The sequence below is a fragment of the Carassius carassius genome, chromosome 17 (assembly GCF_963082965.1).
Source record: "Carassius carassius chromosome 17, fCarCar2.1, whole genome shotgun sequence".
Classification (NCBI taxonomy): domain Eukaryota; kingdom Metazoa; phylum Chordata; class Actinopteri; order Cypriniformes; family Cyprinidae; genus Carassius; species Carassius carassius.
In genome coordinates this window covers 12,353,061-12,919,133 of record NC_081771.1, presented here as the reverse complement: position 1 = coordinate 12,919,133, position 566,073 = coordinate 12,353,061, and the positions used below count along the sequence as shown (strand labels likewise).

The 566,073-nt window shown below is 36.6% G+C and overlaps 14 protein-coding genes and 4 long non-coding RNA genes across 28 annotated transcripts in view; 6 read left to right on the top strand and 12 right to left on the bottom strand.

The window, feature by feature from the left end:
* The first annotated feature begins 31,896 nt into the window (after window positions 1–31,896).
* Window positions 31,897–206,010, top strand: LOC132161127 (low-density lipoprotein receptor-related protein 8-like). 4 transcript variants are annotated; one of them, XM_059570940.1, is made up of 19 exons: window positions 31,897–32,089; window positions 32,872–32,991; window positions 119,881–120,003; window positions 151,578–151,706; window positions 168,248–168,631; window positions 171,779–171,904; window positions 172,801–172,923; window positions 175,938–176,057; window positions 176,315–176,440; window positions 184,400–184,571; window positions 187,275–187,502; window positions 188,674–188,792; window positions 189,617–189,756; window positions 192,845–192,986; window positions 195,919–196,071; window positions 196,234–196,614; window positions 200,342–200,416; window positions 203,188–203,357; window positions 204,611–206,010. In XM_059570940.1, the coding sequence occupies exons 1-19, from the start codon at window positions 32,023–32,025 to the stop codon at window positions 204,647–204,649; spliced, it is 2,937 nt and encodes a 978-aa protein (XP_059426923.1). In that variant the 5' UTR covers window positions 31,897–32,022; the 3' UTR covers window positions 204,650–206,010. The 4 variants fall into 4 exon arrangements, with proteins under 4 accessions (XP_059426923.1, XP_059426921.1, XP_059426922.1 ...); XM_059570939.1 differs by having other exon boundaries at window positions 31,898–32,089; window positions 203,170–203,357; XM_059570938.1 differs by lacking the exon at window positions 204,611–206,010 and having other exon boundaries at window positions 203,188–203,718.
* On the bottom strand, window positions 73,729–75,255 carry LOC132161128 (uncharacterized). The gene is made up of 4 exons (XR_009438102.1): window positions 74,780–75,255; window positions 74,610–74,681; window positions 74,146–74,238; window positions 73,729–73,798 (listed from the first exon to the last, which is right to left on the bottom strand). It is a non-coding gene; the product is annotated as an uncharacterized LOC132161128 (long non-coding RNA).
* LOC132161131 (uncharacterized) lies at window positions 139,918–141,453 on the bottom strand. The gene is made up of 3 exons (XR_009438103.1): window positions 141,303–141,453; window positions 140,563–140,651; window positions 139,918–140,020 (listed from the first exon to the last, which is right to left on the bottom strand). It is a non-coding gene; the product is annotated as an uncharacterized LOC132161131 (long non-coding RNA).
* A 10,327-nt stretch (window positions 206,011–216,337) lies between the features above and the next one.
* On the bottom strand, window positions 216,338–223,466 carry mier1a (mesoderm induction early response 1a, transcriptional regulator). 2 transcript variants are annotated; one of them, XM_059570935.1, is made up of 13 exons: window positions 223,406–223,466; window positions 222,908–222,935; window positions 222,554–222,705; window positions 222,315–222,449; window positions 222,108–222,231; window positions 220,698–220,753; window positions 220,548–220,620; window positions 220,290–220,441; window positions 220,126–220,207; window positions 218,336–218,430; window positions 218,059–218,186; window positions 217,812–217,933; window positions 216,338–217,615 (listed from the first exon to the last, which is right to left on the bottom strand). In XM_059570935.1, the coding sequence occupies exons 1-13, from the start codon at window positions 223,412–223,414 to the stop codon at window positions 217,344–217,346; spliced, it is 1,428 nt and encodes a 475-aa protein (XP_059426918.1). In that variant the 5' UTR covers window positions 223,415–223,466; the 3' UTR covers window positions 216,338–217,343. The 2 variants fall into 2 exon arrangements, with proteins under 2 accessions (XP_059426918.1, XP_059426919.1); XM_059570936.1 differs by having other exon boundaries at window positions 218,059–218,105.
* A 2,068-nt stretch (window positions 223,467–225,534) lies between these two features.
* Window positions 225,535–231,079, bottom strand: slc35d1a (solute carrier family 35 member D1a). Its single transcript, XM_059570934.1, has 12 exons — window positions 230,861–231,079; window positions 230,098–230,131; window positions 229,904–229,990; window positions 229,644–229,711; window positions 229,468–229,539; window positions 229,298–229,366; window positions 228,926–229,028; window positions 227,950–228,042; window positions 226,695–226,762; window positions 225,914–225,992; window positions 225,755–225,837; window positions 225,535–225,662 (listed from the first exon to the last, which is right to left on the bottom strand). The coding sequence occupies exons 1-12, from the start codon at window positions 231,004–231,006 to the stop codon at window positions 225,554–225,556; spliced, it is 1,011 nt and encodes a 336-aa protein (XP_059426917.1). The 5' UTR covers window positions 231,007–231,079; the 3' UTR covers window positions 225,535–225,553.
* A 3,299-nt stretch (window positions 231,080–234,378) lies between these two features.
* Window positions 234,379–247,674, top strand: il23r (interleukin 23 receptor). The gene is made up of 15 exons (XM_059570933.1): window positions 234,379–234,829; window positions 234,907–235,179; window positions 235,513–235,630; window positions 235,777–235,940; window positions 236,130–236,266; window positions 237,369–237,525; window positions 237,611–237,693; window positions 239,272–239,470; window positions 239,596–239,772; window positions 239,921–240,019; window positions 240,835–240,990; window positions 243,026–243,202; window positions 243,818–243,905; window positions 244,101–244,191; window positions 246,629–247,674. The coding sequence occupies exons 1-15, from the start codon at window positions 234,763–234,765 to the stop codon at window positions 247,220–247,222; spliced, it is 2,580 nt and encodes an 859-aa protein (XP_059426916.1). The 5' UTR covers window positions 234,379–234,762; the 3' UTR covers window positions 247,223–247,674.
* Window positions 247,675–250,158: 2,484 nt separating this feature from the next.
* LOC132161122 (interleukin-12 receptor subunit beta-2-like) lies at window positions 250,159–263,804 on the top strand. The gene is made up of 16 exons (XM_059570932.1): window positions 250,159–250,298; window positions 250,569–250,678; window positions 251,846–252,097; window positions 252,503–252,617; window positions 252,745–252,917; window positions 253,847–253,980; window positions 255,069–255,210; window positions 255,720–255,805; window positions 256,193–256,394; window positions 256,518–256,688; window positions 256,778–256,876; window positions 257,428–257,583; window positions 258,760–258,897; window positions 259,024–259,123; window positions 259,215–259,299; window positions 263,249–263,804. Exons 2-16 carry the CDS (start codon window positions 250,609–250,611, stop codon window positions 263,606–263,608), a joined length of 2,283 nt encoding a protein of 760 aa, XP_059426915.1. The 5' UTR covers window positions 250,159–250,298; window positions 250,569–250,608; the 3' UTR covers window positions 263,609–263,804.
* An 8,472-nt stretch (window positions 263,805–272,276) lies between these two features.
* Window positions 272,277–279,466, bottom strand: LOC132161121 (SERPINE1 mRNA-binding protein 1-like). 2 transcript variants are annotated; one of them, XM_059570930.1, is made up of 8 exons: window positions 279,110–279,466; window positions 277,697–277,880; window positions 277,135–277,275; window positions 276,983–277,054; window positions 276,799–276,873; window positions 275,246–275,417; window positions 273,658–273,843; window positions 272,277–273,359 (listed from the first exon to the last, which is right to left on the bottom strand). In XM_059570930.1, exons 1-8 carry the CDS (start codon window positions 279,357–279,359, stop codon window positions 273,300–273,302), a joined length of 1,140 nt encoding a protein of 379 aa, XP_059426913.1. In that variant the 5' UTR covers window positions 279,360–279,466; the 3' UTR covers window positions 272,277–273,299. The 2 variants fall into 2 exon arrangements, with proteins under 2 accessions (XP_059426913.1, XP_059426914.1); XM_059570931.1 differs by having other exon boundaries at window positions 276,983–277,051.
* A 5,867-nt stretch (window positions 279,467–285,333) lies between these two features.
* On the bottom strand, window positions 285,334–294,414 carry hsd17b7 (hydroxysteroid (17-beta) dehydrogenase 7). Its single transcript, XM_059570928.1, has 9 exons — window positions 294,271–294,414; window positions 293,591–293,794; window positions 291,546–291,638; window positions 290,183–290,297; window positions 286,874–287,068; window positions 286,656–286,760; window positions 286,504–286,560; window positions 286,155–286,253; window positions 285,334–285,938 (listed from the first exon to the last, which is right to left on the bottom strand). The coding sequence occupies exons 1-9, from the start codon at window positions 294,303–294,305 to the stop codon at window positions 285,825–285,827; spliced, it is 1,017 nt and encodes a 338-aa protein (XP_059426911.1). The 5' UTR covers window positions 294,306–294,414; the 3' UTR covers window positions 285,334–285,824.
* Window positions 294,415–294,552: 138 nt separating this feature from the next.
* Window positions 294,553–324,479, bottom strand: ddr2a (discoidin domain receptor tyrosine kinase 2a). 4 transcript variants are annotated; one of them, XM_059570925.1, is made up of 17 exons: window positions 324,298–324,479; window positions 311,996–312,103; window positions 306,291–306,393; window positions 305,511–305,742; window positions 303,809–303,956; window positions 303,130–303,232; window positions 301,680–301,863; window positions 301,217–301,457; window positions 301,055–301,120; window positions 300,773–300,909; window positions 299,884–300,100; window positions 299,570–299,796; window positions 298,506–298,633; window positions 298,197–298,394; window positions 297,782–298,016; window positions 297,499–297,648; window positions 294,553–297,213 (listed from the first exon to the last, which is right to left on the bottom strand). In XM_059570925.1, the coding sequence occupies exons 2-17, from the start codon at window positions 312,099–312,101 to the stop codon at window positions 297,082–297,084; spliced, it is 2,607 nt and encodes an 868-aa protein (XP_059426908.1). In that variant the 5' UTR covers window positions 312,102–312,103; window positions 324,298–324,479; the 3' UTR covers window positions 294,553–297,081. The 4 variants fall into 4 exon arrangements, with proteins under 4 accessions (XP_059426908.1, XP_059426909.1, XP_059426906.1 ...); XM_059570926.1 differs by having other exon boundaries at window positions 299,884–300,049; XM_059570923.1 differs by having other exon boundaries at window positions 299,570–300,100.
* A 3,624-nt stretch (window positions 324,480–328,103) lies between these two features.
* Window positions 328,104–338,223, bottom strand: LOC132161114 (UDP-N-acetylhexosamine pyrophosphorylase-like). 2 transcript variants are annotated; one of them, XM_059570921.1, is made up of 11 exons: window positions 338,086–338,223; window positions 337,160–337,452; window positions 336,169–336,373; window positions 335,035–335,210; window positions 334,627–334,799; window positions 331,423–331,616; window positions 330,799–330,939; window positions 329,671–329,859; window positions 329,238–329,279; window positions 328,619–328,685; window positions 328,104–328,472 (listed from the first exon to the last, which is right to left on the bottom strand). In XM_059570921.1, exons 2-11 carry the CDS (start codon window positions 337,434–337,436, stop codon window positions 328,380–328,382), a joined length of 1,557 nt encoding a protein of 518 aa, XP_059426904.1. In that variant the 5' UTR covers window positions 337,437–337,452; window positions 338,086–338,223; the 3' UTR covers window positions 328,104–328,379. The 2 variants fall into 2 exon arrangements, with proteins under 2 accessions (XP_059426904.1, XP_059426905.1); XM_059570922.1 differs by lacking the exon at window positions 329,238–329,279.
* A 493-nt stretch (window positions 338,224–338,716) lies between these two features.
* LOC132161113 (serine/threonine-protein kinase Kist-like) lies at window positions 338,717–343,193 on the top strand. Of its 2 annotated transcripts, none has more exons than XM_059570920.1 (8): window positions 338,717–339,363; window positions 339,973–340,265; window positions 340,656–340,847; window positions 341,027–341,121; window positions 341,200–341,276; window positions 341,366–341,464; window positions 341,567–341,644; window positions 342,494–343,193. In XM_059570920.1, exons 1-8 carry the CDS (start codon window positions 339,063–339,065, stop codon window positions 342,562–342,564), a joined length of 1,206 nt encoding a protein of 401 aa, XP_059426903.1. In that variant the 5' UTR covers window positions 338,717–339,062; the 3' UTR covers window positions 342,565–343,193. The 2 variants fall into 2 exon arrangements, with proteins under 2 accessions (XP_059426903.1, XP_059426902.1); XM_059570919.1 differs by having other exon boundaries at window positions 341,567–341,655.
* Window positions 343,194–355,655: 12,462 nt separating this feature from the next.
* On the bottom strand, window positions 355,656–362,308 carry LOC132161119 (uncharacterized protein C1orf226-like). The gene is made up of 3 exons (XM_059570929.1): window positions 362,116–362,308; window positions 361,218–361,509; window positions 355,656–358,242 (listed from the first exon to the last, which is right to left on the bottom strand). The coding sequence occupies exons 2-3, from the start codon at window positions 361,496–361,498 to the stop codon at window positions 357,681–357,683; spliced, it is 843 nt and encodes a 280-aa protein (XP_059426912.1). The 5' UTR covers window positions 361,499–361,509; window positions 362,116–362,308; the 3' UTR covers window positions 355,656–357,680.
* Window positions 362,309–369,772: 7,464 nt separating this feature from the next.
* LOC132161117 (carboxyl-terminal PDZ ligand of neuronal nitric oxide synthase protein-like) lies at window positions 369,773–470,575 on the bottom strand. Its single transcript, XM_059570927.1, has 10 exons — window positions 469,963–470,575; window positions 469,667–469,738; window positions 429,472–429,564; window positions 426,613–426,671; window positions 403,282–403,390; window positions 397,491–397,632; window positions 395,140–395,297; window positions 377,804–377,965; window positions 373,810–373,975; window positions 369,773–370,379 (listed from the first exon to the last, which is right to left on the bottom strand). The coding sequence occupies exons 1-10, from the start codon at window positions 470,065–470,067 to the stop codon at window positions 369,934–369,936; spliced, it is 1,512 nt and encodes a 503-aa protein (XP_059426910.1). The 5' UTR covers window positions 470,068–470,575; the 3' UTR covers window positions 369,773–369,933.
* A 1,611-nt stretch (window positions 470,576–472,186) lies between these two features.
* LOC132161111 (uncharacterized) lies at window positions 472,187–474,923 on the bottom strand. The gene is made up of 2 exons (XR_009438100.1): window positions 474,725–474,923; window positions 472,187–472,835 (listed from the first exon to the last, which is right to left on the bottom strand). It is a non-coding gene; the product is annotated as an uncharacterized LOC132161111 (long non-coding RNA).
* A 7,738-nt stretch (window positions 474,924–482,661) lies between these two features.
* On the top strand, window positions 482,662–486,257 carry LOC132161110 (uncharacterized). Its single transcript, XR_009438099.1, has 5 exons — window positions 482,662–482,761; window positions 482,834–482,890; window positions 483,241–483,315; window positions 485,894–485,971; window positions 486,068–486,257. It is a non-coding gene; the product is annotated as an uncharacterized LOC132161110 (long non-coding RNA).
* A 52,193-nt stretch (window positions 486,258–538,450) lies between these two features.
* On the top strand, window positions 538,451–551,802 carry LOC132161109 (regulator of G-protein signaling 4-like). The gene is made up of 5 exons (XM_059570918.1): window positions 538,451–538,609; window positions 538,908–539,024; window positions 539,329–539,390; window positions 540,340–540,503; window positions 550,815–551,802. The coding sequence occupies exons 1-5, from the start codon at window positions 538,566–538,568 to the stop codon at window positions 551,061–551,063; spliced, it is 636 nt and encodes a 211-aa protein (XP_059426901.1). The 5' UTR covers window positions 538,451–538,565; the 3' UTR covers window positions 551,064–551,802.
* Window positions 551,803–564,695: 12,893 nt separating this feature from the next.
* Window positions 564,696–566,073, bottom strand: part of LOC132161108 (regulator of G-protein signaling 5-like) — a 6,980-nt gene continuing 5,602 nt past the window's right edge. Inside the window, exon 5 of the mRNA XM_059570917.1 lies at window positions 564,696–565,314. Within this exon, the coding sequence (XP_059426900.1) occupies window positions 565,153–565,314 (162 nt within the window). The 3' untranslated portion in view covers window positions 564,696–565,152. The remainder of the gene's footprint in view (window positions 565,315–566,073) is intronic.

The window sequence follows — 566,073 nt, the reverse complement described above, 5'->3', positions numbered from 1 at the left end:
TCCCAGATGGGAAAATCAGGAGCAATACAGCAGCAACATCAAACTGAAAATGCACAAAAACAAAATCTGCTCAGACAGTGCAGTTACAGGACATAGTACAAACCAATGCACAGAGTGGCAAAACAAAACTTGTCTGCGAGCAATTTAGTTAATTCTAGCTAGAGCTGGAGAAGTTGTGCTGTAGTTTCTTCTGGCAACTGGCAGAAACAATTCACTACTTTTCAATTTTAAGAAGAGTTTCTTAGTTGGAGTTTCCTGGAAGAGGTGCCCACTGCTCCGGGGATGTGTGTTCACTACTGTGTGTGTGCACACTTGGATGAGTAAAATGCAGAGCACAAATTCAGAGTATGATTCCTCATTTCACTAAATCAAAATCACACAAAAAAAATGATATTCTGAAGTATTACTTCACTTTCAAATAACTATTCTACTTCTATTTCAATAAGTTTTATGATGTCATTTATTCATGTGATGGCAAAGCTGAATTTTATTTTGCTTTCAGCCAAGAATTTGCCTCAGACAACAACCATATGTCAGAATACGCATACCTCCAACATTATAGCAAGTGAGAAGCAACATGTGAAATGAGTAGAATGAATTCTGAATTCACATGAAACAGTAGGCAAAAACAATGTCAACATGGCATTGCATTCATACAGCACACATGCATGCTTGATAATAATTTTTTAATATTATACACACATTCATATTTCTTAATGGTAGAACCTGCTCAGATAGTGTGCAATGTCAAATGCAATAGATCAGTAGAGAAGTTAAGTTTTGTTAAGTTAAGTTGCCTCTTTCTGCAAAGATTAGTTTTTTTTTTGTGAAGCAAGATGTTTGATCAATTAAAACTGTATCATTAAATATGTAAATTATTTCATGAATAGCACACCTGCAATTTAATATAAAGCAAAATAATTGTGTTTCACTAAACACCAAAGTATACCTTCTTCATGAAGGCTTCTGTAGACATGAACAGTACGTTGAGACAGCATGGTTACCTTTGTTGTTCACCAGTGACAAGGTGAGGTTTTCCTCCAAGCAGATGCCTCAGGGTGTTCATGTTTCACTGCTAGGGAGCTTACTCACAAATAAATGTTAATTATAGCACAAAATAAATATAATTTTGGGCAAAATCAGGAGACCTTACATTTCCCAGCAGAGCTTGTGAGGTTAGTCTGTTTTTGTAATGCAAACTCTAGGCTAAACCGCTGTGTAATAGGAGGATTGCTGATGTCTTCTGAGTGTTAAACAGCTACAGTACTTCACATGAATGTATTTGTTTCCACTGGGAGGATAACAGTGCATATCCAGCACCACTATTTTACTTCAGCTAATTGAAGTGTTCTGTTAAAATGGTCATTTAATTTAAGGTCAGTTCATATGAGGTGTAAATGATTATTCAGAACTAACTTTTAGGTTGACCCAAGAATTATCTGTATATCATACAGTGTATAATAAATATATTTTACTAACATAAAAGTAAGTTTATTTAATTTAAGGAATAACTTACATTATAATGTATATGTTTAGGTCAAACCTAATTAAACAAACTTATCTATTTATTTTAAATAAATTTATGAAATATTTGTGAAATGAAGGATACCTGTCACTCTAAACTAAAAAGTGTTTGTGGCCTGTGATTGATGACTTGGAACTGTCAAGATGTCAAAAACTTTGTTAGCCAACTTTGTTTGTCCATGCTTTGACGTCCTCTAATCTATGAAACTGTCAAATAACTGGTTGTTGAGTTTAACTGACACAGTTTGACAAGATTAGACATTCAATATTCTATTTGAAAGCTTTCAGAAGCATATTTTCTCCCAATTAATGTTGTGTACAGTTAAACTATTGCATTAAGTGAGGGTCAATGCATGTTTTGGTATTGGTTTGTTTTGGTGAATTGAACATTACAGCCCCTGCAGTTTTACAGCCATAGTGATTCCTTCCTATATTAACACAATACACTGTGGTATATTTTTATTAACTTCTCTTGTAGCTAGTAATAGGTTACTTCCTACATCTCATTGTTGCTGCTTTTCTCATTTATCCAGAGTAATCTATGTGCTCTCTGCTGGCCTGTGTTTTTTTTTTTTTTTTACTCATTCTTCCTTTTTTCAGCACTTGTTCACAGCTCTCCTCTTTTAGAGCAGAATAGAACAGTTGTCTCTGATCTAAGTACTGATGGGGGAGGACGCTCACTGTATCCTGGTGCAGTGTGTCAGATGAGTTATTGATGACATCTCTCCGGTTGCGAGATGAGCGAACCTCAGAGGTCCTTTTCACTCATCCATTACTGTCAGCCCACCCCATCATCTGTCCTTTCTCTCTCCCTCTTTTCTTTTGAGTTATACCTCTTGATTGTACTTTCACCGGTCAAAGGTACAAAGGGTCCGGCCTCCTCCCTCAGCCCCTGTGCTGAAATCCCCAATAGAAATATGCTTTATATAGCCATGTGGATGAGGATGACTTCTCAAATGACTGACAGTGAGAGAGTTTCAAAGGAATATGGATCATATCTAAAGCCTGACTCTTTGACAGCTCTTTTGGTCAGTGAATTTCATAAACTTTAAATAGTTGTCAAAACTGTTGTGAAAAAATGCCAGTGTTTGGTTGCCATTTATGAGTTATGTTTGAGCAGAATATTAAAAAGTAATAAAAACTTGACCTGTTCAAGATCTAAATGTCCTTATACAAAATATATTTACTTGATAGGCAAACCTGCATAAAATATTAAAGCTGATATTTTATATTATGTTTTGGAAGTTTATTTTCTTACCCTTTTGGCACTTTTTATATGAATAAAATATATGTGTGTAAATGTAAATATTTTGTAAACAAATATTTTCTAAATATATACTGTGTGTGTGTATTTCTACATACATAAGTAATATACATAGTACACACATATATGTTATTTAAATAAAAACTTTTATTTTTGATGTGATTTATCATTTGACAGCACTATAATATATATTTAAAAATTTTAATATCTATTTTTGTACTCTTTTAGTGTGAGGTGAAACATAATTTAAAACAAGAAAGAAAAAAATCCAGTTGGGAAAGAAAAATAATCTAATATTTTTAAAGATGTTTTCTCAGAAAAATAAGCCTAAATATCTTAAGGTTTTTGCATATTTATTTATTTTTTTTACTTGAGCTTTATTACTGGAAAAAAGACAAGCATGATTTATCATTTGCAGTGTAGTCTCTCTCTCACACACAAGACTCCTATAAAAGTCAAAATATTAATTGTAGATTGCTCATATGCAAATAGAATTTGTATGACCAAGAGTAAAACTTAATTTAATCTCAGCATATACTGTACCTAGTGTTTCAGCTGCATTTCTGATTATTTCTTATTATCTCTTTTCTCATTAGTATTAAAGTGGCTTGCCCTCTTAATGCTACAGGAAGAGTCTTATTCAGTCTGCTATTTCCATAATGCCAGTTAAACAGTCTCCAGTGGCGGCCGCTGACCTCTAAGCTCCAGCGGTGTTCACCTGTTTGAGAGTCTGTCTCCATTCAGCGGCCCCAACCTGACCCTGCACACAGCAATGCATGTTTATGGATGAGAGAAGGTAAGGTTCTGAAGTGCATGCATCAGTCAGTGAAGGAGGGAATTTTTAGGTGCCTTTTGAAACACTCCATTTGTGATTTTTTATGCCAAGGCATGGTTTACATTTAGATACATTATGATTTCAGTAGGGGTGCAAGCAATTAATTATTCCAACACTGTGGAAATGTTCCCTCAATGTTTAATTAGCAGCTCTGATTCATCTCTTCCCTGGCTTTAACTTATTAGCTCATAATAATGACAACTATTTTGTGTAAGACTAATTTATAGTGAGACTATTTATAGTGACAACATAAAGCAATGCAATTTGATATAAATAGCCATTCTTTAAGAATCCTTGAGAGCAGATAAAGTATAATATCTCAGTTTCTTTTTTAACAGTTAAGAGTTAACAAGTAATATTTGCCCTGAGTGTAAAATCTCTGCATTAAAACTGTAAAAAAAAAAAAAAAAAAAAAAAATATTAACAAGACCTTTACCTTGGATGTGGAACAAAGAGTCTACCTGTCCTTGAGCCTGTTGGCCTCTAGCTCATATTATCTGAAGTCTTTTTTTTTTTTTTGCTTTCTCTGTGATCTGAGTCTGACTTTATCTAATACGATCAAGTAGTATTTGCAAATCAAATGTCTTGATACTCCTAAAGTGTACAAAATGTGTTAAGTAAAATGAAGCAAGTAGTCATCTAGGTATCTAAAGTAAAAACCTGTTTCGTAATACTTTATAACATGAATTAATTGTTAATTAAGCTTAATAATCTTGTTGGTTTTATCGCTGTAAATACACTGTAAGTTTTGAATCAAAGGTCTAATAAGAAGTGTTTTCTCTAGCAGTGGATTTGTGTGTTAGGTCCAGTCAACTTGTGTTTGCAATGCTCTAATTTGAGAATTGTTGTGAACACTCCAAATTTTAGTATATATATATAAGATGCAGTCTCTGCAGAACCCAGTTTCTGTCTCTCCTTGAGTGTTGATTAGTTCCCAGGTTCGTCTCCTTAGTTCCCAGGTCTGTCTACTTAGCTCCCTCGTTAGCTTTCATAAGCCCATGCCCTTTCTGTTCAGGAGCAGGAGGAGAATTCACACGGGCACACACCAGACTGTTCTGGATCATGGCACACCTCACCAACTACCCTGACGATGCGCTCCATGCGTTCTACGACGCCAGTTTGAACACCACGTACAGAGCGCAATCGCCCGAGGACACTCCCCGAGTGTTGATAAAGTACTTATATTTTTGGCCATGACTGTAATTGTATAATTTCCTTTTTCAAACAGTCATATTTCTTTTCATGAAATTAACTTTAACATAAAACCAGCCAAATTAAGTTCAATATTTTGTTGTTTGCATTTCTGAACTCTAAGTTGTAGCCTTCCTAAAAACAGACTAAACAGATAGTTTGTTGGCCATTAGTGACTACAGGTGGAAAGATTTATCTGATTATAATGCGATGAAAAGCATTTTCTGGTTCTTATCAGAGAAGGATTTGGTGCACTTGTACACAGTAACTATCAAATAAACAACAAAATATGTATAAATGATAAACTAAACCAGTAATATCACATTAAAATATCAGTTTATAATTAAGTTTAGAATTAACTTAACTACAGTGCCTTATAGGGGGATAATTTGGCTCACTTTGCCCCATAAGCCATTTTGGAAAAATAGCTATTGTTGCTAACTAGTTCAATATTTAGCTAAATGTTTTGCATGGTTGTATATATTGCTAAATCACCTATACAGTATGTATCATAATTATTTTCAGACCTGGATAAATTTGCTTTGGTGTAACAACCATTAAATCTGTTATGCTAAAATTGTACTTTGACAAGCCAAAAACTGTTTTTAAAGTAAAAAAAAATTATAGGGTGCCTTCCATTCTCCTTTTCACAGTCTGGCAGAAATGATGGGTGGTCACATGGTCACCTGACAGTAAAAGTGAATAGTTGTAAAGAAACAGGGGGTGGATCAACTTACCCGCTGGCTCAACTTACCGCACTCTCCCCTACTTCTATTGAAGATGAGGCAGAAGCAGGCTCAGAACATCTACAATAAAGTCTTTAATTATTACAGAATGTGCTGTCTTATTTTAATTTGTATATTTGTAACAACATTATAATTTGTATTAACAAGCACCCACCCCCCAGTGCTCCTTTTTTGGTTTGGGCCACTGGCCCTGAAAATATTGGTGCACGGCCCTGTGTATATACATATATATATTAGGGGTGTAACGATACGCCCGAAGAAGAAAAAAACACCAACTTATATGTTTATGTTAGGCTACTCAGTCAGGCGCTCGCTCACTCAGTAGCCTAATACACGCTGAAGGCTCATTGCAAAATGGCCAATGCGTTTAACAGACCAAAGTTAAACTTAATGTTAGCAGTTGTTCTGAGTTCTGAGTCCCCAGACTGTGATTTTGTACAATCATGTCAGTTTTAAGACGCATTTTTTATTATCACTTTTTTATTAATGTTTTACTCTACAGTTGTGCAGTTTTGGGGGGATACAGTACAGGCCAAAAGATTGGAAACATTACTATTTTTAATGTTTTTGAAAGAAGTTTCTTCTTCTCATCAAGCCTGCATTTATTTGATCAAAAATACAGAAAAAAAAGTAATATTGTGATATATTATTACAATTTAAAAAAAAATTGTTTTCAATTTATTATACTTTAAATTATCATTTATTTCTTTGATGCAAAGCTGAATTTTCCGCATCATTACTCCATTCTTCAGTGTCACATGTGACATCCGGTCTATCACATGATCCTTTAGAAATCATTCTAATATGATGATTTATTATGAGTGTTGGAAACAGTTCTGCTGTAATGTGTGTGTGTGTATATATATATATATATATATATATATATATATATATATATATGATAAATCATGAACACAATGACAGGGTGAAATGGGCTGTGATGCATGGGGCGCCAGGTAAAATCTTGCCTAGGGCAGCAAATTGGTCGGCCCTGCCCGTTAAAATATTCCTTCACGAGCCCATTTCAGACAGACCATAATTCCTGCTTTGTTCCAAAAAAAATAAGCCCTATAGAGAACCAATTGAGTAAAAACACACTCAATATAAAGAGTTATAGAGTTCCATATAAAAAGTTACATCTTTGAATTTGTTCATAACTACTACAATAATATAACATTTTCATTTTTTTTTTTTATAAGGAGCTGTTTTTGTTTTATAAAGTATGCTGCTAAGAAAACACCATAGAAGATGGGTAAAGAATAGCTCCATCATTGTTCAATGTAAAAAAAAAAACATAAAACATACTTTGTTAGTTTTAATAAATAAAACATTTTCTTTAAAAATCAAGGAAATGTATCTGCCAATTTTTTCTTTTTGCTGTATCTAAAATGTACCGAACCGAACCGTGACACCAGTGTATCGTATCGTACCGAACCGTGAATTTTGTGAACCGTTACACCCCTAATATATATATATAGATATATATATGTATATATATATATTATATACACACACACATATATATATATATATATATATATATATATATATATATATATATATATATATATATATATATATATATATACAGTACAGACCAAAAGTTTGGAAACATTACTATTTTAATGTTTTAGAAAGAAGTTTCTTCTGCTCATCAAGCCTGCATTTATTTGATCAAAAATACAGAAAAAACAGTAATATTGTGAAATATTATTACAACTTAAAATAATAGTTTTCTATTTGAATATACTTTAAAAAAATAATTTATTCCTGTGATGCAAAGCTGAATTTTCAGCATCATTACTCCAGCCTTCAGTGTCACATGTAACATCCAGTCTATCACATGATCATTTAGAAATCATTCTAATATTCTGATTTATTATGAGTGTTGGAAACAGTTCTGCTGTCTAATATATTTGATGAATAAAAGTTTAAAAAGAGCTGCATTTATTCAAAATAAAAAAAATTCTAATAATATATATTCTAATAATATATTTTCTTTACTATCACTTTTTATCAATTTAACACATCCTTGCTGAATAAAAGTATTGATTTTATAAAAAAAAAAAAAGAAAAAAAAATTTACTGACCCCAAATTACTGACCAGTAGTGTATATTGTTATTACAAAATATTTATATTTTTAAAACATAGCTTTTTTTTTTTTTTTTTTTTTTACTTTTTATTCATCAAAGTATCCTAAAAAAGTATCACATGTTCTGAAAAAATATTAAGCAGCAGAACTGTTTCCAACTTTGATAATGAATCACCATATTAGAAAGATTTCTAAAGGATCATGTGATAATGATCCTAAAAATTCAGCCTTGCATCACAGAAATAAATGATAATTTAAATTATAATAAATTTAAAAACAATTATTTTAAATTGTAATAATATATCACAATATTACATTTTTTTCTGTATTTTTGATCAAATAAATGCAGGCTTAATGTGCAGAAGAAACTTCTTTCAAAAACATTAAAAATAGTAATGTTTCCAAACTTTTGGTCTGTACTGTATATATATATATATATATATATATATATATATATATATATATATATATATATATATATAAAACATTTTTATTTATTTTTATTTTTTTTTATTGTAGCTCTGAAAATGAAAATAATAAAACCCACACTGGTATACACTCAAGTAAGAGTAAACTATGTAATGAAGCGATATTTTGACTGAAAGATTACCTGTGTATTTATATAACTGTTGTACAGTAATTGTTGTGTTTCAGTTTTCCTATAAACCCTGTAATGGGTTGTTTAATTTCAATGTTCTATTGTGACAACATACCCCACAATCCTCTCCTTGGCAATAACAGCAGAAATAAAGTAAGGCCATAGCCTTACTTGAAAAAAATGCCCTTGTGTTGCAAGAATAAAAGCATACTTGATGCTCACACTCCAACAAGTGTTTTATAGGGCCTTCCGTGTGGGGAATATTCTGATTGAAGAGCTCTTCGTCGCCATGACAGCGCTGTCCCATTCCAATTGGATTATTCCCCTCTGTGCCCAGCGAGTGGAATGAGTGCGGGTATGTCTTACTGCTGATTGGTGCTTCGCTGTGTGTATGTGGGCATGTGTGTCATGGTTTTAAGTCCACCTGAGCCTCTCCTCTTGTAGTGCCTGTCTGAATTGCAGGGTTCATTCTGTCTGTGCCATCTCATTCATTCTGAACAATGCATTGCACAACACCTGAGAGGACTGATGCATGATCTCTGGAGGCATAAAAGTGCTTATTTTCTTTCTCCCTCAGTTCATCTCTCCTGTCTCCCTCTCTCTGACTCTTGGCAGAGTCTGTGTGTTTACCATATGCATGAAGGATTGGCCACGCATCTAAAGAGGAAGAGGGAAGATAAACAAAGTCTTTGGGTTCTCAGCCTCTGGAGAATCGAGAAACAAAAGCACACCAACCACATCCAAAAACACCAGCAAATAATGAACCAAGGATTTCTTACTCCAAAATGTGCCATTGAATAATCATTGGGAGGTGTAGGCAACCATTTCAAATTGTTAACAGCAGACAGACAGTTTTTATGTTTAGACAAGACAAAGGTAGAGTGACCGTTGAGTGTGCCTGCACTGTCAACAAGCTTTCTGCAGCATCAGGGGGGACGTCCAGCAATGTGCCAACTGGGAGAATGGTGTGTTGGGTTGTCCATACAGACCCTTCCAATATGCAAATAGTGGATGCATGTCAGTAGACTTGTTAGTTGGAATTACAGCTATTGAGCTACAGCATTGAGTATCCCTCTGGGCTTCTTCGTAAATGGGTTACACTTAGCTTCCTCCGGGTCAAAAAAGACCGAAGCCTTAAAAATGTAACTTTTTTTTTCCCAGGAAAACCAATCAAATATATTTTTGTTCAATAATATTTTTTGTATATTATTTAGAATTTTTAAAGATTTTTATGATACTTTGCATTAATTATATATTTTTTATGAGCAATTTTTTCCATTAGAATTAATATATATATTTTTATTTTATTTTAATTTTAATTTTTTTTCAATAAATGCACCATTGCACATCAAAATAGAGTGCAGGCCTAAAATAAAAAAAAATTCAAGTGAGAAGAGCGCCATCCAGTGGCTTTAAAATATAATAAATGTGTGTAATGTCCTGTAACCGCCTTTATTTTTTTTATTCCCATTTGGAAAGAAAAAAAATCGAATTACTAAGCAACCACTGAATGGAACAACACAATCTATATATCATTTTAAAGCTTAGGATCTCAGCTTTTTAATCTAATCACATTTATTAACTCTTAACGAGTGCTGAGTAATCCCTCTAAAACCGAGTGTACCGCCAGCAGGCGCCACCTAGCTGCGAAAATATTCATTACCATATTTTTCAAAAATATTGCCTTGATTAACACAAAGTTGATGTCATTTGAAAGCTTAGGGTATGACCTTTACAGTGAATGTATCCACTTTGAAAAAATCTTAAGTATTGCTGAGTTATTTGGTGATAAATACAATTTCTTTTTTTTTCATAATCTATAAAATAATGTACTGCAATGTGTCAAAAACATCATACAGCTCATGAAACATTCACAGATCATTGAAAATGGCACTTCATTTTTTACAGCATATTATTACAATTACAATGAGCCTAAAATTAACATAATCTATTGCTTTTATGACTAGATATTCTTCATGGAGAAACAATTGCCCATGAGGGGGCGTCAAAGACTGTACAAAAAGGCTATCTCTGTTCCAAATGCTGTAACTTTTGATTCCTTTATCCAAATTATTATTATTTTTTATCCAGATGCAGCTAACATGTAGGGGGACTTCACTAAAAAAGAATTTTCCTCCTACCTTATTTCCTTCCTGAGTTATTCCATGACAAATAAGAAAGATATGCAAAATCATAATACAAATTATATATATATTTTGTCTTTTATCCGCAATTTCTCTGCAGGACAATGTCTAAATGTAATCTAATTTATATTTTTGAAAAATTTAAAAAGAGTTCTTTCAAACGATACTTACCTTTTGACTCTCCTTGCTATAGTTTTGGAGTTATTATGATTATATAGTAAAATATAGCAAAATTTGCTGTTTCAGTCTTACCAGTTAATTTCTCTGTGTGTGTGTGTGTTTGTGTGTGTGGGTGTGTGTGTGTGGGGGGGAGGGTGTCTTATTTGCACTCTTGATGTTTTAGAGTGTCACCCCTTCATTGCTGTACACTTTTTTTCTGCACAGTGGCTGATCTGTAGTTTGTACCACCAAAGTTTCTCTGAGTTTTCGGATTTTCTTGTATTTCCCATTCATTTCCTATGTGGGTCATTTTTGACCCGTAGGAAGCTAAGTGTGCAATTTTTTTTTACGACCCTTTAACATATCAGAATCATCTCCTTGATTTTTTTGTGTGTTCACATAGGTAATACAACAAAAGTCACCAAGTTTCATCCCCCTCCGATGAAGCAAAAAAATTTAAAAATTTAAAACGTACATGGTTTCGGTCTTTTTTGACCCGAAGAAGCCCAGAGGGGTATATAGGCAGGCAATTTCAGGTTGTTGTTTTTGGGATTTGTAAAGATGAATACATTTTTGCCCAATATCACATGGGCAATAATGCTGTTCTAATAATCAGCGGCCTGGTGCTGCAGGAACTCCTAGACATTTTTGGACCAATAGCAGGATATTACTTTTTGCAAACCAGACTTGTAAGAAAAAATTAACTGTGGTGACATGATTTTTGCGACACTTTCAAAGTGAAACATCCAGTGAGTGTTGCTAAAATTGTTACGTTTTATCCTAAACAGATGATTGTGAATCTGGCAGTGTTTTATGACATTGGTTGTTGTACATATCACAGCAGTTTGGAAATACTGTAAAATGTTTGGTGAGTGATACTAAAAGGTTAATTGTGTTTGAAAATCACATGCTACCTACACTAAACTCTACCATAAACCTGTTGGTTGTGATGCACACATCAATTTGTTTCCAACCTAACTTTGTAAGCAACTCCTCTATATTACTTTCTGCCCTTGGTATGTGTTCTGTGCTAGTAAAGTCTTTATAAATTGATGACCTGCCACAGTAATCATAATTTGTTTGAAAAGGAGTAAAAGTTGTCAGTTTCACTGACATTGCAGTAAAATGTATCACTAAGTAGGTTTTTTGCAAAAAAAAAACAAAACAAAAAAAAACACCTTGGAGGCACATTCTTTAAATGAGCCGTTTTTACAACAGTTCAATAAGCAAGACATTCATAAATTTTAGGCACAATAAAGACAGTTGTTTTGTCTATTTTGGTCTACCAACGAAAACAGTTCCAATTAAAGCAAATGCTGAATACACTGTGTCTTCAGGCACAACACATAATTTTACTGTGTGAATCTGTGTTTTTTAATTAATTGCTTGAGTGGAAAATTTAGTAACTTGATCATATAGACAGTCATTAGTTTTGTTCTTGAGAGAATCTGTGTTTTTGCATGGATACATTGAGTGAATAATTTAATGAATCACTCTCTTTTTTACATGAAAGGATCTGTATTTTTTAATGTATCATTTGCGTAAATGCTTCAATGACTCCCTTGTAAAACAAGTCATTTGTTTCATTCACGAATGAATTAGGGTTTTTTAACAAATCAGTTAAGTCAAGGACTCAGTGACTCACTCATATAGACTGCCATTTGTTTCTTTCTAGACAGTCAGTTGAGTGAATGAATTTCATTTAACTTGTTGCCTTAATAATGTAACCTACAGAAACAGTCGCTGTGGAATCTCCACTAATGCATGGACTACTGCTCATGTGTGAGCTGTGTCTGAACCACATCTTAACATTTTCAATTACAGCAGATCTTGGATCTGACATAAAGCCCATCATCTTTAAGCTGTTTCTTGTAATCCTTTTTCCGTGCTTCCCCGGTAGATTTTTTACTTTGTTTCACCTTCCCATCCTACCCTTGGCCCCTGTCCTAATCTTCTTTGTTTGTGTGCTATGCTCCCTCTACCCTGTGAAAAGACCATTCTATCCACAAACCAGAAACCTGTTTGTTTGCTTGATGAAATCTACTTAAATTTACAAAGAAACCTCGCTTTTTTCAACCCTGCAGGTAGTGCTAATCCTCCTTAATCTTCCCTTTTTCCATCTCTGCATTTCATGTGATTTTTGCCAACAATAACATGTTCTTGAGGGGTGAGTGAGAGCATGGGAAAACTATGCTGATCCATTATGTAGTATGGAATAATGAAAGTTAAGTTTTGTTTTACAATTGGATGTTATTTGCCTAGTGCGATCCATTTCACTTTCTAACCTTTGCTATGTCAGACTCTGAACTACTATATGAAAGTATAATTTTTCATCTGCCAACTGCAGCCTGCTGGTTTTATCCACGTTCCCTGGAGAGATTTCTCAGTCATTTCTTCCCATCCATGTCATGTCTTTCCTATCAAGATGTTACTTTTACAAATAGAGTGAACATGATCTTCTCTGGCAAAGCACTGTAAAGTCATAGAGCTAGAAACATCTACTTTCAAATGTCTATCAGCAAGTAAATGAGGATGGAGCAAAAAAAATATTAGTTTTGAGAGTCAGATATTTGTGTGCTCATACATTTCTTAAATATGACCTGGAACTAAACACTTCAAATCTCATTTCTGCTACTGAACATGAAACCATGTTACAAAGCAAATTTGAAAGTAATATTATTTCTGTTAATGAAAGCTAATGGGAGATATTAGTGTGCATTGGAAAGATTTGTCTGTATACAGTTGTACTGAATCTTTAATGTCTTTCTCAGTCTCTAGAGTTTCTCAGGATTTAAATGATTCTGAAATAGTAATTATTTGTTCTACCACAGCCCATTACCAGTTCCCCATTTCCCCCAGCCTTTTGATGTTAAATTTCATTTGTTCAGCGGTAATGTCTATGCTCTTGAAATAATAAACAACTTAAAATAATAATTCATGCATACCATTTTGACCATTTTTCCTGTTGGTATGTATTGGCCTGGCATTATTAGAAGCATACTCCATTTGGTTTATGCAAGTGTGATCCTCCTGACAGTCCTTTGAAATGGTTTAGACTGCAGGAAAACTCTATTCTTAATCAATATCTGTCTCATTTCCCAGTAAAAATATCTAACCATCCTTAAAACCAGATAAATTTGAGAAACTAGCAAAACTGTATGAAATATTAACCTATTTTCAGAGAATGTGTATTTTGTCTTCACTGTAAAAAGTGATCTTTTGAACTTGTAAATAAAGATGGCGTCAGTTAAGTAAATTTTACAAACAAATACTATTTTGTCTTTTTACTTCAAAATATCACGTTTAATTCAATAAGTTACTTAAGGTTTTGTTTTTATTTATTTTATTTAAATACATACCGGTAAGTAATTTCAAATGGAACGTTAAAAACTCATAAGTATATTTTACTTGGAACCGTTTGTTATGTTTACAAGGATTCTTTAAGTAAATATCAAAGTTATGATCCCATATTTCCCATCATGCAATGGGGCATGAATAATTAAAAATGTACACTGATTTATGGTTGCTTTTGTTGTTTAGTTTAGTTGTTTGTTGTTGTTTACTTTAGTAACATACTGTTTTGTGACACCTGGAGTTTATTTTCTACTCAAAATGACCCATACATAGTCAAACACTATTCACTTATTGTCACCGTCATTGTGTGTGGTGTACCAAGTATTGAGGTCTCTGTGTTCATGTGGCTATTCATTTTATTGAGTGGGCATATTATATTTAAAGGATAACAGCCTGTCTACATCCTTACTTGCATGTTTGCAAGTGAACCACATGCTATTGTTATTTTCCAGTGTTACCTTGTTAAAGTAAATTGTATAAACTTGCTGATTTTTTTTAATTCAATGTCTGAGTTTTACTTAATATATATGAGTGCAAAATTTGCAAAGACATTTTTGTACACTTTTTTACAGTGATAAGCATTACATAATGTAAAATTTACAAACAAAGAGTCAACAAAATTAACAGGGAATTTCCAAGTAAACCTTACTTAAAAATGTCTAATTAAACCTACTAATAATTATGTTTAGGCTTTACGTGGCAAATATTTGTAAATTTACTAGCCTTTTCTGAGTGAAAAACTCAGATTTCACAGGTTTTTTCAAGTAAATCCTACTCCGTATTTTTTACAGTGTTGTTCAGACTTGTTCTGGCAGATTGTGTGCATGTTTTATTCACTAACCTGACAAAATGAATTTTTTCAAGCAAAGAAAATGAAGATACTGATTAAGAGTAGGATTTGGCACTGTTTACTTGCACAGAAACTGTGGGGAGATCTGCTATTGTGATGTCTTGTTTGGATTTGGTAACAAGCAAAATGTATGAACTGTATGAACCAAAAAAAAAAAAAAAACTAGTCAACAAGAGGATGTTTTTAGTTATGATGACATATTTGCATTATCATGTTGCAAATTAAAAAATAATGATAATTTTATTGGCATAATTGTGGAGAAAAACATTCCCATAATCAGAAAGTAGGGTAAAGGTCAGTTTTTTTTAAAGGTCTTAAAATAAAAGTAAACAGTATATATGTATATGCAGAATTAGTGATGTATACAATTTTTTATCTCAAAGGATTTCACTTTTTGGCAGGCAGTCGTAGGCCTGCATTTAGAGCAAATCAAAGGTTGGGATTATGGACTGGATGATAAATCCACATGCGGAAAGTTTATCTGGTGATCAGCCTGATGGCATTTATCTCCTGCTAGTGTAGGGTCAAGCAGAGCTGAATGTGAAACATCCATGCTACTGTATGTATATAGCCTATGTCAGCATTCTGAATGTGTGAATTCATTCACATAGAACATGCAGTGCAATGCATATTGCTACGCTCTTTATTACCTGACACGCACACCTAAACCACTGAAAACAATTCCTCATTGTCAGTATATCCTCTCCATTCCCTCCCCAAGCCCTGCTCTTCTGCTCCTTGCTGTGTTTTCTGTTGATAATTCATGTGCAGGCTATAATTTCAGCTCCACAGGACTACTGTTTTCCTCTCGCCATTATGAGATGTTCTGCTATCATATAGTGCTTGGTTGTTTTCCCACTGGAATCTAAAGCCTGCTCGTCCTCGCATTACAGTAAGTCATAATTAAACGTCAAATCCGAACGATCTCAAAGCTTAGGGATTTTTATAGAGAGAACAATGTGAGGATATTATATGCTGAGAAGATTAAGAAGTTTCTTTACATTATATAGCCACATAATGGTTTGCCAGCTGTTAGATCAAACCTCTACTGTACCAATTTGCACATTCCTCCTTCAGAGAGAGAGAGAGAGAGATTCGCAGAGAGAAATTTAGGCTTTATCTGTCAAATCAGATTTATTTTGTCGTGTGGCCAATGACACGATTTAAGACTGACAGATTGATGAGTGGTTATCCTACATTTGGAGGAAGAGGAACCGGATATCCTTTTTCTGTAGCCAATCGTTAGTCACCTGGGATCTTATCTACTAAACTGTTTGCTATTTTTGTTCTTAATGATTCTAAGTGCTTTACCATCCATTTATTTATCAAGCAATGAATGAAAAATTGAGTAAGGCAGGAGATATTCGGTTCACCTTCCTGACATAATAGACTTACAAGTTACAACAGTCAATCATATTTTTTGCTCATACAGTTTGTGAAAAAACACACACACATATATATATATATATATATATATATATATATATATATATATATATATATATATATAATGTTCCCTCAAATCCTTTTTTTTTTCCAGGTTTTAACATTTATCATCTATAGACACAGGATACACACTATTCGTATTATATTAATGTTTTTCACTTAAAACCTAAAGAGCATATCAAGTATAAATGGTAAAATGGACTGGAGGCTCATAGATACAGTAACAATGTGTGTATATGTTAAAAATAATGATTGTAGCAAGGATGAAGGGAGAGGGTCAAGGAAGGTGGGCGAAATGGAGTATCGGGAGAGAAACTCGCACATTCCCGTTGTTTTTCTGTGCAAACAGTATTCTGTATGTATGCAGTGGAGCATATGTGCAGTGGAGCATGAGTAGTAAAATAAATCATTCTGCTATGATGTGCCATTTATTTGTAGATAAGTCTGATGGTTGTCACCCGTTACAGAAAGGTAATCAGCTTCTTGGTGACACAAAGAGACAGCGCTGATGCTTCCTGGGATATATCCTGAAAGACTTAAGGAGCAAAATCTCATGAAGAAAAGTAAATAAAATCTTGTGGCTAGCATCAAAAAATACTCATAGGTCCCTCCTCATATCCATGGTTACTGTCTCATTTTATTCCCTAGAATGTAATAGAGCACTGCAGTGATGATGTAGTTTTGTAGGCCAATCCAGAAGTTAACATTAACCCTGGTTCCCTCGAAAAACAAAACAAAAAAATAAAAAAACAGCAGGATTTTTCCAGTGGCTTTTGGATTACTGCAGAAAATAAGCTCTTGTGACTGACAGCAGTTTATGATCACTACACATTCTATTAACATGATAATTCTTACAAATGAACACAGATTTGATTAATTGATTAACCTAAATTCAGTTACCAGAAGTAAAAAGCTAAATGTAGGCTATAAACAAACTACGCCACGGTCACATGACATCAATGTCACCAACACCAAGCTTATAACAACTTTTTCAAACTTTATTTAAAAACATTTTACCTCAAAGTTTGAGTTAGAATAGTGTCACGTTTATGAACTTTTGTTTCCTTATTTGGTCATCTTCCTTTTCTTGTTTTAGTTAATTGATTGATCCTCCCCTGTCTCCAGTTCCCTCATCACCTGTGTGTTTAAATTCCTGGTCTGTTTAGATCTCCCTTGTCCGTGATTATCGTTATGTGAATGTGTCTAAGCTGAATGTATACTGAATGTCAAAGTTGTATCGTATTGTGTATCCTAACCTTAATGTTAATTCTGTTATTTGTTAATATAGTCTGTATTCTCCTTCATCGTCAGTAAACTCCTCATTTATTCCAGATCCTCCTCTTGCACTTTGTTTTATGTTTAGCACTACCATAATTTGTAACAGAATCACGGACCGAAACAGTTTAGTTAATTTAGCGGCGTTTTTCTTTCTTTTTGGTTTTTTATATATTTTTTTCCCTCTCCCGGAATGGCCATCCCAGCAGTCCGTCTCCTGTGCCTGGAGCAACTGGACCGTTCGCTGGAGGACCATACCAGGGACTTTTTAGATCTGGCAAGCCTTATCCACTTCCCCGACCGCTCGCTCTCTAACTTTTTCTATACTGGCCTGAGCGTGCGGAGTAAGGCATGCCTACCAGCGAACGGTCCCCGAGAGGATTTTGCCCCTTTTGTGGAGTGGGTGCTGGAGAAAAATGGCTCTTCATTTACCATCAGCACCGCCGAAGAGGATATCTCCAGCCCCACTCCCGACCCAGAGACCAGCCAGCCACCATCCCGACACACGGAGCCAGAGCCCACCGCAGCCGCAGAGCCTGAGCCATTCACTGACAGAAAGCAGGATCTCGAGAGCGCGACTGACCAGGTGTGTGAGCCGGCAACACCGTGCATCGTGGGAGTCTTCGTGGAGATCGAGGGCGTGGAGGCAAGCCCTGCCCACACTCCCGCGACTGAGGGTGAGCTGTATCCGGTCTCGGAAAATATGGAGCAACTTCTGGATCCTATGGACTGGTCTATGGAGGTAATCCCTAATTTTCCTATTTCTCCGCTGGTTCCGTCCAGCCATGATCCCCCTGTATACCCTCTCAGTCTCCCACTCCTACCTCTTCCAGTCAGTTCCTATGCTCCATTTCCGCTGGTTCTGCCCAGCCTTGAATTTTCTGTTTCTCCGCTGGTTCCGCCCAGCCTTGAGTTTTCTGTTTCTCCGCTGGTTCCGCCCAGCCCTGAGTTTTCTGTTCCTCCGCTGGTTCCGCCCAGCCCTGAATTTTCTGTGTCTCCTGTATTCCCTCCCGGCTTCCCTCTCCCACCTCCTTCTAAACCTGCCAGTCCCTCTGCTCCACTTCCGCTGGTTCCGTCCAGCCCTGATCCTCCTGTGTTCCCTCCCATCCTTCCTCTCTCTCCTCCTAGACCAGCCAGTTCCTCGTCATCCCTGCTGGTGCCAGTCAGTCCCGCAGCTCACCCTCAGTCCGCGGCATCGGGGCACGATGGTTCGCCGCTGGACTGCCAGTCTCCAGTTCTGCCTTGGCGTGTTAAGGCCCTGTCTCTGCCTCCAGCCTCCGAGCCCTGGACTCCTCCTCGGTCCTTCGACCCAGCGGCTCCGCCTTGGCTTTTAGCTCCCTCGTCTCCACTGTGGCCTGGCTTCCTACCTGCTCGACCGGGCTCCCTTGTTCCTCCGGCTCCACCTTGGTCAGTCGTCGACCATCCGCCGCCTTTGGACTCCATTCCTCTGGTTCCACCTCGTCACTCCATCCCTCCGGCTCTGTCAGGCTCCTCCTTCCCTCTGGTTCCACCTCCATCCTCGGTCGCTCCGGCTCCACAGCGGTCTCCCAGGACCCCGCCTCTGCCTTGGTTACCTGAGCCTTCTGCTCCACCTAGTCCCTCCGGATCCTTGACGTCACCCTGGCTCTGCGGCTGTGCTGCTCCATCTTGGGCTCCTCACCCACCAGTGCAGTCTCCGCCTGTCGGCCCCCTGGTGTCGTCGGCCCCTTCACCATGGCTCCTCCCGCCGTCGACTCCACCGTGAATCTCCGTCCTGGCTGGTCTCTGGAGGACCATCTGGCTCCTCCTGTTTCGGGCTCCTCCCTGGCTCCTCCCATCCACTCCGCCCTGGTCCCTACCTCCATGCTACCTCTTCACCTGTTCCTTGCCTGCTCCTCGCCCGCCTCCAGAACCCCCACCCTCCCTCGCTGGTATTCCTCTTGCGGTGCGAGGACGCACCGTTCCGGGAGGGGGCGAACTGTCACGTTTATGAACTTTTGTTTCCTTATTTGGTCATCTTCCTTTTCTTGTTTTAGTTAATTGATTGATCCTCCCCTGTCTCCAGTTCCCTCATCACCTGTGTGTTTAAATACCTGGTCTATTTAGTTCTCCCTTGTCCATGATTATCGTTATGTGAATGTGTCTAAGCTGAATGTATACTGAATGTCAAAGTTGTATCGTATTGTGTATCCTAACCTTAATGTTAATTCTGTTATTTGTTAATATAGTCTGTATTCTCCTTCGTCGTCAGTAAACTCCTCATTTATTCCAGATCCTTCTCTTGCACTTTGTTTTTATGTTTAGCACTACCATAATTTGTAACAAATAGTTTGCAAGAGTGCAATTTTAAATACAATGAGACTTTAAAAGTGGACTAGTGAGTAGATGAGTTTATACGGTTACTAAGTACTGCACAACTCAACAAAATCTCCACAACACAACCAAATCACTACAACACATAGGACGAATTTCATTGTGTTGTGGCTTGTTTCTTAATTCTGGGTTTTGGCCTACAAAACTGTCACCCCTGCAGTAGTGCATGTACAGGGACAAACTTTTGAGATGACACTGCAAAAAAATAAAAGAAGACTATTTTCGCATGACACGTGCGTCGTAAATCAATAGATGTTTCCAGTTACTGAAGCTAGCCATGTTGTCACAGCAGGAGACGCTAAAGCTTAGTTTACTATAATGTGTAAACATTTTACCAGTTAGACTTTTTCCAAACTATAATTCCTGAATAAATGTATAATCAAGTGAAATATTATGAAGTTTTAATAACCATATACAATACTATATCATTCAAAAGCTTGGTGTAAATAATATAACTGTAACAAATGTAACAAACAATGCTGTTCTTTCAATTTATCACCCCTAAAAAACCTGAAAAATACTCTCAGCTCTTTTCAACATTAATAATATTAATATCTAATAACTGTATATTAATATATAATATATATCTATATATTTCATTCGGTGATATAATGTCAATTTACCAGTCTGCTTGAAACATAATAGTAATAAAAATAAAGCAATAAATATGAACTAATGCACCTACTGTGATATAAATCACTGATAACAAATAGAAGAAACAAGGTTATTTATTTCAAAATCATGACCCCCCCCCCCCCATAATACATTGTAAAAAAAAAAACATAAGTTTTAATAAACTGTAAATTACATATAATGCATTTTTAAACCAGCCAGGTTTCTCAATGTGTATGGTAATGCACATTATTAACAGGAAATACATAAGATAAATCATGTGTCACAATAACAGAGTTTATTATTATTCCACCACTTACCATATGACGCCTCATGACACAAAAGTTCATGAATACACATAAAATATAATGTATCAAATATTGCCCTGTTGGCATTAAATCTTTGTTACACAGGAAGCTTAATGTGTTATTTCTGGGACATTCTTTTGATTTGAAATGTAACCTAAATATATGTACCCTTGGCTATAGTATTTAAGATATTTCCCAGGGATTATTGAACGTATAATCCTTATAGTCCACACTACTGAACATATTCATTTTCACCATGAATGAGAGGTTTCCAATAGCAACAGGGTTAACTTGTCATTGTGAGATGTGAAGGCACACAACACATTTTCTCCTTTAAACAACCGCTATCATCTTGCTAAAGGTCTCTTTTAATACTCTTACACATTGTTTACAAGCCTTGAGAAGTAATATCAGTGACAAGCCTCTCTTGACCCCAATTTCAACATCTTGATCCCCATTTTGCACCATGTGTTAGCCATCTTAACATGGACGTAAGGAGAAGCGCAGTGTGTAATTGACCCCATCTCTCGCTTTCTAAGCTGCGCTTTAATCTTTTCTGTTTGTGTGCAGTATTACAAAATAGATTTTAAAGATGGACTCCTCAGTGACCCTCTCTTTATCCTTTTTCTCGCCCCCCTTCTTTTTTTGGAATTTTTCTTCCATTTGTGTCTTAGTGGAGTTTGCTGTGACAAGTATCACTATTAGTGTTGCTCATATGAGCTAGTGATCTGAACACACCCATAAGCATTAAACTGCATTGTATAATTCATCCTGTACTGTTTATGCTAGATACATAATTAATACCACATATAATGTGCCTATAATCAGGGGCGTGTCTAGAGCATTTTCAGTGGGGGGGCCATGCTGGGGCACTACCTCCGAATGGGGTGGCTGCCAGTGACCAAAAAAAAAAAAAAAGGTAAATTCTACAGCATATTACGTAAATCCTATTGATTTTTTTTTTAATTTAACTTGAATAAAGTTACTTGTAAACAAATGCAGTAATAAAACACATTTTTGATTAATTTAGTTTTTTGTCATCCCTGTATATATCCATTAAGTTACATTTGAGAATAAATAATTGTTTTATTTTTTTATTTGAAAGAAACTCCCTATATCTTTACTTCATGGCTTGCCACTGCTCTCTTCCCTGCCTTCAAAAGAAACACTTATGTGTGTCTGTTATTCTCAATCTAAAAAAAATAAATAAAAAAAAATAAAAAATTCAAATTGTGAATGAAATGCACAGAATGCATCCATGTCATTTCACGTGTAAATGACTAAGTTAGGCCTGACAATTTAACTGACTATCTAACTGACTTACTGTCATGCATTAACAAGTAACGTGTCACCATACAATTATTATTATGGAACATTCTGTGCATATTGTCATTTGGTGCAATCTTGCTATGTGGTCACTGTCACAAAATAAACTGATAAAAAAATATGCAAATCACCATAACTGTTTATTGTTTGATAGCGCCCAGCGTATTTTACTTTTATTGTGTTTTATTAAACGTTGACTGAAAATTCGATTGAAATCAACCACGACCAACGCGAGCAGAGCCTGACGGGGTCAAAACTGAGAAAATAAAGTATAAATAAAAAAAATCATACAAAACCATACAAACATATTAAACCATAGATAAAGGTTACCTACCAGCTCTTTGTTTGGTGTTTTGTGATGTGTCGTTCGTTCTTGAACGATTCGAATCTTAAATGTGACTAGGGAAGAACGAGTAGACTCTATGACGGCGACATCACTTTGATTTTTTTTTTTTCTTTTTACAGTGGATTCTAATCTTCAAAAATTACCTTGCTGTATGATTTATGTCTTTTGAGTTCACCCTTCATATTACAGTATAGAACTGTAGTGTTACTTGTTTAGGATTCAAAATGTTAATTGCTTTTAATGCATGTCATTATGTCCTTTTTGAGCAAGCATCCACATATATTAGACCAATTTAAGCAATTATTATACCAGCAAACTCAAAATTGGATTAAAAATTAAACTAGGCTATAAACACTTGGATTATTATATTATTATATAGCCTAGTGTTTATTTACTGATAGACAGTCAAAAATACAAATTAATCAATATTTTATTCATAACATAGTTTTATTTATTTATAAAATAATAACACACCACAGATCCTCAAGAAACAGTTACAAAAACACAGTGACCGAAATGTCAGAAATAGCGCATCTGTCACGTGATTAAGGAATGATTTGAACCCGAAGACTTGTCAGACAAGAGGTGAGTTAATCACAGACTGAAGACCCAGGTAAAGAATTAATTAATCTTTTCTGTATCTTTATAGCATTTTAGTTTTGTATTGTTTGTAGTGTGATCAATGTTTGCGTAAGTACTAGATGTGTTGGGGAAGTAACACGTAACATTTTAATTACATTTTGCTAAAATGAACGAAATGAATCGAAAAAAGATTCGTTCATTTTGCTGAACGCGACTCAAAAGTCCGAGTCGGTAATGATCCGAACTTCCCATCACTAGTGTCTCGACTTCCCACACTTGATAAAGTAAAAGTCCAAGTCCGCGACGAGCGTTGTTTCTCTGATGACGCTGCGGCTGCACTTCTTTGAATCGCGAACTTCAGTAGAGTCTATAAAATGATTGGCCATAAAATGAACCAAGCACAAGACATCTTATAGGGGGGGGGGGGGGGGACATCTGGGGTGGCCAATCGAATTTCAGGGGGGGGGGGGGGTGGCTTGATGGGGGTTCAAGAATTAAAGGAGACCTATAGAGCATCACAGTCCCGCCCACAGTCGGTGCCGGAAGTAAAAATTCAATACAATTTCTGCATTGACATTTGGGAAATAAGCCATAAAAACGTAACCATACATGGTAGACTTAAAACCAGCTACGGCTGTACTAAGCGATAGTATATGCTCATATAAACGCCAAAAGTTCATGGGGCACTAACCTTGTTTTGAGATAAATGCCTTTTATTCGCGATGTCTTGGATAAGTACTTCATTACCCACAATCCTGAACAATCCCACAGTGATGCATCTGATTGGTGGAACTCATGTAACTGTCTGGTTAATCCCCACGAAGGTCCGTGAAGACTGAAGATCATTAATAAAAAAATTAAAAAAAAATAAAAAAAATAAAAAAATAAAAACCTGTGTTGCGTTTTTGCACGGTAGATTTAAAAGTGCAATCATGTGCTCCTTGGCTGCCATGATGGCTTTTTTCAAGGAGGAAAACAAGTGTTCAAATGGGTGAAAACCACTTTAGATAGGGTCATGTAACGTAAGTTGAGCGTAGCGTGTCCAAGGATCAGCTTGTGGGTTTTGTAAGGGCCAGCATGAGGGACAAGACCTACAAAGTTTTGGTGAGTTTTGCAGGGAGGTTGGTAACGTTAGTTAGCATTATCGTCCACTTTAGCTAGGCTACTGTAGCCTCCATACGGTATGAGTCATATCAAGCATTTTATGATGCCACTGTCAAAACAATATTTAGCCTAGGCATACCTTTTTGTCCATTTACTGTACATTTGTGTAATGGCAACGACATGTGTTGACGACTGAGCGGTGATTGCAGTCGGGTACAAAGCACTGCACCATGTTGCTGACGTTATTGTTAACCGCTTTCAAACACGCACACAATATATAAAATAAACGATGATAAATATAAAAATCAATACACAATACCTATATAAACACTATTTATTTACACGATTAATAATGAAAGAATTGCTATTACTGCACATTCACTATATAAAACAAAATTCACTGGAGGAAAAAGACGACTGACGACTGTTCGCGCGACAGTCGTCAGATTTGGAAGTCGCTCAAAAGGCTCGTTCGTGGCTGTGGGCTTGAGTCGAATTCAGTGAGGCGCAGTGGTTTATGGGATAAGTAGTTCCTTCGCTCGAAATGAAAATATGTACACAGTCTTGTACCTTTGACTTTTTTTGGATTTTCTCTTACTTTTTTCACTCAAAATGATATGTTGTATGCTTATGAGTTCAGCCATAGCTGGTTATCCTCAGACATGCTCTAAAACTCTTTAGATACGGATTTTTCCGAAAGTCAATGGGAGAAATGAATGGGAAATTTACTTCCGGCACCAAAGCTCTCTCGGGCTGTGGGCGGGACTGTGATGCTCTATTGTGCCCGTATTTACAAAATAAGTCTCAGATGTCCAAAAAACATCTAGTTTTGATAATCATTTCTATCATGGTGAAATCATATGTTTTAATTCATATTAGTTTAAATTTCTTATATACGGTTTTCTAAACACAATAGAAGCATGCACTCAGAAAGACGCTGTTGTGAGTACTAAACGAAGTTCTCTTTCATGTCTTACTGCGCTTAAACTGTCAAATACACACAAGTTTATATAAAAAAAACACACGAGTTACAAAAACAGTTGGTTATGTCTGTTAAGGTAAACACCTGGGGGAAAATATATTTATATTATATCTGTGTGGCAGCAGAGTAATATACAGTAAATAAATCAATAAATCCACTGCTGTCTTGTCTCCTCTGAGGCTGGGACTCTAAACATTGTTCTGTGCTCATCAGTGCAGCTAACGACAGAACAGTTAGCATGCTTTGCTCGAACTTTCGACATAACAAGAAACCCTTTCTACATCCAAGGCGGGAGTAAAATCTGAATGGGTCTTTTTTTTCACAAGCTTGCAGAGAAAGGCCTAACCATAAAAAAATTACTGGATTGTTTTTTTTTTCACATTTTCTGGGTTAGTAGATGCACCGGGGAAATCTGACAGCATTGCATTCAATGGCGTCTCTCATCATGTCACTGGTTAGCCTATAAATTATGCGCACGATTTAGCAAATCGAGGGAACGCAATAGTAAATTGAGGGAACGCAATAGTAATCGTGTGCACGTTTTAGTACAGTGAGGGAACTAATTAGTAAATCGTGCTCACAATTTATTTATTTTTTCTTGCATGTCATGTGCGGGGCTCCGTATTGTAGACTCCTTTTTGAGCTTCTGTTTTACTTTTGAGTCACCTTTCTTGCCTGTGACTCTCAGCACACAATGTGATGTGGCCACTGAACTGGCATCTCACCACCAAACATTCACCCCTAACCTCTATTTCTTTCTCCACCTCTCTGTTCTAGACCTTCCTTTGAAGTTCAGATGTAAGTTCAGCAAGACGTCATTCATTCTTACAGAGAGTCAGCTCTTTTCTCTCCTTCTCTCTCTGTCCATTTCTTCACCCTCTGCTCTCTCGTTCTTTCGCCGTTGTCAAGTTAGATTCCTTCTCTGGGTGAAACTGTAAATGCATCATTACACATGAGTGAATATCTGGGGTCAGACAGACCTCTTTGGCTCTATTACTATAGTGACCATTCTTGAAATGCACCCAAACCTGTATGATTTTCTTTCTAAAAATAAAAACTAGAATGTTTCAACTTTTTTTCTTTAAAATAAAAGTCAGCAGGGACCAAAACCAAATTGGACCCCATTGGCTTTCATTGTAAGGTAAAATAAATGAAATATTTCAGAAAATGTTTTGTTTTCCATAGAAGAAAGAAATACAAACAATCAAATATTAAAATCCTCCCAGTTTTAATGACTTTATTTCTCCTTTTTGTAAACTCCTTCTTTGTTACTGAGGAACTGGTTTTAATATTTCATTTACAGGTTCAGTTATTTTCACTGGATGTTTTTTCTTAAGATTAAAATTCTCAGGTCTTGTCTCCTAAACAGTTAAACCTTGGAAGGATGATGGAAAATTATATCCCGTATGCTTCAGACACTATCAAAATACGTCTTATGATTTGCATTTAGACGAGTTGATTATTATTACTGTATGCACCCTTGTGATGATAGAGCAGTTACTGTAGGAACAGACAGCATACTCATGTTAAACAGTGTGAAGAAGTGCATGAGTGACAAAGATCACATGAATATGACATTTACTTTAGAAAGGAAGTTGTAAAATTGTCACTGTGTCAGATTAAGGTAATCAAAATGCTGAGAAATGGTGACTATAATGAATTCATTGTCACCAGCTTCATCAGCTTGGTTGAGATTTAAATTTAATGTTGTTTTATCATTAACTGAGGGTGCAGAACACAGATGTGATGTAAAACAAACATCGGATTGAAACGTACGTTTAAATAACATGTTAATGTTGACTACATTGTTACAATGCTTGTTTGCTATTTGGGATGGAAGTGTTCACTGATATGACATTAAAAATGAATAATTAAACATGTTATATACTTTACTAATGCAGTACTGTTGCTCTTTCAAAGAATGTACTGTAATTGAACTCCAAACCTGAACTTGAATTCTGCCTTCTTGTTTTATCTTTTTACTTATCCAATTTTATAATTTCTTGTCATTTCATTACACAACTTTTTATATCACAGTTTCTGATGGAAATCTAATAAAACTCAGGTCTCTTAAAAAAGCTATTTCACTGTGACATGAGAACCATAAATCCTGGTTATACTTAACTGTCTATGAATAGCAACCGATACTTTGAATGCCTTAACTCAATAAGCCATATAAAATAAAAATCCTGTAGGACTTGCCATCAGCCAAAAGTTTTTTGGTGGATACTTGGTGTCGAGTGTGGAAAGCAAGAGAGATAATCAGTTTTATAAGAACAAACCTTTTAAAGGCCGACTTCCATCACAATGTTAAAGGAAAACACCACAATTATTTCATTTTCCACTATGTTCTTCCCTCAACTTAGATGAGTTGATATATACCTCTCCTGCCTCAGTGCGTGCACTTAATCGCTGTAGCACGTGGTGCCACTATGTTAGCCTTTAGCTTAGCATCATTCATTACTTATGGATCCGAACAGGGATAAATTTAGAAGCCACCAGACACTTCCATGTTTTCCCTACTTAAAGACTGTTAAATGAGTAGTTAAACGAGTAAGTATGGTGGCAGAAAAAAATAAAATGTGGCGATTTTCTAAGTGGATAAAAAATGATATCTGTAATGTATGGTGAAAGAGCACTTCGCAGCACTTTGACCTTGGCGCAGTAATATCATCACTCCTGAAAACTCCCCCAAACTACTCCCAACATTGCAGGCATGCAGAGAGAGGGAGAGGTAACCGTCTTTAAATAGGGAAAAATGGAAGTGTCTGGTGGCTTCTAAATTCATCCCTGTTTGGATCCTAAGGAATGAATGGTGCTAAGCTAAACGCTAAAATAGTGGCACCGCGCGCTACAGCGATTAAGTGCACGCACTGAGACGGGAGTGGTACATATCAACGCGTCCAAGAGGAGGAAAGAACATAGTGGAATATGGAAAAACGGTGGTGTTTTCCTTTAATCTCTCAGTTGAGGATAGTTATAAAGAAAATGTGACTGTGCTTACCCACCTTTGAGAGTCTTCTCTTTTTTCAAGTCAATTTATCACTTGGGCACAGATAGAAGGTGTGAAAGAAGTTTAATAAATCATAAAGTCTATGTAACAGAGTGCTGTTATATTTAGATGCATTCATTTTTAGGTCATATAATTCTTTATATTTGTGCAGAAATGTCATTTGAAGTACTGTACCATTTTCTTCCAGCTTTTTTTGAGCCAACCATGTTATTACTTGGGAACCACAGGAAAATTATGTTATCACAAAGCTCATTGGCTGATGGCACCTCAAGAACATTCACAGTTCTAAAACTTTCATTAGCGACTATCCTGATCTGTGATGTCAAAGGCAGCAAATGGGAGAAAAATCTATATCAAGCTTTTAAGAGCCTCCAAAAACTGGTATCTACTGTAATATAATGAAATATTAGCAGATGGTGCAGTTCCATAATTCCATAATAATTTCCATTATTATTTCAGGTTCAGTATAATTTGAAATCTTTTTGAAACCTGGGGTAATCAGCAAGTGCTGTTGATTACCACAAAGCATCATATTGTCTCATCCTTGAGGTTGCAAAAACAACATAATATGCTAGCATTTTCATATTATTTTATACTTTCTGTAAATAACAGCACTCACTGTTTTTCATGCATGACAATGAATGGAGACTTTCAAGCTTCAAAAAGCACTCAATGTAATGAAAACCTTAAAGGAATTATTAAAATGGTCCATATGATGTTCCACGGTCCATGTATTCCATACATCTGTAAGTAACCCAGTATTTTCAGTAAATAATGAATAACAATTTCAGCCTGTTCCTCAAACAAAGTTTTAAAACATATGGACCACATTTATGATGCTATTATGTGTTCTTTAGTTCTTTAAAGTTTGTTCTGTTTTGTCCACACAGAAAAAAAAGGTTTTTATATGGGTTTTTATAACTTTTTTTTTTGTGAACGATCCCCTCTAACTTGGAATCACAATGATTTACTATGTCAGAAATAGCACATCTTTTCATGCTTGGGTAACAAAGAGAATTCATAGAGGAAAAAAACGTGATTCGGGTCTGAGGGATAATAAGGGCACTCACACTTTCCAGTCTGATTGGCAAAAGGAAAGAATTCATGCATATCTCCAAGGTTCCCGTTTCACATTCTCTTACCCAGTGAGGTGATTTGTATAAAATGCCTCATTACACTCTAATCGTTAGACTATTCAAACATCAGCGACTGGAATCAAACTTCCAAACCACAGCAAAATAGAAAAGCTAAGCACACCACGTTAACAATATGCTTCCTCAAATAATGGGTTTTTATTAAAGTCGACCTGTGTTTCAAAAGAGGGCAGGGAACCACTGTTCAGGCATGTCCCATTGCTTCTCATAAGTTATTGCAGTGCACTAGTTCTCCAATGTTGTATCTTTTGATGCGCATGATGTTTAAAACCTGTTTCTCACCTGAATAGCTGGTGGGCTGCTGGCCAGTTATCGACTAAACATCTCTCTGTTTTTTGGGTCAGCAGCTTGGCAGCGAGCAGTTCTGGCAGTTTAGGCGAGTTCTGCTACTGAAAGAGAAAAATGCTGATCAGCTGACCTCCACTCTTATGTTCTGATTCCCTCACACAATTTATCAGTTTTTAATTTTTTTTACTCATAGACAAGTCAAAATGTCATTGACACCAAAAATTCTAAATTTGATGTTGGCAAAGATTTTTTTTATTTTTATTTTATTTTTTACATTTTACATTTAATTTAAAGCAACTGAAGACACTCAATTAATAGGATGGATATCATCATGCATTGTAGTTCATTAATCACTACATTAAAACAGTTTGTACAAATACAAATATGACATTATCTGATTAAATGCACTAATTTACATACATTTTAACAGAAATCTGAAGACTGGATAAAACCAGATTCAAAATTATTATTTTTTCATTTTGTTGAGATTGGAGTTAAAGGGTTAGTTTATACGAGAATGAAAATTTGTCCATCTTCTACCCTCCAAGCATCCTAGGTGTATGTGACTTTCCTCTTTCAGAATAATCCAATCGAAGTTATATTAGAAAATGTACTTGGTCTTCCAAGCCTTTCAATGGGGTTAAGCGGGTGTTTGTTGTCAACCGTTCAGAAGATGTGAAATAAAGTGTGCGCATCTGTAATAAAACGTCCCTCACACGGCTCCGGGAGGTGAACATAGGCCCCCTGTAGCGAATTCATGCATTTTTTGTAAGATAAATATCAAGATTTCAAATGTAATAAACACTTTTATTCTCACTTCTGCTGACGTTTTATTACAGATGCGCGCACTTTATTTCACGTCTTCTGAACAGTTGACAACAAACACCCACTTACCCCATTGAAAGGCTTGGAAGAGCAAGGACAATTTTTTGTATAACTCCGATTGGATTATTCTGAAAGAAGAAAGTCACATACACCTAGGATGCTTCGAGGGTGAGTAGAAGATGGACAAATTTGCATTCTTGGGTGAACTAACCCTTTAAAGGATTTTGCAGAAGCAATTATGGATATCACTATTTATTAGTCCATAAAAAAAAAAAACCTGCCAGGAGCCAAAAAAATAAATAAAAATATCAATAATAAAAATAAAGCAACACGTTTTAGGAATAAAATGTAATAATGATAAATGAACAAACTCCTCTTTTAAAATATTCAGAATCTTGATATAAAACTGGAGTTTGGTGCATGTAAGTATAATTGTAGTATAATTGAAGTTTAACTAATAATAGGTGATAATGTGTAAGTTACAGAGAATATATAAATTAGGTTTGTGGGTTAAATTCTCCTTTGAGTTATGGTTGATGATTATTTTCACAACAGAAAATGAGCTACAGAGCTTTTTATGGTTAACTTAGCATTTTATGTTGCAGAAATTGATGCTAGATACGGAGTGAAAGAACCCAAGCAGAGGAAGCTGTTTCTAAGAGTCAATTCAATGCGTGTGAGAAAAGAGGACAACTGACTGATGGTGATGCCTTCTCAACTGAGAAAAACATTCAGCTTCTTTTTCTCTCTCTCCATCTCTCTCCTTCTTCCATTCTCTTTTTTTTACACCTAAGAAGAGGGAACCATTTATCATAGCGTTCCAATTCCGACAGCTTCTTGTTTATAATGCCAGCCAGTTCCTGCAGCTACCTTAAAGATGACTAGAATCTAAAATAATGCAATAAACATTAATTAAATAACATAAAATGTAACACAACACACTCAAATGAACTTAATTAATAGTTAGAAAGGAAGAAACATAACATTTACCATTTTACATGTACATTTAGCGACTTGCGAATGAGGACAATGGAAGCAATCAAAATCTGTATTTTTTTTTTTAATTACAGTATATAATAAATAAAAGGCTAAATGAATAGAGTGCAAGTCTAAAAGGGGCACGGTTTTTTTTAAATAATATACTTAGAATAGAAAGTGCTAGAGTCAGAGTGTCAAATAAAGGTGGAAGAGACTTGTATAACGTTTCAGATAGCCTAATATAAAGAAATGGATTTCAGGGATTTCTATAAATGACCTTTACATAAAATGAATAATTTTAAATTTAGGAATCCCCCTCCCCCAGTGTTCACAATATATATAGTTTCAACTTAATAAAAATGTAAAGTTAATACGTCTTCATTATTACATTAGCATGAGGCCAAAACTTTCCACTAGGCATTACTCCACCCTGTCCACGAATATGTTCTGCAGCTGATGACACGTAACGCTTTGTATAATCTTTAACATGAACTCCGCCCATACAAACAAGTCATCACGCAAGGCCCCGCCCACCAGCGTTGGCGTCATCAATTCAAACTGGTTTCGAAAGCAGACTGAAGCTCAGAGCTCAGGCTGCGCCGAGAAGGGAGGTACAGACCGTACTGCACGGCCTTTTATATTTCGTATGCGCACAACACCTTGATTTGTGAAGATGTGGACGGCTTTAGGGCAACTGCTGCTTTTACATATGATACTCGTGGGTTTTTTGCTGGTAAACGGTAAGTGTCTGTTTTACGCTGTCAGTCCACTGTTATGAATGTGAATGAATGATGCTGTAGAAACACCGGCGCAGCCGCGTGCAATCTCTTTCCTTTGACGAGACATTATTAGAGCGGTTTATAGCGTATCTCTCTTTAGGCAGCTTGCATTGTAAAGTATTGTCAACTGGTCAAGTATATCATGTTGTTCTAGTCCTGCCGTCGTTACTGTGGGTTTTTTAAGAAAAAAAAACGATTTTTAAAATGTAATTATTTTAGTCTATAACGTTACTTCGAAAATAGTAACTTAGAACACTACTGAAAGTAACACACACAATTGCAACTTTGCTGTGTCTAGTGCATCATTCAGCTAGGTCATTGTTTGTCATTTCTCATAGACTACAATTATAAGTGGTCATCATATTTTCTGCATCCTTTCATTGCACACGTGCACATCGATTTTCCTGTGACAGTAGCCTACTGCCTAACAGCTGTTAACAGATCTAAGTGTAAAATTGTCTGCAGTTTCTAAGAATGTGCTAAATGTTTTTCTAATGTCTTCACATTGCCTCGCATTTAAGAATTTTTTGGTTTTTCAAGTTTTCAACAACTTGTGATGTACAGTATGTGAATCTATAATAAAAGTATATGCAACTTGTACTTTTTAAGTCACTGAACAGTTTGTTTTGACATTGGGGCAAAGTAAAGATGTAACCAAATATTTAAGGTTGTTCCTCAGTTTAAAAACTTGATCCTTCCCAAAGTTTGGACCCTGCATTTACTCCGATCTTCTTGTGTGATAGGAAATAAACCGGACTGTGAAAGCGGTCAGTTTCAATGCAGGAACGGCAGGTGTATCCCGACTCCATGGAGATGTGATGATGACGATGACTGCTCGGACAACAGCGATGAGGAGAATTGCCGTGAGTAATCTGAACCCTCTTTTTAACAGGTGTCTTATGTAGGTGTAGTAGGTGTCTTATGACTTACTAGGTTTTGAAACGCATGAATAAACTTATCTCGCTGTTTCTTTGGAAAGACTTCCATCTGTCACGAGATATGGCTTTAGGTAACTTCACACTTGACATTTGTAATTGCACCTTAATATTGTAATTAATAATGGTGACATGAATAAGTGACAGTGTGATCGTGTGGGCATATTCGAAGCTTATTAGACATAGACATCCAGTTATTAGCTAGAAATGGAATTAGGACTTTGCAGGAAGGTTGACTGTCAGGATTGTTTTTTCAGGACTTGCTAATAAAAGACAAACACAAAAACGTATTCAGCAAGACAAATGTCTTAATTGAGATGTAAGCTACAGCAAAGGGGAGAAATGTGCAACTGGCACAAAATGTAATTATCCAGATGTATTGGTCACGGTATTAATTGCAAATGCAGTAATTATCTTGGTCAACTGATTAATATGGTAAAGTGGAGGCACGGTGGAGAAAATATTTTTTCTACTTTCTTAAAAACTATTTCTTTTTTAACTTAAAAGTCCTGAAGTTACTTTACGGTCTTGCACTCAAATCTGCACTGCACACTGGGCATGTTGATTCAATATAGAATCCCAGAGTTTTAGTCATGTAGGATTATAAAGGTCATACTTGTTGCTCTCGTTCCATGATTATGGCTGGCCTGTGCTTCCTACTAAGCTTTCTCAGCTTTGCACAAAAATAGTATGTGAGGTAAGATTGTTAAGCTACATTTATCAAGTAAGAGAAAGATACATCTGCAACTTACTATTAGGGATGGGACGATAACCGGTTTTATTGATAACCGTGATAAAATGTGCTGAAGGTTAGTAATATCGTTTAAAAAGAATTATCATTAAAACCGTGTTTGATTATCGCGGTTTTAATAACTCACTATTAAATCATGTCCAGCCAGCGACAGTCTGACGCAAGCGCAGCGCACAATGTTTTTTTTGTTTTTTTTTCGAGAAGGAATGGCGAAAGTCAGTGACTTTTCTATGCTTTTCTATGCTTCTACACTTTTCATTGTAAGGAAGGAAATGCCACAGAATTTAATCTTTCTTTAAATTAAGTGCATAGAGTTGCTTGTTTTATTAGTTGTTTGTTGATTATTAAATATAAAACTTGCTGAAATGTTTTCAGTGTGAGCATCAACTATTTTTGAACACTTTCATCTCGTTTCAACAAAACCGTGATAATATTGATAATCGTGATAATTTTAGTCACTATAATCGTGATATTAAATTTTCATACCGTCCCATCCCTACTTACTATATGCCGTAATCACTTTCTGCACAACAAAACCTGTAGTCTTTGGGTTTTTGCTTATTTAGATGACCCATTTTTATTAATTATGTTATATGAAACCACCTGATTCTGATTTAATTTGAGAGAAATAATGAAATTATTGCACTCAGAATTTTTCGTGTCATTGCCAACTTTCATTCCCCCAGGTTCAGGTTTGTTGCATGCACCTGGTGTTTTCTTGGCATTGGTTGTGCTCGTTTAAATACATTCATGCTAAGGTGCCCTATTACACGTGGTATCTCCAGCAGGCAGGGTATCTGTGAGGTTTCTCCCCAGGTAGAAGCGCTCTCTTGGGCTGTCAGCGGGCTGAATGCTCCTCTCTCTCCTCTGGATGTTTTTTGCCGCAGACTTGGACAGACATTGAATTAGAATAATACCTTAAGGATTGTGCTCTGTGCTCCCCTCCCAGACACAACATACTCACAGAATTGGCAGGATTCCTCTTTAGTTGCCCATGGAGACGGTAATCGCAACACTTCACGACACATACTGCTCCCTCTCCCTCTCTTTCTGTGTCTCTTTTTTCAGTACCAAATTCTAATCACAGGGCTTTGTGTCTGAAGATGAAGTGGGCTATTTGTTAGAGACTGGCTTAGTGACTATTTATGTGTGTCAGGATGGCCTTTAATCTTAAATGATGAACGTCACATGGACGTTTATTATTACAAGACGAATCAACATTGATGAAATGCTGTCATAGTACTTTTTAAAGCAGTGGTTACTGTTAATGATTTGTTTACTTGCGGTTAGTTTTGGGCTTTGATGAAAACAAGAATAGAATAAGAGAATCTGAGTGTGATGATAAACAAAACAAGTGACTGTAATGATTGTAAATTTTGGGATAAAAGCCCTGAAAGAGTGTTTCATAATTTGCTTGTACACTACTTCAAAAATTTGGTGTTTTAAATATTTTTGAAAAAACCTCATCAAGGCTGCATTTATTTGATCAAAGATAAGTACAACACTATTATTGGGAAATATTACTAAAATCAAAGAGAACTGTTTTCTCTTGCAATTTATTTTAAAGTGTAATTTATTTATTTTTCCTGAATCTGAAATCTGCTGAATTTTCAGCCGCCATTTCTCCAATCTTCAGTGGTACATTATCCTTAAAAATCATTCTTTTGTAACATTATAAATGTCTTTTGATCAATGTAGTACCATGCTGAATAAAATCTTTTATTTTTTTCTCATTTTTTTTTTACAGTTTTTTTCTCATTTTTTCATTGGTTATTTCACAGTGACTCGGATACACGTTGCCACTCCCAGACATCAGTTTCATGGCTGTTTTTCACTACCCTGTGTTTTACAAATATAATGAAGTGCCAATGCACAAATTCTTTATTTTTTTTTTATCTCAGTCTCTAAAAAAGAGGTCAAATAGGGTGTATTGTACAAGGTCACCGGTCACAGACATAATCCGGTATCCCGTCTACGGTGGAATGTTTATCGAATCTGTTGAGATAATGAACCTAACCAAGTGTATCACAAGCATTGCATGTTTAAGAGTAATGAGATATGCCTGTGGGAATGATATCTCGTTTTTATATTAAATGACTGTGCAAGGTTACAACTAATAAAGCTGGTCTGTGTTAGAAGGGTTAGGCTATTTACAGTATTATGTGTAGCTATTAGACTGAGCTCTTGTATTACGTGTATAAATGCACTTCTTTCTTATTCAATCCAAACACACATAGTACACACAGAGTGAAGCGGAGCCAAATGAGAGAGTAAACACTAGTATAATCATTTCCTGGTACTGCTGCACCGAGCGAGAAGGATCTCATTTGTTTACTTTGAGGTAGGAAGTATTCATCATGGGAATGTAATTTTTTTTTTTTTTTTTTTTTTTTTGGGAAATGTGCAGATTTAATAATAAGTATAAAAAAATAGCCCACAAAGTTCAGGGCCTGTTAACCGGAAGAAAGGAGTTTTAGTGAGAAATCAATATTTTTATGATGTGTACATTCATGATGCCATATGGTCTGACCCGCGTAAATGCAGTGCAGATATTACTGTGCTGAATCACTACCCACTTCTTTTATATGTTTTTAGTGTTATGTACCTTTTCTGGTACAGTGCTCTGTGAGTCATTTCTGGGAAAAAGGAAGCAAACCACAATGATTTTAGGATTTTTATCAAACGGGATCGGCAGGTTTATAGGGCTACTTCTTGCATTTACACATTAAATAATTCAGACAAAAATTTGGTCATTGTTTACTCACACACTTTCATGACATTATGAAATTTTCTCACACAATTACAATTAATGATTACCACAGCTTTCAGGCTTCAAAACGGATGCAAAAGCATAATGCAAGTGTCATAAAAGCCCTAATAAGTTTTTTAGAAGCTGTGTGATATCTTTGAAAGTTAAACGGACTGTTCGTGTCATAATTTATTCATCACTAGCAGTTAACTGTTGCAAACTGGATCAGCTAAATTCTTAAATGAATCATTCATACTAGTTTTGTTATCTGGATCAACGGATTCATGTACAATTTCAAAACGATAAATTCTTAAATTGGGCTGTGCTGCTTTCTTCATGAACTCTCGAATCCACCAAACTAGTCCGTAGGGGTTGAACGACTAATGATTTTTTTTAAGTTGACTTTTATGTGATGAAAGTCGAGTCGAAGTCGACAAGTCACTGATTACCTCATTAATGAACATAAGCTTGGAGCTGTAAAAAACACCTTGTGTACAGCTATGGCATATGACACAGCACTGCATACATAGATATTGCTCCTATAACAGCTCGTTTTTATCAGTTCTTTTGTCTTTGGGTCGTTATATTTCTCACAGATTTCTGCTCGTTTTAAATCCGATACAGATAAAGTAGCACAGTAAAGATTACAATCATATGAACACATTAGTGAGCGCGAAATTTTTAAAATGTTTTAATGAATTAATTATACCTGGCAGCGTCTCTCTACTAGTGAAGCTGTGGGATTTAGGTATTAAGAAATAAATTATAGAACTTTTCAGTTTCCAAGCTATTTTATTGAGAAATCACAGAACAGCGTTGACAGTACTTTTCCACGCTGAATGATTCTGTGCGCGAGCGATCTGCACATGACCCACGAGCTACTCTCTGTAGCCTATGTGTGTGCATTACAGTGCAGCAGCCCATTAGATTAGAACAGCGATTAACTAACCTGTATAATAAGTGGTTTAAAACGTGCATTCTCCCGTTCAATTTCGAGCGTCCAGTAATCACACATGCATGTGAAGTGCTTTTATAGTATGTATGTATTTGTTATTTTAACTGTTTGGAAATGGAGCGTAAATGTGGAAGACCTTCAAAGATATTTCCTGTTGCGCCCTCTATAGGACCGACAACTAGTCGACATCAAACTTAAAGCGTAATGGCAGACCATTGACCATTGGCTCCCATTCATTTTGGCGTCACTTTGACAACGAATAACTTTACATCTGAGGCGTTTAAAGACTCCATTTGTCCATTATTTATTTCTAAAGATACATGACAATGTATAAAGGGCTCCATTACCTTCTATGTTACATTATGGCCCCGTAGAAACAGTTTTTGTAAAAATAGGCTAACGATTGCGTCATAACCACTCGACTCTCTGTCGCACAGTAGATAAATTACCATACAGACAGGAGGAGAAGCTCGCAGGCAATCGGGGAGACGTCAAGAGAGAAGACCATAGATACAAGCCCTGGCGTTACATTTTAAAATACTATACAAAATAATTAATCAGAATACTTACTCCTGCTCACTCACGCCAAAGAACTCCCCGCTCACTTGTCTCAATTGAGTTCCAATGGGGTCGCTGTGTCCATTTCTTTTACTGTCTATGCCCCTGCACCGGTGCATGGTGCAACTAGTAGTGCGCATGTCAAGATGTTAAATGAATAATGATTTATAGTAAAATTTGCCATATAGACCATTTCTTTCATTCTGTCATTTTGGACCTTAAGAGCCCTCAGGATATTCTTCATAAATTTCTCAAAAAAAAAAAAAAAAAAAAAAGCAAATCTTGAGTGACTTTTCTTTGTTTGAAATTGTGAAGCATGTGTTGTGTATAGGGATGGGACGATAACCGGTTTTATTGATAACCGTGATAAAATGTGCTGAAGGTTAGTAATATCGTTTAAAAATGAATTATCATTAAAACCGTGTTTGATTATCGCGGTTTTAATAACTCACTATTAAATCATGTCCAGCCAGCGACAGTCTGACGCAAGCGCAGCGCACAATGTTTTTTTTGTTTTTTTTCGAGAAGGAATGGCGAAAGTCAGTGACTTTTCTATGCTTTTCTATGCTTCTACACTTTTCATTGTAAGGAAGGAAATGCCACAGAATTTAATCTTTCTTTAAATTAAGTGCATAGAGTTGCTTGTTTTATTAGTTGTTTGTTGATTATTAAATATAAAACTTGCTGAAATGTTTTCAGTGTGAGCATCAACTATTTTTGAACACTTTCATCTCGTTTCAACAAAACCGTGATAATATTGATAATCGTGATAATTTTAGTCACTATAATCGTGATATAAAATTTTCATACCGTCCCATCCCTAGTTGTGTACGAAGTTGAGTTGTAACAATGTGTGGAAACCCGTTACTGCTGTGGTAATTATTGCTGGCTTTGTTATTGCCCAAGGGTTTTGTTGTTCAGTTAATATGATCAGAAAACAATTTATTAGGGCCTTTCGCACCGCTATAGTTCCAGAATAAAATGAACAGTACTAAAGTACTGGGACGATTTTGCGCAAACTATTTCCTAGTACCATTTAAATGGTTGCATTAGCACTGACCGTGTGTACTAATTAGGGATGGCGAAAACAAAAAAATTTCTTGACCGACCACCGAGCCTCATTAGCCGGTTGAAACCGGAAAACCGAATAGTTTAAAATATGGTACGCTATTTGAAATAACAGCCATTTCGAGCCGCGCCTGCAATTTCGCAACTCTGTCGTATCTCTCTGCCGCTCTGCCTCCCACACACACACACACACACACACTGCCACTCACGTCACTTTTTTAAAATCCCCTACAGCGCGAAACATGAGTCCGGCAAACGCGGCGCCGAAGAGCTTGTTGTATGTAATCGTAGGACAAATGGCTCCTTAGTTTTAAATGGTTTGGGTACAAGGTGATCGCTTTTAAAATAAATGCATTTGTCTAAGCTCTAGAAAGCCCTCACCGCTTACAAAGTCAAGGGGCAGCATGTCTTTTTCAACCATTCCGCATATCTTTTGGGTAATAGTCTCTGAGCGCTGTTTGTCACATTTCCTACCTGCTAGCATAGATGACACGGTAGGTTGGCTTTGGCTACCTTTCTCACCCGAAGAGGCTTGCGGGTGTCGCGTTTTCAGGTGATACATCATAGATGATGTGCTGCTACTATATTTAAGCACTGTATCACACAAGTTGCAACTTACATCTGTCTCATTCTTTTTGGTGAAATGGTCCCACACACTACCTTTCTTTGCTCGCTTCATCCTGTCGTCTGCCCTGGCTCTAAATTTCGAGTGTTTTAGCCTGTTGCCTTTACTTTTCGCAAACCTTGTGAGCGCGCGAACCCAAACGCTGTGACCTCGCGCCAAATGTTTTTATTGGTTTATTAAGTACAAACAGGCGAGTTATGAAAAATTGAATGTGAGGGATAATTTGTTCACTTAACACAAAAAGATGAGGAATGAGATGGCTAACTGTAGTAGCGTATAGTCCATTGTCTATAATAGCCTAATTTAGATATCACTTTTTTTTTTTAACCGACTACCAACAACTTTGACCGGTTAACGTTGATACGGTCAATCACCGGTTAAACGGTCATCGGTTAACATCCCTAGTACTAGTAAGTGACGTAAGCCGGTAGACAGCAATGTCAATTGTGCATGGTGTTCAACAATGTTAACAAAGTATAACATTAACAACAGGATGGAGGACGCCGTGATTGGAGCTGTGTTTTTGTTGTGTCTCACAGGTTTCACAATAATGGACATAGAATGCCGACGTATACATAAAGTGGTTGAAAGAACGTAAAGGAGGACTAAGATTCTCCACCGACAACTGGCAGTGCTACATTTGCCTGTACTTCAGTGTCCGTCCATCTATCGCTGTTCATCATACTTGCAAAATAAGCTTACACAATGTTTACAGTATGTTTAAACAGCGTTTTAAATCATGGCGGTTGAGGGCGTTTTTGAACACATCTGGCCAATCAATGCAATCTAATTTGGTTCTCGAAAAAGGCTGTCCGGTACTAAAATCGCACCCAGTTCCTGTGGTGCAAAAATGCCCAAAAGTGGGTAGTTCCACAATTAGTTCTGGTACTATGAAAAGGTTCCTGCGGTGCGAAAGGTCCTATTGTGAAACAAAGACCGGGGTGACCATGTACTGTCAATGTGCATTATATAAATCCAATTAGTCTCCATGTGCGGATTGTGTGTATGTGTAAGAGAGAGTGATTATGCCATATCAGTGGGGTCAAGGGCAAGAATTGTCTGCTTGTGCAAAAACACAAAATCTTAAAAATACCAAAACAGATGCTGGTTTTTTCCCAAGTAGCACTTATATCCAAATGATGGCATCTTGTTTGAATGTGCAAACCTTTATTAGCATGAAGATATTGTGGATGCCTGGATATTGTGGATAAGCTTTTGGGTGAGTTTCATGAGCTACTCACTGTTATGAAATCTTAGGGCTCTGTTTGTTCTCTGCAAGTGGGGGTGGGGAATGTGACAAACTGAATAAAGGGAGAGGTGAACAAAGACACTTCCTTCAGCACACTCCGTAGCTGTTGGTGAAGGGCAGCTGAAGCGGTAATAACGCTTTTTGTTTCATTTATCTATTTTTTTTTTCTACATTGTATTCTCGTGGTAGATATATTCCAGGTGGTTTTTGCTCATCAAGATGTGCGGTACAATGAACCACAGGCCAGTGATTGGTTTGGCAGGGTGGTAGTAGAGAAGAGAGGATGTAGGAAAAGCTTCTTCTCACACAAGGTTCTGGCAGATTTTGGTCTTGTGTTTTCTTACAGGATTTTGGTTTTGCAGTGGATAAGGTGCTGCAGTGATGATGGATTTTCGTCCTCATCACTAACCCAGAAGTTAGCATCATCCTGGTTCCCAATAGGGTTTTTAAATTGGCTTTAGTGATTCCTGAACTAACTTTTTCCCAGAAAATGTGAGCTTGAATAGTTAAAAAAGTGTTTAATAGTTTTGAAAGACTAAGCTTGCCTCCCAAACATTAATGATCTAGCCTAGCAACTGCAATTTTTCTCAGACAAGCTTTTGCTCTTTAATTATGAAAGTCTGAAAGTAGGATCTGTGCATTTGGATAATAAAAATGTGATAAATGTGTTATGTTGTCACAAATAAATCTTGAGATTCATGCTGTGCGTTAAACTATTGTCAGCCAATATTCTAAAAAAAACAATGTTATATTAAATTATTCTTTCTGGTCATCGTAGTGTCGGAGGTAAATAAAGCGTTACAACTGTGAATGTGTTGTAGAAACGCTAGGAACAGTTCTTTTCACTTACACTAATGTTATCACTTGTAATCATTTTCAAATGAGGCTTCTTTCTTTTCAGGCAGTATGATAAGCGTTTCCCTCGGATTTCGATTTGCAGTCTTTACAGTTTCGTCACACTTCATTCCAGACCATGTATGAGTGATATGCTTTCCATTTTTACCATTTTATGAGCATGTTTGACTGAAAATCACATAGTCTGAGTGAGCAACAATAACCAGGGGAATGGTACATTTTTAAGTATATAAATTTATAAATTGCCTTTTTTTAACACAAAACACAAAACAAGACAGTTCTTACTCTATTTAATAAATCAGTGAAAATCAATCCAATTTTAAATCAATCCAAAATTCTATGAAAAGTTGTCTGACCAATTCAGTCTGTTGACTCATATTCTTTTCTGACTGATTTGCTGATTTGAAATTCTCTATCTAATGAATAATTTGAAGAGCATGTTGTACTCTGTGTGTTTAAAAGAGTAACAAAACAACAGAAAGTGTCCAGTCCTTTTGTTTTTTTCACGCATGCTATAAATCACAAGCTCCTAGTGAGTATGTATGTACTATTTGTCATGGTGCTACAAACTCCCAAAATCCCAGTTCCTGTTTGATCACTCCTTGTGCCTAACAGCACACCGTACGTCTATGACCATCTAATCCCTGCCAGGATTAGTACAATATTTCACCATGACTCAGCTTTATTTACATTTCTGTTATTCATGCTCTCGCTCGCCTGTCACTTTCCCAATTTTGGCCTGGAGTGGAATCCAAAGAATATTTCAATACCTGTTATTCATGAATAAATAATTTGGCTAATACCCATCTGTGAAGTGATTGACGTTCTCCCAATGTGTGTTAGCTGGAATCGGTGTTTGTGAGTGTGGTTTTGTGTCACACAGCTTCAGAGATGATTTATTCTTCTGAGCTTGTCTACGACTTGGCCAGACTTTTCTCCGTGGTTTTTCTGTACTGTGTCAGCAGTGGAAATCAAGCTGAAAAGTGTCCTAAATCACAGCAGTGCAGCAGGGAGTGATATCTGCTCTAAGTAGCTATGATCCTCTGTTGAGATGAGGATGTTAAATGACTCCCATGGTTGTATTTACGACATGGAGAGTTGGTATATTTTATGGCGCTCTCCTTGCTGAGGGATAGAGAAAGATGTTTGAAGATTTTTTTTGTCCTTTTATGCTCTCTGAGAGAGAAGGAGTGAGAGAACTCTCTTGACCTCTTTTATTGGTGCTTTGGAACTTTTGCAGACTGGCAAACAGTCATCTGAATATATGGCAAATCTCACATACGTGAGCAAAGGGTGAGGCTTTTTACATACTGTACACTTATATACACACAAGGTCTGACCTTTTTTTATCAGGTTGCTTAGGCTGTTTGCAATTGGGGATGCTACAGGGGTTGCGATTCTGGCCAAGACCATTAAGACGGTTCGCTGAGATTTGTTTGTGTGTTTATGCATGATTTATTCTGCCTTGTGTGGCACAGCGTGGTATCTTTTTTTTTTTAATGGTGTTTCCTGATTGTCATTCAGTCGTAGGGGAGCAATTCAACTTTCTCACACACAGACCACCTGGTCAGGAGATAAGATGGTGAAATGAGAATGTCATGATGAAAGTGAAAAGGTTTGAGATACATAGAAGGGGAAAAAAAGGCATTGTAGTGAACTGGGGAAAAGGAAGATGTGTACTGTAAATAAAACAAAAAGGGGGTTTATTTCTAGTTTCTTAATAATTAGAAAGTTAAATATTAATTTAAGCATAATTTAATAGAATCTAAAACTAATATAGACCATTATAGTCAAATAATTGTTGTGAAAAATGATAGTATAATATATAAGAAGTAAAATGCAGTAAAAACAGCATTCATTTGTTTGTTCACTAAAACACGGCAAGATTTATTTAATTAGTTTCATTTATAAACATCAGTCTAACATAAGCAATATTTATGCACACGCATACACCTGTGATATAATATACATTTTAATATTTTAAAATATCACACAAATCATTTGATCAGATTTGAATCAGTTCACCGAATCAGTTCAGTTAAACAAATGTATTCATATAATGGTCTTAGGGAAAGGCAAAAAGATACATAAAAAACGTTGAAGCATGCACAGTGTTGGTTGATTTTATATTACTAACAATATCATAGTAAATCTATCATTAGTATTCACTCTATCGCCCAGCTCCAATGTTTAGCCAATCAGCTTTTAAGGATGAGAACGACCTCAAAAGACTGTTCAAAGTCTCTTTCCCCTTTTTTCTCCTCCTGTATCTTTTGCTACCCATCCTCCCATTTTTCAAAGCCCTCAGTAGTTCCTCAGTGTCTCTTTGACTTGCCAGCACTTCCAGGAGACTGTGCTCAATGCTTCCCATGTCTCCTCTCTCTCTCTCTTCTTGCCAGCACAGCATGGTCTGTTGGACCCATCATCTCCTTTCCGTCTTTTCTTTATTTTCATGTCCGTGTAAGCATTCCTCCTGTTTGCAAGCAGCCTGACACTTCCCCAATAGGCCTGTCTCCATGCAAGATTAGTGTGAGGCCCCAAGTCTCCAGCTCAGGCCACACCAGTAATAATGCTATTCGAAATGTGTTTCGCGTGTTTGCATGCTTAACTCTGTTTATACTGTGTTACGTTTTCTGTTTAGTCCTGAATAATGCACCCACACAGAGCTGGTTAATTTTTTCATGGTGGAATATGCTTTCAAAACTGAAGTTGAAAGGCTTACACAGTTGTTGATCTGGTTAAACTGCAAAGTTCATTTCTTAAGGTTCTTTTGCTAAGCACGCTGCTATAATTTGACTAAGACAGATTTTATACAAGGATTTCATACTGCATAAGTATAGCTGAGCGACATATTGAATGTTCCTAGTAAATCTGTGATGATTTTATTCACAATAAACAAAAAACTTGAGAGCAGTCAATATTGCAGTGATTTTAATGCACTTTCTATTTGACTAAGTTTTCTAAAAATGCAGCTTTCCTGTTAACCTCCGTGGGATAAATACATACATGCATACAAACATAATTATATAATATGACAATAATATTAATTGATATTAAAAGATGATAATAGTACAACGTTTTTAATGATATCGCCCTGCCAAAGCTGTAACACCATTTGAACCACAGGAAGTAGTTTGAATAATTTGTCTGGACATTTCAGAAATATTTGACAACAGTTCTTACTGTTGAGAAACATGGTGTTTTTTTTTTTTTAGGTTTTGTGTTTGTGTCTGTGGACTGTGCTCTCATGTGCATCACACTAGAGAATAAGGCAAGTTATTCATGTCTATGCTGATGTCACAGAACCCCATACCCATCTAGTAAGCATCATTTAAGCAACTCCGATATATGTTTGGGCAAGAAATGAGTCTTGTCCCAATTGAGTCCATTCCCCATTCAGTACTGAAAAGACCTGCTCAGACATTCTGCAAAATAACAGGATTGGAAAAACATGAATGTAAGTGAAAACTATTTTTATCTGTGGTTGAATTAATACTTTAATTGCATGTGCAGTCTAGTGAGCTTTGAGAGCAGAGCCCAGGTGGTGCTTAGCTGCTTTAATGAGTTCAGAGCAGGTCTGTCCACTCCAGCCGGATCTCTCAGCACGACTGCAGAACAAACTTCACAGCTACAGCTAGTCAGTAATGTAGGCTGCACTGCTTCAGTAATTAGATTACAGCCTGTCTGATCTTTCCTGAGGTGAGAGCACACTGATCTGAATGCCAGGTGGGCTTAAAGTTTAAAGAATAGGCTAGGCCTGTCAGTTCATTATTGATCTCTATACATACCCTGTATGTCTATATGTATACATACAAATGTATTAAATATATGTTTATTTCTGTAATTAATTGTTAAATTGACAGCCCTAATATTAACACATAAAAGCAGGTGGTGATATTCACTGTTTGTCTTTTCCTCTATGTATGCTGCATACTGTAGCCTATAACCTGATCTTTCAGCACTTATTTTAGAGCCTGCAGTGGTGTGAATGTTAACGGAGAGGGTTAAATGCTGCGGTCTTGTCTAATGTTCATTTTTCTTTTTTTTTTTGACTTCGCAAATGAGCAAGAGATTCTGCTGTAATTAAAATGTATCTCTGTTACCCTGATTAATTATTTTCACTTTTACTCCCTAACCATTGCACATTATTTTCCTGTCAGATAGCAAACTGTCTAACAACGGTGAATTCATTTGTAAACACCTAAGTTTCTGTTTTTTCTTGATTTGTAAGTTGCTAGTATCTTTCTCTAGTAACTTCCCCTTTCGACAGTTCTGCTCACCTGATATATATCGTTTCCATTAATATCTCAGTGGCTAACTTTGTAGTTTCAGAAACGAGAAGGGGAAGAAGAAAAGAGCTTGAAGTTTAGGGCATGAAAAGAGTGCAAGGATGCTGTTTGGAAAGCAAATGGAATGGACAGAGGCAAGGCCTTCATCTCTCTGCAGAAATGTGCCAAACGTCTGTTCGGCCTTCTTTGCAAAGTAACACTAATTTCAGAAAATGAGCTTAACGACCCTTATAAAAGATTCTCTTTCATCTGTCCAGCAGAGGAGAATTTAAATGCAGGTTTATCAACCAGATTGATTCACTTCATTCCCCAGTGAATTTAGTACTGGTTTGGAGGGTGATGAAGCATATGACAGATGAAACTGGCTGCAAATTGGAGCAAACGAGGTAAATACAGGATAGGTGAAGAATGAATCTTGATTCGGTGTCATGGACTTTCAATTTGTATGTGTAATTGGGAAGTTAGTGGACTGGATTGGATGGAAGCCCATTTTATACCGAGGAGTGAGAAATGATGGGTAATTTCGGCAGTTGCAAGATAAAGTCAGATTATGAGATGCAAAGTAGCAGTTAATAAAAAGGTGCAGTTGTGGGATGCAAAGTTAAATCTAAAGACCTAGTCATGTTTTGAGATATGAACTAACAGTTACAAGAAACAAAGTAGCAGTTTTGCACGATATAGTGTTGCCTCGTAAGGTATAAAGTTATATAACCATAGACTGTATAAAAACATGGACAAGGTGTCCGTGACATCGCCCATAGGTTTCCAAAGAGTGTTTTTGAAGCCAAAAGTGGGCGGAGGTGGCTGTCGTCATCTTGGCATTGCGTAACCGAAAATGGGCAAAAAGGTGGGAGCTGATTGCTGAAACCATGCCCACCCAGCTTGACAGCAGTGACAGTAGCGGCAATCCACCTGTCACTCAAGTGGCCGTGCCCTTAATTATGCAGAACTTTAAGGCTTAATATAATTTAAACAAAGGAGTTATAAAAAAAATTCACCCACCTCACAGTTGTCATGAAGGGCAAAATTAACTATATAGACCAAAATAATTTTTTGAACCAGGATGTAAACGTTTTTTTTACTGCTGTAAAGTTGTGCATTTTAACATGGGGAGTCTATGGGTCTGATTCCCTTTTGCAGCCAGCCTCTGGTGGTCAGTTGAGAAAATACAGTTTAAGTCACAAAGAGAGCTTCACAAGAGAGATACACATAGTCATAAAATAGGAGTTACAGCAAACAAAGTCACAGTCGCACTATGACAAACAAAGTCATATTATGAGAGTTGCAATTGGAAAAAGGAAAGTTGCAATTGTGAGCTAGAAATACCTTTCACTATTAGTTGAAAAGCTTTAGCTTTAAAAAGGATTGCTGACTAACTCAACGCACAAGAATAAGATTGAAGTTAAGTTGGGGACACTTCCAGCGATATCATTAACTTAAATGCACAGATACTATTTGAACTGAACTGAGCTGGACGATGACAGCACTGAATCAAGGTTAAGGATGAACTGACTTTGGCCCGGTCCACATGCAGACACGTTTAGCTGTATAGACCTACGCATTCATTTTGAATCATATAGACATTTAGTGCACAAGGATCCGGCGTTTTGGGAGCATGAAACATTCACTCTGTGACCTGGTTTCAAAAAATGTCTAAGTCTGAAAACGCTGCCCTTGCATTTTTGTGTGGACAGCGAATCTGTATATTTTCTGAAGTGTTATGTTATCAGCCCACATCTCCCCTTGTCAGACACCGCTACATCACGTAACGGAAACAAAACAAACTAAAACCTGAACAAACACCGAATGATTGACTTTTAGCATTAAAACAGATTAATGAATGTATTGTTCCATGTTCATTTGTATACCGCGCGCAAGGTTTATGCGCATAGTCCAACTCTTCTTCTCTATTTTTAGTGTATCTCTGTGGCACAATTACAGCGCCAAATACTGGTCTGGCATGTATACTACATTGTTTTGATGTTTTGTGTTGGATGCAGATATTTCTTGACGAGGAAATGGATTGGGAAAGCTCTGGCTTCGTGTGGATGTAGACTTTAACTGAAAATTGAGTGTTTACTGTTGTCCTTTGGCATTATTACACATTATTTTCCTATTTAATACTGTAAAGCTGCTTTGACACAATCTGTATTGTAAAAACCTCATATAAATAAAGGTGACTTGACTTGTAGATACTTTAACCAGATGTTTCCCTCAGATTTGTTGTTGTATTGACCTACTGCTCAATACTGTCGCTGTAGTCATGGTTCAGTGGCTTCCACATCCTAAAGAGATGTAGTGGACCCAAAGCATTGCCTGAAGGGTAATCCTCTCTCCCTGCAAAATGGGACCAGAGATATCAAGAGACAAAATTGCCTGAATTAATTAAATTAATGTGGGGGCTTACAAACCACTTATTGAATTACTATTCGGGGAAGCCATACTCATGATGGCGGCTCTGCTATCTCTGCCGTCAATGCTTTTCTAATGAGATTGATTCTGTTTACTGTCTCCACCCAGATGGTAAACACTGAGACCACTGAATGTGTGTTTATGTGAATCTAGGCATTTATGTTCATGCGTCAATGCAAATAGGATGTCGGTGAAATGCTGGAATAAGTGATGGTTCTAAAGATGACAAATGATGATGTAGTACCACTCGGATCCTTTAACTGTTGCAGGAGGTGGACCAGACTGGACCAGAATGTGTACGTCGAAAGGGTCAAAAGAACTGTCAGATCACATGATTTACTTTTTGTAAACATTTTTCAGGGCAGCTAGAAAAAGACTGTGAGAGAGAGAAAGTCTAAGAATTCTGGGAATTACATTTTCAGGACACGAGCTTGAATGAATTTACTTTTTAAGAAATCACGTTTGCGGGTCAGGAACGGCTCCTTCTGACATATTAAACTGTCAAAATGTGCCTTTGGGTGCAGGAGGCAGGGGCATGTGCATTTGTGTGTGATTTATTTGTGAGTGTGATTTAACAACTGAAGTGTGAGTCAATTCTTTAGAGAGAAGAAAAGCCTAAAGTGTCTGAGAGCGAGACAAAGGACATCAGCGACAGTAGCCGTGAGACAAAGTAAATTAGCAAGTGGCTTTTTAAGAGAATACGATTCGGTTAACAACTTCCCAATTTTTCTCAGATGGGTTCTTAAATGCAGTGACCTTATGGACACGAATCTAAAGAGCGCTTTATTTCACTGCACTGCTTCAATACATCATTGATTACGCACTGTGGAGAGTCAGTCTGTAAGGGCTTTGATTGAGACTGTCGCATACAGACTGACACAAAGCATGGTGGACTCGATGTCCTGTTCATTACTTCAGACCGCCTGCCATGTGTAAACTGAACTGTTCCCAACACTGAGATAGTAGCTAAAGGGTTTTCAGCTGTGGTGATAATAGTGAGGAATATTACAGATACAGCAGGGCTGGATCGCGTGATGATACCTGGTATCTAATGGTAGAAAAGATTCAACTAGTACCTCTCTGTATCCACTGTAAGGTGGAAAAAATTCAAAACCTATATATACTCCAGTCTTCAGTGTCGCATGATCCTTCAGAAGTTATTCTAAAATTCTACTTTTGTGAAGTAATATTTCATATTATTATCAGTGATGAAAATAGTTGACTTTTAACATGAACACAGATTAATGAATGTATTGTTCCATGTTTGTTTGCATACTGCGTGCAAGGTTTATGCACAGTCCAAGTCTTCTTCTCAATTTTTAGTGTATCTCTGTGGCAGAATTACAGCGCCAAATACTGGTCTGGCATATATACTACATCGTCTTGTGTGGACGCAGATATTTCTTGATGAGGAAAAAAAAAATTGGATGGGGAAAGCTCTGGCTTCGTTTGGATGTAGACTTTAACTGAAAATTGAGTGTTTACTGTTGTCCTTTGGCATTATTACACACTATTTTCCTATTTAATACTGTAAAGCTGCTCTGACACAATCTGTATTGTAAAAACCTCATATAAATAAAGGTGACTTGACTTATAGATACTTTAACCAGATGTTTCCCTCAGATTATTTGTTGTGTTGACCTACTGCTCAATACTGTCGCTGTAGTCATGGTTCATTGGCGTCCACATCCTAAAGAGATGTAGTGGACCCAAAGCATTGCCTGAAGGGTAAGTTGTGCTGCATACAACTACATGTTTTCATAAGCATTTATGTAAAGGTCTTCACTGTTCTGTCACTTTTGATCAATCTTATCAAATCTTGCTGACTCCAGTAAGATTAAGAATCCAATTATAAGCAATAGGGGAAAAAAAACTACAATAAATAAAAATACTGCATACATTGCATAAATTAATCAAAAACACTGCATAGTATTTAACCATTCAAGGCCTATAAAGCAACAGAAATACTCACACGCTCTATGAGCAAGCGGATTCATGTGCGCGGCCTATGCGCCCATCTCAGACATGAACAGAAAAAGTTTCTCAGACAGCGTGTGCATATAGTGCTGTTGTCTGCTTTTTAATGGCTTAAAATCTTGTTTTTAAATCACAATGCGTAAAAATGTGTGTAAACTAAACATTTTCTTGACCACAGCTATGACGCAAATGCATAACCACATTAAAAACTTAATAGTTAATCGTGTCTACCAGTATATCCCCCACCCCTTTGTATGTGTATGTATTCAGTATTTTAATACAAAGTACAGCAAAGATTTCCCAGCTAAAATATATGCTTCATAACACCAATGTTGATGTTTTAGAAAAAAAAAGTTTACAAGCACTTATTCTTATAAAACATACTTTTACTTATAATCCTTGCTGGATAATCCACCAATGGACGGAAGACGATTAGTAGCACATATGCAGCAGATTTTTCAGCAAAGTATTGATTAGTGACATGCTAATGTTCAATCTGCCGAGTGTGTGTTTGTGCATGCGTGAAGTATGTCAGGTAGGTGTTTGTCTACTGTTACACGCTTTATGCTGTAATCTCGATGTTAAAAAGCCCTCTGAGACATGCCTCGCTAGGGAGAGGTGGACCATTTGATTCGTTTTGCTGGATAGCAGTGTCAATATTCAAAGTATGATTATTATAGTGTTATTTTGCGCTTGCTCTGTGCTTTCTCTCTTTCTCTCATCCTCGTCGTGTTCCCACAGAGAAATAAGTGGCTTTAAACAAATGAGAGGGACTGAAAAAAGAACAGAGAGTGGGAAAGGAGCAAATGTGCAGGAGGAGGGTTGAGAGTGGAAACACATCAGGGTCGCTCGTGGGAGGTGCAGGTGCCTTTTTGAGGAGAATGTTTTAAGTGTGTTCATGTTTTCCAGTCAGAGCTATTTTAAACATAGAGTGTCTCAGGGTGTGTATGATGCTTACTCACGAATCAACATAACACACCTGCTACAGGCAGAGATGAAAGGAGAGGGATGTGAAGAGAGAATCGTGAAAGAAAAGTGACAAGCAAAAGAAGATCTCTCTCTTCTTGTTTACCTTTGTGGGGTTTTTCCAGCCTTATTCCTGCACGAGTTTTTCTTCTTTTCCTCTCTCTGCATCGCTTCTTCCTACTCCACCTGCCGTGCACATCTGTCTCTCTCTTTGGTAACAGCTTACGCTACATTCTGGGGGTAAAGGGCCAAAATTCCGATGCTCCTGTCAAAAAAGGGAGTGTGTGAGGGGAAAAAAAAGGATGGATTAAAGAAAGAGAGGGAAAAAAGGAACTCTTTTCTCTTTGCTAGTGGCAGACTTGGGATGCATGGCTTCTAGTGACCCAGATACACTTTCCTGATCCCACTATCCTGCCAGCTTTAGCCAGTCAAAGCAGAGGAAAAGAAAGGATTTGAATTCTAGAAACAATATTGTGAATGAGTGAGGAGCATTTTGTTGAGGAATTTTGTACTTGATTAAAAACAGGTTAGCAATTACTGTAAATGAATTTATATATATATATATATATATATATATATATATATATATATATATATAAATTTATTCCTGTGATGGCAAAGCTGATTTTTCAGAAGCCAATTCTCCAGTCTTTATTGTCACAAGATCCTTAAGTTATAATTCTAATAGGCTGATGTGGCTGCTTATATTTATTCGGAAACCATAATACATTATTTTTTCAAGACCTGATGAAAAGAAAGTTTGAAAGCATTTATATTATTTTAAAATGTTATTTGTTTTTTCATAGCATTTTTTCCTTTTTATACAATTCTTTTTATAACTTAATAATTATACTTTTTATTACAGTGTAAAAGTCTTTATTGCCACATTTGAAGTTGCGGTCTTTTGCCTTTGCATGGCAGAATATCAGCCTAGAAAATGTTTATTTTCCATCGGTCTTCATACACGATGTAACTACAGAAGAGTCAAGTTCCAAATAGGAAAAATATTGAAACTCTTTGGTAATTTTTGAGCGGGATGCTAACGGTCTAATCAGATTCTATGATCCATGCTTCAGCAACTTCAGCATCTCATGCTCTTCTAACTTCAAATAAACTGTGCATAAAAGCATTAATATTTAAATATATATTTCACATGTTCCTTTTCAGAGAAGGAAGTGGTGAAAGTTATAAATTATATGAATATAAATTTATAAGTGTAAATAGTTGTAAATATTTTCAAAAACTATACTGTGTGTGTGTGTGTGTGTGTGTGTGTGTGTATATGTGTATATGTATATTTAAAAAAAATCCTTTCTTTGTATTGGTTTTAAGCAATATTCAAATTTTCTGAGATACTGAATTTGGGATTTTCCTTAGTTGTCAGTTATAATCATCAACATTAAAAGAAATAAACACTTGAAATATACCAGTCTGTGTATAATGAATGAATATAATATAGAAGTTTCACTTTTTGAATGGAATTAGTGAAAGAAATCAATTTATGACCAGCACCTGTATGTGTATGTGTGTATGTGTATATATATATATATATATATATATATATATATATATACAGTATATACAGTATATACACATAATATATGTGTGCGTATGGTGTATATTTATTATGTAAACAAACTTATTTTGGATGTGATTAGTAGCGATTAATCGTTTGACAGTACTAAGCACTAATACTTATATTAGTTTATTGTATGTAATGTATGCATGCATGCATGTATTTATGCATGTGTGTTTTTTTTTTGTGTGTGTGTGTGTGTGTGTGTGTGTGTGTGTGTGTGCAACTCTAAAAAAAAAAAAAAAAAAAGAAAAAAAAAAAAAAAGGACAAGACTCAATGTACACCATATATTGGCACAACAGTCGCCTTTTAGCAGCAGTGCCTGCTGTTGAGAGAATGCACTCTGCCAGCACATCACAGAGGTCACAGGGACAAAGATACTGGTTTGATAAGTGACCAAGTTTATTGCAGCCCATTACATTTTCTTTTCACTAGGGCTGCTCCGATCATGATCGGCCGATCGTTAATGCGCATCTCCTCAGTAAAGCCGGTTCTCTAATCAGCGGTAAATTCCATCAGGTGTGTGGTTTCACATAGAGCAGCTGTTACTACACAGAGCCGTTGTTAACTGAGAAGATGCGCAAATAAAGGCTGAAAATGAATGTGGATTTGCGCAGCTTGTCAGTTAACAACTGCTCGGTGTAGTAACAGCCGCTCTATGTGAAATCACGCACCTGATGGAATTTACCGCTGATTAGAGAGCCGGCTTTACTGATGAGATGCGCATTAACGATCGGCCGATCGTGATCGGAGCAGCCCTACTTTTCACAATGAAAACAGATCCTCATCTTGGTGGAATTTATGACATAAGAATAAAGTAAGAATGAAAATCGCAGCATGTGAATGTATCTCACATCACCTCAGTGTCACACATCCACATCGCTGTCCACTGAATCCATTTCAGAGATCAATGTGGAAAGCCTTTCATTGCTGCCTTTGGTAGGCAAAACAAAATCAATTTGCAATATTAGTGTTTTACTAGTCAACTAATTAGTTGCAGAACAAGCACTCATCTATTACTCATGCATTTCCCTAGTGTATATGCTTGTATGATGCTCTGGGCCAGACCAGATAATTTTTTTTGTACTTTGTGTGTGTGTGATTGTGTCTGCCCACGCACACCCGCTTGTATTCAAATGCTTGGAACATGGAAAAGCCTACTCTCATCCGTACCTTCTGTCTTTCCATCTGTTTGATTTCTGATGTGTGTGTGTGTGTGTAAGTATTTATCTTGGCTGTAAGTGTGTGTTGCGGCCAACATGAAGTAATTTTTCTCCTTTCAGTTAATTATATATATTATAGGCATTCCAATCAAAAGTGTTAATCATTGATTATGTATGTTTACCTTGATATCTCACTACTTCACAAACATTACCTGAATGCTTATGACCTCAATTTAAAATAATAATAAGTTGTTGTTGTTGTTGTTGTTATTATAACAGTTAATTCTATACAATTATAGATACTAATTATTAATATTACTATTACTACTACTACTACTACTACTATTAGTTTGTCACTGGTAGCACTACTTTTATTGTTTTCTCACACTCTTTCTTTCTTTCTTAATGAAAAAAAGCTAAATAAAAAGAACATTATTCAGATATGGATAGCACATTGTATTAAGATATTGGCAGACATAGTGTGTTTTTGGCAAGCTGTACTGAGACTTTATCGCACGCACTGCCCACACCATCTCCTTTTGCTTCTTTCCTCGCCTTCCCATCTGTCATACTGTGAAGAAGAGAGACAAACATTTAGATTCAGCACACAGTTGGTTTAATCAGCTATTTCTCCACCTCAAGAGAGTGTGTGTGTGTGTGTGTGTGTGTGTGTGTGTGTGTGTGTGTGAGTGAGTGTGATTATGTGCGAGTGGCATCCAGTGCGATTGGAAAGCGTAGAGTTGCACTCACACATCTTAGGCCTGATGTCCTGCTGCTTTCAGTTGAGAGGTACTGCACTGCCGACCACAGCAGAGAAATGTAGCATAGAATTACTGTTCAGACTCACACTATTGGTTTACCAACACAAGCAAAGGCTATATGCTTCAGGAGAGTTGTAAAACAAGAGATTTAACAATAGTTATCACAGCGATGCAGGTATACAAATACTGCAATTATGTATTCGGCTTTGTGGATTTTTGTGTATATCCATAACCACACACACATATTCGAAGCAAAGGATCGTGTCCAACATGTAATGCCCAGTAATCCTGGTTCCATAGTGATCAGTGGCAAATTACCCATTTATACTCAATGTCTTGTCTTGTCTCTCTTGGAGGATTGAGAGAATTAGCCAATCATTTGGCTGCGGTTTCCGCTCTGGGTGGAGTCTGTAGACGAGGTAAAGGACAAGACTCTGGGTAGGTGCCCAGAGTTTAATTATTCATAGAGGAGGAGAATGCAAATGATGATTAGTTGTCTTTCCAATTTAACAGACATCCACTGACACTGATGGGTCAATGACTTGACTCTTATTTTTTTGTCCCATCTATTAATTTGTTCAAAAATAGCGTAACAATGCAATCAATACATACAATGATACACCTATCCTGGTATCTTAAAATGGAAATTTGTTTAGTTTTTTGGAAAGTACCTTATACGAGCATTATATTATATTATATTATATTATATTATATTATATTATATTATATTATATTATATTATATTATATTATATTATATTATATTATATTATATTATATTATATTATATTATATTATATTATATTATATTATTAATGTTCTAACACAACTGTGTCACTGTTGATTACTACTATTTTTTGTTCTATTTTATGTTCTCTCTCTCTCTCTCTCTCTCTCTCTCTCTCTATATATATATATATATATATATATATATATATATATATGTATATATGTATATATGTATATATATATATGTATATACAAATTTTTTAAAATTTCATACAAAGTCTTATTGCCAGATCAGTTCCAAGCATTCTTTTTCCAGTCCAGTTTGCTTTCAGACTCCTACTTTCTCTGCTCACTCCTCACTGGGTCGCTCACCCTCTCATTCCAGCGCTTGGCAGATGTAGGTGTGAACACTGCCAGACAAAGCGGAGGCTGAACCTGTGGATTCTTCGCTTAGGAGATTGTGTTTGACTCATCCATGCATGTCACCATAACCAGACAAGACAAACAGCCAACCTCCTGAACCACCTCAGCTGTTATCCTCCCCGCTCTGACTTTCCTTCCCTCTTTGTCTCTCTCAGTTTGATCACTCGCTCATTACGTCATAATAGTGCAGAGGCATCTTTGTTACATCCTTGCCTCATTGTGCTAGATCGATGTGTCACGAACAGCCTTATGTCTCCCCAGCCACCGTGTCATCAGCTGAATGAATCCTGAGTTCATAAATGTTCCTAGTCTTTAAGGTTAATTTATTTATGTTTGTCTGCATGTGATCAGTGTGACATTGAGGGTTTGAGTTTAGCTTTAAATTGACACAGTACCTGTCTGTGTTTCTGTTGTTTGCTATTTTTCTTGTTCTGTCTTACTGCATATTGCATCTATCTATCTATCTATCTATCTATCTATCTATCTATCTATCTATCTATCTATCTATCTATCTATCTATCTATCTATCTATCTACTGTATCTATCTATCTATCTATCTATTGTTCACTTTGTCTCTTGTCTCTGTTTTTTTTTGTTCTCTTTGACTAGTGTTCATTCTGTCTGTCTGTCTACCATTCGTTTGGTAGAATGTCTGTATATCTGCATTCTGTCTGTTGTTTAGTCATTCTGTTTTGTCTCTGTCTGTGTTTGTTTGTTTGATCTGTCAGACTGACTTTTGTATGTTAGTTTTCTGTGACTGTCTAACGTTTGTTTGTTTTTGTCTATTTGTCTTCTGTTTGTTCTTACTGTCAGTCTCTGCTGTTTGTTGTGTTTAATTGTTTTCTATTGTTTGTCCGTTTTTGTTTCTTTCTGTCCTGTCCTTTTTTCATTATTTGTTTGGTCTGTTGTTCTGTCTACCTATCTTTTCTTCTGTCTGTGTCAGTCATAGATGTGTTGTGGCATAGCTGCATACAGCAGCTGTGTGAGAGTTTCTATTTATTTATGTCCATTAGTGTTATCAAAAGACCCGGTACTTCGGTACCAAATCGATAAAAAAAAATATGAAAATGTCACGGTACCAGGTTTCTTTAAGTACCGGTGGTACCGAGTACCCAGTCAACCCGGTTCTTGACACATACAGCACTATGATTTCCGCGAAGCGGAAAACGCGGACGGAATCTCAAAATCCAGTCATGAAAATGAAACAGTCGGACAGTCACGGAATTTGTCAAAGTTAGCATAAATTAATCAAATCAAATCTCCATTTGGACCAGTATCTGTAAATGTTAAGATGCAAAAGTTGGTTGAAATATGAATCCTGCATGTTCTGCACATCTCTGTGTGAATGAATGAATGGCAGAGATGTGTGGGTTTGTATACTATATATACGCGTGACGCTTGCAGTAATTTCAGCATCTGCCATCTCAATGAGGACATAAATACATAAACAACATCACCAGAACTGTTTTGAGTCACTTCACAAACATTTCACCGTTTCATTTGAGTAAAACCAGTGTCAGTTTAAAGGTATTCATGGTAACCATTCATTTGTACATAAAGGCATTGTGGTAGAAATATAACTGTTATTTAGTAGAATGTACAGTATGTGATATTGCTACTATTGTTGAAAAAATTAATATATATTTTTTTAAAGAAATAAATCACACAACATTTTTTCCATGTTTTAATTTCAATAGCAAATCCCCTTTATTTACCAAAAAATAAAATGTGTTTAAATTTCATTAAATAAAAGTCAAATTAAATTTGGGTGAAACTTGTTTTTCATAATTATATTATTTGTAGAAAAACTCTAAACACAATTGTAAATAAGTATAAAGAATGGCATTTTTTTTTAATTAGGATATTTTTATGTTTTGCTTTGGTATTGAAATTTGTAATGAGAACCGTGGATTTTCACTGGTATCGGTACCGAATACTGAAATTTTGGTACCGTGACAACACTAATGTGCATAGAGAAACAGAAGGTGATGTGGTGTTCTCCCCTCAGTGCACTTCTAGCAAACCTGTCCCATGAGACATGTACTGTACAGCCTTCCAAATTCCCAAAGTCAGGACGTCCTCATACATACTCAGTGACTCTCTCTGCACTGACTGGTGCCACTGTTTAACCCTCTGGCTGAAAGTTTGTCGCAGATCATTAACAGACATTAATAAAGTCCATGCCTTAGGCTAGATCACAGAAGTGTTAGCACGGATAGCAAAGCATAGTTTGATGGCAGTAGCAATAGAGCTGCTTTTTAGCACCGTTTAGCCCTCACCATTTACTCCCAAGGGCAGCGACTTTCAATTTCATGTTCAGTCATGGCACATTAATAAAGGATAGCTACTCTGCCATATTTATTTTGCATGACTAAGCAGAGAAAGGATAATGATAATGAAAAAAACGAATGATAGACCAGAGGATGACTTGAGGCAGAGGAATATATTCGTAACATTATTTCACTTAGGATGTCTAACTAAAATACTCTTATTTGGAGAGCAGTGAATCTGTAGAGGCAATATGGACTATCAGACTTATTTCTACATATTTTGTATTTTATTATTTGAATGTATTCTGCCACAGTGTTTTGTTACTATAATGATGTGATCTATTCTCTCTGTTGAAGTAGTTGTTCATACTTGTATAAACAAATTTTATAAACATTCCTCTTTAAAATATGAACCAGGTTGCCAGAATATAATTAAGATGGTTCGCTTTGTTCATCATAAACTCATGTAAATAATCAGTGGGATCAGTGCAGTCTAAATTATGAACAGTCTCATGACTGTTGTTAGAGAATTCTTTTTAATAAATCAAAAACAGGATTAGCATATATTCTTACTATTTGTGCCATGTTTTTGTAGCCATTCCATGTAGTCTGATTCATGAACAGTTAATTCGGAGTTTGATTCTTTTTAATGAGTCATTCGAAAAGATTCAGAAACTCACAAATTAGCACAGTGGAACATTGATAATGATATCAGTATGGGTTATCAAGTTCATCTGAATGTTTATAGTGGGAGATTATTATTTTTTTACAATGTAAATATCCCCTTTTTATTCAAGGGAAGCAATTACTGAGAAACTTACCCCCTGTTGCCTGCATAAGTTGAGTTCAATTCATGTTCAGTGTGGATCACTTTAATGGGGGGCTCTGATGTACAATATGCTTGGTTCTATCTGTGTATCGCCCACTGGGTTTCCATTGTTGCACCACTGCAATACAATTTCGCCTGTGAATCCCTAGATTTATGGCCAGGCTTTCTCATTATAGATAACTGATATCTGTGGCTTTGGGTGCTTGTGGAAAAAGGTCACAATCATTTGAGCCAGTTCAACTCTTATGTCAAACTGCAAAAGTATTTTAAATTAGCAGGCTTTGTGCACCTCAGTTCTTTTGGAAGCCCAAATAAAAACTTTTATTTCTTCTTTAAAAAGCATTTTCTAGTTGAAGTTCTTGTGACCAACATGAGCAGATTTCTGAGTCTCAGATAAATACCTGCCACTGACTTCAGCTAAGCAGGCTTTATGTGCCACAGCAGATTCTTTGACAGTTTATCTATTAACATTGCCCCAGTGCCTCAGAAGCCTTCTGTGTGGTTTTTGATGAGGCCTATTTGTTTTTCCAGAAGAGCTACAGCCTTTTGTTGTTCCACAAAGGGTGATTATTCAAAGACCGAAGCGGTGTGTTCCTGCTGCATCCTAATACACACACAACACCATTAGGTCTTATTAGTTGTAGGAAAGCAAATTTTTTGAATCTGTAATGAATGGGTTTCAAAGGAGAGACCGTGTTATTTCAGTGAGCACTTTGGTCTGTATGCAGGGTTTCCCATACATTCATTAATTTGTGGCGGCCCGCCACAATATCAACGCTGACCGCCACGGATTGATTCAGATTTTTAAACTATTTAATATGGGTACAATTGTATTTTATTGTAGAGCTGCGCGCTGCTTGCTCCCTCCCTCTCACAAACTGACAACGGAGGCACGCACGACTAGCCCCTCCTCTTCAAACACGATCTGAATCAAAACATGAGCATGCGTTAGTTAGAGGACGGATCACCGGTGCTTAAAGGGGTGGTTCGGGATTTTTGACATTGGACCTCATTTTTAGGTCAGCCTGGTTGTTATTCATCAGTGGAGACATTTTTTTTTTTAAATTATCCAGTCCTTATATTTGGATAGTTGGCCGATGCTAGACTAGCGCGAGTCAATGGGTATATGTTAGCCAGCCATTAAAAACCGTTTTACCCACTCCACAGTGCACCAAACGCAAATCAATTATAACACTAGACTATCGATGCAAATGTCCGTTGAGAGAATAATGTTAGAAATCAAACTTACCTTTCATCTCAATGATCCTAAAGGAACTAGTTTCTCAGCCGCTGCGGAATTTTACTTTGCTCCGGCTCTACTTTGCTCTGCTTATGTGATGTTAGTGATAATCAGTGTGCCAGCGGCAGGTAAATACACTTGCGTCATGTGTGGACCGGCTCACTCGGTTGCCTAGGTAATCAATATCACTCCGCTGCTGCTCTCGACAAGGCTTATGATTACAGGGAACAAATTATAACTAATGCAATGTGATGAAAGGTAAGTTTGATTTCTAACATTATTCTATCAACGGACATTTGCATCGATAGTCTAGTGTTATAATTGATTTGCGTTTGGTGCACTGTGGAGCGGGTAAAACGGTTTTTAATGGCTGGCTAACATATACCCATTGACTCGCGCTAGCCTAGCATCGGCTATCTATCCAAATATAAAGACTGGATCATTTAAAAAAAAAAATGTCTCCACTGATGAATAACAACCAGGCTGACCTAAAAATGAGGTCCGATGTCAAAAATCCCGAACCACCCCTTTAATGCTTATTCCCCCAGCGAAGATTCCAGAATCAATCCGGAGTTGAATGGTTAGTAATGAACACTGTTGCTCAACATAACTCTGAGAAGTTGGTTAGTCTATGTTAAGAGCTGTCGCGTTTCTATTACAGATTCGCGCAAAACTTTTGTGTTTTTTTTAAAATATCGATAAACAACTATTGCGAAATGACGGCGTTCCCATTAACCGATGTTATGCGACTAAAACGTCATTCTTTTCCTCTCGCGATCAGTCCTTCCAAAAATCATGGCAACGGGTGTTGGTAGGTTTATATATATCACAGCCACCAGACTAGGCATTATTAGTATCTCCAGGTTCAGGTTGGTGTGTGTTGGTTTTTGTCCACCTCAATCTCCAGGTTTGTATGTGTGTGTGTGTGTGTGTGTGTGTGTCAGAGTCTGTGTGTGTCCACCTCCAGGTCCAGTTTGGTGTGTGTGAGCCTGTGTGTGTCTGAGTCTGTGTGTGTGTGAGTCTTTTTGAATGTTTGAGTGTGTGAGCCTGTGTTTGAGTGTGTCAGTAAGTTTGTGAGTTTGTGTGTGTGTGTGTGTGTGTGTGTGTGGCAATAGCAATGTCTTTAAAGGGATAGTTCACCCAAAAATGAAAATTCTATCATCGTTTACTCACCCTCAAGTTGTTCCAAACCTGTATGAGTTTCTTTGTTCTGCTGAACACAAAGGAAGATATTTGGAAGAATGTTTGTAACCAAACAGATCTCGGTCCCCATTGACTACCATAGTATATATTTTTTCCTACTATGGAAGTCAATGGGGACCGAGATCTGTTTGATTCTGTCATTCTTCCAAATATCTCCAAATATAACCAAATTATCCCTTTAAGGTATCTGATACTAAGTGTTGGCAATGGAAATGTGTACTTGCCACTAAAAAAAAAAAAAATATATATATATATATATATATATATATGATATATATATATATATATATATATATATATATATATATATGATATATATATATGATATATATATATGATATATATATATATATATATATATATATATATATATATATATATATATATGATATATTTTACTTAATTCCCCCCGGTCCCCAAACACCACACCACCGCAAATAGTATCTAATTCTGTGGGAAACACTGGTATGGTGTGTATTCTGAAATGCCAGAGGAAGAAGAATGACAAGAAAACAACTGTAGTTATACACTGTCCAACAGTCTCTGAGCGGTGGATCTTTTAATTAAGTCTGGATCATCTTTATAGAAGACTCTTCATTAAAGGTTTAGCGTTTCTCTTTATGAAAGGCCTAGAACAAAGGAGCTACGGCAAAGAAAGACCAGCTCTAAAGCCTCTTACCTTTGATGCTAATTTACATGCCAGTGTACACACGGTCAAGTGGAGGCCTTTATACACATTTGGCCAAAGTTCTCTGGGATTCGTACCGTAATCCTGGAAAATATGTGGTGCCTTTTTGAGGTAATTTGATTAAACCTAATCACCTCAAGCTAAAATTTGTTTTAAACAATAGATTTCATTACTGTTTCATATTGAAGTAATTCTATGCTTAAGCTACAGTAAGTAAGTTTACTTGTTTGCCATCTTCGTAATGGCAGCTACTTTCAATTTGGGTAATGGGTATGTAAATATAGTTTCATTGTGCTTTAATGTTAAAAACCTCAATCTCAAACAAAAAACATTTTAAATCAACAATAAAATGTCATAAAATGTAGCTTCTTTCGTTCATAATTTTGCTAAAATAAATAGTAGGCTATAGTTCAAATTTAGTTTTTATCTGATAGTGTAAATGCAGTTAAATCACTTATATTATGGAATATTAATTGTCTTTTAATTTAAACCCCTGATTGACATACATTTTTATGCCATTCTAAACCTGTCTGTCTCTCATTTGGTTCTAAATATCCTTGTATATAATTGGCTTTCATTCTATGGACCAAAAAACTTCAAGACATTTTTTCTACAGAAAATAGAAAGTCGAACATTGAACTATCCATGATGATTTTATTTACAGTATTTGAGCTTGGCAAATCTTTCTTTCCCAGTTTGTAAATTAAAAACAACATTTCAAATGTCTTTGTCAAAATGTAAATCTTAGTCTGGCTGCAGTTTGGTAGATCAGTCTGGTTTAAAAAGAATGTAGAGCTATGTGTCTTGGATTAGGTTGGCAATTTTCTCCCTAGGGTCATATTGTGTGCTTGAGCAGCTTGTTGCATGTGGATGAGGTTGGCAGTCTTGTCAGCTTCCTATGTGCCTCCCAAGCTTCCTTGTGACCTAAGCATATCCCTTTCCTTGGTGTCGCTTCTGTCAAGATTGTATGAGAGATGTGGGGGTGTTTAACGGTGGATGGAGAAGGGAAGGGTTTTGTGGGATGAGTAGACAGTCATTACGACTTGTGGGGCTCACAGAAACCGGCTGGAGTGAAATTTGTCTCACTGTGGAAATGTCATTACATGGGACTGCACCAGCTGTCTCACTGTTAGACCCCCCAACCAACTGACAGCCAATTGCAGCTGGCATACTGACACTGCCAGTAGAAAAGACAGTAGCTTCGACCTCCATTTCTCTCTTGTCATGTTCATTTTCTCTTGTTTTTTTTTTATTGACCAAAAGCACACAAATTCAAAAATTTTCCCAATTTCCTTTAGACAACTGTGCCAACTGAATACATTGAAAATATACAATGCTTTAACAACTTATAAGACCCCATGTCATCATAAAGAGAAAATACAAATATTTTAGGAATCTATCAAAAAATTGTTTGAATCTAAAAATGTTATTGTCTTTTATTGGGCAAATAGAAAAATGAAACAAGTAAATATTTATTCACATAACAAAATGGCATTTTATGCCTTTCATAACAGTAATGACTGTAATTGGGTTTCTGGAAAAGAAAAAAAAACACTATAAAGCGCTTGACAATTTTATCCCTGCCTTTCTTTCATAGATAACAGCAATAATTACATTATAGCATTAGAGATGGCCTACTACTGTTACTAAATAGCTTACACAAATTGGAGGACCAATAATACAGGAAGCTGAAAAATATCATTTTTAATTAATTACAACTGGTGAGAGGAATGTTCTGCAGGAGCATGATGTGTTTTGTTTTTAGTTGGCTTTTGTTTTTGCTTTTTTGCTGATAACTGATAAATGGCTAATCGTTTTATCTAAATAAATGAAAACATTAATAAAACATTACAAACTAAAATCAGCGATTATTAAATGAAAAACAGACATTACATTTAACAATATTAAATTATTATTTAATTTTCTTAATATATATTTTTAAATATATATATTTATCCCTGATTTTTTTTTTTCCCTGATCCCTGATTTTTCCATTATGTTTCTCTTACTTTTGTTTTAATGGATTAAATCAAGAATTATCTATGTGTTTATCTGTTTTTGTTACCACTGCCTGCATTATAATGTGTTCCATTACTAGGGGCAACCCAATGACTCTCTAACCGACCTACAAGAGCAGGAAAAAGCTTTCCTAAGTGAGGTCTTGGCAGAGCTGGTTTGGTAGAGCCAGCACTGTGAGTTTCAGCTTAAAAAAAATATCCATGAAACCCAGAACTAACTGGACATCCAGCCTAGTGAGGGAACACGCTCCAAAGGCGCCATGATGGGTACAGCAACCTTCTCTCAGTGTTGGCCACCTTAACTGGCAGCTCAGGATCTGTAATGATCTCGTCTACGAGCCCTGAATAGATCCATAATGAAAGCTATGGAAATTCTGAAGATATGGGGGAAATACAAAGCAGGTCAAATTAAGTGTCAAACCCTATTCCTTCTCTTTCCGCTCCAATTATGGAAGCACAGCCTGCCGTAATGAGTTATTGCCTATGAAATAAGGGAAAAGGGAAGGTGGGGGAGGATGGAGGTGGTGAAGTGTGAATGAAAAGTGTTGTTGAGACCCCCCTCCGCTCTGTCATATTTGCTTGTGTTAGATATATTAAGCGGACCACAGACCAAAAGGAAAGGCAAAATGTCGACACTAACAGATGTTTGTCTGTCGCTCCAGTTCACCAGACAGCTTGTGCAGAAAATGCAGGTTTCCCTGATCTGATCCGATTGCTTACTGCCTGGCTGCATTGGCCAATCCTATTTGCCTTACTTTTCTTTGGCCCACAGGTCCTGGAACCCATCTTCAAGATGTGATCTCCTTAGCTGTCTCAGCTGAGCCCAATACGCCAGCTTTGGACTTCTGATCCGTGCTCAGGCACATGTTAAACAGGCTTTCCAATCCGTGACGTGCATCCTTAATTATTGTTGATCTGGATGTTGTTGGAAGCAGTCAACCTGAGCCAGATTCCACAGCCACAGATTTAGAGGCGCAAAACACCACGGGTTGTCTTTAATTTAAATGTGAGAAGTTTCTTTTATAACGAGTTACTGTAGATGTTTGTTTTATAATTCACCTTTTTGTCTGTCCTTAAGGTCACTTGTCATCATGTTTAATGATCTCCTCTGCTTCATCAGGGACATATGGACTGAGCAGCTTTTTGGGTTTATCATAATTAGATGAGGGATAATTAATGAAGGGGAATGCTTTTATCTTTAGAGATACTGAGATTAGTCATGTAAAGACTGCCATTCACCTTAATACTTGACCACCACGGAGTAAGTAACTAGGGGTTTGGGAATATTTGAGATGGAGGATCATCCATTATTTCGTTTCAGCTTGACCGTTGTTAATATTAAAATCATTTTCTAAAAAACAGTTCATAATAATTCATAATAATTAATTCAGCTTTGCAGGAATAAATTGAAACTTGAAATATATTAAAATAGAAAAGTTATATTAATTTGTATAATATTTCATTATATTAATGTATTTTCATCACCAATTGAATGCAGACTTGGTGACCATAGGTCACTTCCTAAAACAACAACAAAAAAATTTAATATAAGAAATATAAAGTAAAGTAAAATAAAAATAAATTTAGGTATATCCGCATCAAACTTTTAAACTATATTGTACATGTACATTGAATGGGAAGTTTCTGTCAGGAGTCAAGATTGGAGTACTGAAATAGTGTCAAAATTAACTTTTTGGCACTCTAAAATAGAAAAAAAAAAGTTATTAAAGAGGCACAAACTATTATAATATGTCTAAGTGAAATAGTAATCAAAGAGTCAGATAAACGCGTCTCTGCTGTTGTAATCTCCATCTCATGTTGAATGAGGTGACAATAGTTCATTATTTCTATCTCTTCATTATATTGAAGGACTAGTTTACAAAATTATGTGAGCTTAATCTGTTTACCAACGTAATGTAATCACAAACATTTCATTTCAATTCATTTTTTACGTCATCAAATCTATCCAGATGGTATTTGTAGTTTCTGGGGTGGAAATTATGCAAGAGATGTCTAGCTTGTGCTGCTTTCTACAAGAACATGCAACATTTTTACCTAATAATTACAACAACAGTAATTTTTTGTTTTACGTTTTTTTTTATTTTTTTTTATTGCTACAAGTTACTACTAAAGTTGAAGTGCCTCTATTATAGGTTACGAAAGGTTCACATTTTAGTTTTGGGAGTCCCCAACAACAGGTTGACATGCATGCAAGGTCAAAAATCATTTCAAAAATCAAATTTCATTGTCTTATAATATCCATTTATTTTTTCCTTTTTTGCACGACTCCCATACGGTTCACTCAATGATTCATTTTTCCAAATCCCCTCCTTTGCATGACGCTAAACCGCAGTGATTGGTCTGATGACCCAGTCTGTTTTGGCTGGTCTACTGCATGCAGCTCATGTCAATAACGGTATGCCCATCACCCATTACTTAGCCCACATCTCGGTGGTAAACACCCAAACAGCCATGGTATATGCGTTAGCCCAATGCAGAAATATACTGATAAAGCACTTTAGTTTGTACAACAACGTATTGCTCTATTCTTTATCAGAACTCTTGGAGCTGGGATTAACCCAGAATTTTGACTTTCTATGCTCTCAGACCTCCTTGGACTGACAGCTTTTCGGTGCTGTCAGACTTGGATAAACAAGACGACTGTCCTTTGCCAGAAGCCCCCTGGGCTTGCACAGTACAAAGATCAGTCTGGGCTGAACAGCCTGGCTCGGTCACTCTACACCCTGCAATTGTGTTTGCAGTCCTGACATGGCACATGTGGCCAGGCTAGAGACATGCTGCTAGCCAGGAGCATGAGGAGGCCAGCAGGAGCAAGTGCCAGGCTTGTTGTGAGCTTACAACCGTCTATGAAGATGTGACGCAAATAAGTATCAAGTCTTAGAAAATGTGAAATCTGTATGGCCAAACCATTGAGAGCTCGTACACTAAAGGGCACAAGGCTTCTTGAGCATATTGAAATAAACATAATAAACTACTGCGATTGTGAAGAAAGTTGCAGAATTTCCATATGTTGAAGCATGATAATGGGTGGAATCTTTTCCAATCCCTGTCATTTGTGTCATGTGCTGTGGCTTTATCCTTCATCAAATGCTTGCTATCTTTCCTGCTACTTTCAATCAGCACCACATGACTTTGACTGCATTTTAAAGGGTCCCATTAGTTTTCACCACACCACCAACTATGTGCTCCCGAGGTCTGTGTCCTCAAAGAAGAGTTCAGTCATTGTTGCTTGGTTACTTTGGCTTAACTATTGGATCCAGCCTGGTTTAAATAAATTACCCACTATTCATACATCAGAGGTGGGGGGATTAACATCCCAATTAAAATAAAGGAGCATACTGGGGCATTTCTCATATATGGACAATCAGAGAGACTCATGGGTGCAGATTAATGTTAGCTCGAACCCAGATGGAAAATATCTTCTCATCTAAAACATGTCTACAATATCTAGAAAACCTGGGGCTGAAACGATCAGTTGATATTATCAACAACGTCGACAAAAAAAATATATATATTTTTGTTGTTTAGTAGTCATTTGATTTAATTTGACCTAATGTAAAGGCCTGTAATATCGTGGCTTGTCCAGTGTGTATGGTGTTGTATCGCAATACTGTAATCCAGCTCTCATGGATGCAGTTCAAGAGAAGATGACATACAGAGCCCTTTGGAGAGTAAACACAGTTGAACGAGACACTTCTGAGACCGGTGTTTAGATGAATATATAAATATGTGCTGCGAGATTTCCTCAACACAACAAAAATGACAGCAGTTGGAAAACAGCAGTTAAGAAAGCATCTGATCTGTTTGCAACAGCTCTGCAATCAGCACTCTAGTCACATCACTTTTATTTATATAGCACTAGGGCTGGGTGATATAGCTAAAAAGTGTATCAATTATATAATGTTTTATTTTGTTTTAACAGTCAAACACAAAATACAATTTAAAGAGCACTAGACATACACTTCCCCCCACCTACAATCCATCCCGGATCTGAGACTCGAAACCGGAACCATCGGGTTACAAGTCCGACTGTCTATCCATTAGGCCACGACTGCCCCTCGTCAGTTAATAATACAATACTACAATTAATGGTATAATACAATACTACAATTAATGGTATAATACAATACTACAATTAATGGTATAATACTGTAGGTGTATAACAGTAATATATACGTTGAAATTTTCAAAAGCTGAAGTGATTGCCTTGTTTTATTTATTAATTAGAATATGTATAACTCAGTATTTTTAGTAATTGTAAAAGCCGGATAGAACAAAGTCTATGGATTGATCCATGAAATACTCAGGGATTTTTTGAATAATCATTCTAATAATCGTTAGATTAATCGATTATTAGTTAGGGGGTGGAACGGTTCAACTTTCACTGTTCGGTTTGTATCACGGTTTTGTTCGTATCATGGTTTGGTTCGGTATGTGCTATTTTATTTGAAAAACTATACTTTAAAAATAAAGAAAATAAGAATATTCTATCTAACTACAAGCAACAGCACAAATAAATACAAAAGAGTAAAGATGCAAATATAAGTTATTTTTCAGGTTTTTTTAGGTAGGTCTAGCATAAGTTTCTAGGTACAGAAATTTAAAAAAAAAGTAATCAAATGTAATACAGCATTTCATATTTGACTATAAATTAAAGATTAATCTTTATTAAAGTTAAAGTTAGAGCAGTGAGTGATTGATTTGTTGTTGCTGTTTTATTAATATTAAGACTTTAATAGAATGCACTGAATCAGTGCACTGATACAGTACATTCAGCCAGCTATGTCTGCCAAGACAGGCATTTTGACATAATTTTGGTGTGAATTTGTTCATTCAAACACAATACTTCAGAGAGAGCTATATATTAGCATGTGTTCTGAGATGCGGGTTTGCAGCTTCAGATGAGCACATGCACAAATCTTCTCACTGCTCGCACACTCTGGCTCTTAAATGTTTAAACTGGCAAAGCTTAAATGAGTTCAGTTTAAACACAGATATAAACATGTGCTATTCAGGTCTCACCTGTGCATGTGCTCTCAGCACCTAGTTGATGGAATAAATGACTGTGCTCATATTCCAGCATACGACATTTGCATTGAACAAGAATGAATGAAAATATATTTTTCTTTCGTTGCTGTTGTTGTAATGTCTGGGAAGCTAGAATGAGAAATCCATCAACAGAAACGTACATTAGCCAAATGTGTAATTTTTTTTTACATGTTATTTAAAAAAAAAAAAAAAAAACATATTACGGATGCGTTGTCAGATTTAAGTTGAACCACGGTCCTAGCGCTTGCTGAACCATGTGTGGAGAACCGTACGGTTCGATTTGGCGAACTGTCCCACTCCTATTATTAGTTGCTACAATGAGCGCTTATAAGGATCAACTAAATGCTGGATTTTTAAAGGTATGTGAAATATTTTAAGGTCACTGCATCAAAAAGTTTAACCCACCATTCTGTTATTGTGGGGACATTTCCATGCCCATAAAAATGACACAGCTCTAAACGAAATGTGATTGGTTGCTTTATCTGTTAGTCATATGGCCTCTTGGGCAGTCCTTGGCCATTCATTGTGGCTTCCCAGAAGGTTCCCAGACCTTCTGCAATCAGTCTGAAGATTTATGTGAGACAACTCCATTTATGACATTAGTCTCTCTACACTGTTGCCAGAGATGTCCACCTGCTGAGTACCACGGGAGATGAAAGGAGACGGATGGACATGTGAATAGACTTCATTCCACCGGTGTCTAGTTTTTGGCAGTACCGAGATTTGTGCACAGATTGTTGTTCTCCACCCAATCTCCCCCACCAATGTAATCAGTGAGCAAATGGTAGACACCAGGAAGCCCACTCTTGTTGGGCATGCCTCACCCACCTTTCCCACAAATATGGAGAGAAAAATAGTGTGTGCACAAGCAATTTGTTATTGGATGGACACTTGATAACATCTTGCCTGTTTATTTCCTCCTGCCTCCCACAGCTGCAATATGGCACTTATTGTGTGCTCTTTACATTCACCGAATATCTCCGGGTGTTATCATGCATGTGATGCTCATCTGCTAAATTAATAAATGTAAATTTGTGTTGAGGCACTATTGTCAGAGGCCAAAAATTCATAAGAACTTTCTGCAGATGAGTGATCAGTTTTTGTTTAGCGGCGCCGTATGCATGATATCCTCATAAAAAAAAAAATTTAATTACTTTAGAAAGCTTTTGCAATGCGTCTTAATGTGGTGATTTAAAAGGCTGCACACACCCATCATCATTTCAGTGTTGAAAATGCCCCAGATATTTAAAATATGAATTATTTTTTAGTAATTTCTGTTTTTAATGTTGATTTGACATATTGAGAATTTATTGCATATAATTAAATGAAAATTTTTAGAATTGTATGAAAGCATGAAAACGGTGCTATACTACCGGTTAGGGTTAAATTTTTACAAGTAAATTTGTTCAGCATTGATGCATAAAATTGATCAAATTTGACAGTAAAGTCATTTATAATATTGCACAAAAATATATATATATATATATATTAGTGCTGTCAATGTTAACGCGTTAACGCATGCGATTAATTTTTGTCTGGTTTAACGTGTCAAAATATTTAACGCAATTAACGCAGCATCCGTATTTTCTGCCATCCGTTGGCTAGCTTTACATTATATGATCACGCTCTTATTCATTTTAATGCTTTTAAACATTTCAAGCGTGGCAAGACAAAAGAGAATGCGCTGTCTGTGAATGCCCTTAAGTGACACGCGCGCACACACACACACACACACACACACACGCATACAATGCATAGACAGGGCGCCAGAATCCAGTTCTCTTAAGCGCTTGAACTAACAATAAACATCCCAAAGTGCCAGTTTTGTCGATTATCCTCATAAGAGCAATCTTAAATGATTTATATAAAGTCTAAAATGAACAAAAAGAGTTGTGAGAGAATGAGGCGAGATCCATAGACAGTATATAAACGGTGAGATCCGCGTGTCTGTCTGCTCTTAAAGGGACAGCAGCCAATAAAGCTTCCTGTCAGTAAAGTTAAAGAACAAAGGGAACAGAGAAAATGACTCGCTGCTCTTGACTAAATAACTTTTGTAGCTTTAATAAGGATTAACTATTTAATTTATAGTTTATGCAGTGCAGACTGCATATAACTTTGATAACTTTATTAAATTTCTGTATATTTCCTAACTGTTAAAGCTCCAGTATGCGATTTTTGTAATTGACCACAAGAGGGCGCATTTCCAACAATAACAAAGGCGAAGCTTGATGACGCTATGAAGCAGGTGACGATGGGAGATGTCGTTTTTAATGCGTTTTCACCATAGCAATGTATCTAATTTGGATAAACGAATCATGATCACGGATGAGGTAATTTTTTCTTTTTTGTATTACCTGTATATCTGATTGTATTGTTTTATGTCATCATAATTAATGAACTACAAGGAACGTGAAATGTTATACTATATTATCCCGTTACAATTTACAGCTATTTGTTAAATGATTTGTTGGGTTAATGTTGTGCAGTGTTACGTGTTTATGGTTAATGCCGTTTTGTTTAACGTGCTCAAACCAATCGTTCTAAAAGTAAATTTGAACGAACATTTGCAAATGACTAAATATATTTTTAACAACACATATCCGATTGTATTTAATTGTACTGCCATAATCTCGGTCACCACACGTGATAAAAATCCTTACCTTAGTACAAAGAGCAATATAACTTTGTTTATAAGTGCTATTATTGACAGTTGCATGTGTTGCAGGGAAACACAGATACATCCTCACTGGAATTATCAAATCCAGATGAGACCTGGAGTCCTCCTAAGAATATAAGGAATGTAGCATCACAGGGTAGAGGAGGACGAGCATCCACAGGAAAGAGAAGAGGGACAGGAAGAGCAAAAGGGATTGAAAGAGCGTACAGGGTGGAAAGAGAAAGTGAAGAAGTTGAAGTTGTCAGTGCAGCTCGAGGAAGAGCAAGAGGCTGACAGAGGAGGGCTACAAGAGGAACACGTACAGCTAGAGGCAGAGGAAATACAGCATCATTGAGTGAAGAGGACAGATTGAGGGTGGATAGGCTTCGGGAGGACAGGAGGTTGATGACACAAGTGAGTGTGGACATACTATCAAGTGCCCTGGAAAGGTTCTGTATTTGGTAGTAAAACTTTTTTTTTTCAGGAGATTATACAGGACATGTCTTTGGATGATGCAAGAGGTCTTTTACTTCGAGTATTTAATAGAGAACCTGATTCATCCGATGTAGAAAATAAATGCTGTGGAATGACAGAGGCAACATGTATAAGCAAGCTACCTCACATGTCTTTGTACATTTTAGATGAACATGTATTGTGATTGTCACGCCGATTGAGAAATGATATTTATGCACTACATGACACACAGCAACCTGGGGATGACAACCGGGAATACCGCTATGCTGCATATAGAAATTATGTCTTGTGGCAGTGTGGTTCACTTGGGCCAAGAAATCGTGTGGTCATCCCCAGTTGCTGTGTGTGCACAATACGTGATAAATATCCTGACCCAAATAGCCAGTACACTGGTTTTATAGCTGAGGTTTTCTAATTGCAGAGCATGCTGTTGTTATCCTAAGTCCTGTCCTCGTTTAGACCCGTGTTTATTTTTGTGGAAATAATTGACTGGACAACTATTTATTTATGTAATGCTGCATGTAAATTATTATTTTTCTATTAGCTTGTTTAAATTTGATTTTATATGATAATATTTTTTTTTAAATAAATGTTAATGTTGTGTTCTTTACTGACTGTATTTAATACTGTATTGTCAGAGTAGTATAAATAAAAAACAACAATGTTATAGTGGTTTTGCAATATTTATTTGTTTGCATGATTATATAAAATATTTCTATATCAAATATTACCTGTCGTCCAAAATATATACATGGTTAAGAGCAATTTAGTGAGGTTGCACACTCAAATTATATACGACCAAGGAAAATTAAATGTCTGATTCCAAAACTTTATAAACAAAATAACTTATTTTGGTTTAGACTGTCCAAAACAGAGCTCTGGTGGTGTGGATGAGAGGTTGTAATTCAGGGCTCATCTGTCTCACATAGTGTAGGAATGGCTCCTTTTTACACCTCACCATCGGCAGCTGCAAAAATGTGACCAGGTGTTTCAGCATTGACTCATAGACGATTGATGCCTTTTGTCCAATGATGTCCTCTTCACACATGACATGTTGGATGCCAGAAGACATGGATACATGATCTTCTCGTACTGGTACTACTTCTCGTACAATGGTCTCTTCAAGGCCAAGAACTGGAAGCTCCTGAATCTTCACAAAGTCCGTTTTGACTCTTCCAGTTCTGTAAATATTTAATGTAAATACAAAATCTCTACTTTTTTCATATTCAAAGTTAAGCAATTGTCACCCGGGAGGCAAAACAGTCTATACTGGTATATGCCATAAAAAAGTAATTCTACAGAATAGGTCTTCAACCCTGCCTCTATCATCTCATAGTCCTGCAGATTTTAGCTTCTACCCCAACACAACATAACCACCTGATCAAGCTCTTCCGGGTCACTTTTCAAGATAACATTCCGAATTTGATTTTATATAATCTATGCAGGACAGTGATCTTTCATGAGCAGGGTTGAAGATTAATCTATTCTACATATACACAAGCTAAAAACATGACTCATGTAGACAAACCTGAGACAGATGGAGGGTACATAATCATCATCTGAAGTGCTGTCTTCACTGTCTGTGTCCCTTGTGGCATCATCAGTATTTCTCCATTCAATCCTGCAAAATAGGCATTTACAATAATAACAAAAGTAATAATAATATTATATAATTATTATAATCATTTATGTAAACAACAATTACATTTTTATATAACCTACAAAAAAATTTATATACTGCAAATACATTTGAATTGAAAAAATGCATCTGAACACTCACACGGTATTCTGAAGATCATTGACATCTTCATTCAGGGTTATGGTGGACTCATCACTAACAATCATCTTTGAAAAACTAAACAACACATAAGATCTTTTTTTTAATTAATTAATAAGAATGGCTTGGTGAAAGATTGAAGTTTGTGAAAGATAAAACATCATAAAAGAATTAATAACAACATCCGTAAAATAATATATAATATAAAATAGCACCTTTCATGTAACTGCTCATCACTTTCTGCCTTGGAAAGTTGTTCTATTCCAGACTCCAGAAAACAATGCTCTCTTAAATGTACATAGTAGTATTTTAGCCAATGTAGTTCTATCAAACATCTTCTAGAACTGATATTCAGCAAATGCCTACCTGTCTGATTGAGAGTCACTGGAAGAAGCTATGGTAGACAGTGTCTGAAGAGGCATTACAGGTCTTTTACTCGGAGTTGACGTTGATGGGCCACCTTTTTTTGAAACTGAAACAGTCCATTTGCCACGTTATGTTATTTTCTCACAGGTAACGTTATTGATAAAAAAAAAATGCTACAGTGACAGATTGTACAGGCATGTGGTGTAATTCATATCTATTAAAATCATCTTTACTGTAACTATTACGTTACTTGTCCAATAACAAAATAAATAATTGATTTGCTTACCTGTCTATCAATACACTCGCGAGAGCAGAGTCTCTGTCAAGTCCAAGATTTTCGCGCAGCTCTCTCCATCTCGTAAACGCCTGGCCGATATTTATCCTGGTTTTATTCCTCCGTTTGTCACAGTCTGCGTGTATCCGAATATGGACGCTTACGTTTTACTGCCACTTCAATACTCGCCAAAGAGTAATCGTGATCCATAACAACGACAACCAAACCATACGCGCGGCACTTCCGCATTTGACCATGTGATATTCCGGTGTGGAACATCACATGGTCTACACCGGAAAAAAAGTATAGAGCGGACCTTGCGTCACTGAGAGGCGACATTTCTTTTCCGGGACGGCCAGTTATTTAAAATCGGAATTTCTCTGGAATAAAAAATCTTTGGAGACTTTTGAGATATTGTAAGTACACAACTGGAGGAAATATATCACACTGTGCAAGTTATTTTCGGAAATTTTATTACAAAATTCCTACATATTGGAGCTTCAAGACAGGAAGGGCAGGAGTAAACATGACATTTATTATGTGTTTATGTTAGCATGGTTTTAAGTTTACTTAAATTAAAAACTGTTATATTTTTGAAGCCTAATAATAAATGTAAAAAAAATCAGTAGCTGTTTTAATATCAGTAATACTGGCCTTCATTCATAAAAAGATGTCATTTAAACAAGTATTTAAATTTAACTGTGAAATTATTACATTAAAAAATATATTAAAAACATACAAAAACATTTCTTTTTTTATTGCGATTAATTGCGATTAATCACAGAAAAAATGTGCGATTAATCTAGTTAAAGTTTTTAATCGATTGACAGCACTAATATATATATATATATATATATATATATATATATATATATATATATATATATATATATATTAGGGATATGCCGGTATTAAATTTTCCTGTTGTGGTTAATTGATAATGCTTTTATCACGGTATACGGTATTATCACGGTATTGAAATTTTGTTTTAAAAAAGTGGTCATAATACAGTATTACAGGTTAAATAACTTTTTTTTCTTATAACAAAAATAACTAAACATTTTTAAACAATAAAGCAATACAGAAAAATATATAAAAGTTAATTGTTTTACACATTAAAGTGCAAAAGAACTATAAAGACCAATAGGTATCACTTTACAGTAAGACCTCATTAGTTAACCTTATTTAATGCATTAACATTCAAGGCAAGGCAAGTTTATTAATAAAGCACATTTCGTACACAACGGTAATTTAAAAAAGAAAGTAAAAAAAAAAGTCATGAAGAAAAATAATCACAAAAATAAAACAAGCAATTTAAGAACCTTAAAATGAAAATTATTTAAAAATTGACTTAAAATGAATTTAAGACAGATTAAAAATAGAAAATGTTTTTACATATAATAAAGTGCAATACATAAAATATAGTGTAATCAGTTCGGACATCGCATAGTGCTCATTCAATAAATGCACAGCTAAACAATGAGCACTAGCTACATTTACTATAGAAGTTATTAATCTTTGTTAAAAAATACAAGACTTAGTTCATGTTAGCTCATTAAATAACACAGTTGCAACTTTCAATTTTAACAATGTGTTATTAAATATTGGAATAGCTAAGATTAATTTTTTACAGATTTACAGGGTAAGTGCTGCATTTTAGCGCCATCTGCTGTCAGAGAGTGAATGTGCTTTCATTCAGCGTCCCTCACGTGTTTCTCCATGTGCTTCTCATTTGTGCTTGTTTACATCAGAGCGCATGCGCTCTTTCAAGCACCATATAGCCAGTGTTGGGGAGTAACTAGTTACATGTAACGGCGTTACGTAATTTAATTACAAAATTATTGTAACTGTAATTAGTTACAGTTACTAAGAAAAAATGAGTAATTAAATTACAGTTACTTATGAAATTTTTAATGATTACAAAGGGGATTACATTTGAATATTTACACACATCCACATACAGATTTAACTGATGTCTTTCCCAAATTGCACTGACTATTTTGAGACATACCGTCCTAATAATTTCCGGGATGCGGAAATACAGTTTGGTTCGTAGAATCCAGTCATACAAACGAAATGCCTAACGCGGACGGAATATGCCACATTTTGGATGACTAAATCAAAAGTAGGTCAGTACACTTGAATCAAAACATGACATGGACTAGTGTCTGTGAATATAAAGCCCCAAAAATGCAATATATGACTTGCACATTCTGCGTGTCTGTGGAAATCAGGCGCGGACTGGACACCGGGAGAACCGGGACAATTCCCGGTGGCCTGGCAGCCGATTTGGCCCGCTATTTAATATCATTATTGTATAATTGCCTGCCGAATGTACTAAAGCGATCCTTTGTGAATCCGCCATTTGATAATTAAATCTCTAATAAGTCATGAATTGTTAGTCATGACTCGCGCGCTCTCCGTGCCTCCGCCAAACGGTTTGGATCAGACTCAGAGTAATCAATGCGAGAGAGAGAGAGAGAGAGAGAGAGAGAGAGAGAGAGAGAGAGAGAGAGAGAGAGAGAGAATACAGTGGACTGCTGGAGCAGAGAAGCAGAACTCCTGTTCAGGGTTTCAGGTCAGTTTCATCTGTAAAGATGCTTTTTTGTCTTTGTTTTTTTTATTTATTTAATCAAGCAGCAGCACGTTGCTCATCAGTCATCACTCAAAATACTATATAAAGGACATCATTATTATCTGTTGTAATGTTACAGTAGTAATTTAGCTGAAAAAAATTCTGATTTTTTTTATAGGTTTAGGGGGAGCTACGACAGACAACAACACAACCCTTACGAAAATTAACATTTTAATATTTAACTATAAATCCAGAGAAAATGGTTACTATTGTTTAACTCTGATAACCAAAAATGTAAAATTATTTTACAAATGTATTTATTTAAAAATAAATACAAATCCATTTGCAAAAAAAAAAAGGTTATTTTACTTTTATATAGGCTAATAAAAGCATGTTAAACTTTTGTAAGGAAAAAACATGACTCGTGTACAGTATTAGGATTTTTCTATAAAGATATTGTAGTATTGTAGAGTATTGTATTGTAAAGATTAGTTTTGTTCAATCTTGAGTATTAAAGTCACGAGAGAGATGGATAACAGGGCAAAATTAAGAGACTGAAGAGAAAAATGGAAATGAAGGTGCAGTTCAGGAGAGAACTTTTAATTATTTAGCATGTCCCCAAATTAAAGATTTAAACCTTTTTTTATGTCAGGTCCAAACAAAAAATTGTTTTGTCCATGAACAGGTTTGTATGAGTTTGAATTTTCCAGTCTGAATTTTTTCCCAGTCCGCCCCTCCTGTAAATGAATGGCAAAGACATGTTTTCATTTACTACACATAGGTCTACTGAAGCTCGCAGTGTTTTCAACCTCTGCCGCCTCAATATTCCTCATAATTCCTAAAACTGCTCTGTGTCACTTCATGTGCATTTTACTTATTTTAGGAAAACTATCATCATATACAAAGAGACAGCAGTTTAAAAAAAACACCAATATTTCAGGAGTTTATTACACAGAATACGTCACATGCTTATTAGATAACTGTATTTAAGTTGATGTATATGCTTTTATTTATTATTCTTTAATTTTCACAAATTTATAAAAGTAATCAAAAAGTACTCAAAAGTAATTAGTTACATTACTTTAATAAAGTAATTGAAAAAGTTACACTACTATTACATTTTAAACAGGGTAACTTGTAATCTGTAACCTATTACATTTCCAAAGTAACCTTCCCAACACTGCATATAGCGATGTTGTGCATTTTAAAGCAGCTGATGGGAATAATATTCTTAAAATGCATTCCAAATTCTGAATAATTTGTAATGTATATTTATTCACTGTATTTAGAACTGCCCACGATAACAATATCGTGCATATGAATCACTACAATTTATCGCATAACCGAATACTGGCACAAGATATATTTGTATATTTGAAATAAATGCTGTTCATTAGGTCAGTTTTGCCATCACAGGAATAAATTACATAAAAAAAAAAACATATTTTAATGTACTGATTACTGTATTGATAAAGTAAATTCAGCCTTTGTGACCATAATAGACCATCAATAACAGAAAAAAAACTTATAATTCCACCTTTTGCTTGGCAATACATTATATATTATTTTATACTACGATGCTGTTGAATGCTTGAATTGAGGGAAACTCATGAAAAACATAGTTCCAGGCAGGTTTTGACCACATTACGAAGTGTCTATATCGCTTTGCCAAATGATTATAGTTAAAAGGTCCTAACAGCCTAAAACAACAACAAATGACTAAAACCCACAACAACACTGACCAAACAAATAAATACAGTAAGCAATAAGATAAAAACAACAGATTGATCCCCTCTTTTTTTTGCCACAAAATAAATTTTTTATTATGAACGTAAAACATATGCTCTATAAAAATAATGCACACCTGAGGTTGTGATGTGGCCACAACAGCAGATCAGAGTTTTTTCTAAATAATTTTTTTATTATTTTAAAACGATGTGATATATAATATGTGATGTAGTATATCATATTCAAGTTCTTAAGATGACTTTATTAAGTTCTTTTATTAACAGAAGGAAAAGCAAAAATACTGTGCCCATGAAAAGGAATAGAAAGAATAATTATAATGTGAATTGTATTGAGAAAAAAAGCTAACACTTTAGGACCAGTTCTCACTTTTAACGAGTATTCACATTCCTGACAAATTTGCAATTTATTTGTACTTATAAAGCACATATTAATGCTTTATTCTGCATGGCCATATTTTAGATCCCTTAATCCTACCCCATACCTAAACATAACTACTAACATAATAACAGTTACCATAAAATATGGACCTTAAAATAATTGGTGACCCTAAAAATCTAATAAACAAATATTGCCCCTTAATAATAAAAAAATCATTTCTGACACTGATCCATAGAGCATGGTGGAAGGCCACAATATGAGAGATATTTCACAAAGGCTGACAACCCCAGTGAGCTCACAAGAGAAGGTAAAACAAAGACATTGAAGGCGCAATTACAAAGACCATTTCATGGCCATTAATAATATGAATGAGCTGTGTTAAAATGAAATCCACTGACAAGAGACTTGGTAAATCAACACACCGCCACAAATGGCTTTCTGTCAATATGATTTTTGCCTGGTGAGGACCAGTTCTCACTTTTAACGAGTATTCACATTCCTGACAAATTTGCAATTTATTTGTACTTATAAAGCACATATTAATGCTTTATTCTGCATGGCCATATTTTAGATCCCTTAATCCTACCCCATACCTAAACATAACTACTAACATAATAACAGTTACCATAAAATATGGACCTTAAAATAATTGGTGACCCTAAAAATCTAATAAACAAATATTGCCCCTTAATAATAAAAAAATCATTTCTGACACTGATCCATAGAGCATGGTGGAAGGCCACAATATGAGAGATATTTCACAAAGGCTGACAACCCCAGTGAGCTCACAAGAGAAGGTAAAACAAAGACATTGAAGGCGCAATTACAAAGACCATTTCATGGCCATTAATAATATGAATGAGCTGTGTTAAAATGAAATCCACTGACAAGAGACTTGGTAAATCAACACACCGCCACAAATGGCTTTCTGTCAATATGATTTTTGCCTGGTGGGTGATACAGTTCTGATGATGTAATGAGCAATTATCCTCGAGTAATAGTTCCAGTTGTTCCTCCATCTAATTTAGCGCCGCAGTTTTGTATTAGCAGCACTACAGGACTGAGAAGTTGAGGCCCATTAATCTCCTTGCTGCTGCTGCTGCTGTTGCTACTAGAGTTTATATTTATGCTCTAAGTTTTACTGACTAATGTGGTTAGGAAGCATCCTTGATTTTTGCCAATTTTAAGAGGAAACAATTGTTGCAGCACAAATGGACTCAATAGCCTGATTGCTTTTTGATGCAGACGTTTAAGTCTCTTTCAAAACCTCTTTAGTCTGACTTTGCCTTAGCTAAAACTCGCTTTGAAAACCCCTGACGTTTAGGACAGTGCTGTTTTTGTCTGGTTCCTTAAAGGCTCTTAAAGTAATCCCAATATAAGATGTATGGGTGTTTTAAAGCAGTTTAAGGAGCCATATTGATCGACATCCTACAAAATGGACTGGAAGGAACAACTGTGTCTGCAGAAGTCCAGGTCGCCTGATCCCCGCTGAGTGTTGGGGTTTATGCAGCCTTGCTTTGGGAGAAATTCTCTAGATCAATAAGCCATTAGCACCCAAATGAGCAGACCTGGGAAGCCTGAGCCCAGTATAGTGTGACTTTAGCCCCTGGTGTCATTTGTTAACGTTCTTATCTCCCCGCCTTTTGACATCCACCTGGATAACCTGTATGCGTATCAAAAGCTGAACAGTCCCCCAAGTTGCATCATTGCCTCAGGCTTTGCAAACATGGCAGTGAGTCGTGAAATGAGATTTCAGCACTATCAATGTCTGACTGCTCGGCCTAAAAAAATGGTATCTTTCCCTAGTGTCTAAACTCACAATTTCTAACAATCAGAAGGACAGATCAATGAGGTAAAGCCAGGAGTGTCGTAAAGCACAGATACAGGAGAGAAATTACGCAATTAAAATGCGCCTCTGAAGGCACGAAACGGGCGATGATTTAACTAAGTGATGCAAAGAGCGATTAGCTCAGCTAAACTGTGTTTACATATGTTTGCAGCAAAGCCTTTGATCTGTAAAGAGCTCTGAAGTAGAACAACCCATAAGAATGAATTAATTTTTACCCTGTGGAAATCGCCTTTGGGGTTGTCTGGGTCAATTGAACTTCCTTTGATTTGACAGTGCAGACGAATCTTTATCTGAGATACCAGGGTCGTTTTTAGTCCTTGAGCACAGATTATGCCTTTATGCCTGAATATAAAGGATAGTACTTTAGGTCTGGAATTGATTCTATTGTTAGTGATTTAAATTATATAATAATTATTTTTGAATCTGTCATTACAATGAGCAAGTTGTTTAGATGCTATTTGAATCTGCATATTCAAATATTCAGCTTAGTAACTAGAGCTATGACCTTTGTCTATATACATGAATTTTGTAATAAAGCACAAAATTTTAGTTTGTGGCTAATATTGTGATGATCCATGTGATTTTTTTTTTTCTTTTAACATTGAATGATATGATACATAGCTTGGCTTCGCCATAGGCCATGTTTGACTTCTAAGACCCAGCTGCCTCTTTTGAAAAGTCCTGCTGATATGTGATTGGAAGCGTAGATTTAAGTGCTCTTGATCAAAGCACCATGTTTCATCAGAAAGCCCCCAAAAATATTATCAGTCAACAAATATATTTAGTTAAGCAATTGTTATTCACATTTTTGTCCATGTAATTGTCAGACAGCACAGGATACCATGTGTTTATCTTCAGATTGGACTCATGTTTCATGGTCCGTTAGAAAAGATTTGTGTGTTTACAACAGTTACCTGTATTTCCCATTGGACATTTCACTACTTTAGGTCTTGGTTCAGCCATGTAGCTCTTTCCTTCCCACTGTTTGTCCTTGCCTTGCTGCCACAGTAAATCAGTGTCATGTATTTAGAGGGCACCAGTGAGACAGCATTGTCCCGCTGCTTTTGTGGGGCTTAGATCCAGGTTGCCGGATCTGCCACCCTGCTGCTTGTCTCACCCAGCTGCCCCTTCACTGCTCTCATCCCCAGAATGATGATAATGAGTCTCATGAAGATAACGCCGCATAATCACACTTAGATTCTGGCAAAATTATGTTCTTGCATATTTATGATTTTAAAGGGTTACGACTAAACTGCTATTAACATAGAAGAACAACATGTTGTGGATAATCTGCATGTTTTAATATGCTTGACACGTAGCAGCTTTTTAAGGCGGTCTACTGACCCATATTAAATTAGCTTTTCATGCTGAAAATATTCGCACTTGTGTCCAGGGGTAAAATTAATTACTTTTTGTACATTTCCATTGCATTTCAATAAATATAAAGGTGAGTTTATCCAGAGATAAAAATACTGTCATCATTATTAACTTTTAAAATACTCATGCTGTTGTTTTGTCCCACAAAAAGAGTATTTTTAGAGTCTCCTTGTAAATCTTTTTCCATATAGCAGCAATTCATAATGACTATGGCCCTGTTTACACTAGTGCTTTTTCATTTTAAAATGCATAACTTTTGCTATAGTTACGCCTATCTATATTGTTATGGTGCCTTATTTTCTCACGTGGTCAATATAAACAGCTTGGGCATGGAAAAGAACTGCACTTCTGTGCTCAGCCAAAAAACAAAGTTGTCGTCAAACTGTTTTAGAACAACATGAGTGTGAGTAATTAATGTCAATAATGTCATAAATTCTCCTCTTTGGCAGAACTATTTCTGAACATGTTAAATCATTTAACATCAAATAACTAGTTCCTTGATTTGATGATCATTTCTCCGTCTATTCTCTTTGAAGTTTGGTTCTCTTCATACCTGGCGAGTGTGAATTAGTCCATATGGACCGTCCTAGCCTGAAGGAGATCTCTCTAATAAGAGAAGAGATTGGCAAACCATCAATAAATATTAATACCAATGTGAACAAGCTGTGCGCATCATCAAACACCGACTCCAAAGACTAAAACTGGACTGGCATGAATTATACAATAGAGACACCTCTGAGTTTTTCAAGAATAACATCTTCAAACACATCCCCCTTGGGCTATTGTCTCTTTCATATTGGAGATGCTTTTTGGGTGAATGTATATTCTTTGGTCCATGTTTATTTTTAACAATTAGTTCAAGTTCAAAGAACTCTTGTTTTCAGCTGTAATTGTTCAAGCGAAGACCTTTAGATCAGAATTTGTAGGTTGTAGTATGCAAATAGTCAAGTTTTTTCACAGAAAGTTCAGCTCAAAAAACTCAAAGCACTTGATGTGATATTGACAATGACATTAGGAAGATACCTTTGTGTAGCTTGCGGTGATTCAGTGACTGATATTTGTTGGGTGAATGCGATGAAAGTCAGTGCTGCTTGGCAAAGGAAATATTGTATCCTCGGGCGACTGGCGGTCTGTTTCTTCATCCCTCAGGTCACCGGTGCTACACTTTCCCCGAGATAAAGTGCCTTCCCTAAACCAAACCACCCCTATCTGACCCCTGCAATCTGCATATACAATAAACTCCAAGTGCCTGTGTGAATGAATTTGCTCGAAGCCTTTCCTCTCAGTTTGTTGTCATCTTGAAATTCGCACAGCATTGTTATTATGAGCCTTACATTCAGGGTAATTGCATAGAGATGTTTCGGTGATGACAGTCTACAAGGAAGGGAGAGTTCCCTTGGGGAATGGGAAGCCAATCACTGCTTGGTTTCTTCTCAGGAGACACACTTTTGTTGCAGATAAGATACATTTCACAGGCTTATTGAGATATAATGAGACAATCGCTCTTGTGGTACAAGGGAAACCTCTTTCTACTGGCATTATCACCTTATATATGAGTGAGGACTGCATTGTCATTAATACCTTTCCAAAGTGCAAAAGTGCCCACAGTCAGATCGTAAAATCTGTGAAAATATTTGTTTGTGTTGTGCTTTGGAAGTGAACTAGAAATGAAAATAGACTCAATTTGGAATTGAAGGGTTTTTTTCACACCTTAAGGCACTTAAGGCACTTAGGGACACATCTACAGGTACATATTAGCGGTGTAAGCTACAGTGTGTGTATATATACAGTTTCATAGTTTGGAGTTGGTTTTTTTAACATGTTCGAAAAGATTTATTTTTATTTGTTTTTTACCCAGGGTACATTTATTGGATCAGTAAAAAACAGTCATATTGTGAATTTTTATTTATTTATTTCTTAATTGATGATGGCAAAGCTAAATGTTCAGATATAAGATCCTTTAGAAATCTTTTTAATATTTTGATTTGTAAAACGTAATCGGTTACTAAACGTAACCTCGGTTCTCTCTAGAAGAGCGAACGAGTACTGCATCTTAGCTAAGACGCTATGGGAAAAGTCTCTTTTCACGAAATACTGAAGCAAAAAATTATCCTTAATTTTGTATTTTTGTAAAGTGCATTTGCAGCAGTACACAGCCATAGGTGAGACAGCTCGTTCGCTCATTGGCTTGTTCTGCGGCAACTGCACAGCCTATCGAGCGCGGGCTGATGCAACATCAGACCAATAATTCGCGCCCTTCTTGCCACTTCCCGCCGAAACGGGTGTGGCCCAACCTATAAAAGGAGCTCGAAAAGGCTGACTCACCTGATTTATTTCATCGCCGAAGCGAACCAGAGTGAATCGTGCGCACGGCAGAGAACGCAGTACTCGTTCGCTCTTCTAGAGAACGTTTAGTAACCGAGGTTACGTTTAGTAACCGAGTACGTTCTCTTACGAGAGCTCTCTCGTACTGCGTCTTAGCTAAGACGCTACGGGAACCCAATGTAAAACGCCGTGCGTGCAGGGATCACACACCAATAAACCTGAAGCAACGCCCAGGATTTACAGTGCACAGTCACCTGAGGGACTCACAGAGAGTCCAGGACAGAAAAGGGGAAAAGCCCTCCGTCCTATATCTAGCAGCATCCGTAGATGCGGCAATATGACATCACACAGCCGAGGCAAGGCCTGACCAATGTTACAATGCGGGTCTTACGCAATACTGCTCATATAACAGTCGGCAGCGCATAGCGCTCGTGAACTCAGAATTCCCCTCAGGGCCCTGATTCGACTAAACCAACAACAGCCTTGCTTGCAAGGCGGGGACCTCCAGGTTATAGAACCTGATAAATGTAGACGGCGAGGCCCAACCTGCCGCCATACATATATCCTGCAAGGAGATCCCAGTAGACCACGCCCACGACGAGGCGACGCCTCTTGTGGAGTGTGCTCTGACGCCCAACGGGCACTGAAGGCCCCTGGAAGCGTAAGCTAACGCTATGGCGTCAACTATCCATCTGGATAGAGTCTGTCTCGAAACAGCCATTCCCTTGGAACGTCCACCGAACGAGACAAACAGCTGCTCCGTCTGCCGAAAGGCAGCAGAGCGAGACACATAAGCTCTTAAAACCCTGACAGGGCAAAGAAGACTCGAGTCTCCATCCTCCCCTGACACCGGCAGGGCAGACAGGGCAATAACCTGAGCCCGAAACGGTGTGTTGAGGGATTTCGGCACATAACCGTGCCTAGGTTTGAGTATGACTCTTGAGTCATTGGGCCCAAACTCCAAGCACGACTGGCTCACCGAGAGCGTGTGCAAATCACCCACACGCTTCACAGAAGTGAGAGCCAACAAGAATACTGTCTTGAACGACAGATGCTGAAGGCTAACCGATTGGATAGGCTCAAAAGGGGGACCCTTCAAGGCCTCCAAAACCGCCGCGAGGTCCCACATAGGGACTGACGGAGGTCTGGGAGGATTCAGCCTCCTAGCTCCTCTGAGGAACCGGATGACTAAATCGTTCCTTCCTATTGACTGACCGGACGCCATTTCAGAAAACGCCGCGATGGCCGCCACATAAACTTTGAGCGTGGATGGGGCTCTGCCCTTATCCAACAGCTCCTGTAGGAAGGAGAGGACCTCCGTCACCTCACAACTAAGGGGTGAATAACCTCGAGCTGTGCACCAGCTGGAGAACACCGACCACTTCGAGGCATACAGACGTCGTGTCGACGGAGCTCTAGCCTGAGTGATGGTATTTAGCACTCCCACTGCGAGATCAGCGGGTAACCGTTGAGCGCCCACACATGGAGGGACCACAACTCCGGTTGAGGGTGCCAAATCGATCCCCTGGCCTGCGAGAGGAGGTCCCTCCTCAACGGTACCGGCCACGGGGCGACATCTGCTAACTGCATCAAATCTGGGAACCATGGTTGGTTCTTCCAAAGAGGTGCTACAAGCAGTATTGAACATCTCGTTTCTCTCACCCGTTCTATCACCTGCGGAAGGAGGGAGACGGGAGGGAACGCATAAAGCGGGCAGCACGGCCATCTCCGTGACAGCGCGCTTTCGTTCTTGGAAAAGAACGCGGGGCAGTGAGCGTTTTCGTGGGACGCAAAGAGGTCCACCTCCACCATGCCAAATCTCTCCCACAACAGCCGAACTGTTTGCGGGTGTAGAGACCATTCGCCCGTAGGAACATTGCCTCTGGACAGCCTGTCTGGACCCAGATTCTGCAGTCCAGGCACATGCACTGCTCTCAGCGAGCGCACGTTGCGCTGAGCCCAAACCAGGAGGCGTTCCGTCAGCCTGCACAGGTTTCGGGACCCGACACCGCCCTGGCGATTTATGTAGGACACCACGGACATGTTGTCCGCACGGACTACGACGTGGTGATCCTTGATATGGGGACAAAAGCGCGTTAGCGCGTTCTCCACTGCCAGCATTTCCAGGCAGTTGATATGATGGAGCTTTTCCCGTTCTGACCATAGGCCAAAGGACGGTCTGCCTTCGAGCAGCGCTCCCCATCCCGAAGTGGAGGCGTCCGTCGACACCATTTTCACACTCGGGGAAGTCCCCAGGCTTACACCTGATCGGTACCAGCCGTTCGCTGTCCAAGGTGCTAGAGCCGCAACACAGCTCTGATCGACCTTGAAATGCAGCCGGCCAGACGCCCACGCTCTGCGCGGCACCCGAGCCTTCAGCCAGAACTGCAGGGGGCGCATGCGGAGCAGGCCCAGCCGCAGAACCGGAGATGCTGAGGCCATGAGACCCAGCATCTTTTGACAGTGTTTGAGCGACACGGTCGTGCCGCAGCGGAAAGAACTCGCTGCGCGCTGAATGCCCATCGTGCTCTGTGGTGACAGCCGCGCCGTCATGGAACACGAGTTCAGAACTATACCCAGAAACAGGATCGTCTGACTGGGGTTCAGCGAACTCTTCGCCCAATTGACACTGAGACCGAGCTTCTCGAGGTGATCGAGTAAAACATCAACAACAGCCTTCAACAACTCACTCTGCTCGTGATCGGGCCAGAACCAGCCAGTCGACCAAATAATTCAGCACTCGTATGCCCGTCTCTCTTGGGCACCAGAAAGTATCTGCTGTACAGCCCCCCCCTCGCTTTGAGCTTGAGACACAGGCTCTACAGCCCCTTTGCTCAACAGTTTTGATATTTCGGCCTGAAGTATGTGTGCTACTTCTGTTTTGACCGTAGTTTCGACGCGCGCTGATAAGCGCGGAGGGCGTCGAAAAAAACTGTAGTGAGTAGCCTCTCTTTATAATGCCTAGCACCCAATCCGAAACCCCTGGAAGCGCTGACCATGCATCTGCATGAATGGCTAAGGGCTGGATGCGAAGCGCGCTCTGTTGACCGGGCAACGGCGGCGCTCGGGTGGGCTGCGCATTTGAAGCGGGGAGCGCGCTGATCACAGCGGGCAGATCGCTCCTCCTCAACCCCGTCCCGGCGCTTAACCGACTGGGGGAAGGCTGAGCAGGTCCCGTGGGACTCGATATGTCTGCGAGTGACTGTGGGCTGCATATGCCACTTTCAACTCGCTGTCTGCCTGTGCAGAGCGTACGTGCATGGGCCTCGTTTTTACAAAAGCCACGTGCCGTATGTGACATAGTGTATGTAGGCACTGGGGAGTGGGCACGTTTACTATGCGGCGCGCTCGACCGATCTGTGTCGATCTTATGTGCGCGAGCCCTGTGTGCAGGGCTGTGCTTACATGTGGAGATGGGCACTGAGGAGTGGGCATCGTCACTGCATTTATAGCACCATCGGCCGTGGCCGGACGAGCGTGCACGGGTTTTTTTTTTTTTTTTTTTTTTTTTTTTACAGAAACCACATGACGCGTGTGACATAGTAAGCGTGCCCACCCCTCAGTGCCCACAATTACTATGCAGTGTGCGCGATCGACTTGAGTCGCTTTTATGGGCGCAGGCCCTGTGTGCAGGGCTGTGCTTACATGTGGAGATGGGCACTGAGGAGTGGGCATCGTCACTACATTTATAGCACCATCGGCCGTGGCCGGACGAACGTGCACGGGTTTCATTTTTACAGAAACCACATGACGCGTGTGACATAGTGATTGTGGGCACTGAGGAGTGGGCACGTCTACTATGTAGTGCGCGTGATCGACTTGAGTCGCTTTTATGGGCGCGAGCCCTGTGTGAAGGGCTGTGCTTATATGTAGAGATGGGCACTGAGCAGTGGGCATCGTCACTACATTTATAGCACCATCGGCCGTGGGCGGGACACCAGAAATTACACCTTTTTCGGGAAATATCTGGGTAGCCGTGATAACGGTTTTCGTGTGCAGGCAAGCGGGCAACCGTACAGGCTTGCGCATTGCAAAAAACGCTGAGACAGTCACAATCTCTGGAACTGAAACAGCGGCGTGCTTAGGTGAGAGCCCGGCCACAGCGGAACTCATACACCGGCGCTTCGATGAAGCAGCCATCGTGTGTAGTGCCGACGCAGCGTCATGCAGCATGCGTAGATGGCTTTCCTAGGATGGCTTCGGGGCTCCCGGCCTCACCGTAATCCTCTGGCGTGGTCCCCGCGGCGCGGGGCGACGGCCGGTAGAGCGAGAACGGGGGTCTCGAGCTGCGTTGCTGAAGCTGTTGTGATAACTGCTTTTGTGTGCAGGCAAGCAGGCAACTGTGCAGGCTTGCGCATTGCAGAAAACGCTGAGACAGTCACAATTCCTGGAACTGAAACAGCGGCGCGCTTGGGTGAGAGCTCAGCCACAGCGGAACTCGTACACCTGCGCTTCGATGAAGCAGCCATCGTTAGTAGTGCCGACGCAGCGTCACACAGCAGGCTTTAGATGGCAACACCGCTTTTGCCGCCGTCCAGCAGAGGGCGGACAAAGGTGCGTCGCCATCGCCTGTTCCACCGGCGGAAAGTGAGTGGTAGTTCCTGTTTTTATCATCATCAGTGTGGAGAATGCTAGTGAGACAGACGAACGAGTTCGCGCTGAATATGGAGCGTTCCAAGCCTTCGCCACCTCTTCGTTAAGCTCAGGAAGAAATGAGGCGGGCTTTGAGAAGTACGCTCATCCGAAAGGGAAATACCATCCAGCAGGGAACGAGACGGGGGGCGCTGGTGCAAACCACTCGCGGCCGAGACTCATCGCGGCCAACACGAGCATTCGCCCCGGCTCCTTCTCGATGTCCGCTCGTCTGCTGGGCTTCTGAGCAGAAGGCGCGAGATCCTCGGAGCTCGCCCAGCCCTCACTGCCCGAAGCTAGCAGAGAGCGCGTGTCCTCTTCCTCCGACGCGGCCCTGAGATCGACTTCCTCGGATGACGCGCCGGCAAACAGCGGGCGCTGCCCACCGGGAAGCGATGCAGGGGGGGCCGGTGAAGCAGGGCGAACCGGCGAGCTCGGTTGAGCTGAAGACGGTTCCGGAATCTGCAAGAAGCGATTCTTTTACGGCGCCTCAGCGCAGCGGAGAATGCAGGCTCAGAGAAAAAGGCCAGGCGAGTCCTCAGAGTCACCATGGCAACAGCTCGCAGTGGGGGCATCCGCCGTCAGCGAGCACGAGCGCTGCATGATCTTCACCCAGGCAGGAGACACAGATGACGTACCGGTCTCCCTCGCTGAGTGGGGCTCTGACGAGCCGCAGGAAGGCATCTTAAAAAAGACGCAAGCTCTTTTACGAGTGTGTGTCGCAGGGCGAACACACACACACACATAAAGAACAGCTTGGATATAACAGAATTGAAAGGAAATAGGCGCCGGATAGCGCAGCAGGAACGGCAGTGGAAGGCGGCGATGCCAGCAGCTTCAGAATGGCTCGTCCTGCTGATGTGCTTTGTCAGACGGCGCTTGCTTCCTCCGTGATCCAGCGATGCATGAGCTTCGCTGAAGAGATGAAAAATCAGGTGAGTCAGCCTTTTCGAGCTCCTTTTATAGGTTGGGCCACACCGGTTTCGGCGGGAAGTGGCAAGAAGGGCGCGAAGCCCTTGATTATTGGTCTGATGTTGCATCAGCCCGCGCTCGATAGGCTGTGCAGTTGCCGCAGAACAAGCCAATGAGCGAACGAGCCGTCTCGCCTATGGCTGTGTACTGCTGCAAATGCGCTTTACAAAAATACAAAATTAAGGATAATTTTTTGCTTCAGTATTTCGTGAAAAGAGACTTTTCCCGTAGCGTCTTAGCTAAGACGCAGTACGAGAGAGCTCTCGTAAGAGAACTAATGAATTTCTTTTGCAGGCATCACTGATAAATAGTAAGTTCAAAAGAGCATTTATTTGACAGTCATTTTTTGTGACATCCTAAAAGTCTTTTGTTGTTTTTTATTAATCTGTTTATCCTTTCTAAATAAAAGTACTAGTGTTGTCACGGTACCAAAATTTCAGTATTAGGTACCAATACCAGTGAAAATCCACAGTTCTCGGTACCAAAGCAAAACACAAAAACATGCTAATTAAAAAAATGGACTAGTTTCATTTAATCCAAGCTCTGTACATATTTAATTTTAAAGGGCTTTTTAATTTTAAAGCCAAGAAAAACAACTAAGTTATCTTAACCGTAACATTTTCATTTTTTTTAGTACCAACTTGGTACCCAAGTACCGGGTCTTTTGACAACACTAAAATGTACTAATTTCCTAAAATAATCTTTCTGACCGCAAACTTTTGAATGGTAGTTCATATTTAAAATGTACTCTGTATTGTTTTTTAAATCAGTTTGCACAACATTCATGGATATTTGGTATATTACATTATATATTTAACATCTAATATTAATTTCAATAATCAAATTTTGTGCTGGTACTGTACAGTGTTTACTTCAGATTGTTATACTGTATACCATGGTACTGCCACTGTAAAGTGTTTAAACTATTTAGTACTGGAATAATAATATTGGTTAAAGTAAATATTTGTCGCAGCCCTCATGTAGCTATGCTTGTTACTGTATATCTGATATTCTTTACTGAAGCATAAACAATTATATTTTATGGTGGTCCTACGATAGGAACTCAGAGGTAAAATAATGGCATATGCTGTAGGCTTTGCCCGTGTACTCATCACCACGGACATGGAGAGCAGACACTAAGCGCTGAATAGGGTTATTGCCTTTAGCACATTGGTTGAATTACCCGTAGCCTGAGTAATGATGCGCCGGGCACAGTGAATGCTATGCCAAAAACAAGAGTGGGAGGGAAGGCTGTTAGTTAAGTGACGGGGAGGTCTTTATGGAGTGTGGGTTTGGTATTTAGACACTAGGAAGCATTAATCTTAGTTTTCGAGCCTATAGTTGTCACCTCTGTCCTTAAAGGGGCTAAAAGAGTCTTACACAATAGTCCCTTGCACAATGTGACAGTGTTTCAATGGGGTGAGCAAGTTCAGAATTGAGCCATGGCTAGTTAATAGAAGGGTTTACTTTTATCCAGCATGTTAAATTCCTGTTCCAGTCTTTCAGTTCATTTATTATATCTGTTTACTTTCTCCTCTTTGTTATCTTCCTAAAACACCATCTGAGTTTTTTGTATCTGGCTTCTATTTTCTTACTTTACTAATCTTCTGCTTAAGTTCTTCTCAAATTTTTACTGATAACTTCAACATTGAATGTAGTAATTTTTAAATGTAATTAAAATGTCATTCTTGCAATTCAATTGCAATTCTTGCTTCACTTGATTTGGATTCGACTAGAAGTAGTTTACAAATCACAAAGAGCTGGAAGTATAGTTTTTTCAATAACTGACTTTTGAGTTTTTCCATTGAAAGATTTCTCAGACTGATTCAGTCCAAAAAATTTTGAGTTCTTGAGTCATTTGCACAATTCAAAGAACCAGCTCAAAAGAGTAATTTGTTCATTTCAGACAGCAAATTCAATTAATAAGATTTCTCTTTCTATGACTTTGTAGACGCAGCAGTCTGTTGTCTACTTCTCTTAAATCTTTGGGTTATCATTCACAGATTTCTAACTTGGCAATACCACATTTCTATCTGCAGAAACTCACCAGGACATTTGAAATTTTTTCTTTTTCTTTTCTTTCTCAATTATGACTTTGTAGCTGCAATTGCGAGTTTGTATCTCATGATTCTGAGAAAAAAAAGCCAGAATTGTGAATTTGCAATTGCAAGGGAAAAAAGTCAGAATTGTGAGAGAAAAAGTAACAATTGCCTTTATTTTATTCAGTAGTGAAAACAGTCTCTCTCTCTCTCTCTCTCTCTCTCTCTCTCTCTCTCTCTCTCTCTCTATATATATATATATATATATTATATATTATATAATATTTTTTTTATTGTGAAAATGGTCACCTCTGATTATAAATTTCTCTGTAGTAGAAACTGCAACAATTTTACTGCAAATTCAATTGAACTTCTCTTGTTTATTTAAAATGGTTCTATTGCTGGTTAGTTCAAATTTGTTTGGCTCTTCTTTAACACTTATTTTAAAATAATATTTAATTCAAGTATATTTGTTTTATTTTCACACCTATTTCGTTTAATTATTATTAGTAGTATTATTAATTAATTTATAATATTCTACGAAAGTGTTTTTTCTCTACTTTTGAGGTGGTAATCCTAGGCGTAAACTGTGCCTGATTTATTGTCTCCTTTTCCTTTTCACCTTCCATTTCTCCCCACGTTCCCCTCTCCTTCATAACTGACCCCTTCCCTCTCTTCTCTCTGCGTAACAGGCATGATCCTCTTAGCCACGCACTTGCATAATGTTCACTCTTAAAGCGAATTATCTCCAGAGAGCTTTGGGATTACAGTCTTTCATTAAATCAAAATTCCATTTCTATTCTGCTTTCTCACCCATCCTTTACACTCCCTCCATACAGATCAGAGTAATACAATTAGGATCCATAAGTTTCAGTCCCAAATAAGGGGCTAGAAAGGAAGGAATTGTTCCACACCTCCCTAAGGGAGGGAAAGCCGTCTGCTCTTTGTTCCAAATTGGACATTGGGGGAATGTCAATGCACTGACCCCTCGCCCTCTTCCAGTCAACCCTTTATGCCTGGGTGCTTTTGGGAAGGAAGAGAGTGGCCACTCAAGGCCACCACCTGTTATTACTGCAATAGGTTGAGTGTTTAACTGCAGTGCACGGTTTCTTTAATTGAGTCTTGATATTTGTTCATTTGGAGCCAACTGGATATTAGTGAATAAGTTCGAAACCTTTAGTTGTTGTTTGTTAAAAATGCAGGCCTTGTTGCTATCCATTTAGTTTTCACAATGAGTTCCCCCAACTGTGATAGCAGCATGAGGCAAGTGCATACAGAAGCTCAAAGAACATAGCACACATTTGAGCTATTAAACCGCAGAGGTTTGTTTAATTGAAAAGAAATTAGGCTACTGTGAAGCTCTGTTCATGAGACAGAAAGACAAAGACAGAGATGTGGAGGCCCTCAAAGCACCTGCCTCTTTTGCATTGTAGCTCATTTTAAGGTCAGCAGAAACATGCCCCGGCTCTCTATTTCCACTGAGAGAAAGAGCCATGAATCATAATAGCTTTAGTCTTATACCACTGTAAATAAAGAATGTTTCTTGAACTGTCTGGAAGTCTATAAAAATAACATTTCATGTTCAGTGCAAATATGTATTTGGCGGATCAGTGTTTAGCAGTCGTCATATGAGTCTGTTTTTTATATCACCATGATACTTAACTTTCTAGTAGCCATCCATACTCTGTAATTATATTAATGTTAATGAGGCCCTTATCACTGCAAAAAATCGATTTGAGAAGCAAAAGTGCGCAAGATAGTAATATTGCATAAGATTTAGTCTCGTTTTCAGAGAACGAATACTGAATAACAAAAATTTTTAGGTTTATGCTTAAAACAAGAACATTTTTGCATTTGGGTTATTAAAAAATCTACTTAATTCAAGATAAATTCTTTGAAAACAAGTCTTAATACAAGTTTTCTTGGTAAATAAAGAAATCATTTTCTTTATTTTTCAATAAGTGATAATTTTCAGTATTGAGAGTCTTTTTTTTTGGCATAAGATAATTATTTGCAGGATTTTTCTGGTCTTCCTTAACATTTTATATTTGCTTTCCATTCAATTAAAATTAAGTGAACTTATAGTATTTATGAAAATGTCTCTATCTCTCTGTGTATCATTTCCTTCTTTATCCATATAACACTTTTATTTCTACTTTAATGATCTCTGTATTTCTTGCCTAATGCATAATCACTCTTGTCTTCTCTTTTCCTCTCTTCTTTGTCATGCTTTTGATTTCTCTGACAGATGCACTTTCTTCAGTGTTGAGTGGCTCAAATATATTGTTTTCAGTTACATAATTTTGTGAAACTGGCCGAGTAGGGTATTTGGCCAGGTACAACATTCATACATTAAAATAGATGAGCTTAATATCAGCTCTAAATGGGCTATATTAAAGGCCATATTAAAACAGAAACCATCTTATCATAAAGAGCATTCATTTTGGTAAAAATAAAAAAGAACTCAAATTAAATTAAATAAAACATTATTGAATTAGCTTTATCAGTGTTACATAAATGAAGATAATTTTTCACAGCAGGTAAAAAAGCTTTCAGACCACATTTGTTTTTCATGTGTTCTTATACATTTGTTGCACTTTTTACAGTATGAATGTATTTTTAAAAGTTTTCACTAATCATATTAGCATTTTCTAGTGCTCATTATCCAACAGTTAATGAAAATAAATTTTGTGATACAATGGATAAACATTTAGCAAATGTGCTGTTAACATCTTGCTCCTCAATCCATGTTCTTATTCACAGAGTGTTGGAGCCAAGCACAGACACACTGTGTTCCCATCTAGAGGCTGGGACCGAGGCCCAAACTGATGGGTCTGCTGGTCTCTGCAGTCTAATTTTCTCTCCTCTTCCCTTTAATTTTCTCCTTCCGTGGAGCTGCTCTTTTCCTCTTAATTTCCCTTTTTGGTACCTGTTGTTATTGAGTATTTACCTCCAAAAACAAGGTTTAAGGAGATTTAAGCACATTTTTTTTGCGTGCATTCAATTTACTCTGATCAAATATAGAAGGAATTAGCTTTCATAAGCATACCTATAAAGATTTTAAAGGTTTAAAGACAAAATGCAATTCTAAGCAATGATTTTATGAAGCAGTGCTACACATTCATGTCACAAGTGGCAGGTTTTGTTTTTTCTCCCCGCTTCTGTACTAACCTTGCTCTGCAGGGTCCACAGAGGGGAAACGGCATAAACAGTGCGGCGCGGGACAAATTTTGAAAGGTCATTGCGGGCGCAGGCGGGATGATGCGGTGCACTTGCGGGTGCGGGCGGGAGGGATGATACGCTGCACTCCCGCAAATTAAATATTAGTGTAAAGTAAAATATATAAATGGTTAAAGTAGCGTTCATAATTTGTACTTGTGAGAGAGATTCTGTTTGTCAGCAATAAAAACGTTTTAAGCAATCTAAACTTGTGAATCAAGGAAATTATAGCATATTTTCAATTAAAGAAAGCAAAATTTAATAAATAAATTAAAAAGTTGAGTAATTTGCGTCACCGGATAGGCTACTGTCGGTAGTTGATCATTTCTATTGTAAAACAGTCAAATATTACATTTTTATCTACTTGCATTTTACCAGGCATTCGTTCGCTTCTTTAATCATTTTGACATTGATGAGCTAGACCGCTGAACTTTTAGTCATCCTAACAACAAACAGAGCATTGCGTAATGCATCAGAGCAGCATCAAGAATATCAAGTGCGCAACGCTGCTCAACGCTGCAAAAAAGCACATCGCTTTAATGCAAAATGGAAAAATATAAATAAAACTGTAATATGCACATGATTAGGTAATCACGGCTGCTGTAATCTTATTCACATTTCTTTTTCTGATTAATTGTTTTGCTCTATGAGAGACACAATTTAACAAAATTATTCGGGGCTAAAAACGTCCTAGCGCCGCCCCTGATCCTGCCTGCCGTCTTGCGGGCGGGAGCGGGACATAATATCACAGATGCGGGCGGGAGCGGGACTAAAAATGACAAATCTTTGCGGGAGCGGTACTAAACACTGCGGAAGCGGGCGGGAGCGGGACTGAAAATTGTGTCCCGCGCAGGTCTCTAGCTCAAAGGAATACTAATGACACCACTATATGCTTTAAGAATTCCACGTGGAACAATGAGAAATGTTATGCTGAATGTTGAAGCTGCTGCATGCGTTGACTGGGATGCTGCAGGGCTGGAGTAGAGGGTTAGTGGCTTTTAGAACGTCGCAGTGCTGAACTTACAGTGTTAAGTATTCCTTGTCAACCTTAAATATAATTTATGGCCTAATATTGAGTACATTTGTGTACAACTAAATATTGAGTCAAAAATTAGCTCATGAAACAACACCTGTTTATGACTTATTAACTTAAAAAATAAAATTGGATAAAAGCGTCTGCTAAATGACTAAATGTCACTTTAACATAATTTCCATATTACAGATATATTCCTTCGGGAGGCGGGGGGGGATCTCCCAAATGACAACTTCATGATAAAAACAGATCAGTATTTCTCTTTAAATTATCTTCCATTTATACAAAAACTATTTACAAAAGAAATGGAATATGGATGAAATATTTACAAATAAAAATAAAACAAACAAAAAAAATTATTCATTTGGAGTTACATACTCAATACATTTGGACCAAGTCAACAAATATATTTTTTTGGTGATTCACGCTTAATGTAATTTTCTCCATAGTAAATATACTTTTTACAACATCAGTTCAATCATACTTGTGGTGGATTAGGTTTATATCAGCATCTAGTAATAGCTTTTTTACTTTGCAGAAAGAATTATTTTATACATATATTTGTTTTTCCTTTCCCTGGAAACCATTGACACCAAAGTACCTCAAAACTGAAATCAACTGAAGTGTTTAAAATCTTTTCTAATACATTATTTATATCTTTCCAAAAACTTCAGATATATGTGAAAATGCTTAGCATCCTGTGAGCCACAATGTCTCCAACAATTTGAAAAAAATCTCTCCAACATGAAGAATGTTGGAGAGACTTTCACAATCCTCAGTTGAAAATTTCATATTTTCAATGTTGAAGACAGTTGTGCTTTATAATGTTTTTTGGAAACATCCCTTTTTTCAGGATTTTCAGGACATTATAAAACCCTTTAATGCGTACTTGCTTCATAAAAGTATGAATTTCTTCTTTTTATTATGACATTTGAATGGTATGGTACCTCTATTGGTTGGAAATCAAAAACTTTGTTTTAGATAAAAGCTTAAAAATATATCTGTTCAGCGGGTTATTGGATTGCAGCAAATGTCTGGCTTCTGTAAAGCCGTCTCAACAGAGCTGTGAGGCCTAGACAGTTGAAATATTAAAGATGGCTCTCCAGCCAGGGGCAGCCACTGATCAGAGAGGTTCCCTCCCATTGCTGGACACCTTTGATAGATCCTCAGTCCAATTGGGCAGGACTCATGCTGGTCCACAACATCAAAACACTCTCAGACTCGCTGCCAGAAGATCAAAAGCCTGTGGGTTTGCGGACACACATTAATAATGATTTACGTTTTACGTGCGTGCATTCGCATGTGCGCACGAATGTCAGTGCCCTTTGGATTGCTGTGAAGTAGTTGTGTTTTTAGCTCTGAGAAAGAGAGTGATATCACTAAGCAAACTTATTTTGTCTTCATTCACTGGTGTTCAGCCGTGAAAACTCCCAGCGCAATTCCGAAGTCTATGAAGAGATGCCTTTTGTTCCTGTCAAACACCAGCCTCCACCCTCACCCCACCGCTAGGCTGCGTCCTGCTCCCTGCTCCCGTCATGTCAAAAGGGTTTCCCGCAGCTCATGCTTTCATAGCTCCCTACAGAATAAAACAGGGCAGAACACGTCTCCCTCTTTTCCCTCAGAAATCCACACACATGGGCCCATCAGGAGTTCTCTCACACCGCTGCAGACCAGCACCATGTTTACCCCCATGTCAGTCGCCGTGAAACCAAATGAAGGAGAAGTCAGTGGGTATAGGGAGGTGGGTGACATTGTGACAACCGCGGCAGTCGGGCAGGGATTCATTTATATTCTAATGGGGGGTAGCCCTGGATACGCTTAGGTGACTGGAAAACATTCAACAAGAGGAAGTGAGCGGACTTGGATTTGGTGGGTGCGCTTGTATAACGACTCGGATTGAAAGGTAACTCTCGGTTATCCCCGCAGATAGAAAAAAAGGGCTGGACTTTTCAAAAAGCAAACATGTATATTTCCCATGGACTTTCTAAGTCTTTGCTTTGTAGACTGGAATGAATTTGCTCACAGGCTCAATGGAAAGCGATAATGTGCTCTGTGTGAGACTTGCAACAACAGGAAACACTCCAGACCTCACATATGCTGATATATCCACTCCTCTAGCATGCATGTAATAGATCAGAGCGGTTGGTTATTCAGTGCACATCAAAAAGGGGCTGATGGGATTGCTCTAGTGAAAATAATAGAGTATTAAATTGAAACGTGAGGTTCACTAGCTCCTAATTCCTGACGATTGCTGTTTTCCCTCTGGGAAGTGCCCTTTTCTTCTTTAATAATTGATAAAGATTAAAGTCCTTTTGATTATTTTAACAATTGATTTACATATTCTGTTATGTGTTGATGTTTATCAGTATTTTACTAAATTAGTGAACTGGGTTTAGTATTTTATTTATTTTTTAAGAAAATCATAAACCTATTAAAACAATCCTTGCTGGTTTAATGTGTTGTTTGACTTTGTATCTAAACATGATCTGTGCTGATGAAATCATGAAAACTGATGAAATTTCAGTCAGCATTGTCAATATATAAATTATATAGATATTATAATATAATAATTGTTAACGATTAAATTCCTTTTGAATAGTTTAACAGTAGATGTGTCATTCGTTGAAGCTTATCAATATTTTACTGAATTAGTGAAGTACAATATGGGTTTATTATTTAAAAAAAAATCTATTAAAACAATACTTGTGGGCTTAATGTGCCTTTTTTTTTTACATTTTATATAAATCATAGATATATGATAAATATACTACGATCTAGTTTAATGCTTGTAATAATATACTGTTCATATTGCTATTAATAATAAATAGAGAGTTAGAGTATAAAACAAAGATAATTAAAATTCATGTTACAAGAAAATACTATTTCAGTCTTGCTACTTCAGGATTTCACATTTAATTACTTGCCTTCTCTTTGTTATTGTTTGTTTTTACTATTTCTGATTGAAAATAGTTTCTGTACCAAATTTATTTCAGTGGAAACTATTTTTTTTATTATTGTTTTGATTTTTAAGTACACAAATTCACTTTATTTGGCATCAAAGGTATGGCGGCTGCTAGACGTAATTCCTCTGGATAAAACATGCCAAAATATTTCATAGCCTTTGAAGAGAGTCCCAATTGCCCCATATTGCACCAGAAAACTATTGTAGAGAGTTGGGGGTGGCCTTTTTGGATTTAGGCCAACTCAACCACCTAGAAACGAAGAACATCTTAGCAACCGCATAGGAACATGCTAATAGCCACACAAAACATCGTAGCAACTGCATAATAATACTCTGGCAACAATCTAGCATTGTGTCTGCAGATGTTTCGTGCAAGCACCGTTTGTTTTGAAAGCGCTCAATATAGGCTGATATTTAACTTAACTCAAGTCTTGATAAAAAAGTCATTAGTTCAGTGGTAACATGTTACGTTGTGATTGGACGTTGTTTATGTACAGTGCTTTTAAAGACCTGTCAATGTGAGACGTGCTTGTTTTTCACCTTACGATATTTATGCATTATACAGGTTCTTCGTGTGATTCAGAGGCGTCAACAAAAAGCCATGTCAACCTCGCTTTCTGGGTTCCCAACCAAACATCCAGATTTGTAGCGCAACAGAGGAGCTTAGTCATTTGTGTTTGTCCCTCCCACATGCCATAATGATTTTCATCAGAGCATGAGAGAGATTAGCTAAAGAGACATGATTATCGCGACAGTCGAAGGATCTGAGAACAGCTCTACAGAAAATGTGTGAAAGTCCATACATGTTAACTCTGAATCTGCTAGTAAAGGTGCTGATCATGTGCATCTTATGTGCTGTGAATACTAAGGAGAGACAGAATTTGAGGAGTGTTTGATTGGAGCACTTACTGTACATACGCCGGTGCGCTTCATTAAAGCCCAGTCCATTAACCCCCTTTGCTATGATTCCGGAGCCATATGCTGCAAATTACAGCTCTAATGTGAGACACTAAATGTCAGTCTGGATCGCTGGTGAGGAGATGATTGTTGGGTATAATGGCTGGATTGTTTTTTTTTTTTTTTTACTTGCACTTGTTAGATTTGAGTCCCACTATCAGTGTTGTTTGAAACAATGAACAGAATAATGTTGACCTAGGCTGTGCTTTATTATAGGGCTTTATGAATGAGATGACTGTGGTATGTATATATTTGGGATGTCCATATTTTTCTTCAGTATATTGCATAATTGATTATCATGAACATTGAAATAATTGGTGAGCGTAAATGTTAAAACCGCAAAATGCACGCACAGGAATCCGTGTACAACATGCATATAGACAAATCTGAATAAGAAAAGTATTTTTCTCTATTAACCATTTTAGATTGCTGTTGCTCATTGCATTTTTGGTTTATTATATAACTCTGATCTAACAATAAAAATGAGCCATTTGCTTTATTGGCTTTTTTTTTTTTTTACTTCATCACTTTATTTTTATACACATATTGATGTTATGAACATTGTTGCTGTATTAAACTTTAAAGTTAACAACATACATTAAGTAAAACAATATGGTGTATTATTAAAGGGGTCATTTGCTGTTGATAAAAAAAACAATTTGTGTACCGTATTTTCCGCACTATAAAGCGCACCGGATTATAAGGCGCACCTTCAATGAATGGCCTATTTTAGAAATGTTTTCATATATAGGCCACACAGGATTATAAGGCGCATAGAATAGAAGATACTGCAGTCAAACGTTTGACTGGGTTTGTGTTATGCATCCACTAGATGGAGCTGTGCTATAGGGAGTGTCAAAATTTTGACAGAGCACCTTGATCCATATATAAGGCGCTCCGGATTATAAGTCGCACCGTCGTTTTTTGAGAAAATTAAAGGCTTTTAAGTGCGCCTTATAGTGTGGAAAATACGGTAATATAATGTGTTTATGTGGTTTAAGGTAAAAAAAAAAAAAAAAACATTCTTTTCCACATACTGTACATTATTGTTTCTCCCCCGCCTTTCAAGAAACAAGTAATTTTTTTTACAAAGCTCATCGTTATGAAAAGTGAGGTGTGCTCTGATTGGCCAGCTATCCAGTTTGTTGTGATTGGCTGAATGCCGCAAATGTGTGACCAAAATGTTACGCCCCTCACCATTAGGGATGGGTACCGAAACCCGGTATTAAACTGGCCCCGGGGTTAAATTATGAAAGACCGTAGAATCAGTAAGATCTGACGCTATCGTTTCTGCTTTCGGTACTGGAGGGAAAAAAATTAATGTACTATGTATTTTTGCTACTAATGTTATCGTGCACATTTTATCTCACCAAACATTTCTAATGTGCGATCATATTAAGAGGTTTGTCTGTGAGATTTGCGAGATCTCTCATGTGCGCAGCAGAGGCTGTCTGTCAGTCACACACACACACACCACAACGAGCGCGGCGCACGCACAGACATAACAGTATGAAAACTCTCACTTAATAATAAAGAGTGATGATGGCGAAGAGATTTGCTTAATAATGTTATCGTGCACATTTTATCTTACCAAACATTTCTAATTTGCGAAATTATTAAGACGTTTGTCTGTGAGATCTGCGAGATCTCTCATGCGCGCCGCGGAGGCTGTCTGTCAGTCACACACACACACACAACAAGAATGAGCGCGGCGCACACACACGCATAAGGGACCGTTCACATATCGCGTCTTTTGCGTGCTCAAGTTCGTTATTTAAAATGTAGGCGCGCGGTATGCTCGCTCATAATGGAAGCGACGCGGTGCGCGACGAGCTCGTTTTTTCCAGGCGCGTCCGCACCGCATTGAGTTAAAAACATCTCAACTTTTCAGAATGCCGCAAGCGCACCGCAGGTCATGTAGCTTCCTCACCTTTTCCGTAACAACGTTGAAAGCTCAGCCAAGATGAAGTAACAGCTGATAGCTATATGTGGATTTTTTAATTAATTTAGTAGCTGTGCTACTGCAAGCAGTTATTAGTGCTGCAAATCCATTTATCCATTGCTGGAATTTCTGCGCCTTCATGGAGAGAGCAGGTCATGGTTGCTTAGCAACGGCAGACTCCTCAGGAGCGCAAATGCCCAAAGACTTTGGGGGAAAAAAATCAGAAAGCGGCGTGCCTAGCGTTTTCCACGCGTTTTTAGATGCGATATGTGAACGGCCCCTTACAGTACGAAAACTCCCGCTTAATACAAAGAGTGACGATGGCGGAGAAAGTAAAACGTTCCAAAGTGTGGTTAACTTCACTAGAGTTGATGCAGACAACGCTGGTTGTCATAAGTGCAACAAAATTTTTGCATGTAAGGGCAGAAACACAAGCAATCTGTCAAAGCATCTTTCAAAAGTGCATTATGTGCAGACAGAGAAATGCAAAGTTTTTGACTGCCTAACACAACACAAAGTAGCTCAACACAAAGTACCGATAAGAATACCGTTAAAGTACCGGACCATTAAGCAGTATCGGTAAGAGTAGTAATACCATTAAAACCTTAACGATACCCATCCCTACTCACCATTCTGTTATGGTGTGTCCTGGTCAGAACACCAGAGCACAAGATAAAAACAATAAAACCCATTACAAACGAGGTATTTGTTGCATTCAGTGGGGGAATAATTACTGATTATAGTGACTTATAATGTCTTTCTATGCATCGTGTTGCGTATCGTGCCACATAAACACAAAACCATGTCTGCATTTGTGATTGGCTTGCGTGAAGAACGGCCGGCGACATTAGGGAACATTGGATTCAACAAAGGAGCAGCCGGGGGCTTGCGGCAACCACATGTGATGACCCCGGGCTGGACTCCGCTTCGTCCATGGTGATAGCCAATCCTGCGATTCACAGCATGAAGTTGATGTATTTCCTCGCCGACCAACAAGGATCAGCTCTATACATGACGAAGTGGATATCGTTTTCTTTTTTTGGAAACAGTGAAGTGTTGCTTTCACGAAACACAGCATCTCCACAACACTGCGCCGGCGACAACAGCGTGAATAAAAGGTACGCCGCCGCCTTTGAACATTTGGGCGGTGTTATGCAAATCTTCCAACATCATGATTTAGACATTTGGGGGCATGTTTAAACAAGCCATTTTAGGAGGGTGTGGACAAGTCTTAACTTTGATAAAGGATATCTCTTTGGATTTGAGACTTCAGTCTTTGCAACTTTACAGATCTTCTTTATGAACCGAGAACTTGAAACACTCCAAAGAGAAAGGAATAATTTAAATCGAGTCATATGACCCCTTTAACGTATATTTTGTATTTTTGAACACCAACATGATGCATCAGCATTTTTTGCATTTTGCATTTTTTACGTGACTATCAGGTTTTTTTTTTTTTATGCTTTTGTTCATATATTCCATTGGTGCCACACCTGATTACAATTAGTCCGCTTCATGCTTTTGAGGGCACATCATATTTATGGTATACATAAATACATACATACATATGGATGCATGTTAGTGTCACGGATGTGCAAGCTACAGCTCATGCTAAAACGGATGCCAGTAAACAATGTTTTCCTGTATTGTGTGTGTGGAGCCATTTACCCTGGCATTGATCAATACCTCAGAAAGTCAATAAACTTAATCCATGAAATTATTAATGAAATTATTAATCAATTAAAAAACTTTGTGCTTTTATTAAGTGTATTAGGTCCCAAATGTCAATTATACATTGGATTGGTTTCTTCTTTAAATTATAAAAAAGTAAAAATATGAATGGTATTATAATGTTCTACTAAAACTAAAAGAATGGAAAAACCTTTGGACAACATGTAGAAAGAAAAAAAACATATCTTAAGCATGCAGAATAACATTAGTGGATTTTGAACGATTAGTTGCCGCTTTGAACGATTACGTAATTGTGGCTTCCATAATTGTAATCGCGATTAGAAATTTGATTAATTGTGCTGCCCTCACACACACACACACACACACACACACAAACATATATATGGGTTTCTCTGGTGAATATAATGAATGAAAATCATCCACAATCACACATTCACAGAAGGGGGCAGCTCTCCCCCAAAACAAACACCGACAAACACGCACACACACACACACACACACACTGGCCGGCAATGAGTGATGGTGGGGCTACCACAATATTGCCATTGCTGCAGAAAAGCTAGGTTCAGGCAAACACACACACAAAGGAATGAGTAACAAAGAAGGAGGGAGAAAGAGGCTGCATGCAAGTAGTGTGCAGAAAATTAAATTGTAAGAAATTTTGACACTAGAACCCCCAGACACAGACCATGTTAGACCAAATGTCTTAATGTTTGATTGACATACTATTGGTCCAGAGTAGTGTTGTTTTTTGTAACTGCTTTTAATTTTAGTTTTAGTCTAGTCTCTGTGTGAAGCTGTCATTTTAGTTTTTATTAGTTTTAGTCACATTTCATACTCATTTTAGTCTAGTTTTAGTCGATGAAACCTGATGAATTTTTAGTCTAGTTTTAGTCGACAAAAACTGATTACATTTAGTGAAGTTTTAGTCAATAAAACATTTATTTTAGTGTCTTTTTAGTAATGCCCAGAGGTGGGTAGAGTACCCAAAAACTGTACTCAAGTAAAAGTAAAAGTACTTCTAGAAATATTTACTCAAGTAAAAGTAAAAGTACTAGTCTTGAATAGTTACTTGAGTAAGAGTAAAAGAGTATCGGATAAAAAATCTACTCAAGTAGTTAGTTACTAGTTACTTTGGGTCATATATACTGAGCATATTTTTATTTAGATATATGAATAAAATGTATGTAATGTATGTGTGCGTGTATAAATGTATATATTTCATCAGCCTTTACTCCAATTTATGTAATTTATTACAAAACCTTGTCTGTTCACTTAAGTAACAGATATAGGTGTCATGCCATAACATATTTTTAATACGACTGACTTTATATTAAATGTGAATTTAACATTGAAAGTTAATGTGATATTAATATTGCTACTAATCTTTCATTGTTCAGAAAGAGAGCAAATAACATTTACATTATTAAAGATCATTTTCACTGACAGTCTAGATTTCAATTTTAGAAAGACAACCTTTGGTCAATCCGTCTTCTCTGTTAAAGTAGTGGAGAAGTGGAATTCAATACCCACAAAGATTAGAAACTCAGGAAGTTTTGCAGTATTTAAAACCAGCCTCAAAATTTGGCTAAAATCAGCACAAGAGTGTCACCACTAATGATTGCATTGTATTTTCTGTATTTTGGTGTATACTGTATATAAAACCGTTTTTATCAATTTTGAATTGATGGATATGTATTTTTGTAAATTTATGTAGTGTATTTGTTGTTTAGTGGTTAGTTTTTTTGTTTTGTTTTGTCTACCTGCCCAGGGACAACAGATGCAAATTAGCTGCTAGCTAACTCTGGTGCAATTGTCTAAATTGTGCACTGTCCCTGCCAAATAAACAAATAAAATCACTCTCAGAAACTCCCATTAAAATCACTTAAACCGTTAACACTGTGAAATCAATATCTTAATTAAAGATTCGTACACACATCTGCACTTTGTTGTTTCTGACGAGAGAATTCGCCAGAAAGAGGTATTCAGTCAGCGAGCGAGTGAAGGAAGCACCGGCATTTCAGCGATGACTCATCGGAACACCTCTGATTGGCCAATGCTTTAATAAGCTCAAAAGAATCATGTGTGATATAATGCGCAGCTATGTAAAAACGCGTCTGTCTCTGGCTCAGCGCCAGCAAGCAATCACAGATCTGAATTCAGCAGCTGATGATATGACTCGCTGAATTGTGATTGTATTAAAATTAATAAAATCTTAATCTGCAATTTTTTGTCTTTTGGAAGCTGCATTCAACTTGACTCCCCTCTGTTATAAGCCACACACGTACAACAAACTAATGTCACAGTGGTATCGTGTACTGTAATCGAATGTAGCCTTACCTTTAAACAGTTTACCTGTTAAACAGTAGACAGCACACGCGGTGTTCATCTAATAAGGATCTCCATCGCTAGCAAATAATAGCCTTTGCAGATTTGCTTTCAATTCAGTGCAGTTCCAGCCACGTTTTCAACGCTCTTTCTGTTCTTAAACGTTACAACTCTGAGTGAACCGCTTCAGATGCTCAGCGCGTGCGGCAGGGAACTGAACGAATCATTCAAACTGATTCATGAACCAATTCACTCGTTTGCCAATTGGTTTGATCAAGCCTTTGAACAGAATTGACTCAAAAGAATGAATCATTCGCGAATGAGCATCGCTCATTGTCCAGAGAAAAGTAGACGGAGCGTTTGGAATAAACTGAAGCATTTATAACATTTATTGCATTAAGATAAAGTAACGAGAGGAGCGTCGCCCACAGTAACGAAGTAAAAGTACAGATTTTTCCCCAAAAATTTACTCAAGTAAGAGTATAAAGTACCCATCTTTAAATATACTCCGAAAAGTATTAGTTACCCCAAAAAATTACCCAAGTAAATATAACGAAGTAAATGTAACTCCTTACTACCCACCTCTGGTAATGCCATTCTATTTAACCCAGTCAATAGGTACCTAGTAGTATAAACAAAACCTAAATTTTCTTTTAGCCAAACCCATTTCAAACAAGGTTATCTTATTATATTATTGTTACCTTATAGACCCAAGAATACATTCATTCCAGTCCCTTTCTCGGTGTCAAGGCTGACGCATCCGCAAGTTCATTGCCAGCATTTTTTGTAACTTTCCGAATAGTTCAGGGTGATTCTAGCCAAACATGCATGTCTGTGCCGGCGTTTGTGTGAAAACAGAAGCAGGTTAATGTGATGTTCAAACTCCATCAGGTGCTTTTTGGACAGAAAACGGTTTTTTGGGGGGGGGGGGGGTATTTTTTTTGCCATAGTTTGTCCAAGGCTTCTTATTTGAAGTACGTTTTTTTTTTATTGTATAAAATACACTATTTGTTGTCTTGTGTTCAATGCGAAATACAGTCAATAGTTTCATATTGTTTTAAGTTTGTACATAAAGTAATTATTAATTCATCTACTCATTCATCACAAAACTTGTACTGGCCATACTGGCAAATGACGACTTCTCACCAGTGGTTCCTGATGATTTTACAGGACAGTCGCTCCCCTGTCATTTCAAAGAATAGTGCAACGGCGAACGCGACAAGTATAAAAGTCTCATCCGTCTGGGAAGGTGCGCTCGCAGTCAGCGGAGGCCCGTGAAGCAGAGCAAGGCGAAAGTATAAATCTCCTGCGCAGATCCTGCGTCTCCGCAGTGCGACTTGATGCAGCCCCTGAAGTGAGACACGGGAAACAGAAATTCTGCAAAATAATTAGAACGCGGCTAAACGAGATTAAAAAAAATAATTATATATATTGCCACAGTAGGCAAACACACAAGTTTAAAGATCTCGTGTGTGAGGTTCTCGCCCCCTACAGATTCGGCTAGGTATACATCCGCGCTAAAATAACAAGGTGAAAGTCATCATATACAGTACAGACCAAAAGTTTGGAAACATTACTATTTTTAATGTTTTTGAAAGAAGTTTCTTCTGCTCATCAAGCCTGCATTTATTTAATCAAAAATACAGAAAAAATGTAATATTGTGATAAATTATTACAATTTAAAATAATTGTTTTTAAATTTATTATACTTTAAATTATCATTTATTTCTGTGATGCAAAGCTGCACTTTTAGGATCATTATCACATGATCCTTTAGAAATCATTCTAATATGATGATTCATTATCAAAGTTGGAAACAGTTCTGCTGCTTAATATTTTTTCAGAACATGTGATACTTTTTTAGGATACTTTGATGAATAAAAAGAAAAAAAAAGAAGCTATGTTTTTAAAATATAAATATTTTGTAATAACAATATACACTACTGGTCAGTAATTTGGGGTCAGTATTTTTTTTTCTTTTTAAATAAGATCAATACTTTTATTCAGCAAGGATGTGTTAAATTGATAAAAAGTGATAGTAAAGAAAATATATTATTAGAATATATATTAGAATTTTTTTTTTATTTTGAATAAATGCAGTTCTTTTTAACCTTTTATTCATCAAATATATTAGACAGCAGAACTGTTTCCAACACTCATAATAAATCAGAATATTAGAATGATTTCTAAATGATCATGTGATAGACTGGATGTTACATGTGACACTGAAGGCTGGAGTAATGATGCTGTAAATTCAGCTTTGCATCACAGGAATAAATTATTTTTTAAAAGTATATTCAAATAGAAAACTATTATTAGACTATTAAGTTGTAATAATATTTCACAATATTACAGTTTTTTTCTGTATTTTTTATCAAATAAATGCAGGCTTGATGAGCAGAAGAAACTTCTTTCAAAAACATTAAAAATAGTAATGTTTCCAAACTTTTGGTCTGTATTGTGTGTGTGTGTGTGTGTGTGTATATATATATATATATATATATATATATATATATATATATATATATATATATATATATATATATATATATATATATATATATATATAAAACGTTATTACATTTAGTTTAGTCTGGTTTTGGTCAACGAAAATGAAGAGACATTTTAGCATAGTTTTTATTTTGTAAACCACATTTAGTCTTGTTTTTATTCGTCAACAATATGGCATTATACATTTTATTAAAGTCATTGTCACACGACCAGCATTTACGTTGCGTTTCATCTTGTTTTCGTCATGTGATAAAGATTCATTGATGACAATATTTAGTCATAATTTTCATTGACGAAAGTGCAAACCCAAAATAATAAAGGAATTTTGGCTTGAAGAGAGACAAAAAGATATTTAAGAAAATAAAAGTATTTATTTTTCATACCATGAATGTGAGTTGGTTTAAATTCTTTCTGTTTAGTGTAGCCTACATAAAGGAGATTATTTTGTATTTAAATTTTTCTCAGATATTTTAGTGTAAAATGTATTAATCAAAATAATACATTAATAAAAATAAAATATTTTTTATTTTTTTCCTAATCATTCATTGCTAAGTATACTGATAAAGGGAAAAAGAAGTAGAATTGTGTCTTGGAGTAACAAAGGTTGGATTCTCATTGCATCATGTTCTGTGAACGAACCGTCAGAGAATCTGTCACGAAGGAAATAATGTCACCTCATCATTAGCACAACCTCAATGAAATCAAAGCAGCAGGTTGCTGTTTTTGATCGCTCAATGTACTGCACCCTCCTTCCTTTTCAACACTCCATTTGGTGGAGGGTTGTTGTGTTTTGTCTTTGCCGAGTGGTGCAGGACATTTGTAATTGAAATGAATTCTTCCATGTCGGCAGGGCAGATTTGCCTTCATCTTTTGTCTCAGGGCTTGCCTCTTTGTCAAGGCTCCCCCCTTGGTCCTCCAAAGGCAAACAGACTGACATACATACATTTGTATTAATAAAGCAAAAGCCAGTGTGCTCATTGGTTGTGCACAGACTGTGATGATAGGATATGACTGGGCACTGAACCAGATGAAGCAGCGCAGAACTCGATCACACACACGAGAACAAATGCGCACGGGTTTCACACTGAGATCGGATGTAGTTTATCAGCATGTCGTCTCAAGTATTGTATTATAGTTGCCTTGTAAACCCCCATCGAGTGCATCAATCACAACAAGTTTATAATCATCTCTGGCTCGTTGTTATTCTTTTTTTTTCACAGATTTTTGCAGTTGCAGAAACACATTAATTTGCACTGTTTTCATTAAGCAAGTGTATAAAATGGTTTCGTTCCTGCTATTTGATACGCAACAATTGTTGCTATTGTAAACCTGTGTTAGTTGAGAAGATGTTTGTTTGAGAGTTGAAAAATGGTCTTAGAAATTGATGAGAGCTGTTTGTTTAAGCTGAAATTATTATTGATCTTTAAATTCTCTTGAATAGAAACCATTGCGATATTGAAGACACAAAGGTAGACTGTGAGGGCAAGAGTGGCAAAGTGAGAAAGACAGACAGCAGGACAGAAAGACAGGGTGGGGGAAAATAGAAGGGTAAGTTGTTTTGACTGACAGACTGCTGGAGGGCTAGTCATTTCAATGGAGAAAAAGAACGAGAGGTAGAAGGAGCTGGAGAGCTTGATGGATGTGATTAGAACATTGACCTATCAAGGAGACCGAGTCTCTGCGGGTCGGTAGCAAATGTGTTTATATGTGTGTGAGTGTGGAAAGACATTACAAATAAGAGGGAAAAGGAAAGAGGACACTCTGGGATGTCCCTCGGCTCTGTGCGTGCATGTATTCTCTAACAGGGGTGTTTGGCATACAGTGTATTGCCTCTTAATTGTTTTTCATCTACACAAATAATGTTCTCACACACCTGCTCCATTACGTGCTTAAACACCTGTGTGGCAGTTTGATCACATATGTTAAACAGACCTGTACTGCATCACCAGGCTTTCAATGTAAAAACATGACCATGTTACGTGAATAAGTGACCTTCCTTTAAAACTAATTAGGCATTAAAAGACTAAAAAGGCACTTTTTCTATCTGCAACACTGAGACGAATATTAACCCCTAACCTTAACCTTAGTATAGCTTTGGGAGCACATCGGGATAGTTAGGGTGACTGTTTGTCAAGATCGGATCTATCCATGATATTACAGAACTCTTAACTAAGTCTGAAGTTTCACTGACAGGTGTCTGAGTAATTGAATTGAGCAACCAATGAAAACAGCTGCAGGGAAGTTTCTTTTGGGGGGAAACACACAAAGAGCACACAAGGAGGGGGATATGTAGACTTGTATAAATTAAGGGTGTTCAAATTATACAAAAATCTGTGGGTCAGTTAATGATTACGATGTCTCCTGCTAGTTAAGCTATGCTTAAGGGTGTTTCTTCACCTATGGGAACGTTTTGTCCTGTGGATTTTTTGAAAATCTTCTCACACTGTCACTAGCATTCTCATTATATTGTATTCTGTGGTGGAAATGAGAGTGATGGAAATTACATTGTGAATTTTTTTTGCCTAAAATAGCGCTCTCTTTTGTCAACATAAGGCTAATTTAAAAGCTGATTGATACCTCGTGTTTTAATAATAATCATCCTGTTGGTCTTAAAAGTCCCCTAAGTTGAAGAAATTAAAAGTTAAAATAAAAAGTGTGGTTGTTTAATATTGATAATTGTTATTTAATTGATAAATAATATTGAATTGTTTTGATATTGCAAAATTAGTCAGTTCAGTAGGAATGCATGTGAACTGGAATTTTACAAAGTAGTCATTTTGACGTAAAGAAATCTGCTTGGTTGGAAAGTAGCTTCTGTGTAAGCTATGCTTCATACATATTTCCCTTTTTTGTTTGTTTGTTTTTTGCTTGCAAAATTTCCCCAAAATTATGTTAATAATAATAATAATAATAATTAGTTAATGTGACCACACATTATATCTCTGGTCCAACTGAAACAGTGCAGTAATTTTCACTTTATATTACTGAAAGTTGACTGCTGCATCATCTTGCCCTCATGCCGCCCACTTTCTCACATGCATTCTCACAAAATAATAGCATCTTTGTCTTGTAATTACTGAGAGCTCTCGACTGTATGTGCTTTTGCTTTGACAGACTCTGACAGATCAGACTCTGATCTTTTTGATTATATTCAGCTTGCCTGAATGGAGAAAACCACAATAACTGTGTGTCTTTGCATCAACCATGTGCCTTCAGGCACTATTCTCCAAAACTAAGAATGACACTGAAGATGGTTTTGGTGGCAACAACATAACCAATCCCATCTTAATTCCTGTGATTCGAAAAAAAAAAAAACATTTGAATGTATGATGACCAAGTGAAATGAGAGGTAGAGAGTATGGAAAACTCATGAAGTGAAAGGACCAATTCCAGTGTAAATATTTATGTACTAATGGTTACTGTGTGATTATACTTGATATGCTCCTGTTTGTTTGAGGTGAAACATCAACAGTGCAGAAATCAATGGACATAAATAGAGCGAGAGAGAAGGAAAGGACAGCCAGAGAGGAATAGGCACACATAAAACAGGCTAATGGGAACTGGTTTCTCCTTCACCCCTTCTTCCTTTTGTTTTTTCCCATCAATAGTTCTCTCTCTGTTCTCTCAGGTCATATCAGTTACACTCCATCCCTTGAGAGTCTGCTCCAGGAATGGGAATCTTAAAGAATTGAATGATTTGGTTTCCGATTCTGGTTCTTTAATGATTCTTTTTATACTTTCAAAGAAGAAATATTTGAAAATGAGACATAATCTTATTGTATTCACTAGCCTCAAAAGTCACATAATTTCACATTTCAGAGCAGATATTACAAATCAGGAATACATTTAGAGTTGTTTAAACATACTCTAAATGTGGCACAGAGTTCAAACAAATGCAGTCCGATATTATTATTATTATTATTTTTTTTTTAGAAATTAGAAATTTTCTATTCATCAAAGAAAAAAAACACTTATTATTATTAATATTAATATTAAGCAACACAACTGTTTTCAACTATGATAATAATAAGAAATGCAATCTTGGTAAGCATAAGTGCCTTCTTCCAAAAACCCCCAAAATGTACTCCATTTATATATAATGCCGCTGGGCTTGTGGCTGACATTATGAACTGCTGCTGTAAGGACCTAAGCCCAGGTTTGCATATTTCTGCATGGATTAGCTGTATTTAGTTGAAGGAAGTTGGTCCTGGATCAGCACTTCTGGAAAACTCTTATTTCAATCCAAATTGCTGACAGCAGCAGTAGCACTACATCTTACCTCCAACTTCCAAATGCTTCATTCAGTGGGACGCCCCGTGCCACTTGTTCTTTCAAACGGACCTAGTTTCACACTGCATTTATCATTTTTCCTCTTTAAGAAGACAATTTTGTGATTCCAGAACAAACTCCAACCAGACAAAATGTTCGATTTAAGCTTTTCACGTGTGGGAGTTAATTGACTCGGGAGTGTTTGAGTGCATGTGTGCCGTCAAAACTACCTCCCTCCGTCTTACCTCTTTCACAGAGATACTCAAATTCCTTGAAGTGTTAAATAAAAAGGCGAAAGAGGTGTCTGATGAGGGCGCTTTCACACAATCTGCATACAGAAGCAGCTGAGGCAGATTAGTGTGTGGTATTGAGCTGTGAAGCGTCAGTGTAAAGCTGTGCTCACATGGCTTTATCTGCTCACTTCCTGAAAGGAGTTCAATTGTGCCCTTTGAAATCCACCTGGGTTTCAGCCTTAATCTTGTTGTTACCTTTGCAGGCTGTTTGCTTATTATTTTCTTTGCACTCAGTTGATACCTGAGTTTGTAGGTGCAAACATTGGAAGTAGGCGGGAAAACTACAATATTTCAAAGTATTGCAGTATTTTACTTCATGATACTGTGTTGATATTCGTACGGCAAGAATCAAGAATTGTAGTTTTTTTTTAACGTAATATCTATGGGGAATAGAGATTGACCACTATGCATAGTATGCAAGAAGATGAAATGTACTGTGACATTAGGTCGCTAGTCTTGCTAGACTTTTACTTGAGGCAGAGTCTTGGTAGGATTGCACCAGCCTTTCGTAAGTTCAAACTTAAATCTAGTTTGTAACTAATTCTGCACTTAATTCGGCTGCACCGTTTGTTTTTAAGGCAATACGAAATTAGTAGGTCATAAGTAGTGTTGTCACAAAACAAGACATTTCTATTTAAAGTACAAGTACTTAATTTAAGTCAAACATGAGCTCATTGATGCCGTTGTTAATAAGCTTCCTGGTCAGAGCGGCCAGTAAATAATTTGTTTATACGAGTTGCATTTCAGCTTAAGTTTAAGGATGCCAAATGTCTAGCAGTAGGTTGTAACTTGCTCCTTTACATGGCAAATAGGCCTAAGTATATTGTCAAATTAACAGATGTATGGCAATATGAATGGTGTGTAAAAATATGTTTTTGCCGGTATATGGAAACAATAAAACATATTTGCAAAATAAAATAAAATAGGTCTCCTCACATCTGCACCTTTGTAGATCATTGGCAGCACATGAACTGACCAGTCAATGCACAGAAACCTTTACATACATGCAGTACATGTAACCAGGCGTCTTACATGCAGTTGCTTATGGAATGGTGTTTTCTCTCACCTTTCCCATATTTCTCTGTCACTGTACTGTTTCGAAAGATCCCTTTGACTTGCTTTATCCTCCCCCTCCTCTTTCCCACACATGCTCGCATGTAGGTCTCGGCACGCACAGAGACCTGCACAATGCTTTTCACCTTTCACAGTTTGTGTGTGCTACATAAGTATAGAGTCTCAAACACATACAGGCAGTAAATCTTACAGAACTATACTGTAGTGGGAGGAAATTTAGTAGCATATTATATATTATATATTATATATGAATTGTACATGGTTCTGTGTATTATTGTCTTTCAGCCCTGTACACAAACCTTTTATAACAAGCTATATATTTGTTTCATGTTATTCTTTGATTTCTAAAGCTGATTTGATCATTATTTTTCTTTTATTAAAAATAACAAATTAAGCATGAAAATGCTATTCTCATAATCAATTTGACTTTCAAATGATAGCGATTGATGCTTAGTAAAAATGTTCACTATTGAAATGCAAAAATACAATATAAAACAATTTCATACAGTATTAAATCATGTTTTCCATTTATAATAATAGGAGGAAGATTTTTTGTTTATATTCATACCTTAGTTTGTGTCTGTTTTCTTTTTAATTTCTTAATGACCAGAGCTTTAATTAGGTGTGTGTGTGTGTGTGTGTGTGTGTGTGTGTGTGTGTGTGTGTGTGTGTGTGTGTGTGTGTGTGTGTGTGTGTGTGTGTTGCGAACAAATTCATCAATATATTCTAGATATTCTGTATATTACTCAGCCTTCATGGCACCATTGTGCTTAAAATGTTATACGATTCCATCTATAATGACAGAGAGACTGAAACGGACAAATACAGAAAGAAAGGGATCCCACCAGAAAAAGTTGACCCACTGAGGGACCTCTCTGTGACTCCATTTACGATTATGACCTGTCCATGTTTATAGCCCTGCTCAAGATGGCTCTGCGATTGCCTTATCCTATAATAGGTGGGCTCTCTTATCTCACACGAGTACTCAGTCAGATCCACATAAACCACAGCCAGTCAATCACAGCACCTCCCCAAGCAGCATGCTATAGACCTCTGATCTGGTATCACTGATTTATTTTTTCCAGCTGCTTACACTATTGAATTTTACATCAAACTTAACAAGCATTAGACCAGCAAAGAGTGCCTAGAATCTTATAAATGACGACTGCTTCAAAAAGCTGTTTAAAGTAAGCAAATAAAGCAATGAAGTGCATAGTTGGTAGTGTTTAAGTAGCTCTTTAGACTATGCAGAAGTAGATTGAATGGCAATTTCCCATCTGCTCCATTGCTTTTTAAAATTGCATTGGTAATTCGGCAGTTTTCAGGAAGCTGAAGGTGTCAAGCATGTTTAGACTGAGGTCTTAGTTCTCTGTGAAGTCTTAGAGGAAATGGTTTGTGAAAATTGAATGATGCTGACCTTGAGCTGCAGTTGTGTCCCGTACAAACTGCCCATTCTGTGGGACGCTGGCAGCAGACACAAAGAGGTCACCTACCGCTAACCATCACAGATCAGCAGTCTGTCAGTAATCAGTGTGATCTCTCGAGCACGGGACCTTGGGAATGTCATGGCTTTGTCTACATGTGCAGAAAAACTCACACACAGACACCTCTTGCTTTGTTTCTACACACTAATACACACTCAATTCCTGGACGTGATAGGAAAATAGAAAAAAAAAATAACATTTGCACAGCGACAGGCCTGATGTTTATAAATGACTCGTGGTGATTGTTGTATGTCAGAGTGTGTGCACTTATTGTTTGCGATTTTATGATTTTTGTATGGCTCACAAATCATGGCAGTGTACATGCAGTCTTTGATTATCTATGTGTGCCTTGTGTGGGTATCTGCATAATGAAGTATTTTCTGCTTGTAATACATACCATCTTTTAATTTGCACATTCCATGACTGCTTGAAGCTGCCTGCCTGCATTGGCAGTCCTACAGGAAAGTTAGTAAAACCAACAGTTGCATGATTTCTCAAACCAACGCACCCCCCCCCCCCCCCCCCAAGTTTACACATCAGCTATCTTCCACATTTTAAGTCAGCAACATCTGGCAAGTAATTATTTTTTTTTTTTCAATAAATTATGTATTTTGTTTTTGTAAGAAAAATCTAATTTGCACATGCCATGACTGCTTGACGCTGCCTGCCTGCATTGGCAGTCCTACAGGAAAGTTAGTAAAACCAACAGTTGCATGATTTCTCAAACCAACGCAACACCCCCCCCCCCCCCCCCCCCCCAGTTTATACATCAGCTATCTTCCACATTTTAAGTCAGCAACATTTTTTTTTTCACTAAATTATGTAATTTGTTTTTATAAGAAAAATTAACAAGAAAAATCTAAGAAATTATATGTATATAATTCATATACAGTATATGTTTTAGGGCTGTTGAAAATAATGTGTAAATACTTGCGATACTGATGCGATTAATCCTCCATGTATAAAAATATTTAACTAGTAATTTTCTTACTAATCGTGAAAATTAATGTGCAAAATAAACATTGTAGGAAAATTTTAAAGCGAGAGAAACATCTGTTACAATATATTCTATATACAGCATATAAACTGTATTAAAGGCTTGTAAATGTGATGATATAAATGATTTATATACAGATTGTTTTTAGTTAATTTAAATTAAAAGTTATAATACTTTTAATGATTACTCCTTTTATCCCAGACATGGAGCAGTTACATAACTGGTATCTGTGATACTGTATTTGACATTAAACTATTTAAAATACACTGTCTTTATGTTGTTTCTTCATAAATCTACATGAGGTTCGGTGTAAAAAACAAACATGTTTATTTACCATTTTTCAAGTTGCAATTAATTACAAATATTTTAGATGTTTTTATTTTTTCAGTTCAAATTATGACAATATACAAACACTGTATAATGTGTGGTTTTTTGTTATTTTGTGGAATCAACCTACGGACATCATACTTTAATGTTACATGCTTCACCTTGAAGAAAATGAATATTGTGTTCAGCTTAAAAGGAATGAAGGGTGTGACAAGGTCAAGCTTTGTCCTTGAGATAAGGCTAGTGAAGGATCTTTGGTAATTAAGCGCTGCTCAGACTGGTTCTAGAGGAAGATAAGAGTCAGGGGAATGAGTAGCTAAATCTCTGGGCTTGTTTCAGTGTAAGGTAGCTTGGCTGGGGAGATAGCGAAGACTTGGATGAAATCCTCTTGTTCTGATGGGAGGCAAGGGCCTGGGATTTGCTCACCGTTCCAGAGAAGAATTTCACAGAATATCTCCTTCGGTCTTGTCTATTGCAATCACTGATGGTTTGACAATTTTCCACTGTCTTTTAGTTTGGTTTCATGATTTTCACCTCTTATCTGTTTGACTTTTTTTTTTTTTTAAAGGGTTCCTATATTTTATATCAGTGTTTATGTGTGTGTGTGTGTGTGTGTGTGTGTGTGTGTGTGTGTGTGTGTGTGTGTTTTAAGTTTAGATTTTCATCTAATATTTATTAATATTAATTCAATTAAAGAAAAAGTTTTCGTAGGTTTGATTAAATGTTTTATACTAGATTTTGATTGGAGAGTGTCCTTTTTAACATTTGAAAAGTAATTGTACTGTATCGTTGTCAATGTACATAGTTAAATTATTAATGCACTTTCGTGGCCCTATTTTGCATACTTTATCAAAATTACTTTCTGATTCAACACAAAGTCCAAATATCAGATTGCATTTCTATCAGGATATAATGACACAAATACCTTCTCTCATCCAGTCTTTTATTTATTTATTTATTTGGGTTGTCTGTTCTGGATGTTGTCCTATTCTTCTCTAGAATTACTTAAGATTATGGAAATAACATAGGTTTGGAATGTTTCATGTTACCTCTAACATAAAATCAAATAAGGTATGTTGTTTCTGATGATTGATGTTACTATAAGCATTTTGAATGAAGGAAAAGAAAGCAGAACTATTTGGCATGGGAGAACAGCACAGCCACCCAGACCAGACACAGCATGTGCTCAGCTGATGCACATGATAAAAGTCGAATGTGTGAACAGTGTTAAATCACTGTGTCCTCTCTGACTGATAAAGCTCGTATTGGTCTCCCTCCCAGAGAGCTGACAACATCATCAATCGCTCTCCATTCAGGCTCTTCCACCCCAGCTACAAATTTACTGGACTTAAAGCAAAGCAGTCTTTATCCACACACATGCGCAAACAAAAGTAAGGGTTCATAAATTCACAGTGATGTGTATCTGGGCCTTTGTAATCGCTCCCGCTGGAGCTGTGTGTTCAATTCATTCAAACTCTCTTCCCAATTAAACTATAAAAGCAACAAGAAGAAACAAACAGAGTCGCATGGTGCACTTAGCCTCGTATTGCTTGCTGTTTGTTTAAATCTGAAGCGCGAGGCTTTTTCTGCTCAAGTTTGTCTATTTCTTCACTAGAACAGTTGTTGTGAAGTGCACGTCTACTATTGTTTATCAAGTGATCTAAATTTGTCATGGCATCTCCTGCTGACTAGAGTTAGCAGTGCGGTTTGTTTCCCTGTTGTTGTAAAAAAGTCATTCCACCTTCTACTTAAGCTAGACACAGTACTGTACATCCAAACTGACCTTTGACCTCAAATATACCTCTTGTCTAAGCAGCATTAATGTATATTTTATACTTAGCTTTCTATCTCTTCTTCAACAGCAAAAAAGACATGTGCCACAACAGACTTTGCATGTAAGAATGGGCAGTGTGTCCCGGCCCGATGGAGGTGTGATGGAGAACCTGAGTGTCCAGATGGTTCGGATGAAGCAGACTCCACCTGCAGTGAGTAACCCGAGTGCATGAGTGTGTGTGTGTGTTTTATTCTGTTGACTGATTCTGATCATTTTATCCAAATAAAAGCATGTAAAACTTGAGCATCACCATATCTTGAATATGATTTCAGTGGCATATTTTGTTGTTTTTATTTTATTCAATTTAATTGTCAAAATTACACTACCATAAGTTCGGGATCAGTTTTTTTTCCTTCCCAGTTTTGTTTAGTAAGGTTGAATTAAATTGATAAAAATCCACAGTACAGAGATTTGTAATCTTCCAAAACATTTCAATAAATGCCATTCTTTTGAACTTTCTATTCATCAAAAAATCTTGAAAAACAAATTGTATATAAAAAAGCTTGTAAAGAAAACGGCACAACAGTTTTCGATGTTGATGATATAAAGCACCAAATCAGCATATTTGAATTATTTCTGAATAATAATGTGTACTAATGGCTTCTGAAAATTATAATGTATTAAATTACATTTTTAAATTGTAATAACTGTAATAATATTTCACAGTATAACTGTTTTTAACTGCATCTTTGATCAAATAAACATCCTTGGTGAGCATAAGAGACGACTTTCAAACACTTCCAAAAAAATATTGCCTGAAACATTTGAACGGTGGTGTAAATATAAATATTAACTAATTAAATTAAAGCAGTGTTATGTAGCCTTGAAGTATTTCTTAATTTATCAAGCATTGCATCAAGGTTTTCCAAGTAATTATTCAAGTAAACAGTCAGTAATTAAAAACAAATAAATTAAAAGCAGCAAGTTGCTTTCGATTCTTGTTGCTATTGTTGTTTGATTAATTTCACCAACATAATAGACAGCAGAGGGTCTATCAGGGTGCATTCGTACTGCAAGGCCCAGTGAACAGATCTGATATTTTGACACTTTGTTTCAAATTTGTTATCTTGATTTTTTAAAAAGCAGGAAAATTCATATTTATAGCAGTTAAAATAATGTGTTTTGGGCAGATGTTTCTGCATCATTATTGCTCATTTATTTCAAATTGGATTATTATAATAACACCATTTGGAACTTACCCTATAGGATTCAACTTTCAAAGGCTGTGTAAAAACCGCATATCCATATATTTAGACCATCTTCTGTTCTGTAGTGAACTGAGATAATGTTAGTGGAGATTTGACTTTTATCTCCATGCATCCAGTTCTTTTTAGTTTGTTTTTCTGTGAAGGATTGCCTGTGGGTGTTTGGCAGTCTCAGTAATTGTTATTTTAAGCTGTGGACTGAGCCTTTCTCACTGGCCATGTGATGTGATTTCGCCGTTGGCTGAATTAAGCTCCAGCATCTAATTGGCGGCAGTAATGCTCACACCCTCTGGCATACTCACTCTCTTGTGTACTAGTAATTGATATTGTCTGCATAGATCACGAGCAAATCACATTTTTACACACATTCCTTGTGCTCTGATTCGGTTGTAACTTAATTTTAGAGTCAGGGGCAGTTTCTGTCTCACTTTCCTTTACTACTTGACATCCGAAAGAAAGCGGAGATTCTAGTTCAGTGATAGTAAGATCAGATTGAGGAAAAAAACATGATCAGCTATGTTTTGGCTGTGTTTTTCCTCTGGCTACAGCATCGTGGCCAGGAAAGAATGAAGGCGACCTAGGCTTGTAGATATATACTACCATGCTATATTGTTTGCTTAGTTGGAACATTATGCAAATTTGACTTTCTGACTGACTTTACATTGCCTAAATGTTTAATATTCAATGTCTTTCTTTCTTTGCCAAAACTTGACTTATTTGCACAAATTGGAATTAAAATTAGTAAATAACAGTTTCAATTTCAATGGCGGTTAAGGATGCACAATACAGTAAATAACAAATTGGTTATTAGCTGACACAGATTTTAAAATATTTTTTGGTATTGATGGCAATTGAATTTCGATGTTAATGCTAATTCCCCCCAATTTTTACATTTTATATAGAGATGTTTCGATACCCTTTTTCTCTTCCCGATACCAATTCCGATACCTGGGCTCAGGGTATCGACCGATACCGAGTACTGATCCGATACCTGGGTGTGTATCTGTATATACAGCTGTATATACTACTAGCCCTGTGTAAATTGCTAGAATTATTTTATGGTGTGCTTCAGACTTATCCCCTTAATAAAACATGAACAAATACATGGTGAACTACAGTTTTTATTACAGTATTTTTATAATCTGACATGAATTTGACAGTAATATTACTTATTTTCTTAAGCGAAAATGAACTTCAAATGCAGCCAAAAATCTAACACCGCAAACTAAAAAAGGTATTTTAGTTTTACAATATAACTGTATAAAAAACTCCAACAAATAAGTCTAGGAATATAAAAAATTCTATATTAATCAGATAATCTCTTTGCAACAAAACAAGTAAAAAACAAGCAACCGTCTAGGCATAATTATTATTATTAATAGAAACGTATTATTATTACTACATAGAGACATAACTAAATCTACTGTAGGCTACAACAGTAGCTTAATATATTGTCAATTTACTCACGTTAAACCGAACAGTTTTCTCAAATGAAACGGTAAATTCTCATGAAGTGATAGAGTTTATGCATTCGTGTCCTCATTAGTGACACACGGCAGAGACTACAAAACAGTGAGCTCCCGCGCATCTGCGCCCGTCACCCACAGAGATGTAGAATTTGCAGGAGTAATATTTAAATAATATTTTGCAGTTTAGTATTCACAGACACTAGTATATATATTCGGCTACAGTCTGGTGCCCTGCGCTTAGACTAACACGGAAGCGACTGAACGCAGCCGCGGGTACCGAATATACTCGGGAGTCGGTAGCTTACTACTGGTACTACAGAGACGCTGGTATCATCACATTTTTACATTTTCAGCACCGACTTGGTAGTGAAGTGGCAGTACTTGTGGCATCCCTAGTCGCCGTTTTACTGTCTGGTTGGTCCAGTCTGAAATACTGCTAAACAGCGGACATACTGACCACTGATCTATAATATAGAAGCGGCTTCACTGTCTGTTGGCAGTTTAGAACACGATGAGCAATCCAGTCATATATAGATCAGTGCTGCTAACGCGTTTTTATTTCTTCTTCGCTGCTCTAAACAGGGGTTGCTTGTGGCAACACAGCACAACTTCCTGTGTTTGCAATGCCTTCTGAGCAGCGAAGAAGAACCAAAGCTAGCGGTCATAACTAGGTCTTGTTTAAGAAAATGGTATCGGATCGGTATATGGGTTCATGTACTCGCCGATGCCAGAATTTGTTGTGGTATCGGTGATATTTCCGATACTAGTATCGGAATCGGAACAACTCTAATTTTATATAGCCTTTGCCATCATCTTACATTCACTTAAAGTTATCTTAAAATTGCTGTAAATGTATTACCACTGTTGAATGCAAAATATATATTAACTTTTCAGTCTACATTATAATGTGATGCCTAAATTCACTTACATCATTTAAAATAATTGTTTTTAGATATTAATATTTTAAGAGTTTATTTGCAAAAACAGGTAACTCGGTTTTTATAAATTTTCATAAATCATGTTTTTGTTGTTTAGTTAGCTGTATTTTTTTTATTGTTATTATCATTTATTCAAAACAACCCAACTGTAGTTTGATTGATATTAATTGGTTATTAATTAAAGTTATTTGTTCTCGCAAATAAACTCTTAGTTTGCATTTGTATGATTTTCATTTTTCATTTTATATAATATTTTTATTTATAGAATTGTTGAATTTTAATATCAGACATTTTATTTTTATTTATATTGGGGGGGGGGGGTGTAAATGTCTGATATTAATTATAATGTAAATGACAAAAGTAGAATACTATTTTTTTTTTTGCATTTTCCGATCTTCATTATTAAGTTGCGTCCTTCATGCTGCCTCTCTCCTTCAGCGTGTTCTTATTTTGCATATCTTTAAAAATGGAATGGAATGGTAATGACAACTGTGCCATAAACGGATGCAGGTTGTGCTAGTTTCAAAGCTCCCACCCACGGAGATCGTCAGCATATGATGGACAGGTGTGAAATTCTGTTACTGCCATTTGTCTAAAGTACGATGTGGATTCTACCACCGAATCGCAGAAACTTTAGCTCGATTTGCTTGTTAATTTCAATCACAATCCCCCCACATAAATGTCTATATGCTGATCAAATACATTGAGGTAAAGGCGCTCATATAGCTTGGAGACATACAGTACACACACACACACACACATACTGTACATATATGTATTCCCATTAGTCCAGACTCCAAGGTCAAAACTAGTAACGGTATCCACACACGTTCCCCCAGTATCCCTTTACCTGTGTTATATTGCTTTTCAGAATTGGTTTCAGCTTTGCTCTGATAGAAGGAGAAACTATGTAGAGGCCTTTGAACAAAGTCACATGGATCATAGTTCTTCATGGCTTGTTCACAATTAACTCTTGTCAACTCAATCAACTCTGTGCCTCAAATAGTCCCCAAACATTAGCCTCCCTCTGGTAATGCAGCATATAAGTACTGGCATGCCATTACAGCAGACTAATATTAAGTGAGTAATACTGAAAAACGGACCGGGCTCTGTGGTTTTTCAGTATTGGGATATCTTGATCAATGGGAACAGCGAGGCAGTCATTATGGTTGCATTAAAAAGTAATAAACCGATGCATGCGGACATGACTCAGGTGCTTGTACAAAACCAAATCTGGGATCATATGCCGGAATGATTATGAAAAATGAGGTGGGTACCTTGCCTTGATTGGGTGGTAATTAATCAGCTTGATAAAGTGTGTGCTTATGTGTATTTGAAAGGCACATTTGCAGTGCTGTGTGTGAAAATTAGGGTTGGATGAAGGGTCATTTCTTGGCCCCTCCAGCTTTTGCAGGATGGATTTGCATATACAGTACTGGTCTATGGTCAAACTGTTTGCCGTTTATTGTTAAAGCTTTGTCTTCATACGGATCTGGACAAGAGACATAGTGGTGCTTGCTAATGCCACACATTTAAATGTTTTATTTTTTATCCTTGTAAATGCTACAAGTCAGTTTACTGTAGGAATCACATTATAATTGTGGAGAAAAAAAATTATATTAATTTGAGATTACATTATAGATTACATTTACTTAAATGACAGAAATGTTGATCCAGATCAAGTGATCCAATGAAAATTCACAATTATGCTACTGTTCAAAAGTTTGGGGTTGGTAAAATGTATTTAAATGTTTTTGAAAGAACCCCAAATTACCCCAGTTTTTTTAAGGGTACTGTGAAATATCTGTTTAGTTTTTTGTTGTGTTTTGTTTTGTTGAGGTGTTGTGTTTTTTGTTTTTGTTGAGGTGTTGTTTCGTTTTGTTTGTGTTATATTTTTGTTTTAATCAGTCACCTAACAATGCCCTTTAAACCACATAACACCATGTTAAGTTATAATTCATATTTCAGTGAGAAAATATAAAAATTAAGTTGATTTCTTCCTAAGCTTTAAATGGTTGGACATTCAAACAAGTTACACTTCTACACAACTCAGAAGCTGAGTGCTGCACATTCAGTATTGATTCAATCAGGAGAAAAAAAAAGACAGGCCGCCTTAGGCATTGACATTGGACTGTAATTGGCTTCCAGGTGAGCAAATAATATATCTTTAAACCGTTTTCCAAGAAACACACAAGTATATAAAAAAAAAAACCTTATGCTTTAAAGACCTTTGCTTCTGAGAACAATCTCCTCAATCAATGTGTGGCAATGTTTCTCTTTAGTTACACTCCAACATTTAATCTTCTGTGTCTGTGTATTTTATATAACCTCTCCCTCAACATTTTCACAATCTCCTTTTTTTTTTTTTACTTCTGTCCTTAATGTTGCTTTCTGAAATGTCCATCTCAAACAAGATTGATCTCATGTTAACAACATCATGAAACAGATTGGATTCATTATTCCTAAGAAATCCTGCAAATACTGCTGGATTTAAACTAAGAAAAATGAGATAGACATTGCATTAGATGCTTTTATAATCAAACTTTTTTTTATTAAGTTCAAGTAAGGGAAACTACAATAGTACAACATAACTTAAATCCACACAATGTATCTCTTAAATCTTAAACATGGTAATGGAGAAGATACTGTCTGTTTTCAGTTTTGGTTTTCTCGTCTTCATTTAAATATTACAGCTTGAAATTGGATTTTATTCAATTTTTGGCTTTATCATAGACCTCTTCATGACATAACAAAGGTCATTCGCATTTAGCTTGTTCAGAGTAGCTTAATAAATGTAATACATTTCACACTAATTAATTAAACTCGCTCGACTTTGTATGTACAAAGCGTGGTTAATAAAACAACATTTATGGCAGATGAGTTAAGCCCTGAATAGACATTACAGTGGAATTGTCTTATTTCAACATGAAATTCAGAGAACTCACTCCATATAAAATAATCAGTTATGTTATGTTATATATGTTATATCTGTATAGGTTTTTTTTGTCAGTTCATGCACAAGAGCCAGCTTTTCCCTCAGATTAAGGTATACTGTGAAAGTATGCTGTTATTTATAAATTGTCTAAACGTGCATAATGTTATATGTTAAGCGTTTCAATTCTATTCTGCACTGTGAGTTTTTCACTCACCACTGCACATGTGCTGTTGGAGATGTGACAATAAAGGTAATTTGATTTGATTTGATCATTCTGACATTTTTTCATTCTCAAGACTATTATCAGTGGTGCTTTCATATTGATAGGTGACAAGTTGAACCAGGAGACAAAGGCCTGGGCCTATTATAACCTTGCACAGGAGTTTTGCTACATAATTATTTTAAATATTACGGAGGGATCCAGTCAGATGCACCGGATGGGTTCAATTTCATGCTTCAGGCAGCGGTTCCCTGAAGTAATTTCCCATGTGGCCGCACTTCAGGAGCACTGCTGCAGCCCAAGAGCAAGCCCCAGTTTCCCGGCCACGCGCTCCGTTCCCAGCTGCCAGAGCGGGGCATCAGCACTGCCTGATTGCTTCTCAGTCACTCAGTTTGTGCTGGCATTTTAATTTAGTTCCCATCAGTGCTGATTTTTCTCACAGACTGCGCTCAAGCGCCAGGAATCAACTGCTGACTACAAAAGGTGAAGCTGTTGAGCCAAGTTATTTTTGAATTATTTCTCCACTTTATTTATTGTATATTAGTGAAGGCAAAACAGTTTTTAGAATAGAGGAGGATGGGATCAGGAGATGACACAGGCCAGTATCAAACGGCTGTGAATGCAGCTCAGTGTTTTCGAGAACATGCGCAGGTCAAATAATAAGACTGTAACTTAAGGTACACTACCATTTGGAAGATTTGGACCTTAAGATTTTTTTATGTTTTTTAAAGAATTCTCTTCTGCTCACCAAGCCTGCATTTATTTGATCCAAAGCAAAAACAGTACAATTTTGAAAACATTTTACCATTTAAAATAACTTTTCTATTTGAATATATTTTAAAATGTAATTTATTCCTGTGATTTCAAAGCTGATTTTTTTAGCATGATTATTCCAGTCATATGATCCTTCAGAAATCATTCTAATGTTCTGATTTGCTGCTCAAAATATTATTATTATTATTATGTTGAAAACAGCGGAGTAGAATCTTTCAGGTTTCTTTGATGAATAGAAAGTTCAGAAGAACAGCATTTATCTGAAATAGAAATATTTTGTAAAATTATTTTATTGAACACTGCAAATTGCAAATCATCATGTTAGAATGATTTCTGAAGGATCATGTGACACTGAAGACTAAATTCAGCTATGATCACAGGAATAAATGGCATTTTACAATAGGTTTAAATAGTAAAAGTATTTCATAATATTACTGTTTTTGCTGTACTTTGGATCAAATAAATGCAGGCTTGGTGAGCAAAAGAGACTTCTTTAAAAATATAAAAAATCTTAGTGTATATATATATATATATATATATATATATATATATATATATGTATGCAAAGATTTATTTATTTATTTGATTTGTATTTTTTATTTTATTTTATTATTATATTTTTTTTGAAGCTGTATTCAAAATCCACTTGGCTTATAATTTTGACAAGGCATGTGCAAATTGGCTTCTTGTATAGAGGAATAAACCAATTCAGCAACCAATTTAGAAATCTGCTTTGCCTAAAACAAAGGCACAATTACATATTAGAATAGCTCTTCGAACTCTCTTATATCTTATAATTAACCAATCAGCATTGCTTTTGTTTATGTTTTCCCAGACTGTCAGACTAATTAGTGTTGAACGAAACCTATCAAAGACTGAGGCGTCTCATGAGAGCAGGTTATGTCAAAGTGACATTAACTGGCTGTGAAGCACTCAGGGATTTTAAAGTGGGCTGTCCAAAGGAAAGGTTGGATTGGGTCAAGAGGCTTTATTCCCTGCAGGCACATTTAATTGGTAGAAGATGTGGAAACATGGACATAAGGGATCTGTACTTACTTGCATGGTCAGTTTAACAGGCATGAGTGCATTTGTGGGTGTGCATTGAGTTCAAATGTCCTTTGTATGCATGCATTTTCTTGTAGGGGAAGATCATAAATAATTAAACATATCACCATTACAAGTTTACGAATGCCAGCAGAGGTCAGAAGGAGCAGGAAGCTGTCGACTTCCCTTGTAACCTCAAGAGAAAAAACATCTGCTGTATTTATCTCAACGCCGATCACTCCTGGATTGATCAACATGATGGATGGATAGCTTGCTTAATTGTGCCCCAGTGGACATGATCTGCAGAAAAAGATCAGCTTTAGACATCTGCCTTACTAAAAATGCTCTCTGAACATGCTTTGTGTGATTCTATCAATTTCATTTTTACTAGTAATTAGTGACCCTTGATCTCACCCGCTCCCTATTGATCCTTCATCAGTCCTTTCAGCCTAGGGCCAGTCTCTTTAGGTCTTAATGACCGCCTTGCACAGGGTTTCCATTGAATCAGCACTATGGTGTGGTGGCAGTTTGATGTACAGTATGTGGCTGGATTTCTTTCAAATCTTTCTAAGAAAAAGGTCAGTGTATACTGCGATACTCATTGACTTGATATCTGCAAACATTTCACCTTATAAAACTGCTAAATGATCTGGAATAATGTCATTGCGGTTTAAGAATGACGTAAACTCATTATTGGATGAATAATCGGACTCTTTAAATCATACATTTTATGAAAGAGAGAGTTGTTGCTTTGGATTATTTTTGGATTAAGGTTTTCTAAACTGCATCATATTTCTTTGTATTAGCACAAAATCATATTGTGAGCTATTGTAAAATGATGCTTACAGTTTAATATGAATGGATATGAGCATAATACCAATATTTACTCATTCTTACATCATACAGAAGATTGCACACAGTCCTTAAAGTATCACATTATAGTGCAATATTAATTATTTATGCTAATTAACTAATATCAATCCTCAATGGCATACATTAGAAAAGTAGTGTTTAAAAAAGGTATTTGATCCAGCTTTCTTGAATAAAATGGTAATTATTTTAGGTTCGTTCTTTCTTATTATTAATTAAGTACTATGATTGTTACACATTAATAATGGATAATGATAATAAAAAAACATAAACAACATGATTACTGTAATAGTCGCTCTAGTGGCTACATTCATTGTACTGCATTCATATGAATAAATTAAATCCATTCCATTGTTGTACATTGTTTCTTCCCGCCACATTTATGTTACAGTAATTTACATAACACTAATAATTTGTATGGTTTAAAATGTGGACCATAATTTGCTGGGAGAAAAATGCTTTAAGACAGTTCTCCATAGCCAACAAGCATATCCTTCTTGTGTAGCATAAAGACTTTTTCATTGAAGAAGAAAAAAAAAAAAGGTACAAAAAGTCAGATTGTCTTTGAAAGATTTGAAGACGGGAATAATGTGCTCATCCTTCCACTCGCTCGCTTGCCTCTCTGTTTCTTATTCTTATTAATCTTATTCTTCATCCTTGTTTGTAAAAAACCGTATTGTGTTGCAGACGAATTAAAGCAATTCAGAACCACCTTCATATATTGTGTGTCAGTATCAGTGTTGCAGAAGATCCTTCAATCTTGGCTCACCTGAGCGACCAGGCAGACAAATGTTCCATAACACATGCAGCAAATAGCACTCTTAAAGAGGCAGAAGCTTTTATTAGTTCAGCCTTTGTTTTCTGTTGAGTCACCCACTGAATGTTTCATAAAAGACAGGAAGGATACTTTGATTTACCTTTATTGTGATTTACCTGTCATGTGAGTCATAAAACTGTTTTCATGTTATAACTAATGTGAAGTGTGACAGTTTTTTTGTGAAAACAATTTCTTCTTCATTTTAAGGTGCAGTCTCCTTGAAGAGTACACTTTTAAAAATAAAGGTGCTTCACGATGGCATAGAATAACCTTTTTGTCGAAATTGTTCCATAAAGAGCCTTTAACATCTAAAGTAGCTTTCAGTTTCACAAAAGGTTCTTTGTTGCTAAAGAATGGTTCTTCAGATTATAAAAAAGGTAAGAAAGAGATGGTTCTTTTAAAAACCCTTTGAATGAATGGTTCTTTATGGAACCAAAAAATTTTCTTCTGTGACACCTTTTAGGCCCCTTTTAAGCACCTTTATTTTTAAGAGAGTATTACAGAACAATAGTATTGCTTTAGTTCTGTAATAAAATAAATATTGATTTATTGCTAATTAATTCTTTGGTAAAGCAGAAATTTTCTCCACTGTTTAGATCCTTGCATCTGCACTCTTTCAATACGAAATTCACTGGAGATTTATCAAATGTGGAATCCTTTCTACATGCCCTCTGGCACAGGACAACAGGGTACATTTATTATGAAAAGATAGTAGATGGGAATCATTCACGTCTGGCTCATTTCATAAAATGCTTTATCCGCAATGGCCATCAGAGAGCAGTCCGAAAGCGCTTGACCTGAGCAAACAGCCAGAAGTGATACTGCCTACAAACCTATTTATTGGGGAACCGTCCATTGCTTATAAACTCAAGATGAGTGCCAAATATTTGAAGTGATGCCATTTGACTTTCAAAACTGGTCTGCCTCATTAATGATTCATGGGAGTGTAGTATGAATCGCAGCCGTGATTGCAACAGAGGAAGGATTGACTTGTTTTCCATGCATGTGGCTTGAAGTGCTGCTACATCACAATCAAAAATCTTTGAAAACAGCTTCTTCAGTTTGTAAGTCAAAAACGAGGGCAACACAAATTTAACAAGCAGACATTTATTCTAAAAAGTTGATTGGTGATTCAAATGTTTTTGTGCTAAAGATAATTTAAGAATTCAGAAAGAAAAACATTATTTTGGGACACCACAAAGATTTGTATTCAGATCAGCTTTATTTGCATGTAAGAATGGTGTTTTTGTCCTAGTGAAGCAATATTTAGTCATGAATTATTGAATACATCCATAGGGCACTGTGCTATTTCTTTTGCTAATTTTCCTCCAGTCTTTTTTTTCTTCTTCTGACATTATGATTTCTAATTTCTTTTAAATGTGTCAATTAAATGTCAGCTTGTTTAGAAACTTCCCCCCAGTGCAATAATCCACTGTATTTTGCCTCTCATTGTTAAGATTATACCTCCAGTGGGCCAAATCTGTAGAGACCCACTTGAGAGCCTGAGAATGTGTAATTAAAGCAAGACTGAGACTATCGATTTACAGCTTATAGGATTCCTGTCATGTGTTTGCCCTAGACATCAATTTAGGGGCGTGCTTATGTGTGCACAGACAAGGGTAGCCGATCACAACGTGCTGTTTTGTTAGATCGCTGGCTTGTGTGTGTTAGTAGCTTAAGCCCTCCCAGTCTCAAATCTATTCAGTCCCAGCCAGGCACATCCCATGGTTTAGTACCCCATTTCTCAATATGGTGTTTGTTTGGGGAGAAGCGTGTCTTTAAATGTCTCGCCACAAACTAGTGAAACTGTAAATGTGGTTTTGCCTGTGCATGTGTTTTAGACTGTCATTTGTGCCGGATCAGCATGTCTGCAAACAGCAAAGGCATTATTAGTGGCATCTGACAAACTTAATTTGTCTGTACGCACTTCTGCCCACCCGCTTTTTCATCAGCATCTTTCTTTGTTTTTCTGTCGCATTTTTTTGGTACAATGGTACAACGATAGTAGCAAATGGTAATACCATAGTTCTGTTTTTTTGCTCACCTGCTTTATATTTGATCTGCAGTTGTATTCTTTATTTATAATTTACATTAAGATATATTCTTAGGTCATTCTGAGTTAGGAGGATCTTGGTAGAATAGGTATATTCAAATGTGCTATATAGTAAATTTCACCTTCTCACAAACTTGCTCAGTGGTGATTGATAATAGTTTTTTTTATTTATGTCAATGTTAAAGTACCCATGCTTTTATTACCTCCTCTTAGTGAGATTGTGTGGTGTAGTATTGTTTCTTAATGTATTATACTGTATTGCCATCAAAATGTGTATAACCTTCCCGCCAGCTGATTTTCCTGCTGTCATGAGTCTGTGGTGCTTACTCTCTCTTTCTTGTGTTGTCTTCATTTTCATCCCTTCATTCTGCAATATTTCTTCATCTTGCCTCAACGCTCTGTTGATCACTGTCCATTTCTATCCATCTCACTCCGATTTGTATCAGATTTATTCCCTTATGGGTTGAGTGGTGAAGTGAAGTGGAGACACAGGGGAGTTTTATTGATATAAATTGCAGCTCTCTCCTCATGCCTTACAGAGCAGCTGTCTCCTATGGAATATGAAACACTCACACAGTGGACTCGCCTTCCACTTTAATCTTCTTCCCCTGCCTGAATGAATTTAACTGTTGTAATTTTCTACGTCTCATCATATCTTTACTTTTATGTAATTCTAGGTATAATTGATGTCATAATTTTAATCAACTGCTCACCTTATCACTGTGGGTCAAAAAATAAACAATTGAATGACAAACTGTTTGAATAATTCATATCATGCATAACAACTCAAATCTGTAAGAGCTGTTTAAATACCTTTTACACTTCTGTCCAAAATGGGTTACTGCTGATGACATCAAGTCTTTTCCCCCACCCAAATAGTATTGAGTGTGTATTGACTTGGTGTTATTAGCTTAATTGGTGCAAAGCACCATGGAGACATATTACTAGCTTAGCTGTGGTCCACACCGGTTTTCAGCATGTTTTAATTTTCTCTCATTCTGTTGTACTGCTTAGGGGGAAAAAATCCTGTTTATAGATTTTTTTGTCAACCGCTGTTTCAACCTACCACGTTTATTTCTCTTTGTCCATAAGCTCGACTTCTGGTAATATGGTACAGTATTTTTTATTTATTTGTTTGCCTAGTAATTTGAATGGAGCTCAAGATGTGCTGAAACCCTTTTCTATGTTTGTTTTCATATTATTTGTTTTACATTTGTTTTCAAGCTATTTTAACATTGAGTTAATAAGTTTGATTGTTCAATTGTGTGACAATGATATTTCATTATTTAGATTAAAACTTGCTGCATTATGAGTCATTAGAACAGTTACATTTTTCCTCAGTGGCAACAGCGTTTCTTTGTGAAAATTAAGTATACTTAATTGTACTCAATGTGCACTTGTGTTTAAATCTTACAGGAAGTCGGTTTAAAAAAAAATTACTTGATGTTATAATATTAAATAAATGAAAGACCACCTAAGTGTACTTAAAGATTTAATTTTTTTACTTAAATTTTATGCAAGTACACTTTAAAAACCTTGTAATGTTAAATTAAATGTTTTACTTCAAAAAGTACATTTTAAATCATGTATTTATATTGATCTATGCTTTAAAGATGTACATACTTTGTGTTGCTTACAGTATATGAAGATGATTATAATTTTAACTCTCTAAATTGTAATTTTTATAAATATTTAATATACTAAAATGCAACTTCATAAAAAATACATTAAATACATGACATGAACATGAAGTTTCAATATAAATAACGTATATTTTAGTTTACAGTTAATGTTTGTCACAACATTCCACAGTAAACTTAAACCATATTGTACTGCAGAGACAATAACTGACAGTTAAGACAATAAAGATGTACTTAAGTCCTACTTAAGACAAAATTTCAGCTAATTGCATTTGTTATAAATTTATTAAACTATAATACATTTTCAGTTACACTTTATTTTAAGGTGTCCTTGTTATACATTTAAGAACAGTGTAATATTAATTAACTGCATGTACTTACTATATGGTAAGGGTTGGGATGAGGGTTTGATTTAGGGTTAGTTAGCTGCATGCAATTATGCATAATCATTTGTTATTGTGATAGTAAAGTGTTACCACATTTTCTTTTAATTGCAGTTAATGTACAGTTAAGCTTGCACTTTAGTATTTCTCAGCCCTATTAAAAAAGTATGCAAAAGTATACTTCTTTTTCCCAAGGGTTGCAGTGCATTCTGAATTATCTTCTCATGTCTTTCTTATCGACAATGATGTACAGTTTGTATAGTATGTAAGAGAAATGTAGCACCTCCCCTTAGCTCCGTTCAGTCCCTCTTTAAATGTTAAAGAGTCGCCAGACAAATTGATTAGCATAGCAATTTCCTGTCAGGTTAGGACATCAGAATTAATCAGGCTCCCTCATACCATACAAAGCTAAATATGACTGGGAGGTTTCACCATGATAAACTCTTAAATTTCTCCCCCTCTCTCCACCTCTCAGTGAAGGGACATTAGCAAGGCAGTTAATCAAAATCACATTAGCATATAGTACAGGCACCCTTAGATTATAGTAGCCCCAACCCTGCAGGAGCAGCGTGGACAGAATGCTGAAGAGATCCCAGTGTTCCTGCTAATGGGATCAGGACGTTTGGGTTTTAGATGGATTCAGGTCAAAACTAAACTGGTCATTATACCCACATACACAGTAAAAACAGAAGTGTTAATTTAACTCCTAAAGAGTTGAATTTAACTCCGTTTCAGATAACATTTGGTCCCACTCAAAATCAGTGTAAAATTTACTCTTTGGTCAGTGTCAAATTTTTAGAGTTAATTCTACTCAATATTGTGTAAAAAATAACAATGAAATGTGTAAAATTATTTAACACTGTAGTTTAATCACACTGTTAAGAGTAATATAATTACACAGTATAGAGTTATTTATCTACATTTTTACTTTTTTAAAAATGACACTTTCTAAGTGTAATATTTACTTTTCATTTCTCTACAGTGTTTAAAAATATATATAAATCATAAGATGCAGTGTTAATGAATTATATATATATATCAACTACTATCCCAATAAAAACACAAAGCACAACAACCGTAGATCACAGGACTCACAATTTATTGTGAAAAAATAAAGCATTTCAATGTCATTGAATTTACATTGCAAACCCATTGCCTTGTCTCTGACAGAAATATGTATAACATCACAAAATGTTTACCAGAGAAAGCAATATGGCACGACAAGGAGAGTTGTGTCATTCCCTCCATATGACATTTGTATGTCAAAAGGCCTAGGGTAATGCAGGTTGTCGACATGAAAAAACAAAATCCTGCTTTGCTCTGATCACCTCATATGCATGGAAATGTTCTTGAAAAGTAACTGTACCTAAAGGCACTGTGAGTAGCAACAGTTTTTCACACATTATCAGAACTGACTCAATCTGATAAAACACGGGCACTTCAGATTCAACTTTGCCACAGATAACCAAGTTTGGGCGATAAACAAACCCATTATGTTTAGCCCAATTAACCTTCATAACCTGAATGCTACTGGGCACTTGCATTGCCATAGCAATTTCAGAACCTCCTTTTACCATATTTAAAGACACCATTTTTACGGTATGACGTACCAAAGACGTAATGGGCTTTAAAGAGTTCGTCAAAAGCTCCAACTGAACCTGTTGCCTTGCATGGAAGTGCATGCTTGTCAACCACAATGAAGTAGGAGTGAATGGTGCTCTGTGTGGATCCCTGGGCGAGAAGGTAGGGCTGACTGCTTTGGGTGATGTTGTCTAGATGCTGCTGCACACTGGTTCCAACCTACAACAAAATACATTCAACAGAATTGTTTTGGTGACTAACTTCTGACAATAGATCAGATCACTACAAACTGTCCACAAGATTGAGGTGATGGAAGATATATTTTAAACAACTGTTAAAGAATTCATTCACTTTGAAAAATGTTTTTGCTGATAATTATTCACCCCCGTGTCATCCAAGACGGTTTGAGGGTTCAAATGAGGGTTCAAAGTCTGTCTCAATGTAGCTTCAAAGACTCGACAATCCCTGCAGAGAAATAAGGGTCTTATATAGAGAAACGATCGGCTTATAATTAAAAATAATATACTTTTTAACCAAAATTTGACCTTTCCGACATCATGACGTATTGCGTGGCGCATCTTGAGATTCTACAACACATTCAATTGTGGTATTTTTATTTAGATAAGAACCTTATTTCTCTGCTGGGATCATATCGAGAATTTGAAGCAACATTGAGAAAGACTTTGAACCCTCATTTGAACCCTAAAACCGTTGGTCACCATTGAAGTTCATTATATGGAGAAAAATCCTGGAATGTTTTCCTCAAAGTCATACATTTATTTTTGACTGAAGAAAGAAAGACATGGACCTCTTGGATGACATGGGGGTTAGTTAATTATTAGCAAAAAAATAAATAAAAATTATAAGTGAACTAACCCTTTAGGCATACCTTTTGAAATCTGATGAGCTGATCTACAGCTTGATACGCAGAAAGCTTTCCCGGCCTCTTTCTACCTTGTGCAGATGGTGGCAGCAGATGTAGCAGCAGCAAGATGGCCGACATGTCACTGTCCCAGCCTACAAATAAGTAAATAAAAACCTGGTTAACATTATGCCATAGCATAGCATTCAAAATGACAAACTTGCACCATTACAAAAATGTACACTACACACCTACATAACCCACAATAACAAGTAAAACAGTTCCATTCATACCATTCTCAACTTCAGCAGCTGACTTAGCATTGCACATCAAATCCAAGAGTTCTGTGGTGGGTACAAGTCCATGGCTCTCCTTTATTACTTTTGCTTTAAAAGTGGTTGGCCACTTCTCCAAAAATTTGTTGGCCGTGGCCTCACCAAACAGAAATCTGAAATCTTGTTCTATCTGCAATGTAACACACAGAGGTGATGAGTGATACCTAATGCTACATTGGATATTTTGGTGATGTTGTGAATTAAGATGTCATACCAGTCCTGGTGTGTCCAGAAATCGTGGGAAGACCGAGAAGACATCTGATGATTTGGCTTCATCGTTGACCATTGCTTGCCGATATATGAAGGTCATTTTCATCTTCTCACAGACAGTCTTTTCATCAGCAGAGTGTCTCAAAACGGCAATAGCTGCTTCCACATCCTCATCAGACGGCTCTCTGTCAAAGGTGAAGGGCTGACGAACACGACCTGGCCCACCAACTTAAGACAAAATAAAATGTTAAAAACTAATTTCTGTACAATTCACAGGTCACCAATATAATCACGTCACTGATCAGTAAACATACCTTTAGGAGATTTGCTGACTGAGGCACCCCTTTCCTCTGCTGTTTTTCTTTGTATTGTCTTCAATCTCCATGCAAGATATCCTGAACCACTCTCTGGATCGTAGTAATGTTCCTAAGTAATTATAAATAAATTATAAAGGAGTACTATTAACATTTCAAAGAGTGAATATGTGCATAATTTAGCAATAACCCATTAACTTACATATCCATGTTGTGAGTATGGGTCTTCTAGATAGGGAAACAAAGCTACTATCCCCTGTGCATACATCACTCTGACACTTTTGGGGGGGGGTGTCCTAGCATATGAATTCAAAGTTAACATTAGACTCAAATTACATTGCACAACACAATTTACATAATTAATATTTGTAAAATAATAATAATGTTTATTTACAGCCCAGCTATATGCTTAATGCTTACCCATGTGTTTCTGTCATCTCAGCAGCAAGTATGTTTATCATTTGTCTCCTGGTGGCATCGGTCAAGGATTTGGTTTTTCCATACTCATGCATAATGTGTTCACCACCAGGCTTTGATGTTAAGATTTTTTCAATCAACTATAGATGGAATAAAATGTGCTTTCCGTTATTGTAAAACCATATGTAATAATGATGGAAAAAATTTAGGGCTGCAACTAACGATTATTTTGATAATAGATTAATCTGTCGATTATTTTTACGATTAATCGGTTTATGTACTTATATTTTAGTTTTTTCCATTTTTCCCCCGAAGTAAATTATTAATAAATGGTCTTTATCCTTCAGCATAGATTTTTAAGAGATTTTAACCATTTTGCACTGTCATATCCTAATCAAAAATATACCTGGAGTTGTTTTATTGTGTTAGTAATCCTTTGTCGAACTCTTCTGCAATCAGAACACTGACCCATACTCTAGCAAATTTCACAAGGAGATTTAAAATAATGTTTTCACCATGGCAGTCCTTAGAGCTCCTAAAGAAGTTTAACATCCCGAACGAAGCTTATTAAGGAATCTTTCAGAACATATTTTCACGAAGAATAAGGATAAAACAGAATAAAATTGCAGTGCATTGTATTTTATTATTTACTGGGAAACAGCTTTATAGCTTTTGCTGTGAAATTGTAAACAATCCTTCGAATAAAGTGCTAATGGCATGAAACCTGAATGGAACTCACAATTTAAAGTAAAATCCATCAGAAGGTTGTCCAGAAAAAAAAATTGGACACACACAAAAAACCTGCTGTGTGAAAAAGAGCAGTGAATACTTAGAAAAAAAGTGCATTTCAAATATCTTTAAACATTTACCTCTCTCATTCAGTCATAATTAGGCTGCACGACTGAATTTTGAACTGGTAAACGACAAACTGATCACAGAACATGTTTGTAAAGCTTTAAATGTTAACTGTTAAAAAGCAATGTTATCAGCTTTTACGACTAAACATTTGCAAACAACATTGTACTGGAGAATCTGCACAAATAAAAGTCTTAGGGGCCGTTCACATATCGTGCCTAAAAACGCGTGGAAAACGCTAGGCGCGCCGCTTTCTCCTCCTTTCCAAAGCGCTCGTGCAGAAGCGCCCCTGAGGCGTCTGCCTTTGCTAAGCAACCATGACGTGCTCTCTCCTTGAAGACGCGGAAATTTCAGCAAAGGATAAATGGATTTGCAGCTCAAAAAATCGCTTGCAGTAGCTCTGCTACTAAATTTATTTCAAAATGGAAATCCATATACAACTATGATCAGCTGTTCCTTTCATCTTGACTGAGCTTTTAACGTTGTTACGGGAAAGGATGAAGCTGATTGGTTAGTTCTTGTCACATGACCCGCGATGCGCTTGCAGCATTCTGAAAAGTTGAGATGTTTTTAACTCGATGCGGTGCGGTGTTGGAAATAATGAACTTGAGCGCGCAAAAGACGCGATATGTGAACGTCCCCTCAAACAGTTCAGTAGTGCAGAGTTTACAGGTTACTCTTCTTTTTTGAAGGCTCAAAGTAAAGTACTCCCAGTCTCCCACATCCCGCTAAATGCTGCAGAGACGCTGTTCGGGAAGCACGTGACATAAAACGAGGCCAGCTATTGGCTATTCGCTACTTCTCCTGCTGTACTGGCTGAGTAAAACCTCCGGTGGCTCATTACTGCCACACTTTGGTCACCGCAGATTTGAAATATGCACGAAATGAGCCGCTTACGGCAAATAAAAGTTATTTAGCAACGAATCGATGACTAAATTAGTTGACAACTATTTTAATAATCGATTTTTATCGATTAAATCGATTCGTTGTTTCAGCTCTAAAAAAAATTGTTATCTAAAGAACACTTCCCATGGTGAAACAACATTCAGATTGGACTTAACAATATAAGCAACTTTGCCATAGCGATTTCCACCACTTACCGCTTTTGCCTCATAGTTTATGTGGCATGGCCTTTTAGGCTGGCTTCCTTCAGCAGCAGCTTCTTCTTCAACAGGGTCACACATTGTGAAATTCAGGATGACGGTGTCATCAGATGTACCCGAGCATGATGATGATTGAGAGGCACCTGTTCATTATGAAATTGGTACAAAATATAGAAACATATTACAAGAAAATGTTATCGGTATTTTAAGACAATAAATGTTCTCATTTCAGCCTTTAAACTAAATAAACTAATTTGTGAATTGTCTGGATGAATACCAAGTCCTCCATTGCCCAGCATGATTCTCAGAGTTCCAGGTGACTCCTTCACTATTTCTTCAAAAACCTCTGTGTCAACTTCTGTGTCTGACTGGTCATACACCTTAATGTCTGGCTGCCTGCTTTCTGGTACGTTGAATTTTAGACACACTGTTTAAAAAAATTGTAATAAAAAACCATGCATTCCCTTCTCACAAGTAACCAAGTTCATATTTAAGTTTGCCTCATGTATTCCCTAAATGAAGCAAGACAAGTATCTGCAGCCAATTATATGCAAATGAAAATATAAAGCACAACACAATTGATTAATGACCTAACTAGATATTATGACATAATTGGTTAAAGCTGTATTATTTTGTCATTGCGTGATATATAGGCTATAGCTTTAACCTAAGGTAAGTTACCCACCTTCTTTCAAGAAAGCATCGAATGTCAGCTCAGACACCTTCACGTATTTCTGCTCTTCCCCGAATTGAACACGCAACAGCATTTTGCCCCTGTTAACAAAGAAAATATATATTCAAAATCATAATTTAGGGCTGGTTCAACAAAGAGTTACCTATTAATTTCTCTCATGCACTATGCATTACTTAGATGTTACACTGCAGTTACAAATGGCGACTGAAGACAAAATTGTGCTGGTTGAATATAACGTAATCTATATTTTCTGCACCAAATAACTGTGCCAAAGGCCAAAGTTAGCTAGCTCATTAGCTATTTTAGTTCAAACCGTAACCAGTTTAAAATTGTTAAGCCATGTTAAACAAACACGTCACGCAATCAGTGATCTAAGTTATCGTTTAATGAGACTAACATTAACTATCAGAAGCATGCTAACATTACCAGTAACGATATATATAAACCTAGATACGTTGCCTGGGAAGCTAAAAAATACGTTCGCTAAGAATAGCTATTAACTGTATTAAATCTTTTGTTGTTATAGTGACCGAGTTAACGTTATTTTAAGCATAAATCATTCTGACAAACTTCATTCGTGAAAATATTGCAACACATAAAGAAACACAGTTATGTTACCGATACGGATTGCTATAACTTGTAATATGACCTCAACTAATATCAGCACACTTTTAAAATTATGTAAAGTAAAAAAAAATTGCGTTTTGGTGTGGATAGCACAGGATACTCACCTAGCAATAGAGTTGCTCCTTCTCAATCTTCCTCCACCGAAATGCGTGCCAAACGAATGATAAGCACAGCAGAATGGCGGGTATTCATCACTGCTGTAGAGTTGAAATTGTCACTGCGTTTCTGCAGATTTTTACACTCACTTTTAACTCCACCGATAGAGCAACTTTACTCCACAAAATGTTGAAAATACTCTTTCTGGATTAAAATAACTTTACTCTGAGAAATTAACACCCCATTTTTTACTGTGTAGGCACACACACACACACGTCTGCATCAGGTGGTTAAAGTGCATTTTTGTATCATAAATCAGAATTAGGTTTCCTTGTTCAGTGGCAAATGTCAATAAAGTGAAGACAAAGTGGATCAATGAAGTGTGACTGTTAAGACCATCCTGATTGTCCACAGATTATTCCGGTTATTCAAGCTTTGTGTACGGCACCGTCGGATTGACAGGTTTCACTGACATCTGTTTACCTCTGAGAGTGCTGGGGACAACTAGGACTGTCAATATTAGCCTGTTAGCACATGTGATTTCTTTACATTGTGTTGTTAAAAGGATAGTTCACCCAAAAATAAAGAATTCTGTCATTATTTCATTCCAAACACATACAAAGTCATCTTTGAAATGCAATCAAATCCATCTGAATTGGTTTAATTTGTCTTGTGAAGAGATTTAAACAGATTTAAATTGGGCTTCTACTCACAAATAAACAGACATGTAGCTCATTAGAAATGAAAAATACTGGAATATGTACATCACGCTCACATTTTTAATGTTCCATGTTTACCATATGTGATGTGCTCTATGTATGTACAGTATTTGTGACAATCATTTTTTTAGGTAAATAACTAAATCATCATATTATGCGATTATATCTCTTCACATGACCAAGATTGAATGGCTTGATTCATGTGGATTCATTTTACAACGCCTTTATGGTCTTTTAAGTTTTGGTTACCTGTACTTTGTGGAGTGACAGAAACTTCTCAGATATATATATATGTGTGTATATATATATGTGTGTATATATATATGTGTGTGTATATATATATATATATATATATATATATATATATATATATATATAAAAGAATTGCTTGAAAGATCAAAGACAATTTTTAAAATAACTCATTCATCTGAAAGAAGAAAGTCATATACACCTAGGATGACTTCAAGGTGAGTAATTTATGGGCTAATTTTCAATTTTGGGTGAACTAACCCTTTAACCATGAAGAATTTTACAAAGTAATGGATGTTTACAAGGGATGAGTTCTTATATTGTTATACTTGTCTCTGCATATTAAGCTGGGTTATGAGAAAGTATTTTAGCATCAGATAAAAACAATTTTGCACTTCAACTGCTATAACCCTCTTGAAACTCTGAGATTGTGGTGAAGAATGCTGCTAGCCTTGACCGTGCTGGACAGAGTTGTATCTGTGGATCAAAAGGGTTCTCCAGAAAGCTGTCGATAAGCATGTCGATAGCGCTGCCTCTTCTTGTTGAGTGGCATGTGAGTGTGCAGCCATCAGCATTTGTGATAAAGGTATGTCCACTAAAAGTCCTGGAGGCTCATACTCTGATTAGAAATGACCTTTCCAAGGACTAACACAACTTTTATAGCTAACTTACCCAAACTGTTCCAAACCAGACTCACATCTTAAGGTTTAATGCTATACTGCTGCTGAGAAGTCAAGTCACATGTTATATGACTGAGTCTGGCCTTTAAGTCAGCATTCCAATTCATCCCAAAAGTGTTTACCAGAGTTCAGGTAAGCAGTGTTATGAGATGTTCAGTAGGGAATTTATTATTTTCTGTTAGTTTTCATAAAACTAAAGAAATTGTTTTTTTTATAATTCTTAGCTTACCTTTTTATATTTACCTAGCAAAGCAATGGTTGTCAAGACAAACCTTGAATGTTTTGAATATACTTTTAAAAGCATTTATGTTGATGGATATACTGTATTTGGAATAGCCAAACCATTATTTGTGGGGTGTCCAGATACTTTTAGCCATAAAGGCTTATGATGCATTTAGGTAAAGGAGAAAGGCGTAATGGAAGATGCTTCAATGCCCACTTAGACACGCATATTCTCACCACTCACAAGAACATCTGAATTTAGTTGACTGTGAAACTCATCACTCGGACACTATTGACTGAAACTGGCTCCCTTATATAATGTGGTTTGTGCAAAGCTAATGATTATTTCTTTGAGCGTGCTGATGCACATCTGAGAAAATGTAATTTCCCCAGCTTAGATTAACAATGTTACACCCGCACCAAGAAAATGATTTACATTATTAGATAAATATGCTAATCTAATCTCATCCGCTCCCTGTGGTTCTTCCATAACTTCATTTTCCCAGGAGGAATTGCATTGCAGTCAGAATGAGTTGAACTGATCACGGAGTATGAGTGGAGCTTGCTCTTATTTTGTCTTCATAAAGAACTAAACACATGAATGTGTGCTCTGAGACCCCTCAGCTTTGCTCTTTAAATTAAGCTTGATGGTGACTGTGTGCATCTATGCTTTGTTGTAGTTTATCCCACTGTCAGACAGTTTACTATTATTTGCTGAGTTTAGGGCCACAGGCTTTACGTGGTTGCCTGAGAGCGTCTCTAATCGTCAGGGAGTGCATCATCATCTTTTGAGTCTGTGCTGACCTCTGGCTCATACTGCCTAAGAGAACTTCTTGAGTCCATCTCTTTCTTACAGTTAAATTCATCTATCAGAGCAGTGTGGGTGTTATTCTGATGCAACTTAGAGTTATAGAACAATCGGAGCCAGAGAGGTCTTAAGGTAATATTTGCTTGTGGCAGTTCTATTATAATATAATTTTATTAGTTATTAAATGTTATATTCTTAACCTGAGGATATATGCAGGTGATATTTTTTATGAAGGATCTCTTTCTGAATTCTTCCTCTTCACAGCTACAGCATCAAGCACCACTTTGATGAATCGAACGTTCAAAAGAAGAGCTTTTATTAGAAATAAAAAAATTTTTAACTGTGTGTTAAATTAAATGCACATTAAATGCATATATATATAGTGAATTTTAGTGACTCTACTAAAATACACTACTAAAACATCTGCCTTAATATTTTCATAAGGATGGATCACTAAACTGGCCTAATGATTGTCTGGAGGAAGTGTAATGAGCAGATTAGAGTGCATTAAAATAATCATGATATTCCCAGTGTGTTGTTTATTTTACACTGGTTGTGGTGCGTTTACCAAACCTCTGTGAGAATTTAGCTGTGTGAACAAGAGGAAGCCAGGGCTTTATGAGCAGTGAATGAAAAGCCCTGTGGGCACAGTAGTCTTCAGGGGTAGCGAGGAGAGAGAAGAGATGAGACAGACTGCGTTTCCCATGAGGCTGTGCTATCTCTAGCAGTCAGCCAGACAGTAAGAATGGGTCATTCAGTTTATTCAGACACATGCTGACAAAGCCAGAAACACACGCTCGCATGCTCACACAGAACACTGTTCAAACAAACCCACTCTGTCACATACATTTCCCTAGTCACACACCAACAAGCCTTGCGGTGTTGGGTTAAGCTCTGGCCTTAAATAGGACTTTTTTTCTTCCTCTGGCATTCTCAGATCCAATATGGCTTCCACAGATGAGGACTAGGCCTCAATTTGCAGAGCCACAATGGCTGTATGCTGATGGAGAGATATCGCAAATGACGTTCACAGCTGTCTTTTTCCCATTTCTTCAGAGAAGGCCATACAGTAGTAGAATCCATTGAGAGACATGGCATTCACTCTTATGATTATAGATAGGGTTCAGGCAACAATGGGCTTGGAGGTGTCAGATACGGTGAGAAGGTCTTCATAAATCTTCTTTTATACTCTGAATATTACTTAAAAGACTGAAGAATGGGAGTGAGAGAAATCAGTCTGGCTACTATTGATTTGTAGTTGGGTTCCCAGACATTTAGAGATGTATAATTTATGGAGCTGTCTTAAGAATGCTGTGTGATCTGGGAAGCAACTTGAAAATGTTTCAATGGGCTTCGGTTTTGGTTAACAATAAGGCCAATGGAGATGTCTTATTGAATGTGTGTTTGTGTGATGGGGCTTGACAAGAAAAAAGAAAGCAACTCCAACTCTGTAGAAGTTTTTTCATATGGTTTGTTTAATATGGCATTGGTAAAATATTTGTGTAAAAGTTTTACATTAATAATAATTACAAATTATAAAAAATTAAAAAGACTTATTTTTTGTTGTTTTATTTATTTTTTGTTTGAAAGAAATTACTTAATTCAAGATGTGTTAAATTGATCATTTACAGTATTACAAAATATATATACTGTGTGTATATATATATATATATATACTGTATATATATATATATATATATATATATATATATATTTGATCAAAGTATATATATATATATATATATATATATATGTATGTATATGCTCGGTTCTCTTACGAGAGCTCTCTCGTACTGCGTCTTAGCTAAGACGCTACGGGAAAAGTCTCTTTTCACGAAATACTGAAGCAAAAAATTATCCTTAATTTTGTATTTTTGTAAAGCGCATTTGCAGCACTACACAGCCATAGGCGAGACGGCTCGTTCGCTCATTTGCTTGTTCTGCGCCAACTGCACAGCCTATCGAGCGCAGGCTGATGCAACATCAGACCAATAAGGGCGCTTCGCGCCCTTCTTGCCACTTCCCGCCGAAACGGGTGTGACCCAACCTATAAAAGGAGCTTGAAAAGGCTGACTTACCTGACTTTTCATCTCTTCAGCGAAGCTCATGCATCGCTGGATCACGAAGGAAGCAAGCGCCGTCTCAGAAGCATATCAGCGGGACGAGCCATTCTGAAGCTGCTGGCCTTTCGCCGCCTTCCACTGCCGTTCCTGCTGCGCTGTCCGGCGCCTATATCCTTTCAATTCTGTTATATCCAACTGTTCTTATGTGTGTGTGTGTTCGCCCTGCGACACACACTCGTAAAAGAGCTCGCGTCTTCCTTCCATGCCTTCCTGCGGCTCATCAGAGCCCCACTCAGCGAAGGAGACCGGTACGTCATCTGTGTCTCCTGCCTGGGTGAAGATCATGCAGCGCTCGCGCTCGTTGACGGCGGATGCCCTCACTGCGAGCTGTTGCCATGGTGACTCTGAGGACTCGCCTGGCCTTTTTCTCTGAGCCTGCATTCTCCGCTGCGCTGAGGCGCCGTAAAAGTGCCGCTTCCAGCGGATTCCGGAACCGTCTTCAGCTCAACCGAGCTCGCCGGTTCGCCCTGCTTCACCGGCCCCCCCTGCATGGCTTCCCGATGGGCAGCGCCCGCTGTTTGCCGGCGCGTCTTCCGAGGAAGTCGATCTCAGGGCCGGTCGGGGGAAGAGGACACGCTCTCTCTGCTAGCTTCGGGCACTGAGGGCTGGGCGAGCTCCGAGGATCTCGCGCCTTCTGCTCAGAAGCCCAGCAGACGAGCTGACATTGGGAAGGAGCCGGGGCGAGTGCTCGCGATGGCCGCGACGAGTCTCGGCCGCGAGTGGTCTGCACCAGCGCCCTCCCCCTCTCGTTCCCGGCTCGATGGTATTTTCCTTTCGGATGAGCGTACTTCTCAAAGCCCGCCTCATTTCTTCCTGAGCTTCACGAGGAGGTGGCAAAGGCTTTGAACGCTCCATATTCAGCGCGAACTCGTTCGTCTGTCTCACTAGCATTCTCCACACTGGATGATGCTAAAAACAGGAACTACCAGTCACTTCCGCCGGTGGAACAGGCGATAGCGACGCACCTTTGTCCGCCCTCTGCTGGACGGCGGACGAAAGTGGTGTTGCCATCTAAAGCCTGCTGCATGACGCTGCGTCTGCACTACTCATGATGGCTGCTTCATCGAAGCGCAGGTGTACGAGTTCCGCTGGGGCCGAGCTCTCACCCAAGTGTGCCGCTGTTTCAGTTCCAGGAATTGTGACTGTCTCAGTGTTTTCTGCAACGCGCGAGCCTGCACAGTTGCCCGCTTGCCTGCACACAAAAGCCGCTATCACAACAGCTTCAGCAACGCAGCTCGAGACCCCCGTTCTCGCTCTACCGGCCGTCGCCCCGCGCCACGGGGACCGCGGCAGAGGATTACGGTGAGGCCGGGAGCCCCGAAGCCATCCTAGGAAAGCGCCGGTGTACGAGTCGCCGCGGCCGAACTCTCACCTAAGCGCGCCGCTGTTTCAGTTCCAGGGATTGTGACTGTTTCAGCGTCTTTTGCAATGCGCAAGCCCGTGCGGTTGCCCTCTTGCCTGCACACAGAAACCGTTATCACGGCTACCCAGATATTTCCCGAAAAAGGCGTAATTTCTGGTGTCCCGGCCATGGCCGATGGTGCTATAAATGTAGTGATGATGCCCACTGCTCAGTGCCCATCTCCACATGTAAGCACAGCCCTTCACACAGGGCTCGCGCCCATAAAAGCAACTCAAGTCGATCGCGCGCACTACATAGTAAACGTGCCCACTCCTCAGTGCCCACAATCACTATGTCACACGCATCATGTGGTTTCTGTAAAAACTAAACCCGTGCACGTTCGTCCGGCCACGGCCGATGGTGCTATAAATGTAGTGACGATGCCCACTCCCCAGTGCCCATCTCCACATGTAAGCACAGCCCTGCACACAGGGCCCGCGCCCATAAAAGCGACTCAGATCCGTCACGCGCGCCACATAGTAAACGTGCCCACTCCTCAGTGTCCACATACACTGTCACACACGGCGCGTGGTTTCTGTAAAAGCGAAACCCATGCACGTACGCTCTCCCCAGGCAGACAGCGAGTCGAAAGTGGTAAATGTGCACACTTGCAGCCCACAGTTACTCGCAGACATCACGAGTCCCACGGGACCCGCTCAGCCCTCCCCCAATCGGTTAAGCACCGGGATGGGGTCGAGGACGAGCGATCTGCCCGCTGTAATCAGCGCGCTCCCCGCCTCAAATGCCACAGGCGTAACGCCCATGGTGCAGCGCACCCAAGCGCCGCCGTTGCCCAATCAACAGAGCGCGCTTCGCATCCAGCCCTTAGCCATTCATGCAGATGCATGGTCAGCGCTTCCAGGGGTTTTCGGATTGGGTGCTAGGCATTATAAAGAGAGGCTACTCGCTACAGTTTTTTCGACGCCCTCCGTGCTTCTTAGTGCACGTCGAAACTACGTTTAAAACAGAAGTAGCACACATACTTCGGGCCGAAATATCAAAACTGTTGAGCAAAGGGGCTGTAGAGCCTGTGTCTCGAGCTCAAAGCGAGGAGGGGGGGGGCTGTACAGCAGATACTTTCTGGTGCCCAAGAGAGACGGGGGTCTCAGGCCCGTACTGGATCTAAGACAGCTGAACAAGGCATTGATGAAACGCAGTTTCAGAATGTTTACGACCAGGAGGCTCCTCGCGCAGATTCGCAGAGGGGACTGGTTCATGTCAATAGATCTGAAGGACGCGTATTTTCAAGTACAGATAGCGTCAAGTCACAGGCGATATTTGAGATTGGCCTTCCAGGGCCAGGCATATCAGTTTACAGTCCTGCCGTTCGGCTTGTCCGCGGCTCCTCGTACGTTTACGAGGTGCATGGATGCAGCGCTCGCTCCTCTCAGACTCAGAGGCATGCGAGTGCTGAATTATTTGGACGACTGGCTGATTCTGGCTCGATCACGAGGGCCGTTTTACTCGATCACCTCGAGAAGCTCGGTCTCAGTGTCAATTGGGCGAAAAGTTCGCTGAACCCCAGTCAGACGATTCTGTTTTTGGGTATAGTTCTGAACTCGTGTTCCATGACAGCGCGACTGTCACCACAGCGCGCGTTGGGCATTCGGCGCGCAGCGAGTTCTTTCCGCTGCGGCGCGACCGTTTCGCTCAAACACTGTCAGAAGGTGCTGGGCCTCATGGCCTCAGCATCTGCGGTTCTGCAGCTGGGCCTGCTCCGCATGCGCCCCCTGCAGCTCTGGCTGAAGGCGCGGGTGCCGCGCAGAGCGTGGGTGTCTGGCCGACTGCGTCTCAAGGTCAATCAGAGCTGTGTCACAGCCCTGAAACCCTGGACAGCAAACGGCTGGTACCAATCAGGTGTAAGCCTGGGGACTTCCACGAATGTGAAGATGGTGTCGACGGACGCCTCCACTTCGGGATGGGGAGCGCTGCTCGAGGGCAGACCGTCCTTTGGCCTGTGGTCAGAACGGGAAAAGCTCCATCATATCAACTGTCTGGAAATGCTGGCAGTGGAGAATGCGCTGATGCGCTTTTGTCCCCAAATCAAGGACCACCACGTCTTAGTCCGTTCGGACAACATGTCTGTGGTGTCCTACATAAATCGCCAGGGCGGTCTCGGGTCCCGAAACCTGTACAGGCTGGCGGAACGCCTCCTGGTTTGGGCTCAGCGCAATGTGCGTTCGCTGAGGGCAGTGCATGTGCCTGGGCTACAGAATCTGGGTCCAGACAGGCTGTCCAGAGGCAATGTTCCTACGGGCGAATGGTCTCTACACCCGCAAACAGTCCGGCTGTTGTGGGAGAGATTTGGCAGGGCGGAGGTGGACCTCTTCGTGTCCCACGAAAACGCTCACTGCCCTGAGTTCTTTTCAAAGAACGAAAGCGCGCTGTCACGGAAATGGCCGCGCTGCCCGCTTTATGCTTTCCCTCCCGTCTCCCTCCTTCCGCAGTTGAGAGAAACGAGATGTTCAATACTGCTTGTAGCACCTCTTTGGAAGAACCAGCCATGGTTCCCAGATTTGATGCAATTAGCAGATGTCGCCCCGTGGCCAGTACCATTGAGGAGGGACCTCCTCTCGCAGGCCAGGGGTTCGATTTGGCAGCCTCAACCGGAGTTGTGGTCCCTCCATGTGTGGGCGCTCAACGGTTGCCCGCTGATCTCACAGTGGGAGTGCTAAATACCATCACTCAGGCTAGAGCTCCGTCGATACGACGTCTGTATGCCTCAATGTGGTCGTGTTCTCCAGCTGGTGCACAGCTCGAGGATGTTCACCCCTTAGTTGTGAGGTGACGGAGGTTCTCTCCTTCCTACAGGAGCTGTTGGATAAGGGCAGAGCCCCATCCACGCTCAAAGTTTATGTGGCGGCCATCGCAGCGTTTTCTGATACAGCGCTCGGTCAGTCAATAGGAAGGAATGATTTGGTCATCCGCTTCCTTAGAGGAGCTAGGAGGCTGAATCCTCCCAGACCTCCGTCAGTCCCTATGTGGGACCTCGCGGCGGTTTTGGAGGTCCCCCTTTTGAGCCTATCCAATCAATTAGTCTTCAGCATCTGTCGTTCAAGACAGTATTCTTGTTGGCTCTCGCTTCAGTGAAGCGTGTGGGTGATCTGCACGTGCTCTCGGTGAGCCAGTCGTGCTTGGAGTTTGGGCCTAATGACTCAAAGGTCATACTCAAACCTAGACACGGTTATGTGCCGAAATCCCTCAACACGCCGTTTCGGGCTCAGGTTATTGCCCTGTCTGCCCTGCCGGTGTCAGGAGAGGATAGAGACTCGAGTCTTCTTTGCCCTGTCAGGGTTTTAAGAGCTTATGTGTCTCGCTCTGCTGCTTTTCGACAGACTGAGCAGCTGTTTGTCTCGTCTGGTGGACGTTCCAAGGGAATGGCTGTTTCGAGACAGACTCTATCCAGATGGATAGTTGACGCTATAGCGTTAGCTTATGCTTCCAGGGGCCTTCAGTGCCCGCTGGGCGTCAGAGCACACTCCACAAGGGGCGTGGCCTCGTCGTGGGCGTGGTCTACTGGGATCTCCTTGCAGGATGGCGGCAGGTTGGGCCTCGCCGTCTACATTTATCAGCTTCTATAACCTGGAGGTTCCCGCCTTGCAAGCAAGGCTGCTGTCGGTATAGTCGAATCAGGGCCCTGAGGGGAACTCTGAGTTCGTGAGCGTTATGCGCTGCCGACTGTTATATGGGCAGTATTGCGTAAGACCTTTTGATGATTCTTGAAGGGTCATGTGACTTTGAAGACTGGGGTAAAGGCTACAGAAAATTTAGCTTTAACATCACAGAAATACATTTTATTTTAAACTATAACATTTCACAATATTAATGTTTGTACTGTATTTATGAGCAGTAGTGTGCACATTATTGACTTCTTTCCAAAAACATTAAAAAAAATCTTCACACCCCAAACTTTTAATATTATTGTTTGAACAGATGATATTGACATCATGTTAGAAATTTCATTTTCTGTGAAAATTTGTCATTGTGTTGATAAGGTTGGAAAACTGTATTGAATATGCCTTTTATCATTAGTTGATATTTTATTTCTAAGCGATCTCTCTGTGTTGCTTTCACTCATAGGTCGACAGGCGTGTCCACCAGAGAAGTTTGACTGTGGCGGCACGACGAGCAAATGCGTGTCATTGTCATGGCGCTGCGACGGAGAACAGGACTGTGAAAATGGAGCAGATGAGGAGCAGTGTGCTGCAGGTGAGTCCAGGGAGGAAAGCAAAAGAAAGAGGAAATCGCTAAAAATAGGTCCTGTCTGGATAATGCACAGTCAGGCTTCAGTGAGGTGTGTGTGAACTTAATGGAGTGGAGTGGAGGTAGTGATGTGTGTGAAGCACATGAAACACACCGATGTTTGATGTTATTGTGGCTGATGGTCCTTTCATCATGTCCTCCTGATACACAGGGTAGATATTACAGAAATCTCTGGATCTTAAAAGAGTGGGCTGGTTTTTGTGTTCGGACCCCCAACAGTTAGTTCTTGCATTGATGGATTGTCACAGTGGGTGAGAACGAGAATGTGTGTTATGACTATAAATAAAATAGAAATTCTGCTTACACACGCACTTTCCTCTTGGTCTCACACACATAATAATCCAGCTGCCAAATACAGGTATTTCAATTTACTTTTAGATTATAAACCAGTATTGATTTTACTTTGCTCTTTGACATGCAGCCTATACAAGCATTGATTCTCCAGCTACCTCTTTTATGAAAAGATTATGTATTATACATTTGGCCTTTAGGATCTTTATCATTATAACAATCTCCTGATGTACTGCTTAAGGGCTCGTGGATAAAAGCAAACTCAGCATTTAAATCCGCGATAGAGCAGCTGAGAATTTGCTGGTTTGTTTAATATGTTTAAATAGTTTCTCTACTGCAGACTTAGTCACCTGTTGATCATTAATATAACAGTAGGTTTATTGACGTTTCTGCCCCTTTTCCATGATTCATGTCTATATTGTATGTGTGTGGCAAGCAGAAAGATCTAGTTTTAATTATAATTATCATCAAGTCAGAACAAAATGAAGAAGTTATAATTTGATGTTTTTAGTGTGAAACATTTAAGGGTGTTTTTAAATGCATTAATAATATCAGTTTTTATCATTTCAATTAAATCAATTAATTGCATAGTTTAAATTTTCTTCATGAATTTTTTTTTTCTCTTGAAGATTTGTGCATCTAAAATTAGTTGCATCATAAGCTCTCTGTAGGTTGGTGTTACATTGTCAATTCCAATGTAAGAACTGTGTATGTGTTACTTTACATTTCAAAACCTAAATATATGAGATCACGCCCTAAAGGATGTAAAGAGATTGTGTTTCTGTGTTGACCGTTATCTACAAAATGCATATTTCACAATTGAATTGCCCTGTTGTTAACATGTAATTATCCTGCCTATTATTCAGCCTTGACATGTCTGCTTTTTTTCATATCTCCGAACACAGCGAAGTGAAATCTCTTGTCCTTGTCACTATAGGCTTACGCTTTCTCTTATACTTAATCATGTAATAATGAAATACAGGACACGTCTTTCAACTCTACCTCGATCTTTTATGGTTTTTCATTTTCTGACTATTAGCTCTATGATTAGCACCGTGACAGTGTTTGTTTATCTCTGTGGATTTATAGCTGTGATTTGCGTGTCGTATGGTCCTGTGCTGAACTGGAAAATAAGAGCATTAACATCACTGTAATATTTCACCGTGCTGCTGATTATAATTGATTTCCCGCTTGATGTCTGGTCTGAGACTTCTATTTTTTATTATAAATAACCTGCAGGACTGCTCCTTTTGATTTATAATTGAAGATGTTAAGGCACGGTCTATGAATACATATTACTCTTAATGCTGTACAGCCCCATAACTTTTGAAGAATCATGTTTCACAAAAAATTACATTTCAAATCCTTTTCAAATCAGTCACCTCTACGTGAACCAGAAGCTCATCAGTCTGGCGTGACACTGGGGATAGAACAGGGAAAATTGTAGTGCTTTTTGAATTTTGCTAATTTATTATGAAAAATGTTTAGCCAAATCCTTGGCGGTTTTGCTTCTTTAAAATGATACATTTGATTTATTTTAAATACAAGTACTACCATTCCTTTACCTCTACCATTTTTATCACTACATTTGAAAACCTTAATATTTTTGTGGAAACCATGATGCAACTTTTCAAGTCAGAACAACGGTCACTCTTGATTTAATGGATCTTTGCTAAATAAAGTTAATTCTTGTAATTTAGTATAGTGTAAATAAAATTTATAAATTGAATTTAAGTTGTTATAAATAAAATGGTTCAAAAACCTAAAATAACATAGTAATGTAAACATTTCTACTTACATTTTTACACAAACGTTTTGTTAGGGCATTGGTTTTTAATAATTAATAATTATCCTCAGTATAACAGTGTGTAATGGTGACAATCAACAAGCATTATTATGTAATAAGATGTTTTTAAGATTACTGCACAAAACTACAACAGTGAAAACATTAACAGCATAATTTATGAATGCTGCTTCAAAAGTTAACAGCATAATTTATGAATGCTGCTTCAAAAGTTAACAGCCTTTTTACAGAGCATTATACATAATGTTAAAAACATAATACTGTTTTAGTGCTTTCATTTGTTGAATGGGGCAACTGTGCACTTTTAGTGGGTTTACCAGACTCCACACATACATCTAAAACCTGCTGCACCCACAAAGCCCTTTCCAGCGTACTAAAGGTTGGAAGATTTACATAAAACATATCTTGGGGAGTCACAGACATGAATAATATACCTCCTAACATCACATTCCCATTTTTGTAGAAGAAAGGCACTATTTGCCCTCAAACTCAGTTGTGTCCTTTTGCTCTCTAATCTCTCTCTCTCTCTCTCTCTCTCTCTCTCTCTCTCTCTCTCTCTCTCTCTTTTCCCCTCTATTACCTTAATCTCCAGATACACTGCGAAGGAAGCTTTTAAGTATAAATTATTATCGGTAACCTGCATTAAAAATGCACAATCAAAGTGCCCTTTGCTCTTGTGGAAGCCCTATGAAGAAAGGGCTCTTAACCCTCTGGAGTCGATTAACACGTATACTGTACGTGTTATGAGTCATTTTCTCCTGATAACCCCGAAAAGAACTTAAATTACACTTTCAATTTTGATCGTACAGATAAGAGCAATACATCAATCGAATATGTAAAGGTTTTACTTTTTTATGCATACAGACATAACAACAAAACTTTGTGCATTTATAAAATAAAGATGACAAACAAGGTGTGCTGTTTGCAGCCTTTGTCTGCGCTGATCTTCATTTAGACACGCGCCATTAAAATGAACTGTAACTCAGTGAATACTCAACGAAGAAACATGAGAGAGAGATCTATAGAAAGCTTGACATGTCTACTTGTAAACTAAATAAGTGCTGCCGAAAACAAATATTCTGTGATCAAGTAATCTATATGAAAACAACGCTTATCTTCTAATGTGACCATGCCCCCTCGCTGAACGCGATATTCAGATTCTAATTTTTCACTGAAGCGTGCGGTTTGAATATGCCCACACAACAGAAGACAATGCAGCAAGACTTTTCTTCAAGTTCTTTTATTTTACTGTTTGCTTCGCGATGAGAGGAATTAGACATAATTCACCCCAAAAAGATGTGATGTGGTTGAGGATTTGAGATTTGGATTTCCTCAGAAAAAAAGAATGAAACACTTTATTCACCAGAGATCATAAACATGAGTAAGTCTCTTTTTAGTTATTTATATACTTGTACTAATTTTCAAATAACGTGTAAACATTTTACTAGTTAGAGTTTTTCCAAAGACTTTTTCCAAACTATAATTCCTGACTAAATGTATAATCAAGTGAAATATTATGAAGTTTCAATAACAATATACACTACTATACCATTCAAAAGCTTGATGTAAATAATATAAATGTAACAAATAAATGTAACTGTGTGACTGGAGTATGTTTGAAAGTCAGCTTTGATTGTTAATAATAAACTGTTTAACTGCACTCGCAAGTGGATATTAAATTATGTTGTGGGATAATTAAATATATTCTAAATAAACTACAAAAATAAAATTATATACGTTTATTTTGTCCTCACATTCTTTCTTGTAACTCTTCCCTCTCAGTCACACAGCTGACTGAATGGCTCATTATGCAGCTCATTATGCAGGCCTTTGTCTTCTCAGGTGTAAATCACAATGATATTCATGATAGTTGACGCCTAATCACATATGACTTTTACCAACAAAAAGTGTCTTAGAACATTTAAATCAATATATTGTTTTCTGTGAGTGAGTAAACAAGATGATTTTCACATAATTTAGAAAGAAAAATTCTAGGCTACAAGCTCCAGTTCTCAAAAGTCCCGGGAACCAATGTTCTGTATGTGTTTTATGGCCTTGTTCAAGTGATTTTTTTTTAGTTTTTCGCTAACCTCACATAAAAATGTTTTCTTAAAAACACAATCATGTACATACATGCTGCTCACATATTATTTTATAGGGATGTTCATTTTGGTTATTTTTCCTAACTGACAACCAACGCTCGTTAACCGATTATTAATCGGTAACCGACAAGATTATTTTAAATAAGAATTGAATTAAATTAGAAAGGAGAGTTAAGTGTCTGTGACCCGTTAAAAATACTTACATTTGTTTCCCTGGAATTCATTTTACATGTGTAAAAGCAGCAAACAACAGAACATGAGGATTCACATGATCTTCATGTCACATCAAGCACCTGCAGCGCTTCTGTGCATGGAGAAAAATATAATAAAGCTTAGGCTATATATATATATATATATATATATATATATATATATAGGTCAATACGAGAGAGATTTTTACTTAAATTATAAATTAAGAAAATTAATGGAAAACAACTAGGCAACAAGTAGCCAGAAAACTGCATCCAATTTTTCTTATGGCTTATATTACAAAAACACAAAGATTTGTTTTTATTGTGAATGTACACAAATAAAGGTAAACCTTTTACAATTCCAATTATCTTTATGACTAAAAGGAGTAGTTGCTTCCACTGTTAGAAGGAAATATTCCAGTGATTGCACTTGAGCCGCATGCACACGCACAGTTTAGCTTTGCAACCTTGACAATATAGTCTGTTCATTATCATAATAAAATACAGACAGTCAAACATATGAAAAAAACACACAATGCTCCGTTTAAATATGTAGGCTAGTAAAATCTGTGCCGTTAAGTGTTATCACCATACCGGCATGATGTTATGCAAAACATTATGTTTTACGTGGATATTGGAATACGAGAGAAGTAGCCTAAATAATAATTTGGCATTCAAATACATTGCGAATATGGAAACATTTGATTTTGTGTCGATTAAGAGACCCAACGTTGGTTTCAGCTTTGTTTTAACCTAAATTAATTAGTTTTGGCTAGTCGTTTATATTGCTATAGCTTCTTATATTTTTAATTCTTGATCTTTTCTAAATACTGTTAATTAAAAGGATTTGTTGTGGAGTGAGGGGAACTAAAATAGCCTAGCTATGTTTACAGTGTTTATTATAATGTTTGTAAAAATTCAAGTTGGCATTCTGCATATTTCTGAATTAAATATTAAAGTGAGACTTATGCTCGACATGTTTTTTTTCCCTCTGTCTCTCTAAAAAAAAACCACAATTTGTTTATTCGCGTAGTGTATTTTAACCATGCAGTAAACCTTTTTAAATATTTTGAGAAATTACTGAAAATAAATAAATAAATGACTTTTTAAACCTTTTAACTGATTGTATTAATCGGTAAAAATTCTTAATGGTCGGTTAACGGTTAACCGTTTAAAATGAACATTTTGAAAGAAAAAAGTCGTATACACCTAGCTTCAGGGTAAGAGTAAATCTTGGGGTAATTTTCATTTTCAGGTGTCCCTCAGTTGATTTGCTAGCACTGCACCTGGACAAGAAAAGGAGATATCTCACAAGCTGTCAGTTTCCAAAAGTGCCACTAAATGTTCATTTTGGTAACTTCTGCACCAAGTTAAGGGTTACAGGGTGTGATTATCATTCTTGTGGACAGAACAAGATTAAGCTTTCAAACAGAAGAGTGAAAACTATCTATCTCCAGTGTGTACATGGCAATTAAAAATGTATGATTTCCAGTCAATTTTTCACTGCAAATGTGTAAACATGTCTTTTAAGCTATATATATACTTTTTGTAAGAATACAGCTCATTTTTATTGGTGCCTTTCAGCTCTTTTTATGTGTGTTAAATGCTGGAGTGTTTATGTTTTATGATGTAATATAATTGGATTTTAATTATCATAGTTAGATTTGTGTCACGCTTTGTGTGATATTACCTTTGAGATCTCTGACTCTCTCTCTTTATCGCATTCTATATCCCCCATTGTACATCCATAGAGATTAATGTACCGCACAGACACCCACTTGATTCCAGCAGACCCTAATTAGGAGAAATGCTAAAACATTCTAAAGCAATAAAAAAGAGATTACAATATGAAACTCTAGAGCATATTGAAATTTGAACCATTATGAGAAATGTACATATTTCTCTAAACGAATCAATGGTCTCCAAACAGACTAATTTAGCTAAATATTTCTAATTTTACTTTATAATTAAAATTATAAGACCATAGTGAAAGCTGAACTATTGAACTGAAGATCCTTTTTTTATGCATTTCCTTAAGTTCTGTAAATACACACCTCATATATCCGTCCAGAGAATTTCTTTCACATATATTTTCTGAAGCCCTGAACGATGTGAAATGCTAATGGTAAATTTACACCTGGCATGCGCTTGACTCAATATCTCTGCAGGCCCTTTTATTGCTTGGAGAAGAGTTGCTTTGTCAAAGCTTGCGGTTCTCATCTCCAGGAAGAGATGAACTCCAGAACTGGATGCAGAAATAGATTTCTATTCCCTCTCCTCTTCCTCTTCCTCTTCCTCTTCCTCTTCCTCTTCCTGATCTGATCCAAACACCTCTTCTTTGTCTTCTTCCACTTCATACTATTTTCACCAGGGTCTTCATTATTTGCTTGCTCTAAATATATTCACATATGACTTTTATGCATTGTGAAGTCATGATTTTTGTGTGGGAAATGTAACTGTCACTTTCGGTATATGGTGCTATGTTTTGAGAGCTTTATGATCTGATGGTATTAAAAGCAACTTTGGAATAAATTCCATTTTTAAAATATATTTAAATAGAAATTTTATTGTAAATTGTAATATTTCAGTTATTGTATATTGTATCTTACTGACCCCTAACTTTTGAACAGCAATGCACATTGTAAATTTGACCTACATTCAATATCTAAAACCGAATTGCTCATGAAAATCAAACATAAATGTGAAGTTGCATTTGCAGCTCACTCAGGGTAGGTCACAGTTGTTGTGTGCATAGCTGCCAGCACTGAAACGTGAGCATGTTTACTATAATAGGTACTCGACTGTGTGCTCATTCTCGTGTAGCTAGTTTGGCTACATACCAGAGCCTTTTCAATCAATTAAGATCGAATGGAAATTGCAGTCAAGCACTGAGGCGTGTAGTGTCGATCATTGCCTTGAGATGACTGAGATCAGATAAGAGAAGCGAGGGAAGCTGGTGACACCCAGTAGATCCTAATGTGGGAGGATTTGAAGTGCATAGATACAGATAAAAATATTGAAATGGAAGGATGAAATACCAGAAAAGATGGAAAAGAGAAACACGGGAACCAGTCTGTTAGTTAGTGTGGTGAAAGAGGTTATGTGTGGGAGTATGTACAATATGCATGGTTGTTAGAGTTTATGTGAGTGCGTTGTTTTTGCTGTGCTTGGTAAGACCGCAAGCAAACAGTCTTCTCTCTGTCTGTCTGTCATTTAATTTAACGGCTCATTGTTTATTTGCAATTATTTGTATTTATTTATATATGTGTATATATATGTGTGTGTGTGTATATATTTATGTATATATATATATATATATATATATATATATATATATATATTTATGTATATATATATATATATATTTATGTATATATATATATATATATTTATGTATATATATATATATATATATATATATATATTTATGTATATATATATATATATATTTATGTATATATATATATATATATATATATATATATATATATATATATATATATATATATATATATATACATAAATATATATATATATATATATATATATATATATATACACACACACACACACACACAGTTAATATACAGTTTTCTCTTATCCTAACCAAGGCTTATTTAATCGGAAATACAATAAAACTGTAGTATTGTGAAATATTAACTATTCTAATCTAATATTAAAATTTAATTAGTACAGTTTCTATAATGATTTTATATAGCCATTTATTCCTGTAATGACAAAGCAAAATTTTCAAAAGGATCTTTTTCTAGATTCTTTTTGAATAGGAAATTCAAAAGAACAACATTTATTCAATTCAATAGGAACTTTTTGTTACAATGAAAATATGCCAGATAAAAGTCATGGGACCAGAACACTGTAAATACATTTATTTTTTATACATTTGCAAGTACTGACAGTGTGTTGGATTTATTAATTTTGCTTTGATGCAACAGTATAAAAGAAAAGAAAATCTTACTGACCCCAGAATTTTGAACATGATGTAAATATTTGATGAAATAATTAATTTCACTTAATATCTTTTATTTATTAATATCATGGTAATATATAATTTTTTTATTTAATGTATTTTTCTTTTATTTCTTTTTTCTTTTTCTTTTTTGGAATATATAATTTAATCTATATTTATCAAGGATGTATTTTTAGGCAGATTTGGGAGCTTCTGTTTTTCTCAATTCTTTGCTTTTCTTTCTATTTCCATTCCCAGGCTTTAGTGCTTCTCTGGGTGCTGTGAAAATTCTCATCACTGAAAAACACAACCTGTCACCACCTACCACTAGGGGTGGGCGATATGGAAAAAATGTCATGTCACGATTTTTGTTTTTTATTTTAGAAATTTCATGTTTCAGTTTTATCAAAATTCTTTGTCATGTTGGTTTTACTATTTTGCAAGTTGTCTGAGCATTACAGCCAAAATAATTTCCCTATTATAAAGACAAAGCCTTTCAAGGTAACAAAAAAAGAATGGCAGATATTTAGGCCAAAGAGAGCGAAGATAAAAACCTTTTGTAATTTTTTTTTAATAACAAAGATAAAAGAATGACAAAGATACTACACATAATATACAAATAAAACAAACTTTATTTTCAGGTACAATATGTGTATTAAGCAGAAGCATTCAAGAAATTTCCTGAATAAATATAAAAATGAAACACTACGGTATATAAACTGATTCCTAAAGCAACTTTATTAAATTTCTCCAGTCAAGAGCAGGGAGGGATTTTTCTCTTTGTGTTTTGTTGTTTTATTAATTTTAAAGGAATAGTTCACCCAAAAATAAAAATTCTGTCAGCAGTCTGTCAATTCTGTCATAGTGGGTTTTTTTTTATACCACCACTGACTCAAAAGTGGTTTTAAACCTAAATGAGTTTCTTTCTTTGGTTTGGGGAAATGTGAGTAAATGATGACAGAAATGAAATTTTAGGGTGATCTATCCCTTGACAGTAATGACAGTAGGCTGTATGTTTAATATGCCTACTGTCCCTTTAAGACCTGCACACATCTAATATACAGGCACGTATACATAAACGTTACCGTTTACTTTCATTTTAGACATAACCAACTGAGTCTACATGTAAACATTGTGTGTTTTGACAGTATTTGATTGGCTTTAGCGCGTGCTCTTCATGTGTATGCGGCGCTCAGAAAAAGCACAGGTCGGACCAGCATGCAAATGAAAGATTTAAAAGCACATGCAAATAATGAGAGAGTAACTCTACCGCTGAGTTAATACTGCTGTGAATGCATGTGGTGTTGTACAGTTTATGATGGAGGCGCCAGAACTGCAGCTAATAGAGTGTGCGCTGTAGCACGATACTACGATATTTCTTCAAAAGCAGATCGTGGAGACATTGTTATTGTCCACAATAAAAAAATCGTCATATCGCACACCCCTACCTACAACACTCAGCCTCTGGTGTACCACACCAGGGCCATAATAATGAAGTATTACAATATCTGCTGAAGCATTTCCTCAAGGGAGATTGACAGGGGCTAGATGTTACCCATGAATATCTATTAATCTGATTATATCAGTATCCGCAGGATTATTACTAATAATAGCTAATGTGATTACGGCAAATATTAATTGGTTTTCATGCATCCATGTAAAATTCTAATAACAGCACTGGCAGACAGTGTAAGCCGCACTGTTTTAGATATTTATCCATGTGGTGTTGTTCTTGGTGTTCATTTATTTCCTGGGTGACATTGAAGCTAATGAATTCTTAGATGTGCTGTCTGATATGTGCTAGTCCCCTGATTGAAGCAAGCAGGAACTGAACATGATTCCCATTGAAATTAATGAATCATTTGCTTTCAACAAATCTGATGCGTTTTATTCTGTTCTGGAATATTTTGTGTACACAGGCTATGCCATCTATACAGGGAAGCTTTTGCCCTTTTGTGCTTTATGTGGGTGGGAATATTGGCTGTACTCTGCACACAGTTGCATAGGCTGAGGTGTTTGCACCCGTGTAATGCCAAGTGTTATGCTCAGCCTCTTCTATCCCCTGACAATAGCCTGATATTTCTCTTTTATCTGCACTGCCATTTTCTAATCCAGCCAGAGGTAATGCCCCCCTACCCCTGGTCAACATATAGCCACACTTCAGCAGGTGTGAAAATGTCTTTCCTTTCACCGTAAACAGCTGAAGGCCTGGTTCAGAGAGGTTTGTCCAGAGCGCTCTGCTCTAAATGAATTTGTTGCACATAGGGGTCAATCATTTTCCAAACTTTATAATAGAGATTGAGACCATTTCAACTGCTTTCTCAGTCATTTCTGCACTATAAAAAGGAACTTGCACTTGTTAACTTGTGGAGCGCTTTATGATTTCTTGAGCCAGGTTGGGTTATCTGACCAATTAATGAACTTAATTGGTATTAACCAATTTATATAGGTCGATTCAATCAAATTAACTCATTTATTAACTCATTGAGTTGGGGAAAACTAAGTAGTTGCTAATACATTAAGCACATTTTAGATTAAATGAAAGTTTGTATTTTTTATTTTTTTTAGTTGATTTGTATACCCCTTTATACCTCTAAATTCTCTTTTAGCAGGTCATGTGCTTTTTAAATTTGGCAGATGCTAAATATATGTTACGCAAATAAGGATAACGGTGCTGTTTACATTTTATTGTGCAAATCAGTTGTTTACACAATTGTAAGCATATTACCGTAAATACATGTTAAACACTTTACTTCACTATTAAATACCCATAAGGCACTTTATTTCTGCTTTTTTAACTTATTTATACAAAAAAATGCTTGGTTTTAATATCAGAATTAGGTAAATAGACTCTTTTTCTTGGAAAATGAAGCAATATGATGACTCATATTGCACTTTACAGGTTTTTGTCCAATCAGATGTTTTCTAGAGAATGTCCCTCCCACTTATATAATCTGCAAACTAGTGTGGTTCACGGCTGTGGCGTAACTAATGCTTACTGGTTATTTAAAAAAGAGACAGTTCCTTCAGTGTATCCAGTAAAAATTTCAGACAGTTTTAATGAAAAAGTAGTTCACTGCCAGAGTTCTATCACTGGTTTATTTCCCTCACACAAGAAGAGTCATATACCAGAGTTGCCAAACAAAATGTCTTATTCCTTCTAAACTCGTAACTGACTAATGAAACCACACTGAGGGCTTACAGAATTACCAGCCTAAACTAATTCCCTGTCCTCTTCAGTTTCCCTTACTTGCTAGTATATTCTCTTTTCCTTACGTTGCGCCTGCAGGTGCTGTTGTCAGCACTGGGAAAGCTTCATGAAGGGGATCTCATCCAAAACACTGCAGTCTTTAGCTGCCTCAGTATCTTTGTGGCACCTCGTCTCCTCAGCTCAGTGCATCATGGTTACAGTCCTTCTCCCCGGAGGAGGCTAGTCTTTCTCTGTGATATGGGATAATATTATGGGCTGATGGAGGACAGTGGTGAATGCACCATTAACTCTCTGCTGACTTAGTACCTCGGGCCATTTACTGAGCATAGCATGAGCCTCAGCGCTAAAGCTGCCCCTTGTGGCTTGTTCTCACAGATATGTAGTGGTCATTTAAAGGGTTAGTTCACCCAGATAGCAAAATTAGGTAATTAATAACTTACCCTCATTTTGTTTCAAACCTGTAAGACCTCCGTTTATCTTTGGAACACAGTTTAAGATATTTTACATTTTAGTCCGAGAGCTCTCAGTCACTCCATTGAAGCTGTGTGTACGGTATACTGTCCATGTCCAGAAAGGTAAGAAAAACATCATCAAAGTAGTCCATGTGACATCAGAGTGTCAGTTAGAATTTTTTGAAGCATCGAAAATACATTTTGGTCCCAAAATAGCTAAAACAAACGACTTTATTCAGCATTGTCTTCACTTCCGGGTCTGTTGTGTGAGAGAGTTCAAAACAAAGCAGTCTGGATATCCGGTTCGCGAACTTATCATTCAGTTCACCAAATCGAACTGAATCGTTTTAAACGGTTTGCATCTCTAATACGCATTAATCCACAAATGACTTAAGCTGTTAACTTTTTTAATGTGGCTGACACTCCCTCTGAGTTCAAACAAACCAATATCCCGGGGTAATTCATTTACTCAAACAGTACACTGACTGAACTGCTGTGAAGAGAGAACTGAAGATGAACACCGAGCCGAGCCAGATAACGAACAAAAGACTGACCCGTTCACGAGTCAAGAACCGGTTGCATCGGTTTTCGGCTCACCAGTAATTCTTTCGGACAGTTCGATTCAATAAACCGGTTGAAGAAAACGGTTCACCGGTTATTTTGCGCTCGACGTAATGGCGTCATTTGCGATGATTGCCCTTGATTCAAGCCTTCGGTTTACCCGCGCTCATAACACTAGCACAGAATCAGTTCAGAATCAATCACCAAAAGAATCAGTTCGGTTCATGCGCTCTGTGTGTCAGTCTGCTTCACGCTGAATCACACATGCGCAGTATCATCAGCTCCTCGATTCTTCTTATCTGGCTCGGCTTGGTGTTCATCTTCAGTTCTCTCTTCACAGCAGTTCAGTCAGTGTACTGTTTGAGTGCATGCATTACTCCGGGATATTGGTTTGTTTGAACTCAGAGGGAGTGTCAGCCACATTAAAAAAGTTAACAGCTTAAGTCATTTGTGGATTAATGCATATTAGAGATGCGAACCGTTTAAAACGATTCAGTTCGATTTGGTGAACTGAATGATTCGTTCGCGAACCAGATATCCAGACTGCTTTGTTTTGAACTCTCTCACACAACAGACACGGAAGAGGAGACAATGCTGAATAAAGTCGTCATTTTTGCTATTTTTGGACCAAAATGTATTTTCGATGCTTCAAAACATTCTAACTGACACTCTGATGTCACATGGACTACTTTGATGATGTTTTTCTGACCTTTCTGGACATGGACAGTATACCGTACACACAGCTTCAATGGAGGGACTGAGAGCTCTCGGAATAAAACTAAAATATCTTAAACTAGGTTCCAAAGATAAACGGAGGTCTTAAGGGTTTGGAACAACATGAGGGTAAGTTATTAATTACATAATTTTGCTATCTGGGTGAACTAACCCTTTAAATTGAAATATCAGTTGTCTGTTTTTATTCGTCTAATGAAAATAATTCCAATCAAACTAGAAACAAAAATAATATAGTATACATGTTATATAATGCATTATACAGCAGTTTGTTCTTGTCAAATATTCAGTGTAGTCTTTTAATTAAAACAAAGAAAGAAAAGCTCCATGTTTTTCATTCACATTTGGTTCTGCTATATATTTTTCAGCTCTCTGTTGTTTACTTCAAGGTCACAGAGATCTTGTTAATGTGAAGCCCTGTCTGTTGTTGGTCCTGGGAATGAGTATTTGACATTGGTCAGTGGAATTCAATTGACCCGCTTTGAGCTTTTCCTTTCCTCTCTTTTAAAATCCATTCACTGTTGTGCCTGACCTCTAAACAAGATAGCATCAAAATCCACACAGCAGAGATATATCAGCAGCCTTTGAATGACGAAGTCAATCAGGCTCAGAGCCGCATGTTTTTGCTACTCTTTCATGCTTCTGTAACATTGGGAAAGGTGGAAATCCACCTAATCTAAACTGTTTGTAAAGAACCAGATCGATTTGTTTGTTTATTTCATTACTGACATTTCAGGCATTTGGTGGGTCCGAAGACATTAGTAAATAAAAATTAGCCTGAAGCTTAGCATTGTAACTTGCAATCCGTTTTATAACAGTATATTTCTGTTGTAATATTTGTGTTAACATGTAGTATGTTTTCCTACAAATACCATGTTTTAACTATGGTTAGTGTAGCCAAACTATATGGCTTATGTGTGGTTACCAAGAGCTATAATAGCTATGTTTTTTGGCTTTATTTGTAGTAAAACCATGGTTTATTTTCACAAAGGAAGAAGTTCTGGGTATTTTTGGCATGTGAGTTGCAGTTTTTAGGATGTTCTGGTTGATGGTTAGAGCATTGCAAGATGTTTTTTTGGGATGGAATGGGTGGAGTTCCTTCTTCAATGTAACACGTAGCAAGCTAATCAATGTGTAAATGTATTTGATAAATAAACCTTCTACAAGTGAACAGAGCTGGATGATTTGATTTTCATTCAAGCTGGAATGTGATAGTCAGTGTGAGTTTACTGGAGGTCCATGTTTGTTCTGTTCCTCTCTTAGAGGATGTTGTTTTAAGCTGCTGTCTACATTGCAGGCCGAGCACCTTTTCATTTTCACTACTGCTCTTCTTGCCCCACAAGAGAAGGTTCAGCCAATCCAATCTCCCCCTGCTTAGAGCAAACACAACCTTCCTGCAATATGCTGTACACACAAAAAAGATCCAATTGCATTACTTTCTTTTAACAACATGCTACGTTTGTTGGCTGCCTTGACCTTGAGGGTGGAGAAATGTAGTTGCGATATAATATCTACAAATTTCAGCCCAATGTAAAATTTGTCAGAAGATCATTCCAAAAAATGTTGTTCCACCCTTTCCACTCAGCTATTCGATAGTCATTGAAGAGACCTCTGAGTTGCCGACAGCAGTTGCAGAGGTTGCTTTCCTAATGGACCTGGTTGATTAGGTTTTTTTTTTTTTTTAAGATCCTTGTTGGCTAATCAGCTTTGCAAAAACACAATTAGCATCATATCTCATTGAGCATTATTGTAATTGGCTTCAAAAGCAACCAGCGTAGGTGGCAGAAATATGAAATGCAAATCAGCTAAAGTGCAATGAACAACAAGAATGACCTTTCTGTGAGCAGCACAAATAACATTGATTTCGAGTCCGGCAATACAATTTTGATAATGTCACCGTTTTGACGGTGAAAGTGTTTTATGAGGCCCAGCTGCTCTTTGCAAATAGTTTGCATATTTACAGGTTTATCGACGCACAGTCACAAAAAGTCAGGATCGATTTCTTTCATATCCCATCTGCTCAAGCGTGTTCATACCCGATCACTTGCTCATAAGCCATTTCAGATCCTTTTACAAAACTAGCCTTGAGTGAATGTAATACCCAATCGCCTTGCAGCTCTTCAGGACGGTTATTCCAGTGGGGTGGGTGACCCCATTAAAGAATGGACAGGCATTTACTACCGGACAGTTAAGCCTATTTAGTGTCTGTCGCCGGTGTGGGGCTACAGTGTAAACCTCAGGTCATCCGCAGCACAGTTGAATCAGTGAGGTCACGGAGCTCACATCAGCACAGAATAGCTCAGAGCTCATGCAACAGTTGCCATAAATTTCCAGTGAGAAGTGTGATTCAGTCATTTTACTGTAATGGTATTTCATAGGTTTGGTGATGTGACATTGTGAAACAGAAACCCATCTTTTTTTCCCTCACTAATTTAATACATTTACATTTATTCATTTGGCAGACACTTTTATCCAAAGCATCTTACAGTTCTGGAATACAACAAGCGATTTATAGTTTCAGTCGCCTATTAAAATAGTAAAAAGCCAGAATAAGAGGATAATAAAAGAACAGCAAATGTGAAGGCATAGAGTTTTTTTTTTTTTCAAATAGAAGCTTGATAAATTATAATTTTACAAAGTTTTAAACCTAAAACTATAAAAAAATAATAATTATTATTGATAATCATCTTTACAATGTAATTTAACATTACTAAATAATTATAATCATTTAATAATATTATTAATTATAATTTTAATTAAAACATGGTAGGAAGAGAGTTGATGCCTAACTTAATAACTTTGCCTTTTAAGTAAATCATTTTATAATCAAATGTAAATATGTGCAATGCCAAGAAGATATGAACAATGATCAAATGCTAGTTTTCTCTCATATATTATGTTAAAAAAGTGCACAAAAAAGTTAGAATCACAGGAGACAAAAAAATCCTTGTTTATTAATAATAATAATAATAATAATAATAATAAAAAGTTGGAAACACAGGAGACAAAAAAACTTGTGGTGATTTAATAAAAATAAAAAAGAGAAAAAAGTTGTATTAGCATACAGTAGTTGAAGGTTCAGCTATCACCTATTGACTGTCAAGTAATTTTTTTACATTCTATATATGTATTTGAGGAACTGTAAGTCTGATAGAGTACATCCTCCTTTTTTCCAGATGCCAAGGCTTGCTCTGCTAAAGCGTTCCAGTGCCGTAACCGCCTGTGCGTGGCTTCCGCGTCCGTCTGCGACGGGGATGATGACTGCGGCGACGGCAGCGATGAGGAGAAGTGCACGGCAGCCACCGCCAGCACCTGCGGGCCGCACGAGTTTCGCTGTAACGACTCGGAGTGTATTCCAGCACCATGGAGCTGCGACGGAGACCCCGATTGCAAAGACAAGTCGGATGAATCTCTGCAGCGCTGCAGTCGCAGGACGGAGCCTCAAAAGCCCCACTGCCTGGAGGGGGAGTTCCGGTGCAGGAGTGGAGAGTGTATTCACCTCAACTGGAAATGCGACGGAGATGTCGACTGCAAGGACAAGTCTGATGAGGCCAACTGTCGTAAGTGTACCAGACTAAATATTCTTAATATACTGATAACAGTTCTCATTCTCAAGCATGTGTTTCCTAAGGTATTTACATTGGAGAAGCTTGCTGTGTAGTGATTTAATTGATTAATTTAGTTGATTTAAATTAATTAATTATTAGTTTTATCACTTGGCTGCATTATATGCCCTTTTTAATGCTGCATGCATCCTGTTCTTTTCATTACACTCTTTCTAAATGACTGTCACGATCTAGCAAAGCAGTAAAACACATGGTTGTTCATTTAGAATCAGTCCCCTTTTGTTTGCTCCTCCTATTTCTGTTAACACAAATGCTTTGCACACGTCAACGTAAATTAACTTGGTTTTGTTGATCTGCAGTCTTACAAGGTTAGCGTATCGATTTTGCTTACAACTATAACATAAAAAAACATCAAAATACTAGAAAAAAATATACTCTGAATACAAAATGTATTCTGATGCAGAATCAAAAATACAAATAAAAAACAATATATTAAAAAACCATTAAAATTCATTATACATACTGTTACCGTATATATAAATAGAGCTGTCTAATTTTAACGTTAATTTAATATAATTTATTGGAAAAAAAATAAACTGCTACCATTTTGGACATACTGCACTTTGTATTGACTTCTAATGCCAGTGTATACTCTAAGGTTTGTCTGCCACAATAATTTGATTAATTGTTTTTGAAAAATCTTCATATAGTGTATTTGTTTTCAGCAAATATTGATGTGATTAATTAGCATGTAATTTACATTGATTTAAATACAGGACGATAGAATCAGAGTTAGTGAGCCATGAATATTTATTAATTTTAAATTTCAAGGATTTGTTTCTCCATGCGGCATAAGAAAACAAGCATGTGTTTGTTTGAGCACGTAAAATGAAAAAACAAAACCTCAAGCTGAAAACTCATTGTTGGCTTATGCGTTGTTAATGCAGAGCGAGTGCACACGTGTACAGTTTGTTCTAGCATGTGTGTGTTTATTGAGATAATGATGGTTTTTTTCCCCATGAGTTTATGACATGTAAATCTTCACAAACTATTGTGGTAGTGGCATGATAATGCGCTTGAGTCTTGGTGGTTGCTAGGCAACAAGTGTGTTTTGAGGTATGGCAGAGTGCCCTTGAGTAAGCGCTCGGTGAGTGTTTTCTCACTGTGAGGTTCTTGAAGGGGATTGTGCACCGTCCTCAAAATACTTGTATCTGTTCAAATAAATTTGTCTAATTTTGCATTGTATTTTATTAGACTATAAATAAGACCCATACATAGGGCCAGATTTGCATCGTTACCCTTTTAGAAACAGAACATATGGGAGGAGAGTATTAAAATGAATTGTGCAGCGCGATTTACTAACGTTTGTGCTCATTAAATTACTGGTAATTGCGTCATTATTTAACAGTAATTTCCCCTGTTTAGTAAATCTGTTCCATAGTCATATTTTTGAATCAGCTTTTGTTTTTAGTTTTCACATTTATTTTCACTTTCATTTTTAGCAATTTTGTTATGTGCTTTGTCATTTTTATTATTGTTTATTTATTAAAAAATTCAATTCATGTTCATTTTCAGTCTTATTTCAGTCCTTCAGTTCAACTTCATTTTAAATTTTAGCTTGGCTTAGGTATTGCATCTAATATTTTATTTCAGCTTTATTTCGGTCAACAACATTTTTAATAGTATTAGTTTTAGTTAATGATAACAGCACTGCAAGCATGCTTACTGTTTTAATAAAATTACAGCAACGACAATATGCTCAAACACTTCAATATTTAATAAATTATTACATATATGAATAATAACAAACTATGTTTCCACCAAGTACAGTTCAAAAGCCAAAATGGAGGTGATATTACAGATATAATTGATGCATTCATATATAATTTAACTAATAAACTAATATTACATGTAATTTTGCCTCTCAAGTGAATATATTTAGTTTGGGATATTTATTTTTACTGGAAAACAGGGCAAAGATATAGGTCAAATTGATCACGGTGAATGTTCTCTCTCCGCAGCTCCTCTTAAGTACACCGTATGAAAGATTAAAGGTTTTTTAAATGATGAATGTGAAAAATTTAAACCTTTCTTTGCCGAATAGCATATTTTTCTTTCTTCAGTGTGTTACCTTATGCCCCAGAGTAAGTTACTGATTGTTTTTAATGTTCAGAGCTTTTTTCTGAGGAAACTCTCTTGCAAATAAGCTATTGCCTTGAGATCTGACAGGAGGAAAAAGACCAAAACTTTTGCTGTTTCAGAGCTAAGGCTCACACACAGAAGTGCAATGGGTGATTTATTATAAAAGCGTGATGGTGCTCTAGTATGCATGTTTTTAACAGCTTTAACAACTCATGACTTTATCTTAGTCCTAAACTTGGCAGAATCTTTTATTTAAAGTGACATTTAAATTATACATTTGCGATAAACCGACATGCGTTTTAACGGGTGATCCTAATACTGATGTCTAGAGAGCTGGGTAATAAATTAAAGTTTTTTTTTATAGATATGTAATATTATATAGGGCCCTATTTTAACGATCTAAACGCAAAGTGTAAAACGCACAGCACAGGTGCACTCAGGGCGTGTCCAAATCCACTTTTGCTATTTTAATGATGGAAAAACGGTTGGCACGCCTGGGTGCATGTTTTAAACTGGTTGTCCCTATTTTCTTAATGAGAAATGGTTGTTTTTGGGGCGTAACGTGCAATAAACCAATCAGAGTCTCATCTTCCATTCCCTTTAGGAGCCAGTTGCACTCGTGTCATGACGGATTTGCTATTTACACAGCGGAATTTGGCAAACGCAAAGACAGAACGCGTCTCAGAGATGAAACGGAGCTGCTCACGTGCTAGCAAATAGATAGCCTAATTCTGATACATGTGATGACTATCCATTATGACATGTAGGCACATATATATATTAAGCCTTCAAAAAAATCTTATGCATTGCAATCCTTTAATTTGTTATATTTGGCATGTTTGTGGGCGCAAAAATGAGCGCAAATGCATTTGCTAATTAACTGGATGGGAAAATGCGAACGGCGCCGGACTGAAACTAGCAAACACACTTGCGCTGTGCCTTGATATATGTAGATGCAGGAATGATTGTCCTACATAAAGGTGTGTTTCTGTCCAACAGCTGTGCTGACCTGCCGTCCTGATGAGTTCCAGTGTGGCGATGGCTCCTGCATTCACGGCACAAAACAGTGTAACAAAGTGCACGACTGTCCTGATTTCAGCGACGAGGCTGGCTGCGTCAACAAAAGTGAGTAACTTCAACAATCTCCCTTTCGCCATCTCTCATTTGATCAGCCTCTTCATCTCTTCCCTCTTTTGACAGCATTTTCAGTGAAGATGAAAGAGTAGAGTGCACCCAATTATGTAGCCCCAATCAAGTTAACATTCACACGAAGCACTACAAGACCAAACAGATGTACCCCTACATGATTCCAGGGTTTCATGGCACACTTCCCATATGGCAACTTCAATCAAATTTACCTCAAAAGATTAATTATGCCATGGGGCTGTATCTGATTAGTGATGCATAACATGATTTAAGAAGAACATAGTTAGCAGCATTCTTTGTTGGTCCTAAAACTATTTATGTTCAGTATACAAAAATGTATTAAAATGATCAAAAATGCCAGTTTAAAAACGTAAGACGCAGCAGTCTAGTGCAGTGCAGAATGCCTCCTCTGCTATGTTGCCGTAAAATAAAATGAGAGACACATGCGGAAAGGTCAAACATGTCTGTCTAGTACACGTTTACATAGAAAAACAATTGAAAAGTTCAGTATTGAAATGGAAAAACACATTCTGTGTGAATGGCCCATTAAAGTATGACTCATGTTCTATATTCCAGATCTTCTTAAGCCATATATTTCAGTCTAATTCTCACACAGACCTATATTATTGGCTTTACAGGATTTAAATTCCATAGACTACTTTTATGGAGCTTTTATGTACTTGTTTTGAGCTTGACAGCCTCTTGTTACTATCTATTGTCATTGCACAGCAAAGAGCAAAATGAACATTCATGCAACGAGTGTCGCTTGAAATATGTTTTGTGTAATGGCAGTTCATGTTTTGTACTCTACATAATTTAGTTTTATTTATGTGGTACTCGTCAAAGATAAGAACTCTTTATTGTGTCCTTGACAGCCACCAAATGTGAAGGCCCGCTGAAGTTCATGTGTAAGAGCGGGGAATGTATCCATAGCGGTAAAGTGTGTGACAGTATCAAGGACTGCAAGGACTGGTCTGACGAGCCTGTGAAGGAGTGCGGTGAGTTCAGACACTTTTGCACAATTACACTATATAATTGTTTACTGGTACAACCATAGATTTGGGACTTTATTTTTAAAAAGGTATTATATAAGAATATTTTAGTGTGGGAAGTCAAGATTAAATTGCAAAAGTGATCTTGGATCAACTTTTTCCTTCTTTCTAGTAACTTTGAATTTGGAGATGGAATACTAAACCTAGTCCAGCATTTAAGCTTATAGGCAGTGTTGGTTTATTAAGGGCTTCACTTGATCAAGGGCCAACAACCCACATAGCGATCATTAAGATCAAAGTGTGAGTCTTCCCTCGGGTGCTGTCATACAAGGAGAACGTGTCCAGCATGTTTTCCTGCTCTCCAGAGAGAATGCCGGTTTCCATAGATCAGTCTTTCTCTCTGTTCTTGTCTTTCTTCATATCGTGGAATTGAAAATTGTCTTCAGCGGTCAGCTTAAACTGAATATGCCAGATTTGGGGGAGTGTGTAATTATTATTTTTTTTTTATGTTAAAATACCTTCTTCTCTCCAAGTTTAATGTATAGAGACAACTGTAGGTAAATCATTAATTGATCAGCTTCATGAAGAATATTAACACTCGTGGGAGTTTGAGCAGCTCAATATCTCAGCTTCTGGCTCAACAAGTAGTGCTGATTTGAAGCAGGATTGCATATTTTCCCAAGTAATGGCAGATGAAACATAAGGAGATATATACAAATACTGTAAAAACTCTTTATTATTAGTTAATTATACCTAATGGTATTATACAGTATTGAATCTTATTGCAAAGCCATGTTATTTTAGTATTTATAGTTTTATTACTATTTTGAATTTGGATGGCAATTTTATATATTCAGTTTTCATTTTAATCGGAATTATGATAGTCTTTGTGCTTTTGTCACTTTATTAGTTTTAAATATTATTATTAAGAGAGAATTTACTTGTATTTCAGTTTCAGTTTGCATTTTTGTTTTTAATTTATTTCCAGTTAGTAATTTTAGTGCTTCATTTTAGTCAAGGCAACAATATTAAGTTTTGCGCAATGCTTTTCACTTTTTTCATCTTAATATTTAAATTAACCAAAACAGTTTTTAATACTTTAATTTTAGTTAATGATAATAACCGTGTTTTAAAGTTTTGCATACTTGTCAAAGCAGTCAAATTTACAATTTAAAATGAGTGATCTGACCCGAACATTCGCATGGCATCAATATGGCAGGGTTTTTTTTTATAGACAGTTAGTCTACTCTTTTCCATCACACTGCAAAGAAAAAATGGCCAACTACTTGAATTTGCGCTTTTAGTCCCATGCCCAGAGACGCTGCATTCCGGCACTCACGAACAGATCCATGTGGCATCACTTGTCGCATAGATATTACACACTTCACCTTTTTAAGAAAAATATCTTATTAACTAAATGTTTGGATTGTTTCCCAACACCTTGCAGGAGTATGTTAATTTGCTCGAGATGGTATTTAGGAAATGCCAGCTCCTTGCTCAACTCTCCCTCTCTCTCTCTTTCTCCCTGTCCTCCTGGCTATGTTCACTCTTGTATCAATCCTTAATGTAAAATACATGGTCCCACAGTGGCTCTTCAGGATGGTGGTAATTTCCTTGTGGGTCGCTCCACTCAGCAGATGAGATTAGTGCAGGCACCTGACGCACGGCAGACGCCCCCCTCTGAGCCCAGTGCACTCTGGACTGGCTCCAAGTGGGCCACTGCAGCTATGCATGCTAAATCACTAGGACTGGTGCCAGGGATTACACTTCTACAATATTCACTAGTGCATCCTTTACTTGTTATACATGATTCATATGTGGCCTGGAGAAAATATTTACTTTCTTGTTTGTCGGATTGCGTCTCACTCACTTTTTGAGTGCACATTTCTCTTAGTCACGGTCCAGGTGTTTGCCCCGCCACTTCTCTTAGCCTGTCTCTTTTCATTCTACTTTTTCTTTTCTTTCCTGTGTTTCACTTGAACTTCCTGTGGTGTGCCTGTCCTCTGTCTATCTCCTGTTGCTCAGCTATTCTTTTCTTTCTCCCTTTCTATTGCTGTCTTTTTTCCTCCACCTGTCCACCTTTTTTTCTTTTTCTTTTTCCTTTTTATTTTTTTTCTGTCAGACTGGTTTATATGTCTCTTGTGTTCTACATGCACACCAAGACACACACTGACATCCACAAACTTTCTTTCTTATTTTTTCATTCATTCATTCATTTTACAGCTTGTTAATATTATTATTATTATTATTATTATTATTATTATTAGCTTTCAAAATTATAGTAATTAATACATTAATAATAGTCTATAATAATAAATGAAATAATAGTTTCTTTCTTTATATTTATATTATTTAGCATTATTATTATTATTATTATTATTATTATTTGCTTCTCAAAGAAACACTATAGAGGTGACTGGAAGTGGTATTTGGATGCTTTGCAGGCCAGATTCAAACCTGCATTACATGAATGCCATGAGTGAATGTATCCCAAGTGATAATCCTTATTCATAATCATTGATAGCCACAATTTGTTTGTAACTGAACGTGTGAAATGTCTGAATGACATTTGTGGTCTATGTTTTGAAAGTTTCAAGCTGAAAGTCTTTGTTAATTCACTGTAGATCTGTGGTAAAGTCCTAAATGGGTTAATGACACAAGATGGTCAAGTTTTCCTGTGGTAATTGTTGTAATAAAAGTTAAAAAGAGATGTTTAAACCAAGTAAAGAGTTCATCTCAGTTGGAAGAAAAGGTGCAACTCTCACTCTTGAAGAAAAAATTTGACAATAGCTGAAATATTACTTGTTCTACACAAAGTTCAATAAAATATTCTATATATCTTTTTATTAGGGTCAGAAAGAGCATTATATGCTATATATTTCAGAGATTATATAAAAGAGTGAAGCATGTGTATTCATGTTGTCAGCTGGTGTAAGGTTGCAGTGGGCACTTACCGTCCAATTCCTCCCGGGCACGTTGACCTTTGACACCACCTTTCTTGTTATTTTTTTCTGTCATAGGTCTGAATGAATGTGCCATCAACAATGGCGGCTGCTCTCACATATGTAAAGACCGTCAGATCGGCTATGAGTGTGAATGTCCCTCGGGCTACAAGCTCCTTGACAAGAAGACTTGTGGAGGTAGCACATATATATTATGTCAGATACCAACGTTTTGATGCTATGCAAGGCTATATTGTACCCACTGTTGTACAGGCATTGTGAACATCTATGATTTGTTTACTCTCAGCACCATCGCTTTGAAATTGATAGTAGACAAATCCCCAGATGGTGTTGCAAGCATCATTTATCTTGTCTGTGGACACTGCGCTACAAAAGCCTCTGCTCTCTGTGTATCCCTGCTCTGTTTCTAATGCTTTTCTGATGGTCCTCTCCAGACATAGATGAATGCGAGAACCCTGATGTCTGCAGTCAAATATGTGTCAACCTCAAAGGCGACTACAAATGTGAATGCTACGAGGGTTACGAGATGGACCCGGTTACCAAGACGTGTAAAGCAGTGGGTAAGATACGCCACACCAGCATCTCCATCCATCCCTGTTCAAAATGTACCTTTTTTGTTGTACATACTAATGGTGGGCACCAGTTTTAAAAAAAAAATTCAGAGAGCAAAAAATATTTTTCATTGTTTCTTTAAAAAATTTTATATTTTAAGCATTTTTTATTTTTTATTATTATTATAACTTTTTTGTCAATTAGTTGTTTCTTATCTTGAAGTTACAATTATTTCCAAAACTAACAAAACAAATAGTGGTACCATTTAAAAAGTAAAAAAAAATAATAATAATAATGCAATTAATAATATTAAATTATATTATTTTATTTATGATAAAAATCTTTATAATAAATACAGATAGATAAATACAAATAAAAACAATTTTTGTGTTTCCTTTTTTTTTTTTTTTTTTTTTTACGTAGTAGCGATGAAATAAAATGCTGTCAAAAATTGCATCATCTATTCTATTTATTCACTAGAGTGGTATTGGAGGACAGTATTTTTCTTGAAAATTCTTTATATTTGACAAGTGAGGGAGACAGTGAGGGGTTTTTTTCTGCTGGCTACTTGTTTGTTTAATGAAGAAGATGGGATGCTGCGGCATTGCATGCTTTGGAATCGTGAGGGTTTTTTGTACCTGATGAAGCTCATCTTTATTGTCCTTCATTTACCTGACCAGCCTGCGTAAAACTTCAGTGCATTTCCAGCACTCCCGATAGGCTGGATGACAGCTGGAGAAACACTGTCATTAAGTGCAGTGTGTAAAGCTGGCGAACAAAACCGTTCCCTCGGGCTAAAGAGCATACTGAAAACTTAGCGATTTCACTCTTCTGGAAATTGCATTCTGTTGGTATTGTGTTCAGGTCTGATATAGCTGTTTAAGTTTGTGTGGTCCATTTCAAGATCGATTGAATCTTAGTGCAAAGCAAGATAATGTACTATATATAGTGCATTGTGTGTGTTTTTATCGGAGGTAAAAAAAAAATTTGATAGTTTCTATCTTTGTATGGTTCTTCACACTAAAATCATAAAAGAAAAAAAAGAAAAAGCAATTAAATTATTTTAATAGCTTGATGTTATTGCCACAGGTCTATCTTTCAAAATGTAAAATAAATAACTTTTTTGTTCCCTTGCATAAGCATATCAGGCCGAGGCACATTAAAGATAAGAGGGAGGTGTGTTTTCCTATGCTGTGTTCACAGACTGGTTTTCTGGGCATGACAACCATTTTTCAGACACAACAGTAACTGCAAATATGACCTTTGGGTGCCAGTATGAGCTATAATGACATAGAGTGATATGAATAGAGATTCCAGAAAGTTATTTGTGTACGTATCAGCCTCAGCACCAAATTAAATAATTCTGCCATTTATTCTTCTATTCATGAGTCATCTACACATTTTGAGGAATACTGGTAATAATAGATGTTTTGACTTCCTCTGAAAGGGCAAATAAAAATATTCAAAATATCATCTTTTATGTTTCAAAGAAAAGAAAGTCATAAGGTTTTTAATGAAAAGTAAAGGATGATGCTAATTAAATTTGAGTGAACTTTATTTGCAATAACTGGCAATGAGTCTTTCACATCTCTGCGGAGGAATTTTGGCCCAATCTTCTTTGCAGAGTTGTTTTAATTCAGCCACATTGGAGGGTTTTCGAGCATGAAAGGACTGTTTAAGGTCATGTCACAGCATTTCAATCGGATTTAAGTCCAGACTTTGACTTGGCCACTCCAAAACCTTAAATTTGTTTTTCTTGAGCCATTCAGAGGTGGACTTGCTGGTGTGTTTGGGATCATTGTCCTGCTGCAGAACCCAAGTGCGCTTGAGCTTGAGGTCACAAACTGACAGTCGGACATTCTCCTTCAGGATTTTCTGAATGAGTGCAGAATTCATGGTTCCGTCAATTATGGCAGGTCGTCCAGGTCCTGAAGGCCATTACACTACCACCACCATGTTTGACTGTTGGTATGATGTTCTTTTTATGAAATGCTTTGTTGGTTTTATGCCAGATGTAATGGGACACGCACCTTACAAAAAGTTATTTTGTCTCATCAGTCCATAGAGTATTTGCCCAAAAGTCTTGGGTATAATCAAGATATTTTTTGGCAAATGTGAGACGAGCCTTTGTGTACTTTTTGGTCAGCAGTGGCTTTTACCTTGGAACTCTCCACCGGATTCTGTTTTTGCCCGATCTCTTTCTTATTGTTGAATCATGAACACTGACCTTAATTGAGGCAAGTGAGGCCTGCAGTTCTTTAGATGTTGTTCTGGGTTCTTTTATGACCTCCTGCATGAGGCATCGTTAAGTAATTTCGGTTGGCCAGCAACTCCTGGGAAGGTTCACCACCGTTCCAAGTTTTCTCCATTTGTGGATAATGGCTCTGACCGTGGCTCGCTGGAGTCCCAAAGCCTGAGAAAAGGCTTTATAACCTTTTCCAGACTAATACATGTCAGCTATTTTATTCTCATCTGTTCTTGATTTTCTTTAGATTGCGGGCATGGTGTTGCTTCACTTTGTCAGACAGGTTCTATTTAAGTCCCCAGGTGTGGCTAGTGAAATTTAACTCAGCTTTCAAAAATAATGTGGTTAAACACAGTTCTTTCATCATTTAACAGGAGGGGCCAATTAATTTGCCATATAGGGCCAGGTAGGTTTGGACAGTTTTCCCTTAATAAATGAAATCATCACTTCAAAACCACATTTTGTATTTACTTGCATTGTCTTTGTGTAATATTAAAATGTTTGTTAATGATCAGAATTTTTTAAGTGTGACAAATATGAAAAAAGGGGCGGGGGGGGGGGGGGGGGGCAAAAACCTTTTTACAGCACTATACCTGTGTGATGTTTAAAGTTATCAGGCAATTTAGCAACTTTGCACATTAATAAAAAAGAAAAATCAACTGATGTGTCTTTTACAAGACCTGTTTTTTGTGGTTGATCTTTTTAAAATACATGTTATTAATACATGTTATTAGCTTTTGAAATTCGAGATGCTGGAAAAGGCATGGAATTGATTAAAATCTTAAAGTCATAAAAATTACTATAACAAATAGCTATTTGCAGCTCTAAAATATTGGCTGTTTGAATCCTTATCTGTAAAATTTGAATGACAGGAGAAGTCATAGAGAAAGTGTGGGAACCCTGTGTCATGTGCCTCCAGCTCTCTGATAGGCCTGTCACATACTGTCATTATAAGTGTGAGGTAACTCACCTGTTGAGAGTAAATCTGAGCCGTGTAATTCGGCCTTAATGTGAGACTCAGCTGAGTGACATGATCGAGGGGGTTATGGGAAATGAGTGGCACTGGTATTTATTTTTTATTTATTTTTTTATGTCTGTTTCCTTTTTTTTTTCATTGTTACTTGTCAGTCAGGATGTAACACCCCCACATACATCATTTAATTATCTTCATGCTTTCACTCCCAACTGTTTTCCGACACCTCGCTTCCTATATAAAACTCTAGAAATTGATGAAACGGTGTCATGCTGTCTGTGCTCTGCACACTGGGACAGGCAGCCAGTCTGCGGTGTGGAACAGCTTGTGGAGGAAATCAAATACATGTTTGGATGTGTTGTGTTGTGTTTCTTTGGGACTGAGGGCTTGCGTTTATTTTATGAGCTGCCATTGTGAGCGGCTGAGGGATATTATTGGATGAAATGGTTGCAGAAGTGAAGCACAGTGGAGAATTGCAGTAAACATCGAGAAAGAAGCTCAAAGGCAGCGGCGACTGTCCTAATGTCTTGGAAGAAGCACAGTGTGTTTGGAGGGCTGAGACAAGCTGTTCATCAAAAACATGAATGATATGATGGCACATCATAAAAGGATAATTGTGGATCTCCAATAAGTTTAAACCATAAACTGGACAGTCCTTGACTTATTGTCGCCACTGTGGCCTTGGGAAAAACATATTGTAAGGCAACTGTTTTTGAGGTTGCCTTTTTTATGTTGTAATACTTATTTTATTATTAAAGTTAAAACATGCCAGGAAATGCCTTGATTAGAACAAAAAATCTGCCAGTATCTGCAGAATTAATTTTTGTGATAATTGATATTAAGAACTTATTCATTTCATTTTCTACATTTTGACACAATAATAAATACATTGGATTGTTTAATTATTAGCAACAATTAAAAATCTATGTGCATTAGGAATATTTATTGTTATAAAGAATAGTAGTAATAGTAGTAGTTATTATTATTATTATTAACAACAAAAAGAAGAACAATAAATATGTATAATTCACATGGTTAATTTTGTGTAATATTGTATAAAAGAATGTTAGTTATTTTAAGTAGTAGTAGTACTAGTATGAAAATCAGCAATGCATGCATGGTTAATGATATTCTATATAATAATGATAATATATATTATCATTATTATTATTAGAGTATTAACAAAACAAGCTAGTTCAGTAAATATACATAATGTTAATAGTTATTGTTATTTTAAGTAACATTATTTGTTGTAGTTCTGTTTGATACAGCTAGTGGCACAGAAATTTAATTTAATTTTTTAAAATTAATTTATGTACTGTAGTTTGGACACAGGATATACTTGATTTTTAACACTTCAGCATGTTTTAAGGATTACAGTAACATGTTTTATAAGTTCTTTGTAATAAAGGATCAAGGCAGTTTAAGAGATCATCCTTTTGCTTAAAAAACCCTTTAGTCAGCGATGCTTCACCTTCAGGGTGAAGATGCTTCGAGAACATATGGCCATCTGAGAAAGTGCTGATTTATGCATTTCTCAAAAGTAGTTGTCATGACACCAAAGATGGTCAGCATGCTACTTTATGTAAATGTAATGCCGCTCAGCTGAAGCTGGAAGTGACATTGCTCTCTCTGTATCTCTTTCTCTCTTTCTCATCCTCACTTTCTAAGATTGATAATTCCAGCAGATGGGTAAGAATGATTGAATCTGGACTCTTGTTGAAAATGAAAAATATTTGCTGACGATACAGTGGTCCATGAGGGCTTTTTGAAGTGCAGCAGGAAGTGCTCTCTCTCTCCAACACAATCTGGAAGGGCTTTCCACCCACCTGTCCAACTCACAAGCATTGCTCAGCGCCTCAGCAATACCAGTATTTGGCTTAGACCAGATCAAGTATGAAAGAGGGAGGCAGGAAGGAAGAGAAAAGAGATCTCATCCATTAGCTCCACTCATCTTCTCTATATCCCGGCCAAACCTGACCACGCAGCACCTGATCCTCATTATGCTTGCTCAATATCTCTCTCTCCTTCACCCCCTGCACTTTTATCTATTTTTGCACTCTTTTTTTTTTTTTTTTTTTGTCTCTAACACTTGGCATCCGTGGATCATACAGTCTTATGAAGGAAGCTTTTGCTGATAGGACAGTAAAAAAAAAAAAACAATAATTCTCTATGAACTCCGGTATTTGTTTCTTTACAATTACTGTTGAAAATGTTGAGTTCAGTATTTGTATTATTATTCTTCTTTTTTAAAGTTAACTCTTTAATTCAGCAAGGACACATTATTGAATTGATTGAAAGTGGAGGTAAATGCATTCATAATATTACTAAAAAGTAATATCTTATATAAAAGCTGAATTTGTGATATCAAAGTCAAAGTCAAAAGTCAAAGTATCTTTATTTGTCTCCCCAAGGAGAAATTCGTTTTGGATATAGGGAAAAATATCAACATTAATCATATTTTTATCTTGATGACAAAATGACCAAATTGAAATGTTTTGAAGAGGATCGTGTGACAAGCCTGGAGTAATGGATGCAGAAAATTAAGCTTTGCCATCAGAGAAATGAATTACATTTTAAAATATATTTAAATAGAGAACAGTTATTACAAAAAGATGCAGTCCTTGTTCGCCTACTTTTAAAACATTTAAAAACATTTTTACTGTCCCCAAACTTCTGAGCACAAAATGTATTTATATTGTATTGTATCATATTATATTATATTATATTATCATTTAATATTAATAAGGGGGAAAAACCTGCCTTAGGTGGTAAGTTACATAGTTTTGGAACTGCTTAGACCATATAATAAAAACAAGTGTTCACTTTTTTTTTTATAATATCTTTAAAAAATAACTTCTAGTTGCTTGTGGCATGCAACTCACTATCACTGTTGAGAAGAAGCCAGATTGTGGGACAATCACATTATATCCTCTACAGCAATACAAATCGTGTGATGTCTGGATGCGACGAGCTTATTAAAGATGAAAAGCTGAATGAAAGTATAATAGAGGGCATAGGAAGGGTACAATGAGGGTTGGGAGAACAGATTTTTCCTCCGGATCGTAGCGTTAATGTGATGTGAGCAGGTGACGAGATGAAAATGAATTACACCCATATCAAGTAGGTTTGAAGGGGGAGCTGGAGGGGACCAAGTGACTCAGAAATGGAGAGAGTGCCCTTGCTGCTACATAGAGGATAAACTAATAGGGTCAGTGATATTCTGTGTTGGCATGACTGAGCACCAAATGGCAGTGACTAAGCTCCCCAACAGTACACACACTCATCTCCATACACGCCTCAGTGCAGGGTAAATAACTGGAAGCTCTCAAACCCACTTCGGCCACATGTCACTAACCTGGAAACCTGAATCACACACAGCATTTATGTGTAAATTAATGCTGCAGTTTATATTTAGGCACACAAATAAGTGCTTCTGCTCTGCAAATTAAATGAGCAATAAAAAAATTCAGTCAGTGATTTTATGCACACAAATGGGTTCACTTGTGCGAGTCATATGCTTATTTTTTTGTGCCTTTCTAATTAATACATAGTATGAGTGCACTAAATCAGCCACTATGCTTGTTTAAATAAAATATGCACTAATTTGTTTACTCATCTGAGAAGACTGCAGTTTTTTTATGGCAGTACTTGAAGTGCCAGCTCTCTTTAGCTACTTTCTCACAACATTTGCATTCAGGCAAGTGTAATCATTTAAATGATAAAATATTCCTCTCTGGGAGCATTTTAATCATTTGAGGTTTAGTGTGTTTTTATTTATTTATTTTTTACCTTTGCCCGGTAGCACATATACGCACTTATAACAGTGGAATCCAACACAAACACATTCGTGTTGTCAGCTCTTGTGTTGGTAGATTGCGTGTTGGAGTGAAATTATTCTCAGCAATAATTTATTTTCATTTCAACTTTGTCCTAGAGGTTTATAATAAAATTCCTTAGAAGAAAAACAAAAACAAATTAAACAATTGTTAGCATACAGTAAGAGTATAGAGCTATGAAATGGACATGAATGGCATACTTCAGATAATTTAGTTTTACGAGTGTGAGAAGCATTTTTTTTTATATATATATATATAATTGGAAATATTTTAATTTGTGTAATGGTAGTAAAGAACAACAATACGAGTCAGGATGAGACACTAAGAGCCAGATTCACTAAACAGGGCAAATTAGCAAATGGCTAAAATACCAGTAAATTGACGAGAGCAAACATTAGTAAACTGCATTGCATGATTAATTTTAAAACTCTTCTCCCATAAATTTTCCATCTGAAAGGGAAACAAATTAATATTCAGTAAGATCAGGCGCAATAATAACTGTGTCCATGCATTTTCTGCACGGTGCGAATACACTGCACTACTATTTTAACACTTAAGATTTTTTAAGCTGTTAATAAATCTGGTCCCATAAGTTTATATTTGTTTGTTTTTTAAGTCAGGTCTACATTTATTTATTGGTTCATATCTTAATTATATCCCAAAAATTTGATTTCTCAAACTGAAGGAGATTCATGTGAAATTCTGGGGTCTGTTTTTGATTGAAGGTGAATTAAAACAATTGTGAAGTTAAAGAAACTCATTTGGACTTCTTTGTCCTGTTTTTAATGATTTTTCTGATGTTGATTATCTCAAAATGGACTAATATTGATTGGTTTATCAGCTCAGTCATCTGTTAGGAGGATCCCAAGATAACAAGTGAGCTGATGAACTTTTTCTTTTTTCCTCCTAGGTAAAAGCCCATATCTCATGTTTACTAACCGACATGAGATTCTGCGCATTAACCTGGTGAAGAAGGACTATACGCAAGTAGTGCCCACCCTGAAGAACGCTGTGGCACTAGATGTGGACGTGAGCACCAACAAGATGTACTGGTGTGACCTCTACCATCGCAAGATCTTCAGGTATACACAACATTACAGCATGTTCCATTTCTCCAACTTGACAGCTATTTAATCTTTGTTTAAGAAGGATCATTTTCAATTAGTGCTCAACACTTTGGTAGGAGGAGACAGTGCAGTGTTGAAACCCTCTTTTGAGAACCTCTCCTGCCTCCTCTCAGCTGGCAGATATTAAATGCATGAGAACAGCTGCCATAAACTTCCTGGAAATGTTCTCACAGCAACAAGCATCATGGATTGAGAGATCCATGCATATTTCACAGATTTTTCTCGGGTTTACTTGGTCTAATAAGTGATAGAGGGTTGATAGACTGACATAGACATCCTCACAACATGTGAAAAATTGATAAAACTTATTTTGAGAGTATATATCTTGAATTCCTTCAGTTTCCCACCCCTGTCACTCCATGCCTACCTAAAGACTTTCTCAGATATTTTTGTCCTCATTTCAGGACATTTGTCTTGAATAAGCACTACCAGCCGATTAACAAAGTCATCTTATCAGTCGGACATCAGCTTGTCACACTGCCTGCCTGTGCTACAACAGCAACTGGAAAACTTGACCAACGTTTGTCCTTTACTGTCCCAGTGTGCGTGCTGGCCCGTCATGCTATGGTCTCCACCTCACTTCCTGAATCGCTCTGAGTCACATCAGCCTCTAGGACCATCTCTAAATCATTTCAACCGCACCATATGCTTCCCATAATTTACCTCCAATAATATTGCGTCCCATTACTCATGCCCACTCCCCTCAGGAGAGCTTGTGTTAGAACGACGTACGACAGTTCATTATCACTTTATAAACCCCTCAGATGAGCACTCAGAAGAATGGAAATACTTCTGCTTGTCTGGAGGGAGTTTAATTTATGTGTGTGCTCCCTGACAGAGAGAGTGGCATGAATTGATGGTTATGGTGAAGTCGGTGTAGATGTCAGGTGACAGCGGAAACCTCAAATGAGGCATATCAGTTTTAAGGGCCATTATTGGGTTATCTACACTTACTGTAGGTTTGCTTGAAACTGGCATGTGTATTATAAGTGTTGAGTGGTTATTGATCTGTTTTGTTTACACAGTGGTTCTCTAGCATGAGAGGTCAAAACCTCTCTTTCAGCGTAAAGGTTTATAGATTAATGTTGGGTTTATTGCTTTGATTAATTTCAATTAACATCATTTTGGGTTAATGTGATGCAAGGCTTCTGCTGTAATTAAGATGTCAGAGGGAACCCAAACCCAGCCAATTAAACAGACAGTTTGTTGCTCTTGTTGATCAAATACATCATTGTTTGATCCTGGTGTGTGAACAAAGCACCATGCGGTTTTGGCTTTGATAGATGTTTGACTCCCTTTAACTTGTAATAGTGTTGTAACCCGACATGATTTAGCAATTGATAAGCAACAGGACATTGTATCAATACTACTATTATATATTATTATTATATTAATTTTGTTGCTTTGCTTTAAATAGCCCTGTCTACAGAGACATTAATTCAGTGAAATATGTGATTGGCAGTGATTGTGTCGCATCGTTCAGCATTTTTCTGACATTTTTGCTGAAATGCAAGGATGTCATGATGTTATAATTTATGCATGTCATGTAGCTGATGGGTTCGGTCTATAACTGACTGTAGTCATGTGTTTATTTTGTATTATCAGTATAATGAATATAAAAAAGAATGCCACTGTACTGATGACGTCACATTATATTGACAATCTCATCATGTTTAGTCACTTCTGTTTAAGTGGAGAGCTCTTTATTTTTTATCCTTGTTTTGTATCATTTGTGAATCATCAGTGTTTGAAAGGATCCAGGAGACCTGTTCCTATTAATAGAGCTCCTATTCAAGCCAATGAAAGCATAAGAGAAATATTCCATGACTGCTATTGCCTCTGTCCTTGCGATTCACTTAAGATCCTCTCTGAAAAGAATGTCTCAAAGTGGAGATGGACCCATGTTGATGGCTGTTGAAGCAGCATCTGTTAAAGGCACTAGGTGACTGCAAATGGAAAATTACCAGGTTTTATTACACTGCTCTGTGGAATACTTGATTCTGATTGGTCAGTCGCGACATTCCGAGGTATGTTATCCCTAGATAACAACCGGTTAAAAGCAAATAACAGGCTCATCCGGGTAACAGCAGTCGGCGCTGTACTCTTGCCTAAATAATTTTTTCTTGGTGGAAGCTTTACGTTTGTTTAGCTAATAACATATTAGAATTCAATTTAAAATGGTGTACAATTATTTAATAATGTCATCCTGGTATCGCGGACTCATTCTTGTTTCATTCAAACGCAGCTGCTGCCATTTTGCTCTGATTGTTTTGTACACTGTAATGGATTATAAGAGAACTAACAAACTGGTAAGGTTTTATGTATAGAGTTAGATCATAAGATCAGTCACATCAGATTTCACCAGGCTTCAAAGAGCTATCAGATCTACTTCACTGTACGTCATTCTATCTTTCAAGAGACAGGAAAAGTCACAGCCATTTTGTCCTATAATTGTTCTCTGAGAAATATGCAGATGTTGCCTTACTTTGCTGCCTGTTTGTACGTAAACAGCAGCTGGGAGGGTCAGCTATTTATATTGTGCTTATTCTGCATGATTCTGGTGGATGCATCTAGTATTTTGTGATTGTTTATGAATAGATAGATACACCTGCTTAAATGCTTTGGATGTAGATAAACAGTGTGCTTGTTCCTCTTTAGTGCATACATCAACAAAGCCAGCGAAGCTTCTCAGCAGATCACGCTCATAGACACTGCGCTACATTCCCCAGAGGGCTTAGCAGTGGACTGGGTCCATAAGAACATCTACTGGACTGACTCTGGAGACAAAACTATCTCAGTCGCGACTGGTGATGGCAAGAAAAGGAAGGTGTTGATCTACACAGAGCTCGGGGAACCACGTGCCATCGCTGTTGACCCACGACAAGGGTAATGAGATAATATTTATAATCAAGCCAAAAATGGTTCTCAACACCCTGGGGAAAATATTAAGCCTCCTCCATCCAGTCTTTTTTTTAACCCCTTTATTGCATTAAATAATAATGAATAACATAAATATGATGTACATTGCATGATATGTGTCAACACCCCAAGATTTTTAAAGCCTTGTCAAAGTTTCCTTCACTTTGTATGTATCATTTTCTTTTACTGGCATTCATCATGATGAATCTTTCCCCTCAGGGGTCTTTTCACCATATTACAGAAGTAGAAGAGCATGAAAAACATGCAAATGAGTCTCAAGCTGGTCGGCATACCAGCTAATTGTTGCCTGTGGGTAAAGTGCCCACTTCACTCTTATTGAACCAGAGCTATGTACTGACATTTTTTAATGAGCATACTCTCACTTATTCATCTTGATTTTTGACAGGTGATGAGCATTGAAGTTTCAAGGCCATTGGAGCCTTCTAATTTTCCTCTTAACTGCATCTGCTTTATTTGTTAACATGAAGCTTTTGAGGCCCAAACAAAGGGAACTCCCAAGAGGTCCGCAAATTTGTGCAGAATTGTAATAAAGTCATTCACAAAATTTTATATCACCCACCCCTACATTTAATAGGAATTTTGGATAAAGTACTTGAATGCAGTACAGTATTCCACCGATTTTCAGCTTCAAAGATGACTTAAAGTGGACGAATCTTTGAAATATTTTACTGGTTAGAAATTGAGTAAAATATGTTTTATAACACTTATTTTTAAAGGGATAGTTCACCCAAAAAATTTTATTGTAATCTTTTACTCACCCTCATGTCGTTCCAAACCTGTACGAGTTGCTTTCTTATGTTGAACATAACATTTGGTGGTTGCCACTGACTTCTAAAATAGGGAAAAAAATACTATGGAAGTCAATGGCAACCACCAACTGTTTGCTTACCAGCAATCTTCAAAATATCTTCTTTTATGTTAAACATAAGAAAGCAACTCGTACAGGTTTGGAACGACATGAGGGTGAGTAAATGATGACAGAACTTTAAATTCTGGGTGAACTATCCCTTTAATCCTCGTCCAGTAAATAGCAAACTGGAAAAATGATGGATTCAAAAAGGTTGAGAACCACTAGATCTGTCCATGCTTAACATTTTGTTTGTTTTGATCCCCTCAGGTTCATGTACTGGTCAGATTGGGGAACGCTGGCTAAGATCGAAAAAGCCGGAATGAACGGAGTGGATCGACAAGTTCTGGTTTCAGAGAGGATCGAGTGGCCCAATGGGATTGCGCTCGGTAAAACACCATTTGAACGTTTTGCAGTTCAGTTTTTCCATTCAGATCAAAAGTATTCAAATACAGACAAAATAGAGAAAAACACACTGGAGAATAGCAAAAAAGACAACAAAAGATAAAAGAGAAACAGCAGACAGCAAAACAAAGCATATCATACCGAAAAGCAAGACACACGAGATCTGCGTTTGCCATCATTACAAGAGACATCCACCAAAATACTAGAGGAGAAAGAAAAAAAAGTGAGGCAGGAGGAGAAGAAAGAGTGTTAATAATGAAGAGCAGCCTCCTGTGGCCAACAGGGCTTTGAATCATTCACCTTCATTGTTTCTCATCAATCAACCGTCAGTTTGGGAAAAACTAAATGGAATTGCTCAAGTAACGCTGTCAATATCACCATCATTTCTCTGGCTTGCTTAATATGAAAACCATTTGAAAAAGCAGTTATGGTAGACAGATTAAAAAAAAATACAAAAAGATATTGACCAAAAAGGTGGATTTGAGAATTGCCAAGTCTGTGAAGAAACAAAATAGTTTTATAATGGGAAAAGCAACCTTGCAGAGCAGTGAGATTTAGAAGTGCGTTGTTGCATTTTTATTACATTTTTTTGTCATTGATTGTTTTTTCAATTGTGCATTCCATTTCATTTCCAACTGACTTTTTTACTTGAAATATGAAAAATCATACACTATAAAATATAAATTATCCCTTCAGGTACTTCCCACTATTTTACATTTCCTTTGACCACTCATGTTAAATTAAAAGCATTTGTTGTATTATTAAAGTGCTACTTATATGTTCCATTTAAAGTTCTTTCCTCTTCCAGATCTGTCTAGTAGACGACTCTACTGGGTGGATTCCAAGCTTCATCTGATCTCCAGCGTGGACCTAAATGGAGACAACCGTAGAGTTTTGCTGTCCTCCATGGATCATCTCGGACATCCCTTTGCCCTAACTCTTTTTGAGGTAAGCTAATTTATCAAATAATTTACTGAGGTATTCATTCACATTCATGCAGGCACAGTTGGAGCTGCATTGGTAAGAACTTCCTACGCTCAATTTGGCTTCATAATGCACATATAAACATGTTTCTGCTCACAGGGTGTAATTGGAGAACAGGGGTCTCACTTGCCAAGAGATGTATGGATGTGGCACTAGCCAACGACACAAACCAAATTAAAAGCCTTTTTAAAAAGCCTTTGGCAGCTTCTAAGGTACCTGAGACTGTACCCAGCCCAAACAATAGATCACCTAATGGCCTTCTTCAGGCCAGTCGATGAGCCAGCTCAGTAAGAGGGCACCCAGGGACCAAACCCTAGAAAAAGGAAATAATGTGTTTTCTTCATTCTTTTACTTTTGTCCAGGGCACATGTGAATTGAACCTCTACTTTGCAGCAGTATCCTTAAGGCTGGTTCTAAAGTATTCCTTAAGTTCTCCACTTTGCTGAAGACGTTGCAAAACAGTAGGGGACAGCTGCAACCAAAAACTGCCCTCTAACTTCAGGGATGTTTTGTAGATGTGCTTAAAGGAGTATACAGATCTTTCTGTATTAAACTTTTGTGTAGTATATGGTGGAGGAGTCAATTCCAGTAAGCTCATTATTTTGGTTCATTATTTTTAATTGCATAATTTCTCAAAATTAAATTAAATTAAGTTTTCTTCAAGTACACATTTCCTTATGGCAGTTGACAGCTTAAAAGTGAACAAAACTACTAAATGCCTTTTTACCATTTCCCTTTTTTCTATTTATTTTTTATTTTTTCATAATTAACTTACCTTTTATGTCATTCCAAACCCATATGGCATTCATTTTTCAGTGAAACACCATGAAAGTCGTCAGTACAACTTGTGCCTTATACTCCACATCTTCAAGGGACATACACTTATCTGAAGAAACCAAGCGTTAATGAGATAATAATAATAGTATAATAATTTTATTAAATAGTATTATTAATAGATTAGATTCAAGATTATTGTCATTGTGCAGTGTACAAGTACAGAGCCAATGAAATGCAGTTAGCATCTAACCAGAAGTGCAAATAACAATGTAAATAAATAAATATAGAATATGCTTTAGGACATATGGTGCAAGTTATGGGGTAGAGGGGCAGAGACCAGCTCATGTAAGTGACTGTAAGTGACTTTTCAATAAAGAATTCTTTAAAACATGTATCATGGATTTCACAAAAATGTTAAACCATATTCAAAATTGCTTTTAAGAAGAAATTGTTCTTAAGCATCAAATCAGCATATTAGAACGATTTCTGAAGAATCATGTGCCACTGAAGACTGGAGTAAAGTAAAATGACATTTTAAAGTATATTATAGAAAACTTTTAAATTGAAAGAATATTCCACTGTTTTACTGTAAATAAACATGGTATGGCAGAGAACTTGGGAATTATTTTAGTGTCTTGAAGACAGCACTGTACACCACATATTGGCTTCCAACGCAGCAGACCTCAAATTACATATTAGAAAATTACTCCATTTTCCTGTCACCTTTTTAGACGATGTGTGACCTTTACATTGCCCTGTCTCATAAACCAGACCAATATCTCCACACCAGCTTTCACATAATTTTATTGGTTAGTAGGAAGCACTGAAAATGTCAAGACCAATCCAGTTCCACAGGGATACTTGCTCCTTCCCAAATGAAGCGAAGACTTTGATGAAAGGTTTTAATAAAGATGCTTCCCTCACTCAAGGAGTACACATTTCAGACTTGGATGTTAGAAGCCAGCTTTTTGTGTCATAGATTAAAGCAGTTATCTATATCAGATATGGTGCCTTCGTTGCCCGTGCGTTAGATGAGAGCTGCAATGCGGCAGAATTTGAATGCTGTCTAGTGCAGGTTAAGGAGTCCTACTGATCAACAGCCACCAGCAGGAGCACCTGACGGAGCTCCACTGGGATCCAGCAGCCTGACCTTTCCAAAAAAGCACAGCTCTGTAAACATCCTCTGATACTCAGAGCCAGCCGCCCACTTAGGCATGCTCGGTCTTCTCAATCTTATTTTATTTATTTATTTATTTTTTTAGCCCTCCCCCAAGTCCTTTTCTTTTGTTACCCCAAAAGCACCCCCTCCCAAATGTCCTCATCCATTTCTGCATCCGTTAGAAAAGAAGATGAATCTCAGGTTGTCATAGTAACAGACCATCTCACCATGCACATTTGCAATATTTCTGTAGCGGCTGATAAGGACTGATCAGAGGAGGGAGTCAGACGGAGAATGTTGAAAGTGGTATTTTCAGACAGTGGCGCGTGTGCTTTCATGCTCGTGTAGGTGAAGATACAAAGGAGAGATCGAGGTGCAAGCTTTAATTAGTCTGATGAAAAACCTTTGTGGTCCAAAAGACAGAAGCCTTTATCTTCATTGTCATCTTCCTCCCGTTTTTTTTTTTTTTTCCTTTTTTGTTGTCTTGCATCATGCAGTGAAAAAAAAACATGCCCTACAGAATAATACCTGCTTGGTTGTGATTTTTTTTCTCCTATGTATCATTCTCTATTTTTCAGTGAATCACAATAAAAGACCCTAGAATAATGTGAATGGTAGTCACTTATTGACCTACATGAGACAGGATGTGATTTAAGTATAAAACATATATAAAGATGTATTTAACTTCTTATTCATTCTTTATAAATGCTATTGTTTGGGCTCAATACGATTTTTTTCTAAAGAAGTAATATATCCTTTTAGCAAGGTTGCCTTAATTTTAATTAAAAGTGGCAGTAATGAAAATCCTGTTTCAAATAAATGCTGTTCTTTTCAGCTTTCTATTCATTTAATGTTAATGTTACAGACCCCAAACTTTTGAATAGTATTATAAGCTGGGCATAAAACTATTAAGACACTTGTAAAAAAAAATTGCATTTATTCTTTCCACACTTTTATAAAAAGCTACTTGTATTCAATTACCTATACCAGTTTGGAGAATTACATATTATCAGTTTGTGTTTTCATTGCAAGTGGTATATTGTAATGTCTGAACCTCAGGAGTGCCATACAGTAGCTCCTGCTTTTGTAGAATTCACATTTTATATGTTTCTACAGGACCGAGTTTACTGGACCGACTTGGAGGATGAAGCCATCTACAGTGTAAACCGGCTGACAGGGAATAATGTGTCAATGCTGGCTCAAGATCTCAACAACCCACTGGATGTGGTGGTGTTCCACGAGCTCCGGCAGCCTCAAGGTGAGAAACAAGTGTAGTACAGATAGAGACCATAGACTGGGCAGTGTCAGAGAGTAACCAGGTAAATGTCGCAGGTTTACTTAAATGGGTTATATGATGCGATTAAAATTTTTTACTAGTTCTTTGTGCATAAAAAAGATCTGTAAAGTTTCAAAGACTAAAGTCTCAAATCCAAAGAGATATTCTTTATAAAAGTTGAGACTTGTCCACACCCCCTAAAACGGCTCGTTCTAACACACCCTCACATCGCTACATCACTATGTGGGAAGAGTTGCACAACGCTGCCTAGATGTTCATGCAAAGATAGAAGGTGTACCTTTTATTCTTGTTGTAGTATTGTTGTTGCCACTGCCGCTATGTCATATAGATGCTCATATAGGTTCTCTCATCCAGGTAGTGTTGGTCCAGTACATTTGATTTATTCAACTGAATTATTTCAATGAACTGAAACGTTTTACGGAAGTCGTGGCCTAATGGTTAGAGAGTCGGACTCCCAATCGAAAGGTTGTGAGTTCGAGTCCCGGGCCGGCAGGAATTGTGGGTGGGGGGAGTGCATGTACAGTTCTCTCTCCACCTTCAATACCACGACTTAGGTGCCCTTGAGCAAGGCATCGAACCCCCAACTGCTCCCCGGGCGCCGCAGCATAAATGGCTGCCCACTGCTCCGGGTGTGTGCTCACAGTGTGTGTGTGTGTGTTCACTGCTCTGTGTGTGTGCATTTCGGATGGGTTAAATGCAGAGCACAAATTCTGAGTATGGGTCACCATACTTGGCTGAATGTCACGTCACTTACTGATTTACCTCATTGTTTTTGTTTCTGCTCAGATTTTTTAAAATGTTATAAAATCTCTTAAAGGCTCAAATTTTGTTAGCAAATTTGCTGGTAATTTGTTGAGTATTAGATTATTTCAAAAGCTTGCATGCATTTTATTTTTACATTATTTAGAATTCAGCATCAGTTATGCGAAGTAATTAGCACCTGTACACCATCATTCAAAAGTCTGGAATCTGTTTTGAAGGAAGCCTCTTATGCTCACCATAGCTGTATTTATTTAATAAAATAATAATAATAAAATAGAGGAAATTATTGTGAAATATTTAAAAATCACTAACCACTGCTAATAAAACAACAAAAATTTTAAAGTGTTTATACATTTATTATTTGTTGAATAAAAATATATTCTTAATATTTTTGTGAAGAACATAATACATTTTTATGAATAGAAAGATCAAAAGAAAGGTACTTGAAATAGAAATCTTTTGTAAAATGTAGTCTTTTACTGTTCCTTTTGATCAATGTAATCCATCCCTGCTGGATATAATTATTAATTTCTTTACAATTTTACTGACCTCAAACCTTTGGAAAATAATGAAACTTTCAGTCTGTTTTATCTGTTGAGCTCAATAGCCAGTGATGGATGTTATAATGCATTAGAGGACTTTGTTGTTCATTTCACACGTAAAGAGTCAATTTCTTAAAGATACAGCTGCAAAAAAAAAAAACCTGTTTAATTATTTTTGCCTTTCAGGAGCTAATAGAAACAATGCTTGAATGGTATTATTTTCACAATTTCACCTTTTAGCATTGTTATAATAATGGGAGGCAAATCTTTGCTGACTCTCTGTTTTTCCCCACAATAGCAGTCCTATTAGTGAATAGCATATTTATGGTGAATTTTTATTCTAGAGACAGGCAGAGAAAATGAAAGAAGCAGTGTGCGTATGTGTGTGCAGATTTCGATTCCTTGTTTTCATCCTTTTATCACAAACAGACCACGTGCAGCATGCCAGCAGAAGAACCAATTTACAGCCTCCTCACATTCATAAATGAGAAGTGCTATTTAAATCTAAATCAAAGAATTAAACATGTTGCTCTGTAAATGCAAACGAAAGCGGGAAAACACACTTATGCTGAATGAGAAATGATGAGAATGGAATCCATCCGCTTTTTATATCTCAAGTGCCTCTGAGTGAAATATTAATCAGTTATGCATCCCTGCAAAACATGATTTTATGAGACATTGCTATATTGTTCAACTGACAATAACATAAGAAAATGATTCTAGTTGTTCAAGCTCAATCCGTTTCTGGTCATAATGCATACATGTATTAAATCTATTATGTTTAAGTATAAATATAACTATTCCTCAAGCCAAATAATTGATGCTTTTTGATGCATTTTTACATATACTCTAGGATTCCATACACAGTTCAATGGACAAGCGTGATTACTGAGTGTAATATTGTAATAACATTTTTTTACAATTTTTGCAGTTACATTTAATATATTTGTTATTTATTCCTGCGATGGCAAAGCAGTAATTACTTTAGTCTTCGTTGTTACTCGATCCTTCAAAAATCATTCTAATATACTGATTTGGTGCTCAAGAAACATTTCTTATTATTACAAATGGTGAAAACGGTAATATTTTTTATGGAGATTATGATGAATTTCAATTTTTTTCCCCAGAAATATACATTTTTGTTATATTATAAAGGTCTTTACTGACACTTTTACACCCAGACTTATAAATGGTAGTGTATGTTTAAATTTACATAATCTTTCATACTCAAAACCACATAAATTAATTGATTAATAACTTCTGCAACATTTAATAGAAACATAAATTTGCTTTGGTTAATTTATATAAATGTGTTTTCTTAACTGGTTAATATATCTTACTGTATGCACTTTATTCCCATGAGCAGCTGCATAGAAAACAATTTTGAGGTGAATAAAAATGCGGACCTTTTATTTCCAAACTCCATGTGGTACAGCTTTCTCTGAAAATGAATGAGCTCCAGTGTTTGGTCACTGTCACTGTGACTGCATCTTAATAGTTCATTATTTTAATGTATGATCTCATATATACTACTGTGCAACCAATCCAGAGACTAATTCATTTGAATTAAACTGTGACTTCCCCTATAGCTCCAGACACATGCAACATGGGAAGTCTGCCCAATGGCGGCTGTGAGTACCTGTGCCTCAGAGCTCCTCAGATCACAGATCACTCGCCCAAGTACACGTGTGCCTGTCCCGACAACATGGAACTGGGCCCGGACATGCGCCGCTGTGTGACAGGTAACAAAATACAGAGCCCTAGGTCAAGTTTACTCATACTATACTCTTTAAAGAAACAAACCTCACCTGATTCAGGTTTGGAAGTTGAATGCTGTCTTTTAGACAAACTCAAGAGATTACAGGAAGTCAGCTGACTCCATATATCTGTTTTGTTTGTTGTAGTCAAACCCAAAACAACAACTTCTGCAAGTACAACCACTACTACAACACCGGAACCTTCTACTATTGTGACTCCTACAACCACTACTCCAGCTATAAACACAGATAGACCTACAACAATCAGAACAATCTCTATAACTACACCTACAGCGACAGTATCAAGTACAGCCACCACCAGCCCTACCACCACCACTCACTCCAGCTCGCAGAGTTCCACCACCACACACTCCACAGTCACTTCAACCACAGTGACCACTCAGTCCAGAACTACAGCACCAGGGAAGCGCCCAACCTCCACCCAGACGACAGCAGATCATAGACAGACGTCTACAACCATCCACGGCAACAGCTTACAAGGAGCCAATGGCAATCTCTCTCATCACGGTGAGTTTCTGCTAAAAAAATTCTGTATAGCCTGAATGCACTGTAAGTCGCTTTGGATGAAGCGTCTGCTAAATGCATAAATGTTAAATGTTTCCCTTTCTGTTTTTGTGTTGTTATCATGGTCTTTTTTTTTTTTCTGCTTCTTTTTTATTCAAAATTATATTACAATTCACTAAACAGTGTAATGCAATAACTCCAATACATCTTTTCTCTGAAGAGTATGCTTTAAAAACAGCTCTTTAAAAAATATTTTTAAGACTTTCAATTAATCCTTTCAATTAATCAGTATTTGTATTTGTCAAATAAAATTTACCTTCATTAACTTTTTTGAAAATAATGGTTAAGATGTATTCAAGGTGTTAGGAAAAACCATGTGACATTTTTAGCATCATTTAACCTTTCTTGAAAATGATATAAATATTTTTCTAAGCCATATTAAAAAACCAACATGAATACAAATAGTGTAGTTTGTTTTTTTATCACAGACATTCAAAAGTTGACAGTGACAACAAAGCCAATTAAAATTATATTTTTTGTTAATTATTTTGAACTTTCTGTTCAGCACAAAATCCAAAAATAAATAAATAAATGAAATGCAGCACTGTTTTTAGAAAAATATTATGCAGAACTGTTTTCAACATTAATAATAATAATAAATGTTTCTTGAGCACTAAATCCGAATGATTAAGGATCATTTAAGAAATAAAAATTCTTCTTTGCCATCACAAAAATAAATTACCTTTTAAAAAGTTAAAATAGAAAACACTTATTTGAAGTTGCAATAAAGTCTCACAATATTACTGTTTTTACTGTATTTTGATCTAATAAATGCAGCCTTGGTGAGCATAAAAGTCTTAATTAAAAAAATATGAAAAATCTTAATGGCTGCTGAAAATTCTGCTTTGTCATCACAAAAATAAATAACAATTTTTAAATATATTAAAATGGAAAACACTAATTTGAAATGGTAAAATCTCACAATATTACTGTTTTTACTGTATTTATGGTTAAATAAATGCAGCATTGGTGAGCATTAAAGACCTTTTTCAAAAATATAAAAAAATCTTACCAACGTTTGATGTCTTTGACCTTTATGTAAATATTCATAGGACTGTTGTATAAGAGCAATATCATGTGATATTGCGTTGTTTTGCTTTTATTGAGCTTGTGTTGTTTTACTGAATTCCATCACCACTGATATTCAGCTGTAGCTTATATAATTGCTCTCCTACAGTACTCATACAGTAGTCCTCAGAGTCTGTGAAAGTTAATGTGTGGTGGAATTTGCTTGCCGAGCATCACTGGGCCACTTGAGAGTGATAGATGAGGCTGCAGTGGTCGCCCAGGGTCCCAGAGTGTATCTGTGCTGAATTAGAGCAGCCAGTGAAGAGAGAGGAGCAGCCAGCCCTGGCTGATGAACATTGCCCTCAGCCTTGTTCACTCTAAACTCCCCCCTCCACCTCTCAAGCTTCTGGGCTTTGACTGGGGACACTCAGGTACATGGCCACCTGGACACAGCAGGAAAAAAGGGATTAGTGACTTCAGTAATAGGATCTACATCCATGATATCCCTCCAAAAGTCTTTAAAATATGGAAAAACAACCAACATTTTAGTAGCCTTTATACCTCTCAGCCAATAATCAAAGCACAGAACTGCTCATTCTTGATGCTAACCATAAATTTGGGTTCTTGAATATTTTATGATTGCCAGCATATTACACTGTAGACATGGTAAAACTCTCATCCTTTCTGCCTTTTATGGCTGCTTGCTAATGAAGACAAAAACTACAAATGTGGCTCTTTTCTTAAACACTGCTGTTGGATCAGTAAGATTCATTTAGTTTATTTAGTTTAAGAAGATGATTTTTCCAGCAAGAAAGCATTCAATTGATCAAAAGTGACAATAAGGACTTTACATTGTTAATATTCTTTTAAACTTGAAAAACAAATATTAAGAAGTGTAACGGTTTTCAACATTGATAATAAGAAGTGTTTCTTGAGCACCAAATCAAAATATGTGATCCTGGACCAAAACTGTTATAAGGGTTCATTTAACATCTAAAAGCTAAATAAATAAGCTTTCCATTGATGTATGGTTTGCTATGATAGGACAATATTTGGCTGAGACACAGCTATATGAAGATCAGGAATCTGAGGGTGCAAAAAAATCTAAATGTTGAGAAAATCGCCTTTAAAGTTTTCAAATTAAGTCCTTAGCAATGCAGATTAGTAATCTCAAATTTAAGATTTTTGGCATAAAAGAAAAACCAATAACTCTTACCCATGCAATGTATTTTTGGCTGTTGCTACAAATATACCTGTTCTACTTATGACTGGTTTTGTAGTCCATGGTCACATTTTAGAATAATTTCTGAAGGATCATGTGACACTGAAGACTGGCGTGATGGCTATTGAATTAAAATGGAAAACAGTTATTTAAATTTCATAATATTAATATTTTAACTGTATTTTTATTCAAACAAATGCTGCCTTGGTCAGTATAAGACTCATCTTTCATAAAACACATAAAACATTAAGAAATTGTACCAACCACAAACCTTTTGCACGTTGGTGTATGTAGCTATTTCAGTGCCAGTGCCTGTGAATGTACCTGTAGATTTGTAAAATATATCACATATTGTGCAAAATGATCATAAAACCGTGGGTCGTGAATTTCTGAAGCGTGTTAGCAGTTTTCAGTGCTCATAATGGAGTTTGTCAGCATCACCTGTTACAGGCCAATTGTTTTTTACTAAAAGCATTTCCACATTAATGAGTTTGGATACACTCCCTTTTTTTTTTTACAGATGTAAGGCTCTGTGCATAATGATTTTCTGGATGTAATAATCGTTCAATGCTTTTTTAATAGAAACTTTAAAAAACCATTTAAAACAGGAACTACACACTATACACTCTCAGAAAAAAAGGTGGTATCTTTTCAAAAAGAACACCTTTGTACCTTTTAGGTACTAATAAGTACACTTTAGTTACTAATATGTACCTTTAAGGTACCAATATGGACTCTTTAGGTGCAAAGGTGTGCCTTTTGAAAAGGTACCACCCCAGTGACAGCTTTTATACCTTTTTTTTTCTGAGAGCATTTGCAAACAGAAGCAGATGATGCAAATGAAGGATTGCCATGGAAACCCACATGTCACTGGTATCACATAAATAACACTCTCACTATAGCTTTAAGAGGATCCCCTTACCGATAATACTGATGTAGTTGTTACTACATGCACTGCATTTCTTTTGTTTCGTACCGACAAGCCCTCAGGCTGTCTTGTCTGTATCTGTATGCTAATGCTGTACCATCTAGTCCTCTTAATCTCCCAGCTCAGGCTCTATTATCAGACACTAATTATGCTGTAGCTAATGGAGGGCCACGTGCTAATTGTGAGATTGAGGTGGGATTTATATGGTGGAAACAACTGCTGAGCAGAAACCTTAAAAAGGAAAGCAACATCACAAAGCAAAGTGCTGTATGAATAGCAATATATGGCCTTAAATGGACACTTCACTATACAAACTGGAGAAGATTAATTTAAATGAAAATGGCAGTAAAAACACACCTGTTACATGCTGCAACCTCAGTCAGTGTTTATTTTGAAAAATCTATTCTCACTAATTGTGGACAATACAGTGCTGTGTACTAAATCTGTTATGATCTTGTGATTTAAATATAAAGTTAATACAGTCTTTCTTTGTTGCTTCATCTTTGTTTCAGCTGGCAGTGGAAATGACCACTTCCTCCTTGGTGGCAATATAACTGTTGCGGTTCTGGGTATAGTCATTCCAATAGGTGAGTATTAAAGTTAACTAAGTATTTTATCCTGCATTTTGAATTCAGGCTTGTTCACCGAGTAGATGAACAGCTTTTGCCCTTGAGCTTTGTGCACTGCCTGCTTTGGAGACACTTACGGTGGTCCTAAGTAACCATTTATAAACTTGCTGCTGCTCCGTTTAGCTTAATATTCCAGGTTAGATGCAACTTAAGGGCTGTCGGCAGTATGCTATTTCTTATTGAGATAATTGAATAACAGAATATAGAAATAATTTAAACTCAATTTTGAGTTTGTTAAAATTACAGAAACATGTACAGTACAGCTCTTAGAATGAAAGTCTTTATGGCTGTCACTATAAAAACGTGCTGTGTGTATATATATGCATTTGTATTTAACTATATTTATACAATTATAATTTTTATTATATTTATATATTTGTTTCTATAACTTTTCACAGATGACTTTATAACATGCTTCAGACTACTCTGAATATGGTCATACTTTGGTCACAGTGTGATATTTTCATATTTTAACGTAATTTTTACTGTACACATTAGATTATCCACAGATGCTGTCGATTGAGCTTGAATTGTATTAAATCTAGAATATTCTTTCTAAATTACAAGTCTGTTACAAAAGTTTATATGACAGCAGACTACAACATGTTTTTAATTATGTTGTTCTCATTATGAAATTAGCGCTTTATAAATGGTTATTTTTGAGCCTACAAAAAGAAGTGTCGCTCATGCATTTTGATTTTGTGATCATTCTTTCAGTTTCTATACATCATGCTTTTGACTGTTTGATGGAAACAAATAACAGCACATGTGTATATAGAAAGTACAGTATATGCAAATGTATGTATCTCTATAGAAAGTCTCTGTCAAAAGGACCTGATGGGCTTCATTGATTGTCTGAGCTGTGTCTGGAGAGTGGCTTAGTGGGATTGAAATGAAAGATACTAAGTGAAATACCTTTCTCTAAAAACTGTTTTAATAGCTCTTTGTAATTGCAGTCCCTTCATGGTCACTCCTCTTATCTTAAAATTGTAGAGTTTTGAGTTTTTCTAAATGCTTTCTTTCATTGTAGTTTGGTTAAAAATCGAATGTGATTCTAAGAATGCATTTCAAGTGTTTATAGCGAGACAAAAGAACCTGAGTGATGTAGAAAAACACATCATGAGGAGGTCTCTGCACCCCCCCCCCCCACCTCCAGACAATAGAGCAATTAGAGAGAACTTCCAGGGGACCAGAGCAGCCACGGCTGATCTTTTAAATTAGGGAATGGGTTAGCCAGTCGCTGCAGGAAAGCCACACATGGTTATCAATTCATCCTGAATAGCAATGTGCTCCCCCCAACCATTAACAAGTAGACGTGTGTGAGCATACACACGGTCCAATTCGATTTCTCCTGGTCCCCTTAGACCCCTGCTTTCTCACTGAGCAGCATGCAAGCACCCCCTTCACATATTTCACTAAGCCACTGCGTGTGTGTATCTGTGTGTGTGAGAGAGAGACAGAGCAAAAGGGAAAGGTGTGTCTTTGGCAGCCCTAGTTTAAAATAAAATATTTATATCTGCTATTTTTACTCCTGCTTTTTAAGTAGCCCTTTTTGTAGTAATATGATCAGACTCTCCTTAAATTATGTACAGTACCATTCAAAAGATGGGGGCTGGTAAGGTTTTTAAAATGTTTTTTAAAAGAAGTCGCTTATGTTTACCAGGGCTGCATTTGTTTGATCAAATATACAGTTAAAACAGCAATATTGTGAAATATTATTGCTATTTAAAAAAATATATAATAATTTATTTCTTTGTTGGCAAAGCTTTCAGCAGCCATTATTCCAGCCTTCTTCAGAAATCATTTTAATATGCTGATTTTAATATTTTTATTTCACATTTTTTTTAGTTTACTTTGATCCATAAGAACATCATTTATTTAAAAAAGAAGGCTTTTGTAATATCAAAATGTTTTTATTATAACCATAGGTTTAATGCATTTTGACTAAAAAGTAATGATTTAAATCTCACTAACCCCAAACATAAAAGCTGTTTAGAATGGATTTATAGAGTGCTGCACACTATTTATTATACACTGTTTATTGCTTATGATTTTAAAATTTGATGGGAAACTGTATGCATCATTGTCACACAACCTCGCAGCATTACAGTTAATTCAGCAAGTTACCATCAAAAATAAAAAACCCATTCCCATAACTTCAAATTAAATAAAAATTAACATTTCAAATTAAACTGGTAAAACAAATATTTTTTAGTTATTGTTAAAATTAATTTACTTTAAGTTTATCAGTAACTGCAAACCTGAATTTTTCCTCTTTTTTTATTCAATTTATATTTATGCTAAATGTACCCATGTTGGCATAAACAGGCAAATTTTTGTTCTAAATTTTATAAATTATATTTTATATGAGTTTTGTCTGTTTAGATGTTTGTTAATATGGCTATAAAATCGCTCAAATAAGGGTTTAATTTTTTTTTAAATCTTTAAATATGTCCGTAATTTTGTTAAGTGGGTTTCAACAACTGCATGGAATGAAATGAGATTTGCTTTGATAATTTTAATAATGAAACACATTTTATGAAACCATTTAGTCCAGGTCTGCCATGATACACCTTGAGGTTTGAGTGTATGAGCTTGTATGTATATATTTTTTATATACGTGCGTGTGTATGTGTCATTTGCCGCTTTGTGTCCCCTGGCTGTGTTAACCCCGCTGCCATATGTGTTGACTGTGTGTTAAATGCATGCAGTTCCTATCCTTGCCACAGTGGTCATCGGCCTGATGTGTACCGGAGGCTACCTGGTGTGGCGCAACTGGAGGAGACGGAACACCAAGAGCATGAACTTCGACAACCCTGTTTACCGCAAGACCACAGAGGACGACGACGACGAAATCCACATCGGCCGCAGCGAGCAGATTGGCCACGTCTACCCTGCAGTGAGTGGCAGTGCCAGACAGCCATACCTAGCACTGCCACTGGGGGGCGGTATCCCAGACCCGGCAGCTCACTGGTACTCAGGGGCACCTATGCTGTCCAGCACAAAGTGAACAAAGGGAGGAAGGCAGTTGGATAGTGTTAAAATGTGGGCGAGGCTAAGACAGTGTTCCCTAAGAGAGGGCGTTATGCTGCCTCTTCCCAAACACATATTTATATTCATAATTCACCACACATTTTCATTCAAATGTATGTTTAATTAGTGTATGGATTACCATGTGAGGTTTCATTAGTTTGTATGTGTTTTCCTTAGGCTGAGTCCAAAATTGCATTTTCTCTAAGTAGGTACTTCTTTTGAATAAATATTTGCCAGAAAGAATTTACCAGAATTTTGAAAACGTCCTGTTCACACATGATCTCTTAACGGTAATTTACCGGTAATTTAGCAGTAAAGTCTATATGTGTGAAAGGTGCTAATGTCATGTGACCTATCAACTCTTTACCTTGGCATAATGCGATAGTAAAGCACCCAGGAACTTTTCAGCTATTGTTTTATGACTACTATGAATTCACACATACTACTCCTGTCTACTCCTACTATATACTAGGATATTATGCAATTTTGGAAGCAGCCGCAGTCTTCGGTTTCTCGTGATGTGTGTGTGTGTGTAAAGCTTTAAATGCTTTCCACGTTTGAAAGCTTTGAAATTGTGCTCTCCCATTATCCCATAGAAGTTTTTTTTTTAATGAATTCAGTATAACTGCTTTAGGGATGAGCAACGAGCACCTTAAATGACTGGACAATCTTTTAATATATTCTAGTTTATTTATTTATGTAGGTGTTTTGCTGGTAATTTATTTGGGTGATGTAATGATTTATTCATATATTTGCATAACCATTGGCCTGGGCTGAAATAGTTAACATGGCGCTGTTCAGAGCTGTTAGTCAGATGGAGGGATTAAACAGTGTGATTTGAATTTCCTGTGCTACAGACGGCATGTCAAGCACAAGCAGAGATAAAGACATCAGTCGCGCAGCAGAAACGGGGCGGGCCGCTCCAGTGGCATAACAAGATTCTCTCATGCGCCCCACGTCGCGCTCCTCACTGTGTGTCTGTGCGCGAAGGATCTGCAAATCAGATGTTTCTGTATCAGTCTCCTTCTCCAAAGGACTTCTTATTCTTTCCAATGTGTATATTTCTCACCTTCTTTTCTCTCAACATGTGTAACTGTTTTTTTTATCTGCTCTCCACAGCGCGTGGCGCTCAGTCAGGACGATGACGGGTTCCCCTGAGGGCGATTCTTGCACTCGCTCTCTCCTTATCCATCCCTGAATCCATGCGTCCTTTAGTCCTCCATCTCTCCTTCCATCGAGGAGGTCGCACGAGACAATGCAGCAATGCACACAGAGCCAAAAGGACACAAGAGCACTTGCTCTCCACAGCCGAGAGCTACAAACTGGGTTTGTCTTCTCGTAGTGTCTTTTTCAAACCATAAACCCTCAGTCAGGCAATAATCATTAGTTCTTAAATTAACTACTAGCATCATTCCTGCTCTGTGTCAGTAGAAGTAGATAGTGTTGTTTAATGATGACTAACTTCATAGCTTGTCACATTAGTAGTCGCTAACACTCTCCTGCTGCACTCGTGCTGTAGTTTTTTCATTAGAAATAGCATTTCAAGCTGGTTTGAGTTGATCTATGGCCTTTGATATTCGATTGTTGGGAGAGAATTGAGAACAATCCATCCTGTGAGCATGCGAGATACATAGAAGGAAAATATGAAATAGGATGGAGACGGGATGTGGAAAATTCATATTTGCAGACATACTAGACACAAATTCCACCATGTGGCTGTTTTGCATTCATATAATCTCACAAACAAATAATGTATCGCAAACAATAAGATTTACCTTGTAAACTTTTCTGTCCATACTTCCAATGACAAAACTAGTATACTTTCATGTCTTCCATAGTCACTCCAGTCAGATTTGACCCTTCTAAAAGTTCTGCAGCCACTATTTGGAGATGAAGGGTTTCACCTCCCAACTTTGAGAGGCAACATATATTTTTTCAATTTTTATTTATTTCACCAACACTGAGGCTTTCATTTTTCTCAAGTTTCTAGAACCAACTTAATTCTTCCTGCCCAGGCACATTTATAACCCCAAAACTTTAGCTCAGGACATCAGTTTTTCTAAAATATTATCAGTTATCGCAAAAATCTGTGTGGTTTGTTATCACAAAAACGCTAATAGATACGGTAGTCAGGGTTTGATAATGGCTAAAATGCTGTTTGTTCATATCTACAGTCTAGATCGCTCCCTCTCAGACAGGCAAAAACACACACTCTTGCACAAATTGCGTCTCTTCCGGGCCAACATTCGTCATGCCTCGGGTAAAACTCTTTAGCATTTAGCATGCTGACAACAAGACACCGCCTGCCATACTGGGTGGCTTAATGGTGTGATAGATTAGAGTCATAGATCAAAGCTTTGCTCCTCTGAACAGTCATCTGTTCAGGAAATGTGGAATGCCTGAATATAGGCTTCCTGTACATATCAACTCTCCAACTCTCTCCATTTGATGAATGAGCGCTTGGTTATTTCTGTATTGCTCTCAGAGGGGCACTGACTGATTGAACTGATGTATAAAAATAAAAAAAACAGGTTTTGATCTACATGGATATGTCTGCTGATAAAACAAATAAAAGCTCAAACCAGCCAAAGGTTTTAGAATAGTCTGAATTGATTGTTTAAAGGGGTTTGATATATTTTGAACAGTGGTTATCAACTTTTGAATCCCCTTTGTCTAAGACAATAATCAAAGGCCCTCTAATATAGACTGTAATACATAACTTAAGACTTATTGGGGGACCCCTGATAGTTTTCCATATGCCCTGGTTGAGAACCACTGATTTACAGATCTTAGAGGCCGTCTAAACCAACAAAAAACCTTAGGCTGGTTTAAGATTTTCAAGCATTGATTAAAACTTGGCATCTGACAGTATGTCTGTGTAGTGGGTTGTGTTGTTAGATCAGATGGTTATGAAGAACTAGTCATGTTAGTTGCCCTGCTGCTGGAGACTACCGAAAAAGTCCCTGAGACCCGTTTGTTTGGTTCTGGCCCGCATGTGGGTGGTCTCGCATCTGGAGTGGTTTTTTATTCCTGCCACCTTTGCTCTTCTCTGCTGTGATGAGGCATCTTGTGTGCAACTCTTGTAAAACATCCCTCTACATTTCAAAGAATCCCCCATTAGGTCACCGTTTGTTTTCCATTTGAAAGAGAGACAGTGTGGGAGTTTCGATGCTCAGGCTTTTGTTTGTGTGGATTACAGAAGCTGCCGTTTGTAGTTGGTTTTCTGATCAGATGGGTTTGACATGAAGACATGGTTTGGAGATAACAGGTCTTTTGTCATCGATAGTGTAGTTAGTTTGAATCTCCATCCCTAACCAATTCTCGCATCAAATTGTGTATACAGTATTGAAAGTATAATGGATAAATCGATTTTCTAGAATTATTTTTTTTATTTTTATTTTTTTAACTGAAGCAGTAACGTTTTAGATGCTTCGAATACTTTCAAAATATATAAGTTCTGAAAATGTGAAACCTAAGTTTTTGATTTGAAAATCTCAGACTAGCAATACAGGGTAAACAAACTGCTTCATGTGCTTTTTCAGAACTGTAATGTCATAAATTATTGTTTGATCATTATCAGTGGTTTCTTCAGATGCACCTTGCTGAAAAAAAAATGCTTAAACCATCCTTATCTAGTTTGCTGGTTTTATTAAATCTGGTTTGCTGGTTTTAGATGGGTTTTGTGTACTTATCATCTGGTTTAGATTGAAAGACATGATTGTAAACTAACTAAACCACCTAGACACCAGACTAGGAGAACAACAAAGACCAGAAAAATAAACAGCTTAAACAAGTTTAAAATGTATTTTGGGCACTTATCGGCTGTATTAGACTGGAAGACAAGCTTGTTGACCAGCTAAACTACCTGGACGCCAGACTAGGAGACCAACTAAGACCAGAAAAAAAAGGTCTAAACTGGTTTTATATTGGTTTTGGGCACTTGTTAGTTGATTAGGCTGGGAGACCAACCAAGACCAGAAATAAAAACAGCCTAAACTGGTTTTAGATGTATTTTGGGCACTTAACGGCTGATTTAGACTGGAAGACAAACTTGTTGACCATCTGAACCAATTGGACACCAAACTAAGACAAAAAAAGTAAACTAAACTAGTTTTAAATGGTTTTGGGCATTTGACAATTGTTTAGGCTCGGAGATCAGCTTGTTAACAAGCTAAACCAACTAAAAAACAGCGTTGCCAGACTGGAAGACGAATTAAGACCAGCAAATAAGCTTAGGTTGGTTAAATCATTTTTTTTATATTATTATTATTTTCATTTATTTTTTATCAGAAGGGGTATCATGCACATTTTTTTTTTTCCTGACCCCAAACTCATGGTTATTATCAGGTGCTGCTCTAGAGTTGGCTCAAAATGTTTTTATGGAAAACTTTGTTATATTGAGCTCTCTAGCTGTCAAGGTTTCTACAAACAAATCTCTTAGCGTATTATAATTTAGTATGTGTGCGACACATATTTGATAAACACATGTACGGTCTGCTCACAGAAGGTTCTAGAACAGACTTTTAGTCCTTGGATTTTCTGCCTCTCTGTCCAGTAGATAACACACCGTTCTTTGTGACCACTGTCCATCATTCCTACTCTATGCATATGTACCGGCGAGTCCTGCCTTCCTATAGCACTGCAGGGACTCGCCACGCTGCTCCTTCACCCCACTCCACTGTGACTAACATTCGTGATGTCCGTAACTCCTCCTCATCACTGTCTACCTGTCGTCCCCATCAGCCCAACAAATGGGACATTGCTTTCGAAAGGGCTACAATTCTTTGAAAATGGAGGATACACTGGACGATAAGCTGGAACCTCTCCTGGAACAGTGCTCCTTAGTTTGGTGGACTTGTAGAGCTGATCAGACGACTCTAAATGCACGAGTCAGGTCCTCCACACCCATGATAACATTCCTGTTTGTTCTCTTTGTGACCTGTGAAAAAAAAATGACCTCTATTTTGGTTTCCCTCTGTGAGATCATGTTGACATGATGTATATTACTTGAAGAACTGTTCATTTTTTGTATGGTTTGTAGGTGGTAATTTCAGGAGAGGGGGAGGAAGGAGGGCCTGTCATTCCTGTCATTTTAGGAAACATGCGTCCCGGTTATTCCATAGCGGTTTGGAGACATTTTGTACGCTGTTTGTTGCACAAACTTTTTCAAGAAGCCTTCTGCACTGTGTAAATGATTACATAGGATGGGGGGAAGGGTGACCGTTGCAGTCCAATGAGTCTGAGTCATGATTTGTAAATATGTTTTCATACAGCAAAACTTTTGATAAGGTTTTAAACATTTCTTGTAAAAAGATGTGTATATAAGTCTCCTGGACGAAAAAGAGTGTAGACCATACATGGATTTCTTTGTACTCAAGAGCACTGGATTTCTTTACTACTTGATTGTAACTAAAATTAATAATCTGCCAAAGTGTTTTCAGTTTGTTTCTTCTTCCTCCTGAATTAATTTTATTTTTGCTTTTTAACCGTAAACATTGCAGAAATAGTGTTTAATTTGTATCTGTACATTTATTTAATAGATAAATTAAATTGTAATTCTATTTAATAGGTTACACTCAGTGTTGAAAGAGAGGGTTACAGTTTAATTTATTGGTGCCTTGTATGTGTTCATGTATATTTTTCCAATAATGTTATGTTTTTTTGCTTTTCTGGTGTCTGTGTCAGTGGGTCAGAGGTGGTGGGAATAGGGAGGGGGTTTTAACGTTAGCAAAACTGTACTTACATGGAATATCTGTACTGTATGCCAAAATGGTCTCACTCACGTTTCTATGAAATTCAAGTTGTTGATAAATATCTATATATTGATATATTAAATTGTTAAAAACAGCTCATTTGTAACTCTTTGTCTCCCTCTTAAACATTTTTATTAGTTAAATGAATTGAAATGTTGTCAGTTGTTTGTGGTTCTGTTGTTCTGCTGCATTTTAAATTGTTCCCTTCCCTGCATACCAGCTCATGATTCTTGTCAGTATGCCGACATTGCGGTTATGCCTGGCTTCCCAGAGGAGACCGTGGCTCTGTGCCTGGTAATGGAAAGAGGAACTCCCCGCCAGGTGTCACACTGTGATTTTGCTAATGTCTGCGGTGAGTATTAGCCTCCAGGGAGACCTAAATAAAATGGGGAAACTGCTTGAACTCCCAGCGACAGCCCCAGACAGCAGACAGATTTAATGAATGTGATTTTTACTAAGTTGCCATGGTGTTCACCTGAAAATCTAGACTCTGTAACCATTTACTCACCCTTATGTGGTTCCAAACCCATATGGCTTTCTTTTCTCTGCAAAGCACAAAAGTAGATAATTTCTAGAAATTTAGGTTTGGAAAGACACAAGGGTAATTTTTTTTTTTTGTTGGTCAAATATCCACTCAAGTGGGTAAGTGAACCGACATATGCGCTATGGACATCCCAAGTTCGAATCCTGCTCGAGGACCTTTCCTACACTCTCAGAAAAAAATGTACAAAAGCTGTCACTGGGGCATACCTAGGTTTGTACCTTTTAGGTACTAATATGTACACTTTAGGTACTTGTATGTATCTTTAAGGTATCAATATGGACTTTAAGTACAAAGGGAATGACTGAGCAATCACACCAAAAGAATGTGTGTGTGTGTGTGTGTGTGTGTGTGTGTGTGTGTGTGTGTGTGTGTGTGTGTGTGTGTGTGTGTGTGTGCGTGCGTGTGCGTGCTTGTGTATGTGTGTGTGTGTGTGCGCGCTTGTGTGCACGCTTGTGTGTGTGTGTGTGTGCGCGCTTGTGTGTGCTTGTTTATGCTACTTTGTGGGGACCAAATATCCTGTGGTGGAAAAATGGCCTGCGACTTTATGGAAAGTCCCCACAATTCACAGAAACAAGAATCTTAATGTGAATATTTTGCCATTCGCAGTGCTTCATGGGATTGTAGTTTTTTTTGGGTCACTAGAGTTGTCATATATATTGAAAAATTTTCATATATATATATATATATATACAGTACAGACCAAAAGTTTGGACACACCTTCTCATTCAAAGAGTTTTCTTTATTTTCATGACTATGAAAATTGTAGATTCACACTGAAGGCATCAAAACTATGAATTATCACATGTGGAATTATATACATAAAAAAGTGTGAAACAACTGAAAATATGTCATATTCTAGGTTCTTTAAAGTAGCCACCTTTTGCTTTGATTACTGCTTTGCACACTCTTGGCATTCTCTTGATGAGCTTCAAGAGGTAGTCACCTGAAATGGTCTTCCAACAGTCTTGAAGGAGTTCCCCGAGAGATGCTTAGCACTTGTTGGCCCTTTTGCCTACTGTCTGCGGTCCAGCTCACCCCTAAACCATCTCAATTGGGTTCAGGTCCGGTGACTGTAGAGGCCAGGCCAGGCCAGCACCCCATCACTCTCCTTCTTGGTCAAATAGCCCTTGATGCCTTCAGTGTGACTCTACAATTTTCATAGTCATGAAAATAAAGAAAACTCTTCGAATGAGAAGACGTGTCCAAACTTTTGGTCTGTACTGTATATATATATATATATATATATATATATATATATATATATATATATTTTTTTTTTTTTTTCTTTTTTTCTTTTTTTACAAATCAAAGATTCTAATGTTGTGATTCACCTCATAGCTGGTTGATTTGGAAAGATCCATCTGGAGCCAAAGCTGCTGAAAAAGTGGACACTTATTCACTCTATTGTAGCTCTTTATGTAATACCTGATGATAATGAGGAATGCTGCTTTTTTTAAGCAGTGTTTAATGGTAGCTGACAATGGTTTGCGTAATGAAATTAAGCTCTCCTCCCCAAGTGGATATGGCCTGCGCTAGAGGACCAACAGTTGTGAGGGCACTCTGGTTCATTTCTAAACACGCACACCCCTATTTATGATTCTCTTTTATTGGTTCAATTACTTTGCCCATTGTAGCAATCTCTGAAAACAGTCCTCAAAGAGAATCTATGAAAGCTTTTTTTCCCCCAATCCTTAATCGTTACTGTCCTGTCCCTCAATAAATTATCACAAGTACAGTAATTTCCTCTTCCTCTTTTTTTCAGCTTTATTTTAGCACAGCAGATGACATTTAGCGCTCTCTCCTACTGTGCGAACATCCAATTATTATGCAGCTGGTCCCACTGTGGCAAAGGGAGCTGGGTTTGTCTGTGTCATCTGTCTAGGTGAAAGGGAGACAGGGCATTCGCTAAAAGCTATTAAGACTTAATTACTGCTAAAAAATTCATTCTTCTACCAGGGAGTGTGTTGTTTGCAAATAAACAAGGAGCTGGAAAAGAGGCATGGAAAGCATGAGGGTAATACTGATTAGGATAGGGAAATGAAAAGTAGCATTTGGGATTAAAACCCAATATATTCCCGTTTCCCTCCTTCCTGCTTTTTTGTTAAAGGGATAGTGCACCCAAAATTGTATTTAGACTCAATGTCATTAGAGACCTGTAAGAAGAAATGCTACTATGCAGTTACTGTAAATTTGAAAAGGAGCTTTCAAGTTTAAAATCTGACTAAATGTGTTCCAAAACCCAAAATAAAAATGTAACATTTTAAATGTGTGTTATGCACATATATCTAAAAAATGTATGCTTGACATATGCAAGATTTCTGCAATTATTTAGTCAGTTTAAACCACCCCTGAAAACTCACATTCTACCTCCATTTTTGAGTGCTACGCATACAACTCCAAATCCAACCAACAACCAATAAAAACAAGTCAAGTCCTGCCCTCTTTTTCTTTTGTTTTTATAACAAGTTACACTTGGATCTGCATCACAATAAAAATCAGTCGCTTATTTCCATTTCATAGCAACTTTAAATTTCGTCCCACATGGCCACTATACACTATGTACTATGTACTCAATTAGTGTACATTTGAGACTTATAGCCCAGGGGTTCTCAAAGTCTACACTGAAAGGTCCAAATCTGAATATTCATCAGTGTCAAAGATCCAGAATGGAACAATCAGTTGTTACAAAACTTGTTTTTAATAAACACATGGCGTGAATAACAAATAAACAATAATTTGTTAAAAAAAAATAAAGTGCCCTTTGCATTCAAAATGAATAATAATTACAAAAGTGGCAAAACAATTAATTTAAGTGTCAGCAATAGAGGTCGACCGATAAGGGTTTTTCTCTGGCCAATGCCGATAGTTAGAAATCAGGGCATCCACTGGCTGATGATGCTGATTTATTTTATTTTATTTTAATTTATTTTTTTGGACGATTTTTTTTCTTTTTATCATAAAAAAAAAAGAGTTTGAGTAAATGATTATTGCAGGGCACAAGATGGTAATAATAGTAGTAGCAGCCTAATTCATAGTAATAATACATGGCTCAAAACTTTAAGCACCTTCTCAAAACAGTTCTGAGGCATGCTTTTTGTTTATGTGTGCTGACAGACACCAATGTTTCCCACAGACTTGCAAAAGCAAATTCATCCTCTGCCAGCAGGAGGCGCTGTTGGAGCGGGAGATATATAGCAGTTTCCCCGGTAATGGCTGTAATCAAATCAGCACTGCACACAAATGCTGCTTTATCAAGCATTACAGTAAAGACAAAATTAACATGACATCAAAGCTTTTCTGAAGGCGGTCAGTTCTTTTCAAAAATACAGTAATATAAAAACACCCATACTGAATTTTATTTTTGAAACGCGCAGTGCTCAGTTTACTCATATATATACTCATATTTACTCATATACTCAAGTATAAGCCTTTTGGAAAATCTATTTGTGGTGGTCAGTTTTGATATTGTGATGGGCCGTCACAAATAACTCAGTGTATGGGAAACACTGGAAACTGCTATAAGTCAAACTGCCATCTAAGTATATTTTCTATATTCTAAATATATTTTTTTTAACACACATAATAGCGGTGAAATGTCGCCTGATTATGTCAAACATCATATGCTCACTAGGATGTCATGACAACAAATGCCATGAAGGAAAAGTTTAAATATCTCGCCTTGGCTTCCATTTCGGACCATCTTCAAAAAGACATTTAAAAACTAAACTAATTATTTATAAGGAGGCGGGTTCGGATTGAATTCCTTCTGGATGCGGATCCTGACCGATGTCCGGACTTTGAGAAGCACTGTTATAGCCCCTTCCCCTCCGCTATGCAATTAAAACTGTGACCACAGAGTGCATGAAATGTCCAACTTTCCACACTTTCCTTTTATAAGTGCATCATCTGGATATATTAAGTGCACTTTTTCTTTTTGGAATTTTTCCAAAAACACACTACTTGTTCTATTAAGGCCCTGCCCCAAATCGCATCCTAAACCCTTGCAGTCTTCCTCTGAGCTCACACTTTCATGATGTAAGACAACCTTCTGAATGCTACATTGATGAATGCGACGCCCTATGATCTCAAGGATTTAATGGACATGTACATGTGGCAGCCATTTTAAGTGCGCAAGTGCATGTGAAGTCTGCCATTTCGACAGGGCCTTAGACTAACGCACCTAAAGTTTATTGATTAACATCATCCATCCTAGCTTTGCTTGGTGCATTCATGACAGAAATAGTGGTCAAATTTGTGAATAAATTGTTAAAGTTCTTATTCTTTTATAATCTTTTCTCTGTATATTTGGAAAATCAGTATATTACAAAATTGGTCTGAATTTGTCCACTGTTCTGACTTTAACTTGATTGATTTAAATTGATAGAAATAATATCACATCCCTACATTATACATTCTGAGTATCTCTTGTTCTTTGAAACCACTATTTTTGGGGAAGACTGCTGACCTTGCAAAAGTCAAGACAACGATCATTGACACCCTCCACAAAGAGGGTAAGTCACATAAGGTCATTACTGAAAGGGGTGGCTGTTCACAGAGTGCTGTATCAAAGCATATTAAATGCAAAGTTGACTGGAAGGAAGGAATTGGGTAGGAAAAGCTGCACAAGCAACAGGGATACCGCAAGCTTGAGAATGCAGTCAAGCAAAGCCGATTCAAACACTTGGGAGAGCTTCACAAGGAGTGGACTGAAGCTGGACGTCCACGCTCCGACGTCTTCAGGAATAGAGCTACCAAGCAATTTCTAAAACAAAAGCAATGTCAGAAGCATCTTATTTCATTTAGAAATCAAGGTCTGGAGGAAGACTGGAGAGGCACAGAATCCAAGCTGCTTGAAATCCAGTGTGAAGTTTCCGAAATCAGAGATGATTTGGAGTGCCATGGTGTCTGCCGGTGTTTTTCCATTGTGTTTTATCAAGTCCAAAGTCAATGCAGCCATCTACCAGGAGATTTTGGAGCACTTTATGCTTCCATCTGCTGACAAGCTTTATGGAGGTGCTGATTTCCATTTCCAGCAAGACTTTAGCACCTGCCCACGGTGCCAAAACCACTTCCAAGTGGGCAGCCAACATGTCTGACCTGAACCCCATATGGAATCTATGGGATATTTTCAAGAGAAAGATGAGAAACAGTCGATCCAACAATACAGATGAGCTGAAGTGCCTCAGCAATGCCACAGGCTGATCACTTCATGCTTCACTGATGCTGTCATTTGTGCTAAAGGAGCCACTACCAAGTATTGAGGTCATAAATTAACATGCTTTAAAAAACTTGAGCTTTTCTGTTTTGGAAATCCTTTTTTATTATTATTGATCTTAGGAAATATTCTGAGAAACTGGATTTTTGACTTTCATGAGGTGTAAGCTCTAATCATAAAAACTAAATAAAATAAAACTGTTGAAATGTTTTACTTAACCATGTAATGAATCTTGAATATATGAAAGTTTCATTTTTTGAAATAAGTTACCAAAAAGAGATCTTTGTCACGCTATTCTAATTTTTGGAGATGCACCTATATTATTATTATTTTAATTAAAAAGCACCTGACATGTCATGACTGTACAAGTTTATTATTAATAACTCATTGTTTTGTCCTTCGACAGAAAAGTAGTTTATATAAGTTAAATCTACTCCGTTTATATGTGATTTTGCATTTTAAATCACATCTCTCATTTATGTAATTGTAATAAATATATAAAATCCAGTATACTTTAGCCATCCTGCTCCAATATGTAGTGTATTTTTCCTCTCTCACCTAATCTCTCATCGCCTCATATTTTCTCCTTTGTCATTTCGTGTGTTATGTGTCTCTCCTGTTTTATATTGTGAATAACACTCGTCCACTATGAATGGAGCCAGCAGCTGAGGGATCTTCAACAAGTGTTCCCCAGAGAGCGGCAACCAGACACGTCTGTAAAACAAAGAGCTGCAATGCTTGTGAGAAGCTAAACGTTAAACTCTGTTTAGTATTCCAGGAACATTTCAGCAGCGCTCGGGTCATACACTTATGCGCACTTATGTTCTGCCTCTGTTCCGCTTTTGATACTCAGAGACCGAATCCTCAGTCGTAAACTGCACAACTTGACACTATTCTTTTTTTCTCCATATTCAGTCTTGGGCTGGTAATGCCAAGATTGCATTGTATGTGGTCCCATAAAATATATGACCATTTAGCCCTTAGGTTGTTTAACCCCTTGTTAACCTGTTAAATAACGTGCTTCAAATTAAAAGCAATGACTGTATTGTATTGTTTCGTTATATTAAGAGCAACACTGACACCTGCTGTACAGGAGTATGTATGGACAAAGAAAAGCTCTCGGTCCACATGACCAATTCAATAGGTGCAAATCTAGTCAGACCTTATGAAAGACATAATGATAAAATATATATATATAACAAACACTACAAAAGTTTCTTTGAATTAAGAACTGCTTAATATCTTTATTCAGCATACAATCCACTCCATTAAAATGTTGTAATGAGGTGACAAGATCCGATTCACTTCAGTAATCACAGGAGAGACAATATTGATTGGGGTAAATAGTCTGAGTTTAATGAATGAGTAGTCCACTAATTGAAACTGACAACTATTTGACACACCCTATAATGTTTCTGTACTTGTTTTCCTGAGCTATGCAGACATGAATGACAACCAATTTACAGAAACTGTTGATTCCATTTCCCTCTACCATTACTTACAGGAATAACAGAGGTGCTAGAAAATGTTAAAAACAAAAAACAAAAAGTTATCTTAAGGATGGGTTGACATTCTCACAGTGAGAAAATGAATAAATAGCACCATTCATTTCTGCTCTGCCTTTTTAATTCAAAACTACTCGTTCCAGCCTATACAAATATACTCTGTATACTGGCCTCATGCATCACCAATATCTGGTTAAAAAAAATAAATAGCTATCAAATACAAAAATAAGACAATATTTCATATAAAGAGGAAATATTTTAAAAAAATCCTTTGTGTTAAAAGACCAATATCAACCAGTCACTTTGGTCAAATAGGAAATCCAGAAATGAAAAGGATGGAATGTTGCAACGTTAGAAAGTCGTTTTTACAACCGCCTGAAATATTCAAAATGTTCCAAATACAAAAGTGTATTTTTTTTTAATCATTTCAGATTTGGAATATTTACAGTATTACACTTCATATAAAATCAGGAGGGCTTTTCCACGGTGTGCATTTACAGTTTGAGCAACGTTATGCACACCAAATGACAGACGTTTTGCAATAAATTACAATCTGTCAGATGTTTTTTCAAACAACCTAGAGCAAACAGAATTACACTGATCATCTTAACCAATATTAATAAATAGTGCTACAGAGTTGACTGTCTGATGTGACAGTCTATCATGAGTGTTTGAGATATGAACTGAGCTCAGCGGCAGTAATGTGAGAGGACAGAAATGTGCTTCATTTGCATCCCTGAAATTCACACACACATCTCAGCTACCTTCATGCTAAAAACAGGGCCTGTATCAACCCCTTATCTGAGGCCAAGAGTTCTGGGTTTCTGCTGGTGAGTCAGACGGTTTCTGTTTTGTTGTGGGGGACAGACCCCTCATTGCTGGGCTCGGTGTCAGTCCGAAGCCTTTTGAGAGGTCTTTCACAGAGTTCTTCTTCCTCCTCCTGTTTGACTGTGATCTCCATGACTTGTGTGCTCGGGCTGCTGGCGTCAGGGTTAGAGCGGGGCGGTGTGTTTGCTGTGGAAATATCTGGACATGTGGCAGAGCCGTTTGTCTGAGATGTCTCATCTGTGGCACAGAGAAGCGGCACGGAGGAATGACTTCCTACACCTGTGAAATCAGAAGGACACATTTAATATTCTTAAAGACACAAGAATACATTTAACATTTAATAATAAATCAGAAAAATGTTTTTGTAGATTAACACCACAAAGTGTCACTTGAATGAAGAAAAAAAAACCTACTATTATTTTATAGTATATTATTTATTTTATATTAGTAAAAAAATAAAATAAGTGAGTCTGACCGTTCTGGGCATTTGTGTCACTCTCTGGCTCAGATGGGTGTTTGCTGTTGTTTGAAAAGTTTGGAAGTGAAGACGAAGATCCACTGGACTCAGAGCTCTCCAAAATACACTCCATATAATCTCTGTGATGCCAAACAAACACCAGGCAGGATATGACCTTACACTGCTAAGATCTGATTCTATATACACAGTTTAATTAAAGGACTAAGCCTTTTAATGTGCCACATGGTATTGATGACCGACTTACAAAACTCCAGGGCGAAGACTGTATTTTCTTTTTCCAAGCTTGGTTTGCTGTGCAAAGAAATCATAACGCTCAGATTTCTTCCACATGTAATAAAAGGCCACACATTCCCCTACAGATCTAGTTCTCACCTGGAAAAGTTTAATTAGGTAACAATTACCTTTGTGAAAGCAAAAAAAAGCAGTCATGTTCACCAACTGATTACTCTAAATTATTCAGTATTTGAACAGTACAAATTGTAAAACAGCAGCAGGAATGAGGAATGTGATTAAACGCTAACCTTATTCGCTTGTATTGAGCTGAAATCTTTTCCGTAAGTGTTGAGTCCTTGCTCAAAACCTCGACACTCCTCTTCCGTCCAAACTGACAGTTCCTCTGAGGGAGATAGAGATTTTAGTTCAGGTGACACATTGAGAGAATGTTGACTGACGTGCTGAGAGCTACTTTATCACAGGCTTGGATGCTTGCGCTTAAGCTGGGAGCTTTTCATACTTCCTAAAATAACATGTGAAAAACATTACTTCATACAAGTCAAGAGTTCTGAGAAGCACATGCTGCTATTATAAAATTCATGCAGAAGCCACACTATGTTTTACTAAAGCTGTAAATAGATTAAAATATTTGTAATCGGATTAATCATATGTTGGTTAATTAGTCAAATCAATCATACCAATATTAGCCGCATAAAGCCCCCAAGCAAAGATAATTCAGGAACATTATTTGCAATGAATATCAAGTACAGTACTTCAGAAGTCAACATATTGTTTATTTCCACATCAACATTTCATTTTGCAATCTAGGGTACATTTCACTTACATAGAAGACTCATAAAGCATATATTAATGCCTTATTCTCCATGTGCATATTTTAGATCCCTTAATCCTTCCCCACATCTAAACTTAACTAACTATATTAGTAAGCAGCAAATTAGTATCTTATTGAGGCATAAGTCATAGATAATAGTGAGAATTGGTCCCCAAACTAAAGTGTTACCAAAACATTAAGGCCTAAATCCATGAAAGGAACACAATGAGCTGTATTAGCAACACTTCAAAGTTTGAAAATGCAACTTTCAACTAATCTCCATTACTTTTTAATTTGTTTTACAAAAAAAAAAAAGCTTAAGGCTTGAATACATCTTCTCCCAGCCACTAGAATATGGAAATAACTTTTACTCTACATTCTGATTACACTGCAAAAACCCTGCATGTTCTTCCTTTTTTTTTTTTTTCTTGCTTTCCAGTGCAAATGTGTAAAGACTCTAAAGCAAAGATTTTTAGCAAAATGAGAGTTCATTATTAAAATAAGAAAATATTTGCCAATAGGCTCAGAACTTCTCAGTTCTAAGAGAAAACAAGTTTTCATATTGAACCAACAGATATTTGTTCTTGTTTTAAGCATAAACTCACTTATTTTTGTTTCATTTGTCCAGACCTTAAATGTGCATCTGGAGTAAATCTATCTTGATTTAAGGATATTTGTATTGGAAAACAAATACTGAGGAAGATATTCATTTTTCGCAATGGCATTTGAATTTAATACAGAGACTTTATTATTTATGACATTCTGCTCTTATTTAAGTCATTTTCAGTTTGTTGAAAACCTGCAGAAACCCTGCAATATTAAACTAATGTCATTTTGTACACACACTGTTACGATCGGAGACCCAGTGAAACGCAGGAGACGAGAGATCCAATTGCAGTATGGGTTTTAATGGGTAATCCAAAGAGAAATCAACAAGCCAGGGTCAAACCATAAATCCATCAAACAAATAAACAAACAGGAAAGGAACAGGAACGGGAACAGGAACTCAGAAGACGAGGAAACTGGGTGACGGAAAGAAAAGACTCCATGCAGACAAACAGAAAAGGACTGGTTAATATAGGGTGGATAATGACTAACAAGTGAAGACACCTGAGTGCAATTAACAGGAGTGCAATTACTGTGATGAAGGGACAAGGCTTTGTGGGAATTGTAGTGCCTACGGTGAGGTGCCTATGGGGAAGTGAGCCCACTAGTGGAGACTCAGGGAAACAGAGACCAGACAGCGTGACACACACAAACACTCACCTTTGGCAGGCTTCACATTAAATTTCATTCTTCTTAAAGCTTCTTCTGAATTAAAGTTGCATTTAAACAATTCATAAAGAGCCTGAAATGTAAGCAAAGGAATTAGATTCACAATACTATTACATTAAAATATGACATCAATATACCACTGGACAGTGACCTGCCTGTTCATTGTCTTTGATGTGAGATCCTTCAGGAATTGCATGGACACCAGTCTCTTCTCCGCTGGATTTAGAGGCCTCGGCCAAAAACTTGACAACCTTTTCCTCAGGAATTAACTCTGGATTCCACAACAGCTGATCTTCATTCTCATACACTACATTTATAGGAGACAAGCAGATGTAGAACAAAAATGTGCATGCATAAAATATGTATTAAATATATACACATTACATCTAAATAATCATATTCAGTTCTGTCACCTTTTTCATTATCCTTATACTTGCAAAGGCCAGCAGGAGTCTCTGCTTGATACATTGAACCAACCATGATTTCCTATGAACGACAGAAGAAAAAAATTAATGTCTGAACTCATAAGAAAGACATTTGAAAGAAAATTATCTAAAGTCTACCTTCTTCCAATCTTCAGATGGAATATAATCATCATCTTCAGATTCTTCCTCATCCCCTTTAAAACAAAAGACACATGGAGCCCCATCAGGTTAGACTCTGAATCTATATCACCATCTGCTGGTCCTACCAGGCATCTACTAGATGGTACAATGAATGAAAAACATGCAAGTGCACATTTGTTACATTTGAAACAATAGATCTTAATATAGTGTGTTATTCTGATTTGGTAGATATAAAGAAACATTTCTCATTATGAATGTTGAAACAGCTGTGCTGCTTACTATTTTTGTGGAAATGGTGATACATTTTTCAGGATTTTTTGTTATATGAAGCATCTTTGCGGTCACTTTTACTGTGATTGGTAGTGTGTGTGTGTGTGTACACTACAGTCAAAAGTTTTTGAACAGTATTAATGTTTTTGAAGAAGCCTCTTCTGTTCACAAAGCCTGCATTTATTTGATCCAAAGTACAGCAAAAACATTAAAATATTTTGTCTTCTTTAACCGTCTTCTAATCTATGTGAATATATTATCAAATGTTATTTATTCCTGTGATTTCAAAGCTGAATTTTTAGCAACATTACATGATCTTTCAGAAATGATTCTAATATTCTGATTTGATGCTCAAATAATTACTGAAAATTATTGTTGAAAAGTAGAATATTTTCAGGTCTCTTTGATGAATAGACACTTCAGAAGAACATATGAATCTTTTGTAACATTATAAACTGATCACTTTATCAATTTAAAGCATCCTTGCTAAATACAAGTATTAATTTCTATCATTTATTTTTTCCAAAAATTATACTTACTCCAAGCTTTTGAAAGGTATAGTGTATAATGTTACAAAAGCTTTTTATTTCTGATAAATGCTGATCTTTGGATCTTTCTATTCATCAAAGAATCCTGAAAAATTTTTACTCAGCCGATTTAAATATTAATAATAATAATACAAATAAATGTTTCTTAAACAGCAAATCAGCATAATCATGTGACTGGAGTGATGATGCTGCAAATACAGCTTTGATCACAGGAATAAATTACATTTGATAATTTGATAATATTCATATAGAAAGTTATTTTAAACAGTAAAAATATTTAACAATATTACTATTGTATTTTTTCACAAATAAATAATATATATATATATATATATATATATATATATATATATATATATATATATATATATATATATTACATACACATGTCCCTAACGATTCTGAGTTTATATTTCACAATTCATTCTTTTTTATAATCATTTTTAGTTTACATCTCGCAATCCTGATTTTTTTCCTCTACATTTCGAGGTTACATATCGCAATTGACTTGCGAAACATGGAGAAGAAACATGGAGGAAACAAGCTTTTATAGAGTGTAACATGCAGTGTGGTATTTTTATAATCATACCTTCCAAGTAATTGGATGGCCGAGGGTAGAGGAGTTGAACTGTGCTGTGAGAAACACTGCAGGACGGAGGCTCCTCACCAGACGACTGCACATCCTCATCCTCTTGATTCTCTTGATCATCGTCCTGGAAGCCACAACGATTGGTGGATTTATTATGTTTATGCACACAACAACAAATAGATTCATGGTTTTCATGTAGATCTTTACTTTGGGTTTACTATGGCTGCTGCAATTATTCTCTGAAGAATCCTCCTCTTGAACATCTCCATCCTCTTCCTCTGGAGACCCACCAGTGCCATAGCCATACAATTTCAGAAGATCCCCAATGGGCATCTCACCCTCCTACCAAACCAGACAGTAGTACAATGATGAATCAAGACCTATGAAGGTTATTTAATAAATGTATATATTAAATACAAAAAAAACTTGATGGTGATGGTCCATACTCGAGTGAGGTCATCAATTTCGGCATTGAAGTTGGTCTCTCCCTCCAGCTTTTCCTCTTCTTCTAATGTCCGCTCATCATCAAAGTCATGTACGAGCATGTCTGCTGAAGGATCAAAGTCTCTGTCCTCATTCTGGACCAATGGATGTGCTCCTATTTAAAAGACAGATTTTTTTATTAATATAATTATAAAATGTATATACAGAGAGAGATACATACTAATAATATCAACACACACACTATATTAAATGTACACAAATGATATAATATTACACATTAATATAAAAGTGGGCTTTGATGGAGCCTACTTTAATTTTGTTTTTGTTAGGAAAATAAAAATAACTGACATATTTACCTTCAGAGCCTGAACCACTTAAGGAGGGCTGGAAAGAAAACAAGACATTCTTATCCTAAGAATTCAATTATAAATCAAACTTTAGGAACAAAAACCAAAAGAGAACATGTAATATATGACCTAAATCTGATTATGAATTATAATCTACAGCCAGAGGCAAAGCTGTTAAACCACGAGTAAGCTCATTTTAATGAATGAGCCTCGAAATAACAGTGCACCGGGTAAATAATTTATCGCGAACTTTTGGTGTTTTTTTTTTTTTATATAAACACTGGGGGATAAACTGGATGTGAGTTTGGCGCTCGGGCAACAAGTTAGCTGCTAGCTGCTAACACATTCAAATTGGGCGCCCTAAGCTGTTTGCTAATTATTCAGGGCTGAATGTTAAGATGTACGTCAACGTTGCAATATTTAAAATTTAGAATTATCTAACTTTTATTAAAAGGTTGCACAAAGCTTAAGTGCGTTATTTTCTGCAATTTGTAATGTTTCTCTTACCTCCGCCATAGTTGTTCTAGGTTCTGTGAAGCCAGCGATAATGTGTTAAAATGAGTAGAGCCAGTAGACGGGCTCTGGTAGAGCTACGCTACTGTAGTGAATCCTACAAAATAAAAGTCATGTCACGACCCAAGCACTGCGTAAAGGTGAAAAGCACAATTGGAATATTTGAAGAGTTTATTTGCAAAAGCAGATAATTCTTTTCTTTTTTTTTTTCAAATATCATGTTTTTTTATTGTGTTATGTTTTTATTGTGATTTATTTTGTTAGCTGTATTTTTACTTAATCAAAATAACTGCGGTTTGAATGAGATTAATTGGAATGCACAAAGAAACAACCTGATTTTTGAAAATGAATGATCTGTTTTTGCAAATGAACTCTTCATTTGGAAACCGTAAGATTAAAAAAAAAAAAAAAAAAAAAAAAACATTTGAAATCAGAAGTGTCTATTTACTAAAGACATTTTATGATTGTTATTGAAATGACCAAAATACAAGAATTGCAAATCTACTATGAAAATCTACCTGTTAGAGCTGTGTTCCACTTAAGATTCACTGTGACAGTTTTATATGCAGTCAGAAATTTTTCCATCATTAAAAAGGTTTGACCCATATAGAAATGATTCTACGTTAGAAAAAAATAAAAGAAAATAATAAATTATATATATATATATAGGTTTAAAATCATTTAAACTCCATAAGAAACAATGGCTCATGTTGTATTTTCCATTGAGCAGTCACATAGAATCGATGGGCAAAGTGAAAAATGAAAAAGGAGATTTTATTTTGGTTAGCATCGGAAAATGAAATAAAATACATATTGAGCTGAGGTATTTTAAATGTTATACACTTCCCGTTTCTCACTGATACAATCACTGAGAATTTGCAGATATGAATTTGATAAAGAAATGCTTCTTTAAATGAAATCAATAGAAACATGAATAATACAATAAAAAATACAAGTTGAACACATGAAATACTTCTGCAGCAACATGTCATCATCAGTGCTGAAAAATAAAGCACAAAAATGGACATCATCCATAAAACTTGAATCTTTAAGCAATAAACAAAAGTGTTCCAGAAAGTGGCATACATGAATGAAAACAGACTTTCATTCAGTAACCACAGAATGCATCGGATTTTCCAGATGTACAAGTATAGCACAAGAAATAACAGAAATGTGTGATATTTTCAGACTAGCCTTTTGCAATTGTCAAAAATACATCAGACATAAATGTAGGAAACATTCTCATTTCTCTTTCTGATTCACCCAAAGGCAGCAACTTTAAACGAGACAAATCGAAATACTGAAATGCTTGTGAAAATTGTATTACAATGTTCTTCCAAAAACTAATATCCATTTTAAGCCACTGACAAATGAGAAAGCCTGTAAACTATTAAAGTGCAATTACTACACCATTTTTCCTTTACCATGATTCCATCAATACAAAACAGTTACTGCATCCCATTCCCAAATACAAAAAACAAAACAAAATAATAATACAAAAGCAATTTTTTTAATTTGTCCAGTCGAACTGCATAACACTGTGAATGCTTAACATAAAATATTGATCTTTAAAGCTTGTTATCAAGACTCAAATAAAACATCTACTTGACATGTACCTTATTTTACACATTCAAACATTAACTTTCCATTTATCCTTCAGGGCTTGAAGGAACATTCCTGTAAAACTCGTTGTTAGTTAAACAATTTATACTTAACTTCCTATTTATAGCTAGAATAAACCTTTCCCCACAATAAAACCCAATCTACAATCCTAGCAATAAAAAACAAAAACTCACATAAAAATAATAAATAGCCTTACTAACTTTTAAAAGTACTCTTCAATAGACAATACAACAGATGTTTCAACACTAATGACAGTCCTCATTCCCAATTTGTGGCAAGTGTCCAACACTGCAGGACACAAACCATCAGTTAGTAACACAGACACCACTTCTAAACAGAAGTGAAAATTAACTGGCAAATATTAACTCTGGAATGACGCATTCCAGTATGTTTGAAACTTGACCTAATCTTTCATTTGAGATGATGTCCTTTTACAGTCAATATCTTCTTCATAAAATAATAAAAACAAAAGGAGTGACTTCTTACTCTTGCAAGAAATACAAGAACTCAAACCACTGCTCATACAGACACTTTCCCTTTGACCTCTAGTTTGATGGCATTCTCGCTCTGTTTGGTGGTCTGCTCCTCTGTGAAGGTAATGTAGGAATACACCAGACTGCCAGCAATACTGAGAAGACAAGTACAGGCAATCAGATCATCAGCGTCACACTAAATCCATGCATCCCATCTGTTTCCTTCTGGGAAAAGCTCACTTCTTACCTGATGTTCAGACCAATGAAGTTAGTCCATGAGAAAATGTAATCTCCTCCAAACACCATTCCAATATACGTCACTAATATATTCTGCAGAAACACACAAGTCGTTAACAAAAAGCAGGAGAAACTATATCTTTGTATGATTAAGAAAAAAAACACTTACTTTTAGGCAGCCGACAATAGTAGTAGTTAGCGCAGAGTTATACTGAGTGCAAAGTACAGTGGAGTACATTAAAACGAACCTGAAAATGAAGATTGTCAGAAATATTCAAAAATACAGTAGCAACATTTAAGTATTTATGGATTAAGCTAAAACTTACATAAAAAAAGGTTATAAGGTTATTATACGAAGCTACTGAAGTACCTCTACATGTAAAATGTAAAGTTCATCACACTTAGCTTGTCTACTTAGAGGTAAATACTGTTACATAGAAAGTATGTGGAATTCACCATTAACCAAATGAACATCCTTCTACTGTAGCATTCTTATGTTTTTTTTATCATTGAAATAATTATGTTTGTTTTTTTTGCATGTGTAAAGTTGTCCACACTGGCAAAATTTTATGCAAGAGGAAACTATGTACAAAAAACATTAACATTAACTTGTTGTGCATTCACTAGCCAATCAATTAAAATATACGATCAGGAGCTCAAAGTACTTCTGAAATCAAATTAAATATAATAATAAAAAAGTCCCTCAGCATTTAAATGTGATCTTGCATCTGTGCAGACCACAGGCAGTCTGTAGTCGTCTGCTAGCGTTTGCATTTCTATGATTGATGGAGTCTTATCTTTTGGTGATATCATTTATTCAGCTTTTATGACAATTAAATTACAAACTAACAAAACTAAATAAACACATGAATGCCACTAAACCCATTTAAATTGCATTAACTTTGACCACCCTAGTATCGACCAAATACAAAGTTTCTATTTTAACTTACCCCATTAGACAAGAGAGAATGAATTGAACTATAAAAAGCACATCTGTCCAGCCTTCATATTCAAAAGCCTAGGGGGAAGAAAAAGATATTTAGTGATGAATGGAAGGACACACTTAAAAGGAAATAATTGACTAGAGATCCTTCAATAACACAAATGGAGAAATTAGCTTAGTTAATCATTAAACTTCAGTTATGGGGCTGTTTGTAAGGGAATTTGTAGGTCAAGCTCTTATACGGTAAAAAGTCACACATAACACAAAGAAGGGCTCTCTACATTTTTTTCATAGGTTGAAACTGCAGAGAATTACTCGCATGGTGAGTAAAAAACAACAAATCCCTTCAACCAGTCTAAAAAAAAGGTGAAGAGCTCACCTAAAAGGAATATACCTAACTCCGTAAGCTACTACATTCACTCTGCTAGTTACACTGTCTGGTATAATGGCACCTTTGTGCAAGAAACACACTGCCTCCTGTCCTCTCTCCTTCCTGAGGCAGTGCCTGCCAAATAAACTGGGCCTCCCTGTGAACACACTGAGCTAAATAAAATGAGGCATTCATGGAGCAGGGCCCTGTCATCCTAACCTCCCAAACAACTGAGCCTTGTGCTCACGCTGCTTTTTCAAAAAGACCAGGATGCAGCACACTTTTTGACTAAGAAAAGGTAGTTATTTTTTTATGGGAAAATCGTTCAGGCAGGAACAGTCATGCTGAAATTTGTGTCATTCAGCTTGCTATGATTTCAAGAGAATTTATGACAAGCGTGCAGTCATTCCAATCGGCTAATGGTGTGTGTTCTCTGGCAATGTGAGCTCACTCCAGCTGAGCAGATGGTGTGTTTGTGGTTGCCAGATCATCGGTGGGTATGAGGTCTTGTTGAGAGATGGACTCTTAGAAATGACTAGAATCCTGGGGTTATTTAAGGTCTGGCATGTAAACACAATATATTATATATAACTGGGCATTAACAAACTAGCTGCTGTATGTGTGCAACTGCTTTTATTGTTATTCAAGAAACACATTTTTATTAATGAGCCAATATCCATCAATAGAAAAAAACTATATAAAAAATTCTATAATGTTTAAAATAAATATAAGATGTTATATACAAAAGATCAGTCCAAAGCCATCTCAATCATTAGAGAACACTGTATATAAATTATAATGTTTAAAATAAATTAGTGAAAACTATTTAAAAATTATAAATATGTATATGCATTCTGAGAAACAAAAGAAAAAAATAAATAAAAACACTTACCTTATCCATATCTCCTGTGACATGTGCTAATAGCAGTGTTGGAAGAATCATAAATAAAGCATTGTAATAGAGCAGGCCATACTTTCCCAGCTCCTATAAGACAAAAAATAAAAAGAGACCGTAAAGCCATGTCATGATTTCTTCTTCTCTCGCACCCTCTACACTAGCTGCTCTTTTTCTAACAGAGAAACAGATGGTATCCAAAAATCTGAAGTGAGCCAAAGGGCTTTCTTCAGGAAGTGAGCATAGGCTTTAACAGGCTGTAAAATGTTGACATTGTCAGTGCTTTAGATAAATCTGTACACATAGTCCACATTCTTCAATGAAAACTGAAGCAGCTATAAAACTACTCTCTCTGGAGGCCTCAAATAGAACACACATGACTTCTTTTTTCAGTCCAAGGCAGTGGGGTCATGCAATAAACATGGCTCATGTTGCCAGCACTCTCTGTTTCATCAAATACAAGCACAGGCATATCTTCTAAATATATTGAAACTTAAGCGGTCCTTGAAATGTTAGAACATGCATATGTGAACAACTTTTGCTCAGACTGGCTGCAGTAAAAATGAAGATGTGAAAGCACCCAAAAAAAAAAACAGTTACGTAAAACATCCGTACTCAAAAATAGGAGTAGGATGGCAAGATAAAAAGGCTTTTTAACTCAAAGGCGGACAAAATAACTCTGAACAACAAATTAAGCCAGCATGGACAGGTTTCCAAGAAAAACCCTCATCCTTATGAACATAACGATGCAAAGCGAAATTTATGTTATGAATTATTTCATGACATTTTCATTAAACAAAAACCATAACTAGGAATTCGCAAAACTTAGTGATCCAGGGGGAAGTTGCTTCATTTTTGTGCAAGCATAGGAAAGCAGTATATCTCAATTAATGACAACAGAGAACAGCTGCTGCTTAAGGGAGCATTCAAGGTATTTGAGTAATCTCTATCATGAATGTGTTTCTTTCCTTACCTTAGAGTCGAGTTTCTGTTTCACAAAAGCTCCATTGGCAGCAGTTAAGACATCGTTCATTAAAATGAACACATACCCTTGCAGGTCAAAAGCCAAGTCAGCGCTGCACAAGAAATATGAGGGAGCTGATCAAACACTGTAAAATACATATGTTATTGTATGTTTGCAGACATGGTTGGAGTCTTTTCCTCGAACTCTACGAGTAAGATAGTGATGTGTAATGTGCAATTAAACTCTATGTTGAAAGACTTGTAAACAAATACCTCTGCCTCTATAAAGCAGTGAATAATTGGCATGTTCTTCCAGCAAGATAAGGCTGAAATCTATTGGACTTTGAATTCTATCAAACAATGAGTCATTGAAAACATTTACCTTGCGGCTACAAAGGCCCCTAGAATCATAGTAAATACTGTCAGCTGAACTGGCCGGGAGAATTTCTTCCTGGAATGAGGGATATAACCAGTGAAATTTTTATCATAATATTATTAATTAGATATAAGCTATCAGAGACACTGTAGTAATTGGAGAACTTTTTTACTCACTTTAACAAGAAACCCTCCGCCAGCATTGTGAAGAGAATAGAAAACCTCCTCAATACTGTAAACATTGGCAGGCTGAAGGAAGGAAAAAGCACATAATTAGACATAAATACATAAAATACAAAACAAGGCAGATGTATTATATGTAATCTTTAAAGATGTTATGTACTGGATCATACTTAAGTCTTTTTGTCCCAAAGAGTCCTGTTATTTGATTTCCAACATATAGAAGAGGTAGCGGAAATGTCTGAAATTACAAGGTAGGTAGGTATTGACAAGGCATAACAAGAAAGTTGTAAGCAACACTTACAAAGCTGCATTGTTTTGCAGGCCCATGTGGGTATCTTTTCCCATGTCAACAAAAAAGACTTGCACATGTATTCTTTGGGGAAAGAACACGTGAAAACATGCACGAGTTTAAAGAGCCAGCATTCCTCACCTTTCTAGGTATGCCACCATCAAATTCTGGGAAGGTGATCACCCGGAGAGCCTTTCCCACCCGTAACACAACAACTGTTGCCAGCATCTGCAAAGCAAAGTCAAGATATGCACATGCCGCTCTGTATCATAATATGTAGAGCCCAAAGTATGGAAAGTGAAAAAATAACTTTTATCTGACAAAAGAAAACCGACCTGACCAATGCCAACACATATCGAAGAGGGGAACCTGTTTGGGAAGACTGCTTTTTAGCAAAGACTGAAAGAACAACGTTTTGTTTGCATGCTGCTTCCATTATAATTAAATTTGAAAGCTATCATAAAATAAACCGTCATATGCAATGAAGTGTTGATGGTGAATTATTATTCTAAATCAGTGACTCATTTCAGTCCATACAAAACTCATTTATTTTACAATTACACTTATTACATGACCATTTTTAGACTTCTTGCATTTAAAAGAACGAAAAAAAGGCAAATTCTGGATCATCATCATCATTTTAAATAGTTTAAACCAGGTAGTGGCTCACTAAGTTTACAAAAATGGGGTGTGGTGGTACCAAAGAAACTTTACAGAAAGGGTAACAACATTATACTTGATATACACCGTAGTAATGAATGAATACCATATTTATGTACCATTGTATTTACATGGTAACGTTACTCCAAGGAACTTAAAAAATGCTAGTATCAATATGACACATATCTATAAACCATGGTATTAGCACGATAACTCCCTAAATGCATTGTAATAACATTGCACGTTTTGTTTTTAAAACAACTAGCGTCGGTCTCACATTCCATGTTTAAATCAGCCCATGGAGATCAATGTCCTTCTGCACCAGACTGATTCTTCTGCAATAACTAAGTTTCCAACTATGCCAAGTATTCTGCATCTAGAGACAGTCAAGCGCTTGGAAAACACAGAGTATGTAACTCCAGTAAAAAGTATTCTTACCTGTAATTGGTCAGGACACTCTTGTTCACTACAATTATAAGGAAAGAGCTGACTCCATAAAAGGCCGCTGCTAAAAGTTTGAGGAGTACCGTTAACGTTTGGTCCGCCATCCCAGCCGCTTCATTCCTTGGCTCACATTGCTTCATTCTGAACGCAGCGCCTTTCTTCCTCCCCACGTTGACGCCTCTGAATGTCCGCCATGTTTACAGAGCTACGTATACTGTGACGACAACAGTTCTAATTTACATACGTCAGTGCGGTGCTCTCTGTCGCCACCCTGCGGCAGCGGACTGCAAGATATTTATCCACAGATAGACATAACACCATACAGGATATTGTTTTACCTTTTTTCAATTCACTACTTTAATGTCCATTAGCATATAGCAAGAAAAAATTATTTTAAATTCCTTAATACTAAAATTAACCATGGTTTTACCACACATAAAAAAAAACGAAAACAACAAAAAACATGGTTACTATAGTTAAACCATGGTAACCAAAATTTAACCATGATTTTGTTACACTAACCGTAACCATGGTATTTGTAGTAAAACTGTGGTTATACAAATGATAATCAATACTCCAGAAAAAAAATGGTTAGGGCTTTTACTACAAGTCATGGTTAATTTTCGTAAGGGATAATATAGCAAATCCAGTGAAATGAAATACAGCAGAATCTCCCTGAAATTTGTTAATTTATTAATTCCTCTCTTCCTTCCTTCCTTCCTTCCTTCCTTCCTTCCTTCCTTCCTTCCTTTCTTCCTTCATTCCTTCCTTCCTTCCTTCTGTTGTGGAGAACCTGCAGTGCTCCCACGGGTGCTTTAATTTTGTCCTGGAGGACAAGTGCTGCCTCTCGGATGGAATTGGAAGATGAGATGGGTGCTGCCTCAAGGCATGGGTGCAATAAACTGAAGAGTTTGTAAGTGATGGGAACAAACCCTTACCGTTTCTTTGTATCACAGCTGAAGGCAATAAAAAAAAGTTAATGATTGTATGGTGACACAGGCTAAGATCCCACGAATGAAAAAAATTAACATGGCGTTATGAAGTTATTGAAAGAAGAAAATTGTTTCAGAAATTTAATTTTTTTTAATCTTAACGTAAAACAAGCACTGTGGAACATCAACGGTAGCGGCATTGGGAGCCATAACTAGATTCCTTTCAAGTTACTCTCTTGCTGTATTGGAATATTAGCGCCAATCGAATTTGAGTAACTAAAATAGCACCTTGGATGACCACACCCCCTTTCAGACTCAAATAGCAAAGTTAAGCATTGCTGTGTGACCAAGGGCTACAAAACCAGTCATAAGTTACACAGGTATTTGTAACAATAGCCATGAATGTTCATGAATGTTCACAGGGCCAACCCGCGGCATAGGCGGTATAGGCAAATGCTGGCGCCACTCATCCATAGGGGCGCCAGAATGAGTGAACGAGTGAATTTTTTTTTAGCACCTTGGATGTTAGGGCAGCAAATTGGTCAGGGCCGGCCCTGAATGTTCATGTTCCATTTTGTAAATTTCTTACCGTAAATAGGCTAGCCTATAGGCTATCAGTAATATGCATTTCTAAGAACTTCATATGGACAACTTTTATCAATATTGATTTTATCAATATTTTTATTTTGAATTATTACTTTTTTTGCACCCTCAGATTCCAGATTCAAATAGTTGTATCCCAGCAAAATATTGTCCTATCCTAACAAATACATAAATGGAAGGCTTATTTACTCTTTCAGATTATGCATAAATCTCAATAAATAAAAAAAGGACCCCTTATTTTGTGATCCAGGTTCACATATAGCCTATACTTCTTATTATCTTTGGGTTATTAGGCTATGTTTATAGTGCTGTTATTACATTTATTTGATTTTGTTTTGTGTAGTGTGGAAATGAAATAAAAACAAAAACCACAACAACACACACACACAGGCTAATTGTGAAAATATAAAACAACGATTTTTAGCCCACATTTGATACCACCAAATAATAATTTTAAACAGGCATTCATTTTCAAAGTAGATTAACAGTTCACAGAAGTTCAAAGGCGCTGACCTTTTTAAAAAAAAACAAAAATGAATTGAGGTCACAAGACCACATTTTGTGCACGCTTGATATTTTTATCATACAAAATGAGGACAGACATATGATTAAGTTGCTTTTAAACTTTCTCTTTGATGTTATTTTTAAAGTGATATCCGATAAATCAACCATTTAATAATATGCATTTTGTATATATGAATCTTTCTCTTCACTTCACATGATCCTGAAGTAGTCTAACAGAGGCACATTAAAGACAGAAGACGCCTGAGATGAAGTCATATCATAGGTCAGCAACTGTGCAATCGAATGTTTTGAAGTGTCAAAGTATAACTATAAGGAGATTTTTGCAAATATAACACACAAAAATTTGCATATTTTAATAATATACACAAAAGAAAAAGTTATTAAGGTATATTTATAAAGTTTAACACACAAAATAATGAGATATTTTAAAATGTCTTTCTTTCTTTCCTCCTTTCTGTATTTATCAAATACTTGCGGTCTGTCTTTGTGGTTTAATGTGCCAGTTTCACACAAACTGTAATTGTGGGACTGACACTAACCTCATTGTTTTCTTTTGTATTGTTCGTTTTTCAGTTTCCACACCTTTACGGTAAATAACTCCATCTCGCTGTTTGTGAAGAGTTTGCTTTTAATGTTTATTATTATTATATTTATTATAAACGCCTCTGCTTATTAATTTACTGTTATTAGTTTATTCTTTGTATTACTCTGTATCTCAGATTCATCTTATCTATGTCAGTGGGTTTTCCCCAGAAACACTTTGAAGATGAAGATGGAAAGTAAGTTTAAATGAGATCAAAAATCTGGGGCAGACAAGAAGGCTGTTCTGTGGTGTTATTTTCACACGCTAAGCACATGTAAGAGGGATCGTGTGAGGAGAACATGGGTAATTCAGTTTTATTTCGTTGTTTCAGAGCCTCACATTTTTAGTTATGAATAAGTATATATTTTTAATATCAACCGATCTTGTTTGGGTGTAAAATGTATGTTTAATGAGAGGGCTTCATGAGGAAGATTTACTGAATTAATGAGCGTTGTTCTCTTTTTCTCCACTGGTTTTCACATCCCTCTAACATCAAACGTGCCTTTGTTATGTGAAGTTGTCAGCACTGTGGATCAAGCTAGTGAAAACCTATGATGGAAACAGGAGAGGAGCCCAAACTAAGGAGAAATCGCCACCAGAAAGGTTTGTCTGGTTTCTCTTTTTCTGTGACACATCTACTTCTATATATTTTTCAGTTTTATATGTGAATTATCATTATTCTTTAATTCATGACTTTAAAGTTAATGTGACATCAACATATTTAATTTTATGTATGCTGTGCTAGTAGTGTAAGTGTGATCGCAGTTATTGACTGTTGATGACTAAAAAGGTGGTTTAATATGTATGCATGTAGAAATAGACTTCAGAGTTTCATATCAGGCATAAATACCACAGATCTAGGTCATTGCCCCTCAAAAGAGCAAGGCAAACTCTGAGAAAACAGGGTTGACATAGAAAAGATTGGGCTTGTAACATTAAGTATCGCTCATGAGAATGCTGACTATTTGCACAGTTCGCAAGCTTATCATTTTCTGGTAACATTCTACCTTGGTGGTTTTTTAATGGCTTTGATATGCGTGCAGATGTGTGACCTGTTTTCTGTGACACCTTTAAGGAGGGATGATGGTAGGGAAGGCAACCCACTTTTTGTTCTGACTATATGCTGGTTTGCTTCATGCAAATGCATTTGAGAGAAAAGAGAAGACAGGAGAAGAGGCTTAAGGACTAGGCATGAAGTGTGGAGAAAAATATTCAATGATCATCATAGAGACCCAGAACAAGAACGGCATGAAATGGATTTTTACATCAGAGTCTGGCAGGTGGTCTTTCTTCTCCTTTTTTTCAGCGGCAAATTCTGCGGTGAGTAAAGTCATTGTGATTATATTTGTTTGACACTGGAATGTTTTTAAATGAACAGTGTTTCTCTTTCTGTTTAGACTGCTACAGAGTCAGTTGTGTTGGAAAGCTGATAGTAGATTCAAATGTAATCCACCTGGGCTCTAACTTGACTGTAGGCTGCCAGTCAAACACCGAGCACTGTGGGAGACACTTTGCCATAGTCTTCAATGGAGAGACCATTTTCGAAACTATTAATTGCTCTGTAATAAAAACACAGATAGCCATCACTCAGCCCAGTTTTTGGCTACTCTGCAAGGTGAAGGAAGGAGACACATGGCACACTGTTTGTGGCCAAGATTTCAAAGCTGGCTGTAAGTATGTTACCTGTTTTCCAACGCTTTGCTTCATAGATGCAAGAACAAATATATTATCATGTTAAAATCTCTGGTTTTATTCAAGTAAAACTCAATCTGACTAATTTTGAAGGGATAAATAGCTTAAGAAAGAGACATCTGCACATTTGTTCATGATTAACAGATCATGTACATGAAATATAAACAAATATAAAATGTATGAATCAAAATTCTGTGATATTTGTGATACCTTTAATACCCTACATGTTTTTTGTTTGGTAAAAAAAATGCTAATAAGTTAACCAGATTTTGATTATGAATATCCAGCTATTAATTAATTTTCTGCTTTAGACCCTCCAGGTAAACCGAAATTCAGCTGCGTCACATACCAAGATTCGGAGTATGTTAACTGCTCTTTAGTGGTTACAACTGAGACATATTTACTTACCAATTTCATAGTGACATTTCGGTAAGTATGTCAAATTTTCTTATTTTAACAGTTTGATAACATCAAGGTGCTGTATCATATATCCTATTTTTTCAAATATAGAGTTAAAGATCAAAATAGACTTTCTTGTGTTTAATCTTTCATTAATGTCTTTCTTCCATGCAAAGCAATAGCACATCCCAGCTCCTCCAGTATGTGATGAACAAGGACGGCCAGGTCTCTATTTCCCGATCGCTGTTTGTTGAGAACATGACATATGAAGTCCATGTGAGAGGTCACAATGCATTAGGAGAGTCACACTCTACTTTCAACTTCTCCATCTGGGACATTGGTAGGAGACTAAATGACACACACTTACTAATTTCTGAAGCACTTTTTCATTTTGATCATATCACAAGCTCTTGACGGTTTAATCTTATTCTTTCACTAAGTGAGAGTGATATGGTTTTGACGTACCAAAATGTGCATAGATGTGTTCAGCTGAATCATGTGTTTATTTTTTGACATTGTTTTTGTTCAGTAATTCCAAGCACTCCAGATATAACACGAGTTGTGTTTGAAAATGGAACTCTTTCTCCTACAATATGCTGGAATGCCTCAGAAGATATTTTGAAACCAATTTTGAGGTTCAGAGAAGCACGTGATAACCACGACTGGGTGAGGGTCAAATACTGATTTCTTAAATATAAAATGATTTGTGAAATTTTTTTATTTTGGTTAAATATTTAATAAAAAGTTTAGGTTTATAGTTGATCCAAAAATGAATATTTGCTGAGAATTTACACACCCTATCCAAGATGGAGATGAGTTTGTTTCTTCATAGGAACATTAGGTTTGGAAAAGACTAACATTACATACACTCTTAAAAATAAAGGTACTTCACGATCCCGTATTTTTGTCTAAATGGTTCCATAAAGAACCTTTAATATCTGATTAAGAACCTTTCTGTTTCACAAAAGGTTATTTGTGGCAAAAGAAGGTTCTACAGATTATGAAAATGTAAGAAAGAGATTGTTCTTTAAAGAACCTTTGATTGAATAGGTCTTTGTGGAACCAAAAATGGTTCTTCTATGGCATCGCTGTGATGAACCTTTTAAGCACCTTTATTTTTAAGAGTGTAACTTGCTCCTCTGCATAGAATAGGTGAGGTCAAAATGAGAGTTCATACAGCTGATAAAATCACAATAATCCACATTACTTCGACTACAGTCAATCAATGAATTATTGCCTTGTTAAGTGAAAAGCTGTGTGTTTGTAAGAAACAAATTCATCATTAAAGCAGTATAATCTTAAACCGCCATTCCCATAATCCATAAAAACACTCCCTGCAGTGAAAAAGTTCCTTCAGTGTTGTTCTCTCACATCAAAATCTACCAAAATATTTGTTTAAAACTAGTTTTGGACTGTGTTGTGTATATTTCTCCTTTAATTCAGACAAGATGAGAGGTAATACTATAGATAGAAGACTCATATTTTAGAAGCAATGGTTTAAAGTTAAAAGCATCTTGATGATGGATATGTTTCTTACAAATATGCAGCTTTTTGCTTCACATGGCATTAATTGATGGACTGGAGTTGTGTGGATTATTGTGATGTTTTTATCAGCTGTTTGGACTCTCATTCTGATGGCACCCATTCACTGCTGAGGATCTGTTGGTGAGTGACGCAATGCTCCAAATCCCCAAAACTGTTCTGATGAAGAAAAAACTCATCTATATCTTGAATGTCCTGAGATATTTTTGCTGTTGTTTTTGATCAGGGCCAGGGAAGTGTGAAGGATCTCCAAGCTGGATGTATTTTGATGCAGGTAGCCTTAGAACCATTGACACCCTATCAGTTTGAGCTGAGAGTGTGTGTTACTTCAATGAACTGTAGCATGTGGAGTCAGCCCTTTAATATAACCAGCCCAGGAATTGGTAATTCCTTTTTATTCACATTAGTTTAGTCGATGTGTTTTATCAGCATATTGTTTTGACAAAAATGTTGTTTTATATGTTGTAGCACCCTCACACAAGCTTGATGTGTGGAGAGTCATCAGCAGGACCAGTACTCAGGGAGCTCTGAATGTCACAGTGTTGTGGAAGGTAAGAGCACTACCTACTGGACAAAATAAAGCAAAGATTTCAAACAAAGGAAAAACTATACACATAGTATACTTAACATAAATTACTTTAAAACAGTTTTGGGTTAGTAAGATTTTTTCATGTTTTTGAAATAATTTGGCACTCGAGCAGCTGATTAATGTTATTATTATTAAAAAATAAACAGATTCTTTTTGTGGAAACACTTTTTTCAGGAGTCTCAAAAGAACAACGTTTATTTTAAATTTAGTTTGTTTAATTTAACTTTAGTTAAAATGTTTAAGTAAAGTAAAACAGAAAAATCTTTACTGTCACTTTTGATCAATCAAATGAAAAATGAAATAACTTCTTAAAAAAAAAACTAACTTTTGAATGTTATTTTACATTAATGTCAAACTCTTTTTGCAAATCTAAACATTTCCATTTACGCAAAAGAGTTTGCATGGACATTGTCACATATTTTCTTAGTGATTAGTGACTCACAAATCTTAAATATTTCTTATTCATTTTAATTTTCTGAAATTCTGTTCTGAAATATTAGTGTCATTCACAGAAGTATATCTTTCTTTTAATCAGTCTTTTGAATGCATCTATACATGTGAGTAAAAAAAAATACTTAGCATTTCTTGATATGACACAATAGCATAAAAGATGACTTTAGCAAGTACTGACTCATTAAATCTCTATAGCATAGTCTCGTTTACACTGTACGGACGTGTGATCTCTCACGATTCGTCTACTTGTTTCTTGGTTTAGCAGCCCACATTAATTCATTTATTCCAAGTGCTATCTGTCATAAAAAAAACATTATTTATTCACCTTCATGTTGTCCCAAAATAAAGCTTCTATATTTGAATCAATGGTTCTATGAAGAACCTTTAACATCTATGAAATCTTTCCATTGGACAAAGGTGGAAAAAAGTTCTTTAGATTATTAAAATGTCCTAGAAAATGGTTCTTTTAGGAAACAATTACTGAATGATTGTTTGGGGAACCTAAAATGGTTCTTTTATGGTATTGCTTCCAAAACCCCTCTTTGGAACCATAATTGAAAAAAAGTGCATATCACTTTCTTTCTGTGGAGCATTAGATATTAGTCTGTATTCCAGGTGTTTTGGAGAGTTATGATAGATTTATGGGAGGAACGGACAGAATAATAAAGGGAAAATTCTCTCACCATTTACTCAAGCTTAAGCTTACTTTCTTTCTGCTGTGGAACACAAATGGAGATTTTTATAAAAGCATCCATAATATGCCAAGTGGTCATAGTTGGTGCTAAAAAAAAAAACATGACGGTAAGACATTTGTTAAATCGGTGTCTGCTGAAGCGAAATGATAGTTGAGTGTAAGAAAAAAATATATATTTTACTTTTTCTTTTTGTTTGTGAACTAGATCAATCCAGTCTGAGAATGAATCACTCGGTTTAGTTTGTGAAGCACATTTCAGTTCATTGAAAGAACTGACTAAAAAGAATGAAATATCATTTCATATGGGGGGGGGGGGGGGCACTATCACAGGCCTTTGCCCTCAACATGAACTCACTTGATGAGTAGCCTATTTGTTTCTCCTTCTTCTTACAGCGCTATACACCAGAATATTACAGTGGAGATTTGTTACACTACAAGTTATCTTATAAAGAACAAGGCGAGATCCATGAACTGAATTGCCCAGCTCACGTCACTCATCAATCTCTTCAGCTGAACGCAGAAGAAGTTAACGTCAGTGCTGTGACTACAGCCGGCTCCTCCCCACCTGCGTCTGTCAGCTTGATATACACAGGTGAGAGGAGAGCCTGTTTCTTATTTCATTTAGTTTAGTTTTTCAGTTTTGTAGGATACACAGAAAGTGTTCATTTACAAGACATCTAAATGAAAACGTTATAGTTTTCTGTGTGTGTGTTACAGGTAAACCAGCCTCCATGATAACACGTTTAGTTCCAGCAGCAGGGGGCAGTGTGCTTCTAGCGTGGGACGTGTCGGAGGTGAAGGGCATTCTGGGATTTGTAGTGCAGTGGCAACAGAGCCCGATGCACTTAGAATGGAAGAGATTAGGAAAAGACCACAATTTTACATTGCTACAAGGTAAGAGTTGATTTTAACATCTAAGGGTTAAAATAATTAAAAACGCAGCATAACATGTTATGCAGATTAATGTAGCTTTAATGGCGATTATTATTTAAATTTTATTAACCTATAAATACCTCAAACAATTCTGAACTTGTTCTTGCAGGTATGCGAGCCGGTGTCCTGTATAACATTTCTTTATATACTGAAGAAGCCAGTGGAGTTTCAGACACTGCATTTGTTCAGGTTTACGCAAAGGAAGAGAGTAAGTACATGTTTACTGTATTTGCAGTTTCTCTCTCTTGCTTGCTTTCTATTGTAGGCTAACACATTTTGAAAACGTAATTTATTCCTTTTTTTGATGACTAGATAGTATTGAACCTTAGTAAACATTTTCCTTACATGTTCATGTTTACGTGTTACACTTCATAGAAATTCTGATGAGGTGAAGTTTAATTATATCGGACTCAGTTAAACTATAAATTTAATTAACATTATTATGATTCGGGAAGTCGTGGCCTAATGGTTAGAGAGTCGGACTCCCAATCGAAAGGTTGTGAGTTCGAGTCCCGGGCTGGCAGGAATTGTGGGTGGGGGGAGTGCATGTACAGTTCTCTCGCCACCTGCAATACCACGACTTAGGTGCCCTTGAGCAAGGCATCGAACCCCCAACTGCTCCCCGGGCGCCGCAGCATAAATGGCTGCCCACTGCTCCGGGTGTGTGCTCACAGTGTGTGTGTGTGTGTGTTCACTGCTCTGTGTGTGTGCATTTCGGATGGGTTAAATGCAGAGCACAAATTCTGAGTATGGGTCACCATACTTGGCTGAATGTCACTTCACTTTCAGATTAGTAATATGTCAGATATAGAGTCATAGAGCGCTCCCTCTAAATTGCCACAAGAGGGCAGTGACAGACAATTTGTAAAAAAAAAAAAAGTCAGTTTATGAGTTTATTAAAAACAGTAGAATTTAAAAAAGTAAAAGTTTTTCATGTTTTATTAATATTATTATTATTAAATGCTGTTCAGTGACTGAAGGGTCATTTGGTCTCTTAATCTACCCTGTTGTTTTATTTTTCAGAGCCTCTAGCTGGTCCAGATGTGTCAATTACTAATTCAGGGGAAAAAAAGATATTGATTCAATGGGAAGAGCTTAATCAAGATAAACAAAGGGGATTTATTACAAACTACACCATTTACGTCCAGAGACATAAAGACAAGATACTTCTTCAAAATCGTGAGTAAAACAGCTGTCTGTGGGTGTGATGAGCTGTGGTTTGCGTCAGTGTGCCCGAGGGGAGGAGTCTCGTGGTTTGTCACACAGAATCAAAACTTTTGTTTGTTCCTTAACACTGTCTCAATATAAAACCCAATGCTTTTTTGTTGTTATTTTTTAACAGCCACTCAGGTGTCTATAACCTCATACCAAAAGTGATGCTGTGCACCTTTGTGGGTTTAGCATAGTGGAAAGACTTTACCTGTCTTTGGTTTGAGACTCATCACTGTCACACACCCACAGTTTGACAGCAGGGTTTTCCACCATTTACTGAAAGGGTTCACATCCTCTTCCAGTAACCCCACTCCCCTACACTTCTACATAAATGGACTAAAACTGATGTTCTGCGTGTTGCACAACTATGACCGCAAAAGATTTAGTGTAAATAAGTTAAGGATTTTGGTAGCAACTAACATGGGAACCAGTTTTTAAAAATGTTTTAAATAAATTCTATACCAGCATAAGCCTAAGTTGCTGGTTTTAGCTGGACTTGCCTGGCCAAGCTTATGTTTAACTGGTTTAAAATGGGCAGCCAACTAATCTACTAGCTTCACCACCTGAAAACCCCATATAAAACCAACCAACCGACCAGCTCAAACCAGCTTAGTTTTTTTTTTTTTTTTTGGTCTGTCATACCCTGATGCAGCAACATATGAAACTGAGTATAAAGCAAGCTTTGCCAGCTTGAGAGAGAAGCATAAACCTGCTACAACAATCTTAAAAAACATCTTTATATAACCAGCCAGCAACCAGCGTTTTTTATTTTATTATAATTTTTTTTATTATCTTAAACTCACCAAGGCTGCATTTACAGTATTTGAAATGTTAAAAATGTTAACTATTTAAAATAACTGTTTTCAGTTTTATGATTTAAAATTTATTTTATTCCTGCTGAATTTTCAGCCATTAAACCAGTCTTCTGTGTCACATGAAACATGTTTTATTATTATCAGTATTGAAAATGTTGTGCTGCTTAAAATTTTTGAGGAAACCATGATCATTTTTTCCAGGATTCTTTCAAAAGAGCAACATTTATTAGAAAAAAAGAAAGATTAGTTGTACTATAATTTTATTTAGGGCTGTTGTGCTGTTTTAAAAATCCAGTTAAACTTGATCTATGGCAGGTTGTCTAAGATTGTTGTTGTTGTTTATTGTTATGTCGAGGTAATATTTTACAAGTGAAATAAAAAATGTAGAGGTGTTGGAAAAAAGATGTCACTTTTAAAGGGACAGGCCCACATATTAGTTTGAACTGAAACTGAAAACTATTCATGGATGGGCTTCATATGCTTAAGATTACTTTCAATTTCTAACATTATAAAATCCTTGTGGTGACACAAAATTATTAGAGAGTAAAGTGTGGTTTCTATGTTAGTGGGCGTAGCTATGCCCTGCCTGATTTTGCTGGGCATCAGTGTATTCACATATTCTCTAGAGTTTCACTAGAATCTCTCGAGGGCCTCTGTCTTCTGTCTCATTTCTGTGTGTTCAAAGTAACAGCTCCGGCTGATGCGAATGAGACCCAGCAGCTATTCTTAACATGTGGCTTTAGGCATGACAGGAAGTAGAGACAACAGCGGAAGGCATGTGGCTGTGTGCAAATGTTTCTGTCTCCAACATAAGCTACTCTAGCCAAGCTGTTAAACAGACAACAGTAATTAAAAAAATGTCTGTTATTATCCAGGGGAATAACGGTGCTGTCAAAAAACGCAGAACAGACAAAAAAGTACATAACGGCTTTTTGTCAGTGTTAAATATCTCTACCCTGCTGAACAGTTACATGAGCAGTTTAACTTTGATGTTTCATTCTACAGAGTTACTCTTAGATCTCTGACCCTTAACCATGAAACCTGGGTCACATACAAATTGTCAGTCAGCTAACTAGTCATTGCTAAAGTAGAGTGTGAGTGATACAAATGAATGTTTGATTATTTTCTGTTAAAAGAAACATCCCGTAAACACTCTTGGTTTCTTCATGTTTCATCTGTTCTTGCAGAAACTATGCCTAACGCATTTCCTAGACGTTTGAGTTGGGAGCTGCAAGGCCAGCAGGAGTGTGTCGATATCCTTGTCTCTGCTTGGAATTCTGCCGGTGAAGGGCCTAAAGGAAAACCTACCACTTGCTGCTGTCACAGCAAAGTGTCATACAACACTGGTTCAGACAAGAAAACAGGTGCCTTTCCTTCTGAAATAAATGAGAAAGATCAAAGATAACTGAAAAAAAGTTAGAATGACAAACATAGATTTTCCATAAAGTCTCTGCAGAAATTATCAATAAGTGGGGAAGAGTGTTTGGAAGTACAATTTTGGACAAAAAAAGAAAAGTACTGATTTGATGTTGCTATATTAAAAAATGTGAATTCTTCCATCTTCATTTACTCATCCTCATGTTCCAAAACTGTTAAATGTTCTTTGTCCGTGGAACACAAAAGAAGATATTTCGAAGATTTCGCTTGCATTGAGATCCAAAACAGCACTTTCATTGTATGAATAAAAATAACCTGAGACGTTTTTTTGTGTCCTACTGATGAAAGAAAACCATACTGTCCTTTTAAGAGAATCAGCATGAGGTTCGGTGCACATTCTGACTAAAATATTACTCATTTTGTAGGGTATGGGTTACAGTTGCATAGCATGCATACAATCAAGACATTGAATAACATCCATGCATTATTGATAGAGTATGCACTTATGAAGTCATTTTAAAGATATTAGGAACAGTTAATGCATAATTGTTCCAACAATTTCATATCATGTGTTAATCTTAATGTGCTTAATGTATTTCCAGGTGGAATGATAGCTGGGATTTGTTTGGCTGCTGCTGTTCCTATGGTGATTCTGGCCAACCTGATGTACCTGAAATGTGTGCGGCAAAGGTGACGTGCTGAACTGGGGGGTTTTGATTTTACTAAGTGTCTGCACTTTCATTTGTGCAAGTAGTTTCACAATGTGGCTCATTCCTACAGTCTTTCATAATGTTACAGTCAGTGTGAATGTAATGAAATTGTGAAAGATATGTGTGACTTAGTGTGTAACTGTTTCACTTATTTCTCAAAAACTCTATTTTACAGAATGATGAAAATGTGCATGTCCATTGGAGTCTCTTGGATTTTTGAAAATCTACCAAAATTTGATAACAGCAATGCTATAAAACTACTAAAGGTAATGGCGTTTATTTATTCAGGCTCATTTTAGTTGTGTTACAATCAACATGCAGTATTATCGGTTTGGAGGCCTTCTCTGACCCATGCAATACAAGTGATCTTGTTATATGGGTTTGTTAGTAGCTCACAAAGTTGGAGGGGGTTCTAATTCAAAGGTCAGACATGTTGTGTTTAAATAGAAGTACTCTGAACTTCTATGTATATAATACTCTGTACATACTGAACTTCTGGTGGCCACAGAAGCTCAACATAACAGCTGAATTTCTGCTGGCATCAATTGTATTTGAGAAAAGCAGCAACTGGACAAGCATACTGAAGCTGTATCCTGTTTGGCATGTGGGCAGGAGGCCTGAAAATGCAACCTTTCAGAAATACAAAACATTTCATATTTCTGAGAAAAAAATCCGCCAGAATTTCCCCCACTATGAAACACAGTAGCAGAAATGTCATGGTTATACATGTCCTCAGTATCCGGGGTTGTAAAAAATAGTTAAGAAAAGAGTGAAAAAGCAGACAACACAAGCTAAAACCATCAATGATTTGATTCACCCAAACAGTGGAATGGAAAAAGTAGAATGCAGAAATGCGAAAACTTTGTGAACAACCCCTAATAATCTTAATTGTACTTAAATTTTTAATTAAATGTAATCAAATTAAATTAAATTAAGATACTTTTGATTAAATCCGTGAGCTTTCTGACCTTGTATAGGCAGCAGCTGGACCAACACATTCAAGGAAGAATTGTTGAGTCAAGTTGTTATTTTAGTTTTCTTTGCGCACAAAAAGCATTTTTGTAGCTTCGTAAAATTATGCTTGAACCACAGATGTCACCTAGACTATTTTCCCGACATCCTTGCTACATGTCTGGGCCTGTGATCATTTCAGATGCATTGCTGTCTGGGGATCAGAAAGCTCCCTGATTTCATCAAAAATATCTTAATTTTTGTTCCGAAAATGAACAAAGTGAGTAATTAAAGGGTTAGTTCATCGTGAAAATTATGTCATTAATGACTCACCTTCATGTCGTTCCAAACCCGTGAGACCTCCGTTCATCTTCGCAACACAGTTTAAGATATTTTAGATTTAGTCCGAGAGCTTTCTGTCCCTCCATTGAAACTGTGTGTACGGTATACTGTCCATGTCCAGAAAGGTAAGAAAAACATCATCAAAGTAGTCCATGTGACACCAGAGGGTCCGTTAGAATTTGTTGAAGCATCGAAAATACATCTTGGTCCAAAAATAGCAAAAACTACAACCTTATTCAGCATTCTCGTCTCTTCTGGGTCTGTTGTGAGCACGTTCACTGCAGTGTAGTGATATCAGGTTTGCGAACGAATCACTCGATGTAAGTGGATCTTCTTTAACCAGTTCAACAAATCGAACAGCGTGTCTGAACCGAACTGGTTCTTTTGGTGATTGATTTTTAACTGACTCTGTGTTAATGTTATGAGCGTGGGTAAACCGAAGGCTTGAATCAAGGGCAATCATCGCCAAAAGAACCGGTGAACCGTTTTCTTCAACCGGTTTATTGACTCGAACTGTCCGAAAGATCCGGTTTGCCGAAAAGAACCAAACTTCCCATCACTACCGGTGATCCGAAAACCGATGCAACCGGTTCTTGACTCGTGAACGAGTCAGTCTTTTGTTCGTTATCTGGCTCGGCTTGGTGTTCATCTTCAGTTCTCTCTTCACAGCAGTTCAGTCAGTGTACTGTTTGAGTGCATGCATTACTCCGGGATATTGGTTTGTTTTAACTCAGAGGGAGTGTCAGCCACATTAAAAAAAGTTAACAGCTTAAGTCATTTGTGGATTGATGCTTATTGGAGATGCGAACCGTTTCAAACGATTCAGTTCGATTTGGTGAACTGGTTCAAGAAGATCCAGATACATTGAATAATTCGTTTGCGAACCAGATATCATACACTGCAGTGAACGTGCTCACAACAGACCTGGAAGAGAAGACAATGCTGAATAAAGTCGTAGTTTTTGTTATTTTTGGACCAAGATGTATTTCCGATGCTTCAACAAATTCTAACGGACCCTCTGATGTCACATGGACTACTTTGAAGATGTTTTTATTACCTTTCTGGACATGGACAGTATACCGTGCACACACTTTCAATGGAGGGACAGAAAGCTCTCTGACTAAATCTAAAATATCTTAAACTGTGTTCTGAAGATAAACGGAGGTCTTACGGGTTTGGAACGACATGAGGGTGAGTTATTAATGACATAATTTTCCTTTTTGGGTGAACTAACCCTTTAATGACAGAATTTTTCATTTTTGGGTAAAATGATCGTTTTTAAATATTAATATGCATTAAAACTGATACAATATTGCACCTGCTATTACAAAAATAAAGGTAGACTTGCAGGAGCAACATTGTCTTCATACTGCATTGCCATTCTTGTTAATACCTTTTTTTTGCTCTCAGGATGACAGTCATGTCCCTTGGGAAGCTCTTCCTGGAGACAATGATCCTCCCTTAACTCCCATTGAGGAAGTCAGTTTATCTTTGGAGAGAAAAGACTCTTATCCAACTGTGCTTCATGTCACAGAAACACCCACAACGAATCTATTATGTATTGATTCTCCTTATAAACCTCAGCTATTGACAGCTTCACAGAGAAACGAAGACATCTCTGAGACTACAGATGAGGAGCTAAAGGACGAGGACCAATTCCCTTTCTTGGCGCCGCCATCACATGATGACTTCTGTTGGGATTCATCCTGTATTCCCGTGATACATGGACGTCTTAATAGCTTCTTAGCTATGGATGGAGTGCTGGGCTCTTTGGGCATTCTTGAAGATCTCCTTGCTCCCCTTAAGACGGCTTCCAATAAGGATGGAGAAGTGGAAGAGAATGAGAAGATTGTGGATACAGGAGATATAGACCAGAGCACTTTCACAGGTCAAACTGTACTTCCCAATGATCTGGAGAGCTGCCTCAGAGGTCCTGTCTTTAACTCCAGCCCATACTCCCCACAAGAGCTTTGCCATAGTTTTTCAGTTCCAGAAGAGGGTTAGGGACACAAATATCATTCGACAAGAGTACATCTGAACTATATTCGCATGGATGTGATTTGGCCACAAACACAAACATATACAGGATCTTATATGTCATCATCTTGTACATAAAGCATTACGTTTTTTCAGTGAATTAACAGTAATGATGGACTATTTTCTTTACATTGTCTGGATATATAGTGTGGCTTTAGTCACATCTAATTTACTGTGTGGTTTCCGCACACTCTGAGGATAGTGTCTAAAGTTTGTACTGTATGTTGCTGACCGATTTATTCATAGTAACTTCTTCTGTTTTGACACAAAAGAAAAGACACATGACACACTGCACTTTTTTCTGCTTAATTGTACTGAATGTGCACTTGTAGTGTACTTCAAATCTTAAAAGTGTATTTGAAAAAAATATACTTGGAGATGATATAATATTAACTTAATAAAAGGCCACTTAAAGGTGACATACAGTATGTATCATATTTTTGAAAAACCTTTGCAATTCCTTTAAAATTATACTTACCTTTACAGTATGTTATAAATTATCTGCTACTTGAAATTAAAGAGTTAATATTTGCTGCTAAAACCTGAGCTAAGATTAATTGTCAAGACAAATTTCAGCAAGTTCAGTGTCTCATTGTAAAGTAGTCAATTAACTATAAAATTAAACAATTATGTTTCTTAACACACTTAAGTACAAAGTACAGTCAAAACAAAAACAATAAAGTGCATACAATATCCTACTTAAGCACTCTTACATTCAACTAATTACATAAAAATTCAATTTAAACCCTAATACTGTTTAATTTAATTGTAATTAAAATGCAATTAAGTGTCCAAAAACTTAAGTATATTATTTGAAAGTATTTATTTTCAGTAAAATTATGCTAATGTGTACTTCTTTTCAAGGAAAATTAAGATGAAAGGTCATCAGAGCAAATAAGAATACTGAAGACAGGTAGTTTTAGTTTAGTGTGTGTATGTACCTGGTATTCCCTAGGTTAGGGGGACCAAATGTCCCCACAAGGATAGTAATGTTAATTTTGTTTCCCATGAGGAAACAAGCTTCTAAATCAGTTTGTATGTGAGAAGTAGGTTTTAGGATTAGGGTAAGGGGGGATTGAAAATACAGTATAAAAACCATTACATATGAAAAAAAAAAAAAATTGTATATATATATATATATATATATATATATATACGCACACATTGTATATTATATATATATATATATATATACATACATACACACTGTATATTCTGTGTGTGTATGTTTGTATGTATGTATGTGTATGTGTGTGTTTATTTATCTATCTATCTATCTATCTATCTATATATATATATATATATATGTGTGTGTGTGTGTGTGTGTGTGTGTGTGTATGTACGTATGTATCTATGTGTGTGTGCTCTCGTGCGTGCATATCATTCTGCTCATGCTCCAAAGGGACTTCCTGAATGTTTGCTGGTCCACTAAATATAGATTTTAGGAGAAAAGTATGATACTTTAAAGGAACTAATACATTTCTTGTACCACAACTGCAGGTGTTTCAAAGCTCAGTGAACAGGATACACATCTTTTCAGTACTACAGAAATGGTGGTACGTTTGGAGTGTTTATACATTGTAGAGGGAGATTTTCTTGTTTAAAATACAAATCACTTTACAAATCACTTTATGAATGTTTTAATCAACCAATGAATAAAATCTGAAGTATATACATTCTTGCAGTGGGAATGTTTGACACTGTCATATACTTGATAGAACATTTTAAAAGCATGCAAAGCTGAGTTTGACATGTATAACATTGTTAACATGTTATTTATACCATTACCCTGTGAGTCTCACGAGGTTCATTTTTGTTCTGAGTTACACACCATCCTGCTCAGACTGCACCACAAAGCTGCTTTTAAAACTTCCTGAGAAAGTTCTCATGTCACCCTTAATAATACAGTTCAACATCTCACATGTGAGGAGACGTCATCAACTCATTTGTATAGTACTTCTCTGCACAAACATTCCACTCTATTATTGTGGTACTGAATTATACCTTTCGAGATGATGTGTTGGAACTTTAAGGGTGGGTGGGCAGTCTGACCTTACAAAAACACCTATTTTGTCCCTTTATGATTATGATCATGCATGTACTGTAACATGAAATAATGTAGTGCCTCCAATAATAGCACCTGATGCATAAACAAGTATAGTTTATTGTTTTCCTTGATTTGTGTTATTGTATTGAGGAAATGTTTGTGTATACATTGCTTGTGGATTATCTGTTACTTTATTTAGGCTAATTTTTAAAGTGCGATTGATTGTTATTTGGTTTAGTTGGTCAGTTGATTTTAAGTCAGCACTTCAAGCATCACGGATCATTTCTGTAATGCATTAGTACATTTTTCTACCCATCAAACATTAATATTAATTAAACTGACCTTAGGCTTCCTTTGAAAAACAAACGCACGTGTACAATGAACGGTAGCCTATTAATATGAAGAAATGCATTAATTTTTTACAGGTGTTGTTCCTGTCGTCTATTTATTTGTTTGCTTGTTTGTTTGATGTTAACAGTACTGGTTGGCATGCAAAACTGACAATTTATAGAGAGAAAGAGACAGAGAGAGAGACTATATATATAAATGTATGGTTTACTTAATTTTTATTCTTCTAATTGAAATGTTTCAATCTCACAAACAGATTTTTAAATGGCTAAAATAATAGTAAAAAAATAATCATTCTATGAGGTTCAATTACATTAGTAATGTGTCAATAATCAAGTTATAACGTTTTAACAGACTTCAAAATGCAATGACCGTTATGTTTACTGTCATCTGTACGTCAGATTACATACATTAATAAAAACATTCCTGACTAATTGTGTCCTCCAGTAGGCTATACAGAGTACACAAGTTACTGATGTCACGAGCGCTCGTTACTCATTCGAGTTCAGGCAAATCACACAAAGAAGTCGCGCGCTCTCAGTTCTTCAACGGGAGAGGGAGGAGATGCGCGTGACGGCTCTTCTGCCACATTAAAACCCTCAAACAGGACAAATGACCACACCGAACAGTTTTGTCCCATGGGCAGGGGTAAGTAGCTATACAGCTAAGAAATACACTATCAGATCTTTAAAAGTGATATCTTAACGATGATCCATTCAGGTCTTAAAGTCTCAAAACCACGCGACGTGACAAACGCTCCGCAATTGTAGTATAATACGTGTATAATATATAGCCTAGCTTAGTTTGTTGTAGAACACGTTCTTTTCCACCTGTCTATAGATTTACTTGAATTTCTCAATAAGGAAGTAAAATGGGAAGGCAACGCTTAAAATCTGAATGATGAATGGTTGTCCACAGAGGGTCTTGTGAGTTTGTGTGATCTTCAGCACTGAGCTCGATGTCTTCTGAGTGTACGTGGTCGGTCCTCGTCATGTTGTGCATCATCCTGGCTACAAGTGCACAAGGAGGTAGGCTATGACAATTTTTCAATTTACGGGATTTTCTTTAGGCAGTTTTTCGGGCCAGAATTTGACTTGACTTCCAACAAACCACTTTTCCTGTTATTTGAAGGTCTTGGAAACGTTAAAAAGCATAAAAGTAAAATTTTGTTAATATTATTTAATGCTAGTGATCAAAAATAGGCTCAGCAAGATTAAGCCCTATTGCAAAAAAAGTTCAAAAGTTATCTGCATCATTGTAATTTCTTGATTGTTATTAAAGAAAAAAAACGTAGTCTACATCATTTGATGATGTGGTGTAAATGACACGTGATACCCTGATACCATGACTCTTAAAAGAAAATGTCAGAATTCTGTGGTTTGTATGTTTATTGAATGTTGCATAATATTATTGTACAAATAAAATAGGCCTAAATGACTAAGAGAGTCCTTAAAACTGTCTATAGTTAAAGAAACACCTGTACATGAGATTTTATTTGGTCTAAATATCAAAACATATTATTTAGAACAGTGTGAGAATGTGGATCTGAAACTGAACATGCTAAATTGTGTGGAACATCTGGCTTCTGTGTTCAAATTTGTATTTGAATTTAACATTGTTTTAATTTCGTTTTTACACAACACCATTAAAAACTAAGGAAGTAAACATATTGTTAGTATTGTGGTGGACAAAATGTAATAATTGAAGAAATAACCATTAATAAACATAATGATTGACTGTTGTAAATATTGGGGTGTAAGACGGAATGTATATGATGAGTAAGACCCTGGTGCAAATATCTAACCTGATCTCATGAATGTGCTTTTCAATGGCACGATTTTCTATTTCCATTTGGCATACTATTTATTCGCAAAAATGGACTTTGGCATGCATATTATACTCAGTTGGTAGGTTTAGGGTTGTGGGGTAGGTGCATATTATATGTACGCCAAAATGTGTATTATATGCACACCAACAAAGTGTGTGTCAAATGCACACAAAAACTGCATATTATATGCACATCAAACACATGCATATTGTATGCATGCTAAAGACAGTTTCTGCATATAAATAGCACATAAAATACAAAACAAATAGTGCCACTAAAATGTATTTTCATGAGACTGGGCTCATATCCTGCGCTATCCCATAATGACATTTTTTTGTTGCTTCCTCTTTATTTATGCTTCTTGCAGGAACAGTGTGCACTGTAAAGTCAAGCAAAGGTGAAAATGTCCTCTTAGGATCCAGTTTCACCTTCTCCTGCATCTTTAAAAAACAATGCACCAAACTAATGTTTTGGAACAGGACACAAATTAAATATAAACAATTCCACAATTCAAGTGAGGTGTCAGCGGATGTTGAGAATTTAACAGCTCCAGGCACCTTCAGCTGCAATTGTAAGGAGGAGCGCTCAGAACCATGTGGAATTGACATCAAAACAGGATGTAAGCTTGTTAACTTTCTTCAACATGTCTTTTTTTCAGGGTTCCCACACACATAAGTCTGGATCACTAAATTTCTATGGTGACTTTGCCTTTTCCAAGTTATTCTCAGTTCCGAAATCAACTGAAAAACAGTCTTTATATAAAGATGATATTCTCATTTTAAATAATTGGATAAATCTTGGAGGTTCACTGTTTCAAAGGTGTGCTAACCCTGTCTTATATCATGCCACATTATTCAACCTAGCTAGAAATATGGCTTTTAGAGATGCAAAATAAAGACAACTAGTTTTAGTGTCAAATAAATTGGTTGAAACTAGTTAACTGAAACTAATTACATATTTTCTTTGTAGAGACTTTGAAGAAGTGAAATTTCATGCATGACACAGTCATGTGCTTCTTTTTCAGACCCTCCAGATGTTCCACAAAATCTGACCTGTGTTCAGAAAATGAAATCTGGCAATGTCAGTTGCATTTGGACAACAGGAAAGGGTACCATAATCAACACCACATGTCAGTTACGGTGAGTGAAATCAGCTTTAAAAGGAGGATCTTTTCGTTTACAGGTCACATGATGTAACCCAATGCAGAGACATTATGTAAAAGTCTCATTAATTGTGTCACTTGATGTTTTCCCTGTGCTTTTATAGGGTTAAAAATGGGGTGCATCTAGTCTATGAGAGTACTATGAACTCTACAGGATTTTGTCACTCCAGCTTCCCAATCAAAAACTTAATGTCACAGCTCATCGTGTCGCTCAATGTCTCTAATAGCCTGGGCTCAAAAACCTCAGGCCCCCACACCATCATCCTCAGCAATATAGGTAAAGAAATTTCAAAACTCATCGTTTCAAACATCTGAAAGAGTGAAGCCTTCAGTTGAATCCACTGTTTAGGATAAGTTATGCTTAATATGGATGACTGAATTGATTTTCGCAAAGTCTTTTAGCTGTTTCTTTTTTAGTGCACTCTGCATTTGCTGCATCCTTAAAAAAAATAAAACTTATATGACAAGCAGTTTTTCTGTCCATGCCAAAAGCAGAAATACTGCATGATGCAAATCAAAGCCAATCAGTACAGTGTGTGGGCGAGATTTCGTTCGTGCAAAATACCAAAGAAGTGGTTCTTAACCATTTTAAAATATTTTATTCATAATTTATCATAATTTATACCTGCTCAATTATTTAAGAGCTTGGCATGACTAAATATATATATATATATAAATTATAAAATTGCTTATGATTTTTAAAAAAATTTACTTCTAGGGCTGGGGATACCACATTTTTTAAATGAGGATCCCTCATATATCCAGGTTTTCCAAGACTATGAAAATCATGAAATGTCTTATTTAAAAAAATTAACTCATCTTGAGAGCCACTGCACCAAAGCTAGAGCTCAGTTTATCACCTTTCGCCTGCAATGTTACAGAAAAAATCTAATAAAATAAGACAGACAAATTGTTTTGCTATTTATGACAAAAATTATCCACACTGAAGATGTATATAGCTTCTATATGTTGTGCTTGGTTAGCAAAAAGTGTTGTGGGTAGGGGCATTACAAAGAATAAAAATGAGGTCAGTTTGATAGAATTTGTTGTTTTTACACCATCCAACTTGTTGACATTATTAGAACGGACAGCTGCAGCAAAATATCTTGTCTTGATTTAATCTAAAACCAAAAAGAATTGGATTGCATTTCAGCTGTAGAATAATGTGGACTGAAAACTATGCATTTCTTCTCTGTTTATTTACAGTAAAACCCTCAAATCCTGAAATCGTTAATGTGAGCTGCTCTTCTCGATGGTGCAACCTACACACAGACAATCACAGCTTGAATGTGGTTGAAATTCAATACGGAGCAGTACATGGGACCTGGAACACCCTCCAGGTAAAGCTTCTGATTGAAAAATTGTGGTTGAATGGTTCAGTTACAATCAGATTGAAGTGGTATACAGACCCAAAGCCACTTATCTGTACCTGCAGACTTATCAGTCATCTGTCTTAGTAAAGCTGATCAATAAAAATGCAGAATTGCATAGTCGATTCATGATGACACAGACAAAACCCACAAAACCTCATAGATTAGTTCGGTCGTCAAACCACAAGCCCTCCGTGATGACTCAAATCTGGAATACGAAATGTCAAGAAAGGGGTTTTCTCAATCCTTATCGTTAGGAAATTGAACCGCTGACTGCTGCTGTTCCCACAAAGAACGTCTTGATGTGTCTTTATCAATAACATGGTTTCAGTAACTATTACATACAGCACAGGACAACCAGCTATGCAGGGATACAAAATATTGTCATTGTAATGAAGAAATATATTTAGAGATCCAAAAATGGTCGATGCTTTCCACTGGTGAAAGTGCTTCTGCCATTTGCGTGCTTAAAGGGATAGTTCAAACAAAATGAACGTTTGTCATCATTTACTCACTCTTGTGTCCTTGGAACATAAACGGGGAAATTCTGAATGATGTTTGGCATCAGTTGACATCAAACAGTGTGTGATTCATTCATAGATGGCATGTTGTATTTTACTGTGAATGAAGACATACATATAATCAAAAGTGTTCATTTAAACTTTTGATTTCATCAAAGAATCCTGAAAAAATGTATCAGTTTCTATACAAATATTAAGCAGCGCAACCATTTTAAACTTTAAAACATTACTTTTGTTTTAAATTACTCCATTACTCCATTCCATTTCTTTGAAATGGAAAATAGATGCTTGCATTTTTTACATGTTCTCTTTCTGCATTTCACTAAAGAAGGAAAACCTTTCCTTTTAGTACAATTGAATACAATTGAAATTCAAGTGTTCAAACACTCATTTAACCAGATAACATTACAATAACATCTAATGTCATAACATTTTAATTTGAACAGACATTTTAACAGTAAACCAGAGACATTTTCATATAGTTAAGATATTACATCTGGTGAGAAAACAACACATTATATTATATTGTCTCTGCAGATTAATGCTAAGAGCAGATTGAACATATCCTCACTGCAGCCATATACCACGTACAAGTTCCAGATCAGGAGGAAAATCAACAAGAGTGTAGGTCTGTGGAGTGACTGGAGTCAACCAAAGGCAGCAAAAACCAAAGAAGAAGGTATGAAATATATGATTTGTAAGGACCTTCATTAAGTCACATTTTGTAATTATAGATTTCGGAAGGTGGTTTTCTTGTGCAGTTATTGTGAGGTGCTTATCTTCTCTCTTTTAAAGTCATCAGAAAGCATAAGAGGGATCAAATGCAAGTAGGTAGTCGTGTGTGTTCTGGAAAGAGTACTTCAGAAGTATGATGGTGTTAGATAAACAGACTGTATTGACGTAGGACAGTCACTTTTTTTGTCAGCATGTGCTCAGGTGCTTGAGATACTATGGCAAAACTAGTTAGAGCAAACTTGAGTGGTGACCGATTAAATTCACTTTTGATAACCTTTTTAGTGTTACTTGACTTAGATGGAAGCGACTATGGAAATTTACATTTGAAAACTTTCAAATTTGATGGGAAGCACTGACCTTTGGTGTAACTTCAAAAAATTGTGGAGATTATTTTGGAGAAATACACCCCATGAAGATAATCAAACTTTTTTCTTCTTCTCTCTCTCTCTTTAGCTCCTGATAAGGTGCTTGACGTCTGGTACCTTCATGAACCGAAACATCCACAATCTAACAGCGAGTGTTTTCACATATTTTGGAAGGTATGTAACCCTTCATTTTTAAACATGCTACGGACAGGTCGCTACATGAGCCCCTCCCCCTGTACTTTACTTTTCAAACAGGCCCTTAAAGGTCAAACCACCACTAAGTGATGGCTTGCTTGTTTGAATTGCATCTTCCTAAACACACTGTTAGTCTGAAACCAAAAGTTAGATGACAGTCAGTTTCAGTTTACAAAAAACTGAGTGGGGACTTAGAGGAAATGATGGATTTGAGAATTCTCTTTTTTAGAGTTATGTTTGTGCCTCATGTCATTAATGGTTGACTCAAAGATTATGGTCAGATGCATGCATTCAGACAAATTGAACAGCATAATAAAGACTTAAAACAAAAATAAAGCTTTTATATTCATGTTCTCTTTGTTTTAGGAACTGAATATATCAGATGCCAAGGGGAAAATTCTGAGGTATAATATAAGTGTTCGGGGGAAAACAGGAATGAGGAACCCTATCTTTACAGTTCCACCCAGCAGAAATGAGAGAATATGCTGCTCTCATTGTTCTGTGTCGGTGTCGGCAATTAACTCAGTGGGACAGTCTCCTGGCAAATTTATTCATCTGCATTTTCCAGGTAAGCCTGTGGTTTCTGAAGTGTTAGCAATGCTGAGCCAAATAACTGTGGTTTAAAAAAGGCGCTAAACTCGATGCATATGTGGTCAATACAGCAAGTTAAGTGTGCTTTTTGTGTTTACAGGTCTGGTTTCAGGTTTCCTGTCACACAGGCCATTGAATAATCATAGTGTTGCCCTCTCCTGGCACAAGCCTGCCATTGCAGGTACTGAATATGTGGTGCACTGGTATCCAGTTGGAAATATAGAGGCGATTCAGTGGATAAGAGTGGTGGATTCCACAGCTCACATTACAGGCAAGATTAATTGGATGGAATGAGTTAAGAACAATCAAAATTGTTTGGTTTCCAGACTAATGAAAGTAGTTTATCTGCTGTCTATCCAGGTCTGCAGCCTCAAGAATGCTATGAAGGTGCAGTTACTGCTCTGCGATCAACTGGTCCCAAAATTTCACCCATTAAAGGCATCTCCACATGGCAATCAGGTTAATTCTTAATGCTCATTCTGCATAAATCTTCATTAAAGTGGATTAAATCAGTATATACTGTATATGCACACAGTTCCATTCAAAAGTTTGCAGTCAGTAATTTATTTTTTGAAAGAAAATACATTTTTACATTAAATTGATCAAAAGAGACAGTAAAAACATTTACAAAATATTTAGATTTTGCTTTTAGATGCTTTTCTTTTGAACTTTTTTTTTTCGGCAACGAGGCCTGAAAAAATAATGGTTACCACAAAATATTAAAACAGATGTATTTTCAACAATTGTTTCTTGAACACCCAATCAGCATATTAGAATGATTTCTGAGGGACCATGTGACACTGATAAATAGAGCAATAGCTGCTTTTCCATCATGGGAATAAATTGCATTTTTTTTTAAATATGTTACATTAGAAAACATAAATATATGCATATGAATAAAACTGAAATATTACTATTATTTTTAAATGTAAATTTAATAAAAAAATAAATGTAGCCCTGGTGAGAATATAATTTTCCTTATCATAATCACGGTGTCTTGTATTTCACAGCTCCAGAAGAGGGTCCAGTTCCTATTCTTTTCTCAAAGAACAGCGAGAGCTTGAATGTGACGTGGTCCGAAATCCCTCAAAGGAACAGAAGAGGCTGTTTGAAAAAATACACTGTCTACTTGATGGACAAGTTGAAGGGAGATATTCACAATTTCAGTAAGGCCTATTTTTTTTTAAGGCCATTCAACAACCATTAATTGGTGGATAAATGTTTACAGCTACAATATTCTGTTGGCTCCTAAGATTTAAAGAAAAAAAAAACAGCTACTTAAAGGGTTAGTTCACCCAGATAGCAAAATTATGTAATTAATAACTTACCCTCATGTTGTTTCAAACCCGTAAGACCTCCGTTTATCTTTGGAAAACAGTTTAAGATATTTTAGATTTAGTCCGAGAGCTCTCAGTCCCTCCATTGAAGCTGTGTACGGTATACTGTCCATGTCCAGAAAGGTAATAAAAACATCATCAAAGTAGTCCATGTGACATCAGAGGGTCAGTTAGAATTTTTTGAAGCATCGAAAATACATTTTGGTCCAAAAATAGCAAAAACGATGACTTTATTCAGCATTGTCTTCTCTTCCGTGTCTGTTGTGTGAGAGAGTTCAAAACAAAGCAGTCTGGATATCCGGTTCGCGAACGAATCATTCAGTTCACCAAATCTAACTGAATCGTTTTAAATGGTTCGCATCTCCAATATGCATTAATCCACAAATGACTTAAGCTGTTAACTTTTTTTAATGTGGCTGACACTTCCTCTGAGTTCAAACAAACCAATATCCCGGAGTAATGCATGCACTCAAACAGTACACTGACTGAACTGCTGTGAAGAGAGAACTGAAGATGAACACCGAGCCGAGCCAGATAAGAAGAATCGAGGAGCTGATGATACTGCGCATGTGTGATTCAGCGTGAAGCAGACTGACACACAGAGCGCCTGAACCGAACTGATTCTTTTGGTGATTGATTCTGAACTGATTCTGTGCTAGTGTTATGAGCGCGGGTAAACCGAAGGCTTGAATCAAGGGCAATCATCGCAAATGAAACCATTACGTCGAGCGCAAAAGAACCGGTGAACCGTTTTCTTACCTTTCTGGACATGGACAGTATACTCTACACACAGCTTCAATGGAGGGACTGAGAGCTCTCGGACTAAAATGTAAAATATCTTAAACTGTGTTCCAAAGATAAACGGAGGTCTTACGGGTTTGAAACAACATGAGGCTGAGTAATTAATTACATAATTTTGCTATCTGGGTGAACTAACCCTTTAACAGTTCTCAATAAACTGAGATATTATGAGTTTTCTAATGTGGTGCTACACTTTGGCTGCAGGTATAGACCATCCAAACAGACAGTATGTCATCAGAAGTCTGTCACCAGGACAGTGTTACAATCTGTGGGTTACTGCCTGGACTGATGCTGGGGAGGGACCCAAAGGAAGTGATCTCCCAGTCTGCACACCATCAGACTGTATGTATATATATGTAGATTAGAACACTAAAAACAATATTAGTAATCATATGCTGGGTTTTAATCCAAATATTTGGCATCTTTAAAAAAGTACTTTTGCGAAAAAAAGACCTTGTCCTATTTCAGCTGAGAGAACGCTGTCCCTTGTGATCTTGACTGGTGGAGCAGTACTTTTGGCCTGTCTTATGCTCCTGTGCCTCTGTCAGTTCACCTCCGTCCAGAAAATGTAAGAATCGACGGAATGCTTCCAATTCTACAGAAACAAAAAGGCTGTTTTTGTGATTTTAAACACTGCCACGTCTGTTCTTGCTCGATAGATTCATATGCTGTTGCCAGGGTCTGCTGCCTATTATTCCTGATCCAGCAAACAGCAAATGTGCAAAGACATATGCTGATGACCAGGTAAATGCTCACCCAGGCTGTATTTTTAAAACAAGTGCAACATAACTGCATTTATGGGCATCAATGCAAGCTTTAGCATCTAGGTTAAGGGTTAGGTTAACATCTAGTTCACCCAAAATTATAAAATTATATCATAATTGACTCATCCAATAAGACTTTTTTTCTGTGGAACACAAGAGGACAGGAGAAGAATGACAATCCCTTCCTCAAAACGAAGCTAAAAAATCTCATTCACGTGAATTCATAAATTTTAGTCCTTCAGTTTGATTGGGTGAGTGTTCTTGCAAGAGTTTTGGAGCCAGTTGCATGAACTTTCCAGACTAGTCTTACAAGTTGGTTATCATTTAAGTTAGCTACATAATGTCTAATTTGATGTCAAAATGTAAGACTGATTACCCCTTGTCTAATTGCTAGTCCAAAAGAACACACTCTACTCCACTCTCCTGCAATGCTACAAGCTTGCAGCCTTAAAGCTTGTTCTTTTAAAAGGTAATGCTATGATGGATCAGAATTCTATTGGTCACACATGATACTAATTTGCAGGTCAGAGTTCACCCGACCTGCACTTTGAAATGCTTTGAAATGCAAGACTTCTTTGCATGAGCTTGTATTTCCAGTCTCCAGTATTCTCATACACATGAATGGAATGAAAAGTGTAGTGTGACCAACCCAAATGCTAAACAAAATTGCTTTGTTTATGCAACTGGCCCCTGATATACAGTCCAATAGCATTGGAACTTTTCATTCTTTGTATCAGTCCACTTACTTGGTGCAGTGGTGGGAATTTTTCAGTGGCCCTTTCTTCAGGTTACATCACTATTGAGTGAGTTGCTTTGTGAGTGAGTTATTGAATCGATTACTTTAAGGTATAGTTCACCCAAAAAATGATAATTATATCACTAATTACGCACTGTCACATCATTCCAAACCAGTAAGATCTTTATTCATTTTCAAAACACAGATGAAATCAGAGAGCTTTCTGACCCTCCATAGACAGCAAGGGAACTACCACGTTCAATGCCAAGAAAGGTATTAAGGACATCGATGAAATAGTCCATGTGACATCAGTGGTTCAACTGTAATTTAATGAAGCTACAAGAATTCTTTGTGCACAGAGAAAACAAAAATAATGACTTCCATGTTAGTCTTTGACACGCGTTCACTAGAGTACTGCGGCATACATGTGGTTCTGCTGACGCAGGAACTGGCATTCTAACGTAGAACCCAGGGGCCTCATTTATAAAAATGTTGCGCAGAAACCCTCCTAAATTTGATCTTGCGATCATATCTCAGAAATGCATATGTGCGATTCATAGAATGAGCATACGCACAGAAAACGCACATATGCCTCTTTCAGATGTGAAATCTTTAAATCGCTAATGATCTTAACTGAATGGTTTCAGCTCTCTGCTTTGTAAACAACTCCTAATTAATGTCATTAACATATAAAAGATCACCAGTCATTGTCCAAATTCTTTAATTTAGAATAGCGAGCCACAAGAACAGCTAAAATCTCCAAAAACCTGCAGTACTCCAACAAGAAAGAGTGCGTACATCTGCTCAGACACTGACATGATGCAAAGCACTTTTCCACGTCAAAGCCCCAGACGCTCTGCATCTTGTTTTCAAAAACATGTGACTTGCCGTTTTTTTGCCCAGTCTTACTGATGCCACATGGACTATTTTTATGATGTCTTTACAACCTTTCTGGGCGTTAAATGTGATAGTTGTGTTGCTATCTATAGGGAAAACAATAAAAGGCATGACTTACATCGCATCCAGCTAGCCAATTCTGTCCAAGCTCCATGATCAGTATTTATTTATTTATTTTCTTAATTTAAATGCTTTGTGAAAGGATATATTTGTAAAGATAAAATCTAATTTGCTTTAATCTCAGAAGAGATATCCAATCACATGAGGCCAAAAATATATAAAAACAACACTGATTTGCTAAAATTAAAAATGGGAGGGTCTGAAGACAATCTGAAACAAGCCAATTAGAGCTCAGCCTCAAGTCTCATGCACACATCACATGCGTATCAAAAGTTTACAGACCTAATAGACACACATTTGTCCAGCGCCTCACACATACAGTATATGGAATTATATCTGCTTCAAAAAAATTTACATAACTTTATAAAACTGAACGTAACTTTTTCAGAAACTATCAAAAATATGATCAGTTGCACAAATTTAACAGGCTCTTCAAATATGCTTCATTCTTTGTTAATGTTTTTCAAAGATTCGTTTTCTGAATGCATTGCCACAGATTTCGCTTATGCTTTGCAGTTTTTCATTTGATGTTTTGACACAAACCTCTCGTGGGGGCGGGCTTAACAGTGATCTACTATGATTGGATAGTGAGCTTTTGATGGACAGGTGCTCTCTGACTTGGAAGTACAGACGTCACTCAGTGGCCCGCATATTGGAAAGCCCTCACTGTGATTTGTATTACTAGATATGTAAATAATATTTGACCTTCGATCGTCTCCGCTTGTCCTTCAAGGCAGCTTGAAGTAAGCTTGTGTTACTAAAGTAAACAATAACATCGTTACAAGTTTTATTTGTGTTACAGTGTGCAACAGTTCGTTGTGGGTTATTATTGTCATTCAGTAACACAAGCTTACTTCAAGCTGCCGAAGGTCAAATATTATTTACATATTTAGTGATACAAAGCACAACGTATTGCATACAAATCCCCTCAAAGTTTTCTTATCTGGAATAATGCCAATATTTTGTATAGAAAAAGTCTTTATTTTTTCACAATTGGTTTAGTAATGGGTTGTTATTAGTGAGTCAGTTATTTAATAATGATGGAACTTTATTTACATTTACAGACTTTATCTCAAGATACAATATACTTATTACATTAAAATAATTCAAGGTGCTTACTAGGGCCATTCCTGCAGGTGTACATATGTTGTTCAAAAGCAGTGTATGTACAGCCACACTTTCTGTCTGTTTTCATTGTATTTTTCTTCTTTTGTAATGGCATATTTTGAAGCAAATATAATTTCATAAACATACCACAAACAAAATATAGTTTTGATTTTTAATAGGTGCTAACATGACTACCAGTCAAATGGTATGACTAAATAATGCAATGTCGTGATTTATTTTCCAAATAAATTATGCAATTTGTAAAAAAAAAAAAAAAAGTAACTTGATTTGGAACTTTTTTTGAAAGCGGAACAAAATTTGTATTTTGTAAGTAATTGGCAATATTGTGACTAAAATGAAATTTACGCAATATTAACATTTTTATTAACTGTTGTATAAAAGCAGTACAGAAGAATTTGTTTTAGTACAGTGGTTCCCAAATCTGTCCTAGAGACGCCCCTGCCCTGCACCTTTTGTATGGCTCCCTAATCAGACACACTGAATTTAGTTATTGTAGTGGAATCCAGTATGTTAGATAGGGGAGACGTACAAAAGGTGCAGGGCAGGGTGCCTCTAGGACAGATTTGGGAACCACTGTTTTAGAACATCAAGTAGTACCACTACAAGTAGTAGCACTAGCAAAGTATTTCAGCTACTTTTTTAAATTTCTATGTATTCAGACATACTACTCTTTTAGTGTACTGCTTTTTGCCTTTTTACCTCCTATATAGTAGGGAGGTAGATATATTTGTACACAGGGGAAGGCAGTCTCAAGTTACGGTTTTAAAGATCCAGAAGTCATTAGATAAATCCTACTAATGCTAAAAAAAAACAAAAACAAAAAAACTTCACATTGTGCAGTGGTCAAAGATGTCTCTCTACTGTATGTTTACATGTATATATATAAAAAAGTAGCAAAGTTGAACACACATTAAACACATTTTCCCAAACCTACTGGGGTATTGTATTTTGGTTTATAAATAGAATTGGATTTGTTGGCCAAAATGATGTAAATATGAACTGTAAATGTAGTTCATTAACCAATACACCCCTGTTCACCTTCCCACAGAGTGAAATCAAATTCTACCTGGACCAATGTACCTCCAGCGTGAACGAGGATCCTGATAACGTGGATGTGGAGGAAGTTCCCTATCCCGCCATCTGCACCTACATCAAAAGTTTCTCTCAGGAGTCAAGCTCCTCTGATGCCACCCAGGTCACCAGGATCACAGACATGACGGAGGACTACATCTCCACTCATGGCGCAATAAGTGGAGGAGAAGAGGAAGATGAAGAAGAAGAAGAGACGGGTTTTGAATTCTTCCCTAGCATGCACAGCCCTTTTCTGGAGCCTCTGGTTTTAACTGGAGGGAAGCTGACACTGGATGCAGTGAAGATAGACTGCAGCGAGTTTCTGGATCGCACATGATTCTCAAGAGGCATTAAAATTGGACCTGACAATAACTATACTACGGATGCTGAAAAATAACAATGGACATCCCAAGAATAGTCAGTCAGAAGGACAAACTTTTTCTCCTTGCTCTGAAACCCAGCCATACATGGGTATCTCAAGCTAATGTTGGACATTTTTGCAACGTAACGCAAATACCGAAAGATTTTCTTTTCGCATATTGTGATGAACATCCAAATGAAATGGATACAATGTATGACAGGGACTTGCTTCTGTCTGTCGTTGATTGGATGGAAGCAGATCTGACTGGAAGCAAGATTTTAAGAAAGTGGTTGGTTGAGGCAGACCAAATGTTTGGAGAAGTCTAGCATTCAAGTCTGATGATTCACCAAGAGATCAAAATATATTTTAATAAAAAAAAAATGTATATATAAGGTAAAAAAAAAAGTACACATTCTGCCTCAACTACTTATCTCTGAAATACAGATGACCTAACAGACTGTTAACAGCACACCAAGAGTACTGATACTTAAAGAATGTAAATTGTAAAGGTTTTAGGCCATATTCTACATCTATCCACTGAAACACTGCAGCTGTCCAACACTAACTAAAACTGTCATTTTTCAACTCTTTCACATCAATCAAGAAAAAATTGCACAAGTTTTAATATCAAGGCGGACTCAGTACTCTTATCGACTCTAAGATGTTTGACACAAATACATTATCAGCACATTCGTTTTTCATCAGCTCAGCTGAATACTGTCAAAAGCATCAAGAAAAAAATAAATAAAATGTTCTTTTTAGGATATTTGTGTGGTTTAGTCACAACAACTTTAAAATGAAAAGGTAAATGGGTCTGTGGAGAGATGGCAACACATGATTTTGGCCTGTAGACATTTTACCAGGCAGTCACAAATAGCCGTTCCTGCATATTCTACAAACTAAACCTCAATAATAAACTAGATTTCAACATTTTCTAAAGGAAATGCGAGCTGCCAAATGCTTTTTGCAAAATATGGGCTTGTAAGTGCAAGTGTAAATCCCAGGGATTAAAGTGAAAAAAATTCTTCTGACTGAAATTTTGTTTCAGGCCAAGTCATATTCCTTTCAATTTTTAAATAGTCGAGACCAATAGCATTTTAAGGGGAGACGTTTTAAACCGCTTTAATGTTGCCAGATGGCGTATTTTAAAAGCTATTTTAATCAATGAAAAAGAAAAAAACTTAGCTTGACAAATAATCAACCATCTACATAACTTTTCAGTGCATGTTTTTATTTATCTTATAAGACCAAACAATGTTTTATGAAACTCTTAATTAACAGGAAAAAAAAGATAAAGTAACAGCACCACCATTAAAGTGCTATTCTTGTGCAAAAGTCTCTAGAGTGCTTTTTACTTCTTCTGCCTTTTGGCTGTGAAACCATATTCCTGAAGCTTGGCTACACCAGACACCCGTTTCAGTGTTTGACTACTAACTACATGTGCAGGAGTTGCTCCATGTGAGGTGGAGGCTGTAGCACCAGTGCGTTTAACTCCAGGGATGGAGGAGGTGGAGGCTGTAGCAGCAGTGCATTTAACTTCAGGTTTGGAGGAGGTGGAGGCTGTAGCAGCAGTTTTATGTTTAACTCCAGGGGTGGAGGAGGTGGAGGCCGTAGCAGCAGTTTTGCATTTAACTCCAGGGATGGAGGAGGTGGAGGCTGTAGCAGCAGTGCATTTAACTTCAGGTTTGGAGGAGGTGGAGGCTGTAGCAGCAGTTTTATGTTTAACTCCAGGGGTGGAGGAGGTGGAGGCCGTAGCAGCAGTTTTGCATTTAACTCCAGGGATGGAGGAGGTGGAGGCTGTAGCAGCAGTGCATTTAACTCCAGGGGTGGAGGAGGTGGAGGCTGTAGCAGCAGTTTTGCGTTTAACTCCAGGGGTGGAGGAGGTGGAGGCTGTAGCAGCAGTGCATTTAACTTCAGGTTTGGAGGAGGTGGAGACTGTAGCAGCAGTGCATTTAACTCCAGGGGTGGAGGAGGTGGAGGCTGTAGCAGCAGTGCATTTAACTTCAGGTTTGGAGGAGGTGGAGACTGTAGCAGCAGTGCATTTAACTCCAGGGGTGGAGGAGGTGGAGGCTGTAGCAGCAGTGCATTTAACACCAGGGGTGGAGGAGGTGGAGGCTGTAACAGCAGTGCATTTAACTCCAGGGGTGGAGGAGGTGGAGGCTGTAGCAGCAGTGCATTTAACACCAGGGGTGGAGGAGGTGGAGGCTGTAACAGCAGTGCATTTAACTCCAGGGGTGGAGGAGGTGGAGGCTGTAGCAGCAGTGCATTTAACTCCAGGGGTGGAGGCTGTAGCAGCAGTGCATTTAAGTCCAGGGGTGGAGGCTGTAGCAGCAGTGCATTTAACTCCAGGGGTGGAGGAGGTGGAGGCTGTAGCAGCAGTTTTGCGTTTAACTCCAGGGATGGAGGAGGTGGAGGCCGTAGCAGCAGTTTTGCGTTTAACTCCAGGGATGGAGGAGATAGAGGCCGTAGCAGCAGTTTTGCGTTTAACTCCAGGGTTGAAGGAGGTGGAGGCTGTAGCAGCAGTTTTGCGTTTAACTCCAGGGATGGAGGAGGTAGAGGCTGTAGCAGCAGTGTGTTTAACTCCAGGGATGGAGGAGGTAGAGGCTGTAGGCAGCAGTTTTGCGTTTAACTCCAGGGGTGAAGGAGGTGGAGGCTGTAGCAGCAGTTTTGCGTTTAACTCCAGGGGTGGAGGAGGTGGAGGCTGTAGCAGCAGTTTTGCGTTTAACTCCAGGGATGGAGGAGGTAGAGGCTGTAGCAGCAGTGCGTTTAACTCCAGGCGTAGAGGAGGTGGAGGCTGTAGCAGCAGTTTTGCATTTAACTCCAGGGATGGAGGAGGTGGAGGCTGTAGCACAAACAGAAGAGGGGGAACCTTTCTTTACTTTTTTAACCCTAACTGCTGAGAGGACCTTCACAGCTTCCCTCAGTTTCCTTTCCTTTTGCTTGTCAAGGTTCTCCTTCTTTTTCTTCAATTGATTTTGGTATGTCCCATAAGAAGACAGGCACGATCTCCTCAATGCAGGGGTAATTTGTATTTTGGAGGCAGTTTCGCCAATCACCTTCATGTGGGACTTGATAATGGCTAAGCCTTCATAAGTCTCAATGTTTAGCCTAACCCTGTCTTTCTCAATTATGTCATCCATGATGTTAAACGATCCTTCCACAAGAGGGCCAGTGAACAATGATAGAAGAGCCTTTACCAACTTCCCTAAGATGGGGAATCTCATTCCTCCTCCTGGCATCTTCATGGCAAAGATCTTACTCCACCAATCAACATCGATTCGTGCAATGTTCTCCTCAAAACATTTGGCCAGTGCTCCTAGATCTGTATCAATCTGGTAGGCTCGCACCTCTTCATCCAGTTGACCCAACTCCTCAGACTTCACAGCATTTGGCAAGGCCTTGGCCAAGGTGTTGAATGCACCTTGAACTGATTTGTGGAGAATCAATGATGGCGTCAGCACAGATAAAGAGTTGATGATGTTGTTGTTGAGGGGAAGGTTTTTCAGGAGGTATGTTGCTGCCTTTATGTAGCCTTCTCTGAGAGAGCTGTAGACCTTCTGCACCCAGGGCTTCTTTTCCACTCTAGCCTTGTTTAAGGCAAAGAAGCTGAACTTCCCCACAGACAACCTTTTGTCAGTGTACTGCAGGTCTCTCTTGTGAACATTAAGCTTCAACAAGCCCTTTGCACTCAAGGGGATAGTTTCAGGCTTCATAAATTTTGAGAGAAGTTCCCGAACCAGTAGCACCATTTCAGCATGCAGCACATGGATCATGGGCTTTTCATTCTGCAACTTCTTCAGGAACACCTGGAAAGTTGGAAGTACACCTGAAAATCACAATAGAACCTGATTAGAAATGTGTCTGAATATTTTATCCATTTATTCATTATCACATTAATAGTAATGTAACATACTCTTCCTTGAATATTACAACCCTTTATATATTTTTTTAGCTTTATTGTTTTATTGTTATTTTCATCTGTATAAATTTACTTTGTTTTGAAATGTGCTGTTTAAAGGGATACTCCACTTTAAAATGAAAATTCTGTCATCATACAGATATTTAGAAGAATATCAATAACCAGAAACTGTCTGGTTACTGACATTCTTCTAAATACATTCCTTTCTGTTCAGCAGAAGAAAGAAATTCATAAAGGATTGAAACAACATGAGGGTGATTGTATGATGACAGAATTTTCATTTTAAAGTGGAGTATCCCTTAAATAAAGTTTAGTAGTAGTAGTATGAACCAAAGTTATCTGATTAACAGTGATCTAAAAACTGCATTTATGGTTAACTTAGATTCCATTCCAGGATTCCAGGAAAAATAAGCACATAATAAATATACCAATAAAAGGATTTCAATACATAAGAAATCTCTGTACTTTTCTTACCACTTAAAGTGAATAAAAAGTGAACATACCTCGGTATAAATCAATCAGGGTTGTGAGCTTGTCAAACTCTGAAAAAAGCATACAGATGCGCATCTTCCGATTTTTGTTGACATCACTTCCGATCTTCGCAGATTTTGCCATTTGCTGTTGCAGAAAAATTATTCTGGCCTTCTCATCAGATGTAACTGCATGCTAATCAAGAAGCTGGTTTAGGAGCCATCTGCATCACAAAAAAGCATATACACAAGGATTAAGGAGAGAAAACAGACATTGCTATTTCTAATTGCCAATACTTAATTTGTCATGATATAATTTTTGTTTAGAGGTCAAGGCACTTTCCATCCCTCCTATGAAGGTTATTTATTAATTTCACTGCATCTGTAATGAAGCCGAGCTTCAATATTTGTCCTTATTTAACCCTTTAAGTCACTACTGTATATCTATTACTTGATATAACCTAATTGATCATTGATATATACACACACACAGACAAGTGAATCTCAAAAAATTAGAATATTGTGCAAAAGTTATAATTTTGATGATTATTATGGCTTACAGCTTATGAAAACCACAAATTCAAAATCTCAGAAAATTAGAATATTACATGAAATCAATTTAAAAAAAGGATTTTAAATACAGAAATGTGATGTCGGCCCTCTGAGAAGTATAATCATGCATATGTATATAGTTAAATATACTAAATATTAGGGCTGCAACTAACGATTATTTTGATAATCGATTAATCTGTCGATTATTTTTACGATTAATCGATTAATCGGTTTATGTACTTATATTTTAGTTTTTTCCATTTTTTCCCCAAGTAAATTATTAATAAATGGTCTTTATCATTCAGCATAGATTTAAGAGATTGTAACCATTTTGCACTGTCATATCCTCATCAAAAATATACCTGGAGTTGTTTTATTGTGTTAGTAATCCTTTGTCGAACTCTTCTGCAATCAGAACACTGACCCATACTCTAGCAAATTTCACAAGGAGATTTCAAATAATGTTTTCACCATGGCAGTCCTTAGAGCTCCTAAAGTAGTTTAACATCCTGAACAAAGCTTATTAAGGAATCTTTCAGAACATATTTTCACGAAGAATAAGGATAAAACAGAATAAAATTGCAGTGCATTGTATTTTATTATTTACTGGGAAACAGCTTTATAGCTTTTGCTGTGAAATTGTAAACAATCCTTCAAAAAAAGTGCCAATGGCATGAAACCTGAATGGAACTCACAATTTAAAGTAAAATCCATCAGAAGGTTGTCCAGAAAAAAAATAGGACACACACAAAAAACCTGCTGTGTGAAAAAGAGCAGTGAATACTTAGAAAATAAGTGCATTTCAAATATCTACATTTACCTCTCTCATTCAGTCATAATTAGGCTGCACGACTGAATTTTGAACTGGTAAACGACAAACTGATCACAGAACATGTTTGTAAAGCTTTAAATGTTAACTGTTAAAAAGCAATGTTATCAGCTTTTACGACTAAACATTTGCAAACAACATTGTACTGGAGAATCTGCACAAATGAAAGTCTTAGGGGCCGTTCACAAATCGCGCCTAAAAACGCTAACCCAAGCGCTCGCGCAGAAGCGCCCCTGAGGCGTCTGCCTTTGCTAAGCAACGTTTAACGTTGTTACGGGAAAGGATGAAGCTGATTGGTTAGTTCTTGTCACATGACCCGCGGTGCGGTTGCGGCATTCGGAAAAGTTTAAATGTTTTTAACTCGATGCGGTGCGGTGTTGGAAATAACGAACTTGAGAGCGCAAAAGACGCGATATGTGAACGTCCCCTTAAACAGTGCAGTAGTGCAGAGTTTACAGGTTACTCTTCTTTTTTAAAGGCTCAATGTAAAGTACTCCCACATCACGCTGAATGACATGGCTGCAGAGACGCTGTTCGGGAAGCACGTGACATAAAACAAGGCCAGCTATTGGCTATTCGCTACTTCTCCTGTTGTACTGGCTGAGTAAAACCTCCGGTGGCTCATTACTGCCACACTTTGGTCACCGCAGATTTGAAATATGCACGAAATGAGCCGCTTACGGCAAATAAAAGTTATTTAGCAACGAATCGATGACTAAATTAGTTGACAACTATTTTAATAATCGATTTTAATCGATTAAATCGATTCGTTGTTTCAGCTCTACTAAATATATTAGTTTCACCTTTTAAGGAAAAAAGAAAAGAGAATGCTATTGCCATGTACCTGTGTTTGTGTTGATCATGAGGAGACAGCACGCTGTAGAAGTGCACAACCAATGGATCCATTAGCTCCCGTATTCTGTTGCACACATCTAGCATTTGCAGGAACCTGCTGCTGATGGGACGTATTAGGCTCTTATTCGCCAAATGAAGTAAGGACTGAAACTCAGAAAAAACTTCTTTCTGTTTTGGTGATTTTTCAATGTCATAGTATACATCAGAGCAAAATTGTTCCACAAATCCCTGGAAAGGATTTAAAAGGGCTTTGGCTGCATTTGAGACCATATGGACAGTGTCTCCGCTGATGTCCAGGAGTGATGGATTTTCTCTCCTGATTAGTGTCTCTACTCCAGACTTTTTCCCTCATTACATTGCAGTTATCCAACAGTATACCAACAACCTGATTCCAGTTCAGGCTATATGACTGGAGAATGTCTGTCAGTGTGTGTGTGATTGTTAAGGCATCTGCAATATTCATTTTCCTTGAGGCCATATGCTGAGTTGCCACTTTACCCATATCCTCATCAAAGTATCGAATAAGAACATTCAGAATCCTGTCCATGTTTCCATCTGTTGACTCGTCTACATTTAAAGAAAACATCTTCGTTTTCAGCTTTGTTGATAATTCGTTTTTCCAATGAACAGCAATGCCATGTGTGCACAAGTAGGAGGCGTGTGCATTAGATACAGACAATCTCGAAAGTGCACTCTTGTCTTTGACAGCTGATTGCATTAAATTAACCAGCGGTTGTGAGACTTTGAACGACAGGTCATGCTCCGCTATGAAAGAACATATGCGCACTTTTAGATCGCACACACGATCGGCCATGGATGGATGAACCTCCGTTGTGGTACTTATCGCACCAGGCAGGGAGCCTGTGTATTGCAGAGCACGAACGGCAGCATTGTGACTAGCTTCTGACTGATGGCGAGCAAGCACTTTTTTGCCATTATTGCCATATTGTAGTCTCCTGTGGCATACTGTGCAAAGACACGTACCTGGCAGTTTGATTTTTTTAGCCCACAAACTAAAAGGCTTGCCATTCTCACCCATTTCGCTGAGCCAAGCCCATCTCCACTTATTTTTGACACTTTTATCTATCTCCGATACATCGGAGCCTTCCTGCAATATAAGTGTGTCCATGGTAAAGTTAACTGAAATGTAGTTCTACACCAGCGCTCATCTGACATGCACTTCTCCAAAGCTAATTGAGTGAACACGGAGCAGCTTTTCCGTGAGCGGGAATTGAAAACCCGGAGTGGAACATGAGCGAAGTGATTACAGAATGCTTAGAGTGGAGAGAGGAACGTGCTTTCGCTCCACTCCAGGCTTTGATCACATCCCCCTCAGCAGGGTGAATACACCTCGTCTTTCCTTAATTTAAGACCTATTCAAACTAAAATTAAGACATTTATTACACTATTTGAGAAATTAAAGCCTATTCACGACCTTAAAATTATGAAAAGTGAATTTAAAACATAAAGGACAGGCGGGAACCCTGCAATTGACGGAAATCCGTCATAGACTCGCTGCAATTAACGGAAATCCGTCGTAGCGACGGAGAACTTTAATCCCTGAAATCCACTGTAAATGCAAACTGCCACATTTGCAATACGGTCCCATCCGTTAACCTGAATACAATTAGTATTTCTAAAGCATATATGAATTCAAATGAATGTAACTTTTAAATTAAAACTAGAATGTCAACACAAATGCAACATGCACTAACATGCAAGAATGTTGAACAACTGCATTTTAAATATGCTGCAAAAAATAAATGGCTCATTATTTTTGGCTAATGCATTAACTGTTAACAAATGGGACCTTATTATTTCTAAGCAAAAATGCATCTCTGACACCATTTTAACCAATACTAGATAGACCATACCACAAGAGACCTAATACAGTTACTAATAGAACCAGTATCACTATAGGGTGTTGCTGGGGGGTGATAATAAAATGCAACTAACCAGCATCAGACAAGCAAGTTTGAGGCGGCTTCATCTTTGAAGTTAAGTCACACAACAACTCTGTATGAATTGACCATCTTTTAATTATTGACAGAGGTCTAATAGCAGGGTAGGAATTCACACATCACATCAGCTGTTCCTCACTGAACAGGATGGTGTTTCTTTCAGATCAGTTATGCAGTAAAGCTGTTGCAAAACAATGGGGCAGAAAGAATGTAATATCTAACAGGATTTATCCATAACCTGGCTCAAATTTGTCAGTAAACAGGATTGAGGTGTAAACGTGCTTCTTGTATTTACACTGAAACTTTGCTTAACAAGAATGATACTATCCTGAGTTACCAGAGTCAATGGCATAAAGACACCATTTTGGACTTTACAGTGGTCATTTGACAAAAGACAATTTTTGTGGCGAGTGCAACTGAATCACCAGAACTACATATTGGCATTAATTTATGAATCATAAATTGTACATTTAACCGAAATGACTTCAGATTGTTTTTCAAGGACCGCCTTCAGGGAACCGAGGTGTTTAATTCAACAATGAGCAGAACCAAAATGCTCTATAATTTCCCTTAGAAATGCAGTAACCTTTACAAATTAAGACTAACTCGTAGATCTTGCCCCTGAAATGGATGCCTTGTTATGAGGCTTTTCTGTGTAAAAAGCAAGCTACGGGACCACCTTAAGAAAAACTGGTGTGCTCTTCACACCTATTTTTGGAAATGCATATTTTCAAGCAGCAGTACAAAAAGTATCCATGAACAATGCATAATTTCTGAGAAAAAAGAAACAACAACAAAAGAAACACTGTATGAAAACATCCCTGCTACCTTATTTCTAAATACAAAACCTCAACCAATAATTTGCTTCAGAATAGCAAGAAGTCCGTCCTTTTTTTTTTTCTTTTTTGTTCTCCATCTTTTTTTCTAAAACAGGTAAAATCAGTCTTCAGGGGTGAATGGCATGGATGACAGTCTTCCATCATTTCATCTGCTGAAGGATCCATTAGCATGCAAGCCTCGTAGACAAGGACCCGTGGAGGAGTGATCCTCGTGGGTGAGCGGAGCGTGCCCTCTGGGCAGCTTAAGCCAGGGCTGGGAAAGCCTCTGGGTCGTCCACGTTAGGGACAGACACTCCACCAACCTAAAAGAAGCAGATACAAGAAAAACAGCCCATTGGAGTCAAACGACTGAAACTTCAGGAGTTATTGTTCATTTCTGAGATTATCTAGAAAAACTAATCATGTACTTCATCTTTTTAAACGTTTTTGAACAAGTCTTGATTTGCTCAGAAAGGTCATTTGATTAAAGAACAAAGCAAAATCAGTAATCATAACTGAATCAGGTGAGTGTTACTCTATAAATAAGGTTATGACAACATCCATCAGTTGTACTGATTGATAAATGCATCCCTGCAGATGAAATGCACAAAGAGACTGTACCTTGTCTGGCCTGCGTTCACGAGGTGGCCTGGTAGCAGCAGCTCCACGGCCTCCTCTGCCACCTCGTGGTCCTCCACGACCACGTCCTGTGCGGCCCAGGTCCCCAAAGTTAATCTCCAGCTTGGATGTAATGTCATTAGCTGATTTACGGAAGTGGTGATCCCCAGAGGCATCATCAACAGAGGCCTGCAGGAAGGAAAAAATAAGGATAATAATAAAGAGTACATCTAAGAGATATAAGAGCTGAACGATTTATCGTTAAAAGATTACAATCTCAATTCAAACACCCACGCAATCCCATTTTTAAATGACAATGATCCGTCCGTGTACGTTTTGAAAAAAATCATACCAGAACATTCAAATCTGTGTTCACGCTGCCACTGACACAGATAGCCGATATTTACCACATTTAGGTCAGAAACAGCTTCTCTTTTCAACTACCGTATTTTCCGGACTATAAGTCACACTTTTTTCATAGTTTGGCTGGTCCTGCAACTTATTTATCAAAATTAATTTGACATGAACCGAGAGAAATGAACCAAGATAAAACATTACCGTCTTCAGCCGCGAGAGGGCGCTCTATACTACTTAGTGCTCCTGTAGCCTACACTGAGCAGCATAGAGCGCCCTCTCACGGCTGTAGACGGTAATGTTTTCTCTTGGTGCTTGGTTCTAAATAAATGCGACACATATGTTTTTTTCCTCATCTTGACGTATTTTTGGACTGATGCGACTTATACTCAGGTGCGACTTATAGTCCAAAAACTACGGTACATAGTATTATGTCTTTCATTCATTCATATCACAAAAATACAGGGATGAAAGTTTATATTTTAGATAGAAAAATTCAAAAGATCAAATCCGCTTTCACAAGTAACTGGCACTTCAAATAAAATTTGTGTCGAAAGCATTGTAAAAAAACAATTGTCATTGAATCATTCATTCAATAGATTTGTTCAAAGACACCGATTCATCCAGTAATGAAACAAGTATTATAAGTCACTGAATCATTCATTCAAACCACTTTTTTATCATTTTAATCTATAAAAAATATCAAATAAATATTAAAAGGTTTAATAAATCATTCAAATTAAATAAACACTTAAATAGGCAGCAGCAATAATGTTTTGTCACATTATTTTGTTTGGTTCAGAATAGTGAGAGAATCGTGATCTCTCAATTAAACCAGAATCTTGCAGCTCTATGATATAATATTTTCCTTTTATATGAAACTGAGTCTTTAGTTAAACATCCAAACCTCTATAACTATTAACCCAATTGGGAAGAAAAGGACTGAAGCAACAAAAAGGCAACGAATGTGATGAAACAGCTTCTCAATAATACAGCCTGAAGGCTTGTGTGTTTTTAAAGAAACACTGGGGTTGTGCTTTCAGAGTGATGACGTCACACTAAATGGAGAGCAATCAGGTTCCTCAAGCACACTTCCAGGCTACTCAGAAGTACATAAAAAAAATAACAAACCTTGACTTGGAGAATGGCAGGGATGCAGCAAAGTTTTACATTTAGCATGAAACAACTAATAAACACTATGAAACACAAAAAGCTCAAACACTGTCATTTTACTTACATCCTCAGCCTTAGACTTGTGCAGGACATATCCTTTCTTCCAGTCGGCTCCCTCATTGGCTTTACGAATGTTGAATTCCACTTTGGCTCTCTCTTTACTCTGCTGGGCTTTCCATTCATCCAGAGTCATCTCCTTAGCACCTTCTTCTTTAACCTCCTCAACCTCATTCTCCCTAAGGAAACATCAATATCAAAACTGAGCTAAAAGTGCAGCATCAAATTAGTTCAATAGTACAATTAAGAAGGGACCTTCAGTAACTGTTAAAGATTGAGAACATGTGCTTTTAACAGAGCCATTGTTCTTGAATCAATCCTAATGTTACATACTACGTTTTTCAGCAGTGAAAATGACTCAGCTAGGGCTGCATGATATATCGTTTTAAGCATCTAAATCACATTGCAGGATGTGCTGTTTAGTATACTAATCGTTATTCCATATGGACCCAATTACAGGGATCGAAACCCAGTTGATTGTTGGATTAATTGCAGTTTAGCCATCAAACGTGTGGTTTTCTTTGCTCACACACAGACAGCGTGTCTACACTGGACGCGACCTTTGCAAACCATTTGAACTTTGTGTCAGTACATCATAAACAGAACACAGCATCAGTTTACTGTTGGCGATTGGTAGTGTCGCTGTGCATCCAATGTAGTCTGCATCACTGATTATAATGGGTTCTAGCATTTAGTCATGCCGTGCCACGCCAGTCCCATCCGGTGTAGACACAGTAAGAGCCGAGCAGATGCACGTGAACACTGAATTCCATTCACTTCCACGTCTATTTGTGTCTGAAATGACACATGCGCACCAAAATGCTTGTTTCTGCAAGTATCCTTGTAAACAGTTGATTATGGCTTAAGGCTGATTTATACTTGTACGTCAGACCTACGCTATAGGCTATGCATCAGTTTTCATTTATACTTCTGCGTCGTTGACCGCGTCGACATGCTGTACACATGCAGACCGCTGGTGTTACGGCGTAGGCTACGGTTTAGGATGTGCGTATATGCTTAGACTACGGCGTAGGTTCAACACAGAAGTATAAATCAGCCTTTAGGTGAAGATAATTGTGAAAGAAAATGGATGTCTAACAGTTTACTGGTTCACAGCAGTTTAATTTTCCTGTTGCTTTCGGTGTCGTCATGTTGATCAAACAAAAACACAGAGAAAAATCCCCTTTGTAGCTTTAACACAGATTTACTGGATTTAATGTATAAAGTGAAGACTATGCAGTGTTATTTTACATTTTATTATTCAATTTCTGTACCTGAATACTGTTGAGACTCGCTTAAAAAATATAAAGCACTGTTTATTTTATTTGTATCTTTGTTCTATTATATTTATCTATGCTTGTAATTTATTTTCTATGCTGATTAACTCACCTACAATATCACCCCAATCATTGATTATTTAGAGCTATTCAAGTCATCTGGTGATTTCTTTTTTTTTTTCATATCGCAGAAAAACAATATATCACAACGTGAGTTTTTTCCAATTTCATGCAGCCCTAGACTCAGCAGTGCAGCACTAATTTAGAGCTGAAGTGTACACACTTGTTCTCCGAGTCAGCAGGTGGGTGTTCCTCTCCTTCGGGGGTGTCCTCAGTGACGTTTGACTGGTCAAGCTCGCTGTAAATGGAAAGGAATGCATCCAATTTCACAAAACTAACAATGAACCAAAATACCTCCAACTGACCAGTCTGTGACTCAAATTCACAGGATCTGTTGCTCCACTGACCTCAGCTCATCCTTAACATTGCCCCAGTTATGAGATCCACTTCCTCCACGTTTTTCTTCTCCTCTCAGGCTGCTGAAACAAAAACTAACACTTAGCTTTGATATGTCACACAGGTGGCATTTGGAGTTAACGTGTGGATGCAAATGACTTACGATCGGTCGCTGCCGCTGTGTCTGTCAAACTCGCGTTTACCGCGAGAGTCAAAGCCGTCAGTCCTGCCAACGCCTCTGCCCCGGCCTCCGCGCCCTCCTCTGGCACCGCCACGACCCCGGAACGGCCTGTCACTGACAGACCTGAAGAGAAGAGTTAATAAAACAGTTATATGTCAGTGGTTTCTGATAAAATTACCTAAATTTGAATCTTAACTACAGCGCAACTTTATGCAGGAAAAAGAATGTTTTAAGATCCTTTAAAGATTTAAGTGTTTTCACTGAAATAGTTTATGCAATTTAAATGAACATCGAGTTCAAAATTTATTTTCAAAATGAAACAAGAATTGTTCACATTAAGATCTACAACATGCATTTTTTTCCAAATAGGGTGAATTTTCATTTCACGTAGACTTCACATTATCAGAAATATAAAAAAATATATATATATATATATATATAGCATTAAAAACAAATGCATTCTTCTGTTTGAATTTAACATGTTCAATATAAAACTTCAAGGATCAACTATGCATTATGACACAAACCAAGTCAATTGACTCACTTCTCCACTGAGAAATCTCCACCCTCAGCAGGTTTTTCATCAGCAGGTTTGTCAAATCGTCGTTCACGCGGTGGCCTCCTGTCAGGCCGTCTGTCGGCTGGTGGACGACCCTCCCCCTGACCTCCCTGCGGCTGGGATCCTGGCTGACCCTGCTGCTCCGGTCGGCGGCCCATTCTCCGCATGCCTGCAAAACAGACACAGTAATGATGCAACTCCACTGATGATAACAAGCATCACAGAAAACAATGAATGAGATGGGGAGGGGGACACACTAGGCGATGTCTTGATCTAAATCATATTAAATTTACTTCTATTAATGTTCTTGATAAGTGCAAAAATTGTCATTATTCACTCACCCTCAAAATTGCTCCACAACAGTTTAACTCATTTCATTAGAGTAACTCTAGAGGCTAAATCTGCCACCAATTTAATTAAAAAAAAACCTAATATATATATATATATATACTAATTTTATAGTCCCTTATTAAAACTGACCATGATTTTACGATGAATTACGATGGAAATACACACTATTATTCTATTACTTCCTAAAACGGTCTATTTTTCTTATTAACTTGCGCCGGTGTAAGGGTATTTTTATTTTTTGTAATATACTTCGTTTTCATACTAGCAGAGCAATAAACCCCACGCGGTGGGTTTTGATAATAATGGTTTGCGCCTCCTGGCTGATACCACCCTCCACCTACAGAAATAGACGCTCTCGCGCGACCCAACAGCTGATCACGCGCCGCTCGTCCCGCCCGCGCGCACCTGTTCACGAACCGCTGCCTCCTCTCATCCAGAACAGTCAAGGCCACTGACACCCGAAAAAAAAAACTTTTGACAGCCCTACCTTCAGAATAGTTCAGACCGCAATTTTAAAGCACGTAATGAAATTAAAAACAGGCGTTGAGCGAATAACAATAGGAGGGTTTTCACTGGGAGTGTCATGTATGAGAGGACGGTCTCTGTTGCCTCAAACACGAGGTTGGAGCTGCTCTGCTGCTCGACGTTAATAAAAAAGCCATGCGATAACGGACTGTGCATTCGCAGACTAACGATAAAGGTTTTTTATAGCACTGAATGGAAGATTTTTACTAGCATGTTGAATTAAATGCACAAATATACCGGACATTTAACAAACACACGGGTGATTATCATTAGGCCTGCAGTTCGTGAAGAATCTAGAAAATAATTAAGCAGCAACAGGTTCCACTAACGTGCGTCACACATAAAACATTGGACGGCGCGAAAAAGCACATTTGCTGAAAGCGCTGGAAGTTTTTGAGATGTCAGGTAGATCATCAACAATAGTGATGTGCGTGACCTCATGGGCTTTACTAGCGCCTTCTGCAGACTACTCACTTAGGAACAGTGTGAGCAAATGACGAGTTCAATGCAAGCCATGTTTACCATCTTTTTTGAGAGGAACAGGAGCGGGTTTCTCTTCCTTCTCGGAAACTGGGTTTCTCCTTTCTTTCTGTGACTCCTTTTTGGACTGCTTTGCAGCCTGCGCTGCGGTCTTGGCGGCACCAGGAGCGGTCGCATCCTTCTTCTTTTCTGCCTGCTTTAACAGCTCAAACGGATCCTCTTCATCATCAAATAGCTGGTCGAACCGATTGGTTACGACACAGCAAAAACCTTCTTGCAGTTGACCGGGCATGATGGCCCCCTTTCAGCAGGATTTTCCTCCGATTCTACGGGGATTGAGCGAGAACTTCGCTGCGAGATGCCACAAGATGGCTGTAAAAGACTCACGCTTCTCTTCCGGTGTAAAGACATCCGGGGCTCTGACCGCAAAGTCGTATGGGACATGTAGTCGCACAATATACTCCAGAGAAAAGAGAGACAGAAATTACTCAACATAGTTTTAATTGGCTAAATTGGCTTTTGTATTATCATAGTATTAAAATGATCTATTATTGTGTAGATAGAAGATTGGTAGATAGAAGATTACGCAAAGATCTATAAATCTAAACATTTCAATTCATTTTTTCTTAGTGTTAAAGCCATGGGCTAACTGTCAATGAATTAACTTAAAATAGAAGAGTAAAGCACCCTTTTTAAAAAAGTATATATAAAAAAGTATTTTACTCATTGACACAGACCCCTAATACCCTTTGCAAGGTCATATGTCCAGTCATATGACACCATGACTGGTCTTCTAAACAGCTCAAATCAGCTTTGGACTACTGGAGTAAAAGCAGTCATTCAGCAATCTTCGTGACAAAAATGTGCCATGTCACAAGTTGATTATTGGGTGTGCAATGTATGAATACTCATAGCAGTTTAATTATAGACCTAGCAATGTCTAAATAGGCTAAAATAGGATAAGTTGATGATGTTGTTATGATGCAGGACCAGTTGAACAAAGTAGACCTTATTATACAATGATCACATAAAATGATCTTGAAAACTGTTTTCATTGCTTTCATCTTTTTTGTTACTTCTTGAAAATGATTTTTAGGCATGCATTTTTATTGTTTTACCCTTGTCCCAGATGTTTACCTATAATTCAATCATCATCAGAGGTGGGTAGTAACGAGTTACATTTACTTCATTACATTTACTTGAGTAATATTTTGGGGTAACTAATACTTTTCGGAGTATATTTAAAGATGGATACTTTATACTCTTACTTGAGTAAATTTAGGGGGAAAAATCTGTACTTTTACTTCGTTACTGTGGCCAACGCTCCTCTCGTTACTTTATCTTAATGCAATAAATGTTATAAATGCTTCAGTTTATTCCAAACGCTCCGTCTACTTTTCTCTGGACAATGAGCGATGCCCATTCGCGAATGATTCATTCTTTTGAGTCAATTCTGTTCAAAGGCTTGATCAAACCAATTGGCAAACGAGTGAATTGGTTCATGAATCAGTTTGGATGATTCGTTCAGTTCCCTGCCGCACGCGTTGAGCGTCTGAAGCGGTTCACTCAGAGTTGTAACGTTTAAGAACAGAAAGAGCATTGAAAACGTGGCTGGAACTGCACTGAATTGAAAGCAAATCTGCAAAGGCTATTATTTGCTTGCGATGGAGATCCTTATTAGATGAACGCGTGTGCTGTCTACTGTTTAACAGGTAATAACTTGGGCTACATTCGATTACAATACATGATACCACTGTGACATTAGTTTGTTGTACGTGTGTGGCTTATAACAGGGGGGAGTCAAGTTGAATGCAGCTTCCAAAATACAAAAAAATAGCCGATTAAGATTTTATTAATTTTAATACAATCATACCGGTGCGAGTACGTTCAGCAAGTCATATCATCAGCTAAATTCAGATCTGTGATCGCTTGCTGGCGCTGAGCCAGAGACAGATGCGTTTTTACAGCGCTGCGCATTATAACCAATCACACACGGTTCTGTTGAGCTTATGAATGCAATGGCCAATCAGAGGTGTTCCGATGAGTCATCGCTAAAATGCCGGTGCTTCCTTCACTCGCTCACTGACTGAATAGCTCTTTCTGGCGAATTCTCTCGTCAGAAACAACAAAGTGCAGATGTGTGTACGAATCTATAATTAAGATATTGATTTTACAGTGTTAACAGTTTCAGTGATTTTAATGGGAGTTTCGGAGAGTGATTGAAATCTAGACTGTCAGTGAAAATGATCTTTCATAATGTAAATGTTATTTGCTCTCTTTCTGAACAATGAAAGATTAGTAGCAATATTTATATCACATTAACTTTCAATGTTAAATTCACATTTAATATAAAGTCAGTCGTATTAAAAATATGTTATGGCATGACACCTATATCTGTTACTTAAGTAAACAGACTTTTACAGGTTTTATAACAAATTACATAAATTAGAGTAAAGGCTGATGAAATATATACATTTATACACACACACATAACATACATTTTATCTATATATCTAAATAAAAATAGGCTCAGTATATATGACCCAAAGTAACTAGTAACTAACTACTTGAGTAGATTTTTTATCCGATACTCTTTTACTCTTACTCAAGTAACTATTCAAGACTAGTACTTTTACTTTTACTTGAGTAAATATTTCTAGAAGTACTTTTACTTTTACTTGAGTACAGTTTTTGGGTACTCTACCCACCTCTGATCATCATTAACCACACTTATGTCATCATTATAAAGCTGTTTTGGTTAACATTGACTTCCATTGTATATATCTCTTTTACTCAGAAATCATACAGGTTTGGGGTTGTGTAAGGATGTGTTTACACTTGGCAGGTTTGGTTCAAATAAAACATTGGTGCAATTACGCTGTTAGTGCAGTTTAAGTGTGAAGAAACCTTGGTATGCACCAAAGAAATTCTAAATTAACTTGCCTGAAATAATGGAATACAGAAAAAATCAATAAAGAACAATTTTGTCTATAATAATCCCTGATGTGTGGGGGGAACTCAAAGTAAATATCACTTGTGAGCAGAATAATTTATTGTGTGTCATTCAAGTTTTTAAAAAAAGTGCAAAAATTCAATTTAATTGTACTTAATGAAATTCATCAAAACAAAACAAGCAGGTCAACTGGTAGGCTACCAAAAATGTTCAGTTATCACAATTTCCAGCACAAACACTTTATTTGTGAGAAATTATACTGTTAATGCTCAACACGTCTAGGGGTTAAAACAAATACTAGTTTTAAACAATGTTTTTCTCCACGTGCCCTCTCATACCGTTAACATCAGTGTAGCCTGTCCAATTTCTCTTTAGTATTGACAAAGCTTCATATTGCGAAACTTTCCTTGAACTGTCATAAAGACAGAAGCGATTGTGATGCTCCAGCGCACAGGAGGACTGAAGGACTGTGATTCATGGACATTCAGCTAAGTGGACTTTGACTTCAGACAGTCCACGGTTTATGTATTTGTAGAAAGCGTTGTTCGGCGTGCAACGATGCCGAATGTGGTGACGGAGGCGATGATTGAGTCATGTTTTTGGTGATGTCAGCGTTTTTTGTGTACTTTTGTGGCATGGTCTGGGCATTCTGCAACCCTAAATTTAGCGGCTTCGCTGAAGAAGAAACAGAGTGCGACACGAGCAGTTTTTCACAAGTCCCTCTACAACAAATCTTTGCGGATGCTGAAGATGTGGAAGCACCCAGCCGCTACATACACGACATTTAACCAGCCACGAATTGCTGGTTCAACCGACACAGTGGCGGATCTAGAAAATTTTGCATGGGGGGGCAAAGGGGTGGCAAGAGGTCTTGGCAGGGTGGCAGGGGTACATGGAATCCCTATATATGAATTGCTTTAAAAAAAAAAACCACAAAAACACTTTTAAACTACAGTAGTTATTGTTTAATCATGCCCTTACACACTACAACGTTTTTTAATTCACAACACACACACCAGTTATGTTTAGAATACTTAATTCTATTGTATTTGTTATTTCCCCAGTTGTAACCTGGTTTCATTGCTGTGATATCTGAGAGGAATTGGATTTAATAGGACTGCTTAGGCTTAGCTAATCAAATGATCGATCTCCTAACTGGCACTGTATTGTGTGTTGTAACATAACAGCCCAAACTAAAATTGGGTATTTTTATTTAAAGTAATTAATTAATTATTAAAGCGATTTAAGGGAATAAAGAAAAAGAAAGGCTTGTTGTATTAGTGAAATAATTGTAACTATTTGCAACTTATATTTTATTTGTAATTTACATAAATGAATCAAGGAAATTATAGCATGTTTTCAATTCAAAAATTTAATAAATAAATAAAAAAAGTTGAACTTTTCTATTGTAAAACAGTTAAATATTAAATTATCTACTTACATTTTACCAGGCATTTGTTAACTTATTTAATAATTTTGACATTGATGAGCTAGACCGCTGAACTTTTAGTCTTCCTAACAACAAACAGAGCGTTGCGTAATGTAGTGCATCAGAACAGCATCAATAATAATATCAAGTGAATCTCTTATCTGCATCTTAAGTTTATTGCCAATAATAATGACAGGTTTGCGAACGTGAACTCGGTGGGCTCGCGCAAAACACATCTTCAGCACAGCGACTCATTTAAACGCCTCTGATTGGCCGATGTGATCAACAGACATGTCTGTGATTGGCTACAATGCTCAACGTTGCAAAAGCACGTCAAAAGTATCTTTAATGCAAAGGGGAAAATATAAATAAAAATGTAATATGCACTGTTCATGATTAGTTAATCGCGGCCGCTGTAATCTTATTCACATTTGTTTTTCTGATGAATTGTTTTGCTCTGTGACAAAGACAATTTAACAAAATATTCGGGGCTTTACTAAAAACTTTCGGGGCTTAAGCCCCATTAGCCCAGCCCTAGCGCTGCCCCACAATATTTTATATTTTTTATTAAGCTGTTCTTGTCTTTACTAAAATCAAAATCAGGCTAATCAAAGAGAAGAGTGCTCTTACAAATCACGAGGGAGCGATTTGACCGCTGATTTTGCCTAACGTAATAGACTCGCTGTTTTTGCTGATGCTGAATCGCCTTTAGCATACAATACATTCATTACAAATGTAACTTTAAGTTAAACGTGTGTTTAAACTACACCTGGGGAAACTCACTTCACCTTCAGAGGATCTGACCGGGGCAGCTCAGTCTCTGGTTGAAGGGCCACCGCACCGAAGCAGACTCGCTGTGTGTATGAGCCAGATTGAGCGAACGCCGCTCTGCACGTTTGAATCAGGGACGTAACTAAGTATTTGAGGGGCAGGGGGGAAGGGCGAATAATACATTTAAAATTAAAAATTAAATTGTTAACTTTTGGTAAATGTATTGGACATAGTGGTGGGTTGTTTTTGTAAGTACAGTTTTTGGATCATTAAAGTTAGGGGGGCAGCTGGGGGGGGGGCAAGGCTCTAGAGTGGGGGGGCACCTGCCCCCCCCCTGCCCCCGTGTAGATCCGCCCATGAACCGACACGCATTCACATCGCTCAATCATTTATTGTGGATTAATACTGTGAATCTTAAAGAAAACAGCACAAATATGCTCCATCTCAATTAGAGTTATATTCATAGTAATTTACCCAAACATCTGCACGTGTGACTCCAGCGTCAAGACAAAGGTAAGACTGATAAGTCATGACATGTAACGTTAGGCTACTCAAAAATCTTATTTACAAAGTATTGAAAGTCAAATTAGTTTCAGCAGGTACGTTTCTTTATTAACACAGGGAAGTGCATCTTTATGATCATCGTCACCATGGCGACCCATCAACGTCTGAAATCTCCCTACATTGCCAACTCTCATCCAGATTATTACAATCAATATTTTCTAATATGTATATTAATTTAATGCTATGTAGTTAAATAAATTGCTACAAGGTACTTAATTCTACTTTGTTGCATTTGCTTTGCACTTTGAGAGCTAACAGAAAAAAATAGAATAGATTGTAAAAGAAAGTCTCAGTTGCACATATGTATCTTTATGTATCGGTGTGTTTGTAGGAAAAGGATCATGTCTGTAAAATACTGTCAAAGTAAAGTTCAGTTGAAATCTTAAAACAAACACTATAAAGAGTTTATACTTTTTGGATTAATTATTAATTAAAAAATATACACATTAAGTTCCAGACATACATTTTTATTCACTGGAAATAGCAGATTCAGTTTCCTTTTTCACAGCCTGTGCTGATTTTGGCCTAAATCACTCAGCAAAGACACCATTCTAGTTTTTTCTTTTTGTATTCATCAGAACATCTTGGTTTGGGGGCACAATAAAATGGACATTAAAATCAGCTAAAAATACATGACAGATTTGAGGTCCCATTTTCATCAACGAGAGAGTGACTACAATGGTAAAAACCATTCAACTTGGAATGCACTGCACAAAACCAGTATAAATTGCACAATACTTCTAAGTATGAGATGATGGTAATATTTGATTGCCAAGGAAAGCAATAACTGATGTGCACCTTAAATACAATGTAAGTCAATTTAGGATAAAAGTGTCTGCCCATTGCATAAAAGTAATTTTTTTATAAATACATAAGTGAAGTACGTGAGATGCTAGATAATCATAATAATTTTATATTAAATGTTTCTAAAGGTCTTTAAGAAAAATGAATATTCATGAGGTGTTTATCCATTCCTTAAATAATATTTCAAGATGGAAATGTGTTATAAAGCGATAGAATGCATGAGGTTTTGTCCATATTTAGTTTTTTGCTTTGATATCTATATCCTCGTCTCTCAGTTTCTTCCGCACTGTATCCTCAAGTTCTAATAGCTTCACATAGAGGGCCTCTGACACGTTTTCATCAATATCCATCTGAAAACACACAAAAAGCAATTAAATTATGGACAGTATCGGTAATGAATGGTATGAACAAGATCAACAGCTGAGAAACATGAAAGTCCATGCAGTCCTTTGCGTAATTAACCAAATCACAAGGCATATAAACCCTACTACGATTTGCTTCTTAAAACTGGATTTAAAATAGACTAAAATGGCACACAAATAGATAAGCTTTTTGTCAGTTCTGACCTTGTGCGGTTGGGTGTAATTGTTTCCAAGCCCAGAGGTCAAGCTGTGGTATTTGGCCATTGGGTCCAGTGACTCAGGTTTCTGCATGAACAGCCAAAACTGTGTAATAAAAAACAACAGATGAAAACTGAGACTGGGAGAAAGCAGTGAGGCCCAGACAACCGTGAATGAACAGATTGTGTGGAGTCATCAAAAACTATTAGAATCAGAGCAGTTTCACATCTTGACTTATTTTTTTCCACTCCTTGAACTATGAAACATTTACAGTTTCACTGTTGAACAATTCAGATGTTCAAAATTCATGACTTGATGATGCTATATGAATGTTTGTGATGGTGCTGGTACTTACCAAAGCCTCTGCTCCATTGTTAGGTGAGAGGGTAAAAGTGTTGGTAAAAATCCTTATCTGATGAGACAGGACAGGACATGAACATAATGTTAATTTGTGTAACTTTTCTATTATTGTGTTGATATTCAAAATTAAGTAAATTGAGGACCTACAAGCCACATTATTGGCATGATGATAGTCCAGAAGAATGATGGTAGAATGCCATAGGTGAGGTTAGTCATGACCAGACCAGGACAGATCACTGATGAGTACAAACCCTGTGAACAGATCACTGGTATCCATGACTAAATCACAGTTATAATAATCATCAATAATTACAGTATAAAACGTCATGCATTAAACCATTTTCTGTAGGGAACTGTGAACTTACACGATTGTTGTAGTGACGGTTTAGGGCTAAACTAAGTAGATCAGATGCATACTTCGAGGAGCTGTAGGGCTCACGGCCTTTCTGATGCTGTATGTCATCTAGACTAAAAGCTGATCGCTGGGCATTACTGGAGGATGTCCAGATCACTAGAGAATTGTGGTCCATCTGACACAATAATGGCTCCAGTTCTCTCACCTGTCACAGAAGCAAAAAATGCAGTTGCATCATGGATTGTACTGCTTAATTTCAGCACCATTTAAAAGTGCTAAACAGAATTGCTAAAAAAATGTTCTCTCCAGTGTTTGGCCACACTGGTAATCCTGTTATACTGTAAAAAATCAAAATGAGAAAACTTAAACGTTTAGGGGAACCAGCTTCAGGAGAATTTTGAGTTTTCTCAACTTGTTGTATTCACATTATACTACAGAAAGTTTAGATTTTTAACAGTACATAAACTATCACCATTAGTTGAGCCATAAAAAACACTTGTATATAAATTAGGAATTAAAAAATAAAACTATACACGACTCTTTTTATGTTTTTGAAAGAAGTCTCTTGTGCTCACAAAGGCTGCATTTATTTAATCAAAAAGAAATATTTTATAAGTGACAATAATATTATTATAAAAAATGTAAATAGCTGTTTTCTATATTAACATATTTTAAAATGTAATTTATATCAAGCTGAATTTTCAGCAGCCGATATTCCAGACAGTCACATGTCACAAGATTATTCAGACATTATTCTAATATTCTGATTTAGTGCTCAAGAAGAAATAATTTTATTATCAATATTGAAAACAGTTATATTGCTTATGTTACCTTTTTTGTGGATTCTTTGAGAAATAGAAAGTTAAAGAGAACATTTATTTGAAATTGAATTTGCTGAACAACATTCGTTTTGTAACATTTAAATATCTTGACTATCTTATAAACTGAAATTATTTTTGGTTTATATATATATATTAGTGCTGTCAATCGATTAAAAACTTTAACTAGATTAATCACACATTTTTTCTGTGATTAATCGCAATTAATCGCAATAAAAAAATAAATGTTTTTGTACGTTTTTAATGTATTTTTTAATGTAATAATTTCACAGTTAAATTTAAATACTTGTTTAATGACATCTTTTTATGAATGAAGGCCAGTATTACTGATATTAATACAGCTACTGATTTTTTTAATTTTTTTTTTTACATTTATTATTAGGCTTCAAAAATATAACAGTTTTTAATTTAAGTAAACTTAAAACAATGCTAACATAAACCCATAATAAATGTCATGTTTACTCCTGCCCTTCCTGTCTTAACAGTTAGGAAATATACAGAAATTTAATAAAGTTATCAAAGTTATATGCAGTCTGCACTGCATAAACTATAAATTAAATAGTTAATCCTTATTAAAGCTACAAAAGTTATTTAGTCAAGAGCAGCGAGTCATTTTCTCTGTTCCCTTTGTTCTTTAACTTTACTGACAGGAAGCTTTATTGGCTGCTGTCCCTTTAAGAGCAGACAGACACGCGGATCTCACCATTTATATACTGTCTATGGATCTCGCCTCATTCTCTCACAACTCTTTTTGTTCATTTTAGACTTTATATAAATCATTTAAGATTGCTCTTATGAGGATAATCGACAAAACTGGCACTTTGGGATGTTTATTGTTAGTTCAAGCGCTTAAGAGAACTGGATTCTGGCGCCCTGTCTATGCATTGTATGCGTGTGTGTGTGTGTGTGTGTGTGTGTGTGCGTGTCACATAAGGGCATTCACAGACAGCGCATTCTCTTTTGTCTTGCCGCGCTTGAAATGTTTAAAAGCATTTAAATGAATAAGAGCGTGATCATATAATGTAAAGCTAGCCAACGGATGGCAGAAAATACGGATGCTGCGTTAATTGCGTTAAATATTTTGACACATTAAACCAGACAAAAATTAATCGCATGCGTTAACGCTGACAGCACTAATAGTTTGTGATCAGTAAGATTTTGTCTCTTGTTCTCATCAAGGCTCTATTTATTTGATCCATGCATCATTACTCCAGTCCTCAGTGTCACATGATCTTCTGAAATCATTCTAATATGCTGATTTAATATCAGTGCTTATGCTGATTTTTGTAAACTGATATTTTTTTCTGGATTCTTTTATGAATACATGTAAAAATTTAAAGTTAAAATATTTTCTAACAATGCAAGTCTTTACTCACAATGGAGAGTCTATCACTTTTCATCCATTTAATACATCCTTGCTGAAAAAAGTATTCATTACTTTCAAAAAAACAAAGAAAAAAAATGTACTTACTCCAAACTTTAGAACGGCAGTGTATATTGTAACACAAGATTTCCATTTCAAATAAATGCTGTTTTTTTATTTTATATTCATGAAATAATCCTGAAAAAAGTATCACAGTTTCCAAACAAATCATGAAGCAGCAAAACTGTTTTCAAAATTGATAATAAATCAGCATATTAGAATGATTTCTGAAGGATCATGTGACACTGAAGACTGGAGTTATTCAGCTTTGCATCATGGGAATAAAATATATTTGAAAGCATATTAAAATAAAATGTGTTATTTTAAATTGAAATAATACTTCACAAAATAACAGGGCTTTTTCTGTATTTTTAAATCAAATAAAAACAGCCTTGATGAGCACAAGTCTTACCCAAACTTTTGAACGGTAGAGTATATAAAATCAAAAATCCAAATGAATTTCAGTGTGTGGGGATGAGAAAGAACCAGAGGGCAACTTGACTAGAAATACAAGCCTCACTCCTCCTCAACTCGGTGCCGTCCCAGCAGAAAATCGATACGTCTCGTCTGGCCTTCGAGGACATGGAGTGTCATATCTACTGCAACTTTAATGTCTGGGCCACAATAACACAACTGTGTAAAGAAGCACGAGGAAAGAATACTGCTGCCTGACTTCCAGCCCTGATGACCAGATGCCTTCGAGCAAATGAGTGAGCTCTTCAGTAAGCACACAGCAACACAAAGAAGCACAGGGCTGCAATTTGAGGACTCAAAATAACTTCAGCACTAGAGACTAGAGACAATGAATTATTGATCGGGACAGCTGCCAGGGAACAAGTTGTTGGCAACAGTGTAATGAATCCTCTGGCATTTATGGGTGAAATATTGTTCCAGGAGATCTTTTTGAGGAAGATGATTAGTTTGTGCTCTATCGCAGCTATGCTCCTATGAATATAACGTAGAAGAAATAAACTACTTTTATCTATATTTGTGATTACGTCTAGTTAAATTTATGTATGGTCACATAAACACACTCATTTCTAATCCATCAACTTACCAGAAGGAAATGACCAAAAATATTAGTGGCAAACACCTCCTGCAAACCATTGGGAGTGACCTTATCTTCCTGGGTCAGAAGACCCTCCCCCGTGGCAAACATGCGAACCACATTACTGATGGGAAGAAAAATAACAATTACAACCAATATAAACCGCATATATGTTTAATATTTGCCCGTTACCTTTGTTAGATAACATTTATGTATTAAAGTGCTACATCCTTGTGCAGGAACGGCAGGGGCAGAAACACAAAACTCACACTTACACTCTTACACTCACACTCTTTCACACACTCACACTCGCACACGCACACGCGCACGCACACGCGCACGCACGCACACACGCACGCGCACACACGCGCACACACGCGCACACACACACACACACACACACACACACACACACACACACACACACACACACATACTGACAGCAGGCCCAGAGAGTAGGAGGACAGAGTGAAGGTACACAGCACCTAAAATTTCCACATTTTTATTATCCCCGTGTCCAGTGGACCTGTATATCCTGTATGTAATGTAAATGTGTAGGGGGTCATTGTGTAGTGTGTGGAAATTTGTTCTGATATAAGCTCTTCACAGAAAAAGAGCCAAGGCTACTGAGTCTTGAGTTTTAAATAAATCATTAATCAACATAATTTTTCTTTTTTCTATACATATACATATATATACATATACACAAACACACACATACACACGCACACACAGGCATATATAATAATAACTAGGCTAACTTATACTAACTTAAAAGACATATATAAGGTATGCAACAATTAATGCTATAAAAAAGTATATATATATATATATAATACTGAATCAATGTATGATGCATGATGGATGCATTTTAAGCAAATTTTGGGTTAATCTGGTTATGCGAGTTTTACAAGTATAAAATAAATTTTTGTAGTATGCACAGTTTATGTACTGCATTGTATGATTATGTTCAAGTATAGTAAATAAAATGACAGTAAAATCAGATTTATAGTTGTGATAATTGTGATATAATATTACAATTTTAAATTATATTTTCTACCTCAGTATATTTTAAAATGCAATTTATTGGCAAAGCTGAATTTTCCACAGTCTTTTTTTCCAGTCTTCAGTGTCACATGATCTTAAAAAATTCTAATATGCTGATTTTGTGCTCAAGAAACATTTATTTTATTATTATTATTAATTTTGAAAACATAAAACATTCTACTACAACCGGTACTACTAATAATTCCGTCTCCGCTGTCACTTTTAATTCATTTAATCCATCTTTGCTGAATAAAATTACTAATTTAAAAACAAAAAAAAATTAGTTACCCAAAAACTGGCAGTGTTAAAGAAAGAAATACTGTACCTAGAAAACAGGCCTTTATAAAAGGCTTTGTGATCTACCCTGGGATTAGGCATGATACCAGCATTGAGATACAGATGGTCCAATCTGTTGTACCTGTTGAGGAAAAATAAGACGTTTTAAACAAGTTTAAAGGGTTAGTTCACCCAGATAGCAAAATAATGTAATTCATAACTTACCCTAATGTTGTTCCAAACACGTAAGACCTCCGTTTATCTTTGGAAAACAGTTTAAGATATTTTAGCTTTAGTCCGAGATCTCTCCGTCCCTCCATTGAAGCTGTGTGTATGGTATACTGTCCATGTCTAGAAAGGTAAGAAAAACATCATCAAAGTAGTCCATGTGACATCAGAGGGTCAGTTAGAATTTTTTGAAGCATCGAAAATACATTTTGGTCCAAAAATAGCAAAAACGACAACTTTATTCAGCATCGTTTTCTCTTCCATGTCTGTTGTGAGAGAGAGTTCAAAACAAAGCAGTCTGGATATCCGGTTCGCGAACGAATCATTCAGTTCACCAAATCGAACTGAATCATTTTAAACTGATCGCATCTCTAATACGCATTAATCCACAAATGACTTAAGCTGTTAACTTTTTTAATGTGGCTGACACTCCCTTCTGAGTTCAAACAAACCAATATCCCGGAGTAATTCATTTACTCAAACAGTACACTGACTGAACTGCTGTGAAGAGAGAACTGAAGATGAACACAGAGCCAGATAACGAACAATACTGTAGACTGACTCGTTCACGAGTCAAGAACCGGTTGCATCGGTTTTCGGATCACCAGTACTTTCGGACAGTTCGACTCAATAAACCGGTCGAAGAAAACGGTTCACCGGTTCTTTTGCGCTCGACATAATGGCGTCATTTGCGATGATTGCCCTTGATTCAAGCCTTCGGTTTACCCGCGCTCATAACACTAGCACAGAATCAGTTCAGAATCAATCACCGAAAGAATCAGTTCGGTTCAGGCGCTCTGTGTGTCAGTCTGCTTCACGCTGAATCCCACATGCGTAGTATCATCAGCTCCTCGATTCTTCTTATCTGGCTCAGCTTGGTGTTCATCTTCAGTTCTCTCTTCACAGCAGTTCAGTCAGTGTACTGTTTGAGTGCATGCATTACTCCAGGATATTGGTTTGTTTGAACTCAGAGGGAGTGTCAGCCACATTAAAAAAAGTTAACAGCTTAAGTCATTTGTGGATTAATGCATATTGGAGACGCGAACCGTTTAAAACGATTCAGTTCGATTTGGTGAACTGAATGATTCGTTCACGAACCGGATATCCAGACTGCTTTGTTTTGAACTCTCTCACACAACAGACACGGAAGAGAAGACAATGCTGAATAAAGTTGTCGTTTTTGCTATTTTTGGACCAAAATGTATTTTCGATGCTTCAAAAAATTCTAACTGACCCTCTGATGTCACATGGACTACTTTGATGATGTTTTTATTACCTTTCTGGACATGGACAGTATACTGTACACACAGCTTCAATGGAGTGACTGAGAGCTCTCGGACTAAATCTAAAATATCTTAAACTGTGTTCCAAAGATAAACGGAGGTCTTACGGGTTTGGAACAACATGAGGGTAAGTTATTAATTACATAATTTTGCTATCTGGGTGAACTAACCCTTTAAGTTAAATTAGGCTTTAAAATATTTTTTTTCTACAGTTAATCATTCATTTAATGTTAAACTTTAATCAGACTGGAGGCTTCAAAAGTGACACCTCATCTGCTTAACTTTGCATAAATTTAAAAGTACCTAAACTGTTCAGACAGCATTGATTCATGCTTACTAATTGTAGTGCGCAACATTTTAATAAGCACAAATGAGATTTCAAAACTACAGTGCTGTGCAACTTAATTTTAGTCTGTTTCTAACATAAAGCTGAGACGACTTGGAATATAGTGGATGAGTCAATGGATTACTATTATGGTGTTTTTAGGACCTGACACCCCCCATGGTCACAAAACTGTATAAAAAGCATTAAGTCTATCAAAATTACAGTGTATTTTGGCAAAGAGGGACTGGGATGTCTTACTTCTGCTTGAACTCCTCAGCAGCCCTGAGCACAGAGCGCATGTTGCCCACATCTAAGTGCAGCAGAGTAACCTGAGCTTGAGGGTGAGACACTAGAAGAGCCTGTCGGGCGGCCTCGGCTCTCTGCATGTTCCTGCAGGCCAGACAGAGCTGCAGCTGGGCATCCTGGCTTAACAGACGCTCACACAGAGCAAGGCCAATACCACTGAACAATAAACACATGCATACAAACAGGTTCATATGGAGAAAACATACACATTCATGCAAACTGGGTTATATGGACTGAACGTACACATTTATACAAACAGGGTTATATGGTGTAAACATACACATGTATGTAAACAGGGTTTAATGTAGTGAACATTAACATGCAGAGAAAAAGAGACATTATCCAACATGTTTTCTCAAGTATTGGCTATATGAGATTGCAACTGCAGAATAATACACTTTATAAAAAAATTATTTCTAATTTCTGTCTCTCTTTTTTTTAATCAAAAATATTAATTGAAAGTAGTGTAAAAGTTGTCACTACAATAATAACCGAATTAAGATTGTTACAGTACGGCGGTGGTCAAACATCAAACAAACTTTACCGCCGTCATTAACAACGATGATGTCTATTATAACTATAACAGTGATGTTAAACTACTAAGTAAACAATTAGCAACACAGTTTCGTTACCTGTTTGCACCGGTTACCAACACTACTTTCTTCATCCTACCCTTACATTGATACAATATATGACTATGCTACCTATGTACATTAATTGTAACGTGGTATTTCAACAGCGTCTGTGTATGGACGGGGTTTGCACAGCCGCCATGGTGTGATTGGAGGTCACACTTCTATCGGCCAATCAGCTGTTTCTTTTCTGTGACGTGACATCTACCCTGACCAATCCAGACTTAGCCACTGTCAGACCAGACTGGCCATTTACTTCGATAGCAGAAAATGATCAGAAACTGAATGTTGCAATCAGATTTATTTGACAGGTAACCAACGCACGAAATAAACCATTTAAAAAAGCAAATATGTGACACTGGAGCACAAAACCAGTCATAAGTAGCACGGGTATATTTGTAGCAATAGCGAAAAAATACGTTATATGGGTCAAAATTATAGATTTTTATTTTATGACAAAAAACATTAGAATATTAAGTAAAGATCATGTTCCATGAAGATATTTGGGTAATTTTCTCTCGTTAATATATCAAAACTTAATTTGTGTTTAGTAGTATGTATTGCTAAGAACCTTTTATTTTTTGCACTCTCAGATGCCAGATTTTCAAATAGTTGTATCTTGGCCAAATATTGTCCTATCAATAACAAACCATACACCAATGGAAAGCTTATTTATATATATTCTGATGATGTATAAATCTCAATTTCATAAAAGTGACCCTTATGGCTGGTTTTGTGGTCCAGGGTCACATATTTGAGTACACACGATGTTAAAATGAATGTCTTGATACATTCTAGGCTGTACACAAATGTCAAATTCATACGTACAAATACACGTTTTAGTACTGTAAATATATGAAATCCATGATTTTATAATTATAAAATGTCTACACAACAAGTTTAAAGGCCCATCAATTTATTATCTTATGTACAGTTTCCTAACATATACAATAGGTTTTTAGAGAAAAATGGTTAGAGGACTGCTAATAAAAAAATACAGTACAAAGCATAGATTAGAAAGAATAAGCATTCACCTAAAGGAAATTTTGCTATGAATAAAATAATAATAATAATAAAAAATAAAAAAATCCAGTTTTTCCATGCATTGTGATAAGATGTTGTCAATAGAGAATATGAAATTTCCTCTACTCACAAATATGTTTTATAAAGTGGAATGTTTTCGTAAACAAACTCAAAACCTCGGAAGGGCCTATTGCTGTTTCATGTGGTTATGGTTTAAAGGAAGAACTTTTAATAGAACTTTTAATAAACATTTAAACAGTGCAGAATTAAAGCATATCTATAATGCAACTTCATCAGTCATGTCAAGAACGCTAAAATTAAAGATAAATGAATTTCAAACCCACAACCAAAACACTTATTATAGACTGGTAAATATCTCAACCAACCACAAAAGGTGCACACATTTTTTTAAAATATGGTCATATACAATGACCTTAAAAAAATGATTTACATGTATACAAGTTAATTACAAAACCAATTTCCGAGTGTCCCATTTGTAGCACTTTTCACATGCCAAAACATATCACAACTTACTGTAAACCATCATAGTGCATCTGTTCAATACAAATCCAGTATTTATCCCACACTATAACAATCCAGCACCAGAATATACTCTGACATAGAAGACAAACAGCTTTAAAATAAATTTTTTTCTCTTTTTTTTTCTCTTTTTTTTATACACATAAACAAAATTAGCTCGTAATAACAAATGTACTTACTGCCCCATTTGGCCTAATTTGAGATTAGTTGAAAATATAGGACAAATGCAATGAACTAAGTACTATAACTATATCTGATTTTATCCAACTTCATGCAGATGTTGTAAGGCATTTCTTTTAAAATTATGTCTATTCATAGCTCATTATGCTGTAATGCAAAAGTTGTTTTGAGCGAAGAAAAAATAAAAGATCACAAATGAAATGGACTTAAATAATAACCATTATCACCCTTACAAGATTCTTTAGACAATAAAACTAGAAAAAAAGCCAAACCCTAACATAATGCAGTACACTTAAATATATGACACAATATAGGTAGTTGCAGGATAACACTAAATTTATAGTTTTAAATGTACAAATTTAATTGAATTTTTATGATTTGAATTTGAAATTCTGTGACAACCAGATAAATTGGCTTTCTGTTAATCCACTTGAGTACAAGTGGTCTTTGCAGTTTACTACAGAGACAAAAAAAATGAAGTAAAATAATAAAATACTTTAGCATTTTCGATAAATGAGATGAAAATATTCACAAACGTCAAGCGACATCAAGATAAAACCAAAGGTGAATCTGAATGTCAATTAATGATTCTTATTTACATTCAAGCTGTCTTCGGCCTTAAAAATACTGAAAACAACATTAAATTGGAAATAATTAAAGGCGCATTAGTAGCGGATACCTTGTTTTTTTTGCATTTCCTCTTTATATTCAAAAATATTCTTATCGATATTTTAGAATATTTTGCGTTATTTGGAGAAAATACACAGTGTGTAAAATTCAATTCGTCTGTGATAAAGGTGCCTAAATTCATTGCTACATTTTCATTGTCCTAGTGCTGCACAGGTATTGTAAGCCAGCTGAAGGCACTTAGTTATGGGGGTGTAGTTACAATATATATCAGTTTGCCTTTGCACACTCACAGTGAAAATTGCTACAGAAAAATGATAGATTCTGATCTCACTCATATATGGAAACATATAAGTATGTGTTATTGTGTATAGTTGACTGGAGTCCTGTGGGCGCACTGAAATGTCTCTGGAAGTGCCAAGGTTGGCACATAAGTGGACACTACGGCTTGCAATCCAGTAACGTGTGATGAATCTCCTGGAAGGAAGGACGCTCTTTGGTGTTCCTGTTCCAGCAGCTCAACATGAGCTTGTAGACAGGGTCAGGACACATTGGTGGCTGAGGCAGGTATATCTGAGAAGAAGAAGTGGTACACTATTTAAGGTTAATAATTATATTTAAACACAAAAGGAGGGTTAAAAGAACTGTTTTCTTAGTGTGAAAAGCAAACCAAACAAATGTTTTTGACTAAGAAGAAACTTTAGTACAATGGAAAGTTTCAATGGATGTTAAAAGTTCTTCATGGAACCATATATGTCAATACAGAACCTTAATGGATTAATGTATGGATAAATAAGATCGGTTTAATCAGATCTCATCAACCTCTACACAAAAGCAGAAGAGCAGATATACTTATACCTGTCTCCTTTGATCCCGAAAGAACTCTCCTGTGTTTTCAATGACCTGCTCATCTGACAGCTGGGAGTAAGGCTGCTCTTTGCAGAAGGTAAGCATCTCCCAAAGGGTTACACCAAAAGCCCACACATCACTGGATGTGGTGAATTTCCCCTGTAAGGATAAAAATCATCCTGTGTCAGACTTTTATAGACAGAATCTGTTTTTACACACTGAAAGATCATTAGAGATTCATTTGAAGCCAATTCAGAGTATATCATTTTTTTAGGTTGTGGATGTGTCTGACCAGAAGAATGCTCTCCCAGGACATCCAGCGGATGGGCAGCACTGCTCTACCCTGGATACGGTAGTAGTCTCCGCTATACAGGTTCCTACTCATCCCGAAGTCTGCAATCTTGATGGTGTAGTTCTTTCCTACTAGGCAGTTGCGTGTGGCCAAGTCTCGATGCACAAAGTTGAGTGATGAGAGGTACTTCATGCCTGAAGCAATCTGTGTGGCCATGTGGTGAAGGTTACTATAACTGAAACAGTTAAAGCAGGATGTGAGTCATAACCTGGTGTGCTTAAGAACATTACCAAAAATACAGTTTAGCAATAACATGTTGCTTGTTGATTCGTCAGAATTCTGTTCGAAATAATGATGATGAGTCCATCTTTCTTAGGGATTTAGAGTCACAGTCCACCACTGTATTGTTATGTACCTGACTGTGGGAGCGTTGCTGAGGAGAGCAATCATGCCCTCAGGCTCATGGCGGGACAGGAACTGATTAAGGTCTCCGTTCTCCATGTACTCCGTGATCATACACAGAGGGTCAGAGCTCATACACACCGCCAGCAGCCTGATGATGTTAGGGTCTTTCAATCGTGACATGATCTTAATCTCCTTCAAGAAATCATTCCTGTAAGAAATGAAAAAAGGAGCTGTGAATAAGAATTGAAATTCATGAATATTAAAGCAACAGGATGCAGTGACAGCGTTGTACATGATTGTGACATTTGGGCTTGCAAACCTAGCATTTTTATTTGCATCCGCTCGAAGCATTTTAACAGCCACAAGCACTGTTTGGTTTTCAATGACATCGAAGGAGAAGTCCTCATCCATGAAATCTTGCATGCCTTCTGCTTCACACAAATGCACCTGGCGACACGCAAAAACAGTCATTTAGCATATTCACCCTGGTAAAAGAGTAACATACTAAATTCATTTATTTCAAGTACAGTTAAAATCTGTTAACATATTTACTGATATATTGCTTGAGACTTACTGATATAAAAATCACAATTAAACTTTATTTGGAGTACTACTTGTGCACAATGCATTTTCCATAATATTGAACCTAAAACATGCTTTTTTTATTGATGAGGATTATATGATTCTTGAATAATATCGATCTTTAAATGCAAGATATTTAAAGTGTACCAAACGTTTACTTGCAATGGCTCCACTTAAGCTCAACCAAATATACTTCAGTATATCTTTAGTTAATCTTCAGCACTACTTCCAGACAATTAAAGTGCATTAAGCACAAAATTAGTTGTTCCAATTAAGCAGTCTACGAGTTTAGTATACAATTACAATTTTTATTAAGTACAGAAATATGTAAATATCCTTTATCATGAAATAAATGTATTTCAAATACATTTTAGCACATTTGTTTTACACTAGGGCAGATATTATTTAATATCATTGAACATGCTCTATTCAGAAAGTCTGGGGTCAGTATGAAATTAATACTTTAATACAGCAAGGACACTTTACATTGATCAAAGGTGACATTTATAATGTTACAGAAGATTTCAATTTTTATAAATATTATACTTTCAATTCGCCAAAGAATCCTAAAAAAATTATCATGTTTTCCCCCATATTAGTAATAGTAGCAATAATAAAAGTTTCTTGAGCATCAAATGAGCATATTAGAAATATTTCTGAAGGATCATGTGGTCTGAAGATGCTGCTAAAAATTCAGCTTTGCCATCACCGGAATAAATTACATTTGAAAACTTTTGAACAGTATATGGAATAGGATTTTTTGTCTAAATGAAGATTCTAGTTTGTTATTTGAGAACGGACCTCTCCAAACTGCCCTTCTCCCAACTTTTCTTTAAAGGTGAGCAGCTTCCGAGGAAATTCTTCCACAGCGACATCCTTCCCTGACAGCAGGTCCATGGTAAGGGCAGACACTGCGTAAGTGTTGCCCCCAGTTACACCCTGCAGGTTGACGATGTCTGCTTCAGCGTAATGTGGGACTCCCTCTTGTACACTGGCTGAAGCCGACTTGGAAGCTGTATTTGTTGAAGCTGCAGAAAAACAAACATGAATATATACTATTGCATAATCTATATGGAATATCCATATATACTCTTTACATTGCTTCTGAAACTCACTGGTGTCTTCTGAGGTTTGGGAAAACTCTGGCAGTTTGCGAACCAGGCGGGATGGCTCTTGGTAGTCGGGTCCCAGAGGGAAGATGCGTTCATAAGTGGAGTTGGACTCTTGCTCGCTGGGCACTGAAGACGGGCTGTTGTTGTTGTTATAGGTGAAGGTCTCACTCTGTATTGACAGACTAGCAGTTAGTTCATCATCCAGCATCCTCCGAGACACCTGGAATGAAGGATGTTTAGTGAAAACGCTAAAAAAGGCTAAAATATTAACAAGTAGTTCAACGTGATATACATCTATGAAATCAAACTGTCTGTTTAGGGGTCATGCAGTCTGACTACAATAAAAGCTTTTCATAATCAACCTTGTTTTATATGTTAAGGTCTGGTGCAGGATGAACATTTTATGCTTTATGCAAGAAGTTCATGTGTGACCATTCTGAGTTAAAGACATCATATAACGTCTTGACTTTACACATAATTGGGCAAAATTAAAAATGTTAAAAATTAAAATGTAATATAGTAAGTAATATAGTAATTTCATTTAATATTAAATTTGAAAATAACTATTTTCCATCTTAATTGATCTTATAGTGTAATTTATTTCTGTGATGGAAAAGTTGAATATTCAGAAGGCATTATGCTACTCCTCAGTGTTACACGATCATTCAGAACCGTGATTCATTTTATTTTCAAGTTTATTTGATGAATGGAAAGTTCAAAAGGAAATCATTTATTTGAAACAGAAATAGTTTGTAATGTTATAATTGTTTTTACTCTCACTTCTTATCAGTTTATTGAGTCTTTGCTAAATTAATGTATTAATTTCATTAAAAAAAAAAAAAAAAAAACATTTTAAAGCTATGAAAGCTTCTGCCAGACACAAGCTTCTCACCTTCTCAAGCATCTTCTGCCACACTTGTCTCCATAGTATAATAACAATAATGGCCACTAGGATGAAGATGATGGCAACCAAGCAGCCAATTAGGATCCGGGTGTTGCTGTCATCTACTTTGTGGGTGGGGTCATCCCCTAAGAAGGGGATTAAAAAAGAAAGATAACCTGATGCTGAAATTACACTCCAGAAACGGTCAGTGAAGTCTATTCAAATGGATAATAATGCAGAAACCGCTGGTTCTCGACATATGACTGATTCAGGAACAGCGAAAAATCGGACCTGGCTGAATGCTGATGGGAGGACCGGTTTTGGGGGGAGCCAAGGTTGTGTTGTACATGGCTGTATCTGAAATTAGTGCATTAAACCAGCCATTATACGAAGACTGTGCCATTAGGAAACAATTTGGACAGCGTAGTTGTCTATGCATTGACATTGACTAACCTGACTGGAAGGTGATTTCACTAAACATCATCCAGATGTCAGAAAAGTAGTACTGGCACTTAATAGCACTGGCCATGTGATTGTAGAGTGAGACGGTGACGAAGCGGGCACTGGGGTTGACATCATCCATCACGGGGCTGAATGATACGGGTGTAGCTTCCCAGTCCAACTCCGAGCGAAAGTAACACACCACCTTCTGAAACGTCTTCACTCTTCGGGAGAACATGTTGTTGCAGTGCACCTAAATCAATTTGGATTAAAAGGGAGAGAGAATACAAAGCATTATGGCGGGTGTAAATAAAGGAGAGTTGCGGCATGTAAACCTTTAAGTCACCCAACAATTTGCGATCACTAAATCATGTAGTTCCAGCAATTAGACTGCACTTTTAACAACACACCCTATGAATTTAAAATGACTTGAGAAAAGAGAATCATCAGCGTAGGACTTGACAGACATTTCTACCTTCATGGTGGTGAAGTTGCGGGTGCGGTCAAACTCAAACATGATCTCAACATAACCGTTGGGAAAGCTCTCGTTGGTCCAGCCGACATAGTCATAACCAGGCCATACGTTGTAGACGTGACTGTGTGTGAAATCATCGAGGCCACACATGCCATCCGTCAGCTGTCCAAGTCCTTCTGTCATACTACGGGGGGAAATAAAGCCAGCATACATATTTTTGCATATATATACAAAAGTTTAAAATTTGGGGTAGGTAAGATAATTATTTTTAAGAAATTAAAACTTTAATTTAGCAAGGATGCATTAATTGGTCAAATGTGGCAATAAATGATTCACATTTTGATCAGTTCTTTACATTAATCAAAGAATCTTGGGAAAAACTGTATCAACGTTTCCACCAAAATTTTAAGCAGCACAAATGTTTTCAACAACGATGATAATAAGAATTATTTAAAAAAATAAAAAATAAAACCATACTCGCAATTCTTGAGCACCAAATCAGCTGATTTCTGAAGGATCATGTGATACTGAAAACAAATGGCTGCTGAAATTCAGCTTTGCAATCACATGAATAAATTACATTCTACAATATATTAAGGCAGAGAAAAGCTATTTTCAATTAAATAAATTTTACTCAATTTACTGTTTTTACAGCATTTTTTATAAATCAATGCAGACTTGGTGATCATAAAAATATCCTATTTCAAAGACATTAAAAATTCTTACTGACCACAAACTTGTAAATGGTATTGTATGTTTATATATGTGTTGCTACTTTTCGTTGTGTATAAAAAAAAAAAAAAAAAATCCTTTTTTTTATTTTTTTATATTAAGCCTCTCACATGTATTTAATACCCTGAATACTTAAAATGTTGTGTTCTGTTCTTCACACCATATGGCCACTAGATGGAGCCATTTAAACATTTATCGTTTTTCCCCCGCGAGAGATGACACAGGTTTCTCTTGTGATTGTTTAATGACTATGAATGTGTGGACTTTTACTTTGCACTTTCCTGCCAGCTCTGTCAAGCAGGTAAACACGCTTTGCACTGTGTCATGGAAGGTATTGTTCAGGAAGCAATGAGTCAAGTTCTCCCGTGAACACTGTGAAACCACTGTGACTCTCTTGGGGCTTAGCACCTGTCGTCATAGCAACAAGACAACAACAAACTAGCCTGTCTGCATTGTGTTACTGATCTGGGATCAGTTGTTTCATGTGCCAGGCATCGGGCAAACAGGTCAGTTGAAACCATTCTGATTCTGAATCAGTAGTCAGTCGAGATATATTGACATTTAGTCGTAGATTTAAGATTGTACATCATATTTTGTAGATGTGGAATAAGACTATATTATGTCAAAGCTAAACTGCTACACACTCAGACTTGGACTGATGTAATGTTAAAGGTGTAACAGGTGTAACTTCCTCATTCATTCTCAAGCTTGTACTGACCTGTAACTCATCGCTCCATCATACACTGAATCATTGAGATAAATATGCTGTCCATTTAGAGTCATCTGCTGGCCAAGTGGAGAATTATATGAAACCAAGCCATCTAGAAACAGACACAGGAGAACACTGTCAAAACTTTTTGTTTTTTTTCTTCAGGTGTCCTCTAATGGAAATGTTAGAGGAGGTTCTGCGCTATGACATAATGCTGATTCATCCAACTGAAGGACATTAAAGTTCTCAAAAAAATCTCATCTGCATTTACAATTTCCATAACAACATATATCATATCACTGCAATATTTTTCTAATGTCACAGAGAGAGAGAGAGTTGAGAAGACTGTGTCCTCCTCAGATGTTGCGGTGTCACAAAGACCACATGAAATGTAAAATTTACAATTTACAATTGTGCTCTTCTGGGAAAATAGACCAGAAAAACTAAATAAAAAAAAACTAATGACTCATCTTGCATTACCCAAACTTCTGGTTTCTTTAGAAAATACATTAACATAGAACTGAAAATTGTGTCAAGTGATTTCATTGGCGGTGTCCTTAAAGGGATAGTTTACCCAAAAAATGAACCTGTATGAATTTCTCTTCCATGGAACACCAAAGACGACGAAACAAGAATGATTTGAAGCATTTAACTCCACTTTATTTAGTTCATTAGTTGTCGGACTTACCTAGCCACTCACAGCCGTACAGTTCCACACGCATACAGACGTTCATGGAGTGATCGATGACGGGCATGAAGCGGACGAAACGTGCAATGATGGGGGGCTCCAAGTCCTTCAGCACAATGTCATAGGCATTCCTGTTTCCCTCGATCACCTTAACAACAGAAAAAAAAATGCATTTAGATTTTCAAATTTATGCGGACACCTAAACAACTCACATGCGCTTGTTGAACAGTTAACATTTCATCAAAATCATGCGCATTAACAGTTGCACTTCTAGGAAAGCTTTGCTGGGATCAGAAGTGTCATTGACGTCAGGCCCAGACGATGAGGTCTGGCTCACAGCTGCTGTTTCAATTAATCCCAGAAATGTTTGATTTAGTTCAGATCTGCACACAAGATCCAGTAAATCACTTCTTTCTGGACTTCGCTGTGTACAGAGGCACTCATGCTGGAGCAGGAAAGTTATGTCCCATCCTGAAAAGGTTTGTCTACAGAGATTGTATGGGTGTATGCTTGATTTTATTCACCTGTTAGTAATGGATGTAGGTGAAATAGTCAAACACAGTGATAGGTGTCCACAAACTTTTGACCACGCAGCACATGTCTGCTGCAACACATTCACTACTGGCATATTTTAGCTATGTCACATTCAAATGTGTTTTTTATATTTTGAGTTTTTATATTGTGTTCTCTAGACTAATTAGCAACCATTCAGCTTGCAAAACAAATTTGTATAAATGATATTATAAATTTAATAATAATAAAAATATTACTATTATTAAGACATTCATAACATGAATATAATTTATAATATAATATAACAACTGTTTTCTATTTGAATATAATTTCAAATGGAATTTATTTAGATTTCAGTGACACATGATGCTTCAGAAATAATTATAAGTCATAATATTCTGCTTTGGTGCACAAGAAAAATGTCAACGTTATTAAAAAAGTGCTACTGATTAATATTTTTGTGGATGCTTTTCTATGATAAAGAAAAAGTTCACAAGAACAGTATTTATTTGAAATACAAGATACTATACAAGAACGGGGCTTACTGCTTTAATAAAGCAGTTATACGTAGTAAGGTATGTGAAGGTGGTTTCACAGACTAAAACTGAGCAAAGGAAGTGTAATGATATTAATTAAAACAGTACCCTTCCACCAAACAATGTAGTTCCTCAGAAACAGTTGTGGTTCCAACAAAGTGGTTGCCGGGCAACACGGTAATTTACAACAGCTTAGAATGTGGCTCAACCAATCAGGATCAAGGACCGAAACCCTCCGTTTTATAAAAAAGTATGAATTTCTATACATTTCTAGTAATCTAATCTAATCTAATCTAATATAATATAATATAATATAATATAATATAATATAATATAATATAATATAATATAATATAATATAATATAATATAATATAATATAATATAATTATACATAAATTAATTATAATTAAAAATGAATTAAACTAAACATTTAAATTATTAGTTTATTAAATTAAAAAAGTCAATTAAAAAAATACATTATTCTTAAACCAGTCAAAAAGGTAATTGGTTAGTCGGTCAATCTCTTTTTTCTTCTTGTGTCTCCTTTGATAAAAATGTAATTAATATGAATATATAATCAGTTGATGACATGCATGCAACAAGATGTTGTGTTTTCAATGATAGCACAGAGGCCAGTGTTGCAGCACGTACCTCTTTGCCCTGCCTGTTGCGCCAGGAGATCCAGCGGCTGCCATCACGGCTGTATTTGATCTTGTATGTCTGGGCAAACTCATTCCCAATGCCCCCCGCGTGACGTCCCTGAGTGCCCACCAGAGTGATGAAGTGCAGAGAACGAAGGTCTATCTGCAGGAACTCGTTCATATTCTCAGGTTCTCCTGCTATCTCAGGACACCACGCACCATCTCCTTCCTCACAGTCCAGCCTAAGACACAAAGAACATTCAGAAGAGAATAAAATACATGCAAGAATCTCTCTGGGCTGTACCACAGAGACTGTAGGCTGTAGTTTTCACAACTTACAACTTTCGAAACTGTTTTACGGAGTTTGTTTTTCTACTGATTTTATTTTATTTTTTTCTCAGAAACACATTTCATCAGCTGAACAATCAGTATGTTGTTAAACATCAGCACAATCCGTTTAACATACTGTACTTCTATCCTTCAAAGTCTCTTTTATGTCAAAAATTAAATAAGGTACTAACTTGACTAAGGTCTATGACTTAGTCTAAAATAGTTGGTTTGATGAAGAGGAATGTGTTGGGAACACTAGGAATCAGTGAAAATGCAGAGTTAATATATGGAAGAAGCATAATAACATCATTTTAATGAGGCCACCCATATTTCCCCAGATGTGGTTTGATCCCACCAAGATAACCTGCACTACAGCTCATGGAAAATACTGTGTGTGTGTGTGTGTGTGTGTGTGTGTGTGTGTGTGTGTGCGTGTGCGTGTGTGTGTTTGTGCTCATACCTGCCGTATTTTGCTGCTGTGGAGTCAGACCACTGACTGGAAGCTGAAATATCTTCATCTAAGATCTGGCCTCTGGACATTCCTAACGGAGACCGACACACACCTGTAAAAAAAAAAAAAAAAAAAGTAGTGCTTTTATAACTTTTTTTTTTTTTATCCCATCCATCTTGCAGATATAAATCTAAGCAACTTATAAACATGCAGGCAATATTTAATATTTATACATCATTTTCATATAGCATTTTTATTCCTACTTCCTATGCATTTAAGTGGTTTCCATTTATTTGACTGAATGAACAATAGATATGATAGTTACTAAAATGTAAACACTTTTAGCACTTTTATGAAAAACATTTCATATTACAGATTGATTCATAACTCCATGCAAGAAATACACAACACAGAAATGCAAAATGTTTGGTTGACGTATAAGATCATTTATATGAGATAAATATAGCTTTTTAGATTTCATCATTATAAACTGTAAAAAGCATATAGTCATAAATATTTTTCTTTGTGTTAATTTAATAGAGAACAGCATATAAAACATGTCATCATGGTTTCTATTACTTTTTTCCCCACATTTTACTTGAATTAAATATTTAGAATCTACAGTACTTGGCAACAGTGGCAGGTTGGTTGAAAGTTTTAAAGTCAGAAGGTGGACAAGAATAAATTAAGTCGATTTTTTAAAACTGATTTATAGTTAGATTTGGCCTGTGAGAGGAAATCGGTTTTGAAGAACTCTTGGGTAAACAAGAATGTAGGGCTTTAGACCACCATACCACCAGCTGATGACTGGCACAATTTATTCATTTTGATTGAACAGTATATTTTAGAATCAGTATTTCATATTTTAAATGCAATATCACATAACACTGCCAGAGCAAGAGAGAATATTTATATGAACTCTCTTAATCTCTTGTAATATATTTTTTTTCTTTGAGTATCTGTGTGAAGATCCGGACATTAAAAAAAAAAAAAAAAGTCTACAAGGACACTCCTATTCCAAGTGGCCCCTCCATTTCAACAAAATAGCCTTTGTGATCCTGCCAGCAATAGCAAGGATAGTGGTGAAGGACTTTTTGTCTCTCTTTTCATTTTTTTTCTGTCTCTCCTCCAAATGTTTGCTTAAAAGTCAAGATGGGGGAAACCTCAGAGGCTTGGTTTTGGCAATGACAAGCTGATATAATCCAAAACGAGCTGAATCCCCCAACAAAAAGCTCTTCCAGATGTAACAGAACAGCATCCTCCTCCCCCATCACTCACTCTCTCTCTCTCTCTCTCTCTCTCTCTCTCTCTCTCTGACTGTTTCCTTAACACACATATGCACTCAAGCTTTAGTATAGAGACATATCTATAAAAGCTAACTCTGGGCAATATATATCGAATACTCACAATTAGTGCTGTCAAACGATTAATCGCGATTAATTGCATCCAAAATAAAAGTTTTTGTTAACATAATATACAATATGTGTAATATTTTTTTTCCTAAATATATACTGAATATGTGTATATTTATATTTATGCATAATAAATTAACACAGTAGACATCCATATATTATGTAAACAAAAACCTTTATTCTGGATGTGATTAATCGCGATTAATCTTTTGACAGCACTACTCACAATATTCTCATACTCATTTTTACATTTTACTATATTAAATGATAGCAGTACAAAAAATTATTATACTAAAATGTTTCTTTTAAATGTTGGATATGTAAGTAATATGAGTAAATAAATTACATTTAAATAATAATTACAATGTAATTATTTTTAACTAGTTGTACTGTAACTTACATTCCAACAGTGACTGATTATTTAAATATTCTGATTGAAAAAAAAAACACTTTAAGTTGTTTACACAAAATCAAAAGACTGAAAAATACTAATGTATAATGTATAATAGAAATAATATTTTTCTTTCAGAAATTTCATACATTAAATACTTGTATCACTCGGCTCTAATATTCAGGCACAAAGTGAGAAAATGTATGTGCTTTTGTAACTCAGAGCAGAGCTTTCATAGCTTTGTGAACACAGGCAAAGCAGTGTTAGACAACTGACACGAGAGCGCCACATAGATCAAATGTCTTGCGAATGCCCCATACTATTCGGCTGGAGCAATGATGAAATCAACAAATTGAATTTGTGGTGAATACTAATTAACGGTTTAATAAAATGAAACTAAAAAAACAAAAACAAAGTGCTTGCTCAGATTTACAGGCTCTGACCTGAAATGCAGTCCACAAGAGATTTGTAAAGAATACATTCACAGCTATGTGTATGTTTTTCTACTCTTCAAGAGTGGATGGTTACAGACTCACTATCAGATGGAGTAAACATTCAGTTACAGAGTCTAAAAATATCCTCACTTTAGAAAGGTGGAAAAATACTCATGTTGTGTGAAGAAACTGTGGCTTTTGGTCTTTCCTCTCTCTCTTTCTCTTATGGGCCACTCTGGTCCTGTGCAGTAATTCATTGGTCCGAGTGGCGCTTACTTCCCCCTCCTGCCAACCAGTTTTTTCCATCTTCAATCCTAGTGAATGGCACATTTGTTCCACCATGTTTGCTGTCTAAGTGCAGGGTCCAAAACCTTGCACACACATAAGTATACTAATATACACACACTTTTAATTGTTCACATGTAAACTGCTAAGACAGGCACTTGCATTTTTCTTTTCTTTTCTTTCTTTCTACAGTAGAAAAAAAGTAAGAATCTATATCTCTAAGTGGAAATAAGCAGGGAGTAGGATGGTATAACTACAGTCTTTGGGAATTTTAAGCAGAGGAAAGTTGGCAGAGCAGATCTCATAGCTACTGAGTTCAGCAACACACTTTTCCAGAAGTAGGAAAAAAATGCAGCTTTTTTCCAGCGGAAATATGAAGGGAGCAAAACTGATATTTAAAGAGGTTACAGCTTCTCTCTCCTGGAAAGAACGGAAATTCACCACCTTCCATGGAAAGCTACCATTTATACACTTTTTCTGAAACACTGTCATTATCTTCTGTCACTTAATTGAATTAGTTGAATACCAAACTGTAAATGTGAGAAAGTCTTCTGCTATGACTTATGAGCTGCAGAAACAAATATCTGAAAAACACACAGAGCCTCTGGAGCAAAAAAAAGGGGAAAAGTAAGAAATAGAAGCTGTTTCAATATACTTTACTGTTGTCAAAATGTCTGGTATGTACAAGCCACAGACTCCAGTCTGATTGTTGAATCCATTGTAAACAATCATGCTTGCGCTCCTGCTACATTCAATAATAAACTCAAAGCAAGGTCACATCCTCACACAGAGCTCACACGCAGTTCAATGAGGTTTGAGTGATGGACTCTATCCTGTTACATTTCACCACTCCTTTAGCATGGTGTTCTTTCCTTTCTTACCGCCAGCATGCGAAAAAGAAATTCTAAACTGAAGATTTTTTAAGTGCCTGTGATGAGAAGTAATAATATTCAGCAGCAATTATGGGATACCATGATATATTACTAAGAAAATGCTTCAAAGCACTGTAGTGTATTGATCCAAACTGTAAAACACAGCACACGCAGATTGTAATGAATATTGAGTTTGTTGAGACAGTTATTTCCTCCATATCATTTTAAATCTGTATTTTCAGAAATACGTGCACAGGAACCCTTCATGAATCTAATGAAACTTGCAATTTCTCAAGAACATGTTATGTATGTTAAAGTCCCCATGAAATGGAAGTTTTTTGGCTTTTTGTATGAATATGTTAGCCTTTAGGTTATCTATAAGCTAGTATGCTCCAAAAAAATGCATTTACAATATATAAGCATTCAAAGCTTATTGTCTCTCACTTCCGATTTAGATCAACGGTTTTGATGACATCACTCTGCACTTTAGCTTCTCATCAAACTTTCTGTCCAATCAAATGCTCTCTAGAATCTGAAGTGTCCCGCCCCCTACACAATAAACAGATTCTGAAGTGCAAAACAAAATTGCATAAAAAATTATACAATTACTTAAAATTTTTTAAATTAAGGACTGTGAAACTAGTTTTTCAGTTGTGACTATGTCCTATTAAATCTGTATTTTGATATGAAGTGTACAGGAACCTTCTGAAATGTGTAATTTCTCAAGAATGTGTGTGTGTGGTAAAAAAAATAAATACAAATGAAATAAATATTGTGAAAAAAAAATTCTCAATGATTCCTCTTATTACTATTATGTCTTATGTATAAATGTCTATAAACAATTTACTTAAATTATTTAAATATTATGTTGTTTTTCCACAGTATTTTATTTATTTTTTAATGTCATATTTTTTATTTGTCATGAAAATAATATCACAAATCAAAAACTTAAATGGTGCTAATAATTCGTTTTCCTTTTCCAAAATGTAATTTCTTCTTTCTTTTGTTTTTGGGGTAAAAATGCTTGGCAGGATTCCTTCACCAACTTTTCTCAGATACTTTCAGACCGGAAAGTAACAATCCAGAACATTGAGGCAGCAACAGAACAGCTGAGTGTAATTCTGTTATTTTTGCTTGTACCACAAGCCATCCAAAAACTTTTAAACAATTTAGACTCCCTTCACATAAACCACACAGAGGGATTTTTAACAAAGCATTTTACATATTCCATGTTTACTTTGAAACAGGCCAGACACTACTTTGTAGTTCGACAATTAAACAGTCTGAATTGACTGCCATATCCTCCTCTCGGATACATTAAACACAATATGGCTATAAAAAAAACAAAAAAACATTAAAGAACATTGTGCATTCCTTTTCGTATTACATTGGCATGCTTCTAAACCTTAAACTGCACTACAAATACAAAAATGTTTTAAAACTCAATGCATTATCAGTTAAGCCTTTAATGTCAGCCTACGGCCTTAATTTTTTTAAATATGGCAGAGGAAACTGACACATGATCGGTGGAAGGAAGCAATGTCACCTTGGGTAATCAAATTCATCTGCTTCATAAAGAAACACAGCCCAATATAGTAAAAGAGCACAGTGTGGTTTTCATCCTGGGGGATCCCAGAAGAAACTGCCTCTAGCCGTGGTGGTATTAGCTGCTTTCCAGACTTATGCTTTAGTCTCTACTGTACGGCTGCTCACCGTGAGCTGGCTTCTGGTTTCCTTGTAAAATATAATTGAACCTCACATTGACATCACACTTTCCTCCCCACAAACCACCCATGCTAGAGAGAGAAAGCTAAAGTTGAAAGACACAGATAAAAGAGAAGAAGCCATGAGAACCAGAATGGAATCTGGGGCATCTTCCTGACCTTATTCAGATCTCAAACGTAGATTGATCACAACCACAAGGCTGCCAGTTTCAAAGCTAGTCAAAAAATAACAATGCAGCATGCAGCACTCTGACCTTTAGAAAAACTTTAATTCATGCACTATAAAATCAGAGACGGTGACCACATTGCCACAACAACTGATCTCCATAGTGACTTTCTGAAACACAGCTTTTGAGCAAATTAAAACATTTTCCCACACCACTATAGCTGTTCAATTAGTATAATATTGTAGACTAGTAGTTAAAATTTTCTACAAAGTCTAAAAACCACTGTTATTGTGCTGTTGAGTAAGCCATTAAACCCTAGGCTGCAGTCGCTTTGGATAAAATTATCAGCTTAATGATTAAATTTAGTATATTTCGTTACAGTTTAAGCTATTTAATCTACAGTGAAAAAAAGAATAGATATATATCTACCTGGATTTACTTGAGACTTGACAGCTCCCGATAGGTAAAGGAGGATAAGGAGTGGAAAGAGCATCTTCCAAAGCTGCTTCATCTCAGGCGGAGACGGAACGTTCATTCCTGGAGAATGAGACACATGGTTAAAAAAAACGTATGACTTCATTTCACCACAGACATCCAGGAACTGCTCTCTAACATGATTTCTCCTTAATAAAACTAAAAGAGGAGTCAATACTCTGTACCCTAACAATCCTCGAGCAAGGTTCAGCCCAGGTTTAAATGGCATCAGTATTTATACATTAAAACAACATTGTCAGTATTCATCATCATGTCATTATGGCATTTTAAACTGTCAAAGATATTTTGAAGAATCTCAGTGTTTTTTTTCCATCCATACAATGGCAGCCAGTGGGGCACAGTGAGGTTTTATACTCACATTTGTACTCAGAAACATTCTTCAAAATATATTTTTTTGTGTTCCACACAAGAAAGAACGTAATTCATGTTTGAGGCGAAAAGAAAGCAATTTTGCTCATCTACCACCCACACCTTAAAAAAAGAGTGTCTGAAAAGCTAACAATCTCATTTACATTCCATATTCTGCAAATCTGTTGGCTTGAGAACTGTCTTCATCCTTTTAGTTTTTATTCTCCAGTTATGAAAAGGCACTGAGGCATGACACAAATTTAATGGGAAAACACGTTGTTGTTATTTTGAGGCGATGGTTTTAATTTGGTCTGTAAAGCTGCAATAATTGCCTGCGGAGCATAATGGAATTTCCATATTCATTATACTGACGTGAGAACAGCAACAACTATGGGAAAACTTCATAAGGCATTGTGGCTAGGAGAGAAAAACTTGACAAAGAATTCAAAGAGAAAATACATGCTCTCTGGGTTTACTTGACTAACTACTGGCCATCAACAGAGCCTTTTATGAAAGTCTGAACTTTGAGCAAACACAGACACACAATAAACTAGCCAGCACTTTTTAATATTCATATTTACACTGATATATTATGCAGCTGTCTTAGTTTTATGTATGCTATAAAAAGGTTAGAAAAAAATGGAACACCGCAAAATTTTTTAATTACTTTTTTTTTTTAACTTCATTATTACAAATTCATTTAAATACCTGACATACAAGTTTCAATAAAAAATATATTAAAGTATATTTTAGGTTACCCCAAATGCTTTCCAGTACATTCTACAGTACATTTTAACCATATTTCATATGAAAAAAAAGAAGTAATTATGAAATTATGGTAACACATTGTTTTAAGTACCAATTCTCTCTCTTAACTAGCTGCTTATTGGCATGCATATTTCTAGCATACTGGCCATTTATAAGTACTTATAAAGCTCATATTAATGCCTTATCCTTCAAGACCAAATTTTAGATCCCTTAATCCTACCATATACCTAAACTTAGCAACTGTCTTACTATCTATTGATATGCAGTTTATTGAGGGTAAACTCTTAATAACAGTGAATATGTGTTCCTTATTCTAAAGCATAACTGAAATTACATATAAAGATGAACTTAAGTCCTACTTAAGTTGGCCAAAAGTGCAACGTGCATTTACTATCAATTTAATCTACAGTTTAACACATTTTCATTCAATTGCAATAATGTCTGGAAACATTAGATTTAGTTTGGCAAAAGTGCAATTTCTTTTCACAGGTGACCTTATAATAGTTCATATTTAAGTATTTTATATTTATAGACAATATGAAGTAGCTTAAATGTAGCTCAAAATACTTTTCAATTCAATTCAAGTTTATTTGTAGAGCGTTTTTCACAATACAACTAATTTCAAAGCAAAATGTAAGTTTCTACATTACTATTAAGATTATTAACAGCAATCATGATAATATGTTGTGATCAAACTTATAGCAAAGTTTGGTAGTTTTGTATGTTGTTTCACGGCATCATCTGAGGTCTTGTCTTCTATCATTACGAGCTTCTTTATGTAAGAGAAGCATTCAGCTTAGCTTAGCTAATTCCTCTCTAGAGTAGTTAGTAATTTAGTTAACTACACAGTCTTGCCAAACACTATATAGTACATGACTGCAATGTGTGAATATATCTTATATAGCGATCGATTAAATGTCGCAGATATTTGAATGTAACCATCGCCTCTTGAATACCGTTTTTTGTGACCGCCAGATGAACACAAGGGCCCTTACTTATATTTAATAATATTTTAATGAAATGCACAATTGCAGTGCATTGGCCGAGCATTCATGTCTGCATTTGTCTTCTTGCATTGAGATGTTTCTGGCCTTAACATAAAAAAAAATTGTATAAAAAAAAACTGACCAGGGGATGTGGAGTGTCTGACTGTGGGTCAGACGTTACCTCAGAGAGTGTGTTATGCCAATACGGATGACCAGTTCAGTCAAAATATCACTCCCACCTTTACTGATCATAATATGAAATAGTACTGGCTTACTACATTATTATTACACAACATGTATGTTCTCAAGAACCAATGAACAACAGAACTGCTTATGACACATAATTAGGGGAGCTGTAATGTCAGGATATATTGTACAAAACTCCAATTTTACATGCCAATTTCATTCAGTAAACTATACTTAGTCTTATAAAGACAGATGCTGCAGACTAAAACTAAATTTGCTTTAATTATAATGGAGAAAATGAAACGCACATGCTGGACTGTAAACAAGCGCAGGATTACTCACTGCTTTTGACTGTGCATGACTGTCCTGGACGATTGAAAATTTCTTAACACATGATTCATGACGAATTATGTAACATAAAAAAAATCATCATATGAACTCACTGTCATTTCACTCAAAACCCATCAGTTATTTTCTAAATTTTCATTTGTGCATGTACTAAACGCTTTTATCCAAAAAAGGAACAATGTAATTTGTCCAATTAGTCAGCAACATTACACACAATGTATTACACAATGCCAGATTTATTAGTCAACTAGATTATTAGACAGTCTATATGCTGAATAACTATATATAAAAACCTTATAAAAGTTGGTCCATACTACATGTGTGCTATATCCTTGGAGCAAAGTCATTGTAATTGAATGGAAAAGAGTCGTTTTTTATTACGATACACAATGTCTATTACTAAATACAACCAATCTTGTAAAACCATCATTTCTAATATTGATGTCTTCAGTAATCAATCTTTGTTATATCACTAGAAACTAAACATGCATTTTATAATTGAAACAGCAGCATGCACATTTATCAAAGTTATTCAAGTTCAGTCTTTAAGGTTGGGACAAAAGTGACTTTGGATCTCTGCTGGAGACCTTAAGAAGCCAAGAAAAGTCTTCATCACCAGCCAAACAAAACTCTCCTCACAGGATTGAAGTAGGAGTGCCCTATATAACAAGAACATGTGTGATCATCAGGCAGATGTCTGCCTCTTTTGCCTCATTTAAGTTTGAGCATTTCAAAGAGGTTTTAAAAGACCAACAAAGGCCTTATAGACTCAACATACGACACATCTTTGAACATTCACTACATTAATAAGGCACACTAATCAAAGGAACTCCCTAAGGGTATGATAATAAAGTTTAATGTGACTTTGGTCGACCACCAGCATTTGTACTTGATGTATATTATAAAGTATTTGGGCATTTCTGACACACTAAGAATGAACGAATTTCATTGTATTTCTTTTAATAGATGTTAATTGATGGAATAGATAGTTTCGGTCTATGATTATAATTGGCTGAGATGCGTTCAAAGCCATTTTGCCTGAACAACCACATTGCTTAGCAGAAGAATTATTGAATCATTGTTAAAATCATTGTGGTGTATGTATGTATATGCAGGCTCCACATTATGGCTAGACAGCTTCTTGGGCCCTATTGAAACAAAACAAAACAAAACAACACAAAAACAAAACTTCAATTAAATATAAGCAATAACCAAGAAATGAAACAAACAACACAAATTCAATTAAACAAAACCTTTAACAAATAAAAACAATAAAACACAACTCAACAAAACAAAATAAAACAAACAAAATAAAAACAAAAAACTAAACAAATGAAACAAAACAAAAGAACAGTTCACTGCGAAGTGATTTTGAAAGCGGCAGGGCTCTAAGAGCTCAATAATGATAAACAACTCAGTTCTTCCTTTTTTATGGTGGCTCTTACAAATGTGCTTTGTCTCCCCAGGGACAACCCTGTTTGGTTAACACGTGTGACTCTGCAAACCTCTGTGTGAACTCCCAAGCAGAGCGGATACCACACACACGGGAAAGAGCTGGGTTACAAGGACCCTCAATTATTTGCTGCAGTGCATACCGGGGTTACAGCGCAGAGGGGAGGGATTCTTTGGTGTGTTATTTTGCCAGCATTTCCCAAAGTCACATTCCCAAGTGTCAAACACTTAACACTTTGTTTTTTTTTTTACATTTCAGAGATATCAGAAGATTGTCAGTTATTGCCACTGCAAAGTGCAAATACAATATTATATTGTATAGCATTATTGTATTTATTGTGTATTGTCTTTAAAGGGGCCAAATGATGATTTCTATTTTTTCTTTTCTTTAGTGTGCTATGTAGTTATTTGTGCATGTATGAGATCTGCAGAATTTATTCGATCTAAAAGAGAAGGCTGATGCAGACCGGGCTAAAACGTCTCATCCAAATACGCCCCCACATGTTTACATCACGATGTGGAAATATTTGTGTAAGGCCACCCAAATGTTCATGCAAAGAAAGTAGGCATGGTTACAGGAACCGCAGTAGAATTGATGCAGCCATGTTAGGGAGACGCGAAAGCAAAAGCACTTTATTAGGTCTTCCGGAAGTAGATGCACTGAGGAATCATTGGTTAAGCTTTATTTACAACTGAACAGCACAATCCATATGTTCAAATTTGTCCAACGCATTTTATGGGCAACATTTTTGTGAACCTAGGAGACTAGCATATACAAAGCTTTCTGTGCAAAGGCTATTTCAAAAAAAAAAAGCAAATAAAAAATGGGTAAATTCCGACTTTGCTACAATCTGGCGCTTATTCTGAATCTGCTACTGTATGTTTTCATAATAGTTAAAGTATTTGCTATTGACTGTTCAAATGCAGAGTTATTTTTACTCTTTACAAAAAATCCTTTGTAATATTTTGCATGTCACTTTCAATCATTTTAACACACTTTTTGCTGAATAAAAGTATTTATTTGTTTGTTTAACAAATCTCACCAACCCCAAAGTTTTGTGCATTACATCATTTTAGTGTATCATGATGATTTCCACAAAAATATTAAGTTATGTTTTTTGAGCACCAAATCAGCAAAATGAAATTATTTCTGAAAGATCATGTGACACTGAAGTATTGAGTAATAAATAATATTAAATAATAATAATATATGTAAATAAATAATAATACTACTGTTTTTACTGTATTTATTATGAAATAAATACAGCCTTGGTGGGCATACAAGACTTTCAAAAACAAAAAAAAACCTCTTAATTATCAAACTTTTATAAAAAAAAAAAATTCTAGTGTACAATACCTTAATGATCTATGTAAAAACGAACAAAACAACAACTAAAATAACAACAAAAAACAATCATTTTTCTCATTCTCTCAGCCATTCTCTCAGTGTATGTTGGGAGTTTATTATTTTCAAATGCATTTCAAAAGGTCCCTCAAGTATTCCCGAACTTCACTGAAACGTGGTAGTTTAGGTCCCTCAGTTTATGCTAAAACATACTTTAGGCAAAGTGTGAACGGAGAAGATGATCTAGGTCACACTGAGACTCTAGTCGACATATGGAATCACTGGACGGTTGCCTCTGAAGCATTCATATGTGCTCTACACATTTACAGCATAATATATGATTACACGGCCTGCTGTGTTGGAAATTTGTACCAGCCCTACAAGGCCATTCCTCAAATGCCACCAATCATGGTGTTCACATTGAGTGATCCTGCAAGGAGGCAGATGAGAATAACTTAAGGGGACACGGGCAGACGGGGCAAGTAATAAAAGATTTGTCTCTAAAACCAGCCAGTATGCTAGCAGCATACTGCATTATCAAGCTGTCGTCGTGACTTTAACACATAACTTGAGAAGACAAAGTAGGTAAACATTTCAGAATATGGATGGTTTTTTAAATTTCAGACACTTCAGACTTTCAGACAGGACCATTTCAAGACTGGCACGTTATATTTAGCAGCTGTTAAAGTTTCTCATTTGTGTCACCCAAGTACTTTGGAATGTTTAAAATCATTTTCCCAGCGACTCGAAGGAATTACAAAGGAAAGCTCATGCAGCAGCTTGCTAAATCCTCTGCCATGCTTCATACACTTCAAAGAAGACATTAGAACTTAAATAGTCTGCATTAAAAGTATACGTAGTCAATTAGTATTAGGAACATACAATAATAAAAAAAATGGGGTCAGTATTTTTTTAAAGACTTTCCACAAAAATATTAAGCAGTCCAAATGTTTTCAACGCTGACCATAAGAAATGTTTCTTGCATGCCAAATCAGCATATTAAAATGATTTCTGAAGGATCATAAATTATAGAAATAAATTACATTTTAATAAATTACATAAAAAACATAAAATATATTACAATAGAAAAGTGTTATTTATGTTGTATAAATTGTATAAAATGTCTTTCAGTATTTTAATCAAATCAATGCTGCATTTATTATCATAAGAAACTTCTTTTTATGATACTCTTTTTGGACCGGTTACCTGAGATTCAGTTAATACTTAAAAACATAAGCCTTAGAAAAGTGGAATGAAATCTCCCGCATGATCTAGTCTCTGTTTCACTGAAAAAAGAAGATCCATCATGATTTTTTCCAAGTATATTTGTTTTAATGGCTTAATGCGAGGAATATTCCACATGGAATTATGAAAAAAAAAATAATAATTTTTTGCCATCTTAGATGAAGTGTTGATACTTACTAGCACACAGTGTTTATTAATGGAAACTTTTTAACACGTTAGCTTTAAGGTTTCATTTGTTGACATGAACTCACAATGAACCATACTTCTACAGCATATAGCTCCGTTATGTTCATTTCAAAATAATCAGTCATTTTTAAATCAAAAGCTGCATCACTTAATATTAATGAATAAACTCAGAACTAAAACAAACAATGAACAAATTTACTCATATTAATTTAAAATTACAAATGTTATGAAATCAAATAAAAAGCTTTGAATTACTCATTGTTAGTTCAGGGTAGTTAATGCATTAACACAAATGAGGGAAAGAAAAGTGTTACTAGAACTTTTAAGTTCTCTTGACTTTAAGATGCTGACTAAACGAAATAATTCTCTAATCTTATATTTGATACATTAGTATGCATATTACAAAAGCATACCTGGAACAGAATGGTGCCTTTTATAGGTCAAAAGGTAAATTCCCAGGAAACGTAAGGACTTTAATTTACGTATACATATGAAAAGTTTATCTGCATAAAAAACATAAATCATTTAAAAAATAAAATAAAAAAAAAATCATGTTTTTTTTGTTGTTATCATGTTTTAATTGTGTTAGTTAGCTGTATTTTTTGTTATTTTTTTACCTAATCAAAATAACCAACTGCAGTTTGATTGAGATTAATTGGAATGCACAATGAAAAATCATGATTTTTGAAAATTATCTGAAAGTTATCTGTTTTTGCAAATTAACTCTTCATATACTAGTGTCTGGTAAAAGTGTCTGACATATGCATGAGTGTATAATAATACGTGTATAAATAATAGTTAATAGTTGAAATTTCACTCATAATGGTTGAATGGGAAAAATATGTAGTGCGATATATCAAAAGTAATATGAATAAATAATCTCACAAGAACTTAATTTTTAAAGACAGTTAATTAGTCAAGCGAAAACAAATTTAAAAAATGTATGAACTAATTTGGTGGGATTTAGAAAAAACAACAAGAGCTGTCATTATAAATATTTATTTAAATTAATTCTGCAGATTATTGTGCACAACAAGGTTTTTTATCCAGAAAAAAAGTACTGTGAATAGTAAAGCTTTTAAACATCTTAGAAGCCAGTTTGATTATTATTATTTTTTTTCCTGTTAATAATATTAGCAAGTATATAAAAAGGTATAATTCCCATTGGGGCAATTAGTATACCAGAGTTAGGAAAACTTAAAATATGAAGGGTAAAAAAATAGTTTTGTCTGTTTAATAGTATAGTTTGGTGGTGGGAAATCAGTTTTCCAAATATCCCCAAGATTCTAACCATAAACAGACTCTCAGTAACAAGCTAAAATAATATTATTGAGAAAATATAATTTGAGAAAATCACACTAAAACATCTTTTTTATCTGATAACAATATTTAAAGAGAAACCATTAGTGGATTGAAGGACCTTATTAAACACAACACCTCACAGTACAGAGGGCCAATAGTGCACACGAAGGCCGTGGCCCTGGTGAGACCTCGAAGAATAAATATAGCAGGATTTAACTGATTCCAAACCACAATACTGGCTCTTCAGTGTAACACATTACACGACGTCTTCTAGGTGCTTTAGTCAACATCATTCACATGCAATAGGTGAAGATCGCTTTAAAAGTAAAACCTCGGCCTCGCACAGAGCCTGTCTACCTCATAAACAGCATGAGGCCCATATCAGGAAAAAGGAAATGAAAGTCAAAAATAGTGTCAGTGATTTTGCAATGAGTACACAGTGTGCTCTTTGAATTTAAATAGAGGAGTGCATAGCTAGGTATGTCTGCAAAAGCTACTCCATTTTTACTGTTAAATTAACATTTGGGATGAATGCAGGATTTTACAGGTAAGTGTTTTCTTAATGTGCTGTGAAAACCACAGCAATAAAGAGAAATCGCACTTTATATGCAAAGCTTTTATTGTCCTGCACTTTTTCCTGTGCCACATCAAGGATGCTTGAGCCATGTTTTAATATTTAAAGGGGTCAACTTTTTTTTTAGGATGGACAGAGATAAATGTTATTCTATATTATGCTTATATTCCAAAGATTAACAATTTACAGTAAGAGTATATGCAGGTTATAAAATAATTAATAGCTTTCCTATATATTTTGTTCTGAACATAAACAAATCCTAACTCTAACCAGACTATCATTCAAGAATAGAGCACACAAGCTAATGAAAGTTTCATATGGATTGGAAGACAGATAGGTCATACTTTATCTAAAGGCCTCAATTAAACCTCATTGCACATCAGTGTCAAAATCTGGTTTCAATTTGTGGCTCTGTAAGTGAGAGCGTTCCAAGATCTGAGATCGTCACTTAACCGACCAAATAACCCAAAAAATGACAGTGACGGGCTCTTCAAACGCCACCTTTCAAGACAACTATATGCACTTTTGGTTATGCTGTAGAGCCTCCCTCCACTGCTGACTGCAATTAACTGTCAGGGTTTTATCATAGGCTTCAAAAATGATGGCAGTGAGAAATTCACAATCATGCATTTCAAAATCTTATACAGTTTTTAGATACTTACTTCAGGATAAGATGACACTAACTTTCTCCAAACATTTCTACAAAATGTAAAAAAAAGAAAAAACCTGAATAAAACAAAGATTATTGGAATGTGTTTTAAAACAAAATACCATTTCAGTTTTTCTACTTCTAAATTTCATGTTTACTTCACTGTGTTATTTGCCATTTTTTTGGTGAAATTTACTAGCAATCTCTACACGTTTTTTTTTTCTTCCAATGTAGCTTAATATAATTCAGAGTAAGAGTGCATCTAAGTGTAATTCAGATCTGAAATGAGCACAACTACAATAGTGCACTTTATTTGGCATACTACGTACCACTTGAGTGAATGGATCTTATTTGCCAGGCAGATATACACAAACACCTGTAAATTTAGGTATGAAGAAAACATGTGTTTTTCATTTGAAACCTCTTTCATTCCTCCCTAAAGCAATGGTCATATAGCACTGCAGATATTTTACTTTCATGGAAATGCATAAATCCAAATCAAATGGCAGTTCCAGCAAAATTAGAGCCAGGTGAACGCAAAAACAGATGCAAGTGCAACGACACATGTTACAGTGTCATGAGGTTTTGTGATGAGTAGATGTTTTTTACTTTTCTCCTAACCTATTTGGGGTAGCACAGGTGACTGAAAAACATCATTTTGTATTTTTAAACAAAAGTGAGCAAAATTGTATGAACAATTCTGGTGAACTTCATCGGAGTGTGCACCTGCACAAAACACACTGGAATGTAACATATATTCTCTCCTGAGCTTTCTGACTTAAATTACACTAGTGGAAAAAACCTTTTCCGTTTCCTTTCTGAAAGCAACAGTTTGTTTATGAAGTGTTGCATGAATCATACAAGTCTCAAAACAAGCAGTGGGTGCTTTCCTCCTGAAACGTCAATGAAACATATTTCCAAAAGTGCAGATTTAAGGTAAAAAAGTTTAATGCAAATATAGTTTAATGCTTATATATATTTTATGATTAAGAGCGATGCTTTTATATTATACGATAAAAACAGTCTGCCATGTAATACAGATCGTTTTCATAAACATTTTCATTCAATGCAAAAATGCATACACTGTACATACAGTATCTCTTTGTATATCCAGACTCAGGTTAAGGAGGAACAATAAAAAAATTATAAGGCATACAAACATACTCTGTTACCTATTCAAAATCTTACATCAGTGTAACAAGTGAGAAAAGTAGTCTTTTTTTAAAATCTTTTTTTAGTAAGAAATAGAGTATTAAATTAACTGCAACCAAATCTAAAGTTAAAAACAATGGTTGAATGGATGAATGGTTTCACAGTCCAATATTAAACTCCAAGTATAATTATGATGTAATGTACAATGACTCAATAGTAATTATTAATAGCTTTGCAATGTAAGCATCACAAAAATATGTAAATGCATGAATGCGGTACTATACATATCATTACTAAAGGCCTGGCTTAAAATTAAGTATTCAGAGTTATTCATTATGTATCAGGAGTCTCTGTGCCGTCTCTTTATCCACTAAGCGGTCTGAAAGACATTGAAGATATCGGCATACAGGATTTCTATTACTCCTTACCGTGCTTGCACCCAAAAGATATGTGAGCACTAAGCTGAATTACACATCATTTATCCCTCAGTCAGGCTTGAAATTCTTCATTGACATCAATAGTTGAATTGCATACTGTGAATAAGAAGCAAACGTTTTAAAGCAATATTACTTCAAATGTTCATTGTATTCAGTATCCTGATTACAGCGATCAGCCGTTCGCTGAGATCAAAAAACATTAAAAATAAAAACAGCTTGGGCTTAAATTAAAGCTTTGGATTCTTAAATGCTTACATAAATTAAGGATATATAAACTGACCATACACAGTTCAGATGAACCATATGTTGATGTCTTGTAAAGGTCATCACTGTGTAACACCGGCAGTAACACCTACACACACCAGGTTCAGTCGTACAGTGGAAGGATATACAATACCTCAAAATTACATTTAAAAAGGTCAAAACAAGTAACAAACAAATCAGGTTTTCTCATAAACCAATCTGTATCGAGGTGATTTTATAGAGGATCTATGAAGTTGGTTCACTTCAAGTTTACACAGGTGGTTCTATCTTCAAGTTCACACAGGTGGTTCTATCAACCAACAACAGGTGTAAATTTGTAATTTATGATGATTATACTATATTATATATATACTATATATAATTTACATTTTAAAATGTGTGCTTATCAAAATATAAAAAAATATTTTATAATCTTTTTAAGAGAGGCTCAACTTCCCAAATACTTGTGTATGTGTGTATCACAGCCACCATTCAAACTTAATTAGAATTAATAGTAAATAGCGTCCTCACGTTAACTTATAGAAAATTTTATTCTTAATCTGACAACTATGAAAGGGGCACTTTTTTAATTTTACAAAGATGGATAGAGAAGGAAAGGAAACAAGAAGGAGACAGTCCTGAGGGACAACAGGAGGAACTAATAGGTTACAGTAATACATAATTTCCGAGCAAAATCCAGTATTTTGAGTACACTTTCGTGAAATTTCACAAGCTAGAACATACGATAACTACCTTGCTAAAAAAGTCAATTCAGAACAGCTGGTTTGCAAACGTTCTCTGGATCAAGTCGCTCTGCTATCCGCTATTTTAGTCTGCCATGCAAACAGTGGCTGTCCTATGCAAGTTTTTAACAAAAAGACAACGGAACAGCACTAATACACGTTCAGTAGTTCTAACGCCATTATAATCAGCCATATACTGTACATATTCGCTTGAATCCAACAAAGGAAATGATCGAAAGAAAACAAAGAAAAGAGACAGTATGCAAACTTACTGCTTTGGCTGCTGTTTTCAAACCATTTGTCCAGGGATTTCTTAATTCCAAATAATGTGTGTGCAATCAGGAGGATAAAAACAAGGCTTTTTCTTTCACTCCGAACCTCTTTCAGATCTCACATTCAGGCACAGTAAGCTGATGTAAGACACCGCTGGATGAGGGGAAAAAAAGAGCAAGAGCGGGGGGGGGGAGAGACGAAAAAAATGAACATTCTGAGGATTCTTGGGGAAAATGCCAAAAGTCCCAGAATTCTTCGTGCCATACAGAAGGTTTCAATTAAGTCAGACTCTTGTGGCCAATCGGAGAAGATTTGGAATATTCTTTCTATTTAAAAAAAAAAATTTTTACAGTCCAACATCATTTAAAAAAAAACGTCTTAATTCAGGACATCAAGTATTAACTTTAATGTCTTTCAGAATGTCCTGAATATTTTATGTGCATATGATCTAAGTTATTTTCTTTTGCCATATGTTGGCCCTCACTTCTGGTAGTGATTTAACATTTATTGAAGGCGCAGTGAATTTTTCTTTCCCTGTGTACGTTTCTTTGCATTTATTGTCCTGTATCTTGCTTATAAAAAGTATTAATTAATTCTTGGAATCGTATGGATAGGGTGGGAGCTGTTACCACAGCTAGATCTAGTTGTAACGGTTGTAGTAACTGTTGAAGCTGTTAACTGTTCATCCATTTAAAGTGATTAAAATACCCATCACCCAAAAAGTGATTTAAGTGATTGTTAGGTAGTTCTCAAAGACTTGTGTGAATTTAGTTTGCTTTCCCTTTAAATCCCTCCTCCATTTCTATACAGGAAAATCATTCTGCAAGATAATGGGAAAAGCAGTCCCAGCTTTTTCTCTCTTTTTCTTTCACCATTAGCTTTGGCTAGAGACAGGATATTCAATTATAATTTATAGATGGAAAACTGATACAGAACTATTGTTATAGTGAAGAAAAAGCAATACAAATTCAAAACTTCTCCACTGATCTGAAGAAACACTGCCTAATTTGATTACCACTAAAAATCAAACAGTTTCCCAAAATTAAAAGCCTAAAGAATGGCTCCTGAGTAGCTTGTCATTATCCAAAACCAACAAAAGTACATTATTTGCACTAACCCTCGGCCTGGGATTAAAGGTCCTTCTCAAAAAATTAGCATATTGTGATAAAGTTCATTATTTTCCATAATGTAATGATAAAAATTAAACTTTCATATATTTTAGATTCATTGCACACCAACTGAAATATTTCAGGTCTTTTATTGTTTCAATACTGATGATTTTGATATACAGCTCATGAAAACCCAAAATTCCTATCTCAAAAAATTAGCATATTTCATCCGACCAATAAAAGAAAAGGGTTTTTAATACAAAAAAAGGCAACCTTCAAATAATTATGTTCAGTTATGCACTCAATACTTGGTCGGGAATCCTTTTGCAGAAATGACTGCTTCAATGCGGCGTGGCATGGAGGCAATCAGCCTGTGGCACTGCTGAGGTGTTATGGAGGCCCAGGATGCTTCGGTAGCGGCCTTAAGCTCATCCAGAGTGTTGGGTCTTCCGTCTCTCAACTTTCTCTTCACAATATTCCACAGATTCTCTATGGGGTTCAGGTCAGGAGAGTTGGCAGGCCAATTGAGCACAGTAATACCATGGTCAGTAAACCATTTACCAGTGGTTTTGGCACTGTGAGCAGGTGCCAGGTTGTGCTGATAAAAAAGGAAATCTTCATCTCCATAAAGTTTTTCAGCAGATGGAAGCATGAAGTGCTCCAAAATCTCCTGATAGCTAGCTGCATTGACCCTGCCCTTGATAAAACACATTGGACCAACACCAGCAGCTGACATGGCACCCCAGACCATCACTGACTGTGTGTATTTGACACTGGACTTCAGGCATTTTGGCATTTCCTTCTCCCCAGTCTTCCTCCAGACTCTGGCACCTTGATTTCCGAATGACATGCAAAATTTGCTTTCATCCGAAAAAAGTACTTTGGACCACTGAGCAACAGTCCAGTGCAGCTTCTCTGTAGCCCAAAGTGGCTTGACCTGGGGAATGCGGCACCTGTATCCCATTTCCTGCACACGGTGGCTCTGGATGTTTCTACTCCAGACTCAGTCCACTGCTTCCGCAGGTCCCCCAAGGTCTGGAATCGTTCCTTCTCCACAATCTTCCTCAGGGCCCGGTCACCTCTTCTCGTTGTGCAGTGTTTTTTTGCCACACTTTTTCCTTCCCACAGACTTCCCACTGAGGTGCCTTGATACAGCACTCTGGGAACAGCCTATTCGTTCAGAAATTTCTTTCTGTGTCTTACCCTCTCGCTTGAGGGTGTCAATGATGGCCTTCTGGACAGCAGTCAGGTCGGCAGTCTTACCCATGATTGCGGTTTTGAGTAATAAACCAGGCTGGGAGTTTTTAAAAGCCTCAGGAATCTTTTGCAGAGTTAATTAGTTGATTCAGATGATTAGGTTAATAGCTCGTTTAGAGAACCTTTTCATGATATGCTAATTTTTTGAGATAGGAATTTTGGGTTTTCATGAGCTGTATGCCAAAATCATCAGTATTAAAACAATAAAATACCTGAAATATTTCAGTTGGTGTGCAATGAATCTAAAATATATGAAAGTTTAATTTTTATCATTACATTATGGAAAATAATGAACTTTTATCACAATATGCTAATTTTTTGAGAAGGACCTGTATGTACCTTCCTCAAGTACAGAAAAGTGACGGATACAAAGAGATCCAGACTGTGGATCGTCTATATTTGAACAATGAACTTTTGTGCAGGCAACCTAGTTTTAAATCTTAGAGGCCTTCCATTAAATATATCCTCATGATTGCAACACTGCACATTACTTTTCCAAGAAATTATTCTCGAATTTCTAAACTTTGTTTATACAGGGATTGAGATTGATGGGCCTACAGTAGGTCAAGGCATATTTCTATTAATTTCTTCACTATAGCAATGAGACAAAAGCTGTCCAGATTCAACCATGTGATTAGTGTAAACAGATACACTTCAAAATGTTTTAAAACCTTTCTCTATTCAGCTTTTTTTGTATTAGGGTACAATGAAACCATTTCAGAATTCCTTGAGAACCAAATTAGGTGGCAGGAACTGATACTTTTATTGGCAGTTGAAGGCAACACGTATCCAAGAATTCCGAGAAAATGTTTTCAACGTATCCAAAAGGCAAAAAATACCATGCTTAAAAAAAGATTTTGAAATATGTCTGTTTATAGTAATCACATGCTTGAAACCAGGAAGCATTTGTCTCTGTTTTAATGTGAATGCGAAAATTGCAGCAATTTTCTCAAATGCCAAATTATATGTAAAGCAATTTTCCAATTTCCATGCATCTTGTGCAAATGTAAGTCAAGACATTCCTATAAATGGTAACTGAGGAAAGTATACAGAAATTAAAGTAAACAATGAATTATTCGTTGTGATAAATTATTTTATACATGGATGTGCACAATCAAACATAGATGGTGCAGACAAAGGCTAATCGGAAAAGTGGAATAGGTAGACTGTGAAAGAGAGAAGGTGATGTATTTGTGCACACTTTCTGAAGCACTGTTATTGGCAGCAACAGATTCCAACCAATCAGAATCTCTCATAAACCCTGTGCTGGAAAATCTGATGCAATGTCACATTCCCACTCACTTTTTCTCGTCGAAAACATACCTGTCAAAAACAGACATCCAGAGAGTAGACCAAACTTTGATTTTACATCTACATTTTCAGAGAGTGGAACAGATCAAGCAGAAATGGCTAAAATCTTAGCAGTGACCATTCATGCACTGTTTATCATTTGATACATCCATATAGAAATTGAATGGCTGAACTCATAAGTTCCAATTCTAAAAAAAAAAGCTCTGCACACTGATATAAAAATAAGTCCTTGCAAAATAAATAGATTTTTAAAATGATTTGATTGTGATTAGCCTACTGGCACCCTTCATTCATTTTATTGCACAAGAATGTCACGGTTTTCTCCACTCTGGCAGGAAGTGAGATGAAGATGAAGAGATAAAGAGCCTTCATTTTGGTTTCAAGTGCAGCAACTGGCTCGAGGTTCACAGGCCGTTCTTCACAAGCTCGTGGACGCCATTCTCATCGATGACCAGAGTGGGCTGGAAAGCTTTTCCATTTACAAGATGCTCCAACCCCTTGGAAATAAGACAGGCTTTTCATTTTATGAAACAGGAACTAGCAAGTATAATATGAGGCTTGAAATGTTTTCTTTTCTCCTTGCACCTGAACAATATATTAGATCAAAATATTTTAAATAAAAAAAAAGGCATTTGTGACTTACCTCACCACCATAAGACACAAGAGGAGAGATCTCACATTTGATTGGCAGGTCTGTTCCATCCTTCAGGCTGTGGCACCAAAAAGAGTTATAGATTTTATATGCATTGCATTGCCAGATCAAGCATTAATCATGTGATATGATATTAAATGATTTTAGAGATCAAATCAAGTAAAAAAACTTTAGTTTAAACTTATAAAAATATATTTTTGCTTCAGAAAATCAAACTAATTCAACTACAAATTATTCACCCATTAGTTGCAATTTAGGTCACCACAATCAATGCAAGCAAAATGCAAACTATTAAACTATCCATTTAAATATTAATACTACAAAATTCTGTCATTTTGCAGTTGAGGAAAACTTGATTTCCATAAGGACCTAAACCAGATTGTGTGTTATAATGATGAGAAGCCTTGTTCCATTTAGCATGCCTGATTCCCATTTCCCAGCATGCATATTATTCTGCCCATTAGTAGCTGCTGTTTGGGTCAGTCGCCAACCTTTACCACGGCCATCTGGGATTGGACACCTCCTCCAACTGAGCTCTAACAGCTACACGGAATCTACTAAGAGCGAAGCCCCATCACCATGCACTACATACGACAGTGAGAATAGTTACTTCGGGCTGACTTCAGGATTGACTGTCCCTGCTGGTCCAGGTCTAGAAATGTTACACAGGAAATATAGTGTGGTTACACTATAGCTGAAGATAAAGGGGAGTGGAACTGAACACAGGTGGGAAGGAAATTTGGGATTAAAGAGAGGTTTCATCTGGAAATGAAAATTGTGTTATCATTTACTTACCTTTGTGTTGTTCCACACCTGTATGCTATTATTTTTGAAGTAGAACACAAAATGAGAATTTTCACCGAGCTCTTTTCCATACATGACGTGATTACTGTTAAGATACAAAAAATATCAAATAAAGAGCTGTGTGATGATTCTGTAGAAATGTTTAATTTGTGTTATACTGCAAAAATAATATCCTACAGTTTTGGGAAGGCACCAGGGTGAGTGATGACAGAATTTTCTTTTTTGTGTGCATGTCTTACCTGGGTATAGCAGGTATAGTGGTTCCATTCTCATCAACGAAGTGTCCTCCTGCATTTAAGATCCAGCGGTGATGCAGGGACATGAGGGCCTGACGGGCTGTAGTGGGGTTGTCCTTCCCATCTTGACTGTCTGCATTTTTCAATGGAGAAAACTCGTCTTCTCTCAGAACTTCATACACCACAAATGTTCTGCCATACACAAAAAAATGTTTCAATAAGTTAAAGCTTATAGAACAGGACTGAAGCAAAGTTTGAAACAAAAACAAAAAACTGCAGAGTACAAGAGATTTAGATTTTCCATTAATAGTTTAATTTGTATCCAAAAAAATAAATAAAAGATGGAAGTGCATGAGATTTTGATTTGCTTTGGATAATTTTAAAGGAACAGCTCACCCAAAAATGAAAACTGTCAAGACTTTTGTTCATCTTCAAAAAACAAAGAAGATATTTTTGATGAAATCCAAGAACTTTCTGACCCTGCATAAACAGCAACGAAATGTTGTAAGAACATTGTTAAAATGGTCCATGGGACAACAGTGATCCAATCTTCATTTTAGGAAGCTATGAGAATACTTTGTGTGCAAAGAAAACCAAAATAATGAGTTTATTCATCAATTCCTTCTCTTCTGTGTCAGTCAACGTAGCTCCACACAAGGTTGAACCACTGATGTCACATGGACTATTTTAATGATGTCCTTACTAGCGTTCTGGGCCTTTAACGTCTCAGCTGCGTTACGGTCTATACAGGGTCAGAAAGCTTTCGGATTTCATCAAAAATTTCTTAATTTGTGTTCCGAAGATGAACGAAGCTCTTACAGGTTTGGAACATCATGAGGGTTAGTAATTAATGACAGAAATTTCATTTTTGGGTGAACTACTTCTTTAAGCCAGTTTACGCAATATTTTAAACTAGTCAGCATACAGAACAGATGTTATGAATTATATTCTTGTTTTGTATAGGATTAGCGAGGGTGTCATTCAAAAGCTTTGACGCTGTCTACACACTGTGCATATTGTATAAAACCTGTAAAATACCTAAAACACCTATGAAACAGGTGTAAATGAGGACACTTCCTGCCAAAAGCACACATACTAAAAACAGGAATGGAAAAAAGTCTGGACACTAACTTGGCAAACTGGAATATGTCAAAGACAAATTTTTCCATCTTAATCCCGTTGGGTTTGTCAGGTTTGATTAGCTGTCCTTGTGTGTTCACAAAGGGGATTTTTTTCTGTGCCACATGGTGTTGCAACTGTGGCTCGTGAGTCCTAAAAGTAAGATATAGAGGTATAAAAACAGGGCGATGGACAGGCAGACAGTAACAGACAGAAAAGTGAAGCATGTTCTTTCAGTTAAAATTTCATAAAAATGACAATAAGAGAACACGTCTGGCAAAGTCATCTGTGTTTAAAATACCAGACACTCAAAAACTGCAGATGTTCCTCTTCTGACTTTACCTCATTCTCAGCGCACATTAGAGTCAGCTCCATCCTGTCTAGTATTTACAAGATGGCAAACCTCATTGGAAATAGCTCATAGAAATAGCTGTACTGTTTAATATGTAACAGAGATCCCTGCCTAGCGACAAAATATCATTAAACAGCTCCTAAAGCTGTGATTCAGAGATGATTCATCAAAAAATTAACCTACATACTTCGCCAAAAACTAATTTAAAATATTCATTGAACACTACTGTGACATTAAAAGCGGACTCATACAATGCATGAAGCCCTCTCTGAAGATTGACTAACTTCACGATCTCTTTGAGGAACGTGAGGGTGAAGAAGTGATTAGCTATGTTGCCGGAATTGAACAGTAATCGTCCATCAGCGCTTCGCTTCTCTGCTGTTGCCAAGGTGATCTCGCTGTACTCCACTACTTGATAACGCCCATCCACCTTACAGACCACGCCCACTGCCTCTGTTGGATTGGTCTTCTCCACAACCTGCCAATCAGAATCAGTGGATGAATGTTTGGAAACAGCACAACATTCATTTTTGTCAGTATCAATGCATTCAAAACTTTCCTGCACAAGCAATACCATGCAGATTCACTTAGGTCATTTCCCTCTTTTTAACTTCTTTTTACATCATCTAGTGCTGCTCACTGTAAAATCTGTAGTAACGATATCACTTTACTAACAATAATAATAATAACAACATTACTGTTAAATATAATCTAAATGTAATCTAAAAGCACTTTATATTCATCAAAGAATAATGGAGAAAAAAAAAAAACAGTTTTCACAAAAATATTAAGAAGTACAACCATTGATAATAATAACAGGATTTTTTTTTTTTTTTTTTTTTTTTTACACCAAATCAGTATATTAGTTTTATTTCTAAAGAATCATATGACACTGAAGACTGGAGTAATGGCTGCTGAAAATATAGCTTCGCCATCATAGGAATAAATTACATTTTAAAATTTATTACATAATTTTTTTTTAATGCAATAATATTTCCAAATGTTACTGTTTCTACTGCATTTATGATACATTTAAATCAGCCTTAGTGAGTGTTTTAATTTTTGATGTTTAAATTCACTTACTCATTTATTGCGATTTACTTTTATAGACATTTATCATTTATGGTTGTAATATGAATACAGTATAACCCTTATATATATATATATATATATATATATATATATATATATATATATATATATATATATATATGGTAGTTAAATCAGTTAGCATTACACGATATCTTAAAAAAAAAACTATTTACTGTAACAAACCCTGTAAACTCGTTAATGATTTAATTTGTGCCGAGTTTATCAGATGTCATAAAAATTGTATCACGTCAACTGATAACAATTTGCAAGCACATCAACTACTAAGCCCAAGACTAAAACCATTTGATAAAGACGTCTTTTTAACATTTAAAGGAATTTATGTTGAAAAGACAAATCAATACTGAAATGTCATTTCTGTGCAAGTACTAAACTAGCTGCTGTGTTTGCCTGAGGTCTGTGTTAAATTACAGCAGAGGCAAAAGCAGAAAACCCTTTCCATTCATCTGAGTAACAAATTATAAACTTCTCGGTTGATGATGGGTTAGCACTGGGGGGAGGCATCGAGCTGAAGCCACTTTAAGTGCATGCTTCAGAAATTATGAGGGGTGGGTGGGTCCAAATATTCTTACCATCATTCCCCTGTCACGCAGGAACTGTTTAATTGCTAGCAGCTTCAGAGAGCTCAGTATTCAAAAGCAGCTGTTGAGTATTTATGTCTGAACCAAAAGTCACATGCAAACACTTTCATGAATCACTTTTTGTTTGCTAACGATTCATTTTGAGAGGACGCTTTTTGTTCACACTGTGAATTAGAAAACCAAGACCTCGCTTTAAAAACAAAAAAAAAAGAAATGTAGAAAGAACAGCGAGAAAGCGGAACATGAGATGAGCACTTCTAGATTTCATGAAATACTATTGTCATTACATCACTAACCGGTCAGAAAAGAAAAACATGTTGAGTTTCACTCTTGTGTGCATCATTTCATAATTATAGTCACAGATACATTTTTAGCATATTGCATTGGATATCTGCATTGTTACGAACCTCATCATTCCTGATAATGTAAACAGGAATGTATGCGAGCAGGTTCGACCTAGTAATCTGCTTTCCATAGCATCATAATAACCACTATGATACGTCAAAACTGAGGCTACACATGGCTAAATTAATTGCGATCCTGCATCACCAGGCTGCTTATATAAGAATTTTAGAGGCAATTTAGCTCCTGACTGGAGACCAGAATAACCACTGTTCCTTGTAAAAGTATTTTCCCCCTTCTTGCTGTTGTGTACGCAGACTGCAAAAGCACATGTGAGCAAGTTACCTGAAATCACACTATAAGAAACCCAAATTAATTGCTGTAGGATGTGCGACTAAGTGCAGGGTCCCATCAAAACATTTCTAAAGTAAACATCATTAAACAAAAACAATTATCAAAAAAAAGAAAAGAAAAAGAAAACAGAAAAAAGCTTGTGGTCTAAGTTGTCTTTTTTTGTATTATTTATTTGATTAAAAATACAGTAAAAACTGTGATATTGTGAAATACAAATAAAATGTACAACTATTTTACTGTATTTAAAAAATTCATTTATTCCAGCAATAGGAAAATCTAGAATTTTCATCAGCCATTTCAGTCTCTAGTGATTTGGTGCCCAAGAAACGTTCCTTATTATGATCAATGTAACATTTAGTTTTTTTTCCCCCACAGGATTTTTTGATTAATAAAATGCTCAAAAGAACAGCATTTATTTCATACAGGAATCTTTTGTAACATTATGTCGTTACTGTCACTTTTGATCAATTGAATGTGTCCTTGCTAAATAAAATGTAATCTAATTTCTTGATTCCATTCTTTGAATGGGGTATACGTCGAAAGTCACCTGACTAAAACCTGAAAAAGGTCTCATCAAAAGAATACAAAAAAACTTTTATATATCAATCCACATTTATGAATGATCATCTTTGGTATCTACTTTGAAGGCATATTGAGTAAAACAGCTCTATATTTAACAAAGTAAATGCAAAACACTTGACGAGACCTGTTTTACAGAATATGGAAATCTGTTGGCATTTGTTGTTTTCCTGAACAGCTGCTCCATCTAGTGGACTAACACAATGGGCTTGGTTTTAAATATGTGTCAAAGCACTTCTGAATTCAATAATATTAATAATAAATTACATAAAATAATAAATTAAAATTAAAATACACAACAAGAAGATAGCCGAGCCAGGGAATCTACCACAAATACATATATGTAAAATAAATTAGTTTAGATAAGGTGCACAAGCTTAATGATGACACTGATGAAACATCACTAAGTTTGTGGATTTATGAACAAATTCAAAATAGAACTATATTTGCATAAAGCGTTTTGCATTATGTATAGAAGAGGAAATACGTGCAAGTGTAGGGCTGGGCATGTTAAGGACTGACCTTTGCACCGCAATCAGCTTTTTTCAGTGTACAGAAGCCAATGAAAGCAGGGTCGGCCACTTTCACAAGAATGTTGTCTACACAGTAGACGTGGATGTAGGAGATTCCTCTCGTCTCCATGTCCTGCACAATATTCTGTGTCCCCAAAGCTCTGTACAGGCCCCCGTTTCCATCTGAATATGAAGATTCACAGAAAATATACTAGTTATGAATTTCTAATTATGCATCTTAGCAAGCTAACTGTAAGGTTTTCTTTGGGATATTTTTAATGGGTTTTAGAAAAGTGTTTTTTGATTAAATAAGGTCAGTGGTTCAGCAACACACTTTATTTATAGGCATTCCTCATATGTGAAGTTGCTTAAAGTTGTCTATACAACTAGAGATACTAACCTTGTGCTAAGAACATACCTGGTGCCATGGACAGTTTGCCTTTGCCCTCTAGAATAATTTTCCCATTAAAGTCCACAGCGGGAAGCATGCCTTGCTGAAAGAAAAACACATTCTCTTCCTTCAGGCCGAAGTATTTGTGTTGCATGAAAAAATCTTTGGTCATGTCCATTGTCCTGCCACTTGTCATAATGTACCTGATGAATCAAAACATTGATCATGTCAGTGCAAGACCAATCTCTTGACAGAATCTTAGCTAAAAGTCTACTGTTTTTGAAAGGAGTCTTGCTCACCAAGGCTGCCGATTTATTTGATCTATTTTAATATTTTAAAATGTAATTTACTCCTGTGATCTGAATTTCCGACAGCCATTGCTCCAGTCTTAAGTGTCACATGATCAGAAATCATTCTAATATGCTGATAAGATGCTCAATATTTTTATTCTTAATTTAATTTCTTAACATTATCACATGCTTATTATTTTTGTAAAAACCATGATACATCATTTATCAGGATACTTTCATAAAGTTCAAAAGAACAGCATTCATTTGAAATAGGATTTTATAAATACGTTTCTACTGCAACTTTCAACTTAATGCATTAATTTTTTTCTAAAAAACCATATGTGGTAAATTACTTTAAAAAAATGACATTATTAGCATGTTTTTTCTGGATGCTAAAATGATTGTAAAATTATGGTGTTCTTTAAAGTATATTGTCATATGAACATGGCGATCATACATGGACATATTTATTATCTGTCTTTGAATAATGAGCTATGATTAGAGCTGATCATTAGGGCATCATGCGTCATGAGTCAAAGGTCAATTCTGCTGGGCAGAGATTGGCTCTAAAATTATTTTTCGCTTTAGGTCTGACCTAGTTCCTCAGGAAAACATGCTGTTATGTCAGGCTGATTTCACACTGACTAAACCATGTAATGACATTCATAGCGGGGAGGTCACTTGCATTACGGTAAGTGGGGAGAAACTTCCTTTAGATAAAAACAAATCTGGTAATCCAAGCAATTAGACTGAACAATCATTGACTCAAACTACTTCCTTGGGAATTTGGGATTGGTTGTCTATGGCTTCAAAAGTAGAGTAAGTGCACTGTAACAGAATACATTTGAATTGTGCTTAATGATCATCTTACCATGGAATACAACACTTCCTTGAGTGCTGTTTTTCAGCGAGCTGTTCCAGTCTTCTGATGCGCTCTGCCTGGATCTGAAAGAGGGTTTTGTGAGAGGGGAGGTACACGTCATACATGCCTTTTGGATATGATACACCCAGCCGAGTCCCTTGCCCTCCAGCCAATAGAAGAACCCCCACTTTGTTCTCTGATATACAGCGAAGGCCTGTGTGGAATGATGGGACGTTAGGTCTCTTTAGCAAACAGGTGTTAAAACCATGTCATACAATTCAGGGATTAAACAAACATCGGTCATTAACCCCATTACATGAGTCCTTAAAGTAAAATATGCTAAATTAATGTACAAATGAAAATTAACTATGGCAAGAAAACAGACGGATGCTGTATCATAGTAATGTGGTCTGATTAAAGTTGATGTGATGCTTAATGAGCTCAGCATGACTTTAGCAAAGCAACTACGTCAAATCTAACCAGAACCAGATGTTTTTATTCCGTTTTGAAGCATCCTTACCCAAAAACTGGAGTTCTGGGACAAAACAATGTTTATTCAAATCTGAAACCTTTTGTTATTTCAATAACCAAGTGCCTTTTCAGACAGACTCTGGGTAGAAATCCTAAGCATTTGATTTCTTATGTCTTGGGGGTTATGAATTGTCTAAAAATGGTTTTCTGGGGTCCATTTGGGTGGAGAAGACATTGCATCACTCATGTTTTGTTGTGCAATATTTCTTACCAACTTTTTTGTCTGTTTAAAGACTTAAAGAATTACTAGATCACATGTAAGTTATAATATTCAAATTAAACATATGTTGTTAAGTATTTGAAGTTGTTTAAAACAGCCTTTCATATAAATTCCTCTGCCTGTCCGCTTGGTCAGACTGGGAAACCAACTGGCTGACTAGCTAAACTCCAGCTTGGGATGACACATAACACAGAATAATGCATGAGATGGACCAGGAGTGCTGTGAAACATTAAAATATCCCAACTCACCCTCTTCTTCCCATTCTTTGAGACGTTCCCGATCGCGTGTTACGCTTCCCAAAACTTCTCGGGGCACCGGCTCCATTCTGGCGTCCACCTTCTCCTGTGAGTTCTGCCCAGACGTCTTCATGGCAGTTCTAAAGAAGTTATTGATCTCCATGAAGTTCAGGCTCTCCAAATCAACAATCATTTCAGCTTGTTCCTTAGGGCTTAGCTGGTCCCAATATTGGAGAACATGAGACTGGCCGGCTTCAGCGAGTCTCTCAGCCAGTTTGCTGGTGTCCATGCTCTTTCCTTTAGATCTGGATCAGTCAGAGATGGAAGAGAGGCAGAAGCAAAGTGACACTGATTATCTAAGTCTCGCAAACAGATCTACCCGTCTTATCCCACCCATAAATTGATAACTACTCTGTGTACGTGCTCAGTCAATAAACACGAGGTTGGCTAAGTCTAAGGTCAGGTGTGATCTTTACCTCTCTTCAAAGATCAATATAATTTTAATTGGCTGGAAGACAACATAGACCATTTCTAATCAATTGAAGGCCTACTGGACCGTAATCAAGTTTGATAAAAGTCTTACACCCCCCCCATCCCTGACTAAAGATCACACCTGCATCAGAAATTCTTATACGCTACATCTCTTGCCTACTTGTTCAACATTAATCAATGAAAACACCTGGTATATTGACAACAAGGAATCAATGTTTATCATAGCCATTCATAAAAGTAATCATATTGTCTTTAGATGTAAAAGCCCGTAAGAATTACCCATATCTAGCCCACATTTGCCCTCAAACTCAAATCGACAATCTGGTAAAACTGTCTTTGATTCGAGTTGCGTGGCGGGACTGTCGCATGAACCCCATCCTTGACAACAGTAACGTACAGAGAAATGTTTTCTGATGGAAAATTTTACAACATCATAACATTCTTACCTTTCGAGCAAGTGCTGACAACTTAGTACTTCCCTCTTACATCAGTAGGGCTAAAGACACGGCTCAATCTATTAAGAGCACCGCCTTCACTGGCCAGGATCCTCCTTCGACATCCGTCACAAACTGACGTGGCAGGACACACGGAAACACCCTTCTTTCCAAACCCATTTTCCAGCAAGCTCCACCTCCTTCGGACAATGGGTGGGTCCAAACTGTCTCTCTGCAGTCCGTGAATAGACAGTAGAGCTGTCATTCATATAGTCGTAGCCAATTGTGAAACAGAGATCAGGCCGAGCCCGGGACTTGCTGAAAAAGAAACAAAAGGGCAACGGCAAAATACTGTTTTTTTTCTTCAGTTTTTCTTCATTTAGCCTTTTCAAACAGAACCTAGGGTGAATTAACCTGCGTTTTTCTTGTTGGAGTTTTTATTTTAAGGGGCTCCTTGAGAGCCAAATGAAACGTAAAGTAATAATTAATTAAATAATATTTACTTAATTTAATAGAGTATTAAAAATGAAACTAGATATGAGATAAACATATTCTACATTCATCTACATAATAATTTGCTTTACGGTCAAAAAACAAAACAAAAAAAACACGACTTTGAATAACTATGTCGTCATTTCCGGTACCATGGCCACCAAAACAGTGGTAGGAATTTGTCAAGTCGGTCCAAAATTGGGTTTTATGGATCCGCTGTATCTTTGAGGCCCCATCTCGTCTTATCGGATCTTTAAGATCCAACTATGGTGCCGTACTTCGCACCAACTTGGGCTTTTGCTTTGAAATATGGCATTTGAATCCATGTTTGTCAGCAGTTGGTAGTTAGCTGTAAAGTTTGGCATTTAGAAAATCACTATGCAAAGATAAGTTTAGCAAAAAAAAAAAAAACGTTTCTGCAAAGGGCAACTAATGGAGCGAACACTACTTATTATAAACCTGATAGTATTTAACTCCGATTATTACTGATATTACTCATGGCTTGTAGTTCTGGCTCCAGTGCAAAAATGTCCAGTACAAATGTCAGCACACCGTCGATGGCGGTGACAGCAGACGCCGTGGGTCAGAAGACGGGCCCGCTGGTATTTGAGATTTACGGAAAGATCTGGAACGTGCAGGCTCGTTTGGGCCAGGGCGTCTCTGCCTCGGTGTACCGGGTGAACTCCGGCCAGGCGAGCTCTGCAGTCAAGGAGTTCCAGCTGGACGCACAGTGCGGAGATTACGGGTACCTCAAGGAAAGCTCTGTGCTGGAGAAGATTCAGGGGCATAAAAATATCGGTAAACCACACAGGGATCAAGACAAGCTAACAAATACAAAATTAAACCAGGTGGCCAAGAACCACTCTGCATACTTTCTTGAGGGGCCCATTATGTCTTAAAATTATTTAGTTATATTAGCATAATCTCAATTAAAATACTATAAAAATAGAAATGTACGAGATAAAACTGAAATCATATAGTTGATTTTATTACAACATTGGTATCAAAGGTACATATCAGCTTAGATATGGGGATAAATGGAGTCAGAAAAGTAGAAAACCACTGATTCAAATAACTCTGTCCTTTTTTGTTTTGTTTTTAAAATCATGCCCAAAAGTCCATTTCTTTTAAACTGATGTTCAGTTCATTGTAGTCAATTACTGCATGACACAGAAACCACTTTCAAAAAATTCTGGACTAACATTATTTGGGTCCTTTCTACACTGTGACCGAAATTAGTAGTGCATTTTTTCAGTTTTTACTCTGTTCTTTCACACAGAGCTGTAATCTAGATTTTCAAATGTCCCGGTTTGTGTTATTTCATTTGTTTGCCATAGCGCTCATGAGTCCTGGAGATCCAAATGCTATTTCAGCATTATAACGTAAACGTTGGCATTTTCTCTCTAGTGACGCTGTTTGGAATGTTCACCAATCACAACCCATTTGGGGTGGCCACTCATTGCCTGTTGTTGGAGCTTTTGGATGTGAGTGTGTCAGAATTGCTGGCCACAGTGAGTAATCAGGGGCATTCCATGTGGTTGATTCAGCACTGTGCCCGTGATGTTTTGGAGGCCCTTAACTTCCTGCACAGGGAAGGTTATGTACATGCTGACCTCAAGCCCCGCAACATTCTCTGGAGCGCTGATGACGAGTGCTTTAAGCTCATTGACTTCGGCCTTAGCTTTAAAGAGGGACACCAGGTGAGAACTTGATATGGTTTGCCTTAGACACCCAATCATTAGCTGTCTGAATTTATTGACATACAAAGACATACACTACCATTCAAAAAATTTGGGTTCTATATAATTAAAAAAAATGAAGTCTCCTAAGTTCACCAAGTGTTTGTTTATTTGATCAAAAATAGTTGAACAGTAATATTAAAATGTATTTAATTCCTGTGAAGTCAAATCTGAACTTTCAGCCTTTTCATTATAAACTATGATCCTTATAAACCATTAATATGGCTGTTATATAAAAATCATTATAATATGCTGACCTCAAACTTTTTAATGGTAGTGTAGTATTAATGTGCCTCAGTATTTAGAAACAGGTTGGCAGTGAGCCTGAGGGTTCTTGTCTGTCTCTTACAGGATGTGAAGTACATCCAGACAGATGGATACCGGGCACCTGAAGCCGAGTTGCAGAACTCACTGGCCCAGGCAGGTCTGGAGAGCGGCTCTGGCTGCACAACTGCTGTGGACCTGTGGAGTCTGGGAATCATTCTTCTAGAGATGTTCTCAGGAATCAAACTGAAAGGAACTGTGAAGTCTCAGGAATGGAAGGTCAGCTGATACCCAAGCAGCTGTGAAGCAGTACTCCACCATGAATATGACCTTAAATCTTTAATGTTATGTGAACTGTAAATCTTGAATTTGTGTCAATTTTCTCTAGAGTCTACTTTTGCTCATGCTATTTTGACCTCTTATGTTTGCTAAAAGAGCATTGTGTTGTGTTTCTCCAGGATAACAGTTCTGCAATAGTAGACCATATCTTTTCAAGCAATGCTGTGGTTTACCCGGCTATTCCTGTTTTTCATTTGAGGGATCTGATCAAAAGGTAGCAAGTAACCTAAGCTGTGTACCAGTGTGTTCTTTAAACATGACTTAAATAAGTAATGTGTCTTTATATTCCCAGTATGCTTCACAATGACCCTAAACTGAGAAGCACAGCTGAGGCAGCATTAATCAATCCTTTCTTCAGCATTCCCTTTGGTTTGTATTAATCCGCATCTGAAACAATGCTACATTGCCCAGTATTTGGTGTTAACACTTTGTGAGTGAGGAACTGCTTTGGGTTTTAGCACCTCATATTGAAGATTTGGTTCTTTTGCCTACACCTGTCTTGAGACTACTAAACGTAATAGACGACAGCCACCTGTATAACGAGGATGAGTATGAGGGTGGGTCTTTGTCTTTGTGTTTTCTTTATAATAAATCTATTTTCTCCATGGTTTCTTTAATTAGTAGATCCCAAAGTGACATTTATTTCTTGGTTTTCTTAGATATAATAGAAGATATGAAAGAAGAATGTCAGAAGTATGGCACAGTTGTATCCTTATTGATCCCAAAAGAGAATCCCGGTAAGGGACAGGTAAGCAAAATGGAATTTCAGTATCAATATATATCATATTTCAGTATCAATTTTAATGTGAATTTTCACCTAATAATTTCATTATATAGAAAGTGTTTTATTGTGTCATCTCTATAAAATGTATATAAATCAACCATAAATGGCTCAAAGCCATGGAAATGTATTGTTCCAAAAGTGTGAGAACTCTGAAAAATAACCATTTCTGGTTTATTTGAAAGATTGACACGATTGAAAGTAATGATACCTTGCAGTTCAGTAAGTGAGTCTGATGTTCATTAGACAACAGTTCAGACTCTGAGAAAGATTCATTAAATTGATTCAGACCGATAACTTGTGAGTTGTTTTGACATGCGTTTTTGGATTAATGAAATGATCTCAGCAGGTCCTTTAATGACAGCAATGAAATGCAATGGAAAGGTTTTTTTGGGATTAAGTTAATTTTCATGGCAAAGAAGGACTATGCAATTCATCTGATCACTCTTCATAACATTCTGGAGTATATGCAAATTACTATTATAAAAACTTAAGCAGCAACTTTTCCAATTTCCAATATTTATGTAATTCTCAAAACTGTACATTACATAGTGTTAATATAATTAAATTAAAAATATTACAATTATTTTATTACTGTAATTTATTATACATGTATCATATTTACAAATGAAAATTATCTGTAATTATCTGTTTTACATACTGTCATACCATGACCGTCAACTTCACATTTATTTCTGTTTGGAAGCTTACAAAATACAGTTTGTTTTGCCATTCTGATTCGGATTGGAGTGTGCAAGATACTTTATTCAGTTTTGAAGATTTATTATATATCTTGTCTTGGCAGGTTTTTGTGGAGTATGCAAATGCTGGAGACTCCAAAGAAGCCCAGAGACTGCTGACAGGCCGAACGTTTGATGGCAAGTTTGTGGTCACTACGTTTTATCCACTGAGTGCCTATAAGAGAGGTTACTTATACCAAACTGTGCAGTAAAGCTGCACACACAGCTCCATACAAAACATGTAAATTACAATCATGTGACTGCTTTTAAATCCTTGATCTGTGTATTATTCTGTTGTACGACCTTTAATACCAACTTGTGTCACTAAGATCAACATTGTTGTGAATATAGGCACACATGCAATTTAACTTGGGTGGAACAAGGAGAACAGTTTTAGTGCCTGTTTGCTACTTCCCTTTGTTACTAAATGATCACACCATAATAAGACAATTATATTTACCGTGGGATAGCTGGTTGCCAGACATTCAATACGTATGCTTCCATACTTTGTCATTTTGATTATTGTAATATATATATTTTTTTGCAGTGGGGTTGATGCACTGCTTTGGTTTACACTGCCTTTTAAACAACAGATCACTTCAGAGACTAGGTTTACAATGCTTTCTAAATGTCTACTATTCCAAAAATGTGTATTTTATGTGGTCTGTTTTCTACTGTTTTTTTTTTTTCTCGTTGTTAATTTTAGTAAAGGTATGTAGGTATTTCCAGTAATTATGCACATATCTATAAACTACTGGCAAAATACACTGGCCTGCATGCACTGTGGTGTGGTTAACATTTATGTTCAACTTGACCGTGAAAGCTGTTTGACCGCATTGAAACTGAAGATGGAAATCTGCAGAGAGAGCACAAATACGAAAGAGCGGGTAGCCCTGTGCTATAGATCATTCTTAAGTTACTGTTTTTTTTTTTTCCCTTTTTTTATTCAGGGTTGACTGGAATGAGACTCCATGTCCAACACAAAAGCCACAATCTGTCTCATCCAAAACCTCTCTGGATATGTTTATTGAACGTTATAAAATGTTGAACTAGAATTCCAAAGTATAATATTAGTTGAAGTATAATATGTATGTTGTGCAAAGCAACGTAACTCGTACCTTTATAGCACACTTACTGTATGTGAAGATTCAGGAGCAAATAATCTACTCCGTATCTTCATTAGCACATTGATAATGCTGTTGTAAAACTCACATAACTATCAAAGATACAGTAACACAAATGTGTTTTAGAAAGGCATAAAGCTAAAAGGCTTTCTACAGACATGTTCAAGTCAATTGTATCTGCTGTTAGAATGGATTTTGCTATCTGTACAATAATGATGAGTGATTTTAAAATCGTAACATTATTTAAAAGCTTTTTCCAGTTGTGATAGGTATAGTGTTCCTGGTATCATTGTGTTTGTCTTTGATTCAGAGCTTTCTGACACAAGCAATTCTTCTTAAGTGAAGTAAGAAGTTACTTCATGAAAATCGCCTGATCAGTCAGGTTTATTGTTTTTCTTTCTGGGCTATTTACTAAAGAAATTGTGATTGATCTAGATTTTATACACTCATATATCTCTCTCTTTCACACTTGCATGTTAATGTGATAACATTCGAAAGAAACTTTGGGAATGGTGAGCAAGAGATCTTTTAGTATCCTGCCCATATGAATTTGGACTGCTGCCATTGGTAAATGTGACTCTTGGAAAGAAAGATTCAGTTGCTACAACATTTGAGCTTGTCTGTCTTTAAATGCACTAGGTGTTGGGTTTCGCTGCTAATTGTGGTGTCAGATGTTTGGATAAACGTCCTTAGTACAAAGAGAGAACCTGTATGAGTTCAAATGAATGAATGAAGTATCCTAGGCTGTCTTATTTACATTTACATTTATTCACTTAGCTGACGCTTTTATCCAAAGTGACTTACAATTGCCACATATGTCAGAGGTCGCACACCTCTGGAGCAACTAGGGGTTAAGTGTCTTGCTCAGGGACACATTGGTGTCTCACAGTGGATTCGAACCCGGGTCTCTCACACCAAAGACATGTGTCTTATCCACTGCGCTAGCACCACCCCTAAAACCCCTAAAACAGAAAATATTTCTGTTTTATTTCTCTTCCTGTTTGAGCCAGAGAAAACATGCAGTGAACAAATAGTTGTATTTATATAAACAAGAACTTGTCATATTAATTACAAAATGTATTATGATGAAACAGTTTTTTTGTTTTTTTTGTTATTATTATGCGAATACTGTCTAGTGTTAATCAAGGAAAATGTCTTACATGCAACAGAACATTAAAGAGAAAGGGATTTTCTGTCATTTGAACAAATGGGAAGATTCCAGTTCGACAGTCTAGGGTGATGTTGAAGTGAAGTCTTCTTAAATGGATGATGAAAAGATTCAATTTCATATAATTAAATATTAGTGAATTTGACATAAATGTGACAACAGCAATAGTCAGTTTAAGTGCATATTGTGCCTGTGAGCCATTATTACTTTAATCCAGCCTGTTATTAATATAAAAATGTTCAAAACTGATCAATTACTTTTTGTTCAAGCAAATAGAGCCCTGAGGCCCCTTCTAACACTTTCAAAAAGCACTTCTGAAAAGAAGATTTCTTTTCATAATTAACTACTGCATAGAACCTGAGATGGGTGTCTGTCAGGGATCATTTCGTGTTGCCTTAATTTTTTTGTATGCTGTAATAATATCACAGTCTGTAAATGCTAGACCGTGAGAAAAGTGCCAAAATTGTTTCAAAGCCTTCGTTTTTTCTCTGCTACCAGCAACCCTGGAGAAATCCCCAAGACTGCAGGGAAGCCATATATATACCTTTATCTTGAATTGCATTTAAATGCCTTTAGATGTGTCCAGAAACATGAAAATGTGTTCCAGTTGGATGCCAGAGATCATTTGAACAGTAAAGCACAGTGCTGGAGTTTGGCTGGCCTTTGTGTTTGTGTAGTGAATAATGAACCTTCCAAAAAGAAATCACTGCAGGGTGTAACCACAGATAGACATGAGAGCTCTTTGGGCCTTAATAACTCGAGAAAGGTCGGAGAACTAAATGGCAGCTTGAACGGTGAGAAAGATTTTGAGTTTGTGACTACTAGAACAGACATATTAAAGTTCTAATCAGGAATAGAGAAAATGCACGTGAACGTCCTTGTCTTCTACCGTCATATTTATAATCAATTTCTTTTGTAACCCTCTTTAAAAATGTATTGGCTGCTATATTGGTTTCAATATTGCAAGAAAGTAAAGTCATATCACACACATCTTCTAGCATGCATATGATCTTTGAAGGAAAAGGGCAAGAGCTCAGCTGACAGTACAGTCATTTAATGGGGAAGTGTGAACATATAAGGCAAGTAAGGTGATAAGTTGACATGAATCATGTAGAATCAGATAATAACATAAGGGTATAGGTCACAGACTTTGCTAAGGTGAAAAACAATCAAGAAGGTCTTGTATTATGGGAATCAGCTTTTTTTCTGGCAATGTATTAAAGGATCAGATGTTTAGATGTTTCTTCAAATCACTTGTTAATTGGAAAGCTGAGTAAACACAACAGAAGCAAGTTTATGCGTGATCTGCTGTTTGCAGTGAAGTCATGGTAACATGCTGACTTCACAAAGGTATATAATGCATATAGTAATATGATCAAAAGGTTTGTAGAAATAGTGTTTACAGTACATTTGTGGTACATAAGTGCATTACAGTGGTTGAAGTGCAGGGTTTAAAGGATCAAAGCAGTTTGGATAATGATGAAAATTTTGATGAAATGTTTTGTATGTAGATTCTATTTATGATTCTTCTCTTTAAAATATGTTTGTGTGTTTTCATCTTTGCCAATGATTTTGTTACTGAAACTGGATTTTCAGCAGTGAGAATTCCCTTCAAAGCATTAAAAAACTCTTACAGTCTGATATTTCAATATATATTTTGCAAATCTGTTAGTGTAGATGTTTAAAGTCTAAACCTCACTATGACTTTGGTAACGGGAGATTAAAAGGAGTACATTTAATAGTTAAGGTAAATAATAATTGAATTATACATTGGAGGTGTGGTGCTGGTGGCCTGCATTATCATTATGTTGCTCCATATTCAGACTATCCTGTGTTCTTGTTAAACCTTCCTTGTTTCTGTTTCATTATCCCTGTGGCTGAGATGTGATTGGGGCGAAAGATCATTCTTTGTGAAGCTCTGCCTTAAAGTCCACATTATATGTGGCAGGGAAAAACAAACCTAAACTTGAATTTGAACATGCTACAAAATATATAAAATTATCTAATATTCAGTGTGAGTGTTTTCTGTATTAGAGTAAAAAGATGTTGGTCATTTGTAAACACTGTTTGTCTGTGACATTAAGAGCTCTGGATGGAATGAATAATATTCATGCTTCTCACAATAAAATGTTAATGTCTGTGACCTTGTGGCTTTATTTCATATTTTGTTTTCCCTCTCTCTCTTTCTCTGATTGGATTTCAACATATGAAGCAGAGCTGCTTCATGACAGAATAGTTTTATTTAAATTCAAATGAAAAATGTTATAATGAAAGTGACTTGGGAACCAACATACACACATGCTACAGACCACTAGATGGCAGCTCTGCCTTTCAGACTGTTCTAGTGTATTGCAACTGCCTTAAAAATGAGTAAGGTTATTGTGGAAACGGATATCATTAATGAAAGTTAAGCAAATTTGCCACTAAATTTATGCACAGCTATAAAGGCATGTAGGAATAATAGGTAATAGGTAATAATAGGAATAGGAATAGGTAACACTTAAAGCCTTTGTGTATAATGCATCCTAAAGGGTTATTATTACTAGGTATAATCAGACTTTGCTATAATGCATTAGAATTATTCACAATGTGCGTTATGATACATTATATCTTGTCGTAAACAATTATATCCGAATTTAAAATGCATTGTGTAACACTGAATATGTAGTTGTTATAATGTATTAAGTGTGGATACAATTATTCACGAGATTGTACAATGCATTATAAGGCATAATTAATACATTAAAATTAGCCTATACTTTTATAATGCTTTATACATAAAGGCTTTTAGCAAAGTGTTACCTAATAATTTATTAGTGTAAAATATTACATATCTGTCCAATAAGAACTCAACCAAAAGCTCTTTCCTCACCCTTTGCATGTTTATTAAATATTTTAGGTCATTTATTTGTCTTCAGCTACCACGGACATATTATTTACCATGTTTAAAGCGGTTGTATGTAAGATATTTTTAACCTTGAAATATAAGAATCAAAATCATTCTGTTGGTGACATACTGTAAGTTGAATGGCTTCTGTTTCTTTCCCACACTCCCATTAAAAGCGAACGAAATTCTGCGAAAAGGGTGGATTGCTTTACGGCAGCAACAAATGCAATTACACGAGCTCAACTGTAGGGGGCTCTAAAGTCGTAAAAAATACATGTAATTGTTTTAAATAAATTCTGTAGATTTTTCGCCAATAAATAAATAAAATTGTAAAAATGTCCACAGGTTCTGTCTGGTACTAAGAATTCATAAAACAATGTAGGAAAAACATTCCAGTCTTTCAGGTTTTGTTGTCTTTATCTTTAAGGATTTGGGACAGCAAATAGCTATCCCCTCCTGGCAGCTGCATTCCTAAGACCCCCATGGCACGTCTGTATCTCCAGTTTCCTGCGGTCCTCTATAGCTCCACATCCCTGCCAGTTTAAAGGTTCAGCAATTTACTGCAATCTAATTAAAGAGGCCTTGTACGGGGCTCTCATTGAGGTACGCAGTTTCCCAACATTGTCAACTCAATGAATTACAAAAGAGGAACCGTTTTAATGAGGGGGTATTAATTAGTGCAGGATTCTCTGGAATAACAGGGCTTGTTTACAATCAGACAAAGTGACAGATATGTGGTGTAGAGAGTGAATGTTAACCTGCATTCCAGCCTTTGCCGCTTGAATTTGCAGAATACCCATGCACGGATGCACAATCTTGTTTCAGCATATGTATGGCAGAACGACAGAGGAATCCAGGGGATGTTATGGTTCAGGATCACTGCCTTCTGGGTACCCAAGAGCTTATCTCTATACTGATGATATGCACATGCACCTACACACATGTGGCTTATTGCACAGTTAGTGTGTTTCCCTGAGTTCTGCACCAGAACACACAAGAAAGCATGCTTCCCTTACTTTTTTTCTCCTCAGGAATTAAAGCTGTACAGCACTTGGCTGTGTTTTTGTTAAATAGATTATGTGTTATTTTGAGAGAAGGACTATCCGATTTAAAAATCCTGGAGTCCATGCCTATACATTTTAGTACGGTTTGTTAAGGCAACCCTCAATATTCCTATAGTTTTTATAGTTAGGGATTTCAGTAAACCCCTAACCCTAGGAATAATTTTCAGCACATTCATATCGCAACACTTATGCCATATGCATGGTACCTCATAATATGGAGCTTTTTATATTATATAAAAATATAAAAATATATTTTTATATATTATTATACACTGAAGTATATCTTTATACACAAATTTGTCGTCATAGTCATATAAACTACTTTTTATATTATGTTATTGTTATAAAATGTATAATTTTTGTAATATTTCTAGATATTTATATTTGTTTAAATATATTTAGGAATCATATGGATCCCTTTCATTATATTGTACTGTGCTTTGCGTTTAAACATCTGAATAGTGAGATCTGCGTGTGCAAGTATTACTTAAATATACAAATGTGAACAAAGTATAATCTTTTTAGAAAGTAAACTCTTAGTTTTGCATAGATTTATGTTGTATTATATGATGTTAGATAATACTTAATATACAATAATATAATACTGGTGGTTTTGTGTCCTTTTGAACTTCTGAATCAGAGTTTAGCATTTTCTTCTGACTAACTAAACCCTTGATTTTGCATAGTTTTGTATTTTATATTACAACTACGAATAGAGAAACTGCAGAAAGAAATGTGTGCAATGTTATTATACATTATGTTAAAAACCTTTACAGAACAAACAAACGTAGGCCTATATAGTATGTTTTGGTGCTTTTTTGTTAGGACCGTCCTTCAGAGATCTGCTCTTAAAACTTAGAACTGGATCCGGAGCAGAATGAAATAGTGATGCTTCATGCCTTACCACACTTGACTGAAGAGCAAAAATGTAAAACATTGCCTTCAGTTACAGTGGATGGAATCGTAAGCAGTGTGGACCACAGAGCACAGGTCTGCGACAGCCAGAAGAGCGTATTTACTTTGCCACTGTACTGCCCATTCTTTACTAATGCCAGCTATTTTCATTGTGCTGCTGATTTCAAACACGTTAAAAATAGAACAGACACCCTCTCTCTCTCTTCGTTTAACTCTCCCACCTTGTCACTCAGACATAGCATGTCCATAAACCTGTAGATAAATCAGGAACCTACTGGAGGAAAAGCTCTTTACTAAACATTGCTCCTTATCTGAAACAAGCATACTCACACGTGTGCTGTACTGTGACGATCAGTAAGACAGATAAATGATAACCCAGTGGGTTGAAACCGACTCATACAGTCTCATTGTGTTCTCTTCTAGCACTCGGAGGTCAGGATATCACTGATGGGAATCTGTGTGAGACCCAAACATCAATGATTGGTGTGATTGGAGGCCAGCGGTGAAGATGGCCATATCCACATGGCCTGGAGTCTTATGCGGTTTAGCACACCGCCTTCAGTTGATGGCTGATTGTTATCAGCGTCGCTGTCTCCAGATCTCAGGAACATTTATCTAACTGTCCGTCAGTTTCCAGTCTTGACATTCTGCTGAAGAGCCAGTAAGTGGTCTGAACAGTGCGTTTTTAGTTTAAAGGGATATGGTAGCCACCGATCAATGCTCTGTCATTCTGTCAGCCTCATGTTATTCCCAAAGGACTTTCTTTCTGCAGTGGAGCATAAACACAGAAATGGCACTATCAGTTTTTATATACAGTTACAATGAATGGGGACTGAAGATTTAAGCTCCAGAAAGGATGCAAAAGCACTATCCAAATGCCATAAAGTGGTCCATATTTCTCAAAGCCACCTTTGTTGTTCGAAACATAACAAATTTAAGTCATTATTCCCTGGTGTTTCTACTACTGCAATTGGATTATTGATTCAATGCTTTGTATTTAATTCAATGACTCAATTAGTTGAATTTCAGCATGTTCCTTACTCAAAGCTATATGTGGCTTTAGAAGAATTCAGATATAGTGCACGTCAATAGACCACTTTTATGATACTTTATGGTGCCTTTGTGTCCTTTTTTATGTTTGAAATATAAAACTGCATGAAAAAGAGCCACTAGGACAATCTTTTTTTCTTAAAAGAAAATCACATGGGTCTGGAATGACATATAGGTGAGTAAATGACAATTTGGTTAAATAATTTTAAATATATGTATATTATAGTTATCATATTTCTTATGTTTCTCCATATAAAGTTCATATGAGTTCAGACTATTTGTAATACAGTGCATGAATCACATGGAACACTTTATAATAATTGTGTGTCCTTTTTAAAGCTTGAAAGCTTTATTCCCCATTCAATTATATGGAGGAAAAAAACATTACTAGTGCAATTCAATATTTCTCCTTTTGTGCTCCATCACAAGAGTGCATGGTTGTTCAATCTTATTCTTCACTGGACGATTCTTGTCATAAACATTCCGGTTATTTTCACATTGCTTTTTAGGCAAGTGGTAATTTTTGCATGTCAAAAATGCATGGGTTAAGGCTCAGCATGGCTGTACAAAGGCACAGCCGTGACCTTCTGTCACCATAGTAACACAATAACAATCCAAACTCTGTTCTCAGTGTTGTGCCTGCAGAGTCTCTTTACACAAACAGCATTCTGGGTCTTCTCTTGGCAGACAGATGAACGGGAGCTGGAATGTAAACAGGAGGCAGATTTGTGAATACGCAGCATGTCATCTTTCTTTAGCACCCTACCGGTGACATGATTATTTTTCCAGTTTTCATTATATAACCCTCCAGGTTCAAACTGGACTTCTAGCTGAGTATTATTATTAAATAAAGAGTCATGCAAGCTGAAGACTCTCTTGGAAATCTAGGGGAATAAATTATGGTACAACAAAGAGTTTTAGAGTTTCTAGTTATAAAAACGTAAATGTATAAAGAATGTTTTTATTTATTTAAATGATCTACTGTATGATCATGTAATAATGTTCTTATTTTATATCCCTATGATGCATAAAAGAGACTTATGTTAATAATGGAAACAGATAAACACTCATAATGGAAGGGCCTTTTAATCAAATGCATACAGCACTTACTATTGGCAAAAGTTGATAAGAATCATCGGAGCAAATATATAATAATAATAATACCCAAGAAGCCAAATTACTTTATTTGTTTCTTCTAAGGGAAGTTGATGCGAGCTGTTTTTCTGCACAAATGCCAAATTACTCAAATCCTGCCTCTACTGTTATAACAAGGCAATCCTCTTAATTCACCAACTGTTAGATCAGGAAGGAAGTACTAGAAACCGTTTTATCTTTGGTGCAAGTGCTTATGTACTAAAATATAAGATAAACATATCCCAGCATCTCACAGACCCTGCACAGATATTTTATATGATATTTTTCCCATGTACCTGGATCCTGTTTTAACAGTTAATATTATATTATTTAATAACTAATAGTGTCCTTTGGGCTAAAAGAGGAGCCACTAGGTCTATGTCTGTTTTACATTAGCCTCTAATTCACGACCTCTAAATCTATGCTTTAATACTTCTAATAAGGAAAGAAGGTTTGAAAGTAATAGTGGAAGAAAAAATAGCTTCTAGACAGCGAGTTCAGCAGGTTAAAAACGGACTATAGGAATTTAACTGACTAAATACATAGGTGTTCAGTTTAGACTAAACTAAGAGTCTGTGTGTGAATATTGGACTGATATGATCATATTTTATGGATTTGGTTGATCGCTGCTGCTGCATTTCGAAGAAGCCACAGCTTATTTATGGAAACGCTGGGGCATCCAGCCAAAAGTGCATTACAATAATCAAGTCTTGAGCTTTTCTGCATCTTGAATAGAAAGATATTTTGAAACTTATATTTATGAGGTAGAAAAACGCTGTTGTGAATGAGAGACAAAAGAGCCTTCAAATGCTAATGCCATGCTTGCTAATAATATCACCCAGAAAGAACTACAAAGATGGCACACTGTATTTTGCCATTGTTAGCTCAGATGTGCACAAACAAGATATTAGAAATCTGACAAGTAAAATCTATAAACCAGGTTAGTGCCAGTCCACAAATACCACCACGGTTCATTAACATCTTAAATATAAAACAATACATGACAGAAGACGAGGCACAAATGCAATGTCCTTTGTTAACTATATTGATTCACTGATTTATTCATGCATGTATGCATTGAACTGTATAAACGATTGTGGGTCAAAGATTTATAGTTGAATTAATATTCAACACTATTAAGAATAAATAATCCATTCATTGCAGTTAGATGGCTACATGAGGTTTCAGACCACATTATTCGGATATTCATTGTCATGTAAATTCAAAACGATCACATTAGCATACAGACTACAGAGCATCGTTTTACTTTTTCAGACCAACCTCCTCTGCTTGCAGTTTTTACTGCTGCTGACCTGTAAGTTGCAAGCTACATATAAAGTTCATGTGGTTCATCACCATATCACATCAAATAGAGTCTGTTCTCTGTATTGCCAAAAGCATATGTTGTCTGTGTGCAACAGGAAGCACTTGAAGTGGAACAATGCCTGCAGAACTGCCAGAAGCTCCAGGTGGGTGCCGTAGTTGCTCCTCATCTGTATTGTTCTCATAATGAATCTTGCCGTTGGAAAGTTTCTCTCACCTTGCAAAATTGGCTCTTTTAGCCAATATGGCAACTGTGGTATTTCCGCTCCCTTTCTCATCTCCTGGGACCCTGCTGAGTGACTATACTGGGAGACTTGAAGTTCCAGCTCTTGTTTGTTTATTTTACAGCACAATAACAACATCCAAATACTAAACACTTTCCCACCGAATAAAATGTGCAGTATTCATAGTATTCAGCATTCAGTATAGTATTCAATTATATAAGTCTAACTCATAAACATTGGAGTCTTACAGAAGGTTAAATATTCAAGGGTAAATAAAGTGGAGTGAAAAAGAGACAAGAGAAAAAAAAAAAAAGATCACACAAATACTTCAAACCTTGCAGAGAGACATACAAGGACAACAAATGAATTCTGACAATGCATTCTTCATGTCCTGCAGGAAATCAGCACTAAATTAAAGTATCTCTCGCTTCCCCAAGACTTCTTGTTGCAGCAGATCCGTCCAGTCTGAAAAATTAACTCTTAATACCAGCACCGTGAAATCAGTAATATTGTGAAATATACAATTTAAAAAACTGTTTTCGGTTTTAATATATTTAAAAATGTAATTTACTATATATAAATACACTACAAAAATATCTTGTATATACATACTATAAAATCTCTAAAAATATCGAAAAGTAGACAACGTAGTCCAAATGAATCAAATGCAACAGAATGGCTTTTGCCTTAATCACAATTTATTTCAATAATGTACTGAATCACAAGTACATTTGGATGTAAAACACCAGTCACAATTGCAATGAAAAACAGATTGAATTGCACAGGAACAGGTGAGAAATGTTCCGAGCAAAGTGGGCTGATGTAACAATGATCATGAGTTCAATTCCACACCCCATATATTATACTGACTGACAGAATTTAACTCCAAAACTCATTTCAGTATTCCATTGTCATCCATTATTCTAGCCATATGACAAAATCTTTTCTTCAGATTAAAAGCTACCCTCGTGCTTAAAGTAGTCTAAACAAAATGTCTGGCTGGCGGTGATAAATAGGACACAAAGTTATATTTTAGGAAACTGTAAAAAAGGATATGACTACAATAAACACTGAAGATTGGATAGAGGATGAAGATCACACCCACTGCCCCAATTCACTTTTCAGAATTTACTTCTAACTCATTTAATGAGTTCAGCAAAGGCTGAATTGAAGATAAAACTGTGTAGAGCACCAGAATACGGTCTAAACTTAAAATATAAAGGTGCATTGCTTGTAAGCTGAAGTAGTAGACTAATCAGATCCAAAAAATCAAAAGGTAGTTAAAAACTGGTAACATTGCAGCTAATAAAAAGTATTACAACGAATAGAGCAGCTTTAAAATCACATGATATTGTGGTGATCAGAAAATGCTATGAAGTGTCCATGCATGAATCTTTGGGGTGATGGTAACCTCATGGTTAGGAATCAGTTCTGGTAAACCAAAACTTGCAGGTTCAATCTCATGTAGAACTCTGCAAGACCTACTTTACTGTTGTTATGTCCTAAAGCAGCCTGTTTAATTCAAGTGGCGCAGAACCTGTAAATTCTGCTTTATAAACTGCCTTGAATGAAAAATAAGTTGCATAAAATCCATTTACTGAAAATAAAGGCACCCAGACCCAAACTTCATCATGAATAGACAGTTAGCACAATGGGAAATCACTTTAATATACCTAGCTTCTCAAAATACATTTCAGTGCATTCATAAAACCTTCATATACATGCGTTTCTCCTTCAACATTCTTTTTTCTTTATTCAAACTAACTGTGACAATGATGGGACCACTTTGATCGAAATTAATATACATGAATCACAGAAATAAAATAATAACATTCCAGTCATGTTAAAGGAATCGTTCACCCAAAAATGAAAATTTGCTGAAAATGTACTCACCCCCAGGCCATCTAAGATGAAGAGGAGTATGTTTCTGGATTGAAACAGATTGAAAGAAATTCAGCATTACATCATTTGCTCTGCAGGGAATGGGTGCCGTCTGAACGGCAAGTGAACGGAAGTCCAAACGGCTGATAAAAACATCAATAATCCACACAACTTTAGTCCATCAATGAACATTCTGTGAACTGAAAAACTAACTTCAAACTGTTTCTTTTGGCTAAAATACTCTAATAGAGGATCCCACCTGATAGAGTCCTCTATCCATATATTATTGCTTGCTCCATTAAAAAAAGTCAACCGGTCTGAATCAGAGGAGAAATATGCACAGATCAAGCACTGTTTAATAAAGCACTTCTAAACAAATATTTTCTTGTTTTTAATCAGCTCTTTGGACTGTTCTGATGAAACTCCTTTAAATCTTGAATGGCCCGAGGGTGAGTGGAATTTCATCCAATTTTCATTTTTAGGTCAACTATTCCTTTAAGTCCCCTCCAAGGATCTTCTTAACTCTAAACAGTGTCTAAAACAATAAGATAAATATGCTTTTCTTTCATTCATTCATTCATTCATTCAGCTGTAGTCTCACCAGCCCATGTACACAGGCATTTCATAAAACACTTCATATCTGACGGTCCAGTAACAGTATCAGTGGTCCATATTAATTCATCAACTGCAAACGTATCTGCATGAATTTGCTTTACTCTCAGTTCTCATTGTAGTGTTTACACTATTATGAATTATAATGCATCATTGCACAATTGGTATCACAAAGGTAGTGTAACCAAAACGTGGTACGAAAGCTCACATACATTATTAATTAATGCTATATTGCCAATACATAAATGACAACTCAAAACTTTTAAGTCATCTTTCATTAACGCATAACAGCAATTTCATCCCAGCTTTGACTTGACCATCAATATGTCAGTACAACTATACATATGCAGAATTACAGTATATCTCTGACCATCTCAGGAGCGTAAATAGCTGCATTGTTAGCATCGGAATAGCCCAAAATCTCTCCAGAGGGCTCACTGTGTGGGATAAAGAACAGGCCTGAGTGAATGTCATGGGAGTCAGGCTGTCTACACAAACAAGAGGACGAGAATCGAGATTAGTGTTGAATTATAGCATTCCAGGGAATTTCAGAACCCTTCTGCATACCTTCATGTTGACTGAGCCTCATTACTGACATTCCTCGAGCCATCATCACCTTGACTATTATTACTATGACACTGCTTATAAAAAGGTAGGATCCTAGACTTTCTCCATGAGACTGTGAGAGTTGATCTAGAGGTCACATAGTGTCAAAAACAGCATGGAAGCAGCACATACTGCTGCCGTTAGGTGCATAACGCTTTATATTCTGACCCAAAGCCATGTGCGTCTGCTCATACTGCCACTGAATATTACACTGAGAACAAGCTCAGAGATGTGGTCAGCTAGCCACTGATGTAGAATTGATATGAAACCAACAACAACAAAAAAACATACACAAGACATGCAATGCTGCCCACTTATGAAACTGCAAAGACAGCTTTGGAGGTATAACAGTAACGCTGCAAAACTTCTGTTCTTGAGGAGTATTTTTGTCTAATTTTCCAGTAAAATAGTCAAAAAATCCTTCAAACAAAATACACGTACAGTACATATACAATTTAAAACTACATAAAGAAGAATTGTTTTCAATAATATAAATTTGGGGTCTGTAAGATTTTCTTACATTTTCTTTTAAAGAAGCCTCTTATGCTCACTAATGCTGCATTTAATTGATCAAATGGTTAAAAACTGCAATACTGTGAAATGTCGTTACAATTTGAAATAACTCTTTTCTATTTTAATATATTTTAAACTGTAATTTATTCCTAGGATGGCAAAGCTGATTTTTCATGATCCTTCAGAAATCATTCTAATAAGTTGATTCTGAATACATTTGTTTCAGGATTCGTTGATTTGAAGTTCATAACAACAGCGTTTTTATGAATTTGAAATCTTTTGTATCATTATTAGTCTTTCATATAGTTAAAACAAGCGAAACAATCTTCCAATGCAGTAAGAAATACAAAATTCACTAATATTTATGATATGAGAACAAGTCGTAATATCTTATGCAGTAGTGTTGCTTCAAGTACATTCATCTGGAAGTTCTACTGGAATATTTGACTGGAAAAAAGCCAAGAAATACTAATTCAAAACTCTTTTTTGCAGTGTAGTATACACTTTGGTTTTTTGTTAATTGATTCATCATGGTTTTTTGAATACAGGTCCACAAATACTTTAAAATACAATCTTTTAAATTGATTATGGTGCTACGATTAAACAGAAAACAATAGTGATTTTTATCATTTGAATAATTATATCTACGAAATAACTAAGTACAATCAGTGGTACTTAAAGGCAAACTATGAAATGTAGAATGAAAGCAGTTTAAATGAAAGAATAAATGATCTTAAGGGTCTCAAGCCTGTTATTCAAATGAAAGCAGGTCAGGGTGGGATTCTTCGTTCTCCAAGCTGAGGGACCGGTAATCCACTGTGCCATTCCCCAACAATTCCCCCTCAGTGACGCTGATGCGGCAGCCCCCTTTCCCTGGACACGGGGTGGAAGCCATTCTAGTTTCTGAGCAGGCCAGTTTCTTTGGGTCCAGATTGTCTTTGTGAATGAGATCTGGAACAGAGAGCAGCAGCTGTGACTGATCAACCCCCTCAGAATCTTTCTCATCCGTCACCACAGCTGTGGGCTCGTTTTTCAGTTCTAAACCGGTCGTCTTCTCCATCTGGCTGTTGACACGGTTGCCGGGTTCTGACGGTTTCTCAAGGCTGGACTCTTCAGGCCTTGGTTCAGGCTGATGCTCAGCTTTATCTTTTGGGATCTTGTCAGGTGAGGAGACGAAGGAGGATTCTGGGGAGGCTACCACGGGGTCAGAGGATATCATCATGTCCTGGGTGGTCTTAAGGGCCCGTGGGAGACGCTTTTTGCCGGTGGGAGGTGGGGGATCTAGCCGAGGGAAGGAATCCAGGGAGATATGACTGTGTGAGAGAAAGAAAAAGACACAAAGTGATCATGCAGGATAGAATGGACCACAAAAGATCAGAGCAAATATGTGGCCTGAATTTCTTTATTCTCCTACACGGTGACCCAAAATGATACTTTTAAAAAGTAAAATTTCAAAGACTACCAGCAACTTGTTCTGATATTCCAGATATTTCCCTCTGTAATACAAGATCACACTTAATTTGAATAAATCGTATTAAAGGTAAATTTTAAAGCACCGATTGAGCCTAGAGGGAAAGGGGGAAAGTAAACAGCAGAACGGGCTTTCGGTTGAATGCAGAGGATCATTTTTGGGCAGGATAAAAAAGATAAAAAAACAGCTGGACAGCTTTGCCGTATTTCCAATGGAGGAAAGTTGAATGAATTTGATTGACCTTTGGATTGTGAAAGTGCACTTAGAATGCGTGCTCATTGGCTACTGATACAGGAGAAAACCAATCAGCTGTGCCATGATAATGATGTCATTCGGTCAGTTTGAGTTAGACTTATTGGACTGCGCCATCTAGAGTTTCATGCCAGAACTCAGAATCAGAATCAGAAAGAGCTTTATTGCCAAGTATGCTTGCGCATACAAGGAATTTGTTTTAGTGACATAAGCTTCCAGTAAACAGAGACAACAACACACAGAAAAAAAAAGAAAACAAACAAAAAATAAATAAATAAGTGTATAAACAATTGTGCTATAAATGATAATGGAATAGGATTGAGTGAGATGCAGGAATGTTCTAGGATGGAGGGGTAACAAATAAATATAAGGATATTGCACATTTTTGCATAAGCATAAGTTTAAGTGGGAAACATTTAACTGTTCATGAGGTAGATTGCCTGGGGGAAGAAACTATTCTTGTGCCTTGCTGTTCTTGTATTTGCGGCTCTGAGGCGCCGGCCAGATGGCAAAAGTTCAAAGATGGGGTGACTTGGATGTGAGGGATCCAGAGTGATTTTCTGAGTCCTTTTCCTCACTCTGGATGTGTACAGTTCTTGGAGGGTGGGAACTCTGTACGAACTCTTAAAATGGTAAAAATATTACAGTTTTTACTGTATTTTCAATCAAATAAATACAGCATCAGTGAGAATAAGAGACTTCTTTAAAAAAAAATTTTTTTGAGCAGAAGTGTAAAATAAATGTTAAAACATGTTGAAAAAGGTCAGTGGACAACAGTAAATTAAATGATGTCATTGCGGTCTCAAGTCCACAGTCCTTTAGTGACACATTCCTGTAGTGAACTTTCCATAAATATCTCAAGATGACAACACAGTTCCCTCAATAATGCCACATACTATATCTGTGCAATAATAGCCTTACTGGAAATGATAAGAAGTTGGTTTCTTGTAAATGCATCATTTATCATTTTATGACTGTGGAATTTGCACTTGGTCTTGTGAAGATAAGAATGTTGATAAAAGCCATAAAGTCTAATAATATTAAAAATCTCTCCTCATCAGGCCCCTGAATTTTGGGTGCTTTTCCAAAAATTGTGAAGACTGGGTAACAAGTTCACTACTTAACGTTTGTCTTTGTAGCACTAACTACTAAGTAGTAAGTCTTTCAATGATCGTCTCAGCAAGCTTTATAATTATAAACAAAGTAAAGGCAATATTCCTATAAAATTTATGAGCAGCTATAATAATAAAAAAAAGAATGCATATACTATATGTTACACAACTGGTAAAAATCCAGCCAATTAAGCCAAAGCCCATGAGTCAGAGTTTGCCTGATGCAACACATGCACATGGACTCACACAAACAGACAAGTACAGTACATTCTCTTGAAGTCTGCTGATAATGATGGCAGATGCACCCCCCCTCCTCCTCAAAGAGATGTCAGTCAGATCTCTGCTGTAATGCATGGAGTTCACATAATAGGGCGCATTTGTCCTGTTTTCACATTCACTGCTGAAAGAGATATGAACTGCCATAGAGAAATATGAACGGCCATCTGCCATGATGAATGACAGTCTATAAGGGCTGAATGAATTGATCAACAAATACCATGATGTATCTTGTAATAATAAAGGTTTTGTTTTAAAAAGAAAGTCTCTCATGCTCAGCAAGTCAGCACTTGTTTGATCAAAAATAAAATAGCATTAAAAACATTACAATTTTCTACATTATTCTACAAAAGATTATAACTGAAAAATAACATTACAACAGAAAAAAAAACTTTTTCTGTTAAAATCAATTTATTTTTTCCTGTGATGGCAAAGCTGAATTTCCTGCAGAAATTAGTCTTCAGCATCACACAATCCTTCAGAAATCATCTAATATGCTGATTTGGTGCTCACTAAACATTTATTATTATTATCAATGTTAAAAACCGTTGTGCTGCTTAATAGTTATGTGGAAACAGTGATACTTTTATGGTATTATTTGATGAATAATTTGCAATAGAAATCTTGTAGCAAAGTAACAAATATCTTTATTCACTTTTGATCAATTTATGCATCCTTGCTGAATAAAAGTACTAATTTCATTAACATTATTTAACCCCCCCCCCCCCCCCCCCCAAAAAAAAAACACTTCCAGAAGGATCATGTAAAGAGCCATTACAGAAATAAATAAAATATAAATAATAAATATATTTAAATAGAGAACAAATCTTTTAAATTACAATAATACATTTTGTTTCTTTGGATGAAATGCATTCCTTCAGCATTAGTGAAAGTGTACTGGAACCAGATCAGCCCACGTTTAGAGGAATATCGTGTTGGCTTCCTTGTTTTTTTGACATTTATTAGACAGGACAGTGAAGAGGGGGGTATCGGATTGGGACATGACGCAGTCCAGTCCTGAATCCTTCTCTGAAGAGGCACTACGGGCCTTAAATGTCAAGAGCAAGTACCACGGCTGACAACTTCCTAGTAATTTTATTCTAAGCGTGAAGTCAATTGAATATAATGACCATATTGAGGTCACTGGTGTTTGCAGCTGTGAGGATGAAATCTTTACCTGTTTCTTGCTGTACTGTGGCTCATCTCAGCCAGGCTGGACCACACTGGCTCCACGTTCTTATTCACCTCTGTGACCCCGATGTCTCCGAGGCTGCTGGGATCTTTTCGGCGGAGCAGGTCGTTTACCTTGGCTCCCATGGCTTTGCCCAAGTTCAGGGCGTTTTTTAGGTGCTGGCTGCCTCCTGTCTTTGATCCTGCAGATGTGTCTGTGGAGGTGCTGCTGCTGGCCAGACGAAAGCTCAGCTTCGGCTGCTCTGCAGCGTTGCAGTTCTCAAACATGCTTTGGTCCACTAAGAAACAAAATAACAAAATGGTTTTCAGACAAAGGGAGGCACTGGGGAACTTTTAATGAAAACATACACATCACATTAACATTTAAAGTGAGCTGAGACTTCAGAAGCTTTTGTACAGACTTAAATACATGATTGTTTAAAACTTTTAACTTTTAACTTTGACTCAATTTTTTTTATGCTTTATGTTTTCTCAGATCTGTAAGATTAAATGTAGGGATGCATTTTCATCTTTTGGCTGATAGCCGATGAACTTTTTAATATAAATACATTGGTAACACTTTACAATAAGCTTCCATTAGTTAACAAACTAACAATGAAAAAAAGTGAAGTGTAACCAATAAATTCATAATAATCATTCTAAATGCTACAAGTGGGTTTAAGCATCACAACCATCTAAAATACATGACAACTGGATACTCGTTTTGATAAAAAAAAAAAGAAAAAAAAGGTGAACAATAGACAATTTCATGCAAAAAACAAACAAACAAACAAAACAACAACAAAAACCAAAACAATGACACTAACATTGGCAGAAAATGGCCATCAATATAAAATGAAATTAAAAACAGCATTTGTCAGGTCACAAGAATTCATGTTTCTTACCTCAGAACCATTATTTCATGGTTGGCATTTGAGTGCAAAGAGAACATAATTTATTGTTTACAGCTAACAAAACAGTATATTAATGCTCATACATGCAACTAAAATAGTATTCATAGGCCAATGGACATCACAAATGTTAAAAAATAAAAATAAATAACACCAAGCTTTTACCTTTTAAAAGGTGACTGAAGATGGAAATATTTGCAATTAGCCAACAAAGGCAGCCCTGACACTTCCAACTTCAGCTTTAATTTAGGCCATTCAAATCTGTTCACAATAAAAGCTGTATATTAGTCTGGCTCTAACCAAATGTGATTTTAAGAAACGCTTGAAGGCATTTGATGTGGCATATTTATTTTCAGCTTGTTAAACTCAAACAGTTTCAACACTTACTCATGGAAGAGTACGAATTTTCATTAGCTTCTGACAGTCTCTCAGCGACAACAAACCCGGGCCACATACGAGACTAGAGAGACTTTTCTACACAAATATTTGACAAAGAGAAGTTATTTTGATGCTGACAATGTCTTGGCTCTGCAGGCAAGGCAAACAGATGAATGAGGGAAATTTGTGTGCCAAAAACAGCATGTTGTTGTCATGGTAATCAGGGGAAGAAAATGACAACAAAAAACCCCATAACTTACCATTTGCGACGGGTCTGCTATTCTTTTCCAGACACGCCACTGGGTAACAAGACCAGCTAAAATCATTCACAGGATTGATCTTCAAAATGTGAGTCATCACACTGACTTAATTTGGCTATGAAGCTTAAACTAGCACATCATGCTGCTACTGTATATTAAGTACTAGAGAAAAATGAGCAGGAGAAAAGAACATACTCATATGCAATGATACAATCACAAAAAACCACAGATATTTATCAGTGGGGCCATCTGACGTCTGAATGAAATAATTGATGCCCATACTACTAAGCACTTCACTGACTGACATGATAATTCATCTGCTAATGACACAATACCCAGACTAGTTCAGCTATGTTTGTTAGAAGTATCAGCCTCAGACAGGCTACTCACAGCCCACCCACATTTCCTTCACTGACCGCCTGATGCGCACACACACACACACACACACACACACACACACACACACACACACACAACCCTACTCAATTACATTGTCTGACTGCAAAGCAATTTAATTTTTTTTTAAATATAGCTGCAAGCAGCAATGATATGAATCTCTCGTTTGCCATCAGCATTAAGCAAATACACATTTATATCCTTTAAACAAATCTTTGAATGAACATTTAATTTCACAAACCTTGCAAACTTAGTCGAATCCAGCTGTGAGATCTTGTGAAGTGTGCATGTGTATCCAGCATGATCGCGTGTTCTCTGCGTGATGGTCAGTCCATGTTAATTTAATGTTTTAAACTTTCAACTTGTGATTTCAAATTATGCTGTGCTTTATGCATTTGCCCACTTTCATATTCATGTCATTTTCACTGCGTTCTGTATGTAAAATTAGTGTTACCCTAGCTTTTACCCTCTTAAACATCTCTTTCCATTCAAGAGTTATAGGCATTCCAATTGGGCAAAAAACCTAGGATTAGCTCGCAAAAAGCAGGCTTTTAAAAAGTTCAAAATACCCAAAATTTCATGATTGATGGGTTTTGTGGGTCATTAGCCAAAGATTCCAACAAACTTGAGCCTGTAATTAACGGTTTAGGAGTTATGAGTAATTTCGTACTTTTGATCACTGTAGCGCCCTTATCAGGCTGATTGGGTTGAGCCTCGGTAACGTTGTAGACGGCAAGAGTCCTATTGTCCCTCCAATTTTCAAGTCTCATCGACTAATGGTTTGGTTTCCCTGGTCAGCTTTAGCTGGAGAATGCTGATCCTTGGGCATTCTAACTTTACAATAGGGTTTCAGCAGTACGCTCTTGAACTCCTAAAGAGTATTTTTGTACAGTCTATTATTCTAGTATAATCCATTTCAGATTTATCTGTCCCAAAAATGCAACTAAAAACAAAGCATGGTTGGTTGGGTTATATGTTATTCCACCTCATCCTGTCCAAGTGGGTAGTTTTCAGTCAGAATACATGGAAACAGGACCAGACTTTATGCCGAAAATCTCAAGTATGGTTTAGTGAGACTAAATTTTGAGTGAGGAAGACCGAAAGAAGGATATATAGCAAATCATCAGCTTGCAATTTTGAGCGTGACACAGTGATCATTGGTTTTGATCCTTCTCCACAGGGCTGGACATTATTGTGTAGCTCTAGGCTGCAGTTTAAAAATACCTCACTGAGACTCCGCCACAGTAGCTAATGTTAGGAGGGCATCTGACACGCTGCTATTCTGGGCTGGTTTATGAGCTCCTGATGTGTCCCAGCAGGAAACCTCTGGACCAAACGCTGTCCAGCACACACATCCACGGGGCCACATGGTACAAGGGTTGCGGCTCTTTTTGACCATGAATTTCCATGACATTTCCAGCTGTTTGAGTTTAGTGCATTAAGACATTAAAAATCATTTTACAACATGCACTTACATTTTTTAAATGATTAAATATTTTAGCATATGTATAAAATCTAAGAAAATATAATTGTTTTAGAAATTATAACAGCATGCATTTAAATTTTTTACTAATTAATTATTTTAGTGTTATATAATAATATAAAATAATATAAAAATATATACAATTCAAATATATACAAATAAAATTATAATTTCAGAAATGTGTATATATATATATATATATATATAAATAATATATATATATATATAAATAATATATATATATATAAATAATATATATATATATATATATAAATAAATATTACACACACACACACACACAAAATACCTATTTAAAAAGACTATTCTATTTGACATGTTAGCAACATGTTCTATACGAAATACAATAATATGTAAATCTAAATTATATATTTTAGATATATTCAGTATAAAATATATTTTTTATTATAATTTCTAAATTACTAGTTATAATTATTCTAGACATTACAATTGTAATAAAATAATACATATTTTTTTTTACAAAGTCTTAGAAAAGACGTATCCTATTTTATATATTGATGATATTTTATTATAGGAAATATAATAAATATAAACTATACTTCTTATAGTATATTTGAATATAATAGTACTTTCTATATTTCTAAATATTTAATCTTATATTTTTAAGTCTTAGAAAAGACATCCTATTTGATGTATAAATAAATGGAAATATATGAAGACATATTTCTATATTTATAAACCATATAAAACCTGGTGACTTTTTGGTATGATTATTTTTGTATGTAATGATGCATCATATAATAAGAATAAAAAATGAATTGATGAAGATAAGTCAAAAGCCTACTACCTCTACACAGACAAACTGGAGAATAACAATGAATAAATAAAGCAATTTAACCCATTATCTCCAAGTTAGATGACCTAGATGTTCAGGTCAGCAGAAGATGGGTCAAACATCAATATTTCATTTGAACACCCTTTCTAGCATGAATCTTTAAATACAAGGGCAGGGGGATGGGAAAATAGAGTTCTGAAAACCTGGATAAATCATGATGAGAGGGTCAAGGTGGACTAACTCAAAATGCACTTGCACTAACTGACTCCCTATTATAAACTCAATCATTAACACAAATTAGGTGGAGCACCATAGTGGCACTGGCACAGCGGCCCAGAATATAAGCACCAATTTCAGGACTCCTAAATGAAAAGGGCAGAGAACTTCACAAGTAACCTGCACTGTTAGGACTATCCATTAGCTTTATCTCTGTTGAACAGCACTGCTGGCTCACTAGTCTCCTTGGTACTGTAGATATACTGAAGCACATATAAAGGTAGAAAGGAAGTAAATGAATAAAAATCCCCAAAAGAGCAACAAAAACAACCCCACCCAAAACTGTAGATGGCATGGAAACTTTTCTGGTCAATAGCTATTTGTATGTTAAGCAGCGTGCTGAAACCTACAGAAGCACTTTGGAAAATGCATTGTTAAGAAATGGATTTTGAAAGACCATAAATCTCAAAAAATGTCAGAACAGTCTTACAATTAAGGTGAGACCAAACAGCAGCACCAAACACCTCCACATCTACTTTTGAAATGTTATTATGGCAATGTTCTGCTACTGGAGAGAAAAAATAACATAACAGGAGACAATGCCCCCATTTTCATTCGACTTCAAATCTCGGATCAATAATTAATCAAAGGTTCCGACACATCAATGTCAAGCAGTAACATGCATGCAATGCAACTATCTGCAAGTTTAGCACTGATGAAATAAAGGAATATGGAGCAAGTAGACGGTGATGCCAGATAATGACAGCTTTTTTACTTGATTGACGGTCATGTGTCTTTGAAGAATTCATTAGAACCCGATTGGACTAATGGCTCGTAATGGTGCATTCTACGAAATATAGCTGCTGTGTCACCCTTGTTGGGCATAAAGGAGTCGAAATCAATTGAATTATATTGGAGTTCACTTTTTAACATGAAGGATTTTTTCGACCCAAGTACAGCGAAGTGCCCTAGATCTCCTTGGGCATCCTTGTAGATAGTAATGTCAAATTTTGTAATCCTGACAGGAAATAGAATAAATATGGTGGCCCAGTAGTGCACAACACAATGCACAGGACTAATTTTGTTGTGCTGTGCTAATTTTGTTGTGTTGCAGCTCATTTCTGTTGTATTGTGCTGATTGCAGTTGTGTTGCGCTAATGTCATTGGTTTGCGGCTTGTTTTCCGTTGTGTTGTGATGGTTTGCATTTGTGTTGCAGCTTGTTTCTCATTTTGCGCTAATTTCTTTGTGTTTTGACTTGCTTACGTTGCTTTGTGCTAATTTCGTTGGGTCTTATTTCTGTTGTGTTGGGCTAATTTCATTGTGTTGTGGCTTATTCCTGGTGTGTTGTGCTAATTTAATTGTTGCAGCTCGTTTCTGTTGTGTTGTGCTAATTTCATTATTGTGGCTTGTTTCCATTGTGTTGTCATAGTTTGCATTTGTGTTGCAGCTTGTTTCCATTGTGTTGTGCTAATTTTGTTGTGTTGCGCTAATTTCACTGTGTTGTGGCTTGTTTCCGTTGCTTTGTGCTAATTTTGTTGTGTTATGGCTTATTTCTGTTGTGTTGGGGCTTGTTTCAGTTGTGTTGTGCTAATTTCATGGGTTGTGGCTTTTTTCCATAGTGTTGTGCACTACTGGGCCACTGTAAATAAAGGTTTATGGTCTCTACAATAGTTGGAGCTGAACACTTCAAACTAAAGTACCTTGGCAACTTCAGGAGAAAGAATGTTCTCAAAAGCCATCAGAGCAAGCAGGTGGGCCTGGGCATGAGCCTCTAATTCAGGGATACTTGAGTTTCCAAAAGCTTCTCTCAGAAGCGGGAGCTGTACTAAAATGAGATGTGATATTATTATGCAATTTCAATTACGCCGCAGGGAGAAGGATCAATCCGACAGCCGCTCGTTTCCCTGAGCGAGCAAAGATGAGACAGGGACGCTCCAGAACATCCTTTAAATTACACAGCGATTCAGATGGTATTCTCTGCACTTGCTGGTTTAGTGAGCGCTACACGTTTTAGTGGTTATTTCTATTTCTCGAAGCAGCTGTGGGTCTGAAGTGTTTCCATTCGCCTGCCAGCGATTCTTGGAATTGCAGAACGATTGAACTACAGTTTAAGTAGGAAAGTCAATCAAATGCATTCATGATGGATATATGTGTAACTTAACTAGTGTGCACTGCTAAAGAAATGCCAGATTGTGTAGGCACTTTAAAAAGCTAGTTAAAATAACTCCTTGATCTGTTAATTCAACACAATGCATGTTACCGAACATTCATTGAGAATGACTCTCACAATGAATGAACACAGTCAAAGAGTGTCACTGCAAATCTCTTAAAAATGACACAACTCAATTAAAATGGCTTTAAAATGAGTCATATACTTTGAAAACTTCTGCAGTTACCTTCAGGAGGGGGCAATTCGAGGTTTATTATTCGTGACACCAAAGGCTGTTTTCTGTGGAATAATTATTGAATTATTCATTTCTCAAAAACTAACGGTGGCCAGGATTCAAGGACAAGATCAATGATGCTTCCACGGGCATCAGTATCATATAAAAATAAAGTCACTGCCAAAGTGCTAGTGTTTTGCCTGGTTATCATGACATTGCTATGCATTTGCCAGGGCGGTACTAAGCAAATTACTTTTCTTATAAAAAAAAAAAAAAAAACGACAATGACAATTTAGACCACAGCTCACAACTGGGTCTTGGCCTCCAGACCTGCTGCGGGCCAACATGACTGATCAGGACCCTCATTATAGAAGTAGCGAAGAATCTGTGGGAAGATTGTTACAAGCCTGAAGGAGATTTAAAGATGACAAATTCTTAATTTTAGTTTTCTTGGTGGAAAGAAAGAAAAAAAGATATTAGTGCATAAAAGGAGGAAAATACAGACAATTAAGATTAAAACAACAACAGAAAGTGCTTTCAATGTCCTTTATGTGTGGGAAGAATTGCTCACCACTCTATTATTACCAGTCTAATTGTGTGCACTTGTCTGTCTCTTTAAATGACACACAGAAAGAAAAAGAGAGAGCGAGAGGGAAAAACTGGAAAATATAAACAGAGAGGTTAAAGAGTCAGCAGTTTATCAGAGAGATACAGGTAAGACAACGAAATAGCACTTTTTAGAAGCACAGAAAAACTAAACAAAGAAAGCAAAACATGTACAAAAGTTAATTTGTGAAGCAGTCAGACATGACAAGCTCTTCTGAGTATGAAAATAATGAATAAGGGACGTGGGTTTTGAAAACTCTGACACTCTAATTGGGGTTCCTGTTGGTAAAGATCTGACCGGTTTAGACGCCTCGTTACCCTTAGGGTATAATTAGCTTAGCGTCCTCAGTCCACAGTCATTCAATTAAGAGTCTGTTCTGTCGTGCATGCTAAAACAGATGTAGCTGCGCAACTGTCTTCCTTCTGAGCACTTCTGATGAAAGGTGATCTAAGTGGCGGAGCATATCGGTGCAAACATGCCTAATACCGCCCAGGAACAAACCAGCGACTTGTAAAACTGATGTCATAGATACAATATCACAGGCTAATGTATAAAATTTGTTCTTAATTTCACTTGTATACCTTGCAGTTTAAAACAAATACTTGTTGGTGAATAACCAGCAATTGTTTGTAGACTCTTAAAGAGCGTTAACACATACAGCGATTTCTGACGTCAAAGCCAATGGTGGCATTAGAAAGTGGGAGTGTCCAGGGATGCAACAGAGTTTAACTTTATGCAAATGAGTATTTATGCGATGTGGCAGCTACCAATAGGAGGGAAGATGCTGGTGAACACGTGATCTGCCTACTGTGAATGAAATTTCTATATTTGTCTATTTTTCTATCAGTCCCTGTCCACATGCGAGGATATAAAATATTATGACTTTACAATATTTTCCAATCTGTTAAAAACAATTCTATCAATCAATCAGAAGAAGGGATGGCCATTAAGACCAACTATATAAGACACATGGCGACCTCCATCGCTGTGTGTGAACGTTCCATTAGAGATACAGGATTCTGGCATCTGATGTGTGTCCCTAAACTTTAAAATGGAGACAACAGAATTTACTATGCTTTGGGACTTTTTGCTTTTAAATATATGACATTAAATGTGACAAACTAAACGGCCACCAAACGTTAATGTTACCTTGGTCTCCCAGATTTATCAGCAGTACAAACAGCGGTAGACGGTTTGACAATATTGACACTGATTGACTTGAATCTTCTAAGCAAAGCATCAAGCAGTGTTTTTCTAAGAGCGCAAAATCACATTAAACAGCAATTTCATCCTCCAAGCAGTCAGAGGGGCCGTGTTTGTTGAGCACATTGAGCAGACGCAGGGTGCTCTCGTCCTGCTGTCCCCAGCTTTCATCACTATCATCTGTGTTTGACTCGTACTCGGATGCGATTCCCGACTCGCGGAATTTTAGCAGCTCGAGGCTACCCAGAAGCTCATCCCGTGATGAGGGCGAGACGCCTTGGGATGGTGTGTCAGGACTCTCCTCCTGTTGGGGTGGTCCCGGAAGAAAGCGGAAACACTCAAACTTGATCAAGCACTGGTCCCTACCTATTGGACTGCCAAGCGGCAGGGATAGCTGTGTCCCATCGTTGAGTGGAGGAAGGATGGCGTCCTCTGGGCTGGGGGTGGTGGGGTCACATAGGACGGGGGGAACGTTCGCACGGAAGGTGATTTCCAGGAGACTGTCTTGGGATCCCACTGTTAAGAGAAAGGAGGAGACTGAAAATTGATTCAACTTTTTCTAATTATACTAATCTAACAAAACTGCCTATACAAATTTTTTTTAATATCAAAACATATTTGGTTTCAATGCATCTATTTTCTCTTTTCATCTATGGACAAAAAATATATTTTAATGAATGCAGAGGTTTTTAAACAAGTTTCTTATGCTCATCAAGGCTGCATTTTATTTATTCCTGTGATGCATTCAGTGTCACATGATCCTCCAGAAATCATTCTAATATGTTGATTTATAATCAGTGTTGGAAACAGTTGTGCTGCTTATTTTTTTTGGGAACTGTGATACTTTTTACTGGATTATTTAAACAAACAAACAAACAAACAAACAAACAAACAAACAAAACTTTACCAAAGGTTCCAAAAAATATTAAGCAGCACAACAGTTTAAACAGTTATAACAAATAAGCATATTGGAAAGGTTTCTGAAGAATCATTTGACACTGTAGATTGTAGTAATGGCTGATGAAAATTCAGTGCCGTGTCACAGAAACAAATGATACTTCAAGTATATTCAAATCGGAAACCAATTATTAGGGGAAAAAAAATTCTGTATTTTTGATCATATGAATACACCCTTGATGAGCTTAAGAGATTTAAAAAAGGCATTACATATAATACTATATACACTTACCTAAAGGATTATTAGGAACACTATACTAATACTGTGTTTGACCCCCTTTCACCTTCAGAACTGCCTTAATTCTACGTGGCATTGATTCAACAAGGTGCTGAAAGCATTCCTTAGAAATGTAGGCCCATATTGATAGGATAGCATCTTGCAGTTGATGGAGATCTGTTGGATGCACATCCAGGGCACGAAACTCCTGTTCCACCACATCCCAAAGATGCTCTATTGGGTTGAGATCTGGTGACTGTGGGGGCCATTTTAGTACAGTGAACTCATTGTCATGTTCAAGCAACCAATTTGAAATGATTCGAGCTTTGTGACATGGTGCATTATCCTGCTGGAAGTAGCCATCAGAAGATGGGAACATGGTGGTCATAAAGGGATGGAGATGGTCAGAAACAATGTTCAGGTAGGCCGTGGCATTTAAACGATGGCCAATTGGCACTAAGGGGCCTAAAGTGTGCCAAGAAAACATCCCCCACACCATTACACCACCACCACCAGCCTGCACAGTGGTAGCAAGGCATGATGGATCCATGTTCTCATTCTGTTTACGCCAAATTCTGACTCTACCATCTGAATGTCTCAACAGAAATCGAGACTCATCAGACCAGGCAACATTTTTCCAGTCTTCAACTGTCCAATTTTGGTGAGATTGTGCAAATTGTAGCCTTTTTTTTTCTATTTGTAGTGGAGATGAGTGGTACCCGGTGGGGTCTTCTGCTGTTGTAGCCCATTCGCCTCAAGGATGTGCGTGTTGTGGCTTCACAAATGCTTTGCTGCATACCTCAGTTGTAACGAGTAGTTATTTCAGTCAAAGTTGCTCTTCTATCAGCTTGAATCAGTCGGCCCATTCTCCTCTGACCTCTAGCATCAACAAGGCATTTTCGCCCACAGGACTGCCGCATACTGGATGTTTTTCCCTTTTCACACCATTCTTTGTAAACCCTAGAAATGGTTGTGCTTGAAAATCCTGAGCAGATTGTGAAATACTCAGACCGGCCCGTCTGGCAACAACAACCATGCCACGCCCAAATTTCTTAAATCACCTTTTTTTCCCATTCTGACATTCAGCTTGGAGTTCAGGAGATTGTCTTGACCAGGACCACATCCCTAAATGCATTGAAGCAACTGCCATGTGATTGGTTGATCAGATAATTTGCATTAATGAGAAATTGAACAGGTGTTCCTAATAATCCTTTAGGTGAGTGTATTTTCAAAATCAACTAGGTGGTGGGCTGCCTAAAGAATCTCTGTATAAATAAGTATAAATAATAAGTAAACACTGAAATGACATCAGCCTCTTACATTCATAAACAGTGCAACAGAATTGAACCATCAACAGCAAGCTGCTGGCTGACCATTAGATAACTACTGAGAGAATCAATCATCATCATGCATTCTCAGTGTTAAAACTTTTTACTTCATTTCTAAACTACTTTTTCAAAGTACCTTAGTACTGTACTGTTTAAAAAAAAAAAAAAAAAAACGGGGTTTTGCTCAGTTTTGCTCCAGTTTTTTTTCCCTTTTCTTCTGCTCCAGTGGGTTTATAACAGTGCTCCTACCTCTGCAACATATCCTCACCTGCCCTCTCTGAATAGATCTGATGCGTTTCAGCAGCTTTCTTTCACTCTTGCCTTCTAACTCAGACCCTCCCATCTGTTCCACCTCTCTCCCCATCACATACAATTTCTCTTTGCCTTTTAACTTCTCTCCCATCGTGGCACTCCACAGGGGTTAATTTCATGCTTAGTTTAAAGCACACTTTCATTTAGACCAGCAGCACCTGGAGATGAGCGGTCTTTCACATTAGCCCGTATGATAAAGAGTTTTCATCCTTGACTGTCCCAACAGCCACATTTAAGTCACCTCGTAAAAAATATTTTTAATGGATGCAGAAGGTCAGCAAAGACTTTACTGAAACACAGACCTCCTGTACTTGTGCTTATTCTTCCATTATAAAGGGTGCACAAACACAGGTGATCTGAATTGTGCTCGAGTGCGTTTGACCCCCAAAACCAGGTTAGTTTGACTACTGTGATGGCTCCGTACTGTGCTCGGGCAGGTTCATTTAACAGTCCATGGCCCGGTTGGAAGTGGGCCAGAGCACGGTTCAGTTGGGCTTGGGTGCTAACTGGACCAGTGTGGAATTTCTGATATATGCAGCATGATTGCATGAATATTTATGCGCGGCAAAAGCGATAGATCTGTTAAGTAATATATTGTGAAAGGGTCATGTGACCACATTCCAAACGACTCAAAATAATAAATCACAACGTTTTCCAAACAATACACTGTGCTGAGCGAGAGCGCTTCTCTGCTGCCTTCACACGTTATCGGAAACGTCCTATTTCACACTCGCTGCATTAAAGTGATTTGTTGTTGGAAATAATCAAATGTAATAATCCACTGGTTGATAACCATAAAAACTCACCGCGCTAGATAGTCAGCTTGTTAAAGATTCTGGAATATGAAATATGTGTTTATTTCACTGTTTACAATACATAGAATATGCTTCCAATACCCATATATAAATAAGCAATATTTGCGATAATTCCGATAGCACGTGAAGGCAGTATAAAGCGTGCTCCGGCCCGGAATGTAAAGTGCAATGTGAGTCCAGGTCAGCAAGGGAGTGAGAAGCTTGGTTCAAGGCAACCATTCCTAGTGTGAGTACACCCTTAAAATCTGCTACAAAAACAATGGAGGTTTTTAAAGTTACTCCCCCTAACAGTGCTGAACACAGGAAATCATACTCACTAGAGCCATTCCCAGCCAGCTTGAGCTCCAGCTCCTGAATCTGTTTGACCAGAAGAGAAATATGCTGTAGTAGGTCCTTATTCTGCAGCAGCAGCTGGTGAACTCGAGCCTGGGCCTCAATCCTCGCTGCAGCTTCTGCAGAGAGCTGATCCTTCAGCAGATGAACCTGAGGAACAAACCAAAGTATGCATAATTTTCTACCAACCAACACAGAGACCTCCAGCAGTTAAGATGCTGTATTATCCTATACTAAGAACAAAAACTCCAAGCGGCTCAATGTACTTTTCAACTCCAACTCAAAAGCATTATGCAAATTTAAAGTGATGCTTTAAAAAAATAAAAGAAAAAGTTTTAGTTTTTCATTTGATTAAACTTTTAGGCCATTATTTCATAATTAATACCAGAATTTGCCTTTGCTCAGCTTCGGAAGAATATGTCTGAACACACTGGGTTTCAAGAGTTCAAGGAAATGAAAATACATTTTTTATTGTTATTCTGAGAATTTCAAAGTCCTACTTGAATTTATGTATTTATTTAAGGTTAAACATCTTTAAAAGATTTTTAACTACAATCACCCCATTATACTAGTTCTATTTAATTTATTTTGAATGCATTTATATTGAATATGAAAAAATGTATGGCTTATAAAGTCTTACTATGAAGGTCATCTCAATTACTGTGTAGGTAGTGGCATTCATACAAAATTAAAGAGCGCTTTCAAATGAAAAGCTTCTTTAACACCACATCATAAAATAACTTTAAAAAATAAATATTTTAGGTTTCTGATATCAGCTGTATTTTAAGAGTAATGATGAAATATGAAGAGCAACAGTGGAAGAATAAATGCCTTTTTTGTTTTATCTGTAAAAAAATAAAATAAAAAATAAATAAAAATAAATATATATATATATATATATATATATATATATATATATATATATATATATATATATATATATATATATATATAGTATAGCAAAAAAGTATACATAAATATATTAAAAATAATTAACAAATAAGCCATTAAATATTACAGATAAATATTATCACTGAATACTTAAGAGTATTCAATTTACACAGCTTTAGTCAAGTATTAATAAACATAATCCTAGATAAAGGAATTATCTGGAATACTCTAACAAGCCTCCATTTCCATAAGTATCAGAAAAAGTCCTCCACACATATTGTTATGAATTACTGCTTGGTTTGTTTGGCTAAAGACAAATGCCAGCTATAAAGATTTCCCAAGCGATTATGATGCACTTGAGTGTCCTTCATAAGTACTACGATTCTATCTAGCGATAGACGGGTGAATCCATTTCCGCCAGTGGCTTATCCTAAGCACAGTCTAAGTGTCTGTTTGCTCCTTAAGCCACCGTGGCCACCCTCCAAGGGGTCCGGGGTGATTTATGACCCAGCTTAAACAGCGTGCCTGTTCGTGCTGCCTGCCCTTAAGAACAATACATTCTCCAGACAAAGCCAATGAGCCATCAAGATCAGGCCAGTAGGGAGTAGTGCAAAAGTTTGAAGATACGAGAATACTTTTTGTGCAAAAAGAAAACCGTAGCCTTGAATATGTCACTGTGTTGCAGTATATGCAGTGTCAGAAAGCTCTCGGATTTCATAAAAAAAATATATTTGTGTTCTGAAGTTGAATGAAGGTCTTATGACATGAGGGTGAGTAATTAATAACAGAATTTTCATTTCTGGGATAACCATCCTTTTAAAAACCAAACCACAAAACAGAACAGAATAGAAAAGAACAAAAAACAACAATCAGAGTCCTCACAATCCTTCTTACTTTTGGATGAAAGTTCATGGGAAAGGAATGATCAATGCACAGTCTGCATGCACTAGTCTTATGTAAAACACCCCTAAACCTCACATTTACACTGTTTTCTAAACCCTTTTCCATGTTTTCTTAAGAGAACCGATTTAATGGCACTAGCATGTCACCAAATGATTTATTTTCGCTGACATAACCTAGACAGCTCTAAAAAAGGTAATTTGTGTGATTCATGTTCTAACAATCTATTTAAATCACATATATTTAAAGTGGAGACTTTCATGACCATAGTAATTTCAAAGCACAAATGTAATCTTTTTTTTTTCTTCCACTGCACTGTAGTCATTACAAGGTTTTATGGTGCTGTTTATTCCATTGTTGCTGCCCTCAAATGGCACAAAGAAATTACATCAAATATTTCAGGACTGATTTTCCTTTAAACACCACATTGAAAGCTGCAATAGGGCATGGCAAAAAAATAAGTGGAAAACAAGCCGATCAGAAATGCGAAGCATTTAGAAAGGTTATTTTCTATAAACCCTTTGTATACATATATACATATATATATATTTTTTTTTTTACTAAACAGCAACTGTAACAAGGCTTTCATTTAAGAGAAACCACATTTCATGATTCACAAGAAATTTTGCCTGAATTGCTCTCATACAAACATGGAAAACTGATTTTTGGGAGACTTGACGTGGGTATCGTTTTCAGGACATGATAGAAGCCAGATGTGTTTGATAAATTGTATCTGTACTGAACTGTCTAAAGGAGAATCTTCCACCAGAATATGATTAAAAGAAACACAAAACACACAAAAATTTTCCTCCACAAATAACCCACTCCACCACTAATCCAGACTTCACAAAAGCAAATATCGTTTCATCTGCCGATCATTTTCCCTAAGGATGAGAGCCACTGCAAAACAAATGGTGAAATAAATTAATAAGCAACGATTGACTTGCGTGTGCCGCTTTGATAGCGTGCTTCAAAGAGTCTACTCTTCTTCAGTGACTGAAGACGTCACAGAAGCCAAGAGCAAAGCAACAGCTTGTTTCTCTTTGAGCGTGTTGTGAAGCGAATCTGGGAACATTTTCAACTGGCTGGCTTTGCTTATCAGAGTTATGACAGGATGGACATCCCTGACTATCCTCAACACACCTCAAAGCGACAGGCAGACACAAAGATGTGGGTCAAAGGAGCGTGGAACTAAATTCCACCCTCTGTAACACCATTCTCAGACCCAGACACACACATACACATACACACACACACACACACTACAAACACACAAACACACACAACAAAACAAAATAAAAAAAGCACTTTCTAGAGAGAGAGTAGCAAAATATCTATAAAAAACATGGCTTTCTCCTCCTGCCAAACACTTGGCGTAGAACTGTGGCTAAACAAGCTAACCGCATGCTCTCAAAGGCTGAATAAACAAACCAGTCTAGTGCCGGAAAGAACGAAAATGCTTCAGACACACAAGACTACAGCTGTTTTGTGCACTCCAAGCCATTCACAACCAGTTCTAATGTTGGGGTTTACACTGAGACCAGAAACAGATTTTCTTTACAGAATAACAATGTTTGGTCAACACCTACATCTCAATTCACAATTAAGAAAAAATATTTCGGATTTCATTAATATATTGAGAAAAAACAGCTCAATTACTTAAAAAGGAACTAGTTAAGACCTGACAAAAATGCTAAGATTGTCAATGCAGAAATTTCCTGCTCAAATTTCTGGAGGAACACTTATTATTTGTATCGCGTTTATTTGTTCGGGGGAAAATAAATAAATAAATCCCTAACTCACCTTATCCATAAAAAACATAATTAGCATAATGCACAAAGCACATTACAAAAACCATCCTCAAAAGAATAATACATGTAATTATAGAGGCTAATTAGATGAGCTAGCTGCTCTTTTTAATTATACACCCCCCTGCTATTATACACTGAATTGACTACTAAAAAACTCAGCTTTGCCATCACAGGAAAAATTTGTTAAAATAGAAAAGCTGCTGTAAGAATAATTCACACTATTAGCATTTTTGATCAATTAAATGCAGTCAAACTTTTGATGTTAATATTTATACCAAGTTCAAAATGCACACAACAACCAAAATCCTAAATCCACAGCTTCTACAGGTCTATTAAGGTCCATTTCAAGTGCAGTATTGCATTTCCTCCATCTCACCTGGGCCACGGCCACCTGTGTCTGCTGCTGCTGCTGGGTGAGCTGCTGCTGGAGCAGCTGGAGCTGGTGGTGCACAGACAGAGGAGTGCTGGCCGACAGCTGACTGCCTGAGGGAAGCAGCAACTTAGGGGAAGCCAGCAGGATGTTGGGCTCTTCTGAGGGCTGGAGAAAAACAGAGAGAACAGTTGTTTTGTCAAGATCTGTAATTAATCTACATGTTCATCATTAAGAGTATAAAAAATTCTTCTGGAGCCATTTGATAACTTTGTGTGAGGATAAGGAATGACAATGCAGAATTAGCAAGAACCTTTAATAATCAGCAAAATCACAATACAAACTAGTTTAGCAGTCATTAGAGAACAAAAAACTTATTTCCATCCCCTGTGCTTCATGCCAATGTCTTCGTCTTAAAAACAACTGCATGCTTGCCATTAGGATACAACGCATCGCTCTGACCAGCTCTGTGGTCAAAGATGTCTCTTTGCTGGCCCCTAATGAGGCTCTGATATTAATCACAGTAGCACTTGCAGCTTGTGTAGCTGCGCAAACAAACAGAGCTCAGAAGGATGGGAGGCAGTCAACTGTGACAAATTATTAGTTTTACCCTACACGGCCAACTTATTTATACCCCAGTCGGGATGAAAATATGGTAATGCCAGTTGTCAGATATTGACCTCCCACGTACAGAATGAGGGACTGAGTATGAAAGCCGCAGCAGCAGCGGCCAGAGATAAGACTGATTTGGGCTGAGATTGATGCGCTGCAAAGAGCCCTTTGAAATATTCAGGCATTGCCTGGTGCTGAATCACTAAACGGATGGCTAGACACACCAAACCAGACCTCAGTCTTTTGAAAAATCTAACATGAGCATCTAGTAGACTGATATGGACCTCCTAAAGCATTTCAAGGGTCATTATTTTTTCTTTCTTTCTTTCCCCCCAAAGTTAAAATGTTCTTTTATCCCAATTTAATGTGACAAGAATGCTGTTCAGAACCTGATTTGGTTGTGCTTCAAAGCACTGCTTTTGGAGTGGTCTAAAAAAGGTGATGACAAGTGTTGTGCAGAAGTACCCCAAACAATTCAAACAATGGAAAACAGCAGGTCAGAAAGGGAAGATGGGGTGAAAAAGCATTTTATATTTACTAACCATGCGTACGCATGTGCTCGTTTGTAAAATCATCAATTTAAATACTAATCTTTACTCATCAATAAATCACCATACAATTTATTAAGATTAAAAATGTTATTTTGAAAGCCAATTTTGTAAGCCAAGTTTTTTAAAATATGCACTACTGATACATTTTTTTTAAAACAATTTAAGTTTAAAATCTATTTGGCAAGGACACATTAATGCAGGACGAAATATAATTTTTAGATTGTTACACAAAAATAAACTGTTCTTTTGAACTTTCCATTCATTAAAGAAAAAAAAAAATGAATCACGGTTTCCTCAAAAATAAAAATTTAGCCATCACATTTTCAACATTAATAATAATAACAATAATAATAAATATAAATGTTTCTTGAGCACCAAATCAGCATGAGACACTGAAGAGTTAAGTAATGGCTTTGGAAAATTTAGCTTTGCCATCACAGGAATAAATGACACTTTAAAATAAATTAACATTTATAATAGTTAAATTGAAGTAATAGTCCATCATATTTTTGACTTTACTGTATTTGATCAAATACATGCAGCTTTGGTGAGCATAAGGAATGGCAAACGACACGTAGTCTAATATAAATAAATGTTTATTGTGTTTTAACTGGTTTTGAGAATGGTGAATGAGGCCTATTATTTCCAGACTGGATGACCCTATAATGGCAGAAAAATTACATTTTCCTTTAAACAATTCATGATTAAATGGCAAAAATGACTTTTTTTATAATCCCAGAAAACCATGCATCCAGCGAAGGAGGCTTTTATTTAAGACTGATGTCAAATAAGACTGCAGGCAGTATATTGGGAAAGGTGTTCACCTCAGCTTCTCGTGCTTTTCATTTCTCACATATTGGCTGAGTGGTGGTTCAGGTCGACTGATGAGGATTTCCTTCTGTGTGTCTACTGACAGCTGTTTATATGAGTAGTGCTGCAGAATGACGTGTTGTAAACAACACCTGCTCTCACAGATGCCTCACAGTGAATCTACCTCAGCCGGAGACATCCACTGAATTCATAGCTTGAAAAATCTGCATGTGCGTCTGGGGAAAATATTCTGCGAATTATATTACTGCTCATCTTATGATAATGACATAAACGGAAAAACTGAAGATAAGCGTGACTCTGCTGATAAAATATTTGCTACTTTTGTGCTGTGCAAGTTTGAAGTCATCTTATCATGAAGCATAAATGAACAAAATCATTTGTTATGAACAGAGTGTCTGGACTGAGCACACTGCAACTGTCTGAAAACAAGCACAGGAAGAAGTTCTGACGAGCTTAATGAATGTTTTCTTAATGAATTAGCACACTCTTCATCAATTATTCATTGATGAATATATTTTACAGACTTCAAATTGTACATGTAAATGCTGCGGAAACAAATCCTTGATGTGCGAGACCGGCTCAAGAAATGAAAGAAAGAAAAGTTTCTCATTCTTCCGGAATGTGTTTTTCTTGCTGTAACTCAACAAATGCTATGCTTAATAGTTATAACCCCTGCAAATTTAGCATTCAACTACCATTATACCACAGGATGATTTCAAACCGATTTCCAGCTCCATCTATTGAATTGTCACCACTGATATATACAAAACAAATCTCATGGTTTTAACTTATGGTGTCAAAAACAAGCATTCAAATTAAATCCACATTTATCGCATGCAATAACCATTTTACTGGAGTTATACTTCAAATGAGGCAAATTAGCTACATTTTATTTAATGAAACTATACAACTTCTTTACATTATGGGTAATGGAGTTAGCATAGGCAAAAGTATATACAATATTAAGTTTGCTATTAAAAACCTAACCAAAAGCAAAGATATCATTTTTACAGTACAACTGGTCTTTTTGCATTTATTTCCATACTAAGTTGAGATCTGTTGTCTATACATGTTAATCATCTAAAACTGTTTACACTGCAAAGTTGGATTATCATGCACAGCCGACAGAAAACAAGACACGAGCCATTATGACAGCAACAAAGTTTATGACTGCTTTAATTTGATATTCCATTTATGCAGAGCTAAAGCTTTTGCTGCTAAGCAAGCACCAAATATAGTTCATCTATGATGGTTATTGGAATATTTCCATCCCTCCACAGGGAATAATTACACTATCATCTGTTCTGAAATCTGTATGCTTTCTTTTTCGCTGTGTAACAGGAAATATAATGCAGATCAGTCTTTGGTAAATGGTTGAAGAAAACACATCTGTTAAAAAGTATCAAGGGAAACAGCATTCATTTGAGTGCTTTCAATTAACCGCTGCAGAAAAACCCAATTAGTTCATCTGTGATAATGTGATGTATGTGTAATCAACAGCAGCTACTAAAAGCCTGTAGCGCTGCTTTAGCGGTCACCTCCAGGATCCATGAACACCTGAGGTTTTGGACTGGGTCAAATATAAACCTACCGTGGGCAGAACAAGGTCAGTAAGGAAGAACATGGAAACGTCTGTCATGCTTCACAAACTCAACTCACACGGGATCGGTAAAATCTCCACACATGTTCCTTTGTTTCTGTAGTTGCCAGTTCTCATGTGGTGGTTAGGGGTTGATGTTCCCCAGGAGATTCCTTATGAAGACTTTCAATCCAATACAATGATCTCTAATGTCAAAGAATAACATCGAAATGGGGAAAAAATAAAATAGGCAAAAATAGAAAGAAACTGAGAGACTAAGAAGCAGTGTCGATATGTGAACAAATAATACAGCAATCTATAACGTACACTGCTATTATAGTACAGATAACCTTATTATATTTCATTGGATTACAGCATGCCTGTGGAATATAAGGCCACTGGTGGAGGATGGTTATTAAATAACCTTATAATTATACAGGTGCTACAGCTAAAATACAGATCTCCATATTTTCTGAAATGTCACAGCAGATGCCTTGGATTTTTACAACAGATGTCTTCAGTTCAGAATTTTTCCATACTTCATTGTGGAGAATAACAATATCAGAAAAGGTTTTGCTCTTATTTTCTTTGCTCTATGCCAGTGTTAATCCATTGTTATGGTAGCTGCCAAATGTTTTTCATCTGAAAGTTCATACAGAGGGTAGGTATATAACACTAACTGTAAGAAACTTCTATGAGAAATGATTCTATGAGATTTATGTGTCACACAGATTTGTGTTGCATTGCCAGACTTTTGACAACCAGTAGAAAGCCTTTTTTTCACTTTACAGCTTCCTCTGCATGCAAACTTCCAACCTAGACTTTTCTGTCCATCCACATATAAAAGTACACCTTTTTCCCCACTACTGTTCAAGTTTGGGGTTTCTTTGCTTTGTTTTTGAAAGAAATCTCTCATGCTCACCAAGACTGAATGTATTCGATCAAAAAAATATAAAACGGTTACAATTTGTAAAAATTACTGTTTTCTATTTTAATATATCATTCATTCCTGTTATGGCAAAGCTGAATTTTCAGAAGAAATTTCTTTTTTAGTGTTACTTGAACCTTCAGAAATCATTCTAATGCCATTTCTGTCAACAATATTTCCTATTATCAATGTTGAAAACAGTTTAGTTGCTTAATATTTTTGTAGAATTTGTATCTTTTTTATCAATACATTGTTGCTCAAGTATCAATTTCTTTCAATCTTTTGAATAGTAGTGTAAAATGCACAACAGAGTTTTGATCACAAACGCTAATTTAATGTAATTGCTTTGCATCTCTGTTGGCACAAATCAGCCCAACTTTATCAAACCCAGTAATTACTTTATACTCAAAAGTAGTTTCAAGGCAACAAATTGTGAAAAAGTGAGCCAATCAAACTGGAACAGCCAGCTCTTACTATTTTCATGTACGAAACGCATCAGAAAGTCAATGAACAAGGTGAGTTGTAAATCTGAGGCTGAGTTGATCAAGACAACTTCTAGTCAAGAAACACATCACCAGAAAGTTTGCATAGTCTCAAAGTGTGCATCGACTTTACAAAGCAGATAAGCTGACTGTCATCCTGAGCAGAAACTTCTTGGGGAAAAAAAAAGTTGATTCCTACATGTATCCTTCTAAACATCAAAAAACTTCTTATCTGGCACGTAAAGCTAAGATGAAAATGTGCTGAGGTCTGAGGTGTCTGATAGTCCAGGATGGATGTTCTACACTTGAAAGCAATGCATTTGAAAGTGGATTACATCTAACAACAAACTAATCCACCTCTGCCTGAGAAAGTCTGCACATCTTGCATAAAAAATTAAATATGCTGAGTAGTACAATGCAAGTCTTTCTTTCAAGCACACGGTTACTATACTGTGCTTTTTGATAATTGGTGAGACAATTCAGGAGTCTTACAGCACTGCATATTCATTATACAAGGAACAAACGTAAAGACCTGAATGTAAATAAGGATTGTTTGTTTGATATTCCAGTCAGACACAGAACGACACACATCGAAACACACTCGGCAGCATGTGAAATACAAGCAGCTAGGGAGCAAAATGCTATAACTCATGTCTGTAGACTAGACACATTGCCTCTCCTGAACCTGTGCAATATGTCCAGCTTTCTGAATATGAGAAGTGTCAGTTGTATTCTAGTGAGAGCACTGAGCTCTTGAGGGTAAACGAAGGTAAAAGAGCAATGTTCAGCTCAGAGCTGGGCTGACTGAGATTTGCTAGCGGCCACACAAATGCCCTCATTGCTTTTCTGCTCAGGGCTTTCTGCAAGGCAGATTGCTGCCTCCTGTTTATTGACTTTTTTTTTTTGGGAGACGTCCTTGACAGTGTTAGAGACGTATAGAGGGAATCATTGCGATGTTACACAAATTTGCTTTCTTGCTGCTGGGTTTCTCAGACAATAACTTTTTTTGTGACAGCACTGAGAAGCACGTTATGAAATGTAAAAATATTAATTTGATTGCAAAAGTTACTACAGTATAGGGCTGTCACTTTTTATTCGATATTCGAATATGCATTCGAACATGACGTGAAATATCCATAATCGAACTATAAATAAAATATCCGGTTTTTAAAATGCCATGTGTAGCGCATTTTTTACAGTCTATGATTAGACCGTTTGTTTTTTTGTATTTTATTTTTTGCCATCTTATCCAGTAGAGGGCACTCTAGACATATTGTAGCGTAGGCCCATGACCAAATCACGCGAATAGAAGCTACTAGCCAGGCACGTCTGTGCGCTCCGAACGTGTGTTCTCCACCGCAGGGAACATTGTAAATAAAAAGAGAGCCGCACCATCAAGTTGGTGTTTCTTGCAAACAATATTAAGAAATGAATTAGGCTAGGCTATATGCCTTACTCCTGCTGCTGTTTAAGTTGTCACGTTATTATTTGTGCCTGTTCTGAATCGTTTTTTTTTTTTTTTTTTTTCATTTAGCCTAATGTTGCGAGATATGCATAGTGGCACTTCATATAAGTTGATATTTTTAAGTTGATAACCTGCTGTTTCAAACATTAAGTAAAATAATAATAATGATCCAGATAGTGCTGTTTATGACTCATTTTTAATACATTTGTGATTGAATCTCCATTAGGTGTTTTTCTTTTTCTTTTTTTTTTTTTTTTTTTTATGCGCGGGGGGGCGGGCACGTTGATATTTGAATATATTCGAATACATTGCATGATATTCGATATCCGTTCGAATTTGATTTTTCTCAAAAGTGACAGCCCTACTACAGTACTTTCACAGCAAATGCAAAAAATGTTTTATTTTATATATATTTTACAAAAAAAGAGGTGGCACATATTGGCTACCTCTGAATTTTAATTAAACAAATAATCTGAAATTAAAATAAAACAAATGTCTAAATGTAAGAACAATTTATTAATTTTGTTTGATAAAAAGGTCTCACCCTTTAAAAACAAACAAATAAAACTAAGGTTTAAAACTAAGAATAAATTACATTTATTTAGCAGCTACTTTTATGCAAAGCAGCTTACAAATGATGAATAACAAGGCAATAACTCAAGAAGTGCTCGCAAGAAGTAATTTTAAAAATAGTCTAGAATACTACAAGCTAGAACGGAGGGATATAAGAAATATTGAAAGATTAGAAGTTTATCATTAAGTCAGCAGTTAATAACTTAACAGACGAGCTATCACTCATTTCTTGAAATTTGTCGAGGATTCGATCGCCCAAATAGAATTAGAAAGATAATTCCACCAGCAATAATTAATCTATTCATTATTATTTTTTTTGATAAAATAGGTGCCTCACCCTTAATAAGGAAAGGAAAGAAAGAAAGATTTAATAATAATTTTGTTTAATCTCTGCTTGGATTGTACCACCTTTTTTCATTTACTGGAACCTGTCATTGTTCACCAAACTCACAACAACTCTCTTCTTCTTAAACTCAGTGAATCAGAAGGATAAAAATGGGAGGTTTACAAAATAACACACATATAATATGTAGAGAGGCTTATAATATGTAGACAGCTCTTGTTTAATTAAACATTAAACACTTAACCACCAGAGTCAGTGCTTCTCAATATGAAGGAAAAGAAATACAAGACACCATAGCCTACTCTTAAGACAGTGTCACAGAAATGCTTAAAATGTGATAAAACACCCTTACTGTGATATAAAATTAAAGTAGATTTAACTTGTAGTCTACCCGCCTTATTAATAAGAAAAATCAAAAGTGCAGCTCTTTCATCTATCTTGAGGATTTGTTTCCCTTGAGCTTTTCAAAGTTGAGTAGCCCTGAGGACAGGAACATGACATTGGGGACTAGAATACAATGCTGAAGGATTTTAACAAAGACAGTGAGGATATAAGTGAGCACTGTTACCTTTCTCACTAACATGACAGTCTTGAGACAATGTCTGAAAAGTCAGAAGAGAAAACCGTTTGCATTGTTATAGTTATAACACTGAAAGTTGCCTGAAGGTACAGGCACACCCTAGACAATAATACAGCTTCAAAAAGATCAGACAAAACTAGTGTGTGTCTATTAAAACACAGTCCACATGGATTTCCTCCATTGAGATGTCAGGATTTAAAGAGTATAGAACAATGACCTGAAACATCAAACAATCTCAAATATCCACTTTTTGCAGCAAGTTTATAAAGGATCCTATTCCCACTGTGAAGGTTCATTCAGCACCTTGAGAAATACAGAATGGCATTAAATATCATGAGCTGGGATGGCTGTCAGACACAGTCTGAAGGAGAATCAAAAAAGGTCCAAGCTGTTAAATAGCTAACTAACACTAAAGATGATTAAGTGCCACCATAAAGCTGTTGGCTTTTATTGTCTTCCACGCATTCAAACTAATGTTAAATGTCACTGTAACACATTAGCATATGGATAGAAGTGAATGAACTAATCATGCATTGAATAATCGTGCATCCTTTGGAAACGCGACCTACATTTATGACTGAATGAATTATAAAGACAAAAGGGCTTTGTTATAATCTCTGAAAGTTCACTGAGAGTGAAATGTCAAAGCTTTATCAGCATTTAGACTACACATCTCAGCATAATTGAAGTTGCTCAGTTGAAATTCATTTGTAGTTTACTTTTTTTAGGCATCCATTGTTAACTAGCAGAGACGATTCAATATCTGTTTGGTTCCCTACGGTTAACAGTGTTGGCACAGAAAGTGGAAAGGCTGTTTTCTGTATGAAGACTAGAAAGGTGTTTATTTTCTTTCTAACTGTCCATCTCTTCTTTTCTATTTCATTCTTTGTTTGCTGGAGAAAAAGCATTTTACGGCTTTTCCGTTTCATTCGTGACACTGTAATGCACTTGCGTGCCAGAATACAATCATTTCAAAGATGACATTTAAAAATAATAAACACAAACTGCACAAATATATATTATTCTATAAGTTTTGTGTTTAAACACTTAAAAAGGAACTAACTTTTCTAGGTATATGAGTTCATCTCCCAAGACCTCATTCATTGCAAACATCAAAGTGGGGGGGGGGGGTGGTGTTAGCGCAGTGGATAAGACGCATGCCTGTGGTGTGGGAGACCCGGGTTCGAATCTACTGTGAACCGCCAGTGTGTCCCTGAGCAAGACACTTAACCCCTAGTTGCTCCAGAGGCGTGCGACCTCTGACATATATAGCAATTGTAAGTCGCTTTGGATAAAAGCGTCAGCTAAATGAATAAATGTAAATGTAAATGTAATCAAAGTGATAAAACTAAACTGGCTGCAAAGGCTCTTGACGCAGAAAGCTTTTCCTTTTCCGAGTCTGTTCTTTTATGTCTCCTCTCATCTGCAATGACATGAATGTGTTTAGAGGGAAAACAAAGGAAAATGATGCTAATTAAGACAAAGTAAGGCAAATCTACAATCTACAGCACCACGGCAAAATAAATTGTGTCTAAGAGCTGTGAGCTTGCTGTCTGAATCGAATATGATGGAAGAGGAAGACTGGTAGCAACATTGAGCATATAATTCTAAATAAAAGTTACTTATTCAGTTACTAAACAAAAGTTATTAAAAACAAAACAAACAGAAAAAAAGACGAGTAAAAAGAGTGCAAGACGAGCATTTGCAGTTAAAAAGTATAACAATTTCTCCCTATTTTTTTTTTACAAAATATTTTTTTTATGAACAGACACCCTTATCAGATTTTATTTGGAATTGGAAAACACCTTGGATGCGTAAAAATATACTGCAAAGACATGATTCTTGAGGTGGACTGTCTCTCCCAAATTTTCAACAATACTATTAGGCTTCTAATATAACACTTATGTTGTACTGGGTTTAACCCTTCTTACAGTCCTGCATGGCTGTTGTTAGAAAAAGCTTCTTATAAATCTGCATTATCTGCTTTACTTTGTACAAAGATTCCGCTTTCTGACCCAGTGTCTAGACATTCTCTGAGGCCCCGTTTACAATAGTGTGTTTTCATTTTAAAACAGCGTTTTAGAATGAAAACGATCCTCGTCTACACTGCCGTTTCCGCTGTGTTTCAGAAACGATCTCCGTTTACACTACACAACATAAAATGCATGTCACGTGACCATTCATGCAGGTACAGCCATAGATATGAGTAGGTAGATTCCCTATTATTTAGATCGTGGACGCGTCTACGTGCTTGACAACAAAGCACATGATTTTATTATTTATACGGCCAGCCATGCCATCGTTTTTCAAAAATCTCGGTTTTGGTCAGTTTACACTGAAACGCAAACCCAGAGTTTTTAAACTAAAAGGGGTCTGCAGCATTTTCAAAAGTCTCCGTTTTCGAAGGTCGAAAATGCCGGAGTAGTGTAAACGAAAGGCGTAACCATGGCAAAAGTTAAGCGTTTTAAAACAAAAATGCACTAGTGTAAACGGGGCCTGAATCCAGCTGACCTATCGGTAAGCCCCTCCCCTCGAAATGAGCCAATGACAGTTGAGTATCAGTTGGACGGGGAGCAGAATTGTGACATGTTTAGGTTTCAGCGCCATAAAGAAACATTGGAATATCCTAAACTTTCATTGGTTTAATGGTGTTTATGCTACAAAAATGGAACAGGCAATGTAATTTATTTTATTCAATTTCCTAAATACAACCAAAATAGAGAGAAATGTCCCTAAGCTTTCAACCCCAATCACAATGAAAACAAAAACTTTAATTTTCTGGTTGTCATACTCTCATTAAGTTACTCTTTTCATCTGCTCAAGCAGAATGTTAATGTCACCTTGTGCTTCAGCATGGTATCTCTGGCTAAAACTAGCTAACATTAGTGTTAAAGTTAGTGAGTCCCTGCTACAAACCTAAACAGAGAACTGTTCTCATGTCATGTACTGTCCAAATCCTCCAATCTCTAGTCCCAACGAGCACAGACATGAAGCAGCAAATCAAACATCGCTCTGGCTGCTCTAAAGTGTCTAACCACCAACCTGGTGCAAACAGCTATACATTGGGGAGGATTTTTTCTAAAATTAAGCACTAGGGCAAAAGTAAAGTTGCCTCTTACACGGATACATGGGCTGAACTCAGTTCATCGTGAATTATCCAGAAAAACTGACATTGCTTTGAAACAAATTTTTGGCTAGCATTTCAGGCCTGAGGGCTCTTGAGAGCGAGTCTCCATACCACCATTCCCTAAAATCCCATCTCCAAACACTTTTCACATGAACTGTCTGCTCTGGATAGACACTACTTCCCCAAAAATGAAGAAACAGGGCTATATTTACGCACAGTCTTCGCACTTTTAGTTCGAGATGTCCAGCTCCTCGGGGGTCTGGCTGGTTTTGGAGATATATGGGCACTGTAACTAAAGGGAACTAATTTGTGGTAGAAACCTGGCTGTTTGCCTGGCAGATTGTCTGATATGATCAGAGCTACACAGCAGCCTCATTTCTCTATATTTCAGCCTCTGCTATAAAATTCCCACAGCAGTAGGCTACCACAGAGTTTCCAGACTGTGGTACTGAGGTCTGACATTGGGTAAAGTTCAGAAGTTGAGGAGGACTAATTGCTTTCATTAGTTATTCAGTGACCGTTTTGTGCAGAAATCCTCCAAAGCATACTGTAGTCTCTTATAAAATGGGATGCAACCACTTGTGCACACAAAGAGTCCGTGGCCCATTCATTACTAAAGCTCAGAGAGGAACACCACTCAAACAGTCACAGAAACTCCAAACTTCTAATTTTATTAGAAAGCATCTGCCAATTTCCAAAAACAATATGGTGGGGTGAAACAGAGATTTGCTGCTCTAATTAACTGCCTGCAGGATAGGAAACACAATAAACATGGTAATTTGTTCTACTCTGCATATTAAACAAGCAAGCACACAAACATACAACAGAATTCATATTTGTAAATGTTAGTTTAAACTGATGTAAAGCCAACCATCCCACATTTAATGGGTATAATACATAAAAGATCAAGCTATTTATATTAATTCGTTAGGTTGATGGCAAAAGGAAAAGAGGGGGAAAAATATGATTTTCAAAATGGTTCTAAAATGATAAAATAATAAATTAATTAATTAATAATAAATAAATAAAAAACTTTTAATTTAATTTAAATTAAATTTGGGAAGCACACCAGATCATTTAGAGTTATTTATTTCTCCGTCTTCCAATTTGTGTTAGCAGTTATAATAAAGTGACATGGTCATGTTCAAAATGTGGATTAAAAATGCACTTAATAACGATAAGGTCACATTCCTAAGTGAGAACACCAGCCAAAATAAAATCTGTACATGGATGAATATCATTTTAGAAGGGACAAAAACTAACTAACTAATATCCATTGTATCAGACTTGGGGCGCATGACCTCAATATAGACCAAGAGCCTTTCAGAAAGCCATTACAAACATTCCCTCATATTTGACTTATCTCCAACCATGAATCAGGTAAAGTTTCTCTTGAAAGCATGCACTGGGATTTTAAAACAATTCAACTACTGAAAAGAAATGAAAATAATCTAAAAATTAGCTAGGTTTAAATTTTTTTTAATTCCATTATAAGCTGATGTTCATATCGGTGGACTCAAAAGGCACATGGAGTTGACAGAGCACAAGCACAATTGACTGCAGGCCTACCAAACAGCTCTGACACTTGTACCAACCCTAAAAAAACAGCATGAACTCCTACACAATCAGTCTATTTCCGCTCCACAAGTCCTTGAGGATGGCATGGGTATCCCTGTTCTGCAGAGTACAAGAATCTAAAATGATCTGCTTATGTAGGAGTATGACAGCACGCTCTCAGAGGCTTTATTCAGGAAGACATTTGCTGAAATGCTACATTTAAATCTCCTGCCAAAAGTGCCAAATGTACACATGTATGATTCAGTTATAAAAATGACATTTCTTTGAAAACCAGAGACAATATTTATTTTTTAAGATCAAACAACCTTTTCGATTACATTCACAACGTTGGTGTCTGGAACTGGCAACCGTATTTACCGGTAATATTATACTGTCCCATTCATGCAACAGCAGGCAGAAAAGGATAAAATACTTCCTCTATTCAAGTCACTGACTTTGGTTGCTTGATCATAATGTCTGTTACCATGGTAGTAGTAACAGATGTCAACAGAAAATGTCAGTGGGTTTCATATCACACATATCACCTAAACTTGTGATTAAAGTTTGTCTGTGACTCCAGTAAATTTAAGCTAGTCAGAAATAATTGTAAAAATCAGGCAAATAACTATTTTACATAAAATAATACAATTCTACATTTATACTATTTTGCCTATAAATAAAAATACTAAAAATACTAGTGATGCACCGAAATGAAAATTCTGCGCCAAAACCGAAAATTTAGTATGCACTAGGCCGAAAACCGAAACTGAAGCCGAAAATGGCTTCTTTTAAAAACGTATATATATATTGCTTGGATTTAATGGATCTGAATTGAAAAATCACAATATACTAATCAAACTTTTATTAACAGTTACATAACAAAACAAAATATTTTTTACAATAAATATAAATAATTATTCTTCAAGTTTTATGTTCCATCAAATAAAATCGTTTTTTAAAAATTGTGCAAAAAAATCCACAATTTTGGAGATTTTTGCAGAACAAATGTTACATATTGCAACTTTGGTGTCCTCTCGTATAGGGCTGTCACTTTTGTGAAAAAAAAAATCCTGTTCGATTTTTGAGACATAGGCAAAGTGTTCAATGAATCGTTAGTAAATTGCCTATATTTGGCGTTGATCCGTTTTTCAACGCCAGATATAGGCAAATCCACCGACAACTAAACAGGCATTAGGGCGAACGTAAAGAGGGCGCTTGAGACGCGCACAAGTCAGCAATGTGGACTGCCATAACATCAATGAAAAACATTACTGAAGGCTACATTGATATTATGCACTAATAGGCTCTGTATGTGTGTGTGTGTGTGTGTGTGTGTGTGTGTGTCAGAACCTGCAGTTGCTGTGTGACGCGCGTTCGCTGCGAGCGTATAGTGACGAGCTGGACGCGCTCCGAGAGAAGGCCGTTAAAATCGATTCCCTGTTTTCGTTTTCGAAATTTGTGTTGGTTGGTCCGATCGATTGTGCAGCTTTTGGGACAAGCTTTTTTTGATTGTGACAGCCCTTTGACATGCTTAATCTTTGATAGGCAGACGCGTGATAACAGCTCGACCGTGAGTGAAACCTAAGCGCTTGCTCACGGATGGGAGGGGCGGGTGACATTCATTTTCGGTTTACGTTTTCGGCTGTTTTTTTTATTTCGGCCGAAAATTTTCGGCGGCCGAAATTTCGGTGCACCCCTAAAAAATACAAATCAATAAATGTTTTTGAGGCATCATAGCATTCTAAAATGTAGGCTATAGAATGAAAAATGAACATACATTGAGATTTGCTAGAGATTGAACTGAACAGTGTAATGGAATTGTAAATGTATTTAAAAAAAAATATTTAAGTGCTACATGACAGCAAAGGTAAAAGTAATGTATAAATGAAAAAAAAAAACTAAAGAAAACCCCAGATATCAATCGATCAACAAAAAAAGTATCATTTAAAATAAATAAATAAATAAAATATAATAATAATAAAGAAAAACATATACACTGTTCAATATTTTTTTTGCTTTTAGTCCGATCGACTTGCCGGTTGTACATTTGCGTTAAGACCGACCAATTATTTTTTTTTACACTTCAAACAACTAATAAAATAGTATTTATTATATTTTAGTAAGTATTGTAAAATTACTTGTATATAAATTGCCTAGGCCTACATACAAACGAAGGCTACGTTCTTTCTTAAAAAAAAAAAAACTCGTCTTCTATGTTTACACTATTGGTTAATGGATGTCACACTATGGCCTGTGCGTTCGCTTCGTCTCATACTCTCATTCACTGTCAGAGTCAACGGTTCGCGCTTGGTAATGATGGCTGCGGCTGCAGTAAACTAAATGTGTGGTCACTGTTCAAAGTCATATGGGTTCGGGCACCATAATACATCTAAAAAATTCCTTAAAACAGCTCTACACCGCTTTAACTTGGCACGAAGAAAAACTGTGCCCAGATATTTTCCCATCCCTTCTCCCGTCTAGTCCAAAGCCGTGACCGTGTCGACTGTCACTTTATGTTCGAAAATCTATTGCACAAATCGATTGGACCAACCAACACAAGTTTAAAAAACGAAAATAGGAAATTGATTTTAACGGCCTTCTCTCGGAGCGTGTCCAGTTTTTTTTTGGAACACGCGTCACACTGCAACTGCAGCTTTGGACACACACGCATAACAGCAAATATTACTTCTGCACAGTGTTTCTCTTTTTACAACAGAAATGTGAATTCTGCCGGTATTCAGACAGTCTCATGCATACAGATACAGATTCGGGCTAGAATCGCCTACGTATGCGATTTTTTGTTGTTGTTGAAATTTCTAATCGTAAAAACAGACATGTTGAAGCCTGCAGTACATGTTTTGCATTGTTATGGCAGTCCACTCTGCTTATTGTTTTTTGAGAATGTTGCACTCCTGTTAGTCATTGTGCACGCAATTTAACGTCAATATATTGAATTTTTACATTCGTCCTGCCTGTTGTCCGTGGATTTACCTATATTTGGTGTTATTTGCTGTATAAAATGCATCTAGACTTGCTAAATCGATTTTACAATCAATTCAATGAACACCTGTCACTCAAATCAAACAGGATTTCTTTTTTTTTACAAGTGACAACCCAAGAAAGCAAAGTAAACGTTCTCTCATTTGTAGGTTGCATTGACAACTAGCGGTGGATGCAAGTAAAACAGTACCTAATTTTTTTTCTTCTCACCTGAAATTCATGCAATAAACATGTTTTTGACAAAGATTTCAATTTGTTTGTGGTCTATATAGCCTGCATCAAAATGAGGTTTGCAATGATGCGCCTGAAGGCACGGGTTGAAGACCTAGTCAGTGACGCCACGATATGCTAATTTGTTTAAATTCATACCTACGTAAATCACCATCACCAAAATTTTACTTTTTTTTTTTTTACATTGAAACTTGAAAAATATATATATAAATACCTACCTACCGACCCTTTATTCCATTTTTTTTACTGTTACTGCAAACCAAAATATTTTTAAGGATGGCCTTACTTAAACCATACTTGGCAAATGTCATGACTTTCACTTTTTCACTTTCACTTATAGCCATAGTCTTTTTATATGGAATCAAGACGGGTATGAATTTCTCAAATATAAAGCCCAAACCGAGGAAAACCTTAAGATTTCAGTATCTGGAATATAGTCTTAAAAAGGAAGAAATCATTATGGTACTTATTAAACATTTGAGTAGCAGCTGATGCTCATGGAAACAATGAGATACGAGTTTATCTAGGATCCACATTTTTGTTAACAAAATTTGCCCCTTTATCTATTAGACTACCACCAAACCTCATTGCAAAATTTTCATTTGGGTCAAAAACTTTGAAACCAAATGAAATAAGGACACGGTACCTCCGAGACTGGCATGGACGCTTTTCTCTGGCACAGAGTAAAAGTTTCTGACTGGCATATAAATCATGGAACAATCATCTGAGACAACCCAAACATTTCTGACATTGTAATTTCCTGAGGAGAGGAGTGTCTTATCAGTCTCAGACATGATTCCAGGCTCATCGCCCCAGACACTGATGCAACAAACCCACAAAATTATGCCAGAGTGGAAAGATAAACAGGCATCAGCGAGGTAGAACAAATAAGCTATATGGACAGAAAACAGAAACAGAAAACCTGCATTCAATGGAATGAATACTCGTATTGCTATTTTAGGATGACTCAAATCCTCAGTCCAACTATTAGAAATTAATGCTTGTCATTTGGATGATCCAGATGGTGAAACTTATACATAGAAATTAATCCGATGCAATGCAACCAATACTCCAGTACCTTGTTTGTTACTTTCCTCTCCTCAGCACTAAACTGTCATTACCATAATGATTCTCTTGAAGAATGTCTCAGCTAGTCAGGGTCACAGTATCGTTACCTTATCCTTTGCAGCGCAGCGGATTTCACACTACAAGATTATGCTAATGGGCTTACAGCTACATCTGGACCCCAGGCTGAACACAGCCGCGAGCATAAAACAAACCTAATCTGGAAAACAATAAATACATGCTGAATAACCCTCGATTACTCAAGATAACTGGAAGATACAGCGCAAAGATGTGTGTGTAAAAGCTGATACACAGCATTTTAGCAAACCAATTCAAGAGCGTAACATTATAGAAGATTGTGGTTAATTATTGATATGGATTGAATAATTAAGTGGGCAAGCGAGCTGCAGCTGGATACCTTTTTGTCCTTGGTGACATCTTCCTCGTTCTTGGCTGCATCCAGGTCAGTGACTCCGCGATTGAACTCATCCATTGTGCTGTCGGGGAGGGGAAGCTCCTCTGCATCAATGTCTGTCTCATCTGCAGCCGGCTTTTCGGCCCCTGTGAGCTCCCGCCCTTTGAAGAGAAACAATTCATCTCGCTAAATAGTTATTATAGAGATGAAAAGCATGATATAGGGAAAAATGTAAAAATGTATAAGAATAAAAATAAAAAAATAAGCATGAGCCTTTTTATAGGTTTATGCCATCATGCATGAATGTAAAGGGACTAACTTTTTGTTAGTGTTGCTTTTATTCACACACAGGTATATACACAAATGGATTTATTCTGACCAAACACTGACATTGACTGTGTTAACTGTGGATCCCGTGTGGGACAGTGGTGCTACTGATATGGGGCCCCATAAATGTTTTGACCACACCTTCCCTCGGTCTGTACAGCAGTTCTGTATTTCTGGAAATGGATAGTTGACATGACATTGAAAGCAGCGACAGCCGTGTCCTGTGGTGCGACATGCTATACTACATGTAAAAATATTCTGAACAACATTCTTGTACTGTAATTATATATCATGCATCGGATTTATTAAATAATTCAGCGACTTAATGGAATATTTATATTTTGAAAAATTAATGTCTCAGTAGTAAATTGCAAAAAAATAAATAAAATAAATGAAGATAAACAAATTATATATATATATATATATAAATTAGATAATTAAAATCAAATCAATAACTTTTTTTTTTAACAATTTGGAGGAACTATATTTATTTTAGGGTGACAGTTTAATCCAGATCATAAACTCTGTATTGTGTTACAGAGTTAAAAAAGGAAATCGACAGAGGTCAGAGGAATTTACTCTACACTTAAACACATGTACAGTAAAGAGTTCACACAAACCTTCACAGATCTACTGGCTAAAAGGACGATGAATTGTTTGCATCTGGCAAGATGCAAAAAAATAAAAATAAAACAACAACAAAAAAACTATTCATATTCCTATGTAGAGTATATTGCAAATTGACCTAGACATTTTATTTTTCCCCATTTGTCTAATATAAAATTTTAACTAATAATGTCATGTGAGTATTTAAGTGATTTTATAGTATATTCAATTACAGAATTTACTTGGTCATTAGGTAACTTGACATGGCAAAAAGTTGCTAAAATGTGTTTAAATCTCCAACCACTTTATTTTTCTCTTGCACATCTACAATAAAGTTAAAATCAATAGAAAACGTGCTGCATCCAAAACTTCTCATGCTGGCATAAATACACTCAAGCAACTTTATATTAAGTGGACTACCATGTACTTACATTCAGTGGTAGTGCTTATTGAGTATATACTGTACTTGTTTTTACATTGTACATTACGGCATGTATCTACATCTGTAATTAGTTTCTATAACTAAAATTATAATTACAATGTTGACCCATCCCTTACAACTTAACCCAACCTTAAACCTACACATATTGTACCAACAAACCGGTCCCTAATCTTACCTGTATCCCACTCAACAGCGGGAAAAGTGTTTTGCAATACAAAAAGAAAACTATAGGTACATTGCACTTATCTTTTGATGCAAGTACATAGTAGTTAAAGCTACCTTATATAAAGTGGGACTGACATTTTTTTTTTACTTTATAAACAAAGGCTATAAAGCACTATACTTATTTGTTGGCAGGTTTTGCAGTAATTTAAGCAGTTATGCAGTTGTTTGGCTCTGAAGTTTCAGCTCTCAGAACGGTTTGCGGTTTCCCTTTCCCTAAGGGGTTATTAAGGTCTGCCCTGTCCTATCAGTGGGACAGCAGTGGAGCTGTTAAATACAGTGAGCCCCATCCATGTGACACTGCAGCGTGTTGGTGCTGGGGAATCCTGTGCAGATTAGATGCAGCGCGTGGGTGAATGAGAGCTCATTTGCATTTGAAAAGAAAACCTGTCCAGAGGGAGCTGTGGGAGGATGATCAGCCTGAACCCCTGGCCCATGCACAATAAGATCTGCCCCTCAGACACAAGCAATCATAGGTGCTGTTCCATGCTGCCTATCGAAGCTCCAAGCTCACAAAGAACGCAGTGCGCTGGATCGCACCAAAATACCTCAAACAACCGCATGGATTTTCCCTTTGCTAACTCAAAGTGTGTCAGGAATCAGCAAGAACATCACTCATCTTTAATCCCATCACACCAAGTTCAAGGGGCACAGACAGACAATCAATTAAAGGAAGTTCTGTTCTGAAAGATGACTACACTGACTTCAAGTATGACAAAGAAGTGGAAAGAAAAGAGGATACAGTTAATTAAAGTACCTGTTAGTCCAGAATCTGTGCATGTCTTGTCAGCATCACCATCTTCCTGGCCATCTGCGTTTTGCTGGGTGTGTTGCAGGCTAAGTTTATGACAGACCTCAAATGCCTGGCCCACCGTCCGCACTATCCGCATGGCTTGGCTCTACAGAGAAATGAAAGAGAGCTTAGTATTATTAATGCACTGAAATCAAAGTACCTGGCGGAAAGAAAAATTCTGGAAGTCAATAACTGAAAATGCTAATATTTATCATACAGAATTACTAACAAAAGGACATTTATTAGCAAATAAAAGTGGGCGAGTGTGCACATTACACACTCTGGACATGCATTTCTTCTGCATATTCTTTAAATCCAGCGTAAAGCTATTTCCTTTCAAAATAAATTAATAATTAAATAAATATGCAAACAAGCAAATAAATAAATGAAAACACAAGCGAATAGGCAAACACATAAAAATGCATGCAAATAAATATGCATATTGATACATATACAAATGCAAAAGCAAAATAATTAATGAATGAGCAAATTAATAAAATGATATATATCTATTATCAGATAGACAGACATATGAGTATATTTGCAAAAACAGATAACTCTTATTATGTTATCATATTTTTTATTGTGTTTGTTAGCGTTTTTTTCTTTTTTAACGTAGTCAAAATAACCTGACTGCAGTTTGATTGAGATTAATTGGAATGCACAATTAAAAAAGTTATCTGTTTGTACAAATGAACTCTTCATATATTGCATATATGTGTTAAAGATGGATATATGGACAGATTGTGTATATAATACATAGTGTATATGCTACAGACAGAAAGACAGTGTATAAGCAAATAATGAATAAACAAAATAACTAAGCAAATGAATGCACGAATGAGCAAATTAAATAAAATTATATATATAGATAGACCGAAACAGACATAGTGTAAATATGGCATATATACAGCAGTTTCTATAATCTACAAACAGACAGAAAGGAGGACAGACTGTGTATACAGTATATAGAATACATAGTGTATATACCATACAGATAGATAGATAGACAGACAGACATTCATCATGTAAATAAAAAAAAACATGTTGCTGAAATGGTAAATATTCTACAGGTTTCAAGAGCAAAGCACTGCTTCTCAGCGGTGTGTTGACCTTTTTAGCAACTGAAAGTTAAAGTGAAAGTCAAAATCTGACAATAACAGAGGTCATTAACAGGGCTCTGAAGTCTCAATTCAGCCCAGGGAGCAAAAACAAGCGACTCAAACAACAGAGATATGACTCATACCTTTTAATTTGATTAATCATGTCAGCTTTTCATTTCCTTCCCACACTTTTAATTTCAGGTGATATGCTGTTAGCCAGCAAATGTGGAAAACAGGAATGCAGCCAACCATGTAAGAAATCAAAAGACACTAGGAACTTCAAAGTTTAAATCTTATATTCAAACTTAATGCTCTAAAGCGTTGTGTATTACCTGTATGTATTATGTAACTGTTAGTTGTGACAATCCATTAAGTGTAAAAATATAATTCAAGCTGCATTTAAACACTGTAATAATAAGGTTTAATTTGTTAACCAAATTAGTTAACATATACCAAAATACTTCTAAAGGATTTATTAACCAAAATTTAATCCAACATTTACTAATATTAAAAAAAGTTGTATCTATTAATGTTATTCATAGAACCAGAGCTAAAATGAACTGACAATGAACAATTGTATTTTTATTAACTAACGTTAACAAAGCTAAATCAATACTGTAACAATGTATTGCTCATTGTTAGTTAATGTTAGTCAATGCATTAAATATAGTTAATTAATGGCACATTATTTTAAAGGGGTCATATGATGTTGCTACAAAGAACATTATTTTTGTGTATTTGGTGTAATAAAATGTTTAAATGGTTTAATAATAATAAAGTAATTTTCGACAAACTGTACATTATTGTTTCTCCTCTATGCCCCGCCTTTCTGAAACGCATCGATTTTTACAAAGCACATCGGCCTGAAAAGCGAGGTGTGCTCTTATTGGCCAGCTATACAGTGCATTTTGATTGGCCAAATACCTCAAGCGTGTGACGGAAATGTCACGCCCTCAATATATTTTGATGCCTTGTCTTTTTACATGTTGAATCGTGCCAAGTAAACATAAAACCATGTCTGCATTTATGATCAGAGAAATGTCAAACAAGCGCTACTCTACACTGAATCACCAGTAGCAAATCCTTTAAATCAGAGGTCTCAAACTCAATTCCTGGAGGGCCACAGCTCTGCAGAGTTTAGCTCCAACCAGCTCCAAATCACACCTGCTTGGAAGTTTCTAGTAATCCTGAAGACCTTGATTAGCTGGATCAGGTGTGTTTGATTAGGGTTGGAGCAAAACTGTGCAGAGCTGTGGCCCTCCAGGAATTGAGTTTGAGACCAATGCTTTAAATATTTAAACGTACTTACAGACCGTGGGTCAGAACAGCCAGAATTGTAGTCTACTCTCCCAGGATCAGGAAACAGTCCTCAATAAAATGCACTTGCACACATCTGAATATTTGAGTTCTAGTTATGTCCTCAGTAAACACACAGTGTCTCCACAACACGTGGGGGCGTGTCAGAATGAGCCGTTGTATGTAGGCGTGATTGAGTCTTAACTTTTTTAAAGAATATCTTGAAACTTTAGTCTTTGCAGCTTTACAGTAGTCTTTGCAGCTTTACAGATCTTCTTTATTCACCAAGAGCTTGAAACAAATCGCATCATATGACCACTTTAAAGTGTTATCAAAAAAAAAGTGTAATACATTACAAAAAATAAATAAAAATACACTTCTTGTACAGTCTGTTCTCAAGTTCTTAGCACTCTGAGATCCTTGTGAATGTATACCAACTTTCTTTGATAATGCGATGTGATGTGTCATAGTGACAACTATTGCCTAGCATGAATTCCTCTATATATTTATAGACTGTGTAGGCAGTGGCACCAGCTCTGGAGAGAAAAAAATAATTATTTTCCCTCTGAAAAAAAATCTTATTTTTGTTCTTGTGTCATTGTAGATTAATTGGCAATATTAAAAAAAAATATTTAAACCAGTCAAGCAGAGAAAAACCCATTTAGATGTCAAATCTTTCTCAGTATGGAAGCACATGGGTAGCGATATTCAGTTTGGAATGTAATATGCAAAATGACAATGCAATATGTAAAATGACAATGCATTTCTGTATTTACATTTTCATTTTCCAATACATTTGTGCAACGTTTGGTGCAAAATGAAAATGAAAATGAAATTACATAATTTTCATTTGCCATTTCATACACCAGTTTTAATATGTAAAATTAAAAATAATTTTAACGCTTTATAAGTTGCAAAATTAAAATGAAAATGTATTACAGAAATGATTAGATATGTATAACATGTTCAAGCAAAAACTGTGGCAAAATTATCATTTAAATGCTATTTTTCTTAAATGCATTAACACTCACAGTCAAGACACTTACGATTGCATTTTCATTCAGTGTCCCGCAATGAATGTAGCAAAATTCAATGTGCACATTGAAAATGCATTCCGAGCCGATCACGTGTCCGCCCCCTCGCGCCATGTCAATCACTGCGTGAACAAGGCGGGGCTTGTAGAAGGTCTGAGACTCAAATCTCAAGAAGAGGATTCAAGTGAGAGAACATGGACAAGACCGTTGGTCCGTGTACGTTTTGATCATTTCGGTTTATGGCTTCAATATTTCATTCGCACTTGTGAGCGGGGCTGAAACGCTGCTTTCATCTGATTGGTCGAATCTATAGACTCGCTCCACCTTCAGCTCGGTCTTTCCATTCTTTCAGGCAGAATAAGAAGCACCGCTCACTGTTAATTAGCATAATATTTGAATCAGATAGCTGGGCACATAATTCGTGCTGCTGAGACCTGCAAATTATTTCTAGGTTGTAGTATTGTTGAATATTGTCCCACTGATAAATACAGTGCAAATTGTTCTGTCTCTTTGGAAAAAAGTGAAGTGGAAATAAAAATCAATAATAGACTGAACAGTTCCATGTCTAACATTTACCACTCTCATCTTTTAAGTCACTAGGTATGTGTGTGTGACACTAATAAATAATTGTAAAAATTAATATTCTTACATTTATGAAATAAAAATAGTAAAATTAACTATGCTGCTCAGTGCTCCTGTAGCCTACCCCAGAGCAACCTCTCGCGGCTGTAGACGGTAATGTTTTCTCTTGGTTCTGAATAAATGCGACTTATATGTTTTTTTTCCTCGTCATGACGTATTTTTGGACTGATGCAACTTACACCGAAAAATACGGGTAACATTATTATTATTATTTATTATGAGAGTAACTGACACAGACTAGAACTTTAATGTTTCACCAAATTCAGCTCAGATCTTCAGACTCGTCTGACTCATGTTGCTGTATAACTGGCCAGACTTACCTTCCCAAAAAATCCTATTTAATTTTATTTCATAAATTGAACTATATTTATTTCCACTTCACTGTTATCCAAGGAGACAGAACTATTTGCACTGTTTTTATCAGTGGGACAATATTTATACAATACTATAACCTAGAAATAATTTAACGGGGTCTCTTGCAAGTCGCAGCAGCACGAATTATGTGGCCAGCATCATCTGATTCAAATATTATTCTAATTAACAGTGAGCGGTGGTTTCAGACATTACAGTGCTTCACTCGCACTGACTCTTATTCTGCCTGAAAGAATGGAAAGACCGAGCTGAAGGTGGAGCGAGTCTATGGATTCGACCAATCAGATGAAAGGAGCGTTTCAGCATCGCCCACAAGTGCGAATGAAATATTGAAGCCATAAACCGAAATGATCAAAACGTACATGGACCAACGGTCTTGTCCATGTTCTCTCACTTGAATCCTCTTCTTGAGATTTGAGTCTCAGACCTTCTACAAGCCCCGCCTTGTTCACACAGTGATTGACATGGCGGAGGGGGCGGACACGTGATCGGCTCGGAATGCATTTTCAATGTGCACATTGAATTTTGCTACATTCATTGCGGGACACTGAATGAAAATGCAATCGTAAGTGTCTTGACTGTGAGTGTTAATGCATTAAAGAAAAATTGCATTTAAATGATAATTTTGCCACAGTTTTTGCTTGAACATGTTATACATATCTAATCATTTCTGTAATACATTTTAATTTTAATTTTGCAACTTATAAAGCGTTAAAATTAGTATTCATTTTACATATTAAAACTGGTGTATGAAATGCCAAATGAAAATTATGTAATTTAATTTTCATTTTTATTTTGCACCAAACGTTGCACAAATGTATTGGAAAATGTAAATGTAAATAAAGAAATGCATTGTCATTTTACATATTGCATTGTCATTTTGCATATTACATTGCAAATTGAATATCGCTACCCATGTGCTTCCATATCTCAGAGGTGGTGGGCGTCTTTAAACAGTTATTTAGCTTTCATATTTGCTTCTGATTCAAATCGACTGCAAAAGCATGTAAGGGATCAGAATTCGACAGCTTTAAGAACTAAAAACATGCCCTGTCAGTATATCATCTACATGCACTACCATTCTGAAAAGTGCATTTGAGTTTCATGCCCAACGACTGCGGTTCCCTTTTTTTTGATGGTGTTTTTTCCAAATATGCCCTGAAGTAAAATGAAACAAGTGTACTGAAGAGGGAAAGAACTGTCAGTAGCCTTCATTCTCTTGGCGCTTCAGTGACAGGATTCTATTTTCCAAGGAAAACCATCAGCACTCAATGTCCTGACTAGAAGACACGCTCAAGAGATGCCTACCTTTTTCTTTGATTTGAAGACGTTACATCGAAACACATTGCTCTGTCCATCTCTTGCTATGTAACTGAAGATCTTCAGATCTTGAGAGTCGTGTGATACGTAGAATATCCTGTAAAAAATAAAAAATTTTATGTAATTGAACGTGCAGTACTGTCATGGACAGTAGATTGAGTTGGAGTAAAAAGGAGAAAAGTATTTACAGGAACATTTCTGGTTACTGTTGAAAGCTTTTATTCCTGAATTTGCACTATTTTTCTTGATATATTTTGGTCCAAACCACCACAGTGCACCCTTTTATCAGGAATTTATTAATGTTGTGTTTAGAAATGACCATTGCTTGTGTTTTTTTGTTGGGCATCTAAACAAAAACTTGAAGTGTAGCAAACAAAGCAACATGAGTCAATGAAGCACATTCAGTTCTATTGTGACACTGTGTGAGCGCATTCAACCCAAAGCAGAGAAGACTTGTTGCAAGGAACAAGTACAGTAGCAATGCAGATCAGAGTGTAAAACACTACATAAACCAAAAGATGAATAACTGACACCATGCGAATCCAGAGTAGTGGAAATTTTTCAGAGCTCCATAAAATCATAAGGCACTGAGGAAAATACTGAGCAGAAACCTTGTTGAATAAGATGAATAAAATGCATCTTTGTCAATTGCAAAAACTTTCATCAGACCTCACAGATCACCTTAAACTGCCAAAGAAATGATAGCCAAATAGCTAGATTGCTAGACAACATGACACATTCACTAAGAAAAAGCAAGCTGGTTTGGTGCCTTCTAGCTTGGCGGGGGTACTTTGTATTTTTGCTATTCACTAAACCTTGATAGACAGAAAAAAAGAAAAAAAATCTTAGATTGTTTCAGTGGGTTTGTCAGAGACTGAATAACTGGCAGCAGGAAGCAGAGATATTCAAATCCCCACACTACGGATATGAAAAACATAATAGTACCCAGAGACTCTTTATTTGCTCTAATTACAAAGATTCATTGGTCCACACATAACTACCGAACAATTAGAGCTGAGAACGTGACAAAGTCATCTAACAGATTGGAAGATCATGTGACATGTTTCATACAATATCTGTAAAGCAGCTAGATAGATGTTGCATATGAAAACAGAGTGCATCCTTCTGTGTATATATAATACACTTCTTAAATGGACGTGTGGTAATTTGAAACTTACACACAACAAAAATCATACAAAAGTGATCATCAGGCTGAAATTTACATAGCCATCATACAACCAACAGCTCAATAGATGCGTTTCTAAAACTTAACGCTGCATTTTAAAAACATAATTCTCATTGAAACAATAAAAATCACAGATGTGTGACAGTGTCCAAAAACACTCACCAGATGCTTGTGTGTGTGTACACAGTTCTGCAGATAGATCATCATAAAGTGGAAAAATGGTCCCCAATATATGGTCCCCAAGTTTTTTTTCCATCTAGCTTTTTTACTTGGTAACTTGAAAATGACATTGTTTTCATAGTAGATGATCCAAGTTAAAATAACCCCAAATATAATATAGAGTAGGACTGTGCAATATTAAAGAAAAATGCAGTATGCGATACCTAAAATGCCACTTATTTTATATCAATGTAACGTTGCTTTCCGTTTATTTTTTAAAGTACAATTTAAGAACTTCTTAAATACCACAGCAAAAACTACTATCTTAAGAAAGTTCAAACATGTTCAAGTGAACAGTCAGTAAATAAGAATGAATACACAAATGAAAAGCACATATTAAATAAAATATGACAGTTAAAAATAAAATAGGGGCAGTATTTAGGTACAGAACAGTAATAATTAAGGGTAATATACTATACACTATAAGCACTATATTGCAGGATCAGGCAGAAAAAAGGTAAGGCAAATGTATAATATATTACTGATAACCATTATCGGTTGTAATTTCATCACCATCATTGATATCATTATACTTCTCCCAACTATCTGTGAATATATCAGTCATGATATACAACACATCCCTCTAATTATCTGAGACATTAGAAATCAAATACTACATTAATCTTGCCACTGAAGAGCAAGAGCAGTCTGACCTTTTGTGATTAGGTCTGACAGTGAGGAAATCTTTATCTAAAGCTCACAAACATCCTGAGCTATTGTTGTTATAGCCTGGGAAATATTTATTTACGATCACTACAGTCTTCAGTTGGACCAGTGCAGACTTGTGACTACTGAGAATGTCAGCATGTTACATGTCAGAGCTTGCCGATTCAAGGTTGCAATGATGCTAAAGGGATCGAATACACCCTGTCAGGAAGATGTACCTAAACACCAGTCCGCTCAGGGGTACATTCTGATACACAGTGCTGGACAGATGGGTAAAGAGAAACCCCACTCATTAATTGAATTTTCCTCGTTGCTTTTGACACTTCAGGGAGACATGCCGCATCAGCGATTTGCACAGATGACACATGCTGTTTAAGAGCTCCCCCCCACCCCGTCACTTTAATTCATCAAGTCTGAAAGCAAAATGAGGAGCTGAAATATCTGCTGAGTATATGTAATGCACACCACTCCGCCCATCATCATAGAAAGAGTAATTTTACTCCAAAACCATTACATAGCCTTATTTAACGGGTTGCTCTGCTTGAGAAATATCTGATTAAGAATATAATGAGCATATCTACTAGAAGGCAAAGTGCTGCTTTGCTCATTTTGAGATATAAAAGATGCCAATGACTAAATAATGCTATTTCTATATTCTAAGCAAGCATGCCCATTTAACACAAACAGAATAGGCTAAAGTGATGATACATTAGCATTAAGATCTCAAAGCATTCATACTGATTCAATGAAAAAAATCAACAGTTAGGACTTTTAGGGATGCCAGGCTTAGCTAAAATCCCTAAAATAAGTCATTGACAGGACATTGCACGTCTGTGTTTTTTTTTCAGGTATTATTACTCATACTTACTAGTGTGATTGACTGATATTGTTTTTTTTTGACAGCCGATGCAGATATCTTGGAAAGAAGATTTTTTTTCTCTCAAATAAAGGGTAACAGCACACAGAGAAAATGACATGAATATGACAGTGGGCAAATACATAAAGTGCAACAAAATTTGAAATCACAAGTTTAAAGCATTCAATTCGCATGGACAGACTGTCACACAGAGAACACACGATCATGCTGGATACATGCACCCTTCACAAGATCTCACAGCTGGATTCAACTAAGTTTGAAAGGTTTGTGAAATTAAATGTTCATTAGTCATTCAAAGATTTGTGTAAATAATATAAATGGGCATTTGCTTAATACTGACGGCAAAAAAGAAATTATTATAATGTTTGCCTTTCTATTACTAATAATATAAAATAAATAGTCATAATACTTTTCGTATACATTAATTCCTTTAACCGTTCTATCTGATTATTAGACAGACTTCAATTTTTGTTAGACAGAACTGTTAACAATAACAAAAAACATGAGGGAGAATTTGAGCACTGTGTGCTCAGGCGCCGCCGTCCTAAGCACTGTCAAAAAAGTCTGGAGCGCAGTGAAAATTAAAGTCTTAAACAGATCGGCAGAGCAGAAAAACTTATCTGCAGATGGAGATTTATGGAAAATGCCAAATATTGGCTGATATATTGGCCGACCACTAATACTTACAGTGCCCCTAAGAAGCCTATATTAATATACTGGCATGCAACAAGTTTTCAACTGGCAACAACAATGTAGCCTATAAAATGCACTTTTACATATTCCCAGAAAAGTTTTAGATATTGGGGCAAAAAATGCCCATGTATGAGTTTTTGTCTCGTATCTACATCACATGACAAGCGATATCACACATCTTAAATTTTTCCTGAATGACATCCGTACAAATGTGATTTTATACAACTTGAACTACAACATTGCCTGTTTTTGCTCAATTTTGGCAATAAATATTACCTATAAAGCCACAGCAGAAATGTTGTGAATTTCCAAGCAACACATCGGTGATTCATTTTTGTGTGAACCAATGATTTAATGGCCTGTTCACAATATTTACTTCATTCCTAAATTAATCAGGAGTTTGAAGTAAAACAAATGAATAATTAAGTCAATGACTTAAAGGGTTAGTTCACCCAAAAATGAAAATTAGCCCATAAATTACTCACCCTCAAGTCATCCTAGGTGTATATGACTTTCTTCTTTCAGACAAATCCAGTCAGAGTTAGATTAAAGTGATTATTATGTTTTAATTATGGTTATTTTTCTTACTAAAATTCATTGTTTCGCAGGAGGACTTTGTTCAGTTTCTTATTTAAAGTTAAATTTCATTAACAAAATAAAAATAAAGTGATAGCTCATTCAAAAAGAACAATACAGTCAACGTTCACTCACCCTCAAACTGTATCACTTAGTATACTTTCTTTTATGGAACTTCAAAGAAAATAGGGTTGTGATGGTGATTAAATTTTCCCACTGGTTAATAGATGTGTGACAACACCGATAATACCTCACCGATAATTTTACTCAGTTTCCTTCACTTTTAAATAGCTTGTAAAAGTGGCGTGTGCCTTTTACTTTCACTTTCAAATTTGTAGCAGTTTGACAAAGCAACTGTTTATCTGAGTTTTCTCTATTTTCCTCACTTTCCTTCTCTTTTAAATAGCTTAAAAGCACTGTGCGCATTTTTCTTTGATTTTCAAATTAGCAGCAATTCGGCAACAACAAAACAGCACATCAACGTAATTTAGCCTATATATAAAATCATAGAACTTTTATTAACAAAACAAAACAAATCCACGTTCATTTTCAGCGTTTATTTGCACATTTTCTCAGTTAACAACGGCTCTGTGTAGTAACAGCTGCTCTATGTGAAATCACGCACCTGATGGAATTTACCGCTGATTAGAGAACCGGCTTTACTGACGAGATGCGCATTAACGATTGGCCGATCGTGATCGGAGCACCCCTATACAAAATAAAATAACAAACAAAATAAAAATTGTTCCAACACCAACACCTTAAAAAAATCTTTTTGTGTCACCTTTAGCAGCAAGGACTGCAAAAAAAAAATTCTGATAACTACAGATCAGTCTTATTAAAGGTACATATTAGTGTTGTCAAAAGACCCGGTACTTCGGTACCAAGTCGGTACTAAAAAAATGTAAATGTGACGGTACCAAGTTTCTGTAAGTACCGGTGGTACCGAGGTCCCGTTCAAACCCGGTTCTTGACGCATACAGCGCTATGATTTCCGTGAAGCAGAAAACGAGGACGGAATCTCAAAATCCAGTCATGAAAATGAAACTATGAAAATATGGACAGTCACGGAATTTGTCAAAGTTAGCATAAATTAATCAAATCATATCTCAATATGGACCAATATCGGTAAATGTTAAGCCGCAAAAGTTGTTTGAAATATGAATCCGTGTTCTGCACGTCTCTGTGTGAATTAATGAATGGCAGAGACGTGCGGGTTTGTTTACTACATAGACTGAAGCGCATGACGCTTGCATTAATTTCAGCATCTGAGCTTCAAAGTTCTCTCTCCATCAAGCGATCTGAACTTTTCAGTTCATCTCAATGGACGCACAGCGCACCTGTATTTGACGCTCTGTAAACTCTTTGTGGAGGCGCACGACTCACCGTCGCTTTATTGATAGCGCTGTTTCTCACACATGCAAAGAGAGAGAGAGGGAGAGTCTTACCACGCTGAATCGACACGCTATATGTAAACTATTCTTTGTTGTCTTCTCCTGTCAAAATAATGGAGTTCATTTAGAATTATTCATATTTTTCGAACAAGAAGAAGATATGCCGGTTTTTCCAGTAGTGGGCGTAGCTAATGCTAATGACCGAACGCATACAACGTGATTAATATTCATGAACCCAGCAGCTCATCAATCCATAGTGCATTGTATATTGTTAGTATGGTAGTAGAATTAGTAGCAGTATTATCTTTTAATAATAATTCATATGATCTATTACTATTTTTTTTTTTTTTTTTTACAGAAACCCTCAATGACCAAAAATATCTTAAGCATCACCACCAGTCTTGAGTGCAGTTAAAATGACAAATATGCATTCATTAAAAGTTCATTTTTACATAAAGGCATTGTGCTTTAATTTTAATTAAAAATGTTTAATTAGCATATTTTTGTGTTTTGCTTTGGTACCGAAATTGGTACAGAGAACCGTGGATTTTCACTGCTATCTGTACCGAATACTGAAATTTTGGTACCGTGACAACACTAGTACATATGTAAGAAAATTCTATTGCATTTTATCTAGACTACATATTTGTTGCACTTGCATCATAGGAGAAAAAATTTAAGAAGTTTGAATGTTTGAAAAGCTACCGTCTCAACATCTTTACCGGCCTCTTCCTTGAGGCTGGTCATGCTGTTCCTGCACCTTCTACCTCTCCTTCCACCCTGTTATCAGTCCATCGCTTCACTCCATATTCATTTATATGTAACCCACACATTTGACTATCATGTTATAATCATTTATTGTGTATGTCTTTTAATAACTATTGGATAGCTTAAGGATACATATTCATGTCTAGTATGTATGTATTCGAATCTGTTAGCTTGAAACAGTCCTGACCATCAGTTATTTGTCAAATGTATCATATTCTTGTTATAGGAATCATGTCCAAAATTATACCCTGCAAGAGCGGGGAAACCCGCTTTCAACGACAACAAAGGGAACACCTTTACACAGGCAATTTACCTTCAGACATTTGTACTGGTGTAGCTAATATAATTTTAACCTCATTGAGGAACTCAATGCGAGGGTTAATTAAGTGATTGATGGTTGTTCATGTATATGCAATTTCACATATTGCTGTAAACTTGGGATTCCACATTTCCATTCTCTTAAACTCATCTTTCCCTAACTTTCGATCTTCCTGCAACTTGTGTGAATGTGTGAATGTGTGAGTGCGTGCGTTTATGTGCTAGATTAGTTTATATGTCTTAGATTTATCTAATAAAGCCTTATTCATATTGAAAAGAGAAGTATCTTGTGTTTTGTGCTTACAAGTTAATGTCTTAAACTGCCGATCTTGTTACTGTGCCAATTGATAGTGTTTTCACTATAGTTTGGATATTAATATCCAGTGCAGATTTGATGTTAAACAGCTCGTTCAGTGAATCGCAGGGCGTCTCAGTGATCAGCCGTGAAAAAGTGATTCTGTTCAAATCAAAATAAAATAGTCCACCAAACATATAAAAGGTTACACTGGTCAGTTTAGATAGACCTTAGTATAGCGATCCACTCTGCTGTTATGCCAAGGACGTTTTTGATCATGTGAAGAGGATGATCTTCCATAGGCTACAGTATATATGCCTGTAAAGTACAAGCCTAGTAGTTTACATGATAAATAATAATTTAACATTTAAATACATTGCGAATAAGGAAACATTTGGATTTGTGCTGAATGAGACACAAACAATAACATCCAAATATCTCGTATGCACCAATGCATGCCCTATTACGATCTAATGCACTGTATGCCATATTTCTCAGGTGAGAAAGTGTTTTTTATTTTTATTTTCTGTCATACCAATGACTGAGTGCTGCTGCAATAGATGCATTTTGCAGCATTAAGATTAATGATTAATCGATTAATTGATCGTTAATTTAAACGATGATCGATCATGGAAATTATAGAAAATTTACATCCCCTGTGGAGAACCACCTAGTAATCACCCAAAAGACCTAAGGAATCACAGAAACACCCCAGCAACCATTCATGCCATTGTAGCTACCCACAACAGGGCATGGCAACCACCTAAAAACCACCCAGAATAACCTAACAACCACCTTCAACACTATTTTTGCAAGTTTTGCAACAAAATGTAAAATAAGCATGTATTGAAGTAATAAATCTGCCCTATACCTACATCACTTCCAAACTCCCCTGCCCCATTATGAACTTTTAAATATATTTTTCTACACAGGCAACTGCAGTCATGAGGACTGTATAGACAGAGCCATGATTTCCTCTGCACTTTACTGCAAATGAGAGATCTGAATTATTGATGCCTCATATTATATCTCTGTTAATAACAGCAGACAAGTTCTCACTGTTCCTGGTGCGAAGTTTATGCTCTGGGTGACGATAAAGAAGCACAAATGTCACCATTGCTCTTCAGAAGGGGGGCAACAGCAGGCATTCTCACACCTTCAGAGCTGACACGGCCCCAATCCCATCATCCTAAGAGAGTCCCCATACACGCATGATTCAGTCTCTTCAGCCTGCAATCAAACTGTTGCTGCTCCTGGTTTATCAAGCTGTTTGATAGCAAAAATCATTGTAATCACTTAACTAGGCACAAATTAAAGTCAAACTCAAGTGTTATTTTCATGGAAATGATTAAGGATGTGACCGTTTATTCATTCATTGTGCTTCAACTCAAAATGTTTTAAAACGAAATGCCTCCATTCAAGAGGGCCAACAGACCCCAGTCTCTTACTGGTTTCAGGTCTGCCAGATAAAAAATAAATATTGTTCTTACATGTCAGCTGCCTCATCCAGTGAGTCAGGGGATTGCATGGGCATGTTGTCAAGTTCAAGCAGCAAATTTTGCTGAAGATGATTTATGTATTTTGATTAGGCTTTAATGCGATTCTGCATTTGCTGCGGACACACAGCCAAACAGGATTTTAAACTGCACATTTATACTGTTACCATCAGCAGTGGTTACATAAGGGAAAACTGCGTTGCTAAAAGGCTTTGTAAAGAACAAACACTTCGAAGCACTTTCTCCTCTAGCTTATTTGCTGCCACTCTGATTACCATACAATATTTGCATTTTCTGCAGAGCTACAGAAATGAAAAGCACAGAAGAACGTGTTAAGCGCTTCTATTCATTTACACAACAACAAGCAGGGTGTCCTTTGGCCACATGCTGACTGAACTCTCTTTGTACTGTGACTTTAAAAAAGCCTAAATTACATGGCATCCAAGCTGATTAATTTTCTCTAGTTAATAGGTGAAGGTACACAATTGTTATTACAGTATCTCTACGTGAAATGTCACCATGTTCTTGCAAATACAAAGTGAATGTTGGGTCTACTGCCTAATTCCTATGATTGCACAAAATGAGCTCATGAATATAAAATTGCACACATTGGCATGATTGTACTTGATTAGAAGTTATGGTTTATCAAGCAGCACATAACAGCTTCTTGAATGATTCATTTCTATACTATGTGGTATGAATATACGATTATTGGTCTTAAATATTTCTGAAATAAATTATTCTAACTGTATTTTGTCTACTTGAGACATTCCAGCATTTTTTTTTTAATGTTTAAAAATCCAATCTTCACCACTAAAGCTTACCACATAAGTGTTTAGAGACAAAGGTCTACATAAACATTAAAAGTTAAAAAAAAAAGCTCAAACATGTAAGATCCTGAAATGTAAAATTTTAGGCACTGGCAATTTTAAGACTAAAACTGATGAAGTGATTTTTATTAATAAATTAATACTTTTAATCAGCCAGGATAGATTAAACTGATCAAACAATAAAGTTATAATGCTACAAAAGACTGATAATTCAACAAATTGATCTCTTTCTCAAAGCTTTACCATCGCAGGAATAAATTACTGTTTAAAATATATAAACAGAAAAAAGTTATTTTAAATTGCATTAATATTTTCAACAGTGTTTTACTGCATTTTTTATCAAATAAATGCAGCATTAGTGAGCATTATGGGATTATTTTTGTGTCTTTATTATTCAATTATTCTGCTTTTGAGAATAAAACTAAATATTTTGTAATTAAAAAATAAGATTGCAAATAAAAAGTCTTCTTAAGGCTCAAAAATAAAGAAATTGATACAATTATTTGCAGTGCGTGTAAATCTTAATTTTTCTTTGTGTACTTCAAACACCTTTCATCGTAAAACCAAAAATGCTGCTCTCTTTTTTTGCGGGTCTAAAAATCTAGTTTGAGAGTTGAAAAGTTTTGCTTGCGAGTGAAGCTGGGTCTAAGTGGGCGGTCTCTACCCACCAGGATGAAAGCCATTTTTCAATTGGTCACACTCGATTGAAATCAAAGGTTGACCACGCCCACTACGTTTCCCCGAAATTCCTGCCTCTGCCGCCACCAGTCTGACAGAAGAGCGAGCAAGGTTGGAGCAATGGCGAGCGACAGGACATTTACTGGGTACGATAGCTAATTTAATGTCTTAAACTCAGTGACAAGTGACAACTATGCTCTCTTCTCGTGCTCTCCCAATCTAAATACGTAACGCAAGCTAAGCCCGTCTGTAGTTGGTGATACCGCTGAATAGACTTGATTAGCCATCAGTAAAGCCAGCTGCCAGAGTACCCAAAAGAACAGCGTCAGGCCAATATTTCAGAGATTATATATTAGCATCAGTGAAGTCAGGTGGGTAACACACATTAAATCGCTTGCCCATTTGCCTTATGATTCATAAATTATAACTGTATATGCACACTCAAGTATATTCGCGGCCCCCAACAGCTGTTCAAAATCACGCCACGCCATAGTTTACCATTCAAAGTTTTCTAGAATACAACGATTCTGACTTGTATGACTAGTATTTTGCATTTTAATAACCTGTCCATTAACAATTGCAAAATGTATTACTTCAATAGTAACGACTGATATTCTGGATTTGTTAGCCAGTACTGTAGCCTATCAAATACTTTGCTTTGAAGACCTTTTAATTAACTAACTTCCACTTTTCAATATGCCCTGACTTCTAAGGGCTGTTTTTATTTATAACTATTGTAAGCTACTTGGCAGTAGTAGTTAAACAGTAAATTGCAAAGGTTATAAAAATATCATACGAAATACACACACACACAAAGTTGTTTTGAAAAGTCTCTTCTGCTTACCAAGGCTGCATTTATTTCATCAAATATACAGTAAAAGATTATTATTGTGAAATATTATTACCATAACTGTTTTCTACGTGAATATCTGTTAAAATGTAATTGATTGCTGTCATTACAGCTAAACTTTCAGCCAGTGTCACATGATCCTTCAGAAAATATTCGAATATGCTGATTTGTTGCTCATAGAGCATGAGAGACTTCCATAAAAGAAAAAAAAAACAGCATTCTCAAAACAAATCTAAGCGAAATCCTGAACTGTTGGGTCCCTTCAGACTTTGATCACATAGCAGACCTCTGTTATACATTTGTAGATGAAAAAGATGAAAGAGGAGATAAAATGGCAGTGACGGGAAAAAAATGGCAAGAAATGTAGAAATGGAAGAGGCTGAAAGCAAAAGGAGGGCTTATGTTGAATATCAGCATACCGCTGACATGTTACATTTGAAAAGCTGATGAATACACCTTCTCTCCTGAATTTCAATCAACTGAAGAACTAACAAACGCAGTATTTAAATACACAATTGTTCATTAACATAAAAACAGTAGCTCACCACTTCATTACTTCCAAAAACCATCACTTATTCTTCTATTTTCTAACTGTGCTTTTCACAAGTGCTATTAAACAGATGAGAGAATTTAAACTTAGACTGACTTTCCTGACTTGGCTCTTCTACCGAAATGTGGAAGAAAGTAAAACTATGAAAGGGAGAGAGATGTTCCTGACAGTGGAGGAGTAAAAGAGGTCTTGGGCTGACACAGCCATTTCAACTTTTCATTAGGAAAGCATAACAACATCACAAGCCTTTGCAGCACACTGCTTTAAACTCTCTAGCTGACTTGGGAAATGTTTTTGTTCAATTTTGCAGAGGACTTAGCAGTTAGCACAAGTTCCATTGGGAGTTCAGATTCAATTTGCGTCATTTCCTGATCCCGTTCCCTTCAATTCTTGTCAACATTTCCTATTCTCTCTCTGCTATCATTATAACTATAACGTGAAAAAAAGAAAAGGCCTTTTATTGCATGATTTACATATTCAAAATATTGCAAACATTAATGCAATGAAAAGGTACAATGAAAGATAAGAAATGAAAATTCTATTGACTGACATTCACTTATAGCCCTCCTGCATCCAATAAAACTGCGCTGTCCCTGGCGTGAACACACACACACACACACACGCGCAAGAAACTGGGAGAGAAGAGGGTGAGCAGATGGCCACAATATAACAAAAGGACAGGTCAGAGACGTGAAATGCATTTGCCCCGACACGATGGGCGACACCAGTTTGAATCTGTTGTGAATAAAAACATTCACTTCAGTCAAACCAGACTAAACTAAAGTTAAATCTAAACTTTAACTTAATACTGAAATCTTGAACGTGTCAATTTAAAATTTAATGTGTTTGTCTAGGCATAAACATATTAGATAATTTATTTTGACAAGCATTAAAACATCAGCATGTATTTCTTAGACAAACAGTGGTAACTTGGCATGCACACTAGAAAAATTTTCAACTTTCTTCTTAATATTAAGGAAGCAACAGAAACAGTTACACATTATACTTCCATTAATGGTCCAAATAAGTATAAAATAGTTAATTCTTAAGCTCGTCATTTATCAAAGTCGCGTCAAGTTTAGTCACTATTTAATAAGTGCATGTAAACTGCACAACAGAAGAAATTATTAAAAAATTCAACAACAGTTAAAAACAATATGCAAACGGACAAAAAAAATTATATTGGAACAAAGATAGTTTTTTTTATTATTCTGCCATGTTCTTTTTCTCTCATCATATTTTCATCAGTAATTTTGAATTATAATACTTTATTTTCATTTTGTATAGCATCTGTTATTGGTAAAAAAAAAAAAAAATCAAGTACAGTACAGTTTTGCATTATTTGTTGGGTGAATTGATTCAATCTATATATGCACTATATACACACAGAAAAAAATTATCAATAAAAAAAAATATATATATATTTTAATTTTAAATAAGAAAATGGAATTCCTTTGATTACCAAAAAAGCAAAAATGCAACAAAATTAAATAAAATAATAATAATAAAAAAAATAAGACAACAGATATTTAACTTCATTGATGAAAATAACACAACTACACTAATCAATCAAACTAAGACAAATAACTCATGGAAAATGAAGCTGAAACCCTGTTGGGCATGGGATATGGTCTTTAAAACAAACAAACAAACAAAACAATGGAACCCAATTTTATCAGGATATCTTTTCACTGTATAAACATAACATATATCACCTTTAAATGTCCATTCTTTAAGAGGAATAGATGAGTTTATACAGTAATCAATTTTGTATTTCCTTCAGCAGCTTTGATTGACTCTGAATGGATGTGTCTGGTACGCAGTGACAGGGCAGTAAAGAGAGAGGAAGGTGAGAGGAATCTCAATCTCAGCGTCGTAAGCTGCCAAGCGGGTCAATAATTAAGAGCCATCCGTCCATTCCTCTGAGCTCCCACTGACACATCTAATGAGACCTCTCTCTGCTCTTGGAAATCTGCAAGCACACACAACTGTCTCCTTCCAAAGACAAATGGTGTCACCTACTTCAAACATCTCACCGCAATAACAAAGAAAAACAGAGATATGCATAAAGCACAATAAAAAGGGACTCCAACAGCTGTGCCAATCTGAAATTTGTATCATATAAATAAATGCTGTAGAGTTTAAAAATCTAAGAATGCTTCAAATTCTAATAGAAAGAAAATTATCACATGAACAATTTGGGTTAAATAAATTTAGCTGCAATTGCACTTGAGCTGCATGGGCTCTTCAAATTTATGTAAAACCAGATGAACATGATTTAGGAAACTTTCCAAATAAACATTTTATCTTGTGCTTCAATAGAGACAAGAACATCTGACAGTCTATATAAAGGAATACACATGGTCAATGAAACAAAGTTGTTTGTTTGATTAGTAAAGAAAAAAAGTGTAAAAGTGTAAAAAGTAAAAATAACCAAACAAAAATTAAGTTCAGAACTATTTATGTTCTGCTTAAAAAACAACTATTTATTTTCTTAAATACAGAAAGTGCAAAAGCTTATATATTTATATACCATTTTAAGGTCACAACTTTAATGTGATTATTGAATGACTGAATGAATGAATTTATTTTCTGGTTTCAATTAAGATATTTATGTGGTCTAGTGAAAAATAGAAAGTATAAAAAACTATATAAACTATATTTAAAAAAAATATAAAAAGTAAATTAGTAAAAAAATAATAATAAAATAAAACTAAAACTGGTCTCACTTTATTTAAAATCTTTTCATTTGAGAAAAGTAAATGGCTCCAGAAGAGTTCGAGACTTCACAGTCCATCAGAACATGCTTCAGAGAAAAAAAAACTATGCAAATAAAAATGAGAGCCTCAAGACTTAACCACATTGTGCTTAGGGTGCCTTTCCAAAGTTCATTGCTCACATTACTAAATTCCCCCGAAGCGAAGACGATGCAGCCAATGCCATGTACTGTACGAGCTGCTCAGTTAAACTTCTTCAAGGTTGGCTAAGGATCAAACCATGTGGGATATGTGGAAATTTTATGTGCATCCCTCCAGGTTAGGCTTAAACCAGCAAAGTCTCAAATACGAATGTTCTGGAGGTGTATGCTGGGTTCTCACAGACCATCTCCACTAAAGTTATAACTTATGACTTTCCAAGCCTCTTGTAATTGAGTTTAACACTAAACAGAGGAAAATAGACAACCCTCTGTCTATGCAGTAAGCCTTGCCGAGGGCAAATCTGCCTCCGCTTCTGCTTTATCAACAGCCATTCAGAGCATTCTGACAGTAATCACACACAAACAGAAGACGTGCTCGGCACATTTCATTAACCACACACCTCACACCTCGCATGGCCTCCGGAGGCTCATTTAGAAGACCAATGTGGTGGACCTTTTATGTATTCATGGAATATCGGATGCAGCGCTACAAGCTATATGTGCTGTGCGATGAGCTTTACGCAAATGGAAGTTCGGGTGCAGGGCTAAGGAAATTACGTATCCGTCTGGCACATAAATTGATAGCATTCATCTGTGACTTTCTTCAAGGAACACATGCAATAACAAGAGCTGTTCAGGCCTAATCTCACGCACGATTTCCAAAAAGCAAGTTATTTATTTATTTCTTTTTATAGAAAGGAATAGGTATTCCAAAATAAATCATTATGGATGGCATAGTCTACTCTACGAATAAACCTGAAAGCTTAATAACAATAACAGTCCTAAATATGTTGCAGTCCTAAAGCCATATTACTTTCATCAGTGGTATAAGAAGGCCGCATGGCAAAAAGTATGCCATCCAGTATCAATTCCAATCAGCCAATGTGTCAGCAGTTTTCCTGCTGGCCTTCCCTTGTCTACTCTGCTGATGAAAATGTCTGCTGAATAAGTTTAGAGTTTTAAAGAGCACTAAGGTCATTCCACAAGAGAAATCTGCAATTCAGATCTACTGTAACTTTCATTACAGTCATTCTCTGTCTTTTAGAGAAAACATACAAAATTATCTGTGCAGTTTATTATTTGATTAATGTGTTCATTATATTCATAATTATAAACCAATATTAGTCATATTTTTGCAGATATCCACACTCTTAAACTAAATCAGTTCATATAACGGGCTTGCTAATAAATGCTGCCATCTGGTAGACAAAAATTAATAATAATTAATGCTAAAATGTCTTAGATTGACTTAGTCATTGTGACAGTAGCATTATCCAATATTTGTCTAGAGGGATGGAAATTAGCACCCGGGTAAACGCACCACCACCAGTCCAGTTAAAATGTTCAGTTAAAACGACTAATAAGCATTCAAACATGGTTATCAAGTTTACTTCTAATTACTAAAGTTCTATTCTTAAATAATACTTGATTATTATAAAGCTTGACTGACTGGCGAGTAAACTAAAATAATTACTAGCCAATGGCGATTCAATTGCCAAGGTGTCCATAGAGGGTTGTAAGTTGTTATGTCTACACATGTTTGACAGCTCTGGCATAAAAACGATGTATTAAAAACCCTGTGTATCATCCAGTTGGGCTACGGAGTTGAGAGAATGAGCTTCTTCAGCAAGAGTCGGCTGTTTCAAAACCTAAGCTGCCTAGATAGGCAGCATTTTTGAGCATCACTGAAAGAGAAAATGTCAGTTTTTCATTAAGACTTGAGATTAAATAAACTGCTTAAGTATTGTAGATCTTGTAGTATTAATTTTCACATGCAGTTACACATTGTTGGTTAAAAACAAGAAAGTGGCTGGTAAAAACATTGAGTGGCTGGTAGATTTTGAAATCCACCAGCCACAGTGGCCAGTGGACAAAAAAGTTAATTTCCATCCCTGTTTGTCTACTCGATCTACTTATTTTCTTTTTATTTATTATAAACAATGACCCTCTAACACTCTCTACTCTTTTTCTATTTTATCTACTTGTTTTAATTTTATTATATTAAAAAACCCTGCTATGTATACTGCGTTAAGCTAACAGAGACTTGTCACAGCACTCACATATTGCTCTTTTTTTTGGTTTTGATTGCTTCTATTGTCCTCATTTGTAAGTCAATAAAAAAAATATTTTCTGGTTTAACTAGTTATAGTGGAGAATTTAAAATATTTACTTCTGTATTATTCACACCAACTATTATTTTATCATAAATTAATCAAATAAATTTGCAAACAAACAAATAAAAGCTTTGCAATGCGGTCTTCGACTTTGTGAAAACACGCAGGAAGATAACTGAACTCATCTGACATTCATGTCTTTTATGGAACAACTATAACTGCAATCCAATGAACGCTTTGATAAACCTGAATGCACATCATTGCAGCAATCGAATATTTATTCCTACATATGAAATAATAATTAAAAGTATAAGACCTAGCTACAGAAAGTTACTTTGGGGGGGGGGGGGGGGGTCTACACTTTTCTAGTTAGCGAAAGTTTGAGAAGAGGCAGAAATCACTCAAGGAAATTATTAAATGATCAACTTCTAGATGGAAACAAGTCAGAACTTTAATAAGACACAGAAAACTAGACACTTGTGTCAGTATGGAAAAGATTTCCCAGAAGGCCTTTCAATCTTTCCTGCACACTTAACTGATAAAGGGTAACAGTATAGCAGGGGGGAAAAAATCTGGGGAAACTGAATTAAATAAAAGGAAGCTTTTGGGAAATGCTACACTGCAGACTCTTCAACAGCTGTACAGAATACAAACACAATGTTTCCCACTGTTCCTGCCAGAATGAAGACGCTTTGTTCTTTGCAAATGTGTACACTTACTGTGAGTACACATTCACATCTGTACATCTTACTATCAAAACAGGAAACTGGATGTCAGTCTAGACAGAGATTCTCATCAACAGAAAAAAAAAAAAAAAAAAAAACCTAACCCACTTGAGACTGTGCACTACATTTTACCATGGTTAAGGTGGCACAACCTGGAAGAAGCACTGTAATGCACGGCCTTGACTGGCTTATAGTTCATATAATTTACCAATATTAAGTGAATACGTAAATTAATAAAGAATTCTTCTTAAAAAACAATTCTTCTGCAAAGTAATTCAGTTCATTAGCTGTGTATTGTTGCCAAGCAATATAGCAACTTGGCACACTACTACAGAATTCAATTTAAGATGTACATTCATCGGTATGCAAACATCACTTTTTGTACAACAAATTCAGACATGGCTTATCCAATCAGACCTGTAACAATGTGCTTCATAAAATAATTATATTAGATTTTTTTTTATCAACTACATAAAAAATAAATAATCTCTAATTCTAACAATAAAATAATGTAACATAATCCTTCAGAAATCAGATTTAAAACAGTTCAGAAACTGATTTAGCGCTCAAGAATTTTTACAAATGTATTCTTTAAATACATTTGTACATTATTTTTTTTTTAAAAATAGAAATATTTTGTAATAATGTCTAAAGTTTGTATAAATGTCTTTACCAACACTAGATTGCATTTATATCCAGCAATTATGAGAAAAAAAGTCACAATGGCGATTTTATATCTTTTAATTCTGAGAAAATAAAGTTTGAAATGCGAGCTAATATCACGTATTCCGAGAAAATTCTGAATTGCGAGCTTATCACAAATGTGACTTTATAACTCGCAATTGCAAGAAGAAAGGTCAGAATTGCAAGATAAAAAGTCACAACTTTTTTTTTTACGTTTATTCAGTGGAAGAAATGTGCTTCCATAGTAAATAAATGACCCCAAGATTTTGAATGGTAGTTACTTATTAACAAGTGGAAAACACCAAAATAGTTTACATTAACATTAAACAAATTCACAAGCTGCCATTTCAGTGGTTTAAAAATGCAAATAAAGGGGAAAACAAAGTACATTTTCTCTCTTTGAACTGAAGTTGCAGTTGCATTGACTAATAGTGATCAAAGCTATCACTGGTTGTACAGCATAGGAAACAATTTGGATAACATAACCATTATCAGGGTGTGCTAAGAACAACATTTGACAGCAATGCCATGTGTGCTCAAAAAGAAAACATAAAATGCACTAGTACACACAGAAGACTGACTGCTGTAACTGACTGACACACAGTGACTGCCTAATTACTGCATTTTCACTAACATAAAACTGCCACCACCCATAACCTGGTCTTCACATCCTTTCCCCAGTGACTCAAACTAAACACAAAATGGTCGGATACTGTCAGATATCCCGGTTTACACCTGGAATGCATTTGGTCCATGGGCCCTCGCTTTGAAACCCAATCACAAGCAACCACTTTTGAGATGCATGTCAGTACAAGGTGTAAACAACCGTCATCAGATGATCCATAACAGATGTTATTAACACACGCGAACTTGGAACAGAGCATAAACACTGAAATACTGCTTAATCAGGTTAATGTGTGGGGGACATTAAATTAAACAAGTAATAGTGAAACTGCATCACCACAGCAACACTCATTAAAGGAATAAAATTAATAGGCTCTGCTTTGTAACAAAGGAAGTCAAGAAGTAGAGGTATGGCTTACATGATAAGATTTTCCTCCAACACCCACCCAATTATGGTCCATGGCTACAGCATGAGAATGAGAAGCTAATAAAATAGGTATTATGAAGAAAGCATGAGATGGCATTTAGAATGAGTTCTTTTGTATTTTCATAGGCCATTTTAGCTGATGCTACAGTGGGAGGATCCGAGGAATCAGCTACTTCGGTGGTCTACATTCTGAAACTGCTAGGCCAATGCAGGCCTCAAAGGGTGAATATACAGACAGGTTATGTGGCCAAGTGTGTGTTTTAGGACCACAAAGGTTGTTCCACAGGGCTGTTTGTCAAAGTGTGTGCTAAGAAAACTGGACTATTCCCAAATTCTACAACATAAATCAGGTTTTCTTTTTTTTTTTAAATGATCACTACTTTGGTGGTTAGGATATTCACAAAAAGATGTACTTATTGTTAACACTATTTTCCCTCACCATGGCATAATATTTTCAAAATATTACTAATAATAACAATAATAAGTTATATAAAAGAGATGCGATTAATACTTTTATTCAGCAAGTATACATTAAATTGATCTTGAGTGACAGTCAAGTAATAAATTAACAATTCAACTTCTTTGAATAGTTATAAAAACAAAATCATGGTTTATTATATAATAATATTTAATAACAAGAAATTAGTATATAGAGTGATAGCTGTGAATATAATAGTATATATAGTATAGTATAAAGGCAAACAATGGTTTTACATTTTTGCTATGTTGAGACCTGAATTATATTGAGGGTTGGTTAAATTGTACATGGAGCAAGATATGAAATTTCCATCTGCAACTCCAAAGGAATGCAAACTTGACAAAAACCTTGACATCACATAAAATCCTGCTGCACTCTCCATGCAGTCCTCAGTGTTTGCTATAAAAACAGTGAATGTAGTCCTTTTTGTTCTGATCAGCCAGATTCTTATGTATGATTAAGATGGGTGACCTGATTCATATGCTGGTCTATTCTTTCAGCCGGCAATTAGCCACACACACACACACACTTTATGGATTAGGTGAATATTTCAAAGCGGTAGACTCAATAAACACATTGATCAGAGCCTGTAGGTACAAAAAGCAGCCACTCATTATTTATTATCTTGAGATTATGTGCTTTTCGTCTAGTACATTCAGTAATGTATTTCGCATCTTATGGGGACTGTGCAAAGTATTTCACCAATGATATTTGCAAAAGGAATGTGAGGATCTGGACGAACAATCATATCTATCTTGCCAAACATCTCCTAAAACCATATTTCTACACAATAAGAGAGCCTGCACGCAATCAGCAGTAAGAGAGATGCACTTGGGAGTAATGCATGCCTGCCAATTCTGGAAACCTTGAAGATGCCAGTATGTGAGGTATCCATCATGATCGAGTTAGTTTTAATCACGGCATCATGTATTACCGGCTGCTTGTGTGGATACTCTGGCACTAATGGGAGTGTATTCATAAAACACCACTAATGGTTTGTGTGTCCTCAACACACAAACAAACACAAACACATTGCACATGTGCTCACACGCTTACCCTTGAGCAAGGACGATGGAGAAAGCTTTTCATATTCTAATGGAGACGATGTGCTCACATGTTGCCTGGGAGATGAAGCATTCTGGGGCTTTTGCAGCAGTGCTGATGTAGATGTTGGCTATTGTACTGGACCAAACCCAACACTGTGATCCAGGAAAGATGAAGCGTTGATGAACAAAAATATTGCATGTCTTAATATTCCAGACTTATGTTTAACATCTGCTCATTAAGCAGACTAGTGAAGCAAAACCAGCATCTTGAACAGGCATTCTTGTAGCTCAAGAAGTAGAGACTTGTGATAGCAACACTAAAGTCATGGGTTTGATTCCCAGGGAATGAATAAGCATTGTAAAGTCGCTCATCTGCCAAATGCATAAAGTAATTACCAAAAAAGTCAAAAGTAAAAATCCTTGATAAAATACTTGTAGTGCAGGTGGCTGCAGTATTGTGGATACAAAAAAAAAGAGATTGTATATCAGCCATCAGGTCATGGGTTGTGGACCAGTCATGTTTAAAGCAGTTTAGAGATTTAAAACATGCTCCTCATCATCTTTTCACTTAAAGTCTAAGGTCCTGTGGTTAGCATTGGGTGTAGTTTTTGTGACAATGCAGTTGTTCCCACCAGCTTTGAATCAGCCGGATGCTTAGTACCAGGGCGTAAGTGCAAGCGAAGATTAATACTGATGACATTTTTCATTAAGTCTGTCAGCGACTGGTAAATTGGGTCCTGTATCCTCCTCATCTAGGCTTAGAGGAACAGAGTCAATGGATATTTATGAAATGGCTGTAAGGTAACAGTGACCTTGTCTGCTGTCCCAGCTGTACGACAGCCACCACATGGTCTCAGACCATTGCTTTCTTTTGACTAATCCAAAGATTTGAACTCTAACCACAACATCTCATGATCCGGGCTTTGACAGACATAGTCGGCAAACAGCACGCACACTGATCTGCGCTGCAAAAATCACTTCGATTCTCCTTGAGAGATTCCTGAATGCATTACTATAAGATTGCATTCAATGCGCTGCAATACAATGAATAGATTGTGCAATGTTCATAGATTTTTTCCAAACTGCAAAACACTGGATGTCCTAATTTGCATAATGAAAAGACTAATCCCAGTGTTAATTGAGCCTCCCACTGTGTAATTACTTAAATGAAATAGAGTGCAATTAAATCTCTAAGTCTCATTTATTAAATTGTTCTGGTTAGCAACTGAAGCCTTTTTTACAATTTGAAGTCAAATACTGTATGTTGATCTGACTTTGCATGTCGTTTGGGTTTGTTTGACTTCTTGTATTATTATATGAAATGTTTCACATGGACAGTGGTTAGGCATGTGTGGCATTTGAGAGCCAGTCATTGCATGTCTCATATTGTAGAGAAATACCAAAGATAATCACAGACTTCAAGAAGGACTCATCTGTGCGGGGTGACATAGGTTGCTGCAAACTAGTCTGAGTTCAATGGAGAATTATAGCCTGAAAACAAAACATTAGTAACCGCAAAATCACATTGGCCACATTCACACAGCAGCAAAATATTTTTTTCTGTACCGTTTGGAGCGCTAAACTAATTATGTTCATATAGAGCTCAGTTATGAAAGCACTTTTTTTGAAACTCAAATGACTCAGCGGTCACAATCAAATTTAGTGAGAGAGTTTTGTTTGCTTTGTGGGTTCTTTTCTTGTGGTCTATGTTCAGAGTAAAATATGTCATTTATTTTCATCATTATTGAGATGTAAATAAAATCATTAAATTTGTTCATCTTATAAACTGTACCATTAAAAAAATCATATCTCTTCCTGAGACTTGAACTCAACCACTCAAATAATTTACATTTGTTTTACAGTGGCTTTATAAGCTTTAATATTTTGGTAACCTGGATTTAAACTGGAGGGACGGAAACAATATAAAAAATACCGTAATTTCAGTTTTGAAGATGTGTTTGTAAATGACAATTTTCACTGCTGGGTGATCTATCCCTTTAAGGAAGCCATCTCTCTTAGGTTATGAGATGAACGAGAATAGGATTTTTATGGGTTTGTAGAGCAAGACAAAATGTTGCTTGGGCTGAGAAGGAAATCCAAGCAAAATAGCAAAAACAAGATGGAAGGTGGAGAAAACTATTGTTATGTAAAGATCACAATTTGAGATCTTTATTTTACAAACATATATTTTAGATACAGATATTTATGATAGATATTTTAAGTTTAAGGAATTACACATAGCCATGTTTAAATTGAAACTGAAATTGTAAAATATGGTTTTCTACCTTGTTTTGGGGTGCTAAATAAGAAAATGAAGCGGAGATCTTCATTTTACAAATAGATATTTTAGGTACAGATATTTTATAGATCTAATCTAAAATAAATATGAAATTACTCATGACTATTTAAATATTCACAGATTTTTACAGTGTGATTATGGTGCTAAATGCAGGGGAAACAACTGACATGAATCTCTATGTAAATAAAAACTCAAAAGAGGGGAAAAAACACCAACACTAAAAGAATCAAAATACCCTTGCCTTCTATTATTATGGTCATTACTTTCAAGTTAGAGGAGGAGATTGACTTCAGTTACCCATCCATTCAGACATAATTTGATCATAACAGGCTGTTGTACAGACAATCTGAGACACATATTCGCTACTAAAATGGTTGTCAGTCTTAAACGCTGTCTGTGAACGCTGCCATTGTGAGTGTGAAGGTGATATATTTAGGTACACAGTTTAGGGGCAAACATGACACGATCCTTTTGTTCTCCTTTCCCACTGAAAGCCTCCCATTGATAGCTGACTCAGAGCATTACTCACTTACTTTCAGGACTGACAGCTACATTGGTCAAGTGCTGAATGCAGTTAAAATAAAAGAGATGTTTTATGAAGCTCCTCACCTGTATATTGGGTCTTGCATCACCATCATCTTGCTTTCATCCCAGGTCCATTCTTTTTTCTGCAGGAAATAAAAGTGATCACTTCAGTCCACCACAAGCCATGCTTTAAAATATGATAATATATCTGAGGCAGAAGCTTGCTCTATCAATTTTTCTCATGTAAGTTCCAGCTCCAAATTAAACCAAGAGATAAAGCACCTGTGTAAATCAATAATTTATGTTTAAATGAACAGCACGAGGCAACTTAAGATGCAGAAATTGCAGGGACTGACTGTATCCATTAACTTTGAGCTTAGCATCTTGCTAAAGGACAAACCATCCTGTAAACCACCTTAAGTCAAAGTGTCTTGCCAAATGGTGAACACAGCAGAGCAGTGCTGTGATTTTTTTTTATTCTTATCTGAACTATGACCTACAGTTTTTGTTACTAAAAACAAGAATCTAAGCAGACCAACAATGGAAAATGGACACTGAATCAACATGCCTCTAGATACATTATGTAATATGTTCATATTGGAAGTTAACACTTAAAATGAATCAATTTCTACTACAGCCCAATAAAACAATTTATGACAGTATTTTCATTCATAAAAGCCAATTATAGATCATTAAAAAGTTCTCTATAGTCTCAAACACAAGAAAACACTGATATAAATTTCATAGTGCATTTTATGTACAAAACCTTTGTGCATTAAAAAAGTATTTTATAAGCATAAAGCTTAATGCAGCATAACAACAAACGTTCAGTTTTGCAAACTATTGCAAACAACATACTTCATACAAAAAAATTATTTGCCTGTAATAACTGAATTTTGTAGCATCTTTGTGCTGCTAAATGGTAACATTTGTGTTAAAGGAATAAGAAAAAAATTAATGAATACATTTATAAATAAAAATAAATTAATAAATTAAAAATAAGCATGCATGAATGAAAAAACAAATAAATTTTGCGCTTTTATCTTAGAAACATCTAAATGGCTAAAGTCTAATCTCACTGTAATCAGCACAAACTGGGCTTTAATAATATGTGAGCAGCATGTATGTACATTATTGTGTTTTTGAGAAAAAAAATGAGTGGTTAGTGAAAAACTAAAACTGTTAAATCACTTGAATAAGGCCATAAAACAAATACAGAACATTGGTTCCCGGGACTTTTGAGAACTGGAGCTTGTAGCCTAGCATTTTCTTTCCAAATTATGTGAAAATCATCTTGTTTACTCACTCACAGAAAACAATATATTGATTTAAATTTTCTAAGACACTTTTTGTTGGTAAAAGTCATATGCGAGTAGGCATCAACTATCATGAATATCATTGTGATTGTGAGAAGACAAAGGCCTGCATAATGAGCTGCATAATGAGCCATTCAGTCGGCTGTGTCACTGAGAGGGAGGAGTTACGAGAAAGAATGCGAGGACAAAATAAATGTATATAATTTTATGTTTGCAGTTTATTTAGAATATATTTAATTACCCCACAACCTAATTTAATATCCACTTGCGAGTGCAGTTAAACAGTTTATTAGAAACAATCAAAGCTGACTTTCAAACATACTCCAGTCACACAATCCTTCAGAAATCCTTCAATCATTATTATTATTATTATTAATGTTGAAAAGAGCTGAGAATATTTTTTCAGGTTTTTTTGGGGGGGATAAATTGAAAGAACAGCATTGTTTGTTACATTTGTTACAGTTACATTTATTTGTTACATTTATATTATTTACATCAAGCTTTTGAATGGTATAGTATTGTATATTGTTATCGAAACTTCATAATGTTTCACTTGATTATACAATTAGTCAGGAATTATAGTTTGGAAAAAGTCTTTGGAAAAAGTCTAACTAGTAAAATGGTGACACGTTATGTGAAAACTAGTACAAGTACAGTATATAAATAAATGAAAAGTGACTTACTCATGTTTATGATCTCTGCTGAATAAAGTGCTTCATTCTTTTTTTCTGAGGAAATCCAAATATCAATACCTCAACCACATCACATCTTTTCGGGGCGAATTATGTATAATTCCTCTCATCGCGAAGCAAACAGTAAAATAAAAGAACTTGAAGAAAAGTCTTGCTGCATTGTCTTCTGTTGTGTGGGCATATTCAAGCCGCGCGTTTCAGTTAAACATTAGAATCTGAATAGCGTGTTAAGCGCGGGGGCATGGTCACATTAAAAGATATAGAAGGGAGACATGAAAAACGGACATCGCATTGTTTTCATATGGATTACTTTATCAAAGAATATTTGTTTTCGGCAGCACTTATTTAGTTTAAAAGCAGACATGTCAAGCTTTCTATAGATCTCTCTCTCATGTCTCTTCGTTGAGTATTCACTGAGTTACAGTTCATTTTAATGACGCGTGACTAAAAGAAGATCAGAGCAGACAAAGGCTGCAGACAGCACACAGACAGTTTGTTATCTTTATTTTATAAATGCACAAAGTTTTGTTGTTATTGTGTCTGTATACAAAAAAAGTAGACCCTTTACAGATTCGATAGATGTATTGCTCTTATCTGTACGATCAAAACTGAAAGTGTAATTTAAGTTCTTTTCGGGGGGTTATCAGGAGAAAATGCCTCATAACGCGTATACGCGTTAATCGACTCCAGAGGGTTAAGGGGCAGTAATATTATAATGAGATCCCTTTGCAATGTCACCAAATGAGCGAAATCAGACGTGCAAATTTTTTTCAGATGCTTTCAGAAAAAGGCTTACCAAAACAAAGTTACTGGTTTAATCTTTTTCACGTTTCCTTGGTTGGTAGATGCACCGGGGACCTGATTATAGTACTTAAAACCTGGAAAAGTCAGATTTTCATGATAAGTCACCTTTAAACTAGAACATTTTCCTTTACCTTTTTCTTCTTCCGCAGCGCTACTTTCACCCCGTCCACAGACACGATGATGTTGACTTTCTTTTTTTTGATATTCTTCACTTTAAATTCATACTGTAAAGAGGAGAGAAAAGATAGAGATCATTATGGGAAGAAATATCAGAGTAATTATTTTTCCACCCTTCCAAGACACCCAAGGATACTTCTATTAATTAAATTCAATCCAAGACCCCATTTAAATAGAAATCATGTGGTCCGTCCTCTGCAAACATCAATAACTTCACCCTTTTTTAAATTGGCGTATATGCCCTTGCAGAGAACGAGCTCAAATGCCATTAACATTTCGACAAATGAAATGCAAGATTGGAACTTTTAAATAAGCCAAGCGCTTATCAACAGTGTGGAAATCGGAAAGTGAACAGCAAAGCCTTTGAAGTGCATTTGGATAGAATCGAGTTCTCTAGTAAATGGCTTTCTCCCAGCTCTGAGTTAACTTTGTGATGTATGCAATGCTCTTGTGCTATTCAGAGAGGCATTAGCCTGCTCAGAGATGTATGGATGAGGGTTTCGGTACAAACAACTGTGAGCAAACACTCTTAGACAAGTAAACAAGAGTCTCCAGAGCAGAGTTTTCTCATTTTTCATTCCTACTCATGAACAGTACACAAATTCATAGGGACACACAATATCGGTAAAAAGTACACCAAGTTGCCATTGGGCCTTAATTAATACACAGAACGTCAAATTTGAGCTGAACATCCTTCAAAACAACATGCTGAAATCTTTACACCATCAATACCACCACAGCAAAATCCTTTTAGCTGCTCTGCAACTTGTTTGTTCACTAGCTTATGTTAGAAAATAAGGAGAAAGTTTTCTTTTTATGCATCTCCCTGCCTAAAGACATTAAAGGAATAAGTGGATTCTATGACCCATTTTGGGATGTTTTGGCAAACCACAATTCAGACCAGCCACTGTTGACACAAAGATGCAACATGTTTAAACCAAGATGCAAGATTCAGTGTTAAATAAATTAGATCAAATACAATATCACCTACACAGATGTCCACACTGGATTGAGCCGGATCAACGCACGCAAGGCTGCTGCCCTGGACGGCATTCCTGGTTGTGTGCTTAGGGAATGTGCAGCACAGCTTGCAGGGGTCTTCACAGACATTTTCAACCTGTCCCTCACCCAAGCAACTGTGCCAACATGCTTTAAGTCCACATCCATTGTGCCAGTACCAAAACACTCCTCCCTGATGTGCCTGAATGACTACCGCCCTGTAGCACTCACACCCATCGTTATGAAGTGCTTTGAGGGACTGGTCCTAGCACACCTCAAGAACTGCCTCCGACACACACTGGACCCACACCAATTTGCCTACCGTAGCAAGAGGAACACAGAGAATGCAGTATGCACAGTACTGCACTCTGTACTCACACAATAACAACACATATGTACAGATGTTGTTTGTTGACTTCAGCTCAGCATTTAACACTGTCATTCCCTCCAAGCTGACCACAAAACTTGAAGACATGGATATTAACACCTCCCTCTGCAACTGGATTATGGACTTTCTGACCAACAGACCTCAGCATGTTAGATCAGGCCACACCTGCTCCACCACCATCATACTCAACACCGGCGTACAACAGGGCTGTGTGCTGAACCCATTCCTCTACTCCCTCTACACCCACGACTGCAAGCCTGTGCATGGATCCAACTCCATCATTAAGTTTGCAGATGACACCTCAGTAATTGGCCTCATGAGAGACAATGATGAGACTGCCTACAGGGAGGAGGTACAGCACCTGGCCGCATGGTGTGCAGAAATCAACCTGCTCCTTAACATTGCGAGACAAAGGAGCTCATTGTGGACTTCAGGAAGAAGGTAGGAAGAACGCATGAACCCATCGACATTAACGGGGTGGTGTTGGCGCAGTGGATAAGAAACATGCCTTTGGTGTGAGAGACTCAGGTTCGAATCCACTGTGAGACACCAATGTGTCCCTGAGCAAGACACTTAACCCCTAGTTGCTCCAGAGGCGTGCAACCTCTGACATATATATTTGTAAGTCTGACAATTGTCGCTTTGGATAAAAGCGTCAGCTAAATGAATAAATGTTAAATGTTAAACGGGACGGTTGTTGAACGTGTCTCCAGCTTCAAGTTCCTGGGAACCACCATCATGGAGGACCTGTCCTGGACCACAAACACATCCAGCCTGGTCAAGAAGGCTCACAAGCGCCCCTTCTTCTTCAGGACACTGAAGACAAACCAGCTGTCTTCAGCCATCCTGGTGAACTTTTACCGCTGTGCAAATCGAGAGCATCCTGACCAGTTAAAAATATGTACAAGAGCAAGGATGATTATTAGCAGTAAACAAGCTAAAGCTGCAATGTCATTATGTAGATAGAATTCCCCACCCTTACTTAATTATCGTTATTCAATAATTGAATGCTCAGCACAACATAAAAAATATAGCCTAAATAAAAAATAAAAATAAAACAAAACAAGCTGTAAAGCCTGCCACATGCACCTAGGTGTTAATACTTATCAGGTGACGGCACGTTTATCGCTCTTTTCCATTTTTACTCCCACTCTGCAGTAATGCCTTCCTGTTTGTCTCATTTTAATTGAGTTTCTTTCAGCCACCTGGAGCCCATTTCTCGTCTCTCAGCAGGTGTCGAGTGAAATTTTATCTTGATACACTGAGGTCAAAGAAGATACAGACACTGCAGTCTGTAAGAGATGTATGGATTAAAGATTAAACCAAAAGATAAAACCATTTCACTAGACCCTGCCTAAAACAACTTTTGTGATACAACTTTCCTTTTCAGGTTCTGACCATACAAACAAACAGACCAAAAAAAAAATATGACTGGTGTTTAACTCTGCAATGTTTACTTGAAAATAATCTTGTGTACTATGCCTAAATACTGAAGAAAGAACTAAATTTGCTCTAGATGTGCATATTAGGCATGGCAAAAACTTTACACCGGTGTTGAAAACAGAACGAAGTTAAAAAATGTGCATACTCAAAGTCAAACAATGAGGAGCATAGAGCTCGTCTTGAATTCCTTTCTAAGCTGAACCTACAAGGTCACAGAAAAGTTCAAACAACCAGATGAGAAATCGAACCATGCTTACAGAATGCCTTCAGAGCCAAAACCGAATGTTTTACTAGGAGAACGGAGACAAAAAAATCTATATCATACAAAATTTAATCAAATATGCCAGTGATCCCTGTACTGAACCATCAATGGACCAAAAATGCAACAAGCAAGAATACGAATCCTAAATCATTTGAGAGATGAAATATAAGCACAGCACCACCAGTAGTATGATTTATGAACATATACTTTTAATAAATTGTTCAAATGCACAAACAACGAATCCTTCACTAAAAGAACTGAATTGACCTGATGTAACCAGAGTAATCTCTAAGACTTTACAAAATGAAGCAGTTTGTTGATACGACACCATGCAGTTTAAAAGATACCTAGTCCCACAGATACAGATACACCTTCCTAGACACTTGTTATAACATTGTTCACTAAGGGATTATTAGACACAGTTGTAAAAGAAATTGGACATAACGACAGCCTGTGTGCAACTTTTATTAGATTGATCATTTTTGTGAAACCAGAAAGACTTTCCGTGTCTTTTAGGCCTGGTAAAATAAATTAACATTTCATAATATGTATTTCAATGATTGTGTGAAGTGATATATTGTACACAACTTTTTTTTGGTTTTTGAAAGGAATCTCAAGCTCACCATTGTTGCATTTATTTAATCAAAAATGCAGTAAAAGAGTTTAGTATTTAAAAAATCTATTTATTACTTTGAGGTTTGTACAATTGCAGCCACTTCAGTCTTCAGTGTCACACGATCCTTAAGAAATCACTCTAATATGCAGAATCATCCCTTATTATCATCAACAGTTGTGGATGCCATGATACATTTTTCTCAGGATTTTTCTGGGAAACACTAGTGTTAACTAGAATTAAAAGTTAGTGAACTAACTTTGATGTTGGCTTGGCATCTTGGCCATGTGGCAAAAGAGCCACAGTACTTGTGTGCCCAACATTCTTGAGTTTCAAAAAAAAAAAAATAATAATAATACCATAACAAAATACACCTGCAACGGTCGTTTTCCATGGTCCCTTGCTGTTTTCCTTTTTAATAAAAAGCATAGGCTATGATAACAGCAAGGACAGGGTTGTCTAGCTGAATGCGAAATAAGTCATGCAAAAACTATAATCTCCTAAATACCATTCAATTTGATCTTATTTTAATAGTACTAACAACATATTTAAGTTATCACACAGTACTGAAAAATTAAAGAAGGGACACTATATATAGTATACTTCGGCGAGTCAAGAGCTAAACAAAAAGTCCTGTTTCATTACAAAATACTGTACCTTTTATAAACTTTATACTATCACCACAAAATTTTAATTTATATTTATTAAAAAATAAATATTTCATAAAACTGAAACTTAAATATATTATTTCTATAGGCTATACAAAAAAAGAAAAGAAAAAAGACTAAATAATAAGGCTGAATAAGCTGATCTATAGCATGTTAAATGATGGTTGCCTGTCTATGAATGGTACACCCCTCTAAGCTCATAGAAGTGGTTTGACCCAAGTCTTCAGCAGCCAATGACATTAACCCGTTCAAACTGATTTTTAATGCGTACTTCACGTGTATTTCACGTGTATTTAACGTGTATTTAACATGTGAAATACATGTTAAATACGCGCTGATTTTTCACGTGTAAACAACACGAGTTAAATACGTGTTGTCTACGCGTGAAATACACGTATTTAACGTGTTGTTGACGTTAAAATTCACGTGTATTTGACCCTCTTGGCCTTCCACACACATTAGATATAATGAAGGGAGACGTGAAAAAAGGACATCGCGTTGTTTTGATATGGATTACTTTATCACAGAATTACTTTAATACAGCACTTGTTTAGTTTAAAAGTAGATATTTCAAGCTTTCTATAGATATCTCTCTCATGTCTCTTCGTTGAGTATTCATGGAGTTACAGTTCATTTTAATGACGTGTTTGTGAATGAAGATCAGCGCAGACAAAGGCTGCAGACAGCACACCTTGTTTGTTATCTTTATTTTATAAGTGCACAAAGTTTTGTTATGTTTGTATCCAAAAAAGTAGACCCTTTACAGATTCGATTGATGTATTGCTCTTATCTGTACGATTAAAACTGAAAGTGTAATTTAAGTAATTTTCGGGTATATCAGGAGAAAATGACTCAAACGCGTATATGCGTTAATCGACTCCAGAGGGTTTTAAAAGACTGTCGTGACTTTTTTTCCTTCCAGTATTCATAAGCTGTATCACGCTGTCAAATTAAATTTTTATTTTACACACATAAACAGCTCAAAAACACCTGAAATCTGCTCTTGTTGTGTTCTAATGGGTGGATTAGTGCATTCGCTGTGATATTATTTTTGTAAGCTCTTAAAAAATATAAAAATGCTTTTATTCTGAGCTCGTAGTGATAACTGGGCTGGCTGATGAAGCGCTCATTTCTCTCTCGTCTTTCTCTCTGTTCTTTGGCCAGAGACATAATTTATTAATGAGATCTGACCCGGTAATAATAACATATGTTGGTTTAGCTTGTCAGTGTGAATGAAATGTGTATTTATTTGTCCGATCTCGCCCCGAAACGCGGCTGTCATGTGACTTTTTTTTTCCTTCGCGATGTCAAATATTGCATTTTGCACACATACACGGCTCAAAAAACCCTGGATTTTGCTCTTGTTGTGTTCTAATGGGTGGATTGTGTGCATTCGGAGTAATATTGTATTTTAAGAAGCTCTTAAAAAAAATATATAAATGACTTACCATGTTGTGCAGCGCCGATCAATCTATGTGACTTTCAGTCTGACAGAGAAAATCTCACAAGCACATATAAACACTCATTTTCATGTGTATAATATATTCTTCTAATTGTTTTGTGCCGTTTCGCTGCAGTGTTTTAATGTGAAAGGCTGTAAATTCTCTATGTGGACTTCAAGTGTTCAGAGAATACATCGCGAGCTCGCGGCCAGTTGGCTGCCGCGAATATCATGTTATTACTTTAAACAGTTCAGAAACATCTGAATTTAGCTCTTGGTGTGTTCTAATGGGTAGATTTCGTGCAATCGCCGATATAATTTAATTTTAAAAGGTCTTAAATAAGAATAAATTCACTCGTTGTGAGCTCCGTGGAGACAATGCCTGAGCTGACCAGCCGTGATTCTTCTCTCGTCTTTCTGACTGCTCTCTGCCCAGAAATCAATTATTAATGAGCCCTGACCCCTGTAATAATCAGATATGTTGGTTTAGCTTGTCAGTTTGAGGGAAATTGTATTATTTACTTGTATTTTTAACCGGTTTAAAAGTGAAACGAAACCCGACTCCTCCCCTTAATCTCTCCCGGGTATTGCAACTGTAGGGGCGCAATTTTTCTCAGACAATGTAAGTCTATGGGTAATGTATTTTTACATTAAAAAATTAATTAAAAAAAAACTTTAAGTCTGATCAGTCTGAAAAGATATAGCACACACCACCGCTCTATCCCGCAGGTGTCTGCCGAGTTTGGGGCTTGTGGCTTTAAAGCCCTAGGAGGAGATACGTTTAGAATTTTTAGTCTCAGAAAAATAATAAGAAGGGGAAGTTTAAATAGCATAACAGTATGTTGGCTTTGCCAAGCCAACATAATAATAGAATGAATATGTCTGAGGACTAAATTCTTTAATGAACTGTCTTTAATTACTCATCGCACTGCAAAAGTCTGACTTGTGAAATGGGCTACACAAAAAAATCGTATCTTTATCTTTCGAATAAAGAATTGCTCCTCAGACAAAAAAGGTGATTCAAGTAGCCAATGTTTATTATGGTTTACACTTACAGATTGACTAAATAATATGCCAAGCACACTACAGATCCCATTAGGCCTATATCCCAGAAGTCAAGCTGATTCTGCTATAAAAAGTAAGGGATCATAGTCGCTATTATCTATTATACACTTCACAGACACCAAGGACGCGATTCTTCAGCTATGGGGTGATGAAAATAATGCACAACTTACAGAGCAGAAGCCATTCATTTGATCTACAATGCACCTTTAAAATGTCAGGCTCGTTTTGCTCATTGCAACAGCATTCACAATATCCTATGTTGGTCGCCTTTGAGAAATGGCATCTTTCAACAGAATGACATTCACGCGCTGTTGAGGCTAGATTAGGATTTTAGTAACCCTCCTGGGATCAGGGGATTCAGTGGGATACACTGGCAGCAATCTACAAATCCTGGGTCACTCGTGACAGCTACATGAACGTACACAGGCTGGGGCAAAGACTTCCTTTATTACACTACTAAATCTGACACATTCATTCATTCTTTCTTTCTATCTTAACATGTAAGATTATGGGTTGATTATTGAGCCACCCTGAGAGGTAGGGTGATCCATCATAAATGACACCCTTCATCATAGGTGGCACTTTATTTCTGTCTTGTCGCCAGACAATGCATCATCAACTAATCAACTAAAATTTGATCAAGTCAATAATGAATTTGATAAACTATTAGTTTTTGCACCATGCATGGGAATCACATCTAGTGAAGGCCACTCTTTGACATTTCGGTTCATCTCAATGGCAGTTGCTCAGCAGGCACACAACTCCTCAGAAGTTTGCAGACCGCTTTCATCAATCAATTTGTTCATAAATTGCTGCAGTCGAATCAATTTCTGTTGAAACAATTTTTTTTATACAATTTACAAAGAAAAGTTTTGCTCTTGTTCATAAAACTGCAAAAGTCTACAGCAGGAAGAATCATATTTTAAAGCATGATCAGTTTGATCTAATTTTCAAAGGAAATTACTTTTATGAGTTGATTCTTTTAATAAGCAATTCAAAATGACTCACACACTCAATTGTTACTGGTTTAAACCAGTCTGACGAATCCTTCACTGAATGAATAAACTGAATCCTTTAGAGCATCTTGTGAAACAACATCTGACTCACAGGTTGTCAATTCTTCCAGTTACGTCTGTTATGAAATGACGTGTTTAAAATTTAAAAACAGTTTCACATCACTTTTCAGAAATCATTCTAATATGATGATTTGGTGCTCAAGCACAATTTCTATCAATGCCAACAGCTGCGTAATATTTTTTTTGTGGAAACCATGATATATATTTTTCAAGGTTGTGAATAGAAAACTCAAAAGAACAGCATTTATTGGAAATATGAATATTCTGTAAAGGTCTTTAATGTAAATTTGATCAGTTTAAGGGCTAAAGACTGCAACAAAATGGTCACTTGTTTTCACTTGTCACTGAATCACTCTTTGGTAAATTTCATAAGACTAGGAGAGTAATGGTACATTTAATAATAGTAGAATATATATATTTTCTACAAAAAAATAAAAATAAATGATTTTGCACGTTACTGTTGTTAAAGGTCCCATGACGTGGATTATTTTCTTTTTTTAAATGCTTTTTTAATGTTTCCTGAGGAGTACTTATATTGTTAGTATGATTTTTACAATTAAAATTTAGAAATAAAAGGCATTTTTATATCCTGATTTTAGCCCTCTGGCTTGAATGCTCTGTTTGAAGGGGCGTGTCTGCTGTGAGACTCCGAGAAAACGACAACTGTTGTGATTGGCTGACATCTTTGCATTCGAAATGTGTATTACATGTGCAACCCCTCTAAAAATACTTTTACTAGGTTTTTTTTACTATTACAGCTGTCGAGATTAACGAATCGTGGAAGTGTTGATTATAGCATTATTTTTTAGATCTTTTCCCATCACATGAAAGGCTGCAGTGATGAGCATTGAGTACACAGAGTCTGTTTATCGCGTGAATGCAGTGATCTCGCCATTGCAACGTGTTTTCTCTCACAAAATGCTTTCACCACAACTAACAGCATACACAATATCGACATGAATACAGTAAGAGCTCCGTTGTGCAGCATAACAGCATCATTCATGATAACAGCAGTTTGGGCAAGTGTGCAGATATACTCGTGATGTGTGATTGACAGCTCCGAACAAAATAAAGGGAGCTTCTTTAATCGCTCTCTGTAGTTTAATTACAATTTAAATAACAGATTTGTTACATGCTATGCTACTAAGAGAAACAATTTGAAGTTGATCTTTTAGTCACTGGCTTGATTCACTGATGCATAAACAGTATTAAACGATTTAGAAAGAAAGTCTGTGTGAACTTAAATAATTAGCTACACATCAGAAATCACAGATCAGGCATTAATGAACACTGTTACTCACTGTTTGTGGCGGTGCTGTCGAATCCATATCATAAAAGTCTGTTTGTAAAGCCTTTGCTGACATTGCGACTGAATTAAATAAATGTTTGGGCGGGCAAAGCAGAGGAAGGGGAGGTAAACTTTCCCCATATGACGACATATGAGGAAGATTCCAGATCGGCCAGTCTGAGCTCTCGTTTTCTCAACGAGAAACGAGGGCTCGGTTTACACCTATCAAAATTTCTAGCCACTGGGGGACCATAGACAGGCTAGGGGAACTCATATTAATGTTAAAAAACCTCAAAGTGAAATTTTCATGCCATGGGACCTTTAATAAAATATATTTTGTAAGCTATCCAAAATAAAGCTTAGTGCTTTACTGTCAAATGAGTATAAACATGAAATAAACAAGAAATGAATATGTAATATTATTAACTACACTTATTAATATTTACTAATTTAAGGTGTGCCAAGTAATTTTAAATTCCCTAAAAACCATTGAAACTTCCTATTTTGTAATAAATTAACAAAACCATAAAATTATACAACACTGTAAATATAGTATAAGTCCAGAATATTACATAAGGTAAATAATTTGTGTATTATCCAAAAAAATAAAGAAATAAATATGCGAATGTCAATGAGAATACTTTGTATTAAGGGCTTCAATCTATTCATTATAACAGATGGTCAAGGATGTTATAGATGCCTAAAAAATGTGTGCTATTGTGTGATGTAAAGGCTAATTCAGACAGGCTACATTATAACAACATTTCCACCAATGTCACTCCTACAGTTCCTGGAAGGAAAGAAGAGAAATCAATGCACTCTGTACTTTCCAGGGTTACAAAAGTCACGACGTTCTATCGTGAGGCTCTTTACCACACCTCTTTTGATAGAGTTTTGCATTCTAGAGAGCGAGTGAGTCACAGGCCCGTCCGTATCTGCAATCTTCCAGCAGCACAATGAGACAGACAATGTGTCAGCATTAATCATCAGACATGGTGGATCTTGGTGACAATTTCTGCAGCTTATCAAAAAGTAGAGGCTCAAGAGAGAAGTAAAAAAAAGGCTCAGAACAGACAGACCCTGCTGGAGAGAAGCACATCCGTCTTGGAAGTTTACGCAGACAAAAAAAAATAAATCTGTCACAAATCTAATCTTGAATCAATATCCAGATGATATACGACACCTACACTTCACTGCCACTGCTGAGGAAAAACTTTTCCATGATATCAAAAGATATGGATATGCTCTGAATCAACATTTAGATTCATTCAGTGTCCAAGGCTACACAAGATACTATCAAGGATGGCGTTCCCATAGCAACCGATAAAGATATCCTCAAGGCGTCCAGAAGGACAGTAAATTGTTTAAAATAAATTGATCTTGAAATATTATCCCAGAGTAAACAACCTTTGCTCTAGCATTAACTGTGAGATATGGGAAACAAAATCAGTTTATTTCATCTGGAGTAAACCAAGTTTCATGGATTTGAAAAGATTCAGTTCTGAACGTCACAAAAGATCTGATTTCATTACATTCTGAAATGAAGAGACAATAACATCTAAGTAAAATGAAAAGCAGAAATTGATACACTGAACCACTTTAGAATAAATTACATGATACTAAATTTAACTTTCTATGCTACAAAATTATTATTTTTTGATTTGATGGCTTCTGGCTCATAGCTACTTTCCCCTGAATGCGAGCAGAATGGGGCACAATGACACAATGAGTCTGAACATTATAATTAGACTGGCTGTGAAGAGGCTCTCAGTATAAAAGCCCAATGGGGAATACAGCCTCTTCACATCCATACTTTTCTCTTTTTCTCCCTCTCACCACTGTCAGAGACTCACGGAGATGACACTGAGATAAAATCAAGAACAGGCTTGCTCCACAGCTGGAACTTACAGGTAAATGCTTGTTTCATTACACGAGCAATGGCAGGCTGACCTACAAACAAAAGCCCATTTCTCAAAGCTTAACGGGCGGAAAACACCTCACTCTCATTTCATTTTGCCCATTTCATCACTGTAGACAAATGCCATTTAAGAAGCAATCCAAAACATCTAAGATGAATCTGTGCTTGAGAGCTAAGCGCCAAACGTAATCAAAGAAATCAGTTTGGCCTTGCTATTAAGTAACTGCACTACTAAACTAAACAGAGGGTTTTTACGTATTAAAATTATCTTCATGCACACATTCTGGAATTGACAAAGCAGGACTTCAATTTAAAGCACAAAGTGAGTAATTCAGCAATACTAGCATTATTGAAATAATTTTTATATATACATATTTTAGCTCTAATTACATTTAATCGCAGTGGTTATGTAAACTAGGATTGGGTCAGCATAGTCAACACCATAAAAAATACTTTTATAAATTTGTAAAAAACTTATTCAAGTCTATTTTACAAGAAAATACAATTTATATATATATATATATATATATATATATATATATATATATATATATATATATATATATATATATATATATACTATAACTTTTTTGGAAATAGGCTCATTCTACAACTCCTCCAGAGTTAATAAATTGAGTTTTACCATTCAGCTGATCTCTGGGTCTGGGGATAGCACTTTTAGCATAGCTTAGCATACATAATTGAATCCTGTTAGACTAGAAGCACCGCATTTAAAAATGACCAAAGAGTTTCGATATTTTTCCTATTTAAAACTTGACTCTTCTGTATTTATATCATGTACTAAGACCAACAGAAAATATTTAAAAAATCCGATATGATTAGGAACTATAACTTCAATTCCGGCGTAATAATCAAGGGACTGTGCTGCCGTAACATGGCCGCAGCAGGCGCAGTGATATCACACAGTGCCTGAAAATAGTCCCCAGCTAGTTTGTAGTTGCAGCAATTAGTGTTGTCAAAAGACCCGGAACTTCGGTACCAAGTCGGTACTAAAAAAATTAAAGTGTCACGGTACCAGGTTTCTGTAAGTACCGGTGGTACCGAGGACCCGTTCAAACCCGGTTCTGGATGCATACAGCGCTATGATTTCCGCGAAGCAGAAAACGCGGATGGAATCTCAAAATCCAGTCATGAAAAAGAAAATTACATTTTAATATGGACAGTCACGGAATTTGTCAAAGTTAGCATAAATTAATCAAATCCCCCTTAAGGACCAGTATCTGTAAATGTTAAGCCGCCAAAGTTGATTGAAATCTTAATCCTGCATGTTCTGCGTGCATATCTCTGTGTGTGTGTGTGAATGAATGGCTTGTTTACTACATAGACTGAAGCGCATGACGCTTGCAATAATGAGGACATAAATACACAAACAACATCACCAGAACTGTTCTGAGTCACTTCACAAGCATTTTACCGTTTCATTTGAGTAAAACCAGTGTCAATTTAAAGGTATCCACGGAAAACCATAAAAACAGCCTCTACATTGCGAGTAAATGACTCGCATTTGTGAATAAATTTTACTCTGGGTGACTAAATTATGTCTATTGTTAGCCATTGGCTAATAAATTCTTAGATTTTACTCGCCAGTGTGTGTGTGATCGAGGCTATTATAAGATTGGCGCAGATTTTCACTCGCTGAACACTGAGCGCTTCAGAGTTCTCTCTCCATCAAGCAATCTGTACTTTTCAATTCATCTCAATGGATGCACAGTACACCTGTATTTGCCTCTTTTACTGTCTATGATATTTGCCGAACTGTAAACTCTGTGTGAAGGAGCACGACTCGCCGTCGCTTTGCTGATAGCTCTGTTTCTCACACATGCAAATAGAGAGAGCGAGAGTCTTACCACGCTGAATCGACATGCTACATGTAAACTATATTCTTTGTTGTCTTCTCCTGTCAAAATAATGGAGTTCATTTAGAATTATTCACATTTTTCGAACAAGAAGAAGATATGACGGTTTCTCCGGTAGTGGGCGGAGCTAATGCGGAAATGGCAATTTCATTGGCTGGCGCTCATCTATTACCGTCCCTGTTTTGATTTCAGCAAATCAGTTCGACCGAACGCAGACAACGTGATTAATATTCATGAACCAGCAGCTCATCAATCCATAGTGCATTGTATATTGTTAGTATGGTAGTAGAATTGGTAGTATTATTATCTTTTAATAATAATTATTATGATATTACTATTTTTTTTTTACAGTAACCCTCAATGAACAAAAATATCTTAAGCATCACCACCAGTTTTAAGTTCAGTTAAAATGACAAATATGCATTCATTACAAATTCAATTTTACATAAAAGGCATTGTGCTAGAAATATTACTATTATTTTGTAAAATGTATGTGATACTGCTACTACTGTTAATTAAAAATTAAATCACACAATATTTCTTCCATGTTTTAATTTTAATAGCAAATCCCCTTTATTTACCAAAAATAAAATGTGTTTAAATTTCATAAATTAAAAGACAAATTAAATTTGGGTGAAACTTGTTTACTGTTTTTCATAATTATATTACTTGTAGAAGAACTTTAAACACAATTGTAAATAAGTATAAAGAATGTCATTGCTTTTATTTTTAGTGATAAAAAGTTATTTTTTTTTAATTAGCATATTTTTGTGTTTTGCTTTGGTACCGAAATTGGTACCGAGAACCGTGGATTTTCACTGGTATCGGTACCGAATACTGAAATTTTGGTACCGTGACAACACTAGCAGCAATAGAGGAGTTGCTGGGAACTATTTTCAGGGACTGCGTAATATCACTGCGCCTGCTGTGGCCATGTTATGGCAGGCACAGTAACTGACTAGCCAATTAGACAGGCTGGTAAGTCAAATATGTTTTTGAGAAGCAGCTTCTCAGAGAGTTCAGATAAGTTTTTTCTCTTAATTTATAGTTTTAAAAAAGTTGGGCTCCTTTAAAAGCACCAATGCTTTCCATACTCTTTGAAGGAAGCATTTGCTACCATTACTTTCAATATAGCAGTGAGTCAACTGTGGTAATTAACAGAAAAATAAAGAACAGAGTAAATGCATATTTGCGTGGTGGGGAGGTCATTATTGAGAGTAAACAATTCTCATAATGAACATAGGTTGAAAGCAAACACTAACTGCCAGTCTGTTACACACACACACAAATATTTTGGCATCATGAGGGTTCTGTCTTTAGTGAAACAAGCCAAAAATGCAGAGAAGCATTGTTTACAAATAAACTAAACAGAATGCAGTAATTTAAGGGCACTTTGTGCACCGTTTTGTGCTGGAAAAATTGATTGCTGTCACTGCTGAAAACAAAGGGCTGGCAAAGCCTCTGAATAAACCTGTGGAAAGTTGAATATACGTGGCAAGAGGAAGTACCGAAGCCCTCACATGCCTTCCTGTAAGGAAAACCAGAGAAACAGTCTCTGACAGGTAGGCAGAGATGATATTTAGCCGCAGTGCTGTGATTCACTACTTCTGTGAGAAAAACAAGATGAATCTTCTAAGACCACAGGAAACTGAAATGACTGTTTAATGAACTATGAGTGAATCAAGTTCCCCACTATTTCTTGATTCTGAATAAGAAATAATGACGCACAAGCGAGGGTCTCAAAACAAACAGCAAGACCAATAAATGTTACAAAGCAGAAAGCAAAATTAGTAGGAATGCATAATATACTCTGCACTATAAGAGATATTGGCCCTTTCCTGGCTTGAAAAATAATAAATTTTTCATACTTTTTACAAGATGGGGATGGTGTGCAAGATTTTTTTTTTTTTCATGTTAATTTTAGTTTTTTCCTAGACCCATGCACCCATCGATCATCCTGCAGGTGTGCAGGGTTATTTGTGTTTATTGATTTATTTTCTTTTAAATCATATAGGCTAATAATGAATATTTAATTGTGCATATAGATTTCCTTTGAGTTAAAATATTTTATTTTTATTTTTTTATAATTATTAGTGGTGGGCCCGTTATTGGCGTTAACGTGCTGCGTTAACGGGAGAATCTTATCGGGCGATAAAAAATAAAATATCGCCGTTAATCTATTCTCAAAGTTGGGTTGGGAGTTGGGTCTATACTAGGCGTGCTATGATGACTTTCACCTTGATATTTTAGCGCGGATGTATTCCTAACCGAATTGCACTGTAGGGGGCGAGAACGAGTCTTCGAACCTGTGTGTATGCCTACTGTGAAATTACCACATCAAACGTGACGTGCTAACATGGATGCAGCTGAAGCCGCCGGGTTTGCTTCCAGGAACTTTTTTTTTTTAAAAAGTTCCCCAATGGAAACCTCGACAAGAGGCACACCTGTTTCACACATACCCCGTCTGCAGTGCGTATGCAGTCCATGTGCGTTTCGTATGTGGTGCTGAAGCAGCACGGACTCATACTTATTGTGCTTTCACACAGGATGCATTTGCAGTCTGCTACTCGGTACGTTAACGATCGCTGCATTGCTGCAACGCTCCTGGAACGCACAGACGGACCGCAACCGTGTGAACGCTGGAATCCGTTAACATGGGTGCGTAAAAAAAATATGAAACATACGCACTGCAGACGGAGTATGTGTGAAACCGGATTAAGGTTGTTTGCACCTTGTGCATGGTGAAATTAAATTACAGCTTTCTCAAGCATTTTGCCATGCATTTTGGAGACAGGAGATGAGGCCCTGGTCTAATGCACCACCTGGCTTGAGAAACCCGTTCTAAGAGACTTACTTTTAGTCATTATTTTATTTGGGTAGCACACATATTCTGAATGCCTTTGGCAGAATTCAAATGAGCCATTTTAATCTAGATTAATTCCAATATTACAGTGAAATTAATCTAGATTAAAAAAAATTTATCTATGCCCACCACTAATAATTATACATAAAGCTGTAATGCATAAACTCATAGCATTTAAAAAGGCTCATTTTAATTTTTATTCTTTTATAAAACAAACAGTATCTAATTTTGAACTTTTTTTAAGACTTCTGTCCCTTCACCAAACGTGAAAGTCCATTCCACCAAAACTTTGACACTTTTATTCACATATAAACATATATCAATGTAAAAATAGTAAACAGAAGCTCAAACGTATTAGCTTTACCTTTGATAACGGTTTGTTTACAGTTAATGGACAGAACATGAAAATAATTTCCATCTTATCTGTATTATAACTTCAGATTTGTCAATGCATCAGGAAACAAGTCAATCAAATATAACCTTAATTTCAGTAAGAAATAGAGAATAACATAAGACCAAATAAATTCAGTTCGAAATCAGCAACAAAACAACTAGGACAACAGCATACAAACAGGCATATCATGACTAGGGTTGAGCCAACAGACAATACCATCGTCCATCGCCGATGGTTGATAGACATCACAATGTTGCGCCGGCATTGTGATGACCCCAACCCCTTTGCCCCTTTTTGAATACACGATCACTTTTGATATTCGCGATCACATATACTCTGTTTATACTATGAAGCCGCAGTACTTACCACACATTTTACAAAATTATATGTTTGTCAGTGGTACTGAGGATCTGCAAATCATTCACCATCGTCCTCAGTCATCTCTCCTTACGCCGTGTTTACAACGGATGCAAAAGTTGTTAAGTGGCATTGCGCCACATCAGCTAAAGACTGTCTACACTGGACTCGACAAAGGGACGGTTCAAAAATCACTTGAAATTTGTGTCAGCACGTAATTAATAGAACGCTGCAGCGTTTACTGTCAGGGATTTGTGGTGTCACGCCACGCCGCATTCAGTGTAGAGAGCATCACTGATTATACAGAGTTCTATTGACTGATCTATATATAATGACTCCCTATTATAGATCAGTGGTTCTATAGTATTTTTTCGCACTGCATCGCTCGCATCTGGTTTAGACACGGTGTTCAGAATCATTAGTCGTTTTCCTTTATAAGGATTCATAATTTGGGCACAACTCCCCCAATACCACCCCTACCTGCTCGCACAGATGTCATTGTCCTCCCCGATGTTTCTCTGTAGACATCATCTAATGCCAAATTTGAAGACATCGCTCCAACCCTAATCATGACAATACGCCAATGATAATTAACTTTTCTGTTCAATGTGCAATGCAACAAAATTGAGTGCACGACTTCCGCTTACATCTCACATTCATAACATACTAAAAATAAATTCATAAGTGGCTTGCCGCTCCTGATAATTTAGCAGATTTTACATGAGACCCATATGAATGAAATCCCTCTTATAAACAAAACCTGACCTTTTATTGTTTAAATAGGCCCTAGATCAGCATAACAGCCCTTGATTGCATAGCCAAACAAAAGCTGCTTGAGAGCCAGAGGGATTTCTCCTTGTGTGGGAGTCGTAATGAACATGACCATGGTTGTGCAGAACAAACAGTCTTGCTCTAAGCATAATCTCTTAAATGCTCTCTGCCTTAAAAATTATGAAATCTTACCATTTTTTTCCCACTGACCTTGCTCTCACATCTGCTATCTATATAAACAGAATGGCCATCATCCTTCCTTCAGATAACCTCCTCAGCTGAATGAGTTCTCAATTTGAGCATCCATGAATATATAGTGCCTTCAATTTTCACTGAAGGGGAGATGAAGTGTTATTTGGGAGACGAAACACATATGATTCTTTTGTTATGCATTTTAAAATTGCTATGTAATAAAGCAGATGAGATCACTTCAGGAAAGTGCCCACTTTCAGCATTTTTTTATTGCGCAACCAATAATCTAGTGGCATATTCCTTCCTAAATGTTATTGTCTTCATGTTATGATAATGCTCTATCATATATATAAAATTATATATGTTCTTTATTACCATTATTATTTTAATTAAACAATAACAGCAGTCCCATATAGACAGAACATATATTATGTCTCAAAATAGACATGCAGCTGTCTATTATTCCTAGTATGTTTTCCAATTCAATGTTTTTGTGTCAAATACTGAAATATTGGTATTGTGACAACAGCTGTATGATCGCTAAGTGGTATAAGGCAGGATAAATAAATCTGGCCTTCAGCAGAAAGGCTGTGAGTGTCTCCACAGCCATTTTTAGTTTGGAGTCCAGATGGCTATTGGCAATCTGCTTACTGCAATTCATAAAGTTAGCAAGGGCCCGTCAACGCTACAGCTCCACATTTCTGCTGTGATATCAAATCCAACACTTAAAACCACGAAAACCACTGGGATCTGCTGTGGGAATTAAACTGATGACCACAGCATTCCCTGTCCCTCTGGGTTCAGAGAAACTGGCGTTTTTATAATTGAAGCTGACTGACCTCACTTGCAAGCTTATCTGTTTTGAAGAGAGATATAGAAAAAGGGTCTCATAGGAAACACAAAGGCAGGACAAAATCCTTGAAAGAAATCTTTCTCTCTCATGTTAAGGGTTTGGCTATTAAAATCTGAACTGACAATGGAAACCGAGAAATACTTTGGTTTGCGTACAAATTTCTTTTTGAGATTTCCTTTGGGCTGTCAATAATCTGCAAAAGCTACAGCCAGACAGTCATATCCATTATGTGCCAGCCATCATTGTATGAATGAATCACATAACGCATATTCTGTTAATAGAATTTTCTATTTTGTTATAGAATTCTTCATTTAACAACTGAATTATGAAAAATGACTAAAAAACCTGACAAAATCTATGCAAATTGGGGCTGAAAGGCTGAGGAGTATCCAGAAAATAAGTTTATTATCCATCATTTCAAAATCAATAATGGAATGAAGCCAAAACATGGAAAAGAGGAAAAAAGTCCAAGTCAAATCAAATAACTTTTCTTCATGTAAAAAAATTCTCCAAAAGCTACTTTTTTTTTCTCCACAGAGCACTCCTGGAGATGTAAACCAACATCAAAATGGTGTCATTTAGAATGGATGGAGAGTGATTTCTTATAAAGTGCCTTGTTAAATATTTTAGTAAAGTGTCAGCAACAAACATCTGTCAGAGGAAAAACCAGAGGGTTCATTTCTGTATGGAATATAAACATTTGTATGAAGAGTATCTAACATTCAGGTGTCATCATCATGTGGTTTGGCGGACTACAAATATTTGGATGACACAAGGTGATGCTTTGCATATAAAACTCAATTTCACATTGCGAACAGATTGTGCGGTTGGTGCAAATGCTCTGAATGCTATATGCTATGTGAATTAGAATACCAATTCTAAAACACATCTGAACTTAAAGCAGGTGTCCTTAATAGTAGTAACCAGTTGTTCTTTAATTTTATTGACTTGGAAAAAATGCTAAAATGATAATAATTCTCTCTAAATAAACAATTTAATCACTCTATCTTGGCACACTGAATTTTCAAGTATCACTCAATTAAAGATCTTCTAGCAGGCCAGTAATAGCAAATTGAAAACCTCATCAGAAACACTCTGTCAAGATAATTTTATTTGTTTGTAATTGAGAAGGAGTGATTGGAGACTGGCCTCCTTCACTCCACTCGAATAAAGCTGCCGATACGGAGTTAAGAGATAAGAAAGAACGTAATAGATAAGAACCTCATTCACAGAGATTCCAATTTGTGTATGCATCTTGTATGCAAACAGACAAGGATGTAAGGTAAGGTGTACAGTCGTGGCCAAAAGTTTTGAGAATTACATAAATATTGGAAATTGGAAAAGTTGCTGCTTAAGTTTTTATAATATTAATTTGCATATACTCCAGAATGTTATGAAGAGTGATCAGATGAATTGCATAGTCCTTCTTTGCCATGAAAATTAACTTAATCCCAAAAAAACCTTTCCATGGCATTTCATTGCAGTCATTAAAGGACCTGCTGAGATCATTTCAGTAATCATCTTGTTAACTCAGGTGAGAATGTTGACGAGCACAAGGCTGGAGATCATTATGTCAGGCTGATTGGGTTAGAATGGCAGACTTGACATGTTAAAAGGAGGGTGATGCTTGAAATCATTGTTCTTCCATTGTTAACCATGGTGACCTGCAAAGAAACGTGTGCAGCCATCATTGCGTTGCATAAAAATGGCTTCACAGGCAAGGAAACAAGGAAAAAGGATTCAGCTGCGGGATCGGAGTGCCACCAGTGCAGAGCTTGCTCAGGAATGGCAGCAAGCAGGTGTGAGCGCATCTGCACGCACAGTGAGGCGAAGACTTTTGGAAGATGGCCTGGTGTTAAGAAGGGCAGCAAAGAAGCCACTTCTCTCCAAAAAAAACATCAGGGACAGATTGATCTTCTGCAGAAAGTATAGTGAATGGACTGCTGAGGACTGGGGCAAAGTCATATTCTCCGATGAAGCCCCTTTCCGATTGTTTGGGGCATCTGGAAAAAGGCTTGTCCGGAGAAGAAAAGGTGAGCGCTACCATCAGTCCTGTGTCATGCCAACAGTAAAGCATCCTGACACCATTCATGTGTGGGGTTGCTTCTCATCCAAGGGAGTGGGCTCACTCACAATTCTGCCCAAAAACACAGCCATGAATAAAGAATGGTACCAAAACACCCTCCAACAGCAACTTCTTCCAACAATCCAACAACAGTTTGGTGAAGAACAATGCATTTTCCAGCACTATGGAGCACCGTGCCATAAGGCAAAAGTGATAACTAAGTGGCTCGGGGACCAGAATGTTGAAATTTTGGGTCCATGGCCTGGAAACTCCCCAGATCTTAATCCCATTGAGAACTTGTGGTCAATCCTCAAGAGGCGGGTGGACAAACAAAAACCCACTTATTCTGACAAACTCCAAGTTATTATGAAAGAATGGGTTGCTATCAGTCAGGATTTGGCCCTAAGTTGATTGAGAGCATGCCCAGTCGAATTGCAGAGGTCCTGAAAAAGAAGGGCCACCACTGCAAATACTGACTCTTTGCATAAATGTCATGTAATTGTCGATAAAAGCCTTTGAAACGTATGATGTGCTTGTAATTGTATTTCAGTACATCACAGAAACAACTGAAACAAAGATCTAAAAGCAGTTTAGCAGCAAACTTTTTGAAAACTAATATTTATGTAATTCTCAAAACTTTTGGCCACTTTATGCACATGAATTTATAATTTTTTCTATTTTTGTACTATTTATATGGATATTTGGACTTTCACTGGATAGAATAAATTTTATACATTTTCTGTTTTCCAAAGATGAATCAATGTCTTGTGGGTTTTGTCATGAAAATGCATTAATGGGTGCACAAAATTGTACTATTTGGGTAAAGCAAAAATATTTAAATATGATGTGTTTGATACAATGGCCAGATGTTTTTTTTAAAGATATTATAAGATAATACAAAATATTATTTATTATAATAAATTATTCTTATGATTTTTAAGTCTGATGAAGAGCGTTTAAGCTCGAAACCTCACTTGTGGTTAGAACATAATTAAATACGTCTCTATCTCTGGAGCTGTGATGTGCCTACTTTGATGTTTTGTTCTTATGATATTTAAGTACCGGTAACATTTTTACTTCAGACAACAAAAAAGAAAGTATTAAGACTTATAGGGTCAAATATGTGTGTGTGTAAGATTTCTAAATCTTAGCTTAATTTATGGTTGCAAAAAGGTGAAATTTTTTTTCAGAAATGTTCTACCCCTTTGCAACCCTAGCTTAATTTAATAAATGTATTTAATGTGAACATTGGCTAACACTATTTCACTTAACTGGACTTTGTTACATTTATTAGACAAAATGGTGTTAGACTATCATAGACTACCAGTCATCCTCATCTCCCTCGTCCTACTTCTCCCCTAAACGGAGCCCTGACAGTGCACAACAGACGAAGCATGAAGATATGCAAGCCTTTGAATGGAATCCATGTAATTGCAGCGTTTTCAAAGCCCCCATTGCTGTGAGTGAGTAATGTATCAAAGAAGTCAGCAGGCAGGATTTACCCTGCTGCAAACGGATGAAGCAGCTCTCTTGACACTCAGCAGTGTTAAGAGCCACCGCTATCTCAATGTAAAATTTACGCACATTTTCTGTAAGGCTCAGCGTTCAGCGTTTCCTTCAAAAGTCACTGAAACGGTCAATTACAAAAACACAAGCGAAGCCATTATATGAAATGAGTAAAAGTCACGAAGTTAAGTTTCAGTGATACAGATACTAAACTTGCAGCTGTAATATATGAGAAGCATTAATTGAAAACCTAATTTAGCAAAATGTAATTCAAGTTTAAGAGACTTCGCCGTGACTCTGGAATGAGAGAGTATTTTATGTGCGGCTGAATAGAGGTCCTTTCAGAGGAAACCATACAGATTTGCTGAATAAATGCTCTACTCGAGGGGCATGATGTTTCTGTCTTGAGAGTTAATCAAAAGAGGTTTGAGCTGTTCCACACTGTTCTCTATAACTACTGTTATTCTACAGACTACTGTGAGGTTTCCATGGTTACTACCCATTTATCATTATAATCATCTAGATTTCAGTACCTACTGAACCTTGTAGTCTGAAAATATCAAACAGAGAAACCAGAGAAATTTGTATTTACAGTGGGGCTCGAAAGTTTGGGCACCCCTTGCAGCATCTGTGAAAATGTGAATGATTTTCAAAAAATAAGAGAGATCCTACTAAATGCATGTTATTTTTTATTTATTACTGTCCTGAGTAATATTTGTACATAAAAGATGTTTAATACATTTAGTCCACAACAATTCACTGATACTCCAGAAGGAAACAAGACGCATTAAGAGCTGGGGGGTGAAGACTTTTGAACACAATGAAGATGGCCAAATTTTGCTTTTGTTGAAATATAATTTTTTCCATTTAGTTCTGCCCTTCCTAAGCAACAGAAGATACTTTTATGTTTCCCGGAACACAATTTAAGAACAATTTACCTTGATCATCAAATTCCAAATGTTTTCACCCCCCAACTCTTAATGCATCTTGTTTCCTTCTGGAGGATCAGTGAATGTTTGAACCTTTTTTAATAGTTGTGTTTGAGTGCCTCAATTGTCCTCAGTGTGAAAATATGCATCTCAACATCATACAGTCACTGCTGGAAAGGGTTGAAATATGCAAAGATGCTGGAAAACTGAAGAATCTGCAGGACCTTAAAGATATTTCTGAAGAACAGTTCTCAGTTTAACTGTTCAGAACAAACAAGGGACTCATGCACAACCATCACAAAACAAAGACAGTCATGGATCATCCAGGTAACCACACACAGTATTAAGAACCAAGGGTTCCCAAACTTTTGAATGGGGTTATTTTAATAATTTCAGCAATTTTTTTTGTGTTGTGGACTAAATGTAAACATCTTTTATGTACAATATCTTACTCAGGACAGTACTAAATAAAAAATAACATGCATTTAGTATGATCTCTCTTATTTTGAAAATGATTCACATTTTCACAGATTCTGCAAGGGGTGCCCAAACTTTCAAGCCCCACTGTAGGGCTGCACAAATAATCGAATTTCTAATCGCTATTACAATTATGAATGCCACAATTACGTAATCGTTCAAAGTGGCAATTATTCGTTCAAAGTCCACTTATGTTATTTTGCTTAAGATTTGTTTATTTTGTTAACAAATTCTTCTCTTCCGGGTCTGTTCTGAGTGCGTTTATGACGCTGCTGGCGTAAGACGCTGCTGACGTGTGTTCTTGTTCGCCCAATAACAAAGATAACATGTCAGCAGTGTCACTGCAGTGTTGTGAACGCGCTCACAACAGACCCGGAAGAGAAGACAATGCTGAATAAAGTTGTAATTTTTGTTATTTTTGGACCAAAATGTATTTTCGATGCTTTAACAAATTCTAACTGACCCTCTGATGTCACATGGACTACTTTGATGATGTTTTTATTACTTTTCTGGACATGGACAGTATACCGTACATACATTTTCAATGGAGGGACAGAAAGCTCTCGGACTAAATCTAAAATATCTGAAACTGTGTTCCAAAGATGAACTCACGGGTTTGGAACGACATGAGGGTGAGCCATTAATGACATAATTAAAATTTTTGGATGAACTAACCCTTTAATAAAAAATAAATGAAACGTAAAAAAAAAATGAAATTAGCTAAAATAAATTACAAAAAAAACAAATATAAAAAACTAAAAAATTATAAAAACTTAAAAAATTAAAACTCAGTGTATAATAAAAATACCCATAATATTAATAAAACCTAAAATAGTACATAAATGACACTAAAATAACACTGATATGAAATAATTGTTTTTACAAGAAAAATAACAGGACTACTGCAATTCTCTTTTACTACAAAGTAAAATGGACCAATTAATACTGAAATTAAAAAAAAAATAATAATAATAATATTGGCAAGATGATAAATAAATAGCACACACACAAAAAAAAAATCAATTAATTAAAACATTTCCGCAATAATAAATAAAAAAACAAATAAGTTTTAACATGCCACACACGGTCACAGATTCGTACCACGAATTTGACAGATCAATTAAAAAAAAAAAGTCCTAAACATTCAAAGTTGTGTTCCAGGCTAGTTTGTTAGACACACTGTCCTGTCTATGCTGAGCAAAGGCCAAGTGACCATCCAATTGAAACCCTTTGGACTGCAAACATTTGGTTGCAGATCGTACAGAGGCTCAGCATGAGCTGGAAATAAACTGATATAGTGGCCCAAGTTCAAAAACATGCTTCTCTTTTCAACAACTTTTCAAATACACTGTTAAAGTACTTTAGACAAAGAGAGAGAGCGATAACCAAAACAGTGGCTGGGTATTGTTGCATCTAAGGTGCAGAAAAAGTACAAATCTCATAATGCTTTAATTGTGTAAATTATGTGTTACATAGTCACGAGAGACAAAATTACATTTTAGATTGTAGTTCGATGTTTATGAAGTTTGTAATGAAAAAACAAACTGCTAAATCCAATAAAAAAAATAATAATTCTGATCTTGACATTTTTTTTTGCAAGTTTGGCTTTGTTACGCTTATTTGTTAACCAAAAAGCAAATGGTCCCCTCAAAGTCTCTCCAAAACTAATTTATGCCACCATGAGAAGAGAAAAAAAAAACCTTCTTTCTACCAGATGCAAAAGGTTTGTATCTTCCCAGAGTAGGAATAATTTTCACATTATTTTTATTAACCTTAATTGCGTAGCTCTGAAATCTAGTTAGAGACCTTCAAGCCCTGAAACAAGTATAACAGTCTCATTTAAGACATCAGTGTCATTTTTAAAACTGTGTCAAGATGTGGTTCACTGATTTGATTATTGGTTAGTCAAGCATGACGTAAGTGTACATAATTATACATAAATAAGAGGCTTTGGTGCAGAAAGTGTAAGCTGGAGAATATGCTGCCATTAATCGTAGAGATGGTTGAAAGCCATAGGCATTAGCCATAGTCATTCTCCCCAATTAACATATGATCAATGTTAAACACCAAGCCCTCATCATTACAATAACTGTGGCTTCAGCAAGAGATTACACTGGAAGTTATTGTGGCTTAGAGACTTTCATTGGTGCATATAATCAATAAGTATTGGAGGGCCACCAGGAGCATGTAGGGCTGCATCTGCCATGGCCATAAAAAAGCCTATGCGGCTTGTGCTTGTTTAGTTACATTGCTTGTAAAAATGGCCTCCTCTGTTCGCTTACATTATGTGAAAATATTAAGGGCAGTGCTGCATAAAAAACTCTGCAATGACAGGAATGAGATAGGGACATTATTTCAGATTACTAAAGGAACTGCAGTTCTCACAAAGCTGTTAACATTTACTTATCCTCAATTCACTCCATCCACATAGGCCTATTACTTTTTCATTTTTAAACACGAACGGAGATGTAAGGCAGAATAACCAAGCTTCTCTTTTACAATAAAATGTGCAATAGTCAATGTCTTCTGACAATATCTTTTTGTGAGGAATATTAGTCATAAGTCTTTTCTGGAACCTTATACAACATAATCCAGTGGGGTCATTTTTTTTTAAAGAAATTAACTTTTCTTAAGCCAGAATGCATTAAATTAATCCCCCCAAAAAGTGAATAAACATTGTTTACATTGTTACAAAAAGAAAATCGGTTTTAAATTAATAAATCGCCGCCTTGGAATTATAAGGTTCTATCTGCATTGTGAGCAGTTTTGTGATATTGAGCTTCAACGATTAGCATTCCATAGACTTCTGTAGATAGAACCCATTTTGTTTTCTACAAAAAGTCCCAAAATGTACTCCGCTTACAAAAGAAACATCACAAATGTAAGCGGTCACAGAATAAGAATGTGAATAAAATAAAATTCAGCTTTGCCATGACAGGAATAAATTAAATGTAAAAATGTAAAACTGTAATAATATTCAGCTTGGGTGAATATATATTAGAGCCCGACCGATATATCGGCCGGCCGATATTATCAGCCGATATGAGCTTATTGCATTTAAATCGGCATCTGCGTTTATAACGGCCGATGAAACATGAGAAACAGAGTCTCATGCTTCACTCATGTTATGAGTGTTGCATAGTTTGCCCACCAGAGGGAGGTATGCAACTCACCAGTTGACAACAGCGCCAGAAATCCACTACAGAAGAAAGCGATCAGCCAAGCCAAGATGTACTGTTTTGACGGTGAGTCTGTCGTTCGTCATGTGAAATAATTTAGTTCATACACTGTATATAAAAACGGTGTGGTAGTTCTAGCTAACGATCCTATCATTATCACTTCTAACTATTCTGTAACGTCACTTACAGCTGCTAATGCATTGCTATATCAGATTAGCCACAAAGCTAATACCATGTTTATCAGTGGAAGAGCGGGAACGTTAATAAGAGGTCAAACTATAACGTCAGCTTTAACTTATTCTAAATATATCTGCAGTGTTTCCCACATAATGACCGCGTAACTGTGGCAGGGGGGCGAGTCTAGTCAATGACTAGAAGTTATGTACAGCGTGCCTCGAAAAAACAACAACTGTTATGTTATTCTAACGCTAATATAGCTTCCTTTTTAGCAGGTCCCTTAAATGCTTGCTATTAACTTGTTTGAAGGTGGTTCTTCTCAAAATTGACAGCGGTGTGTTCATGACACTAACGTTAACCATTCAACTTCGAATTGATTCCGTAATCTTCTGGTAACAGTAGGCTAACTTTACGTTCGCCAGCGCATGACAATGTTTTGATTCAGACTGCACAAAGAGAAGAGGAGATACAGGTCCGTTGTGAATGTGTCTGTGAGAACAAATATAGTGTAGTTACAGTAGCTGCGTCAGAAATGATCAAACCAGAGGGGACATGTAAATAAATGTGAGCTGAACAAGCGCTTTTTTCTTTTTTACAGATTGTTTCAAAGCAGCTTTACAGATATAGCAGGAAAATGTAATAATATTGTTAAATATAAGTAGGTAATACCTATTGCTTGACAAATAAAATATATATATATATATATATTTCTCATTTTTGCCTATGTAGGAGATCCCTGTTTATTATTATTATAATTCTAATGATGACATGAGTAATGATACATGGTGATATTATTAATACACATGCTTATTCTTTCTCTGTCTCTCTTTCTGCCCTACAGATGGCTGAAAAAGGTGAATGCTGTAGCAGCAAAGTGTGGGACTACTTCTGCAAATACTTTAACTTTAGTATTATAATTTATTTACAGTACACACACAGACTGTTAAAACCAGCTTCAACTGGAAGAAAGTAAAAGTGTTAAATGTTTAAAACCAGACTGTTTTTTGATCATTAAAAAATATATACTTTTGATGTGCAATTGTTTAGTCATTGAGACTGTAATCTAAGGCTTTTTTTTAACATAATCCCTTCTGGAAAATGGTTTATACAGCCCACATACATAGAACAGGCAGATATTTTGCTATTGAATGTTGTGTAAGGGCAGTTTATAGGAAATGGGTCTAATATCCAGTTTATTTTAAAAATCTAAATATCGGCTTATAAATCGGCTCTTTTCGAGTTAATATCGACATCGGCCCCCAAAAATCCATATCGGTCGGGCTCTAATATATATATATATATATATAACCTTAACGTTAGTGTATAAAATATGTGTAGTGATACCACCATCTATCATACTGAAACTAGCAGCTGAAACACTTGATGTTTCAAGTAAAATATGTTGGAATTGCATGAGGGTAAATTCATTATTTATTTATTTTTTTTTACATTTTTTTATTTAAAGCTATGCAAATGACACCAATTACTGGCTAACCAGTGGCCCTCCGAGTGTCACAAAACTGAGGAGCTTCCCATCATTAAAATGTATAGGTCGCGTTATTTCCTGAACTAGCAGAGCTGCCTGTGATTTCTCTGCCTACTGAGCCGCCTAAATGCAGACACATGCCCTGAAGGGTCAGCAAGGCTGTCTACCTTTCCAGATGACGTGCAATAAGTTCTGGCAGGACAGTAATCCCTCATTTCAACCAATTACTCTGAGAGGGCAAATTGTTTCAACTTCAGTGAGCACCGAGTTATAGTACATTACTGGAGGAAAAGACACAGCCTTTAGACATTTCTGGAATGTACATTATGGACACATATAAGAGGAACAAAAGGTTATATAAGAAGTGATATACCTCAATAATTGCATATGGTAAGAATCAACATTATAATCTTATGTATACCATCCAAACCACTTTCTAATGGTATTTGTCATAGGTGTGGTGCTTTGTGCCGTAAATGCAACAAACGTCGCTATTGTTGTTGTATCCACACAAGCAAAGCATTGACCAACTGTGGATCCCCTTCCTTCCTTCCTTCCTGACAAGCCTGATTTTTTGGCTGAAGCACTGATAACCATCCCAGGCCACTGTTGTATATACATGTACACCCCATCCCTCATCTCAGGGTAATTTGTTTCATTGTTCTTTAATTTCCTTTCTCTTGTCAAGCTTTCCTGCCATGGCTCATATACCCCAGGCCTCTACGAGAGCTATAGGAGCATATGGTTTGGGGGCTGGGCTATGTGAATGGAGGGTGGTCACAGTTTCATGCCACCAGTATGTGATAAATCACAGAGCATCTACCAATGTCATTACCTGCTTAAACACAAAGGCCGTTTATGCTACTGTTCTGGCTTCAATGTTCTGGCTTCAATGGACATCAAAGTGTATTACTTAAGGTTAATAAAAGTGTGTGAAAGTGGATTTAAGTACTAATAAGTAGGGCTGGGGTTTGACACAAATTTCACAATTCGATTCTGATTCACAAGCTTCCGATTTGATTCGATTTCCGATTCAATTGAATTTAGAATATATTTTGGATATATATTAGGTAGACTGCATGCCAAATTTTCTCAAGAAAAAAAAAAAAAGGAAAAATATACATAGGAGTCAGTTGGGAGTACATTACTACAATATTGAACGTTAAAATTAACTGATTTGTACAAACACTTGAGTTACACTCAATTAAGTTTAATAACAAAGTTACAATAACAATTGTGTGTCTACTCCAATTCTTTTTATGAATATAAACATTTATGGTGGCTGTTTATACATAAATTAAACTGATGAAATGAAATTAAAATGATAATGAATGTTAGATATATTTAGCAAAACGTTCCTATCTAGAGTTTATTTAAAAAATTTCTTTTTTGGCCACTGAATAGGTTTTTTCTTCTGTGGTAAATTTAACGCAACATGACTGTTTACAAGCTGTTATATTGGGGTCTTTGCGTAAATTTACAATGATTTAGGGCAGTCAAAAAAATAAAAATTGTAAATATTCTTTGAATTTAAGATAAAAATACACATTTGTATGCTAAAATTATATACGCTATAACTGGTATACGCCTACTTCACATTCCACGTTCCGTTCCATGCACAGCCACATCCGTGCAGCTTTCAAAGGCAGACGAGCTCGACACACAGCACCACTTCTGTCTCATCATTCACCTGTTGTAGGCTGTTCGCGAGCCCTCTTGATGATGAAAATGACAATGCAGATGGGGACAACCGAAGTATACCTTTATCATTGGCACACTAGATGCGATGCGATGACGTTGTAAGTGTCATTGCATTATGTTTTTGTTAGCCTATCCAGTTGAAGCCACTATATGCAGTGCTGCTGCGTTGTTCATTCAAAATATTGTGGAAAAAGAGAACGTCAATGTGGAGAAGATCTTGTTTACATCAAAACTGAAACCAAGCTGTTCACACAGAATGCATATTTTGCACATTTTTTAGAGGGACATCTTCCATGACCGTTGCACTCTCAACGGCACAAGAGAGCCACATGTTTAGAAAGCCATGTAAAATTAATGTAAGTTCAACTTAGACTTTATGGTGGATTTTTTTTTCACCATCCTACTGTATATCATGTTTTTAAATGAAAAAATGTACTCTGTGTAATTGGCTTTCCGAACTTTGTAATAAACTATGCATGCATACATGATGCTGCTTTTTTAATATGCAACTTCATTAAATTACAATTGGTTTATAAACATTATATTTTAAATATTATGCACTTTTTTTCAGTCATGTTTATGTTTTCTTATGCTTTGAATAAACGTGCATTAGTAATATTTTGCTCGTTGCACTCTCTTGTGGCCTCAGGAGAGAAGCCAAAAGCTTTTCTTCACCCTAACTGAAATTATGCATTTTAAATTTTGAAAATATTAACAAAATTTGAATTATATTCAAATGTAGTTTTTCAGCCATTTTGACATCCCTACAATGATTGCGTGATTACATGAGAAAGGATATGGGATTTGTGTAAGTATACTATTTTAACAAATTTGGATGTTCATTCATGTTTATTTCATGCTGAAACTGGTATTACAGCTGAGGAGATGATCAGTTTGAACGTGCTTCGCACTGCCTCTTTTCTTGAACTGAGGCACCATAGTGATCGGTCACTCCACATTAAACAGCACCAAAATGGTATTTATTGTTTGAATTCTTAGCCCGACACACATTTTTTTGCCGATATTATCGGTCGATATGAGCCTGTCACCGATATATGGAATTATTTTTATTATTATTTTTTTTTTCAGAACATATAATGCAGATAAAATGCATGAAATTGAGCAATTACTTGGTTTGTCCAGCAACAAAGTAACAAAGCTTATTGTGATTTATTGGATGGGAGGTCCGCTACAATGTTTCTTTCATTATCTTAAAACAGGCTAGACTAAATAATTCTTGAGATTTAAAAACTGACATTGTTTTATGCATGTTATTTTTATTTTTAATGACTTACTGTTTTTGTAAAGTCTGGGAAACAAAATGAGTAGGTGCATCAAAAATTCAACTGTTTGCTGTTTGATCATAAGAGAATATCATTTAGTATAACAGATTGTTGAAATTAAGTTGAAATTAGTCAAAAAGCTATCTTTTTGGGGTGAATTATGTCTTATTCCTCTCATCGCGAAGCAAACAGTAAAATAAACACTTGAAGAACGGGCTCGCTGCTTTTTCTTCTGTTATGGGCGTATTCAAGCCGCGCACTTCAGTTTGAATCTGAATAGCGCGTTCAGCGCAGGGGGCGTGGTCACATTAGATATAATGAAGGGAGACTTGAAAAACAGACATCGCGTTGTTTTCATATGGATTACTTTATCACAGAATATCTGTTTTCGGCGGCACTTGTTTAGTTTAAAAATAGACATGTCAAGCTTTCTATAGATATCTCCCCCATGTATTTTCGTTGAGTATTCACGGAGTTACAGTTCATTTTAATGACTTGTTTGTAAATGAAGATAAGCGCAGACAAAGGCTGCAGACAGCACACCTTGTTTGTTATCTTTATTTTATAAGTGCACAAAGTTTTGTTGTCATTATGTCTGTATCCAAAAAAAGTAGACCCTTTACAGATTCGATTGATGTATTGCTCTTATCTGTACGATTAAAACTGAAAGTGTAATTTAAGGTATTTTCGGGGTTATCAGGAGAAAATGACTCAAAACGCGTATCCGCGTTAATCGACTCGAAAGGGTTAAACCAACTGGCCTGAATGCAGAAAACCCACTCCACTCCATAACTCTACTCTAGCATAAACTGCACACAATCTCAGCACTGCATAACTCCACAATTGCCCTGTTAACAATAATATGCATCGTTATTCAGATGATGAACAACCATCAAATCAATTGCCTTAGTTAAACTTAGCCAACAGTTAAACATTGCACAAAAGCTATGATATCCTAATATAAAACCAGTACATGAATAAAAAATATCAGGCTGCCAAGAAAGATAGTGAGAAATGCAATAAATGGAAGGGAAAGTCTGACTTGTAGGTACTTAGTGGGCTGAAAGATATTAGAGCAAACCACCCCCTTAGAAAGAAGGCTTTCAGTCTGCAGACCAACATAAAAGACAACCATTTTAGATTTGTTGATGATAGTGTCTGTAAATCAATAGTGAAGATGGAGGTTTGTTAGGAGAATAATCAAAGGTATGTGGAACACAATAATGAGTCAAGTTGTGAATGTGAAGGAAGGACTCAAAGAATTGGAAAAACAAAAATATATACAGGCTAATTATTAAAACCGTTAGATTTCTAGCAATGCAGACAATTAATGCTTCACTATTGTAAAAGCAAGTGCAACTAATTTGCATCTCCAGAGACAGAAGGACTATGACATAACCGGCCTGGAAAGTCTTTAGACAGAAGTCAATGTGCACTGGTATGATTGCGTTCACATATTCACTGTCAGCTCATTAGTGTGGCAGAATAAAGAAGGCTTTCCCCTGATTTAAATTACATTGTCAGCACTTCATTCAGAATAAAGTGTAATGATTCCAATGAACACTTCTCAAAAATCCATATTATATATATATATATATATATATATATATATATATATATATATATATATATATATATATATATGGAAGATTTCTGATTATGTTTAATTAATTTTCATCCAAGTCAAGTAAGGCAGTTTATTTGCCTTTATAAAATATGCATATTAATGCAGTATTGCCATAGCCAAAACTATGTTGGTTTTTCCTATGAAGTTAACCAAAATTGGTCTGTAAACAGCTTTTTTAGTTTTCTATTTTTGAGAAGCAGCAACAACCAATAGGCTGAGAAAATTCACATCATTGTGAGCACTGATTTGTTACCACTGGTCCACTGACCGTTAACTGGCATGAACGCTTTATGCCACAATTGTCCATTTGGTCAATAATTCACATGGCAAAACTGCTTGGCAAAATGATTGTAACATGAGATATCTTTTCCACTTTGAAATTCTAGAGCATGCAGCCAACCTAATTCAACAAAAGCAAACTGACTCCAATAACATTCCTAGTTAATTATGCAATGCAGTTATGCAGTAGAATATTCATTGTCCGTTACATTAATGATTGGGTTCAGCACCAACTTATAGATCTGATGTAATCCTTAGAGCTGAAACAACGAATCGATTTAATCGATTAAAATCGATTATTAAAATAGTTGTCAACTAATTTAGTCATCGATTCGTTGCTAAATAACTTTTATTTGCCGTAAGCGGCTCATTTCGTGCATATTTCAAATCTGCGGTGACCAAAGTGTGGCAGTAATGAGCCACCGGAGGTTTTACTCAGCCAGTACAACAGGAGAAGTAGCGAATAGCCAATAGCTGGCCTTGTTTTATGTCACGTGCTTCCCGAGCAGCGTCTCTGCGGCCATAGACATCATATGATGTCTATGTCTGCAGCATTCAGCGTGATGTGGGAGTACTTTACATTGAGCCTTTAAAAAAGAAGAGTAACCTGTAAACTCTGCACTACTGCACTGTTTAAGGGGACGTTCACATATCGCGTCTTTTGCGCGCTCAAGTTCGTTATTTCCAACACCGCACCGCATCGAGTTAAAAACATTTAAACTTTTCAGAATGCCGCAACCGCACCGCGGGTCATGTGACAAGAACTAACCAATCAGCTTCATCCTTTCCCGTAACAACGTTAAAAGCTCAGTCAAGATGAAAGGAACAGCTGATCATAGTTGTATATGGATTTCCATTTTGAAATAAATTTAGTAGCAGAGCTACTGCAAGCGATTTTTTTGAGCTACAAATCCATTTATCCTTTGCTGAAATTTCCGCGTCTTCAAGGAGAGAGCAAGGAGGTTGCTTAGCAAAGGCAGACGCCTCAGGGGCGCTTCTGCGCGAGCGCTTTGGAAAGAAGCGTTTTAGGCGCGATATGTGAACGGCCCCTAAGACTTTCATTTGTGCAGATTCTCCAGTACAATGTTGTTTGCAAATGTTTAGTCGTAAAAGCTGATAACATTGCTTTTTAAGAGTTAACATTTAAAGCTTTACAAACATGTTCTGTGATCAGTTTGTCGTTTACCAGTTCAAAATTCAGTCGTGCAGCCTAATTATGACTGAATGAGAGAGGTAAATGTAGATATTTGAAATGCACTTTTTTTTCTAAGTATTCACTGCTCTTTTTCACACAGCAGGTTTTTTGTGTGTGTCCCATTTTTTTTCTGGACAACCTTCTGATGGATTTTACTTTAAATTGTGAGTTCCATTCAGGTTTCATGCCATTGGCACTTTTTTTGAAGGATTGTTTACAATTTCACAGCAAAAGCTATAAAGCTGTTTCCCAGTAAATAATAAAATACAATGCACTGCAATTTTATTCTGTTTTATCCTTATTCTTCGTGAAAATATGTTCTGAAAGATTCCTTAATAAGCTTTGTTCAGGATGTTAAACTACTTTAGGAGCTCTAAGGACTGCCACGGTGAAAACATTATTTGAAATCTCCTTGTGAAATTTGCTAGAGTATGGGTCAGTGTTCTGATTGCAGAAGAGTTCAACAAAAGAATTACTAACACAATAAAACAACTCCAGGTATATTTTTGATAAGGATATGACATATATAATCTCTTAAATCTATGCTGAATGATAAAGACCATTTATTAATAATTTACTTGGGGAAAAAATGGAAAAAACTAAAATATAAGTACATAAACCGATTAATCGTAAAAATAATCGACAGATTAATCGATTATCAAAATAATCGTTAGTTGCAGCCCTAGTAATCCTTGCTTAAATTAATATACAAAATAGTACAGGCCAGTGCTCCTCAACAGGATGACTTTTGAGCATTTAAGTTAATAAAATATTACTTTAATCATCAAAATCTAACCTAAATTCAAATTCAGAAAGAAAGAAAGAAAGAAAGAAAGAAAAAAACAAGTTGTATCAAAGTACTAAATAATTCAAAGACATTCATAGTGACTGAACCACTCCAGAGAGTTGTCCTAATGTGGGGCATACATTATGCTGAGGAACTATTTTTCACACAAAATGTAAAAACAAACAAACAAAAAATTTTTTTTACTATTAAACTACATAAAACAATAGCTGTGGAGTGTATTGATTAATTTACAGCAGACGCTGCGCCGTGGCCATTAAACTTCAATAAACCACATCAAGTGAAGGCGTTTTCTTGAAGCTTTTTAATTTATCAAGTGATTTCTTAGCATCAAGGACATTATTAATCAAGCTGACCTCGGCTAAAAAACTAAAAAAAAATAAAAAACTCAGAGATGCTTAATGACTTTTGACCCTCACAGTAAGAAAAAAAGAAAAAGAAAATCACAAGGAATGAGTTATACCTCTGAGCCACTGGAGACGTTAATTAAAAAGGAGGACCAAATTAGGACAGAATATTAATTCGTTACAATGAAAGATCTCAGAAAAGGAGATGCATTTAAGAAGGAAAAAAATAAAACACGTTTTTAAGATTAATTTTGTCTGTGCGGTTGATAGGGGTGAACACGATCCGTCTAAGAGACTGCAAGGCAAAGACACTCCAAGGAGAAAGGAAGAGAGTTATGAGTCAATTCACTGTTCTCCGTTTCTATGGTTAAGAAGGGGATGGGCTTGAGTATCCTATGGCTTTGTTGTTTTGATGCTAGTCAATGTTACACAGAGGATGTTCAGTTCTTGAGAGGATAGAGAGCTTTTCTAAATCCAAAGAGGGCCTTTGAAGACAAAATGAGGCACGTCAACAGAATGGATCCTGGCCAACAGCCTCTCTTATGGCTGGATCCTGTACGGTGCAGTCAAAATGTCATCCAGTTTAAGTCAGATGGACAAAAACAGTGAATACAAAAGCAAGGAAAATTGGCAAATACTTACTGTAGCTATTGTTACAAAGTCATTTTTAAAGAAATTCACCCTATTTTATAAATGCATGTTATAGATCTTATTGTGAATGATTTATCCATGCATTTTCCCCCATTATTAATTAACCATGTAATGATTAATCGAAATATCATAACCGGCCCCTTTTTGGTGATGAATGGAGGACTCAGATGCACAATACAGAAGAAAATATCTACTTTGGTGGCTACTTTGGTTTTATTGTGAATTTAAATTTAAACAACAAAGTTATACATTAACCAGCAGCCACAGTTAAAATAAACTTCAAGCTTCCCTCCAAAAGGTGTTTGATGGAGGGTAACAGAAAGGGAGAATCAATAATGGTCACTGGAACACTCTTTGTGACCTTTCTGCTTCAACAGAGATAACTGAAGGAGAACAGAAAAACATCTATTCAGTGACAACTTCAGAGTTACTGGCCCTGTCCCAAATGTTACCCTAAGACCTCTACCTAACCCTCTAGAGTAGAAATCCGTTGTGAAACCAGTAACGGTACACTTTTAAAAAAAAAAAACATTTCTTTATTGGCCTTTAAGAACCTTTAACATCCATGGAACCTTTCCATTGCACAAAAAGGTTCTTTGTAGGTTCTTCAGATTATTAAAACATTTCTCACACACACCAAAAAAATGGTTATTGTAAGAACTATTCACTGAAAAAGGTTCTTTGGGGAAGCCAGAATGATTCTCCTATTGCATGTTACCTTTATTTTAAAGAGAATATGGCTTTGGTAAGACTGCACAACCGGGGGAAATGAGACACAATGGTCATGTTCAGATTCAGGGAATGTCTTTAAAATTATGCTGCCATATAAACATAAGGCAATTCATTTTGCAGACAGGGTTCAGCTGGGACTGGTATCCACCAGATATAACAGCAGTAAATCACAGCAAGGCAAGATCACTTAATTTTAGCTTGTATCAATGAAGAAAAAGCCTTAAAAATAAAAAACGCCATTCATAACTATATATTAGAAGTCAACATTTCCACTTTCACAATGTTGGAGGAGGGATCTCAGCCCATAAGAACTCATTCATAACATCACTTAATCAGTCAGTTAATTAAGGTGCCATTTTAAAGTGCAGGTCATCAATTTTTGCAGTGAGGCTTGACCATCTTGAAGCTAACAATATATAATGCAATAAATTTGAGGCACAGCAATAAGAGCAAAGTGTGCTGGGCTATGAGTCTGAAAGCTTTTACAGGAGGACTGCAAAACCGTAAATATTCCCCTTTCCAAATCTGACAGCAACATCAACTCAATGCTAATCATCTCCACAGAGATAATGTCACGATCAGGTTCTTTCTTACGAGGTGTCTGTTAGGTATCTCGTAAATCAATGAAGCTAGAGTAAACATTCAAGTAGGCCTATAATTAAGTCTTCAATGAAGGCACTTGAAGGCACATTGGTGTAAAACAAACTGCAAATGCTGCTTAAGTGAATCTCCATCTTTGATGCTACAAAGGCTTAAAAAGTCAAGGAAGGCTTGGGGCCCCAGGTTGATTTTAAAGCCATTTATTGTGATGCTCAAGAGTAAAAAAGACAGCAAATCAAGAAAGCTTCATGTGGAAATAAAGCGAAGCTAAGAAACTGGCAGTCTAATAACAAACCACTATAAAACTAAATTGTTGTTCAGGACATAAGGGAAGCTGATATAAGTAATCTACACATACATTTACACCTATATCTCTATAATTAGATGATTAAAATAACAAACATTCTTTGCACCAAATAAAACATGAAAACAGGATATAAACATTTAAAACTCCAGCTTATTATGCTCAGTAAATGGAATCTGGGTGTGGTGAAAATTGCCAGTGATTGTAGGCTTCAAGCTTTTAATTCCCCAATGGACTCTAAATCACCCCTTCCTGCACAAATAGATTTTCTGTGTGTGTGTGTGTGTGTGTGTGTGTCTGTGTGTGCTTAACGCAACTATTGACCAAAATGTCTGAGGCACCTGATTTCACCTCAATATTTTCACTTCTACATTACATATATTTACAAATCATCGGATCTCTTCATCCCACGTTCCTTTATCGGGGTGATAGCAATTAAGATCAAAGGCAGAAATGATTTCTGACAGCCACTGAAAGGTTCTCCTTTCATTTACAGATATAACATCACATGATCCTACAAAGTGAAATACCTGAGAACAGAAAGCACTGATACCAGAATTATATTTAACTATACTTTATGCACTTCAGTCTTTGCATGAAGCTTTCAAATTGACATTGCCAGTCTAAAGTTGCAAACTGCATTCTAGAGATGTTACATGACTCCTCGGACTGATGGAAATGTCCTATGTTGGAACATATTATCATATGCTGTGATGCACATTTTTTAGAAGAAGTACACAATAGCAACAAACAGTGAGCAATAAACAATAGATAGTAATAATACAGAGAAGATGCTTGTCAAACTGCTTGCCAAATAAACTACAGTGAATGGGACTTGAAACCAAACAAGTAGGATCTTTTTTGTCAACATTGTTGCATAAAATTGACCCTCAAAATGCAACCGTTCAACATTACTCATATTCTAAATAGAAAATATATGGTTTTTAGGTAATATTTAAGGAATTATTACTCACAATTTTCTGTGCAAAAGCAAAGTTATAAATCAATAGTGTGACAAAATCTGTCCTTTAAAGGATAGGTTTGACTTAACTAGTCTTACATTTGTAGAAAAGAGTGTAAAAAAAAAATTATACGAAATCAATCCTAAAATAAAAACAAAAAACGAAATCCTCAGTTTTGGTGTTGTCATAGTTGTTGTATGTATCTGGTCTTAGTAGGGCAGTATACTGCAAGCTCAAACAAGTTCACTTCAAACAATGCCGTCACTGCTCAAACTTAAACCTACTTAACTGCACTATTGGTTTTATGTAACTTTTGTGTTTGAGCTTTACCACACACTAATTCCCTGCTTTAAAGGCATGTATAGTTGCCCGCTAGCCAATTGACCATAGCTGGGGGTCCAGCACACTGGAAAGGTTAAAAGGATCATTTGCACCTGGTGTCTGCTGCCATGCTGGAATCCAGGATTTTGGGAGAAAAAAATAAATAAAGCTTTTCAACTGTTACATTCAAAGTTAACCACCTCTTAAATCACACTTTCCTGAAATAAGTTTCCCTGTAAATTCCAATAGCCACAAACGGACCATGGTTTTGCTACACTAACCATAGTTTAACCAAGGTATTTGTGGTAAAGCTGGTTATACAAATGGTAATCTATACACCAAAAAAACATGGTTAGTACATTTATGTAAGGGTACTGAGGGCATTAGTGTCATTAAGTGAAATAGGAAAACTAAGAAGGAAAAAAGCACTATGTTTTGGGCTTTCAAATGTGAAAATGTACAAAATGTGCCTGCTAAAGTGAACTTTTATAGTAGGGAGCAGTAAACACCAGCTTTCTACAAATTAGGATTTTTTTTTCCAACAGGGAAATTTCTTTAAACACAAAACATGATAGCAATGTAGAATATCTTTATCAAGGAGGTCTAGCTAGCCACACAAGAAGCCAGTGCATTCTCATAAGTACGATTGGTGGGCGCCAAAACTGGCCCTTTAAGTGCTTTACACAGAAGACCCCCTCTTCAAAGAGCTCTTCTCTGTTTACACACACGAAAATCCACAAACATTGCGGTTGCCAAAGGCGACATAACGTACAGAACCGGTGTATGTGTATCAAAGTAGCTTTGACAGGGCTATCAATATCCAACCCTTTCATTTTGTAAGCAATTTGCTCATTGATCTCTCCTCCTTTTGTATTTTGATTGTTGCTCGAGGCATGAAGAGACCCCCCATGTGGAATAGATTCACGTCGTGGCATTTTATTAGCATACCAACGAATACAGGACTAAATACTGCCATTTTTAAACTTTGTAAGCAAACAAACTTTGCTTACAAATACCCTAACTTTGTAAAGTAAACTGGTTCCATAAAAACTCACCCTTATCCGCCTCATGGCCGCAACAATCTCCACACGGCTGTTGGGTCGAGCCACATCCAGACTACCGATATACTGGAAATCAAAGCCAACGAGATTAAATGTATTAGATCTCCTGTCGACAAGTTGGGCTTAGTGTGGTATCAGAATTGACGTGCTCAATTAAATTGGCAATACGGAATGTAAACAAGTGGCAACAACAACTTTCAATGTTTCCTGGGACTGGGAACAGGATTCACAGCAGGATGTAAACAAAACATGCGGCTGAAAAACATATCTTCATGTCAAAAGAAACTTACCTTTGCTTCGAAATTTATCCCATGTTGAAATGCTTCCTCGTTATGTAAAGGAATTCGCAAATCGTGTCCATCATCGACTAAATTGTACTTTGTTTTGGCAGGCATGGTGACTGTTTTAGTCCTTCTAATCAGTTAAAAACACAAACAGCTCAAGGGGTGTCAGAACTCGGTCTAACTCTTGCAATCCATGCCTTTTTTTAGCCCGAGGTTAACGTTACTCTTAATTCTCATGCGTGCTCGCTTTTGACAGAGCAACTTTTGTAGAAATTACTATCTTCAATCCGACGTCGCCTAAGTGGCTTCCAATGAGTACGTTTGAGCAAATATGAATGGTCTGCTCACTTGTTCCCATTCAAGCGGGCAGCCCTAAGCTTTAGCTGGCGTAGTAGTTCCAAAATCCTGCTTCCTGGGCTTCCTGTCCGTTTCCAACAACTTCACGCCAGCGCCATAACCGAGCCCACACATCCCTTTCGAAAGGATTGTTGCGAGGGCATAGCGCCATTGGTTGAAAGGGGGAATTCCACCTGCTTTCATTGGAACACGGCTTCATCACAGGTTTGGAGGAGGAGAAATACACCTCGCTTCACATTCAACACCCAACAATGGTGTTCAAGGAGAGCGGAGAATGGCACCTAGTGGCAAACTTCGGTACACCGTGGATTGAGTCGAGGCGATTTAGCAATTCATTTTATTTCTATCACATGCTGATTCCCTAAGGAAATTAGAACACACAGGCTACTAAAGTTCTAAGCAATATCACGGGCTAGCTGAATAAACATAGCCACTATGTTAAGACATTATTAGTTTGACCAACTAGTAGGCTAGTTAACCATGATGTAATCATATATATATATATATATATATTTAAAAAAAAAATCAAGTTAAATACGCTGCATGTAAGTTTTTGACTCTACTAAAGCATACAAATACCATAATATGTTTGAAGATATTTAAGAAACATGCTAATGTACTTGTTTATCTGAAAAACGCATATTTCTCACCGTTCAGCTATTTACTAAAGCCACTCTGCTGTTGCACCCGGGTTGCCAGTTTGCATAAAATACAGTACTTCCTTCATCGTCAAGTTTTTTTATTTTTTAATTGAGATAACAGAAAAGGGGAATACAGAGACATTTGAATCCGTAAAACAATAAGATCACAATGATGCATCCTATTTCACATATCATTCATGTTTCTAATACATTAAGTATCCTTTTCAACAGTTTATATATCTTTAGAGCTTTTCGATTGTTCTGTATTGAAGTTAGAGAGTCGTAAAAAATCTTCAGATCAGTGAACAGCATTTAATGGCTCTGTAGTATGGCGTCGCATCTTCGATTGTGGACTCTTGGTGGGAGTATCAGGCAACGTTGAAAGAGCAGATTTATCCGCCTGCAGAGGTGGCTTTGTGTAATCATGCACACGTTTTACTGCTAAAGCGTCTTCCATATGTTGCGATGAGGAAAATAAATGTTATTACGAGACCGAATTGTTATAACCTATAGAAAGAGCAGTCACTTCTCAAATACCCAGATAGCACAGGTACGTCGCGGAGACGTCTTTGAAAGATCGTAGCATCTGGTGAACATCGCATTCGATCGAATGTTTTTAGCTGTTAATGAGCCGTCTTCTTTACGTCTATACGACGTCTATACGATGAATCTTCAACATTTGAAATTACGTGCTGCCACGCAGCGCCGATCGGAGCAAGCAGATAAATGAGGAAAACTAGAGTTTTTGAAGCACTACCATGTCACACAGACGCGACCGTTGTTGCAAAGAGCTATGCCAGAAATATAACGAGGAATCATTTTCCTGACGGGGATTTGTCAATTCGCCCACTTGTGTGTAGGCGATATCAGTGATTATCTTATTGCGTTGCATCGCGCCGCTCGCGTCCAACTAGACACATGTATTTATAATCAAATACAAATACAACCATAACTATAAACACACGAACTATCTTTTGCAGCCGATCATGCACAACCTTTGTTTGCTTGATCCCTCCGTAGACAAAAATACATGCAAAAAATGTCAGCCCAGTTTCTTATTTAAAGTGACTCGTTTTAAGCTAACTGTAATTTTACTTGCGATATCATTGGTTAATATTACTTATCTGTCATCTTGTAGAAAGCACAAATTAAACCTTGTAGCCTACCACACTTGACTGCTGTTTAGAATTTCTAGACAGCAGTCAAGTGTATTTTTAACATTACAAGCTTGATAATTTGAGTAACACTTTAATTTATACCATGTCTGTATGAAGGTCAAAGGTTTGTGTGGTTCTTTGATTCCATGCAATACATTGAACTCCAAAGCCATTTTCATATTCTTATTTTCTTCCAAATAATGATGCTCACAATTTCCAATGAGAAAGTTAAAGGTGACAAAGGCAAAGAAAACCCTTGATGTTTAACTGAATGAGGAAGCCTTCGGATGAAAACCCTATACAAATGTTAATTTGATTCATATTGCCTCAGAATTAATGATACTGACAAAAGTCTCATACTTGATTATGACAGGTAATACAACACTTTATTTTCTAGTGAAAAAAAAAATAAACTGAGCCTGTAATAAACTTTAAAACAATCTTTAAATAATAAAACATTAAGGACACACTTTAATGTATTAACTGCTGAAAGCATCGAGGGGGGGGGGGGGTGACTTTATTCACAACATAACAGAGTACATAATAACAGTCTCAAAAAAATAATAGAAAGATCTCTATTAGAATAATCCATAACATTTGCAATGGACAAGGTGTAGACCGTGAACTGGTTATGGACTGCACTTCATGAAACTGTTGCAAGATGGATGTGGGAATGATGGAGGGCTATAGGTAGATCTGTGCTAAGGATGTTGTCCTAGGGTGTCTGGTGGAGAAAAGAAGAGGAAAAAAAATGTTAAAGCATTTTATAAGGAAATAATGTTACTGAAAACTTACTGTGTAAACAATAATACAATACTGGGCAGTGAACATCATGTACAATGCGCACAATACTGTCAGCAACCTCTTTACTAGATACTACACAGCTGTGCCACTGAAATCAGATTCATGAACATGATTGCCACAATATTTATTTGAATAATGTTTTTGGGTGAACCATCCCTTTAAGGTCCATGTTTGATAGAGATAATTGCTCATTTAGCAGTATTGGTGTGAAAGCTGACAGTAATGAATAAAACTGAACAAAGTTCTGACTACCATACATTAAATAGCAAAGAGCAACAAACCCAAAGCTGAACTGAATATGTGTGCCCAAACTGTGGGCCCCTACATCCTTTCCGATTTTGTCCTCCAAACAATGTGAAAACTGAAGTCAAAGACAACAAATATAATGAATGTATTTATGTAAGTTGTGCTACACATTAGCCAAAAAAAAGGGTTAAAATACAAACATGACATTGTAAAACAAAAAACTCTTTGCTTGCCATTTTAAAGCATAAAACATATTAAAAAAATCCTAAAAACAAAACACCCATTAAATGTTCACTGTTATGGGGAACATCTATTCACGTTAATATACACGTATATTCTGAATATAGTAAATTAACATAGCAATTGTTTTACGAGTAGTAACTGTAGTAATTACATGTATACCCCATTTAATGCTCTCATAAATATAACATAGAATATTAAACCTACATTTAAAATAAATATTTTAGTACAATGTAAATTTTAGTCAGAATCATTGCACTCCTATTCTCTTCAATTATTTCCAAAATGAGACAAGGACTCTACCATCAAATGTAAGTTGTGCTCTGGAGAAACATGACTCAGGTCCACACACATCTGTCAAAGCATCTGTCAGAGCAAACTGCAAACAATATTTCTTTACTGAAGCATTTTCTTATCAACTGTGATAAGACTTTTAGTTGTATGGATGTCGCCATCTTTGATAATACTTTACTATACTACTTTGCTTTAATTAGAGCAGCGGTTCTCAATTACAGTCCTCGTGCCCAGCTCCACATATTTTTGTAAGTCTCTCTTTTTGATTCAGATAATCAGCTTGTTAGAAGAGAGCTCCGTGCATAACCTGTGTTTCCCATTGACATGGTCCCTACAAAGTGTTCATTGCTCCCTACACCCTGAGCAGGGGATATCTGTTGAAGTTTACCTCACTTCAGAACATTCATTCATGGATTTGCGCTGCACAACATCTTCACAAACAGACAAGTGTGACTTCATATACCTCTGTAAATAAATACAATTTAAATACTGCTTGACTTTAGTTACTTGTTCACACAGACAGCAATCGAAACACTATTGTAAGCAGTTGTGTGTAGAGAACATTGAGACTCACATCTGTAAGTAGATGCGGTTGTTACTCCCAAACAGTGAAGGTGTGAACATAGCCTACCTATGAGTAGTAAAAGTTTGTCCTTTTGTTTTCTTTACTTTTTAAAAAAAAAAAAATTAATTAGGTTAAACTGGCTTCTGCTTTTCAACTCCGGACAAACTTTATTTTATAATTTATGTTTTATTTTTTTCATGGTCTATCACATATCCTACATTCCAAACATATTTGTTCTTCAATTTGCATTCTCTGAAGACTGGAAATGTTGTGGAATAACTTGCCTTTTTAATATATAAAGAAAAAAAAATGTGACATTTTATCAAATTAATCTAAAACATTATTTGATTAAGATAATTGGTTGCAGCCTAAAAATTAACCATTCAAATATAGACAACAGTGTACTAAACGACTGTTTACATATAGGAAGGTTTGGTGGTGAACAGTGGGAGAAAGATCCTCACCCAAAGTTTGGCCTGTAATATCCACAGCTGGTGCACCCTGAGGTTCTGGTGAGCTGGCGGCAGAATGAAGGAGATCCGCTCAAAATCTGCTTTACAACATTAAATCTTGGTTATATGAGGTAATTCTTCTTGAGTGGTCTAATGGTACTCAATGGAAGTTTGTCGACACCCCCTAGTTGTTTTGGTATACAAAAATACAGTCAACGTTGTTGAAACAACAACAACAAAAAATATATACCTGAAATAGGAGTTTGTGGGAGAAGAGATAACTAGATCTGTATAGATTAGATCATGGTGGTCTCCATAAATAGACCGGTTGCAGAAGAGTGGATGATGGAAGGACTACAGCCAAACATCAGGATAGAAGTCTGCATGAGTCGGGTAAGCAGAATAGATTGCACTGTAAATAAACATCATTAAAACAAATGGTAAAGTCACTAAATTAAATCCCTATAAATCAAAGCAATTTTTAACTAACTATATGACATTATCACACACACAGGTTTTTTAAAGAGCTATATCTTGAGTCTTTTTGTTTATATTTATGCGTGTTATGATGAATCTGGCAATCAAAGATGCAGGATGCTAGTTTTTATTTTTAAATTACAATGTCTTCATTAAGAAATGTTCAAGAAAATGTCCCTTTCATAGCAAAAGGCAATAAATATCATTATTATTATGATTATTCTCTATATTGCACAAGGCTGAGCGAAAAACTTTCTGCATAATGTGCACATGCATGTCTTTAGGTCACAAGGGTTTGGAATTTTATGGATTTATAGTATTGCATACATTTACATTTCTAACAATTATAGAGCATAAAATAATATTTGATTTTTTAAATTTTGCTATGCGTTTAACGTGACGTGTATCGGAGTTGATTTGGGATCAAATGTTATGTTTGTTGCTAACTGAACGTGCACCGCGGTTGGTTGCAAAATGCGTTGCTTCAACATATGATCGGGTAAAACTGTTTAAAATTAGTGAACTATTAAAAATCTTTCAACAATCCCACCAATGGCAAACATACTATCATAAAACTATACATTTCCACCTTTCGTACTTTACCTCTCAACCATCACTCCACCACAACTTGCCCTGACGACTTCTTCATCCCTTGGCTCATTGGCGACTCGCGCGCATACATCGCCACCTATGGGTTTGCCCAATTATATTTAACAAAGAGGAACTCTCAGACTGGGAGGAAAAGAAAGAATTAAAACAAAACAAAAATTTATATGTCTTATATTTTTGGTAACACCATTGCTTTGAATATAATAGGAAAACACTATTATCATTATTATTATTTTTAATGCAAAGTTAACGCAGTGTGTCATTATATCATTGTACATAAAAAAAAAAAAATATATATATATATTTTTTTTTTTTCTTAAAACTTAAATTCTTACTCGCGTGCCAAGCCCGCGAAACCGGACAGCGGGCTTATATAAGCCGGGGTCTGTGCCCACCGCGCGCACAGCCTGACTCCACTTTGAGTGACATCCCCAGCGGTGCGTTTTCCTGAGGTAAATTACTTTTTACTTAACCTATTTAGTTAAATGACTTTTTAAAAGTATGGACCGACAACAAAAGTAAAGGACATTTAAAACTATGAAGAAAGAAAGTAATACATTTTAATTATAATAACAATCTGTCTGAGGGAACAGTTCGTTTTTCTGAGGGTTATACTACTAAAATAAATAGCAGGGGTTTTCACTCATGAAACCAGTTAAATTGTAATAAAAATATGGACTTAATAGAATTTTTTCTTTTCCGTTAAATGTATCACATTTCACAAAGACGATTTTCCGTCGTTTAATATATCGTTACAGTCCGCTCATCAGCGCCGTTAAACACCGAAATGCCGTTACATCCGTGTGACGTCATTGCTGATAGAGCCAATCCGCTCCGTTTGAGAGACGCTCTTTCATTTTAGAGTTATGTCATGTTAACGTTACTTTAAGAGACCAATCATACAATTATTCTTAATAATATCTTCATTATTCACAATTGTATGGAAAGTAGTGCGTTGTCAGGTTTAACTGCGAGCGCGTAAACCCTCTCTCTAACACGCTGGCGCGTGCACTTAGAGCGAGGGCGAAAGCGAGAGAGAGAAAGAGAGAGAACTCATAAGCCTTGACACCTTTATAGAAATCGGTGATTCTCAAGAATGAAAATGCATTTTTACCGTGGCTTATTTGTTAGTGGGCTGTAAGGTCTCATCAGAAACATCGCTCTGCATTCTTCTTCTTATCATGCTTTATCAAATAATATTATACATATCCATCAGAGACTTTATAAACTTTGGGATTTAATAGAGTAACCTCCAGTGATATTATCTTCTCTCTCTTTTTCAGTGTCGATTGCCGTCTTATTGTTGTAAGTGGAGTCAATGTCATTTCTTATTTGCCAGATTTATCACAACATGTTTAATCAATAATCACTGATGAAAGTGAAAACATTTTAATGTGTACAGACATATCTCACTCGTATGCGTTCTTCTTTTTCTCTCTTTTTTTGTTTGTCTACAGCAGCTACATACACCACAACGGCTCTTTTAAGAGCCACATCTTGAGAACGTCTTTGACTTTGTAAGTTAATATTTTAAATGACCACCCATTATTTGGGTTTAGATCAATTACAACAACATCATGCAGCATGTTAGTAATGTCTTAATGAAGACATTAAAGGAATACATAAAGGAATAAAAAATATATATATTAAATGCATGTGTGAATGAAATGGAAACAAAACTATCATCCTGCATCTGATTTGCCAGATTCATCATAACATCCTAATTAATCAATAATCACTGATGAAAGTGAAAACATTTTAATGTGTACAGACATCTCATTTAAATGCATTCTTCATTTTCTCTTTTTTTTGTTTGTCTACAGCAGCTACATACACCACAACGGCTCTTTTAAGAGCCACATCTTGAGAACGTCTTTGACTTTGTAAGTATATATTTTAAATGACCACCCAGTATTTGGGTTTAGATCAATTACAACAACATCATGCAGCAAGTTAGTAAAGCGATTCTTACATACATAAATACTAGCATCCTGCATCTCTGATTTGCCAGTTTCATCATAACAATTGATTTTTGATATCAGGAATTCACATTTTTAAAGGGATAGTTCACCCAAAAATTTTAAATCTGTCATTAATTACTCACCCTCCACGTCATTTCTATTTTCGAAACACATTTAATATTTTTCGATGAAATCTGACAGCTCTCCGACCCTCCCGTAGACAACAACTCAACTGTAATGCAGGTCCAGAAACGCAGTAAAGACATGGGTAAAACAGTCCATGTGGCATCAGTGGCTCAACTTCAGTTTTGCAAAGAAAACAAAAATAACAATGTATTCAACAATTCTTACATACGCACGCTGACACGAATGCTAATTATGCATGTTCATGTGCTGATTACATCGATTACGCTCTTGGGTACTCTCCAAAATGGCAAAAGATGTATCTCGGGAAGAATAGCAGTTGAAATAAATTGTTATTTTTGTTATCTAAGTACACTATAAGTACGTGTTAGTACACGTACTGTAAAAAAAAGTGTAACCGTAATACCTATTGGTCTTTATAGTTCTTTTGCACTTTAATCTGTGTAAAACCTTAACTTTATATAGTTTTCTGTATTGCTTTATTGTATTTTTATTTAAATATTCAGTTTTTCTTTTTACGAAAAAAAGTTTTTAAACCTGTTATACTGCATTATAACCATTTTTTAATACTAAATTTCAATATTGTGATAATACCGTATACCGTGATAAAGCATTAGTAATTAATCGCAACATGAAAATCTGATACCGGTATATCCCTACTCATGTCATTAAATTTTGGGCAGATCAAATTTATATTTTTACTTTCAATATTGACATTTTAGCCATTCTTATGAGTTTAGTTCCAACCCTCATCCAACAATTATCATCTGGTTGGAATTAGAGAAAAATTTTCAACTAGTTGAATTAAATGGATAAACTATCTAAAATAAGTGACCACACATATTTATTAAGCTTTTGCATGCTATTTCTAGGCAAACATTTAGATCCAATACTTTAAACACAACGACAAAACTTACATTACCTGTTATATTGCTTCCCCAATCACAGAAAGTTCTCTACAGTCAACCACACTCACTCAACGATATCCACAGTTCACACTTGATCAAAACCAAGGTATGTGTATTTATTGTGACAGAATTATTAGACATTACGCATTGTCACGCATATTAAACATTGGTTCTGAATTCCAATCTTGGGGACCTATAACACTACACATTCTGGATGTCCGTCTCATCTAGCATGCTCTGTTGGGTTAAGGGGATTCTATTATATGATGAGTTAAACCACATGTAAAAGACATCCAAAATGTGCAATGCAAGGGTCTTCCAAAACTTGAGTTGAGAACCACTGCATTTGGCTTATCAGGTTAGTGCACTGCATTTTCTGTGTGTGTTAATATAACAGTACCATGGATTGCAAAAAAACATCTTACTGGACATTGCGAAGAAAAGCCAAGGCTAAGGTGGGCAAACAACTCCAGTCAATGGAAGCATCACTACCATCATCATGGAACATGGAACAGTATGGTGGCATGAACAGTGACAAAAGCAGCATCGCTGATGACAACAATGACTTTATGGACGGTTTGTCCCATATTGATGAGCCTGAATGTGTCACCATGGCAAGTGCTTCACATAGCAGTGAATCTGACACAGACTCAGACACAGATTCTGAACTGCATCCAAATTCCCTTAATGATGACTTGGCAACCTGGGCAACAGAACATCAAATAACACATGTGGCACTAAATTCATTACTTAATATCCTCCGCAAGCATGATCTGAATCTGCCAAAAGATGCCAGGACACTATTAGGAACAGTGCGTTCAAATAGAACTGAAGTCCAAAACAAGGCTGGTGGCCAGTACTATCATTTTGGTCTACTGGAATCAATTTCAGGTGTACTCTACAACAACATGGACATTTTGCGGAATGTGAGCAATTTGAGGCTCCAGGTGAGCATCGATGGTCTGCCTCTCTACAAGAGTTCAGCAACTCAATTCTGGCCCATTCTTGTAACTGTGCAACATTTGGTGCAGGAGGAACCTGTGACAATAGGTTTATTTTGTGGTGATAGTAAACCAAGCTCACTGGATGAGTATCTTGAGGACTTCATCTGTGAAATAAAAGACTTAAGTCATGGTTTTGAATTTGAAGGACTCAAGTTAACTTTACAGCTTACCTCAATGATTTGCGACGCACCTGCACGTGCATTTCTGAAAAAAGTGAAGGGCCATGCAGGCTACCATGGATGCGAAAAGTGCATTCAGGATGGTGTGCACCTGGAGAACAGGATGACATTCCCTAGAAATGACATGCCTCTTAGAAATAATGACAACTTCAGAAATAAGACTGATCCAGATCACCACCATGGCATCTCACCACTAGAAGAAACATCCTTGGATATGGTCTCTGGATTCCCCCTTGATTACATGCACCTTGTGTGCCTTGGTGTCATGAGGCGGCTTCTCCACTTGTGGCTTCGACTGGGTCCTCTAACTTGCAGGCTGTCAGGATTTCAAGCCACTGTGCTGACAGAAAGGTTGGTTGGTGCCAAAAAAAATGTGCCTATGGAATTTGCGCGCAAACCAAGGGCAGTGAGGGAAATAGATCGATGGAAGGCGACCGAGTTTAGACAGTTTTTATTGTACACAGGCCCTGTTATGCTGAAAGACCTACTCAGCACGGAGGTGTGCAAAAACTTCCTGCTGTTTTTTGTGGGAATCTTCATCTTGTGCAATAACAGCCTAATTGGTGATCACATCGACTATGCCAATGATATTTTGCGACTTTTTGTCACACACTTTGGACAGCTATACGGCCCCAAATTCCTGTCCTACAACATCCACTGTCTTGTACATCTTGCAGAAGATGCAAAACACCATGGTGTCCTCGACAACTTCAGTGCTTTCCAGTATGAGGATCACCTTAACAAGCTGAAGAGACTCCTGCGGAAACCTACATGTCCACTGAGTTAAATTGTGAGAAGGTTCTCAGAAATGCAAAGCTGCAGCAAAAAAAAGGAGAAAAACAACCCACCACTGCTCAGAAAACAACACATGGCTGGCCCTCTACCTGAATGTTTTCATGGATCTTCACAGTACAAAGAAATAAAAACCTGCTCTTACACTCTTAAACTGGACCAGGCCAACAGTTTTGTTTACATTGATGGGAAAGTTGCAAAGCTGCAAAATATAATTTCAGCGAGGGATGACATTTACGTGGCCTACACTACCTTCAACAATCATGAACCTTTTTTTGATTATCCCCTTCCATCCTCAGAACTTGGTATTCATCTAGTTGATGGCATCTCAGGACCAACATTTCTGCAAGTTTGAGAACATTGAGGCGAAAGCTTTCTTAGTTCCTTATGACCGTAATTTTGTTTCAGTCCCTCTTTTACACACACACTAATTTTTTTTGGACTTGCTACTTTTATTTTGGGTAACTGAATCATGCATATGAACAACTGAAATGTAATAAGAATCGTTACACTTTATGGGGCTTTAGGTTGTTCCAGCTAAAATAAACAAAACAACAACAAAAAGAACATGTACCTGATAGTGGAGTTCGTCGGAGAAGGGAGTACCGGTCCTGTAGCAAAGTCCTGGTACTCAGATGGCCACTCATGGTGGCCTCCATACAAAGACTTGGACCGGTTACTAAAGAGCGTCAGGTTGATGGAGGCACCACAGCCAGATAAGGGTTGGACCAAGCATCAGGCCAGAATTCTACATGAGTCGGGTAAGCAAGTTAAAATACACTTTAAATAAACATTATTAAAACAGATGACAAAATCACTAATACATGGCATTCCACAGCTTAATGTTTTCATGAATTACGTTCACATACTTTGATAATTTCAGCATCATTTGACAACATTTCCAGAAAATGGAAAAGGGCATGCTACACTTCTGACATCTCAGAATCTGAAAATTCTATAAAAAGAATTCACAAGTAAGTTGTAAAAATACATATTTCACTTTAAAAAGATACTTTGAAAAGTAATTTTAACAAACAGTAATATTCAGTCTTCTGAAACTATACAAAGTTTATGTGAGTAACAGCACACACAAAGAAACCAATGTTAACAAACATACTTCGGTAGAAAAAAAGATAAATATTCCAATTCCATCAGGTGTGTGATTTCACATAGAGCAGCTGTTTTTACACAGAGCCGTTGATCACAGAATCCTAGCATATAATGAGCGTGGATTTGTGCAGCTTCTCAGTTAACAATGGCTCTGTGTAGTAATAGCTGCTCTATGTGAAATCACGCACCTGATGGAATTAACCGCTGATTAGAGAACCGGCTTTACTGAAGAGATGTGCATTAATCATCGGCCGATATATATCGTGCACCCCTATTTAACAAAGTCTATACAAAAATTATTTTAGTCCACCAACGTTAATCCGGTCATTTTTCTCCGGTCTGGTTTAATTGTCGGACTAAAATCACAGATTTTGCGATATGATTGGTCAGCCTGCCTGTCAATCAAACTTCCTGCAAAGGGTCAATTTTGCCAATTTTTTTTGCCACATTCAAATAAGAAGAGCTTCTTTTTTTTATATTTTGGCCTTTTCCTAACCAACCTGGGTTATTGTACGGTGTCAGAAAACCTGTATATAGAACACAGAAAGTAGTATGCACCCTTTTTGCAGTTTGAATTGGAAAAGGAAATGACACTGTATTTATTGCTTTTTTTTTGTTTTTGATTTTTTTAAATTGACAAACATGCTAGTTTATTACCTATATAATCCATTTTTGTAAAATAATCTAATTCCCTGATTTTGCTCTTAGAAAGAAAACATTCTCATCAGATGATGAGCTTCATGAAACCCCCAACAAAAAAATTAAAATAGAGACAAAAATCCACCTACACCAAAAATCCAGCCCGCACCAAAAGTCCCGCCTGCACCAAAACCTCCAGCACCTCTAAAATACATCAAGACAAAAGGTAAAAATACAATAAAACAGTTAAATGACTAAGACATAATAGTGTGTGACTGCTGAGTGCTATTTTTTTCAGGTCCTGTTGTACGACCTCTGCTTACAACAAGCAAAGCAGTGAACTCTTTCAGCAATTGTGAGTTTTAAATTTAGATAACTGATATTTGTGGATGTTTTGTTCCATGCTCAAGAATGTTCCTTAGCCATGGTAAGATCAATGTATAGCACAGGCTCTCGTGACTTGTTGGTTTACATCACTTTTCTTTTTCAGCCTTACCCAATTCTGTTGCTATTTTAACAGTTTGGACAGAACTACTATCATTACATTCATAACTTGAGGATTTACATACTAAGGGTGATTTAATAATAAACATTTGGTGGCCAATTAGAAGCGATAGCAATTTCAAGCTTTAGTAAGGCTTTGTGTAGTACAAAATCATGTTTTGTGAGGCAGACATAACATCTACATATCAATTCTTTCAACAGCACTTGTTAATCACCACCAAAGGGCCATGGAGAAGCCACAGCAGGCCCGTTTTGAGACTTTCCCCAGCTGTCAAGGTAACAGGCTCTACATGAGTACTGTAAACACCAAATAAATTCACAGCATTTATGACAACTCAAAAGTCTGACTCCATAACAGGGTGGGTCTTTTACAGGTAAAATTGGCCAAAAAAGAGATTTAACTCACAAGTTTACAATTATTAAAGGGGTCATATGATACGATTTCATTTTTTCCTCTCTCTTTGGAGCGTTACAAGCTCTTGGTGCATAAAGAAGATCTGTAAAGTTGCAAAGTTTCAAATCCAAAGAAAAAGTAAACCACACCCTCCTAAAATGTTCTAACATGCCCCCACGTCTATGTCAGTACAGTCGTGGCCAAAAGTTTTGAGAATTACATAAATATTGGAAATTGGAAAAGTTGCTGCTTAAGTTTTTATAATAGCAATTTGCATATACTCCAGAATGTTATGAAGAGTGATCAGATGAATTGCATAGTCCTTCTTTTTTCATGAAAATTAACTTAATCCCAAAAAAACCTTTCCACTGCATTTCATTGCTGTCATTAAAGGACCTGCTGAGATCATTTCAGTAATCGTCTTGTTAACTCAGGTGAGAATGTTGACGAGCACAAGGCTGGAGATCATTATGTCAGGCTGATTGGGTTAGAATGGCAGACTTGACATGTTAAAAGGAGGGTGATGCTTGAAATCATTGTTCTTCCATTGTTAACCATGGTGACCTGCAAAGAAACGCGTGCAGCCATCATTGCGTTGCATAAAAATGGCTTCACAGGCAAGGATATTGTGGCTACTAAGATTGCACCTAAATCAACAATTTATAGAATCATCAAGAACTTCAAGGAAAGAGGTTCAATTCTTGTAAAGAAGGCTTCAGGGCGTCCAAGAAAGTCCAGCAAGCGCCAGGATGGTCTCCTAAAGACGATTCAGCTGCGGGATCGGAGTGCCACCAGTGCAGAGCTTGCTCAGGAATGGCAGCAGGCAGGTATGAGCGCATCTGCACGCACCGTGAGGCCAAGACTTTTGGAAGATGGCCTGGTGTCAAGAAGGGCAGCAAAGAAGCCACTTCTCTCCAAAAAAACTTCAGGGACAGATTGATCTTCTGCAGAAAGTATAGTGAATGGACTGCTGAGGACTGGGGCAAAGTCATATTCTCCGATGAAGCCCCTTTCCGATTGTTTGGAGCATCTGGAAAAAGGCTTGTCCGGAGAAGAAAAGGTGAGCGCTACCATCAGTCCTGTGTCATGCCAACAGTAAAGCATCCTGACACCATTCATGTGTGGGGTTGCTTCTCATCCAAGGGAGTGGGCTCACTCACAACTCTGCCCAAAAACACAGCCATGAATAAAGAATGGTACCAAAACACCCTCCAACAGCAACTTCTTCCAACAATCCAACAACAGTTTGGTGAAGAACAATGCATTTTCCAGCACGATGGAGCACCGTGCCATAAGGCAAAAGTGAGAACTAAGTGGCTCGGGGACCAGAATGTTGAAATTTTGGGTCCATGGCCTGGAAACTCCCCAGATCTTAATCCCATTGAGAACTTGTGGTCAATCCTCAAGAGGCGGGTGGACAAACAAAAACCCACTAATTCTGACAAACTCCAAGAAGTGATTATGAAAGAATGGGTTGCTATCAGTCAGGATTTGGCCCAGAAGTTGATTGAGAGCATGCCCAGAATTGCAGAGGTCCTGAAAAAGAAGGGCCAACACTGCAAATACTGACTCTTTGCATAAATGTCATGTAATTGTCGATAAAAGCCTTTGAAACGTATGAAGTGCTTGTAATTATATTTCAGTACATCACAGAAACAACTGAAACAAAGATCTAAAAGCAGTTTAGCAGCAAACTTTTTGAAAACTAATATTTATGTAATTCTCAAAACTTTTGGCCACGACTGTATGTGGGAAGATTTGCATAACGCCGCCCAAATGTTCACACAAATAAAGAAGGCATAATTTTCATACTCGCTGTTGCCGTCGCTACCATGTTGTGGAGTCACTGTGTGTTTTGTTTTGAAAGCAAAACTAATTTGTTTGGCCTTCCAAAAGAGGACATGACTAGAAATCAGTGGTTAAGTTGTAGTTCATCCCATTTAATACAGATGTGTGCAGCGAGGAGCAACAATAATGTACATTATGTGAAAAATGTAAACCACATAAACACATTGAATTGCACCAATTATGCAACAATGTTCTTTTTAGCAATGTCATATGACCCCTTTAAATGCCCAGGAGAAAGATGCAACACTATAGCAATTGCAAAATTGAAGCGTACTTGAACTAGTGGTGATAACTCAAGAGTCACTCTTAACCTATCTTTATCCTATCCATGAAACCCATCCATAAAACTTTTTTTCTTTTAAATCAGTCTTCATTTATGACACTTCAGCTTGTGGTTATGGGTTATTATGGTTTGTAATTGGCAAAATACTTGGATTTTTTTTTATCAGATATATACATGCATAATAATTATGCACACACTGTAGATGTTTAGTCATGTGCTTATTCTGCCTGATGTCAGAAGTTGCAAGACACTTTAATGAATAAAAACCAGCCATTAAAATGAATGTGTCATGTAAAATTATTTAAATTTACCAGTTCCATCATTCTCAGCTCCAGATGTTCCCATGAGCTTCTCCCAGGCAGATGAGCCACAAGATGCTTGGGGTGAACACTCACCTGACATTCAAGGTAAAAAAAAACAATTAGTATTTGGTAAAAGAAAACAAAAAGGACAATTACTGTACACACATAAGGTAATTCAGCATGTTATGTACAATCCATCAGAGAATGCATTTTCTTTGCTGAGACCTTCAAGTTCCAAGCAAGAAAGAACACAGCGTAAGTTGTATGACTCACTTTTGGTAAGTACTGTAGGATTTCATGTAGGTGTACTATAGAAAATGTGCTTGTTTAAAGCAAAAATGTAAAGCTAAATAAGCTAAAATACAAAGAAATAGAGAGCACAATTCAGCAGCAGCAGAATGGGTACCTTTTGTAATGTCAATTAAGCTCATTTAACAGAGAGCTTCTCTCATGTAGACCTCCAACTGGAAACTTGGGAAGAACACCCATCTATCACTCAAGGTAAAAAACATTAATTAGTATATGGAGGAAATCAAAAACACAATTGCAAATGAGTCGTGGCCTAACACAACCTAATACAATTTTTTTCACTTTTTCTAATTAGAGAACAAATTCTCTGCCTTAAGACTCTCTCAAGACCAAAGACCATCAACCACACAACAAAGAATGCAAAGTAAAAATAAATAAATAAATAAAAATGTCAATTTCAGTCATTACTAGGGTATCACTAAAAGGGGTCATATGCTATTTTAAAGACCATTATTTTGTATATTTGGTGTAACAGAATATGTTGAGATGCTTTAATATTCAAAAAACATTTTTCAAATACTGTACATTATTGTAGTTCCTCTATGTCCCGCCTCTCTCAAAAACCTCATTTTCAACAAAGTCCCTCCTTCCGACAAGCACAGGCTGCTCTGATTAGCCAACTTACCCAATACATTGTTATTGGCTGAACACCGCAAGCACTCGTCGGAAATGCAACGCCCCTTTCCATAATCGCGAGCTTCATCTTTCAAAGTAAATATCAAGACTGTTAATAATGTCATTAGTTTTACCATCAGTTCAAGCCCGAAAGGGCAACAGAGTCGTGTGACAAACACAGTGATGATGCAGTACACAAGCCACGGTTAAGACAGCTTATGTGCTATGATTTCTGACAGTCTGTTTACTCTGCTGTGATGTTACCCTCACACACACACGTAATCACACAACACGTTACTCTACGCTGCGCAAAACTGCGCATTTGAACAGTCAATAGCAAACACTTAAACTATTAAGAAAACATACTTAAAAGTAGCGATTCAGAATAAGCACCAGATTCAATTCAAGTTTATTTGTGTAGCGCATTTTACAATACAATCGTTGCAAAGATCGTCATAGCAAAGTCGGAATTTACCTATCTACGGAACTTCTTACCTAACTTACTTTATCTACGGAATTTATTATTTTTTTTTTTTTGGAATAGCCTTTGTGCACAGCCAGCCTTGTACTCTCCTAGGTTCACAAAACTGTCATCCATTAAATGTGTTGTACAAATTTGAACATTTGGGTTGTTCTGTTGTAAATAAATCTTAACAATGAATCTTCATTGCATCTACTTTCGGAAGTCCACATAAAGTGCTTTTGCTTTTGCCTAGAAACACAAAGCGTCTCCCTGACATGACTGCTTCAACACTAACTGCAGTTCCTGAAACCACACCTTTTTTTTGAGTGAACACATCTTGACGTAAATGTGTGGGGGCGTGTTTGAATGAGCCGTTTAGCATGGTATGGATCAGCCTTATCTTTTAGATAGAATAAATCCTTTAGTGGGAGACTTTTAAGCTTTGTAACTCTTTAGATCTTATACATGTACAAATACCTACATAACACACTGAAGAAAAGGAAAAATAGAAATCACATTATATGACCCCTTTAGGAGCCCTTGAGCCAGATTTACTAAACAGACCAAATTAGCATTAGAGCGCAATTCCATAAATGTGCCGATGGGAGGGAAAATTATGCGTGTGATTTACTGACAATGCAAACTTTAAAGAACAGATGAAGCCAGATCATTCCCACAATAACCAGTGCAATCTACCAAGAGCAGCACAAATTACCGCCTGCTTTAAGACATGCCTTTTTTGGGTATTAAAAATTTATCAAATACAAATAATTTGAAGAGCACAAATGTTATTAAATCAATGCGTGATTCATCTTAATACTCACCTCCCATAAATTTTGTGTCTCAAAGGAAAACTACTACAAATGCATATTCAAGGTTAAACGCAAAAACAACTGTCCACATCTTTTCAGCACTAATTCTTTACTGCGCCTCTTTAGTAAATCCTGACAGTACTATTTTAACACCAAAAGAAGGTTTGGCTGATGCAAGCCGTTAGTAAATCTAGCCCATATTGTATCAGTGTCATGCATTGTCATTGTAGCAAATACAACTTACCAACTTCACCTTTCTTAACTCCAGCTGTTCCAGTGAGCTTGTCCAATGAAAATGAGCAAGAGGATGCTTGGGGTGAACACCCATCTAACTTTCAAGGTAAAAGAACATTCATAAACACATGCAGTAAACACATACACTGCAAATTAATAACACTAGGTTTATTAACATTACATTTTCTGTACAATCCATCAGAGAACACAATCTCTGAACAGAGATCCTCAAGTACCCACCAGCCAAGAACAAATAGTAAGTCATTTGTAATTTTTTTTTGCCTGTTGACAGCATCGTTGCCCAAAAAGTATGTGTATCATCAGCCTAAGGCTTTAAGCATGTAGCCATATCTTCAGAAAATCAATTTTTCATGATGTGTTAGTTTAATCACATTTAAGAGCTTTATATGTGCTTGCAGGTGCTTCTGGTGTGAGACGATGGAGCTGCATCACTAATCAATGTACACGTACGTTAAATTGAAGTGCTAAATTTGTAAAATTATACCTCTTATAGTTTAATTAAAATACTCTCCCAGATAAACCTACTGTGTTGCAGCTGTTGAGAGGAAAATTCTGGAGGCACTTAATGAACTGGACATGAAGATCAATCATCTGACTTCAGTGGTCCAGTCCCTTGCAGCAAACAACCGTTCCAGTGCTCCAGTGGTGGACAGCGAGGATGATGTCTTTCCTCTCACAACCATGGAGGAACTAGACAAACTGGAAAGACAATTATCAGAAAAAGCAATGATGCAAAAGATGGTAAAAATCATTGACATTTCAAGGTTTAACAGTTGCAGTGAAGTAAATAATATCTATTATATACCCGGTTTCACAGACCAGGCTTAAGGCTAGTCCCAGACTGAAATGCATGTGTGAGCTGTCTTAACTCAAAATAACTTGCAATGACATTCCTTACAATATGTCAGTGTCATTGTTTCATCTCAAGATGCACACATGCACCATTTTTATAAAAGCAAAACTAGGACCTATAGTCCAGATTTAAACTAATCCCTGTTCTGTGCTCAGTAGTAATAGATTACATGTAATCTGGATTACGTAAACAGATTCTAGTAAATAAATAATTTGTATTTATATTAAATTACATTATATAAAACTCATAATCAGACTACAGTTACTTTTTATGGATTACATGATTAAATATTATTTACAATATAGCAATAGATTATTCTGAATTTAACCCCCCCCCCCCCCCAATTTCTCTTTTTAATCTTTTAAATTTTCCTTTCTAAAATAGAAGGCTGCTTATATACATTCAGAAAGTCTTCAGGTTTTGTGGATATTCACACAGAGACCCATGGTTAGTCAGGTGGCAGCGTTTGATCACTGGATTTAAAATAATTTAATGTTTAAGAACATAGCATCAGCATCAACACATTGATTTTTATCTGTAGGTTGTTTAACCATGTATTTCTATGTCTTTGGATGGCTTTAGTCTTTTAAACGCATTAAAATGCACAAATTCACGAACTTTTTTTTGTCATCTGATCACCTAATATATTTACTTAAAAGTACTCATGAGATTTTAAAATATAGGTTTTTTAATAATTAAGTGTCACATTTCTATGTTCATTGGTTCTGCGACACTGGCATTGTCTATAATGTTTTGAAATGTGTTTTTATTTTTAAGGTGAACAGGTTATCCATCAGTGGAGGACACACACTAAAGAAAACAATATGGAGAATATGCTCCAAGGTGTTTGGTCCTGTAGCCAAACAGCTGAACTGGTGTGGTAGGGGAGAAAAGCGAGGGATCAGGAAAACAAACATAGGAGCACTTCTAATAGGTAAGTTACGTCCAAAATGTTTTCCAATGTACAGTGTACGGGGAACACTTTAAATTAAGGTTCATTAGTTAACATTAGTTGCATGCATCAATGCATTATTAAAATCATACGTTGTTCGTTAAAGCACGATTACCCCTCGTGAGCTTTTCATACAGATTATTAGGCCTACATAACATAATATATATTATGCATGTCGTTTTAACAGTGTAAAACGCGGTTTCATACTCACAAGAGAAATATTAACTCTTGTTTTACGATTAACAGTTAGGCTAAGTGACGAAGAACTGTTGATGAACCACAAAATCAGCTGTTACCGCCACTTGACTAAACCCCCAGAAACACCTATTCGTCAATATTAAGCTAATACTTATCTGTTTCATTTACTTTATATAAAATCAAACATACACCACACATATTAATGACAGTGAATCAAGCTACGTACCTCAGTTTTCCCGCTGCGATCACTTCCACGTGCGCATCGATGTGATGATTTGTAAGCACATGCGCAGTACTGATGAGGAGTCGACTCTAAAAGAGTCGATTCCTTGAATCTGACCAGCCCAGTTTTCGAACTAGACTTAATGTAAAATTATTAATATTCAACTCAGGCTGTGTCTCCACTAATCTGGGAGTCACTCTTAAAGAGCCTGAAACCGATAGCAGTTTAAAGTTTTTATGACTGAAGCAGAATTTCAGCACCACTGGAAATGAACAGTGACCAATCAAATAGAAAGCACAGACATGAAACTTCCTACTTCCTACTATGTTATATTACATCACGCTGAGTGACATTAAAAACAGTAGACAAGCAATAACTGCACATCAATTATCTATATTAATTAGATTTTATTAAGGCAGGCTAATCATTCTCAGCTAGTAACTCGACTCGGGATCATATGAACAATTAAACAGACATTATTTTGCGCAGTTAATGCATAATTCTTAAATGGATTTGTTTGGATCGGCATGCATTTATCTTACATGACTAATTGAATAATGAATAATTTAACTGATACTGATACAGACATTATAGCTTTAGGGAAGGACGGATGTTGCAATCATTTTTTATACTTTGCTTATCATTGTCTAAATTCATAAGAGCCCAGTTAAAAAAAAACATATTTTGAGGATTTAATTAAACAATAAGTGAAAAAAGTTTTATTTGTTAAACTTATTTAAGTTTTGCCTTTTAACATGCAGGAGCAGCTATGAAGAATCCCGTGCTTCCGTCGTCAACTGAAGCAGAGGCTGAAAAACACATTAAGATTTATCTCCGCTTGGCCCCAGGGAGAATGCCTTGTTAGTCAACTTGCTTTTTTGTTGTTTGTTTGTTTGGTTCAGGATTAAAATAATAATAATAATAACATCAACGACTGCTTATTTTCATTCACCGTTAATAAAAGGATACAAATCATTCAACAGCATGTTGAGTTCTTTCATTCTGAGTGGAAAATACTTGGGTTTATTTATCATACTTTTCACATATGTGAAGACGCATGCATAATCAGTGTAACTAAAGCTGTGATCAAGAACATTAAATATGAAGGAACGTATAAAATCGTACAATTAAGAACGACGTCTATGCTATGTAAATCAGATGTCTAATAGACGTAACATTCAAATATTAAACGTCTGTAATACGTCTATCGGAGGTCGCTGGAACGTCGGAAAAGGACGTCTATGCGACGTCTTCCAGATGAGCAAACGCCCTCAAAACGACGTCTCCCAGATGCAAATGCATACATCGCACAGACGTCCCCGCGACGTACCTGTGCTATCTGGGTAGCAACTAACGTACAGGTTAATTTCCAAGAAAGTGCGACTAGGAAACAACCATCATCTTCACCGTTGTAAGGGTTCTTAACTTTGTAATATTTAATACCGACTTTTTTTTTTTTTCACATGAGGACAAGTTAGGTCAAGAATTGCACATAAACGCTTAAGAGCAACTAACAACACGACTCACACAGGCGCCATCTTGGCCCCGCCTTTCATCGTCAAGTTTGCTCGTTCCTATTGGTGTCATCAATCTGGCAACCTGTGTGTACGTCAAATCTGGAGGAGGGGCCAGGTGAAAAAATCTCTCAAAAAGTTTGAATTTGGACTGCTCCGCAATATGTAGTTCAACTAATCGGTGTCAGTCCTATATACAGCACCTATAGAAGCACCGAGGCAGTAATGTCGTGGCCTAATGTCATGGCCTAATGGTTAGAGAGTCGGACTCCCAATCAAAAGGTTGTGAGTTCGAGTCCCGGGCTGGCAGGAATTGTGGGTGGGGGGAGTGCATGTACAGTTCTCTCTCCACCTTCAATACCACGACTTAGGTGCCCTTGATGGCACCATAAATGGCTGCCCACTGCTCCGGGTGTGTGCTCACAGTGTGTGTGTGTTCACTGCTCTGTGTGTGTGCATTTCGGATGGGTTAAATTCAGAGCACAAATTCTGAGTATGGGTCACCATACTTGGCTGAATGTCACTTCACTCACTCATGTACCAAAATTAACAAGATAATTAAGTGACTTATTGAATGGTGATGGATGATGTTGGATTTGTTCATTTAATAGGCTACTCCGGATTTTCTGATTCAAATTTTAAACGAATAAATATTCATATTCCCGTTTCTCTTTTCTCTTTTTTTTTCTCGTATTGTGTAGCCTAAATTGTAATATCACGCAGTCAGAACCCATGATACTAAATCTTGACCTATTACAGAATATAAAAATGTATTAAACTTCTATTCACTCCAATTTCTCAGTTCACACAAACTCATTTGACCTTGTTGTACTTTTTGATATAGATGTGTACACTGTAAAAAATTTGTTGGTTTGACTCAAAAAAGTAAGTTACCTGGTTGCCTTAAAATTTTAAGTTCATTGAAGTTTAAAATGTGTGTTTTTACAACAAGTAATTTTGTTGTTTCAACTATTTTTTTTTGTTATTTGAATAACTTTGTTTTGTTGTCCTAATTTAAGATTAAATGTTGTATCAACTTATTCAAGCAAAGGGATTAAGTTAATTTACAAATTTAAGTTGACTCAACTTATTTTATTATTATATGAACAAACTATTTTAAGTTGACTCAACTTAATTTAATATTATATGAACAAACTATTTTAAGTTGACTCAACTTAATTTAATATTATATAAACAAACTATTTTAAGTTGACTCAACTTAATTTAATATTATATAAACAAATATTTTAAGTTGACTCAACTTAATTTAATATTATAATAACAAACTATTTTAAGTTGACTCAACTTAATTTAATATTATATAAACAAACTGTTTTAAGTTGACTCAACTTAATTTAATATTATATAAACAAACTGTTTTAAGTTGACTCACCTTAATATTATATATACAAACTATTTTAAGTTGACTCAATTTAATTTAATATTATATAAACAAACTATTTTAAGTTGACTCCACTTAATTTAATATTACATAAACAAACTATTTTAAGTTGACTCAACTTAATTTAATATTATATAAACAAACTATTTTAAGTTGACTCAACTTAATTTAATATTATATAAACAAACTATTTTAAGTTGACTCAACTTAATTTAATATTATATAAACAAACTATTTTAAGTTGACTCAACTTAATTTAATATTATATAAACAAACTGTTTTAAGTTGTCTCAACTTAATATTATATATACATACTATTTTAAGTTGACTCAACTTAATTTAATATTATATAAACAAACTATTTTAAGTTGACTCAACTTAATTTAATATTATATAAAACAAACTATTTTAAGTTGACTCAACTTAATGTAATATTATATAAACAAACTATTTTAAGTTGACTCAACTTAATTTAATATTATATAAATAAACTATTTTAAGTTGACTCAACTTAATTTAATATTATATAAACAAACTGTTTTAAGTTGACTCAACTTAATATTATATATACAAACTATTTTAAGTTGACTCAACTTAATTTAATATTATATAAACAAACTATTTTAAGTTGACTCAACTTAATTTAATATTATATAAACAAACTATTTTAAGTTGACTCAACTTAATTTAATATTATATAAAGCAAACTATTTTAAGTTGACTCAACTTAATTTAATATTATATAAACAAACTATTTTAAGTTGACTCAACTTAATTTAATATTATATAAACAAACTATTTTAAGTTGACTCAACTTAATTTAATATTATATAAACAAACTGTTTTAAGTTGACTCAACTTAATATTATATAAACAAACTGTTTTAAGTTGACTCAACTTAATATTATATAAACAAACTATTTTAAGTTGACTCAACTTAATTTAATATTATATAAACAAACTATTTTAAGTTGACTCAACTTAATTTAATATTATATAAACAAACTGTTTTAAGTGGACTCAACTTAATTTAATATTATATAAACAAACTGTTTTAAGTTGACTCACCTTAATATTATATATACAAACTATTTTAAGTTGACTCAATTTAATTTAATATTATATAAACAAACTATTTTAAGTTGACTCCACTTAATTTAATATTATATAAACAAACTATTTTAAGTTGACTCAACTTAATTTAATATTATATAAACAAACTATTTTAAGTTGACTCAACTTAATTTAATATTATATAAAACAAACTATTTTAAGTTGACTCAACTTAATTTAATATTATATAAACAAACTATTTTAAGTTGACTCAACTTAATGTAATATTATATAAACAAACTATTTTAAGTTGACTCAACTTAATTTAATATTATATAAACAAACTATTTTAAGTTGACTCAACTTAATTTAATATTATATAAACAAACTATTTTAAGTTGACTCAACTTAATTCAATATTATATAAAGCAAACTATTTTAAGTTGACTCAACTTAATTTAATATTATATAAACAAATTATTTTAAGTTGACTCAACTTAATTTAATATTATATAAACAAACTATTTTAAGTTGACTCAACTTAATTTAATATTATATAAACAATCTATTTTAAGTTGACTCAACTTAATTTAATATTATATAAACAAACTGTTTTAAGTTGACTCAACTTAATATTATATAAACAAACTGTTTTAAGTTGACTCAACTTAATATTATATAAACAAACTATTTTAAGTTGACTCAACTTAATTTAATATTATATAAACAAACTATTTTAAGTTGACTCAACTTAATTTAATATTATATAAAACAAACTATTTTAAGTTGACTCAACTCAACTTAATATTTTATATACAAACTATTTTAAGTTGACTCAACTTAATTTAATATTATATAAACAAACTATTTTAAGTTGACTCAACTTAATTTAATATTATATAAACAAACTATTTTAAGTTGACTCAACTCAACTTAATATTATATAAATAAACTATTTTTAGTTGACTCAACTTAATTTAATATTATATAAACAAACTATTTTAAGTTGACTCAACTTAATTTAATAATTTAATATTATATAAACAAACTATTTTAAGTTGACTCAACTTAATTTAATATTATATAAAACAAACTATTTTAAGTTGACTCAACTCAACTTAATATTTTATATACAAACTATTTTAAGTTGACTCAACTTAATTTAATATTATATAAACAAACTATTTTAAGTTGACTCAACTTAATTTAATATTATATAAACAAACTATTTTAAGTTGACTCAACTCAACTTAATATTATATAAATAAACTATTTTTAGTTGACTCAACTTAATTTAATATTATATAAACAAACTATTTTAAGTTGACTCAACTTAATTTAATATTATATAAACAAACTATTTTAAGTTGACTCAACTTAATTTAATATTATATAAACAAACTATTGTAAGTTGACTCAACCTAATTTAATATTATATAAACAAACTGTTTTAAGTTGACTCAACTTAATATTATATAAACAAACTGTTTTAAGTTGACTCAACTTAATATTATATAAACAAACTGTTTTAAGTTGACTCAACTTAATTTAATATTATATAAACAAACTATTTTATGTTGACTCAACTTAATATTATATAAACAAACTATTTTAAGTTGACTCAACTTAATTTAATATTATATAAACAAACTATTTTAAGTTGACTCAACTTAATTTAATATTATATAAGCAAACTATTTTAAGTTGACTCAACTTAATATTATATAAACAAACTATTTTAAGTTGACTCAACTTAATTTAATATTATATAAACAAACTATTTTAAGTTGACTCAACTTAATATTATATAAACAAACTATTTTAAGTTGACTCAACTTAATTTAATATCATATAAAACAAACTATTTTAAGTTGACTCAACTTAATTTAATATTATATAAGCAAACTATTTTAAGTTGACTCAACTTAATATTATATAAACAAACTGTTTTAAGTTGACTCAACTCAATTTAATATTATATAAACAAACTATTTTAAGTTGACTCAACTTAATTTAATATTATATAAACAAACTATTTTAAGTTGACTCAACTTAATTTAATATTATATAAACAAACTATTTTAAGTTGACTCAACTTAATTTAATATTATATAAACAAACTGTTTTAAGTTGACTCAACTTAATTTAATATTATATAAAAAAACTTTTAAGTTGACTCAACTTAATATTATATAAACAAACTATTTTAAGTTGACTCAACTTAATTTAATATTATATAAACAAACTATTTTAAGTTGACTCAACTTAATATTATATAAACAAACTATTTTAAGTTGACTCAACTTAATTTAATATTATATAAACAAACTGTTTTAAGTTGACTCAACTTAATATTATATAAACAAACTATTTTAAGTTGACTCAACTTAATTTAATATTATATATACAAACTATTTTAAGTTGACTCAACTTAATTTAATATTATATAAACAAACTATTTTAAGTTGACAACTTAATATTATATAAACAAACTATTTTAAGTTGACTCAACTTAATTTAATATTATATAAACAAACTATTTTAAGTTGACTCAACTTAATTTAATATTATATAAACAAACTATTTTAAATTGACAACTTAATTTAATATTATATAAACAAACTATTTTAAGTTGACTCAACTTAATTTAATATTATATAAACAAACTATTTTAAGTTGACTCAACTTAATTTAATATTATTTAAACAAACTATTTTAAGTTGACTCAACTTAATTTAATATTATATAAACAAACTGTTTTAAGTTGTCTCAACTTAATATTATATATACAAACTATTTTAAGTTGACTCAACTTAATTTAATATTATATAAACAAACTATTTTAAGTTGACTCAACTTAATAGAATATTATATAAACAAACTATTTTAAGTTGACTCAACTTAATTTAATATTATATTAACAATCTATTTTAAGTTGACTCAACTTAATTTAATATTATATAAACAAACTGTTTTAAGTTGATTCAACTTAATATTATATAAACAAACTGTTTTAAGTTGACTCAACTTAATATTATATAAACAAACTATTTTAAGTTGACTCAACTTAATTTAATATTATATAAACAAACTATTTTAAGTTGACTCAACTTAATTTAATATTATATAAAACAAACTATTTTAAGTTGACTCAACTTAATTTAATATTATATAAACAAACTATTTTAAGTTGACTCAACTTAATTTAATATTATATAAACAAACTATTTTAAGTTGACTCAACTTAATTTAATATTATGTAAACAAACTATTTTAAGTTGACTCAACTTAATTTAATATTATATAAACAAACTGTTTTAAGTTGACTCAACTTAATATTTTATATACAAACTATTTTAAGTTGACTCAACTTAATTTAATAGTATATAAACAAACTATTTTAAGTTGACTCAACTTAATTTAATATTATATAAACAAACTATTTTAAGTTGACTCAACTCAACTTAATATTATATAAATAAACTATTTTTAGTTGACTCAACTTAATTTAATATTATATAAACAAACTATTTTAAGTTGACTCAACTTAATTTAATATTATATAAACAAACTATTTTAAGTTGACTCAACTTAATTTAATATTATATAAACAAACTATTTTAAGTTGACTCAACTTAATTTAATATTATATAAACAAACTGTTTTAAGTTGACTCAACTTAATATTATATAAACAAACTGTTTTAAGTTGACTTAACTTAATTTAATATTATATAAACAAACTATTTTAAGTTGACTCATTTTAATTTAATATTATATAAACAAACTATTTTAAGTTGACTCAACTTAATTTAATATTATATAAACAAACTATTTTAAGTTGACTCAACTTAATTTAATATTATATAAACAAACTGTTTTAAGTTGACTCAACTTAATATTATATAAACAAACTGTTTTAAGTTGATTCAACTTAATATTATATAAACAAACTGTTTTAAGTTGACTCAACTTAATTTAATATTATATAAACAAACTATTTTAAGTTGACTCAACTTAATTTAATATTATATAAACAAACTATTTTAAGTTGACTCAACTTAATTTAATATTATATAAACAAACTGTTTTAAGTTGACTCAACTTAATATTATATAAACAAACTATTTTAAGTTGACTCAACTTAATTTAATATTATATATACAAACTATTTTAAGTTGACTCAACTTAATTTAATATTATATAAACAAACTATTTTAAGTTGACTCAACTTAATATTATATAAACAAACTATTTTAAGTTGACTCAACTTAATTTAATATTATATAAACAAACTATTTTAAGTTGACTCAACTTAATTTAATATTATATAAACAAACTATTTTAAATTGACAACTTAATTTAATATTATATAAACAAACTGTTTTAAGTTGACTCAACTTAATATTATATATACAAAATATTTTAAGTTGACTCAACTTAATTTAATATTATATGTCAATGTCAATGTCACCTTTATTTATATAGCGCTTTAAACAAAATACATTGCGTCAAAGCAACTGAACAACATTCATTAGGAAAACAGTGTCAATAATGCAAAAATGATAGTTAAAGGCAGTTCATCATTGGATTCAGTTATGTCATCTCTGTTCAGTTAAATAGTGTCTGTGCATTTATTTGCAATCAAGTCAACGATATCGCTGTAGATGAAGTGTCCCCAACTAAGCAAGCCAGAGGCAACAGCGGCAAGGAACCGAAACTCCATCGGTGACAGAATGGAGAAAAAAACCTTGGGAGAAACCAGGCTCAGTTGGGGGGCCAGTTCTCCTCTGACCAGACGAAACCAGTAGTTCAATTCCAGGCTGCAGCAAAGTCAGATTGTGCAGAAGAATCATCTGTTTCCTGTGGTCTTGTCCTGGTGCTCCTCTGAGACAAGGTCTTTACAGGGGATCTGTATCTGGGGCTCTAGTTGTCCTGGTCTCCGCTGTCTTTCAGGGATGTAGAGGTCCTTTCTAGGTGCTGATCCAGCATCTGGTCTGGATACGTACTGGATCCGGGTGACTGCAGTGACCCTCTGATCTGGACACAGACTGGATCTGGTGGCCACGGTGACTTCGGAACAAGAGAGAAACAGACAAATATTAGCGTAGATGCCATTCTTCTAATGATGTAGCAAGTACATAGGTTGTTATGGGAAGTGTTTCCGGTTCCGGTTTACCTAATTAATGCAGCCTAAAAATCCTTTAACGGATTTGGATAATAAAAGCATATTAGTATGTTATGTGTATGCCAGGTTAAAGAGATGGGTCTTTAATCTAGATTTAAACTGCAAGAGTGTGTCTGCCTCCCGAACAATGTTAGGTAGGTTATTCCAGAGTTTGGGCGCCAAATAGAAAAAGGATCTGCCGCCTGCAGTTGATTTTGATATTCTAGGTATTATCAAATTGCCTGAGAGAGAGGATCCAGGGCACCTTGTCTCCAAAAACTTGATTGATGAGGGTCATAAAAGCCATCTGTTCTGGACACCTGTTTGTACACCCCCCTCCCCTCCCTGTACACCCTCCAGTGACCTTAATAGGAACTTATGAACCAAGGAGGAATTTCGGAGGGGGGAGAAGTTGTGGGAAGGTATTGTTTTTTTTTTTTTTTTAACTTTGAAAAGGGGTGAAATCATGAAAATGGTGTAAGGGAAGATTTTGTTAAGGTTTTAAATAAACAGTGTATTTCAAGAAACAGATTATAAACACATAGCAGCAATGGAAACAATGTAATGATCGTTTTCGTAGTTGGAAAAGTGTAAAAACGTTGTTAAAGTTGTTACAAATGAAATAAAACTAGGTTACTGGTTATTTATCTGATACAACCAAACGAGTCAAAACTATCAGATATGTTTTCGTTAAGCAATACGTGAAAAAGATGTGAGAGCTTGTAGCATTACAATTTAAAACTGGTGTTTTGTTACCAGTTAGAAAATAAAGAAAACTAGGTAATAGAGTTTTAGCATTTGTACCTTACCTCAAACTGAAAAAAAGAAACGAATGTAAAGCAGCGATACAAACCAAGAAAGTAGGCGTTTGTCACGTCGGGTGAAAAGTTAAAACAAAAGAAAAAAGATGGTAGACATTACGCGGATCTAAAATAAAATACACCAGACCCCGTCTTTAAAACACCAGCACAAGATACTTGTCAAAACTATGTTGTACTTTACCACTAACTAAAATTTTACTGACAAGAGTTAAACAAAAGAAAGATCTCACAGCAAAGTGTTATGACGTCTCCGGTAACGTTAGCTCGACTCAAAAAAAAAAAAAAGAAGCGAACGTAAAGCAATGTTATAAACCAAGAAAGTAGGCGTTTGTCACGTCGGGTGAAAAGTTAAAACAAAAGAAAAAAATAGGTAACTTAGGCATTTACGCGGATCTAAAAGAAAATAGCCTATATCAGACAAGATACTTGTCAAATCTATGCAGTACTTTACCACTAACTACAATTTTAAAAAGCGAGACTGTTAGACGAAAGAAAAAAAAAAGGATCCTCCGGCAGAGTTGTGAAGCATCCGTAAAACAACCTCCCGGCACCGATGAACAGTTAGAATGAGGCTCGGGAATGCTCCGGAAAAAACCACGCCTCCAGCGCTAGAGAGGGCCGGGCAGGAGGCGTGATAGCGGCATTAAATAGATTTAAACGTTACAATAATTAAACTAAGTACTTTTTAATAAATAGACATCAGTCCTTAATTAGTGAAAACTTTATATCCGTTTAAACATATGGTCAATTTTTACTTGTTAAATCATGTAGACCTATACGATTTTGATTTACTTTTAGGCTAGTCTTAAAAAAAAAAAACATAGTTGAAAAAGCGTTATTTGTTTTTAATGTGTTAAGTTAATTACTTTAATCTATGACTAGTCTAAATTTAGACTATCTCCGTCGATATTTTTTTTTTTTTTTGTCAAGCTTAATTTCTCAAGCTATGTCAATTAACACACACACACACACACACACACACTTTCCTTCTGTCAAGCTTGTGTCGCGTTATCTAGTAAATAAACCAGACGTCATCTCGGTCATCTCAAGCACCGAAACCCGAATGTTTCGTTGTCTGTGTGATTACAGGCGTCTACATATCAGTTAGACATCAAGCGGTTGTAAAAACATCTAACAGGTTTTGAAATGCTTGTAACTGGCTTGTGAAACTAACTAATTTCAAAGGGTGTTTTATATATATATATAAAACACACACACACACACACGCACACATACTTTCCTTCCCCCATGCTTATTCTGTGAAACATTTCTATAGCCACATCTTTATTTAACAAAATCTAAAATGAGATCTGATTTATTGCTATATTAAATGCTTCTGTAAGTTGTAATCTTTCGTTGTCATATCTTTTACATTTTATTAAAATAGGTTCAACTGTTTCACAATATCGCATTTAACACAAAGTCCAGACACATGTATTTCATCTTATAAATAATGACTGATTAAGTGCAATGTGTCCAATTCTATGGCGAGATCTTCTCTTCTATTCCCAAAAATTCATTTCCAACTGGTCTTTGAATATTATATAAATGCTGGCATCTATTCTAACCAACCCATTTAATTTGACACGTATCTTTTTATTTTTATTTATTTTTAATTAGACCTTTTATTTCTAATTTACTCATTGGAGTATTAAATAAGATGTCTGACATTTTAATGGTCCACTTTTATCTGGTCCACTACTTTCATTAACTATATGTGTGGGTATCCATACAAAATAAATCTTTGTTATTGCTTGTATTCTGAACAAACTCTGTAAAATGCCTGACAAAATGCTTTGTCTAGTAGAAGCTTCACCACTCTTTAAACTTGATAGTACTGAAAATGAGTCTGAACATATGACTACTTTAATGTGTTCAACCCCACTGAAGAGCCAAAAATATGACAATCATTTCTGTAGTATAAACGGACGGATGATTAGATGTTCTTTCTGGTATTCTATGCTCTTTATTTTTAATCTAAACAAAAGACCTTGATGTTTTATTTTATTTTAATAAGCCACTCACACTTACTAACTTCTTATTAACTTATTAACTTCTGGCACAAAATTCTAGATTCATAAATGTATGTTTTTCAAAATTCCCCCACGTTTAGTGGCGTTTAAAGTGGAATTTGTGATGTATTTGGGGACGTTAAAAGGCATGAAAAGTCCCAAACCAAGACTTTTGTATTCTTCATTAGAGGACTTTGGTTTCTTAATGTGAAAATCTGTTACTCCCCACTACATTTTCTTTATCATTATATTTTTATTTTTTCTTAAGTGTTGTTTTATTTATTTTACATTTATTTTGTTTTATGATGTATAGAGTGTGAACAAAAATTGAGTGTAATCTCAGACCGTATTTGTAAATCTACCAGTAATGGACGTCTTTATGTTTTTAATGTTTAAAGCATCGAATAAAAAATAAAAAACACACACTAACACTTCCCCAACCACCCTAATAACGTTGGTCGCAAAGGTTTAAATGTATGTTAAAAGAATTAAACAAAGAAATGTTTTTAATAACAACACATCAGTTCTCATTCGATGAAAACATTCTACCTGGTTTTAATATTAGACCGATGTTTTAACTATAAAATTAGGTTTACATATACGATTTAATTTTTTAATCTCAACAAAATTCCTTGTTGGAAAAAGTGTTGTTTTATTTAATTTTAATAAGTCACTCACACATACTTTAGTAGTCTAAACCCTTGAATACGTCTTTTATGTTGTCAATATTAACTTCTATCATTGCTATATCGTTGCTATATCAATTAAAACATGCGTTTAGGCAAACACAAATATTAAACAGGAATGAATGTGATATGTCAAGATGGGCTTTTCTTGCCAAAGAAACTTTTACAACATTACAGGAAAGGCTAAATATTTCATCTCTAGTAGTGCGTAGAAACGCGTCTGGTGTCTTTGTGTTAACTTTTACGACCATGTCAGACTTTAAAACATCTAAAGGTTTTTGGAGGGGCGTTTGCAACTCAACTGTAATCTAATTAGTTTTCCGGGGGTTCTGGTGTTTTCCGTGATCAAAGGGTGACAATTTCAACTTTATGGGTTAGACCTGGATAGTAAGTTTAGCTGAAAGTTCATCTACTGGTCAAAAGGATGTGAAATCTTTTAACAAGTCAGACCATAGAAAAATGTAGTTTAATTCGAATTAATTTAGTTTATTTTAGTTACATTTATAATTTTATTAACCCCTAGATCTTTCAACCTCAACATAGACGTACTGAGAATGCAAACAAGTACACAAACACAACCATACAATCATAAACACACACACACACACACACACACACACACACACACACACACACACACGCACACACACACAGATACAAATGTAGACATACAGAAAACATGAACATGTAACCAAACAAATACAAATATACACTCAAACAGGTACATAAATACACAAACAAACAAACAAAATAGGTCACAAACACGAAAATACCTATATTAGATTGAAAATGAGTTGTCATAAGTTTTCTTTGAAACCAAAAGTGTTTGTTGCGACAAATGTCTCACAGAACTTTATACAATAGATTAGATGGCCTTTATCACTTTCCAAATGGGGTTGTTAACCATGATGTTTTTTAAAATAGATTAAAAAGTATTATTTTTTAGCTTTCATGTAGGATTCATGTCAGCACTCAAATGTTTTTAGCAAGAGTCCAGAGACAGATGAAAATAGATGCGTGAAGAAAAAAATGTAAGAGGTTTTTAATGACAGACTAGTTGGTTTAGATTGTTTAAAACAACTGAGTTTATGCATTTTTCTTGAATGTGTGTACGGTAACTGTTGTATACATGAATCAGAAGAAATACATAAACGCATTGTGATTGATGTTAAACAATAAAAAATATATTATTTATATATCATAACTTACTTTCTTTTCAAAACACAATAAACATTCTTATGACTTTTTAACTGCGAACAACCGGTTTGGTTGGAAAATAAAAAATAAATAAAAACATATTAGGTTTCTTAGTTAGATTGCTTATAGTTTGTAGTAAAATCACATATATAAGCTAAAACATTTTTCTTTCAAACCACGCCGTTTTCACACACATTCCTCACAAAACTGCCAACAAAGACCTTAAGTTTTGGTTTTAACGTTTAGCTGTAACTGAGACCTTGGGGGGAATTATTTTACGCACAGTTTTGGGGAAGTTACTATGAACTTTGCAATAGGTTATAGATCACAAATGAACCTATTTAAAATCTAAAAGGTTGCGCAACTATATAAATTTCTTTAAAAAAAGTAATGTAACTGATAACATTTGATTACATGTTTATGACTTGTAATGTTTTTAACCGTTAATCTTTTGAAACGTGTAAACAGGACGGGGTTAACAGTGCTCAACAACTAATGACCATCAGACTTTTCAAAATCCTTCATCACTTAAATTAGGATTGTGATCGTGATTTCATTTTAAAGCACAACCACCACAAAATCAGATTTGCTTGGAGATTAAATACATAGAGTAGTTAGAGTTAGTTAAGGTGGTTTACGAAATATATTAATTAAATCTGTACGTGTGTGAAAAAATATTCAGATGTAACATTTTCATAATTAACCGCAATTTAATTATTTTTCTGTGACTGTAACTGATTACATTTTATTTTTGTAATCAAATGATATAATTTAGCTATATGTAACTAGTTGATCCCTAACACTGATTATGCATTCTGACAATAATAGATTGTGAAAGTGTTCATTATCCTCTTTAACTTTAAAAATGCGGACAGTGTCGCTTAACACTAGCTTGGCTAGTGTTAATATCTCACCACTCTAACAAATTTTGGGTGTACTTAGCAGGGGCTATTGTGTCTTTAGGGTATATTGTACTTATTGTCATTATGGATATTTGTACGCTTATTTTCATTTCGACATCTTAATGAACACTTACACAATTTGTCTTCGTTTGAGTAGCTAACGTTACTCGACGGTCACATTTAAGTTTTCACTGCTTACACTCACCAAAAACACCTGAAATCTGTAACTCTGTCATAATTAGGTAAGTTAAAAATACAAAAATTTAATGCCTGACACCTTTGTAACTGACTAAAAACCGATGTTTAAGCTAAACAAATGACAGAGGCACTGTGCCTAAAACTGCGAACACAAACATCACTAACTTAAATGAGCAAAATACAATAACCACCAATATGTGTTCACACAGTTAACTTTATTTAGATGATTCAGCATTAACTTAAATGAACAGATGATAATAACCACCAATATGTGTTCACACAATACATTTATTTAGATGATTCACAGAAATGAAATGACTCTTGAGTTGTTAGAAGAAAAATATGTGTACTGACATAATTGCGAAAATGACTTAAGGGGCCTATGAATCAGTTCATTGAACCAAACTGTCCAAATGAATCATTTTCAGAAGTGAATCGGACTTTGCATCAGTAAAACAGATCACAAAAAAGAGATTTGCAAAGGTGTATGATGGGTATTGTAGTTCCCTGACCTGAAGATCTACATAGCTTGAATGAGGTATTAGTTAAATGTATTAAATTGAACCCCTTTGTAAAACAAAAACATATAATACATATAATAACAATAAATAACTGTTAACACATATTTAGACTAAACGACTATATTCAAGAATAATACGATATACTGTACATGTGCTAAAACAGGCTAAAATAGGGTTGGCTATGCTGTAATGGAGCAACCGTTGTTATGTTATCTTGTGAACCATTAGGATGCGTGTGTCCTGAAACCAAATAATTGTCTTTATCTTTAGAAAAAGACATTCGTGTCCTGCTGCTGTGGTCTGAATATCCAGTCTGTCTTCATCAGGAAATGATGAAGACCCATCATCAGACCCCGTTCTGGAGATTGTGTGTATGTTTGTTTATTTTACAGACATATTTCATTATAAAACTAGGTAAGCAGGGCCTTGTAATAATATGGTAAACATGTCATAAGTCGGTCAATCGTGCATCCAGAGTTTATCTTACTACATCTCTATAATAAATTTCTGCAATGGCTATACTTGTCATGGTGCTTTCAAGTCGGGGTCTGGTGGTTGTTTTAAGAGCAAACCCTTGTTTGCCAAGCTAGTGTTAAGCGACACTGTCCGCATTTTTAAAGTTAAAGAGGATAATGAACACTTTCACAATCTATTATTGTCAGAATGCATAATCAGTGTTAGGGATCAACTAGTTACATATAGCTAAATTATATCATTTGATTACAAAAATAAAATGTAATCAGTTACAGTCACAGAAAAATAATTAAATTGCGGTTAATTATGAAAATGTTACATCTGAATATTTTTTCACACACGTACAGATTTAATTAATATATTTCGTAAACCACCTTAACTAACTCTAACTACTCTATGTATTTAATCTCCAAGCAAATCTGATTTTGTGGTGGTGTGCTTTAAAATGAAATCACGATCACAATCCTAATTTAAGTGATGAAGGATTTTGAAAAGTCTGATGGTCATTAGTTGTTGAGCACTGTTAACCCCGTCCTGTTTACACGTTTCAAAAGATTAACGGTTAAAAACATTACAAGTCATAAACATGTAATCAAATGTTATCAGTTACATTACTTTTTTTAAAGAAATTTATATAGTTGCGCAACCTTTTAGATTTTAAATAGGTTCATTTGTGATCTATAACCTATTGCAAAGTTCATAGTAACTTCCCCAAAACTGTGCGTAAAATAATTCCCCCCAAGGTCTCAGTTACAGCTAAACGTTAAAACCAAAACTTAAGGTCTTTGTTGGCAGTTTTGTGAGGAATGTGTGTGAAAACGGCGTGGTTTGAAAGAAAAATGTTTTAGCTTATATATGTGATTTTACTACAAACTATAAGCAATCTAACTAAGAAACCTAATATGTTTTTATTTATTTTTTATTTTCCAACCAAACCGGTTGTTCGCAGTTAAAAAGTCATAAGAATGTTTATTGTGTTTTGAAAAGAAAGTAAGTTATGATATATAAATAATATATTTTTTATTGTTTAACATCAATCACAATGCGTTTATGTATTTCTTCTGATTCATGTATACAACAGTTACCGTACACACATTCAAGAGAAATGCATAAACTCAGTTGTTTTAAACAATCTAAACCAACTAGTCTGTCATTAAAAACCTCTTACATTTTTTTCTTCACGCATCTATTTTCATCTGTCTCTGGACTCTTGCTAAAAACATTTGAGTGCTGACATGAATCCTACATGAAAGCTAAAAAATAATACTTTTTAATCTATTTTAAAAAACATCATGGTTAACAACCCCATTTGGAAAGTGATAAAGGCCATCTAATCTATTGTATAAAGTTCTGTGAGACATTTGTCGCAACAAACACTTTTGGTTTCAAAGAAAACTTATGACAACTCATTTTCAATCTAATATAGGTATTTTCGTGTTTGTGACCTATTTTGTTTGTTTGTTTGTGTATTTATGTACCTGTTTGAGTGTATATTTGTATTTGTTTGGTTACATGTTCATGTTTTCTGTATGTCTACATTTGTATCTGTGTGTGTGTGCGTGTGTGTGTGTGTTTATGATTGTATGGTTGTGTTTGTGTACTTGTTTGCATTCTCAGTACGTCTATGTTGAGGTTGAAAGATCTAGGGGTTAATAAAATTATAAATGTAACTAAATTAATTCGAATTAAACTACATTTTTCTATGGTCTGACTTGTTAAAAGATTTCACATCCTTTTGACCAGTAGATGAACTTTCAGCTAAACTTACTATCCAGGTCTAACCCATAAAGTTGAAATTGTCACCCTTTGATCACGGAAAACACCAGAACCCCCGGAAAACTAATTAGATTACAGTTGAGTTGCAAACGCCCCTCCAAAAACCTTTAGATGTTTTAAAGTCTGACATGGTCGTAAAAGTTAACACAAAGACACCAGACGCGTTTCTACGCACTACTAGAGATGAAATATTTAGCCTTTCCTGTAATGTTGTAAAAGTTTCTTTGGCAAGAAAAGCCCATCTTGACATATCACATTCATTCCTGTTTAATATTTGTGTTTGCCTAAACGCATGTTTTAATTGATATAGCAACGATATAGCAATGATAGAAGTTAATATTGACAACATAAAAGACGTATTCAAGGGTTTAGACTACTAAAGTATGTGTGAGTGACTTATTAAAATTAAATAAAACAACACTTTTTCCAACAAGGAATTTTGTTGAGATTAAAAAATTAAATCGTATATGTAAACCTAATTTTATAGTTAAAACATCGGTCTAATATTAAAACCAGGTAGAATGTTTTCATCGAATGAGAACTGATGTGTTGTTATTAAAAACATTTCTTTGTTTAATTCTTTTAACATACATTTAAACCTTTGCGACCAACGTTATTAGGGTGGTTGGGGAAGTGTTAGTGTGTGTTTTTTATTTTTTATTCGATGCTTTAAACATTAAAAACATAAAGACGTCCATTACTGGTAGATTTACAAATACGGTCTGAGATTACTCTCAATTTTTGTTCACACTCTGTACATCATAAAACAAAATAAATGTAAAATAAATAAAACAACACTTAAGAAAAAATAAAAATATAATGATAAAGAAAATGTAGTGGGGAGTAACAGATTTTCACATTAAGAAACCAAAGTCCTCTAATGAAGAATACAAAAGTCTTGGTTTGGGACTTTTCATGCCTTTTAACATCCCCAAATACATCACAAATTCCACTTTAAACGCCACTAAACGTGGGGGAATTTTGAAAAACATACATTTATGAATCTAGAATTTTGTGCCAGAAGTTAATAAGTTAATAAGAAGTTAGTAAGTGTGAGTGGCTTATTAAAATAAAATAAAACATCAAGGTCTTTTGTTTAGATTAAAAATAAAGAGCATAGAATACCAGAAAGAACATCTAATCATCCGTCCGTTTATACTACAGAAATGATTGTCATATTTTTGGCTCTTCAGTGGGGTTGAACACATTAAAGTAGTCATATGTTCAGACTCATTTTCAGTACTATCAAGTTTAAAGAGTGGTGAAGCTTCTACTAGACAAAGCATTTTGTCAGGCATTTTACAGAGTTTGTTCAGAATACAAGCAATAACAAAGATTTATTTTGTATGGATACCCACACATATTTAATGAAAGTAGTGGACCAGATAAAAGTGGACCATTAAAATGTCAGACATCTTATTTAATACTCCAATGAGTAAATTAGAAATAAAAGGTCTAATTAAAAATAAATAAAAATAAAAAGATACGTGTCAAATTAAATGGGTTGGTTAGAATAGATGCCAGCATTTATATAATATTCAAAGACCAGTTGGAAATGAATTTTTGGGAATAGAAGAGAAGATCTCGCCATAGAATTGGACACATTGCACTTAATCAGTCATTATTTATAAGATGAAATACATGTGTCTGGACTTTGTGTTAAATGCGATATTGTGAAACAGTTGAACCTATTTTAATAAAATGTAAAAGATATGACAACGAAAGATTACAACTTACAGAAGCATTTAATATAGCAATAAATCAGATCTCATTTTAGATTTTGTTAAATAAAGATGTGGCTATAGAAATGTTTCACAGAATAAGCATGGGGGAAGGAAAGTATGTGTGCGTGTGTGTGTGTGTGTTTTATATATATATATAAAACACCCTTTGAAATTAGTTAGTTTCACAAGCCAGTTACAAGCATTTCAAAACCTGTTAGATGTTTTTACAACCGCTTGATGTCTAACTGATATGTAGACGCCTGTAATCACACAGACAACGAAACATTCGGGTTTCGGTGCTTGAGATGACCGAGATGACGTCTGGTTTATTTACTAGATAACGCGACACAAGCTTGACAGAAGGAAAGTGTGTGTGTGTGTGTGTGTGTGTGTTAATTGACATAGCTTGAGAAATTAAGCTTGACAAAAAAAAAAAAAAATATCGACGGAGATAGTCTAAATTTAGACTAGTCATAGATTAAAGTAATTAACTTAACACATTAAAAACAAATAACGCTTTTTCAACTATGTTTTTTTTTTTTAAGACTAGCCTAAAAGTAAATCAAAATCGTATAGGTCTACATGATTTAACAAGTAAAAATTGACCATATGTTTAAACGGATATAAAGTTTTCACTAATTAAGGACTGATGTCTATTTATTAAAAACTACTTAGTTTAATTATTGTAACGTTTAAATCTATTTAATGCCGCTATCACGCCTCCTGCCCGGCCCTCTCTAGCGCTGGAGGCGTGGTTTTTTCCGGAGCATTCCCGAGCCTCATTCTAACTGTTCATCGGTGCCGGGAGGTTGTTTTACGGACGCTTCACAACTCTGCCGGAGGATCCTTTTTTTTTTCTTTCGTCTAACAGTCTCGCTTTTTAAAATTGTAGTTAGTGGTAAAGTACTGCATAGATTTGACAAGTATCTTGTCTGATGTAGGCTATTTTCTTTTAGATCCGCGTAAATGCCTAAGTTACCTATTTTTTTCTTTTGTTTTAACTTTTCACCCGACGTGACAAACGCCTACTTTCTTGGTTTATAACATTGCTTTACGTTCGCTTCTTTTTTTTTTTTTTTGAGTCGAGCTAACGTTACCGGAGACGTCATAACACTTTGCTGTGAGATCTTTCTTTTGTTTAACTCTTGTCAGTAAAATTTTAGTTAGTGGTAAAGTACAACATAGTTTTGACAAGTATCTTGTGCTGGTGTTTTAAAGACGGGGTCTGGTGTATTTTATTTTAGATCCGCGTAATGTCTACCATCTTTTTTCTTTTGTTTTAACTTTTCACCCGACGTGACAAACGCCTACTTTCTTGGTTTGTATCGCTGCTTTACATTCGTTTCTTTTTTTCAGTTTGAGGTAAGGTACAAATGCTAAAACTCTATTACCTAGTTTTCTTTATTTTCTAACTGGTAACAAAACACCAGTTTTAAATTGTAATGCTACAAGCTCTCACATCTTTTTCACGTATTGCTTAACGAAAACATATCTGATAGTTTTGACTCGTTTGGTTGTATCAGATAAATAACCAGTAACCTAGTTTTATTTCATTTGTAACAACTTTAACAACGTTTTTACACTTTTCCAACTACGAAAACGATCATTACATTGTTTCCATTGCTGCTATGTGTTTATAATCTGTTTCTTGAAATACACTGTTTATTTAAAACCTTAATAAAATCTTCCCTTACACCATTTTCATGATTTCACCCCTTTTCAAAGTTTAAAAAAAAATACATTCAAATACTGAGGTGCTAAACCATTCAGGGCTTTATAAGTAATAAGCAATATTTTAAAATCTATGCAATGCTTGATAGGGAGCCAGTGCAGTGTTGACAGGACCGGGCTAATATGGTCATACTTCCTGGTTCTAGTAAGAACTCTTGCTGCTGCATTTTGGACTAGCTGTAGTTTGTTTACTAAGCGTGCAGAACAACCACCCAATAAAGCATTACAATAATCTAACCTTGAGGTCATAAATGCATGGATTAACATTTCTGCATTTGACATTGAGAGCATAGGCCGTAATTTAGATATATTTTTGAGATGGAAAAATGCAGTTTTACAAATGCTAGAAACGTGGCTTTCTAAGGAAAGATTGCGATCAAGTAGCACACCTAGGTTCCTAACTGATGACGAAGAATTGACAGAGCAACCATCAAGTCTTAGACAGTGTTCTAGGTTATTACAAGCAGAGTTTTTAGGTCCTATAATTAACACCTCTGTTTTTTCAGAATTTAGCAGTAAGAAATTACTCGTCATCCAGTTTTTTATATCGACTATGCAATCCATTAGTTTTTCAAATTGGTGTGTTTCACTGGGCTGCGAAGAAATATAGAGCTGAGTATCATCAGCATAACAGTGAAAGCTAACACCATGTTTCCTGATGATATCTCCCAAAGGTAACATATAAAGCGTGAAGAGTAGCGGCCCTAGTACTGAGCCTTGAGGTACTCCATACTGCACTTGTGATCGATAGGATACATCTTCATTCACTGCTACGAACTGATGGCGGTCATATAAGTACGATTTAAACCATGCTAATGCACTTCCACTGATGCCAACAAAGTATTCAAGTCTATGCAAAAGAATGTTGTGGTCAATTGTGTCAAACGCAGCACTAAGATCCAATAAAACTAATAGAGAGATACACCCACGATCAGATGATAAGAGCAGATCATTTGTAACTCTAAGAAGAGCAGTCTCAGTGATACGGTCTAAATCCTGACTGGAAATCCTCACATATACCATTTTTCTCTAAGAAGGAATATAATTGTGTGGATACCACCTTTTCTAGTATCTTGGACAGAAAAGGGAGATTCGAGATTGGTCTATAATTAACTAGTTCTTTGGGGTCAAGTTGTGGTTTTTTGATGAGAGGCTTAATAACAGCCAGTTTGAAGGTTTTGGGGACATGTCCTAATGACAATGAGGAATTAATAATAGTCAGAAGAGGATCTATGACTTCTGGAAGCATCTTTTTCAGGAGCTTAGATGGTTTAGGGTCTAACATACATGTTGTTGGTTTAGATGATTTAACACGTTTATACAATTCTTCCTCTCCTATGGTAGAGAATGAGTGGAACTGTTCCTCAGGGGGTCTATAGTGCACTGTCTGATGTGATACTGTAGCTGACGGCTGAATGGTTGCAATTTTATCTCTAATAGTATCGATTTTAGAAGTAAAGTAGTTCATAAACTCATTACTGCTGTGGTGTTGGGAAATGTCAACACTTGTTGAGGCTTTATTTTTCGTTAATTTAGCCACTGTATTGAATAAATACCTGGGGTTATGTTTGTTTTCTTCTAAAAGAGAAGAAAAGTAATCGGATCTAGCAGTTTTTAATGCTTTTCTGTAGGATATGTTACTTTCCCGCCAAGCAATACGAAATACCTCTAGTTTTGTTTTCCTCCAGCTGCGCTCCATTTTTCGGGCTGCTCTCTTTAGGGTGCGAGTATGCTCATTATACCATGGTGTCAAACTGTTTTCCTTAACCTTCCTTAAGCGTAAAGGAGCAACTTTATTTAAAGTGCTAGAAAAGAGAGAGTCCATAGTTTCTGTTACATCATCAAGTTGTTCTGAGGTTTTGGATATGCTAAGGAATTTGGATACATCAGGAAGATAACTTAAAAAGCAGTCTTTTGTGTTAGAAGTGATGGTTCTTCCATACTTGTAACAAGAAGTAGAATTTACAATTTTGGCTATATGAATTGTGCAAAGTACTAAATAATGATCTGAGATATCATCACTTGGCTGAATAATTTCAACACCATCAACATCAATTCCATGTGACAGTATTAAATCTAGAGTATGATTTCGACAATGAGTAGGTCCTGAAATGTGTTGTCTAACACCAATAGAGTTCAGAATGTCTATAAATGCTGATCCCAATGCATCGTTTTCATTATCAACATGGATATTAAAATCACCAACTATTAAAACTTTATCTGCAGCCAGAACTAACTCAGATGTAAAATCACCAAACTCTTTAATAAAGTCTGTATGGTGCCCTGGTGGCCTGTATACAGTAGCCAGTACAAACATAACAGGGGATTTATCATTAACATTTGTTTCTTTGGATAATGTTATATGAAGTACCATTACTTCAAACGAGTTATACTTGTAGCCTGCCCTCTGAGAAATCCTGAAAACGTTGTTATAAATTGAAGCAACACCTCCACCTTTGCCTTTTAGACGTGGCTCATGTTTATAACAGTAATCTTGGGGGGTGGACTCATTTAAAATAATGTAATCATCAGGTTTTAGCCAGGTTTCTGTCAAACAGAGTACATCTATATTATGATCAGTGATCATATTATTTACAAAAAGTGTTTTCGTAGAAAGGGATCTGATATTCAATAAGCCAAGCTTTATCATTTGTTTATCCATATTGCTTCTGTTTTTTATTTGTTGAACCTCAATTAAATGGTTAATCTTAACTTGGTTTGGACGTTTTTTTGTTTTTTCTAGTTCGGGGAACAGACACAGTCTCTATAGTGTGTTATCTAGGTGAAAAAGTCTCTATGTGCTGAGAATTAACTGACCTCTGTGACGGGAGGCAGCTAGCAGACGGTCGGTTTAGCCAGTCTGTCTGCTTCCTGACCTGGGCCCCAGTTAGTCAAGTATAAACACTAAGACTATTTGCCATATTTCTAGAGAGAAGAGTGGCGCCACCCCAGGAGGGATGAAGACCATCTCTTTTAAACAGGTCAGGTCTGCCCCAAAAGCTCGTCCAATTGTCTATGAAACCTATGTTATTCTGTGGGCACCACTTAGACATCCAGCCATTGAGTGATGACAATCTGCTATGCATCTCATCACCACGGTAAGCAGGGAGGGGACCAGAGCATATTACAGTGTCTGACATCGTGCTTGCAAGTTCACACACCTCTTTAATGTTATTTTTAGTGATCTCCGACTGGCGAAGTCGAACATCATTAGCGCCGGCATGAATAACAATCTTACTGTATTTACGTTTAGCATTAGCCAGCATTTTTAAATTTGCCAAGATGTCAGGCGCTCTGGCTCCCGGTAAACATTTGACTATGGTGGCTGGTGTCTCTATATTCACGTTCCGTACAATAGAATCACCAATAACTAGATCACTTTCATCAGGTTTCTCAGTGGGTGCATCACTGAGTGGGGAGAACCTGTTTAATGTTTTGATCGGAACAGAAGAGCGGTGTTTTGACCCACGACTACGCTGCCTCACCGTCACCCAGTTGCCCTGCTGCTGGGGCTCTGTTTCCGGAACCGAACAATGTACAGGAATCCCTTAGCTAGACGCTTCCAAAGCCATATCTAGAGCCCTAACATTTTTACTGTCCTCAATTAAAGTTTGGATGCGTGTCTCTAATTCTGAAATCTTCTCTGTCAGCCTAACTATTTCCCTGCATTTATCACATGTGAATCCCTCATCAGCGACAGAGATAGATAAACTGTACATGTGGCAAGAGGTGCAAGAAACAATGATAGGAGAAGCCATTACTCACCGTGCTTGATGAAACTTCTTACTGCGGTTGTTTGATGAACTATATGAACTATATATAAACAAACTATTTTAAGTTCACTCAACTTAATTTAATATTATATAAACAAACTATTTTAAGTTGACTCAACTTAATTTAATATTATATAAACAAACTATTTTAAGTTGACTCAACTTAATTTAATATTATATAAACAAACTGTTTTAAGTTGATTCAACTTAATATTATATAAACAAACTGTTTTAAGTTGATTCAACTTAATATTATATAAACAAACTGTTTTAAGTTGACTCAACTTAAAAAAGAGAACATCTAGTGATTAAGTTAATTGATATCAGGTCTGTAACATGATTAGCTATAAAAGCTTTGTCTTAGAGAAGCAGAGTCTCTCAGAAGTAAAGATGGGCAGAGGCTCTCCAATCTGTGAAAGACTGTGTAAAAAAATTGTGGAAAACTTTAAAAACAATGTTCCTCAACGTCAAATTGCAAAGGCTTTGCAAATCTCATCATCTACAGTGCATAACATCATCAAAAGATTCAGAGAAACTGGAGAAATCTCTGTGCGTAAGGGACAAGGCCGGAGACCTTTATTGGATGCCCGTGGTCTTCGGGCTCTCAGACGACACTGCATCACTCATCGGCATGATTGTGTCAATGACATTACTAAATGGGCCCAGGAATACTTTCAGAAACCACTGTCGGTAAACACAATCCGCCGTGCCATCAGCAGATGCCAACTAAAGCTCTATCATGCAAAAAGGAAGCCATATGTGAACATGGTCCAGAAGCGCCGTCGTGTCCTGTGGGCCAAGGCTCATTTAAAATGGACTATTTCAAATTGGAATAGTGTTTTATGGTCAGACGAGTCCAAATTTGACATTCTTGTTGGAAATCACGGACGTCGTGTCCTCCGGGCTAAAGAGGAGGGAGACCTTCCAGCATGTTATCAGCGTTCAGTTCAAAAGCCAGCATCTCTGGTGGTATGGGGGTGCATAAGTGCATACGGTATGGGCAGTTTGCATGTTTTGGAAGGCTCTGTGAATGCTGAAAGGTATATAAAGGTTTTAGAGCAACATATGCTTCCCTCCAAACAACGTCTATTTCAGGGAAGGCCTTGTTTATTTCAGCAGGACAATGCAAATCCACATACTGCAGCTATAACAACAGCATGGCTTCGTCGTAGAAGAGTCCGGGTGCTAACCTGGCCTGCCTGCAGTCCAGATCTTTCACCTATAGAGAACATTTGGTGCATCATTAAACGAAAAATACGTCAAAGACGACCACGAACTCTTCAGCAGCTGGAAATCTATATAAGGCAAGAATGGGACCAAATTCCAACAGCAAAACTCCAGCAACTCATAGCCTCAATGCCCAGACGTCTTCAAACTGTTTTGAAAAGAAAAGGAGATGCTACACCATGGTAAACATGCCCCGTCCCAACTATTTTGAGACCTGTAGCAGTAATCAAAATTGAAATGAGCTCATTTTGTGCATAAAATTGTAAACTTTCTCAGTTTAAACATTTGCTATGTTATCTATGTTCTATTGTGAATAAAATATTGGCTCATGTGATTTGAAAGTCTTTTAGTTTTCATTTTATTAAAATTTAAAAAACGTCCCAACTTTTCCGGAATTCGGGTTGTAGTTTGTTGTAACAACTAGCCAATAAGTTTATACGGTTGCCTTAAAATTATTAAATCAACTTCAACTCAATTTAACATGACAAAAGCTTCTTTGTTAAAACAAACTATTCTGGAATAACGGAGCACAAATAAACCATAACTTTAACATTTATTATAACATTTACAAAAATATAAATTCATTGAATTTAAGTTATACTTTATGTAAATGAGTATAATTAATTGTTCCTTGAATAAATACATTAAAACACATTAAAGAAACAGGATACAAGCTTTTGATGAATGTCAAACGTGAGAATAAAAATTTGTCAGTGTAATGACATTAACATCAGCTTGAATTAAGTGCAATAGAATTAAAAAAAAATCTAATTCATGAACATGACACATGAAAATAATTTGCTCAAAACAATATTTTGTCTGCTCAACAAAACAAAAATGAGTATGGAGTATGCACAACCATATAGAGTGAATGAAATGAGAAAACTGTTGAAAAGCAAACCATAAAATATCATGTCACTATCCATAACAAATCTCAACTATCATTAAAAAGCATTTCTCAATTAGTCCACCCAAAATGAAATTTGTCATTACTCACCCTCATGTCATTCAAAACCGGCAAGACATTCATTTATCTCTGGAACACAAATTAAGATATTTTTAATGAAATCTGAGTTTTTTTGTTCATCCATTGACAACCTATGCAGCTACCACTTTCAAACCCCAGTAAGATAATAAAGACATCATTTAAGTAATCCACGTGACTCAAGATTAACCTCAAGTTTATGAATTGATGTGAGTGCTTTGTTGAAAACGTGGACATGCGTTGGAGATGGATAGATTAATATTTTATAAATATTTATATTTTTCCGCAAACAAAGCATGTATTAAATGATGTGTTTATTACCTTACTGGGGCTTGAAAGTGGTAGCTGCATAGGCGGTCACTGGATGAACAAAAAACTCTCAGATTTCATTAAAAATATCTTAATTTATATTCCAGAGACAAATGAATGTCTTGCAGGTTTGGAATGACATGAGGGTGAGTAACAATTTACTCCGTAACTCTGGCCGAACATGTCTCGCCACCCATTTTCATCAACACTTTTTAGAGTACTTCAAATGTATATTTGACCTTCTTGGGGTAAGTGATATTCAGGGCATAAAGAAGCCCCATTAGACGGCAAAGGCATTTGACACGTCCTCTTTGCTTGACACGCCCTCTTTGCTTGACATCAAGCAAAAACTGTTCCTCTAACACCACAGCCACATCAATAATTTCCTTTGGGAGGAGGTTTGCAGGGTTCTCTTCTGTGACCACCAAGAGTCCAAAATTCATCCCCTTCACCACCTCTTCCTCATCAGTTGGCTAATAAGAGAAAAAGGAAATTACTTTGAATCACAAAATTACAAAGCATTTGTAGGTTAAAGGGTTAGTTCACCCAATGATCAAAATTATGTCATTAATAACTCACCCTCATGTCGTTCCAAACCAGTAAGACCTCCGTTCATCTTTGGAACACAGTTTAATAAGATATTTTAGCTTTAGTCCGAGAGCTCTCAGTCCCTCCATTGAAACTGTGCACGGTATACGGTCCATGTCCAGAAAGGTAAGAAAAACATCATCAAAGTAGTCCATGTGACATCAGAGGGTCCGTTAGAATTTTTTTAAGCATCGAAAATACATTTTGGTCCAAAAATAGCAAACACTACAACTTTATTCAGCATTGTCTTCTCTTCCATGTCTGTTGTGAGACAGTTCAAAGCAAAGCAGTTTGTGATATCCAGTTCGCGAACGAATCACTTGATGTAACCGGATCTTCTTGAACCAGTTCACCAATTCGAACTAAATCGATTGAAACGGTTCGCGTCTCCAATAAAAATTAATCCACAAATGACTTAAACTGTTAACTTTTTTAATGTGGCTGACACTCCCTCTGAGTTTAAACAAACCAATATCCCGGAGTAATTCATTTACTCAAACAGTACACTGACTGAACAGCTGTGAAGAGAGAACTGAAGATGAACACTGGGTCGAGCCAGATAATGAACGAACGATTGACTCGATCATTCTCGAGTCAAGATCCGGTTGCATCGGTTGTCGGATCACCAGTAGTGATGGGAAGTTCGGTTATTTTCCGCGAATCGGTTCTTTCGGACTGTTCGATTCAATAAACCGGTTGAAGAAAACGGTTCACTGGTTCTTTTGCGCTCGACGTAATGACGTCATTGGCGATGATTGCCCTTGATTCAAGCCTTCGGTTTACCCGCGCTCATAACACTAGCACAGAATCAGTTCAGAATCAATCACCAAAAGAATCAGTTCGGTTCAGACGCTCGGTGTGTCAGTCTGCTTCACGCTGAATCACACATGCACAGTATCATCAGCTCCTCGGTTCTCGAATCGGACGCGTCTGACAGAAACGGTTCTTGACTCGAGAACGAGTCAATCTTGTGTTCATTATCTGGCTCGGTGTTCATCTTCAGTTCTCTCTTCACAGCAGTTCAGTCAGTGTACTGTTTGAGTAAATTAATTACTCCGGGATATTGGTTTGTTTTAACCCAGAGGGACTGTCAGCCACATTAAAAAAAGTTAACAGCTTAAGTCATTTGTGAATTAATGCTTATTGGAGACGTGAACTAGGGCTGCACGATATTGGGAAAAAATGATATTGCGATTTTATTTTTCTGCGATATATACTGCGATATGAAATCTTATCTAATTTTTTCTTACAAACAAAAATGGGGTGAGCACACTCACATTCTCATTTTAAATGATTTAAACATCAGAGTATTATTTAAATTAGAGTAAATTATTTGTTTGTAACTTTAGGATATGGTTTGAATAGTTAACATTAACTAACATGATCTTACCACAAGCAATACTTTTTTTACTCTATTTATTAATCTTTGTTTATTTTAGTTTATAAACACACAGCTGTTCATTGTTTGGTAATGTTACTTCACAGTGCATTAACTATGTTAACAAATACTGTACAACTTTTGATTTCAACAATGAAGGCTATAGCCTAAATGTTGAAATTAACAATGTTGTAGAAGTGCAGTTTAGTAATAGTAAATGTTAAATAATGTAGTTAAATAGTTTAATAAATAGAACATTGTAAAGGGATACAGATTTATTTTATACACCAATTCAGACGTCTCGTGTGTTCTGTGTTGGACAGGTCAGTGGTTTAAACAATTCATTAAATTGAATCGGTTCAAATGAATCATTAGTTCGCAAATCAGACATGTACAGCACGCGTTGTGTAATTATCTCTGCAGTTTAGGATATCGCACAAGATTTGACAACACAGAAAACATTTCATCACTGGATAGTGATGTTCGACACCATCGTGTCAATTGATTTTGATTGATATTCGCGAGGGAGTGAGAGCAAGACAGCGTGATGTTTGAAGACGGTGAAGGTGAGCGTGCGCGCGCGGCTGGGGCACTCTCGCACTCTCTCTGCTCGTTCTTATATGCGCCCTGTTAAACTGACAGGACTTAAAAACACATGCAAATGATAAACTTCCACTCTATGATGGTTAAGCTGTGCAATTAATCCAGGAATCACATTCGTCAAGGGCAGGGAAGAAGGTCCGTATGGTTAATGAATAGCGGATCAACTACGACAGCCTACATCACACATCCTGTGATGTGACTATCGTGGATTCGTACATCGCGATATCGATGCTTAAACGACACATCGTGCAGCCCTAACGCGAACGGTTTCAAACGATTCAGTTCGATTCGGTGAACTGGTTCAAGAAGATCTGGTTACATCGAGTGATTCATTCCCAAACCAGATATCACTAGACAGCAGTGAACTCGCTCACAACAGACACGGAAGAGAAGACAATGATGAATAAAGTCATAGTTTTTGCTATTTTTGGACCAAAATGTATTTTCGATGCTTCAAAAAATTCTACATGGACTACTTTGATGAGGTTTTTCTTACCTTTCTGCAAATGGACAGTATAGCTGTGACGATTGAGACCCAGTGAAACACAGGGAGAGAGAGATCCAATTGCAGGTATGTTTATTAGGGTAATCCAAAATCGTAATCCAAACAAGCCAGGGTCAAAACCAGAAACAATCCAAACAAACAAAACAAACGTAAGCAGTTTACTTATGAGCGTATATTCACCATAGACTGTAAAAACAGATATTCACGCAGCATTACACTGAGTTCTGGTGAGGCACTTGAATGACTACCGTTACTTCAGAAAACTGAAGGAAGAGTTTGTGGACCTTCCGAACTTCATCTGAACCAAGCTCTGTCACCGATATCAAATGTAATGTTATGCGTTTCAAAAGAACTGAGGGAGGTGCTCATCTATGGTGCTCATTCATTGAGGTTTTAATTGGTATGTGGGGTGAACAATGCATAGCTGCTCAACAGATCAAATGATTCAGTGTTAAAGGGTTAGTTCACAGAAAAATGAAAATTATGTCATTAATAACTCACCCTCATGTCGTTCCAAACCCGTGAGACCTCCGTTCATCTTAGGGACACAGTTTAAGATATTTTAGATTTAGTTCGAGAGCTCCCAGTCTCTCCATTGAAAGTATGTGTACGGTATACTGTCCATGTTCAGAAAGGTAATAAAAACATCTTCAAAGTAGTCCATGTGACATCAGAGGGTAAGTTAGAATTTTTTGAAGCATCGAAAATACATTTTGGTCCAAAAATAGCAAAAACTATGACTTTATTCATCATTGTCTTCTCTTCCGGGTCTGTTGTGAGAGAGAGGTCAAAACCCTGCAGTGTAGTGATATCCGGTTCACGAACGAATCATTCGATGTAACCGGATCTTTTTGAACCAGAGCCGAGCCAGATAACGAACAAAAGATTGACTCGTTCGATGCTTCAAAAAATTCTAACTGACACTCTGATGTCACATGGACTACTTTGATGATGTTTTTCTTACATGGACAGTATACCTTACCGTGCACACTGTTTCAATGGAGGGACTGAAAGCTCTCGGACTAAATCTAAAATATCTTAACTGTGTCCCGAAGATGAACAGAGGTCTTACGGGTTTGGAACGACATGAGAGTGAGTTATTAATGACATAATTTTCATTTTTCTGTGAACTATGTTCTGCGGTAGGCCTACTTGAGACCATTAGCTATTCGAAGTGCTTTTCGAAAATGCTCCCCATATTGATATCAAGTAGTCATTACCAGCACCTGTGTGTGGTTAATGTTGAATTAGGCCACGCAGGCAAATGTACTTTTATTTTCTTACCACGAGGGTGTGACAGCATGTTAGCTGGAAATAGTAGGGTATACTGTATATATACCAGTAAGTGCAGTCTCTTTTTATTCTGCTTTTATTCATGTCATCTCTGCCTGTAACAACTTCTTTGACAGAAACACACTTTCACTTTTTCCATCCTGATCACCTCCAAAATGACTGTGTGTGTGTGTGTATACTATAGGATACATCAGAGCAAATCGATTTATAAATATATTAGAAATTTATTACAATAAAATGTATAGGCCCTCACAGGTGGATTGGTAGGAGAAGTTGCCCTTCAGATGGCTACTATCCATTATGTGCCCTATTGGTCCTGTCAGCTCTGAAAACTGAACTGCAAACAGATGGGTAGACATTGCAAAAGAAACTGTAAATAATGTTAACGTTCCAACTCAATCCATCAATTTTATGAAGCCCAATCCAGTATCCTTGAAGAGGCTGCTGTTGAAATGTCTCCTCTTTGTTCTGAATAGCCCACATTGTAGTTCTGCTTTTATCGACCTTAAGTTTTAATGGACGGCATTCACAGATCGTTCAGGGTAAAACAGAATGCATACAGTCTTGTTGAAAAAAATAATTATTCCTTTTTATGTGTGTAGATTAGCAGTGTAGAATGACACTAAACAGACATAATACATCAGAACAACACATCAGTATTGCTGGTCAGTGGACTTATTTATTAATATTGGTCTACTGATATGCGTCACAGGTTGCTGGGGAAAGGAGCTCAAAGGAGGCAGGTAATCAAATGAACAGTCTTTAATAAATCCACGTTGGAGAAATGGAGAAAACCACCACTTTCAACAACAGACAAGACAAAGAAACTGAGGAAAGGCAGGGCTATAAATACTTAACCAAACAATGGATTAATGAGATAATTAATGAACACAGGTGGAAACTAATGAACTAATCAAGCAACAAAGGAAAAATAGGTAAAGGCAGGGAAAACAGAAACACAGAACATAAATGGGACAATATGAAGATGGTGATCTTTATTTAATATGTTTTTATTATGTTGTTTAATAATACTTATTCTTTCTTAATATGATGGATCTCTTATGGGAATCATTGTGATAGTTGTTTAACTCAACTTTGCAACTTGGTTTCCTGAAAAATCGGCCAATATAAGCATTGCAGTGCTAGTATCTGGATATATGCCTCTCCAACGCTGAATGAGGAAAACTCTAAGGAAAATTTGGTAGTGCTTCAGGCCAAATCATTATTTTTTGATATTTAGATAAGATACACTTTCTGCCAGGGATATTTCCCACATTTATTATCACTGCTAATTGCATATTATGCACATTAACATAATTCACAGTATGCTTCTAATGCCACATTTTTTTTTCAAATTCAGCAATAAATGTAATCTTTCTCAAACTATCTCAAACTCTGTACATGACTATGAATAAAGGATGAATCTTTCTATTTTTAAAATGTTTGATTGCTTAGGGTAGAGGGAATAAGTTGGAAGTAACCACTGGGGAGATGTGTAGGCAGAAACTACTGACTCATACACTTCCCGAGTATGATATGTTTGTTTAATAAAAGAGACTGACAATTTAGGTTGTGAGGAGCTCTAGGAAGCGATGTTCTCATGCATTTGATCTCCCAGCTCATGGAAATGCAAATATTTATTTTTGTCAGTTGATTTTAAGTGATTTTAAGAGTTTTTGTGTGCAATGTTCATGCATGTTGATGGAAAAAGTGTGAGTTTTGGGAAGAGTGATTTATGTAAGGGAGAAAAGGTGGGAAGGTGCTGAGAGCGATAAAGGCAAAAAGGGAGACCAAAGGAAGGAATATATTTAGCTCCATTCAAGCTGCTGTCTGTGTTGGAGACACTCACTTTTGAACAATTAGGAAGGTGTCATAAAGAAGCACCTAAGTGTCACTTTTTCAGTCATTACTTACAGAGATGTTTAAGAAATGTCAGAGTGAATGAATGGTTGCTGTTGAGTCTGTACTTTTAATACCTGAACACCTTGAACCTCATTTAGAGTTAAAAGATGGGGTGTGAATTCATGGAGGGGAGCTTAAGGCATTTGCAGCAGAAGCAATTCATTTGTTCAATGAAATCCGATGTAAAATCAAAATTGCCCTAACTGAGACTGAAAAATGTATACAATGTTATTGTAGATGATCCAAAGATTTGATATGCTACTGTGTAATCACAAAACGACAGTGCTGCTTTATAATATCGGTCGAAATCTGTGGCCAAGTCACTGGCTGTCAATGGGGTCAGGTAAGTTGGCTCTTACCTGAGTGTTGAAATCTTAAAAAAATTGAGCGTAACCCCCTTCATCGACAGACAATCTGCTCAACCTGAATTAATAATGCAGATCCGCCCAAAATATGGGGCACATGAACAGCTGAAACAGGATGTGAGGATTCCACACATAATGACTATAAACTCACTCTTGTACAAACAACAAAGCGGCTAAGAACATAATTGTATCTTCATGCCTTTTGGCTATTCACAATGTTGTTTTTACAAGGCTAGAATAACATTTTATGTAGGCCATTTATGTATTATGTGCTCTGGTGACAGTATTCTGCAGCAGAAAACAGAATGCTGCATTCATTCTGCATATAAATTAAACAAAAAATAATAATAATAAATCCTGCTGATGCTGAAATAAATAAAAATGGAAAAACCTTTAAATATTACGAAATGTTAAATATAGCACTTCTAGAATAATGCCAATACAACAAAAATCCACAGAGGGGCACTGAAGTGCAAGATTTAAGCAACTATAGAGGTAAAATATGCGACAACAGTCTTGTTTAAACATTCAGTTTCAGATAAACTTTTCAAACAGTAATGCTGTGTTATCGCACTGTTAAATGAATTTAGATTTGAACTCTCTAGTCAATCAACATTGGAATATTTAGAATATCTGTAAATGACTTTTAATCTTTGTTAACATTCCCCTCTATATAAATAACTTTCCTTCTATAAAAAAAAAAAAAAACATTTCTTGAAATATCGTTGATTGTATGTTGCTGTAAGTGCTTAGACATCAACAATGAACACTTACATGCCAAAGTTATGTCAAAATATATGATGCAACTCATCACTGATAATAGTCAGCTTTGAAGTCACTTTCGCTATTAAGCTTTCTGTGTTCGTTCTGTGTGCTGAAGGCTTCTCTGTGAATTGGTAAAAGGTCAAGCTCAAGGCAAATGTGGTTAAACAGATTTTTGTTTTATAAGAAAGCTGTCAAACACCACAATAACTATCATTAATCTGTGGTTGGACATATCAAGGCTTATTTGGCCTGTAAAGCATATTCAGCAGTCAGATTTTGACAAATTGACCTTGATATAAAATTTCATTGCGCTGATAGCTTGGTTTCATTGGAGCAGAGCAGTATTCATTGCAATGACATGCTTTATCAACTTGAACTTAATAAACCAGATGCTTTATTGTAGCCAAGGACACAAATGTCTAAACAGTCTTCAAGATTTACTGGGGTGTTTTGGTTAGATAATCTCGAGCTGAACAGAAAGGCTGTTTCTGTCTGTTTAGCCCCTAAGTGTCACTGTTGTCTTGTTGTTTAATTTAATTTACATTCTGAAAGAGTCTTTTTGAAGGCTAAACAGCTCCATAAATGCATACTTTAATATCCCACAAGTGGATAGAATATGTGGCTACATTTGTAATTTCTACTAAATTTTAGGCGTTTTCAAGGTTTCATTCGATTTTCCTCATCAGTTATTCTATTTAAAGTGGTTTAAATCGCTAAATTGAAGAGAATTGAACGAAACCTTGAAATCGCCTAAAATTGAGTAGAAATTACAAATTTAAATGGATTAAAGTTAAATGAATAAAATGATGAAAACATATTTACAGTGATGTAATGACTGTTTCTACAATACTGCATTACTTGGAATAACAGCCTTACTGGTATAAATGAGTGTAATGTTGTTAAACTGTGCACGTTAGTGTCTCTGTTTACATGAACACTAAGCGTGCAGGAACAAACACTGGCTGTTTGACAAGGTTGGATTCGTGACAAATTCTCTCATGGTTCACCTAAATTACCAGCAGTACTGGCTGAGGTAAATATTTATGTAAAAAGAAAAAAAAATTGTTCATTCATTCAGTCTGCCTTTAAACACTATGAATGTATCCACGTGACAAATCTTTATTGATCTTTACTCAATTCCTTTGTTCTGTCTCAGAAAGCTTAGCCACCAATTCAATTCAAGTTTATTTGTATAGCGCTTCTTACGATACAAATCTTTGCAAAGCAACTTTACAGAAAATTACTTTTCTACAATATTTAGTAGTAGCTTATAAGTGGTGACTGTCAGTTTATGAGCATATGACAGGAATTTTCAGAAAAATTAATACAAGACGTAGTCAACCAGACGATGATTAATAGCAATTATTATTAGATGCAATCACAATTATAGCAATATTTGTTAATTCTGTATGTTGTTTCAGTGTTAGCATCATCTGAGGTCCTCTGAGGGGTTGGCATCATCTCTTCTCAGGTGTTCACCAGGCTGTAAATAAGGCAGTGTTTTAGGTAATGGAGCTCATCTTTGGTTTGGTTTCCTGATGCACATCAATCTCGCATTTTTTACATAAACCATGACACATCTTTCCCATACAACCTTGTTTGCTTAAAAAAACCTGGCTGATGTCCTGAGGCTACAAATGTCTTTTTGCCATTTACAGAATGATAGTAGCCGTGGCGTCATCCGAAGGTTGCATGATGTAAGTGCGCATGCTCCAGCCTGATGTTCCTCTTTGCATCCAGAGAGCTTTCCCAGTCTCCTCTCCCACAGCCGAGGCTTGATTGTTGGACTGCAGATCCCCCAAAGACCTCCACTGAGGGTCAGGAATCTAGTGCTCCCTGTGTCCATATGGAACATGTGACACGTACAGTAGCTGCAATGCTCTTGTTATATAATTGGATTAAATTGCTTAAAGAATACGCATGCTTGAAGAATCCATTGACTGTGAAAGATTGGCGGTTAATGAGTGGAAAAGGCATTTAGTGTGAGAGCCTGAAATACTTTCAGCACAAATTTCATATTTCTGATTTATTTTCACCAGTTGTAATATGCAGCCGATTTACAGTAGATCCACTAAATATTTGAGAATTTCCATTATACATAGTTACATTTAAACTAAATATTTACAGGAGCCTCCAACCAGAAGTAACATTTGGAATAAAATGGCAGACTGACTGGATTACATCACTGAGCTCGTGTTTTGTGTGACTTTCCTTTAGTCTTTTAGAATACTTTATACAATGATTTTGACATTTAAGCTCATTTACATAAAGAGAACACACTGTAAGAATAAAGAACTTGGAATCTGCTACAGAATGTTTGCCCAGATTTTTTTCCCTTTGGAGAAGTTGATGCTAGTTGCCGAAAGTCAGAGGCAGTCTGCAGATTTAAGTTGTCAGATTTCATAGAAAATCATGTACATGATGGTCACAGACTTGATTTTAGAACACATTTTTTTTCTTCATTTTTCATGCATCTCCTGTTTCTGCATGAGGTTGTCGTGATATGATCAACTAAAAAATCTGGTAGTGTGTGATCCTTAGTGTATGATGGCCAGATTTTCTAATTTTACAAAATTGGTAAGTGTATGATGCCTAGCATTTTAAAATGTGTTCATATTTTAAATGTCATGTAGTGCATCCAGCCTTTAGCAGCTTTTGAGCACAGAACCCATCTAAACCATTGGTTTTATCCTTTTTGACTTCAAGGTCATGTTTTTCCTGTCTGCTGGACAGACCTCTACTCATCCTTTTCCAACCTAACACTAGTGTGACATACCTTGATCAATATCTCACTGTGTGCGTTAATTTAAGCCATAGGAGAACTGGTCCCCCAACTAAGTCTAGTTCTCCCAGTACTTTTTTCTTCTTCTCCATTTCTGTCAACTGATGGAGTTTGTGTTCCTTGCTACTGTTGCCTTCTGGCTTGCTTAGCTGAGGTCTGAAAGACACTTAACTTTATTGATATGACCACAATTTATCAGTGGACCATATTGACTGACCCCATCAGATGAGAACATAATTCATACTGAATTAAGCTTGATGATGGCAGCATTGCTTTCTGTAGAGATGCTTTACAACTGAATTGCGTCTTGCAACATTGGCAACACTGGCTTTGAATTGATCTGAATCAACATTGACTCAAGTTGAATAACAACATTACTGCCTATTGTAGAACTGCCTGAGTTGATTTGATTACCTTCACACCATTATTGATCTGAACTGACTTGAGGTAAATAACGACACTATTTTCTTTCAGAGCTGCTTTACAGCTCAGTTTTCATAACTGCATAATTTATCATAATGGGCTATATAAAATAGTTCACCTGGCTTGACTTGAAGATTGTCCTGATTAATCTTAGATACAGTTCCTGAATACCTGTTTACACATTTAAAATACACTCTTTGTGCTATGAAATAACCAGTGTTGGGAAGGTTACTTTGGAAATGTAATAGGTTACAGATTACAAGTTACCCTGTTTAAAATGTAATAGTAGTGTAACTTTTTCAATTACTTTATTAAAGTAATGTAACTAATTACTTTTGAGTACTTTTTGATTACTTTTCTAAATTTGTGAAAATAATAAATAAAAGCATATACATCAACTTAAATACAGTTATCTAATAAGCATGTGACATATTCTGTGTAATAAACTCCTGAAACATTGGTGTGTTTTTTAAACTGCTGTCTTTGTATATGATGATAGTTTTCTCAAAATAAGTAAAATGCACATTAAGTGACACAAAGCAGTTCTAGAAATTATGTTTATGTGCTCGTGTACTCCTATATTGAGGCAGCAGAGGTTGAAAACACTGCGAGCTTCAGTAGGCCTATGTGTAGTAAATGAAACCATGTCTTTGCCATTAATTTACAGGAGGGGCGGACTGGGAAAAAAATTCAGACTGAAAAATTAAAACTCATACAAACCAGTTCATGGACAAAACTATTTTTTGTTTGGACCTGACATAAAAAAGGTTTAAATCTTTAATTTGGGGACATGCAAAATAATTAAAAGTTCTCTCCTGAACTGCACCTTCACTTCCATTTTTCTCTTCAGTCTCTTTATTTTGCGCCGTTATCCATCTCTCTCATGACTTTAATACTCAAGATTGAACAAAACTATACTTTACAATGCAATACTCTACAATACTACAATATCTTTATAGAAAAATCCTAATACTGTACACGAGTCATGTTTTTCCCTTACAAAAATTAACCATGCTTTTTTTAGCCTATATAAAAGTAAAATAACCTTGTTTTTTGCAAATGGATTTGTATTTACTTTTAAATAAATACATTTGTAAAATAATTTTACATTTTTGGTTACCACAGTTAAACAATAGTAACCATTTTCTCTGGATTTATAGTTAAATATTAAAATGTAAATTTTCGTAAGGGTTGTGTTGTTGTCTGTCGTAGCTCCCCCTAAAACTATTTTAAAAAAATCGGATTTATTTTCAGCTAAATTCCTACTGTAACATTAAAACAGATAATAATGATGTCCTTTATATAGTATTTTGAGTGATGACTGATGAGCAACGTGCTGCTGCTTGATTTAATAAATAAAAAAACAAAGACAAAAAAGCATCTTTACAGATGAAACTGACCTGAAACCCTGAATAGTAGTTCTGCTTCTCTGCTCCAGCTATGCGCTTCCACAGTCCACTCTTCTCTCTCTCTCTCTCTCTCTCTCTCTCTCTCTCTCTCTCTCTATCTCTCTCTCTCTCTCGCATTGATTACTCTGAGTCTGATCCAAACCGTTTGGCGGAGGCGCGGAGAGCGCGCGAGTCATGACTATCACTTCATGACTTATTAGAGATTTAATTATCAAATGGCGGATTCGCAAATTATCGCTTTAGTACATTCGGCGTGCAATTATACAATAACAATATTAAAATAGAGGGCATCATCTGCCAGGCCACCGGGAATTGTCCTGGTTCTCCCGGTGTCCAGTCCGCGCCTGATTTCCACAGACACGCAGAATGTGCAAGTCATATATTGCATTTTTGGGGCTTAATATTCACAGACATTAGTCCATGTCATGTTTTGATTCAAGTGTACTGACCTACTTTTGATTTAGTCATCCAAAATGTGGCATATTCCGTCCGCGTTAGGCATTCCGTTTTTATGACTGGATTCTACGAACCAGACTGTATTTCCGCATCCCGGAAATTATTAGGGCGGTATGTCTCAGAATGGTCAGTGCAATTTGGGAAAGAAATCAGTTAAATCTGTATGTGGATGTGTGTAAATTTTCAAATGTAATCCCCTTTGTAATCGTAAAAAATTTCATAAGTAACTGTAATTTAATTACTCATTTTTTCGTAGTAACTGTAACTAATTACAGTTACAATAATTTTGTAATTAAATTACATAACGCTGTTACATGTAACTAGTTACTCCCCAACACTGGAAATAACTTATGTGTAAGTAGAATAGATTTCTTAAATATATTGATGCTGACAGTTCCATAATGCAATAGAATGTTAAAATATCAACTATAACCCGATTAACTAAAACCCGCAGTTCCTCCAACACTTCTGTTTACCAATTTGAATGCTGATTGGACCAGTAAAGGCATTATATTATACAACTGCACATTACTTAACAGATGGCTAATGACTTACTAGCTAAAATAAACTTTTAGATTATTGTCACTCTAATGTATGTCCTATAGAAATTTCAGGATGACACCAGCTAAAATAATGGACAAGTATAAAAGGGAGTCATTCCAGTCTCGATATCATTCACTATCTGATGCATTACTGCCATTTCAATTCACTCGGCTAATAGCACAGACGAGACATGACCTGAAATGGAGGGAATGACTGCCAGGGGCCAGAAAGATGACGCTCTAAAATACATGCCACAAAACAGGGAGCCTCTGATCATTTCAAACCAATAAATGAATTCACACCTCTGTCACCTCTAGAAATGGACTGTTTCATCAAATGGACCATCTCATTTTGCAAAAACAATTCCATTATCTTGTCAGTCTTGATTTCACAACAGATGCTTGTTCAGCGAGAACATTAATCAGAGACGTTTACACCAAATTTTACTTTTCAGTCCGTTGATGAGACAATGTGTGGAGAAACCTTGCATCCTATGATTTCGTAACTCTGGGGTTGAAGTTCAGTCTGTTAACGGGCCTAATCAGCATCACGCAGTGATGAAAACTGAAGCTGTCGTAACCTCACTCTCTCTCAGTGCTTTAAAGTGTGCTGAAGATGTACTGATTTAAGGGAACAATCTCTTCAGTCTTCAGTGCAAATGTTTCCAAACACACATGCATAAACAGTCCAGGTCTGTGATGAAAGGACCAATGAGCCCTTAAACACCATCTGGCCAAATATCCAGCTCTCTTTGTGCTGCCTGGCACGTAGCTCCCACGTTTATTTATGTTAGCGCTAACAGACACGGCCACATTAATTCCTCACACATGCTCCCTTGCATGGGTCAAACACTTTCCCACTCTCTCAGATGGGTGGGGGACAAAGAGGTTTGTTTGTTTGTCATTATTTAAGTGTTTCATGAAGCATCTGACAAAATGCTTACTGGAATAGTACACTACACAATCCATTCACATTAACAGTATTAAACAACTTACAGTAACAGTTTGACTCAGAATTTCAGTCTGAAAACGTCTTTACATCAACATCAAGTGAATATTTGAAAAGAAAATGAAAATAAATAGTGGTCACCTTCCTGTCACCCTTCAGATTAGAATCCATTTTCCATTCAGAAACAGGGTTGTAAATAGCCATAAACATCACTCGTCCTGGGAGTGATATAGAGAAAGCTTAATGGCACCTGTTTTATAATACATTTATCTTCTGTCTTGAGTTACGGCATCAGTCTTTGAAATACAATAGATAACCAGCAGCTGAACTTTAGACTCGTATACACTCATATGGGATGTTTCTTATCAGTTATATGCTTAAGATGTGGCTGTATTTAAAAGGATAGTGCATTGCAAAATAAATTGTCTTTTGCTCATCCTCATGTCATTTAAACCTTTCTTGCATGGAACAAAAATGCATTTTGAATAATGATTATTTATTTATTATTATTTATATATATAATTTTTTGGTGAATGAGTCTGTCAAGCTTTAAAAAGCACACCAAATTACTACGCATCATGAATATAATAAAATGAGTGTCTATGACTCATGTCCAAGTCGTTATTCACTTACAATCTTCCATGGAATATTGTTACGCAATCGGATCAGTGAATCGCGTGAGAACCAAATCACTCAGATTCACGATTGAATCATTAACATTGATTTGATAAATTCAATGAACTGATTCACTGAAAAGAAAGTTTTGTGAGTGAATTGGATATTACTAATTCTGTCATGAATACTCAGTTCAAGTAGTACTTAAATCTCCCAAGAAGCTATCGTATAACTTGCAAAATTCATATGAGTCATTTTTACGGTGCTTATCTGATATGCGTGAGCCTGACAGATATTCTTTAAAAACTTACCTTTAGTGTTCCAAGAAGAAAGTCTGTCATGTGGGTTTAGAACAACAATGGCTAAATGTTGTAGTATTAATAGTGTCTGTTTTCATAAAACAAAGAGTCATATAAAAATAAGCTCATAGCGTAAGAATAGAATGACTTTGCTGTTTTTTTTGTTTTCGTATTTGTGTGTGTGTAATGAAATATGGTATTAACATCTGATAAGTGATAGGAAAAATGAGTACAGTTTTCCGTATTACTGAAAATAGTTCTAAAGTAACTTTTGCAACAGAACTCTCTGAACTACTACAGACGTGATCAAAAATGTGATCTGAAATCTGAAAAGCCAGAACATTTGCTTCACATGTTGCTTCACTGTAGCTCTTCATTGACTGCTCATTTAAATTTCTGGACTGACAAGACTGTTATTAAGATGTCTGTCTGGCCATGGCAGCGTTTTATTGAACGCGTTCAGTCAGACTTTGATTGAGCGTTGAGCGCTGTGTTTTTTCTCTCTCCCAGTTTATCTGGGGCCGATAATACTAAACTCCCGAATAGCACCTGTCTCTCATTCAAGTAGAAATGTGTACTGAAGGTTGTGCATAAAAGCAGTGCTGATGGACTAGCGTAAAAAAGGAGGCTGTGATTCAAGTGAACAGTGTGTTGCACTGTTAGGCTCCTTTTTAAAAGCTAGGAAGTATGCTTCATACATTTGTGGGCATTCGCTATACAAGTTACAAAATCTCTGTGGGGGAGTGTTCAACTTACTGAAACAACTCAATTTTGCCAATGAAAATTTATGCACAATGATAATTGTGACTGCACCTTTAAGGCATCATCATGGAAGTAAGAATCTAGAACACTCTACACAGGCAGAAACATTGTTGTTAGCATGTTGCTAAGCTAGTGACATGATATTGGGTAAATGCATATTATTCCACACAAAAACTAATTTCACGTTTAAGTGAAATTTTACAGAGCTGTTTTAATCATATTGTTCAGTCTACACAAAATGATATATGCCAGTTTAAATGTATTTTTTTTTCCCACTGCTATTGCCTTCTGCATAATGCTGTCCATGTGATGCTGACTTGTCCTAACCAGCCCCAATGCACAAATAAAAAAACAAGTTAATTAGTTTTTGGCCTAATCAGCCATGATACGTGACAAGCGTCAGAGGAAACAGTTTCTAATTCTGGGATGTCACGACTGGAACAACAGCATGCAAACTAAGACACTGATGATCTCAAGTAGTGATTAGATGCTTCATTTCATGTTAAAAGGGTCCAGTGTGAATTTGAATATAATTTTACCTGACCTTTACAGTCAAATTGAAAGCTACAATTAAGAAAAGATGTCAGATTCTTAAAATAAAGAATCAGAAACGAATGCTTGAATTGTGAACTCTATGTGAACAAAACAGTCTATTCTATGACAAAGATTCACTCACTCACAAAGTACTGTATGTATATGTAATAATGTTCAAATATTCTTATCCATTTCATTCTGAGTACAGTATGATTGCAGAAAGAGCCTCGCCCACTAACTCTTCTGATTGGCTGGGATATTTGATAGATTGTGTCAATTCTTGCAGTCGTGTCAAGTCTCATGTGCACAGACAAATTGCTTGTCTCTGGAATCTTATCGCACAATATGTTGCAATTTTTTTTTTAAATTAGTTATATTCGATTGTGACTTGAATAAGATGGCTAACTTTCTGTATGTCTTCATATACACTCTAAAGCATCCAAGGGTAGTTCACTATGTTTCGAAATGGAGCAAGTGAACAATTCTACTTCTTTTCTTTTTTTGTGTTACTTTACCTATAATATATTTTTGTGAGTGTGTGTGTGGTTTGCCTCATTGGCCCTGATGAACCACAATCCCGTTTCCTCTTTTTATGTATGTTTTATGGTGAAAAATGACCTGGACAATCTAAGGCCACCATGACTCAATTTCCTGTGTAAACATAGCAGCTGGAACTGATTGGATATGAGATTACTCTAAGTTGAACCATTCTGTTTTTTTACCCATGATTTGAAGGACTGACATACTGTATAGAGCGACATTAAACACTGTGAAGCCAAGAGGGGTGATCTCACCTCACAGGCTTGTTTCTCATCTGGAGTCTGGATCTTTGATCAATGCGCCCGGTCTGCATCAACTGAAGCATGAACTCAGAAGGGTTGTGAGGTGATTCTAGTTCCTTCATGTGAAATGAGCCACGGTCAAACCACTCGCTATGAACTGAACCTACAGCATTTCAAATTGAGTGTAAACACTGCACACAATAAGTGTTCAGTGGTTCCCTGTTTAAATGGATTTTCTGCATTCAGTACGTGTTTAGGTCAGTTGCCAGCACTTGTGGGCATAGTGTTGGTTATCTTGATTAGATTAAAATAATTATTGAAAAAAGTGAGTCTCTAGGTTACATAAGGCTGTTACAATGGAAGTGAATAAGGACAATTTGAAAACATTAAAATATTCAATGTTTCAGAAGTATAGCCACAAAAAAGCATTTTAACTGAATTTTAGTGTGAGAAAAAATCATTTACTAAACTTTTCTGTATAAAATGATATCCTATTAGACAAGAGGGCATCATAAACCCAAAAATGATTGTCACAACACTGTCAAGTTTTGACAGCTTAAGCAATAGACACATTTTTACATACAAATTAATAAGTGCCTTTTAAAAATGTATAATTGTCATATTTCTGCTTTTTCTTAATCCCAAAACTGGCCCATTCACTTGTTTTCCTCTTTGACTATTCACCTTATTTATTTAATCTTCATTGCTGTATGCCAAAAAGACTGTTGATTGGGCTTCTATTGAACCTGGAATATTAAGGTGACAATCACAAGAACAAGTCAGACCTGGACAAATTAATTGCCAGAGAACAAAATCAATAGAAGTCAGAGCTACAATCTTAGAAAGGTCTGCTTGTAATTGGCCTGAACTTCCACTTTGAGGCAAAAACGTAACAGTAACATCAGATGACAATTTTCAGAAATTGCCCTATTTTGTAGCATTGCTCTTGCACATTCTGTACTAGGCACATGTCCAGATTTTAAACATCTACACATGCAGCCTCAAGACATAGTCAAAGATATGTAACATTACATATTTTCCAGCATGCTAATCAAAAACAGCAATTCAGTCTGATTTTTTTGGCAGGTATAGGAGGGAGATGTCAAAACTCCACCTAATGGTAATATGCTTTGAAATGAAAAAACAATATAATTGTGTGAGAATACTACTACAACAAGTACTACTACTACTACTACTACTACTACTACTACTACTACTACTACTAATATCAATGTAGTTATATTGCTTAATTATTGTTTTGTTTTGTTGCTGAATTATTATTAGAATTATTTGATATCATAATAATAATAATTATTATTGTTATTTTATATACATACATTTCCCAAAATGAAATTTTAAAGTGATAAAGGGTTAAAACAAATAAATAAATAAAGCTGATTATTTAGTAGTGCTAGTAGTAGTATTTTACTTATTTTGTGGTCAGATGGTTTCTGTTTCTGTTTACAGATTAATCTAGCAATCGTTTATCTGCAGGAATCTGCACTGATTGTGCAATCAGCAAAAAACCTCTGAAGTTTCCAATATCTAGTTAAAGCTTAGTGGAGCTGAAAGACACACATGCTTCGAGTCACAGCCTCACATCTGGGACCAGGTAACTTATGATAAGAAGAAAAATGTGGGCTAATATAAGGTGGAGGTGACTTTTCCCCTGAATATGACCTCATATGAGCTTAGTTATCACATTCTCACTTTGGCCTGGATTAAACCATAGTACATTCATACGCACCTTACATGGCCTATAGCTAGTGCGAATGAACTGGAACTGATAGACTAACTGCTCTGTTTTTTTGTTTTGTTTTTTAATTCTGATATCAGAAGTTTGTATTTAGATCTCTACAGTCATCTGACTAACCTGAACTATTGATAGGATTGATTCAATTCTTTGCATGTATGTGTCAACAGATTGAAATGGATAGGGTGAGAAGAGATGTGTTTTTGAACAAGTTTTGTGGATGAAGTTAGTAGTATGTGAGGAGTGAGATGAAATGATGCAAAGTAATGGAGTTTATTGTGATCTTTCAGCATTTTTCATGAAGATATGTTTTATAATATGCAGTGTTTAACTTATTCCAAATGTAATTGTGAAATGTTACTTATATTACTGCATTGCAGACAGTGTTTCTTTCATGAAATCATTGCTAGCAGGATTTCGATGCCCCATAAATTCAACACGAAGTGCATTTCCTTTGGAAGAGGATAATTTATGATCTTACACTCTGTTAAATATAGACCTGACATGATCTGATATGTAAATCAGGGTAATGACAGCTATTATATTACAGCCGGGGATTAGGAGTCTGTTCCTGTCTCCAAACCATTACAGAATTTGGCCTTTTGCCTTTTCCTTTTAGACTGTAGTAAATACTTTTTTTTTTTAGGAGATTATCCTTGATATAGTTGATCAGTTAAAAATAACAAAGTGTCCTTGACATGAAGGAAGTATTTCTTTCAAGGTTTTATTGAGATTTCTAACTTGGACAGAACAAAATGTTTAGTTGCTTTGAGCAGATCTTAATTTTCATTTGTAGTATTCTTAATGTTTAATATTTATTTCTTGCAACAGATTCATTTCTTCGGGGCACTGGGGGGTACGAACAAATTAATCTGTGCATGGAGACCACAAATATTTGACAACTTAGAAGATGTTGTTTTGTGACCTTAGGGGCAGCATGGTGTCATTGTTTGTTCAGAACGCTCTGGTGAATGAAGACAATATTATGACATTTTCAGTCAGACATGAAAAACATGACATTTGAAGATGAAATGATTTGCATTGAAAAATAAAAACTAAAAAAATAAAGTGGAAATATATATTCAGGCTTGTGTAACAAGTCTGAAGAATGCACACTACATGGGTAAAAAAAATAAATAAAATAAAAATATATACATTTACATTTATAGCTACATAAATTACAGTTAACCACTATAAATTCCACTACATTTAAAATTTTATTATGAATTTTGGCTTCCGGATGCAATTAATCATACCTTTGAAGTCCCTTTAAAAAGTTAATTTAATTTAAAGGGATAGTTCACTTTCAAATTAAATTTTGGTATGTTTTAGCTTACCTCAAGGACATCTAAGATGTAGATGTCTTTGTTTCCGCAGTAGTTTCCATTTTGATATTTTTAGGTGACACACACAAGAACGGTTTGACCTAAAAATATCAAAATGGAAACTACTGCGGAAACAAATTAAACAAATTTAATTTAATTTAAAAAATATTTTATTTTATTGCACACACGAATATAAAAAGTCTAAAAGCAAATAAAGCATGTAAAACGTGCAGGAAAAGTACAGTACACCACAAAAACGCCATCACATGTTTACTATACATCCCTAATTGATCTAGGTTCAACAAACTTCTTTCCTTTAATAAACTTTGGAAATTACCTTGGTATGGCGTCTGCTTTGTTTGTGCCTCTGCTGTGATTGGCTAGCTGTTGTGTTGTGAGGGCTGGGGCTGCATAAAAGCACAGTTGTAGGAGGAGACTGCATTGAGATTGTGAGGACCAGTGTTGCGACACTCAATACTCTTTTCTCTAGCGTTGGATTTGTATTACGCACCAGCACCATGTGTAAAGGGCTTGCTGCCCTCCCAGCAACATGCTTAAAAAGGTATGAACTTCCTTACTGGAAATTGTTGGTGATATTCTTATTTTTAGTTCAGGGTTCAAGATGATATATGTTTTCATACTCTGTATAATCTGAAGTAGACTGAGAGCAAAGAAGTTGTTTGGGTATCAAGATATTACAATTTACTTTGAGTACGTTTTTTAATGCCTGTGACATATTGGTTTAGTTGTTTAACAGAAAATATAAGTTCCTCAAAACCAGCTTTTGTTTTTCATAATTGGTTACATAACTGATTCTCTGAAGCCAAAAGATTTATTCAATTATATGTTTTCTCCAACAGCGCCAAAGACATAAAACATAAGCTTGGCTTCCTGCTTCAAAAGCCAGATCCACCTCAAGAGCAGAAGACTCTGGAGGATAAAGAGAAGGAGAAACCAAAGGTCACTGTGGTGAACAGGTAAAGTTGGACCAACAAAGCTTACTTTATTATATTATATTATATTATATTATATTATATTATATTATATTATATTATATTATATTATATTATATTATATTATATTATATTATATTATATTATATTATATTTAATAATCTTTTCTAATTTATATTAATACACATTTTTATATTATATATATTTCATATTTAGATATTACAGTAATTATTGAAGCTAATCTGATAATCTAATATAATAATCTAATTATTTACATTTACAGTAGCATTTATATTTTTTGTTTATTAATTCTTTCCCCTGATTTTAGAGTCCCTCTTGCTGAAATTGAGAAATGGAAAACATCATTTAATAACCTGATCAAAAATGAAGGTAAGTGTGAAGATTATTTAGTTATACAAAAAAAAATAAAAAGAAAATAATAAAATAAATAAATAAATAAAAGAAATAATAAATAATAATTCAATAAAAAAAAAATCAACCATCCTGATCAAATCTCAGAAACCAGCATGTGTTGATGATGAGCAGGCTGCAGCATAGTAATGATTTAATGAGAAAGCCTGAGACTTCTGCACAGACCCTTGTTTATTCGGCCTTGTATTTGCTGTCAAAGAGCCCTTGGCCTCATTAACGTCTCTGTTAAAAGAGACTATTATTCAGTCAGTCTGATAGGCCAAGACCATATTTTTCTCACGCCCCAGAGTGTATGCTACGTGTCCGCAGACTGCACTGGGGGCCCCTGAAGAGCTTGAGTGTTCTGCTCTGGTGGGCTACAGGGGTCATAAACCACTAGGACAGTCATAAGAGAATCCCTCCAGACTCAAAGTCCTGGCCTCTTCATTCCAAAACCTCCTCAGCATCCGCTCCCTAGGAATATTAAATTCTAATGGAGATTTGAATGCCTTCGGACCAGAGTTATTATAGTCTCCAAAAAAAAAAAAAAAAAAACTCACAATAAATGTTAACTGAAATAAAATATTGCAAACTTAAGCTTATTTCAGCTAGTTTCCATTTCTCCTATTCATTTAGTTTAACTTGATGCAATAAAAAAATGAAACAGAAATAAAAAAATAAATAGACAACAACAAAACTAAAACTAATATCAAAATGACAAAAACACGACAAAACCACTCAAATAAACTAAAATTAACATTAAAAACAGAATATATAAAAATTTAATTCAAGAACTGTAGTATCTCAATGATACTAAAATGACTGTTTCTGATAGTAAATCAGACATTATATTATATTATATTATATTATATTATTGACATATAATTTTTTCAGTATATTGAGTCTCACTGAAATTCTTTCCTTTCAGATGGTCGGAAGGCTTTCACTTCCTTTTTACAGTCTGAGTACAGTCAAGAGAACATTGAATTCTGGGAAGCCTGTGAGGATTTCAAGCAGACATCAGTGGACAAGATGAATGTGAAAGCTAAAAAGATATTTGAGCGATATTTTGAAGCCGATTCCCCTAGTGAGGTGAGAGTGCTGCTTGATTGGAGTGTATCTATTGCTTTATCCATATCTAAAATAGATGTCACAAGGTGACGATCTTTAGGGGCGGAACCAAAATTCGGGAAGTTTGGTTCCGCCCGGAAGTGTTTCCGCCCGGACCGGAAAAACAGAACACCGGAACTTCCGGTAGCGCCGTAAGAAGGAAAATCAGGGAATTCGATGCACCTGTGCCTAGTTAGGGACAGCGGTTGGTGATTGGAGGATACGCTGGACAAGGCAGTACTTAAGGCCAAGTTATTTCACAGTCTGGGAAGCTCTCTTTGGTGTGTGTGAAGCACTGGGTTGTGCCCGTCTTGGTACGCTGCTGGTAGCTGTCTAACTCTCTCTCTCCCTCAGGCTGGAATTGTATGATTGTGAAGACATCGCGAACCTTAAAGGTTGAGAAGTGAACAGATTATACGGCGAACTGAGACGACGTGAAAAAGGGGATTGGAAGTGGCATTGATGTGAGTACTAAGAGCCAGTCGAAAGTGCCCTGTATATTGACCTGGCGTTGTGTAGATCTCTCCAGGAGGAGGAGGGTGGCCCTACCCCTAATATAGTGTGGTGGGAGAGCCGAAGGAATACTTATTGAAGTAGTCGCAACGACGACATCACTAGCTAGGCCGCATATTCCATCGCCAGATCCGAACCAAGCGAAGTGAAGGAAGACGGGTGTCCTTTCCGTACACTGAGTGTGGTGGGTGAGTCTTCGTGCTGTGAAAACCTATAATTTTGACGTGGTGTTGTATATTGCTGTGGGCTGCTGTGTATTGCCGTGTGTCCTGTCAGATAAACCCCCGCCTTCACGCACTTCGGCGTGGGAGGACAAGGAGATTGCTGGTCCTAGCCTAGTTCAGTACAGTATATGTTGTGAGCGTGCTTCAGATCTCCGGAGATAGCACGGTACGCTGTGTCCAGCCCAGAGGTGAAAGCCATCCAAAGCAGAGTAACTGTGTTTTGTGTCCAAGTTGATACCTGTGGAGAGGAAAGGAAAGAGAGTGAGTAACACAAGGAGAAACAGAGGAAACCTGTACTTACAGTACGCTGTGTTCAGCCCAGAGGTGAGAGCCATTCAAAGCAAACTAACGGTGCTATTGTGCCCAAGTTGATATCTGTGGAGAGAAAAGGAGAGAGAGGTGAATAACACGAGGAGGAATAGAGCGAACCCTGTACTTACAGTACGCTGGGTCCAGCCCAGAGGTGAGAGCCATTCAAAGCAAACTAACTGTGCTATTGTGCCCAAGTTGATACCTGTGGAGAGAAAAGGAGAGAGAGAGTGAATAACACGAGGAGGAATAGAGCGAACCCTGTACTTACAGTACGCTGTGTCCAGCCCAGAGGTGAGAGCCATTCAAAGCAAACTAACTGTGCTATTGTGCCCAAGTTGATACCTGTGGAGAGAAAAGGAGAGAGAGAGTGAATAACACGAGGAGGAATAGAGTGAACCCTGTACTTACAGTACGCTGTGTCCAGCCCAGAGGTGAGAGCCATTCAAAGCAAACTAACTGTGCTATTGTGCCCAAGTTGATACCTGTGGAGAGAAAAGGAGAGAGAGAGTGAATAACACGAGGAGGAATAGAGCGAACCCTGTACTTACAGTACGCTGTGTCCAGCCCAGAGGTGAGAGCCATTCAAAGCAAACTAACTGTGCTATTGTGCCCAAGTTGATACCTGTGGAGAGAAAAGGAGAGAGAGAGTGAATAACACGAGGAGGAATAGAGCGAACCCTGTACTTACAGTACGCTGTGTCCAGCCCAGAGGTGAGAGCCATTCAAAGCAAACTAACTGTGCTATTGTGCCCAAGTTGATACCTGTGGAGAGAAAAGGAGAGAGAGTGGGTAACACGAGGAGAGACTGAGGAAACCTGTACTTACGCCGCTGCCTGTGGAGAAAGAGAAAGCGAGTGAGCACCCAAGGAACGAACTGTGTGAACCAGTACTTACTGTGAGCTGTAATCAGCGAAGAGGTGAGAGCAAAACCAAGCTGAACTAACTGTGCCTGTGTGTCCCAGCCGCTGCCTGTGGAGAAAGAGAAAGCGAGTGAGCACCCAAGGAACGAACTGTGTGAACCAGTACTTACTGTGAGCTGTAATCAGCGAAGAGGTGAGAGCAAAACCAAGCTGAACTAACTGTGCCTGTGTGTCCCAGCCGTTGCCTGTGGAGAAAGAGAAAGAGCGTGAGCACCCAAGGAACGAACTGGGTGAATCAGTACTTACTGCGAGCTGTAATCAGCGAAGAGCCGTTGCCTGTGGAGGAAGAGAAAGAGAGTGGGCACCTCGAGAACGAACTGTGTGAACCAGTACTTACCGTGAGCTGTATTCAGCGAAGAGGAGGAAGAAGGAGGGCGCTACGGATACCTAAGACTCAGGCCGGGGCCCGAGCCCCACGCCCCGGATCCCCGTGGCCCCCTTGCTCCCTGACCTCTTCCCGGCCATAGCCCATCTGGAGGGCCGAGTCAGAGTTTAGTTTTAATTGCCCTTTCCCTATTCCCCAACCTATTTTTAAATATTTAAATAAAGATTGTTTTATCACTTACTTGTTCTCGTGTTGTTTGGCCATTGGGTCGGGTTTGGGGACCTCCTCGAGGTGGAAGTTGAGAAGGGGTGTGGCTTAGTTAAAGCATAGCCAGCCCCTGGGTGTGACAGATTTGGCGTAGTCGGCAGGGTTTCCACCTCGAGTTGAGTAACCAAGGTCGTCCAATGACCGACAACGCGGGGCTTTCAGCCCAACCCCGTGCCATGCCCGTTTTTATGGGGAGCCCCTGGATTCAAAAATATGGGGGGACAGAATCCGAGGTACGATTGTCTGAATGGAAGGCTCAACTAGAGTACTTGGCCGACCTACAGGGCCTTAGTGCAGCCCAGCGGCTTCAATTTGTGTTAAACTCCCTGGATGGAGAAGCGCGGCGAGAGGTGCATGCCGCCCCCGAAGCCGTTAGAGCCAACGCCCAAACCGTGTTCCAGTTCCTCACTGAACAGTATGGTGACCACACCCCCGTAGCTGTCCTTCGCTCCCAGTTCTTCAATTGTAAGCAGGGCCCCCGCCAACCGATTAGAGCTTTCGCCCTGAGGTTGCGAGAGCAATTCGCCCGACTACAGACCCGTCGGGACCACGGGTTGGGAGATGGAGAGACTCTATTGCGGGACCAGTTTCTTCTGGGGTTGAAGGAGGGTCCGGTGAGACAGAGCCTACGTATCCAGTTTCGAAGGGACCCGGGTCTTACGTTCGAAGATCTGAAGAAAGAGGCACTGGCCCTGGAAGGTGATGAGACTGAGGTGAGTGGTTCCCCAGTGTGTGCGGTTGTCAGTGAAGTAGCACCAGCACAACCCGGAGGCCCTGACTGGAAGCAAGCACTGAAGGCTGAACTTTTGAAAGATGTCCGCGATCAGATGTCTGAACTGTCTAAAGCCCTCGTAGGAGAATTGCGCCAAGGACGGGCGCGGGAGGAACCACGGCCGGCGCCCCGAGACCGAGTGTACTCAGAGGGAGGCCGAGAGCCGTTCAGGCGCCCGAACCACTTTAACCGGCCCCGTTTCGAATGGGACGAGCAAGGGCGACCCATCTGCAACCGCTGTGGCAAACCAGGTCACTATAGCCGCCAGTGTGGGCCCCGCAGGGCGTCAGAAGGGGGTTTTTAGGTCGGCCGGCCACTGTGGGTCGTGTGGCCGGGACCCCTCGAGAAGACCCTGGAAGAGGATATGGCTCTAGGAGCCAGATGATTGGGCGTAGCCCCGTGGCGAAGGTGAGAGTGTGCGGCAAGGAGATTCAATGCCTGGTAGACACAGGCTCCCAAGTGACGTTGTTTGCTGAGAGTTTATCCGAAGAAGTGTTTGGGAAACAAGGGGCACCAGGGGCGGAGGCCCCCTGGCTTACTCTGAAGGGCGCAAACGGCCTCGACATCCCATATATTGGCTACCGATTGACGGACCTAGAGGTTCACGGAGTGATGGTCCCCCAGAAAGGTGTGATTATCGTGCAAGACCATTGTCTGGGTGCACATCGAGCCCTGTTGGGCATGAATGTCCTCGCTGATTGCTGGGAAGAGCTATTTCGGGCTAGGCCCGTATCGAAGATACCACCTGCAGAGAGGCCCAAGTGGGAGTGTGTGGTAGCTGACTGTCGAAGGGTGCAAATGAGCCAAGTCCGCAGGGAACAGGAAGAGGTAGGAAGAGTGATGTGTCGTTTTGCTTTGTCTGTCCCCGCAAAAAGTGAGGCTGTTGTGTGGGCGCGAGTACCGCCCCGAAGAGCGGGCCCAGAAGAGTGGGTGCTGGTGGAGCCCCATGTGGATTGTCCACAAGTGGAAGTGGCACGAGGACTATCGACGGTCCGGCGGGGGAGAGTCCCCGTGAGGATACGGAATGTACATCCATACGCGGTGCAACTACATCGGCACCAACGATTAGCCCGTCTGACAACGGTTACATCCCACCAAGTAAGGGAAGAGAGGGATATTAGTTTTCGTCAGGTGTGCCCCACTGTCATCGAGGTGGCCCTGACACAAGTAGACACCCCATGGGGTGGTATGGAGAGGAGTGTGCCGAGCCACCTGGCGGGTGAGTCGTTACAAGGGGAGGATTTAGAGCAGGCACAGACACAGAAGTTACAGGCCCTCCTTCGGAGATGGCAGCATGTGTTTGCCACCCACGATGAAGACTACGGATGCACCCAGGTGGTACAACATCATATACCTACCGGGGATGCAGGGCCCAGCCGGGAGAGGTATCGCCCAATTCCGCCCACTTTGTATACCGAGGTACGTACACTCCTGCAAGGCATGCTGAAGCAAGGAGTTGTTAGGGAAAGCAGCAGCCCGTGGGCGGCCCCCATAGTGCTGGTGCAAAAGAAGACGGGGGCTTGGAGATTCTGCGTGGACTACCGTAAGCTGAACCTCGTGACTAAGAAAGACGCTTTCCCTTTGCCACGGATCGAAGATTCGCTTGCCAGCCTCACGCAGTCGGCATGGTACTCTACCCTAGATTTGGCCAGTGGCTACTGGCAGGTGCAGGTGGCCGAAGCAGACCGGGAGAAGACTGCCTTTACAACCCCGTTTGGACTATTTGAATGGGACCGGATGCCTTTCGGGCTCTGTAACGCTCCGGCCACCTTCCAGCGGCTGATGCAGCGGTGCTTGGGAGGTCAGTTAATGGAGTCAGTATTAGTTTACCTGGATGATGTGATTGTCTATTCCCCAGATTTTGATTCACACCTGAGGCACCTCGAGGAAGTTTTTCGGGCCATGGAGAAGTACGGATTGAAACTACAGCCCAATAAGTGTCACTTACTACGGAGAGAAGTCAACTTTCTGGGCCACGTGGTCAGTGCGGCTGGAGTGTCCGTAGATCCTGGAAAGGTATCGGCCGTGAAGGACTGGAAGGCCCCGAGGACAGTGAGGCAAGTGCGATCCTTTTTAGGATTTGTGGGATACTATAGGCGTTTCATAAAGGACTTTTCAAAAATTGCTAAACCCCTTAATCAGTTGCTGGTTGGCACAGGTCGTAACCGGGGCCGGGGGTCGCCCAACGTAGACTGGGATGCAAATTGTGAGTCGGCGTTCCAGACATTGAAGCAGGAGCTGCTACAGGCCCCTATCTTGGCATACGCAGATTTCACAAAACCATTCCTTTTGTATACAGATGCCAGCAATCTCGGGCTGGGAGCGGTGTTGGCTCAACGGCAGGACGGAGTTGAGAGGGTCATCGCGTACGCCAGCCGGAGCCTCCACCCAGCCGAGAGGAACGATGCGAACTATAGTTCTTTCAAATTGGAGCTGCTGGCGTTGAAGTGGGCCCTAAGTGAGAAATTTAAAGACTACCTCTGGGGTGCCAAGGTGACGATCATTACAGACAATAGCCCATTAGTACACTTGCAGACGGCGAAGCTGGGAGCCGTGGAGCAGCGGTGGGTGGCCCAACTGGCCAACTTTGACTATCAACTACAGTACCGACCAGGGCGTGAACACACGAACGCGGACGTCCTCTCAAGGCTGCCCGAAGCGGAAAGCCCCGGAGGGGCCAGCCCGGAGGAGGGCTATATGGTAGGAGCAGTAGAGGCACCAGGCAGCAGACAAGAGGCCGTGCCTGAGAACTGGGGATGGGATCCCCGTCGGTGGAGGGAGAGACAGGCCAGGGATCAAGATGTGCGGCTGGTAAGAGAATGGCTGGAACAGGGCCGACGGCTGACGCCAGCGGAGAGGTTAGCCCAGACGGATACTGGGAGGAGGCTGCTGGGGCAATGGGACAGGCTGGAGCTGAGAGATGGCGTTTTGTGCAGAAGGGTCAGTGACCCGAAGTTGGGCGAAGAAGTACGCCAGATCGTGGTACCCGCAGATGAGGTAACGGCTTTAGTTTCGGCGTACCACAACCAGTTGGGGCATCAGGGACAGGAGAGGACCGTGTCCCTGCTTAGGAGATTCTTCTTTTGGCCCGGGCTAGAGGCATCGGTGCACGCCCTAATTCAAGCTTGCCCGAGATGCATATTGTTTAAGTCCAGACGGGAGGTCCGAGCGCCAATGGTACCCATCCATGCGAAGGCCCCCCTTCATATCATGGCTATGGACTTCTTGACACTGGGCCGACCACGAGATCGCTACCAGAACATCTTGGTAATAACGGATTTGTTCACAAAGTACGCTTGGGCTATCCCCACCCTCGACCAGACTGCAACCACCACCGCTACAGTTTTATGGCGGGCCGTCTTCCAGACGTTCGGATGCCCGGAGTTTCTGCACTCCGATCAAGGAGCCAACTTTGAGTCCAGGGTAATTAGAGAACTATGCCAGTTGTACGGTTGCACGAAAACTCACACCACTTCGTATCATCCTCAGGGGAACGGCGGCTGTGAGAGATTCAATCAGACCCTATTGGGGCTGCTGGGGACCTTGGACCAACAACGGCAGGACGATTGGGTGAGTGCCTTGCCAAACCTCCTACAGGCCTATAACAACAGTATACATAGTACTACGGGTTACGCTCCCACTTACCTGATGTTTGGCAGACACATACGAATGCCTACTGACCTGGTCCTAGGAGTGATAGCCGACCAAGAGGAAGCAAGTGTAACGGAGTGGGTGGGGCGCCATCACCAGCGCTTGCATTTCGCCTACGAGCAGGTGTCGAAAAGGATACAGACGGCAGGAGAGAAAAGTAAGCGGTTGTATGATCGGACTGCTAGAGAAGCCCCTCTACTGCCAGGAGAGAGGGTGTTGGTGAGAGATAATCGGCGGCAGGGGAAGGGGAAACTGAGTGACCGTTGGGAGGCCACCCCTTATGTAGTCTGCCGGCAGCAGAGGCCGGGGCAGCCGGTCTATACCATCCGGCCAGAAGGGAAGTCAGGCCCCGACCGTGTGGTGCACCGGAACATGATTCGCCCATGCCCTAACTACCCTGAAGCCGTGGAAGAAGTCCCCACGGAACCTGTACCAGCGGCCCCCTGGATTGAAGGTTGGGCTGTGGTACCAGGGAGACCCGTGGTGGCACCACCCCCGATCGCCCCGAGAGAACCAGAAGCAGCCCCTGAACAAGCTGAGCCCGATTCACCAGTGAGACGATCCCAGCGAGAGAACCGAGGCCGACCCCCTGCCCGCTATGGGGAGTGGACAGCCCGAGGACGTTCTAGGGACTAGAACGGATTGGCGGGGGAGGATGTCACAAGGTGACGATCTTTAGGGGCGGAACCAAAATTCGGGAAGTTTGGTTCCGCCCGGAAGTGTTTCCGCCCGGACCGGAAAAACAGAACACCGGAACTTCCGGTAGCGCCGTAAGAAGGAAAATCAGGGAATTCGATGCACCTGTGCCTAGTTAGGGACAGCGGTTGGTGATTGGAGGATACGCTGGACAAGGCAGTACTTAAGGCCAAGTTATTTCACAGTCTGGGAAGCTCTCTTTGGTGTGTGTGAAGCACTGGGTTGTGCCCGTCTTGGTACGCTGCTGGTAGCTGTCTAACTCTCTCTCTCCCTCAGGCTGGAATTGTATGATTGTGAAGACATCGCGAACCTTAAAGGTTGAGAAGTGAACAGATTATACGGCGAACTGAGACGACGTGAAAAAGGGGATTGGAAGTGGCATTGATGTGAGTACTAAGAGCCAGTCGAAAGTGCCCTGTATATTGACCTGGCGTTGTGTAGATCTCTCCAGGAGGAGGAGGGTGGCCCTACCCCTAATATAGTGTGGTGGGAGAGCCGAAGGAATACTTATTGAAGTAGTCGCAACGACGACATCACTAGCTAGGCCGCATATTCCATCGCCAGATCCGAACCAAGCGAAGTGAAGGAAGACGGGTGTCCTTTCCGTACACTGAGTGTGGTGGGTGAGTCTTCGTGCTGTGAAAACCTATAATTTTGACGTGGTGTTGTATATTGCTGTGGGCTGCTGTGTATTGCCGTGTGTCCTGTCAGATAAACCCCCGCCTTCACGCACTTCGGCGTGGGAGGACAAGGAGATTGCTGGTCCTAGCCTAGTTCAGTACAGTATATGTTGTGAGCGTGCTTCAGATCTCCGGAGATAGCACGGTACGCTGTGTCCAGCCCAGAGGTGAAAGCCATCCAAAGCAGAGTAACTGTGTTTTGTGTCCAAGTTGATACCTGTGGAGAGGAAAGGAAAGAGAGTGAGTAACACAAGGAGAAACAGAGGAAACCTGTACTTACAGTACGCTGTGTTCAGCCCAGAGGTGAGAGCCATTCAAAGCAAACTAACGGTGCTATTGTGCCCAAGTTGATATCTGTGGAGAGAAAAGGAGAGAGAGGTGAATAACACGAGGAGGAATAGAGCGAACCCTGTACTTACAGTACGCTGGGTCCAGCCCAGAGGTGAGAGCCATTCAAAGCAAACTAACTGTGCTATTGTGCCCAAGTTGATACCTGTGGAGAGAAAAGGAGAGAGAGAGTGAATAACACGAGGAGGAATAGAGCGAACCCTGTACTTACAGTACGCTGTGTCCAGCCCAGAGGTGAGAGCCATTCAAAGCAAACTAACTGTGCTATTGTGCCCAAGTTGATACCTGTGGAGAGAAAAGGAGAGAGAGAGTGAATAACACGAGGAGGAATAGAGTGAACCCTGTACTTACAGTACGCTGTGTCCAGCCCAGAGGTGAGAGCCATTCAAAGCAAACTAACTGTGCTATTGTGCCCAAGTTGATACCTGTGGAGAGAAAAGGAGAGAGAGAGTGAATAACACGAGGAGGAATAGAGCGAACCCTGTACTTACAGTACGCTGTGTCCAGCCCAGAGGTGAGAGCCATTCAAAGCAAACTAACTGTGCTATTGTGCCCAAGTTGATACCTGTGGAGAGAAAAGGAGAGAGAGAGTGAATAACACGAGGAGGAATAGAGCGAACCCTGTACTTACAGTACGCTGTGTCCAGCCCAGAGGTGAGAGCCATTCAAAGCAAACTAACTGTGCTATTGTGCCCAAGTTGATACCTGTGGAGAGAAAAGGAGAGAGAGTGGGTAACACGAGGAGAGACTGAGGAAACCTGTACTTACGCCGCTGCCTGTGGAGAAAGAGAAAGCGAGTGAGCACCCAAGGAACGAACTGTGTGAACCAGTACTTACTGTGAGCTGTAATCAGCGAAGAGGTGAGAGCAAAACCAAGCTGAACTAACTGTGCCTGTGTGTCCCAGCCGCTGCCTGTGGAGAAAGAGAAAGCGAGTGAGCACCCAAGGAACGAACTGTGTGAACCAGTACTTACTGTGAGCTGTAATCAGCGAAGAGGTGAGAGCAAAACCAAGCTGAACTAACTGTGCCTGTGTGTCCCAGCCGTTGCCTGTGGAGAAAGAGAAAGAGCGTGAGCACCCAAGGAACGAACTGGGTGAATCAGTACTTACTGCGAGCTGTAATCAGCGAAGAGCCGTTGCCTGTGGAGGAAGAGAAAGAGAGTGGGCACCTCGAGAACGAACTGTGTGAACCAGTACTTACCGTGAGCTGTATTCAGCGAAGAGGAGGAAGAAGGAGGGCGCTACGGATACCTAAGACTCAGGCCGGGGCCCGAGCCCCACGCCCCGGATCCCCGTGGCCCCCTTGCTCCCTGACCTCTTCCCGGCCATAGCCCATCTGGAGGGCCGAGTCAGAGTTTAGTTTTAATTGCCCTTTCCCTATTCCCCAACCTATTTTTAAATATTTAAATAAAGATTGTTTTATCACTTACTTGTTCTCGTGTTGTTTGGCCATTGGGTCGGGTTTGGGGACCTCCTCGAGGTGGAAGTTGAGAAGGGGTGTGGCTTAGTTAAAGCATAGCCAGCCCCTGGGTGTGACAGATTCTCATAAATCTCCATTATTATTATTATTATATATTTTTTTTTAGGTGAATTTGGATTCGGCCACCAGAGAGCTCACTAGAAAGAATCTGGAAAGGTGTGACGCATCGTGTTTTGAGGAGGCTCAGAGTAAAATCTTCACGCTTATGGAAAAGGACTCGTACAGGCGCTTCCTGAAATCCAAACTGTTCCTGGAACTGTCTCCACCTCTGTTGGACAACAAGCCCTGTAGTTTAGAGAAGAAAGGAAAACGTCATGTTTTTGACCTAAGTCAGTGCTTGCCTAGTTATGCCTAACCAAACCATCTCCTCCTAGATGAACAAAGAATATGAGGAACTTTGCCATAATGTGACTTCCACTCATTTGGCTTTGTAAAGCTTGTTCACGATTAAGAGTAAAAAGGTGGCATTCATTAGATGGTTCAGTCATTGTGATTGTAACACTTTTAGTTTTGCAGCAGCATTGAAAGTGTGTAGTTAATCACTGCTTGAGCACGACGGGTTTTGTGCAGGCAATGTTTTTACCATGAACAGAAATATCCTGCATCTACTCTTCAACTTTGAAATTCCATTGAATTGGCTTTGGGAAAACAATACACTTGATGTAGTTTACAACTAAATGACTGTTACAGACAGAAACAGATTTTTGCTTAGATTTTTATTTGAGCTCTTATGAGAATAGACCCATTAACATCACTAATAACCAACTGTATTCTCTTCACACTTGTAATGTTATTTAATCCGTATATATTTATATCTGTTTATGTATAAGCTCTCTTAACTTCATAGGTGCTGTATGTTCTTTCTACTTAAAATGTGAAATTTCCAGCATTCTCTTTTTGTATTGGCCACTCTGCATAATCCACAAAATGACAAGTGATTGTGATAAATGTGCATGTGCAATATGTTACCTGTCACTGCCAATGATTTACAGTGCGTTCCACAGTGAAACCGTGTCTTGGCTTTAAGGCAGACATTACATATCAAACCACAAATGCTCCTGTTTGAATAAACGGCCAAATGTGAGTTGTTTACATATTTGTTTACTGGTTCCATATGTATTTTTGTCATATTTATGAATAAAATGACATCATAAAATTCAAATGGTCTCATAATAGTAGATCCAACTGCTAATTTTACTTTTTAAAACAAAATGCATTTGAAGATTTATTCTTAAGATTTTTTAATATACCCATTTAAACATATGTGAAGAGTTTATATATAAAAGCCTATATATTCATATATAGAGAGAGAACAAAAAGAGTTATTTATGATACTATTCAAAACCTAAAAACAAAACTGGGAAGTCAACCATTCATATATCTTCAGAAAATAATTAATTATTAAAGTAAATAAATAAAATAATTTCTTAAAAACATTAAGTACTTTTTTTTGTATTTAAATGAAGACGTGCATTTGGTTACTCTATATTTCCTTACTGATTGCAGGATCGTGAAAGTTTTTTTTTTTCTAAGCTTCATGTCAATAACCATTATCTCTCAAAACATGATAACGATAGCAACCATGTAGCTTGAGTGTGTCGTAAAGGAGGATTGCAGTACGTTGTATGTGGATGTTTAGAACACTGAGTGAAAGAATACAGGAAGTTCAGTTATCTCAAGAACTATAAGTTCTATCATGGGTATTTCTCAAAGATTCCTAAAATTACAGAGACCATTAGAAATCATGTAGCTAGACTCTCCACTTCACTAAGATTACTTATTATCTCTTTATATTGACACATTCATCAAGTATCCTATTCGAAGCTACACCAGAAACAATTGGTTCAATATTTCTCCACTGATAAAGAATGATTTAAAAACAGAGGTACAACTCTAAACAGTAGAGGAAATGATTACAATGGCAAAGTCAATGTGACCTAGCACACATGCAAGCACACGGTTTTAATTAGGAGTGCTTTTAAGATGTTTGAAATATTGCGAGAGAACAATCAATACTCTTTTTGAATATATGGACTGTATTATTCAGTCTCATCTCATCTCTCATCATGTTTAAAACAATGCACAAAGAGGCTGAGCTGGAGTGGATTCAGTGCAAGATGGATACTGGATGGGAACATTCAACTCTTTTGAAGTAGGAAACAGAGAAAATCTAGAGATGTAAACAAATGATGTGCCACTTCAGAAGCGTATTACATTCAAATGAAATCACTAATGAGAGATGAGTAATGAGTGAAAAGTTATTACATATATCTCACACAGAGCTGTAGGGTACAAAGGAAAAGTTTTTCAAAGTGTATGATGATTGAAAACATGATTTATGAAGCAACTGTGAAAAGAAATAAAATATAATAAAAAAAATAATAATTTCAAAATAAAGACAATGAAGGGGGCTTTTACCCCCATATTCAAGATATAAAAAAAAATCCGGACCCCCAGGGAAAGAGTGGCATAAATGGTATTATAGAGACAAAATTAACATAGGACAAGATTTCTGAATAAAATAATAAAAGAAATATGGGAAATAACAACTTCAGCAAATGATAAACCATGCACAGCGCATTCTGAACATTCTTTCTCTGAACAAGAAAAAACATTTTCCTGCTTTTAGTAACCAAACAATGTGTATTCAACAGCTACAATGCTGAAGGCATGTTTCGGAAATGACTCTCGGTTGTGTTTGTCACAGTCACTGAGCCCACTTTGCATATGCTTAAAAACAAATCTGTTTCTTCTCACTTATGGAAAACAAATTATTTTAGAACCGGCATCCTCCATCTTCCTCCCCTGTCAACTATATGGTATTCCTAGTGGCACTTTTGAGCAAATTGGATCTTGTGTTGAATCAGTGTCCCACTTCAAAATATTCGATTGATTGTTGAAAAACCAATGATTTTTTTTTTGAACAAAAATGAAAACAATAAGCCTTGATTTATAACAATAATATAATATACTTTATGCATATTTGCCTAAATAAACAAATGAAGATATAAATAAAAAAAAATTCTACAGAGCATTATATTGTTACAAATCCCCAGTGTGCGTGTGTGTGGTTCACCTTCCTCCTCTGACGTCTTCACCCAGCCTGCACGGATCCATCCCTCACTCCACCCTACACTACCTGCTCCTCTGCTTGTGTCTGTTCAATAAACCATTCTGTCTGTTACTCCTCAGCCTCCCGAGTGATCCGTAACAGAAGACCGGACCAACACCGCCAGAGCCAAGCATGAGCCTCACGGACCCATTTCAAGATCTGGTTAATGCACTCCGAAGGACACTCACGGCTACAACTGCATCCCCAACACCAGCGAGCACTTCCGTCAACGATGCCAGCACTTCCTCACCTTCCGTTCACGCCAGTCCTATGGCCCGGCCAGCGCCCTACTCTGGTGCGGCGGAGGAATGCAGCAGTTTCCTCTTACAATGCTCGCTGGTCCTGGAGATGCAACCACACTTGTACCCCACTGAGAGATCTAAGGTACCTTTGTAATTTCTCAACTACAAGGTAAAGCACTACTGTGGGCAGATTCAATATGGACTCAAAATAACCCAGTTATCCAGTCTTATTCCAGCTTCATCGACCATTTCCGTGAAGTTTTCGGCAGACCAGCTTGGGACTCTTCCATTGGTGAGAAACTGTATAATCTCAAACAGGGGAAAATGTCTGTCAATGAATATGCCCTTCAGTTTAGGACTCTAGCGGCCTATATGCCCTTCAGTTTAGGACTCTAGCGGAGGTCCTGCAATGCCTGAGGGCCTACCAACTGTATCTCAAGGCCGAAAAGTGCTCTTTCCATCAGCCCTCAGTGCAGTTCCTTGGATACAACATCAGCAGCAGTGGCATCCGGATGGACGAGGGGAAGGTAAACGCCGTCAGAGATTGGCCCACTCCAACCACCATCAAGGAGTTACAGCGGTTTCTTGGCTTTGCCAACTTCTATAGACAGTTTACTTCAGTACCATCACCAGCCCTCTCATCAGTCTCCTCCGTAACAAACCCAAATCTCTCTCCTGGACTCCTGCCGCCACAGAGGCCTTCCACATCCTTAAGGAGGCCTTTATGACCGCCCCACTCCTGGTCCATCCCGATCCCGACCGACCCTTCGTCGTGGAAGTCGACGCCTCGACCACCGGAGTGGGAGCGGTCCTTTCTTAGCAGCAGGGGAATCCCAGTCGCCTCCAGCCATGCGCCTTCTCCTGGAAACTCAACCCGGCGGAGGTCAACTATGATATCGGCAACTGGGAACTGTAGGCCATCAAACTGGCCTTGGAAGAATGGAGGCATTGGTTGGAGGGAGCCAAACACCCCTTTCTGGTCCTTACAGATCATAAGAACTTAGAGTATCTTCGAGTGGCCAAAAGATTAAATCCGAGACCAGCCCGCTGGGCGTTATTCTTCACCCGCTTCCATTTCACCATCTCATACCGCCCAGGGGTGAAAAATGTGAAGGCTGACGCCCTCTCCTGGTGTTACGCCCCCGAAGAGAATCCCGAAACTCTGGAAACCATTCTTCCAGAAAGAGTCATCGTCTCTCCTATTACCTGGTCCGCTGAGACCCTTCCTCCTACCGAGCCTACCACCAACACCCCGTCGGGTTGCCCACCGGAACTTCAGTATATTCCCAGGACACGGCGCACTCCACTCATACACTCCGCTCACACATCGCTTGGCACTGGTCACCTGGGGGTCAATGAAACCCTCTTGTTGCTGAAGGAACGCTTCTGGTGGCCCAACATGGCCTCGGATGTCAGGAGGTACGTGAATGCATGTACAAGCTGCGCCATATCCAAAAGCCCTCGCCATCTTCCATCAGGCAAGCTCTGTCCTCTGCCCGTTCCCAATCGCCCGTGGTCACACCTAGGGGTGGACTTCATAACCGATCTTCCTCCTTCAGATAACAATACCTGCATTCTTGTCATAGATAGATTTTCTAAATCCTGTCGTCTTCTTCCTTTGAAAGGTCTTCCCACGGCCATGGAAACGGCTGAACTGTTATTTAATCATGTCTTCAGGTACTTCGGCATCGATCAGGTACCATCCCAAGTCAAACGGGCAGACGGAGAGGAAGGTTCAGGAGATTGGACGCTTCCTCCGTACCTTCTGTCACGGCCACCAGAACTCCTGGAACCAGTTCCTTGGGTGGGCCGAGTATGCACAAAACTCCCTTCGTCAACCTACCACCGGACTCACTCCATTTCAGTGCATACTCGGCTACCAACCACCTCTATTCCCCTGGTCAGGTGAATCCTCGGATGTCCCCGCCATCGACTACTGGTTCCGGGAGAGCAAGAGGGTCTGGGACGCGGCACACCACCAACTCCAGCAGGCTTTACGCAGACGTAGAATGACAGCCGATCAGAGGCCCCAACGTACCAACATGGTCAGAAGGTCTGGCTGTCCACACCTTCCACTCCAATCATCCTGACCGACCAGCTCCCAGGGGAAGAAGACGTCCACCACGTCGTCGGGGTCCTCGGCCCCCGAGTGGGCCGTGGGGAGGGGGGTGCTGTTACAAACATGCCAGGTTCCACCTCCACGCAATCACTACGCACGCCCTCACCGGAATACTAAGCACATCCACCTGATCCTCATCACCACCCAATCACCTCAGCACCATAAAAACCACACACACGCACTCAATCAGCGTCCGGTCTCGTTCGCAACAAGGTCTTACCTGTATGCTAACTCTAAGGACTAACTCTTGTTCTACTTACCTCTCTCCAGCGATTCTCCGAAGATCCAGATCCCCAGTGTGTGTGTGATTCACCTTCCTCCTCTGACGTCTTCACCCAGCCTGCACGGATCCATCCCTCACTCCACCCTACACTACCTGCTCCTCTGCTTGTGTCTGTTCAATAAACCATTCTGTCTGTTACTCCTCAGCCTCCCGAGTGATCCGTAACATATATAGCCTACATAATGCTATGTATAGTTGTACTGTATGCTCTATACTGTGTGTCAAAAATATAAATATGATAAAGAGCACTTTTCACTTAGTAAAAAATAACACAGTTTGAAAGCAGCAGGACAGGGTAAAATCACAAAAATCAAAAGTACAAGTTAAATGCCAGCTTGCTAGAGTTAGAATATTCTATAGGAATTACAGTTAATACTCTTATATGAAATTTAAGGTAACATACACACACGCACACACACACACACACACACACACACACACACACACACACACACACACACACACACTTATAAGCGTTTTGAAAAATGGGGACATGGGTTATGTCCTCATAAGTCACCCTCTCCGTGTAATACCTGTGTCATACCCATGTCATTATACAGAGTTGTGTCCTGATGTGTCACAAAAACAAGAGCACGCACGCACACACACACACACACACACACACACACACACACACACACACACACACACACACACACACACACACACACACACACACACACACGCACACGCACACACACACAATAATTCTGTTTATATAAATGTTTACAATTTAAAAATAACAAAAATTGCATCGATTTTGAGGTACATCATTATTATTATTATTATTATTATTAGTGTTCATGTAGCTCAATTGGTAGAGCATTGTGCTATCAAGCGCAAGGTTGGGGGTTCGATTCCCTGGGAACACATGATAGGTAAAAATTGACAGCCTGAATGCACTGTAAGTTGCTTTGGATAAAAGCGTCTGCTAAATGCATACATTTAATTTAAATTTAATTATTATTATTATTTAATTTTAAGAAGGAAAATTTGTGACCACATGGATAAGTCATGTTTTGCAGAGCATAGCAACAAACTGTTGTTTAGGAAAATGTTGTGGTGGTGCTTGTTTTAATTTGTTTTGGAGAGAAAAAAAATTCAAAAGGGCCTTTGTACCCTAAGGAGCTTTCATCCCCTTTGCACCATGTGCTTTCTGTTCAATTAAACTCAGCACAAAGGAAAATACTAATAAAATTAAAATGTTGCTAATGACTTTGCGTGAAGGTCGTTATGGAGGTTGCCATTACCATCAGTTATTTTGACAATCCAGCTTTAATATAATAGGTAAACATTTCACAAGTTACTCAAGTCCAATTATGTGCTCACATTTGCTAAAAAGCAAACAATTCAACATCTCTCTGCATGGCTGTTTTACTTAAAAAAGAAATGTGAGACTTCTCAGCACCCCTCGTCTACACTTGACATGTTTTGTCTTTGCCTGCAGTTACAGAGGAGCAAATGAGCGCCTGCTAGACCAGAGAACAGGCTGTTTTTCTTGACCAATTTATCTCTTTCTCTCGGTTCTGTGCTCTCTGTTTCATGGCAGGATCTTGCTGCAGGACAGCAGGCTGCTCATTATGGCTCAGCACAGCGCTTGATGTAATTACACTCTGCTCTGGCGCTTCAGGTGCTGCAGTGCCTGTTTGATCATTGTTATTGAAGTGGGCACCTTGTGAAATGGCAGACACATACACACAGAACAGCAACGAACCTGCTTGAACCAAAAAAGAATAAGCCATATGTATTCTGCATCTGAAAATGCATTTATCAGATAACACTAGAGGCCGAATTAACCTAGTTTGTTTTCAGTGCACTGACTAAACAACTCCAGACCAGTTTACCCAGGCGCTATTGGTGCTGGTATAGTGCTTTCCAAGGATATTTTAATGAAGTCATAAGCTGTGTAAGAAATATAGAAAGAAAGAAAGAATGCAAGATCTGAGAATATCTGAGATAAAAAAAATCTGAACTGTGAGGGAAAAAAGTCTAAACTGTGAGATAAAGTCACAGTAACCTTGTTTATGCATGTATGTAGTAGTGCTCAAAACCAAATCCCATAATGCACCACAATAAGAAGTGTGCAACCCATGTAGCCATCTACTACACAGGGAATCAGAATACAGACACAACCATTGTCTTTTTGTGATTTATAATTGTTTCATAGAACTTTCTGGTGCATGAAACTATATCAGATTATAGTCATACAATGTCAGAATATAAGTCTAAAACTTTAATGGGGCAATACCATTTCAAAAGAATACTTTAGTTACTAATATGTACTTTTAGTACTTCCGGTTTCGGCATTACATGTAGCATGCTTTTTATGACAGCGCTGCAAAACTTTAATGTAACTTTGTCAAAACATCTCTTAAATAGTTTTTTTTTTAAAACAACCGTATGTAGTTGCATATATATGCGACTTTGGAGCCCCCTAACGATAAGTCATTGGAACTCACTGTCATAAATATCTGTGGTAATTACAGTGGATTGCTGTACACACGTGTTTGTTGCTACCGTAAAGCAATCTGCAAAATTATGCAGAAATTCGTATGCTTACCTTACACATAAAACAGAAGTCAGTTTACCAACATAATTATTCTGAAAGTGATATTTCAAGGTAAAAAAACTTTATAGTGCTAAGAAGTACCATTTAGGGGTAAATAAAGTGAAAAGATGTAGCTATTTACCTTGGGGCACTGTATGGACAGCTTTGTACTTTTTCTCTGAGAGTGTATGAAATGCATTAAGGAAATAGCTGCATCGATATAATAACATTGTTTTGGATTTTTGGGTGTTTGCTGAAAGAAAATACAACTGTTTTAGAACCCAAACTTACCAGTTCAGTCTTTAGATTTCCTAGAATTTACATTCACCTATTGTAAATCTTGGTAGCCATCAAAACACTGCAAATTCACAGCTGTCTCTTTAATGAGAGCGGTCTGGTTTTACTACACAAATGACCATATGAAGTGAGTATTTAGAGACCATTATCTCTCCTTCCATCTGAACCCCGTGCAGTCATTATTTGCTTTCTGGTTTTGTTTTTTGTGTATGAGCCACATTTGTTTCCATTTGTGTGTATGCCAAATATCAGGAACAGCATTATTGTGCCATAAGGGCATGAGCATCCTGATCTACACACGCACACACACACACACACACACACACACACACACACGCACGCACACACGCACGCACGCACGCACACACACACACACACACACACAGAGACACACACTTGTACCTTGTCATAGCTGCAGCTCAAGCTGTCATAAGGCTGGTGTTTACACCTGGATAAGATTTAATATTGTTTGGCCCTGGTATGGAAAGAAACGTGACTGTTGTACATAGTTTCAGCACTGAGGTAATACCACAACAGTTGTGTCGAATGAACACTGCCATAAAAAGAAGTTTGGCATGTGAATGGATAGACTATTTGTGAACGCATATACAAATATACAGTGGTCATAAAAAGTATTTGAACACATAATGTATGAATATATTTTCATGTTATTGCAAACATTTCAAATCCTGATTTTAAAGAGACATACAGTAGCACAAACACTCAAACAAAACATTTCACATTAGCAAGTTATTTGAAATTATAAACAATATATTGTTAAAAATGAAGATGAAAGTATTTGCACTTTTTCTGAAGAAAATGTTCTTAGTTAATTTGACTGTTTGACACTCCAGCTGTGTAAAACTTTGAAATCATTAAGCATTTTTAATTGTTTTAAAAAAAATTATTACTTTTTAAACTTAACAAAATTGTATTAATAGTTTTATTCATCACTGAAGTGATAGTGATGGAGTAATGACTGCTGAACATTCAGCTTTGCCATCATAAAAATATTAAATGTAAATTAAATGTAAAAAATAATTTTTAATTGTCATTATATTTCACAATATTACTATTATACTGTTTTTACAAAAATAAATGCAGCTTTGATCTGCATAAGAGACAACAACAACAACAACAACAACTTTTTAATAGTTTACAATTACATCTATTATCACATCAGTCAATAAATTAAACATAATTGCAAAAATCATGCAGAAAAGTAAATTTAGCAGAGGGAAAAGCATAATTTGTTTGTAAATGTGATATTTTTTGTTGGTGTGATTTTATTTTATTTTTTTAATGTAAGGGAGGGGGGCACCATTTTCAAAGAAATTGTGTTTTGGCCATTCATTTACATAACAACAGCGTTGGAGGGGTCTGAAAATGCAGACTTCAGAAAATGTTTCAAAGTGCAATTTTTTTGTAAACAATACCATTATGATCTCTGTGTTAACTACAAAACATGAATTTGTGTTCAGTCCCAAGGTATATGTTAGGGTTATATTCAGTTTTTGTCCTAGTTTTCATTGTGTTTTCAGTTAGTCTGTTCCCCTGTGACCAAGCTTTCCTTAGTCTCCTAATTGTCATTCTGTTCACCTGTGTTTGATTAATTAACTCATCAGTTCCTTTGTTTGCTCCCCTACGTAAACCCTCAGTTTTCCCTTAGCCTTTGTCCATTCTACTTAAGTTTAGTTGTGTGTTTTCTTGCTGTTTTCCTGTTTGTATTTATTAAATAAAGATTATTGGAATAGTGCCCTTTGCCTTCATCTGCCTTCCTTCGACACAGTGTAACAAACCTAACAAAGGATGAGGCTTAAGCTGGCATCTATTAATGGGGCCCTGAAAGGCAGTGTTCATAGCCCTTTAGGGGCCACAATTTTCATCTTCCAGGACGGCCGAGACCTGGATGATTTTGTGTGGGAGTTTGTGGACTATTGCCATCTCGCCACATGTGATGACCTCACCTTAATTCTGGTGCGGGCTGGAGGAAGACATCTGCTTCATAATGCATAGAGCTGATCCGTGCTGGTCCCTGAAGAACTACATCAACTTCACACTGTGGATCGCCTGATCAGCTCTCATCCTGTACGAAGCATAGTCCAGCCCATGGTTGTCACATGTGGCTGCTGCAAGCCCACCGGCTGCTCCTTGGTCAAGCCTGCCGGCTGCCCCTCACTCAAGCCCGCTGGCCACTTCACTCTTTCAAACCTCAGGCCAAGGGAAGAGGCTGAAGAGGAGGAGGCAGTTATCCAAAGCTCCTGCTCTTGAGTCCACTCCAGCATGCCTCTAAGCGCTTCTGGACATAGCGCTACCCCCAGAGTCCTCCGCTCTTATCCTCACTCCAGAATCTGCTCTAGAATGGTCTCCCGAGTCTCCTTTGTCTCCACTGGTCCAGTCCAGCTCTCCTTCATTTCCTGAGTTTCCTTCACATCCGCTGGTCCTGTTCAGCCTTCCTGCGTCTCCTGAGCCCACTTGCTAGCCAGCTCCTCCAGAGCGTCCTCAAGTGCTCATTCCTCCAGAGCGTCCTCAAGTGCCCATTCCTCCAGAGCACCCCCCAGAATTCCTCATTTTTACCCAAGAAAATTTTGGAGGGGGGCCATGTGGCTCGGGACATGCCTTCCAGGGGGGTTGGGGGGGGGGGGTGGGGTAATGTTAGGGTTATGTTTAGCTTTTGTACTAGTTTTCATTGTGTTTTCAGTTAGTCTGTTCCCCTGTGACCTAGTCTCTAACTGTCATTCTGTTCACCTGTGTTTGATTAATTAACTAATCAGTTCATTTGTTTGCTCCCCTACCCAAACCTTCAGTTCTCCATTAGACTTTTTTTTCATTCTACTTAAGTTTAGTTGTGTGTTTTCTTGCTGTTTTCCTGCTTGTTTTTATTAAATCAAGATTCTTGGAGTAGTGCCTTTTTGCCTTCGTCTGCCTTCCTTCGACACAGTGTAACAGTATGTGCATGATATTTCTTTTCAAAGTGACATTGCCAATTACTGACCTGGCATGCATAATACAGTGTTTTAGCTGTTTTTGTGGATCCGTGTTTTGTCGATTGTTTTGACAACATTGCCATCTTTAAGTGAAACAAAAATGCAAAGGAAACATTTCTGTTTTTAGTGCTTTTGTCATATAAATATAAATACATTTTTAAATGTGGCTCAGAGTGTCCAAATACTATTTTGGTCCACTGTATGTGATTTTGTACTTTTTCACTGGCTTAATTTAATATTCTGATTCGCTGCCTTATAATAACAGAATGTTCGAAAGGGTTTAACCTCGTTTAAGTGGAGATTAATTGGATGCATGCATTTGCTGTTTAAATTAAATGAGTTATGTTCTTGTATGTCTTTGATAAAAGCAGCACAACAAAAACAATTTAATTAAGAACAGTTTTGCTGATCCTGACCTATAGTCTGGACAAAGCAAAATGGAGATGCTCTTTTGTTTGGCATTTATCAAAAGGGCGTTTTTTGATGCAACTCAATGAGGGCTGAAGAAATGTCTTTTCAGTTCAGTCAGTACACGAGGGGTTTAACCCCCAGTCACGAGTCATACGTCTATTTCTAGGAATGTGAGTGGTAATGAATGTGAACGTGTTTGCGTCTGACATTGTTTATTTTGGCAACCTCTCATCGCCCATCTGCTTCATCTCAATTTTACATCTTCCTCTGTCTTTCTACTTATATCTTTCAATTCTTCACACTGTTCCACTCACCATATCATGGTTGTGTAAATAAAACACTTTGGCCGAGAGGCTAAATGAAATAGACGAGAGAGCTTGCTGTAGGAAGTCAGGGAACAAATTATTATTGAAATCTGGCATTTTAACAATGTTCTCAGATATTACTGAAATACCATGCTTTCTATATATATAAATAAATAAATAAATAAATAAAAGAAAGGACACACTCTTATCTTAGTACTTTTTACCTTGACGATCAAACATACAGAAAAGTTTAAATAATTCATAAATGGCTGATATGTACATCTAAAAAAATAAATAAATAAATCTTCAGAACTTGAATGTGATTATGGATTTTATATAATCAACTACAAACATACATGCATATAGTTTTTTGCAGATTTCTTGTATATGCAAGGTACTCCATCAGTCCTTACTGACAATTTTGACAAAATGCTTGAATTTATTTAAGCCAATGTAATAATTGTAAAAGATTATTTAAAAAAAGTAACTAAATACGAATTCTTGAATTCATTCAATTTCTCTTTAATTTGTCATGCAGAGAATTAAAAATTTGCTTTTGGAACATCAGTAAGGACTTCTGGAAGCACCTACCACTGCTCATTTATGAATGAATGTTATAAGATTTAGTGACATAGCTACACACAGTATAATAAAGAAACATGCAAGAGTATATGTGTCTGTGAAACACACTTTAAATAAAAACATGCAAAAACAAAAACAACAAAACAACAAACAAACAAAAAATCCCACTGAATATCGCACATGTGGGTTACATATATTTGATATGCCTTTCTGTCTGCAATAACTTTCCTTACGTCTCACAACTGGCTGCACATGCTAAGAGCAACTAATATATGTTAACTAACAATTACATTTTGCAGCAATCATTCTTGTTTAGAGTATAATAGTTTATAGGTCTTACAGTGTGTATATATTTATGGTATTGTGATGAATGGTTGCTGTAGAAAGTCGGAAAAAACGCTTTTGTTTTGGGTTTCCATGACTTAATCTAAATGTGTTCTGCTTTTAAAGTGGCATGGGAATAAACATTTCGGTTGCACTTTATTTTACAGTACGTGTACTAGCATGTACTTATAGTGTACTTACAGTGTATTTATCTAAGAAAGTTCTGGTAATACAAGGTAACTATATGGGGTAGGGTTAGGTTTAGGGGTAGGTTCAGGGTTAGTACCTAGTTATTACATAGTTATTGTAATTACTATAATAAGTACATAGTATGTACATGAGGAACAGGACTGTAAAATAAAGTGCTACCAACATTTCCTTTAGAATAAAAAACAATGTGCCCAGTGCTTTATAGAGATTTCCTCCTACTTGATATTCCCATCTTAGCAACTTTCAATAGCGGTAACCCAAACAACAAGTTCCCAGAGACTGGAGTGCGTCTAAACATGTCACACTTTTTTTTTCTTTGATTTATAGTGAAACTTTCAATACTAAGTTGGTTGTTTCCCCATGATTTCCATTGGTTTACCATTTGGGCATTTTAATGTTAACACAGACATCTCCAAGAAAAAGCCCACACTCTCCAGTTCCCATTCCCCAAGCCTCTTCTTCCCCTTGATGAACATGCTGCTTAGATGCACAGGTCAGAACGTCCTCATCAAAAGTGCATGAAACACTTCTGCACTTATCCGAAAAGCCATAAATTACAAGTGGGGATCAGTTTTAGTCTTTATTTAGTCTACAGGGGTCAGAAAAGAGTGTGACTCCAATTAATAGGACATACAAGATTTTAAGAGGCGCTTCAAATCCTTGCCATTTTGCTCTTGTACAAATTAAATGTTTGCTAATGACAAATCACACTTTTATAAGGAGCAATACTGTGTCTTAAACCCTAATCAACTTCTTTTCTTGAAGTTCTTGGCTTTGACATTCAGAGCACTGGGCAGGAATCACATTGTTAAGATGTTCTTGTTAGCAGTGGGCCAGTTCAGTCAGCTGCAGGGAGACATTGCAACCATTCCCGATGTTTTCCACTTCCACCAACTGTGGTATCGTTTAATGAGCTTTAGAGATTTGTTAAAAAGTGTACATTAAAGACTTTGAGTAAAAAGGATTTCTGTGACACAAATTTGTGACCAAAGTGATGAGTCTCCCTGCAGCTGGACAAGTCAGTTTACTTGAGGAGTTCCTGGTACTGCTCAGACCGCAGGAACCGACCGAAGGAGTCTTTCTCCATCAGGGTGTAGATCCGGCTCTGAGCCAGCTCAAAGGTGGAGGGAGAAAGATCCACCAGGTTCCTCAGAGTCACATCTTTGGTGAAGTGGTCGATGTTCACCTAAAAGCATGATATTGGTGATAAGGAGGAAGTGTGTGAAAGTCAGTGACAAAATGCTTCAAATTGGTCAAAAATAATGAGTAAGAAACACATTATTTCAACTCTGACAGTTTCTCAGCACTCTAGGGGGGCTGAGGAGCACTCAGTCTTCCAGAACGAAGTCATCCAATTTTACTGATTCCCTGCAGTTTTTACAAATACAGGCCTGATCTAGAGAATTGTATTCTCTTTTTTTTTTTTTTTCAAAACATCATCATGACCATATGAATTTCCTTACATTACCTGATATAGAAAAATGCCCTAGAAGTCTTTGAGTTGTGTTATTTATTACATTTGAACTTTTTTCATTTGTTTTGAATATTTTATTATTACTGTTTTATGTTTAAATGTAGCCACAATAAGATTTAGATTTTGGTTTGTTTTATTGTAATATGTGCAATCAAAGTATTTGATCATACTATTGAATGAACAGACCTAAAAAACAAAATTACAAAACTACAAGTATTGATGCAGATCTCAGAATTAGAAACAATATCAGAATTAGAAAAAAAAAGTTTTATATATAAAATGGCAACAAGATACTGTTTTTTTTATTTTATTTTATTTTTTACCTTTTTTTACCTTTGGTTTAAAAGGAGGTTTTATTGGCACAGGGTTAGAACCTACAACCTTTTTGCTATTAGAAAAATTCTATGAACTGACCTGGCAAATACTCAAGTGGAAAACTGCATCTTCATTAGGTTATATCTAGCCTATGGT

Bases quoted from the DNA above. Each gene is read 5' to 3' on its own strand.
- LOC132161114 (XM_059570921.1), bottom strand. From the start codon at position 337,436: ATGGACACCAGCAAACTGGCTGAGAGACTCGCTGAAGCCGGCCAGTCT. The intron at 328,686-329,237 runs GTAACTATTCTC...TTGGTGCCACAG, and splicing joins AATCCTGAAGTCAGCCCGAA to CCTGAAGGATGGAACAGACC. The intron at 328,473-328,618 runs GTAAGTCACAAA...CTTATTTCCAAG, and splicing joins TTGTGTCTTATGGTGGTGAG to GGGTTGGAGCATCTTGTAAA.
- LOC132161119 (XM_059570929.1), bottom strand. From the start codon at position 361,498: ATGTTTGAGAACTGCAACGCTGCAGAGCAGCCGAAGCTGAGCTTTCGT. The intron at 358,243-361,217 runs GTAAAGATTTCA...TCTCTCACACAG, and splicing joins CACAGTACAGCAAGAAACAG to TCATATCTCCCTGGATTCCT.
- slc35d1a (XM_059570934.1), bottom strand. From the start codon at position 231,006: ATGAAGCAATGTGAGCCAAGGAATGAAGCGGCTGGGATGGCGGACCAA. The intron at 226,763-227,949 runs GTAAGTGTTTTT...TCTTCCCCCTAG, and splicing joins TCACAGGAGATATGGATAAG to GCTTTTGAATATGAAGGCTG. The intron at 225,838-225,913 runs GTAAGTGTTTTT...GTGTTTCTGCAG, and splicing joins CTATTGTCGGCTGCCTAAAA to AATATATTAGTGACGTATAT.
- LOC132161109 (XM_059570918.1), top strand. From the start codon at position 538,566: ATGTGTAAAGGGCTTGCTGCCCTCCCAGCAACATGCTTAAAAAG. The intron at 538,610-538,907 runs GTATGAACTTCC...TTTCTCCAACAG, and splicing joins CCAGCAACATGCTTAAAAAG to CGCCAAAGACATAAAACATA. The intron at 540,504-550,814 runs GTGAGAGTGCTG...ATTTTTTTTTAG, and splicing joins AAGCCGATTCCCCTAGTGAG to GTGAATTTGGATTCGGCCAC.
- il23r (XM_059570933.1), top strand. From the start codon at position 234,763: ATGGATTTTTACATCAGAGTCTGGCAGGTGGTCTTTCTTCTCCTTTTT. The intron at 243,906-244,100 runs GTGACGTGCTGA...TCTATTTTACAG, and splicing joins CTGAAATGTGTGCGGCAAAG to AATGATGAAAATGTGCATGT. The intron at 244,192-246,628 runs GTAATGGCGTTT...TTTTGCTCTCAG, and splicing joins ATGCTATAAAACTACTAAAG to GATGACAGTCATGTCCCTTG.
- LOC132161121 (XM_059570930.1), bottom strand. From the start codon at position 279,359: ATGCCCGGTCAACTGCAAGAAGGTTTTTGCTGTGTCGTAACCAATCGG. The intron at 277,276-277,696 runs GTGAGTCAATTG...TCTTCTCTTCAG, and splicing joins GGAGATTTCTCAGTGGAGAA to GTCTGTCAGTGACAGGCCGT. The intron at 273,844-275,245 runs GTAAGTAAAATG...TCCTTCCTGCAG, and splicing joins ACAAGTCTAAGGCTGAGGAT to GCCTCTGTTGATGATGCCTC.
- hsd17b7 (XM_059570928.1), bottom strand. From the start codon at position 294,305: ATGAAGAAAGTAGTGTTGGTAACCGGTGCAAACAG. The intron at 293,795-294,270 runs GTAACGAAACTG...TTTATTGTTCAG, and splicing joins TTGGTAACCGGTGCAAACAG to TGGTATTGGCCTTGCTCTGT. The intron at 290,298-291,545 runs GTACAGTATTTC...TCTTCCCATCAG, and splicing joins TATAAAGGCCTGTTTTCTAG to TAATGTGGTTCGCATGTTTG.
- LOC132161113 (XM_059570919.1), top strand. From the start codon at position 339,063: ATGGCTTGTAGTTCTGGCTCCAGTGCAAAAATGTCCAGTACAAATGTC. The intron at 339,364-339,972 runs GTAAACCACACA...TTTTCTCTCTAG, and splicing joins TCAGGGGCATAAAAATATCG to TGACGCTGTTTGGAATGTTC. The intron at 341,277-341,365 runs GTTTGTATTAAT...TTTGGGTTTTAG, and splicing joins TTTCTTCAGCATTCCCTTTG to CACCTCATATTGAAGATTTG.
- ddr2a (XM_059570923.1), bottom strand. From the start codon at position 312,101: ATGAACGTTCCGTCTCCGCCTGAGATGAAGCAGCTTTGGAAGATGCTC. The intron at 301,864-303,129 runs GTCAGTACAAGC...TTCCCCCCGTAG, and splicing joins GATGGAGCGATGAGTTACAG to TATGACAGAAGGACTTGGAC. The intron at 301,121-301,216 runs GTTAGTCAATGT...CACTAATTTCAG, and splicing joins TGAAATCACCTTCCAGTCAG to ATACAGCCATGTACAACACA.
- LOC132161127 (XM_059570937.1), top strand. From the start codon at position 32,023: ATGTGGACGGCTTTAGGGCAACTGCTGCTTTTACATATGATACTCGTG. The intron at 176,058-176,314 runs GTAGCACATATA...GGTCCTCTCCAG, and splicing joins TGACAAGAAGACTTGTGGAG to ACATAGATGAATGCGAGAAC. The intron at 184,572-187,274 runs GTATACACAACA...GTTCCTCTTTAG, and splicing joins TACCATCGCAAGATCTTCAG to TGCATACATCAACAAAGCCA.
- mier1a (XM_059570935.1), bottom strand. The intron at 218,187-218,335 runs GTTAGCGTTTAA...AAACTTTTCCAG, and splicing joins GCTCAATACAAGCGAATAAG to GTGAGAACTAGATCTGTAGG. The intron at 217,616-217,811 runs GTCAGACTCACT...CTGATTTCACAG, and splicing joins TGACACAAATGCCCAGAACG to GTGTAGGAAGTCATTCCTCC.
- LOC132161117 (XM_059570927.1), bottom strand. From the start codon at position 470,067: ATGCCTGCCAAAACAAAGTACAATTTAGTCGATGATGGACACGATTTG. The intron at 429,565-469,666 runs GTGAGTTTTTAT...TCCTCTTTACAG, and splicing joins CGGCCATGAGGCGGATAAGG to TATGAATTTAAAGTGAAGAA. The intron at 377,966-395,139 runs GTATCCAGCTGC...GTTTTTCTCCAG, and splicing joins ATGTCACCAAGGACAAAAAG to CCCTCAGAAGAGCCCAACAT.
- LOC132161122 (XM_059570932.1), top strand. From the start codon at position 250,609: ATGTCTTCTGAGTGTACGTGGTCGGTCCTCGTCATGTTGTGCATCATC. The intron at 252,618-252,744 runs GTGAGTGAAATC...GTGCTTTTATAG, and splicing joins AACACCACATGTCAGTTACG to GGTTAAAAATGGGGTGCATC. The intron at 259,300-263,248 runs GTAAATGCTCAC...ACCTTCCCACAG, and splicing joins AGACATATGCTGATGACCAG to AGTGAAATCAAATTCTACCT.